The sequence below is a fragment of the Cheilinus undulatus genome, linkage group 10 (genome assembly GCF_018320785.1).
Source record: "Cheilinus undulatus linkage group 10, ASM1832078v1, whole genome shotgun sequence".
NCBI lineage: Eukaryota > Metazoa > Chordata > Actinopteri > Labriformes > Labridae > Cheilinus > Cheilinus undulatus.
In genome coordinates this window covers 39,175,749-39,752,464 of record NC_054874.1, presented here as the reverse complement: position 1 = coordinate 39,752,464, position 576,716 = coordinate 39,175,749, and the positions used below count along the sequence as shown (strand labels likewise).

The 576,716-nt window shown below is 38.7% G+C and overlaps 5 protein-coding genes across 16 annotated transcripts; 2 read left to right on the top strand and 3 right to left on the bottom strand.

The window, feature by feature from the left end:
• Window positions 1-151,849: 151,849 nt before the first annotated feature.
• Window positions 151,850-323,215, bottom strand: rapgef2b (Rap guanine nucleotide exchange factor 2b). 12 transcript variants are annotated; one of them, XM_041796903.1, is made up of 31 exons: window positions 322,564-323,215; window positions 277,165-277,235; window positions 271,909-271,965; window positions 259,128-259,211; window positions 232,253-232,328; window positions 224,122-224,289; window positions 213,611-213,628; window positions 188,915-189,046; window positions 182,062-182,239; window positions 178,222-178,358; window positions 177,160-177,318; window positions 176,440-176,592; window positions 176,178-176,342; window positions 174,892-174,999; window positions 174,601-174,804; window positions 173,453-173,561; window positions 172,385-172,661; window positions 171,233-171,390; window positions 170,063-170,077; window positions 169,373-169,613; window positions 168,808-169,191; window positions 168,400-168,611; window positions 166,513-166,636; window positions 166,034-166,057; window positions 162,960-163,183; window positions 162,269-162,436; window positions 161,459-161,608; window positions 159,486-159,687; window positions 157,787-158,307; window positions 156,412-156,813; window positions 151,850-152,690 (listed from the first exon to the last, which is right to left on the bottom strand). In XM_041796903.1, exons 1-30 carry the CDS (start codon window positions 322,630-322,632, stop codon window positions 156,440-156,442), a joined length of 4,962 nt encoding a protein of 1,653 aa, XP_041652837.1. In that variant the 5' UTR covers window positions 322,633-323,215; the 3' UTR covers window positions 151,850-152,690; window positions 156,412-156,439. The 12 variants fall into 12 exon arrangements, with proteins under 12 accessions (XP_041652837.1, XP_041652838.1, XP_041652845.1 ...); XM_041796904.1 differs by having other exon boundaries at window positions 156,438-156,813; XM_041796911.1 differs by having other exon boundaries at window positions 156,523-156,813.
• A 2,537-nt stretch (window positions 323,216-325,752) lies between these two features.
• On the top strand, window positions 325,753-328,642 carry LOC121516147 (uncharacterized protein C4orf45 homolog). Its single transcript, XM_041797244.1, has 3 exons — window positions 325,753-325,978; window positions 326,789-327,018; window positions 328,586-328,642. Exons 1-3 carry the CDS (start codon window positions 325,753-325,755, stop codon window positions 328,640-328,642), a joined length of 513 nt encoding a protein of 170 aa, XP_041653178.1.
• Window positions 328,643-352,062: 23,420 nt separating this feature from the next.
• On the top strand, window positions 352,063-360,710 carry ppid (peptidylprolyl isomerase D). The gene is made up of 10 exons (XM_041797195.1): window positions 352,063-352,209; window positions 353,950-354,090; window positions 354,744-354,850; window positions 355,096-355,284; window positions 355,635-355,757; window positions 356,145-356,251; window positions 357,037-357,178; window positions 357,982-358,068; window positions 358,507-358,549; window positions 360,219-360,710. Exons 1-10 carry the CDS (start codon window positions 352,125-352,127, stop codon window positions 360,305-360,307), a joined length of 1,113 nt encoding a protein of 370 aa, XP_041653129.1. The 5' UTR covers window positions 352,063-352,124; the 3' UTR covers window positions 360,308-360,710.
• On the bottom strand, window positions 360,706-383,860 carry etfdh (electron transfer flavoprotein dehydrogenase). The gene is made up of 13 exons (XM_041797194.1): window positions 383,643-383,860; window positions 382,733-382,891; window positions 381,567-381,796; window positions 379,383-379,464; window positions 376,067-376,185; window positions 375,531-375,608; window positions 375,125-375,271; window positions 374,444-374,584; window positions 372,099-372,242; window positions 369,935-370,103; window positions 368,162-368,344; window positions 365,493-365,714; window positions 360,706-361,399 (listed from the first exon to the last, which is right to left on the bottom strand). Exons 1-13 carry the CDS (start codon window positions 383,671-383,673, stop codon window positions 361,236-361,238), a joined length of 1,869 nt encoding a protein of 622 aa, XP_041653128.1. The 5' UTR covers window positions 383,674-383,860; the 3' UTR covers window positions 360,706-361,235.
• Window positions 383,861-391,322: 7,462 nt separating this feature from the next.
• Window positions 391,323-545,351, bottom strand: rxfp1 (relaxin family peptide receptor 1). The gene is made up of 18 exons (XM_041797828.1): window positions 545,135-545,351; window positions 526,996-527,133; window positions 473,002-473,085; window positions 461,420-461,525; window positions 451,330-451,401; window positions 444,324-444,395; window positions 440,561-440,632; window positions 440,254-440,325; window positions 435,917-435,985; window positions 435,712-435,783; window positions 435,457-435,528; window positions 431,960-432,031; window positions 426,571-426,642; window positions 426,122-426,193; window positions 424,840-425,069; window positions 398,513-398,923; window positions 398,111-398,329; window positions 391,323-391,871 (listed from the first exon to the last, which is right to left on the bottom strand). The coding sequence occupies exons 1-18, from the start codon at window positions 545,175-545,177 to the stop codon at window positions 391,462-391,464; spliced, it is 2,358 nt and encodes a 785-aa protein (XP_041653762.1). The 5' UTR covers window positions 545,178-545,351; the 3' UTR covers window positions 391,323-391,461.
• Between the last annotated feature and the right edge of the window lie 31,365 nt (window positions 545,352-576,716).

Here is a 576,716-nt window from a genome sequence, read left to right as displayed (position 1 = left end):
CACATCTTAACTGATATTTATAATGTAAATGAAGACATCCTTCTGTTCTCTCAAACACAGAGTGATAGTAACTTAAAAAGAATGTCAGATTAAAGTTAGTTGGTTAAAAGTAAACCTGTTACCTAAACTTTTCTTTACTCTCACAGTCTGTCACAGTCCATGCAGTTTGATGCTGCATTGTGTTTTAATCCTGACTGTAACGGTTCTCTCATCATCTCCCTCCATCCTCACTGTCTGTCCGTCTGCCTCATATCAGGCCGCTACATTACTTCAGACACATGTTGGCTCGTTAAGCAACCAAAGGTACTACAGTAACTACGGGAGGAATTATTAAGCTAATTGATACTCGGATGTAACATGGTTTAGACTACGGGACTTCATAAAATCTCTAGTCTGTGCGACTCACGTTTGAAGCCTCCGAGGGGTGAGAAGGTCCTCAAGTTGTGACTTCAGCTGTGTGCCTCAGGCACAGACACACCTCTCTCTCCATGACTCTCTGGGGAGGTGAAGTAAAATAACTTGAGGCACGGATGAGTTTTCTCGTAGGTGCAACATTATGTCGCCCTCCACTGCCCTGTGTTGAGCTACGTGATGTTTGACGGTGTTTCGTGCAGCTGCTTTGACATGCTTTGTATTGTTTAGGAGGGGGCGAGGATTTGTGAAGTGAGGCACAAGTTGTGCCATGCTTCAGTGATCCCCCGAACATATTCCCCAGATATACTTTCCTCTTTCTAAAAAACACAGCATTTCAGTCAAATTCATTCAATTTCCGCAATTCTTGCGTCATATAGTAGATTCCGTTTTCAATGGCAAATACCGTGATTCCGTTAACGCTGAAATCACAGGGCCCTATATATTAACACGCTGCAAGTTTCTCCATCTCGGTTTAAAATGCAATATGCAAGACGCAAAGTAGAATATAACATTGGTGTGGAAGAAAAAGAGCAAATCAAAATGCTGTCTTACATTTGAATTACTTTTATTGTAGTATGAAGAAGAACAGCCTTCACATGGTCATCATGGTTGTCAACAGGTATATCCTGTTTCAGCTTTGTTCATACAGTCATTTGGTCCTTCTCATCCAAACAGCAGAAGGGAAGTGAAATTTGTACTGAACAAAGGATCTGGTCTCAGGAGATGCTCATGTTTTATTCTGTACTCTGAAAACTCAAACCTCCCAAACATGAGGGACTTTTAAACTCCCTATGACATTCAATGACATTTTCGTCTTCTTAATTATGCAAGACCAAGTTATGAGCAAACATCAAATGTTGAAGGGCATTTCAGTGTGTTTTAACATTTCGTAGTAGGGCTGGGCGATATGGCCTAAAATTGATATCCCAATATATTTTTGCTATATCCTGATACACAATATATATCATGATATTTTGAAATGGCCTCTCAGCAGCTATATTTAATTCAGCCCCAAATGACACTAGTTTGGTGATTAAAATAGACTGTTCTACTGGATTTTTAATAAAATTGTTTGCAGAAAGTAAAAATCAATATAAAGTCAAATTTAGCAGTTTTATTTTGAAAAGGACTTCACTCAATCTTTTGCTAAAAAATCAAAAATACATAAATCATGAAATACTCTGTATTTTATAGTGTATGGACAGTCCTGAAATGTTTTCTATGTTATGTTTACTATTGCTGTTTATAAAATGATCATTTCCCTCATTAAGGGTGAAGCAAACCTACACAAAACTCACCAATCCTGCATGCAGCCAATGGCCAAAACCCTGCAGTCTAGTCCACCATTCAGGCCAAAACCCTGCAGTCTAGTCCACCATTCAGGCCACAACCCTGCAGTCTAGTCCACCATTCAGGCTCACAGCTGTGATTACATTAGTCCGTTTTCTGTGCTTATGAACACTGGAGCAGTTTCTGACAAGTTCATAACATGAGAGCGTCTTTAGACCTTATTCAAGAAACTCTTCTTGTGATCATGGGGGAAAAAGCTTGTCTGGAGGCGAGAACATTTTAACTGCTCGTTGTCGGTGTTTTGAACTGAAAGACTGAGATAAAGTGCCGTAGTTGTGGAGAAGTGGATCACATTTGTCTGCTGCTGGGCCGTCTTCTCTCTGACCTGTACAACTCTGGTAGGGAGTTTTTAGCAAAATGCAAAATGGGTTAAGTGTCTTTTTGAGATTTTTTTAATCCTGGCTTTTCAACAACACTGGGCTCATGTCTTTAGTGGCGTGTTGTGTTACTGCAGCCGTTATCTCGGAGTCATCTTGCGGCATATTTTAACAAATACCATGTGAGTTTGACCTCTTCCTTTTCAAAGTTGAATGACTGCTCAACGCTGCAGATCCAGCGCTGTTTCTCGTTGTCCGACTCAAAAGGCAGCTAACTAGCTGCTAACTCGCCACGCTGCTCTGTTTACCTTCCTCTCCCTTGCTTCTCTCGCTGCTGATACAAACGAGCATGTGCAGGAGTATTCTGAATTGGCGGAGGATGGGCTGTGAGCGATGCGTTCAGGGACAACGGGAGAAGTGAAACTCCAGCGAGAAATTCATGTTGGCGGCTGAAAATTTCCACATAATTTATACTCGGATGTTCAAGATATAGTCATTTTATATATCATGCGTGGCAACAGCTGGGATACATCGAGTATACTCGATACATCACCCAGCCCTATTTCATAGCATCCTAAAATAACTCTAAGGACGGCTACACATACAGTTCTCAGATCTTGACTTATTTTAAAACATGGAAGAACGAATTCATAAAGACTGTTTCAACTGATTTTCAACATTAGAATCCTTCAAATAAATAGTAGACAATTCAAACATGCCACCAAACAGGTGCCATTTATAATAACAGTTTCAGTGGTGACTTCTCTGACCTCACAGAAGCTTGCATGTGACATCAGGAGAAAAACAAATATGGAGGACAGCAGCCATGATACATCTTAAAGACTTTCATGTTGTTCCTGTAACTCCACAAGCTGCTCTTAGTTTACAATATTTCACTCAGCTTGGGACACAGTTGTGTTTATGATCACTGCCATGTATGTGAGCTGTGGAAGCACACAGCATCTGGTCGGTGACACTACCTGATCTGCTTGCTGTCACATCCAAAAGTCTGAATATTTATCATTAAGATTTTCTTTTTAACCAACAACTGTAACCTTCTTTACTCTTCATGCATGAAACACAAGCAGAAATAGGGTATCATATTTTGGATTTTTCCCTTAATTACTCTACCCACCAGTTTTTTACAGACCACACCTCTGTCGATCAGACACTTTCCTGTTCCCCTCAGTGACAGTTACAGTGTGATAATGTACAGTGTCAGCAAGTTGTCAGCCATCTGCTTCACTAAAGAGGAGAGAAAGGAAGCTGTTGCCTGCAGTCTTCGGGGGTCTTTTCTAACCTTTTCCTGGGAAACTAGCAGCTCCTTTGGAGAGTGGGTCTTTGATGCTGACTACTCTCTTTGGAGAATGTCATCTCTAATTACCTCAGAAATCCATCTCTACCCCCCTGCAGCCCACAAACCTGCCACCTGTGTCGACCCCCTGTGTTTGTCAGTTTAAGATGTGTCCCTGAATGCATCTCCAGCAAGTACTGTGGATTTAGCTTCCTGGGACTGTAAAAGACTTTCAACTCCTGGGTCTCAAGCTCAGTCAGTCATAGTGAAGACAGTATTTATGGATGATTGCTTAGGAGTGGGGGAGAAAGACGTTCATCTTTTAAAATGTCATTGTTAAAGACCACCTAGTGGCCTACTGGTTCAGTCTGTGTGCTCCATGTACAGAGCTTGTGGCCCGGGTTCAAATTCAACCAGTGCTTTCTTTTCACATTTCACACCCTCCTTTCCCAGTTCCCCAGAATATCACTACATTTTCACATGGCGTGTTTGTTCACTGCATTGTGTATAAAAATGGACAGTCCTTCTCTGTACATGATGATGTACTGAACTGAAGCCAGAGTACCCTGTAACTGGTTTGGACATTCTGTACTGGTGATGTCATTCAAAGTTAGCACATGCACAGAGGGGAGCTTTGCTGGATGATCACACAGACCTGACACCATGCCCTTTCAGCAAACTGCTGCACACATAAAAGCTATGATCTTTTGTGTTTCTCTGAAGCAGAAGCTCCTCCTCCATTCTGCTAATCTGGTTTAGCATGCGTGGATAGATGAGGATTTCACTCTTAAAAAGCCTGTCCCACACTCACAGGTGTGCTCCAGCTCTCACTTTTGATAACATGTTTCGGATATGGAAAATAGAGACAAAGAACTGCAAATACAGTGTGAACGTGGGCATAGCGGATACGGGGTACGCGGGATACATGTCCTCCGCATTTCCTGTACCTGCCCCTTCTGTCCCCCGCACTTTTCTGGCCTTTAAGTCCGAGTTGGATAACGTTAAATTCATTTTAACAAGTTGGCGCTCACATTTCCGAGTTGCCATGAACACACAATGGCATGTAGGCTACAGTGCTGCATGTCTTTGAGGGAGCAGTGAGCAGAGACAAGTGCTCTGACTCTCGATGCGAGCTAGGTGAACAAGGGCTTAATTTGGGCCGGATCTCACCGAAACAAGACCGGCACCTCTCAGATCGTGACCGGCACTTATTTGATTAGATCCAGCACCTCCAGGGGCGGCAGGTGCATAATACATTTCTGCCGACGAGTGAGTAAACATAAAATTGCATGTTAGTTGTCTAGTGTGTAGAGGAGTACCGACTGTGTGTGACTGTACATTGCAGCCTAAGGGTAGGCAAGCTAAACAAAAAAAAGGCATCATAGCCTATCACATCCTGACTTGTGTGCAAAAGCATCATATCAGGAAACAACCGACCAATCACAGACAATCAAGTGCTATTTTCAAAGTTATCATTAGCAGCGAGAGTTATTTTTAGCTAACAAAATGGACAAACTGACATTTTTGAAGGTAAAAGATAAAAACAGCTGTTACTCAGAAGTCATCAGCAGCAGTCACTGGAACAACAGCTGATGCACCTGCAGACACTGAGTTAGCGCTCACCTGTAAAGGAGGCTGAGAGCTGAGATGAAGAGTTAGCAACACCCACAGCAGGCTGCTATCACTGGGTACCTGAATCACAGCAGGACAAACGGGACAGCCCTGAGAGAAAAAGGCAGCGGTTCATCCATGTCACAGTGTCACATGTTGCTATACTAAGGTAAGACCAAGTTTAATTATAAATTTGGCCGCCGTGCCTTAACATGAGCTCTTTATTTTCGCTGGCTATCATTCTTTTTAGATGCATTTATAGCTTTATTAAGAGATAAAAACAAGCTGTCAGCAGATCATTCAGTGACACCTGAAGTGTGTGAATTCTGACATGTGTGTAGTGCAGGGCTGTAGTTTCAGCCTTTCTGCTGTCTTTTTCGCATAGATATAACGTGGGCATGTGTGCTGTTAACTGTGGAAGCAGTCCACAAATCTTTGAATGAAAAGGCACTAAGATGAGAGCCAGAGGGTCATCCATAATCACCTGATAGAAAAGTTTAGTTTTAGCAGACAAGCTCTGATTGGATAACAGAGTAATATCTACTAAATACTAAATGAAGTGACAGGTACAATTTCATAAATAATTGTTTCAACTGAAAAAGCTGTGTGTTGTGAAAGTTTAGTAATGTTTATGCTGAGTGGCTACATGAGCTGGTGGTGATATTTGCGCTGTCCTTGGTGCTGAAACATGGCAGATTTGACTGACAGCATCCTCTCAGAGAGACAGTGAGGGAGAGAGACGCTCTCCGTCAATGGGCGATTGTACGTGCTTCTCTGCAGCTGATTCTTTTTAAAATCAATTAGGTTAATAGGTTGTTTGCAGTCACATGATCTTCTTGGCCCATTTTCACACAAGGCACTGATTTTTTTCGTTTTTTGATGTATTCCGTGACTTTTTTGTTTCCCCTTTACCGCCAGAACAACACCCAGTCTGCATTCTAGGACCTGAAAATTTACAAAATAAGCACTGACTGTATGGTTTGAATGATGCAACATTAAAGGCCCACTGAATTCAAAGTAGCTGTTTTGGTGCTTTCTTCCTGGACTTCTTGCTTCATATCACACCTACATGTAATTATCAAGCCCTTAAATAGCAAAAAAAAACTGTTTTTTCGATGACCTTTATAGTATTTTGGAGTCTGTTAACTTTCTAGAAACAAAATAAAAATTTCAAGACTCATCCTGCACTCGGGGGTCAGTTAACAAGCGTAATAACTATTGTTACTTTAGATGATTGGCTTGCTAGCTAGCTTCATGTTAGGAATAGAAACACTCTCCTCAAGTTGTGCTCTGAATTTCACTATTGCTTTGCACATAGCCTATTTATTTATTTATTTTTAATCTGTATTATTGCAATAGAAAGAGAAGGGAGATGGCAGTTCACAGTAAATTTGACATGAATTTCCACAACCATTTTCATCACTAATCTTATTAATTTCTACTCTAAATTTAGAAATAAAATATACTTAAACTATTAAAGAAATGCAATGATTAATCATGATTAATCACAGTTACTCGATTAATTTTTTAATCAAGTAACAGAACTACTAATAACTGGAACAGTCAATCCAATCCCATAATGTTCTTAGGGAATGTAAACATAGATCACTACTCCAGTAAATAGGACAGGCCATAGATATGAAAGCGGAATGGAACAATTAAAACTAGTCCGCTTAGTGCAAATCTCTCAGTGTTTTAATCACCCTTTTTGTTGTTTTCTTTATGATGATTTCATCCTTCTCATATTCGAATTGATTCAAATCTTCCAGTGTTAACACTTTGTGCCGCTTCCCTCTCATTTTTTTTAAAGTTGTATATTCACCAAATAAATTCAATGAAATGATGAAACCTCTGGTTGTATTAAATTTGCTACTTTTTGTCCTCAGAGAACATCAGCTTCTCTTTTCAGAAAATTTGTCTGCTTCAGGTTGCTATGGTTACTCCTATTGTCTAACTATCATCTAACAGCTGGGGTGCAGATGGTCGAATGGTTTAAGGCTCTATCCGTGTACGCGGGCAGCCCAGGTTCATATCCGCTCTGTGGCCCTTTACAGCATTTCTCTCTGTACTCTGTTCCCTGTTTCCGAGTCTATCCACTGTTCTTCCTCTACCTAATACAGGCATGAAAAGGCCCAAAAATAAATCTAATTTTGTTTTTTTTTTACATCATCTAACAGCTGCATCTGATTTTGAACAGTGTAAAGATGTTTTGACTAGAGCTACTTGAGAAGTTTCATAGGTGTCCATATATCAGAAGCTAATGGACACCTATGGAACTTCCAGAGCCAATCAAAATCAAGTATTCACCAAGACCATGAAAAAAGTGCATTTAGTTTACCAGTTTTAAGCCAAGTGACATACAGAAAACAGTAAAAAAAAAAAAAAATCAAGCAGTAAACTGAGTACTTGTGATTCGTTTCGTAGCAGCAGTTAGTAAACTGTTCACAAAATGTAGCTAATGTTAGCAGTGCTAACACCCCCAACCTTCCACCCTCTTTGAAGATTAATGTTCACATTCATGGGATTATTGCTGTCACTAAATGATGAGGGCTTTCTGGGCAGAGTTTGGTTCATAATTAATATAGAGTTCAGGAAGATAGAGAGGAAATATGAGTTCAAGTTTAAAAGGACATCAGGGAAGAGAATTTCAAATTGTGTTTTACTCACTAACCATGTCATAGACACTTCTGTGAAATGTAATGCACAACAATAACATTTTTACTTCAATAAACGTATGACTTTGTAAATGTTGACTCTGTCAGAGACGTTCTTCTTTATGTTTATTATGGAGATTATAGTGGGTGTTGCTGTTATTGTAAGAGGTGTTCCTAATATTTTGACCCTCTGCTGCGTGTGAGTTGGGTTGGCAAAATATCACAGGCTCCTCATTATGATACTCCCTACCCCATCACCCACTACCACCTCAATAAGAAGCATACAGAAGGGTTATCATCTTTCTGACAGTCAACAGTATCTTAAAAGTACTAGGTCTAATGCAGGGGTGAACTTGTGACACGTCCCATCACAATCCTATAAGACAAGGCTTTCTATAAAAACGAAAACTGTTAAAATATTTGTAGTAAAGAAAGAACTCAACTAAAATATAGATAAAGTAGTAATTGTTCTTATTAATACAGACATTTCAGTGAAATAGAAATTGTACATATTGTAGCTTTAATTATGAATACAAATAGCCTTTTAAGTTGCTAAAATGCTGGTTTTACCACATAAATCTGCCTTCAGAATCTCCACTTTTAGAGCATTAGCTTTAATAGCTTTGGACTGACATATCTGACAAATTTCACCTCATAAACTCAGGCTTATTGGACTCCTACTGTTACAAGGCACGAGGCAGACTATGATTGAACTAGGACAAAGGAGTCAGCGCTCAGATTTTCATATAAACCGCTCTGAAGCTGCTCTGAGTGTTCAGCAGAACAGCACATGAACATTCACATGTTCAGTATAACACAAAGTGAGGTGACGAGTGAGCCTCATCACTGCTGACTGCCAGGCTGACATTTTAATGAACGCATAATTTGTGCAGTAATTAAGATATATGAAGATCTGAAGATCAGCAGAGGAAAATTAGTTCATCTAATACAAAGACAGCCAGGGCTATATCAAATATTTTTCTTCATGATGACCTTAAACAGATGTATGACAACCAATTAACACTTAATGAAAAGGATCATCTGTGGAGCCTTTGGTTGTAATGAAATGTAATTAAGATGTCCCTGTCCTCCTGCTACTCTAAAATCCAACTGTAGCCTACTTCACGCCTGCATCGTAACTTTATGAGAGTAAAAGAGTTCATTTTGTTTGAGTGACATTGAAAACAGTCCTCACAACCTTAGAAAGAAACTCTTTACTTTGTCCAATTTTCAATCTCCCTTCTCACTTCATTTGCAGATTTTTATCAATGTGTGAAGGGATGTGGGAGTGACAAACTTCCTCTAATACCTCTGTCCGTCAGATGAATTTAATTCCCCATTAAATTGAGTAACTGTGATTCGCCCTGCCATGGACCCCAACGGCTCATTGTTCGCAGCCAGTCTCATTAAATCTGTCAAATGCCCATTTCCGTGCACGCTTTCCTGCCCTCATATTTTAATGAATAGTGGGAAGATTACAATAGCTTACATTTATGGATGGCTGTGGCATGCAGTGAAAGCACAGGTCTGTACTAAGAACTTGATCATTATTGCAAGGTGGTGCCTGTGTGAAAAATGGCATGCATGAGTTGTTTCCTCTCTCTTTTTAACAGTGCTCCAAAACAAGGAAAACATATTGAACCCCGCCTCTGTGCTTCTAAATAATCATGAAATGCGGAAATAACACTTACATGTGGTTTTCTCTCATGACAGTAGATCGTTTTTATTGACAGTCATTGACTGTTCAGAGCATTTAATTGTCTTCAGCTCTGTTAAAACACAACTAAGGCGCAGCTGCATACAGTGGCTGTTAAAGGTAAATATGATCTACTGAATTCACTTGTTTTCTCAATCAATGGCTGAAGAATTTATTTTTTAACAACTTCCACTGAGAATAAGGTTTACAGGAGAATAAACTTAAATTCCTTTATAAATATTAAACATAAAGTCAATCTATGAAGCAATTATCCGAACCAAAGCTACAAAGGGTTTTATTAACACCCCCCCCCCCCAAAAAAAGAAAAAAAAAAATCCTCGCTGCAGCGTGCTGAAAGACAGAGAGCCTGCATAACAGGAAAATATCATCTAAACTGCTGAAAATATTTTAAGTATGAAATAAAGTATGTTTGAAATTATCCCTCTGGGGACATTTTGAATTGATTCAGAATTGTGAAATTAAAATGTATAACTCTGACTTGAATCTTTTTTCCCAGGACCACTTTTAATAGAAAAAACATAATCATAGATTAATGTTTACATTAATTGTTATTCTTTAGATGAATTGGACAGGCATAGCCCAGACTGTTTTTATTAAACGCAACATTCAAAAACATTTCAGTTGACCAAAGGACTTTGAAGGTAAAGAAGGTTAAACATATCAACAAGAACACTAAGAGTAAAATATTAAAACGAAATGTTTGAATTTTTAAAAGAAGGCCAAAGAGAAGAGATGTGTCTTCAACTATTTCAACTTTAAAGAGGAGGGGCAGATCAAATGTGAAGAGGTAAACTTTTTGCACAGACATATTCTGTTTATTTTAATCCTCATGAATATGCTGAAAACCATTTAATATTATTCAGTGAGAAAAAGGCTGATTACATATCCTGTACGTGCATGCCAGGTCAAAGACAGCAGCAAGAGAAAGAAAAAGAAAGTAAAGCATTGAGCCAGAACACTGGCTCAACATCACAGTAAAATACAACCAAATCACAAGTTTTGACCAGAAGTCTTATTTCAGGTGAAAAATCTTGAAAAATGGGGGCCACGCCCAAATATCTATATACTCTGTATGGACAAAAGTATTCGACCGTAATGACATCATATTACGGAGTGTTTCTGTGAGAACTTGTGCCCATTCATTCTGTAGAGCATTTATGAGGTCAGGCACTGGTGTTGGACAAGAAGGCCTGGCTCCTTTTTTTTCCCAATTCATCTCAAAGGTGCTCGTTGGGGTTGAGATCAGGGCGTTGTGCGGGCTAGTCTTCCACACTGAACTCATTAAACCATGTCTTTGTAGTCCTGCTTTATACACTGGGGCACAGTCTTGTTGGAATAGAAGAGGGCCTTCCCCACACTGTTGCCACAAAGTTAGAAGCATAGCATTGTCCAAAATGTTTTGGTATGCTGAAGAATTAAGATTTCCCTTAACTGGAAATAAGGGACCCAGACCCACAGCTCCATACCATTATCCCTACTCCACCAAACTTCACAGCTGGCACAGTGCAGTCAGGGAGGTAGTTTCTCTCAGCATCCACTAAACCCAGACTCACCCTTCTGACTGCCAAACAAAGAAGTGGGATTTGTCACTCTACAGAACACATTTCCACTGCCTCACAGCCTTGTGTCTATGTGCTTTACACCACTCCATCCGACACTTGGCATTGGACTTGATGATATGAGGCATGCACGCAGCTGCTCGGCATGGAAACCCATTCCATGAAGCTCCCACCACAGTTTTTTGTGCTTACATTACTGCCAGTGGAGGTTGAGAACTCTTCAGCTATGGAATTAGCAGAATGTTGGAGATTTTTATAAACCATGCTCCTTCCGTTTTGTGGCCGAGTCGCTGTCATTCTTAAACGCTTCCTCTTTCTAGTTATATCACTTACAGTTGACTGTGGAATATCCAGCAGGGGTGGAATTTCATGAAGTTTAATTGCAAAGGTGGCATCCATCACAGTACCACTCTTAAAGTCACTGAGATCTTCCGAACAACCAATTTTGTATAAACAAGAAACAATTGTGAGAAAGCCCTTCTGCGAGAGCTTTATGTCCCTCTTTGCTTGCCGTAGCTGCCAGGAGTGGATGATGTCATCAGGCAGGGCATGAGGAGGAGCTTAATTCTCCGTGAGTGAGAAGCAACAACAGGAGCATGTGTGTAATACCTTTTCCTTCATCACCTGTGATTACGTGCGTGAATGACTACAGTGAGTAACCAAATGGATATACTTCCTTGTTTCAGACATAAACTCAGGTCAGGTCATAAAATACATCCCTTTGAGTTCACTTGATTCTCAAACAATGGTGAGAACTGATTCATTCTGTCAGATTGGATTTAAAATTTAAGTTCTATATGCAAAATAATTGAATTTTAAACAGGTATATTAAAAATTTGAATATCTTAATTATTTATCACAATTTGTTAACAATAGAGATTCTAAAACGATCCTTTGACAGCCCTATTATGCATTACAACCTTTTATTACACGGTGCTTATTAGGATTTAGTGTCATGATATCACAAAGCATCACTTAAGAGTTTTAACTGATATATTGAAAATGTTCTTGCTATAGTTTCAGCTACAAATAATATGAGTGTGTCTCTGTAAGTATTGTCAAAGCCGGATTTAGTGGATGATATTTCTCTTAATGTATTTTCTCTAGACCTTCTTTGAAATGTGAATTTGTTTAGGTGTAATGTTTTCTTTTCATCTTTGAAATACCTTTGCCTTTCTTTTCATCTTTGGAATCATCCGTCTGCACAAACAAATGTACTATTTAGGCCTTAATAAAGGAATCTTGAACACTGAATTCTGCATATTACTTTCTGGAATGGGTTTTTTGATCTTCGAAAGAGAAAATAGTAAAATAGCCAACCACCAAAAGATTAATATAGCTGTGCATAAGTGGTGTGTTCATGGATAACCGATCAATCAAGGGGTTACTTGAGATCAATCAGGGCGTTCTTGTCGACTTTTGTCACCCAAGCTTTTATACATCTATTGCACTAAAGATCTGTTGCAAAGATAGTGTGACCTCAGTGTTCACACCCTCTCAGATCTGATGAGATGTTACACTTCTGTCAGCCCCCACCACCCATTACAGGTTTAAGGTGAGGTTAGTTGCTGTAGTTGTTCTCTGTGACAGTAAAAAAGGCTCCACTCTCACCTTATTCACAGCTCCTCACTCGGCCTACAGCCCCTCTGGGAACGCTGCTGCAGAGGAAGACTGCTGCTGCCTTTTCTTTCTACTATGTTTAATGCAACTGCAAAACTATAGGGCAGCACTTTTCTTTAAGGGCTATAAAAAAGCAAATACACCTCCTGTTTTCCTCCTCTTCATGCTCCATTTACTTTATATGCAATGCTCCAAGCCCAAAGAAAACTACCTTATGACCTTATACTATTCAGGATTTTTCCTTTATGCTGCAATCTGCAAACATGGAGACTGCTTACACATACATAAGCCCAAGTCTATCCATTTTTGTCTCAAAGGCAGCAATTAACGCAAAATTCTCTGTGCATGCTGTGATGTACAGAACCACATTTTCCTCAAATGTCATCATTTATGTCACCTCTACTCTTTATTTTACAAAATATTAACCTTGTTTGCAATATAATTTATAACATCGATGGTATCATTGCTGTCTTTAATACCTTTGTCATCTAGACTGATAAATGTTTACTTTTCAATGTTCTCACAGCCCCCAATTATTTCTCTTTCACATGTTATCTAATCTAGGGATGCTCCCCTTTTGACTGATGTCAATTCCAATTAACTGCAACTTTAAAGCTAGGAGAGCATTCAGAAAACAGCCAAATATGAGTGCTATTATTTTACACAGGATCACAGCATCAGGGGTTGCACAGTGTGAAATGCGTGGGCCAAGTTGGGCAAATGTTAGTGCTATGGATCCCCAACTTTCAATCATCTTTGCAGGTTAACATCAGCAGGCATGAGCTGAGTGAGGATACACATTGCACCTTTCAAGTGGTGACTAAGGATGAGGTGATTATACAGGGTCTCTGTCACCCTCAGTTAAAGTACTCATGGTTAATTAATCCTAAAGGCTCCACAACACCATGTGTTTTTGTTCTCACCTGCAGTAAAGAGGAAGAACATTATTTCTGACACAAGATGACCGGTTACAAAACAGTGTGACACCAGCTGGGGTGCTTAAGCAACTAAGCTGCCTGTTAGCACTACAGGCTGTATTACATTAGCTGTGCTATGGCAGAGAAACCAAGAAGCAAACATTTGTATCAACCAAAGAAAGAAGTGAAGGCAGCAGCATTATGGACACAGAGACGATGACAATGGAGTAATTAAATATGACTGAGCCCCAGTCTGCAAAATCAGATAGTGGCTAAAGTGTCAAACACCTACCCTTGCAAAGTCAGATCCCAATGTCTTTCATTAAGCAGATCCATCTTGCAAAGCTTCAATCTAAAAACTGAGAATGGACCAGACCAATCAGCATCACTGAGGAAAATGAGTCAGAAGCTATGGGCAGGGTTAGGTTGTTTTAGGGTTGCCACCCATCCCTTAAAATACAGAATTTTCCCATGTTTTACAGTTAAATGCATTGTCCCAATTGAACCAACACAGGACGCATTCTCATCCCTTACGCCCTACTCTGCCACTGATTGGTTAATACTGATTGCATTTTTCAGTTGAATTGGTCAGCTACTACAAAGTGCCAATCAAAAGCAGAGTAAGGTAGGTCTTCTCTTTACAAGGCACATGGAGGGAGGGAGGATGTCAGCTTCAAACTTTCCTAAAGCAAGACTGTTACAGATGCATGCAAGTGAGTGGGAGAATTAAACACTTGGCTGGACAGCAATGGCTAAAGTGAGTAAAAAGACAAATACAGTGGAGCACAGTGGCCTGACGGATGTAAAAAAAAAAAAAAAAAAACCTGCTTCCAGAGAAGGACGTAGAGCCAGGGCCCAAAAAAGCCAAACTGTGTTGTCACAGTTCTTTACTTCCCAAATATCTCCTGAGATTGGTTCAGTAATAATAACGTTTTAAGTCTGTTTTGATGGGAGTTCCATCCATGCAACATCCCGAATCTTCACAAACGTCATGAATCATTAGATTTTTCTGTCAGTCTGTGAGCTCCTCTTGGTTTGAGGGGAGAAGCAGCACAGTGGCGGGGATGTGGCTTTGGTTTGTGTCCCAAAGTGAAGAAAACAACTCTGGCGGAAGTTCAGCCAGACTACAAGAAAAAGAGCTACTCAACTACAGTTGAAACAGTAGTGATAAACATAGCTGTACTGGCATGGAGTTCCTGGTGGTTGTGGCCTGAGGATTGTGGGACATGCTTTATTTTTGTGCACAAAAGGTGGCAACCCTTTGGTAGCGACTAGCTCAGATGCCAAAGTATAGTGGCAGTTTCCATCAGAACTTGACAGCATTGCTTTGTTACAAGAAGAGCAAAGAACCTATTGAAAGCTTTTTCTGGCGGGTAAGGTGATTTTGCTCTCCTGACAACTAATTTTGGCACAGCTTCTGGTAGTTACTGGTGGGGTTTAACTTCACCTTGATCAAAACTGACAATAAAGTTAATCCCTGTCTTATATTAATAAAATACTTGAAGCAAAAAGGCTAGTTAATGCATGATCTGGACTCCAATTCAGAAGGAGATATAACCTTTTTGTCATTGTAATCATTTTATACTGATTTATTTGATCATTGTGTTATTTCTGTTTCAAAAAGGCAGCAAAAAAAACACATGTACACATATGTTTGTTCATGCGATTTTGAACTTCACATTTCAGAAATGCAAAATCATCTAGATATTTGTGAAATTGTGAAATCTCTGATTGCAATCGTTTGTTAATTTTTACATTCCAACCTACATCAACTTTATCTCCATAGATCTAAAGAGTGCCAAACAATGCTTCCCTTTGAGATGCCACTGATTCATTGTGCTTCTTTACATCTGGGTCGTAGAACATAATAGCATTAGGGCAGTAATAATTACCTGGAGCTACAGTGGCTATTTCTGGCAGGCAGATGCATTACAGATTAAAGAGCACTGACTGGGATTATGGCCTGAATTGATGTATAATATTGCTGATGAATAATCTGGTACTGACAAGCAAGTTTGCTGAATCTAATTGTTTAGCTGGCTAATCATGCATATCTCTAATCTAATACAGTCTGTATTTTTGTTTTCTTTAGAAGCTTAATGAATCCTTAGTGTACCTATATTTAGGATGAAAAGAAACTTTGCAATAAAACAAAACTAGATTAAAAAAATTGACAACTTCAAGGAACAGCTATAAATTTTTGTACTTAAAGGTCTATATGGATTTTAAAAAGGCACTTTCAGCTTTGCACTGGAAGTGATTCTAGACCGTATATGCGTCCTGGGAATGAAGATCCTGATGAACTGAAGTAAACTAAAACATCAACCTAAGAAGCTGGAGGAGGAGAGAATCCAGTAGGAAAAGTAAGAATAAGAACATTGTGCATATATGGCATAATAATCTTGATAGAGCTGAAATGAAATAATCATTATAACTAAAACATCATCTCACTGTCATTCTTTAATCAACATTGGAAAACACTGATAGAATCCTAACATGAATCCAGTATCTTGACATCCATCATATTATGAGCTGGGTGAAAAGTTATGTTGGTATACAGTATTCAGTGTTTCTATTTTATGTGTAAGTCACCCACTTTGCAATACCAATGTGCCCGAGTTTATCTGCCAGAGGCTTTGTTACTCGGGTTTCAGAGCTTCTATCAGAAACGACAATGGCAGTGAAATAGTTATACTTGATTCTTATCAATCATTTTGACTCAGTCAAATGAGTTCAACAACATAAATTGAATTAGTGACGTGATATCGTCTTTGCAAACATGGATAGCATTACAAAGTTCACACACAGAGCAAATTCAGCATTTCATGGTTGTAACCTGTAATTTATTACCTGTTCCAACACTCTTTTGATGTGGATGTTCTCCTTTAGATATTTCAAAAGACAAACAGTTTGCTCAGGCAACAGTTAAAGTATTTGTCCAAGTTTTATCCCTCATTGCTGGAAAATCCAAAGAATCACTGGGACCCTTAGATCCTTAGAATTTAGTCTCATACTAAAATGCACATTTTGACGAGGGCTAACTGAAAAAAGTGAGTTTCAGTTAATCACCATGATTATGATAACTAGGCAATAAACGTGTAGTGTTTGTTATGCCCATAGATTTTGTTGTGTGTGGTAAATGGAGCATATCCTATCTGTCTTTCCAGCACAGTGTGTGCACTGCCCATCCCACCAAAACAGCTCTCACTTTAATTTAAGTGAGAAACAGAGGGAGCAATGGCAAAAACCTTAGTTCAATTTTAAAATGAGAGCTACAACAGACAGAAAAGCAGCCAGTGACGGACAAAAGTGCTACTACCTCATATGGAACCACTCTGGTTTTGAAGGATCTGACCTTCAATAATGCAAAATAACTTGCAGATTCTTTGCAGGGTCAGAGCTGCCCTTTTATCAACTGAAATATATAAAATCATGATCTGATCTCAATGTTTATTCTGTCACATTTAAGCAGCTCTAACTGGACACAGTTTTCTGAAGGATTTAAGCCCCTCAGTTCCACCTCTGCTGTTTCTTGACTGATCATAACTTACTGGAGGTAGTAGTTCTTACACGGTGACTGCCGTTGTTGGGTTTTAAAAGGCCTTGTTGGAAACCAGTAAGTGATGTAATTGAGTCTATGAGTCCATGTTTTATACTGTCTAATATCCTGCCTTGCATTACAATCAGACATTTTGGGCCTTGACAATTATGAAAATGTGAGCTAAATCCCAGAGAGAACAATAAATGTATTTGTTCTGACGGAGGCTCTCTCTGTTTGAATGCCATATTTTCTGAAGCAGCTTCAACAAATGACATCGGCCTTGTGGAGAGGACAGACTTACAGTTTATTTGTTGACTTCCCACAACAGATATGAGGTTTCTCTCCTCTCCTTGAGCGAGACATAAATCTCACCAACACAATAAGGTTGGAGCTGGAAATCATTAAAAAACCTCCTGTGGTGTCAAGTTTACTCTGGGAGATCGTCACCTCTGAGGGAGACTTGGCCACACTGAGCCTTTTGTGCCGAGGACCATTTGTACCCTGTTGCTGCTAGCAGGGGACTAATATCTGGTTCCTGGCACTGCTGCTGCTGCCAGATTTTTTATGAGGCTGTCAGCCTGTGAAGGCAGCATCCTGCTGCAGCAACAATTACCTGCTAATGCACATTGGCTAATTTGGATCTGGGGAGAGGGTTATTATGCAGCAATCAGCTTGAATCTAAAACCATGGTGTGTGTGCTAAATGATAGTACAGTATGGGTTGCTAATGACGTTTTACTACAATGGCAACATATACCTGTGATATCACTTTGGGTTATAGCCCCTTATTAGAGCTGTTTTTTCCAGTAGAAACAGATGTAGGGGAAGGTGTGTGTTGGTGTGTTGGTGTGCTTTGTGTCTGTTAAATCAAAAGATGAGCGCTTTACTGAATATTTTTATTTTTATTTATTATTTTTTTTTTTTTAACCTTTATTTAACCAGATAAAAGACCCATTGAGATCGAGATCTCTTTTACAAGGGTGACCTGGCCAAGAGGTCAGCAGCACATGTCTTAATAAATAATTATATTCAACAATTAGTAGGCAATATGTTAGAACACACAATAAAATTAGAGGTAGAGGCCTTTTTCTGTAATATGAGCACATTTGGTACATATGTTCACCAGATGTTAAAAATCCCTTCTGTTTAAGTGCATCTTCTGTTGCACACAGCGATAGAACAGGAGGTGAAGTGTCAGGAAACTTTTTTAAGCATACTAAAGAAAAATATGCATCTGAAATGCAGGAATTTCTTATACTGCTCTACACCACAGAGGATGAAAGGTTGTTTGTGGCGTCAAAAGCTTTCAGATTTGTGTTGTTGTCACCCTCACTGTGGCCCTCAGTGAAGCAATTATGAATGTGAAAAGCATCACAGATTTCTCTAATGCACCATAACAGATTAAGATGTGAAACTGATAATGCAATGTAATTACTCTTAACTTACAACACAGACAGTGTCAGAGCGCATAACAAGAGCTGCAGCTGACAAGAACAAGAGGGTGAACAGTCTTTGGACAAGATTATGTCTGGATATAACTCACTGTAAAATCAGATGAATAACCTGCACTTTTCATGCCTATTTTTCATCTAAAAAGCTGCAGCCTATACACCAGGATGACTTTATACGACCAGTATAAAGTGCCAAGACACACAACATCATAACGCCATCACTGTCACACAGTTATAGCATTGTGTAATGCAAGTGGATGCTTCAGCTTCACTGCTCAGAGTGTGCTGGAATTCATTACAGCACTGACCACACCTGCAGGACATAGCGCCACTTTTTTAACTGCTGTCCCGCCCTCACCATGGCATAACATGCATTTCAAGAAAACAGGAAGTATACCGATGTGTAAATAAGCTGTGCTGAGCACTGGTTTGACAAAATGCTCCTCGGTAAGGACAACAGGAGATGGGCAAAGGAGGGCAGCAGTGTTAATTTTGGCAGCTATTTTTAATTTTAGTTTGAGTCTTAAGAAGACATGTCTTTTTGTTTTAGTCACATTTTAGTCATTTCTACCCGTTTCAGTTTTAGTCTATAAAAACTAAAAACATTTTAGTCTAGTTTTAGTCCATAAAAAGTTGTCACATTTTACCTTTTACTTTTAGTCCAAGCATTTATTTTCTTGCCTTAATCTGGTACCAAATCATGGTAGCGTGTTCTAAGCACTTTACCAGACCAGGGGTCCCTGCTTTCTACAGCTGCATTGTTTTTTGACAGATTAACCAACAGAAGAGAAATATCATGGATTCGAATGTCCGACGAAAACTACATTGAATTTTAGTCTAGTTTTAGTCTTCTTGACTGCAACTAAACTTACTTTTTGTCAGTTTTAGTCATCACAGATCTATTTTTGTCAGACTTAGTCTAGTTTTTGGAAAAAAGGCTGTAGATGAACATTTTAGTCATAGTTTTAGTCTACAAAATTAACACTGGAGGGAAGAATGACTTTGTGAGTCTGTCTCATCACTGTAGGCTGAGAGCTTGACTACCATATCATAGCTAGGGGGTAGAGCCGACTCTATCCTGTGAAAACAGATAGTACTAAAAGAGCAACAAAGCTTAGGGTCGGTTATTTCAGTCTCACAATACAATTAGTATCATGATACAGAGGCCATGATACGATACATTAGGCATGGGCAATATGGCCTAAATATCACAGTATTTTTCTTGCCCTTTAAAGTAACTGTATCATATCACAGTACTACAAAATTAAGAACTTATTTGAATGCAAATTCTGGTACTTTAGACAAGGGCTGGGCAATTAATCGAAAATTAGATTAAATCGCTGCAATTTTCAAGTCCCAGAAGGTGCACTATTTCTTTAAAAATCTCAAACCTCTGCTGAAGAGCCGATTTTAAACTTTTTTTGCAGCAGAGAACTTATGCTTTACATATACTGCAATTGTTCAATAGTCTACAAAAAAATTGTACTTTCTTCAATTTTTTTTTTACATTTTTCTGATTAAAAATGAGGATGACATAAAAATCACAACTCCCTTCAACACAAATATTCATATCTAAATTTCAATACAAGTCAAAATCCCTACAATTCGATGTTTTTTTCAAAAATGTTCAGCCCTAGTTTTATCTAGTATTGTGTTGGTTATAATATGATTGATCTACTGTGAACAAGTTGCTATGTTGCTGTTATTACAGACATCAAACTTAAAGAGGAAAAAAACACAGGTTTTCCCTGTTTACTGTATTGCACATCATGTAGCCTGAAGCAAAACATATTTGTGGCTGGACTCAGACTAGTGTCATGACACCAAAATTTTAACTTTGATACGATCACTAGTTTAGTATCACGATACTTGAAACATAAAACAATACTAGTTTGATACTCAATGCCTGATGGATTAGAAGCAGGATGTTTACATGGGATGGTCACATTTTGAAAAGCTATTTTTTAACAACCTAAAGTATAAAAAATACATCATAATAAAGTTTTAATCATTATTTTATTCAGAAAACTCCTTTATGTATAATCAATTACTTGGTACTCCATTTGTTCTCATACAGTGTGGGCTTATGCAAAACTAGGAGACTCACTGAGTTTACAAAGTTCATTTTTATAGATGTTTCAATCCCTCATTTTATGTACTGTAAGGTTTGCAGCTACTCTGACAGATTTTATTTAAATCAAATGTGATTCTTTATAAACACTTTATCTCATAACATTTAATACATAAAAATGTATGTATTTCAGGCCTGCCCTGCACAATGTGTGTATTATATTATAACTCAATTAGATTGTATAAATCCAAACAGGGCTTTAACACTAAAATGTTGCTCCAGTTTCCAAATCAGGTTATTTTTGTATTTATCAGGGCTTTATGTTCACTCTGGGTACTGCACAGAGGGAGTTTGGCATTTTATTTTTCCAACAAACTGTTCAATCTCACACTATAAAGAGACTATAATGATATATAAAAATAAGTTACAGCACTACTGTAAGCTTTTAAGCTATTCAGTCATTTTAAAAGCACTTAAACAGCCCCTTAACAATTCTGCATCATAAATTCATCATCTTAGAGCTCATGTAAGCCCATCAGGTTTTTCTTCTGCTGGGTGGGGTTGACTTGATTTACCAACGCTATGTTTATCAGATAACATAATTTAGCAGCCTGTAATCTTCCTACTGGCAGGCTAGCCAGCTAACTTCTGTGCTAAACTGTTTAGTACTACTTGGACAGGTCTGGCACTGGGTGCTTGCAGCTGGTGAGCCTAGCCGTTGTCACTAGCTGCTAATAAGCCTGGTGCCATGTGTGGACAAAGACCAGTGTTTCTGAAGTGCTTTAACTTCTTACAGCTTGCCTGATTCGTGTCCAACTCCTGACTTTTTGCTGTTTGAAGAAACCCTAAATAGTCCAGTATCTTTGCTTTTAGCCTGCTGGCTGTAGAGAAACACTATGATCCATGCTACTGGTCTGAGGAGTCGACTTGTTTTGGTCTGAGGAGTTGAGTGAGGCGTGTCCTGCATCATGCAGTTTTATGACTGCTGCCATCTGCTGGCATTTTTGTTAACTGCACCATATTTGGGAATATGGATTGATGAAAAGCTTTCATTTAATGTACATATTTCTAATTTAATTAAGAAACTCAAATGGAAGATCGGCTTTTACTTTAGGAACAAATCATGCTTCACATTCTCTGCAAAGAAAAAACTCGTGGAAGCCACTTTTCGAGATGTGATTGATTATGGTGATATACTGTATATGCATGCAGTCCTCCTCCTCCTTAAAGAGACTGGATTCAGTGTGTCATGCTTCTCTACGTTTTATTTCAAATGCAAAATCTCTCACCACTGCATTCTTTATGATCTGGTTGGTTTGACATCACTAAGCATTCGTAGAAAGCAACACTGGTATATGTTCATCTATAAAGCTCTGCTAGGTAAACTCCCAGAATACCTCAGCAATCTTCTCTCTATCAGCTCTAGTAGTCTCTATCTGCGAGCCTTCAAGTGGTTGCTTCTAAATGTTCCCCAGTTTTTGACAGATCTGGGCAAAATGGCGTTCTCCTATCATGCACCATGGTCATGGGATATCCTTCAAAAATCTCTCAAATTAAAAACACTCATATCCTTTAATGATTTTAAGAGTATCATAAAGAATGCAGTAAAGGAGGAATGTCACTGTTTTTCTTGAGAGGCCACTTTCTCTGAATAGCTGTTACTCTGTTTTATTGTTTTAATGTTTTTACTGTCTTTTACTGTTTTACTGATCATTTATGTATCATGTATCTGTATCTGTTTTATATCACTTTTGACTTTGTATGGCTGCTACCTTGGCCAGGTCTCTCTTGTAAAAGAGATTTCTAATCTCAATGGGACTTCCTGGTTAAATAAGGATTAAATAAAATAAAATTTAAAAAAAAATGGGAGATGTGTATTTTAAAACTGTCATCACAGCATCACAGCTGTACTGATGCTGTAAAATCTGTATCAATTCATGTATTGGCAAGGTGTCCATGATGAAATATTGCCATATAATTGTTCTGAGCACAGGCCAAAGAAAGCTGCAGAGAAACTGCACATTATGGTCTTAACTGGATGAAATTTAAATCACCAGAAGGAAATTTTTAACCTTTTCCCCCCTTTCAAAGAATTCAAAAACAGACTGCAGCTTATACAAAAGGGCGACTTGTATACCGGATTAATGGTATTTATATTTCTGAAATGAGTCTACGTTTCGTTTCTGCATAGAGGAGGGCCAGATGATTGCTTCTGTGCAGGAGAGAGTCATTTGCTAAACACAGGTTTTACTCTGTGTCCTGATACAAACTTACAAAGCATACAAACTTTGGTCATCGTGCCATCTTTCTATTAACACTTCATCCTTTAAATATTTCATTCTCTGCTCTGCCAGAGTGAAAAGGATATGAAAGAAAAGGATTCATGGATGCCCTTGCTATAAAAACCTGAAAGTCTTGATGGTCTGTCAGTTATCAGTCTCACACAATGTCTTTGTGGATGCAAAAGTGCTACTGAAGAGTTAAATTATGTGACTAATAGAGAAGCTAAATAAAAGTGGAATTTAATCTGTATCTCCTGTTTTATTTCCATTTTAAAAGTGTCCTCTAAAGAGGAGGACTGGATTACCTTGAACTAAAAGAGCTACGTATGTTCAGGAAGCTATTATTCTGAAAATTTGTGTTGAATCAGGGATGGATGTCTTCTATTTGGGCCAACGCTGAAAAACATGCAGACATGACAATGAACAACATGGACAGAAATATGGATAAAACAAGAACAGACAGACAGCTTGGTGTATATACATGTGCATATTGAACGTAGAGCTTTAAAGTGCTCTATAAATAAACTTCAAGTACATTCCTAAATGAGCCTTTAAAGACCAGATGGTGTGAGAAATGCACACATGCAGTCTAATAAGCAAACAAACTGTTCAGGCAAGACTCATTAAAATATCTCACCAAAAAAGCTTTTAAAGGTTTTCACGGGTTGACCTTGAAAAATTTCCAATTTTAAAAGTACTAAATAAACATTTAAATTGATTTGAAATTTAGTTTTGAAGGCTGGAAAATTATATTATTATTATAAATCAACTTTACTCAAGTTCTATCCTTAGCAAGTGTTAATTTAATTAAGCTTTAAGTGACTGCCTTGAACTCCTCACCGACACATTTATATGTCAGAAGAAAGAAATTCAGCTGCGGTGAAAACTTTATCTGTATGAATGTTGATTGTGTTTGACCTGCAGTCTCATATGTACTGATTTATTTTCAGAGATGTTTAGCATGTAGAAGCATCTTTTGACAGCTACTAGCGGAGGTGATTTACGTATTTTACCTCATAACTACAGATGACTTCTGGGAGTTCTCGTCATTAAAATGAGTCATGGAGGGAAACGCTGCAGGGGGTGTGCCAAGTGAATGCAGAATGCCACTGTTTTATTTATGATACCTTGTTATCTTGACTTTCCCCTGCATGGAGAAACAACATTAAATACATATATACTAGAATATATCTTTGAACTGAACTGAATCATTCCTATATGTATATATGAAAAAACAGATCAAATACCATGTGTTTACCTACAATATGTGACTGCAGGAGGAGAGAACTTTCACATGTTTCAAATCAAAACAAAAAGCCCTGTCCAGATTAGGGATGTGCCCATTTAGTCGACTAAATGATGAAACACTGTTATCTCACCAGTCACACCAGCATTACTAGTTGGTTGACCAACAAAATAGTATTTCAATCACTGATTCATTGGATGATTATGTTGTGTTTGTGTTGTGTTTAAGAAATCTAAATTCAGTCACCTTTATCAGAAAAAAACAGAACAAAGTTTTTCCAGAGCAGTTACATTTGAGCTAATAACTATCGCGGCAGCAGCCACTGGATACAGCAGCAAACCCCACCTATAATAATCCCAAACCCATGCCGAAGCAGACCAAGAGAAGCATGACAGTAAATTTTTCAGTCATGACTAACTTTCAGTGGCTCTCTGCTTGTATCAATAAAGAAATGTTGTCCAGTTCTGACAGAAATGCTGCTGTGACCACCTCTGAGCTAGTTACTCCACTAGCAGCCATTGTACTCAACTACTCACAGTAAAACTAGGCCTGTCTCCCCATGACTCTCACAAACTCAGGCAGAAGAGAAAATATCTCTTCCATTATGAAAAGCTTCAAGTGTTGTTTTAATTCCTTATTTCATGCAGAAACGTGGTCCAGTTCTGTTGGAACTGCCGCTTTGTTAAAGCTACATCAGTGCTAATCAACACCGCCCTCATTCTCCTCAAATGACGCTGATTGGTCTGAACAGCATGCTATTTGGCACAAACAGTGTGGATTGGAGCTTTTCAAGATGGATTTGCCTAAAGACAGAGATGGAGTCTGGCAAATACATCTGCTTTGCAAGGTTAGATTAGCCATGATAAAGTTTATTAATAATCCTATATGTTGGTGGTTATTCTAGGCACTTAAGTATTCACTTTTTTTTTTTCACTATGTGTACATAAGCAAGAATGTAACAGAAACTTACAAACACACGGGAGTACTCTGTCAAACTCCCACCTAATATCCCACCAACATATTCCAAAACCTCTTTTGAAACAACAAAAATTGTTTAACAACAAATTAAAAGAAATGAATAAAGGAGAAAAAAAACACAAAAGAAGTTCAAGCACAAAATAAGAAACAAGAGAATAAATCTAAATTCATACAACACACTTGTGCATACAACAACCTGCGTACAAACAAATTTGTAGTAAACAAACAGCAGATGCTAAAACAGTGACACATTCATGGAAGAAGAAAGGATAAATAACAACTTCAGTTTTACTTTCCCTACAGGTTTCCAGTTTTTTTTGTTTGTTTGTTTTAACTTCAGTATGTCCATTAGGGACATCTTGGGGAGTTTTCCAGGCATGTAAGACAGAGGTCTTGAAAAATGTAGCCTCGGTTATACTTTTCTAAAGTCAATCTCTCTAAACGTAGAAATTCAGAAATCTGATCAAGAAACATCTTAAAGGTCGTGGGGGGGGGGGTTCCAAAATAAAAGAATACATTTCTTGGCAAAGACGCTGAAGTATTCTGTAACATTTTTTCAAGCTTTCTGTATGATAATAGCGTTATCATTTCTCAGATTAAATCAGGGAGGTGAGGGAAGGGAGGTGTGCCATACATGGAGGAGAAAGAGAAGAACTTTGTTTGCTCCTGTGTTCTGATGTAGCTGAGTTTACTTCTTAGTTGTAAGAGCAACTCTTCAGCTATGAATCACTTCCAGTGCTCCTGTAAACACTGTTCTGAGACCCAAAGCATTTTGATAAAGGACTTAAGAAAATGCCAGTGATGGCGCGCACTCTGCCAACACATGTACACCAACTAGTGCCTGTATAAATGTGATTTTTGAATAACTGATGGTAACACTGATGGTAAAAGGCAGGGAAAGTTTGACGGTATTAAAACAAAAAAAAATCTCCCACTCATATAGTTTTATTTCCGAACCGTTCTGCTGGAATTTTTACAACAAAGACCTACTGTTTTATAGCAGCGTCTCATCGCTGTCATGGGGAATGGTCCTTGATTCATTTTTCTTCTCATAATATCTGTTAAATCAGTGGATAAATTTGTTGGCAAACTTTTTAATTACCTATTTCATTTATTTGTTGATGAAGTGCTAGAGCAAACATCAAATGTATTTAAATGCTGGCCCTTAAACTACTAAATGTTATTAATATGATTTAAACCTTCAGTATACAACAATGGAAAACTCTGCTGACAGCTGTCTCACTGTGGATGTCTTCAAAACATGTTCCAGTTTACTATTTAAGGCTTGGGGCTGGTGGGTTTAATCTGCTTTAATTTGGGGGTGATGCAGCAACATCAACACTACTACTTGGGGCTAACCTTGCAAAGCAGATGGATTCGCCCGTTTCTGCATTTCTCACTGGCAAATCCATCTGGCAAAGCTCCTGTCTGAACCATTTGGGCCCAGTAAGAAAGTGACAGGGCCAATCAGCATCGAGGGGAAGTACTTTCGGGCACAGCAGAGTCGTGATGTAAGCAAGCAGTAACAAGAGGCCGGTGCAATTATGGCAGAAGACATTAGGCTGGATGCTGCCACGGCACCAGTTTTATTAGAACTTTGCGACATTTCTTCTTTAAAAGAAGAACAAAGAACAGCAGTGAGTTGTTTTCTTTTCAAAAACGACAAAAGTCTGATATATCAACAGTCGCCATGGTTCGCGTTATGCAGTTCTTTATGGAATTCACTCCTTTGGTAGGGGTGCAGTTTGGTCACGGCTAGGCTCTGCTCTTTCCCAAACGCTGTCTGTGAGTTATTTACCAGATGGATGTGTGAATCAAGTCCATCTGGCATGCTACGTTAACTTTGGGCATAAGTCAGAGCAAAGTATGTCCACATTCAGTAGAGATAGGAGGACATTTAACTGTAAAGAAGACCAAAAGTGCTAGCACTGATGTTAGCCATATTTAGCAATCCAAAAGACATTCACGTGAAGACAATTGACTTGTGCTTGAGCACTGTCTTACCTTTTAGACTAGTTGTTTAATCTGAATTTACATTTGCTCTTAATGGAGTTAAAATTAATCGCTGAGGAACGGATCAGTTGTGTTAATTAAAGATCAAAGTGATGTCATCATGAACTGGTCTCAGGTTTTTGGGTGCTGCTGAAATGAGCGATGTGATGGATCATTTCATCGCCTTGGTCTCCCGTTGCATCATCTGAGATTCTTTCCAAAGCTCCTTTAAAGTACGGGAGGTTTTTCAGCAGGGGGTAAACTTTGGGGAAAGATGATTATTTTATCTCCATGCGTCTCCAAGAGGATATAATCTTTAGAAAAACATTTGATTCTGGTTGAAATTCAGGTTAAAACAAATCCTCACATTCATCCTCTGCTTTGAAGCACCCCGTATTTATCCAAACACCATGTTTGGTTCAAGCTGAGCTCAAGTGTTCCTGGCATTCAACGTCAAGCCTCCTGGGGACACATGCTCTTGTTTGAATTTTCTGACAGAGAAAAATGATTCAATTTAAATATACGGTCTGTGCTCTATGGAGCTGTTAATGTGGGCTGACCTGAAATCCTCTACTGGGTTAAGTGAGTGTTTGTTGGAGTAGGACACAGTTCAAAGCAGGAGTCAGTGCCTGTGAGGAGTGTAATTATGGTGCTTAACATTAGCACAGTTCACAAACACAGCTTTCCAGTCTGATCCCATGTGGTCACTCTGAAAAATTATTCTGAAAGTACACGTTGCTATGAGTGGATCTAAAACAGTGAATATACTCAGAAACTGAGACAATAGAAAGAAGAGAAAAGGATGTTTTTCTGTCAGCCCTCACCACAGATTTTTGGAAATGATGCCTCTGTTTCACATTCAGTCATGTTTCACAGCCAGACAGATGTTTTCACATCAGACATTTTAACTTGTCATCGGAGAAAAGCCCAGGTGTTAAGTAATAACATTAATGATGGCTCTGAAACATTTAGGAAACACGCCAGTCAGCCAGCACGCATGCCGCCAATGCTGTGCCACAAACACCCCTACAGTAAATGTGGTGCAGTCATAATTAATGTTATCAGTTTCACCAGCGCGAGCTGTGAGAAAAGCGTTTGGCTGCAGGTATCAAACATCTGTGTAATAACTCAGGGCCAACAGCCAATGTAGACCGTCCAACTGAGGCTGAAAATTTAATCAGAGTGAGGCATAATATCACGGCTGAAACTAAATCAGGTGTTAAAGTTATTATGAGTTTAAAAAAAAATTACAGCTAAAGTGTTGTTTATAATGATACCTGTTTGTATCTGCTGTATTAAAAAGCTTGTTTGACTTAGTGTGAAATAATAAATCAAAGCAGGCATTCTTAAATCTGCACTGGAGGTTAGATTCTCTGCTAAAGCCTGAAACAGGCCAAGTGTGGTCTGAAGCACGGTCTGAGCTCCCATCTTCATCTTCACTGCTGTCTTAATAACAAACCATTTTTATAGGCCACATCTTTACTACCATTTTGCTCTCATGAAGATCTCATCCAAATAGTTTTTGTCCCTTGTGTTGGTTGTGTCTGACGCACAGATAAAGCTACGTTTCGTCAACGATGTACATTACCTTGATCATATTTATCATACAAACACCAGCCTGATGTGCAGGGAGAGAGAGAGACGCTTAAAGCGAGCACCCAACCCGAAGTTTGAATTTTCCTCTGTATCACTTCAGTGTAGCCAACCTGATGAGGCGGTGTCACATGACTGCCTCTCACATGACCACACAGCCAGTAGTGTACCTCTCTGGTGCATTAACAGAGAGAATTACAAGGACAGAACTAAATAACAGACATGGCAGGTTTATGTCTGTTAGAGGCTCTTAAATGTCAGTTTTGATTATTTTTCAATTAATCGCCCAGCACCAGGTGAACACCCCTTATATATCTTATTTATGATATAAGTGTGTCGAGGCAACATCACATAGTTGTTAGTAAAGAGCCGATGCAGTCGAGTGCAGAGTCACCACTCATGTACAGACCAGCTCATGGGACGTTGTAATGGAGGCTGATCAGAGCATTTAAATATGCACTTACTGGTGTTTTCTACTTCTGTATATCTGCACATAATCTTTAAAATGCATTCGCACTGATGTCTTTGACCCGCTCTGCTTTTACATTTAAAAGCAGCACAGAGAAGCTGAGGAGAGAAACAACAAGTCAGCAGCCCTCATACCTCCACTGTTCTTGCTACCAAAGCTAACTCTTCTTCTTCATGTGTTTTGTTGTACCTGCTTCTGTTTGTCGTTTGTTGTTTAATGGCATTTGGCAAATGGCTGCAAGCATTATCGCCACCTGGACTGGTGGGTAAATACTGCCACATGATAAATACAAATATTGTTATTCCCCTACTGGTGACACAACAAGCGGCAACCTCCAGTCCTCAAAAATGAAGCCAATGCGAAAATGCAAAAAAAAAATTGTCCACCTTAGCCTGGCCGCAGGAACACTGGAAGTCCCGTACACAACACATATTTAAAAGCTTTTTTTACACAAGAAACAAACTGGTTTACAGCCTGGTTCAAAAAACCAAATACGTCTCATTAGCTAATGTCTTCAAGCAGTCTCACTGCACAGGGGGTTAACTTTTTTTGTACCACAATCGTTTGGATTATATTTAGGAAAAACCTCACTGGGCACTGATTGGCCCATCTCCATTGATTGACAGATAGCTTGACAGGCAGAGACTACCTCCAGAGGGCTAGCTTTAGTGCTGGTTTAGCTGACAGGAATTCAAGTTCAGTGGGCGGGCTCTTCTCTGCCGTTAGGTTGATCCAAAGTTCAGTTGAGACAGTGATTTAAATATAGAGGCCTCCACGGATTGGCTGTTTGAGTCTGTCTATTGTAAGCAGACGAATGACGTCACACAGGCTTTGTCCAATTCTTTCTAGAATCTGTGTGACACAACTGTATAGTGCCAGACGGTAGAGTGCTAAGAAACTACTGTTGCTTTTCTTTAATAAAGAAATGATTTCAACATTTTATCTAAGTTCAATCTATTTTTTCACATTAAATACAACATATCTTAAGTCAAAGTAACTAAGAAGCAACTGTAAATTTGTTAGCCCCTTTATAACAATCGCCACTTGGTGTTACCATCAACCTTATGAATTCAGCCATCTGTTAGAAATTAGATTTTTCTTCAAAAATGAATTTTGAAGAGTAATTTTCCTTTAAAGGTACATGACTTTTCAGGTTGTTACCTATGTAAGCTCAGCATAGTTTCTTACCTCGAACACTCAGTAAGACTTTTTTTTCAGTTGTGACTTGAAAACTACAAACTGGAACAAAGCATCCCGCTCCCTTTGCTCTGATACTGAAGCACAACAGAGACTCTCCTGCTGTGCTGCTGACACTTCAGTCAGCCAAAAGTTTATTAGTGTAGACGGCAGCGGAGCAGGTTTCAACACCGTGGTCTGTTTAGCCAACATAATAGACCGTTATCAACAGAACGAGAACTTCAGAGCAGTTTACAGACTTCAGTCATGCTGTCCTCCATCATCCTGTCCTCTGCTCACATTTCACAAGCCCACATTTATCACAGTATGTTCTAAGACTTGTTTTGTAAAGCATAATGTAAACTGAATGGTAGATATTTTAGCATGAATGACATATGAATGTGTGATTACCAGGTACTAGGTTAGTTCAGTGGGTAGTGGGTCTCTCTGTAGCTATCCTATCAAAATAAAAGGCAAAAAAAAGAGTTTTTGAATAAGAAGTGATTATTATCAAAAAAAATAAAATGTCTGAAAAATCTATTCAAACACAACCAAGCTCAGGACAAAAACAAGGACAAAGACACAAATGCTTCTGAAGGAGATGAAACTGACTCCAATGAAATGAGATAACATCAAAAACAGCTGAACAGCATGATGGATGGACTCTGTGGTTCACTGGAAAGAATCTTAAAAGAAGAGCTTACAGGTCTGATAATATGGACTTAGAAATGCACACGCTTAAATCATGCCTGGATCAGTTGGATTAAAAAAATTCAATTTGGCCATCCAAGCTCTCCAAACAAGTAAAGTCCTGATGTGTCCATTTGTCATTACGGGTTAACCTTACAGGATGAAGATTCAGCACAAACAATGAAAGAAGTGTTTGAGGATGACTGTGCTTGTGAGCAAACTGTGGCTACGGTTGCATTGTAGAGGCTGCAAAAAGAGTCCCAGGAATCAGTTTGCTGAGAGTGGCTATTTCATGGGTAAAGCCTGGTAAACACTGAGCAATTTTGGGCTGTTCCAGACAAAGACGACCAATCGTTGTGATATCTTTGCTCATGGCTCTAAAATGGTGGTCCTAGTGGACATAGCACTGTGAGACAGGTTGACAGATGGTGGTTGTCAGGGTCTTGCAACCAACATCTCACAATGTGACTGCTGCTATGACCTACATCGACTAACCAGCCAATGGGAATGCAGGAAGAAATGACACTGTGACACAATTCTGGCACTAACAAACAAAAAAGTTAGCATTAGGCCTGGGTGGTAAGTTCTTGATGTCATATTTTTCTTGCCCTTCACAGTAACAGTAATATTACAGTATAAGAGAATTAAAATAGCAAACACATTTAAGTGCATATTAAGATGTTATACCCCCCCTTAACAAACCTGTGTAGCAGAGATACATTCTGTGGCAGATATTTTATTGGTGACAGTACTGATATCAGCTTACTGCCCACCACTAGTTAGCATTAGAATGGAGACGATGCCTAAAAGCAGAAGTTTCTGGAATCCCCACAAGAGAGAAAATCTTGATCTCAGATGTTTCTCAGAGCATATGAAAGCAACAATTACACGCTTTAGTTGTTGCTTTACTTCATCATTTACCACAGCATTGGCAGTATAGGTGGATGATGCAGACTGATGACATTTATTTCTTGCATACCAGCGTACATCTGCACATGTTACGCACACTGAATGATGGCAATGTGGTTCCATAAGAAAAGGTGGTCTTTATTTACAGCCTTGGTAACTGCAAACATAACAGAAGGACAGTCTTGTTTGAGAACCAGCGTCTAATGCTTCCTTACAGACTGTCTAATGCAATGCAACTGAGCTTACTTCCTGATAAGCCTAAGTTTACAGTTACATGTAACTCAGATAACAATATACCTTGACTAAATATATCCAAACTGAACAAAGTGCAAATACAGGACATGAAATGTACAGCTATTCTTGACAAAATACATTTCTGATAGCCAGTAATGCACATGACATCTTACAAACATTGTACCTATTAACAACCTTAACAGATATGTCAGTTAACAAATGCTAAACACCGCTAGCAAGCTTCACATGCTAACATTAGCTTTGGATGCTAGCGCTAGTTTACATCCTTGTTTTATGACAAAAACAACGGTTCTAACATGTAAACATACTTCTCAAATATAGATAAACGTAATATAAATGTGCACTTTGTGCACCTCTCTCACCTGCAAACATAACAGAAGGACAGTCTTGTTTGAGAACCGGCGTCTAATGCTTCCTTGCCAGGAGAGCAGCGTCAGTTGACAACAAAACAGTGCAACTACTGACACCTACTGGCCAAAACAGATATCGCCCTGAAGGTACATTAGACTCAAGCAGGTGAGTTTATCCTGTTTAAAGTGACAGAAAGCATCTTACTAAATGAAATTTAACCAGAAAAATTATAGATGGGGGGACCAATATGATAACAGAAACTGATGAGCAACAATTCTGGGCTTTATCCTACTGATACAAATAACCAGGGCGCCACATACACATAAAACTTGATGCCGTATGAGATTCCTGTTCCACAGTGTAGCATACCAGGAACCTAAGAGATTGCTAAAAAAGCAGTCTGTAGGAGACGTAAGAGAAACGGTGGCTGTGCTGCATAGGAAATAGAACCTGAAAGCCAGTCTGAGGTGTAAAAAAGTGTATGTCCAATCAGCAAAGTTGCATGCTGATTAAGTCATGGAATCAAACTTTAAAATGTTTCTGCAGAATCTGCCACTTGGAAAGGATTCGTATATGTCAGGAAACGGGAGACCCGTTTAACAGGGCACATTGGAGGCATTAACACCTGCTGCAACAGGCGAGAGGAGTGTCGGCAGCACCAGGGCCTAGAGACAATGAGGAGCTGCTGCCCAGCTGGTAAGAACTCATTCCTCCAGTCTTTCTCTCGTTCACTGGAATGTAAATGGCTGGACTCCCACAAACTGACCGATCGCTCAGAAGCTGCTACATTCATTCAATCCTGATATTGTTTCTATTAATGCGACTCATTTATCCGGTGATGGTGCTGTTAAACTAACGGGCTACTCCTGGAATGGGAACAACAGAAATAGACACATTTAAGCTTTTAAAGGCTCTCCTGGAGTTGGACTTTTGATGAAAAATGAACATTTTGAACACTTAGAAATTAATGTTGTGGAGGAATCCCTGGATGGCATTAGCGCAGAATAATCTAATTGCAGTTATTTTTTCCAATATTGCTGATGCAATTTAATGTGCGATTATTTTAAAAAATTACTCATCTTATGTATTTTCAACCAACATAAGCAAAAAAATTTCTGCATTTTAACCAGCAAAACATTAAACAGATTAAACCATGGAAGAAGGATTTCGAAAAAAATATTTAATTGCATTTATTTTGACTTATATTGCAAATTCGATTTGAATTGTATTGAACGCAGGTATCTTTTTTTTAATGGCATTCTCATTCTGATCCAGAAAAAAGTAGGACTTTTCCAAACTATTCTAAAGAAACTGACTCTTAGATGTTTGCATGACTGGTGGGACATATCCCTGCTGCACAAAAATTGACTATACTGGTATTTTAAGACATATTTAAGGTCAAAGAAAAATTGCACCACTTGGGATTTGAAAATTGCAGGAGGACATATTGTGATTCAATCTAAATTTCAATTATTTGCCCAGCCCTAGATGGCATTACTGGAGTTTTGCTTCAACATTGAGATTGGCAATATAGTTTATGATTTTTTAAATGTTATTTGTCTCCAGAAGGATCTAAAAAGGGGTAGAGACTGCAATTCAATGAAGAGAGATGTCACTTACCTGGCCATTCCTTGTTGCTGTTAACATTTTAATTTATGGGTCAAATAGCAAATGAAAATTTCTCTTTTTCTAAACCCAAAAGGAGAAATGGGCTCTATCCTCTTATATGGTGAAGAAGGTATTCAATGTGAATGGATGGTACAATGAGTTTTGTGATATACTTACTTTAAGAAATGGATAAATGTCAACCCAAAAATGTACATGACATTAAAGGTAAAGAGGAGCTCAAAGCTTTACTTGAACTCCCAGCTCCCAAAACTGTGGAATGAGCAAAGAAATAGCAGAAAAAAATGTCTTCAATGCACTTATCCTTTAAACAAATATTAACAAAGAGAAAACAACTAAAAAGTTCTCCGTGTGTTTGATTTAAAAAAAAAAAAAAAGATTTTTTTTTTAGAAAAGAAATACTGGAGGAGGCAGTCATTGAGTTTAGGTTATTTAAAAAAAACTAAAACTAACTCCACAACAATTTTGGAGGAAACCTGATAAGCTAGGTCTTAAGAGAAACAGAAAACACCTATGGATGTTGTTTTAAGTAATGATGTCTCAGAATGCAGGAAGAACTTTTTAATTAAAAAGTGGGAGCAGGATTTTGCCACACTGTATTCAGGCAGTTATAGCCCACCTAATTTTGATGATATGTTTCTTAGAGGCACACTTAAATTAAAAGATGATATGGAGTGTTAAATGAACAAAGAAAGTTCAGTCAACCAAAGAAAAACTTAGTCGAACAAAATTACACCCAGGCACCAACCAACCAACGGGTCAATCAGGTTAAAAAAAAAAAAAAAAAAAGTCTAAATGGTTGGGCGGGGTTTGATCTGAGAAAAGCTTTTCACACAATCGACCAACCAAATGGAGGCCGTCAGCCCTAAGAAATCATGACGTGGGAGCGCTGATGGTTGAGTGGTTCAAGGCGCTACCCATGTACGCAGGCGGCACAGGTTCAAATCCGGCCTGTTGCCCTTTACTGCATGTCTCTCCCCGCTCTCTGCCCTGTTTCCGAGACTATCCACTGTCCTTACTCTATCAAATAAAGGCATAAAAAGGCCCAAAAATAAATCTTTAAAAAAAAAAAAAAAAAAAACATGACATTACCCAGGGGCAGTGGTGGCTAGTCAATAGAGGGCGCTAAAGCGCCCCCTCCCCATCCCTCACTATATTAACTATAGTTTGAAAAATAATATTCAAATTCTTAACAAATAAACTCCAATTAACTTTATAAATATGACATATTTAAGGATTCAAACATTCTGTGTTTAATGTTACATCCTGTTTCCTGCCTGGGCGCATCATTCTAGCGCCCACAGCCTTCCACTGAGTGCTCTTATAAAATGCACATGTGCATTAGCTGCTATCTGATACAATAGATAGGAACTCCAGGGGTGCAGAAGTGAATTTCTAACCACTCTCCTGTAGTCTGCAGCAGAGAAATCTGTTCCATTAATTGAGGCATACAGAGTAAGTCATGGAGCGTTGCGGTAAACACAAACTTTCTGTGAGAAATCACGTCATGAGTTTTATACTAAGTGAGATTAATGCTAGGATGACAGCAAAAGGCAGAAAGAAAACGCAGTTAAATTTTTAAGAATAAGGCCTTTGGGGAGGAGAACTTAAGAACAGAAGCTTAAAGCTCCTGACATTAGCCGGACATCAATTACATTCACTCTTTATCAAGGTGTTGGTTCATCAACAAGGCAAATACTTAATGTTTTCCCTGTCTCCTTTTACAAATATCTGTATCAGGCCCAGTCTTATAAGTAAGGACTAATGCCCATCACCATGAGCTCAATACTAGTAGAATTTAGTGTCGCTACAGTGGTGAGGAAAACCTTCACTGTAACAGGCAGTAGACTCATGTTGACAGCCATCCACTGAAGCTGCAATGGGGCTGGAAAGGGTTAGGGGGTGGAAGCAGCAAAAGAGTAGAGGGGAATGCAGAGAAAGGAACAAGAAAATGTGGGTCCATGCCCCAATTATTTGCTAATGTTTGAGGTCTGTCAAAAGACATAATATTGGATGATACAAATGTTAAACCAATCAACCCCAAATTTGTGCGGTCCCCTGCAGTTCACCTTCAGTAGGGCCTTTAAATAAAAATATGCATTTTTTTTAAATTTTCAATGTATAATAAGTCTCCTCCTACAAGGCAAACATGGCTGAATAGAGGGGCAGTGATGACACACTATTTAAAAATCACGACAGCATGCAGTTAAAAGGCAGAGGAATCTTGTGTTTCTAATGACGTTTTTGTCCTCCCGTTATGGGCACAATGCACACTTGCTCACTTCTCTCTCTCTGTTTTAGACGAGGTCTTTTAAAGTTAAAGACACAATGAGCTAAAAGTCAGATTTTTAGGAAAGCTTAGAACAACTATTTAAAAATTTGCTTTTGTTTTTATGCCAACAATAAGTGTCATGACGAGCACACAGGTCTGCAAAGCAAGAAACAATTAAGCCGCAACACAGCATGGCTAAAACAGCAATGGCAGCATGTCAAAAACAAACTGAAACAGGCTTTTGCATCACAAAGATGCTTTGATTTGTCAACAATATGAAGTCTGCACAAGTCAAAATGTTTTATGTATTTTTTGTTTTGTTTTGTATTGTTTTATTTTTTTACAGATGCATGCGCATTGAAGTAACGGTTATGCACAATAACACTGATAATCTCAATCAAACTAATGAACAGCAGGGTCTGGACAACAGCAGCTGTAAACCTCTCCAATCCCAAACATGGACTACTACAGGGTAAAATTCTCATTTTAACAACACAGACACACACACATCAGCTCTTTTGGTCTAATGACTCTGAACCTACTTTTGGAGGCAGGCCTGGCAATTTTAAGGGAGTTTATTTGGCATGAGGCAGACCGTGGTTTTAAAACTTTTCCAAAGTAAAAATGTGAGAGCTGGACTTCATGCAAAGTTCTCTTATCTATATTTACCAAAAATAATTGAAGGGAGGAGTGAATTTAGAGAGAGGAGGAAGAGGTAATGAAAAGCCTCCATTATTTAAGCTCATCAATTGTAACTGCAGCTGAAGGCTGGGTGCTGGCTAACAGGAGACTTACTGTATAGGCTAGACAGCTTTTCAGCATACAAACGGTTCTTCTCTAATAGGTTTGCTGAGTCACATATGGCCCAGAGTAATAAGCCCATGGCAGGTAGTTAACACAGATTGATAAAAGACCTTTTAGAGGGCACAGCAGCCTCTGTGAGTCTCTTATTACCTTTTGTATCCTGAGTAAAGAGTGAAAGAAGAAAAAGAGAAAAGAGATGTGACATTCACAAATGGATAGTCTGGATTTTAATCCATGCAACAAAGCATGCTGTGAGGAGACAACAGAAAAGCTATTAGCCCTTGCAGGGGGCTTTGGAAATTAGACACGACTATTTCAAGTGATGAGTGTTGAGTGTTTGAGCTGTATAGTAGCCTTATGTTGCTGTTAGCAACTGTGAGATGGATTTAAGCTTTTTCATGGTGTTAGAAAAGATTTAAGGCAACTAACTGGTGCGTGCATAATGAGCTTTTTTGTCTCATTTCAACACGAGGAAGTGTAGTCCAAATATTTCAATTGAATCTCATGCTCAATTCGGTTTGGCTTAGCAGCATCAACTGAAATACTATCTGCAATAAGCTCTGTTTAGAGAGCCGTATACTTTAGATCTCCCCACAGTCCTCCTTTAACAAAGTCCATATATTTACAATATTATTTGGAATCACATATAAAGCCAGTGCCAGAGCAGTTTCAGCACTGCCGAAAGAGAGAGAGGATGTTACCGCAAATCAATGGCCAGGGCTTTACTGCTCCAACATATGGGAGTTTGGGAGTTAAATCTTGCTTGGTTGCTGATTGAATTTTACAGCCGGAGCCTTCAGGAGAGTGCTGGATGGTAATTACCCCAATGTAGGAACAACCAGAGTGGAAAGAAGTGCTAAAATAGGGAATGAGAATGAATAGCAGCAGGCCAATCCTTGGGTGTAACCCATCTGCTTTGAAATGTGGCAAGTTTAAAAAAGGACAAGGGAAGCCATAAAAGGACAAAACTGCAACGAAGACACATTGTGGTGCAGGTTCTTAATGAGGTTTAGAGGCTGTGAGGGGCAGGAAGCTTCACTTTTGTGAATGGTTCACAGTGGCTGGGAGATTCCTAATTTACCCACCAGATTTAACTGTCGTACCAGCCAATTATTACAGCAGAACGCAGTCGCACCTTTGAATGAAGACCTTCTGAAATGGCTGCCAAAGCAAGCAAAGACTGTACCGCATGACTACACATAGTCAATGTGCCTTAGAGGATGTGGTGAGCAAACTCATTTTCAGTGGCTTAAGGAATTTCCTTTGAGATAAGGGCCTATTATGAATGGTGGTTTATTGTAAAGCCCAGCACAGAGTACAAATCAGGTGTACTTTGCTGATGTACTGACCATCAAAAGTAGGGATGTTCCTGAGGGACTGAATTCAAAGTCTAACAAAAAATGTAATCCAGATTAGTAGGCCATTCTGAAATTGAGAAAAACAGAAATCTGTCAAAATAATCACATTTTATTTAACATAGCTTTACATGGGATCAAGGCATCTCTGGGGAAACAATGTCACATCGGTTTGCCGTGTGTGGTGAATGTTATTAGTGCAGGAATGGACAGTTTTCAACCATTCCCATATTTAACAAATGCTGAATGCAGTTATGCTTTACTCTTGCCGTTATGTAAGTTGAATGTGACACAGCCTAAATACACCTTCATCTTCATGTAATAGTTCAGACTAGAACCTAACTGTGCCAGCAGTTCACTATGCTGGTTAATAAGGGCAGCTGTGTGATGAGAAGAAGCCAAGGAGGTACTGTCAGTACTGTCAGGATTCTCCCTCTTCTGTAGGGATCATTTTACAGGACTTTCCTAGAATATTTTAGACATATTCTAGCTGCGTTGCCAGAAAGACATTGTGCCCAATCCCTGCAGGTTTCTTTTAGTGGAAGATGTGCAAGTATGGCTAGTAGGTGGTATTTGACACAGTAACAATTTGGTACTCACAGGAGTTACATAGGATCATAGTTCTTCGCTACTACCAGATGGACTAAAAGCAAAAATACTAGATTATATTGGTTTTCTTTAAAGACCATGAAAGTCAGGTGTTGGTTCTGAGTCATGGTAGCTCATATGCAAAAACATATGAAACGCTGCAAACACATCAATCTTCATCAATACAGGACACCAGGCTAATTATGCTGTGTGTATGCTTATGATGTCTGATGTTGTCAAAAGCAATTAAGAGAACATATTACATAATGACATGACAAAAAAAAAAACAGAAGACAACTCTAATCTTGCAAAGCAGATTGATTCACCCGTTTCTGTGTTTCTCACTGGTGAATCCATCTTGCAAATGAACAGCTTTGGCCCAGTTAAAAAGTGACAGGACCAATCAGTGACAGGACCAATCAACAACGAGGGGCAGTACTTTTGGGCATGGCAGAGTCGTGACGTAAGCAAGCAGCAACAAGAGACCGGTGCAATTATGGTGGAAGAGATTAGCATGGATGCTAAAGCGCCAGTTTTATCAGAGCTTGATGATATGTCTTCATTACAAGAAGAACAAAGGACAGGACTGAGTTGTTTTCTTTTCAAAAACCACCAAAGTCATGAACTGACATGTCTACAGTCGCCATGGTTCATGTTATGCAGTTCTCTATGGAGTTTACTCCTCAGTAGGGGCTATGTCACATGTTTTGTTGCTCTAATTAGCCCATAAGGATGTGACAGACAAAACCTTCATCCAATCACCCTCCTAGTTTTTTTTCTTTTTTTCAAAGGCTCTGCCCTTTCCCAAATGCTGTCTATGAGTGGTTTACCAGATGGATGTGTAAAACAAATCCATCTGATGTGTCAGGTCAGGAAAACTCTGGATATGTCATAAACATGATTGGCCTGTTTTTGTCCATTTAGGTGACAACACTTAAACTTTCGCTTATTTAAGCAATAGGAAGTTCATTAAGCATTTCATTATAAATTGTTACCTAAATTTTACCAGCTGAATCTGCAGAACATTTAAAAGCTACAAAACTATACTTTCCATGCCTTGCTAGGTAAGTATTAGAGCAAATGTGCATCACATCAGCTGCTTCAGTGACTTTATCTCAGAAATGACGATCTAGGTTAGATCTGGTCAATTACATCTACAGAACAGTCTCCTGTAAGCACTCAGACAGTGACATATTGCAGCGGCTCTGTATGCTGGGTTTGAAATAAAACAATGAAAGTGCTGACTTTCTCTTCTAGAAGTCTTCAAAGTTTTTCTCTACTCTCCTCACCAAATACGGAGGACTATAATCACACATCAGAGCCAGTCAGGGTTTCATCTATAAAACAACATCCTGGATAAAACAAACCAACTCAGAGACAAGTTATGCTGTCCCAGAATAGGTAATTAGTCCATTAGTCTGAGGATAGCTTTTTATAATCCACCAATGTTTCATTTAGCAATTCATTACAACTGCCAAACATTTGCAGGGTCCAGATTTCAGGATGAAACGTTTCCTCTTTTTTACCTTGTTGTAAATGTAGTTTTAATTTTTGGGGTTTTGCTCAGATATAACAAGCACTATGATTACACTTCCTCCCTGTACTGAACTTTGTGCAAAGTTTTGTATTCTTTCTTAATGATACAGGCAAAACCATCAGCTCACTAAACATGAAGATATCAATTGATTAGACACTTACCAGAATCACTGGATAATGATCAAGACTGAACATTTTTATAGCTTTTTTTTTAGGGCATTTCCGATGACTACATTGTAAACTACCACCATTGCACAATCAAAGATTTGAAGATCTGATGTGGCCATGCTTCTCTTCAGAACCCCACTCCTGGTTTCCAATGGTTCCCAAAGTATAAAGAATCATAAAAAAGACTAACTGGGTTAAAGAATGACATTTTAAGTGCTGTAAAAAGATTTATTGAATTCTGGAGTGTGCCTGCACACTTTGAACCACTACATCCCATCCTGGATGGTTTGGCAGAAGACCAGAATTACACGGGTCAGGTCTTGTTCTGGTTCTCATAAGCTCAAAGGAGAGCTTAGGCACTTCCCTGTTTCTCCTGATACCCCCCCCCCCAACTCACTGCATCCTGCTCAGTTTTCTGTCAGAGAAAGACTCCTCTGTGTCTCTTTTACTTGAAGGGTGGCAGTTCTTTTCTATTCATCTGCTGTCATCGAAACGGGCTGCCAATCGAGTTCTGGCTGATTACATGTTTTGCTGCAGGACTCATCTATTCACGTCACATCCAGACAGGCTATGACTGGTTTTACTCAATTTGATCATAGGGTGACTTCACAGAAGAGACCGGGGTTTCAACAGATAAAACCAACAGATAACCTTACACAGGACATGCTCATCTTTAACTAATCCTTCAGTCAAGAGATTTAAAATATCTGCTCTTTATGTAAAAAGCAGAGTTTGTCAATTCCTCCAGGAGGCTCTCAGTCAAAACAACAATATAAATGAAGCACAGAGGAGTTCTGCCTGGCTTCACCAACCTCCACTGCTAATTTCTTCTGAATCTATTCAATAAAAACAGCACTATGCAATCATTGCAAATCATTGCATGAGAAATGTTAGCTCATTTTGAATTTGATGACAGCAACACATCTCAAAAAAGTAGGGACAGGGCAATGTTTGCCATTGGCATCCCTTCTGCTTCTTCAACAGTCTTTAAATGTCTGGGAGGTAAGGAGACCAGATGCTGGATTTTTGGGAGAGGAATGTTGTTCCATTTCAGCCTGATGTAGAATTCCAGCTGTTCAACAGTCCTGTGTCTTCTTTGCCAGATTTTTTGTTTTATGATGAGCTAAATGTTTTCCATTGTTGAAAGGTCTGGACTGCAGGCAGGCCAGTCTAGCACCTGAACTCTTTTACTGTGGAGCCGTGCTGTTGTGATGATACGGTATGTGGTTTAGCATTATTTTGCTGAAAATATGCAAGGTCTTCCCTGAAAGAGATGGTTTCTTGATGGGAGTATATGTTGATGAGAAAATTTCAGCATTGAAGTGTCTTTCCAGATGTGTAAGCTGTCCATGACATAGGCAATAATGCAACCCTATACCATCAGAGATGCAGACTTTTGAACTGTGTGCTGACAACAAGCAGGATGATCCCTCTCCTCTTTAGTCTGCAGGACATGGCGTATGTGATTTCTAAAAATACAATTTAGAAGGTTCCTGAGTCCATGCAGTGATTTTCAGTGCAGAGTCATGCCTGCTTTTAATGCAGTGCTGTCTGAGATCATGAGCATCCAGTTGTGACCTTCAACCTCACACAGAGATTTCTCCAGATTCTGAATCTTTTGATGTTATCATGTGCTGTAGATGGTGGAAGTTTTAGGTGATTTTTCTGAACCGTCACAGGACCAAAAACATTAATGTGCATGACTTGCACAAAGTTTACAAACTTTTTTGACAATCAGAAGAGACTGAATCCCTAATGGTCCACTCAAACAGGGAGGAGATGTGACATGCAGGTGAGTGTGGCGGAGGCAGATCTGATCCTGTTATAATAGCTACAGTCGATATCCTTTTTCATTTACGTAGGAAGGCGTTAATGTCCACGAGATCCAGACCTCGGCTGTTATCAAAGAATGTTTAGAGGTTGTGAATAAAAGCATTGAATGTTTTTTTTTTTTTTTTTTTTTTTAAATGTGCGATTCTTGAAGAGATCAAAACTGCAGCTCCATCTCCATCTTCCTGTTCTCAGAGTACAGCAGGCAGGTGAGAGGGTAATGTCACTGTAATGTGTTCTTCTGCATTCTCCTGACCCCTTCAAGAATAAACAAAATCAAGATTGAGGCCTTGTCCACACGGAGAGGAAAACCATATTTTGCCATTTCGTTTTGAAAAAGTTTTCCGTAAATACAAGATCGTTTCAGGAAATGTCCGCATAAGCACGGAACCACTGAAAACGCTGTTTCCAGTGTATTGACTTGGCTCTATTATATCCCAATAAAAAGCAATTACCTGCTACACAGAACCAAAGGTGAACATTGTGGTAAAACTTACAGACTTGGACAGCAACTTTAGAAATTCTGTTCAACATTTGTACCAAGTTTACTTTTGCAAGGTCAGTTTCATACCTTTCAGATTCTTAGATGAGAGTCCATATTTAAATCTATGTAGCAGAGTTGTATTGTATAAACGTAGCAAAAAAGGACAGTTGAGTAATAGACTCCGCTATCAAACTCCAGGTTAAGAGTCCTTTCAGCCTTCAAAAGAGCTGGAGCTGAAACTAGAAAGTACAAAGAGTTTAAATGAAGAGATTTTATTCAGCAGTCAGGTTATTAGCAGCCAAGGCCATCACACATCATATTATCAACCTCCAGCTACTTAAATGTGGAAATCACTTTCACTTTTAGACAACTTTCACCAAAAGAACTGACTGTCTATGATTTCTTGAGAAGAGGGCATATAATGTGCATCCAGTCACAGAGAATATGAGTGGTCCCCGATCTGCAATTTTCCCATGATCCTTATCTTTATTAGCTCATTATTTTCATGGAGCCCGCAGTGGCTGCTGATCTGTGGCATTTATCCGGGTGAGCAGAAACGGCCAATTAGTGAGTGCTTATCTCGCCAAAGATATGGAGCTCCAATAAGAATTAAATAGCATGAGGAAATGCTGGGATTAGACTTAAAATAGGTTACCAACAGTATGTGTAATGTTCCTATGCTGTATTGTTGTGTACATTACTGGAACATTGAAAATAACCTAAATTATCTCGAAGATAATGCAATAATTCTGTTAAGTTTGTTTCACAGGAACATATTGGCTACAACTGTTGAGAGTACATGTGGTAATTTCCAGGGCTAAAATAAATCACATATTTATGCAATCTTAAGCAACACAATAAGTATCCTCTCCATTTTACTTACTGAGAGTGATAAGGGTAAATTATAGGCTTCACAAATAAAAGCTATACTGGAAAAAATGTGATCAGATTTCAGGAACTTTATCAATTTGTAAGAGGGTCGCCTATATACTGCCATAAAGCTATAAATATCTAGCTGACCTAAAAGTAGAAGAATGATTTTCATACTATCAAAGGAGTCATCTGGTTAAATCTAATGATCTTATTGTTTAATGAGCATGCATTCAGATGTATTGTTTGGATCTGGAGGAAGACCTGCTTGTTAAAGTTTTCACTGCAAATGAACCTGACACTGCAAACATAGTTCTTCACAGAGCATTGGCATAGTGATGCATAAAAGTCTCATCTCCTGCATTTTTGTCTACAACACATCACAAACACAGGGAGCCAAGTCTGTCAAAATAATTTACAAACAGAAGGCAAAAAAAATGTGTATGCTATTTATTTCAGATTTTAAACCATGGTGATTTCATCGTTGCAGATCTCTCAACCAAAACAAACAATGCCTTACGTCCATGAGATTCCAAAGACTGGCTTAGCTCACCTTCAACTCGGCCAGGCTAAAGGCACAAGGGCCTGTGTCCACAGTTGCCTCTTCTGCTCTGGCAGCACTCATTTTCAGAACAAAGACAATGTTCAGAGTTTTCAGTCTTCTCAATGTAAAATATCCTCAACGTCAGCACTACAGCGCTCCCAGTTGAAAATAGCTAAACATTACAATTTTCAGGTCTAAAGCTGCTAATGTCAGAACAGGATTCTTTCACAATGCCTTCTTTGCTATATTTTCTTAAATGAAAAATACTGAGCATACTGGAGCCATTTAAACACACCTTATGGATACATCAAAGGACTGGGGCATCAACTTTCACTAGCCATTATAAAATGTTGAGAGGCACTCTTAGACTAAGGTCACGGCCACTGCCAAAGCAAACATATGAAAAGAAAGTCCTAAAAAGAATACCAAACATTAGGTACTTCAGATATTTGCTGATGGGAAAAAAATGTGGCAAGAGTTTTAGAATAAAAGCAGAGCCCAGGCATACCGTGCACTGGAAAGGCTTTTAAGAGTTTGCATGATGATTTCAGCCAGAAACATTTATCTTCTGTTGTATTTTGGCTGTGCATTTACACAACAATTGCATTTTAGTTGCTGGGAAACACAAAGTTTGAGAATGTAACTTTTGCAAAGGCCATGTTCAAATGGTAAATAATCTCAAAGGATGAATGTTTTAAATCCTGTGCACATAGACCATGTCTGTAATTTTAATAGTAAAAATTTGGTGTCAAACAGCCTACCATACTATCAGACTGACTTGAGCTGTGTTGGGTCACCTGTACATCCATTTTATTTTGAATGGTGACTCACAGATACATTTGTAAGTCTAACCTCCAATTTCCACATGCCGCGACTGCGCCGCGATCTGACAGCGAATCGTACTGCAGACCACATCGCTCCCTCTCTAGTCTATCAGAGCATGTCCACAGCCAGCCCTCGATTCTGGCAGCAGCACGTCCCTGGAGCGCCACTCCGCTCCGCTTCATTCATGATACACTGCAGGTCTATTTTCAGCACCGGCTGCTGCCAAACCGCATCAGTATCGTCGATCAGAAAGCTCCAAAAAAGAAGTAAAAAGTGTAGAATATCCGGTTCTTTCAAAATGCAACACCATGCACAGACTCACAGTTGTAAATCATCACTATATCAACATTACGTCTCATCCTGCAGGGAGAGCAAAGGGTTGCCGAGAGGTCAGTGGCTCACAGAGCTACAACTGCACTACTGACAAGGAAAAAATAACTTTTGAGGACATTTAATCAAAGAATTTTACTTAAAACCACAGATCCTTTAAGCAGACATTAACCTTTTAACTTCCTAATGTACTCACCCAGTGGCGGAAGCAGCAATATCAAGGACTTCTACTGGAAAGGATGAAAAATGACTCCTAAAGGTAAAATCCACCACTGTTGACATGCTATTCCTGCATGAATTTGCTGTTCTTCCGTGATCTCTGCCCCCGTAGGGCTGCACGCCATGGCGCAGCGCTCTAGAAGGGCTTCCAGTGTGCACTGTCACCTTCAGTTGGAGCAAACCCACAGCGCTTCAGTTTGCGGCGCAATAGTCCTATGTGGTAAGGGGAGCATGATGGCCCAATGCCTCACTTGTTGCAAGTATTTGAGAACTCGTTGTGGCTGTCATCACTCAAGTAAATCACTCACACAGTGCAAATGCTAGTTTAAACAGCAATATTTTAGCTAACATTTTAGCATAATGTGTGCAAAAATCTCTAGATTCACCACATAATATACTTGTTAAGAAAGAATAAAATGTAAAAAATAAATAAACAGTACACAGATGTAAACATTTTCCAGCAATGGCTCTGGCTTCATTTGCACAGCTGGATTACAGTATCAACATCTGCTTTATGACAGCTAACTCTCAAGGGGCATACGAGTCAAAAGGCAAAAAGGTAAAAATAACCCCTTAGCCCCCGTTTACATATGTTTGTAGGAGGCACCAGAGCTGAGATGATGAACCTGCCAATAACAAAACTTGTGACTGGAGATCTGCTCAAATTAAGGTTTGAGGAAGGAGAAGACTCCAGTAAGTTGATGCTATTTGTCAAGCTGGAGAAAAAGCTGCCATCATGTCTAACAACAGTGGAACAGATGTATGAGGAAGGAGCAGCGTGTCGATAAAGTGACAGGTACGTTAGACTGGTGGACAGATCTCTCCATGGAGTCAGATGTTACTGTTAGCTATTTTCTCTCAGAGGATCATCTTTTGGGCTGTGGAAGAGTTGACAGAGATGCTTGAATAACATTTTGACTGTCTCATTCATACTGGAGAGCTCTGTGTTGATGTTTTCTTTATATTTATAGTCAATGGCCCTTGGTTACATTACCATCTCTTGCTACTTCATTCAGAGCAGAGATTTGAAGTGATGGTGGACATTTAAAAAAATAAAAGCAGGTCGCCAAGTACTGAAACTAAAGTAAAACCCATCCCTAGTCAGTAAACACCAAGAGATCCATGGAAGTCTAACTTTCTCAGAGTAGGGTTGTTTTGGCCCTAGCCCATCGAAGGGCACCTACACTTTATTAGGCAGGGGATCAATGTAGCATATCTGTGTGTAGCAAAAGATGCATACTTTGTTGGTAAAAAGGCTCCAGTGTGGATCAACTGATGTGATCTCAGCTAGACAAAAGGATGTGAATGCCACTTCAGTAAGGTTCATCTGTGACTCAACAGTAGTGAGACATTTTTGTATCAAAGTAGACTATGAGGGCATCAAGATGGTGTCAGAGCATCAACTTGATAGGCACATGATCCTTCATCAGCTGCTGGGCTCATTTCAGTGCTCAGGTGTGCTGTAGGTGGTGTTCACCTACAGGACTTTCATGTCCTCCCGTTTTAATTTGCTCCACTTTACTGTTTTTTTTCCCACTGATGAAGCCGTCTTCTTAGCTGATTATTCTAAATGCCTCTTCTTGCCGTGTCATTTCATGATTGTTGCTCTGCCAGTTCTATTTCCAGAGAGCAGTGATTAACTGCATATTATACAGTGTAGACACAAACAAGCAAGGGGTCACTCCTCAGGTGATGATGGAGAATGTGTTTGAATCTTTGAGGCACCACCAGGAAGAAAAATATGATTATTCTTTTATAGTCAGGGTCTCTGTTTTTCATGTTGTTGCTAAAGGTTTAAAAGATCTGATGGTGGACTGAATTTCAATTTTGTTCAAAATGCAGCATTTTTCAAAGAACAAAAACAAAACCGGAAGCTCTTCTGCAAGCAAAAAAAGGTTATTTGTACTCCAGTCACTCAAAGATTACTATTTACAAAACAGAAAATGCCCTCATTATATACAAAAAGAGAAAGCAGGGTTTCAATTTCAACCAACATATCATCCATTACACCACACCTGCCAGCAAAAAGCACATCCACAACAATCAACAAGTTTAAATTGGCTTTAAACAGCCACTAACTCTTTTTTATCTTTGAAGTGGTGCTGCCAGAGTGCCTGGAGTTTCAGGTCTTAACATTGAGAAAGTAGAAAAGGTAGGAAAGCCACTTAAATCCTGAACAATAATGGATTTATTCAGGCTTAACCACAGATAAGACAGTTTAATAGACATATAGCCCCTTGTGGCTTATTACAGGGCAAATCCTCAGAACAAAATGACAACCTGTGCAAATGAATAAGCCAACAGGATAGATTTTTACACACACAGCTTCAATATTTGGTTTTTCAAGCCCAAAGGGATAAACCTACATGTGCCGAGTCAGCTAATACAACACTTAAAGGCTGTTTGTTAAACCACTTGTGACAAATGACTGTGATAGTAAGCTTTATAGACAAGTTGAGGACCAGTGGCTCATTGCTTCTCCTCTGTGTTCATTTGCATTAAAGGATTTATAAGTTCTCTGGTTCCTGATGAGGTTAATTTTATAGGATTAGATTCTTGGCATGGGGTTTGCTTCTTTTGGTGCGAGCAATTTTGATTATTGAAAAGTTTGTAAGGTTGTCAGGAAGGTTTTACATCACTAATCCAGCCTCCACAGAACACTAGTTTTTGTTTTGATGGTACAGATTTTACACAGATTCTAAAGAACTTGTCTATTTATTGACTGGTTAATGTTCTACCTGGCTAATTTTGAGCTAACAGAGCTAACATGAAGCTACTGGTTTCACTGTTATGATCTGTTTCTACTGTCCTGGACATGGGTCTAGTTAAGACAGAAATATGTGTCCTCAGTCCTGCTTCAGCGCTGACATGAAGCTATTTTTGTGTGTGTTTTATTGCTGTTATATGCAGGTTATTGGTTACATATGGCTATCTAAAGCAAATGTCCGAAATTCTTGAGGACTGCCATCATAAGATCTGCTGGTGACTGTATTCAGAATAAAGTTGGCAGAAAATGGCTTAGATTTAGCTGAGAAGTACAGATTTTCCAGTAATTATTTCTTGACAGTGTTCACCAGGCCTCAGTCGATGCTTCCTAAGTTGATGGAGCCCTGTGCCGTAACCAGACACGCCCAGTAGACATCATCCATTGAATGAGATATACACTCACCAGCCACTTTATTAGGAACACCAATTAAGTTGCTTAGCAACACAAATAACAAATAAGCCAATCACATGGCAGTAAATCAATGCATTCAGGCATGTAGCTGAAGTACAAACCGAGCCTCAGAATGGGAAAGAAGGGGTATTTAAGTGACTTTGAACATAACACAGTTGTTGGTGCCAGATGGGCTTGTCTGAGTATTTCACAAACAGCTGATCTACTGGGATTTTCACACACAAGTGTCTCTAGGGCTTACAGAGAATGGTCCCAAAAAGGGAAAATATCCAATGAGTGGTACCTGTGCAGATAAAAAAAATACCTTGATGTCAGCAGTCAGAGGAGAATGAGCAGACTGGTTTGAGATGATGGAGAGGCAACAGTTACTCAAACAGCCACTCATTACAACCAAGGTATGCAGAATACCATCCCTAACGTAAAATTCATACAACTTTGAAGCAGAAGACCACACCAGGTGCCACTCCTGCCAGCGAAGAATAAGAAACTCAGGTTAAAACTTGCACAGGCTCACCAAAATTGGACAACAGGAGATTGGAAAAGTGTTGCCTGGTCTCGATTTAGCTGTGATTTCAGATAGGGTCAGAATTTGGCATAAACAACATGAATGCATAGATCCATCCTGCCTTGTATCAATGGTTCAGGCTGCTGCTGGTGGTGTAATGGTGTGGGGAATATTTTCTTGGCACATTTTGGGTCCCTTACTACTAATTGAGCATCGTCTAAACACTACAGCCTACCCAAGTATTGTTGCTGACCATGTCCATCCCTTTCCCATCTCCTCATGGCTACTTCCAGCAGGATCATGCGCCTTGTCACAAAGCTCAGATAATCTCAAAGTGGTTTCCTGAACATGACAGTGAGTTCGCTGTACTCCAGTGGTTTCCCCAGTCACCAGATCTCAATCCAATAGAGCTCCTTTGGGATGTGGTGATGAACTGGAGATTCACATCATGGATGTGCAGCAGACAAATCTGCAGCAACAGTGTGATGCTATCATGTCAATATAGACCAACTCCTGAGGAAGGTTTCAACACTTTGTTGAAACTATGCCATGAAGACTTAAAGCAGTTCTGAAGGCAAAAGGTGGGGCAACCCGGTACCAGCAAGGTGTACCTCATGAAGTGGCCAGTGAGAGTATTTTAACATCCAGCAGTACACCGGGTTTGAGAAAGTCTGAACCTTTTCAAAAAAGAGGATCACTGGATGAACATTATGTCTCTCCCATTAATATGTGTAACAAAACATATAAGGCTGTAGGGTGGTGCAATTGTTATTTTGTCCACCATCAGTGGAGCCAGTTGGTAAATCAAACTCTTGTAAGTCAGGAAAGGGCAATACCATTATTTCACCACAAAAATCTTTCAGTGTGGTTCTTTGCTGTGTTTTAGATGAACAGATGTCCAGTTCTGATAAAACTGCTGCTATAGCTGCATCCATGCTCATCTCTCCACCGGCTGCCATGTTTACAGACTTGCAGTACAACAAACACCATGCCCACAGCTATGGCCTATTTCTCCTCAGACTATGCTGATTGGTCCAGTCTTTCACTGAAGCCATAAAATGTTTCAGTTTAAAGCTTTGCAAGATGGATATGCCCGATGATGACAGACATGAATTATGATCAGTCCATCAGCTTTGCAAGGTTATTGGTACATCAGTTTGACCCAGAATTTGAACATCATAAATATTAATCATGGCAGATAGTGGTGATAAACCAGCAGTATGGGGTTCATCTTATTGTACCAAAAGTAGGAGTTTTTTGTGTACTAAATGTTTAGTGCTGTTAAGGTCATCTGCTTTTTAACATGTTAAAACATGTTAACTTCTTGCTTATTTGTCAGCATGGTCAACAGACAGTAGCTCCACAGTAACTCACTGAGATGGGACACATCACCATCTACTGTTGTACAGACCACCATGCTCCCATCAATACATCAATTCTTCCATTGTCAAGTGTACTGGGACAAGAACAGCAGTCCAGTTAAGTCTAAGAACTGATCTCGAACTGTAACTTTACTATGCATATGAGCAGACACACTGTCCCCTCTCTGTTTGTCTGTGCTATCTTCAGATTGACATCCCTCATTACTGCCATATCCAGATGCTGACAGAGGTGTACTGACAAAACACCACCAACAGAATATCATGAGTGCATCTGTGAGCCCAAGCCACTCAGACAACATGTACAAGATATATACATGAAAATCCACGTCTTAAGTGTCTCATTTTTTTTCAGACAATAAAAGCAGACTTGATAATGAATCTGTCAAGGCAGTCTTCTTTATAGAGTACGTATTTTCTAAAACTGTATCTTAATTATACCAGGGTCAGTTTTTATTGTTGATCTGTGACTATGTGTGGGAGCTGAAAAGTGCTGCTGCAGGAGAGAGAGGAGCTTAGCATATATAAGTGGCTATTCAAGTTCAGCTTTCTGAAATATGTGTGAATTAAACCTTTGTTCTCCAGAGTAATTTAGGAGAGGATTCAGGAAGCTTCTGTCAAGGTACTTTAGCATGACCTTCTATCAAGTACTGTTTTATTTCTGTATTACATAGTAATTTTCTGTGACCTAATACTAATTACAATTCAAACTCTATTACTTATTAGGGACAGGGCTGTTGTTTACTAGATGTTGTTCAAACTGACATTTGACACTGAAAACTTTTACACCCTCAGCTGGAAGAAAACTTATCAGTTATTTTCTATAAGAACATGACAACCAAACAACCAGAGTATTCAAATAAGTCAGGATAAGAGTCTTCTGTTTGTGATTTTATCTCATTTTGCTACTTTGAAAAGATATCAAGGATAAAAAAAATCATGTTAACATGGAGGGAAGGATAGAACAAGGTGGTTATTGTACCATACAAATAGAGGTAAATATAATAAAATCAAGTCAGGGTCATCAACAGCAACAAAAACACCAAATAGGTTTCAAAAAGCTTTTTTACGATACCAATGCTAAATCAATACTTTTAAAATGGTCCTGGTGCCAGAATGGTGCCTTTAGGAGGAAAAGACTATGACAATGGTCAAAAACATTAAAGAAAAACTTTTACAATTCAAAAGGCATGACCAGGATTTCATTCCTCTCTCTAAATGAAAGTGTTTCCCAAACAAGAAATAAACTTCCCTAAGCATAAGTCAGTAGTTAGTAGGGTTCTGATAACAGTATCAGAAATTCATCAGACTGCTTAAAATACAGGCACTGGTATTGGCGAGGACACAAGTTTATGCACCGATCTGATACCGTTTGGTTTAGCTTTATATTTTGCTTCATTTAGCCATGCTAAATGTTAGTGCTAAAAATTGGAAATCAATTCTTCTTCACTGCCAGAGAGCACCGCATGCATGGGCTACCGTCTTTGGGGCTACCGTTTTCAGAGCAGCAAAGAAGAAGCAAAGGAAAGGACCACCTGCAGCAGCAGAGAATGGTGTCTGCGTGACAGTTTTTCTCTGAATGTGATTGTTAAAATGCCTTCAAGACCCACGCTGTCATACATGTAAATTGTTGCCTCTTACTTGTTTTTCCTCTTGAGGCTAGCCGATGTGCCTTCCCATGGACACTATTGATGCCTGTGAACCCTTTGCGGCAGCATTTTCAGTGAACCTGGAACTCGTGTGACTTTTAGGGACTTAAATGATTAAATCCACACCACTAAACCCGCAACTGAACGTCTTTTTATCCATTTTAATCGAATTAGGATCATTTATTACTGCTAGCTTGAATGCTAACCACCATATTGTTTCTTTTTTGAGGGTCTGTCAGCCAATAGCAGGCTGTTCTGTGATCATATCATGCTGCCCAAATAGAGCATAGTAGAGAGAGAGAAAGAGAGCCTGTGATGCAGCCCCCTGTTTTATTCTTATTTTAATATTTAACAGTAAAACTCAATAATCAGCAGAAAAAAAACTTTAGGGTCACAGAGATGTTGTGCACTATGATTCTATTTGTTGGTCCCAGTTCTGAGTCAAATATAGATCTAAAATAATTTGCTAGTCTGCACAGTCAGTCCAGAAAGTTCACACTGGAATCAGATCAGTCCTCGGTATCAGTTGATACCCAACACCTTGGCATCAGAATCGTATCAGAAAGGGAAAAATGGTACCAGAACATCTCTAGTGTGTGGGTGTCAATCCAGTTGACCAAGATTTTCTTTGGTTGTCAAGAGTCCTGGACATTAAGGATAATTTTGTAAGAACAATTGTAAGTGAGTATGTTGCTGCGATGGTGGTTGGGGGGGGGCATGGCCTCATACCAGAGTCTGCTTAGGACCTCACTTTGGCCAGCAAAATACTTTTGAACTACAGAATTAACAGACCTGACTTAATTAAAATAAATAAATAAACCTCGTTAGATTAACTGGTGATTTTGGTGTCCACTAGCAAAGAGGCCAATTCTAGTCCATTAGCTGACACCTCATGTAAATCATTTGGTTGCACCGACTAATAATCCTCTTGTTCCTTTACAAAAGATAGATGTGCTGATATTATAAATCATTAGCTTCACAATCCTTTACAGAAAAAGGCTTACATTCTCATTCCATTTTCTCTTACTTTGTAACAATACAAACTGATATCAAATTTGATGTCAGGTATTCATTTTGTATTTCTTAAGTCCATCAAATATATATATATAAAAAAAACAGATTCAGATGATATAGAAAAGAGGATTATTTGAATTGTTTCCCTTGCTCAATTGCATGCACTAAATAACTTGTACCTTTATTCTTCAGTATTTCACAGTCAAAACAGTCATACACTCAGTGTAACTGCATTAAGTTCTAGCAGATATATAATAAAGCAAAATCAGAAGTCATATAGGACAAAAGGCACCACGGGGATAGTTTTGGTAAACATTTTTTTTAAAGAGTGAAGCACCCAAAATACTCTAGAAGCTTGAAGAAAAAAAGAAAATCTAAATCTAGATAAGAGAAGGTGACAACAATGCTCGTCACATTTCCATACAAAAACCTGGGGACTGTTCCTCACCTTCCTTATCCAGTTCAGGAGCAGCACAGAGGCAGTGCACAGTAGCCTCATCCTATGAGGATTAGGTTCATGTTAAGTGGGTCTGCAGAAGCTTTGGAAAGTCTCTGGGCAGTGATTGCCTCAGTTAGACACAAGAATGAGCTTCTGCTGACCACAAGCGATGGAAAAAAAAATCACCCTGAGTGCAGCTTCACAGTGTGTGTGTGCCTTTAAAAAAGTGCTACCACACCTACACACGGCTACACACATATCTACTTGCCTGTGGCTATTTAGACAGCGGGGCAGCAGGTCCAGAATCTTATTACCTAAGAGGAGGCCGAGCAGCTGGCAGCCTCTCGAATTCATGAAATCTCAATATCTGTTGTTTTCTTAGTCTGTGACACAGGGCAGCTTGGGCCTCTATAACACCTGGATATATAAAAATAGTCAGTCTAAGGAAAACACACTTTCTTAAAAGGGCAGAATATCAAACATATTTAAACTGCTTTAATTCACAGTAACAGATGGGAGCTGTGGATAAATTAAAGTTTAGGGTTGCATGATTATTTTACCACGAAACACTCACCTTATCACAGAACATGTTTTCTGTTTTCAGCTTTATCAAAAAGTCTTTTTATTGTGGAAAAAACTGGCCTGGAGTAGCATCTTTGCTAGGTTAGCTCATTCATAATGAAAGCTCCAGTGAGGAGTTTTTATCTCGTTATGAAAGTAATTCAAATTAATGCTGAAATCTTTATACGACCTACAAAAGTAAAGCAGCCCATCAGGATCACATTAAACACTTTACATTTCCTTTATTTCTATCACCTCGAGCACCAGCACAGGATTTTACAGTACACAGATCAGAAATGCATCTGTTTACATCTTCCATGAAAAGACCCACTGTGAAGCATAGCTTTGACTGTTGAGATAAAGCAGGAAATTATTTTGAAAACCTACAGGAGCGCCAGCGCTCCCATTTGCATTTTTTTTTAACCACGGGTAGAATTGTAACCAAAAAAGACAGAGCAATAATTCTTTTTGCATATAAAACCAGAGGAGCAACACTTAAACGTCACAATTCAGTGTATTCCAGAGTACTGCCTCCTTCTAGAAAAATCCTTCCTTTTTTAGAGAATTGTAGTATAAAGTGCACACATCAAAAACAATATAATAGAAAATAATATGATATGGGCTAGAATCATGTGGTTTTCTTGCAGGTCATGAGTCGCACTAATTCTTGTTTCAGCATGGTCTTCTGCAAACACATGTATGCTCAAAAGTATCTGGCACACTCAGAGATTTGATTGCCCTACTGTAAATAGTTTATTTTTTATAAAGATGCTGTCTTTTTGCAAATTGAGCACAATTTTATTTTATTTTAGTTTTTACTACAGTTTATAAGGAAAAGTGTATTTCAACATAAAGATATGAACATACTTGAAATAATTTTTTGTGGTTTAATATGACCTTGTGCAATTTTTTACAATCACAATTTTGAGGGATAAAGCTATCACGTCTCTGCATTTAGGAAAATGTGTAAAAACAATTTTTTTTTTCATTTTTCTTGTGTTTTTTCTTTTTCTTTTTTTTTTTTTTTTTTGCACTTTGAGTAATTTAATTGTTACTATGGACTTAATACATACATATCATTAAAATTAGGGTTCTAAAGGTTGTATTGATGTATAGCCAGTTCAAATACTCAAAAAAAAAAATAGCACTACAGCATGTAAATATGTAAAGATATGCTCTGGTGGACATGTTCTGTGGTAGGTCATAAAGGGTTAAAAACAGGACTAAGGAATGGACTGGATGGTATCAGACATATCAGTACTTTGTCCATAAGGGTCGCCAAAACTGTCTTGAATCAAAAGCACCTCAAATGAGCTTAAACTACAGTAATGACTTCAGTTGTCTACCAGGATGTTGGAAAGTTATTAAAGCTTTAATAACAAGATCCTTCACCAAATTCCCATGTGAATTTTATGTAAAGGAACAAATGTCTTTTCTCTAAAACATATAGTAAAACTAACTCAATAAGAAGGAACCCTAAAAGTTGCAAGGTTAAAAAAAACCAAAACATTTAACTATATGATTACAGTTCATGCATTATGGTGCTGCATTGTTCAGCTCTGGTCACTATCTCTTCATCATCTCTCTCTCCATCATACTACAGCTTTACATTTAGCTTGTTTACTCAAATTTTGCTTGAAACATGCACATGTGAATTAATCTGTCAGTGTGTGGTGTGCTGTCTTGGTCATCTGTTGTACTCCACACACTATAAGGACAAAATGTTTAATCTCTCATTATCTCCCACCATGTGTGGAATGCTCAAATTTCCAGAATCAGTAAAGATGTTTGAAATCTTAACCTGTTAGCTTGACTTCAGTGAAAACATCTCAGAATGTTAGAGTTGTGTATTGCCCATCATTGCAGCAAGGTGAAAAGTACCAGGTCAGCAAAAACAACAAGGTAAATGGAAAGCTGCAGACACTGCTAGGACACTAATTTGTTCAGATAACTTTATTTATTACAAAGCTAGTTTTGGTAACAGCAATTAGGGATACTTCTTTGATTTTGAAGACCCATTTAATTCAATTTAATTAGTTTAGTTTGGTCATGTTTTTCCTCTTTTCTGTTAATTAGCCAAATAAAGACAACATGACATTTAAGGACCTTTACAGCACAGCACCAGTGGAGATTAATTGCTTTATACTCTTTCAAACTTCAGAGATGTCTAAAGAAACTTAAAAATCACAGAGCCAAGAGGATTCTCAGAGGCAGCTCAGACATTTCTTCAAGGGTGGCTGCAGTGTCGTGATTACTTTCTGTTTTAGCTGACTAATGATTCATTTTTAAGTCCAACTGTCCTGGCTGCAGCAGTCACAAAAATATTTCCTCCCATGTTGAAAAGCCTGTTTGTCCCAGGAAGGGTGAATCTTTAATAAAACCAAAGAGGTAAGAAACCTTTTCATCATTCACAACAAGGTCTCCTACACACTGGCTTCCATGTTTAAAAGGGACATATGTTACCCTTTTAAGACAAGTTTATATTGGTCTCAGAGGTCCCCAAAACATGCCTGTGAAGTTTGTTGCCGAAAAAACACTCCAGTATTGCGGTATTGCATGTCTGAAACCGCCTCTGTTTCAGCCCTTCTCAGAACAAGCTGTTTCTGTGTCTGTGGCTTTAAATGTTATTGAGCTGTTTGACTCTTCCCCTGACCACACCCCTCTCAGGAATCATGTTATAAACACTTTTATCAAAAGTTAAGGGCCTGACTGGGATTAGAACCATCAATTTCCCAGACCTAAGTCAGCTTAACCCACTGAGCTATCCAGCATCTCAGCAGCTGAGACGAAGATCAGGAGAGGAGGGTGGAACTTTCTTCCAAGCGGGGAGGGCCAACCAAACCTGGGGGCGGGTGCTTACTCCCCACATGAGGTCACGAGGGGAAAATCTGAGGACAGCTTGTTTCAGCACATGTTTTCAGAAAGATGGAGAAAGAGAGGGGGGAAGGGAATGGATTTTTCTGGTATTTGAGAGGATTGTGGACAGGCCAGGAGCACATATTTATGTTAGAAAACCCTGAAAAGGGATTGTTGCAAAATATGTCCTCTTTAAAGAAAAAAACATCCAACTTACATCTAATCAGATCCTGTAAGGAATCTCAGACAAGTGGTATTTCCTGATAGGTAAAAAACATCCATAATGTATCAAAAGTTTATGTAAACAGGGCACTTTAGGTGTAAAATGTTCATGCTGCCAGTAAAACTGCTTGACCCCAATACTCCAGGCGTCATCTGAGAGTGCTTTTAAATTATTTAGTGTTCAGTCCTGGCTCAGGTCCAGTGTCTGCATGCTGAGAAACAACACTCTCAGAGTAGGCAGCTGAAAAATGGGACTCAGCCACTAATAGCTAAAGTGATGAATCTCACAGTCGTCGCTCACTGTGTTGCTTGAAAATGAGACAGCCAGTGCTTTAATTCTGTGAAGTGAAGGGAAAATTATTCTGATAAGACGTGCAGCATGAAATGATGCATGATGTGTTTAAAAAAGCTGGGAGCGCACTTTTGGTTTGTGAAAAACGGTGAGTGAGAGTCTGTGTCAGTGAGTGATGGAGGGACTTTTAGAGATAAACCAAAGTTGAACCAGTCGCTTAGCACATCTAATCCTACAGAGAAAAACTTTGTGCAATATCTCTCTGCTCTTTTCTTCATTTTCACACTTGTGTCTTAACCGTCATCAAATGTGAGGATGTTTTTCAGTAGGAGCTTAACCTTTCCTCTGTTTCTAATCATGAAGTGTTTTCCCACCACGGATAAAAAAGAACACAAGAGCCAGAAGCCATAACTACCAAAAATGAAGCAAGACTAGACATTCACATCCTGATCTTTACTGACCTTTCAATGAAATCATGCTGAAAATGAAGGATGCCCACGACTAAAAATTTACACCGTAGGATTTTACTGGTAAAATGTTGCTTATAGTTGAATAATTGTAAAATGTCTTTTTTCCCCAACACCTATTGCAGTGTTTCCCATTAATAACCTCAACCATGGTGCTCTGCCAAAATCAAATATTTATTGTAAATATGTCTTATTTACGCCTCAAATCTTACATTTTCTTCAAGCTTACATCCTGTTGATCTGCTCAGCAGTGAACCCATAGGTGTTCATGAGCAGTGCTGTGTGCAAAGAGTGTGGTACAGACAAATCTTTAGATGTTAACTGATTTTCTAAAGAAAAGGAAATCTGTATCATCCAAGATCTTTACCATCAGGAAAAAACTGAAAACTGCAATCGGCCCATTAAATTAAAATCAGTAAACCTCTGATTTTATTACCAGAAGAGAAAAATGTTTAAAGAGAACAAAATTTCATAGATTGCTTCTTTATTTTGCTCTAAAAATGCACAAGGTTGGTGATATTCAACTTCAAAATGTTCAAACTTGTCTCCTGGTGGAGCACAACCCTGGTCCCCCTTGAAGGGCTGAGGTCCCTCTAGAACAGGGGTGTCAAACTCAATCAGAGCAGGGTCACCTTTTAACAGTTAACTATCAACTTCACCAGTAATAAAATATTTTTAAAAAACTTAGCTCTGATGATAAATGATTTTGACATTTAAAAAGTTAAAAGATAAGTTTAAAGGCTCATAATCTGAGAAAAGTAAATTTATTAGTTCAAAAAGGTCAAAACATGAAATTGAAATTGAAATATAATGCTTTTTAATAGCAAGTATATTAATTGGTCAATAAGGTCAAAATATCACTTAAAAATTAGAATTATGAATCTTAAAGCTCAAAATATTATATGAGAAATCAAAATAATGAGTTTAAATGCTCAAAGTATGAAATTAAAAGTCAAAATCCTTAGTTTGAGTCCTAATTGTGAGATGCAAAATTGAAAATGTGAAATAAAACACAAATTAATTTACTTTCCCATATTCCTGACTTCTTAAGTAAACATTTTTACTCCTTACTTTTTCAGATTTTATGACTTAAGGATATCACATGTTTATACTTGAGGAAATCTGCAGACCTCATACTGATGAAACAGTTATAACAGAAATATGAGATAATCTTGCAGTCCAGAATTATATGTTCTACAGGCTGGATTTGGCCCCCGGGCCTTGAGTTTGACACCCCTGCCCTAGAAGGTCTGGAGTCCCCAGCCCCCCATGGTGATCAGCTGTGTGGCTCTGTCGGCTTCTACAGGGATAATAACACCACACCAAGCTAAAGAAAATGAAGTGCTTTTTATGTTTTTGACACAGTGTACAGGTGAGCCAACATATTTTCTTGGTCCATATTAATGTAAAATTTGTTAACTACGCAGATAGAGCGTTCCCATTTATAGCCACTATGTCGCAGATCTCTCTGAGCTCATAATAACCACAGGAGCAAATTGCACAGAAATCACTGGAGGCTAATGCCACTACCATAGTCAAGTACCTCATCCGACACAACTTCAAAAATCACGAAATATCCTTTCAAGTTTTTTTTTTTCTAAAAGAAAAATCAGGATTCAAATCGAATCATGGGTTTTGTGTTTCCTTACATCCCGGCTATCCAGCTAACAGCACATCAAATGCTCATCAGTGCTAAGCAATGCACTTCTGTTTTTCTCCACATTCAAATATAAGCTTTAAACTTGAAGGGAAAAACTAAAAATGACTGGGCAGAGTACTAAATATCAAACAGATGCAGTGTGGACAGCAAGCATGTGATGCTGCAAATGAAACATGATAACAGATGCTGGCGTAAGTGTGGATGATGGTGACTTTTTAAAGACATTATGCATGTGCATTTACAAAACAGAAGGCTCATAGCTTAATGACTTTTGTGAGCCTATTGGCTACTTACTCCTTTTAAGTGATAGACGATCTTTATTGTTGTTGAGAGGTCTGACTGTTGCTGTTGACGCAGTTTCATCTTTTGGGACTTATCTTGTTCAAAATGATCAAATACTTTTTTTCCCCCACTTTAATTTTGAGTTATTGGGAAACTAGAAAATGTGATACTCCACCAGAAATTTACCCACACATGTTAATATAAAGCACAAGTTATGTACAGAATTTCACTAATATGTATTGATACGTTTATTTACTAGGATATGACTGGCAAAGCTGTGTAAAATTAGACATGAGCACCTCCATATAGCTGGAATGAAATGGTCCTTGTGTCATGAGCTGATAGTCAACTATGAGACTGGCAGTCAAACAAGGCTCCTTTGAATGAATCACACCCAGTCACATCTGATCACCCCCACTGAAAATATCAGACTTAAGAAAAGTCCTTGCAAAAAGAAATTCTCAATTTTTATCTGATTTATACGTACAAATTAGGACTGCAAACTGAAAAAGTCAAGTTTTATTTCTTGCTTGTTAAACCTGCTGTCTTTAGCAACACGAACATTTTAGACAGTGTGAGTCATAACAGTCTTATTTGAAATTTAGTTGAGGAGAATTTGACGTCTGGAGAAGCCTAACAGCATGTCAAATGACCCCAAACCTACTACAAGATTTTTCTCTGGAGTGTCAAGCTCTAAAAATGTCAAATGAGAGAAGATCTGTTGAGTCATAATCCATGAAGCACCACTTCAACCACTCAAATCAGCCCAATGTGGGGAAAACAGTCCAGTGCATTAAATTCATGACTAAAAAGCAGTTCTGTACATGGATTCTACCTCTCTCCAATAATGCCCTGACCCACACACTCACACACTGAGCTTCACTTCACACACAAGTGAGGAAAATTTTTTAACAAATTATCAAATCAGACTTCACCGTGAAGAGTGCCAAGAATTAATTTAAATGTGTCAACTCTGAAAGACACCCAGTGCTTCCAACTTTGTACTTGAGATACTTTAGTTTTCATTTAATTTTAATTTTACTTTATTCCTGCCAGATAGCTGCCTCAGTTATGACAACGTGTTTATGTATTCAGACATGTATGAAAAATAAATAACAGACAGATGGAAAAGCATGACAGCCTCTAAATCAAATTTAAGGCTTGCCCTGCAGTCTATATTGGTTCTGTCATACTGCTTATTAGGTGATTTTAAATGAAACATATCAAAAAGCTACATTTAAATGCTCTGACATTTAACTATCTGAGCATCATTAATAAGCCAAACTTTTAACTGTAAAGTCTGCCAAAGCCTGGCAAAGTTTAAATCCTGTCACTCCTGCTCTCCAAGTAACCCTTAAATTGCACATACTCTGGTTTGTGATTCACATGTGAATCACATGTTACGGGACATGTGAAAGAATGCACAGATAATCTGGTTGATTTTAGAACACAACACATTGCACAGACTCTTGACAGTTAATCTCATCACTAGAGATGCACAGAAGCATCCGTTTCATATTGGTATCAACCAATTTTTGACAGACATCAGCCATCTGCAAATAATCTGGATGTGAGCTGATTTCAGAAGCAAATGCATACCTGTTGTGTCATCAATTTAAAGCTGTCATTCAGGGCACCTAACAGTAGGGATGAGGATTGTTAATTTTCATTGCTAGTGATGACTTATCAATACTCCTTATTGATCCGAGTCCTTATCAATACCACTATCAATATTTTTCTATAGTTTGGTGGAAAGAGAAAATGAGGACAAATATTTACACTTTAAGTGGTCTAAGCTGAGTAGTGCTTGAGTTAAAAAGACAGTCTGTCACATCTAGTTTATATCCCTCAAATACAAACACATTCCTTATATTTACAACTTTATTTATTGAAGTTTCTCGTCAAAAACTATATTTTCTATGGATACACCCGTTTCAATGTTTCTCAAGATGAGAGAAAATGTTGGCTATTTGAGAGCATTACACCAAAAGAAGTCATGAAAAAAGCATCCTCTTAGTATCAGCCATTGGCTTCGTTGTTATTTTAAACATTGGTGCCAGCATAGCCCAGATTTTTAAAACAAGTGCATCTCTACTCATCACAATATCAACATTGTCTGCCAACTTGTAGCTCAAGCCACAGGTCATCAATCAGTCAGAGGGTCGCTGATGTAACATGACACCACAAGCAAGAAAACTAATTTTGATAGAGAACCACAGGATTTTATGACACCACACATCCTTTCTAGAGAATATTAACCCTTTAATTTCCCAATGAACTCACACATGGTAGAAGCAAAATATAAATCACAGAATAATATTGAAATTAACAACAAATCAATGAAACTAGTTTGGATGCACAGTCAGCCAGTGCAGTGGCCTAAAACAAGAGACATGAGATATTTGGGTTTTAACATGCTGGGCACTGAGCTTGCACTGTGGTGGCAAAAAAAGATTCTTTGACAAAAGAAGAAAATGTTATGACACAACAGACAGAAAAAACATCCTTCATCTCTTGCAGCAAATTAATATGTTCACTGGTGCAAGTGTGAGGCACATTTTGAGTTCTCAAAGTTGCTCCCTGAAAAATGAAGCTCCATGACTCATAAATAAGCTGTATAAGCCTTTGGCTCCACAGGAAATAGTTGTAAGTAGGATTAGATCATCTTTGGTTTGGGGCTTTTCATTTGATTTGTAGATGGTAAGAAGAAAATAAAATATCTCCAACTTTCCCCAGAGATTGAAGATCAGCAACAGAAACTGGAAGGAAGGAAAAGCTGACAGCAAAAGGCTGCTAATCATATCCACTACATTAACGAGCTGAGTTTTTTTTTATTATTATTATAATCACAATTCTGCTGTGAGTTGGTGTTTGACGGAGGAAAAGTTCTTGTATGGGTGCTTCTGTGTAGAAAATATTCCATATTTGAGAGCTTCTTTCAAAACAGCTTTTTTGTTTGTTTTTTTGTGCAAATTATGTTTATATTTCTGGAAACAGAAGTACAAAAGGGAGCTCATTGGATTGAAATATTGTCTATTTTTCCCTCTCCGTGGTGCAGCTCTACACAGATGGACCAGAGAATATTTGGATATCATTTTTAGGGCTTTATATTGGTTTGCACTCCAAACATTGATTACTGGTGTCATTGACAGTAGACATGTGACCAATGAGCTGCTGAGCACACAAGGACAGATTTACAGGGCTGGAAATAAACAAACAGAGCTGTCGAGCAGATGTTAATATTAGCATTTTAACAAAATTAGACATTAAGAGATCCTAAATGTGGTTTGGCCTGGTTTGAACTGTATGATGTGCTGTTATTTATTGCAATAATAAAGTTGCACGTTATTCATTGATTTCTTTTGTTGGATGCAGTCTATCAGTTATGACTTTATAAGGAAGGTACAGAAAGCTTAAACATAAATTGTTCTGAGTTTTCTTACAGATTAATTATTTGGCCAATTTGTGGGTGCTGCCCTCTTGTGGCAGCTGCCATGACTTGTGCTATCCCGGCATGCTGTAGCCTGCTGACTGTAACAGCAGCATGGATAGATAAAGATGTTAGACAGCCATTAAAGGTACCCTAATTAGACAATCTTAACTGTATACACATGAATCATCATATACATTGGAGACAGTCATCACGGCTACTAACTACTGATAACATTACTGAATAAATTATTTACATTACATACATATTTTCCATTTTTTACTCATATGCCTCGCCTGTGATACCAACATGCATTTCTGACCTGATAATGCTCAGTAGTTTCTTCCATCGATTACGATTCACAGAGATGGAAGAGCACACGGCAAAGCTTGCATTGCAAAATAGTGACAAACACAGAGGCTTTCTTTGTTGAAAATAAAACACTTCAAACATTTTCAGTTTTTTGCACTGAAATGTCTATTAATCTAAACATATCTACTCATGTTGTATATACAGTCTTTAGTGCTTACATAACAGCAAATATTTCCAATTAGTGATGCACGTAATCGGATTTTTTCTGATTTGCAGATATTTCCAAAATCATTGTAGCCAAAACTGATACTGATATACACACTCCTTATCTTATGGTAATGAACACCTAGTGTCTCCTGTGTAAATAGAGGCTGACTCGAGCGAAGCTGAGTGAGGAAATGGAAAGTAGACAGTCTGGTAGTTGTTCACGTTTGGGTGTTCCCCTCAAAATGTTCAGGTGTAAGTGGTGCCCTAGGCATCCACCTACTCCTGATGGTACAGTAGTGCATTTTGCAATATTTAAGGCCAGTACATGATTTGTACTGCCAGTGTGTACAGTCAATATATTGGTTGTAAATACCAGCAGGAATTTCCTTTTTCAGCTAATATCTACTGATACCAATATCCCCAAATAATACATGCTTCTGTTTAGTAAATAAACCTTATGGAGGGCAGTTCCTGTTGACATGAGTCCTGAATTCAAAAGGAAGAAAACACAGTAGAGGTGGGTGTGCAGCATGTCTCTACTAATCTTCTTTTGGTATTGTTTTGGCTGACACCCCTAAAGGCAAAATTAACACACTGCGTGTTTAGGCCTTAAAAGCATAACCACAATAATGAGAATCTGTACTCTCTACAGCACTCAACGATATTGTAAGGTTTAACGCTGCCACTGCTACAGTCACCTCAGGGCCATTTATCAATAAAATAATTGACTGTAAAGAGATTTACACAGTATCCATCCAGTTACAGCCTCAAGAACAAATCAATCAACAGAGCACCCACTAAAAACTCAGTTTAAAGTATAAAAAATTTTAGGGAAATGGTGTCGAAGAAAGAGTGCTGCAAGAAAGGAAAAAAGACACAAAAGCTTAAAATTAAATGATAGGCAAACGTGGTCCAATCCACGGAGAGCTTACAGTGAAAAGGCATGATCTGAATAGGAACACTAACAAGCTAACACAATTTGACACAGTTGCATTCAAGCTGACAGTGAGAACAGTCTGTTCTGATACAGAAAGTGTTCAACTGAAAGGAGCTTTTCACAATTACCTTAGAGCCTAAAAAGGCTGATAACTGTGAGGCAGATAAGTTTTCAACAAAGTATTTATTTTACTGGCTTTGAAACCATTTTAACTTTTAAAGCTATCACTTACCATTGGAGACTTTTGTTATAACCCATCCCCTCAGAAGCATTCAGTAAAAAGAAAAAGGTTTTCACAACCTCCTCTTTGCTTTGTGCATCAGCCTTTCATGGAGTTTATTTTTTTTAAAAAGTGATGTTATTGGTTATCCTCTTTCTCCTTTTTTTGTTAGAAATGTAACAAAGTCCTTATAATTGTTTAAAAAGTTGAAAAAGATTTGACAACACTGAATTCAATCTGAAGTCAATTCTCTGCACTCTTTCTATTATTTACTACTCTAAAAATGAGGCAGAGTGTTAGTTCATGAAGGACACAGCAGTTTTTGGCTCAGTAGTAATAAGCTGACAGCCAGCTGATGAAATTATGGTCTCCCACTCTTAACCAATCATGGCTCTTTCTCTCAACAAGGCAGTTGATTAAAATATGGCGTCCTCACTGGTTCCAACTTTCATATATCTGGTCACACCAACCTGCTGCTCGCAAAGCTTCACCTTCACCACCCTAGACTCCTTTCTAGCCAAGTCTTTGTTGTTCCCTCATATTCACTTATGCAGCTAAGAGTGGATGGCTGTTTAAATACATTTCATTGTGTCTGACTTGCATTATTATAAGGGCTGGGCAGTTAATTGCAAATTAGATTAAAACACAATTTGGCATAATGCAATTTTCAAGTCACAGACGGTGCAATATTTCTTTAACTTTAGAGTGTCAAAATAACTGTTTTGATACAATTTTTTTTTTCTTTTTTATGCTTTACACATTATTCAAACATTCAAGTATCTTTTTTTATTTGCCAAAAGTCCTATTTTTCTTGCTCATGTGTTTGTTTGTCTTTATCAAAATGAGAATATGAGAAATGATCATTCCCTTCAATATAGCAATTGATATCAATTTGGCTATATGAGCCAAAATCACAATAAGATATTTTTCTAAATTGTTTATCTCTAGTTTAACTTGTCTTATATCATATTTCTTCCTTATGTTTGTTGAACAACACATAAAATGAGGAACCTAAATAATCGCATATTAAATCGCAATTGCAATATTGCGGGGAAAAATTGCAATTAGATTATCTTCACAAATCATTCAGCCCCAATTATCATTAAGGCATCTATATATGGATTTTTGTTTCTTTTCCTCCTTTATTTAGACAGGACCGCTGAAGAGTGATAGAAAATATGGGGAGAGAGAGAGTGGGAGGACATATGCACCAAACAGCACTATGATGCCTTATGAGTGTCTGTCTGCTTCCAAGATCAGCATCAGTGCCTGTGAAGATGCTAGTAAAGTGATGAAATAGCTGCTGTTAATGATGTAGGGCTAATTTGTTAAATGACTAAACTGTCAAAAAAGGACAGTCTACGACAAACACACACTCTTGATCACATGATGATAATGAAGCCATGGCACTGGGATCTCTCCTGAAGTCAAATGTAACAGGCACTACCTATTTTAATGCACTTTAAGGTAATTAATGTTTTTATTCTGCTTACTGGGGGTAAATCAGCAATGACTAGTTAAATGCTTTAAACCAGTGGTTCTCACCTGGTGGGTCGAGACCCAAAAGTGGGTTGCAGATCAGTTTTCGGTGGGTTGTGACTAAGTGTCTGAAAAAAAAATGGTGGCAAAAGTCCTGAATTTCTTATTACCTCCGCCAAGGAGGTTATGTGATCTGGTGGGTTTGTTCGTTTGTTAGTTTGTTAGTTTGTTCGTTTGTTAGCAACATAACTCAAAAAGTTGTGGATGACGATTTTGGGACTAATACGGATCACCATCTGGATTCAGGAGTTTTTTGAAGGATTCTGTCCTATTGGGAGATAGGGCTAATGGCGGAGGTCTGCGCTGTTACCACTTTACACCAGGAGATGGCGGACATGAGTAACTTCAATCCCAGCAGCATTTTGGGTGTGTTTCTATTCAAAGTTTTGGAGTTTATAGAGTTTAAAAGACACACGCCTGGTCAAGGAGACAAGTCAGAGTGTAACAGAGAAAGGTAGCCAATTGTAGTGAGAATACTCATAGTGCTGGGAGGAAAAGAGGAATATTCACCCTCTGCTATGACTTGTCAGTGACAGTCGTCCAGTGAGACCATGGGTGAGACTGTCAGTGCATCTGTTGGCACCAGCAGGCAATGCTTCAACCATGACAGTCCACCCATAGCGAAGCCAATGCTTTGCCTCACTGTGTTTCCACCGGGGAGGGAGTAATTGGTGAATTCTGTGGTGGGGGCACATGGGGACGGATCCAGGAATTTCTTGAAGGATTCTTCACTACTGGGAGATAGGGCTAATGGCGGAGGTCTGCGCTCTAGTGCTTTTCTAGTTAAGTTTATTTTTCAGTCAGAATTTGAGTTTTACTCTGGGGGGGGCTTTCCGTCACTTCTATTGAAGACAATTTCAACATCTAAGACAAAAAAACTTCTTAAATAAAGCTCCAACAACATAGATTATACAGAGGGGATTCAATAGTGCTGAAAATGTTGGTATAATTTGCTATCATGCTGAAGAAAAAATGGCAGAAACACTGACCTGACTGAGGCCTGCAGAACAAACTGAATGATGGGATTGATGACCAGGGCTGTCAGAGTGGATTGTGAAAGAGTGTCAGAAATGACAGAGAATGAGAATTCTGCTGGCTCACTGTCAGCTCAATGTTAGATTAGTGTTACATCAGTGTAACCTTTCAACATGGAGTCTAAGTTAACCCTTTTCCTACTGAGTCTAAAAATGGCGATTTGGACATATTTTGTTATTATGGCTGTAAAATAGTCAGGAAATGCCCTAAGTCTGAGAGCTTTGGTCCCTTTTCCCAGGAGTACTTGAACTTGAATTGTCAACATTTGGTTAATGATTATTGCACATTATATGGAATTGTCAGCAGTTTAAAAGAAGAAAAACACAAAAACTGATTTGTTTTTCATGGCTTTTATGAGAAGAAATTTTGTGATTGCTCATGAAGTTTTGATTTGACATTTGAAATGTGAACCTATACATGTTTAGAACAATCACCAGTCAGTTTTTGAGTCTAGATTAAAGATAACTATATACATAGGTGAAAATTAGTGCAAATGAAGGTAGAAAAATGCATTCTTAACATTCTCAAGTAACATATGTTATTGCACATGACAGACACGCACAAATGCCACTATTCAGTGCTATTTTTTTAAAACAAAACACCACTCCTGCTTGCTCTCCTTTTATTCTCTTCCTTCACTCTCCTTTCCCACTCGTCTTCTGCCAAAGCTGCCGTTTTCGTGGTGCTGTTTATACACCACACATCATATATTGCCAGAAAGCACAGATTCTCAGCTTTCTGTCAGTGTTGGAATTTTTTAAGATTGAGCAAACTTTCAAGAAGTTAAAGTGTTGAGAATCCGTATAGCGGTCTCGCGATACTTCTGGTGTTTTGCTATGGTGTTTTGCTATGAATGCCCATGTCATATGGTTGTAAGTACTCTCATTAACCATAAATCTGCGCATGCCCACAATTCTCAGCTTTCCATCGTTGTTGGAATTTTTCTGATTGGACAAACTTTGACAGAGTTACGGTAATAATACTCTAGACATATAAAACACAGCGCTGGCACTGGGTCATTAGGTAAAGGGTTAAACTGCACTTGTTATAATGGGTCATCTCATCTGATTGGTTGAAAATTGCTTTAACCTTGTTTTAAGATGTGACCACAGAAATTCAGTATTCAGTGAGAAGAGAACAGGAGACACCAAAGGGAGGCTTCAGAGAAGATGGGATGTGAAGGAATGTACAATGCTTGAGGGAGTTTGCAGATTATTGCAAATATTGACAGCAATCTTGCATCTTTCAAAGCATATGATTTTATATTCTGTAGACATCATTTGAGTTCAGTTGTGTATGGTTTGAGGCTTTTTCATGACAACAGTGTTAGGCATAAATAATAGTAAGCCAGTGATTGCTGGAAATTTTCAATATCAGTTGCGTGCAATTTTATTGTAATAATCAATGTCTTTGTCAATGAACTGTCACAAAATTGTGGCAAGTGACTTTTCTCCAGAGGCTCTCAAGGTGACATCCACAAGTGTGTTTGATTTTTGTTTCAAACAGTACTTCAGGTTTTATATTTTGTAGTCTGTACCAGATCTCCTGCCTTACAATCTGCAGAGGGATCTATACAGCGAGCAAAGTGTGAAGTTTTTAAGCCTCCGCACCAACAATAGCAGAGACCAGAGGCAATGTGTTTTTGAATCCTTAGTCCTTTCAATTGGCAGTGAATGGAGGGATTTTTTTCAACCAGCGCACTAATGTCCACTTTGACTCCAAGGCTGTGCTGGATTTATTTGCTGTCTGTCATTTTTGATGAACAGGGTTGGAAAAATCCCATCTACCATTTTACAATCCAACATTTCAATTTTTTTTTTTCTTCAATTTTTTGAGTATGATGTAATGAAATATGCCTTTATTGGTAGTGATTAATTCATAAAGAATTCTTTTCTTGAATAATATTCTATACAAAGGAAAATCTTTGAGGTTATTCATTTTTTAATGGCATGGAGAGAAAGTATGAACACAGCAGCACAGCGTTCACTTCTCATGTTGTTTTACACAGTGACAGCAGGGTAGAATCCCTGTCCTCTAGCTAATAACATGTGCCATTTAAGATGGAATTTACTATTTTAAGAATATCTTTCAGACAAGCTTCATCATTTTCAGTCATCCTTTTCGATAAAATCCATCAGTGACAGAATTTTCAGTTAAGCTGTGCTCCGACTCAGTGATGAATTAATGAACTTTGGACTGTAAAGGTCAAGGTCATGGGGATCGACCTGAGTATTCAGTCCTTGCTTTTGAAAACAGTATGTCAGTGAGAGATTTTCTTCAAACTTTTCACAAATATTGGCACGAACTCAAATATTAACTGAGACTAGATTTTCAGTAGGGATGGGTGATATGGACTAAAAAATTTATCACGATATTTTGCTGTTTTTATAAAAAAAAAATAGCACCATTCAACGTAACCTAGGTAAAATGTATCAAATAGGCTGCTTAACTACACCAGCTACATATAAATATAGATATATAAATATATCTATATTTATATTTATATATAAATAGATATTGATTCATGTAGAGATATTTTTGTAAAAAAAAAGAGAAATTTATTTGGAAATAGTACAAAGAATGTTCCAATTTGGGACATTATTAAAAATTTTAGGGTTTGTATTAAAGATTTACCCTAAACTAGAAATATTACATCAGTATTTTACCTCCATGTGGCCCATCTTTTTTGTCCAGCCTGCCTCTATCTCTAGTGTTGAAATCTAAAATGCAGTCTGGTTTCCTCTTTTAAGTCTGGAGGTTCCTTCAGTGGAGCAGAGCTGCCAGGCTCCACCATGTTTGTTTTTACAGAGATAAGCCACTTACTGCAAGTCCGAGTTAAAATTCTTGTTGTTAAATTAATGAAAATAAAAGTAAGTAAATTTTATACATTATTTTTAACTAAGTTTGATTAAGTCCATGATGTATAATTACACTGAAGCCTATAAGGTTTAAAATGTGGCAGTAATCAGGGCCAGAGAGGGACTGATTTTCAGCCCTGGAGTTTCAAGGCTGAGACCAGCCCACTTTATTTCATTTTTTTTTTTTTTTTTAATTTATTTATTTTTTTGTAACACGGGAAAATGCACATTAATGGAAATGGACATGTAAATGTGCCAGATTGTAGCCATAGGCTAATTTCCATCTGTAGTCCCCGGCAGGTTGATGGTATGTACAACAAAGACCACGACCTTTCACTTAAGTTGCGAATTGCGGACTAAGTATTTTAATTTTATCAATGTTCAATTAGGCTATTAATAATTTTTGAAAAAAAGCATCAAAGTTTACTTTTAGCATTCAGGTAGAGATATTCTGGAAACTGTTTAACTATGTATTTGTTCACACCACAGAACATCAGCTAGCCTGGGCTTTATGTGTTATTGGCAGCAACAATCACATGGAGCTCTATACTGGGGCCTGCTACTGCTGCTGATGCAAAAATTAAGATTAAAACAGTTTCATTACTATGACCCTCTATGCCACTCAATTTCTAAGCACAGGTTTCATAGTTGTACAAGTCTTCTGTTGTTTTAAAAGTGATCCCTTCATATGAACCTTTTTTCTAATCATTTGTCAAGTTAGTTTTCTTTACACATCATATCAATACTGTACTCTTTTTTTTTAACATTTACTGAATCCGCCCTTTCCATTCTCATAGCTTGTTCTTAATAGTGGTGATGGCTCTTCTTTTCAGCAGCAGACTGGTGGAGGGGCTGCAGCCGCAGATGTGATGCTTAATACTTAGTTCTTGTAACACAGCTGCTATTTGCAAAGTGCTAATTTGTGTAGTGTACTTATAGGTTGTTTTATAGGCTATAAAATCAAACAATTCATTTATTTGTTCATACACTTGGACAGTGGCACATTTTTGTTCTTATTGTTCTTGAATGCATTGTAATATAACAGTAGGTCAGCAAATTAACTTTTATTCCAGTGATTTCAACAAATGATAAACATTTTAACTAACTTCACTGTTCATTTGTTTTACTCTAACCACCAGCTGTAGTTCCTGACCAGTGTTGGTAGCATTAGGACAGTAACAGTTGTTGCTGCCCTTACGCTGCATATTTGTTATCTATCATGGAGGTAATGCATTTGAGAAGTTAATTATCCCCGTTGCTGTGTGATGTCTTCTGAGTAAACAAACTCATTCTTTGTTTTGAATGCAGCCCTCTTCCTTTTTGAGTGGTTGTGATTTATTATCGCTGCTTCTATTGAAAATTTACATTTGACCTTTAAGGAAAGTAAACATTGCACCAAACATGTCGAAGATTAAGAAGTTTTAAAAAAATATAAAATAATAGGAAATGCTCAAGAAGAGAAAGTCTCCTTTACAGATGTATGCAAATTGTTGTTGTTCTTTTGCCTTATGTAAATATATCCCCCTCTATAAGACATGCAAATGTTTCTGCCCTAAGAGCTTTCGATGTCTGAGCTTGTTCTAAATCAATCGGAGTGCTTCTTTCCTGTCCTCCATCTCATACAAGCTCCTGGGGTTCCTTATAGAAATGCATGAAAAATTAGATCTGAACTTGACCTCTTTCTGTTTTAACTGCATAAAAATATTTGAATAAAAACTTCTTTTAGAGCTTCCTATAGAGAAATCAATCTGGACACAACAGAAGAATTCAAACAATCCACAGAGGGAAACTAACAGCAGACAAATCATACAAAAACAAAATATCTGAAAGTATAGGAATTTGTTACCTCAGTCAATTGGTCCTGTGGGAAAAATGCCCATTTTCTGTCCAAATTGCCATGTAGTTAAGGTTGTTTAGAGAAAATGATGGATAATCTGAGATACCTCCAGTAGGTGAGATGTGGGAGTTTGGAGATGGAAACGTTAACCCAGTGCACTGGGACCAGATGGTGGATCTGTGGTTTGATAACCATAGTCCCATCTTTTTTCAGACAGCCCACAAAGACACCTCAGGGTGCAATATGAAGTGCCACTTCACTATCGAGCAGCAGGGAATTAGTCCAGGGTGTTCTTGTCATCCAGGAACTCATGTTAAACAGTGAATGGAGCTTTAAAAACAGTATGAACACCACAGGAAATTTGAAATGCCTTTTAACTCTATTCATGAATGAGCCTGTTCTACTTGAACCATTGTGACTAGCTCCTGTTTGAGTTCCAGTTTCCTTTCCTCCATCTCTTGTGTTTTTTTTTAGTCCACATTCAAAAAGCCAACCTGGTACCAAAAGAGCTGTTTGGGAGCCAAACAGCCAGCTATAGTGAGCTGAGCCAGATTATCTAGATTTCTTAGAGGAGAGGGATTTCCCGTCACAATGAGCAAGACTGGAGGTTGGTGATACACATTAGCATCTTTTTTATCTATAAAGCCGTCATCGAAAAATTACTACTATACCTCACAGATCTCAGACATTTTTCAGATGGGCGGTATCATACACATTCCTCAGACCAGCTGCTGATAGGTGCTCATTGATTATTGTCAAAACTGGAAAATCTGCTGTTTCTTATTCTGCACCTGACTGCTGGTACAAAATACAACAGCTCTTTGAGGGTACTGCACTTTTACGTCAGCCATTTTAGAAACCTGATTTTAAATCTCTGTGTTCTATTTATTGAATTAATTTTACATTGAACTTTTGACTGACTAAATTGTTTCAGTGTATTTTAGGATTTCTTATATTCCTGTTTGTAATTACCTGTGTTTATTTTCTTGGCTTCTTAGAAATCCTCCAGTTTGTTGTTTTTGATGACCTTTCATCCATCTGTTCTCTGGTTCCTGTAATGATTTGTTGTCTGACTTTTAAATTTGACTAAAGATTTGACATTACTGTAAAGGAGGGTTGCTCCTCAATAATTTCCTGCGTATAAAAAAAGGTTGAATGAATGAATGACTCTGTTGAAAATATTTTCTTAATTGCATTATGCTATTTAAATCATGTTTGGTTATATACACTTGTGTGTCTTAAATTAATGTTGATAGCAAAATGCCACCAGTGTTTCTTTATTCAGATCATTTTTTAGAGTGTACACGTTCTCTGGCAGCACTAAACTAGTTGTGTAAGTTGTGGCTTCTGTGGTAGTGAATCTATTTCTTGTTGCATTTAATCCAACAAAGCTTGGATAATGGCTATAGCAATATATGGCTGCAAGCAAACCAAACAAACCTTTTCTAGATATAGAAAGGATCAAATGAAAGTAATGTTTGACAAACTGAGAAGTAGTACAGAGCCTTGGCATGTGCGTTTGGGGGCAATTGCTGTTGTATTGCCTCACACAGCGGTGGTACCAAGTCTCCTCTGTTCATAATATCAATTATTGAGTAGCTCATTCGATCAGCACACAGACTTGATGCAGCGAATGTGCAGAGCTGTAAATGTATACAGCGTCTCAGCACCTTTTTCCATCTCTCCTCTTCATAATAGCTTAATTTTTATATTATGTTAGTATTTAAACATTGTTCTCTGCATGAACACACTAGCATGAACATAATCCCTTACAGAAGGTGAAAGTATGCACACAATTGTTGAACAGATCCAACAAGATGAAAGGAGAAGATGCAACCAAGACAAGCAGTCACATTATCTACAGGTCAACATTAACTTATGTTCTGGACAATGGAGTCCATCCTGCTACTTTGGATGTTTTTATTATTTTTTAGATGCAGACAGCAACCCTCTTCCTATTTCCATCTACTTTGCAGCTCAGAAAATGAAATTTGCCAGTGCTGTATGATGGTTTTTGAAGAGACAGGGGTTGTGACAAAGGATGTTCCAATGAATCATGCCCAAGACCACTACTTCAAGAAAACCTCCCTAAATCTGTTCACACTGATGAAAGGAATCCAACTTTGGGTTAAACGGCCAAAAGGCCAGGGCTCATAATGTGAAACCACCCTAAACACAATTTCCACATACAGCAGCTGTGCCGTGCTCCACAATGCCACAGTTTTGCTCCAACCACAGGCAGCTGACCTCGCACTCTGAATGTTGTCAATAGTGATGCGCCGTGGTGTGTAGACCTGATCATCTTGAGACAAGAGGGCGGAGATCAAAGAGAACTGCGAGTTCGTGTAGGAATAGTATATCAACAGCAGATTATTTTGCTTTTTTGGGGTTAATTTGCTGTTCATTTCGACATCATGCCATGATTTTGTTGCATCCATTATGGATGAGTTCATTATGAAGCTAAAAGATCAATTTTGGCAACAAAATCATTGGTTTCATGTAAAATTCTGTGGCTTTTTACCTCAAGAGTGAACTTTTCCTTGTCAATCGCACTGCAACAGCTCCGTGACCCACTGACCTCCCGATGACCTCTTGCAGAAAGTTTGTCAGAGCTAGCCAGAGGTAAAGCTGTTAATGACAAAATCAGTCTGACAGTCTCCTGATCCACTGCTGCTTGTTAGATGCTCTGTTTGCTCTGTTTGGTGTGGTTTGGTTCAGTCTGATCAACATTAGGAACAGAAGTTTAGCCACAGGGGTAATTGTGCTGTCCCTTATGTCTATGGGTTGAGAATTGAAGGACCCTAAAGTTTAATAAATAAAGCTCTGTTGGTAGGAAACAACTATCCCATGACCCATGGTTGATATAACTCCATGTCTGGCTGACAATCAAGCATCATAATAATAATAAAACAAATAACACTGCTTTGTCAAAATATTTCCCAAATAAATGAAACTCTAAATGAAGCATGGGGACAATAAACCATACAACTGAAAGCATGACTAAATTTAACTAAATCTTTTGTATAAAAACTATGTTACACAACCTACTAACAGGTAATTATTTATAAGGAATTTATTTTTAGTGGTTACTTAAATTCATATAGCCACATTTTCTCCTCTCTCTCTCTCTCTCTGTCTGTCTCTCTTCCTCTCTGTCTCTCTTCCTCTCTGTGAGTGGAGACAGACCCTTGAGCGATGTCATCCCCCTTCCCCTCCTGCTTTTCTTTTCATCATTTCTGATTGGTTAAAGGTCATAGACAAAAACATCTACACACATTGAGTCAAACACAACACAGGAGGAGAAAATATCCTCCCTTTATTCCGTGCTCTTTTGTGTGGAGAGGGGACACATCACTACAGAAGACGCGCAAAAACATCTTTCCTGCCAAGACAAGCTTTCTCTGCTCTGACTTTAAAAAGAAATGTGGTCCAGTTCCAAGTAAACAGCAGCTTTCCTAAAGCAACATCCAAGCTAGCAGCTAATGCGACAGCAGCCTATTGAGATCCTGGACAAGCTGGCTTTCATGGTCGGAAAACCATACTGAAACAGACCTGGAGTAGAGTGAAAACATCTTTTCTGTCATGGAAAGCTGTCAGTGCTGCTCTTGGCCATTGTTTTGTTAAAGAGACCGTTGTCCAGCTCAGACAAAACCGAGGCTAGTCGGAGCTAAGCACTCCACCAGCAGGCCTTGAACACAAGCATTTACACAACAAGTAACCCGTGCCCTCTATCCTATACTCATGCCAAAGCAGGTCAGCAGAAGAGCAGAAACATCCTTCCCAACATGAAAAGCTGTATAGGGTTGTTTTTATTCTTTACTTCATACAGAAACATGATCCAATTCTAGTCAAACAGACACAACGCTAAAGCTACATCTGAGGTATTTCTGACAGTGGAGGCAGCCATTACTGACAGCTTTCAGTAAACCCAACTCTGTGTGGTATGACTCTGAAAGTGAAAGTATTGTCACTGAGTCAGACTCAGATGCATACAGGCACATGTAGGGCTGACCTCAGTGGTCAGCCGACACATGACTTTGACTAAAACAAGGCAAAAATGTGAAGAAATTTGGGGTATTAAAACTATACTTTATAAAACAACCATGATTAGACTAAATATTATAAACTTCTCAGGTGTAAAGTTCTCCATGTGAAGAACTGACATGACTCACGGCTGTCTATCCTAACAGTTTTGACCTGCATTCAAAGTGTCCATTTACAGCACCTGAACAGTTATGCATTTTATGATGATCGAATGACACATGAATTCCTTTAAAGCACACTTTAGCTTTAAAAGTCTTCTGTTACGATCGAATGGCACATTAATTCCTTTAAAGCACGCTTTAGCATTGAAAGTGAAGTCATTCAACATTAAGATGCCAAAAAAGAAGCCTCCTAAGTTGTAAACTGCTTTGCCTGCAGGTGACACAGATGTTTTTAAACACTGCAGCCATTACTTTTACTGCTGGTGGTGGCATTAACATGTCTACACCTGCATGTCTTAACTTTGGATGTTATTTCTCTACGACAGGTGGCATGGCTTGGCTTGTGTCCAAACTGTCTCACAATGAATGAACAGCTCCCTTTTTCTGAGGAATTGCAATCAAATTGGTTGTATACAAAAGCAAAAAAGCCTTAGCTGGTGTTTTTTTTCTTTTTCTTTTATCTCTCATGGTCTAAGTAAATTTCACACTCTGCCATTTCATATTTGTCAGTCTAAGTTGAGAGTTTCCTCACTTTAACAACTCTACATCCACAAATGAGTGCTGTAATTGGATTATTAGCTTACATTTGTTAGGGCACAGGGAGGTAAAGAGAGACATGCAGTACACTGTAGTATTACGGTCCTTTGTGAAAGGTGACAGGTGGTGAACAACAGCTGGCTTCCCATGCTGCTCAACCCCGGTCAGACCTGTCCAGATCCAAACACTCCCAGCTGCCCCGGCAGTCTGCTGGCCACCAGCCCTGCCTGACACTATCCCTTTGCATGTTTCCCTAACAGTAACCAACTCTTCATTTATCCTGACATGTTCTTCAGCTCCTTGAATCCTTCATTCTTGCTTATGTTATCCACACTACTTTTTCTTTCTCATCTCCCTCAATGATGAAAAATTGAGTTTTAATCTTGTTCTCATGTCTATCTGTTGTTTTTAATATGTTTAATGACTTTAATACAATATTGGTAAAAAAAAAAAAAAAAAAAAAAACTTAAGCAGAACTACCTGTTTCAATATTATTATTCATTTTTCTACCTGTTTCAATATTATTATTCAGTAAAACGACTCGATAAAACTTTGGTTATGAACTGGCACTGTACAAATAAAGGTTAGTTGATTGATGAGTGTATTGGTCACTTTTGCACTGTTATTTTATATTTACCTTTTTTGAACAGGATCATGGACCAAAGTTTATCAGCCACCAAAAACACCTTATTGGCCTTATCAGGTCTGAGTGTTACGTTTTATTTTTATTCACTGCAAAAATTAGTAGAATGTGGCATATAATTTCCTATTGCAATTATTATTTGTGGCTCCATCACCCCCTTTAAAATCCCACTGGATTGATCCAGACAGAGATCTTTAAACGGCACCCACTCATCTGTGATGGCGCTGTGCCAAGCTGGAGAGATAGAAAAAGACTTTTTATTCAGTCGCTGTTAAAACCTGTGTGTAGGCCACAAACGTATGCCTTTATCCGTTATATTTCCACATGATACACAAGCAATTTACAGTATCCAAAGTGAGGTTTGGGTGCGAAAGGGGTTGGGCGGGGGTGAGCAAGCAAGAGAGAATAAAGCAGCAGGCGCTGATCTGAATCATATATCACCCATCTATCTGTTATATTTCCATGCTTGATATCCACATAAACGAGCAAATCACAGGGGTTAAAGTGAGATTTCTGTGCGAGAGAGAGAGTGAGAGGGAGTAGAGGGTTTGGGCGGGGGTTAGCAAGCAAGCAGGAAGCAGCAGGCATGGTTTTGAGTCATCCATCAGCCATCTAAATGACTTGGAATGATGTGAAAATTTGCATTTAATTGAACCTGTTCTGAAAAACGGAATGATGAACAAAAGTTTTGGCATCAGTGTGCAAACATGCTTAGAACAACATGAGCTCAACTTCCTTTATTAACGTTCGATAATTGGGGTGAAATAAGCAGACTCAGTGTATAAAGGCCTTAAGGGCCAATCCCATTACCCTTAACCCTTCCCCTTTGTCCACCCCTTGAAACAAAGTGTTAAAGGGTAGGAGTGAAAACCTTCCCTTAAGAAATGAGACACCACTTGGTTGCTGTTCATCACACATTGCCAATAAACAGCACGTCAGAGGTGATAAAGCTTCAACCATCTTGTTCATACTATGGATCTCTGTGTTGATGTTCTCCATTTATTTATACAGTTAATGGCCCTTGTTTACATGTTTACATACTAAAAATACAATAAATTCTCTTCCCTAGTAGCTAAAGATTGAATATATGACAAAAAACAACTGTTTTATTTACTACAGTCATTGATAAATGCAGAAAATATTTACATTTATGTGCCTCCCTGTGGTCCATTATGTCATTTCGCAAGTGAATGCAGTGCATGGTGGGAAATTCATCATACCACCTGGTTTGAAGTGTGGTCATTTCAAGGACAATGCAGCCCTTGGCAAACTTTGTCAAGCTGGTGCTTAAGTGAACACATTAATATTGCCACTTCTTTTATTGAAGGCACTGTCTGTTATGTTGAATATTTAACTTGGATTGTCTGAATCTGTGCAGGATTGGACACGCCTGTTGTGGGTGTGAAATTTAAGTGTTTTAAGATGTAGGATCCTCACATCTTTTCCTTTGCTGTGCTCTACAATGAAGAACAGCTTACTGAAGAACTCATGAATTCAAAGTCAACGTGTATCACAATACACAGTCTGTGTTGTGTCCTGCGTATCATGATAGGTACTGTATCATGAGACTCCTGAGAATACTCAGCCTTGGTTCAAATGTGGTAAACTGCAACTCCTAATATCAAGAATCCTCAAGTGAATTACAGAAATTTAGAGACATGGTCTATTTGCATATTAAAATTACAGGCACACTAAATTAAGGTAAAAAGGGTTACAATTAAGCCATTTCATGAAGAAAAAAATACAAAAGTAATTCTGATTACAAGTTTGTTTTAAGGGCTTAATCCAAGGATGGAAATATCTCTAAGAAAATGCACAAAAACACTTGAGGAAAGGCTTCACAAATAATAAGAAAAGTTATCTGTCTGGGCTTGTTCACTGACCATCAACTCGAGAACTTATTAAGTGTCTTAAGCTGCAGAGTGTCACTGTTGGCTCTTTACCATAGTTTGAGTATCAGTGTCTTGACAGGGTGAGGTCAATAGATTCATCTCTGTCTAGACACTCAAAGAAAACATAACAGCAGATTTCAAAATAATAGGTCATAGGGATTGTTGTAATGTCTCAATTTAGTCTGACTTTTCACACCTCATTAAAGTACTTCCTGTTGACATACTGAGTTAATATTCCACGGACAGAGCTGCCCAATGAAGCCAGTGTAGAGTGAATAGGAGGCACAATGGATTGATCAGACACTTATCAAAAGAACAAGGGATTTTCTGGTGATTTAAAGGTTTGATCAGATGTAGTCAGTGATTTTTCAAGCCCCAGGAAGCATCACAATAACCCTGCAAAGCAGATGGATTCCCCCGTTTCCGTGTTTCTCACTGGCGAATCCATCTCACAAAGCTCCTATCTGATCAGATAAGATCAGATATCTGATAAGAGAGTGGCAGGACCAATCAGCGTTGTTTGAGGAGTAAGAGGCAGTACTTCTGATCGGGCAGAGTCGTGACATAAGTCAGCAGCAACAAGAGGCCGGTGCAATTATTGAGGAGGATGCTGCTATAGCGTTTATCGGAACTTGACAACATTCTTCGTTAAAAGAAGAACAAAGAACAGCATTAAGTTATTTTGTTTTCAAAAATGACAAAGTGTGTACTGACATGTCTACAGTCAACATTGTTCGCGTTCTGCAGTTCTCTATGGAGTTTACTCCTCGGTAGCGGCGCACACCTACAGATGTGTGTAAAGATGTGACATAACATTCATCCTATCATTCTCCAAGTTATTTTTCAAAGGCTCTGCCCTTTCCCAAACACAGTCTATGAGAGGTTTTCCAGATGGATGTGTGAAACACATCTTGAAATGTACCTGAAAAGTTACTGCTTGCTACAAGTTGGACAGAATATAAGGCATACTTGAAAGGTTTTAAAAGGTTTACATGATTTTCTCATGTGATGACTTCCATTGTATTCAGCATAGTCTACAAGATGCAGTTCTCATTAATGCTATGAAGCTCTTCTCTTTTATCAAATGTTTTCACTAATGGGAGTTTGTAATCCTCCTGGCTTCCACTACAGTAGTTAAGTGATGCCACCAGCCTCACTGCATCATTTTCCCCCACACATTCAAGCAGTAAAGCAGAAACCTCCAATGCACAATGAATGTAGGGGAATTTTCAATCCTGTCAGGTTTTGTTCTATGTTCAATAGTGACAGCCACATACAGTATTTCAGAAATGTATACTGGTATTATTGAAAATTTTAGAAGGGGAAAAGTAAGTATTTAAGTGCATCTTATTCACCACATACTGTATGTTTTTAATAAGGACTTTAATTATGATTTATTGCTGCCAGATACAGGATCCCTCAACATCTAATCCCAGGTCATAAAGCCCCTCACTGGTTTGATCAACCTCGTCCCTTGTCTGCTCTTCATGCCTGCTGAAATATTTCCCATCATCACCTCACAGCAGCACAGCCACCAGTAGATGCTGTGATCTGCTCATCTCTTGTGGCAGAGCAGCAAGGCCAGAAGCACTCAAGCATCTTAATTGTCATTCAAATTCACAGTAATTTATTTGTTCGGCTCTTCATCACAGGCTTGTCTCCAGGGCTGTAAAAAGAAAGCACACCTCGACAATGAGTCCTTGTGCAAAACAGAGTAAATCTGTAGGGAAGAGTCATAATTCACAATTATTATCTACTGAACTTCAGCAAGACCCCAATGGAACACTTTGGGTCTGTGTTACAAAACAATTCTTTCCAAGTACATGTTAATGCACACCAAGACACCAAGGAACATTATAGCAATTGTTGGATCTCAATAAGAAATCAATACAAAGTGACTGCAGCATTTGGGGTTTCATGCTGAATATTTCAATGCAGCTTTATTTATATAGCACATTTAAAACAACCAGGGTAAACCAAACAAAATACATTAAAAATATTTTTTTCAAATAAAAAAAAAAAACAATAATAAAGTGACAAAATAAAGCAACAAAAATATATATGTATAAACTCATGCTTGTTCTAGAAGCTTGGGACACAAACGGCCTATGCCATTTCTCTGAGCTAATGTAACAGGGTCTTTATTTGCCCTGACAAGGACAGACATAACATCAATGAAGGACTGCATAAGTGTTAAGGTGGTTAAGGTGGTTAAGGTGGATAAGGTGGTGGGGCACTTAGTGGCTCAGACGGAAATTCTTGGAACGCTCTTGTTTGCTTAATTCTGAGAGCTGAAAGACTGTAGCATGAAAATTGTAGCTGCATTGTGAGATGCTGAAGACTTTGGTACTACCTTTGCCAACTGAGGGACAGCATAATAATCTGGTTAAATGGCCAGCTGGACACACTAGAGACACTTGATAGACAGGTGTTGACAGTGATGTGTCAGGTCTGTCTTTATGTGTTTGTATCACTGAAATGTACCTGTTAACATGGCCTTAGAGCTGATCTGAAGAGGACATGGAGACATGTCCAGGACTGTTAACACATTCAAAGTTTTGGCCTGCTTGAAACAACTTTATGCAAAGTTTTATCTATATTAAAGCAGCAAAGCTACAGTACTTGTTGTGTAAAAAGCCTGCTATTGTAACTGCAGGCTTGGGCTGAGTTCTTCTTCTTTGCTTTAGAAACCAAAAACAGTCTAATAATTACATGGGCCATGTGCCATCTCAGCTCAGTGTATGAAATGGGCTTGCTACCAGCTCTCAAAGTTACAACTTGAAATCAAACTTTGTACCATATTGTTTTGTGAGCAACCTGGGAGTGCAGCCAAAATAATTTGAGATCCCTCTGCAGATTTGCTGAGGTATAGGTAATGAACACCACACGACAAACATCAAATTGGGGGTGCAGATGGCCTAGTGGTGAGGTCGTGCCCCATACAGGCAGTCTAGGTTTAAGTCCTGCCTGTGGCAACTTTCCCGCAGGTCTCTCCCCCACTCTCTCATCCCCGTTTCTGACTCTATCCACTATCCTTCACGGTCAGTAAAGGTATAAAAAGCCCCAAAATATACCTTACAAATAAAAATAAGTGGTTTTTTTTTCAAACCTAGATTTTACGCCAAAAGTTATTGTAATGTTGTATCTTTTATTGTTTTATTTTATTCTATTATTTTATTCTACTGTTTTTATCCTTTTTTATATTTTGTATTTATATTTATTGTTTGTTTGTTTTTTGTTTTGTTTTTTAGCTACTACCTATTGTTTTAATATATTCCCTTGGTTTTATTGGTTTCATCTTGCGCTCTGGTATACCAATTGTTTTGTTTTTAATGATGTTTTGTGCAGCACTTTGGAAACGTTCAGTTTATAAAATGTGCTATATAAATAAAGCGGATTGGATTGGATTGGATTGCTAATTAATGTTAAAGTGTGAATTTTTCTTTAAAGTTTAAAGTCTTTAAAGTTAAATTTGTTGCTAATAAGACCAGATGTACACTATGACTGACAGCTCTATGGACAAATGCAGCTCCTTGCAGTGTTTTCATTCAGAGCAGCAAAGTAGAGGAGGAAAGGTAAGAGAAACTAAGAACACAGTCATGAAACATAAGTCTCTGCTCCAAACTGACAAGGCACCTTCAAGCTGGTTGGTTGGTCGATGAGCTTTCATCCAACTGAGATCTTGGTGGTAAGTGTGTCGTCTGCATGCGTACGAGAATGAAATGAAGGGAAATCCCAGCTGACTGAGTGATGCACAGCAGGAGGCAGAGAGGGGCAATATAGTGCTGGGCAAAACAAGTAGAGAGGTACAAAAAGTGATGCAGAACATGTTATACTCTGATTGTTAAACACTGGTTACACTGTACATAACAGAAAAAAACAATTTCAACTCAACATATGTGGTATTTAGTTCCTTTATCATCAGACTGAAATGTTTGCGTTAGTGTTTGTTTCTGTTACAGACCGAGAGCAGAGGAAGGGACTGTGATGTCTCCTGATGTTTAAAAGTGCCGAGCTGCAGACTTTTTCACCTGACATCTGTAAATAAATGCTGCATGCTGTCTGGTATAGGCTTGTAAGTTTCACAGCACAGGCTAGAACAAGTGATCCTGTCTGAGTTATTGTTATGAATAAATACAAAGAGTTTCATGAGGATATTTTGTTGGCTATAAATGCTAAAAAGTTAGAGAGCCATGATCACAGAAATTCTGTGGTTAAAGGCATGTGCACACTAATCGTCACTGATTCGGTTACTTTAGTTGTGATAAATCTGTTTTCATCAAGCGTGTTATTGGTGGTGCAGAGATAAACTGATCTGAACCGGTCAACCGATCTATACATCAGAGATTCAAGTGCATCCGTCTGTGGTGCCCTAGATCGATAAAAATGTAACATGAATTGATCCATGCACCGGCCTCGATGCTTGAGATCGGTTCACTGAGGCTTTGCTGCTTGTTATCTTTGCCCGTCCCACCATGCTTTGGCTTAATGTCTTTCATCTCATGCAATCCACATTTACCTTTAACCTTTAAATGAGAGTTACATTAGTGGTAGATGTTTGCTAGGTAGAAAATTTATTCTAGATGGAGAATCATCAAAGCATCTTACAGTTATGCCCCTCCCTCAGGTATCAGGTCTCATGAAGGAAGGATAACTTACGAAATGTGTGCCTGTCTTTACATCTGAAAAAGTGATTAAGTACAACAGCAGCTCATAAATCTCCAAACTCTGAGAAGTCTTTGATTATCAGAGAATCAACAGCACCAATAGCCAAGTGTTGTTGGGAATGATTGATTTGGTAACATAATAAATACATTGAGCCTGTTGATATGATATTAAACAAAGAGCATTTCACCAAGCTGGATATCAGTTCAAGCACTAAAAGAAATCAGAACAGTCAGATACAAAGCACGTGGAGATAATGTCAGAGCAACATGTAGACTAAATATTCACATTAAGAGGAAATGTGAAAGAAGAGAATCTGATGATCTGATTGTAAATCACTATTCTCCTGTACTAACAGACACACAGAGCTCTGTCACTGTGTTCATCCAAATCTCCTTTAAATGTTAAATTTGCTTTAATTGGAGCTCCCTGGGTAAATTTAATATTTTGTTTTTACTGTTTTCAGGATTAATAATGCCAGTGAAGTGCCAAGTGCAGAGAGGGCAAAGAAATTATATACCAGTCTAAACCTTTTTATTATTGTTCCCCCAAATTAAACTGATCTTAAGTTAAGAGAGGGTTTCTTTATATGAATGACCAAGGTCGTGTGGGTGGTGTGTGGGTGTAATCGGTTGACAAAGTTTTTCTTTGGCTGACTCCAGGCTTAAAACTAAAAACAATCTGCTATATCAATGGACTGTACCAAGAGGAGGGATCTTTGACAGGTTAAAGGGGACATATTATGCAAAAATCCCTTTTTTCAGGCTTTTCTAACAAAAATATGTGCCCCTGGCCTGTCCACAATCTCAAATACCAGAAAAATCCATTCCTTTCTCTCCTCTCTTTCTCCACCTTTCAGAAAATGTGTGCAGAAACAAGCTGTTCCCTTCATGATCTCACGTGGGGAGTTAGCACCCCCCCCCCAGGTTCGGTTGGCTACATCCATTTCATGAGAGGGATGTGTCCAGGGGCAGAGTCAGACAGCTCAGTAACATTTAAAGCCACAGACACAGAAACAGCTCATTCCAAGCAGGGCTGAGACAGAGGGGTTTTTACACATGCAGAAATCCAATACTGGAGTGTTTTTCAGCAACTAACTTCACTGGCATGTTTTGGGGACCTCTGAGACCAATATAAGCTTGTCTTAAAAGGGTAAAATATGTCCCCTTTAAATGTTTGATTTGATTGGCATAAAAGGGCATGGCCTCAGTTCTGCCATGTCCTTTCTGCATTTGCAACAAGGAATGCCAATTAATAATGGCATGACTTAAATATTTAAACTACTTAAACTATTAAATAGTTTCAGGAAGGACCAACAGACCTACATCAATTAATGTTTTTTTCTTAGTTCATCCTCATTCCTGCCGGAAATCTCAAGTTTGAATGACATCAATATCAGTTTAGGTTAAAATTAGTTTGTAAATATCTGCATATCTGACATCAGCAAAAATCAGGTGTCATGCATACCTACTCCAAATAACATCACCAGTTACACCACCATAGGTCAGCATATGTTGCAGGGTGTTTTGGCTTCTTTTTTGTAGAAAGGATGGTGACAAAGAAGCGATGTCCATACTTACCAACTGTCGCTGCTTGAACTGATCAAACAGTAAGTGTAGATGGGAACATTACAGTAAAAAAATGGAGAAGATCAAGAATTCAACACTACACATTGAAGTAAACCCAGGAGAAACTCTAAACTGAGACTGATTGAAAAATGGCACAAAAATAGATCACTAATGTCAGTCGCTCACTTTTCGAGGTCAGGTGAGGAGGATGGAGAATTACTGCTCGCTAAAGCTGGATAACATCAAAAAAGAAAAAAAAAAGTTTGACTACAGGTTCTCAGTGAAGGTCATTTCAAACACACTTTAAGTGTCTTTTGCTACTCTTCCTTTGAGTCCATTGTGTGTCCATGTAAAACAACATGACTCTCATTTAATTGTTTTTAACAGATGGGCAGGGATGAGCCAGTTTTCATTTGACCACACAAGTCAGTCAGTATTTCTCCATATCAGTGTAATGAATCAAACATGGCTCACTTGCACGACACTTTCTAGATAATAAAATACTCTCAATGCTACACTGTGGTTCTCTCAAACAAATGGATTTCAGTAATTCAATTTTAAAAAATGAAACTCATATTATAAATTCATTACACACAGACTAATATATTCGAAGTGTTCATTTCTTTAAATTTTGATGATTATGGCTTACAACTAATGAAAACCCAAAATTCAGTATCTCAGAAAATTATAACATCTCTTAAAACCAATTAAAAAACAGATTTTTAACAAAAAAATGTTTGACTGCTGAAAAGTGTGGACATGTGCAGCACTCAATACGTGGTCGAGGCTCCTTCTGCATGAATACTGAAGCAATGTGGCGTGGCATGGAGGCCATCAGTCTGTGGCACTGTTGAGGTGCTATGAAGCCCAGGTTGCTCAGAGAGTGACCTTAGCCTCTTCTGCGTTATCAGGTCTGGTGTCTCACTTACTTTTGGCAGTGTGGGTAGGTGCTTAGGCCTGCTGGAAAACTGAAATCAGCATCTCCATAAAGCTTGTCAGCAAAGGGAAGCCTGAAGAGCTCTAAAACTTCCTGGTAGACAGTTGCGCTGACCTTGGACCTAAATCATACAGTAGTGGACCAATATCAGCAGATGATATGGTTCCCCAAACCATCACTAACCGTGGAAACTTCCCACTGGACCTCAAGCTACCTGGATTATGTGCCTCTCCCCTCTTCCTCCAAACTCTAGGACCTTGATTCCCAAATGAAATGCCAAATTGACTTTCATATGAAAACAGGATTTTGAACCATTGAGCAACAGTCCAGATCTTTTTTGTCCACAGCCCAGGTGTGCTTGCTTGTGTCTTACCCTGTTTGTGCAGGGTGTCAGTGGACATCTGTCAAGTCTGCAGTCTTCCCCATGATTGTGTAGGCTACCAGACTGAGACCATTTAAAGGCTAAGGAAACCTTTACAGGTGTTTTGAGTTAATTAGCTGATTAGAGTGTGGCACTACGAGTCTCCAATATTGAACTTTTTCACAATATTCTAAATTTATGAGACACTGAATGTTGGGTTTTCATTATCTGAAAGCCATAATCATTAGAATTAGAATAAATAAACAATTGAAATACACTTTATTGGCAAAAGTATTCACTCACCCATCCAAATAATTGAAGTCAGGTGCTCCAATTACTTCCATGGCCACAGGTGTATAAAATCAAGCACCTAGGCATGCAGACTGTTTCTACAAACATTTGTGAAAGAATGGGTCATTCTCAGGAGCTCAGTGAATTCCAGCGTGGTACTGTGATAGGATGCCACCTGTGCAACAAGTCCAGTCGTGAAATTAAAAAATAAATATTCCACAGTCAACTGTCAGTGGTATTATAACAAAGTGGAAGTGATTGGGAATGACAGCAACACAGCCATGAAGTGGTAGGCCACGTAAGATGACAGAGCGGGGTCAGCAGATGCTGAGGGGCATAGTGTGCAGAAGTCGCCAACTTTCTGCAGAGTCAGTCTCTACAGACCTCCAAACTTCATGTGGCCTTCAGATTAGCTCAAGAACAGTGTGTAGAGAGCTTCATGGAATGGGTTTCCATAGCCGAGCAGCTGCATCCAAGCCATACATCACCAAGTGCAATGCAAAGTGTCGGAGTAAAGCACGCTGCAACTGGACTCTAGAGCAGTGGAGACGCGTTCTCTGGAGTGACGAATCACACTTCTCCATCTGGTAATCTGATGGACGAGTCTGGGTGTGGCGGTTCCCAGGAGAACGGTACTTGTCTGACTGCATTGTGGCAAGTGTAAAGTTTGGTGGAGGGGGGATTATGGTGTGGTGTTGTTTTTCAGGGGCTGGGCTTGGCCCCTTAGTTCCAGTCAAAGGAACTCTGAATGCTTCAGCATACCAAGAGATTTTGGACAATTCAGTGCTCCCAACTTTGTGGGGACAGTTTGGGGATGGCCCCTTCCTGTTCCAACATGACTGTGCACCAGTGCACAAAGCAAGGTCCATAAAGACATGGATGAGAGAGTTTGGTGTGGATGAACTTGACTGGCCTGCACAGAGTCCTGACCTCAACCAAATTGAACACCTTAGGGATGAGACTGAGAGCGGAGACCAAGAGCCAGGCCTTCTTGTCCAACATCAGTGTGTGACCTCACAAATGCACTTCTGGAAGAATGGTCAAAAATTCCCATAAACACACTCCTAAACCTTGTGGAAAGCCTTCCCAGAAGAGTTGAAGCTGTTATAGCTGCAAAGGATGGGATGTCACTTAAGTTCATATGCAAGTCAAAGCAGGTGAGCGAATACTTTTGGCAATATAGTGTATATCAGTCCATGTGCAATGAATCTATATAATGTATGAGTTTAACTTTTTGAATTGGATTACTGAAATGAATCAACTTTTTGATCATATTCTAATTTATTGAGATGCACTTGTATGAGAAAGACAAATGCTTCATCAAGATATCTTCTCTTGGCAGCCGATAAGTGAACCAACTGTTAGAGATTTTCAGTTGAAAGTCATCTCTAGACATTAGGGTTTTTTTTTTTCTCTCTTACGGTATTAGCAACATTTGTTGGTGTGATTTTGCTAAATAGCAACCTCTAAAGCAAAAGTGAAGCATTTAAAAGTGTAAAATACTGCAATTCCACAAGTCGCTACTCGTGGCTGGCTGCAAAGTCCTTGAACAATTCCCATTTAGGTCCCATGTTAAAATGCCAGTTTTTTACATCTGAAATAAAAATGTTTAGCCTTGTTCAAAAAGTTAATTTGTTTTGATGACTTGCCTTATATCAAACAGTGTACAGGTGTGAAAGCTGAATCCTCACCTCAGTCTAAATTGATGGGTGACCACCGTTGCTAGCCTCTCCTCAAAGACTGATGGGTGATGTTATTGCAACTATGTCCATTTTTAAAAAGTCTTCTTTGCACATCACCTGATCAGAAGTCCAAGCAGCAAACCTGGCATGCCAGATAAGACTAAGACAGATAAGATAGGTACAGATGATTTCAGAAGACTGGAAAAAGTACAGTAATTCAGCAGGTCAACGAAGTAAATGCAAGTCTCAATCTAATAATATTACTGTGAACACTGATCATCCTTTTGAATTTGCATGATTGAACACTGACAGTAGATCTGTTCAAATACGGATGATACCTGATGCCAAACCAAGGAAATGCATTTCAGGATGGATAAAAGCCAAAAAGACTACCTGTAGTCATAGGGAAAAGTCGATTATTTTCTATAAACATAATAATGTAAAAGTACATATCTAACTGCCAAGATGACTTTACTTTCTATCAAACTGATAAAACCAACATTATTTCATATCAGACTGATAAACAATCTGACTGTATAAAGGGGTTTCACAGACACTTTGGATATGATGAAGTTTCCTGCAGGAAGTAATTCAACTTCCAGCTGCTTGCCTCTATACACATAAGTAAGTGGAAATGAGGCGTAAGGCTGCAACAGGGAGATAATAAACATTAGCAACACATTATCGGGGGGAATAACACAGTTAGGTTTGCACTTTTTAAATTAGGCTTATATTTTTTAATAACCCTAATCTATAATTCTTAAAACAGGTTTTCTGTGAGTCTGTGCACAACTGGTAAAAAATCAAAACTCTATCGAATTCATGAAGGTGAAGATAAAATGCTCCCAAATGTCTAACAGAGACCCTCCACGTCGTCCTCTTCAATCAGTCTCTTTCAGGGTCCAGACTGTGGTCAGCTGGGTCTCTGTGCCTTCAATTGCACCACTCATCGATTATAGAAGGTCGCTTCACTAATGAGCGAAGGTCGGCCCCCTCTTCATCCGTCAATGTCTTCCTCGCCATCCTTTCTTCCCTGTGAGTTTCTGTTCCTCTCGGCTCCCCTCCCATTGTCTGGTGTGCAGCAGAATGTGGCGCGAGGAGGAGGACATGTCAATGTTATCAGCATGCAACAGACGACAGCTTTGAGGGAGACTGACTTTCAGCAGCTGCCCCAGTGGCTAATTACCCACAGTCCTCTCTGGGAAGACCCTAACTCATCACATTGAAAAACAAAAGGCCAAGCTATGGGCGGCCATTTGCATGTGGGAGCCAACTTTTGTTTAGACCTTTTTTAAGGTTCAAGTTTGACAGGACTAGTCTCGAAGAGCTAAAATAACACTGCGCTGATTTAGACCAAGTGGTAAAAACTCGTTCCCCAGGTCGCCAAAAGAAATTAATACAGATTTGAATTAAAAAATTTTCTGATTTTTATAATTAACAGAGCGTGTATGGTACAGTACTCTAGGGGATAAATGATGCTGCAGTCAATTGATTTTAGATGGTCTTAACAGCTACAGTATTTTCCTTGTCAGTCAAATTGAAATCTAAATTCAGACTAGTCAACTAATTTTCAGGTAAAATAACCCAAATAACACAATAATACTTACAATTTATTTAATGCTGTTAAAGTGGGGTACACACTACAAGATGATGGTTTCAATTTGTGGTCAGATTCCCTCCTTCCAACCAAAGCCAGTAGAGGAACTAAATCAGATGGTTGTAAAGATGATCCTGCTTTCCTGTGGTGTGAAATATGTTAAAGGTATACTTCAACATTTTGGCAAATTCGTCCATTGCCATAATCCCTATAGTCTTAGTAATAGGTTCGTTACCTTCAGTTGTCGGTGCAAGCTGTTTTTAGATCAGCCACTGCCGAGTTTGGACCTGCTGTGCCAACTCAGTGTAAGCAGACAGTATTCTGGCTTTCCCTCATCAAACTCATCAAATACACAATCCAACAACTCCAAAACACTCTCATGGACAAGTTGTGACCTGCACATTCACCACGCTATGAAATAATAATGTATAATTATGTAACATTACGACGCATGAAGCAAATACTCTGAACTATTTCTTGAGTAAACAACTGGGCGTAGTGACACAGTGCAGCAGCCATGCCTTGAGTGTAGTTCCGGCTTTGCATTTAGCTTTAAAACATCTCCTTCTCGTAATGTTACATGATTATTTCACAGCGTGGTGAATGTACAAGTCACAACTTGTCCACGAGAGCGTATTTGATGAGTTTGATGAGGGAAGGCCAGAATACCGTCTGCTTACATTGAGTTGGCACAGCAGGTCGACCTCGGCAGCGGCTGATCTAAAAACAGCTTGCACCGACAACTGAGGTAACGAACCTATTACTAAGACTATAGGGATTATGGCAATGGGTCAATTTGCCAAACTGTTGAAGTATCCCTTTAAGAGTGATTCATAATGTATGACTAGAGATCTTGCTGAGTGGGTGGAACTTCGGGGACAGCCAAGCACTTCTCTTTAAGAACAAAACAGGTTACTCCAGTGTTCCCCACACATACTGTATGTGATATTTTATCTTTACATAGTCCACATCCACAAGGGAGTATAAGAAAGCATTAGAGAGTTGTCTGCTGCTATGTCCCTCTTGTGAATGTACTGATTGAGATGCAACATCTTTTATAAAAACTAAAACTTCTGCAGTTGTTTTATCATAAATCTGGAATATAATTAGCATCAAAGCAGTCTGTTTTTACAGGTCTCACTGATTGAAAATAGGTTTAAACTGTCTTTCTTTACAACAATTTTCTTTTACATTCTGCAAAGTCCACAACATGAAAGTCTGCCAGAAAAACAATAATAAAGGTATATATAAAGGCACTTGAATCTCCTTTCTTTTCCATTTTCATGTGTGGTTTGAACTTCAACTAATTGTCCTGACCATACATGCCTAAATGCACTGGCTACTGACATGTGAATAGCTGATTAGATATTTGTGTTAAATCAGAAGTTGCACAGCTGTACCTATTAAAGTGGCCAGTGAGTGCTTAGCTAAAGCATAAAAACTACTGGCTTTAGTAATAAGAAATAAATGCTCACTTTCTGGTTAACTGGTTAGACAAGTTATTATGAACTGCATGCATATAATCAAAGAAAAGAACAGGCAGTTTTATTGGGGGTCTAATAAAATCTGTTGGAATTAAGTTAATATTTAAGATCAAGCTCACACATTTAATACCTTGGATCAATAAAGTCATAGATTCCATTAAATTTCTTTCAAGAGGCAATAAGTTTGATATTTACTGCACCAGAGCACAAACTGACTGTAATACACCTAAAGGGAAACGCTGATCGATACCAATAATTCTCAGTTCACCTGGTGTTATTTTACTTTCTGGCCCTGGCTTTTTTTTTCCCAAAAAAAAACAACAACTCTCTGCTCTCAGGAATATTAAAAGGATGCTTTATAATTACTGTCACTTACAGGCTACCATGACAGACAATGTACTCGGACGTTTTGTCAATATTGTGATTCCAGGGGAGCAAAAGGAGTTAATTGATATTGTAGATTACTTAGTACCGCTGAAACTCAGTGTGATGTACTCAGTGTTCCTTTTTAAATTAAAATTAAATGGTATCAGAAGACAACACAAGCACATTAAACTTAACAATGCTCATAAAGCTCACTTAGCAGGCATAAATTTGACTGATGTTTGATACCACTGATCAGTTAGCTGTCATCAAGTCAGATCTATTAGCCTGAAAGACCATTAATCAACAACTAGTACGCATAATCCTCAATCAAAAGTCTTATCTGTGAAATGCAAGAAACAAGATAGACTGATTGCATTTTCACGATTAGAGTGAGCTTAAACAAAAAAAGCTTGTGACAGTACATACAAATGTTGGTTTGGAACATACCTGAGTTTTGAATTGAAGGCTCAGAAAATTTTAGGTGCAGTAAGGCAAACAAATAACCTGACATGCCTGATACTTGATGCAAAGGATATATCTCACACCCATAAGGGCAAAAGCCTGCAGTCTGTGTTTGGGTAGGGCATAACCTTTCAAAAAACTCCTATGTGATTGGGCAAGTGTTCTAGGCCTGTGCTCAAAAATCCATATGGCAATATAACATCATGTGCACCTCACAGATATGTGTATCAATACTGATGTCACAGAATTGATGTGGCCGTAAATACTGTGACAGCAGTTTTAAAAAATACATTCCCCCTGATGCAGTTTACATAAAGGTCAGCAGATGGAAGCAGACGCTAAACTACATGATGCAGCATATACCTCTCCACTTCAAAACAAGCTAGAGATGGTACTTAACCTGGTGACAACTATCATAGTGTCCATGTAATTCCAGCAGGCTAAAAACAAACATAATGGATTATTTTTAATTTCTTCAAACAGACAGTCAGAAGCTGGGTGCGAGTCATGCAAATTGTAAAAAGGTTAACCACAGCTGCAACACAAATTTTCATCTACAGATGACACAGCCAGGCTCACTGTGCTAATGTCTATCATCCCAACCAGCACTGAATGATGCTGTTAAGTCTAAATGTTCCTCAACTTCTAAACAGGATGAGGAGATTACAAGCAGCACTTTACGCTTCACTTGTAATGACATGAGTTGAACTACAGGGCTGTTAACCAAGGCTTCAAACAGCTGCTTCAGATAGTGTGGATAACACCGTTTAATCCTAACTCATTGGTTCATTCAAGAAAACATTGTGCCGGTTTATGCATAAATAAAGCAAAAGCAACAAGTATGAAAAAACACAGGAAGAAAGACAACGGAGAGGGCTATTTCAAGTTTAGAGAGTCAAAAATACATTCATTAATAGCTTACTGATTATAGATTTATTTTTTGAGAATCTGAATTTAAGTGTTTTAAAGTGCAAGATCCTTGAAAATTATATCTTTTCTGTCATCTACAATAATGACAAGCTGCTACAGTGAATTCAGTGTAGGACATGTTTATGAGGCCATGTTAACTACATGGACATAGGCATGCAAAGCCCCAAGGAAGCTGATGCATTAGGTGAGCTCAGCAGGCAGCCGATGTCACTAACAACCAACAGTGGAACCACTTGGTGAATCAAACTCATGTCAAAGCCAGTCGGGGGAAGAACATAAACATCTTTCCACCAAGAAAAGCTGTCAGTGTGGTTCTTTGCTCTTCTTTTCATAAAGAAATGTTGTCCAGTTCTGATAAAAACTGCTGCTACAGCTATGTCCAAGCATTCTCCTAACAGGACCCTGATTAGGGCTGGACAATTAATCAAACTTTAGAATAAAAGATTTTATGTCTTACTGTGATTTTCAAATTACAGAAGGTGCAACATTTCTTTAAACTGAAATGTGTGTCAGAATAGAATTTTAATACATTTTTTGCAGCAAAGATGTTATGCACTACACATCATGCAAACATTCAAGGATCACTTTACGTAACGTAGCCGCACCGAGATGCACATGCACAGTTACAGAGTTATAACGCGAACCACAGCAACTGTAGATATGTTAGTGCATGACTTTTGTCGTTTTTGAAAAGAAAACAACTCACTGCTGTTCTTTTTCTTCCTTTAATGAAAGAAATGTTGTCAAGTTCTGATAAAACTGGCGCTTTAGCAGCATCCACACTAATGTCTTCTGCCATAACTGCACTGGCCTCTTGTTGCTGAATGGTCCTGTCACTTTCTTCCAGGGCCCAAACAGTTCAGATGGGAGCTTTGCAAAATGGATTCGCCAGTGAAAAACAAGGAAACGAGCGTATCCATCTGCTTTGCAAGGTTAGGTAGCTCCTTGTTTAGCAACAAACTCATCCTCTGTTTCAACTCCGGCTTCCACCATGTTTGTTATGCTTCTGCACTTGAGTTACGAGTGTGTCGCAGTGATGACGTAAGTGTGCGTGACGGTCGCAGACACATATGTCATCAACCATAGTTTATCGTTATTATCGTTGAATGTCGTTTTCTCATCGTGGAAAGTTTTTTTCACGGTATATCGCAAGCGATAAGATATCGCCCATTCCTAGAGGAGGGAAATATAATGTTGGTATTTTCATGATGGAAACCTCATGCGTGAGTAATCATCAGCCATCTTCACTGAGTGCAATATCTTTTTGTCCTTAGCCCAGGTAAGACGCCTCTGACGTTGTCTGATTGTGTAGCCTACTGTTCCAAACAGAGACCATTTAAAGGCTCAGGAAACCTTTGCAGGCATTTTGAGTTAATTCGCTGATTAGAGTTAGACAACATGGGTCTCCAATATTGAACTTTTTCACAATAGTCTAATTTTCTGAGATACTGAAACCTATAATCATCAAAATTAAAAGAAATAATAATGTATCAGTCTGTGAGTAATGGATCTATATGAGTTTGACTCTTTGAATTGAATTACTGGAATAAACCAACTTTATGATAGTATTCTGATTTATTGAGATGCACTTGCAGTGTTGGAAATATTCCTAAGAGATTTTGGTCCATATTGACATGAAAGCATCACGTAGCTGCTGCAGATCCGTAATCTGAATCTCCCTTTTCGCCACAATCCAAAGATGCTCCATCTGCATTCTGAGACGGCATTATGCATACCTTGGTTAACAAGTGATTATTTGAGTTACTGTTGCTGTTCTATCATCTCAAACCATGCTGCTCATTTTCTGAAATATTCAAACCAGCTCATCTTGCACCAACAACCATGTCACATTTAAAGTCAGATTCAAAACAGTGCTGTGAAAAACTGATGTAATGATCGGCATCATCAAAACTCTTTTTGCACAATAGAGTGACATGCTGTTCTCACTCCTGTGTCGATGAAATATTAAAAATCTGCAGGTCAATAAATGCTGTCTCTGCATCCTCAGTAATTAACAAAAATATCAAAGCTGGCAAATTAAGCAAAGCTAAACGCGAGCAGAGCACAGACAGTGGTCCAGGCAGTAAAACAGAAGACATTCATGCTCTTCTGAAATAAATAGGTATGCAAAAGTTTTATTAATTCCATGAGGTATTTTGGTCCTTTCACTCGGACTGGTAACAGGTTGTGTTGGGCTGGCGAGTACCGAAATAAAGCACCAACATTTTTTAATTCAACAGAATAAGCACTGGACCAACTGGTGTTGGCACCAGTTCCATGATGATGCCAGATTTCTGTACTCATCCCTATAAAGTTCTATAATTTAAACAAGGATAACAAGAAGAAAATCAAGTGACAAATGATATCCCAAAGTCACAGATTATTTCTGTGATTTTTTCATTTTAATGTTTAGGTTCAGAACAGTATTGGAATTCATCAAAAATAAGAAACTGACTTTCAGTTTCTCTTTTTGTAATAACTCTTTTCTGGGTTCGTAAGGTTAAGGCTAAACAAAGAAGAAAAGTTAGATAATAATTTTGTATCTCTCTAGAATAGAGGAGTCTGGTGCAATGTGTTTGCAGTATACTCACAGGAAGCCTCTTAAAGTAAAAGAAGCTGATGGTTTGTAATGTGTGCAATTCCTCGAGCTTCTCCTGACTCCACTGTTAGGTCTTTCATTGTATAACTTAAAAAAGGAACCTGCCAAGGGAGTTTCTCCATTTCCCCTTAATGAAGCATGACTGCTCTCCTTTACCCAGAAAAACAAACTGAGCAAAGAAAACATGCGTGCTATAGCCACAGGGATCTGTCAGCTGGTCAGACTGAGGTAAAGGCACAGAAAAACACTTAACAAGAACTAATGAGCTCATATACACACTCTCTGTTTCTGTGAAATTCACCAGCCTTATAATGGTCACAGCTGACAGCAGCAGTAAGATAAGATTAGCTTTTTTACACATGCTTGCATCCACACTGGCAGTGTGTCGTGTGTTTCTCTGTTGTGTTTTGTACAATTTTAGGCTCAGTGGGGGATCTGCTGGAATCCGAATCGTGCTGGAAAGGTACCATATCAAAATTTTGTGTCGTCTGTCTTTCCAAGGCTGGCAGCAGGACTACAGGTTGGCAAGTACATGGGATTGTCTTTTACAGATAGAACCACCATTCTCTTCTATTACATCTGCAGCCCAAAAGGCCTGAATGAGTCACTCAAATGGATCATGGAAAAACATATAACAGATCTTTATGTCTTCATGACAGTATTATATTTGTTGTAGGAGCCCATGGCAATTTGCTGTGAAGAGGTTTTTTAAACTAGGTCAAAGAGGGAACAAAAGACTCTTGTTTTTGGTGTCTAAACATGTCACAAACGGTTGCATTTCCACCATGTCAGGTGCAATTTTTTAAATCCTAGAATGCTCATTATGTTGAAATTTGAATTAGCTTGAAGCACCAGTAATGCTACAAAGGCAGCAGAAATAATTATGTTCCAGTTGTGACCAAATCCTACCATTTTTAGCATGAGATATGATGTAGAACAGATAATGACCTTTTAAACTTTATAATTCAAAATATATTCTTATACACTTCAGTAAAAAAAAGGGATTGTATTTGTGTTTTAACTAAACAACAGAAAAGATTCATTCATGGTATTGATAAGGATTGATCAAGAGGTTTGGATTGAAAGCATGGCTTGTATGTCTGTTTTTCTTCAGCTACTTTGGTACTTTTTTGTCACATCAAACATAAAAATAATGGATAATGTATTGTTTAAAGCATGTCGTATCAAAAAAGTACCACAAATTTTGATGATCTTATTTACAAGTCCCTTTGTCAGTACACATTTGATAAGGTTTTCATGTTTACTTTTATTGTTTTTACACATAAAAAGTGTGTAGTCCGTGTGCTGTTAGTTTGTTTTATAGGTTTTATATCAAACTTGATAAAATGATTTGAAATTATGAATCTGTTCTTTCTGAAGATTTTCAGAAAATTATAACAATACTATGATATTTGTGATATGAGATTTAATATCATTACATCTTCAGTAACACATTACTAAACAATCCTTAAATTCAGATCGCTATTTTGCTGTAACCAGTGAAGAAACAGTTCAATAATTCTGGTATTCTATCATATGGATACAGTTTCAATGAAAGCAGTCTGTTACTGGAAAAATCTGTTGTATTACCATTTAACCCTTTATCGCCAAAAAATGGAAAATCCCTAAAGCATCTGCTCTACTTCGGTTTTTAATGCATGAGGCCAGACAACAGCAGTTTGTGAAGCTGGTTTGCAGAACATGGCTAATGTTAGCCATGACAGGCCTTCAGTCCTCTTTGCAGGTTAACAATCATATTTGTGTGCAGACTGTTAACACTGCATTGGTTGTATGCGAGTATCCTGACAGCCTATGATTAGCTTTATCCACATTTACTTGAGATGTGAATCTCATGATATAATTCTGATTCTCGGGGTCACAATTTGATTCAAAATTGATTTTTGATTTTATTTTATTTTAGTTTTTGCAGCATTATTAGCTAATAACAATAACAAAAAATAAATCAGAAATTTGTGTTTAAATTGCAAAAAATTTCAATATGGATGAAATGTGTGGGTTTAGTGAACGGCATTTATCAAAAACTCATTAGTGGAAAGAAAACAATCATAAATCACATAATTCACTGTACAGCAGATGTTATGTTTTAAAAAGTGACCATGTTAAATGTTGACTTTTCAACTGAATGTGTCAGTGGTTGTCAACAACACTGTTACAACACTGAACATTTTCTGTTGTGTCTAATTTATGCTTAGAAGTTATGAATTTAACAAACAAATAAATAGATTTTATGAATCTGTGAGCAGGCCTTTAACACTTAAACATCGCCTTAGTGACCAAATCACATTTCATTTATGCAGGGCTTTAAGTTCACTCTGGACACTGATAGGATAATGGATGGAGTGTATCTTATTTTCTTTTTAACTGATCGTTTGATCTCATGCTATAGAACCACTATAATGAAATGTAACGGAAGTTAGTAGCTCTATAGTAAGCTAACCAGCTATTCAGTGATTTTAAAAGCACCTATACAAAACACCTGACTTTAGCATCATAAATTTGTCTTATAAAGCTCATGTTTTCCTGTAAGCCTGCGTGACGTGATTTGTTAGTGCTTTATCATAACATAATTCAACAGTCCATCTTCCTACTAGTGGGCTAACCAGCTAGGTTCTATGCTAATCCTTCGTGTTTTCTACTCCCTAGACAGGTCTGTGCATTCATCACGGAGGTGCTTGGTGATCTTGTGGGTGCTGTTATGACTGTTTAAAGCACCTTTAGCATGTAGGTTCAATATGTTCGTTGCTCTGTGGATAAGGTTCGCCTGTGCATGCGGAGGTATTACAGTGGATGACTCGCTGCTGTTATTCATATATGGAGGTGCTTCTTCCCCAGAACTGAGGGTCGCATGGGCCAGGCTCAAAGATCCATGTAAAGCTTTCTAATTCTCCCAGCCTGTTTAACATCTACCAGTCACTTGAATCATATTTGACCAACGAGTTGTACCGAACCGTTTGAAGTAAAGGTACCAAACAATACTGAAAATTACGGTATACTGTGCAGCACTACTCTAAATTGCCCTTATGTGTGAGTGTGAGCTCAACTGCTTGTTTGTATCTTCAGGTCGGCCCTGTGATTGACTGGCTACCAGTCTCAGGTGTACCCCATCTCTCACCCAATGACTGCTGGGATTGGCTCCATAAATCCAGCAACCCTGTCTATACAAGCACTATAGATAATGAATGCATGAATGGATGCATGAATGGATGGATGGATGGATGGATCATTTAAAGTTTTAGGGCTATTCTCAACCAGTCTGGATAAGGATCAAATCATTTCCGGTGAAATGGTGAAAAAGAGACAAAAGCTGAAGGAAATCTGCTCACATATTGAGCTACTAAGGACCCACGGATACAGGGGCTGTGACTTTACGACTTTAGGTTCATAAGAATTTGATCTAAAACAAAAAATATACTTCACTCCTTTCAAAGGATGAAATAAAGTAGTGGTGGATGTATCGATGCTAAAGTATCGATATATATCGATATTTACAAAGTACTCATTCGGTATCGATTACTTTTTAAAAGTATTGATATTAAATGAGTACTTTAAAAAAAAACGTCTAACCATGCACCCCATCTGTTTGTTTGCAGTCACTCTCATCTGTCTTTTGTGCCAAAGGCCCGCTGCTGCACTGTTTTCCGTGTCACATGACTTTAGCGACCAATCAGATAGAGCAAACACGCACATACACACTCAAGGCATGAGCACACACACGGTTATTCAGAGTCCTCATGTCTGTATCAAACTGGTGAGAATGGCAGAAATAAACTGCTGCAGCTTTGTGGAATAACTTTCCACAAAATTGCAAAGGTGAGTCAGCATTTCAAGTGTCTGACACATTTTTATCTCAAAGTTATAAAAAGTGATGCATGAAGAGGACTTTAGAGTCATGTCTAAGCTGCACTGCTCACTTTCAGACTAAAGACACTGATGGTGTTTTCACTGAGCCAAAGCCACAGCTAGTGCTGTTAGTCAAAAAAAACAGGAAAGAAAGAAGTTCTGTTGTTGACTCTGATGCATGTGTGATTCATTTTCATTGATTTTGACAGTGTACTTATAAATCTGTTCCTCTTCATTACTGTTTACTAGTTTTTCTCCTATAATTGACTGCCTTTTCCAAAATTTTAGAAAGTTGTTTGCAGCATTTTCTCAAACCACACACTGAATAGTCCACGGATTAATTAAGTAATTTCAACAGTCTTACCATTAAGTTCAGTGGGGAAACAAAATAGAAAAAAACAAGTCCCATATTACAAAAAATATTTAAGTTAAAATCTTGCTTTGTAATATGTTTTACCCCGAATACTTCGTTGGTAGTTAAAGATAACCCTGAAAAGAATTAGATCTATTTATTAAGACTGATAAATAAATTATAGATTATGTTTTTTTGAGTTTTTATTGGCCTTATTCATATCAATTTAATAATTATGTATACTGCTGCTTTCATAAGTAAAAAGCATCAGTATCAAGTATCGGTATCGGTGATACTGGTCCTGTATTTACTTAGTATCGTATCGATATTAAATTTTGCAGTATCGCCCACCACTAGATAACGGCACCATCCTTTAAACAGACAGCTATGCATTTCTCTAAATGGAGCAGGAGGTTAGGTACATTCAAAATGTATCACATTTTAGAGCCACACTCCTGCAATGTGCATCATGTCTGAAAATTGTTTTCCTAGTTGGAGGTTATAGAGGTGGCAGACATCAGTAATGGTTCTGTTTTTCAGACACTGATTAGGGGACATGCAAGATCTCACACTGAGCTTTGAGGCTGAATATTTGTATAGAGTCAAGGATCCCTGCTCTTCCTGAGGCCCCCCACTATGAGGAGTTGCTAAATTCTTTCGTTTAATGTTGGCAAACTGACCTTGAGGTGCAGAAATAAACCAATGCCGAATGTTTTGCAAGTAAGACATCATTTACAAAAAAACGGAGCCAAGGACTTCTGGAAATGGTACAGGGAGTTTTCTAGTATGTTTACTGAGCTGCTTTCCTCAGAACCAGGCTAAAACAGTCATTTGAACAACAAAAATATTTCACAGACAACAGAGGGGCTTCCATCAGTGTTAACATGTCATTGTTTTTTTCATCCAGTCAATTATTTGATAAGGAGTTTCAGTCACATCACTTCTGTTGATACAGCCAATTTCAACAGCTGCATTCATCGCCTGTTAATGAGAAGTTGGAGTAAATACAGGGTTCCCCACATCTATGTATTTATTGATGCAGTAAAGAGACACGGGAGAATGTTTGAGGCAGGGTCATCATTTGCTTTATTTTGCTGCAGATGTTTAAACAGGATATAATTCTAAATCAATGTATTTACCACTGTAAGTTAACAGGTTGTTTTGGGAGTCATTTTTCCTAACAAGAGTATTGACTGGTCTTCCAACTTTATAATTAGTCTGGCCTTCAGTGAGGGTTTTATTTTCTTCTTGAACATGCATGCAATCCTTCATTGAAAACTGAAGCTAAAAACCAGCAAAACAAGACTAAGAGGGCTTCTATGGGGCAGCAACAGTCAGCCAAATCTCAGTTAATGAGCTACTACTGACTGGCAGGTCATGCTGGAGCCAAGTTGGAGCTGATTACTCCACATTAGTGTCCAGTTTCCACAAACTGGGACAAAATTACCACAACCAGATTCTACCAACCATTTACCAGACACCACAGTCATATAAGACACTTCCACAAAACCATGGTTACATTCTGGAATCTAAAATGCCATTGCAAAAACATTGCAAAAGCATATTATGAATGATTAATGAGCTCTTAGCACAGCAGTGTAAGGGGCTGTGAACTAGCACAGATTTTCCTCACTATTTTCTTGATTAGAGTTTGCTCTGGTTGAAGTTGGGCTAAGCTTCTGATTTTACCAGGGGTTAATCACCAGCTGTAAGCCCATGAAGTGCATAAAATTTAGAAGGTCAGACAGAAATCAATGAAACACATTCTGTGCATCTCTCAAGGCATTTATAATAAATATATGAATAAATAAATATCTCCAGAAAAAGCAAAAGCCGTAAGACTTTTCCAGGCATGTGATTTTACAGTAGTCTCAGAGCTGAAGTACTTCCACAACCTTATGAATAAGTACAAGGACTTGGTTATCATAATTACTGGAAAGAAAACAAAGAAATACATCACACACGGGGCTGCCTGTAGCCCACTATATTTTATTTGACACTTTGAATTCCAGCTGTAAATAAACTAACAAACGATAGTAATGTAACTGAGGATTATTAACTCTATAAATACAGAGAAAACATCAACATGGAGCTCCATAGTATAAAGGAGACATGGTCATAACTGTCAGCTCGTCCACAGACTGAAACGCACTAAAGCTACCAGCAAAATATGAATCCAAGGAGATATCTGTCCATGTGTCGTCACACCTATCACACACATGCTGCTCCTTCCTTTAACAGCTGTTCCACACTCATAGCTGTTGCTCATTGTGATGGTGGCTTTTATTCCAGCTTGACAAATGCCATCGGCTCACTGAAGCCTTCTTATTCCACATGCAAAAAACAGTAATGTATAAAAATCAATGTTACTGCTAATCATAGACATATCCCAGGCTGTATTATTGACAATAATCCATTTTTCTGAGATTTCTTTTTTCATTGAAAAACATGGTGGCATCACAACAAAAAAGTGGGGTTGAAAGATTTAAAAATTTTTAAATATTAATGACCATTTGCTATCAATAGTTAGGTTGGTTTTGGGTGGAAAAAAATAGCTAAATGAAAGTAGAATAAAATATTAATGTATAATTTTTTTATAGCTACTGTGTTAAAAGCGCTTGTTTTGCGTTTTGCAGTTTGACTGTGACTAATGTTAAAACAATCCCTAAAGGTTAAGTAAGAGTCATGGCTGGAATAGTTTTACCTCTGTGCCATTCATTATTTTCTTCCTTTTTATTATTTTCTCACCAAGTATATACAGCTAGATCAATGGTGGTCGAGACCAAAATGTGGATTGCAAAGCTGTTTCCCGTGAGTCGTGAAGGCGTGCCCAAAAAAAGGGAAAAAGTCTATGATGTATGGAAGCCCAAAGTGGACATCGAGTAAATCCATTATTTTTGTGTGTTTTTTTGTTTGTTTGTCTGTTTTTCTGTGATGCATGCATGTCCTTGAGTACTGATGTGCTTTCTGTAATAAATAATAAACCTTTCTGTAATAAATTTGACTGGTTGAACATTTTCAAATATCTGGCTCATGATTTTCTCATAAGGTGTGTATGGGGGGGGGGTCTGATGCCTAACCAGTTGAGAACACTGAGTTTGATGAATGACATCTCGTATCCAATAGAATTTAAAAAATGGCAACTTAAGTGCAAAAATTTTCATGTTTGATGTTATCATAAGCTGTTCTTTTTTTAAACATTTCCAAGAATTTTTCACACTCAACAATTATTTAACACGTTAATCAACAACTTATTAAATACAGCAATACTATAGTTGCAGCACTACAACCCATCTTAGATATAAATGACACACAGCAGTGAGCAAATATAATGTTACGGTAAAATGGGCTGAGAGTGATTATTTTAGCAACTAGGGACTAATGCAGCATGACTAACATGAGTCATCTGTTGATGTTATTACCTCCCTTTCAAATCGCCCAAAACAATGGGAACTGCAACATCCTAATCTGATTGTCTCCTTGTGTCTTATTTGCACAAGCAATCAAACGAGAACTTGTAAAATGAAGAACTGAGAACTTAATCTAGAGAATATCTAATCATTCTATGTTGCTAGCATGATCACTGATTGTGTGATGTATTAATATGGAGTGCAGCTCCATCAGTTGCAGCCGTGTTTAAGGTTTCCTCATTATGCTAAGAGCTGCAAGGGATCACTGCTACTACAACTAACATAACGCCACACTAACTTCCAAAGATTTTTTTTTTTTTTTTTTTTTTTTTTTGCTGCTTAAAGAAAGTCATGAGTTTAACTTGTTGTTGGTTATGATTGTGGCACAACACTGCATGTATGTATTTTCCGTGAAGGTGCTCTTAAACATAAAAGGAAACCTGCTCCCTTCCTGTTTCATCCCTCTTAGAGATTTTATAAAATAATATCTTAAGCTGGACTACTGACACTTTTCCTTTGCTATAACTGATTTTGTTACACCACAAAAAAACAGTGAGGCTGAAAAATTGCTGCCACACGCTCATTCATTTTACAGATTTGAGTGACAGAGCCATTCATGCAAAATATTTTGAGTTCTGATCCATTTGTCAGGCTCAGAGCTGCCTCAGGCCTTTCTCATGTAAAGATAAATGGGAACATTAGGTATGTAGGTAGTTAATTAATTTTTGCTGGGGGACAAGCACTAAATATTTCATCTTTTTTTCCTTCATCCCTTACTGTCATTCTACTTTATAAAATGCTGTTGAGTCAGTTTCCAGTTAGATTACGAGCAGGACTTAAGACCACGTTACACTATTCTTTGATATTTCAGAACATCAGAGAATCAGAAATAACTATCCTGATGATGATGCTGTAAATGTAATATTTTCTGATTCTTGCCTAATGTTGTGTGAAACGGGACTTCTAGATGCTAATGCCCTCAAGATAACTCAAGTGGACACCATTTAGATGCACGCGTCGACTCAGATATTTGGGGGGCATCTGGTGAAAATAACACGAGGCAGGATTCAGGAATACTAATATCAAGAGGGCTGATTGGCCTCTCCAGGGAGAAAGAAGGGGGAAAGGGATGCACTGTAGTCATGATGTTGATATTAGACTTCCACTTCCCCCTGCTGTATGAGAGGTCACATGACACCTGTGAGCAGAAAGATCCAAAAATCTTTGCCAAGCGTGTGAAACCATGGCTGTTGACTGGGGAGTGTGAGGAGAGTTATTCTGTTTTTTTGGGGCAAATGCAAATGCAAAAAAAAGAATACAAGTATTTGAACATAATCTGATTTTCTATTGATATATTGGCTGTACAACAATAAAATATGCTTTTCATCACAAGTTAGCCTTATACAATTTGATTTTGAGTCATTTCAGAGGCTCTTGGAAATACGTTTGATTTATACACTCACAGTGACATCAACTGTCAAAATTTGGCAAATATCTTACTGAATACAGTCAGACAATGCAAGAAAACATTGCGCAACAAATGCAGTTCTTTAAGGAATTAAAAAATATATTATCCCACCCCAAACCCCACAAAAACAGAAATAGAACTGCCCATGCAATGGGATTTGAATGCATGCATTTTTAATCAGAATACATGCATCCTCTATAAGCACATTGCAAAGGTCTGAATGTATCTCAATAAATGAGAAAAGCTGGACTGCAGATGGCCAGTTAGGTCGCACTCAATGTATGCGGGTGTCCCTGGGTTCAAGTTCTGCCTGTGGCTCTTTTCCTGCACATCATTGCCCTCTATGTCATTCCTGTTTCTGACTATTCACTGTCCTTCTCTGTCAATAAGACAAAAAAAGCTCAAAAATAAAAACCTTGAAGAAAAATTAATGAGGAAAAGTAGGGCTGTCAAGATAAATTACATTAATTGCTATTAATTAAGGTCTACAATTGGTGTTTTAATATTTTTTTACAAGATTAAGTAACAGGGTTTATCGTCCCTTACAGCAGCCGTTAACCACTTGGCCACGGACCAGTACATGGGTCATTTGGTACACACAGAAAGAATAAATAACTTCTCTAAATTCCAATTTACTGGCCATTACAGTCAGGAAGATGTTTTATTTTGAAAAATGACCAGATTCTCTCCCATCATGTCTTCCACCTGGGCCTCTTGACCTTTTGATTGCTCTTGATACGTGTCAAGAAGCTTTTCTTGGTCACGAGACACCCAAATATTAAGCCTACATGCTAGCTAGAATGAGTAAAAAACAAACATTGCTGGAAAGCTTCTTTTCAAAGGGGAAAAAGCCGAATTAGGAGACAGGAGAAGAGCCTACGACTGCCAAGAAAAAGAAAGCTGCATTTAACATACGATACCAGGACATTAGCTAGGTGTGACATTTTCAACCTGTTTAATGAACTCAGTCTGTCACTTCAGGGGAGAATGATAACTGTCTTTGAGCTGGCAGATATAGTAGCTGCTTTTAAAGCTAAACTGGAGCTGTGGGGAAAGCGAGTAAACAGGGACATTTGATATGTTCAAAACATTCGCAGGGATTTTGGAAGAGACTGAGCATGGGCCTTCATTCTCCCAGCTGGTGCAAGATCACCTATCTTTGCTTTTTAACACTAGAACTGCCAAGGGGTAAACTTTACCCAAGGCCGTTCTTTAATTGTATCTTACTTGATGTGTATACAGTTTTGAAGACAGTCTTTGACTTTTCCTAAAAGTTTGTTCAATAGCACCTGGTGTCATAAAAAAATCTTTGCCTAAACCTAAATTTTTTTAATGGACACCTATATCTAGAACCACCATGCAGGTCAAATTTACCCTGTAAGAAAGCCTTGATTTTCTTACTGTTTATTTCACACAAGCAATAAATAGATGGTTCAATGGAAATACCTTCTCTCTATTGCAGCAATGCCTAATCAGAAGTTGATAGATCAACCTCCAACATGGATACCACAGGGAAAAAAGACATTTACCCTTGATATATGCCAAAAGGTAATCTCAGTGTTATAATGAAGAAGAATACGGTGATGAGGAAGTTTCGCAATCAGTCCAAAGGCGATTTTCTAGGTGACGGATCATCTTCCAACAGTGATTTAGTTTTCTATCTGTGGTTAATAAGCTGTTCAATGTCAGTGGTTAACTAAAAGTCCTCGATCAGTGCTATTTATGAAAATCAAGGCACTTTAATTACAGGTAAATTTTACCTGTTGGCTGTTTTAGGTATGTAGAGATCCACGGTGGTTCTTGTGTTAAGTGAGTTTGAGCGTTACTTCCCAACTCCAAAAGACCCACAAACTACAAAGGAATGGATCCGCGACACATTTGTGAACATATCTGGTGAATTGAGCAAGTCCGTGCAGAAAGAAGAGCAACAGCTGGAGATTGCAAGTGACTGTGGCCTTGTTTGAGACAGCATCTCTGCCAGGACTCTGGAGTAAAATTAAGGCAGAATATTCTGAGATCATTACAAAAGCACTGAAAACCCTGATTCCATTTCAAACATACTATTTTTGTGAAGCGTGATTTTCTGCATTGACAGCAACCAAAACAATGTTAAGGAGCAGACTGGACATAAGTCACCCATTACTGCTGGATGGGACCGTCTCTTCACTAAGAAACAAGCTCAGGGCTCCAACTAATTCAGCATTACGGTAAGTTGTACTTTTTCTGCATTTTGTTCTTATGCTGTTTTTCAAAATTATTTTATTTTGTGCTATTCATCCCACAAACACTGATGGCCAGTCTGAGAAAATGTTTTCTGTAATGAAACCAGTCCATTGCACAAAAACAGGTTGGGGGCCGCTGCCCTACAGACACACTTTGGTTAAGCCACTGCAGGGTTTTCCTGCAGTCACAGGCATGTAAAATAAATCCATCACTGCTCCTTAATGCCTCACTTCACTTTAAAAAAACAAATGACAGCTCAGTAGACAAGTCAAAATGTGTCTGCACCTTTTTATCAAACATGTATCTTTTTACTTTCCCCTATCTCCTTTTCTATCCATAACAAGTTCCTTTTTCTGTGAAGACCTAAAACCTAGACCTAAAACGTCAGTCCCTAAAATACAGAATTTAAGGTTTCAGGAAAAACAAATGAACAAATTTCAGTCCTCAAAACACACTTTGAAGCATTAGGAATTAGGGCTGAATGATTTGGGAAAATAATCTGTTTTTTTTTTTTGTTTTGTTTTGTTTTGTTTGTTTTTTTTACCCAAGATTGTGATTGCGTTTTAATGTGTGATTATTTCTTAAATTCCTCATCTCATGCATTTTCCAACAAAAACAAGCATTGATTTATTTTACACTATAACCAACACAGCATTAGATTAAACTAGGGCAGAACATTTTTTTAAATATCTTATTATGATGATTTTTTACTCATTTTTCAAATTGGGTATGAACAGTTGTATTAAAGGGAATGATGAATTTTATATAATTCTCATATTTAAGAAAAACATAAACGAAAAAAAAAGTTTTTGTATGCTATTCTAAAACATGACACTAGAATGATTGCATGATATGTAATGCATAAAATCTCTGCTGCAAAAAAGTTCTAAACTGCTATTTTGACACAAATTTCAGGTTGAAGAAATAATGCAACTTTTGCAATTTGAAAATTGCAGCATGCCATGATGTGACTCAATCTTCTTTGCGATTAATTGCCCAGCCCTATAAGGAATGATGTTATATAAAGAAAAAGACTTAAGCTGACATAAATCTGTTGGTCAAGCCCAAAATTCCACTAACTTATTTGATCTTACATCCAATATTTACAGCTGATATATGGAGATTTTAAAGCCAAAATATTGGTTGTAAATATTGGCAGAAATTGTAATATCTGCTTATACTGAGGTTTTACTTTTTAAGTTGATATTTGCTAATACTGATATGATACCACATCCTGCATCCATCCATCCATACATCCACCTTGTGCATCCCTGGTTATAATCTTTGATCTACCTATAAAAACAGGTCTGTAACCAAACAGGAAGTCAATAACCCTTAGTTTAAGACAGTAGAAATTCAAAATGACAAAAAAAAATGTGAATGGAAAATAGTAAAATGCTATGAAGAGGATGTGACTGATCACAATAAGCTGCAGAAATTCTGAGATCAATCACAATTTTAAAAAATGTAATCTTAAGACAGCCCTAAATAATATCCAACCCACACCAGTCCAAAAACAGGAAGTAGACCTGCTACGAGAATTTTAAAAGGAAGTTGTATCTTTAGTGTGGTATGGATCAGGGCTGCACAATTTGTCACAATTGTATTTTTATCCCCTTTTAAGCATCTTCGATCTGATCAAGCAATGTTCTGAATGTATCTCAACAAATGAGAAAAGATGGTCGCTAGGTTGCACTTTGAGGTATGCAGCCAGGGTTCAAACTCAGCCTGTGACTCTATTCCTGCACCTAAGTCCACTCCATCTCATCTCTGTTTATGACTATCCACTGACCTCCTCAATCACCAAAGGCAGAAATCTTAAAGACACACAAAGGAGAATTTTTTTTTTTTTTGTCAACAAGCAATGCTCACTCATTCGTTTTGTTGACGTTTTACCCTAAAATAGAGGCCTACAAATAATTCATATGCTTTAACACTTGACGCAGTCAGTTAAAAAATTAATCATTTAGTGATTACTAGAAAAAAACAGTGGTTTTTGATTGAGTTGGGATCTAAGAGAAACAAGTTGCAAAAACAGGTGCAAGCCAGAAGGAATAGACTACAGCTGATAAATGGAGCTGTGCATTTCTTTATTCACCACAATTCATATTGTTATGGCAATACTGAATAAAGCTGTTGCACATAGCTTATTTTCTGTTGTTGTTCAGGCCCATAGATCAGTGTTTAATCTATGCATCCATAATAGTAGAATCTTGATTATTTAATCTATAAATCAGCCCAGTTCCTGTATCATTACATATCTAATATGAGCCACAGTGTGATTGACCATGATACTCATTCTGATCCTGCAGTGTGTTCCAAATCTCTTGACTTATGCACCAAAACTCATCGATCACTTCACTGAGTGGTGTGATATCGTCCTGTAATGTCCCACCTGCTCCAATAACGTCTTTCAAAAACGAGGCCAAACTCACACAGAGTACTATTATAGCTACAAAAGTAATTGGTCTCCCCATACCAAACCTTACAGATCTGAACAATAGGACCATGGCATGCATTGCAACCTGAATACAGCAGGACATCACACACCCACTAAACATCCACCTCACCTCACTGCCCTCTGGTCAAAGATAGAGAGCACTTGGTGGCAAGAGGGCTTTCTTTGAGAAGAGTTAGAACCCAGCTGTTGAAGCTACCCTGAGCAGAAGGCCTTGCAGACCAGGTGAAATTTGACATTGTTATGTGGTTTGTGGATGTGCTGTCTCTTCATTTGTTTGTCAGATGGATACAGTGCTGTGAAAAGGAATTTCCCCTTGGGGATAATAAAGGCTTAGTCTTTATGATATCAGATACATTTGGACATAATAATGTTCAGTTAGACTGTTAAGGCCAGAAAAGTTTTTTTCTAAAAGTTCATTCTAAGCTATCTGAAGTAGAATCATGGCAGAGCTGATGTGAATCTAATGAACAGCCAGCAGTGCATTAGTGTATGTTCTTTACTTCTCACAGATGCCAAATCCTGTCTCTTCAACAGCTGAGGTGTGATAATTGTGTGTTCATTATACAGCTGTGAAGCCTCCTTAAATCAGCAAACATGAAAGGAAACGTATACCAAGAATAGAATAAAGGGGCACAGAGCAGATGGGTGTTTGGGTTTAGAATAAACGACACTATCATGAGCAGAAAAATGTGTTCAAAAACGCACAAGAAACTTTTTCTTTTTATCAGCACATCTTTGATCCGAGTAGCTGTCCATCAACAACTTTGTCAGAGCAGCACTATCATAGAAACAATTAGCAATGCCCAATAAGTACTCATAAAAAAATACTATATGTCATGTCATAGGGTCATTGCAATATTGCATTGCATTTTAGCACGTTTTCTTCATCTTGTGCAGACCTAAATGTAAATGGCAGAGATGCAAAACTGTTGTGTACGTGTATTAATGCAAATCAGACTAAGGTGCTGGTTACACATTAGGCTTTTTGATCATGCCAAGACCTCCCTTATCTCAATGAATCATTCCAGATTGGGATACCTCTGACAGAATACCCAGAATAGCCAACGAAAGCAGGCTGACAGGGAAGTGTCCCCAACTGGATGTTGCATACTTTTGCAGCACAAACATAGTCAAAACTCTGCCCTAAGCCAAGTGAAGTCATGAAGATCAGCCTAATAAATTATGACAACAATAGTGCCTTAATTCATAATAGTGTATGCAAAACATACCACAATAGGGCTGATGATGTTGATCATCCTTCATATTTGTTTTTCTTCTGATGTCAGGTCTGATCACGAGTTTTTGTGAGATCTTGTGTCTGTAGAATGGCCAATGTAAAACCCTTGTGCTCAATTCAGACTAGGCGCAGGGCTGTGTCTCAGCAGCATCATGGCTTACTTGTCATTTCAGCTAACAACTTAAGGCCGGCTCAGACTACACGATTTTTTTGGTTGTTCACAATGGCACCATGCCAGACTATGTGACCAAATCTTGTCCTGTCTTGGCCGACAGCCTGGCCACACTGCAAGTGTGATCCTAACCGCTCACCGCATGCTGGCGTCACATCCGTCTCTGTGACTGAGTGCGAGTTCACAGGTTGTCGTGGTCGGGCCAAAGAGTGTCAATCATTCTGCAACAGAAGCACTCGGTGTGATTGTTGCGGTCTTTTCTCGTTAAATAGTAAAATAAGAAGAACTGTGGATTGGGTTATGGATAACAGTTATGGATGTATAAAAAGAAGGACAATATGGACTGGCTCTCCTTTAGATAGAACTTAAGGTATGCATGTGATAACGTAAATAAAATAAAACAAAATGTACACATTAGTTTTGGGAATAAAATGGGATAAAAGTGATAAATCTTCTAAGTGATGAAAAAGATAATGAGCAAATGCTCTGTTGTTAGACGTCAGGATTCACGTCGATGACATCAGGTCAGGGTATCAAACTAGACGACGATGTACGTAATATTCTGACATGCTGGTCTTGTTGAATCGTGGCCATGGGGCGTCTTGGACACGTCCTAAATTAGGTCACACTACAAGACTGTTTGCCATTCCTGACGCTCTAAATCAGGCCCAGATTTTGACAATGAGCTGCAACGCTGCAGTCGGGCTTAAATCTGGCTGAATTCATGTAGACTGAGCTGGCCTTTAGAGCTCTCAGACTGCCTGGGTGAGTGCTACGCTCATACATCTGATTTGTGTATCTCACGTGTGGAGAATCTAGAGAATAGAAGGCTCGTATATTTTTCTGCAAGCAATACACGTTTAAGTCATTAAGAGCAATATTTCCCTTATTTTAGCAGATATGCATTCCCACATTGATGTGTTTTCAGTTTGTTTCTTGATGAGCCTGATAAACGGCACAAGCTGATATGCACTGGTCTGAATCTGGTTTTTGTTTTTACATCAATAGAAAATGCCACAGGAAAGGGTTTTTCAAGTTAAAATCACCTCATTTGCACAGAATGCTCTAGTTCTAATTTTTCCCTGGCTCAATTCTGCCATACAATGAATCAGGTTGTAGGGAGAATAAAGAGAGGACTGTGACACATGCCTGGTATGTGAGCCATGACAACGTCAGCCGGAGAAGACACTCAGCAGTCCTACACAAGAAATATAAGGGATGGAGAGAGTACAAGAGTATTGTACTCATAAAGTACTGAAACAATATTGTTGTCCTAGATGTCAAATTTTGACGATGATTCACAAAGCAGTCTCTGACAAAACCAGGGTGTCCATGGGGTCTTAAAAAGTATTCAAAGTTAATAAATCAATTCTGCCAGAATTAAGGCTTTTAAATTAAATGTAAGCCTTTCAGGTCTTATCTTTTGGAGTTTTTTAAATTTCAGTTTATAGGCTATTTATTTAAAGAGGTTGTAGGCTCGTTTTTCTGCTTCTGTTTTTAACATTATGATAAAATCACACAATCTGTCCTGAATTCTTCAAAGACTTATGGAGATAAATTATAGCAATGATTAAAACAAAACTATTGTGAGCTATGGCTGATCAGCTGCAACAATAAAGTGATCACTGACACATCAGTGCTTTAAATCAGAATTAAAGAGTATACACACCCTAAAATTGGCAATTATACCTGTATTCTTTTTTCTTAATAACTCATTGTAAGCTTTTTATGTTTGTTTGTTTGTTTTAAATGCAGAGTTTGTAAATACTTCCACATCTTAAGATAGCTACAAAAAAATATATATAAGACCTTCTAATTTCCATACTTCAATAACAAATACTACTGGCATTTTCTTGTCTTATTGACACATTTTTGTCTTACTGTCAGCACAAAACATATATGCAACTAAGTTGTTGATGTATCTGTTTAGAAACTGAAGATGTGATAGGTCATTAAATGTATGAAGCGGATCTTTAGAAAGGTCTTAAAAATTACTGTACATAGTTGATGGAGAGCTTGTACCTCAGAAAGTACTCAGCCAACTGTAGTTCTTATTCAGTAAGTGGTGTCATTTCAAATTTGTGAGGTATAATTCTACCCCCAAAGGATTAAGTAAAATAGCTGATTTTAAAAACTACTCAAAAAGTACAAGTACCCAAATAGCTACTTAATTACAGTAACCTGAGTAACTGTAATTAGTTACTTTCCACCCCTGGCAAACAGTCTGAAAAAGGTGTGCATTCAAGGGATTAAAATGTCAAAAATTAGTTGAAAATATAAATGTTTTTGTTCTCTCAGGCTTTTAAAATCAGTTAAGATTTGAAAATTGTCAACAAACTTGGGATATATTTTTCTCATAGTGCAGCCATAGTCATTGTACTGCCAGTTCACTGTGAAATTTTGGAAATCTATTGCCAAAATCATGCCACTCACTTTTTTCTGTCCTACTCATCTCACTCAGCCGCCTAACATGGAACAGATTTACTTAGATGAAGACAGAATATGTAAAGGCTCTAACTTCCTCATCCTCCAACCGCATGACTCAGCAGTGCCAAAAATAAACTTTTCAATTCAGATCATACAGTACCTGATGACAGCGTTATGTGGTATGAACCAGAAACCACCAACTATGTATCTTTTATGTTTCTAAATAAAAAAAATCAGCACAATGATGGGAGTCCATTATCTATGAACCAAGAAGGACCAATCTTAAGGCCAGATGTGCACCAGGATAACAGCATTAGCAGTGCAAATAATATTAAATGAGTCATGCCTTTTTAAATAGTTCTTTTTCCTTTTTTGGCATTTGAAATGCTAGGCAATGTGATACGCAGATGACCATCAGATCATGCCAATCAGTGTGATTAAGTGATACCAGGATGGGATATAAACAGCAGCTCTGTATTTAAGATGCAATTATGATATGCAGAATAGAAAAGCAAGGTTTCACACTGATAGGAGTTGCTATTTCTCTGGAATATTAACAGAAAAGGAGCTGTGTGGTTAAAATGTGAGTGCAATATGTGACAGACAGCTATTCAGGATCTCCAGGAAGCGAAAAATTCATAGAAATAGTGGTAAGATTTACCTCCATAAATACTGAAGCTACATAGTCCTGTAGAAAAAGACCTCTGCTACAGGCTCCTTCAAAACAAGAGAAAAGCCCAAGAGGAAATCTGCAAACCTCATTTTATTTATTAGACTCATGAGTATTCTACAGTGTAAACAAACAACATGAAGGCATCACAAGGCACCTGCCAAAAAAACCACCAATGAACAATGAGCTTAGTCACGACAAAATAAGCTCATTAACAATTAATTCCAATGCAAACAAACATGCACAAATACCAAAAGCAGCAGAATCCAAACAGAAATTAGCAGCTTAAATATATTTTGACATAAAGCATATTTGAGAAGCAGCAGACAGCCGCACTGTCAGCAGCCTGAAATCAGATCCCAAACTACAAATGAACAGAACCAAGACACCAGCAAGGACAATGATACGAGAAAACAGTGGACTAATTAGCTTGTTGAAGTGAAGGTGTCTGTTTTTTTCTCAGGGGAAAAGAGGCAGAGTAGTCCAACATGTGAAGACAGCAGTGCAGGAAACTTTTAGGGGCAGGTGAGGCCTTCCATGGGTCAAATCCCAGATTCAGAGCAGGAGAGCATTGCTGAAACCCGGATTACTTCGTCCATGAGACACCCTGAGGTAATGAAACGAGCCACTGTCAGTTAACGGTAGCATGAATGTTAGCTCATGGAAATATACACAGAGAAGCAGCAGGTGAAGCAGAGTAGTGTTTAGGGGGATTAAAACTCCTGGCTAAACTCATATATCACCATGAAATTTGAAATAAATCTTTTTTACCTGCAAGCAGAGGCCATTGTGATTTGGCTAAACACTGTTGTCTGCTGAATTAAGCTAGCTAGTTTGTCCCATCTAGACACCTGTTAAACAGTTGGTTTTTACACTAGAAATAAACTGGTTTACAGCCTGGTTCAAAAAACCAAACGTGTCTCATTAGCTAGTGTCTCTCACTGTACGGGGGGTGAATTTTTTTGTACCGTGATCGTTTGGATTATTTTTAGGATGAATGCTGATTAGTGCGTCTCATTTGATTGACAGATACCTCGACAGGCAGAGGCTCTATTTCTGTCAACCAGAATGCTAGCTAGCAGGCTGACAGGAAGTCACGCTTAGTGGGTGGGCAGTTAGGTTGATCCAGTTTGGTTGAGACCACGATTTTAATATGAAAGCCTCCACGGACTGGCTTCAAGAGCCGTTTGAGTCCACCTCTTGTAAGCAGACAGCTGACGTCACACAGGGTTTGTCCAATTCTTTCTACCGTCTATGGCTACAACGAACAAAACTGCATGCAGTTTTCACAAAATCAAGTCCCACTATCTGAAAATAACTTTTTAAGTACTTTAAACTAATGTGTTGAGCTTGTCAAAAATAATGAGAAACATCCTCAGAATAAATTACCCCTTCAGAAAAGTAGAGACAAGCTTGAATAATAACTTACAGTCTCCAAATAATGAGAAAGAACTTTCAAATAATAACTCTGTTTCTCAAAATTGTTGGTTCCTTTTGTTAAAAAAAAAATCTGTGATCTTAAAAGATAGTATTTTTCTCTATTGTAATAAATTATTCAGTTATAAACATTACAGGGAATGTTTTGACAGCATTCAAAAAACTGAGCACTTTCTTAAAATATAGAGATGTTGTCTCACATTAGTAAATGTTTAACATTGATTCTTTGAGATATTAACCGTTGTTTTAGCAGAGCTGTGCTAAATGCTGTGTGATTAAAGTTTGATAAGACTTGACTGTACCCCTTTATGGATAATACAGCGCCTTTTTAAAGCATTCAATCCCTTGGATGTTTTACCCTTTAATTGATTTTGTTAATCAGCCATGGTCAATATAATTTGACTTTTTTTAAAACAAAAAATATATTTCAAAACATCTTTAATGTCAAAGTGAAAACAGATTTCTGCAAAGTAATGTCAATTGAATAAAAACCTGCAAGTTAAAATAACTGCAGAAATATTCACCCCCTTCAAGTCAGTATTTAGCAGATGCATCTTCTGCTGCAATCACAGCGCTGAGTCTGTGTGGCTAGGTCTCAGTCAGGCTTGCACATCTGGACATTTCAATTTCAACCCATTCTTCTTTACAAAACTGCTCAAACTCTTTCAGGTTGCATGAGGTTTGAGCTTGAACAGCCCTTTCCTAACCTGGCACACCAGATGGATTTGTTTTACACAGCTATCTGGAACAGTTTCCATACACGGCATTTGGGAAAGGCCTTTGAAAAAAACTCGCAGGGTGATCGGATGAACGTTCTGTCCATGACATCTTTACGGGCCAATCAGAGCAACAAAACATGTGATATAGCCATTACCGTGGATTAAACGCCATAGAGAGCCAGATAGCGTGAACCATGGTGACCGCAGGCATGTCAGTACACGACTTTTGTTGTTTTTGAAAAGAAAACAACTCACTGCTGTTTTTTGTTCTTCTTTCAATGAAGAAATGTTGTCAAGTTCTGATAAAACTTACACTTTAGCAGCATCCACGCTAAAGTCTTCCACCATAATTGCACCGGCCTCTTCTCGCTGCTTGCATACATCATGACTGTGTCGGGCCTGAAAGTACTGCCCCTCAACATTGATTGGTCCTGTCACTTTCTAACTTGGCCCAAACGGTTCAGACGGGAGCTTTGCAAGATGGATTCGCCAATGAGAAACACCGAAACAGGCGAATCCATGTGCTTTGCAAGGTTGGTCCTTTTCAAGTCCAGTCACCAATTCCTTATTGGACTGAGGTCTGGGTTTTGACTCTGCCATTCCAGAACATTCACCTTGTTGTCTTTAAACCATTTCTCAGTAGCTTTTGCTGTATGCTTCCCATCAATGTCTTGCTGGAAAATAAATCTTCTCCCAAGCCATAGCTCTTTTGCAGACTGAATAAGATTGTCTTCTCAGATGTTTCTATATGTTGCAGCATCCATTTTACCCTCTGCCTTTACAAGCCTTCCAGGGCCGGCTGTTGAGAAGCATCCCCCCAGCATGAGGCTGCCACCACCGTGCTTCACAGTGGGGATGGTGTGTTTGTGGTGATGTGCAGTGTTTGGTGTCAACCAAACATTGCATCTGATGGCCAAAAAGCACTGTTTTAGTCACATCAGACCAAAGACCTTTCTTCCACTTGACCATGCAGTCTCCTACATGCCTTTGGCAATCTCCAGTGGAGATTTAACATGACTTTTCTTTAACAGTGGCTTTCTCTTTACCACTCTCTTAAAGCTTTGACTGGTGAAGGACCTGGGCAACAGTTGTGTGCAGAGTCTCTCCCATCTCAGCTGCTGAAGCTTGGGGGTGAATACTTTTATAGTCTCTTTAGAACTTATTATCTGTTGTATGTGCAGAAGGCTACATGTGAAATTTAACTTGCCTGACATGAGATCAATTTTTACTGAGCTCATTAATTTTAGTCATCAGGTTGCCAACCAACCAACTAAGCTAACTAGAGCAAAACTAATTTTCAGATCAAACAGTCTGATCTGTAATAAGAACAACCCAAATGCAAAAATGTAAAACACCAGATGAAGTGTTTGTTTCTACTGAAAAAGTCATTCTTATATAAAATTGTATATGTTGTTGTATTTTTACAGGAACGTAATGTCAGAAAGTAAAGGCTGTGCTCTTCTAAAGAGGATGAATCCCTGCATTAAACAAAATGTTTCGGCTACTAGGACTTTATAAATAAGGTTATAGTAACCTACTTATTGATAAATTATTTGATTTATCTCTATAGGTAACTGTTCTGGCTGCACTTGGCATCTGAGAGAAACGATTGCCCACTAGAAAGTTTACTGCCATTACACAAGAGAACATCAGTATCAGCTTTAAGTCTTGCACCTTGTAGAGCCAAAGCAGAGGCAGGAGATGGTCGGCAGCACTCTGCCCACCACAGAGGAGGTGGGAGATGATGTTACTTAAGAAGGAGAGTTCAGTTTAGTCCTCATCCTCCCCTCTGCTGATGCCTCCAGGCTGTCCAGAGCTTTTTTACACCAGTTTGTTTATCCTGCCTACCTCCCCCGCTGTGATGCTACCTCCCTTACACAACACTAAATACAACACAGCTGATACATACTGCAGAGAGGACTGAATGTGTCAGTTAAATTAAAATCAGAGATTTAGAGTGGTGTTTTTGACCTAATTATAAGTCCACATGTGTCCAAACGTATCTAAATCCAGCTATATTTTGTTTTTGTTTGTAGCAGAAATAATTCTAATTACAGTAGAGGAACAGGTATCTACACGTGCTGATGTACAGCTTATATTGACTGCTTACATTGCCAGGGGGCAGAGTTAGATCTTCAGTGGACTTTGCATGTTCCCCTACAGGTATATTGAAAAAACCCTTCTACATTCAACTCTTTATGCATACCAAACTAACGGCAGCCTTCTAACCTTTTTACACAAACATGTTCCCCTCTGTTGTGCAAATTTTGAGATTACAATTTGCATATTAAATTCAGAAGTGTTCTGTCACCACTGGCTGTTAATAATAAATGCATGATCATCTGTCTGGGACATATTTGAAGTATTATACTTTGGTTAGAGGTAGTGAAAGCTCCACCTCACCTCTTCATGATAACATGTTGACTATTGATTGTAGAAAGCCTCAAATATCATCAGAGATTAAATCCACCTTAAGAAATTCAAGTTGCCCTGTTCTTCAGGTGCAGAGAAAAGTTGCTGGCACAGGATCAACTAGTAATCCGCACAGTTACACTGAAAAATAAATGATAGATATTTCAATTTCAGTCTTTGGATATTGATGCAGGAAATATTATATGTATTAAATATATTATTCTAGTTTCATTCTGTCCTATCAAGGGAGTCATATATCTGTGGTGCTCAAGGTGAAAAAAAAACTCATACAACTTGTAACTATGAGTGAGGGATGTACTGTTTATTTCTAGGAAAATTACTAAGAAGTCATTAACACTGTAATATAAAGAAAATTCAAAGAATGTAAGTGAATGTTAGCTTGATACTAATTCATAATGGAAATTGCCATTACCAGGCAAACAGATATAGCATTGTTTCTCACCAATTTTAACTTAGTAAATACTCTATTTCCCTCGACAATACTGGGTTAAATGCTCGTCTAAATGAAGGGTTGGTGATGTTATTAAGATGCAATTCTTGTTATGTTGTTTGGAATCATTATCTTGTTCCCATGTCAATCAAAACATCCTGTGCTCAGAAAAAGGAGTGGAAAAATTTCCCTCATCCATGAACTCTTTGAATTTTTTTAATAAATAAATGACTTTTTAAATATTCAAAAATCATTCATCCTTCTTTTAGCTTCTATAATTAGCCCCTTTATCAGAGTTTTCCCATTATCATTGGCTCTTTGCCGATGATAATGGAAAAAATGATAGCCATACTGATACTGATAGTTAAAATAACAATTCAGCCAACTGTAGATATTAGGGATGTACATAGTTAGCTGGCTAAAGGGTTTAATCTGTATATCAAATTAGCCAGTGCAAGATTTAAAAGTTGGATAAAATAATTACCTGTCATTCTTTATAAACACAGGCAGAAATCACAGTCAAATGCTTTTTTCAAACTGTAATGAAGCCTCCCACAAACAGTAGAAGCTGTGGCTTCAGTTAATGGATGCTGACTTCCTGTCAGAGCTTTCCCTAGCACTGCATCGGACATAAACATGAATAGCCTAGTAGTTAGCGTGTCTTTAGAACAGCACAGTATGACAGATTTTTAACTAGAAAATGGAACCAAAGTAGTATGTGGGCTGCTGAGGGTTATACTCACACCCGCTGACACAATAACTGCTGACAGATTTCTAAGTATTTTCTCCTCTTTAGACTGGTCGGTATAATGCAATTTAAATTGGCATTTAGCCAAAGAGGGAAATAGATGCCTGGGAACATCCTTAACAGATACAGATGATTCTTTTCATTACTTCTTTTGGTACGCCAACATTTTCTCTCATGTAACCATGAAAACAGATCAAAGTTTGTCGAACAGTTGACTTCTTCTGCTCAGTAGAAAATCTGTCTTTATTTGGCAGTTAGTTATACTGGATGAAAGTATTAAAATGATTGGACCCACCAGATATACATCAGCAATGACATCAGTTTGTCAACAGGGCTGGTATTGGAATATACAGATTTTTAATTTATGCATTGGTGCATCCTTACTTTTGACTTTTTATCTTAGGCTAAAAGGACTTGTCTCCTTTAAGATTATAGCTTTATTTGAACTGGCAGCACCCACAACCCAAATTCAGAATTTTTCCTGGCATTAGCATCAGATCTAGATATTTTGTATTTCCAAAAGGACAAATCAGACAAGTTTTCCATCTGCCATGGTTTTTGAAGAAGTAGAAGTCTGAAGGTTTTCCCTTTCACAAGTTTAATTGGTCAGCCAGGGAGACACTGAAGAGTGTGGCAGGTCCAAAAGTTTAACAGTTTTCAACTGAGTGGGCTGTGAGCTCAGAGTAAAAAAATGGCTGAAGCCCTGAGTGATTTTGTGCTAAGGCTGATAGGAACTGAAAACAATTTGCTGCAATGGTGTTGTGTGAAAAAATAGGCACTGCCAGAAGGAAGAAAAAAAATGTTTTTAACTGTATAATTTGTGCAATTAAAGGTTTCTGGTCAGGTGGTGAGTTAAAGTTAGAAACAGCTCTTCTTCACCAATTGATGATGACCCATCATGAGATGATGCTGAGCCCCTAATGAAAATGAGCTTACACATACAAGTTCCTTGTTGCAATGAATAAAAAAAGTTATCTCACCCCACTGTGTTATCATTAAATAATACTGTTATTCTATCAGTGCTGAGGCAGCTTAATGTTAACTCACGCCAGCTATCAGTGTCAATGCCAGTGTAGGAAATTAGCACCCGCCACCAGCCAAATGTGGTGGCAGGTGAATCTTTTTTCAATCAGCTGTGTGCTGGACTGGTTTGACTCACTGTCATGTAAGTAGTGCTGCAACTGGTCTACCTGCTAAAGGTGTTTTTGAACCATGTTTCACTTATCTTGACTGATTGTCAAAGTGTGACACTCATAATGCAGGAAAATGTTGCATGAATTTACATGTCCCTTGTACACTCACTGGCCACTTTATTAGGTACACCTTGCTATTACCAGATTGGATCTCCTTTGCCTTTGCCTTCAGAACTGCCTTAATTCTTATCCCATAATTTATAGCCTGTCTCCTTCAAGGTTCAACATGTTATACATTTAGAGACAGTATTCTGCACACCTTGGTTGCACTGAGTGAATATTTGAGTTACTGTTGTCTTTCTATTATCTCAAACCAGTCTGCCCATTCTCCTCTGATCTCTGACATCAAAAAGGAATTTTGATCCTCACACTGGATATTTTCCCTTTTTTGGACCATTCTCTGTAAACCCTTGAGATGGTTGTGTGTGAAAATCCTAGTAGATCATTAGTTTCTGAAATATTTAGACAAGCCCATCTGGCACCAACAACCATGCCTTGTTCAAAGTCACTTAAATCTATTTTATTCCCCATTCTGATGCTCGGTTCGAAATTCAGCAAGTCGCCTTGACCACGTCTACATCCCTAAATGCATTGAGTTGCTGCCATGTAATTAACTGATTAGCTGTTTGTGTTAACAAACAACTGAACAAGTGTGCCTAATATAGTGACGAGTGAGTGTATGGGATGCAGGTAACATTGCAAATTCTAGGATAAACTCAAAAACAGAGTTTTGAAATGAGCGACAGTTTGGATCATTGGTGCACCAACTCCCTCTTAAGCTGCTGATCTTGACTGAGAAACAAGATCTTGAATACTATATTATGATATAAAACATTAATAATTAATACTATAATTATTCTTTTCATATTATACCTCATCTCATTAGGCTAATAGTTAAAATAACGTGGCTGGTAGATTTTTTTAATTCACCAGCCAAAGTGGCAGGTAGGTGAAAAAGTTAATTTCCAGTCCTGGTCAACACACAAAGAAGCCCACATGTGGCTGATGATACTGTTTGCTTCCACTTTACTAAAACAATGCAGTTAAAAAAAAAATCAGCCATAGGATTTGGCTATAAGATCTGTCTCTTTAGATTGATAAACCACATCATCCACTTTTAGGGGGCAGAACAAACGTTTAAATGAAATGATTTATATTTTGGCAGACTAGCTGGTACATTTATATGTCCCCAGCCCACTTTTTCCCACCTCAAAGGACCACTCAGATAATAAGCCTGTAATTAAACCTGGCTGTCATGGTTTTTGGTGTCCATGGGGAGAAACAGAAATAGCAGCAGAACTAATGCTGGCTTTATGTTGAGCAGAGAGAGCCTGAGATTAATACAGAGCAGCAGAAACAGACAGACCTCCATAATGTCTGTCTGTGTGGACCAAACTCTCTCTCATTCTCAGAGCACTGATGGACATGAAAGAGCCGTCTGATGTTGTGACCTGTGAGTTTACCTTTTGTTCACTCTGAACTATATGTTCTTGTGCACAGCAGGATTTCTTCTGATCTGGCCTTTCAGTGAGTCCAACCATGAAAAACTATAGTTCTGAGCCTCCATCATGATCCTTCCTGCGTTTGATTCTTTCTTTGTTTGATCTATATTTGTAACCTTTGTGTTGGCGAGTGAAACCCTGTTTGTTTTAAGTGCTTTAACAGTAAATGGAATGTGACAAGAACAACACACCATCTAGAGCTCTGTTATAAACACCTGAAGCTTTATATGTTAAATCAACTGGATTAAAAACCCTCCATACTGAATAAATGATCAGACAAGGTTACCAGGTTATTTGCATTAATGCAAACCGTTACAGTTTGACATCACATTTTAATGTACCAGAGAAAAAAAATCCATACTGCAGGTATTTAGTTTGCTAACTGATATTTATAATGTTTCTCTCATGACTCATCTTAAATACCAGCACCAGAAAATACTTAATACTTTATTTACATTGGACCCCCATTCGTTTACCTGCATGTCATGTATTCTCCCTGACGTAGATGCTTAACAGAAGTTCACAAAAAGAGATATCTGAGCTGAACTTTATCCAAATTTCATGAGTGCTGATATTATATATCACCCCAATAGTCCTGAATGGAAGTAATTTTTTAATATCCATATTTTATTTAAATTTTCAGTTTGAAAGTATGACAAAGAAAGAGTCAGGAACAGAAATAGGCTGCCAGTATATGGAGTTAGATCGAGTATTTAAAAAGTGATGTCACAGCAGTAAAGTCAAATGTTTCAGGTGGGATGAGTCAAATGTTTGGTGCCTGAATATTCCAAATCAAACACTGTTCAAAACCAAGCAGAATAGATGTTTTAATGTGGATTAATGTGTTTCAGTGCCAAGAGAGGACCCAAGATTTTTTTCAAAATTTTCCTTTGTGTTAGGTTTGTGTAGGCGCAGTCTTTCCAGTTGTATGACTGACAGTATTTTCTCAGTCCAGTGTGAGAAGCTGGGTGGTAAACTAGACTCCCAAGAGAGGAGAATAAGCTTAATTGCAGAAACTGATATTCAAACCATGCAGCATGCAGTTGTTACATTTGCATAGTCAAGTTGAGTTACCATTAAAGCTCTACTAATCTAAACTTGTAAAAGAAATCTTAGATCAGTGGAAAGCCTGCTTATTTCCCTTTTAAATGGTGCCACATTTGTAAGGAACATGCATTTGAACTCAAAACTGAATATGAGGGTTGTGGACTTCATCCCTGTTGACCTTGCCAAAAGTTATCAAGCAGCTAACCAGTTGTAAGTCGAATGAGGAAAACAACCAAGTTTATTGCTCTGTACTTTTCTCACATGACCTAAGCTTAACTTTTGGTTCTCATATCCACTTGTCTTATAGTGTCATCTAAAGGAAGACAACAATGCAACCTCTGTCTAACATTTATGCAGAATGATTTCAGGTCAAAGCCACGCATTGAGGTTATGGAGCATGCACAGAGCACCTTGTCCAGTCTGGCTGACATGAATACATGCAAGTGTAAATCAGTCACCAACCGCATGATCTGTGTTTGTCTGACTTGGAGAATTTAATTCCAATACAGGTCTACATGCACTTAAAAGTCAGCACACATAGCATGTTTGCAGCAGTGATGATATCCAGAACAACATCGCTTTCTCTGATGTGAAATTGCTATATTAGCATCTAGATTTTAAAAAATGTGATGACTGACTTTTCACTGAGCCTTACCCCCTTAGCCCACTTGGACCAATCTCTTAACCTCTTTAAAAAATGTCCATATTCATTATATCTATTAAATGTTAAAGAAGTATTATATTTCAAGATGTCCATGTGAAATTATAAGAAATATAGTGTTGTATAGTGTTGTTGTTGTTGCTGTTGTAAGTTTCTTTGAAGTTAATTTTCATTGATTAACCAGAACTGCAAAAACTCATATCTTTTTAAGTGTTTTAGTCTAAATTATCCCATTAAATATTTCGTAAGCAACATTCACCTGTTAATGCCAGATAAACCATTCATTTCAATTATGAAAGGCAACAATTTAACCTGAGTGGCTTGTAATAAGACAGATTATCTGCCAGTGCAGAAAGCAAATGTTATTTTCTAGGTGTGTTGAAATGAGAGTTACAAACTGACAGAGACATCTCATTTGAAGTGAAATAATGAGTGTAATGAGATATTTTTGTCTCGACATTTGACAAATTCATTTATGTTTTAGATAACACAGTTACTGGTTTTGCCTATAAAAAGGGACATATTTGTTGAAATGTTGCAGCCTGATGGCTTTACATGTTTTCATATTGCTTGACTGAAACCTACATAGTTACAGAGTATCTAAGCAGAATGGCTACAGAGCATCACAGAAAGCAGAAACTTGAGCTTTGACATGTTCCCTGCTTGTCCTCAAATCATTCATGCCTTCTCCAATAATGTCCAGCAGAACTGATCCGTCTTTAAGCAGGCCACTTGGCAGAGCAGCGTGACAGTGTGCAGGTGAGTCGACCTGTGAAAGGTGGGACGTGATGTGAGAGAAAAGTGTCTGCAGCCCTTCAAAGCCAGTTAGGCCTAATAGCCAATTAGGGGTTCAGATGGCAGGTGAATGTCAGCTCATTGGTTTGAAGAGTGTCACAGCAGCTGGATGCTACAGCATCATGCCTGAGAGGAGAAACACTGGAAATTGGATTTCATATGATATGGCAGCTACTCAGGATGCTGCAATCAGTTTTACACAGAGTAATCAGCTGATATTCACTGTAACTGATTTATATTTCACCATTAAAAGACACAAAATTTCTTTTTGATATGTGATTTTGTTGATGACAGATTGTGTTTATGTCTTTTTGTATTTGCTGTATTTGTGAACTAATTCAAACTAGAACTACTGTCTGGTTGTTGTACGACTCTGCAGGGCATCTGGTTGTCAGCCAGTGAAACAACAGTGTTGGGTCTAGAAGAGCTGATTCAGAGTGGATATTTGTGCAAAATTTGACAATAATCCCTCAAAATTTTCCTGAGATATTGTGCTCACAAGTAAGGGATTCACATGGGTCAGTAACTTTCACCTTTGAACAATTACCTTAAATAGAATTAGTCAATTCTTGGATCAGAATGCATATTTGTACAAAGTTTGAGAAAAAAATCGATAAAGATAAGAAAAGATAAAAGAGTAAAAAGCTTGAGACTAATATTACAATTTACAAGGAAAACCTAAAAAATGCCTATTTCAATTTACTATATGTTCACTTAGGGTTATTTGCATAGAATTCCTGACACATCTTTTTCCTGTCTCACATTCCCACTGGAAAGAGCCTCGCGACCCACTTTTGGATCCCGACCCGTGAGCTGAGAACCACTAGCCTAGAACAGCCTTTCCCGAACTTTAATGAGCTGTGACCCACTTTTAGAGTTAAAAATCTTTTGGGGACCGCCAGAACTTTCATTCAAGCAAAACATGAGACTCAAAGTGTTTGTCTTATCTTTATTTCATAAACAGAGAATTTCAAAGCAAATTCAGAGTTTTCAGAGACAGTAATGCCACAAGCATGTGTTGGCATAGTTATTAAGTATAACTGAAGAAGTAGTGAATACTTTTAACATTTTTTTCAGCTGAACACTGAGGTATCTGACTGAACTATGATAAAACATGTCACTGCTGGTGGTATTTCTGATATTTGCACCAAACTGATGAAAAACTGCATTTTACGACTTTAAATTAGCTTAAATGGTCAAAAATCTTTTGTGAGAAGGCGGTGCTTGTGTGACGTAGAAACTTACTATCGGTAGTTTTCCACGTCATAAACTCTTTATAAAAGGTAAAGCGTTACCGCGTCTAAGTGACTTTACCATTCAGAGACCACTCCCATTCTCTCCTGTCTGCACCTGTACCGCTTCGGCTCCAAGAGCTCGGCTTTAGTAACACCGGTGCTGGAGCCGATGGCACAGACAGGTAGTGCTCAGGACCACCACGGTCCACCACCACACTACAGCCTGCCTCAAGAGGACTCTGGAGGGGAAAAATCCTCCACTTCAAAAGATCGCTCCAAGGCAGCAGTGCTGCAGGACTCAGTGTCACTTTCTGGCAAGGGGAGTCACTTTCACTTCCGCTTTGTCTGGAAAACCCCATCCTTTAAAAAAAAAAAAAAAAAAAAGAAATGTCCTTATCCCCTCCTTCCTTGCAGTACCAAACTAATCACTTTCCGTGCATTTTTTGAAATCTTGAAGTGGGCAGAGTTAGCTCTCAGCTGAGGGTTCACTTACACTTTAATGAGTCATTAGCATTTATCTTGTTGAAATGAACTTCTCCAAAGTCACAAGTATTTTCTATTTTAGTGTTCTTCTCTTAAAATGTATGTTGTGACACCATAAACCTATTCCTAGTAAAATTAATATAGCGTATTTGAATGCTTAATGTGTCACCAGCTAATTCAGCACCACTTAAACCATAGCACCCATTCTTTACAAAATAAATGATTCATTGGTGACATGTAAGTTAAATATTCTGGCTGTGCTTTACTACTGCATTGACTTTAAAAGAGCATTCTAACATGTAATCAAGTATTTTATGATCATTTAAAATTTGATTTTGATTTTTATAATTATGTTTTTGGATTTTATGAGGTAAAAGCCTACCTGCAGTACCCCCAGGGCCCACCAGTGGGCCTACACTTTGGGAAGCGCTGGCCTAGAAAGCATAGGATGAGCATAATGGCTCGGCACACACTACACAAATTCAGACAGATTTTGGCCTGACTTCAACATCACAGCTCATTGTCAAATGTTGAGCCTGAATATGCATGTAGGGAATGACAAACACTCTTTTAGTGTCAATTCAACCAGACTAGCATGTCAGAATTTTTCTTGCATCTTAGTTTAGTTTGACACTCTGACCTGACGTCAGTGACTCCTACCAATAGGAGAGCATTATCCCTCTGTCATCATTTACCAGAGTGACATTATACAAGTCCCCACTTTTTCTTTTCCCCAGTAAATTCAGTGAAGCTGTATGTTTTGGCGAGATTAGCTGGGCAAATTTTCTTACCATTTTATCACATTCATCCCTCAAGTTCTTTTTGAAGGAGAGACAGTCCATATTGTCTTTCTCTTGATGCATCAGGACAAAAATTGTTTCTTGTTCTTCTTTCATCTTCTTTTCACAGCAAAAGACCGCTGGAATCACACAGGGTGCTTCTATTGTGGCTCTGATTCATACTCTTTGTCCCCGGATGAGCTGTGATTTGCACACAGTCATGGAGACAGTGGTGACGTCAGCATATGATGAATGGAAAAAATTGTGCAGCCTGAGCCAGCCTTCAGGCCCAGTGACTACCTATGGCCTGAAAAATCTAAAGAGTTCATTACTGAGTCAGACTGGACATTTGTGCAGTTTGATAAAGTCCCTAATATAGTTCTGAGGACACTGAGTTTCTAATAATGGCCAGGAATGTAAGGGATGAACATGAGGCCAAATGACCCTGACCCTTCAGAATGTTGTCAGTTCCTCCCAAAGCGTGAGTGGATATTTGTGCAAACTTTGAAGAAAATCCACCGTAGCATTCTTGAGATATCTTGTGCTCAAAAATGACCCGGATATATGGGCATGCAGAAAATATAGTGCCTCTTGGCTCAGCTCTAGCCAGCACAGAGGCATAGAAATGCAATGCACTCTAAGGAAACTGCTGGAATGATAAACTTGTAACTGTTTCAAAAAGACTCAATGAACTTTTTTTCCACCAAAGAATAAAGTTGTGTCAGATTGCCTATTACAGCACTTTATTAAAATAAAATAGAGCAGAGTCCAACATAAAACCTGGCAATTTCTCTTCTCTTTCCCTTTCTTAAAATATCGTGGTGGATGTAAATGTCATCATGGATTATACTGAAGTTATTAATAAATTAAACGCCTTTGCTCACTCTGCAGTGGCAATCTGGGAGGAGAATAATGGAGCTTTAATGATCCCCATGGTAGAATCAGATATTGTGACATTAGCAGTTTTATTCTGACATTTCCAGCAAGAATCCCTGGATACCACTGTGATATTCATATTTTTAAAACAATGCCAAATGATAAAGACATTTCATATGACAGTGAATATCCCCTGAGGTAAATCATTGCTTATCACTTTGTAAAAGGCTCTGTAAAGTTTTTTTTAATGCATTTTAAAACACCACCTCTCTGTTGGTTGAGTGCTTTCAATCACATGTTAAGACACTCAACCACAGCAGGCTGGTTAAATTGAGCAACGTCCTCTTTGTCCTGCATGCCAACGAGCTGATAGTGAGTCAGGTTTGTACGTGAATCCATGGGCGGTGGTTCTCTTAAAAGAACCATTTGAATTCAAAGCATCTCAAGGCATGGCTCACAGCTATATTTACAGCTTGGATAGCGATCAAATGGGATCCTTCAGGCTGTATGAAAAGAAGCAGAGCACAGCATTTTAAACACACAAGGGAATGAGTCACTTATTGAGTTTCATGCTTCCTACACACTTACTTCTGTCCAGCATTGATGTTCTTTTGGCAGGATGTAAAGCTTTTGTGTTTATACTGAAGATGCTAATGACATAAGTGTACAGTGAATCAGTTCAATCATTTTTGTTTTTGGCTTAAGTATACCATGCTACTAGATGCCATTCCTCATTGTAATGTTGTGCATATCGGCCCATAGTGCAGAGCACTTAATCACAGCAGGTTATTATTGTCTCACTTCACACACTGCTGTTTTGCAACAGAAAGTGACGATTGAAAGTCTCTGTCCTCTTCTTCTATCAGACATCTAATGGATGTTTGGCAGTTATAATAGAATTTTGACAGTTATTTTCACTCCATATTGAACTCAGTTCACTTGTATTTTAACAATATTCACTTCAATAAAACAAACTTATTGTGCTTTAAATACTTTATATACCTTTTTCTTGTGCCGCCATTTCTATTAACTCATTAACTTGCAAGCAGATGCTAATGTTAGCTAGCGCACCAGCATGTTAACAGTATAACATTTACTACGCCACTAACATGGTGTTCATTAAGGATAAGAAGTGTCCATTGGTTCTAGTGATGGGAATTCCAGCTCTTTTCAGTGATCCAGTTCATTTGGCTCGGCTCAGCAAAAACAGCCAGCTCTTTTCACTCTCAAACGGTTCTTCATTCTGGTACCAGTTTGGCTTCATTTGACCTGCCAATTTTAACAATGTCATAACATATGGCTGATATATGGGCGGATATTTTACTCCAACTATGCTCAATTTTAAAAACTAATGAAAATATCATGTAATTACTTTTCAAAATCCACTGTCTCCCCAAAACACCTTGCGGTTCTGATGAAATCTGCTCATTGGCTGGGCTGTGTGACACACCTAACATAAAACATTAATTTTATAACATCAAACATGAGTCCTTATTGCACGGTGTACCTGTGGTAGAGAATAAAAGATCGTCTGTACTAACCAATCAGCTAAGACACCGGCACACACAAATCTGTATAAAGACAATAATAGTAATAATTACATAAAACATCTCTCAAACGTGACCTGCCTCTTATCGTTCACTCTTATCGTTGTTGCCTGTCTGTGGCTAAATGATAAACTTATATAGCAGGCTACTATCTATCAAAATATCAACATGTGTAACCATTTTGTAAATAGGCTAATAAGACTTTAAAGAGACTGACTATAAAGCTGATTTCACGGTGAGATATGACAGCCTTCAAGCATATTTGTTCACTGAGTTGGGCTAGCTGTTTTGTTTACATTTCCAATTTATAGCATGCTAACATGCTAACCCATGCTAACTCAAAGGCATCCAAGAGGAAGCTTCATATTTTATTTTCTGAGGCCTACTTCTGAGTTTGTAATAATCTTCTCATTTTACTCTCAGCCAAAAAAAGAAGTTGAAAAAAAAATCCCATCAATTATATTTCTTGCTCTAAAATGTTGTAGCAGCTGGCTAAAATACATCATCATTAACATAATGCCTCTGATCTTTATTCTCCTCCACAGCAGACACTGAGATGATGTTTTCTCGCTCTGTGATTTCGCCTGCGAGCACCATGAATGACAAGAGAGTCATTACTGCAGGAGGCGACAGGTTCCAGTCAGTCACATCTCAGAGGGAGCAGACAGGCACAGATTCATAAATGGGAAAATAGTGTGTGAGACTGTGGGAGCTGTGGGAGGGCTTCTCACATACACATAGATAGATAGCACTGTCCAACACACTGTACATACCTTCAATCTACTGTATATACATCTGCCATATAGAATATTCAAACTTTCAACTAATTAATAGGTAATGTAGCACATATCACACTATTGCCACAGAGCGTTCACTAGACCTATAGTAGCCTTTTATTTTATTCTGTGTATGACCAACTTTTTATACATGTTTCATGTTTGTGCACATACTCTGTTTACCAGTTGCTAGGGGTGTATCAATACATGCAATTCAATCAAAATCTACACAAATGAACATTTCCTATCAGTTTGACAATAATTTTTATTTGGTATATTGATATTATAGTTTTTCATCCAGGGGAGGGCCACATCTGCCATTTGGCTTCTCTTGTTTGGCATCAGGAGCTGGAAAGAGATGTATAGACATGGGAAGTGTCTTTACTCTCTTGAATGATCTATCCTGAGTCCTGTATCCTCAGTCCTACCTCAGGATACATGAGAACAGGCTACACTGACAAACGTGCCCCCTTATTAGATATCACTCACTGATTGGACGCTGCGGTGCGGGTGATTTCCACAAAACTTCACAGCATCACAAGAGTTTTGTAACAAACAGTAGATGGACCCACATTTAAAGCATTTTGAAGGCACCTCTGATGATGCCAGAAGGCACCCCAGGGTGCCATGGCAACCCCGCTTGAGAAAGGCTAGACAAAGAGTGCACCAATGGCAAGTTTGTGTTTTATGAATTTTCTGATTTACCATCTAACAAGCAGTCAATTTAAGGTCTTAAAATCAAAAGAACCATACATAATGCATTCATAAATACAACAGAAATAATACTTATCATTCTAAATCAAATGGTCTCTATGCACGGCAGGGGATGGTGTATTTCCAGTGGAAAATAAGACCGTTTCACAACTTCCGCCCAATGGAATCTAAACCCTCTTATACTGCCTTAATTTGTCCATTTCGTTGGGTTTTTTTTTTTTGTTTCGATTGTTGTTTGTGTTTACTCTATCATCATCGCTTGGCATCCAAACACGCTAATGATGTTTCAAAAACAGGTTAAAAGCACTTCTGAACATCGTTGCTGCGTACTGCAATGTACATATTCAGCTAAATTTAACTCTTCATTGACAGTCAGCTCAGGTAACTCATGCAAACAGCGAGTAATCAGCAACGAATTTGCCATCATACGCCTTTCTCTTCTCCCGACCGGAAGTGTGAGAGCGGTCTAATGCCAAATGCAGAAGCAGTCCATGCATAGAGCCTATTTATTATGATTTGTTAAGTTAATAATTAGCACAATTTCCATCTTCATTCTAATAAAGTTTAACATTAGGCTGGACATTAAAAAGTGTAACAGAGTCTATATTGTGTGTTATTTCACTTTCATATCATGAGCTGCTTTTGTTATTTATTACTCAAAGCACCCTTCTCTCAAGCGCACATACAGTCTATAGGAAGCTCTAATGCTTTGCCAGTTTATGAGAGGCACAGTATGCCTGAGGTGAGTTGTAGAGTGCAGCACTGTGTACAAAATTCATGCATTATTGTTTGTATTCTTTCTTATAGACTCTGTGATTTATGGGAAAGCTAATGAGTAAACACCCCAGGTGGTTTAATATTTCTTCCTGTATGCTAAAATGTCTATTTAACAACACTGTACATACAGGAGCACCTAGAAAAATAGGATACCCTGGTAAAAAATATTTTTTCCTGTAATTTATTCCAGAAAGTTACATTTCCATATATTCTAGATTCATCTCATACAAACATTTCAAGACTTTTTTGTTTGTTTGTTTTAATCTTGATGATTACAGCTTACAGCTCAAATCAAAAATCCACCATCCAAAAATATTAGAATATTGTAGAAAAGTCAAAGTTTTCCTGAGCCTTCATTCTTTCATTCTGGTACAGTACAGTATAGCTGTAATCATGGGGGGGACTGCTCACTTGATAATTCTCCAGAAGACAATCACTGACACTCTTCACAAGGAAGGTAAGCCACAGAAGGTTAATGCTAAAAGGGCAGGCTGTTCTCAGAGTACTGTATCAAAGCATATTCATAGAAGCTGCTTCTTTGTCATGTCCCACAATGTGAGGGGTGTCAGGATGCAGCGTGGTGGTGGTAAGTGAATATTTTAGAAGGTGAGAGTGAGTCTTTTTGTAAAATATAAGTGTCAGGTTTAATTTAAAATGCATTGTTTTTAGAAACTTCACAACTTTAAGGTTAAGAAAATAACATACCTTTAATAATGATTTCGAAGATCTTGCACTTTTTTTAAAAATGTTTTTAAAAATGTCTTATTTATTCAGACTTTGAATTCAATCTCATATCTCTATAAAAATCTGAAAAAACAGATAAAATCCTGTCATGAACCCTGAACGGTTTTATCTATCCTATCATGAGCTGAGTTTACAGTTACATCCCCATCAGTCACCGCTTTACATTTGATTGTTCAGTGCTAAAACCTGTGCACAGAATCCAATCCAGTCCACATAGGTAAGTACTCAAGTGGTGGATTTAAAAAAAAACAACAACACAATTGTATCATATTTTAGAGGCACTAAACTCCTTAGTGTGATGCATCTGCTATAGTAGAGGGTCTGGGTCTTACCTGTTTATAGTGTAGCTCCTTTTCTTATCTCTGCCCATTTGCAGCTGTTCTCTCAGCATCAGACCAGACTATCTGCAGATCTACAACAGTGTGAAACTGGAGAAACAATCTGAACAGAAGAAAACAGTTCCTGTCCAACAAAAACAAAACAGTCCATTCTAGATAACAGATATAACTAGTGTAGCTTATCTATAAACGACTGCATCTGTCACACTGATTGAGTGTATTTTTTTCTATTATAAGAAACATTTCCTCCTATTCTGGGGTCTTGGCCCCCTAGGGATGTGATAAAAATCTCAGTTTAGGCCTTGGTCGGTCAGAGTTTGTCAAAATTATATTTGAACTTTTTAGCTAAAATAATAAAAACACACTTACTGCATTGTTCTTTCAAAGATTTGCAGATAAAAGAGAGTAAAAAAACTGTACACCTTTCCTCTCTCAAAAGTATCAGTGTCTTTTTGACTGTTTCGGTGGTCACTGTCAGTTTCTGCAATCACAGAGTCATAGATTTGTGCCATGAGTTGACTGACAGTGTGGCTGGACGACACCTGGAAAGAAGACTGTAAATCACACACACTGTATTTGTCTGGCTACAGTGCATTCAGAAAGTATTAGTAGTGTATCCCTTCCTTTTTCTTTCAGTTTTGTTATGTTGCAGCCTGATGCTAATAAATTAATTCTCATTAATCAACACTCAGTACCCCATCATGACAAAATGAAAACCGATATTTAGTTGTTGTTTTTGTTTTTTGTTTTTGTTTTTTTTTTTTTTGCAAATTTGTTAGAATTGAAATGTCACATTGACAAAAGTATTCAGACCCTTTGCCAAAACACTTCAGATTTAGTTCAGGTGCCTCCAATTTCTCTAGTTTCTCAGTCTTTGCTGAGATGTTTCTACACCTTGATTGAAGTCCACCTGTGGTAAAATAAGTTGACTGGACATGATTTGGAAAGGCACACACCTCTCTATAGAAGGTCAAAGGAACTGCCTGCAGAGCTCAGAGACAGGATTATTGCAAGGCACAGATCTGGAGAAGGCTACAAAAAAAGTTCTGCTGTTCCCAAGAGCATAGCAGCCACCATAATCCTCAAATGGAGGAATTTTGCGTAACCAGGACTTTTCTGAGAGCTGGTCTCAGCCAAACTGAGCAATTGGTGGAGAAGGACCTTTGACAGAGAGGTGACCAAGAACCTGATTGTCACTCTGACTGAGCTCCAGAGATCCTGTGTGGAGATGGGACAGAGTTCAGGAAGAACAACCATCACTCCACTGATCCGGGCTTATAAAAAAATGGTTAAAGCCCACTTGGCTTTCATTTGGAGTTTTTTGCAATCAAAATTTAAAAAATGAAAAGGGGGTCCGAATACTTTCTTAATACATTGTAAATGTTATGGTGAATGTTTAGCTACTAATACTAATGCTAAAATCAATTACTGGGTAGCTGAAGTGCGTCTGCTATTTCTCTCCAACATTTTATTTTTTTCAGTCCATCATGACAGTCCCTTCACAAAGCATCATAAAGGCTAAAGCTCATCTCACAGAACTTTATCTTTTTCTTTTATTTTGCCTTTTGGTTTTTGTACTTTCATGACTTTTGCAAATGCAGGGTGCTTTGTGCTTTCAGCGGTCGGCTTCACAGATGTGACCAAACAAAGTGTTCGTAGAAGGCAGAAAGAAAAATCAAACGTGAGACTTTCTGGGAGGGGTCCCAAAACTCTACAGCTGTCAGATCAGGCTTCAGTCATGCTTAAAACATCAAGTCATCTGCATATGTGCATGGAATGGTCCCTAATGACTATCCAAATTAAACCTATGTCAAAAAAGTGAAAATTCTTTTCAGCCAATGTTCTCTTTTTTACAAAATGTTGAAACAGACAAATTTTGGAATGTTCAGGCAGGAAGACTACATCCTCTTTCATTTGTTGAGCCATTACTCATTCATCTCTCTCCCTCCTTTTCACTACCTTTTACCCCACTCTAGGGATCAGCTGATTATAGCCGTTTATTCTCATGTCCTAAACCAATCAGATTCTGACATGACCTAGTTAAACTAATCATCCTGCTGTTGCCATATCTTAAATTTGTCCTCCTCTTTTCTGCAAGCAGTCCCTGTCTGTCTCCTCTATCCCAGTCACCTTCTATCCATCTCATCAGCATCAGGACCAGCTCCTCTAAGTCTTTAACTCATTCCATCCTGCATCCTCCCATTGCCACCACCACCAGGGTCTATACTCCATCGGGGTGTGCCATCCAACTGTTGGCTTCACTACAAGCTCCTCCGAGTACATCAAGATGGAGAGTAGTTGCCAAAAACGTTGCACATTTCTCTTTTATCTAGATTTGTGAAAGTTCATTCATATTTAGGTCTCTCCTGATTTAAATAGTTATACAAATCCCGGCCGTCCAATGCTAATGTCATTGTTTCTTATATGGTAAGAACTGTGTGTTCCCATAATCTTTGTCACCCCACTTCCTGTTCACATGCAACCTAAAAAAGACCTGAGTCCTCCACTTGACCATTGATGACTTATTATGATCATCTAGTGTCCATTTCAAGTAAATCAATATTCTACCAACTAAAACCTCTTAAAATGTGGCCGACATAACTCAGCCAAAATCAGGCCAAAAGATCGCATGGGAGCACTTGTTTTGTCTTGTTTTGAGGTTGAAGATATTTATTTGCACCACTTTATAACCTCTTTGAATCACTTTTTCAGACAATTTTTGCCACTTTTTTTAGCCACCTTTCATCAATATTGTGTACTTTTTATCCAATTTGCCCCTTCTCCCATCATTTTTTCACCTGCTTTCTTCTTTTGACCAATTTTGTCACTTCCTACCTGTTGTTTGCCACTTTTTCTGCCTTTTGTTGCCAATAGAACTCAATTATGCCACTTTTAATCCTATTTCATCCATTCTGCTGCTTTTATGCTATTTTGCCATTATTTGCAGGCTTTCCACCATTTTTTCGGCCTATTTAGCTTCTGTTAATCAATTTTTGCCACTATCTACCCATTTTCACCACCTTTTTTGGCCAAATCTTGCACATTTTACCTGCTTTTCACTGTTTTTCATGCTTGTTTTTGCCACTTGTAACCTTTTTTTTTTTTAATTCTGCCTGTTGTTACATTTTTATGCATTTCTTGCAACTTTCAACCTTTTATTTTATTTCTGTTGCCCTTTTAACCCATTTTTATTCTCTTTTAAGAAAATGGGTTTACATGTTGAAGAAGACTATATGCTATAGTAAAAATAAATCAATAAGTTATTTGTTTCTTTGATAAGGGTGGTTGTTATTCAGTTAAAAAAAATAAAAATTCAAATATGATTATCACAGCTTAACTTTACAGTGGATCATGAATTTCCTGACCCCATTGGTCCCCCATTTTGCTGGGCCCCATAAAGCGCTCCCCTTTGTCCCCCCTTATGGGTGGATTTGCCATCAACTAATAGTAAAGTTTGCCTCTGTGCATGAATTATAAACATTAATTTTATCATTTAAACAAGTGAATGAATCAGCTGTGCCACCTAGGGCTAGCAAGAGCAAGAAGTAATGCTACACTTCAGCTACCTTTACCTTTGTTTTGACATGTGAAGTTTATCCGAACTTTACGCCAGCTACAGTAGCCGCCACTACGAGTCAGTCATGGCAGGAACAATAAAGAAGAAGCTTACCTGTGGCTTCAGCAATCTCATGGGCTTGTTGTAGTTCCGGTCTTTTACCGTTTTTTTTTGGGGGGGGGGGGGGGGGTGTGAGGGAACACAGTGTCCTCTTTGGCATGGTGGCAAAGTGAATTGAGAGTAGTAGCAAGCAAATGAGCAAGCCACTACAAGCAGCAGTACTGCAAAACTGTGTGTATAAAGCAGTGTTAATTTTGTCGACTAAAACTATGACGAAAAATGTTCATCGACAGCCTTTTTTTCCATGACAAAAACTAGACTAAGACTAACAAAAATACATCCTTGATGACTAAAACTGACAAAATCTAAGAAATGCACCAAAAATCTTTGATGTGTGTCAGATACAGAAAGTGAGGGGAAAACCACAGGTATGAAGACACAGGCCTATATCTACTACTATAAATGTTCCATGACATTGCATTGTGCTGATGTCCTTCTATATTGCCTGTGTTTTTAAAAAGAGTTTCTCTTAGTACATGTACAATAACTGAGGAGAAGAGCAGTGTAATAACCCAGAGTTAGGAGTTACAGTAATTAAAGTGTATCATGCTGGTTTTCCATTACAGACTCTCTACAGGGTGTTTGGGAGTAAAACAGCATCTCTCTTTTTATGAACCAAGCTGAATGGGGAACATTTTCACAATCGATAGAAAAAACTTGTGAAATCTGCTCTAAACTGCTCTCAAATCCCTACACCTTGCCTGGATTTTACCACAGCAAATTGTGCAGGAAAGCACCTGGGCAGAGGAGTGTACGGCTTTTATTAATCTTTCTTTTCCACAATTCTTCCACTCTTGACAGCTTTTAACTGAATTGTCTGCTCGGGCCTGTGCAGCCCCAGACACAGGCCGCTGAACGCTGTGACATCTCCACTCCCCCCTCAGCTCCAGTGCTTCAGCCTTCATCCAATTTACCATGAAAGGAATCCAGACAGTCCCATAATATGACCCACGGCTGCCTCGATTGAACACGGTCGACGACTCCGGCCCGGGCTTCACACATATAACCAGCTGGCTATCTACAGAGGACCACTGGCTGCCTGTTACCCCTTGATAAGGCCCATTGCCCAGGGATAGAGTGGACACATCCATCTGGCTGTATTTCATATCAAAGAGTGCCCCCTTGTGGCTGTGAAGGGGCAACACAGCCATAGAGCCAAGTGAAGCTGTAAGCACGTCGCCTCCAACTGCAGTCAGGGGGTGGTTTCACCGTCGGACACAGATTACAGCCGTCTTTTCTCTAATTTCATGCAGTAGCACTGCGGGGTTCTTTCTGTTGTTTTGGTTCCACCTCCATCCTTGCGTCAGTCACAGTTATCTGTATAATGCAGGCAACTGCTGGGAGACTATTTAATCACAATGGAAACATGATTTGTCAGCATTAAGGCAGCTCCTCTGCTTGTTTTGAGGAGGAGTGAAAGAAAAATGATAAATGTAGAGCTTTTTTAAGGTCAGTTTTTAATTGCAATGATTGATTTTTTTTTTGTTTCTTAGTCAATCATCATGAGTGAGAGATCAAAACAGTGCAGCCCATTCGTATCCCAAGTTTTGGTCTGAAAAGAGAGAAGTTAAAAAAATAATTTATTCTATAAACTAGTATGTTGAAAAAGACACATTTTTTTGTCTAAACCACGACAGATTTCATTGTAAGGCATTTTTTGGAATTTGACAGTACTGGGATGATCTTTTCTCCATATTCCTCCACCACAAGGGCACCATGCTCTAAAGACTAGATGTGAATCTTTTATACCAGAAGTATAATGGTCAGCCAGTAACCAGATTTCATCCCACAAGGATTTTTGGGGGTACAGAATATATCAGTAGAGAATTACATGGGATTGTACAAAAAGAACTATTTAAGAGCCTAAAGAGTCGTCTCTACTTTCTGACCTGAGCCAAATGATCCAGATCACTAAAAAAACAACTATTATACTGTTATCCTCTTATAATTGGATTGTTCTTTCTAATAAAAAGAAATGGTCTATAGAGTTTTAATACTGTCTTATACATCATTTTTTGACATGTACTTTGATATGGAGTATTCCCTATTTCTGCAGCGATAACAGCCTCAACTCTTCTTGGAAGGCTTTCCACAAGATTTTGGAGGGAATTTCTGCCCATTCATTCTGTAGAGCATTTATGAGGTCAGGCACTGGTGTTGGATGAGAAGGCCTGGCTCACAATCTCTGTTCCAGTTCCTCCCAAAGGTGCTAGATGGGATTAAGGTCAGGGCTCTGTGCAGGCCGGACAAGTTCTTCCACACAAACTCATCAGACCATGGTCTTTATAGTCCTTGCTTTGTGTACCGGGCAACAGTCATGTTGGAATAGAAAAGGGCCCTCCCCAAACTGTTGCCACAAAGTTGGAAGCATAGCATTGTCCAAAATGTCTTAATATGCTGAGGTATTAAGATTGATTTTCACTGGAGATAAGGAGTTAAGCACAAATCCTGAAAAACAGCCCCATACCAATATCTGTCCTCCACCAAACTTCACAGTTGGTAGAGTGCAGTCAGGCAGATAACGTTCTTATGGCAGACTCATCCATCTGACTCCCAGCAGAGTCACTCCACAGAACATGCTTCCACTGCTCCATAGTCCAGTGTTGATGCGCTTTGATGCATCTTCTGCTTTGTGGCTGAGTTGCGGTCATTTCTTAACGCTTCCACTTTCTAATAATATCTCCAGCAGGGATGAAATTTCACGCACCATCTAATTGCAAAGGTGGCATCCTTCACAGTACCACGCTTGAAGTCACTGTGCTCATCAGAATTACCCATTACAAGTGTTTGCAGATGGAGACTGATGATCTGGTGCTTGATGTTACACACCTGTGGCAATAGGTCTGATTGAAACACCTGAATTCAATAACTAACAGTTGTGGCTGAATACTTTTGTCCATATAGTGTATGTGCAGAAGCCACGTGTAGACATACATCTCTAACTGCTATTTTAGTATTTTGGTGAGTGATTTTTTTTTTTATATATCAACTTGCCATAAAATGTGGACTTTAAGTCACACCAGTATGACAGATGTAGCCTGTTTTGGGGATCTTCCAGAGAGGAGAAAGTTTGAACTGACATCCTGCATGATAATTTCTTCTGAATTCAGCTTGATGCACAATTTGCAGTTTCTTTGCAGCTGTGTACTTCCTGTTGGTGATTAACCATACTCCTTCACCCTATAAAACAGTCCTGTGGTCTAAATCAGCTGTTTTAACCATTGGGCAACCTGTATGAGAAGGTTTTCTGCATTGACAATGATCAAAAGTACAGTAGGTACTTGTCAAACCTGCAGGCAGAGGATGATCTGCTGTTATTTCTTTCCTCAGTGCTGTCCTTCATCAGCCACTCATGTGCATCAAAAGTGCAGCACATATTTTGTTCCTTTAAGGAGACTCATTTTCCCACACCTAGAGAAAACCTGTTCTGAATGCATCGTTTGTGCTTTGGTCAAAATATGAAACGGATCAATCACCAGAGGAGGTTTATGACCCCGTATAAACCAGCTTCAAACAGCCTTTCCCAGTACATTTGGGGTTGATGTGTCGCTTTAAATGTAAATGAGCGTCCCCTCAAACATTGTTTCCATCTTGATCAGAAATCCTTTGCAGACAAAACAGGAGAAACAGAAAAAGCTGTTTCTCCTCACAGGTGCTTTAAAAACCACACACACCAGTCAGTCTGCTGATCACACACACCTTTAAACTCTGTTACCTGTCCTCTTGGACCAATCACAGAGGAGCTCTGTGATCAGTGCCACCTCGACTCCAAGTGTAATCAATCTCAGCTCCCATGGAAGAAACAAGACCAAAGCATGATTCAACAAAGGCAAGTAAACAAACTGCTAGACTTGAGAAGTTGAAGCAAAAACACCTGAAAACACATATTTTTACATCAAGAAGATTTATGAGTGAGGGAAATGCACACCTTCCTCTCAGCCTAAACATCAACATTTATTTATTTTTCAAATGTTGACTAGCTTTGGTTATGGTGAAGATTGTATTTTTAGTGTTGAGGTTTGTGATATCAAACATTTTTAAATGAGACAGCTTAAGAGAGACAAGAATATGGGAAGCCAGAGTGGAGGATGACATGCACCAAACAGCTGTGACCACTAACCGAGCTAAACCTGCGCCCAAACAGCTCAGTTTTTAATCATTCCTTTAAGCTTTTTTTGATTACCTTTCTATGTGTAGCAAATTACTTCTTCAGTGGTTAAAGGGATATTTCTGTATTTTTGAAGTCGGGTTGTATAAGGTACTTTTGAGTACTCTGTATGAGGTACTTTCCTCTAATGGAGCCTGCAGACTCATACAGTTGTTCAGAGTTGAAGCTTGCATTTCAAAATAGTGCCAAACACAGAGGCTTTCCTGGGTGAAAAATAAGGCGCTTCAATGATTTTTGATATTGCTTATAACTGAGCCAGCATTGGTTTTGGGCAGTTTTTTCTTAAACCCGTTAAATTGCACAGAGAACCTGTACCCTTCTGCTATGCTGTATAGCCTACCTCCTCCAAGTGCATCATTCTTAAAGGGACAGCGTACTCTGAAATCACTGGAGGATGATGCCTCTACTATTGCCAAGTACCTCATACAATCCAACTTCAAAAATATCCCTTTAAATCAGTCTTATTACCAACCAGAAATTCCTTAGTTTCTTTCAAAATAAAAGCACCTTTCAGTGAATTTAGTCTTCCAAAGACAGTACAGATTACTAAGAACTGACAATAAAGAACAGTTTATTGAGAAAATCTCTTGGTTCAAACACAACCTGTAACTGGTTTAGTTGCATAGACAAAGCATCTGAATGTTAACTGCTATAAACATCAGATGCTGTTACATTAACTGGTGATCACTGGATGTCAGTGAGTCATTTTATACATGCACTCCTATGTATTCATTAATGAATGACAATGTTTTTTTTACTGTGTTTGATAGAATAAGCAGTTTCTCCTAGCTCTATGTCATGGTTTCAGACCACACTGGTGTAGCAGTGCAGCACTCATTTAAATAAGTCTAAAAGTCAACAACATGAAATTAGGGATGCACAATATTGGATTTTTGCCGTTACCCCATATGCTGATATTTACAGATTCATTTTAGCCGGTACTGAAATCAAAACTGATATTTAAATATGTTTTACATAACTAAAAATTCAGTCCTTTAAACACAATTTAGGGTTTGAGGATGAAAAAAAGAACCTTTTTTTTTTCTTAAAACACATTTTAAAGTTTAAAGGATGAGGATGAATAAAGAAAAAAGATCTCAACTCACATAGGTCTCTTGGTCCAGCCTAAAACTCCACTAATTTATTAGTATATGGACAAATTTTACAGTGAATATATGCTGATATTCACAGCCAAATTATCAGATGTAAATATTGGCAGATATTTTGATGTCTGCTGATACCGATAATATCACACATCCCTACATCAAATATATTCCTTTGACTTTGTTTGATCCTTAAATCATGTCATTGAAATGATTGCTTCACAATGTCAGTATGAACTTTAAAAGATGTTTAAATGTAAAGTTAAAGAATTTTAAATGTGGTTAAAACTAAGACTAATCACATTGAAAGATTTTAATCATTTAAAAGCCTTAGTGTACAAATGACAACGAAATTATTAGACAGCCTATGATTTTTTTCCAAGTATTTCCCAAGTGCAGTTAAAGAGAGCAAGGACTTTTTATCAAGGCTTTGCCAAACATCCTAGTTTTTTTTTGGATGCTTACATTTTCATACTTTGCACTCAGAAACAAAATTATTTCACAAAAGCCCAAAACTACCAGGGTCTAAATGATCAGCTCCCTTTAGAGCTGATCTTATTGTTAGTCATAGCACAAATCACTATTGTGCAATAATGTGTTTCAACTTTGTAATGTTCAGAGCTTGTAAAAAGTTAAAACTGAGGGTTATCTTCACATTTACACACAGAATAAAAACTTCAGTAAGGTTCTGAGCTGTCACTGGTGAAAGCATCATGACAAAAACAAAATAAATCAGTTTAGACTTGAGAAAAAGAAATGTTGATGCAGCAGAAGGATATACAAAGTCATCACAGCGTTTCCAAGTGTCAAGAACTAGAGTGAGAAGGATCATCAAGAAATTCAATGAGAGCTAGTACAGAACAAGCCTGGCAGAGGTAGGAAGAGAAAGATTTCAAAGACTCTGGAAAGAAAACTAGTGAGAGATGTGTCTAAAGACCCCAGAACAACTGTCAAGACACTAGAGAAGGACTTTGCCAAGTCAGGAAATGTAGACTCAAAAGAGACAGTCACTTCAGCCCTGCACAGATATGGACCAAGAAAAAGTCCACTTCTGCAGAAGAGACACCTCCAAGTCAGACTGAAGTGTGCTATATGCTTACATTATGCTATAATATGCATCCAAAATAAAACTACGATGTTTGGAAAAAAATTGTTCCACACCAATTTGATTTGGTTTTTTTTTATGGCAATTCAATCATGAAATCTGATTCCTGTCTGTTTACAAGCATTAAAGGCGGAATTAGAGTCACTCCAGTATTAGTATTATTTTAACACCTCTTCTCAAGGAGTTATTTTCTTATCAAACATTGAAATACACACCAAATATTTAAACTTCTGTCAAAATGCTGATAAAGCTGGACAGTTTGGACAAACCTTTGGAGGTTAAACACTGATAAAGTTTTTCCCTTTTATTTTTTGATTAAATGCTGGAGGGAATATCAACATCCATGTAGCTGTTCTGACAAAAACCCTGAATTCTGTATTAAATTTCCCACATGTACAACCAAAAAGCACTCTTATCTGTTCCCTGTTTCTCTCTCTCTGTATGTGGGAGACTGAGTGAGGATAGAGAGAGCCAAAACAGATTTTTTACCTTATTTACCTCATTGAAAGTCCATGTAGGAGTGTGCATGTGAGTGTATCAGTGTATGAGGGCACAGCAGAAATGTGCATCACATTTGGAGAGTGTGACAAATTGGGGCCCTCGGCTTCCTGATAGAGGAAACCAGGGCCATCCAGCCTGCATAATTCATGAGGCGCGGGTATGTCGTGGTGTGATATGGTGTCTACACGCTTAACAAAGCTGCAGACAGAAAGTCAAACTGTGTGAGCGCAGGCATCTCCCCGTCTGAACCCACAACGTCTGAAAAACGGAGAATACCGCATTGTGGCACCAACTAATTAGGATGTTGTTTCTCTCAAGGACAGAGTGGGTTATGCTTTGCTTACTGCTTTCTTTAGTTAAAACCAGAGAAGAGGGATGTTTTTACACCACTAACAGCCACTATAACACGATACACAATCATTTTTACAAACATATGCTCAAGAACTTATCCACTGGATGAAAAGGACTTCACGTTGAGGTAATCCTTGATCAGATTTTGCAACATTCGCAGTAAAACAGTGCTCTCTTGTGGTAAGAAGGCACAAGAATTTTGACATTTTTATCAAAGAAACCAACCTCTGCATCCTCTTTCTAGAATAATCCTTTATGGATGATTATATCTTTACATTTACATCCAAAACATGTAGCAGCTTTCCTATTTTACTACCCTAGTCTGCTCATTTTGAAGCAAACGGTGATTTTTGGTAGTTGTATATAACAGCATTAACCTAATGGTTTAAATGGGAAAGCTACTCACATGTTTTATTCATTGTATATTTAAGCCTAAGCAGCCTCCCTCTGATAGCATTTATTCCAGTACTACAAGGTTATTTGGTTCCTTTCTTCTTCCTTCAAAGCAGAATGTAAAAACCCTGGAGTCAGTTTGGATCAGGCTGTGGTTTATGATCAGTGTTTATGATCGGTACATGTTCCTGTTTCTTCAAATCTATTATGACCCTTGTTTTTGTTGATAAAGGCCAGCATGGGCAGGCATCTGAATCTATCTCTGACCTGCTCCATCCTTGCACCCTCTGTAGACTCCTCAGGCCTGACCAGAGTCTGCTTGTGTTCCTTTATGTCTGTCTGAACACTTGAGGTAATCATGCCTTTAAATTAATGGCTCTAACACGCTCCAACACTCCAACATTGAAATTACAGTGCCTATAAAAGTATTCATGGATGTTTTACCCTTTTATTGATTTTACTAATCAATCATGCTCAATATAATTTGGCTCTTCTGACATTTTTTTTTTTTTTACAACAAACACTCTTTAATGTCAAAGTGAAAATAGATCTCTACAAATTTAGGCCAATTAGATAAAAATATGTAATGTAAAATAAGTGACAGCATAAATATTCACCCCCTCCAAATCAGTATTTAGTAGATCCATCTTTGGCTGCAATCACAGCACTGAGTCTGTGTGGTTAGGTCTCAGCAAGGCTTGCACATCTGGATTCTGTAATTTTACTCCATTCTTCTTTGTAAAACTGCTCAAGCTCTGTCAGGTTGCATAGGGATTGGGCATGAACAGTCCTTTTCAAGTCCAGCCACAAATTCTCTATTGGACTGAGGTTGGGCTTTGACTCAGCCCCTCCAGAACATTCACTTTGTTGTCTTTAAACCATTTCTCCGTAGCTTTTGCTGTATGCTTTGGGTCATTGTCTTGCTGAAAAATAATCTCCAAAGCTGTAGCTCTCTTGCAGATAAGATTATTAAGACTGTCCTACAGGATTTTTCTATTTTTGCCGGATTTATTTTACCCTTTACCTTTACAGGCCTTCCAGGGCCAGCAGCTGAGAAGCATCCCCACAGCATGATGCTGCCACCACTGTGCTTCACAGTGGGGATGGTGTGTTTGTGGGGATGTGCAGAGTTTGGCATCTTGCCTGATGGCCAGAAAGCTCCATTTTTGTCTCATCCGACCAAAGACCTTCAAGAAATTCAAGATATTAAAGACCTTTCTTCCACTTGATCATGAAGTCTCCCAAATGCCTTTAGGCAAACACTAGTCGAGATTTAATCTAAGTTTTCTTCAATCGTGGCTTTCTCTTTACCACTCTTCCATAAAGCTCAAACTGGTGAAGAACCGGGGTAACAGTTGTGAGCACATGTACTATGTGCTCTTGTTGTGTGGTAAAAGCCAGGTGCTCTTGAAGAGTGAAGCATTAATTGCTGAAAAAAGGAGAAGCCACCTGGGATATCTTCAGGCACACTCGCTTGAGTCAAGGATTGAGTTAAAAAGCCTTAATATCTCAGGGCATATCGAATTAAAGACTACTAAATAACAGAGAATGCCCAAGCTTAAGTATTCATATCCATTCACTCCACATTCACACTGATGGTGAAGGCTGCTGTTTTTACTCTGTAATCAGAGTCTACCTCCTTGTGTAAAAAGGTGTTTCAAGGCTCTTAACCAAGAGGATCAAGTCAGTAGTATCTGCATCAGAAACCAGCATACTAGTATTTATCACATATCTAGGAATAACAATACAGTCTAACCTTGCAAAACCAGATTCAAAGTGTGTCATCTTGCAAAGCTTCAAGCTGAAACATTTGTGCCCTTGAATGGACAGACCAATCATTGTTTGAGGAGAACGAGGTGGAAGCTACAGGAGTGGCTTAGTGGTACTGCAAGCAGCTGCTGCAGATGAAGTGATAAGCTCAGATATTGATATAGTAGCAGTTTTATCAGAACTGGATATTTCATCACTAAAAGATCAAAGAACCACTCAGAAAAAATTTCTATTCCCAGTCGGCAGGGTAAATTTGACTCGGTAAGAGTCAAATTTACTGACCAGCTCCACTGACAGGGAACCACAATAATGATTACGTGTATATAATTCACTCTCCAGGGCATGCCCACTACGTCATGTCCTGTTGCTCTGATTGGGACATAATGAATTTGAAAGACAGCATGATCGCCCAATCACCCTCTGAGTATTTTTCCCAGGTTTTGTCCTTCCCAAGCACTGACCATAGACCATTGCCCAGATGGATGACAAATGAATCCAGTGTGATGGATATGCACAACAGTCTATCTGGTGTGTCAGGTTACAGAAACACCATAATCCAAATACAAAGACATAAAATATTTTTCATGTTCTTTTTTCAGGTTATACATTTTAGTTAATAAGTTCATGATATTTCTCTGCTATTTTGAAAGTGTCTAAGCGACCTTTGGTAATTTATTGATTTTTCTATGGTTTTCAATGGTTTGGCATTTTTTTTCAGTCCGTGGTACCCAGCGAGTGCAGAAATATCACAAAATGAAAGAGCTAATATAAGAAACAAATAAAATAGGCTGGAGAGGTGGAAGAATTAGAGCTGGGACTCAAACTAATCTCACAGCTTGGGATATCAAGACAATAGAAAACAAGTAAATGAAAGCCGGGGCAGACTTCAATATCTGTTTTTTTTATTAACTCTGACAGCGCGGTCAGATAGAAAAGTATGAGGGTTACACTTTTCAAGTTGCTTCCATGACTTGTGCAAACACTAGACGGTATCTGGGGAGAAAATTTTCTTTAAAAACACAGAAAAAGAAAGACGTAGAAATGAATACGTGCTTTTAAACCTAGGTGTTGATTCTTTATGCAGTATTTATTGATTCCCAGCTTCATATAAACTGGATGTTGAGGCATAAACATAGTACATTTGAACAAAAATATAACCAATATTTACAATTATTGTATTAAAAATACAAAAACAACTGATACATACTCCACCAATTGTCTTTTTAAAAGACATACAGGTCAAAGTAGTACAAGAAAGAATGAAGAAAAGAAGTTTATCACCAGCTAAATGTACAATTCTCACTGACATCACACATCAAACGGAGTAGCAGTTCTACCTACTACACTTATCTTTACGCTTGTACATTTTTGTGCAACTTTTTGTTTTTCGAAATAGGACTCGGCCTGCTAATATGCACATTATCTTCAGAGTTTGAATGAAAGTGAATGATGCATGTCACCACTGTATTACAAACAAATTATTATTAACAATCTATCTGCAGCCATTACAAAAACGTACAATAACAAAAAGAAAAGAAACCCATGAAATCATTAGTGTGTAGTCACAGAACACAGTGGAAAAAACACTGCACTCATTCATCTTTTTCTCAGTCTGTAGGTTCAGAGACTGATCAATGTGATCAGTGCGACTCAGTGATACAAGAAAACAACAAAAAGTGTCTTTTCACTATCAGCTTTCTAATTGTTCTGATTGGCAGCCTTGAAAAAAAAAAAAAGGTTTCTTCATTCGTTGACTTCCCACCGGAGTCAGAGAAATAAAAAATCTTCAGTCACTTCCATCGATGGAGAGATATGATGGAAAACAGGATGCAGACGTGATGGATCTACACGCTGCATCTGTGCAGCTGTAACAAATGAATCTATGAGCACAACAGCAAGGAGGAGAGAGAGGTGTATGTGTGTACTGTAACATGACGCAGTCTGAAGCCAAAACAAAATGTTTCGCTTCATCTTGTACGGAGTCTTAAAAAACACGTTGGGGGAGAGTTTCTTGAATAAGGCATTTCACTCCGCTATCTTCTGATTCAAAACTGCTTAACAAAGCTGATTCATGACCATGCAAAGAAATGGATGCACTCATGGCATCATAAGGCGCTTTGGACATTCACAAAAAATGTGGCATATGGTCAGGCTGGATGAAAGCCAAATTTGAATTTGGGAGGTGTTTTGATTTAGAGGGGAAATGTGACATAAGACTCTGTACAAGATCATTTGTAAAGGTAGATAAAGTTCAGGGTACACTTAAGATTTACACACAAGTAGCTGCTGAAATATGCTGATGTTTGCCACCTTTCTTACTCAAATAAAAGCACAAGAGGCAACTCCTATTTTCATTCATTAATTCTTATTGGGTGATTAAATTTTCAGCTGACATTCATACCTGAAATTAGCTTTAGGTAACTTTATTTAAGATACACAAATTCACCATTAAAGCACCTGAAAGGAACTTTCAATTGTGTTGATTTTGGCACCCCCTGTAGCCAAAGCATGTCATATCTCTTTACTGAACTTGGACATATGTGAAGAGTACTGTCTTTTTAAGATTTATCTATTTTAGTAAGATTTAGTAAGGGGCTTTTATTCCTTCAATGTGATGGACAGGACTGTGGATAAAGCTGGAAACTGGAGAGAGTGGAGAAAGACATGCAAGAAAGGAGCCACAGACACCCCCTTTAGAGAAAACAGCCTCTCTGCATGTGGTGCTTTGACTGAACCACATCGCTACTGGCACTCTTTAAGATATACGTTCTGTACTTTTAGCCTTTATAATTCAATAATTAAAATGTGCAGTGTAATGTGAAGAAAAGGGATCCTCACACCTACCTTCCCAGTGGCAGAAGTCATTACTATAAAACACAGTAAAGAAAAGTGACCCTTGCTTCACTAGTCTTGTTTGCTTTTGTATGTCATAAAGGGGCATCACGTCTAATTTCAGTGTTTCATATCCAGTGAACTCCTCACAGGATCTTTCAGTAGGTGCTTGTTAGCATGCACATTAGCGCCTTATTTGCTCTTTATAAAGCCTTTAGTAGTGCTTTATTCTGCATGACTATATATGTTCTACATTATCAACTTAGACGTTTCCCTCTCTAACCACCTCTAGCATCAATTAGTATATGAAGTAGTTTACAGATCTTAACATGCTTGCTGTTTTGATAGATATCTGCCGTATTAATATTGTATCATTATACCTGCATGTATACATGAACACCAAGAAAAATCTAGGGTTAAAAATGAAGCCAAAGAGAAGTGCAAAAAGCTGCAGTTCCTAAGGTGACCACTTGAGGCTGGATCCAACAGTAAAGGAATCCCCATTAGATCCCATATTAAAATCTCCATAAAAAGGCAGTAATAAATGTTTACAGCATTATTTACAAAACAAATGTGGTATCAGTAGCTTATTTCTTTATTTGTACACACTGAAAAAGGGTAAATTTTTAAAAACGCATCCATGTTAATTTTATAAAGCCTAACATTTATGTGTACATTTATGTGTATATATGCAGGGCCATGGCTGAGATAGATGACAGAAGTATTGTGGCTGCTCTTCAGGAGGCTTGAGGCCCGCTTCACGCTAATTCCTTGCTAGTTTCTAGATTGACAAAGTTAGTTTTAGACAGCATTTCCAACCTGACACAGCCAGTAGTTCAGCTTCAGAATGCCTGTTCACAAACCAGTGGATGATGTCACAGAGACTACGTCCATGTTTTATACAATAGAGTTGTAAGCTGGCTATTGAGGGAAACTCTTAGTTAATTACCTAGTGGCTATAATTCAAAGTCTTGCATAAATGCGGCATTAATGAGTGCTTTATAAAGGCCTTTTGTGATACTAATAAGCATGCTTAATTAATGGTGAATGTGTACCTTAGTATAAATTGTTACCAACTTCCAGTTTGGGCAAAAAAAAGTTAAACTCCTGTGGTCAAATCTTCTCTCCTGCAGCTGCTCTGTGATTTTTTTTTTAATCTTTAGTAACCTTATGTACCTCTTGCCACCAACATAATAGAGTTAGCCATGATTTGCTCAGTTTTCAGTGGGTGGTCCATCACCTCTGTGCTTTTGATATCACCTTTAAACCAGTTACAAAACAGTGAGCAACAGTTTGATGGAGACTCTGATCAGAACCAGATGAGCTCTGAGGTGGACCGACAGTCAGATATGGTTCAATCATGCCCTGGTATCCAGGACAAATGTCTGGTAACAACTAGGATTGTGCTGAAAGTGCTTTTCTTAGAGATAAATTGTGTTTTTTTTTTTTTTTCTGAATGTTCTTGTACATAAAATGCACTGTGTCAGTACACTGTGCGTGTCGGCTCTCCTCATACATGTAGCTTTGACTTGAACCAACACTTGATAATCTTTTTCATGTGACACATGAGATAATACTGGATTCAGAGTTCAAGCACTCCAACAACAGGCGGCTTGTTTCAGTCCAGGCAGAAATGGGCTGACTTGGGCGTCTTTCTCTCGGCCCCCAGAGTGCAATCAATCAAAGAAAATAAAAATAAAAAAACTAGTGGGAATTTAGAGTCAAGTCAACCGTTTGTTTCTCTCCATCTTTAAACAATCGTCTTTTTTATTTGTTCTTTTTTTAGAAAGTAGAAAATGAGAAAGTGCAGATGGAGGTCAACACGTCATGATGCTGTTGTGTTAACATGTGTTGTCACTGGATTGGGGGGTCCATTCCAGTTTCCAACAGCAACGTCTATGTGGTTTGATGTATAAGAGGTTGGTCGACCCCCTCCCGGCACCAGTTAGGTTTCTGTAGTCTTTTATCCAAAGTGCCAGGTGTTTTTTCCATCGTGTTTGACCTTCTCGCCATCTCTTCTTCACAGTATTTTTTGCATGCAGGGTCTTTCAACCCCTTATGATGCTTTAAGGCAGGGGAGGGAGACGAGCAGAGGAGTCCCCCGATCAGGAGGGAGAGCCGCGTGGAGGAGGCAGGCACGTACGTAACTGATGATGAGTCCATTGGTCTGTCTGTCTCTTTAATCCTGCCCCAAACCGAAGGGACTTCAAGTTACTGCAAAAAGGACATCTTCCACTGTGGAACCTCAGACTGCTGACACCTGTTCATCCTCTGTGGGGAGAAAGAGGACACAAAGGTTAGCAGGGATGTAAACATGCCATATCTAAACATAAGTTTAAGATGTGAACAGTGTTATCTTTAATGACGGCACAAACAGCAGCAGTCACAATGAAAATCTGCTTTCTTACTGACCTCTAACCATAAATCACACTCATTTTACAGCCAAACATTTTCTCAGAGCTCCCCATCGTTTGTCAGATTGATTTCCTGCCTTCAGTTCATGTCAGTATGTGATGAAAATCAACCCGCAGCGACTTGAGAGTGACAGTGACAAACGCACGCGTTGTCAGTTTTATGATTTTTTTCAGTTTGTTATTGACAAGCTGTGAGCAGAGACCGTTTGGATTAAAAGATGCACTGACATTAAACTTTAAACCCTTCATGTCCAGTCTAACACTGCACATGAAGCTCCATTAGCCTCTGGGAGTGACTCTTCTTTGCAAAAAATGCCAAACAGTCTTAAAGTGATGTGGCAAAATTTAGTATGTGGACAAATAAATTGTTTGACATATTAGAAGAAAGGGGATTTGTAATCTTTACTTGATAATGCAAGTCAAGAGGAGATGGGAAAAAAAGGGAATGTGTGATGATCAGCAATGAGCATGAGCTGCAACTGAACCTGTGTCACTGCTGTAAAGACTCTTCTTAAGTAAATAACAGCCCTTCTAAATTTCCTTCTAAATCTTCTGTTTCCCACATCACTTTCTCTCTTTTTTGAATTTAACTCAGTCCAAACTGACCTACCTTCAATGTTTTTATTTTTAAGACAAACACTTGACTTCAGGCTTTTATATGCAAATGTTTCAGCTAATCATATTTTGGTACATAATGAGTTTGTTTTTGCTGTTGAAAATATCTCAATGGGACAAATCTGGCTAAATTAAGTCCCAGTGTAAGAGTTTGTTCTAACATTGCCAAGTGGTAAAAAAAGACAGTATAACCTGGACTCATGTGCTTTAGCTCACATGACTAGTGAATGGTAATGAAGCAGCAGATGTTTGTTTTTTTCCGTCCATGCCACTGTTGTGATCACGATATCTCAAGAATTTTCTTCAAACTTTCCACAAATGTCCAGAATAGGCTTAAAATTGCACAGTGAATGCCTGGCTATAGATTACATGCCACTTGCAAGATGTCTGGTAGTTTTCCCTTTTTTTTTTTCCTTTTTTTTTTTTTTTTTAAGAAAGTTCCCTCCCCCTCTGGTTTTTCAATAATTTGCACCCTGCTGATATAAGATCAGGCACTTACAAAGAGAAACTGTAGGAGACAGAGCAGAAGCGCCATGTGTAGAAGAGAGCACCGGTGTGCACGTACATTTGGACAATAGAGTTTAAATAATTAAGTAAAATAAAATTAAGCCACTTTTAACAAGCTGAAATTAACTGAAAGAAATACTCAGTTAATAATCTTTTTAAAAACTGTATTAACAATGTCCTTTTTTTCTAAAAGGAAAAGGCACACAGAGTTTAAAAAACACATTTACTACCCTTTGCTACCTTTTGCCACTACTTAGCTGATTCGCATGAGATTAGTATTACCTGTGGACCGCTGTGTGCACTGAAATATGTTTGGTTATTTGCCCTGGAATTGTTACTCTAAAAATTACAAACATGGTTCAATTCACACAGGATGGAAAAAACAGACATCCTGCGCAATTATTACAAATCATCAGAGGTCCCCTAGTAATACTAATCCTATGCAAATAGGGCTTTATGTGGACTTTCTTAAAAATGTGCATGAATAGTCACTCTGACTCAAGGATAGACTGAATACATTTTGGAGATACAAGGTCAAGAATCACAACAGCCCTTCTCCTGGACTCATGACTGTGCTTCCACTGGCCAGATATTGTCTTCCCGTACATATAACACAAAGCTGTAATTCTTGTTAAGGATGGTTTAATTTCCAGTTGTACCTTTAAGGATTCTTGTATTTATTGTGTTTTGTAACAGGATCTATGTGCCTATGTTTTCTATATTCTTAGGGTTTACATTGCTGCAAAACATTTTGAAGCAGAAGCTGAAACCAGTGGACTTTGGGGGTCAGAATCAACCATGTGACAGCCAAATGCCAACTACCATGAAGTATTCTTTGTTACCTGAGTTTTAGTCTGAAACTTTTTTTTTGTAAATTGAGGCAACACATCATCATTCGTGGTTTTTTCCTTGCAAATCAAGTCTGTTCCGACTCTCATTTGATATTGACATGAACAACGAAACTGCTAGAAAAACTGCCATGGCGAAAGATATTCTAAAATCAATTCATTCAGCTAACTTTCATTCCAACAGTTTTCTATCAAAGTTCTTCTAATGGATCATGTTTACCTTTACCTTTTCATATGCATATCAGACTAATTAGAGTTTAGAAACTTCTAGAAACACTGGACATAAACATGTATGAAAAGTGCATCTACAAAAACACAGAATTCATCCAGTGAGACTGCAGGCGAGTGAGGTGCGTGCTGGTGCAGGGGGATGGAGGTGCATGTTGTTCAGGCATTGAGTCTGCATGGGTGAGAAGGCCCTAACAGCACTGTGGCTGCTGATGGATGCATTCAGCACACACACAGTAAGAAAAGAGAAGAGTGTAAGAAGTGAGTTTCTGGTGCAACCAGTATGACTCATGCATGATGACATATTGTGGGTTAAAGGTGAGGGTCCCACTCCAAATGAACAATTCCCACATCATGAATTCTGAATGAGTGAGTCTCAGTTTCTGATTAGGAACAATGATGGAGAATTGTGGTTTAGAGTGGGACCAGTCCTCCTGGTGCTGGTGAGGCTGTGTGAAGAGATGGTCTGTCTCAGTTGGGGCTGGGCAATACATTGAGTCTTTTAGATATACTGATATTTCAAATGAGATAAAGGGTAAGAAAATATTGTATCAATACAGTTTATATTGAGTTTGATTAAAAAGATCATAGGCCTAAAATGCTCAGTAAAAAGAACAATAATATGACTACTGACTGCAATGTAAACTATTTTAAATGTTTAACCTACAAGGGGAGGTATCATCTTATTTTTCTGATTTTGTTTAGGAGCATTTTTATTATTAGAAAATAATCTAATGCTAATGACACTATTTTGATACTACAGCAACAAATATAGGATTCCAAAAACGCCCAATGGTGGGTTAATTATTGCTTTTATTATCAAGAGTTGCTGGAAAACCCAGCACACTGTCTAAATTGTGCAAAAACATTGGCACTGTTTGGAAAATTGGAATGAACTGTGAGGAGGGAAAGTTTAGGACAGAGCTGTCTGTCTTTTGGTCAAAAATATGACTGATGATCATCAAGTTTTTGTACTTGATATCACTGATCATAATAATAATGGAGATTTGATCATCTTAAAACAGATGGCATTAAAGAGTACAACCTAAATACATGAAAATGTTGTCACTACTTTATACAATCTAGTGAGTGGAAATTTGGATTGAACTTTTGGTAATTAAAATCAACAATTCAGCCAGTACTGGGTGTCTAGGACTTCTAAGTTTCCATTTATCAATATGGTTTCAATATAATTTAAATTATCCTAGATCCATACCAAAGTTTATTATTCTGGTGTATACTGTCTATTCCCATTCAGCTAAATAATACTGAGTTCTGATTTCTGGTGATATCGCCCAGCCCTAGTCTCAGTCCAGGTGTGAGTGTTCCCGTTGACATGCAGGTTCATTGGAAGGGGGGACCTGATAAATCAGTTTTTACCTGCCTGTTAACCCCCGTACACTCACTCTCATGGTCTGGAAGTCTCAGATGTAAGCTGTGCGCCTGGCTTTGGCTTCCTCAGAGCGATTAGTTTTGGGGACAAGGACTCACCCTCCTCTTCCTCCTCAGCATCTTCGTCCTCAGCTGGCGACCGTGTGCGATGGAGGCCACCCGCTCGCTGTTTCGCCCCCTGGTGGGCCGAGTGGGAGTCGGGTGACTGGGTAACCATACGTGAGCGCTGCAGGGCTGTTGTGTAGTCTGGTGGCCGACGGCCTGTGTGCGTTGTCGTCGATGTGGGAACGGGCGTGGTCGGGTGCTGCCCTTCTGCGAGGTCAGAGATGGTCAGGGCGGTGTAGCCGGGGGGAGTTGGGGGAGGCTCACGGTAACGACTTTCTTTCCGTGCTGAAGGATACAGAAAAGATAAATATAATGAAGGGTCTAGGAAACAATTTTTATAAAAAACCCTTCCCTTTTCTAAACTAAAAAATTTAAGATAAGAGAAGGAAAGTTTGAAAGTGGAAATCTACTGAATCCTGAGTGTTTCAAACCCACAGGATGCACCAGAGGAATAATTTCTTCCATTCTAGTGCATGACTGTTAAAAGTTAGATGAAAGATCAGTGTCTATAGTGTAAACCAGAGACCTGTCACATAATACCTTAAAAACAGGAGTAAATAGTTAGTCTTGCTGTACCAAAAGGTAAACAAGTCCACCTACCGACACCTCCAAGGAATGACTCAGAGTACAGGAGTTTTCAAATGTATGCAAAATATCAGAAAGCATCACTTATGGTAAGAAACACTTTGATATTTTCTTCAATTTAAACAAAAACATGCACTTCAGATTTAAAAATAGTTGGTCATGGGTAATATCAGGATATTTCTGAGTTTATTATGTGTACAAGAGGAAGCATCTCAACAGACGAGCGATACCAACAAAATGGAGATGGCCAGAACATGTTATAATGGTGCTAAAACAAAAGCTGAAAGACTGGATGAGAATTGTTTGTAAAGGTGCAATCAACCCAGGAGAGTATTCTAGAGATTATGCTCAATTTACAAGTCTTTTGTGTGTTTTGAGTGTTTTCTTGATGTTGATGATTACCATTTCTTATCAGGATGTGATCAAAGACTGTGATCAGTTCAGATGATATAAGATTGGATCATTAAATAAAACTCCTGTAGACTGAGTCTGACTTAAAAACTACAATTTACAGGTTACATCTCAAATTAAATCTATACAACACCTGGAGTGTAAGAGTGAATGGTTGTCGTTTTTGCCTGTGATAAAAAATCAAAAGGGTTGAATATTTTTCTTGTAAAATAAAAAACGATTCAGTAATCAAAACAACAGGATTGTGAGCCGAGAAACTCACAAAGAAGTCCTTTACCCCCAGCGGTGATGGGTGATGGAGATGGTCGCCCGAGCTGCTTGGCCTCCTCTGACCCGGTGGAGGTAATGCTACTGGTTTCTGGGTCTGCGTTCACGTCCTTTCCTCCCCTCCTCTTAATGGTTCCCGTGTCTCCTTCAGAGTCCTCCCCCCAGTATGCCGCTGAGGATGACGAGGAGCTGGCAGATGCCCAGCTCCCCCTGGCCTGAGCTGCCCACAGAGCAGCAGGTCCTCCTAATAAGGCCTCTGGGCCACCGGGAGGGATGCCACCGCTGCCTCCTCCTCCGCCGAAGGCCAGAGTCTCCCAGCTTCGCCCCTGCTGCATTGTCTGGATGTTGTCATGGGAACCAGAGGAGCAGGACGTCCAGGAGCCACGGCCGCTGTCTGCAGCATCAAGGGAAACGCGATCGCCCTGATCCTGAGTCAGCTCCTCTGAGCTGGGTGAGGACAGCACTGTTGGGCAGCCAGTGTAGATCCCTCGACAGTCCTGCATCGATGAATACGATCTGTGATAAGACATAAAGTTTGAGGTCAGGTAAACGAAACAGTCAAAGCAAACAACTGCGTTTCTTGGTATAGAGATGAAGCCTTTCATACATAACCTGCTAAATGAACTAGGCCTTTATATGAATCAGGCTTATACAGGCTACAATTTTTCTTTCTAGGTCACTCAGTTTGATCAGTACAGCTTTTTATGGTCTAGTATGCCTCATTTTAATCTGCTTCTATTGTACCTAAAGTTTTTGCTTTGGGCTCTTGGTGCAAACTAAAAACATACTATTACCTTCATTTAAAGCCCTGCAGCGTTTCAGTAGACAGACTCCCTTCATGTCATATCAAGGCTTTCATAGGGGTACATCTTTAGAGGGCTGTGGAAACTTGAGTAAGTTTCAAAGCTTCTTAAAGCACTTTACATTTTCTACTGCCATTTGGTTGCATTTGCTTATATACCAGCTCATCCTGACACAGCCTAAATACAAATGTATTACTTTAATGACTCGAAATTCTGATGCAGATTAGTAAAGGTGACAACATTTAATCGTTTAGTTGGCTAATTGCATACTTAAAATTAGGGCTGGGCAGTTAATGGAAAATTAGATTAAATCACAATATGGCCTGCTGCCATTTTCAAATCGCAAAAGGTACAGTATTTCTTTGACCTGAAATTTGTGTTAAAACACCAGTTTTAAACTTTTTTTGCAGCAGAGATGTTATTCATGACATATCATTCAATCATAAGAGTGCCTTTTTTTTTAGAATAATCAACAAAAAAGATCCTACCTTCTTAATTTTTCTACTTTTTGTCCTATTAAATATGAGAATGACAAAACCCCTTCAATGCAACATTTCATATCCAGTTGGCGATACGAGTCAAAATCATCAGAATATGATACTTTTAAAGAAGTGTTTAGCCCTAGTTTAGGAATAAAAGAAAGTTAAGGAATAATCACATTTCAAATTGCAATCACAATATTGGGGGAAAAATCACAACTACATTATCTTCCAAAAATTTTCAGCCCTACCTCCAATTAGCATTAAAAGGAATTGTGGAATAACAGTATTGTTGAGTTTATAAAGCAATCCTTTTTACTCTTGACCTGTATTTAGGACCAGCCCCCCAACCATCATTGAACTCCAGCTCAAACTTTAGGATTTATGACAAAAGAATCCTGAATGTTCTTACCCAAGGCTGTACTGGTCGGGATCGGTGGTGGCTCTTCGCTCTAGCCGTGCTCCCCCGATGTGCGAGTCCCCGACCCCTCCAGAGTGACGTAGTCTCCTCTCCTCCTGGGCCATGTCAAAAGAGGAGTTACTGACGAGGCTTGAGCGAGAGGAGATCTCACTGTGACCAGAGTCTGAGTAGGCATCTCCCATCCTGTTGTAACCTGGAAGACAATGATAACCAATTAAAGCTGGATCCTTCCACTACAGTGAAGAGAAATTACAAAAAAATGGCAAAAGTACCTGTGACAAGTGGATTAAAAATAGAATTTAAATGCTTTAAGTATGGTAAAGGGCTTCCACAAGGGCTGTAAGAGCAAATCTACAGAAGGATGCGCAAAAACATCAGAATTGCTTATGGTGGGTGAACTTTTTTATGCCTAAACATAAATCATCTCTATTTCCATATCTTGTCTGAGTCTGTCTTTTCAAACGAGGCATCACAAAGACTGCAGGGTAATTGTAGACTGTGTTTCCAAGTTAGCCACCCGGCTCTTTAGGGATGAATGCATGAAATTCTTACTGAAACAGCAGTTTAACACGCTGTTCAGGGTTTAAACACAGTGCTGAACAGTGTGGAAAAGTAACATAATAAGCGCAAAGGGACTGGGAGTTGCACAACAAAGTCCTGCAAAGAATAGAAAATCACTGAAGCTGACTGCTGACACATGTAAGTACATATTTTCTAGTTATAGACGACTGTCAGTGGGGCATTTACAGTAGCTCAGCTGGAGAGTTTAATCGCCGGCAGGTCATATATTCCCGCTGCTTTCAGCAAAAATGTCTCCAATAAGCTCTTTAAAACCTTTATCTAAAGAATTTAGCTTGAAAGAAAGGAGAGAAAGTTAAAGAGAATATTTCAAGAAGCTTTGACGGTAAAGGTGTGGAGCAAACATGAGTGACAGAAGTGCAGACCGATGAGGATATGCCAATACTTAATGACATAACAATTAAGCTCAGGATCCAAGCAATCTCTTAACACCTTTGATGATCCAGCAGTGAAAAAATGTTTCTAAGTCAAGACTATCTATCTGACACCGCTGTATAAAGCAAAGGTGCAAAGAACCAGCATGCAGTTCAGTTAAACCATCAGGCCCAGCAGCTTCGAATGTCAGAGGAGACTGCTTGGAGAAAAGTAAAAGGCTGTTAGATCTTTTTCTTTTGCTGGTAAGAGTTATATTTCTGGATTGAGGAAGCAAACTTGCTAGTTTTTTTGTACCATGGAAAACTAAAAACAGTGGATTTTAGTTGCTGAAGTTATTTTGTATATGGTGGAACATTTGGGCCTTTAACTTTATGGCCTTTCACCCTTGCAAATTCAGCTTTTGTTTCCTCTTTTTTTCCCTTTATACGTCATCTATTCATATGTTGGTTTTATTGTTATTGTTTTAATGTCCCTTCCTGTGAGCTCACCCAGACCAGCGTCTAACATTCTCAAACTTCTGAGGCAGCAGTGTGAGAATGTCAGCCCATCCCAAGCATGGACCAACTATCAGAGCGTCTACTTCCCCGCTCCTCTCTCAGCTCCGCTCGACTCTGCCTCTCTTTGCACTGGAGACATTTGATGTTTTTTTAAACAATAAATAAGTGCATTCATAGGTATTGGCCCTGTAAGTGATTGAAAGCGATTTAACATCAGCTCCATAGATTGAAATTAGTATGAGTATTTTTCAACCTGAAGTTTTGGTCTATTATTATCCTTACTTGTGGCAAGGACCATGTGATGGAAACTCTATTTTCACTTTGTCCTGAAAAAGCTAAAACTATTCCAAAAGTTTAACTTAAGAGGAAAATCCCAATAATTTGACATCGAATCTGAGTCATAATGCAATGCCTACTTTCAGCCACCAGGAGGCATTTGAGGAACATATTCTGACAGCGGGAAGGAGCCTGGAGACTGGTGTGAGAGGGAGGGAGGGGGGATTATTGGCTTACCCTTCTTGGGTGAGCTCTGGGGGGAGGTGGGAGGAGAGGAGAGCTGGGAGGAGGCGTTGGACACGGTGTCCTCTGGCTGCCTGCGGTGCCTTTCGTTCCCCTCTTCTGACAGAGACAGGATCTTCTTCAGAGACTGAGGGGAACTGGTGCCTGTGGACATTTGAGGGAAGATGAGCAGAATTAACATGAGGAACACAGCCATTCCCTGAGGGGGGCTGGGATGCTAAACTGCATTGTCTGGGATTTTTTTTATTGTCATTTGCTTGTTTGTCAGACAGCCTCTGGGTGGCAGCACTGTCATAAAAAAGCTGAGAAAGGCTCCCTGTGCTTTGTCTGCAAATAACAAGAGGAGGGAGGCGATGGTGGCTTGCAGACAGACAAGTAAACAGTCCAGAGGCTTATTTTCACTCGGTCCATAACAATACTGGCATGCAAATTTATCAAAACAACAACAACCACATATGTGTTCCTGCAGGGATGACTGTAACCACTATTACTGAATAATGACTGCTTAGAAAAACCGAGGTTTTAGCTAAACCTAACAGACATTGCATTTTAGCTGCTGATGCTGATTGTTGGATGAATTTCATTAGAAAATAACAGTAGCATTCATATTTATTATTGATGTATTCAACAAATAATATCTACATGCACTTTTCTATCCTTATTTGTATCATAAGCTTTTTATAGTACCCCTCAAAGTCCAGAAATACCTCTAAAATAAAAGTGATGATACAGCGTAAAAACAATGATGAACAAACAGCACTAGAACTAAAATGAATGATTCCAAGTTTGCAATGTTTATCTCACCGAAAGGCGGCAGATCCTTGACTGGCACTTTCTTTCGAGAGGGGTAAAGGGCAACTGCAGGGACCTGGAGCGCCTGGCTTCCTTTGGCTAACTGGCCCCTTTGCTGGCTGGCAGCTCTGGATACAACTGGCGACGTGTCTGGCCGTTTCCCACCGGCATTCTTGGGCACTGTGACAGGTGAAAATATTGAGCAAATTTCAATTCCCCCAAAGCCTTTTAGATTACAGGCTTAAACTTGAATATATGTGCTGACATGTATAAGAATGTAAGAATTTCTCATTTAGTTAAAAAAAGACTAATAATGGATCGAAAGCCTTTTCAGAGTCAAAATGGTGCTTTTGCAAGCATGAGATAGACTATTTGACCACTTGTGCTTTTCTTCTGTTTATCAATGCATTAGCAGCGAGCAGAGTTGGCATTAACAATGGGAAACTGGCCTAGTTGTTCAGTTATTTGCATTCTGTGCCAAATGTTCCTCAAGCAAGACTGAGTCTCTTGAAAGTTCTGTGTTCCCACCCTTTTAGTCTCTGCTATAAATCCTGGAATCATTTGTGAAAAATATGAAGAAAGGATGGCAGTAAAAGGAGTAAAGATAGTTTGTGTATTTCTCTTTAAAAATTATTTTCTTTAACTTGTTAAATTTCGACAAATTCCTGCTTTGTGAAATAACTGGGCAAAATGGAAAACTCACATGTGCTAATGGAGGGTTCACACTGCATGGAGAGTGTCTGCAGACTCTCCTCATTCGTCTCCAGGCTGAGGTTGGACAGATACTGTTTGACCTTCCTGGCCATCTGCGCGTCCTCGTAAAGCTTTTTGGCGTTCAGGAAGGAGCTGCGTCGCACCCGCTTCTTGTGCCCGCCTGTCTGGGTGACGTCGAGCACTGCCGCATTGGCACTACCCTGGCTCAAAGACCTGGTTGCACGTAGAGTCACCCACACAGATAAAGGTTTACAGGGAAGGACGCAGACAAAGACACAAAACAAAAACAGAGATTATAAAAAGAAAAATTACTGCATTGCTTTACTGTGCATCTAACACTATTATGCTAGCAGGGAGTTTAAACTTAAGACATGCAGAGAGCAGTTTGAGGTATTCTCTCAACTCCAAAACATTCCAGTCATTCCAGGCAGCAGAAGGGGGGTGAGGAATGATGGCTGTAGTAAAAACGACAGGGGAGTAGAAAAAGGGGGAGTTCTACTAGTGAAGCACGCTCATAGTTTACATTTCAGTGGCCTGAGTCAGAGCTGACAGAAGTAGTAGTAAAAGCTTGGCTTGCTCATGAACTGAGTCAGAAAGTACAGAAAACAAAAAGCTAAAGCGTGAGTCAATGAAAAGTCATGCTTTCTCTTATCAATGGGAGGCATACGTTCCCAGAAAGTCTTAGAGAATAAACATACTTCTGTTAAGATACTATTAAAATAGAGAATTCCTGTGGAGGCACATTTGAGGTAATGAATCATGTCGTGATCACTGCGTTCATACGTTGTAATTATAACTTAGCACCTTATACTTTTAAGACGCAGATTATAATTACAACAGCGGTAGAGTTATAGATCTTGTACTTCTGATGTTCTCTAAATGATGTGCTATACATGCCTTAATTACCGCTACACCTTTTTCTGTTGTTAGGCATGGCAGCTGCAGAACCACCCTAGGTGAATGGGCACAGGTAGTTTTGTGTAATAAGGAAACCTCAGGCTTACTGTGGGCGTCATTCATGGTGGCCTGAGGCAATTTTACACTCTGAATTTAGGCTCAATGAAGAGGCAGGAATTCAATGTTAAGTACACACATTTTGGATGAATGACAGCTGAAAATTTCTGTAATTGCATTTTTAAGTATTAAGGCTGTGCCAGTGTGGGGAAACCTGAGAAAAGTTAAGGTAAAAAAAGTTTCTTAAAGTTGCGACTAGATTGATTTCAATTCAAGTTTTGACAACGATTAGTGGTTATTGTAATTATCTCTGTTTTGTGGGAGAGTAAATTTATGGGCTAACAGATTCATCACTGATCTACACAGAATTGTAGAATATTTGCACTGAAATGTCTATACCAATAAACATGACTACTCCTATGTTATATATTATTAATTTTAAAACTGCAATGAGACATACTTTGTTATGGTGGCTATCATGTTGGAGCCACTGTGACAGAAATGACCTGTTCCACAGCCATGGAAGCGTTGGATGTATTCATAATCCAAATACTGATGAAGAGGGAACAGCTATTGAAAGCTGTCCTTCTATTGCTGGGCTTCATTCATGTTTAGCCCTGCTAACTCTTGATGGGCCAAGACAAGTATCTGCACCTAACTCAGCGTCCCAACATCCATGACTCTACCCTCCAAAGATGGTCATTAAAATTATACCATAAGGTGTATTTACTTAACAGTAAACTTAGGGATGCATAATATTGGATTTTTGCTGACATCAGATACACTGATATTTATGCATTCATTTGAGCTGATACAGATACAGAAAGCGATACTAGAAACTTCAGTACTTAAAACACAATTAAAGTTTAAGAAAGAATAAAATAACAAATTTCAGTCCTTAAAACAGACTTTTAAGTTTAAGGAATGATGATGAGTTGACATAGGCCTGTTGGTCCAGCCTAAAAGTCCACTAACTATCTTTTTGTACAGCCAATGTTTATAGCTGATTTAAGCATATTTTCACAGCCAAAGTATTGGTTGTAAATATTTGCAGAAATGTACATATCTGTCAATACCGATGATTCACTTTTTAAGATAATATCTGCAGATACTGATATCATGTAGATAACATTGTGCATCCCAAAAAAATGTTACCCCACTATTAACAGCTTTTCTTCCTCATTATATGAAATTCATCAGTGAAACCAAAACATTGGTTTAGGGTTTGAAAATACACTTTATAGAGTGCTATTTATTGTCGAACAATGATGGTGTACGGTCAAGTTAATCTCAAGCATGTGCTGGTCTCTTCCTCTCTCTTTCTGCAACACCATGTCAAAGCATTGGCTGCTCAACATGAACATCTGCTGGAAGCCACTGCCTGTCACAGGAAGTTTTTCTTGCCATTGTAACTCCTGTAAATGTTGCTAATTGCTGTGCTTGTGGTGGATTAATGCTGGGTCTTTGTAAATCACATAACAAGGTCTAGACTTGCCTGCTTTGTAAAGTAGTTATGAATTGGGGCAAAACAAAGATTGAATGATTGATTTCTTTAGTGAATGCAGGGTGCTTCTCAGCAGTAGTGTACATATAGCATCTTCCCAGTAACTACTGTGTGCACAAAGATGTCCACTTTGACCACAAGAATGTAAAGTATGACAGAAACAATTAGTATCCAGAATCTGTCTGTTTGAAGGTTTGATATCCAGATAAAACCTCAAAGACAGGTACAGTTCTGAAACTGAAGCTGCATGCAGACTGTTGGTTAAAACAACATGCCAAATAAAGGTCACATTTGCTAAAGAAAAGGTTGGAAAACAAAAGCAAATGTATTTATTTGATGTGTTTCGTGTCTTTAATCTAGCTTTTTCGGCACAACAGCCGTTTTGATGTTGTGTAAATAGAAAGTAAAATATTCCTACATAATCTGATGTTAGCATAAGTGACCTCTGTTTCACCCATTGCTCTTTTGTTAGGTTCAGGCAGTGTTAGTAGTAGGATTCAAATCAAACATGTTAGTAGGAATGACAGGTTTCAGAAAAGAAGCACACACATTGGCAGAAAAAAGGGCCCAGAGGATGCAGGGAGTGCACAGGTCACCAAACTTACCCTAAACTCCTCCATTTCTTCTTCCTAGTGGTGGAGTGCCATGAACAGAGAAGCATGGAGGGGCAAAGGGTGGACGATTAAAGAGAAAAAGAGAGAAGAGACAAAGCTTAGGACAGGAAAGACCACCAAGATCACCAAAGAGAATTTCACCAGAGACCCACGTGAAGAGGAAATCAAATGGTAACACCGCTTAGAAGTGACATCATTAGACAAAGACACACTTTCACAGAAGCACTGTGCAACAATCTTATGCCAACAATGTGTACAGGGAAACAGTTGCCAGAGGAAACATTTGCCAGAGGGAACAGCTGCTTGAAAGAAAAGAAAGCGCGATGCAGAAATCTTTACTGAATCTATGTGAACTGTCTAACCCCACAGGACAGAGCTCGGTTAGTCACTGCAGAGCTGGGTGACCTACAGAGGAGGTGAAGGCAAATTAATCATCTAAAATCTGGCCTTGTCTTTGAACGGGTTCTTACCTGGTCCTGAACATGAGAGCTGGGTCCATGTTGACGGAGGCCATGCGACCAACGTGGCGAATTTCTTTGGCAATCATCCTCAGCTTCTCAAAGTTCACCAGGCCATCCACTTTAGAGTCGTTACCTTAAAAACAAGAGGAGAGGGAAAGTGAATATAATTCACTGATAAATTACATGGGGGATTAAATTAATAATGACAACAGGGCTGCAGGAATAGATATTACAGTGCTCAACAGCGCCACAGCTACAGATTTAATTTAAATTAATGACTGTAATCTTTTCTGTTTTGTCAAATCTTTAAGTGACTGTAGCAAAGAAATTATGAATTTATTATAAATCTCATGTTAACTCCAAGGTGTCTTCAAAAGCCACCACATACAAAGCTGAAAAGGTGAAATCAAGAAAACTCTGTTAATTTGAAAACTTGCTGGTAAGATAGCGACATCTAGCATTCCTTAATCTGCATTTACTAACTTATGACTACCTATTCCTTTCTTTTTAGGATTCTTTTTGGGGACTGTGCCTTTATTTGAGACAGGAAATTACGGAAGAAAGTGGAGGAGAAGACATGCACCAAACAGCGCCAGGATCAACCAGCAACCAGTGCAGATTCTAGCCTCTAGATATGGGCACCTGCTCTACAAACTGAGCTAAACCAGCACTCATGACTACCTGTTTCAACTGTATATTAGTATTCTGAAATACTAGAACATCCTTTTGTAGTAAAACAGCCAAAATAAACCTATCAGAGACATTTTCAGAGGATTGCAAATGGATGCCTGGCCAAAAAAGTATATCAAACAAAAAGCTGAGGTGCTTTTTAAAATTCTTTCTCTTTTAGTCCTGCCTTGTCTGAGGTCTAAACTGAATTGGCTGCTGTTTCTCATTAAGCTTCTGTTGATCCAAAGGCTAGACCAACTGAAACCACTGAGCTAAAACTATTCATTTTAGTTTCAAAAACCAGTGTGCATTTTCTCCATTCTTTTGGCTATAAATACATAGGATGGTGGGACCACTTTCTTATACCTCACACTGAGAAGATTTAAGTAGGTAAAACCAGTCTAATGTAGGTTAAGGTATACTTACTCACTGGGTAAGCTAAAATGATAAGTTAATGGCTGACAAGGCAAATAGCGAGTCATTTTAAGGATTTTGGTGTGGGCAATTAGATTTTAGGAGGCTATAGTTAGCTTTAGCAACCACTGGTTCTGTCCCTGGAATGTCACTGGTGCTGCTATTTGCTGCCATAATCCATTAGAGTGTAATAAATCAAGATATTGTTATTATTTGTGTTGCAAATATGTTTACCATTTACAGTGTTGTCTCAATTTAGTAACATAAACAAAACCAATATATTCTTCTTGCCGAAATATTTGTTTACAGAATTAGCATGGTAGCACTGCCTTGCGCTAAAGCTAATGAATTTTTCATAATACAGTCCAGCACAAGTTTCATGAACTAACGTGGGCCATATCTAATATAATACATAAAATTTGGTTGCCGGACAATCAAAAATGGACTGTGGGCTGCATTTGTCCCCCCTGCCATAGTTTGGACACCCCTGCTTAAGGTATTACCTAGGACCTCTGCAAATGATTTTTGATCCAAATAATCAGACACAAAATGACAAAGAGGGGCAGGATAACTATTTTTGTGTTAATCTGGATAGCCTGACTCAAAACTAAATCAGAAAAAGGAAATGTGCCACTTTCATTCCTACAGTTTCAATTCCAAATGAACAATTCATAAAAATTCAGAATGGCAATGACAACTATAACACATAAAAAGAAGTTCAAAATATACAAATCTTCCTCTGAGAAGGTTATATCTGCTGTTTATTTTTCTATAGATAATTTTTTACTTTCTTGTGAACTGAACTGTCTGTACCTTCGTGTAGGAAGGTGAGGTCCTTCTTGATGACGGGGAACAAGGGAATGATTGGAGGCTGGAGGTTCTGATTGTTGAGGACATTTCTGTACTTGGCCATATTTCTTGAGGGGTCAAAGAGGTCCTGCAGGTCTGAGAACAACTTCTCATATTTACTAGGAAGTTTCTCCCATGTTCCCCTCAGTCTGGAGACTGGAGCCAGGTTCAGACCGCTGTGGAAGGAGACAATATTAACCAATTGGAACAATTTCTGTGTATTCTTGGTCAGTTTCTTTCAGCAGTTGACTAAAAAACAGCAAAAAAGCATCCTAGAACTCATTCTTGAACAAGTAAGATTACCAAAGGGACTTGAATCTAAAATACAATAAAATGCCACAATTAACACCTTAGATATTAAACAGTCCTGACCTGATGATAGCAAACATAGAGCTGAAGTTCTTGCATTCTCTGCAGTGCAGTGCAATCTTGATGAAGTGTTTGACCGTCTTCATTCGTTTGAGCTGGTTGGGCTCCCGCGTCACTTCTGAGGCCACCCAGAAGGTTTCGTGGTTGATGGCCTCCTCGAAGCGTTTTAGGCTAGCTGAGCCTGTCTTGGACCGTAGCTTGAACAAGTCATCGATGTATTCAGTGGGCTCGATGGCACAGAAAAGTTCAAAGGCCCGCATGGAGAGTTGTGTGGCGACCTCCACTGTGCTGAGCTGTAACAAAGAGATCTGTCCTTCTCGCAGGAGGTCCTGAGCGTCCTCGTCTGAACATAACGTCTCTGTCTCCATGTTGCTCTTCAGGTAGTATCTGATTATAAAGTAAAATGTGTTTAGTTAGTAGGGTGAAAATACGCTTTTTTAGCAGACAAATACTCAGCATCAAGAAAGATCAAAATGAGTAATTGAGAAAAACAGAAACAAGACAGAAAGGAGATTAACATCCTTTGCAGCATCCTTGGATTTGCCAATCCAAATAAATAAGTCATTACCTGCCACTCAGTTGAATCCGGTCTGCGAGCTTTGACAGCTGATCTGGTAACCGCCTCTGTTTGATGACGCCCTCGGGTGTGACGGACACTTCACACAGTGAATATGCATCTGCTGCTGCAGTAAGAGCAAACTCCCTGATAGCCTGAGCCACCACCTCCTTCGCCGTTGTGTCTTTCCCGATCATGATGTATCGAGACTGCTGGTCGGCCTTAAAGACTCGTAACACCTGATCCGACATATCTGTGAATGACCAGAACAAATGGTGAGCATATTTGTTTATCTTCAGCCAGGTTTCAACTGAGAGAAATTAACAATTAATTAGATTACAAGTCAAGATTGTTTTCCAAGTTCTATCAAAACCCATTCCATTTCCCCAGATTTACTGTTCATAAAATCCCAAACCATCTCTCCCTTCTTCACGAGTTTGATCAGAAATAACCCTGCAGCCCATATGACCTCAAATCTCCATTACAAAACCATCACCCATGTGCCCACAGAAAATGTAAAGATCAGCAGTCAGAGTAATGCTGTTAACTTTATTGGATTAGCGATCCCAAGCATGAATGACGATCAACTGAGTTTATGTAACATGTACAAACTGCAGCTGATTAACATCTGCAAGTCTGACAGCATCGACAAAGACATGACTGTGCTCAGAGGAGAAGGATCATGAGAGAGAACATACTTACTCGGTATGACTGGGACTGAAAGAACATAAACAACATGTGATGGACTGTTAATAAGGATTGAGACCATATTTTTACCACAGCTGACAGAGTAATACAACTTAATGTAGGGCTGAATGATGTGGCTATATATGCTGCGATTTCCCTCACCACTAAGAAAGGTACCTTGTCTATTTATTGATTGTGTTAGCCAATTTCAGCCTTTGTTAAGGACTTTGAGATACAGATTCACAGAATAACTACTATTAATGTGAGAAAATGCCTTGGTCTTAAGGTGTTAAATTATCACAAATAAGGTCATTATCAGTTTATACTAATGTTTTAAAGCCTTAGTTCTTTTTGTCTTTATTTTCTTATAGGAAACCAATAAAAAGACCTATGAAGAGGGAGAGAGAGTGGCGATAGCTGCAGGATCAGGCGTTTAACCTGTGACCAGTGAAACAAGGACTATAATGGACTGTACAGGGATGCATGCGCTACCAAATGAGCTCAACCTGTGCCCCTAGTTAAACTGACTTTAAATTATGTCCCGATTAAGTCACTTTTCCTTTTACTGTAAAGACTTGACAAACAATTTGACTTCAAAGTTTGAATTTATACTCATGATCTAAAGGTGGCTCAGGTTTCTAATGCCTTGATCCAACACAGACTAGAAGAAATCAAGAGAAAAAAAGACATTTTGGTGACTACTTTGTGCAAACATCCACTGGTAAGCTTTTCTGATATGATCACAAGCTAATAAAACTAAACTAAACAGGGGCGTTGATGGCTCTGGGGTTAGATTGCCTCCCCTGTACAGAGGTTATATTCCTCCAAGTAGATGATCTGTGTTGAAATATCATTTTCCCTGTTCTTGATTTCTACTCTTTCTAATATCCTATACATAAACAAAGGAAAAATGCTAGTATGGTATCATAATGCTGGATCCAAGCTCAGGGGATCCATAATTTATAAATCGAAATTTTTGAAGACAAGCGAAAAGCATTTTCATGGTGTGATAAGGTTTAACTGCCTATTAATAACCATCCAAAAAAGATATTTTTCATTAAAGACATAATTACTGTTTTTTTTAGTTCCTATTTCCCCCTTATAATATCAATGTTTGTAACAGATAATACTAAAGCGATTTAATAGTTCTATCTCATTACATCCACACAGCTGTTCATTACCCACCAGGCTGGTTGTTGAAGTCGAGGATTCGATGATGTGACTGCAGGAGGTCTGGGTTTGACGAAGACAGGTTCCCGCTGACTGGCAGAGGTGGAGGGATCTGTTTGGACTGCTTCATCCCCACTATGCTGTCATCCTGTGATTGGCCCACGCAAACGTCGCTATGGAAACAAGAGGGAGAGCATGGGAGGGGTGATGTGGTAGTTCTGTCAACAACAGGCAGGGGGCGATATTTGTTGGCAGGAGAAAGAAGCTGTAGACACCTCTGATTGTGCAATGTATTGTCTGCATTAAAGATGCATTCATGCACATTTCACACCTAACAGTCTGTGATTGTGTCTGTGACGGGATCATATTTGGATCAGTGGGCGGAAATGCGGATTTCAGATCCCCACCTGGAGCTGGATCATAACATCAAAGAGAATAGGATTCTCACTGTCTTCATGAGCTAAAAACCCAAGCCAGTGCAAAAAATAACCTTAACTTACCTCACAGTTTATTCTTAACGTCATTATAACCATGTTTTTTTTTTTTTAACCTTTTTTAAATATCTGCTGCTGTTTTAACATGCATTAATGCACCAGTATTGTAGACATCAAGGCCTGACTTTATGCCTTAATTCCCATTGTAATTCCACAAATATCAGCATATGGGAAAGAGCAGTGTCACTGGTACGCAGAAAAAGACAAAGTTACCAGAGGGGATCAAACTTTTTATCTAATGACAACAAAATATGAGCTGCAATCCATTCAGATATGTCTGATTTAGCTCAGCAAGTCATTGATCAGTGGTGTTTGTTTTGCACTATCAATGTACCACATCATAATTCCTAAAAAATTACATTTCTGATTTTTTTTTAAGTGAGAAAAGTGGAGTCTTTCCAATCACTCAAAATCACTGCATCTTCTCTGCACAGTAAACAAAAAAAAGTTTTGACTCTCTGAATTCACAGTCTTTGATATAATTTAAAATAAACCATAATCACAGCAAAATCACAAAAATGGCCTTATGCAGTAGACTGACAACATCTGATTTTACCTACTATCACCATATTTATCTGTAAACATGGAAAGCTACATAATGGCTTTAACAATCAGTGATGCTTTCTTTTTCTATGTTTTGAGACAGCATCTATATAACATCAGATCTTCTTACTTGTATGGTTTTGGAGGCAGGATGCTGGTGAGCGTCTTGTCAAAGATCTTCTTCAGCTTGTTTCGCCCTCCAACCGTGTTGGTCTTTGCCTTTTTGCTGACCTTCTCCAGGCCCATCACCTGCTCCACATCCACCGCCAGGTCGGGGATGGAGTATCGGCTCGCTTTCTTGATGTCTCCGATCTTTGGAAGGTGGGGTGCTCCGTTCTTTCTGTCATGTTCCTCCTCACCATCCAAGTCGTGGTCTTGGTCTGGCCTGGTTAGCAGCTCTTTAAACACTAGAAATGAGAGAAAAATGATGAGTGGCGGGCCATACTTTTAGTGTTAATTAAAGTATTTTTAAGTGTATTCAAAGAGCTGGCCTTCTTAAAGAATTTACTTTTTTTCACTTGCTCCTCCTTTGGTTTTTAAGCATCCTTCTCTCCATTATTAGATAATACAAAGGCCTCTTGGTATAAATAATTAAGCCTGGCAGTAACTAAACAAGTATACCAATTCCCCGGTATTTTGGTTACTGAACAATTTGAAAAGGCAACAACTACCTAAAATCTAATCCACGGTATGCAATTACATCTTTGCAATCATTATTCACATGTGCTTTGCTTACTGGGCAGTATATATACCTTTTTAAATTAATATACTAAACACTGTGTGTGTTTTCAAACCTGGGTTTGTTTCCACGAGTAAAGATGTATATAATTTATATCATATATATTCTATTTTCACTACAAATATCTTTTATACTGCATTCTCTTATTATCAATAAGGTCTCCTTTTGCACTTGGTTATCGACTCCTGGATGACCTTTGTCTGTTTTTGTTGTATTTGAATCATCAGTTCTTAAGAAGAAATATCCTTGAAAACACAAAAAATTTTGAAAATAAGCATGATTCTGTTAAAAAGGAATAGATACTTTTTCTTTCATTTCTTGTAATGTCAAAACCTTTCATCACCCTCTGTTACCTTCAAAATTTGGCCCAGCAATTTAATAAACATACTCTTTATAAATACAAGTACTCAAATCACTATATTTGGTGAAATTTTTTACAAAAACTTGAAGAATCCTTACCTAAAAGGTTTGTTTTCACAGTTATGGACAGGTGGGTGTTGTTCTTCAGGATCTCATTGGCTTTGCTGAGCTGGACATTTTCAAAGTTCTGCCCATTCACCTCCAAGATCTGCAGGAAGAAAAAATAAAAACAGAAGAATTTTATCAAAATATAAAAGTACCTAATAATGTAATGATTTGCATGTTTGTATACTTCTTCCAATTCAGTCCAGCACATTGTTCAGACATCAGTGTGGGTCCTCACAGTTTAACTTCTGTTTATGAGCTTGATATATATGTTTAAACATAATCTATAAACCAGCATTTCCTCTTTATTGGAAGGGTACGTCATCCCCTGCTGATGTGAGGCCCTGAACACTCAAAAACAAGACCAACCGTCTGTTTTGAGATCAGCAGTAATGAGTGAAATTTGCTTAGACTTTACAGCTAAAGAACTAAAAGTAGTGGTCAAATGATAAAACAAACAGAGCTGATAGTAAAGGTCTGAAATGACAGGTCCATGTTGAAGCTGATAAACTAGAAGGTGTGAGCGTTTTGAGAGTGAATGCTTCCAAGGATGTCAACTTCTTCACTTCCTTTTGGGGAAACAGCTGCAGGGGATGTTTGGAGTCAAAAGGGCTTAACTCGCATCCAGACACTCTCGAGATGGTTTTGAGGATTAAAGGACTTTGCTTAAAGCTCAGAGGACTGCAGAGTGTGAAAATTGTTGAGAAGTCGAGTTGCAGGGAGAAAGCCAACACAGGATGCCCGCAGCTTCTTGGGAGTTCAATTTAAGACCTTCTTAAAAACCCTTTTAATGCTAGTTAGAGGGAAATTCAAGCCAATTTCACAACGAAAATGAACTTTAACATGAGTAAAAAGGATCAATTCATGAGTTGGTCTGTGTGACAGGAAGGATTTCTCCATGCAATTGTAGCCTCCAGACAAAACTAACACTTGTGCGGCTTTTGGTAAAGATCTTTCACCACATCTCAATAGAAAATCCCAAAACTTGGACAAATGTAACCCCTGTCTTTGAAGTACAAGCAATGTTAACTTGTTGAAAGTCTGTATGTAAGAATTACAAGGTGGAAAAGAGAAGGTGACCGAATTGACTGTGAGTAAGACATCAAGGATGTCATGCTGCAACTGTGAAGTGGTTATCTTACCTGATCTCCACGCTTAAGGCCGACCTCTGCTGCCTTGCTCCCGGGCTCCACTGCATCGATAAAGATGCGAGAACCTTTCTCCTGACCTCCAAGAAGGCTGAAGGCTAGTGGAGAGTCCCTGCTCGGCTTGGTAAGTGTCACTAGCCGAGGCTTGGCTTTAGCAGCACATGCTATATTTAACAGTCTGAGGTGCCCACACATTTTCTGAGGGAAATAAAAAATAGATATAAGATACATGCAATAAACAACACAGGCAATATATACTTGTGGCATGTTAATTTTTTCACTTACTTCTTTCTCTAGATTGTTTTCAAACTCCTCCAAAAAGTGAGTCATGGCAGGGTCACCCTCAAAGTCATTGAAGTGATTGTTTACCCACAGCAAGACTACCCGTGTAACCTGGAGCAAGCACAGAATCGGAGCAGGTCAACATACATGTTACAGGTTAACTAGAGTACACATTACGTAGTTTATAATCTGACCTAGAAACATTTGTTTGAGTTTCTGCTGTTCCCAGAGTGTTTTAGGTCATGCAAGAATACTTTTGTATTATTACATTATTATTATCGATTGCAGGCACATGGACTTCATTTCCTTTAGATATACACTAGATTTGTCCAAACTTAAGATACTTTCTTTGCACCACGCATTTTAAATAAGGACTTTTAATGAAGCCACTCAGTTTCCTTAATGATTGTTACCATCAAACATACCAAGATCTTTAAAAACTATAGTTCTGCAATCATGTTTTAATCCAGTGGTGCTGCCATTGAAATACTGACATTCATTAAGCCTGCAGGTGTAAAAACTACATTTATATCTCTCAGACAGAGACCAGAGGAAACGATAATGACTAAGTTTCACAATAGCACTGGGAAGATTTTGGTTTTTCCATTATGCTTCTAAAATTTTCATCTGAAGAATAAAATTAAAACAGACCAGGTGCAGCGCCAGGATTACAATTTTGTCTGGGCCTATTAACATCAAAAGTTCAACCCTTTCCCCCTCTTATAGACAAATAAGTTGTAGACTTCTGTTAGTTACTGATTGTTTCTTTATTGATCGCGCAAAGAGAGGGAGCGAGAGAGAGATACAAGGGGAAAAGAACGCTCTGCAATGCTATAAGTCTGAGCTTAGAAACCGTTGTAAGACAATCAGATCAGACAGGAATATTCAGCTCTGACTCCTGCCATTCCTTCTTTCTTTGGTCACTTTTTACCCTGTCATAAAGAAACATAAATCCAGTAATGAAATCGCATGTAACTCTCAGCAGGTGCAGTGTAAATAACTATGGAAAAGATCATTGAGGGCTCAAATTGCCACACCATCAGCTCTAGACCCGCCCTCAAACGGTTAGCTCGGCTGTGGTGGAAAAGCAAATCCCCTGCCTAGCTTTGCTGCCATGTAGGGTCAAACCAAGCAGAGCCAAGCCGCTCAATGTAACGGAATAGCTCAAAATATAGTTTGATTTTGACTAGTATTTTATCGAAGTTTAAAATTCTAGAACACACATCTAGATTATACATCCAGTTTCATTTATCTGTACATGTTGATGTAAAGTGATTCTACTCCCGTACTTTGTCCCTGAGACTTGGGTCATGGAACCACTCCAGGAGCTTTTTGCCCACGACCATGGGGCTGGAGAGGAAGGTCCTGTAGGTCAGCAGGAAGTCCTCAATGTAGGTGGGGTCCACCACTGAGTGTTCCTCCACAAGGTGCATGGTGAGACGCTCCGCTGTGCCCTGAGATTTGGAACCATAGTGTCATAGTTTTTAAAAGAACTTTTATGCAATTTTATTGTCTTTAAAGATTTTAAATGTGCACAAACTGAACTGTCACCTTGATGACGATGTGTCCTTTCCTTGTGCCAGTGCGGTCCAGTTCACGGTGTTCCTTCACCATAACGATCTCTCCTTCCTCCTCCACCTTCTGCATGTTCTTTTCCACCTGGTTGAGGATGCAGCAGTAGTCCTGCTGGGCTATACAAACAAACTGGACCAGACAAGAGGAAACAACAGTTAGACTTATTTACCCTAAAAATCTAAAATTAAAGCAGTTATGTTTCTGTTTAACAAACTTGGATTTGAATTGAAAGTAACACAATAGTTAACAACAGACTTAAAAGAAACTCTGCAAAACAACACACTACCTCCATTAATAAATTATGAAAAAGGGGCTTTTACTAATTGGGAGTAAAGATTTTATCATCTAGACGCTCAGTTTTCCATGATTAAAGGTCTAAAAATCTGGGTCTTTACTTTGACTGTTTAGTATTTTGCTCCTATTAAGAGACATGATGCAAAATAATGTGATCTTTCATGGGCTGGCCTATTCTCTTTAAAGCGGTTGCATCTCACATTAAAACGAATGCTGTTGCCCAAAGCTATTGTCAATGTCATGAGTACAAATGCTGTTTTCATGGAGTGGGTCACAGTGGAATTTAATATCCTCACATGTCAGCGTTACTTGCTTGCTTTTCACCCTGAAGAGCAGATGAAATGGGCTGTTTAATGGTCACAGAAAGTTGCTACGCAAGCACATTTAAACAGAGCATCCTACCTGGCAGTCGTCCACCTTGGTCTTCATGACGCCCTTCATGTACTCCTTCTCCATGGTTGGCGACACCCCAAAACTGTTCCCCATGCACAGGATCTCTGTCCGGCTGTCGGGGTACGTAACCTCCACTGAACCATTCAGGATCACAGACCACGAGTCCAGCTACAGCCGAAACACACCATTTATATTCATTAGATGTTAGAAGAAGTAGCAGAGCGTACAAGAAACCAGTCAAAACATTGGACAAGATGAGAAAAAAAAAGACACTACTGAGATAAAATTAACTTTGTAGATCATACTAGGTTCAGTCTAGTAATATTCCCAACAGCTGGTGTCCCCTAATGAGTCAAAATTATGTATCAAAAAGGAAGCGTATGCAGAAACTACAAGGGGACTGCTGCACTAACAGATGGGTTTTACTTTCCTCTGAGGGATCCAGCAACAGCAGAGAATCTGAAGTGCCAACTACGATAAAAAGTTGCAAACACTTAAAAGTATTGATACAATTAATGTATAATTGAAGTTATGATAAATATTTCAGCTTTTGGGGGAAGATTTAGTGTATTTTTTTTTTCAAGAATCCCTCAAAAGCAGACATTCTTTAGATTTACCCAATGTTCCCTGGCAGCAACAATATGCTCAATGAAGCCTGGATTCTCAGTGACCGGACATTTGCTTAAGTGACCTGGCCTCACAGGCAAGCTCTGCTCTTTATTGTTTGGGTGCATCACAGTAAAAGTCAGCCAAATTGACTTCATTGAAACTCATGTCATGTCTTCAGCAGAGAGAGAGAGAGAAAGAGAGAGACAGGGAGGGAGGGAGGATAAGTGATGCTTGCTTTAGCTGCCTAAGGGCTCCTGGAAAGGCCCGGTGATAAGGGCGGTCCACCATTCAGACTTAATAGAGCAGAAAAAAACATCAAATGGAAGAAGAAAGACTCATTGGTGTGAAGGGGTGAAACTAAGGTTCAGTTCCCCAAGAGGGGGACACACAGGAATAAAAATACAATTAAAGACAAAGTCACAAGATGGAGCTTATGTCTGCTTGTTTATGCCACCAACATACCTCCTCTCCATCATTGAGAACTATGGTGCCGGCGCGTTCGACCACAGCAAAGACCATGACAGCACAGAGTTCCCTCCTCACTGACATGGTCATGTTGGCGAACGCTGGCAGCTGATGCATGAACTCCAGTAATTGCTCTGTGAGTGGGACAGACGAGAGACAGCAGAGGAAGAAGAAAAGGATCAGTAAAAGAGCAAAAACACAGGGCCCTGAAACCCAGACGAGAGAAAGAGAAAAGGAAGGCAGGCAGCCTTGCTGGCAACCCTGTGCTGCCCTCACTTCCAGCCAAAAAGGCACGAGCTGCAGACTGAGCATCAGAGCGGGTCATCAGCACAGTGAATAGCCAACAGAGGAATCATTATGTGGAGAGCATAAAGCCAAATATCAATTTCATTGATATAAACGTTCAAGGCGAGCCAAGAATAACTGCTGACACTTTCCTCGATGACCTCTGAGGCTAATTTCCAATTTAAAACTCTGTCAACCAAGATCAAGTTTTAAAGTTAGTTCACTAAAAGAGCCCAAAACCATACAAATGTCTTGTCAAGCTTGACTTGTGCTTTCTATTCATTTTAAACCTCTTCATATTCACATGTGGTTATAAATTGACAGCAGAGGCTCACCTGCACATCAAAATCTAATGTATTATTATTATTTACAAACATTCCCAAACTGATGGCCTCTCAGGGGAAATTCGAATTGCTGGGCCCAATTTATTCTACCGTGCTACATCAATGCCATAATGGCCTATACCGTCCTGAGCTCTAAATGTGCATTGGTGTGTCTGCATAGTTCTATATACAGGAAACCATGGCAACTGAGACCAAGAGTAAAATGTTGGAGTTAGAGCTAATAAATATTTAGCAGCAGCTGATTATACAGCAATTATTGCAAAGAAGAAAACAGAGGAGACATTGGAGGAGACTGGAATATATGGCTGCTGAATTAGAAGTTTGATACTCGGTCACTGAGATACATGGATAAAGAAATGCCTTTTTGATGTTTTCTGATGAGAACAAGTGGATTTGATGGGCTAGTTTGTCATCTGAAGCCATCTTTCTCACACCACAGCACACAGATGAGGTTTGCTGACATAATTTAGAGACTGGCAGTCATCTGGTGCTACCCAGCTGACCTATGGAGATTGGCAACGTGACGTCACACCCTAGTCTGCCACAGTGACTTGTGGGGTGAGCTTCCATATAAGCAGTGCTACCTTCCTACTGGTTTCAATGTACTTTTATATGTATATGTTTTTTAAGTTTCCACACTATCTAGTTTTTGTAAACAGTGGCTGTGTTTACTTGACATCCCAGCTTCTGTCACAAGATTCAATATCTTTATAAACATATTAACAGAGATTTACAAGTCGCATTTCAAACCTTTAAACAGTATTCTTTATTCAGATAGTCACCTCTTGATAGTATTTTATTTCCCAGTCGTCTAGAATCAGAGAGGACTGTGAGTGTGTGATAAAAAAAGCTATTTTTCGAAGTAAGACCTAACATGTTCAGGTATTTTTTACAAACAAAGGGTCAGGTAACTAACTGTTTTAAGAACCGTAAACCAGAATGTTACTTGAGTGTTGATGTCTGTGGGAAGTAACATGACAGGGCTCACCTGCAAATACATCTACAACTTTTATAAACTTCCAGGTAATGTACACAGCAATTGGTAAACTGTACATGGACTTCCAGGGATTTAAAAATTTGTAAACTGGGCAGCACTTAGACCACATATGCAGAAGATAAAAATATCTGGAAACTAAGAAGAGGCAAGGCGACCTTTCCTTTGGCACTTCAAATGGATACATTTCCAATAATACTGACCTTTTCCTACAGTGTCTCTTTGCATCAAGAAGGAGTTTGTCTGTATAAACCGTTCTTTAAAATTTTTTTTAGAATTGTTATAAATGTCAGAATAGTGCTTGCAGTGCCTGCTATTCAGATAGTCCAGTACAACTGATGGCCCTTCAATACGGCAGTTCCGTCTGGTTCCAACTCAAATAAATCTTACAATGCACTGCGTAGTGACATCAGTTGCCAAGCTCTATAACAGGACTTTAGGTCTGTGCTGTTTCTAGGCATCAGTACATTTCTGAGGAGGTGCACATCAGGTTATACACACAGGCTTCTTTGACAGAAAAAGGCTACATCAACCTGTGGCTTATGCTATGGTGTAGATTAGTTGGAGAAGTACAATCAGACAGACTGTGGTTAAAAAAAGAAGATTATTTTGGGGGCTTTTGCTTTTATTGGATAGGACATCTGAAGAGAGACAGGACATATGGGGGGAGAAAGATGTGCACCAAACATGTACCAGGACCAGATATCAATCCTATGATCAGTGCATTGAGGACTATAGCCTCAGTATGGGGGCCCCTGCTTTACCAACTGAGCCAAACCAGCGGCCATAATCAGGCTTTTGGTGGTTACCTACTCTTAAATTTTTATGTTTTTATGTTTCAAAGAATATTTCATAGTGAGAAGACATCCAATGCACAGGATGTCAGGATTGGATTTACTTTTAGTCAGGAAATCTAATACGAAAGCAAAACTATCTTTTTTTGCTATATTACACAAGATATTAGCAAAATGCCAGTAGATCCAAGTCATTTAGTTAATTCAGTAATAACTAATTAATTCATCACTGTAGCTGTGCCTCAAAACATACCTATTCAAAGAGTTTATCCTCTTTCTTATTTTTTTTGAAAGACCTCAATATGAAGGTACATTTTTCTTAGTATGAAGTTTTCATGTAAAGACTGCTGCAGTGAGGTCTGTGGATCATGCTGTTAAACCAAGGCACTGTTCCTTGTAAAAAGAGTTGTTTTTTCAAATGTCTTTTTATCCCATTGTTTTACACAGCCTAAACACAAAAATTCTCCAGGGACAGGGGCAAATATTCAAAGAAAGATATCTAAAGCTTTATGTGTAGAAGCAGAACTACTGCACATGGACAGAGTTAAGTAAGGACATATATTTCGTTATCTGGGTGAATGGCTTCAATGCTGGATGCATCTGACTATCCGCCAATGGAAATGCTGTGTATAATAAAGGAAATCATTTTGCAGCATCCTGACACTGTGCACCAAAGTAACCACCCCCCTCTTCCCCATCTCCCACCAGCTTTCCCCTCCTGGTAATAGTCTGGCGCACTGAATGACCTGTGCTTGGCATGGCAACAGCGTCGTGTGTGAAGCTGCAGAAGCACTGAAAGTTTAATGTGCAGGGAGAGGTGAGGCGAGAGGATGTGCCGGAGTGACCTAGAAAAGCCTGCTGGCGGAGGGAGGGGTGTGCCACGGGGGGAATCAGCGGACTGGGGGAGGGGGTAGAACGATTGGCAATCGCTCTCTACATCCAGAGCATCATCCTCCCTTAGTCCACATCTGTAGCTATGCTCCAACAGTGTGTACTTTTAATTTGAACATCCTTATCATTATCACTGGAGTTGAGTCACAGCTTTGAATGATATGATACTGCACGTCTGATGTGGCTTTTAGAGTTACTCGAAAGTCTACATCATAAATGAGAGCAAGGGAGAAAAAAATGTAAATGATTGTAGATTTGAATAAGAAAGGAGGGTGTGGTTTTATAGAGTGTTGTATTATTCTCTAAAGAGACAAGAATACTGCCTCTACCAGGAATAACAAGGCCTGTGCTTCTCACAATAATCTGAGAAAATGCATGCTTTTCTGAAGAAGTCTTGTAGCAATAGCACAGTAAAGCATGCACCAAAATAAATCACACATTTTTAAGGTCAATACTGCATGTCATAAACTACTTTGTCCCTATAGATATCATGGATATCATAAGCTGTACTGAATCACAAGGTACTCACCTATGTCATCGTCAGTTCTGTCCATAGGGTCCTTCTCTAGGCAGTCCCTCACGATGTCCCGGCTCATAAGGGGGTCTGATGCTCGCTCGATGTCCTCCTCATCGTCGTCCTCCTCGGAGTCGACGGCTGTCTCTGGCAGGCCACTCAGGTCCATGTCACCTGGTTCGTTTTCTGTGGCCTAAGAGTAAACAGATGAGAAATAAATTAATAATCTGTGCCAAAATCCAAACAAAATGAGGGATTCTAGGTTTCCTTCCAACACGAGCAGTTGGTTAACTGCAGCCTGTTGTCCATCAGTAAGACTCAAAGCACAGATTGACCCAGTTGTCAAGACTGAACAACTTGCCTATATGCTCATTAAAAACTTTAGATTCTTCGCTACATGCTTGAAAAGCCAAGAAAATGTCAGCAGGTGCTTAACAAGCCAGTGACCAAACTCATGTCCAACTGTCAAAACTTAGACTGAGTGAACTCATTTGTAAACAGCTTGTGTAAAAATCTAGCATAATGAGGATAGCGAGGAGGAGGCGGCTCAGCACAAATGCACTTCTGAAATCATTTTACACTACAAGCATCAACTGCAGAACAATGCAATTCCACCCAAAAGCAAAATAACAAAGAGCCTCTGTAAAATCTGTTGTGCAGATTTGACCCATTTCATAAAATAGATTAGAGGTATTCAGTACAGTATAAGAGAGACAGGCGTCAATGCTGCATACCAAACAGTCTGCTATGCATAGTAACAAGCTAATTAACTCCCAACTTTCCTCTCCTCTCCCCCTCAGCAAACTCCTGCGCCTGCCTCGCAGCAAGATCCGCTTCTTTGAAAGCACAAGATGAAATGTATGTGGAGCTGAGAAAATGAACGGAGATGAGGAGCCAAAGTAATGCAATTACTGGTGAAGGAGTGATACTTCTGTGGTCCCTCTGCTATCATCAAAGAAAATGTTTCCACAAATGACAGAGGGGCCATATTGCCTGATTTCACGCACGCAACATGAAACCCTCTCACAGATGAAACCAAAGCATTCAGAGAAAAACAGGACTACAAAGCATCATCTCAGCTAGGGCTCCAGCTAGAAAAACACAATCCTTCTTACCTCAATATGGTGCCCAACCTCAAGCTTCTTATTAGAGAGAGAAGAAAGGGTTGCCTTTGCAAACTGTCCGCAAAATCCCAGAGCCAGACGCATCTTCACCTTCCAGTCTGTCAGCCTGCTTTTAATTTTTCAGGGCTCATAGTCCCTGTGCCAGGTCTTTTACAGAAACCCTATGTCATTTCTCCTCAAACACCATGTGCAGAAGGCTCATTAATGATTCACGCCACTGTCTGAGTGGCCATTTGGGCATCATCGGAGCACACACCCTGGTAGGCGGGGCTCATGATCTTGGGATGTGTGTGAGGACTTTTGACAGAGAAGAGCCACAGACTGAAGGAGTAGTATACTAGAAGTGGCACAGCATATCTTACCCTAAAATAAAAACAATGCATTGAGAAAAAGTGGATGTGAAAAATAGTGCCAATCAATAACTGAAAACAGGAAATAAGGAGGACTTTCTCCATCAATCTAGACAGCTTTCTCTCAGAACTCTTTGTCCTAAAAGCACAGATACTTGCATATTCATTGCCTGTTATCCACAGATGGACAGAGGACACACCAGACAAGTTCACCCTTGTTTACTGCAGGAGATAAATTATGTAATAACCATAAATCAGCAAAAAAAGAGAAATGCATGTTTCTTCTTATAGTGACTTCATTTGTTTCACAGCATATAAACAACCTGAGTGCACCACATGCAGAAAACTTTTGAAAATCTCTAAACTCGCATGCAGTATTTAGATAAAACTCTTTTGTATTCCTGCACAGTGTCTTTTTTTCATGTCAACTGTGCATCAACAATCTATAAATGTGCAGTAAGCATTAAGTGTGGACAAGTCAGGTGCTATTAATATTTCATTAGGGCTATTCTTGGATCAATGCTTTCAAAGTCCTTCTGAAGGACCAATTTCATGATTAATTCAGGTACAAAACAGAGCACCATGTTGCTGGTGACGTGACAGTGATGTGGTACTCTCAGCGGGGTACATCAATTGCAGAGACCAAAGGGGGCAGTGGAGATTTAAACAGCAGGGGGGACCAGTAGTTAAACTGCTAGAACTAGCCCAATCGACTAAGCGGCTCTTCATGAAAGCATCTGCTTAATGTGAATGTGCACGCTAACTTTAATTTATGCTGTCATGCTTCTTTATACAATAAACTTCCTGTGTTCTCTTAGCAAAAGAAGCAGACCTCCCCTGGTTATTTTACTCAAAAGCCCTCTAAGTGAAGACAACTAGGATTATTGGTGTTGTAACATCCCACGGTAATAGTTCTAAAACCTGCAGGGAGCAACTTTAGCAAACCATTAAAAAGTAATGTTGCATAAAACAAACATTTTGGGGAGTCCTACGGGGTCCACTTAGATACTAAGAAATTAATTTTAATCCTTTTCTCCATTGTGAAGTATTTTTATTAGTGTTTTAATTGTTGTGTGAGAGTGGACAAAAAGTTCAGGAGAGGAGCTTGCAATCAAGAAAAGCTGGAAAACTGAAAATGTACTCGTTGCATACATGTCTCCTTTGTTGAACAACTGCCACTTCATCCTCCTTGTGCAGAGATCTAAGGACAAACTTAAAGCAGACTTTAGATACATCTGAGATGAAGCTGACTGGAGAAAAATGAGGGAGCCAAATGGGGACATTTTTTGCAAAATTCTGCTGTTTTTAAAGTGTTTAAAGTTTAAAGTTTAAAATAACCAATCATTTCTTTGTTACTGTCTTTGACAAACTATGAGAAAACACCTTTTATTAAGTTAATCTTAACCTATAGACGTATGGTATATATGCAAGGATAAAATACATACCAAACAAGGTTTTATTGATTTGGATTTCGAAAAACTGATGGAGGAGTTTCAATGTTCAGTGGACTTGAGCTTGTATAGCAATTTTCTAGTCATTTGACTACTCAAAGCGCCTTTACACTGCAGGTCACAGCTACCCATTCAATCCACAATTACACACTGATGGCAAAAAAATGATGCTATGGAGAATTGGCTCACAGTATTAGCAAAACCCATTCAAATGCATCCATACACATTTACCGACAAAGCAGTGGGTGCAAATTGGGGTTAAGTGCTTGCCCAAGGACCCATTGACATGGGATTGTAGGAGTTGGGGATCAAACCCGCGACCTTCCAACTCTACCCACCCCAAAAGTTAAATATGGCTGAATTATAACAGGGCATAAAGTACAGAGCTATCATTTTTTATTTTAGCAAATAACTGGACAAATATTTTCTCAATGAATAACCCTAATATTTGGTTTCTGCAATATGAAAAAGGTTTAACCTTTCTTGCTTTCCCATAACCACAAGTGACACCAACCAAATGTTATTTCATTTAATTGACAGACCAAAACTGGACAAGTAGGCATTCAGTCAACTAAATGGTTAAATGTCATTACCCTCACTAGTTGGCACCAAAGTAATGAATCAGTTAAACAATAGTTTTGTTTGTTGACACTCAATGCCGGGCCAAATGCTCAAAATGCAACCTAGCCACACGTGTTAGGTTAAACTGTAATATCTATTGGAGTATTGTGTTTCCTCATCCAGCACGGGTGGGTGGATGTTGACATTCAAGGAGGACCAAAGGCTGGCAGTGCATTAGCCATGCTAATGTTAAACCAGTAAGACTTCTTTCATATAGACTCGTTGGTTAGTCTGAATTTTCACTTTCATTTAACAGTCTAAGAAATCTTAAATTTGGGAACATCTGTAGCGACTACAAATGAGAGATGCAGACACTAAATGGGCCTGTAACTGTGACAAGTACAAACTAAATTAAAATCAAAGTCAGGATAAAAAAACATAAAAGAAGTCCAGAAGATACTGATTTGAAAATGGTCAACAGAAAACATTTAGATCCACTCATCCTCTTAGTCTGCATCCCACAGCACAACTCAACATGTAAAATAAGTATAAAAAAAGAAAAAAAAAAGTGCAAACTACCAGAAATCATGTCTAGCCCACAGGAGGAGCAAAATATAGTGAACAATTAACAGAGGCATCATGACTCCTACAACATCCCCACCCAAAACTCATACATACAAACTTAACCTGCACATAAAAGGGGAAAAAAGCTTATGTTAATATTTGGGGACTTAAAAGAGCAAGTCAAAGGCCAGAAGGAATTAAACTGAAAATCAATAGTGAGGCTTAATTTGGATTGTAAACACATGGGATTTTGGACTGGAGTGTACTGAAAACCAGCTTGCACACTTGACAAGATCACAATTGTAATCACTTGTATAAAGAGAGAGCAGTATTACATTGAGACAGAGCAAGAAAAGGCAAAGGAGAAGACATGGCACCCAGAGACAGAGAAGCTATGGCTTCAGGTAGATTTAGAAGGAATCAAAGGAAAAAGAAGGAGAAAACAGGCCAGCGTGTGTCAGAAAAAGAGAAAGAGGGGCAATCAGGAGACACATAGAGCTAATAGCAGATGGCTGTAAGACCAGGATCACTGACTGGGGACAGCAGAGCCTGTTCAACCTGCCCCAGCCAGCCACAGCATGACCAAACAAGTACAAACACAGACACACACTTCTCTATGACAGTACGCTCTTACAGAGGCCTAACACGTATTAAAAAGCCACATTCAAATAGTTTGATTTAATGCTCCATCACACACAAACACAAGCCATAAAGAAGAAGTCTGCACTGAACACAGCAACTCGGTGACTGATGCCCTCTGAGCACAGTCACACTTACAAACAAGCACACAAATAGACACACAGCAGGTGGCCGTATTAAGAGCCAATAGGGTGGGTGCTCTGAGTTAAGAGGATTAGTTTCAGGGTTTGGGGCACGTCCACAGTCACGGGGTTGTAGTGTGTGTGGGGGTGTGTGGGTGTGTGTGTTCTTTCAAACTGGATGATGTTTTATTTACCTCTGGGGAGTAAAGTTGCAGGAAAATATTTTCTTATTCTTTAGTCCCTATTTCTTTAGTCATGCTTACTTATTTATTACCTTAGTCACACTCAAAACACAGAAAAGGATTCTGTAACGTCTGCAGCTGCTCTATGTAATATTCCTGCATAAAAAAAATGCATAAGGTGTTTTATCACACCAGACTGTACGTCACAGCTCCCTGGGAGTTTTTAACTTCTGCTTTGAGGTGATGAGACACCAAGCCAGAGTCAGGAAGTAGGCTGGACCACCTGCTTGCTGCAACCAGCCTGTCTGCTCGTCCCCTGCTGAGCAGTGACAGTGTTCTATTAGTGGGTCTTTTAGCCTCTTTGTGTGCCAGGATTTTTCTTCGCCAAATTTGCAGATCTAATGAGACTAACCTGCTTTCCCAGAGGTGTGTTTGTCATTCCATCAGGTAGAGAGTTGCAGACTTTGAATAATATGAGCTGGGCGCCAGTTCAAGTCTCTCTTCATATTAATACACATGGAATAATGATTGAGCTGGACTGAAAAATTATATTTCAGTTAATTTCATACTTATGTTAGTAAGTCATGCCAGGGCAAACCAAGAAAGTAAGCTGTATTTAATGCAATCCATTTTCAGGAAGGCTAACACCAAATCACTCAGTTTGGTTATGACCCATCTTCTTTGCATCTTCTTCTTTCCCTCGTTTACTCAAAGAGGGAACCATGTTATTTGAAACAATAATGAAAAAAGGTCTAGGAGATTAAGGAATTCTTTACTTTCCTGAAGGAGTAGTTCCACATCTGAGGAAATACACTTTTTGATTTTACTTAACTCCCATGAGTTCAAGTATAAGATTCAAGCCTCTAATTGGCAAATATGAAGTCAGACCTTACTACAGTCAACAGCTAGTTAGCTCAGCTTGCAGGGCTGCAAGGTGGGCATAAAGATTTGAAAGAGCTCTATCTAATGGTTGTCAAAATCTCTCACAGGCACCTGTTCACTCTGCTTATAAATATGTTTGATAGGGATGAACTGATGCATCAGTTTAACAACAGTATCAACCAATATCTGCCCTTTTGACAGACATCAGCAATCGGCAAATAATGGGGCATGAACCTATGTCAGTAGTAGATGTTTATCGATTGATTTGTATAAATTCAATGCTAGCATTTAGCACATCTCTAATACTAGTATTTGGCATATCTCTTGTGTTTTATCTTGTTTATATCATCTGAATAAGGCCAAAAGACTGAGAATGACTAAAATTAGTTTTGATATAAAAAAAAACAAAACCAAAACAAAAAACTTTTCAGTATCACATGTTTGTTAACATAATACACTTTATTATTGTAATGGTTGATATAACGTTAAACTTTAAATAAATTATGTGCTTCTATTAAGACAGGTGCTCTGAAGAGCAGTAAATCCATCATAAACGGCAAGCAAACTTCTACACAAGGTCTTAATTGCACAAATGCAATGACAGTGTCTTGTCAAATGCTGCCAATGTTATAGTGCAATTAAAATTGTGCACAATTATTGGACTTCTACTGGTCTGTTCTATTGTGCTGTGGGTATTGAAACAGGTATCAGTACTGTTTGATTTTTGTCTTGTATTCCATTATAGGCAGTCTTGTCCAGTCCTTGGCAGAATGTAAAAAGCATATCTCCCAAATTCTTAAACTTATCTGTTTTTTTAATGCTTAAATGTTTAAAACGTAATAAATAAAAACTAAAGTTAGTGGTCGCTAGGGATGTTGACTCTACAATGAGCAGCTCTATGACTGTTAATTTACTAACAAACTACCACACCTACTGAACTATCCAGGGGAGTCCAGGCTGGGGATCCACTACCAATTTGGGGGGCGTCCTTACCTGATAAATGTCTGACAGGCTGCTGCTTCCAGAGTCGCTGGTGATACTACATCCTGAGTGGCTGGAGGAGACGTGGGTCACCTGTGGGTGCAAGCCGTCGGCCAGGTGAAGTCTGCTGAAGTCTGCGGGGAGCTGCACATACACACACACAACATACACACAGATGGTCAGTATCAGCCAGCTCAGCCGCCACCATTGGTCGCACACGCTGACACTCATGCTGACCGTGAGTCGTACTGAAACAATCAAAGAACATGTTCTCCCTAAGTTGGTCTGAAAATCATCTCTCCAGTGACTTCCTTGTATTTCTTTCTCTTTGTATGATATATTTTTAAAAATATTTTATAGTGTTTACAGAAGCTGTTGTACTTGATGAACTTATCCAAAATGCCCCCCCCCCCCCAAAATAAAACCCCACACATATTATTTTTTCTTCATGAAAACTAGGGAGTATCTTTTCTTTTCTCCTAAGCAGTGATAAAACTGTGCTAACATAAGAAAAAATATTAATTGGTCTCACTGCAAGAGCTCAACTTTACACATAATTTCTTATCAAAGCAAGAAAAAGGTGTAATAAAGATGCTAATTAAACCATCTGACTTTCATAGAATCTGTCGCGTACATTTCAGCACAACATGAGACAAAATAAAAATGAGTGCTTGCCTCCTGCCTTCCATTCTGTGTCAGTTAGAAGGCTCATAATTGAAAGTGTAATCTTTATTGACATATTTTTTTTACACTAATACATCTACTGATATTAGCTGTTGGCTGTTATCTGCGCTTGCTTTTATGAAGTAAGAAAACCAACAAGGAGCCGTGCATACATTAAGGAAACTCCCTAATTAAAGCAGGCATAACCTAAATGAACACCAGGCAGTAATGGGGGGAAACCCCTCTGAGTAATTCATGCTGTATAAAGTAGCAGGAAGCCCCGCTGTAATTAAACATATCATGAATGAGCCAACCCACTTCTCTATGGAGATGACCCCGAAATGTAAAATACATTAGAAACCTCCTGCTGACGATTATTGGGGTGGATAAATAAAACACTTTGCAGGGAAACACTAACTCTAGGTTATCTTAAGTAAATGAAGCAGTGTGTATATATAGATATGTACATATTTTTTTAGTATATACAATTTTTTTTGATAGAGAACACTAACTGTGTCATAAGTAAGACAGCAGAAGCTCTTCTGGTGTCCCTAAAGCCACAGGCGTCCATGGAAGGAAAAAACTTGTCCAAGTCCATAAGGGTATAGTCACCATGAAGAAGGCATAAACCAATGAGTCTTGGTGTATTTTTTATGTTTCTAGTAGAGGTGGGAATCACCAGTGGCCCCACAATATGATATTATCACGATACTTGGGTCATGATTCGATATTATTGCACTTTTAAACATTTTGCAATACAATGAGTATTGCGATATCATATATTGCAAAATATTGTGATCGATACCATTTTTTCAACTGTTTGGCTAATTTAGCAGTATTCTTGCCCTCATGTTTGTCGTATTGCTGAAGGATTTTATTTTCATGTAGCACTTCTTGCAAACCTCATGTGTCATGTCCATCTAATCCGTGCCCTGCTTGCATTTCTAATGTCCTTCCTCTGGTGCTGCCATGTTTGTTGTACCAACTTTCTCCTGCTCTATGACCGTCACATCTGCTGACCTCACTGGTCAAACAATTGTCCAAACAATTGATTTTATTTTTCCATTATCATAGACTTCCGATCATATTAGCAATTAATTTTTTAAAAATCAATACTTGGTGGATGAGACAACACGATATATCACCAGACAAAATATCGCATTACTATGCTATATTAATTTTTCTCCCACCCCTAATTTCTAGCCCCATAAATTAAAGGCCTTTATATTTTTCTAACCATCCTGACAGCCTAGTCCTGGATCGTTGATACTGATGCTTCTTCATCTTAAGTTCTTCTTACATTTTGACAGAGTATTCTAATTTTCAGTACATAGAATTGCTATTTAACTGAATCAACTATAGTTTAGGGTTGTTGGAAGAACAGAATTTATAACTTAGGCAAGTCAAAGTCAAACAATATCTATGAGTATACCTGTTCTGATACCACAGCAACAAAGAATAAATTACTGCATAAGTTCTAAATTGAACAAGTACGCTGCCAATGTTTAAATTACCAAACTGTGCCAATGTATTTTTTTAATCTTCCAACAGTGTCTCCTTTACTGTTACCTCTACTCTCTGCTTGCCTGTAACAGACATAAACACAACTCTTGTGTCTTTATGAAAAGACAAAGGTGCTTGAGAAAACTCAGTATCTGTTTCGTCTCTTTCTCTTTTGCCAGCTCTGAGCCAAAACATGGCTGAATTTGACTCAAGATTTTTTTTCTTCTTTTAGATATATTTTTTGGCTTTGTATGCCTTTATTGCTAGAAGAGGACAATGAATAGAGAGTGGGGGAGAGACATGCGGGAAAGGAACCGCAGGCCAGGATGGAACCCAAGCTGCCCACGTACATGGGGTGTAACAAAACCACTAGGCCACTTGCACCCAAGAATATGACTTAAACTTTGACATCATCTATCATAATAATGGATAGGTTACGGTGTAAAAAACACTGAAACCTATTCAAAATCTGGACAGCATTTCTATCATTTAAGAATAGCCATTGCTTGAATAGTAAAAAAAAACAGTCTTTTTCGGGACTGTAATATGTATATGCACTGATTCAAACTGTTAAAAATAAATGATACTCAGATTAAATTACTGTATGCCTACAACAACTGCAAATTTGAACCAATCTTGAGCTCTTTACCATTGTTTAATGTCAAGAAGATAAACTATTTAAAAGTTCTTTCCCCTGACATTTGAATATTGTTAAATGTTTAAAATTGAACCAATCATACTAGACAAGAAGAGGTGAATTATGAATGTAATCAAACAGCGTATACTGGTTCACAAGGTCTATAGACGTAAATATTTCACAGCTTAATGTTTTATTTACCAACATATATTTGATACTCAGCAGGGAGATTGCTCCGAGCCTTCTCTAACCCCCATTTCTGGCTGTGGCAGAACATCATAAATAATATAATTTACACCAAAATGTAAAATATGGCTGATTTAAGTAGGTTACCTTATTCGTCTTATGGCATCAGAGCTGAATCCAAACATCTACAGAGAGCGTTTACAGTCTCTTGAAATGCCGTATGATTTTAGATGTGGAGAGTTACGGAAGAGTATTAGGGCCACTGAAAAAAAAAATTTTGAGACAAATTTTTTTTTTTTTCAATTGTGAGAAAAAAGTCAGAATTCTGAGATTAAAGTCAGAATTCTGAGATTAAAGTCAGAATTCTGAGAAAAAAGTCAGAATTCTGAGATTAAAGTCAGAATTCTGACTTTAATCTCAGAATTCTGAAAAAAAAAAACATTTGAGACTTTTTTTTCATTTGAAGAATAAAGTCAGAATTCTGACTTTTTTTCTCAGAATTCTGACTTTAAACTCAGAATTCTGACTTTAATCTCACAATTGAAAAAAAAAAAAAATTTGTCTCAAAAATTTTTTTCAGTGGCCCTAATACTCTTCCGTAGAGAGTAAACAAGATTTTGAATTTCAAACGTACAGTAGTGTTATGCGCCTCTTTTGGAAGTTAAAAATGTTTAAAACAGCTTTACAATGTATCAGTAGAAGGTCAGACAGACTGTGAATTCCAAACAGAAAAGATTCATGTTTGTCCTGATGTAAATCCTCATGAAAGTGTGACTTGTTGAGTGCCGCCAGGCTTTTAGCTCTTCACATCTGAGATGTAAAAGGTAAAATGGTCTCTGAAGTGGTAGGTGTCAGTTTGGGCCGTAAATAACAACACTTCCTTGGATAGTTTTTGGAAATCAGCCTCAACAGCAGCAAGGCTGTGAAGTCCCACTTGGATGACAAATGGAATAGATTGGATAGAAACACATTTTGGGAAGTTCATTTGCAATTAAATGGATTTGAGCTGTCATCTGCTCTTGAACGTGCTCTAGGAAAAATGCTTGTCGTCACAGCATTTGAAGCGCTCATCTGCTTTAGCACTTAATTAAAGAGTTTTGGAAATGGTATCTAAAGTGTTTTGGTTGCCAGAGTTATTATTGTGGAATACTGGAAACCAATTTTGACTGAAATTCATCTTAAAACTTATAATCCGCCCTTTCAGATGGACCACAATATACTTGAAGAGCTTGATAGTGATATGTAGATGAAGTGATTTAGCCAAAGGTGTGGTGAGACATTTAAAGACCTTTCTTTGGGGTTTGTTGGGGGAAATTGGAAAAAGAAGACGTATCTATTCAAAAAGTGCCATTATGTGTCAATGAAAGAGAATAAGAGCGAGACATTAGAGCTCCTGTGGCACTGAGGTGTGATGTGACTGCACTGTGTCAAAGATTGCCATCACGTTTAATTATCTGGATGACTGCACTAACTAAAATGGTCGACCAGAGGGCCCAGTCAGTCACTAACCCCCCTAAGGCTGCTATTTCCCATCCCCTCATCCCACTTTGAACGCCTCCAGCTGACTTCCACGATATCATTATCACCAGCCGGACATTATTGTGTTAGTGTGACGAATCTCTTTGTCTGTTTGTAGCTGCAGAGATAAAGCCTCATCACATTTCCTTCTGATGACTTCTGGGACCGAAAGGGATTATAGTGCAGTAAATCACTCTGATGTAATCCAAACCTCAGAAGCGAAGTTATGTTGGAGCTTCCACTACTGCCATTTATATCTATTACTGGACATCTGTGTAAGAGCATTCAGCTTCATTGTTGTCCTGAAGGAAATTGGGTTCCCACTCAGAAAACCACCAAGACAGCAAAGAATAAATGGCAACAACTTCAATAATAAATCCTCAAAACATAAATGTAATTGTCAATTTTAAACCCACCAACACTACAGGACAATAACGGCTTTTAATTTATTCTTAGGGCCAACAATTGCAGGACCAAAACCAATTAGATGATCAAACAAGCAAGCACTATCTCTACTAGCTTCATACAGCCTGACTGAGCTTCTCTGTTGCCCTGGGTTACATGTTCCTCCAGTATGATAAACATAGATGCTGTGGTTTATTTTCAGTCCATTATAACACACAGTCTGCTGCCATAATTTCTCACACACAGAGTCAAATACATATTAATTAAAGGCTAAAGTCTGCTTAGAATTTGCATCATTCGCTGTTTAAGTACTAATACCTAAACACTAGAGTGTGCAGTTGATGTACTGAACTGTTTTCTCCTTTTAAAGTTTGAGTGTAATACCTTAAAAGAAGCTTATTACTAAGGTACACATAATCAGCATCAGCTAGCTGCTTTTATTATGCCTGCAAGTGCAGTTTTGCTTCTTCATGCATTTTCTATTGCATTTCACAGCATGAGCTGGTGCACAACTATACAAAGCTATGAAATGAGACTTTTCCCTCCATTATGTCCTAATTAGGTGGATATTGTAGCTAATTTTGATTCCACTTTGTACACAGAGCCCTTTGCCATAAATCTTGCAAATAGAACCAAATTATGAAAACAACAAAATGGAGCTCATATTTGTGCAGAAGCTTGAAAAAAAATGGGGCAATATGTATTATACTTTCTAAAGCACTTAGCACAGCTTTGAGTATCATTTTCCCTCTTATACCATTTGCTGCATGGACATATTGCATAGTTATAAGGCTATGAAATGAGACCATTCCCTTCTGGACACTGCAGCTAATTTTGATTGCATTTTAAACACAGAGTAGGCTGCCATATATCTTGCAAATACAACCTAATTAGCATTTTGCCTGGTATTTGCACCATTTAGGTTTTAAGTACAGGCTGCCAAAACTATAGGTTGAAGAGATTTAGGGAATTGTTCTTCCTATTCTATATGGAAGTTTATATTTTTGTGGCACCTAAAAAGACATGCTGTCTAGTAAGGTATAAATATTAAATGTCAAGTATTTGCTTTAAGCCTAGTTTTGAGTTTCATTTTGCCTCTTTATCAGCCATTGTGAGCACTTTCATATGCCCTTCTCTGCATGAAAATATTTCACAACTACAAGGCTATGAATTATGTCATAGTTACTCATACAAGCAAGTCAAGAGGTTGTTGAAATGAATTAAAATGTTGATAGCATTGTTCAGTTGGTGCCTGTAAAGCAGTGATAACTTAATACAATGAAATACATCTTACAACTGTAATTTTTTAACAAAAACTTGTTGAACTGCAACAAGTAAACAAAAACAAAGTACTTAATAGGGGAAACATGTTTTTCTACAGCATGTAGACTATGGTCATCCAAGTTTAGCCATGCACTATGTTTTAAGTAAAGCAACAGATGCAGTTAGTTAAAGTAAAACATGTCTTCCTTGATACAAAGTGTTTCAGAAAAACTGGATTGAATTGGAGCCCAGGAAATTGAAAGCTGTGAGTTGTAATAAATCTATGTAACTCACTCATCCTTTAGCTTTAAGAACAAATCAAAATACTGTTAGAATAACAAAATACTTGAGATTAAAAGAATCTGCCCATATAATGATCAAAGCCCATCTCTGCATTGGGTAAATTTAATGAATGGAAGTTCTCAGAGGCTAAATTAATTGAATATTCTCATTACAGAGAGTACAAGTCAGGTCATGCTGTGTTTGTCGATACAGCCTGGTGCTCTGTATGTCAATAATAATAATATCCCAACTGGTTTCCACAACCAGAGGGAAGCTCCCACCTCCTCCAAGCACACCCCCATGAAGTACAAGCCCCACCCCTCAGAAAGAGGGAGAGATAAAGGGAGGGCGGGAAAGAGGGATAAAGGGAAAGGATAATAAACACTTAATCCTTTCTCTCTACTCATTTGGGTCATCCGTCTGTTGGTCAATAAGCCAGGGTCCATTCAGTGTATAAGCATGTGGTCCATTGACCTCTCGGCCCCATGGCATGTAAGATACTGGGCCAAGATAGATGCCGGGGCAATAATACCGACACACACTCATTAAGCTTTTTCAATCAGTTGCATAAAGACATGCCAATGTATGTGCAACGCATAGTTAACCCACATTGATCTGCAATGCTGTGCTAACATCCTAATGTCTGTTATGCTATAACATGAAATTGTGATTATTCTCCTACCTTCACAGCGCCTCTGCTCTGAAGTCTCTATTGCAAGCAAATGAGGTGAGCTCTGCAGAACCACAAGCCCAAAATACTGACAATCAGCTGTCACAGGAGGATTATGCATCGCTCTAATGCTCGAGCCACAACACCCAGTTCTGCCTACATGCGAGCAGATGTGGTACTCCTTGAATTACATTGTAGACCTAATGACCTAGATTGCTGGGTGGAAGCCCTCTGTGCTAGTGCTGGCTGCCTCTCAATCTACTTACTGCCTGTATATGCAGGGTAAATCTAAACCGGATGTCCCAGTGCTAGGGGAGGACACGCTAAAAAAGACTACCCTTTTAAAAACACTCTCCAACTTCTACGTCATAGAATTTTAGTTTGATCGGTTTAAATTGCTGAGCAAAGCAAAACATCAAAATCATTTGTCTACTTAAATTCAAGCAGCTAAAAGTGCTTCAATTTAATCTCTCCTTGAAACATTTCTAATGTTGTTTTATCCTTGTCTACTCATTAAAAATGGAGAGCCGCCAGTGTTGGAAGGCTACAAGACAGCAAGAACATCCAAGAGTTTCCCTGTCCATGGTGGCTGCTTCTCACTTTCCTGAGCATGATGGATCAGGAGATTAAAACACTCTCCGAAGGGTGTCCGATTAAATGGGCCTTATATACTCTCTGGGGTTTCCCTTCCCTAGTCACAGCTTCCTCCAGTTGGTAATACACAAATCAGTAGTTAAAAATGAGGACATGACTGGGTGATATGTGGAAAACTGTCCACTGTACTGCCATCACAATCACTGCTGTTCCTGTTGTTTTAAAAGTTAGCTGGTCTCCTAACTAAAGTATATTGTTCACAGTGCAATACAGAAAAATCTCCAAGTACTGCATTTTCTGCAAGTTTTAAAAAGATAAATGGCGGGGAAGTGGCAAGATTTTAAAGGGAGAAAAGAAAATCTTTTAATATTTGTGTTACAGAGAGTGCACGAGTGTCTAGTCCCTGGTTACAACTCCTATCTGATTTATTATCCAAGCCCAGTAAAGGTAAATCATTTCTCCCCATAAAATGTTCTAAGATAAGGAGACTTCATTCATGGCCAAGCTATGGCTAAAAGATAAAGCCATAAAGGTCCATAACAACCTAATAAATCCTGATGGATTGCACTGTGAGGCTGCAAGTCAACATGAGCCTTGTTGCTGTAAAGATAAAACACAGCTATAAGAATGGAAATTCCAGCAATCCAGAGGAAATGTAACTAATTAGGTAATTTCACATACAACAGTGGATGGCCATGAGCTTACCATGGTGATGTCACTACTGTAATAAGATCTGCTGACTCTTATTGACTCTACCTGTGGTGCTTGTCCTGCTGGGCTTAATGAATATTTACACAAGGCTCAATTTATATGCTAAAAACTGAGAAAACAAAAACCAAATGGAGCAGCAAAGAGGGGGGTAAGAGGAGGAAACATAGAGACACTGTATAGATATATTTGTCTAAAGATTTTCCCCATGAAAAGACAGTAAGATATTTTTCTCTTTCTTCTCTGCGGGCTCAATATGTAAATATCCTCCCCATGCTGAAAGATAGCCAATTATAAAATGAGCCAAACATTGATTATTGCACTCATGTTTGTCTATTCTACATAATTGCCAGTTGTGTTAACTTTCTGGCTCATTTGTATGTTCTGCCTGAGTCGAGGTACATATGCTTCAATCATGTTTTGGCTGTGGAAATGAAACAATCTGCCAGTAACAAATAACAAGTTTTAGGATGTGTTGCATGATGGGGTCCACCAATTGCCTTTATAGGACAAGACTGTTTTGTTTCTCTGATGTCCTGGAAAAAAGCTGACTCAATTTTGTGATATTTGCATCATTAGGGCAATACCCAAATGACAGTATAAACCAACACAAGCAGGAAATGCTTAAAGATCCAGGTTGTATGGCTGAAGGATCCAATATCTATCTTATCTATACACTGAATTTTGGAGAAGTACAGAAAGTTATTCCAAATAACTTCAGTGGGTTTCTCAAGCCTTAAACAGAGACAATGAACATTAGAGTACTTTAGTACAATCATGATTTATTTTTTGGACTTTAAGACTACTTTTTATGTTAGTCCCATACTAAATAAGCAAAAATGTGATATGCAAAAGCATTTTCAGTATTGTGACAATGATATGAAGTGTGACAAATGATTACTGAAGAGACTGTGTCAATAGCTAATTAGCATTTCATCTGACTGCATGAAAATTTGTGTGCAAGCATGTAAAATGTGGACATGGTGAGTGTGAAAGAATTGCTTGTTTAAAGAAAATATTGCTTCTTCATTGTACTGTATTTATAGCAAAAGCTCATACTGCAGTAACAACAAAATTGTGCAGCCTTCCTGGGAAGATCCAGCTTTTACATTGCATGAGCAACAGGCTGTTTGTGTGCTTTTTATTAGTATGTAATTCTATTCAACTACAGCGTTGTAAAAGAAATCCATGCTGGTGAGTTGCTTTTGGTTGCATATTGCAAATAAGATATGAAGATTTTGTCAAAAATACAGAAATTATGAGAATCAAGATAGGAAAATGTATGTTTCATGTTCAAGTGTTCAGTCGTGTAGTTTAATTATTTAGACATTCCAATCTAAAACTGAAAGTACATTTAGTGATGTCAGGGTCCTGGTTATGCTAACAGGGCCCTCTTGACAGAAGATCCACTACTTGCGAAGAGGGTGGGTGTGATATTACATCAACAACTACACGTCTAAGACCATTATAGGAATATTAAGGGGACTTTTCGTTCGGCGTATGTGCTCTGTGATCCAGGAAACGTCCATCAGAGTGATTTACAGCCCTGCCTCTCCGTGTCTATGTGTGTGGTCCCGGTGTGTGAGTGATACCAGCGGCGCTGACAGACGATCAATCCGTTTACCGTTCAAGTGCAGATCAGCTAGGGCCTCGAGAGTGTCTGCACGAGCTGCATGCCGGCTGCCTCTAGCACCACGGACAGCGCCACCACCACCACCACCAGCAAAATATACACCAGAGGGTCTGACTAGTACTACAGCTGGTGTTTCATCTTGAGGCAAAAATGCAGAAAATGTCATCTTTAATCATTCACTGCTACGTTTGCAGCCGATTGAACAATGCTTTAAGGACTCTTGTATCTCCTACTGGAGGTTAAAAGGTGGGGTAACTGAATTTAGGGCACAAGCTTCATCTCTGCACATGACATCACCCCATGTCTAACCACTCTGATTTACTGCTTACACAGATTATTTCCCTCTAATGCAAATGACACCTGTTGCAGTTAATTTCATGGGCATATCTTATGGACCCACAATCAAATATTGTCACTAAAGTGTGTCGTAAAACATAATGAGGGCAGAGCCGTCGGTCGTAAAACACACAAACATCTGCGCTGCTGGATGTCCGCGTGTGCCTTTGGAAGAGAATCACCATAATATCTCTACAGTCATTTTAAGTACACTTATTGAGCTAGAAGTGTCGTTTTTATAAGTTCCAATAACATTTTTGCCGCGATATTTCATCGATATTTGAGGCGAAGATCAAAGGAGTCCTTAAAATTCACGCGAGTGTGCGTTCGTCTGCGCGCGCGTCTGACAGCAAGCACATGGCGGCCGTTTCTAGTACAACACACTGACACACATCGGAGGCTTCGCCGGGCGATAACCAGCCTCTGGTGAGCTCGTTTGGGTTTCTGTCTCGTCCTTGGCCCGCCCTGCGTTCATTCATCTTGTGCAGGCTCGATAGAAATCCGATGCACATCCATTATAGGGACGGTAATCATATCTATGGGTCATAAAGGAGGCAGCGAGGAGAAAAAAAAAAGAAAGATGGAGAGAAAACGTTGCACGTCGATAGGGCTACTTACCGGGGTTTTATCTTGCTGGCTCGGGACTCCATTGCTGTCTGATGCTGCTAATGGTTTCATAATGAAAATATGTTCACCGGGCTAAAATCTAACATCCCAAAGCAAAGACCCCCATCTTCATCCAAGCCGCCTGCCCTCCTCTCCCCTCCCTCAGCTCCGTCTCCCTGGCAGGAGGCGGCGGCTTGACAGTTTTGGGAGTATCCGCTGTTTCTTGGCCTGATTAGACACTCCAAACCAACACCAGCTTCTGCCTCTATTCCTGCCTCCCCGCAGAAATATTTTAAACCCACAGAGGAGGAAGAGAGATGGAAAAATATCCTTTTATCCAAGCTAAGACGAGCCAGCTTGTCTTCTCTGCGCGTTGACAATCACATCTCCATCCGGAGAACAGCGGCGCACCGATAATAAAGCAAAAAACAGTGAGGAAAAAAAGATGAGAAAAAAATGGCTGACAACACTTTCACTCACGTTTTCTCCCTCCGCCTCTCCTCCCTAGCTCTCTCCCTCTCTTTCTCTCCTCCCTCTACAGAAAGTAAAGCTACGCACACGAAAACACACGAGTGCACAAACGCCTTTATGCACCATTACGTTATTTGAAGACCGAGACGCCTGCAGCCTCTATCGAGATACTACTGTGTGTTAAACCCAGCGGTTTGTTTGGAGCCGGAGCAGGAGGGGGGGAAGTGTGTATGTGTGTCAGGAGGTGGAGGAGGGGAGGGGGATGGTGGCGGCGCTGGAGGACGTGGGGGTGGGGGGTTAGGACCTCCTCCCTGCCAGACAGTGATGTTGTAAGAGCAGAGATAATATTCATGGCAGTGCAAGTGATTTAAGCCCCTCAAAAATTACTTCCTGTTTCATGGTAACAGCTTATTTCACAGACTGGCAAGCTTTGAAAGATAGCACGGGTACAAATTTGGGATCTTACAAACCGATTTGAGGAAGATCTGGTCAACCTTGTAGAACATGACCCTCTGATTGCTGGGCTACTTCCAGTACCACAAACTTTTGCTTGGACCAAGTCTTTCCAGTTCCTTGTGGTGACACTGTGACCTTAATAATGTACTTCAACATGGTTACCATGTGTACATGGGATTTCTGTAGAGGCAACTCAAACTAGGGCTGGGCGATATGGCCTAAAACTGATATCCCAATATATTTTTACTATATCCCGATACATGATATATATAGAGATATTTTGAAATGGCCTCTCAGCAGCCGTATTTACTTCGGCCCCAAATGACACTAGTTTGATGATAAAAATAGACTGTTCTATTGGATTTTTAATAAAATTGTTTGCACAAAGTAAAAGTCAATATAAATTAAAATGTAGCAGTTTTATTTTGAAAAGGACTTCATTCAATCTTTTACTAATAAATCAAAAATACATAAATCATGAAGTACTTGGTCTTTTACAGTGTATGGAAAGTCCTGAAATGTTTTCTGGGTTATGTTTACAATTGCTGACTATAAAATGATTATTTTCCTCATTAAGGGTGAAGCAAACCTACACAGAACTCACCAACCATGCATGCAGTAAAAGGCCAAAACCCTGCAGTCTAGCCCTCCATTCAGGCTCACAGCTGTGATTATATTAGTCCATTACCTGTGCTGATGAACGCTGGACCAGTTTCTGACAAGTTCATAACATGAGAGTGTCTTTAGACCTTATTCAATAAACTCTCCTGTGTGGTCATGGTGGAAAAAGCTTGTCTGGAGATGGGAACATTTGAACTTCTCGTTGTCATTGTTTTGAACTGTTAGGCTGAGATAAGTCTCTGTAGTTGAGGAGAAGTGGATCACATTTGTCCGTTGCTGGGCCATCTTCTCTCTAAAATGCACGACTCTGGCAGGGAGTTTTCAGCAAAATGCTCGCGCCCAGGCAAATCTTGTATTCTGGGTTAAGTGTGTTTTCAACAACACTGGGCTTATGTCTTTAGCGATGTGTTGTGTTACTGCTGCCGTTATCTCGGAGACATCTTGCAGTGTATTTTAACTAATACCGCAGGAGTTCGACCTCTTCCTTTTCAAAGTTGAACAACTGCTCAACGCTGCAGATCCAGCATTGTTTCTTGCTGTCTCAAAAGTCAGCTAACTCCCCGATAACTAGCCATGCTGCTCTGTTTACCTTCCTCTTTCCTTGCTTCTCACTGCTGATGCGCATGTGCAGAGGAGTTTTCTGGATGGACGCAGGAGAGAGAGTGAGCTCTCTGCTGTGAGAGATGCGTTCAGGGATGATGGGAGAAGCGAAACTCCAGTGAGAAATTCACACTGACGGCTCAAAGCTTCCACATAATTTATACCTGGATATTCACAATAAAGCCATTTTATACATCATGGGTGGCAAAGGCCGGGATACATAGAGTACACTCGATATATCGCCCAGCCCTAACTCAAACTATCCACATAATGTTACTTGAGTGCTTTTCATCCTATTTCTCTATCTGAAGGTTGATTATGAACAATGGCTCCTTTGGATTTGACTCTGCAGATGACCATGCAGTTATTTTAATGCATTGACAGTTAAAAGTACTACATGCTAGAAAAAAGAGAAGGCATCTTTGACACTGTAAATATGTGATGCGTGAGTAATGTTCAGTAGCCATTATGTTATTCAAGAGCAAACTTACTAGTGTTGTATTACCAGTAATGTTAGCATGAAGTAATGTGGATGTTGCAGTTTTCTAAGGTTAGCTAATTAGTGTTAACATAAAGTTACAATTGGATGTAAATTCAGATTTTGTTGCAAGTGCCACTGAGTGGCTAAACTGTGCTCACCATCAACATCTATCACAATCATCTGTTTGCCACTGGGCTTGCTTCTGCCAAGTTTCATGGCTGTAAATGTGTTTTAAGCTCCTCAAGTAAACTACTTCCTGTTTAATGGTGAACAATAAAACCACCATGGCTAAAGCATTAGACGTAGACTCATGGCTTTCATAGAGTTGTACTATGAAGGTCTTAGGGCCAACATGTCCATGTGGACTGCGGCTGTTCTCCTCTGGATGAGGTTTACAACACCCCCAGCAGTAAAGAGGAGGAGGGTGGAGGAGAAAATGAAAGTGGGGATGAGAGATGAAGAGGTGACAGAGTAGTAGGAGGAAGATAAACCACCAAAAGGTTGACAGACAGGTAGATGGATGAGAGATAGAAGGATGGAGGGAAGCAGGGAGGAGAGGTGCACTGTGGGAGTAATGCCATTATCACGCTCACTTCAGCACAAGACCAAGGCTGGAGCCGGTTGGCATAGTAACGGAGTGGAGGAAAGCGATTTCCTGGGCGGGGAGACAGAAATGGAGACAGCAGCACTTCCTCTTGAGAGAGCGAGAGTAAAAGATGCACAAACGGAGGGAAAGAGGAGCATTAGTCCTAAGGAAAGGAGCAAAATAGGAATTAAAAAATAAGGAGCATCATTTTGGAGGGGAAGGATTAAAAGATGGAGACGGTGTTGAGAGATGGAGGAGAAGGAAAAAAATGGCAGCAGTGATGTCACTGTGTCACTGTCACTCAGCTGGAATGGCAACTGGGTGAACACGAGCACCCCACACCCACCCAGCCATACAGCCCCCTACACACCCTCTAGGGTTTCCAGTTGCTGTGGCGACGGAAGCAGCGAGACACGGCGAGATGAAGGGGGGGGTTGAGCGTTGAGTGTGTGTGTGTGTCGATAGACTGCCACTTCACCTTCACTCAGCTGTATTACAATAAGCAGCAGCGTCACCAGCAAATACACAACATGCATACATCTTCTGAGAGTGAGGGCAGAAGGGGAAATGTGTGTATGTGTTGAGATAGCACGCCTTTTTCTCCTGAGACTCAGGATATTGGATACATATATGAAGGTCTCCTGACAGACAGAGATATGAAGACAGCACTTTATATGACAAAAACATGTCAGATGAAACAACAAAGGCTTAAAGGCCAACAGAGACAATAAACAACACAGCTGCTCCAGTTCATGAGGATAATCAGCAATTCAGATCACAACCATAACACAAAGGGCTTCATATCATAGAGCTGCTGTTATCAACACTTTAACTAAAGCAGAAGAAAGAGCACATCACCAAGAAAGTGTCACACCTCAAAAAGAAGAAATCAACATTCTTTGTCACTTCTCATTACCTTTAACATGCTTCATGACATTTTGACGTGTCAATCATTTGCTGCTATCTTGTTCCATTTCCTTCCATTCCATTTCCAATTTGAAAATAACAGTCATAACAAGATATGTCAACTCTTTAAAGTGCAATGCTACAATAGACGTTAAAACCTATTTTGATGAAGGATCAATTGATAATGATTCTATGCTGAGCAATCAAGATCACATATCTTGTTGTTATTCATCAGGTTTCTCAGGGTTAAATAACAGGGATGCACCAACTTTGGACACTTGTCGTGGACACATGGTACCAAGCCAACCAGCTAGCTAAAATGAATAAGTGGAGAAAGTTTGGGAAAGCCTCAATGAGGAGAGGGAAGTAGAGCTCACAACTGCCAAGAGATAGAAAGTTGAATCTCAAAGACAATACCCAGAGTACAACTTAAAATACGAGTTTATTGCAACAGGCGATTCTCACATGCCCACTGATTCAGCATTAGCCTATAGTGAGTCCTATTTTTGCTTCACTTTGTTTTTATTTTATGTTGTTTGTGTCCTTTTATTTTGGCATAGTTATCCCCCACACATTGATGGCTGGTCCATGAAAACGTTGTCTTTCATGAAACCAGTCCATGCCGCAAAAAAGGTTGGGGACTGCTGATAGAGCCAAATGCCAGTATGATGAGTTTTTTTATCACTTCTTTTGGTGTAACCATCCCACAATGCCAACATTGTCTCTCACGTTTGACCCTGAAAACAGACTAGTGTTTGTCTAACCCATTGGTTCTCAATTTAATGGATTGGGAACCAAAAGTGGGTCACAAAGCAGTTTTCTGTGGGTGCCCGGAAAATATGTAGGAAAGCCTATGATGTGCTTTTATATTGAAGGACATGTCTCCATCTATTTATTTCACCTTATATTTTGTGCCAGCTCAAGTGCAAACAGGCCAATTTTACATTAAAACATGATTGAAAATTTAAGAAATGGTAAGAAAAGTGGTAATGGGTCCTGATGCTAAACTAGTTGAGAACCACTGGTCTAACTGGTAACTAATCTTTGGCCCAGTAAAATTCTCTTATTTGATTCAGCAGCTGTGTATACCAGATGTCAGCACTGAATTGATTGGACATGACAGATAAGCATTGGCAGATAAACGGATGCATCTGTACATCCTTAAAAGTAAGTGAAATAGCTTTGTGTTGCAGCACTAGATGCCAAAATCTGAGTCTTCTCCATTTGATCAGGTATAAATTATTTTCAAAAAATGCAAAAATGCCCATTTATACTCTTAGATATAAAGCTAGTTGCTAACAAAAACAGTAAAGCACGTAAGAAAAGGTGTTTTTCTTGTGTGGACAGTTGAAGCTGCACCTTTTGTTATGAGAGCCTGCCTGCTCTGCCTCAGCCTCAGACAATGCCTGGAAAGCTGTGTAGTACTACTCACTGGTTTTGGAGCAGATCCAGTCAAAGTAATGGGGGAGGCTGAGTGGGAGTAGGAGGCGAAGGAGGAGGGAGGATGGAGACCCAGAATGACATCACCTCTCCTGCCCTCGGCCATGATGTAATGTATCACAACAACAAAAAAGCTCAGGTGCTTTGCTGTACGGCGCGATCATTAACGTCTCCAACAGTCGCCTGGGGGGTAGAGGACTGGGGCTTCATTACATCACCGCGGTAACCAGGGTCGCGTACTGGGAATATCAGCCCCTCCTGCCCACCCCCTTTGAATGAAGCTTTCTAGGAACAAACAAGCCAATTAATCATTTTTTTACTGACTAATCACGAGCTAAATGTGAAGGCGGAGGGGCAGAGGAGCATCGATCTTACAGGAGTGTGACAGTGACGTGGAAAACACCACTTGAGAATAACATAATGCACTCGAGCTCAATTGCAGAGTGTGCTAAATGCATTTGAGGATGGAGGGGGAGGGGCTTCATGTGCCATTTGTAAACAGTCTGTGAACCTGGCGTGGCTGCAAATGCTCTGCATTTACAGGGCAGGCCATGTGATGTGTTTTGCTTGCTGGTGCATAGCATTAGAGCAATAAAAACCTCATTACACTGCTGGATGACACAGGCAAGTACAAACACACATGACACAGACTCAACACAGGCATGGGCTTTGTGTATGATGGAAGAAAAAACTACCATTGCATGGCAGCATCTGTCATCAGCTTCTTTAGCTCTGTGCAGTACAGGACAATATATACAATATTATGAACCAGAGCCTGTTGAAAGCATTTTGTCAGAGATTCACACAGCATAAAACCAGCAAAGGATAACAACATTTTCTGTGATTAGATCAGAAACTAGCAGTCTTTCAGGAAGGTAATAACACAGTAGAATGAAAGCTTTAACAAAGTAAGACACACTGAAAAGCACCCTGAAACAGTAATGAAACAAACAAACCATGTCACATCAGGACATCATATCTGAGGCTCAGTTCATCATCCAGAACATTTGTTTCTCTCCAGACATTCAGTACCTCACAGCCATATCGGCTAACAATGCAGTCAAAGAACATTAACAGGCTGGAGAAATGTTTTTGATTTCTCCTTAAAACACCAAAGCATTCAGAAGAATATTAAGTTATTGATTTAAGTAGGAGTTTAAAAAGTAAACACTTTTTAAAGTAATGGATGAAGAAAAATAGAAATGATCAACTTTTTCAGACTTTAATGGTCAGTATATATAATGGGAATACACAAAAATCATTGAAATTGATCTGTCTCAGTTAATATCTTTTGGTATCAACAATTCCTGTGAAAAGTCCAAAACTAACAATAAAGTAGCCTTTCTTTCAATAACTTCTGAGATCATATATTTTTGCACTATTGCCAATAAACCCTGGGGCTGATAATGTGAAAAATAAATAAGAATGAAAAAAGAATAAATAAAGAGATGAGCATTGTCAAAAATATGGAGCTTTATCTTTGTGCAACAGAAAAATATTTTCCCGAAACAGCTCAGCAAAGCACTGCAGGTTTCAGGGGGTGTTGTGGGTATTTACAACAATATAACAATATACAGCTATGATATGTAGCTCCCATATTATCCAATACTACTGCATGGCTTGGTGAAACTTTGAAGTTTTTAGACAATAGAAGAGAAGAATACATTTAAAACTGTGGTAAAACAGGCAACATCTGTTCAGCATTTTCAGACATGGACACTGTGCTTGGGCAGTATGGCCATAAAACCTGCCTCACTATAAATGTTTAATTTCCTGTGTTTCTGCTCTTTTGACAGTATTCATCGTCAGTACGTTAAATGAAGACGCTCAACATGACCTGCCTTTTTAAATTTTTGTCTAAGTATCGTAGCAGGGAGCTGCCGGTTTCTTGGTGATGAGGTAGTGTGTTGCAATAATCATCCTAAAGCGCAGGAGGAACGTGACGATAATATCAGCAGCAGAAGCTGCAGAAAAATGTTGAAACAATGGCACGTGAAGCTAAATTTTTGTTATGATATGTCTAACCTGAAACGGTGCATTTACAGGAGAGATGTACAAGTTGATGTCTCTTGTGTGTTCCAGCGGTGATTGTAAATTAATTTAAAAAAATGTTCTACAAATATACTTGGGTGGCTGTAAAGATGCTTGGGCAGCCAACCCAAGAATGAACCATGTGGAAAACACATGTGGAGTTAAACTTACATGAGGCTGTTTTTCAGCTGCTTCTAACTTTGTGTTCATAAAAAACCAAAGTCCTTTAGTCTTTGACTTTTCTCTAAAAATGTGTTGTGTAGATTAGGATGTTGTACAAAATTGTTCACATAAATCCAGATTTTAAAAATAGCCTTTACACTTTTGACCACCTTGTGGGTTAAATTTAGAGAGAAAGTAAGCATCAATTTTCCTCCTGAGCGATACATTTTCACAACAGTAGATAAACACCAGGCATTGCTATGGAAAAACCTGCTGTCTATTACTGTGTTGTTTAATCATAAGTCAAAGAATGACTCTCAGAGATACTAATTGACATAAAGTGGGATTCATTCTGCTAAAAGCATTGACTGAGGAAGAATCTGGTGTGGGGAAGTTTTAGGACTGAATGATCAGTCCAGGGAGGGTTTTAGATGTGATGAATCATCATCCGACAGGGATTCAGCTCTATGATTATAATCAGCTGTTCATTGTCTGTGGTTGAATGATTGCACTTGATCAGCTCTCTTTATAAGAATCAATGAAATTTTACCCACTGATGGTTTCAGGTACACACAGATCTAGTGTAGTTCTAATGGTTAAGAAAAAAACAACCTCGTCAATCAAATTTTCACTGTCAATTTTCAAAGCATATAGAATCTATCCGACCAAGAGGACAATGATACTTAAGCTCAGAGAAATAAAAGGCAGAAATAGGCAGTACTTTGAACATCTCAGAAGCCCTCACATTCATTATCTGTGTTCTTAACACATCATAGACAACCATTTTGAGAAAATCAGCCCTATTCTTTCTGCAAGCAACGACTGAGCTGGTGGTGTTTCAGCATCTTGCTCAAGAAAACAGGACACACGACTGCTTCCACACACACTGCCTATTATAGGATCAAACAGAACATACTCTGATTCATTGATCTGTGTCTATCTTTGTGCACTGGATGTGTTTGTAAGCCAACAGAAGGGCTCATGTCGAGAGAGCTCTTCCACTGCCAGCTCGGTGCATAAATCCCCGACGTCTGTCCCATTACGACGGCTCTAAATAGCATTGTTAGAATGGGAGAGATGATCTAATAAAGAGACTACATTTTCATAGTCGCTGCAGCCCAAGGGATTATTTCATTTATCAAGCTGTTTTTGACACCTGCACGCTGGTCTGAAAATAATTTGGCAGAAACACAGGCAGCCAGGCACGTTGAAAAGATTACACCTGTAGGTTCACAAGGGCGAAACATCTGTCGTGCCCCTGCACCTGCTGCAAGGTGCATGAATCACCCGGGAGAATGGAAAGAGGAGCTCCTGGAGAATAAGTGGCAAAGTTAGATAGTTCCCAACTGAGTTAGAAGTTTATAAGTAACTTGAGGTTTCCGGATCAAATTATAGAATAACTGTGGTGGGTTATGAACTGGATGTCTTCAACTTAAAAATGATGGGAATCAGCATCTGCATCCTCTCCGTTTCTTGCCTAATATTGCTGTTTCTTTCCATTTCACAGCAGAAATAACAGTACATGTTAGCATACTACCATTTTCAACAGAAAACTTGCTTAAAACTGAGCAGAATTAACTCAATTATCAGAAAATAACATGCCTAACCTCATAACGGATTTTTAAGAGCAGTGAGAAAATCTCTGGCATCAAAGAATTGTTGAGTAACTGCCTTGTGATTGGCTGATTAGCTATTTATGTGAGCAAGGTGTACCTAATAAAGTGGCCAGAGAGTAAATCTGTCGGTGTGTCACTTGGTTTTGTGGAAACAGACACTAACAAGGATTTATGTTGGCTTATAAGCTGTATATGTCTTGATGTCTATCTGCTATTCTTGTGATATCCTAACCTCAGGTCCTCAAAAATGATGCAGAAGTGGAAAAAACTGCAATACAGTGAGTGTCCACTTGAGGCTGGGTGCAGAAACACCGCAAGTCACATACACAACACAAGTTAAAAGCTGTTTTTTTTAACTAGATATAAACTGGTTTACAGCCTGGTTATAAACAAAAAAAAAACCCCAAGTGTATCTAATTAGCTAATGTCTTCATGTCCTCTCACTGTACAGGGGGTGATTTTTTTTTGTACCACAATCGTTTCGATTATATATCATATCATTATATCATTTGACAGATAGCTTGACAGGCAGAAGCTACCTTTCTGTCAACCACAGTTTTAGCTAGCTAGCTGACAGGAAGTCAAGTTAGTGGGTGAGCTGTTAGGTTGATCCAAAGTTAGGTTTAGAGAGTGATTTCAATTTGGAAGCTGCCGCAGGTTGGCTCCAAAAGCTGTTTGAGTCCACCTATTGTAATCAGATGGCTGACGTCACACAGGCTTTTGTCTACTTCTTTTTACAGTCTATGGCGAAACCATATGATTTAGCTCCTGAACTGAAACAAACAAATAAAAAGCTTTGGCACTAATTGATCTGAACAGCTGATAGATAATTGGGCTTTATCTGACTGCATCAAAAAAGTATAAAAGCATATCTATTGTTCTTTCATCTTGGGTTAAATGTACCCAGGTTGAGGTAGAGAACACTGTTTCACACTTGTTTAAATGAGACAATAATTCTCATTTACACTAATAAACTCGACTTTTGGGATGGGTTGATGGCAAAAGCTAGTATTATAATTACAATGAAAGCATGATTTATTTTAGCCTTGGAGGGTGATAGATGGTCCAACATCTTCGATAAAGCCATTCCACTGTCATGACTCAAACAGCTCTAAGCACACTTTAAGGGGCCGTGAAAGGGAAATAAATCCTTTTTATTGTTAAGAAAAATAGTCAGAATGATACAACACTGTGTTACTATTTGATCTGCACAACCTCTGAGGAAAGGATTCATTGGGGAAATCCATCAACTGCATGGCAGAGACCAGCAACCTGATGATACAGACTATAATACACCCAGTAGAGCATGAAGTTAAAAGTGCAGGTCTATCACACCTAAATATGCAGGACATTTTCAGCAGTTTCCTGTATGAGTGAGAGCACTAAAAACACACTCTTTCAGAGTTGGAGCTAACATGTATCCCTTTTGTTATAAACTACTAGCTTGCATGCTATGAATAAAAGTGAATGACAGTTGTTATATAAAACAAACCCAATGACGATGACACATGGTGTGGAGAGGGAAGAGACTAAAGCAGTGAGAGAATATTTCCTGATGACACATGAGGTCATTATGCCTGGATTTAAACTGCTTTTATTATGTAATTTATTGGAAGGTGTCTGAAGACATAAAGTGATCACTGCGTGAAGGATAATCGCTCTTACGGGATCAGAGGTGTAAATCTATATTACTTTTTAATGCCTGAATTGTGCAGCTTTCTGTTATTACATCTAATAGGCACTCTGTATTTTATTCATGTCTTTTGATGGCCAATATCCATTATGACCCAGTTTAACAGTCACTTAAATACAATAATATTTTGTAAAGGTTGAATAAGAGCCTCTTTTCTGTCTGTATTTCAGACTGCTCTGATCACAGTCTTTCATCATCTTGTTATCCTCGGCCCTTTCAACATTAAGATTCATCTCGGGGACTGCTTACACAACATGATGTTAGACAGCTCTGCAAATTATATTTTTAGACTCATTCAAAACACATTTTAACCCTTTACTAAGCAGACAAGCACAATAAGCACTGTTATGACTTTCTCAAGTATCCCCTGCAGCCTCCAGCATAAACACTAGCTCCATTAAAGATCAAACAGGCCTGCTGTGAATTTTTAAGATAGATTTTGATCAGATTTAAGTGACACACAAACAGCAATAACAGTCTACTTTGTTATCCTCCTAATACAGGCTCATTACCATGAAATAAATGTCATCTGTCGAGCCTTTTGAAAAATACTCAACTTTCAAAAAGGTCTTTGAATGTCAAAACTGACATGAGAAGCACATCAAATGTCAGGAAGCTTGCTCTGTAAGTCTGGTTGAGAAATTAACCACAGACAGTTGTAAATGAGTAGCTCATTTTCTTCACTAGCACAGGGCAAGATTTCAGCTGGATTATCGTCTGTGCACACTCCCAAAAATATCTGCTCTATTTCTATCAAAGAGTAACGTCTGACATTTGGCTATTAATAACTAGAAACACAGATTTCTTTGCTTTGGTATTTGGTGCTGGAAAAAATGTTTCATTGGTGCCAATTTTAATTATTAATGATGCACTGCAACTGAAAATACTAGTGCATGATTAAAACATTTTATACCACTGAAAATAAATTGATGATTGCTTTTTCTTAAATAATCTCAGTTATTAACGTCTGTTTGAAAATAATAAAAAAGCTTTGAAACAATAAGTCAAGAAATCCTAGATGGATAGAAAGTGAATAATCAAGTGAGGTCATGGTTGATTTGTGTTTAAAGTAAGATTGCCAGAGTTAATGCATTAATTATGATGGCTTATGTAATTAGTGCATTCATGTTTTGAATCACATAAATTGCATGCTTTATTGTGCCTTTCAGTACACTTTGGTTAAGCCACTGAAGTGCTTAAAGTCTAAGACAATAACATTCCAAAAGCTAATTAAATGAGTCAACATAACATTACATTATGGTGTGTTTCAGGTCTGATCTGTAAAATGTAAACATTTGTTATCAAAATTAAATAGATAAACTAGTTCTATGTATTCTTTCTATGAGTCTGTGTATCTCTGACCAACTCATACTAAAACATAAGTATGAATGCTGGTATCAATAAGGACTTGGATTATGAAGGGAGTCAGCGTCAATCAATATTAATAAATCAACCCATATTTACAACACATTAATATATACCGAAAATATTGTGAGTTGCATCCTCAAAAAATTCCTCTGTATAATTTTAAACAAACACCCATAGATGAAAGAATGCAGGAGGAGAGAAGAATGCGTAGTGAAAAAAAAAAAACTGTACAATGAAGCGTTTCTTCCCTCACCGCAGCAGTTCCTACACAATGTCTATTCAAAACCAAGGCTTTTGTATCTGCACAGCTGAAGCAGAGCAGGTTGTCACAAAGGACAGCTCTAAAAATAGGAGCTCGCCTTCTCTTTTTTTTTTTTCTCGGCTGAAGAGTGGCAGGTTTGTTCTCCCCGCTCTCTCGTTTCTCAGCTGCAGGTCTGACTGCTCAACACACCTTGAGCTCTGATCTTTTTAACCTTTTTCTCCCTATACATTTCGGCTCTCTTAGACACCACGGGGCTCCGTAATGAAAAATACTGAGCCTTATAACACTCACACTGATTGTATACCTGTTGAGGAATGGTAACAGTGAATTTTAATGCTTATATCTATGTTGAACATACGAAAGATTTACTTAATCTGGCATAAACGTCTTTCAAAGCCATTTTAATCAAACACTTCACACATTAACAATCAGTAGATTGTCTCCACAGTGAGGTAAGACCCACCAGAACCACACCCAAGCACCCACAGCAGGGATAATAATAATCCATAGAGCCGAAAGACAGTCAATACCATTATCAAGCGCATCAGCAGTGAGGCAAAGAGTTTGAGACACCGTGCACCTCAATCAGCTAAATTGTCACCATTATCTCAGTTTACAAGCCTGCAAGCTTTAACAGAGTGATGCTTATCGTTGCTCTGTCATCACCTGGCGTCGTGACGAGGTCCATTCACATCCAAGCATGCTTACTCTCAAGATCAAAAGCAGGATAATATGCACAGAAGCAGAACACACAGAGAGTTGTTTAGAAGATTCAATTCACATTGCTGGTGATGTTGTTGTAATACAATAAGAGCGTAATGCAGGCTTCCCTCTTTATCAGCAAATAGAGGGTATTTATTAAGGAAGCCTAGCAGCAGCCACAGATACTACAAATGGGGAACAGACGCAGATAAAACCTGCAGCAGAGACACAGACAGCTAAAAAAAAAAACAGCACACATACACATACTATAGTAAACACAATAGACAACACTGTTGATAGATACGGTACCTGAGGTTTATTGCATTCCTGGGAGCCAGGTTAAAGGAGAGAGCAATGGAAAAAAGAAGAGGAGATGAAAGTTATCAAACATGCCACTCCAGAGTTGAGGATGTGAGAACAGTGAGTGAAAGCTGCACTGACAGGTTAAAACGGGAAGTTTTGCACCAAACTGAGAGAAAAGTCAATGTTAGAGAGAAACTGAATGTGATGACATCCTGCCACTTGTTTAAACATCTTATAAACTTCGTAAATTTAACTTTCCCTTGTTAAAATTAGCTACTCTTGTTATTAAGCATATTGCTTCCACCATTTTTGTCTATGTGAATAATGGACTTCTAGTGTTAAGGCACCGGTCGTACTCTTCAAGGTGATTTAACATTTACTTGTGTCAAAGAGAGCGATTGTTTCATCTTCCTTGCAGCATCTTTTTCACTGCTCTAACACTCAGAACATTAATGAATTTTCCAAGGTGAAATTCAACATTCTCAGAGCTTCTATTCAAGGACACGTAGAAGAACACACACACACTTATTATTATTCTGCCTTGCATACACAGCTTTCCATTCAGTGTGCCTGCAGATTACTGAGCAAATCACGTTAACTTGTGAACCTCGTCATTACCACTGAGGGACATTTTTGACCTCTAAATACACTGTAAGACTCCAATTATAAGGTGCTATGTGTAGTGGTTTTAAAATCACTTTATCTTTTCTAAATTAACTTTAAAACCGTAGTACTATGACCTCATACACAGGAGAGTATAGAGATGGAAACTTAGCCTTTATCTCACTCCAACAGGTAAAGTATGAACTTTTATTAAATTAAAAACGTCTCAAACTCCTGCCTTCTGTCCCTGGCTTTGAAAAAAGACTGATTTTACATGCATCAAAAAGCACTGAAAGTAAACAATTCTTAGCAAATGCAAAGTACTGAATTTTAACTTCAGGGACCTAATTCATGTAGACTGGGTTTGAAGCAAGGATGCACCAGCTTAACATCTGGAATGTTTGACATCAGCCTAGCATTGTGGAAGTTTGACACCTAAAGAAGTCATGAAAACATATCAGCATCAGCAGTTGGCTAAATTGTGATTTTAAACATTGGAATCAGCCCTCTTTTTCATGCTAAGTAAACAATGCTTTTAAGTTCATGTGAAGTGAAGTTATGCTGTCAAGCTGCCCAGTACTAAAAGGACTGGGTACTGAACTTGGTACTTATGAGTTCCCCCACTTCATCATGTTGGTACCATTTTGGTACACATGACCATGTTGTTTTCCTGAAATAGAGGACTATGCCTCCTCTGCAGCTTGTTCAAATAACAGTGAGTCAGAGCAATTGTTGGCTGAAGTCAATTACATGTGTGAGTATTCCTCTTAAAACTCAATACAGAATACACACTACTAACTGAAATTGTGGTGTTTTAAATGTCAAAGCTGGCCAAGGCAACAGACATCCTACCAGAAGAAAAAGGCAGCCTACATAAGACAGAGTCTGCATGTTTATCAGCCAGAAAGTAAGTAATCAGCAGCACTGACACTCCAGTAGCCACTGCCAAAAACACAGCTGCAAAAGAAATTTTATGTAAGACATCAGCAACTTTGTTGACTCATTCAGGAAATTATCCAACTGGTCAGACAAGATGTTTTAGAAAAATGGGCTTTGTTGGGCTGGATTAGTACTATTTATATTAGTGTGCACTCAACCACCTCATCTACCACAGCATAAAAAGTGTTCTTTTATTGTTGTCTATATGCCCCTATATTCAAACTAGAGATGCAGAGGTAGTGAACACGAGGGCAGACACTGACATCAATGTTCAAAACATTTCAGCCATGCCATTGTGGTTGTTATGGTCATTACTTAATATGGGGTAAGACTTCCAGAAAGAAGATATTTGTCTTCTGTGTGACATAAAAACATATACTGAATTAAACCGATACTACACAACAGATCAAAATCTGCTATTGACATCAGGTAAAAATAAATAAATAAATAAAAATACATTATTAATACATTCTTTTTACCAAGAAAAATGACAGATCTTAGTTGTAGTGCATACAACAAATATTTCTTATTTACAACCAGTGTCAATTTTGGCAACTAATTTAAATCTAGTATTTGTCTTTAGAGTAGACTTAATTCTTAGTTCCAGTCAACAAAAACTCAAAAAAGTTAAAGCAAAAGCTTGAGTCAATTAAAAGTCCTTCCTCCTCATGCTTTACTTTCTGTGAACCAAAATAAGCCATATTGGGAAATTAACATATATGTTAAAGACTGATATTAACTGATATACATACTCACATATCTTACATGCACTGAGAAATATATTGGTCTCAAATTTCCAGATTTCTCTGGGAAAAAGGCAAAGGAATCTTTCCTTATCAGCAATAACTCCTCTACCATATGTACCTTAAAGCAATCAAGAAGTAGTCAGGTATTAGAGAGCAATGTCACTATCAAGGACAAGTACAGCAAGAACACGATGGCTGATGGACACTTTGGCTGTTGCAGGGATTAAACCTGCGACCTCCTGATTACAGGGCGGCCTCGCTAACCGTCAGGCCGCCTGGGTAGAAGGAGAGAGTAAAAGGGGGTATTGATTGTCTGCCTCCCGCCGCTTGTATAATTATAGAACAGCTGTTTGGGGCCTTTGATGCCCCGCTGGTCACTGGGTAAACCCAGAGGGGGAATATTACTCATCTGCTCAGAGAGTTTGGGTGTCTGAGGAGGTGTGCATGATGAGAGAGAGAGTAAAAAAAAAATCAAGGAAAAAAAGGGCTAAAGGTAAATAAAAGAGATGTTGGAAATTATCAGGAGAAGTTGATAAAATCTGTGTAGCTTCTGGCAGCCCCAGAAACATTTCATATCAGCGTGCAGACAGAATCTCCACAAAGACAATAAATGAGCGTCTGAGAGAAAGATTGGAAAAAAATCTGTGTGTCTGGGTGTGTGTGTGGTGTTGATGTTACAGGAAGAGATAGAGTGTGAGATAAAGTGCAAAAAGGAGAGAAACTGAGAGACGGGGATTATGAGCCTTAGCGAGGGAGAATATAGAAAGATCAAGAGTGTGTAAATGTGTGAGAGGGAGGAGAGATGCTAGAAATAAGCAGTGTCCATTCTGAACAAGGCATCCAAGTGTTAACTTGCTGCTCTGAGCAAACAGGAGACATGTGTTGAATCCTAAACACTGTCCTCTTTCACAGCCTGGCTTCATCCACAGCATATCTAAAGAAAACTACATGCATTTTTTATTTATCTGAATCTTATGCTGTTTAAACTCCTGGATCTTTTCTTTAAATAATAACAGCTATGTTTTCTTTTTTTACGCGTATGATAAAAGCTTTAACAACAATCTTCAAGTAAATGTGACGTCATTCCCCATGATAAGCTCCACACCCTTCAGATACAGAGAAATACAACTTGGCTTGTGTTTCTCAGAGATGGGAGACTATCTTACATCATACCTTAAATCAAAGCAGCTTTTAATCTTCAGTATTACGTGTGGTCTCTGACTTTGATAATAAATCCAAGCAGCGCCTCAGAATTGAAGCCAAAGCTGCCATCTTTCACCTTAGCACTACTGCAAAGGTCAGTCTGTTCTCTCTCTCTCTCTCTCTCTGGAGGGAGCTGAAACACAAACCCATACACAAGAAGAATACATTACTGTAATGAACTCTACAACACAAAAAGACAGAAAATCAGGTGTAACTCTGCCTTGAATTATGCAGAAAGTCAGCTATAACTCCTGCAGCTATACTCAGGTTTTCCTTTTGTAAACTACCTCAGCCATGTTACTGGTGCTTTTCCACTATATGATGCTGGTTTGACTTGCGGTTTGGCATGTCCATGATAGGAAATTAACTTTTCGTGTCATCAGCTTTGTATGCATATAAAAAAAAATCTTCTTTCAACTGTGCAGTTTGGTAAGGCATGGTACACATTTTTTCAATTTTCATTGTCAAAAGTTGGAAAGGGTCCCAAAAAAACCAACATCCCACTTTTTTGGCACACTTCTGTAGGGGTGCGAACCTCACTGATGCGTCCCAAAAAGTTTGAGCTACACACACATTTGAACCAATGTCACTTTCAGTGCACAACATGACTGTCTGCTCTAAGAGGAGTGGGTGAAAACGGGAGAAAAACAGACTAATATCCACTTAAATTAGAGATATCTGGACTCAACAGAGATCCATGCTGTTTCCTGGACAGTAGACACTATGTGGACTTAATTTCAAGTGCACAAAAAACTGGATGAGATTTACACTGCTGTGCAGGTTGTTTTGACCGAGAAACGAGACATATATATTTATGTATTTAATGTTTTTAAATAGGTTCTCTGGGTGCAGGTCCTTAACTGCTTCTGTGGCCTCTGTAAATATTGACAATGGTATTGACATATCTGTAAATATTGATTGGTTAGGGCACATTCAAATGCATTTTTAAGTGTCTAACATGAACAGCATAACACACTGAATGCCATTAGGTTACTCCACATCTTCTGCTGATGTTTTGTTTCCAGCCCAACGACTAAAATAAAAGTGTAGGATTGGAGCCCCGATAGGCTGAATCAACCCAGGGACCAATGAGCTAAATGTACATGAGATCATATGAAGATCTGGATAGATTACTAATATGCAATTTTTTGTCTTAATCTCAACTTAATCTCAAGTTGTCTGAGTCTTTTTACTATGAACAACCAAGGAGTTCATGTTTTCTCAGTGATGTATGTGTCTGTTTTATAAGCAGGATTAAGGAAAAAGTACCAGCTTCATTTTCAAGATACTAGCTTCAGAGGGTGAAGGGAAAGCCTGACCTGACTATTTTTCCCGAGTCTTTATATTTAAAATAAGCTTTAGTGAAGGTTTGACATTGTCTAAGTGCCCTTCAAATTATTTTTTCGTGTAATTGTTTAGCAATTTATCCAGGGTTATATAGGGAGGTGAAGACAGATTGGCCTATTATCTGTTAATGTATTCAGCATAAAAAAGTCCACTTGTCTAACCAGTGCTATTTATTCTGTGATCATTTCAAGTTCTCCAAGTGAAAGAAATTGTCCAAACATCCAGAGGAAGCCATTAATTTGCATGAATAATGCTCTGAGGGCAGACTCTGTATTTACAAGTTCAAGAAATAACTTGAACTGTGTTTAAACCCTGATCGCTAGATAATCCTCACTTCATACAGATAATAGCTCTGCTTCAGTCTGCTCTCTGCTGGAGAGTGGGGGGCCGGGGGGAGCTCTATGTGTGTATGTGTCAGCAGTCCCAGTGGGAGTCCCACTCCTGGGTTAGCATTACATCTTTATTTTAGGTATTAAATTGGCACTCTCCAGAGGAATGTACAATGACTGAGCCTGTTTGGAGATCTGCTCAGGGACAACAGCTGTTCACAGACTCTGCACACCAATGGGATCGAACAGGAGACCTTGGACTTACAGAACAATTTCCCACCAACAATGGCTGCCACTGGCAAAGATAAGCTATTCAAGGACCTAATGTAGGCACAGCACTGAGCTGATGTCAGGGAGTAATACTTCATTTCATCATGCTCACATGAGTTGATCTAAGCATTTAAGTATGAAAGTTTCACCCCTATTTAACAATAACAGGCTGATCTGAAATACCCTTCAGGCGTTTACTTTGTAAATGTATTTTGTAAATAGATTGTCTTTTTTCTTTAATTATATGCGTTTTTGTCATTTGAAGTCTTAGTAGAAGTTGTAGAAATACCTCTGAAAGTCTTTAAATAAATAAATTCATACTGAAGAAATATAAATCCTATATATTACATTAAAGGAACAAAAAGTGAAAACCTTGAAAAGAAGAACATTTTATATTTTTGTATTCTCCTACTTTTTTCCTTCATAAAGTTCTCTTAGATCATGGAATTATGCAACATCACTGCAAACTATAGATTACTCACAGAAGATTATGATTCTTTTTAAATGCTTATGAAGGTAGCATGCTTTTGTGTATGGTTATTTAAGGTTAAACGAAGTGTGGCTGATAGGAGCTAAACATCTGGCAAATGAATCAGCTAAGAGACATTAGACAAAATTATTTTTGTCAGTATTAATTCCAGTGACTATTGAAGCAAAATATTACTGGAACAAACAGCCAAAAACCTAACAGAAAGAGTTGTCAACAATAAAGATAAACATCTCCTGCCTTAATAAAACTCCTTTTCTACGCAATACCTCACACTAGAGGGCCTTTAAACCTCCAGTTTGTTTGCTCCCCTGATGTTTACGTACCTAGCATCACATCTGCCTTCACCGGAGTGACTAAGCTGAATAAAAACCTTGCCTGCTGCAGAGATTTCCTTTCTTCAATGCCAAGTTTCTCTTCCGTGCATTTCTTGCCTCCTAAATATGCCTTAGGGTAGAATGGAGGAAAGACTGAGCGCTGCCTGGCATGCTAAATGCTGGAGATTAGCTTACTATGTCAGCTTAGCATCCGCCCAGATTCAGCTCCTGTGTCGTTCTGCTCTCCTCCACCCCTCTGTCAGCAGCAGCAGCAGCAGCAGCAGCAGTAGCATACTGCGCTCGTGCTAACTTAGCTCCCTTCCCTACTGTACTTCTAAGTGCACTCGAGCACAGCCCATTTGGGACTGCTGGTTGCCATGGCACCGGCTCCATCCCTTCCCACAGGAACGGCGCTAGAGCGAGGAGAGTCGTGGAGTGTGTGACGGGAGATGTTGGGCCATGAGAAAGTTCAGTGCGGTCTTTTGAAAGTAAAACACTGAGAGTCTATATTTAGGAAACAGGGTGGGGCTGGATGAAGGGAGGCTGGATGAAGATGACGTTTGCTGCATTTTTTCCTTTTTTTAATCACAATTGTTCCAAGACGAACCAGATACACTGACATAACCCCCATGGGAGTGTGTCAGGAATGAAGGGAATGTGGTGAGGTTGTGCAGAAAAGGAAAAGCTTGTGTGTAACGACTGCATGCTGCGTATATACATCATTAGTGTGAAAACGTTTTGCTTCCTATTCCCAGGGAAAGAAAGCACAGAGGGGAAACTCTTCCTCTGCTGGAAGTCCAATCCCTTCACATGAATAAAGTCAATACTCTTCCACAAATATGATGCTGTTATTGCATGAGACTTTTCACTGTCAGAGCAGTATAACACACTTCTGCTTTCATTTCCGATCAAAACATCCTCCAACAAATCAAGTTTACTGATTGGTCCAGCCTCCAGCACTGAAACTGTAAAAGCATTGTTCAGAAAATGCATCAAATATGAATAATAAGTGACTGAAAAAAGTCTCTAAATACCATCCTGACTACTGAGCGTGAATCTGAGTAAATAGAAAAGCTGTTAGAACAACAGTAGGGATGTTCCTTGACAATTAATGTCAATTCAGATTAAATACAATTTTAAATTGCATTTATTCAACGAGTTTAAATTTAAAAAACATCCATAAAATAGTCAAAATCAAGCAAAATTTATTTAACTTACAATAACAGCATCTGCAGATGTCTCCAATTCTCTTTGCCAGAGCTGAATGTGGATACACATTGAGTGGTAATACATGAGCTTAACCTGAAACAGCCTACAAACAACTTAAGCTCCCTTTTCGAAATCAATATACTGCCAAACCATGCTGCTCCTATGAGATGCTACCAGTGTTCTCTTTGTCAGCTAAAACTATGACTAAAATTGTCAACTACTCTATTTCCATGAGAAAGACTACACTAATACCCTGTTGGCACAGGATTGGTATTGCCCAGGGTCCTCTGGTAATTTATAAAAACTGCACAGGATGAGTAAAAATTCCAGGGCAAATGATCTACCATAATTAAGCTTTTGGCACATGTTATCTATTTGAAATTCTGCTTAACAGTATGTATAGGGCAAATGATGACAACGTCACCTGAAGAATACAGTGTGCATGACATTGCATTTTTTTCCATGGAATTTAAAAAACAATAACCCACTGTGTGTTTTCATTGTTGCAGCCATGCTGCAGGTGCATCCTCATGTTTTCCTTCAGAAATGTCAGTAAATTAGGGTAATTACAGACCGTTCACCACCAAACACTGACTCCAGGAGGTATTCACAAATTATCAAAGGTCTACAGGTAATAATAATCCCATGTGAATAGTACTTTAGACTAGCAAAAATAGATCTTTTAAAACTAAAAGTAGGCAAAGAGAGTAAATGATTTGAAAAAGAGTAAAGACTTAAGTGTAAGGACGTTTTATGGACGAAAACTAGACTAAAATTTTTTTGAGTTTTCAATGACTAAAACTAGAAAAAAATCTAAAAAGAGTAGGAATGGCTTAGATATGACTAAAACTAATTAAAATTTTAACTTTCAGACTAAGATTTAAACTAAAATTAAAAATAGCTGTCAACATTAACACTGGATGCTACTGATGCCATACATTTCCATTAGGGATTCACGATAATTATCGGCACCGATAAATTATTGGACAATAACGCATATATTTTACATATTTTACTTTTGCCGATAATAAAATATTAACTGATAAAATCCACTGATAATAAAGGCGTTTGTTTTCTTTCTCACAAGACTACACATTCCGAAACAGTAGGTGGCGCTGCAATACACAAGAACCAGTACCACCAGAGAAGAGAAGCGGCCTCTGTGCTAAGAGCTAACAACACGGCAAAGTTGTTCAGTATTTACTGGGAGGATAACATGACAATGTGTGTAGAATTTGCCCCGCAAAGCTCCTGAAGAGTGGAAAGAAGTCTTTGACTGATCTTTAAAGTCATTTAAAATCATCATCCTAACAACGTTAAAACGAAGCGGCAGTAGCCGCTAGCGTGAGCTGCGAGCATTAGGACCTAGACAAAGGTTAAGACAAGGTAGAGTGCTGATTGAGCAGACACTGGAAACTGCAGAAAGTTCGTCAGATCCAAAAGGCAATGCTAATAATGACAAATCATTCTGTCAGTCTCCTGATCCACCGCTGCTTTCATAGACGTATACCTGCCTGCTCTATTTGATGTGCATTCATTCAGTCTGATCAACGTTAGGAACAGAAGTTACAGACCACGGTGGACTTTACATTCTTAACCTATCTCTGATATGACCTATGTCGGTGCATATTTTTAATCCTTATGTAAAACATCAGCTCTATTTCTGACTTATGCAGCAAAAACAAAAAAAGAGACACCCAAAAATCTCCATTTGTTAAGCACGACAGCCTGTTATCATTTGTTTTTATGTTTGATTTGACATAAGTCAGCTGAATCCTTGTTTAGTTAATTGAAATGTCAGATTTGACCACTTGTCAAGAATTTATTCCAAGGGAAAAGGGGATAATGTCAGTTAGAATTAGTTTTAAACATCTTCGCTCACTACATATTAGCCCCTTCTTATCCCCAGATGTGCATAAATACATGGAATAAACTTATTTTTTAAAATCACACAATTGAAAAAAAAAAAAAAGGTTATTATCGGTTATTGGCCATCAGGAGTAGGAAATTATCGGTTATGGGTATCAGTTCAAAAAAATACTTATCGTGCATCACTAATTTCCATCTGCTGCTGACATCCAGATAGTAGAGCATTATGGCAACATGGCAATAGCCATTAACCAATGGTAAAAGGACTGCTAGTGGTAGGCAACTGTGTTACCAGTTTAAACCCAGCGTGGGGCCGGAGCTGAAGGCCTGAATGGATTTAAAAAACATAATTTTTGGGTTAACTGACTAGTAAACTGGTGTCGACTAACGACGGTGCCAAATCTAATTACTAGCCTGCTAATAACACCCATCACTAAGCACCAGTGCTCCTCATTATTGAGTCCAGATCCTCCAGCTGTAAGCAACACATTAAAAGCAAAACTAGGTTTCTTTCTTGTTCATTGATCTCCAAACAGCAAAGTGCATTTTTGAACAGTTTAATTTCAGAGAAAATAAATCTGACTGTACTGCGTCTTGACTTTGCTTTGAAATATACTGAGGAGGCAACTGAAGACACTGAAGTTGTGCATTTATACAGAGTGTTTCAAAAGCAAATACAGCATCAAAAGGACTAATGGCAAGAAAACTGAAAAATCAGAATCAGAAAATTAATTGTACAACGAAAACAAAACAGACAGGGTTTTTCAGGGAGCAGGTAAAGCACAGAAACACTGCAGATTTAAGGATGCTCAATCACACTACATCACTGATTGCAGAGAGGGTAGATCAACACACCAAAGCTAACAGCTGAGCTACAAACAAAACACACACGAACAAACTTTTATCTAGTAAGGCAGGGAAACAACACTAAATCACCACAGAGAGGAAAGCCCAGTTATGATTAGGTAAACTAACTAGAAGGATGCTCTTCCCCAGGACACAAGACACCCAAGCACAAAAACTTACAACAAAGGATCAGATGAGGCCACACAAATGTCACAGCTGTAACACTATGATCTGCACAACAGATTTGTAAGGAAGGAGCAGGACACAAACAGAGCTGCTTCTTGAGCACACAGCGATGCACAGCAGCGATGGTAAGCACAGAGCTGGAGCACAAAACTCTAGTGAAACTCACCGTGTGGTATCCCCGGGCTATAGGTGGCTTTCCAGTGGGGTACGGATCCACTGTGTCAATGATTGTCTGCCGCTCCCCTTTCTGGTTGATCTTCCGAAAGCGCCGGCGAGACTGTCTGTGTGAGGCTTGCCGCTGAAAGTACTCCTCATTTTCATCCATATAGTCCACCTGCAGATGACAGGGAGGCAGGGAGGGAGGGTGAGAAAGGGGGGAGTGACTGTTTTCGTCTTCATTCACACCCTTTCCCTACTCCTCCCCCTCAAAAGACTCACACTTATTCCAGAAAACCCCACCCTCTTATCTCTATCTCTGATTCCTCCTCCTCCACCATCACGGCCTCCTCCTGCCTCCTGCTCCTCTCATTGCATAAAAATAGAAGTGTGTGTGGGCTGTACCGTGCACACCTACGTCAAAGAGTGCTCAAAACACAAAAAGAGAGGCTGAAGCACACAGCTGAGTGATGGAGTCAGAGAAAAACAGAGAGCATGTGAATAAGGCTGGGAAATATGAACCAAAACTCATACATCAGTATTTTTTAGCTGTGTGGACTCTCAATATTTTTTTTCTGTAGAAAAATAAATGGTAGCTACATCACCAGTATTTTGAACTTTGATACCATTGTAGTAAAGAATCAAACAGTACCTATTTGATACCATAAAAAACAGAGGTCCTAGACACCCAAGATTATTTTTATTAATGATCCAAAAACTGCAAACTTCTTACCGCTGTCTAAACTGTACAAAAAACAGTGTTTCAAATGGATATCTTCATTACTTTAAAAATAGGCAGCATCAAAAAGTACAGAGATGTACTGCTATAAAATGTAGGATTCTTGCACTGAAATGCCTGTGTTTTAAAGAATTGAATACATCTTTGATACGTTCAGTCTTAGTCATGTGTATTAAGTTTTAAGCATGTAGGGCGCTAAGGATTCATCATGGGGCTTGATGTGCCACAACTTGGGGCATGAGTCAACAGATGTGTCTCTAGGCAGCAAAGGTCAAGCTGGACAGCATCTCTTTTGTCTGGGCCTTTTCCCCCCGGTGATGGCCCAGAGACTGCCGGCAGCTCTCTGGCCCTTGTGACATCCACAGAACAACCAGGGGCTTGTGGCAATCCAACGACCCACCTGGACGGTACACTAGGCCATGTGCACTCACCACATCCATACCTTACTCTGAGGTGACTTTGTTTTTTCTTTTTTAACAGATTATTTTCCAGTGCCTGCCTGGTAACATGCAAGGACATCTAGAGCATGACAGGGTTTGTGTCAATCCACCTTGCCACCTGATGTCCTCAGGTGGCTTACTCGCCACATCTGCACCTTACTTCAGCCTTTAACCCTTTACCTACTGAGTCTAAAAATGGCGATTTGGACATATATTGTTCTTATGGCTGTAAAATAGTCAGGAAATGCCCTAAGTCTGAGAGCTTTGGTCCCTTTTCCCAGGAATACTTGACCTTGACTTTTCAACATCTGGTTAATGATTATTGCACATTATATGGAATTGTCAGCAGTTTAAAAAGAGAAAAACACAAAAACGGATTTGTTTTTCATGGCTTTTATGAGAAGAACCTTTGTTATTGCTCATGAAGTTTTGATTTGACATTTGAAATGTGAACCTATACATGTTTAGAGCAATCACCAGTTATTTTTTGAGTCTAGGACTCTGGGTGTGCAAAACACAGTGCAAAAGATAACTATATACATAGGCGAAAATGAGTGCAAATAAAGGTGGAAAAATGCATTCTCAACATTCTCAAGTAACATATTGTTATTGCACATGACAGACACACACAAATGCCACTAACGCTATTTTTTGAAAACAAAACACCACTCTCACTCGCTCTCCTTTTACTGTCTTCCTTCACTCTCCTTTCTCACTTGTCTTCTGCCAAAGCTGCCGCTTTTGTGGTGCTGTTCGACATTACCGTAATATATATATACCACACATCATATATTGCCAGAAAGCACAGATTCTCAGCTCTCTGTCAGCATTAGAATTTTTTTAGAATGAGCAAACCTTCGAGGAGTTACAGTGTTGAGAATCCGTGTAGTGGTCTCGCAATACTTCTGGTGTTTTGCTATGGTGTTTAGCTATGAATGCCTACATCATATGGTTGTGAGTACCATAATGAACCATATAGTGTGCATGCCCACAATTCTTAGCTTTCAAACGCCGTTGGAATTTTTCTGATCGGACAAACTTTGATAGAGTTACAGTAATAATACTCTGGACATATAAAACACAGCGCCACTGGGTCAGTAGGTAAAGGGTTAATGTTGGCCTATACAATATCCAGAAATAAAATTAAAAAACGACAATTCCCCATTTAGACTGAGCTGACATCAGTTTTAAAGTTAAGTATTTTGATGTGAATGATATTGTCTTGTCCTACATATATCTCATTTGGTAATAGATATTAAAATCTCAATATATTGCCCAGTACCGATAGGGAAGCTGATGGATTAAAAGAAGCAGTTTGATGGAGGGAAAAAAGCAGGAGAAATAGCCTCTCAAATCTCCATCTCTGTTAAACACATCAAATACAATTAAATTACATGTTCAAACAAGATAAAACCCATGTTTCCATTTTAAATTAGCATGGAGGAGGGAAAAGGCACGTTTGTCCAGTTGGAAACTGGCACAGAAATCTTCTCCAGCATACCAAATAATGAAGTCATATTATCAATTTTGGTCACTTTAATGGGACTAATTTGTGGGTCATGATGGAATGACGTTCTTCGCCTTTTCTTCTTCTGTTTTCTTCTTTGATTTTTTTGGACACACTCCTCATGCTTTGCTACTTTCACTGTGGCTTCACATTTCACAGTGCTCAGCCTTTGGGATTACAACGCTAAAATCTCCCTCTGCTGTACCAAGTGCTGCCATGACAACGGCAGGGGAGCTGTATGTGCGTTACTGAGAGCAAAAGTGCGATTGTGTGTCTAATTGCAGATCTCAGAGCAGTGTGTACATGCACTCTCTGTGTATGTACAGTTTTTGAACATGTGAGAGGATTATTTTCAACGCTCACGTTTGTTGCTGCATGTGTGCATGTCTGTGTGGCTGAAACTTGTAGCACGGTTAATCTATAGTATCTATATCCAAGCTTCGCACAACCCTCTTCACTGATTATAGGGTGGCTTGGCACCGATCAAAGCAGAAGGCCAGAGTGTCTGCAGCGAGCAAAGTGGAGGGTGTTATTACCGAGGAGTTTGTGTGTAGATGATACAGGCTCAGTTACAAGAGACCCCCCTCACCCCACCCCATCTATCCAAGATGCACATTCATGGAGACACAGCAATTACAGCATGTGAGAAAGAAGATAGCTGAGATGTGTGACTGCAGCAGCACAGACTAGCTGTTCTTTCCTTTAAAAAGATAGCAAAGTGAGGATGTTCGCATGCTAGAAATGGTGTATGGTAAGTGCATGTATATGTGGATTTCTGATAACAGGATGCAGCAGAAATGGTCATTTAAGATTAAAGTGGTGGTATGTGTTTGCTTTACTTACCTCAGTGTGTGCAGTTCTGCAGGCTAAAGGGCTAAAGTGATCAATATTTGCACAGCTTTGTTCAATGTGCCACAACGCACTCTGTCCCAAAACTGTTAGTGAAATTCTATGTGTCAATGTTTTAGCCTGTTTTTTCTTATCACATTGCTTTGTGTTCATGGAAATATGCTGCTCATATGAATTTCAAAAAAAGAGGAATCTGAGGGTGGATGTGTGAAAGCTTGTTTGAAAAGACGTGTGGACATTTACTGTAAATATAAGACAGACCACGAAAAATACCCCATTTTCCCATCTGTCTACAATATACATTCATCTACAGTGATAAAATGCCACTGAAGCAGCCCATGTAACTTTAGCTTTAGTTTTTGCATTTCTGTCCAGCACACCATTGTCATTGATTTGGACTTGTGCTACTCCTTTGTGTATAAGTTTTAGGCATGTAGGGCGTTAAGGATGCATCATGGAGCCCAATGTGTCACAGTCGGATGCTTGGGGCTGGGGCGCAAGTGTAGCTTGACACATGTCAGCAGCCAAGGTCAAGCTCGACAGCATCTCTTTTGTCCAGGCCATGCTTAGAGACAGCTGGTGGTTTTCGGGCCATTGGGACATCAACAGGCACAAACCAGTTGCCTGTGGCCACCCTACAACCTCACACGCCACATCCACACCTTGCTAAAGATGTGAACTATTTAGCCCCTGGTGATAAGCAAAGACATCCAGAGCAAGACAGAGGTTGTGTCAATTCTCCTTCCAACCCAATTGTTCCTCTCAGGTGGCTTACTCTCCATATCTACACCTTACTTCAGCCAAATTTTTTGCCCAGATCTGTCTAAAAGTTGTGCACAGTACAGTATGCTGTAAATCTGGAATTCAGGTTGCCCCTCAGTCTGTTTTTAAAATCTCCCCGGGAGATAAAGGTGCAAACCATCCTTCTGCTTGGCACTTTCCATTTCTTTTTTTTAATGCAATTCTTTATTTAGGGGAAATTCAGGGTAATTTTACATATCTACAGTCATGCTTTTACATGGCAAAAGGTAAGAAAAATCCACAATGACATATTTGTATCTGACATGACTTCTCTTGAAAATTCTTCTTTTCTCAGAATTCCCATTTTTCCCTGTTTTTAGTTACAATCTTTTCATTTAGTAACTATGCACAGTCTTGAGGAATGTGTAATCACATCAACATACACTTGAATACTGAGACTGATCAACAAGATTTCTTTTTCCAACTAAGATTGAAAAGCATAAACAATTAGTGTGCAATGAAAATACAATATACAGAATGCTATGTGTATACATTCAGTGGGTACTCATGTAAAGATTTGGTTATGAGATTAACATCAAATTGCATTTATAAAGTATCCATCTTGTTAGTTTATAGAAATCAAAAAGTTACTGGGGCTGACGCTTGTGGGTAGTCCATCTTGACCAAAGCTGTGTGAATCTGTCCATTTGTAATCGAAGGGAGAAAGTAATTTTTTCCATAACATAAATTTCGTTAACTATATCCTCCCATTCTTCGATTGTGGGGGAGTCAGGATGCAGCCAATGTCTGGTTATGGTCTTTTTTCCAGCAGATATTAGAATGTTTAATAAATACATGTTAAAATGTCCTGAAATAAAGTCAACCTTTCCAAAGAATAAAGTGTGAAAATTGAAAGGTATTTTCATATAAATATGCTCTCAATTTTTTTATGCAGCTTTGACCAAAAAGTTTTCATTGATGGACATTCCCAAAAAATGCACTTTCCATTTCATTTAGGTAAGTCCACAACTTGCAGTTTCTCTGCAGCTATGTTAATCTTTTAGTACCATTTGTTTTCACCGTGTCGAGTTTGCGCATCTACTAGTTACAGTCCAGTAGTTGAGCTCTTGGCCTACTGTGATTGTTGTGAGACAGACCCACAGCTCGGGAGCTGCTCTGCCCTCCTCTGCCTGTAATTTGAGTGTCCACAGGAAAACCACTGCTCCATATGTTGTTGTTGTTGTTTCTTTTTTTTTTTTAACTTAACGGTATACTTCCTCACTTTCTTTCTGCATTTATGACCTAACGAGGGGGAAAAGTGGTTAAAAAGAGGTGCCAAACCCTGTTGTGGTTCGTGTGGTTATTTATTCCAGCACATTCTGAGCAGTGAAGAGGCCATTTGCAACACACAAATGAATTGGGGTGAATTTTAGTCGCGTTAGGTCTCCTGCAGCTGCACACACTTGTGGTAATGATGTTGTGTGTCTTAGCATTTTCATACAAGTCCCCCAGGTATTTGAGCCGGAACCACCTTTTAAGAAAAAAAAATAAATAAATAAATAAAAAGTTTGTGTCATGGTTCTCTTACTCAACTGTTTGAATTGTTCAAAGGTAAAAAGTAGGTCTGTCAAAGGATAACATTTTTAATCATTATTAATGTCCTCATCTAGAAATTCCACTGTTTTTGTTTTATTTTGGATTTTTACACTGTTTTAAACTAAGGGTATTTGATTTCCTTAGGATACAGACCTGGGTTTATTTTGACAGAAAATAAGAAAGAAAAATTAACTTGTTAGGGATTGAAAAGGAAATACGGCAACAGTAAAAAGGTAACTGTTTGATAACACAGGGTGCAGATGACTTTTGACTTTAAAGAGCAATGGTGTCCTTATTTTACATCACTGTGGCTACAGGGAGACATTATAGTGGCTTAACCAAAGTGTGCTGAAAGGGACAATAAAGCACGCAATTTAAAAATGAATCCACTAATCATGGAACGTAATTAATTGAGATTAATGCAATTATGCTAACAGCCCTAAAAGGCAAAATATTCTTAACTTACATCCTCTTAATTGTAAGGATCTCATGCATTTCCCTAACAATGTTATATCAAACCATATGTCTAAGTTTTGACTGTTGGTCAGCCAACTAAGACTGTGGGGAATCTTAATTATACACTTTACTATTTCACAGCAATAGTGGGCAGTTAATCACAGAAGGACTGGTCAATTAAAAAAAAATAGTGCCATTTTTAAATCCAGACTATCCTTTAATGTGTCCATACCTGATAAATTGCCTTCCAATCAGTGTATGTGTGGCCCTCAAAGATTAAAGACAAGTAGAAGAGAACTGAAAATGTCCTCGTCTGCTTTCCCACACAAAAGCAGATATTTGTCTTTGACTTGTGTGTGCAAATACATGCCACAGAATAAAAGTGACATTACAGCAGTGCACCATGACCTTAAAATAGTGAATGGGTGATCAATAATAATATAAAGTGTTCTGTGAAGGAACAAGCTCACTTCAAAGTGTCCTTACTGAATGAGATATTTAAAAGTAAATGGGACAAAGTTTTTTTTAATTTTTTTTTTAATGCCTTTGAACAGGGGACTCCCTCTTTGTCCTGAATGCAAAAGCAGAACGTGTTGATTTAATGGATGGCTGCTGTCCTGTAAAATGCAACTACTCAGACTTTAAAATGCCTTACCAAGATGAGGGGCCGGCTGAGTTTATTTACAGGCAGTTATTGTGTTGTTCAGTTTGATCACTGTGTAAAGCTTTGTTTTCCACATTGAGGTGTTACACCACAACACTATGTTTAAAGTATACTTTAGGGCACTGGTGGCCTGGTGGTTAGTTCACATGCCCCATGTATTAAGGCTGCTGTGCTTGAAGCAGGCAGCTTGGGCTCAAATAAACATGTCAATGCTTAGCTCTAACTTTATCCACTGTCCTGTATCTCCAAAATCCCCCAAATTATTATTTTTCTCACAGCTCTTAAAGTAACCACTGTTTGTGAATTTCCACATTGTTTTTCATTCCAGCATATTTCCACCCTTTAGTGTAAACCATCAGCTGAACTGCATCTGCTCTGACCTGCAGCCTTGGAGGACTTCTGTTCAACACATGACAGTATTGTGCTGCTACCTCTTGCACCCCTCTGGGACAGGAACAATTTGTTCTCAGCAACTTCTTCTATGAGCCAACAATTTGATTTACCATAAAACTGGGTCAGAGTTTCTATCAGCCTTGCACTTAGGCAACCTCATACATGCTGGAAGGACTCCAGCAAAGACACAGTTAAATACAGCTGTGGTTTTAAGCTCTGATGAAATGTCAATAGGTGGCACTTACACAGATTAGCACAAAACTTCAAAGGACCGACTCTCAAGGATGTTAGTCCAAACTGCAGCTGCTGGGAGGGTGATCCATATGGGTACAGCTGCTCTTATTACACTGAGGAATTTCTAAACCAGTAATTATTATATTTTCCAAATATGCTAACACTGTAGACAACTGGAATGTCTGCAGGAACCAGAGAACTGTTGGCCTGCATCAAATACAAAAGCTAATTTTAGATAAGGATCATAGGTGAAAGAAATTCTGTTGAAAGCAGAGTTCAACTGGATTTCCATTGATGGGGAGACAGATTTTTAGTCTAAAATACAAGAGAAATATTATTTTGGAGTGAGTAAACGCAAGGATGTTGCAGCTTATCACTTTCTTCAACATCTCTTTGGTTTTACAGAAAAAAAAATAATATTTACTTTTTATTTTGTATATTCTATGTGGCAAATTAGGAATTGGGTGCATGTTTTTTTCTTTTTGATGCTTGTGTGCTAAAAGGTTAAAAAATTGGACTTACCACAATCATTTCTGATGGTTCCAGGACGATGCACTCACATCCGCGTCGAAGGCTGCCCGCTGATCTCTTCCCAAAACTAAAAGGAAAAAGAAAAGAAAGAAAATTATGAAAAGAAAGCACTTAGGAGTCTAAATTTACCTTAAAAAGCTCTTAATTTTTCCTGCCTACAGTTTGTTGTTGTCTCTACAAACATGCCTCTTACAGTGATTGGCAAAAGGCAAAGACAGAAGTAACTCTCTGCTCAACATTTTAAATATACAGTGTGGAATATCTGTATAAAAATGTCCCACAGTACAGTATTGAGGGGACAGTTCCTTCTTTCAACAGTCACAGCTCCCACGTGAAGGGAAACACCCGCCTCTGGAAAAGTCCACTCTCGTGACGTCACAGTTTTGTACAGTATGGCACACTGTTAATTAGAGGGGGGGACCGGTGGGATATTAAAAGCAACAGAGACGAAAATGGCTCAAAGAAGAGCTGCAGCCGTGGAAATTCTGAGCATGAGGAGATTAAACTTGTGGGTTTGATGAAGAATGAAGTCTTTGTCCATGAAAGAGACCTCAATGCAGAGACACAAGGACTTCCCTGTTTGTTATTTTTAACATCTTTAGATCCAGAATGTGACCGACATCGTGTTGGGTTGCTGATTGTAAGGTTAGATAAACTCAAGTTACTCCAAGGGCACAGATTGTTGTCTGGTTTATATCCTCAGTTTATGTTGTATATTTTTGTATGGCATTAAGGCTTACTTACTTTGAGACATGAATGCGAAGCATTCATCTTTAGATCTACATCCAATAAGGGTGATGTGTCATCATTTTGAAGGCTGAAAAAAAATATAACCAACTACCACAAAGATATCGATCAATGCATGACTGCAGAAAAAAATCCTTTGCAACAATGTTACTTGATTTTTTGAGTAGTTTTTTTCTTTAAAAGTAAAATGCCTTAGATTTACTGTATTGAACTTCAAGGGAAACATCATTTATATGAGAATTCTGTGACACAGAACTAAACAACTTAGATTTTTTACCAGTTTGTAGATGTACCTGTAGGTATGGTTTGCTTCTTTTAGATTCAGACAATAGTATTTATCAAGAATACTAAAACTAAAACAAAACTAGTACTGCAAGCAGTACTGAATGGCCCTTGCACCTTCATGCAAGTCAGGGTTTGGTGAACACTGGTAGAGTCGGTCATCCTGCAGTTGGAAGACTGTGGGTTCCATCCCCAGCTCCTGCAGTCACATGTCAATGTGTCCTCAGGCAAGATACTTAATCCCAATTAGCTCCCACTGGTGGCCTGTAAATGGGCACACGTTTGAATGGGATTTGCCAATACTGATGGCCAAATCTCTGACATCAGTGTGTGAACGTGGCCTGAATGGAGTGAAACGGTGTGAATGGGTAGGTGTGACCTGAGGAGTAAAAGCGCTTTGAGTTGCCAGATGCAGCTCAAGTCAAGTTTTATTGTCATTTCAACCACATATGAGGACACAGTGAGCTGAAACTTTCCTTTAATAGGACTGTGATGCTAAATAAAACTTTGTGAATTGTAGACACACAAAGGCAAATTGAGTGCAAGTTGGGGCGCTGAAGGACCAGGTTATGTTGGACCCCACGTGCATGAGCTGCCCAGATTTAAGTCTGGCCTGTGGCTCTTTCACCGCATGTCATCTCCCACCCTCTAGGTCCTGTTTCTGGATCTATCCACTGTCCTCTCTCAAATAAATGCAAGAAAAGCCCAAAAATAAGTAAAAAAAAAAAAATTCTGCAAGATAAAATCTTAAAGTAGCACAGGACAGCATCTGCTGATCTACCCAAGAAATCTATCTAATCTAGACATTCACATTTTGTTTCTGCATTGCTAGACAATGAGAGAATTGCACAGTGGGAATGCCAAATACTTACTGTCAGACATGCACGTATGTGTAGCACTGCACTCCCATACTGGATCCGCTGATTTCATTTTCATCCCTGCAATAAGTCTGTTACATCTCCAAAGATAGACCTTGCTCATGTCCACCCCCACCCCCACCCCCTTTAATGCCTCCACGACATTCACAGTGAACATGACAAGTCACAGAGGTGTCAATGCCTCGGTTTACCCAGCACAGCAAACTGGGCTTGTTTGTCCACCTAAGAAGGATAAGACAGAGCTATCCTCAAGGCATTAAAGAACAATCAGGAGACAACATGTGATCTGACTAACTTATAACTTCCTTGGACAACTTGTTCCTTCCACAGGGAGATCAGGACTTTGAGATCTTATGAAGAAAATGTGAAGACAGAGAATCAAGGAAGTGCATAAGGAAAAACAATAAGAAATGTGATTTGTTGTTTAGTTGAAGCCCCAAAAGTTTGATTGATCTCTTCAAAACAGACTTTAAATTGATAATAGCATTGCTTGGGCTGCTCAATTATGGCGAAAATAGAAACGACTATTATTTTGATTGATTGAAGTCTGGAATGTGAATCATTCCCAACACTCTCTCCTTGAATTTCTATTTTAATATTCTACTTTGCTTTTTTGCCAGGAACAAATATCTTTACATGAAGCCTGATTGTTCTCAATATATACCAGTCCCAAGTATGAGTGCAATCTCTGGGTTTTAACAGACTACCAGTTAAAAAAAAGGAAAGAAATCTAAGGACTTTGTGTGCTTCTTCAGGAGTTGAGATGGATTATTAAATAGTTTTTGTCATTTCCAAGACAAATATAAGCTGGAGACTAATCATATTATGAAAAAATCTCAAATAAGGCCCATTGTTGTTTCTAACTTCTCAAACTGGGCCAGTTGGGCCAGTAGAGGCATTAAACCAATTCTTATCAAACTTCACTGTGTCTCTGATCCAAAGTGAGTAACTCTAGGAGTTCAGGGCTCTCCTTGTTTTTCACAGCTGAAGTGAGCAGTGAGCAGTGGTGATATGTGGCTACCTGACCGGGGCTGTGGAGGTGACAGCTTTCATCAATCTCACAGACAGGTGCAGACCTCAGGCACAGCATGGCCTAAATGCTTTGGAGCTCTGGGCTTGTGGCTGCATGTTGTGGTCAGACAGCTTGGTCGGACTGGAATTTAAACACCGTCCAGGTGCAGAAAGCTGAACGTACATGGCTAAGAGTATATAATGATTTTGTGTTGCCTTTTATTTTCTGAAAGCCAATTTAGCTTGCTTTGCTCTTCTCTTTCTAGCTCCTTTTACAGACGAGCCTTTGTCGGGTTTTGTGTTTTTTCCTCCTTTGTCAGCCATTCTTTTGTTTCTCTGCCGGTGTTGCAGTTTCACTTGACTAATTTGTCAACTTTGTGATGCCTCCTGAACAACTGTTTGTGAAGTAACTCCATATGATGAACAGTTGACTTCTGCGAAGAGGCGTGAGCTAGGGCTGGGAAATATACCCAAGTTTTAAGATACATAAATGCATTTTTTAATGAGATAAAGGCTAGTAAAAATAATTTAAAGTAATACACTTTATGATGATTAAAAGGCCTAATGCACAAAAAATGTTTACAGTGAGATCCATAAACAGTAATATGCCTATGGACAACATGCATTTTATTTGTTTCATTTAGGAGCATTTATATTAGGGGAGGCAGCTTTAGTTACTAAAAAGGTCATTTATTTTATTCTGGCTGTCAGAGGGCCACATTGTTAAAATTGTAGGATGAGCTATATGAGACAAATATAATCACAAAACATTTAACAAAGGGAACTTATTTATAGCTTTCAGTAGAAATTATCATACATATATTTTTAACCTCAGATGTAAATAGTACTGCTCAATTTAATAAGTTAAATACAAAATTAAAGTTATATAAGACATTTTTTCAATGCAATGAACATCGTGTTTACTGATTATCAAAGTAAATTTTGCTTACATTTTTTTCATCTTGAATAATTGTTTCCCACCCTGGGTCCAGGCACCCCAAGGGATGTCAAATGTTTCATTTTTTAGATTATTAAGTTGTATCTTTACAAGATAAAGCAAACTCAGAACCGCTGAGTTTAAAAAGTCAAAAATCTATGAGGAAAAAAATAAAAATGTCTGAGTTTAAAAAGTCGTAAATCTATGAGGAAAAAAAAACATCAGGGTTTAAAAAGTTGCATATTTTGTTGTTATAAACCCAAAAATTTCAAGTTTTTAAAGTCATGGATTTACAACATCATTAAGTAAAAAACTTATATGAATCACGTATATTTATAACTATTAAACTAAGAAAAATTTCATAAATTTATCAAGTTTTTTTAAAATCAACATATCCTTTAGTTTTGGAGAGAAAATAAATGCCTTTGTTATAATGTAGTTTATACATAGGTCATTTGTCAAGTACTAGTGTAAGAAGACCTATAGCATTAGGATTGTGTCAATGAAAACAATTCAAATCTATGTTAAATATTTCCAAGTGGGTGTTGGGGGCTTAGTTTTTCTTAGATATGAGTAGGGAGTCCTAAGTAAAAATGTTTGGGAATCACTGCATTGAATAATGCTTTATAAAAACAGTTTTAAATCAATTATAGTTGTAATTTCTTGACACAATTATCCAATAACCACAGACTGTAAAAGAAACATTTATTTTCCATGTTTTCAGGGGAATTGTTTGTCCTGTTTCACATTACTTGCAATGTTTTTCTAGTAACTGAAATTAACTTAACGTATCTTATAAACTGAAGAGACGGCCATATGTGGCTCCCTTTCTGCCCACTGTGTAATAGGGTCGGGTATTGCAGCGTTTTTTTTGTTTTGTTTTTTTTATACTGGTGCATAATCAATACTTTTAAAACTGATACTCATCCCTGTTGTCAAATTGCACAAACATCCAGAAAAGTGGATGGGACTGGCAAGGAGTGAGGGTTGCCAACATGTTTGTGCCATTTCTCTCTTCTTCTCAATGGTTAAAACCATGACTGAAGATCATCAAGTTTCTGACCTTTATGATACCACCAATCATCAAGTAAAGTGATGTCTATGACATCAATGTATGGAAATGTTGCTGATGTTTTTATTCAATTCTGAATGAGAGTTTTTCTGCAATTTTGGATAACTAAAAATAAGAAAATAACCCAGTACTGGGTGTCTGTCACTTACATTTCTGTTGCCATGGCATCATACAGGTTTCGTTAATGTTGGTTTTCACTGGAACAATATCAAAGTTCATAATTTTTGCACTGTGACATCAATTTGTTGTGTCTTTACAGATATAAACTGTATTTTGCCATTCAGAGTAAAAATATAAAGATATGATCCTTGGTCCACATCACTCAACCCTTCTGTGAGCTTAAAATCAAAGCAAGCACTTCATGACTGGACAGACCACAGAGGACTGAGTGACTACAGGCAGTGAGAGGGTTAATGCTGATGGTAGCTGTTTGCTTTGCCTGAGCCTCAGTTTAATGCGTTTTAACTCTGCTTGTATCCCCAACGTGCACAAGTCTGAATTCCACCACAGGGCCAAAGTACGGAGAGCTTACTCTGTATTTTCACATTCTCACCAGCGCTGTGAGTTTTTTTGCAACTTCTTTCCAGCAAAGATGATTTGTCAGCTGGGCAGCAGCTTCAGAGAAACGAACGAGTGCTTTTGATCTGCTTTTACAGGCGTTTGGAGCCGGCACCGGCTCTGATCCTGTTGGAAGGCTCCTCTGTGGAAAAGGGAGCAGTGCTTCCCGCCCATCATGCATCACAAAACACGTTAGGCCACCAAATGCAAACACCAAAGTGACATGTTCTGTCATGTTCTTCCATTACATTCCTAACATGAGTAATCCAATCCTCCATTTTGCAGGAGGCCAATGCCACTGGCAATGTGAGATATTAAAGAAGGGATTATAGAAGTGCAGAGTGAGTGGGTGGGAGGGTTTTTCTAACACAAAAGTGTCTTGTTTGGAGATTAAAGCTACCGCTGCTGTATGACTAGTCCTTAGCAAATATCGAGTAAAAGACCTGCTGTGTGGGTGAAAGTATATTAGACAACAAATATCACAAGTCTTAAACAAACATTTGATCTTCCATGATCTGATGTATGGGTGGATTGGGAGTCGGCATCTGTGCAGATATCAACTCTGCAAACTTTGACCCCTGCAACTATTGAAATGTATTAGCTCTTCTAATGATGCAGATGTGTGTGCTCAGACTACTTGTCATGAATAATTCAGCAGTGAGGAAGTTAGGTCTATAAGTTGATGTATGGGCTCTTCCCTGAGAACTGGAGTGCATGTTGGGTGACAAACTTACAAAACCAGATAAGAGGATAAGAAAAGATAAGAAGGTGCCAGATGCTCGAACAGGTATGCAACTCGATTCAAACAGAGCACAGCAGCGTGCAAAGATTATCTTTGGCATACTTTTCAGACAAAAAAAAATGCTGCTATATGTGGGGCGCGTTTTTATAAACCAATGTCAAAAACATCCTTATCTTCTATTCACTTCAGTTCAGTTTCCCTCCAGGGGGAATTCTCCCTGCAGCTGCCTTTAAAAATAAAACAGACAACATGCAGAGCATAAATAGCTCATAAATACGTCAAGATGTGTAGTACATATAGACAGACATAACCCTGTAAGACAAATATAAACAATGCAAGAATTTAAATCAATAGCAACAACACAAAAGCAGAGCAGCGGCTTAATGCCTTATTCATATCAGACTGGAGTTAGCCTAATTAGCAGCTTCTGGATTGTAAATGACATTCATGTGAACATTCTTTTTATAATTATGACTGGGGCATTCTGACTACTCTGAAAACTCAATCCACTGTAATTAAATCCATTATATATGCAATACAAACAACTGTGAAAGAAATTAAGACTATACCACTTTTATCTAAACTTTATGATACCAGGAAACAGTCCTGCTGATGTACAAAAATCCCTTTTAGAAGGAAGTCCTAGTTGTGACAGCAGCTTAAAAGTTTCACAAAAAAGGGGCGCGCTGGTAGTCGAGTGGTTTTGGCGCGCACCATATACGCAGGCAACCCGGGTTCGAATCCTGCCCGTGGCACTATTTCCTTCATGTCTCTCCCCACTCTCTTCCCTGTATCCAACTCTATCTACTGTCCTCCCTCTAATAAAGGCACGAAAAAGCCCAAAAATAAATAAAGTTTCACAAAAAATACAACAAACAGCAGACCAGAATGCGCAGAAAGAACATCAGATGACATATTAGCAGCGTTAAGCATTAAGACATGTGCCATTGACATTGACATTGATCAAAATGATGTTTTATCTTGGTTTTAAAGTCATCCCAGCTAGTAAAATGTTAAGGTGACCCTGTAGTTCAGGCAATGATGAGATAGTGAAAAGATGAAGAGCAAGTTTTCTAAAAACAGTTCAAGCGATGACAAATATATGAGAGAAAAGTTAACAGCTACTATCTCTCTTTGGAGTCAGTAGAGAGCACATAAGATAAACATAGCACAAAAAGTAAGAACATTTGTGTTTGGTAGATTATTCTTTTGTTGTAACAATGCTTTTCAGCAGTAAATCGTATACCATTACAAAGTTTGTTTATTTGCCTTTTATATGGTGCCATATTTGAAAGGAGCATGCAATTGTGAGATGAGCAGCAGAGCTGAGTATGTGGGTTGCACCCAAAAAAAATCTGCCAAATCTCTGCTGATGCAAAACAGTTTATTCTGCCATTGACTCTTGTTTGGTGTCGTTTCGTGGATTGGACAATTGAAATCTGAAGAAACAAGAAATATTGGCAATTTAACAAACAGGAGCTTCAGTAGTGTGTGTGGAAGAACCATACACTACCACAACAGCCTGGCTGGTCACCAGCCTGGTCACACATTGCTGTGGGACGGCATCCCATTCTTTAACCTGGATTTTTCAGAAGTCAGCCAATGTGGTTGTGTTGGTCACTCTGGCACGAACAGCATCCAAGCTGATCCCACAAGTGTTCAGTGGGGTTGAGGTCAGGACTGCTGGCAGGCCATTCAATCCTCTCCACTTCCAAATATTGTAGCTATACAGTCTGATTAACCCAGCTCTGTTCTGGCAGAGAAGATTTGGCAAATTTTTCATGGGCACAACCCACATACTTAGCTCTGCTGCTCATCCCATAAATGCATGTTCCTTACAAATGATGCCCCATTTAAAAGGGAAATAAACAGGCTTTCTAGCTGTACAAGATTTAATGCCAAGAACCATTGTTACAACCAAGAAATAATCTACCCAACAGGAATGTACTTACTTTTTGTGCTAAGTTAAGATCATCTATAAACCTTATGAATAAAGATGCAACAGTGTTCTATTCTTTTGTATAAAGCAAAAAGCTTATTTTCCCACAATACTGTGTGAAAAGACACAAACCACAAATTGCAGTATGGTACACCAAGTCTAATTTTTTACGTTTTTAACATTTTACTGTAGCAGTAAATTGTCAGTAAACAGCATTATGTAATTCTAAATTGACCAACTACACTATGATACAACCAGCTGAGGCTGCTGAAACCTTTCCTTTAAAGGTTGCTATTGATCAAAATGCAGCTGGCACGGTGCAGCACCTGTTGCGTAAAGATGACATCCAGATGAGATGTTTGGTTCGCTAACCTACTTTCCTGTTTTATAACCTGTGCCCATCCTTTAGATGTTAAATTCATAACCAGGAAATGAAAGAAAAATGAGAGCACCAGTTCAGTAAGGGTTAAGATGACATGGCATATCTTTTTTTGCGGCTGCACTACAAGTGTTTTAAAAGAAAGGTTGCTTTTTTTAAACTTGACTGTGTTGATTAAGTTGTATCATGCATTTCCGTTATTACAACACCAGACTGTAGTTTTTAAGCTTGGGCACATTTCAAATCTATAGTGAGTTAATGTAACTAAGACTGTATCATTCTTTTGGATTTGAAAAGTATAAAAAAAATCTGGAATTTTGACAACCTGCCACAAAGTGTTAAAGAAAAAATACAAAAAATGAACACTTTGGAGATCCTCTACTACAAGCCTTTAAATTTTTCCCACATTTTTGCCCTTGTCCCCCTTTGTATGCACAGGTTTCATCAGGCAGTCGGTGAAGCTCTCTCTCTGCTGACTGACTGACAGCTCCCCTGCCTCAGTGGCCTTGCACCCCCTCCTGTGTTATACAACAAGCTTGGGCGACGGGAATGTCATTCCACATGCATCACCAGCCTTTCAGTCTGCGAGCCCGTCAGCCCATCACCAAAGCCTCAGATCCATTCTGCTGTCTGAGTGAACCAGTGCATTGCCTAATCTGCACCCCTGGTCTGAGCTGGAGGAGGAGGAGGAGGAGGGTGGGGGCCTCACACTGTTAAGCCGTTTAACTGAGTAAGTGGTGAGAGGGCACACCGGCTTTTTTAACGCACCAGACCCTTAAAGAAGGACAAAGATTAAACTCACTGGTTATGCAAGAGCTAAGACAGAGTGTAGAGAAGGAGGGAGAGGAAGGTCAGAGCTTGAGGAGTGATAGTCCATGAATGTTAAGGAAAGCAAACAGCAGACAGGCTTAAAGGGTTCACCAACAACATCCCCTGAGTGCCAGGGCCCAGACAAATATGTTTTATAAGTTTAAAACAGGACATAGAGTAAGAAAGTATCATTTATTTTTTTTAGGTTGGTGTTGATAAAAAAAAAAAAAAAAAAAAATTAGTTCCAGGTGTAATGCTCAGTAAATAGACCGTTTACAGTTAGAACCACTAACAGTATTGTCGATATCAACCACAAGATGAATTTTTGAAATATTCAGTCTCAATAGGCACTTACCATAATACTGAGTAATGTGTTTTCACTGACCATCAAAAACTGCAGGCTAACTCCCACTCACTGTCTAAATTACAAAACATTGAATAAGTCACTTCTAACTAGCTCAACCTACTTCGCTAAAGGTTGCCAACACAGTTGTTGGATCTACAGTGTGGGGTTGCATTACTTTAAAATGAAACTTGTTAGATCACTGAGTTAAATAATGAGAAAAGTAACTTGTTACGTTAATGCTTAACATTCTAATAAATGTACATTTTTACGCAACTTTGTTACCATCCAATAAAATTCACTTGTTAAACTACTGTTACCAACTAATAAATGTAACTTGTTACGTAACTGCATTACCAATTAATCAAAGTAACTTGTGTTACTGCGTTACCAATCAATAAAAGTAACTTGTCATGTTACTGCATTACATACTCAAAAAAGTAACTTATGCTACAGTGTTACCAATTAATAAAAATAACTTATGTTACTGTGTTACATACTAATAAAAAGTAACTTATGTTACTGTGTTACCTACTAATAATTGTAACTTATGCTACTGTGTTACTGTCTAATAATAGTAACCTATGCTACCTTGTTACCTACTAATAACAGTAACTTATATTACTGTGTTACACACTAATAATAGTAACTTATGCTACTGTGATACCAACTTAAAAAAGTCACTTGTTATGTTACTGTGTTACATAATAATAATAATAATATCTTATGTTACTGTGTTACATGCTAATAAAAGTAACTTGTGTTATAGTGTTACCTACTTAAAAAAGTAACTTATGTTACTGTGTTAGCTACTGATAAAACAAATCCCTAAAAGTTCTTTTGCGTTACCAAATACTAAAATCCTTAGTGAAACTGGTGTACAGCAATGGCACATTAGTTTTTGAATGTGTAGACTCTATTGTCATCGTACAGCCTTACTTGATGGCCCATAATCTTTAACTGTACAGCTGATAGCATCAATAAGAGATGTAAAAATATTTGCAGCTCTTTAATATGCTCACTATTTGACAACAAACTGGGCAGATGCACATCACACGAATCCTGTGGGTAATAAACGTGCAGAATTTGAACAGCTTCAGTGCTGATTCAACAAAAACAAAACAACATGAGCTTTTAACTAACATTTCACATTGATGCTATTCTTGTCCTTTTCATAAAAAATCCAACATAAAGATAGTAATGCCATCCTGTCCGTCCTCACTGGTTCAAAAAGCTACTAAAACGGGCGCACATTTTACGTTCTGCTTGCACACCACTATGTGCCAACAGGAAAGAAAGAACATTGTAGATGATTCACGGAACTTCTGGTTATTTTCTTTCTCTCATTTTTTGTGGCCACAGAGGAGAAAGGAAACAGGGGATTTTCTTTCAATAACAGATTACTTAAATGAATGTGTTACATTTGTTGTGACAACAAAAAAGCAATCTGAGTACTCTTACAGACTAATATGTTACCACCAACACTGTCAATTTAGATAGCACTCGTTCTCTCTGGATTAAAAATATGTCTTAACCTAGAACACTAAATTAATGGAAATTTAATCAATTCAAAACACCTGTTTGTGCCAATACAGATGCCAATGCTTAACATAACAATTCAACCAATTGCTGATACTGATAGTAATGTTTTTTTCATTACTCAAAAACAATGAAAACAAATCAGAGTTTGTCCAACAGATCAACTGTTCTACCAAATAAAAAATCTCTTCTTTGATAGAGCAGTTAGCTCTACTAGACGTCAACTTTAAAACTGATTGGATTTAAAAGATGAACTTCTAATTCCGACACTGATTCATGCCATAAAATTGGCCTATGGCCAATGTTTGTCAACAAGGCTGATACTGGCCAATACCAGTGAACTGATGCATCTGTGCAGCCGTACAGGTTATCATTCTGGAATTGTATTAGCCATATGTCACAAAAAATACTGAGGTGTAAATCCTATCAGCATCAGCTGAGTCAGATGGCCAATTCAGCCGTCAAACCAACTCTTCACCCAGCAAACATAAACAGAATACCTCAGAAGAACACCATGGTCGCACCACACACATAGCCTGACACCTTTGCCCTGCTGACTCTGAAATAGAAGCTGACACCAAAGACATGAATGTTCAATTGACTCCCAAAATATAACAACATAAGAGCAGAGAGAAAAGGGCACTGAAGAGAGATTTAAGAGAGAGAAAGAGCAGCAGGGAAGCTGCTGAAAACTTTTCCTAGACATAAATCAATCCATCATCGCTGCACCTTTCATCTGTTTTACACACATTCTCCCCTCTGTCTGGGCTCCATCTTTGTTTTGGTTTCAAAGTTGCCAAAAGTCTTGTCTAACCCTCCGAACATGAAGAACACACACCCCCTTTTAACTGGCAGCACACACCGCACACTGTCAAATCCAAAATAACATCAAAGACGTGCTTCACATTCCAGACTTGAAGGTTTTACTGCAACCAGCTCCCGGCTTGGAGACGAGACGGATTTTTAAATTACAAGCTTAAGAAATAAAAAATACACAAGAGTTTCTAGGCAGAGCTTTGGTGAGTCATTCACATGAGTGGAGAGCTGCTGTAGTTTGGACACTCACCCTTGTCGCTCCAAACTGCCCTCAGAGTGACACCAACACCTGATAAGATAAGAGGATGTTTCCAGCTAAGAGATCCCCTCTCTGTTAGTCCACAGTAAGTCCAACCAGCATGTTCCAAGTCCTGATACTCTGGTGTGACCGCGGCATATCGTCCCACACACACCCCAGTGCTGCTGTCGGAGATTTGTATGTGAGAAACAGGAGTGTGCGGCTCTGGAAGCGTACGTGTGAGCGGATCAGCCTCTGTCCAATGGCTCTGCCCCCTTTCTCTCTCTCTCTCTCTTTCACTCTCGCACTCACTCAGTGTAATGTGGTGAGTTGACTGCAGCCTGCATTCCAGCGTACATCTCACTTCCCGTTACAGAGTTACACTGACTAGGAGGGAGGGGTGTGTATGCTCATGAGTAGTATGGAGGGAGTGGGAGGGAGGTGTGGACAGCATTTTTCCTCCCCTGTCGGTCAAAGTTTCTCATGAACTTTCACAGTCTGTTTTATAACAATCTGTTTTTGAGAAGATTATAAAGGGGTGATCAAATTTCAATCAAGTGAAGGATCAGTTTTAGTAGAGATGGACTTATTACGAAAATCAGGGCCAATACAGATGTGTAAAAAATAATTGAGCTGATTGCTGATGTTATTTCATTTGTTTTTGATGCATGTCTCTTACAATACCAACAAAAAAGATCGGAATTTGTCCAACAAGTCACTTCCTCAGCCCGCTAAAAACTTCTCTGAATGAGGAGCTAGGTGTGCCAGACAGCAGCATCAAATTTATGTGCAGATAAACACTGCCTGCATGCTTCATTATTTGGCTATGGGCCGATGTCTGTGAAGAAGGCTGCTATCATCAGATACCTGTGTTAAACTGATGCAACAGTGCATCCATCATTTTTAATCACAATTTTTGCGTTGTTCTTTATCTAACTTTGTTTTTGAATTTGTTTTGTAATGTATTTTATTTACAAATCTTGATTCCAAAAAAAGTGAGGAGGTTTTGTTAAATGTGAATAAGAAGAGAATAAAGGGATTTGTAAATCCCTTTAACCTATAGCTTGTTTCCAATCAAGTGATCCTGAATGTCCGCTGAGAGTCAAGACGTGCAATTAGGAATAAATAGGAACAGAGGAAAGCTGGTCCAGCTCTTACTAGACCATCATCAGAAAATTTCTAAGTACAATCCCTACACTTTACAAAAAGGTGATTTTTACCACAGTTACTCAGTCCTGCTGACATCCTAGTGTCTAGCATCATCTAGCCAGATGAAGGCAGAGAAGAGTCTAGAGGAGTCTTGTACTGGGCTAAGAGGCTAGTTGAGCCCCTTTAACATATAGACAAAAAATGAATTTTGTCACAAACGTGTTTATAATTGAAACAGAAATATACTACCAACTGAAAAAAAACATTGTGAGGTAAGCAACTGAGTGATGATGTGCCGTTCACCAATGAGCCTGTGCTAAAAAAAAAAGCTCCTTAATATGAGCCACGGTATAGCTAGCTCCCATTTGAGTAGCAATTTCCTTTCCTCCATCCTTTTTTTGCTTTTTGATCCACATTCAAAAAAGTAAAACTGTTACAAAATGAAGAGCGATTTGAGAGCCTTCTTTTAATGAAGAAATGCTGTCAAGTTCTGATAAAACTGGCACTTTAGCAGCATCCTCGCTAATCTCTTCCACCATAATTACACCGGCCTTTTGTTGATGCTTGCTTACACCACAACTCCGCCACACCTGAAAGTACTGCCCCTCGTCGCTGATTGCTCCTGTCACAGGCCCAAACTGTTTAAATGGAAGCTTTGCAAGATGGATTTGCCAGTGAGAAACAAGGAAACAAGCATATTCATCTGCTTTGAAAGGTTATGGCAAAACTGTACTGAACCAAACTGGACCACTTTGTGGACATGGACCTGAGTGCTGTGTTCTTTAAACTTTTTTTCCCCATTTCTTTGCCTGAATATTTCACTACTTTCAGGGCACAAAAGCAGCTCAAGAATTAAGAATGTCTATACTTCCACACTTTGAATGCCTGGCATAGTCGAATACTGCTAAAAAAAAAAAAAAAAGCTTTTTTGGTTGCATTGCTCTCTGCAGAAATCACTACTTGCCCCCCATGGGGTGTTCTCTACTGTTGTGTGATGTCATCTGCAAATAAACTATTGTCAATTCAATACAGCACAAGGACAAACATATAATGATCAAAATGAAAACTTTTTTTTTTGTTTTTTAATGAGCACACAATATGAATTTGATGCTTGCAACACATCCCAAACAAGTTGGGGGCTGAAGCTGGAAAAGCCTGGTAAAGTTGTGAAATGCTAAAAAACATCTGTAATGCTTCATACCAGGTTAATTGCAGAAAGGTGATACACAAATTTAAGAATTTAAGTTTCTCATAGAAGTGTTTTGTTGAGCCAGTATGCGCACAACACATGCATGTTCTGATTAAGGCAGTTAAAACTTTGTTAGTTTGATACTTTACCAACACCATGTACTTTAGACAAAAAAATAGACCTTATTTTCTTGGATGGTACTGAAAGTTCTGAAGTTTAGAAGATAAAAACATATATTTATATTTGTATTTCAGTCCAAAGATGCTGTGATTGGAGGGATAGATAACACGCTGTTGATCATTAAAGTAACCAAGATTGAATCATTTTAAAGCATGTGGTTTCAAATACCTGTATTGCATCCATTTACATGCTCATTACTTGTCCTACTCAGATTAATAAATAAAAAATAATTAGCTCTTGTACCAGCTTGGTAAAACAACCCCGCTGATTGTTCATTCAGCTCATTAGATTAGGGAATTTTTGGAGGCATTTTAGACTATTAACATACTTACACGAATTCATAATATTTGAGCTACAATGCCTCATTAGCCTTCTTTTTCACTTTTACGATCAAAGTTCAGATATAAAAACTTGTGATCCACTATTTTACCCACCTGAAATTAAGAATAGTATTGTGTTCTGGGGGAGGGGGAAGGCTTTATGCCTTTATTGAATAGGACAGCTGAAGAGAGATTGAAATGTTGTGAGGAGAGACTAGAAGATGACTACAGCCGCTGTGAAAAGACTACAACATCTGTACATAGGAAATGCCAAGTAACTGCACGGCCACCCAGCACCCCAATTCCTTTTGATTTTATTTGCTAACATTGCTCTCGCTTAGAGTAAGATGACATAAGAGCAGGCAAAAGCACAGCTAATTTAAATTAAACCAGCCTTTTTAGCTACTACATCACGTATTGGTATGTAGATTAATGTATATTTGCCCTTTCTCACTCAATAAAGAAATGTTCTTTTTGCAGGTCTATTGAGCGAATAGATGTAATGTTATATTAAAGTACCCACTTCAGCCACTTTCCCCATACTTTCCAACTTCAGCCGCAGATTTCACACTCGTGGATCAGCGCTGATCCTCGTCTGAATGTGCAAGCTCACAACACAGCTCAAGACTTAATGAGTAGGCAGCACAGGGAGTGGATGAAGGATTAGACTTAAAACTGCCTCACTGGTGAAAAAAACAAATCTAATTGGCTACTGGCAGCTCTTGTCAATATTTAAACCAAACTAAAGATTATATTTTTAAACTTTCTGCAAAATTAAAGGTCTTGATAAGGAGGAAAATGCACTTTTTTAAGTATGTAATAGTGAGAATAGCAACAGAAAGTGAGACATCCTCTCTTAAATTTCTTCCACTTTCTGATATTGTGAATGCTCCAAGAACACTGCATCCTACAATTCCAATAATTCAGTCTGAGAGTATCTTCAGTGAAACTTCCTCTCATGTACAGAAGGCTTTCTATTAAATCAAAATTTTTAAATGATTTCCAAGAAAGCTACAGCGAAATATTCAGACTTAAATACTCACCAGCCACTTTATTAGGTACAGCTTGGTTGGACCCTGTTTTGCTTTCAGATAGGGTTGCCCCGATCAGCATTTTTGACCTCCAATCCTGATACAATTTTTTAATATTAAGTATCTGTCATACCGAGTCCCGATCCGACACTCATAATTACCTAGATTAGAGTTTCAATTGTTTTTGTTTGCAAAAATAACTGAAGTAAACTGACTACTAGATATCTGAAACTTATTCCATTTAACTCAGTACAGCAAACGTCGTAAAAAAAAAAAAAAAAAGAAAAAAAAAACATAAAATCACATTTCTGCTCAGAATGGTGTAATAGCTCTGTTTCATTTAAATCATTTGTCAAAAAAAATCAAATTAGTAGTGTTAACTGCTGCTACCACCTCGTGAAACGGATACGTTACAGATGCTGCATGTGGCCACTGGACTGTTTTCACTCTAACGTTTGAAGGTTTTCCACACCACTAACATTTTAAACACAGAAATGCTAATGTTGCTACCACTACTGGTGGGTTTATGGCCTGTCGTAAATTGTGCTCTGTCTTCAACAGCTGAAGTAAATGATCGGCTGGGTTGATCGGATCAAACTGCAGATCTCCGATCAATTAAAAATGCTTATATCACCGCACTTTCCTGTTCTGTTCTTAGTTTACTGGAGTGGCACCCAGTGTTGTCTTCAAAATACTCAGACCAGCCCGTCTGGCATCAACAACCATGCCACATTCAAAGTCACTAAGATCTCCTCTCTTCCCTACTCTGATGCTTGGTTTGATCTTCAGCAAATCGTCTTGGTCATGTCTACATGCCTAAACTCACTGAGTTGCTGCCATGTGATTGGATGATTAGCCATTTGGATTAATAAACTATTAAACAGGTGTAACTAATTTAGTGGCCAGTGAGAGTATGGATATGTAGGTCGCCCCTTTATATTTAGTGAGATATGCTTTTCCTCAGTTCAGCTCATAAACCATATTTATTTCTATTTATGTGTTTATGTGTTGATTTGTCTGTGAAACAAGCAATGAACGATAGCTTGAAACCTTCTCAGTGGTCTGTGGATGGATTTTGTTATTTTGGTACTAGCACTCATGTGAAAGGCTTTTGGCAACAGCTGGTAAATCGTTTTTTTAGTGAAGAGGAAACCAATTTATTTCAAGCTCAATTAGTTAAGATATGAGGCATGATTGTAGAAACATTTCAGCATCCCTGAAGTCATCCAATCTAAAAACAAAACCATGTAATCTGAAGTTGTAGTGAGTCTTTCCTAGTCAGTTTGAGGAATAAATTAACCTTTCAAACGTCTGTCAGACTGCACAGAACATACAGTATATGAGCAATTCTAAAAAGGAGATGAGTAAGATCTGTATTTGTGTAATTAGAGAATAAATTATCACTGAATCACTTTGTCAGCTTCAGTCACAGATGAGTCTGCCTGAGCTGCTGCCGGCTGTCAAGAAATGATTTGAGTTCTACTGACCTTTTCTCCCCGTGGTTTTCACAAAGAAAAGCGATGAAGCTGACATTCCTCTGCTAACCGGGTGCTGATATGAGCTAATTCAGTTAAGAGCTGTAGTTCTGGTTATACAGCTGATGATCGTGAAACTGTTCAGTGATTGACCGCAGGCAAAGTCCTGACAGCTGATAGTGATGATACATGAAGACAGCGAAATGGAGGAGGGGAAGTACAGCCAGTACAGGGTTATTAAAGAGTATATCAGTGAGGAAGTTTCATTGGGGAAATGTAACAATATAAATGTATTTCAATAGTCTTGTGACATAACAAAAACAAAGATTTATACACACTGTTATGAAAAATTAAAGCCATAAAATCTGGTATATATTTAACAGGAAATACTATTTCTTAGAGTGGCCAGCCCTTTGCTTTAAAAGAAAAAAATGATGAGTTGCAGGAACAAGAATTGCAGTGTCATCATTAAAACACATCCATCTATAAATAACCAGCCAAGAGTTGTGACTGTGTCAAAAGTTAGTGGATTCTAAGCCATCTTCTTTCCCTATCTGAAAAAATAATGAACATCAAGTGTGATAACTGCTTGTTTTTATTTAATATAAAGTCATATGCAGGGTTTTCCTACATTCATGAAGAATATCACCTTCACAGGGCAACAATGGAAGAATCTGACATCTCTAACTGCAACATGCCATATGGGGTGCTGGTGCATTTATTTGCCTTGTAAAACAAAATTGTCTTTGCTTTCTGATGTTTTGTTGAACTAACGCCTACAACACGTGTACTCATCGAGGCTGTCAAAACTTTTGATGGCTTTAAACCTTTCTGATATATTTGCTTTAAGAGAGGGAGATGTCAGTGATACTGAGAGAGAAGATATTTCCTGATTGTTTCACAGTGGCTAAGCCTCAGAAATATTTGCTTTTAGGCTGTATAACCTCTTTTATGTAAAGATAATTTTATTTATTTTGCATTTTAATACTACAAACAAAATATCAAACCTTTCTTACGTGCAGGTGAGACATTAAAATAAATAAATAAATTCACCAGTTGGGTGCCCAGGAGATCTCTTTTGTGGCGGTGATATCAAAACAGGTATTGATGTTTGACTTTAACAAGTATCCTTTTCAACTTTAAAATTCGGCTATCCTGACAACGGATGGTAAGAAAGGTGCCAACGCCTCGTGTTGGGCCGGGTCAAACTTCATTATGGTGGACATCTTGGAACGTCATTTAACAGGTCTATCAGATTATGCTGATAGATACTCATTACACTTCACTTGATACTGGTAAAAAAAAAAAAAAAAAAAAACTGACATTCTGGTGTCTTTTCCATCTGATATATACATAAAATACACAAAAACAAACCTGAAAAACATGGTTTTTGTATGTACAATTAACCTGTATGATATAAAAAGTGCAGTGCTGAGAAAGAGTATTTGCCTATTTCCTGATTTCTTATTTTTTTTGGCGTGTTTGTCACAATCAAATATTTCAGCTCATCAAACAAGTTTTGATATTAAACAGACCACCTCTGAATAACTTAAAACCAAAAAAATGAAGGTGAACTTAAATCAGATTGAGATGCTGTAGCATAACCTTAAACAGGCTGTTCTTGCTTAAAACCCCTCCAATATGCAGAATCAAAACAATTCTACAAAGAAGAGTGGGGCACAATTCCTCCTTAGTAATATGAAAGACCCACAGCCAGTTACCTGAAACTCTTGGTTTCAGCTATTGCGCCAAGGGAGACAAATATTTCCACAGCACTGTATGTTTGTATTGTTCAACATTTCAATAGTGAAATGAAGAGCAGTAAATAAAGATATATTCTTAGATATATTCTAAGACAAACACTACAACAAAGATAACATTTACACATATTGCAGACCTACTAAATACATTTGCCTTTCTCTTGTTTTGATTATTACTATATAGCAGAGTAATGTAAGGCAAATTATAAATTACTAAGTTCTTTTCTATTTCATTTCTACAAGTGTCATTTTAGCTGAAAACCTATTCTCTGGCACTGACCAACAGGGCCACAGGAGGCAAGGCCAAGGAAAAACAATGTTGAATTACCACAAAAGCTTCATCTGGATATCTTATTTACTGTTAACTCTGGACCAGGAGCATAAATAAACCATACTTGGCTACGTCTCCCTCCATGCAAATATGAATTGCAAGCTCAAAACTTGCACACTTATCTGGTTTCATTTTCAATGAAACACAAAGACAAACGTCAGAGCCAGTTTTTCCCAGAAATAAAGGGCTCTAGTTTCACACTGAGCGTGAATTATGACTGAGTAAGTAATAAGTTGTTGGTGTTGACAGGTAATGCAGCCTAATGAAAGATGGCGGGTTATGATTGGTCTGAGTCCAACATAAAGTCTTCTGTCTCCCTGCCAGATTAAAGCAAAGACTAATCACTCTATGATCTCCTCTTCTGACAAAATTCATCATCCAGCAGCCGTTACGAGGCCTGCTTTCCCGGGTTCCTTTAATTACTTGTATTATACAGCACGTGTTTCCAAATCTGTGTCACCTGTTTAGTAAGATTTATATATTTGGGTTGGATTTGATTTCACACCGGCTGCTGGGTTAAATACGGCACAGAGCTGCAGCGTCTGTCTCTTAATGACTGAGTCATTCCTCTTCCCCTGGATCACATCTCACTACAGCGAGCAGCGAGAGGATGGAGGAGCAGATAGAGAGAGAAGCACCAAGTGAATGATGGAGGCATATCAGGTTTTCAACCTTGCTGCCAGGGTAGATATGAACGACCATTTCTGGGCAGGGCTTGTCTGAAACCCAATTCCACCACATCTTTAAAAGCTTCAGGAAGTCCCACCAGACTCCATTCAGTTACTCCTGTCACAACCAATTTCCTCTTCTCGACACTGGACCCTCCCCATTCTCTTTTCTTTGTCAACACGATTATTAGAAAATACTTCTTTGACAGAAATCATTCAAAGTATGGAGGAAAAGATGATGAAAACTACTGTTAAGTGGAAGTGATTTGTCATCTGCCTTTGAAATAACAAACCTGTGGTCTTAGGCTTAAACAGTACACTAATATCAAGGTGACTTAATTCATTAACCTCAAATATTCATGTTAAATACTCATTTAAAAAATAATCTCTTGCATAATTTCTTTGAATACAAAGTGAAAACGGTTTATCAGTCTGTTATGTCTTCTAAAATGAAGGTCAAACTGTCATTCAACAGCCTGACATCAGGTGTCCTCGAAAACTTGAGTCAGAATGCTCTTTGAAAGCATCATTTCAAAAATTGATTTTTCTTGTCGCCTGGCAAATGTGTATCGCCCATTCCCACCCAAAATGTTTTCAGTACATCAGCCATGGCAACCAGGAGCTCTCATAGAGGCTTATACTGTAGTGTATCCAAGAAAAAACCTATATCAAATATAGTTGAAATCTCTGAATCTAAGACTTACTCTTTTAATATGGAACATGTTTAACCAAACAATCAGCATACAGTCTAGAATGCAGACTATGATATCAAACTTAATGAAAATAAACAGATAGTTAAATATAAAATACACTGTACGTAGAAACTAGAGCTGTTACTGGAAACATTTATTGGTACTATCGGTTCAGTGGTGTAACATCAGATTAAAGAGCGTTACAGCAGCAGGTCAGTGGCTATTAAGCACAGGGACATCTAGAGTTAGGTGGCTGTGTTATAGTCTAGATGGAGAATCTGACCCAAGCTTGGCCTTGAACTGATAATAATATTAATCATTGGTTTAATAGACCAGTAATGTTGGATCTGACTTCAGAGGGATCCAACTTTAAGTATTTAGCCATCTTATGAAGCATTAAATACAGGATTTTGAGTTGTCATTTATGCGATGCAGCAACCTTTGTTAAAAAGAACCCAGTGTCAGAAAAGTAGACAATTATTAGGGATGCCACTCTAATCACAGAGTCTGGAAGAAAGGCATAATTCTTGTTATTGTTATCATATCAATCCAAAGAAAAATACTGATTAATGCGATGCTTGTTTGTTTACTGTAGGAAAAAGAGAAGGGAGAGGAAAACTGTGGTGTACAGCAAATAAAAGATAATACAACTGTGTGATCTGATGGAGAAATCTACAAATCTGACACTAGCACGTTAAGTAAACACATAATAGAGCATGATTTTGGATCTGGTGGTGTTTAGAGATTGCAAATGGAAGTGAAAATATCAAAATACATAAATGTGAAAAAACCTGGCACTCCAAGAATGAAAAATGGGAAGGAAGTACTTACAAAACTTTCATTATAATGGCTAAATCATTTTAGAAAATGTCAGCAGACTCCAAAATGAAGTTATAGTTAGGAACTGTTCTGATTCATGTAGAGCTGTTCACTGTGTCTCACTTCAACATTACTAAAGGTTTTTTGGTTCATGTGCACGGTAATAACTTGGATGGTTAAATGTTCAAATGCATTATGGGTAATTAAAGCTAGGTGGCTCCTTTTTTGAAGGCTATGGAGTTAAACATTGCAATGGACACAGTTCTAACTATGGATTCTAATGGAGTATTTCTTTTAGCAGAAAGATGAATTATTTTAAAGTCAATAAGTTCCAAATTGAAAAATTAGTTTCAAATTGTTGCTTGCCCAAGCAAATAACCATGTGATAGGTGGGATAATGTCTAGTGTGCAGGTTTTCATTGCAGGGGAATTCCTTCAGGGCGAAAAAGACCCTGAAATTAAATGTTCACCCACTTCAATTCAATGATAACCTGCTGACTACACATCATTCCTTACACAACATCCCATTATCCACCTTTGCTTTTGAGAGAGACAGCTGAATAAGAGTTCCTCTAAAGAAAATGTTCCACTTTCAAGCAACTGATTGTGTCATTTTTCTGGAACATAAATTTGAGGGAATTCATACAATCAGATGTTAAACACATGCAGATTTCCAGGTGTTCCTGTGCCATTTTTGGACATATTTTACAGTATATTCTCCTGCTTTGTGTTGTAAGTAGAGTGATTCTGACTGAAATTGCTCAGTTTGCAGTTCATGCATCATATGTATAATTTAGTGCAGCTGACAGAAACAAGACAGTCATGTGCGGGACCATTAGCGTCACTCTAACCTGAGTAGAGTCTTTAGTAGAGTGGATTCTTACTCCAGCTTCCTTACAACAAATGCTTCGTAAACATTTTCAAAACCCTCTCGTCCCCAGTGACTGCAGTCCAGCATTAACTTTAATCTGCCAATACCTGCAAATCCCCCTCCTGCATCCCACTCACACACTCTCACCTTGTCAAAACTGAGAAGGTTATATTTAAAAAGGGAACAGCTTTGTGGCACATTTCCAATTGAGTCCTTCATTTTAAATGCCTCCCACGTTCATTTGAATCCAGAGAATGACCGTGGCCGACCCCCACAGGGCTGCCGGGACGGCCCGGAGCTCTGAGTGGCCGTAGGTGTGTGTTATGCAAGCCTAATGGATGAAAAAGATCATTGTTTTCTCGACGCCCACAGAGACGGTTCATGTAACAGATCCGCTTGTGAAATCACAGCTTTTTAACATTTTGGGTCTTGGCTTCTGAGGTGCCAATCACTGCTGTGAGCTGATGGCTGAGAGCTGGGGGGAGGGGGAGGGGGCCATGACTCCTGAGTCCTCAGAGGGTGTCAGAGTTAATTATTTTTCACTACTGGGTTGGCCTCTGGAGGCTTTGTCAATCTCCATCTTTAATCTTTCTTTGAATACCTCAAATTCTTTTTCTTGGTTGGCAAAAACTACTTCAGAAAAACAGGACAGAATTATTTGTAAGTCAGGAGATTTTTTAAAGTGTCTTAAACTTTTTAATGCCAGAGGGGAGACAACAAAATAAGTCTGATGTGTTTTCCCGGCAGTGTTGCTGACACTTCACTCAAAGAAGCTGGCGGCTGCTCAGAACGTTTCTAGAAAGCACAACTTGTTTTGATTTTTAAATATAGTGCCGTGATGCTGCCTTTTAATATTAGCAGAGCATTATGACCCTCTCTTGGTGGAAAGTCTTTAAGTCCACCTACAGAGCATATGTATGCATAAGCATTTAATTCATGGTAAATTCACACTATTATGCAGTATCACAACGTGTTTTATCTGCATATGGTCAGCAATTATAATTAATTTTGCTATAAAGATGAAGTTTATAATCGGGACGGTTGTGACAATGTAGTACTGTCATATTTTAACCACAAAGTAGGGGGCTCAATCCCCAGCTCCTTCAGTTGTTTGTCAGCAATTCATAGCTTTATTGTGATGTAATGTACCCACTTAAGGTACCACACACCTAGTGGGCGAGAAAGGCTTTCTACTGATGCATGCTACAGATGAGTTCCTTGTGTCTGCTGCCATCTATGTATCTAAACCATTTTTATTTGTGTTACTCAAAATAAAGACAGATGTTCAATGTGATGCACTGTCTTTTGAAAACAAAACTGCTCTTAACCAAGTTGTGACATAGTTGAGCAGGCTTGTAGGTGAGCCACAACTCAACTTATAAGAGTCTGTGTCCATAGCTGGCTTTTTTTAGTGCTGACAGCACAGTTAATCTCCTTTCAGAGTACTTCTCACCAGTGTTCCTTGTTGCTACATTGAAAAAATGAATCATGCTTTCCTCAGTTAAATCTGTAATGTTGTTTTAAAATTGCTCTCGGTGCTTTATATTTCTGTATTTCAAGGTAGTGTGGCACAGAAGACATGCAGACAATGTAAAGAAATATTGTTCTGACACAGGCAGCACCTGAAAACTACCCTCAAAAAAGACAAAGAAAACAACTTAGATCAATCACACTTCCGCTGTAGTCAGAAGTCCCGCCCCTTCTTGATTTTGATTGGCAAGTGAAGGAGAAGTGAAACTTAAGTGAGCAGCGCTGTCCCAAAAATTAACGGTTGGAGCTAAGAGTGCTTTAAGCACAGCAGCAAAAACAGCTGACGCTGAGGGCGCTTTTTCTGCCCAGGGCGCTGTTCGCTCAGATCGCTTGCCACCATTGGTTTAGAATTAAAAATAAGTGCTGAAAGTGCTACAAAAAAAAAAAAAAAAAACAACTATAGACACAAACCATTTTCCCAGCACTGTTCTCCATGATGATTCTCATCCCTTATATTCTGAGTTTCAGCTTCTTTGCTCTTGCCATCGGTTTGTTGCTCTGAAGGGGAAAACAAAATGCTACAGGACCACCTTTGCACCTGCAGCTGTAGCACTTCTCAACAAAACTAGCACAAGAAAGTGCACTTTAGCTTTGGTATGATATTTATTATTTTAGAGTGTGATGTTAATGTCTTCTTCAGGGTTGGAAAATTAAAAAGCCTGAGCTGCAGCTCCACATTGCGTTGAACAGTAGGAGCCTCTTTCCTCAGCCCAGTCATGTGGCTGTAAATTATGAGTGAACTGAACCCCAGCTTGCTCCTTAGTCAGAAGGCCACCTGAGAGTGAATTAATCTGAATGGGATTAGTTTACACTAGGGGACTAGGGGACATCCACTGGCATCAGTGTGTAAATGTGGGTTGAATGAGTGAATGCAATCCAACAGAGTTAGAGCACATTTGAGTGGCCAGGAGACTAAAAGAGTCTCACGAGAGTAACACATTTAAACTGCAAAAACAGCTTCCTGATTTTATCATTGATTCTGTCCACAGTTCTACACTTGTTACAATAGCATTTCCCTAAAAGTTACATGTTACAAAAAATATTGCTGTCAATTTTTTCCTAGAATCTAAAAGGCACTCATTGGCGATGAGAGACTACTTGAAAGATTAGAGTACCAAAAATTGGGGTGATATGATTTCAAATAATCTTTCCTGAAACTGAAACCATATTTTTTAAGATGTTGCATGTTTTTATGATAGTCTGACATGTTCTGTAAAGTTTCATTACAAGAGTTGCAGTTCCACTTCCTTTGTGCATGATGAACTAGATGAACTACAGTAAAGGTCATCCTCTGCGCTCTAACTGTAATGTGAAGCTAATTTACTTTACACGCACAGTCACAAAAATTTAATGGTCTGTTCTTATATAGTGCTTTACTAGTTTTTTGACCATTCAAAGCACAGTTACACTTCATACCACCTTATCTATTTGCACATATCCATAAACTGAGGGAAGAGTATGTGTAGATATGTGCAGTGTCCATCTGTATTAACTTATCCTATCCCATACATTAGGGTTCAGTGTCTTGTTTAAGGATACCTTGAGTTGGACTTCAGAAGCCAGGATCGAAGTGCTGACCTTCCAACTGAGAGTCAATTAACTCTAACACTAGGTAAAACAGCTTGCTTCAGTAAGATATTTACACCTTTTCAAGCATTTTATTTTCTCTTTCTGGCTTTTTGCAGAGTGATAGAGATGTTTTGATTGTGTAAAGAGTCCTGATGAAAAGGTTGTGATAGTGTGCAGAATTCTGAGTGTCTAGGGTCCTCCACTCTCACAGAATATTTATGCATATAGACTTTCTTTAAGTCCTGAGATTTTTTATGCATCTTTTTTCCAATATTGCTGTGCCATCTCCCTTTATCTCATCTCATTCAGATTTTTCCGTGGAAAGCCACAGAGAGCATTTATTCATGGGAAACACTGTGGACGACTTCTGTTCTCTTGGACTGTGGGAAAATTACGCTGATGCCATCTTTGGTTCCTTGCAGTAAAATGCATCGCACAATTGGAGCATTCTTCTTTTAGCTAAGAGAAGGAAATATGCAGTGTACTCGACAAACTGGGACATCCCTTTTTTTAAGGGTTATACCAGACAGCATATCAAGCTGGAATTATGTGTACCATTTTGCTGCAAATATTTAAGTTATGAAAACATTTGCATTTTGTTCTGTGGTTTGTTACTTTTAGAAAGAAAAGTTGCAAAATGCTTGAACTTGCAGGAGTCGTAATTATCGCCAGAGTCACACTCTTGTGTAGATCTTACATCAACATGAACTAAAGTAAAGTCGTTCTTGGAGAAGAGGACTGTGGAGACTATTTAAGGTCGCTAGTTTTGTTAAAAGGCATCCACCATACTCTAGATGACGCCATGAGTAGTAGCAAATTCTACAAAAGCAAAAACAAACTGATGTAAAAGCATACAAATTGAAAATTTCTATCTCTTGCCAGTCTTGGATTGGCACTTTTATCCTGCTTTGTGACTCTGCTTTGAAGGGGAAGAAGCTGCACAAGATTAAGCTTTAAAACAGCACTCAAAACTGAAACTAGCCAATCTTACCTGCTTCTGGGCAGGAACATGGACTCCTTAATGAAGACTGAGCCTGACAGAAGGATATACCAGCAGCTCCCAATGTCATCAGGACTAGAAGACAAAAAGAGAAAGCCAATTAATCCATAAAACTAGAGAATACAGTGGAAGCTGTTGAAATATGACAACTGTAAATCATAAAGTCAAAGAAGTGAGTTGAATTGGCTGGACACAGATTCTTTAGATTTTAGTGCACACAATCATCTGTGAATTGAACTATAATGAACATCATCATTTGTTGGAACCCCGCTTTCTTCAGTCTTGATATTTGCTTTGTCATTTTCTTGATCTACACTAGCACTGTGAGTTCCTGCATCAGCAAACTGAGACTGCTCCTTGTGCCAAATAAAGATCACTGGTTAAAAAAAAACAAAGTGAAAAGGAGAAAAAACAGGAGAAAGAGTGGAGAGAGAGACGGAGAGAACTATGAATGAACTGAGGAATCATCTCTCATCCACCCACACCCATGGCCCTGCTGGAACTCACAGACGAGGAAATTGGGCATCGCAGACGATGTAAACTCTGGCTGACCTCTGGATGATGCTGCTGGCTGTCAAGCTCTTACAACACGACTGCTTAGCAAACACAGCTACACACGCACACAGACTTCAACCAGACTCACACGGCACTTTGAGATGTTTCATTTTTAAGTTTGATGTAATTTGAAGCATTAGCAGTGGGCCAAAGGCCTTGAAAAGGACACACTGAGAAGAGTTTGCCCTCAGTTCAACAAACCATTACATGTGAACTACAGAGTATCAGTGATTTCAACATAGTGGATATTTTTGACATGAATCCAGTGTTTTTTAAATGCATTAGTTTGGTTTCTTGACTCATCTAGCTTATCTCAGGACTTTTCGAGGGCTTGCAGCTGGATAATCTCAGCGCTGAGATGCACTGAATCTTTCATGCATAGTATGCAGGATTATCAAAGAGGGCATGTATGTTAACGCACTGAAAATGTAAACAAATGCTTTGAAGATGGATAAAAAATTTAATACATGCTTTCATTTATATGCATCTGGTGCAAGGAATTAAAGGACAAGTATAACATATGCAATCTGTGTAGGTCAGGGAAAATATCACAGAGTAATATTGCCGGGATTGTGGTAAAAATAAGGCTGTGTGATTCTTAATCCATCACACAGCAAATGTAGCAGCTGTGAATGCTCTTCCCCTCAATGCTTCCATGAGTTTTATTTGTAAAACATTACTGTTTGGCAGTTCCTCACCAAACAAGTAACCTGTAAGCCTTCTGACGGTAAAGGGGAACAAAAAGTGCACAAGGAAGTATTCTCATGTCACATAATACTGACACTGTCGTTCAGTGTTCAGTTCACGTAACAAAATAACTGCAGTGATGAATGAGCCTGAGACTGAAAGAAAATAAAAATTGCTTTGATTTTGTAAGAACACAGACTGATGACAGAAAAAACTAAAACTGTGACATGAGTGTCAAATCATATTTTACAAATTTGGTTCAATTTAGATTGGAGTAGCTGTCAATCTGGCATTTTTTTTTTTTTTTAACATCTTAATTCTCTCTCGACACAACAGACGCTAACCTTAAGCGTTATTATTTCATGTCTTATCCAACTAGTTAAAACAACATACAACCAATTAATTAAGATAAATAAGATCAATCTTAAGATAAATAAGAGAATGGGAAACATTTTTAATTATTAAAATATGTGTGTGATAATGAAATGCAGGCTAATCTGGAGAGCCAGGAGAATTCCCGGTGGGCCTGGCTTGCTCTAGGGCTGGGAGGGCCGGTGTACAGTGACATTAAACAGACTGCATTCAGTAGGGATGGGTGGGCAGGAGCGCTCATTGTTAAAGTTTATTTTGATAGTACAAGCTCACAGCTTGATGTAAACGCGCCAGATGGAGATAACACAGGTAAGCTAGCAGAACCAGGCATGCAACACGTAACACAACATAAACTGTGCAAACCACCGTCAAAGTTTATGAATCAAATTAATAAATTGTATGGTGTTTTATGCTATAGCAACTTATAGGCTAAGTATACAATACAATTAGCTGTGTTACACCAAGAATTAAGTGAAACATCAACTCTGATCATTAATCCAATCTTGAAATGTGTGTTTAACAGGAAAGCAGGATAAAGCTAGTTAGCTGACTGAAGGGGCATAATGTTGCATTATGATGTGTTTAAGTTTGGGTTGGTAACTGACTAAAACGTGGAGGGAAATAAAACATCATCTTGTGTTTAAATTAAACTTCATTAAAAGATAATATCTTTTAATGAAAGGAAGGAAATAGGAAAAAAAAATAATAAGGAAATAATTTCATTTTTTTATTTAACCAGGTTTGTCCCATTGAGATAAGCAGATTTCCTTTTCAAGGGAGCCCTGACCAAGAATGGCATCAATACACAGTTTCATCAAACAATACACTCTGACTCATACAGCACAAATGAAGTGAACATACATAAATATAAGTATACAATTGTGTAGAGGATAACATTGATGTTTTCTTCACAATATAAAAGCATCAGTTGCAAAATACAACTGAGTCACCTTCTCATACCTGTTGCCTTTAATCTACTAAACTATTTATACTGTCTGTCGGTAACTGTTGGATAATTCACATAGCTGAACACATGTAATGACTGAATCATCATATTGTGTAATGCAGCTGCCCTTAGTGTAGGACACGTGTTTCATTACTTCTTCGGAGGTTCTGTTCTACTCTTTTAAACAAAGCAAGCAAAACCGCGTTGACTAAATAAGGATGCTCAGGTTATGCTGCCACCTATAGGAGATCTCCATGTACTACAAATCTATGTAGACTAAACCAGCAACTATAACAAAACACAAAATGTGATCTGTTATGCACTAATCACCCTCGAACAGTACCTTAATCAGCCAAAAAAAGAAGATCAGGGCATCCTTACCAAGCACCTAATATTGGACAGATTGGACAACAACTCCTGCACACTGTCTAAATGGCACAGATTTGTCGGTAGCATGCTGATACCAAAACATGCCCACATACTTGCACAATTTAGAGAGCGTCTCTTTCTTTCACCTGCAACAGCCCTGCATTGGAAATATATTTTTAGGCATTCATGCCTCAGTGAAAAAAAGAACAGTGGATAGGCTAGGAAACTGAGAAGGACAGAGAGTGGGGAATGGCATGTGTCAGTGGGGCCAAGGGCTGGGTTCAAAACTGGGCCATCCACGTTGAGGACGACAGTTTCTGTAGATGGGGTGCTTGGACATAACCACTAGGCTACCAGCAGGCCACAGCTTTCTTTTTGATACTACGGACCACAGAAGCAAAATAGATTTATAGATTCAAATAAATGGTCTACACAATTTTGGCAGTCTAGTTCCAGCTGTATATTTCCAATTTCACATTCAGTGACAAGGAAAACAGATGATGTGCCAAATCAGTAGAAAAAGGCTAATTGCATGATTCTGACAAGTCCCAAGTAAACGAAATGTTAGGTGCTTCTATAAGGCTAGTCAGCTCAGGTATCACTGAAAAGTCCAGTCTTATGGCAGGTGAAAAGCTTATTTTATCTTCACAATGAACACAAAGTAAATGTTTACATTAAATTAAAGTAGATGACTCCTTGTGTGTTTCCTTCTTTATAACTGAATTTCTTTTCTGAATCTCAGAAATAGTCGAGGTAAAATCAAGCGCTACGCTTTAAGGTGTGTAGGTGTTAATGAGGCAGCAGCACTTGCTGTTATCACTGAATGATTTTGCCTGATCTGAGTGAGACTTTTTAATTAAAACCAGAGGGAAAAAAGAACTAAATCGATGACCAATCACACACCAGCATGATGAGACTAGTTTCTGCTTACATAAAGGTAAAGAATGGATGCTCTTATTACACACCCACCCTCACACAGGCACATATTCACACTGAGCATAACTGTGCTGACCAGGTTTTTTTTCCCCTAATCACTGAGAACAAAGTCTCACCATCCTTCCTCCTCCCTCTTCCTCCTCCACACAATTCCTTGTAGATTTAATGAGGCTGTGGACAGCAGCACACCCTACTGACACACTGCAAAATCTCCATCAGCATCCACTCTCTTTTTCCTCCAAATGATCTCCACATGCCTCCCTCCAGGCTCCTTCTATCCTCTTATGGCTCTTCCTCGCATTCAGAGATGACACGAATGAAATGCTAAATAATTAATTGCTGGCACGCAGATACACGATGCAAGGGGAGCACCTCATATGGCGGATGAAGAGGAGGAGGAGAAGATACAACATCCAAAAAGTAGGAGATAGTAGACTCTTATGCACCGAGACAGCTTGACTGAACTGGGTCATGCGTATTGGAAGCAGTCGTCAAACGCTAAACATCATCCACCAAAACCCCCTGAGGAGTCTTTAGCAGTGTGGTACGGGTTATCAGAGAGCCTCGGAGGTGGTGAAAGAGGGTAAAATGAGGTTGAATTTCACATCCTGGAAAAGGCTCTAATTTTACAAAATCAAGGGTTTATTCAGGAAGGAAAAGTCATTTTAAAAAGAGAAACTGAGACACACTGCAGCCGATATAAATGCTTGGTAGGCTCAGAAACAGTCTTAGATTTTCAATAGGATTAAATATATGTGTGCTTGTACAGGATCATTAAATAACATGGGTTTCAAAACAAAAGATGTGTGTCTGCCAAGCACATTCTGTGGTCGAATACAAACCAACAACACAGTATGACCACTAAAAGCTATTGTTGGGATGTTTTTAACATGAAATCGTAAAGAGACAGTGAACTCTACAATGTTGACATTACATAATAAGGCATTTGTTCCATTGCAACCATTTAAATTGCGTTAAATACCAAACATAGTTTGGGAGAGAGGGTTGGAGGGGTCTCAAGAGTCTATGCTTTGGTATTACACTGCTTAAAAACATAGGAATATTTCAGATTCAGCAAACTAGACACATCAAAATCTTAGATAGTGGAGACTGTTGTCTTAAACTAACCCAGTCTTCCAAATTGTGTTGATATGGTGTACATTCACATTCAAAACACTTGATTATTGTCTCTTATTATTGGGATATATTTCACATCCATCTGGTTAACACCTCATAGACGGTGTTTGGGATGGGAAAAACCTTTCAAATAAAATCTCAAGGTGACCGGACAGACTTCCTGTTTGTCACATTCATTATGCGCCAGACAGAGCAACAAAACACAAGACACACGAGGTGTGAACTACAAAATATGAGCTTGACAGCTGGTCCTGACATGTCTATATACAATCGTACACTATCAGTAGAGCCATCGGTACATTTAATTCTTGTCAAGCCAGTCAAAAATTGAGGAAACAAATCTCTTCCACTTAGTAAACCTTTCAGTGCAATTCTTTGCTCTTCTTTTAATAAAGAAATGTTGTCTTGTTCTGTTGAAACTGCCTGCATCCATGCTGTTCCCTTCAGAAGCTGTTTAAAGCCTTGCAGTCACTTCAAATAAACCAAACCTGTAGCTACCAGGGGTAGAAAGTAACTAATTGCATTTACTCAAACTGCTATTATATAATAACAGACCATTACTCAGGGTGACTGAGTGGCTTTTTGTGTACTTGTACTTTTTTGAGTAGTTTTTAAAATCACTACTTTTACTTTTACCTAAGTTTTTTTTTAATTATTGTATTTAATTACATTCTAAAAAGCATCGAGTACTGAAAACATAAACACTGAAAGCCACAGGTCCAAGCTTTCTGCCAATGACATGAAATGACCAGTCGTTTGGCTTTGACAACACATGACGGTCAGTACATGCACATAACAAGAGAATGATCCCATATTTCTTCCCAAAACAGCTGTTGCATTGTACTTTAGGTAAGGGCACACCTTAAAATAAATAACCTGGTTGGAGGTCCCTATTTTCTTGTTGTTAAAACATATTAAGGACAGGTGAAAGCCTCCTGGGTATCAAACTTAGCTACTCAGTACTCAGTACTTTGAGTTAATTTTAAATAACTAACTTTTTACGTTCATTTGAGTAGATTTATAGACCAGTACTTTCACTTCTACTCAAGTACATTTTAACCAGAGTAACTATGCTTTTACTTGAGTACAATAGTCTGGTACTTTTTCCACCTCTGGTAGCTTCCACCCCTTTTTCCTCAGATGATGCTAAGTCTGGTCATTCTTTGACCAGGAAGAACATCTTCAAGCTGATGACAGACAAAGAACCTGGCCAATCCATAAGCTTTGCAAGGTTTATCTATAGGTTTGGGCAAGTTTGCATGTGTACAACTGCCTCCACTACAGATTTAAGCTAGTTTAATCTGAACCATTTGGATAGTTCAAACTTTATGCTTTTGATTGCATTTTATAAAAAATGCTTCTGTGTTCTTCCGTCATTCCGAAGACAACGATTTCCATTTATGTGGGTTTATTTTAGAGATTAAACAAGCCGCCATTTCAGATTCTTGTCAAATGACTAATGTCTGCACTATATGTACTGGAGTGTACAATTATATAAGGTCTTTAAGATGTGACGAGGTTTTCAGTTTCCACTGGTTCTCCTATTTCACACTCCTGTGATGCTGTAAGGACAACTTTCCAACAGCTGCAACCGAGCGTCACTCACTCTGATCCTCAATGAGGGATTAAGATATCAAGACCATGAAATGTTCTTCTTCAGTACTGTCATGAGATGTTCTCACTTATGCTTTTTAATACATTAAAACAGGCTTTAAAAAAAGATAGGTTGCCATGCCTAATTGTTGCAGGGATGGCTACAAGATCAGGGTTTTTATTTTTCTCTCATGGAAACTCACTATAACACTGTTTCACATTGTAACCATGGTTATCAGTTGTTCCCTTGGACAGATTTAGTCCCTGTCAAGAAGCCAAACCCTCTTCCTCTTTCAATAACTTCAACCAAAATACACGGCTCTCTGACTGGGAGGTTAAACAGGGATTGGAGTCACCAAAGGGTGTGAGTGTGGTAGGAGTTTACATGGCAACTAAACTGCAAACAAACTAAGAAAGAAAGGACATGGATGAAAGGGGAATGTATGGATGATAGGATGATTCAAAACTAACTCAAATAAAATAGAATTGCAGGCAAAATGCCCTTAGTTTTAGTCTTTCGTAGCAGCATACTGACTGACATGTTCTTTTTGATTTCTCTAAGATAATTTACATTCTAAATGAACTTGGTGTGAGATAGCAGAAGTTACAAATGGGTTCTTTTCTTAAACAATACTCCAAGTTTCAAGCTGAGGATCCTGGGATACTGACTTACACACCTGTACAGGAATGGCATTGTGTTTGTTTACACACAAGTGATTGGCATGTATTTACTAGGGTTAGACCAATTATCAGCCTGGCCAATTATTCCGGTTGATATTTGGCATTGGCCAATTATCGGTATCTGCACTTTATTCTACTCTTCACAATAAAAAAAATGTCCTGTATAAAACACAATCTGTGTTGTCTCTATGTAATACTTAATAGTTAATACTTAAACCTGGGGTTCAGTTAGACAGTGAGTGTATGGCATCACCACTTGATTTCCTGTTGCTCTGTGTCTTTTTCATGCTGATAGAGTTAAGAATAAATTGTTCATGTTCCCTCTTTTTATGATCATGCAGTTTTATTTCTGCCACATTAAGTACATTTTGTAAGTCATAAAAAATGCATATCGGTTCCAAATATTGGTTCTCAGTCTTACGAGATATTAATTATCAGCATCAGTATCGGCCCTAAAAATCCCGTTTCAGCCAACCCCTCGTATTTGAACTATCTACAACATATCTCCTATTATAATATGTACTTTAAACTCAGAGAATATGTTAGAACACCTAACCCTTTCCCCAGCTATCAATGCCTGCAGTGTAAAATGCCCTGAATTGATGGACAAGACTTCACACAATGGTAATATTTCCTGTTTCTCTTCAGCTGTCCTGTCCAATATAGGGAAGTGAAAAGTAGCCTATATGTATGTATTTTTAAAATCATGTGAATTTTACTTCTTCTGTCTCTTTTGGATCTTCCCCTGACAAGAATCCCTTACTACTGGAAAAAGTAACAAAAACTAAACCAAGATGAAGCATTTTCAACAAAATAAAAGCTAAAGTGAAAAAAACAGCTTTAAAAACTAAATAAAACTAAATTCAAATAGAAAAAAATGGGAAACCATTTTTTTTGTAATCGATAAAAAATCCCAAACTCTTTTGATCTTGGTCCATAGGATTCTGTTTGTGCATGTTCATGTACTTCAGCCTATGTGTACGTAGCATGTTTAGTAACAAGTGTAAGAAATAATTTTCCCTTTAAAGGATTGATAAAATAAATGTGAAATTTTATGGCAAGATAGTAATGCTGAACTTCTTAATTTTTTCTCCAAAAATATAGTTTTGAATTCTTTGGTTATTGAAATGATCAACCACAAATGTACACGTTAAATGATCAATTGATTGTCCAATTTATCGCTCATGGGAACTGAGTGCTCAAAGCTTTGGACTCCATTGTATTTCCATGTTCACATATGAGAATCCCAAACAAGCTAATGCTACAACTTCAACAAAAAGCAGCCTTTGCATTTTGATTTCATTAATAAGCGCACTGTTCTTCGTTGGACCACACCACTCCAATGAGGGTCAACAGCATAACCAGAAGCCCTGAACCCTCTCCACCCAACACTGTTAGTTGTGCTGGGTCAGCCTGCATCTCAGGAGGGCTTTAGCTTTATAATCTCTGGGTGGTAAATCCTGAGAGGTTCAGTCTCTCACAGTATGGGATGTTTTCATGAGATATCAAGTGTGAGTGTGTGTGCTAGTGTGTGAGTGTGTGTGCATGTGTATGTGAGCATGCATGAAGTGTTCGCACTCTAGCAATCTAGAGCTCCAGGCAGGAAGATGAGTACTTTTCTAACCATTACCCTTATCCTCCTATCATTACTCCACGACTGCCAACTGTTAAAGATAGAACAAGTGAGATTCTGAGTGTAGGGGTCATTAACTGGGTCATTTGTGTGAATCTGAGTGGTTTTATGCAACATTACATGTGTTTGAAGGGAAAGGAAAACACAAATGTACTGTCAGGATTTAAATCCATGTAAAACATACTATGGCATGCTATCTGCCCTTAAATCAAGAAATATTCAGAGGAAATACGGCTGGTTAGCTAGCTGGTTGTGGTTCAGCACAGAGGTACAGAGGTATATTTCTTAGAAATGTTCAGTCATGCTCAGTTTTACAGTCAGATCCTAAACAACTCAATTGTTTCATCTGTTGAAGGTGCAATATGAATCCTGATCCCCGTCTTGGTGAGCTATCTTTACAGCTGTTTAAAATATGCCTCAATGTGCAGCACATACTACTTTTACAACTCAATAAAGATACTATCCAAGTTAGATTCTACCATTGGCTTTAAGAGCCTTGGTTTCACAGCAGATTATTGCTGTTGTTACAAACCGAGCAGGAAATGAAAAGAGACTCTTAAAAGCTTGTATTTTCACAAGAGAGGGTTGATAAAGATCTCACAGAAAGGGAAAGTCAATCTGATCTGCTGCTGTTTAACACCAGACTCTTATCAGAAAGAGTGCCAACAGGCTTCACACATGCATGCACACAAACACTGGTACACTTGTAAATAGATAGAGCAATGCATGCAAAGACACAGAACTAAACACTTGTGCAAATTAAATGAACTAATAACCCACTAAGGCAATAACCTGCTGTGTTTTGATGCTTTAGCCCAAAGGTAAACTCAAGAGAGCAGACTCTTTTCTTCTTTAACCTTTTTATATGTATGGGATACATGAGGTACACTGAAAGCATGGTCATCCTGCATCTCAGCAGAGACAGCTGTGACAGGCTCATTTATTATTGACCAAGTAATAAATGCATGCTTCCTGGCTTGCTCATTTGCATACTGTCTTTTTTTTTCTTTGAAAATGGATGGCCTTTTTGATTTGTTGCTATCATCTTGATATCAATAGTATTCTACTCTGGTGCTCCTAGGGGAAGAATTAATATTAAGGAACACATTTGGGCTGTAGTTTTGCAACTTCTAACCAAAGTCTGGAGGAAGGGTTATTTAGAGCTTCATAAAGGTTTAAGATCACTTTCGATATTGAAAAGTTAGTAACAAGTTATGACTATTATGATCATTTTTGTAATAAACCCCTGTCCATAATAAAAATGTAATAATAAAAGGTAAAGCTTTAATGTCTTTGCATGGGAAAGTCACTGTTTCACTTTTACTTAGTACCTCTATGACATGAATATAGTTAGTTAAATAAAGAGTCTTTTATTTAGTTAAATAGTATGACTTTTTCTCGGCAACCTTTTGGGCTGATGGCAAAATAAACTTGGGATATTTCAATGTGACAAATTCAAACCATGTTAAATTCAAATGTAGTTTTGTGGAGTTGAGTAGTCTCAATCAAACAGATCACTACGACTACTTCTTTAACACAGGATTACTGCCTAAGCAGGTAAACCATGTGAAACAGTGTCGCTAACATAAGCAGTGCTTACAACGCTGGCTTTTCTCCTTCTTGCAGGTAAATGTCCACATGCCTGTGCTGAATGTGGCTACTCATCGCTTCAATAAAGCTGCTAACAAAGAAAACCTGACATAACCTACCTATAACTTTACCTCCATTTTCTAGATCCAAAACTGCCAAACCTGCTGCCTTTATGGGAGGCTAAATCTGTTCACTGCTCTTTTTTACATCCAGGTAGTAGAGCATTAAGGTGTTATGGCAGTAATAATTAACTGGAGCTGACATGGCTACAAGTGGTGGTGGCTGTGTTACAGTTCAGAAAGCATTTGATTGGGATTGCAGGCCTGAATCGATAAAAAATATCAATAATTGTTTAACCAGCTGGTGCTGACTACAAGGAATCTGACTGTAATCCTTTTCCTTCAAATAAACAATTTCAGAGAGCCAGTCTATGTTCAGGTGCTAATAGAGAGGGTTAAAGGCAACAAGCATCCAGCTTCTTAATGTCTATTAACCCCTCTATGGACCTGTTTGCACATAAAAAACTCCTAAACATTTTCTGAAATGATCATGCTGTGCAGCATATGTATAAAAAACCCTACATTTTTCATTTTAAATTTATCTGGTGTTTTTCCCTTCCAGCTCAGGTAAAATTTCTGCAAGTTGGGCAGGGCTGATGCTGGAAGGCAGACGGGGTTTTTGATGTTTATATTCTGTGACCATTGCACACACACCATTGCACACACTAGTGTTTTTGTATTCACTCTCCCATTTGTGGATAAGTTCAAGGTAACATTATCACATTGTTTTAAGGCAAAAGACCTTTCATCAAAGCAATGAACTTTGTTTGCTGTTAACTATCTTAGAGTTACCTTTTCTATACTTGGCTTTCGAGTGAGAACTCCATCCTGTCAGACAGAGATATCTGCCCACTGTAGGGCTATACTGTATGTGAACCAGCATCTCAGAGTGATCTCTGGGGTGGTCTGCTCAGAAGTTTTCAATTACGACTATGATGTGCCTGTACGAGTTTACATCATAGTCGTGGTTACTTTATTTTCTATTCATTTCTACACTCAAATTTTCTACCATCTATGCATGATGGTGAGTGTTGTTGAAAAGGTCAGTTATTTTTAAAGAAAAGCACGTTCTTATTGTGGAGACAGGCTAAATCTGACAGTGAAAGGTATCTTTTTAGGATTAAACTAGCTTAGTGGTGACAAATTATTCCTCCTTCACCACATTTGCATTTTGGCAAAAATGTGACTTAAACATCCCACTCTATAAACAAACCTGCTTAAAATTCAAACTGAGATCAAGAGCTATACACTCTGCTTTATGTGTATTTGTAGCATATGTGAGTTAACAGTTACTCGTGTTTCAGAGCTGAGGGAGTCAATACTGTGACCGCCACTTAATCTGCATTCCTTTTGTTTAATTAGCACCCACACCTCTGAGTGGGCTTCTAATGAGGTGTTGACTATTCCCCCAGCACACAGACCCAGACACACATACACAGAGACACACACTGACACACACAGCTGATCAGGAGGCAGAGAAGGGACAATGCCCCCTCTCTAACCCCTTTACTGCCTAACAGAGTTAATTAACAGTCTTAATTCTCACCATGGGTGTTCTTGAGACGTCAACATGTGACAGCAGTCAAAAACTGTGTGTGATCTCTGCTTACTACGGTTGTGGCAGCCTTTCAGAATGGGTCCAAACACAGTCTGGAGCTGTCGTGAAGCTGTCAATACAGCTTTCCAATCATATTAGCACTCAACAGCACCCAATTTAAGAGGAAAGCATCAAAGAAATAACCACTGGTAACTGGCTAGCTTTCTCCCTCTTGAAGGAAACTCTTTTAAGAGCCATTACAGCTGCAGTTTCTCTGTGTGGATATGATGCAACCCGACTTATTGAATCAAGCTGAAATGAAACTGGAAATTCCTTTTTGATTCTCTGCCTTGAGATGAAACACAGACACCCCCTGAAAGACATTGTCTGACTGCTGCTGTGCTCTGTGGACATTTATTTTCATTTCAAGGCACTGAGGTCGCTCCGCTGTGTGGCACCAGCATGCCTCTGCTCATCAATAACTCTGAGTAACGGTCCCAGACCAAGGTGTGCTTTGAGCACTCGCAGCTGAAATATTGTTACACCAACTGTCCCCTGATTGTTTTATGTGTGTTCATACGCAGGTTTAGATGTAAGTATTTGAACAAATATCATCAATATCCATTTACACACAGGCCACATCACTCCCATGCACCTCCAGACATTGTAGTACTTACTAGTAGAGCACTTCGTTGGCCTCGTGTCTCTCGTAGCGCACCGTCTCACACATTATCCTGCATGGACAGAGAAGAGGCAAAGTCAGAAAACAACAACAGGAAATGTCAACTTAATTTGACATGTTACAAAGCAGAAACAAAAGCAACAGAACAACATCAAGCATAATTGGCAATCAGGTTGGATATTAAGATACTTAGTAATTATATGAGGGAAAATTTTTTATCCCTAATACCATGGCATAATACTTATAGACGTGAATTACAAATGATTTGTTAGATATTCCCCAGATTTCCTTTCACCAGTGCTAGTCAGTGAAAGAGTTCTGGAAAGAAATCTTAAGAGGAATACTGTGAGGATAATTGAATGGTTTTAAGAGTGTTTTCATCTTAATGCAGGTTAAAGCCGCTGCTTAATGGGAGGGGGCATCTTTACATTAACAGCGGATCCTAAGACCACCCAGGTCTGCATGGCTAAACAAGCATTTCTAAACTGGGTGCTGCTGCACCCTGGTGTGTCATCTGGCAAAGTCAAGAGTTCCTTCAAAATTCATTAAATTTAACTAAAAATGATCATGAATAAGCAGATCATTCACTATCCTTGTGTTAAAGCTCTTTTCTTGAACTACCAACATCAACAACCGGTTCAGTGAATGAAGAGGCTTGCATCAGTATGAAATATGAGAAAATCATGCAGTGCTCTTTTTCCAGTTTGGCAGGTGAGGACCAGGAGCACCAAATCTGCCACTCATCCATCCCGACAAAAATAGGCCAGATATGTGCATCATCCCAGACTCCCATTAACTCCCATTAACAGTACTCAATAGTACTGTGCTGTTGATAAGCCTAACTCTGTCCTCTTGTGTGCGTAATATGGCAGTCATAGGAATTTCAAATGTTCTTTTTTTATTTATATGTTTCAACTTGGGATTTCTAACACAAAGGGTGACCTGACATAAAAACGTTAAGGAACTCTGTGCTAGATTACATTTTTCGAGGCCATGTAAAAATAGACCGAAAGATTGTCAAGAACATTTAGGCTATGCATTCAAATTTCTAAAACATTTAGGATGGCCCCTGCAATCCTCCTGAGTTGGTTGTCCACATATGCACCTCACAGTGGGGCACTATCCCTGTCAGACAGGATGGGGTCGGGTGGTCTGAGGAGGCACCACATAATATAAAAAGAACAGCAGGGTAGTGGCAGACAAAATAACAGAGTCTGCTGACCGACACTATAATGGGACTTTTGGCCTTTCAATGCCATTTATATTTTGACACAATCACAAAATCATCCAAGGACTAGGAAGGAATCTACTGGTAAATATCATAGTGAAAATCACTCTGTGTGCACCAGTAACAGAAATTCAATCACCATCACACCCTGCAACTCACAGGTGATAAGTTTGTTTCTGAATATTTCCTGCTGCATTCACACTTGAAAGTCACCCACAAAAATTCTAGAAATTTTAAGGAGTTTTATGAATATGTGAATGGGGTTAGAAGCCTCTGAACTCTGACTAAAATGGCCAATTTCAACATCTGACTGGTACTACTGGCATCTCAGTAACATGTTTCTACAGTCATCCTTGTTTGTAGTTATGTTGACTACATCATGATATGCTATGTCTTGGTATATAACTTCTGCTACTTTTTGGGGTGTTCATGTGGTAAAAATCAGACAAAATTATATTTCAAGTCTAAGATCTTCTGGATCATTTCTTCTGTGCTTTTATGCCAAACTTTGGCAAACACAACCTTTGTGTTGATATTAGGATTGCAAAGGTCATTTGCATCTTTTAACAGAGGAAATCACAGCCTAGGCATGTACGAGGAATAATCTTTCCAGCTTTCCCTTTTGTTCTGTTGTATTTGTCGGCAGTCCTGCCCACAGCTATGGGGAGCAGTCCCAGATGTGATTTATTAATATCAGTTCATTTGTATTAGATCAGTGTTATTGGTGCTAGCCTTCTGGGTAAAATTCACTTCCTTTAAGCACTAAAAAGTGTATTTAACAAGTAATTTTGGGGTTCAAACACTCCATAAAAAGTTGCGTCAGTTTTGAAGTGATGGTCATAACACAGTTTTGAAGTCTGACATTATTGGTCAAAATGGTTTAGTTCAATTTGCATACCATTTTAAGAAAAGTGGGTTTACATTTTAAAAAAAGGCTCAATTTTACTGAAGCAACAATTAATATAATGTGTGTTTTGGTTGCACTGATGTGAGTGGTTAGTATTTAGGTAAAAAAAAAAAAAACTAAATATGATTATCCCAGCTTAACTTTACAATGGACCGTGTTTTTGTTGACCTCCATGGGCCCTTCACGCAGCTGGGCCCTAAGAGTTATGCCCCCCCCATCAGTGGCTTTATTTGTTGTTAATGTGTTTGTGTCAATGATGGCAAACATTTTCTTTTGTTTTTCATTTATCATAAGTTGTTTACTTTGTTGGTATGATCATACAAAAAGCACTGGGCGATTTCAAGTGAAATTTTGTGGGAGGGTTATGCTTTTGCAAGGGCAAACCCATTAAAATCAGGAACATATCCAAAAAAAGTAACTAATCATACTCTTAGTTATGTAATATAATAGTGCCTCTGTGTCATTAATTCAGGTTAGATGCATTTTTACAGCACAAGTCTTCAGACAACTGATTGAGCTTATTATGTGCAGCAGTTTCACTGCCTAAATGAAGCACAGTTTCTTTTTGTTGTCCTGCAGTGGAAAAATGCTGTTTGTTTTCCTTACTCTATTACATTTCCTTGCTTATTCTATTACATTTAAAGAGGACATAATTTAAATAAGGATTAACCCTGTTATTTCACTCAGGTCTTTATTAAGGGTAAATATTGGGTCATGCTTTTCAAATCACAGATCTCTGATTTTGGGACCAATCCCTTTTTAAAGTATGAAAAAGTCATCCACATCAAGCGTTCTCAAGGCGCCTCCAGAGAAGACAACAGCGCCTCAACATTACAGACAGGCAGCCATAGTAAACAGAAGCTGATCAAAACACAACAGGCTTCAAAAATAGCTGGGGGCGTCCGTCGTGCTGCAGCCCCAAATTGCACAACGACCAAAAAACAATCCTTGCTTTAAAAAACAAGTGGCTGTGAAACAGAAGTACTGAAGAAAAACAACACATTCCTACCGGATGAAATGTGCAGAAACAAAGAACTATAACATAATCCCATAGTTAGAGGGATGTCTGGCTGGCTGGGAGGTTTTTTTTTTTGTAGTTAGGAAAACCAAAGTTGGCTGCAGAGTTAGGTTGGTCTGTGGGACCACGGGGACATTCCTCAGGATCCGCACTGGGAGGAGGGAGAGGGGTTACTGTAGGGTGGGAGGCCTCAGAGGGGTCACACGGTGGAATGTTCCAGCTCGCGGGTCGTGTACGGCTACATTGTTCAGTCGCCAGTATAATCCACATGTATGCACACAAGGCATGCTGGGAAAGGGCTTCTGACACGTGGTGTTTGGAAAGCCTGCGCCTGTGAGAAGAGACTGGAAAGCTGAAGTGGTGACAGGAGAGCAAAAGGCAGAGTCATGTATGGAGCGCAGCACCACATGCTCCTGTCAGGATGGTTTAGTTCAATATAGGGTGGTCACAATACCAGAATTGTAAACTTCAACCAGTAATAGTCAGTCAGTATCTTTATACCACAGCAAGAAAGACAGAGGTTCAAGGCTCTTGGTACGAGGTAATTCCTTGCTTTTGGTTAAGGAAAATTGCAGGCAAAGTCCAATATTCTCTCTCTTTTAATACCATAAATTATCTAAAATTAGGGATGCACAGTATTAGATTTCTGCCAATATCCAACATGCGAATATTTGCAAATAAATTTTAGACGATACTGATACAGATGTTTAAATGCAGTTTACACCTACAACTTCAGGCCTTAACACATACAATTTTAATTTTGATGAACAAATTTAGAAATTTCAGTCCTTAAACCACATTTTAAAGTGTAAGGGACATTGACAATTAAAGTAAATAGAATTCAGCTTACATAGCTCTGATGGTCCAGCCTAAAACTCCATTAACCTACTGCCAATATTTACAGTTGATATAGTTTTTGGCCTAGATATCTATTGTAAATATTGGCAGAAAATTTCATATCTGAAAATTCTGAAACCAAAAATACACTTTGTAGGATAATATCTGCCTTGCTGATCATGACAATAATATTCTCAAATTTTTGACCAAAAAAAAAAAAGAAAAGAAAAAACAATACAAGAAGATTTTTCTAAAGACATACTTGTCTCTATAGTCTCATCAAGAGTAGAGCACCAATTTACAACTTCTAGATTAGGCATGAAATTAAAAGAAGAAAAGGGTTACTCAACTGACTTCACTTGAGGCAGTTTATGAAATTCATGCAGTTATTTTTGAACCAAATAAGCAGTTTAGCATTAAAAATACATTACTTATCTCCATACTTGTAAACAAGCTGTAACATGTTAAATTGATTTCCCCCTCTAAACAGGACAAGTGAGGGCATGTGTCAGTTTCTTCACACGTAATATTCCCCATTAGAACGACAGGATCTTCTCATCAAAACATCTGTTTATGCCCATTCTTTACTTAAAAATGCTCACATTTTAAACTTGTTTTTCAGATTTTTGGTCAGCTTTTTTTTTTTATTAATTCTAGCCCTGATCTGAGAGGCAACTAGACTTCATCCATATCCCTATTGTCTCTATATATTACCTCTGAAAGGCTTCTTTAGTACTGAAATAGCAGTAGTACAGTAGTTAAGCAGTTTGAAGCAAACATATTAAAAAGAAGAGTTGAACAGAGTTATAGTTAATATCATGTTTATCTGTACACAACAAAAACAAATATTTTACTTTGCCATGTAAAAAAAAGTGCTAAGCCCAACCAACTCTTAATCATGGTTTTACTCATGACTTTTTTAGGACCTGAAAGAAAATGTATTTTTACAAGTGCCAGTCACATGAAAAAGCAGGATTTGAGTCACTTTGACTTTTTAGCAGTCAGATTTACTTTAGAGAGGGAGAGCAATAATTAAATACAGACAGAGCTGTTGTAGGGCAGAGTGGCTACTGGATTATAAAACCAGACGATTTCAGCATCGTTTGGCTGGCGGCTTGGTGTTAATTTTCTAGCCGTTATGGATCACACACTGGGGAGTTGTCACTGTGTTTCAATTTGCATTTGAAATTCACATGATGGGAAGATCAAGCTCGAGGTTGAGTTAATTAAGGACCAGGAATGTGTGCAGACTGATACTCACCTCAGCTGGTGCTCTCTCAGGTTGGATAAGGCCTCCATCCCATGGAGATATGAGTAGACGATCTCCAAGTCCTGAGGAACAGAGGAGACATGTTGTTAGACATCATGAGAGGCAGCTTTAGATATTCTACACACAGTTTTTCCTGCAAGAACATGAAAACAAATAGGCCATGGACACAAAAGAGTTTCAGTGGAATTCCAAATGCGTCTTTCCTGGGCTTCTAGTTACCCTGATCAGATGCTCTGAATTTTGTGCACATCACATTAACCATATTTTTTAACATTCTGTAACCACTCTCTTTCCAGTTGGAATAGTTGCCTTTTTAAAACTCACTAATGAATCCACAGGACTCTATCTGCTCAGGATCAAACGGTAGACAGGGAAATTTGTAAACTAGCCTGTGCACCTAGTGCAACATAAAGCAATTAAAAACCCAGGTATTTAGGGTACTTCACAGTCATAGACCCTCATATTTTTAAACACTGGCCCAGGAGGCCACCAAAGGATCTGAATATTTATGTCAATGTGATATTGCATATTATTTTACTTAAAACATATCAAAACTGTAGACATGGCTTCACACTTGGCCTACCTGCTCAAATGAAAGGATAACATCATGCAGCAAAATTACATTGCGTAAAGCATTAGAAATGATGCCAGTACAAATTCGTATGCTTGGCATTGGGATATCCTCAGTAACTTTCATTAGAGCATTTTTTTTACTTGGGGAAATACAGAGAAGAATCACAATGCAAACTCAGGTAATTTTTTGATTTTTCTTTGATTTATGATCCAAAGAGCAAGAAACTGTCTGAACTGTTGATTCAGTCACCAATCTGCTCAGTCAACTACATTTGAGCCATCTATTCAATGATCAAAATGTTGCATAAAACAGGTGTAAAGGCAGCAGAGTTTTTATTATGTAGCTCAAAATACTGATCATTCATTCTGTAGAGGACAAGCTTGCTACTCAGCCCACAGAAAACCTTTTACAAGGACAGTGGTGTTGATTTGTGCAACTGATTATCGTAGGAGAAAGCAATAAAGCACCTCGCACAGAAGAAATAAAGGAAGTACACTGCACAACCATAAACTCCCCATTCAATTAGTTCATCAAGTGACCCAGTGAGCGACTCTCAGATTGTTTGGCCTCAGTCCAAGTCAGAGGTGAAACAAAGTGGCCCTCTCTGCGAGCTGGCAGCCAGCACAGCTCCTCCACTGTCTGCTGGGGCACACTGACTCGGTCTGTGTATACGTCGGTTTGTGTATACGTGTGTTTGTGTGTGTTGCCAGTTGCAACTGGGATGCCTTTGTCGGCGGCAACTGGAGGTAGATTTGGCGACAGCAGATCCGAGGGACAACAGAGACTCTGTGTTAAGGCCCAGCCAGACACACAAACTCACACAAGAAAGCTCTCAGACTGGCCACCCTGTCTTTGGGTTATGTTTCCATGACTAGCAATCATAAGCTTACTGAAAATTTGATGAAATGTTGACCGCATGAAGAAAAATAACACTTTGTTTGTGCTAGTTTGGTTTCTCAAAGTCTGCATTAGAAGAAAAAAAAGCCACAGCTTTACTAGTGCAAGTCTTTTCATGCAAAGATAAAGCTGAAAAGAAAGAAGTTGAAAAAATACTATTTAAGTCTTTAACACAAAAACTTTTCTTTTTAACCCACAAAAGTTCAAAACACTCCTGTTTCAGACATCAAAATCCTTCAAAAGATGTTTGAAACTGTGATGCACATGATCTTGGTTTTATAAAATACTTGCTGACAGAAAGAAAGAAGAGACTGAAAGCACAACCAAAATGCTGTGCCTATTTCCTCACTATTAAAAGTGAATTTCAAGCCTCAGTTCAGAGCTGCACACTTGATAATTAGAAAAATCTGCTGTCCCCACCTGTTACAAACAATCTGAAACACAATACAGCTGAGTTTGGCGTTAATTCTGTGTTATGTAACTGGGTGTTGGTCCCTTGAATTAAATGCTTTCTTTTGTTATTTGGGATTGGCCTTTATGAGGCCGACTGAGAGAGAGAGAGAGAGTATCCTGGGGGCAGGCGGGCCCTGTTACATCACACTGTGATATCCTCACTAACCAGATCCTTATGCTCAAACTGTCTGTGGTCAGTGAGACAGTAGGCCCACAGCAACTCAGAGGCAATGTTCAGACACACACTGTCACCTACTGGGGAACTGAAGAACTACAGCCTTGACTCACCATGTTCATAAGAGAAGGAATACATTTTACAGCACAGTTACAGTGAATTCTGTTACCGTAGGGAGCAGTCAGTTCAATGTTAAAAATTAAGGTGTATTTTTAAAGAATATGATGTCCATGTGTAGCGCACTTGTGATTAAGGAAATGAGGCTGATTGATAATTATAGATATTTATGAACAACACTTCATCTCAGCTGGCTTAGTGCACTTTGGTACATATTTCTTACAGTTGGAATATACTTTATTTACCAAATGATTCATCAGATAGTTAGAAAAGTAGGTATAAGATTACTAAAGATACACCGAATGGAAAAATCAGGGCTGATACTCATGTTAAGCTAGCAAACTACCAGATTTATCCAATCCTGTGTTTTCTTACATCTTGAGGTGCCAGACTCTTTCAGTGCCAACAATTTCTCTAATGATTGACCATTTCTAAGTTTTCCCCCTAGCACTTGTTTTTGAGTGCACCCTTGCACCATGAAACTAAGTTAGAGGGGTAGTGGAGACACTTTTCCCTACAAAATAGCACAATTGTTCAAGCACCTGACAGCATTACAAAAGCAGATGCAATGACAATACTAAGGGGCGACCGATATTGGTTTTTCAGGGCCGATATCAATACTGATTAGGAGTGCATAAGCTGGATAACTAATATTTGGAATTGATATGCATTTGTTATGACAAACAAAATGTACTTGATATGATTAAAGAAAAACAGTGTTTTAAAAAAATAGGAAAATAAACAGTTTAGCACTAGCTCTGTCAATGTAAAAAACAGCACAGAGCAACACAGTAGCAGCAGGAAACAGGAAGAGACACAATACACTCCCTTGTCGTTTCTCAAAGCCAAGGAAGGTTCTTGGAACAGCAGTCTATGAAGGATATTACATCATCAACTGCAATCCGAGGACTTTTCCAGTATCTAGGATCCTCAAAATTTTTCTAAGGACAGAGTCCTTCTGGAGAATTTTCAAGGATGCACACATGGATCCTCCGTCTACAGGATTTACCAACAATCCCATATGCACTGTTCTCATTCTCTTTAAAAAAAAAAAAAAAAAAAAAAGGGCAGCACCATAGAACATGACTGTATTATTAGATGAATATATTATGTTAGTATATATTATAGGATTACATGATAGCATGTCGGACACTGCTGGGTTAAAGTTGTACATCATGGTTGTCAGTTCTGTCCCCACTTTGATTTCTGCTGCTGCTGGGTAACCAGCAGTTACCAGTAACCTAATCACACACTGTCACTAGCCTGTTCTAAATGCGTGTTTAACAGTTCCGAGGGAGGACTCTTGCCTCGCCTCCGTAGGTGTTCATTGGTTGATAGCTGTGTGACATCAAGCCAGTCAGATAGTGTCGTGGGCCAGACATTAGGTGAGACTGTGCAGAGTGAAAACAAAGCCAGAGAGGAAGACACACCTTGCAGGGAAGCCAAAGTAGCACACCTTTGAACTGACTTACTAAGAAAAGAAATTATCAACTTTCAGAAAAACAGAATGCTCATACTGATAATAATCTAAATGCCAAATATCAGCATCAGTAATAAGCCTGGCTGATAATCAGTCAACCCCTAAAAAATGCTGGGCTTTTTTACGATCAGAAATGGATTAAAATGCTAGTTTGAATCAAAAGGATTGTAATGCACTGAAACAACATTAAATTATAAATAAATGATACTAGATTGTTGTGATTTTCAAATTTAACTGCTGGTTCTTGGATATTTCCCATAAAACTGTCTGAAGCATGCCTCTGGAAAATCTGTGAAGGGCCACATCGCCTTCCGTACCCCTTCATCCCAACAAGAATCTGGACAACTAACCCAAACACACAGGCACGTAAAATGTAAGCATAGGAGTAAGCAGTAGAGGCAAAGGGTGTACTGGGATCAAGCACATAAGAACAGATCAGACTCAGAGTTTGTCTAACTTCCTCTGCCCCAGTGAAAAAACAGTAAGGTGGCAGTAAGGTGCAATGAGCATCTACTTCTGAAACTGGTCTACACCACATTATCAGCCAATGAGTTGATGTTTATCAAGAGGGCTGATGACAGCTGATACTGATGTTGAACTGATGCAGCCTTATTCAGGTGCAAGATCATTCTTTGTTAAGTAAACTTAACGATAGGGAAGAAAATAAAGGAGATAGAAAGAAACAACCTCACTCAACAAACTAGACTTGAGCATGTAGAGCATGTTTCTAGTCATTCGACTACCACAGGTTACACCAATCCTTTCATATCTTTGATGGTAGAGATTCCTGTGTAAAGTGTCCATCAGTACAACCATTCATACACATTTACATGCCACTGATACAGCAGTGGGAACAAGTTTGGGTTAAGTGTTTTTCACATCAACATGTGAATGCTGGAGCTGTGGGCTGAACCCCTGAGAGAGAGACAACCGACTCTGCCACTTATCCACAGCCACCTTAAAGAAATGTATCAAAACATATAAAACATCAACACGTGCACATCCCCCTTCAATTAGTCTTTCCCTTCTCTGTTTCATAAAGTCACCTGAGCTAAAAAGAAAAGAATAAAGAAAAGCTGGCCAAATAGTAATATCCCCAAAATAATATGTTTTGGGGGGATTTTACAATAGAACATAAACAACAACATTAATGTAAACAGAAAATTTAAGATTAAAAAAATAATCTTACAGTGTTGACCACAGAGAGAAGAAATGTCTACCTTTTGGCACAACCAACAAATAACCCAGACAAATGGCTGCCACTAGGTGGCAGTGGTGCCAGTTTATTGACTCCCCAGTGACATCACGGTGAATAAAGCAGCACCACTCAAACAGCAGCCTCACAGGGAGAAATATGCAAAACCATCAATTATGGCTTGAGTCTCAAATATTTCAGATAGACTGTATGGAAAGAATGTAAAGGACCCCATCTTTTCCACTCCTGGGGCCCTACATTTTACAGTTCTTACTTTTTCTCTGTCTGTTTTCCTTTAAGACAGATCCAAACAAAATCAACAAAGACTGCACAAGAAGGGGAGGAATAATCATGAAATCACAACAAAATCTTCAGTTTCAAACATGGTTTCTTTGTTGTGTTGTTCTAACAACTCATTTGTTGTTGTTTTTTTCCAACAATTGAACACTCAAAAATAAAAGTTCTCAATTATTCTTACAGCCGATTTGTGCCAAGATCAAAAGTAGAGGGTGTTTGATCTGTGCTTCCAAAATCACTCAGAAGATGCCTTCATTTTCATTCACATCTTAGCCTGAGAGAAGGAACAGGCTCTCATGAAGCAGAAACAGGAAGGAGATCAGGACATGAGTGGCTGAAAGTAGGACATGCTGATGAAGGCTGCATCCAGCCAAAATTCGCCTCATTGTTTATGCTGAATAAAGACAAAGCTTGCTCATTTTTTATTTATTTTTTTACTGCTGACTTTTGGAGGGGTTGCTCAAACTCCCACGTAGCTTGCACCAGTAACACCCTCTAATCCGTCCTCCTTCCTTTTCTGGACTAATCCTTCCAGGAACACAGGTGGCCCCCGCTGAAGGAAAAACATACCAAGATGCTGTTCTTGATAAAACCGTATGGATACTTCAAAGCTTTGTGTGGAAATCTTCCAATGACATTCCTCACATTCCAGTTAAATAAAGGCAATACAACCTCTTTGGTAACTTCTGCAGTTATTTCCTCAAAGCAGAATAATATGTCATCGTCTACACCTCACTTTGTCAGACAGACTGCAGCAGAGCAATGTAGCCCAACGAGTGGAGGCATTTCCTCTCTTAAATGAAAACAATAGTACGCCTTGTCTTCCATGCTGTGGACCAAAAACACAACCCAAGACGTCCTCTATTTTCCACCTATTATGTTAGACCCCAGAGGGAGAGGGTGCAGTGTAGGCACAGTGCCAGCCTGTTGAGTGGCAAAGCATTCAGAGGCCAAGGGGGGGTCAAGGAAGTTGTGATGTGCTTCCTACTTGGATTGTGTTCATTGAGACTGAGGAGGAAAAGCCGCAGCTTAAGGACGAAAGAAAACAAATACAGATTACCCTGAAAAGATTTCAGGGTAAAAAGCCTGAAGACTTGTTTGTTTTGTGGAATTCCAAGTTTTTTTCATCCCCATGTGAGGCAACACAAAGAAACTGAATTTCTTAACAAAGGGATTGCAAATTATTATCATCATAATTTTCTGTTTTCATTGTCAATTTCCCTGAGTGCAAAATGTACCTTAAATTACTAGTTTTATCCAAATTGCATTTAAAAACAAAGAAATCCAGTTTACAACTTAATATCACAAAAAAAGTATCATCTACCTACCTATCATAGAGGTAGTCTTAAAATACTGCAATGGGAGTGGGCTGCCAAGATAAATATTTTTACTGTCTCATGGACTTTTGTCAAATGTTATCTTTAAAACCCTAAAACAATAAACTAAAATGTTAAGTTAGCCAAGAAACTGCCAGTTTGCTCTGACGTAATCTGATTGGGTAAGAGGCATATGACGAGTGATGACATGGGAGGACAACATCATAGTGACTTGTTTCATTATGTATCACTCTGCCTTAGCAGGAGATCTGTATGTTAGTTTTTATCTATATTTAAAGCTGACAGTGTTCATCTTTATTAATTAATATAATACCTCTGAATCACAAACAGACTCTCATTCACTGGTTTGATGATAAAATCACTTTTTTAATTAAATAGAAGTAAATGTCCAAACTAGGAAGCTAGTGATGCACAACACTACCAGTATGATATCGGCAGACATTTGCTTAAAAAAGTTAAATAGTGGCAGATATTTACCACTGTTATATCGGCTGTGCATTATCATGTATCAGCTTTTAATACTGGCAATATACACAAATATACCATCAGGTATAGGTGGGTGCCACATACTTTAAGGAGTCCACAATATGACCTGGACACGAATGAACCCTCAGATGTAGAACAACCACTTCTTTCCTGCTCCTCTCTCAGCTCCCCTTGATTCAGCCTCTCTTTGCACAGGAGACACTTTGTGTTCTTTAAAATAAAACGTGAGTTTATATTGGTATTGCCTGATATAGGAAGTATCAGCACAATGGATATCAGGAAAAATCTCTATAAAGTAGCTGGTCAGTGGTGACTGTGGCCATGAAGAGAGTGTAGAAGAATGTTTTGGTTGTTTGGCAGTCTAATTTCATATAAATCAGGGAACAAGTGGAGCATCTGTTGTTGATTTTTAGTACTTTTTTGTGCATGTATAAAGTTTTTTATAAATGCAATATCACATTCTAAGTTTGTCAGTGTCTCTCAACTAGTCTAGTCGCAGGACACAAATCTTCCTTTGTAATGAGAAATCATCGCCAACATGTAATTCTCACCATTCTAATTTATCTAATGAAAAAGACCCTTCTCCTTGTTCTTGGCCCATCTCAGCATGAGTGACAGAGAGTAAAACTGGAACTGGAGGATGGGGGACAAATGTTGCACAGCATCATACTGTGTTTCTCACATGCTGTCCGGACACTACAACAGGAATCAGTGTTATAAAGCTGATTTTGTCACTGACTGACAGAAGCACTGGGCGGGACATGCATGCATTTATTAAATTCAACTCTGTTTACCATGATAACATATTAAATTAAGCTGTTTTCTAATGATCGTGAGAGATTAACACTGGCATTGGTGAACCAGCTTTGTTAACTCAAGATAATAGGAGATCTGTAAATCAGCCAAAATGTTCAAAATGGTGTAAAATAAAGTAAATGGATGTATGTCCACTTTGGGCTTCCATACATCATAGACTTTTTGCAAGATTTTTTTTTAGGCACACATTTGTGCCCAACTACAAACAGCTTCATGACCCACTTTTGTGCCCCTACCTTCCAACTGAAAACCACGGCTCTATATCATCACTGCTGTTATGATCTTGGGCACCTGGTAAGCCTATAACCAAATCACTGCAGTGCTGGTATTTAGAACCTCGTCACTTGATCTTGTAATATTGCTTGAAGAACTAGCTATAACGATGATAACTCAAAGTGTGCATGTGTCCAAAAAGTAATAAAATAAGGAAATTTCTTTTACTAATTTTGCTAAATCACCCAAAAACATATTGATACAGTATTCTGAATGCAGAACCACTTCCTAAGAGAACAGTGCAAATATTCCAACATATTGTTTTCCTAATCAAAATGCATTACTTCATATGTTTTGTAGCCCTTAAATCTCCACAATACTGAGACATGGCAGCTACATAAATTAGACTGAAGCCAGTATGATATGGAATTTGATTTAATGTATGAGGAATTATGCCATCAACAACCTCCCATGGCCACATGTTGTTCTCATCAGCATTTCCACCATGTTCAACACAGCATGTTAACTGAAATGACATGGATAAACACAATGCAATGAAGTGAATGACCAAATACTACATGATGAATGCAGAATCAACCTATTATCAGTCAGAGATGTTGTATTTCAGTATTGTTTAAGTCCTCGGTCACCCTGCATTGTGGTTACTAAACATCTCTGCTTTTCTTATCTTTTAACACCACTGTGTCTGTTTGCCTGATAGGGAGCTTTCCTCTGCTCAGGCCCTTTCACTGTGGCACAAATGGTCAATCCATTTATTCATTTGGTTCTGGCTGAGTGCAGATAGCAGACCACTGCATGCATCTATCACCCACTGCAGACAAACATCAAAGAGAGGGGCTGTAACCTTTCAAAAACAATGGGACACTGTGAGGTAGATAAACAAAAGAGTCTCAGGTAGGGAGGTGAAGGACATTTCTGATTACCTACGATGCCTTTGAATCTGACAGAGGAGTGGATGTTTGAATATTTTAATACCTCTATGTGTCTAAAGTCATGAATCCCTTACTCTTTATCTTCAATGATGCTTTTATTTCATATCTATATTGTATGTTGGTGTCTACTCTCCTTCAAAAACAGTCTATAGAAATGTAGCACCATGTGTTTGAGCAATAACTCACAGCAGAAAAAACAGAGCTTTTAATGTGTGTAAAGGGAGCGTTTCAGCAAACAGCAGATGATGAGGTCATGTTTGTATATGGTGCCGAAATGACCAATTAAGTGTTATAAACCCATAAAAGCAGACTGGATGGCTGTTTCACCGATGCTCTGGCCTCACTCTGAGTCATCCAGCAGAGTAAATCAATGAATGTGTCTCCCTCGTAGACAACATTAGCTTCTCCAGACATCTGCATGTGTGCATGCAAGGCTGGCGCTTGTCTGACTGCTGTCGAGGAAATTCCTCTTCAATGTTTTCCTTATTGCTGAATGTCTGTTAATCTTTGCGAGAGCTGCAGAGCATGTTTGCTTTGCCATGAAATAAACAATCACTGGAGCTCTTAAATCTGTAAGGAAGGTTTTTTTTCCTAAACACAACAGCTGACATTGCACAATGCAAGAAAAAAGAAGAGCACTGTTGCCACTGACATATGCAGTTCAATTTTTTTCCTGACATTTTTTGCACTCAAAGAAAAGCATAGTGAAAAGGTGACATGCAGCATGTTTTGAGGGTTTTTTTTGCAATGCAGAACATTGTTTACAAAGTACAGTTCATTTCAAGAGATACCAAACAAATGTTGCCTTTGTTGTAAAATAATGCCACTGGTTAAATGAATAACCTCTTTCTTAGTTCTGACCTGTCTGCTTATGTGCAGCTCAAAGGATGTTTTAATACAGCTGCCCGCTGCTGGATAGATGAGGAAATTAGGAAGAGTATTTTTTATTCAGTAGGTCTATTGAGGGCTTTTGTGAACAGCTTCACTTAATCTAAAATATCCAAAAGAAGAAGAAAATGTTCATCATGTCTAAGTCTGCCTCATTATACATTCTACCGCAGCATGTCTTGCAGTTTTTCATTCTCCTGAAGGCGACGGGAAAATGAATAGAAAGGCAAAGATAGTGAGAGAGAAACCAGGGAGGCCACCTACTGTGAGGCATATGCACTTTTGTCAGCACTGCCAGGCAACTTGTCTGAATGAGTATTCACACTGAGTCACATCTCACTGGCAAATTGGGAAATTTGGCATAATGTGATCCTTCCTTCTGTCCACTGTGGCAGCCTTTTGCTGAATTGTTGTCTGTGACACACTTTTTCATCATCAGCAACATATGAAAAAAAAAAACTTTTCTTGATAAAGGAGTGCATAAAAATCTTGCAACATGCTTGAACCTGATGCAGTTAAACATCAGAATGAGTCTACGGTGTGACCTCTCCAACCTTTTGTTTGTAAGAAGCTGCTTTCAGGGTAGAAGCTGCATCTTTCAACCAGTCGGCTCATTATAGCCTCTCTGTCTAAGATGCTTAGGACCTTGATCCCTGGCAGCCAAAGAAGGAATGGCCGTTCTAATCACGGCACTTTGCGCGGGGAGGATTTGTTGTCGTTCTGTTTCAGAAAATAGCTGTGAAAAGCACAAATTAATCCCCCGCGATTCTGAAGCAAGGACGACCTACTTCTACAACAATTGCTCACTTGTCACTGCAGGGTGAGCTTTAAACTGCACATACCTTCACCCCCTGAACCTCACTGTGGCCGCTTGAAGGTCTGGATTCATGCATGATGCAAAACCAGCTCATTAGGGTGACATAACCACAGTTAAAAAGCAGGATTATAGTTTGTTTGAACTAAAAAAACATGTGGGCGTTGGATTTTCTATATTAGCTTCTTATTCAGCAGAAAGCAAAAAAAAAAGAAGCAACGTATCTCCATGTAAACAAATTCAGCCTCATGAAATGGAGGTTATTATTAATGTAGAAATAATGCATTTTCATGCAGCTCTGCTTCACATCATGATCCAGAACATTCCTCTTTTGAAGTTTTGACCTTTTTCAGCTTTGCTTTTCCACACCAACGACCCCTCGTTCAGTGACACGTCGGTATTCCTGGATCCTCTTACCGTGACAGCGGAGGGGCCGTCTTGTGTGTCAGGTCGGGGTGAGGCTTGCATTCCTCGGATGACACTGGCGAGATAATGTCTCAGTCTGCACACCAACAGACACATGCAAGAGGCCATCTCACTCAAACCCCCTGCTGCTCGCTAACCTATGGGCGGTACTATATGGCAGCATACCAAGTGGAGAAGCCATCTGGGTCAAATGTTGAGACTGTGCTTTTGTGGGGACCTGCTGGGATACTATGAGGTTTCTATATAAAAGAGCTGCAACTATTTTGCTATTATAGATAATACAAACTGATAGCGCTTTTGTCCAAGGAAGCCAAAAAAGGGAAAGCATGCAAAGAGCATAAACTACTTCAACTATCTTTTATCACAGTCTTTTACAAGAAACATCCCTTGTGACTGCTGGAGAATAATGGATGGTTTATTGCCTCACTTTTGTCTGTTTCTACATGACATGGAGCTAAAACTAGTCTTGCAGTGTGATAATTGAATGCATTTGTTTGTCAATAGTTAGACACATTTGAGTATATTTTTGGAAGTAAGGGTGTTTGTGTTCACACAAGGAACCCCTTGTTTCCACTTATGTAGGGTTACAGAGGTGAGTCAACTGGAAGTCCATTCATCCCGATGTGAATTAAAAGATTTAACTTGGATTTCAGTGAGAATGTATGATGGGGTGATAGCTTAGCAAACATGCTAGCTAACAGGCTACGAAGAGTCATGTATTCACCAACTTGATATGAGTCACATTAAGTCAGTTTGAGGTGAAATACAGCAAGATTAATCAGAAGATTTGATGTGTTGTCAGATTGTCTTGGCTGTACTTAACTGCATAATAGGCTGTAATTAATATTTTGTATCAAGTAGTACTTGAAAAGTTTGCAAAAAAATCCTACAGAAAGGCCTTTAAGTTTACAATAGCGCAACTATTTCACTTTGCAGAAGTAACTTTATTTATTTATTTACTTTTTTAATATTAAGATAGTTTCAAAACATTACTGTAAAAAGTCCCGGTTTTGTATTTTTTTATGCTACCTACATACCTGGCATGTTTTGAGTTGAGAAACACACTATCATTAGTCTCAGCATTGTCCTTGACAACACAGCAATCAGACTTGTAATACCAATTATGAATTGTAAAGCTATCACTAGGGGTGTAACGGTACGGAAAAATTATGGTTCGGTATGTACCTCGGTTTTGAAGTCACAGTTCGGTACATTTTTGATACGGTAATTAAAGCGAATAAATAACAGAATTCAATGCAATCACTCAATACAAATGAACATCAGTCAACTGATTATTTTAAGACAATATTCATTAAAAACACTTGACTGGTAGAACTGATTTAATGCTTCTATTCATGTTTACCAAAACTGATCACCTGTAGTTAACACAATGGTGCATGCAACAGAGAGAAACCCTGTGTGCGTGATGTAGAGTAATTATTCAGGCTAATTGAATTGCCATCAATAAGTGTTAAGCACATCAGCAATGTGCTTCAAGTTAGACTGAAATGCAGAACCTTTAACAGTTGGCTCGGAAACAACCCCATCAATCTGTTGCTGCTGCTCATTCTTCTTCCTCCTCCACTCAGAGTAGCTGTGGTAGGATCCCCCTAACTTTAAGTCCTGTTAGTATTAATCTTATCTTGAAATCCTTTCTGAAACCAGTAAGATAAAAGCCAGTTAGCTAACTAAAACACGGCAACAGAGCATACAGACAAAATAAAACCAGTAAGGCAAAGCTGAATTAAACATCAACATGATGTTTTCAAATTTAAGTTCAAAATAGGAGATTTAGGCTCCTGTAACAGTTTGAATAAATACAGATTAAGCTTTATTTTTCTGTCTTTAATAGCTGTGTTAATTATTTCCCATAAATGAAAACACTGAATTGATTTATTTGACCTTACAGTATAGGGGACTTGTTGCATTGCTTCTTGGGAGATTTTTTTGCTGCTTCATGAACAAATAAAGTAAAAGCCTGTTGTTGACTAATTAATGACAATAAGTCACTGGGATCTTTTCTGTGGTTCCCATTACATAGACTAATTTTCTGCTGAACAACAAAATAAATATGATTGGAAATGGTATCAGTCAATCTCACTCATAGATTATTGGTATCAGCAGAATAAACAACCTGAAGGGGAATCCCTTGACATTATTCTGCCTTTCTGACATTTTCAAGGTAAATCACAAGATGAAAGAGTAAGGAATAAAATTGCTGGTTGCAGCTATAATTTACCTGAAAGCATGTCAAAGCACAGAGTGCCTCAGGTCATACACAGGTTCATTAGTTAAACTGCTAAATGTCACTTCCATGAAAAAGACCCAGAAAGGCTACAGAACCCTCTACACTGCTGTATTGGATTAGAATAAGTGTCAGTCTCACTGATGTCTGGCGATCTAATAAAAGCATACGGCTGCATTAGAGACAGAATAACAATCTCACAGTGTCTGCTGGAGTATAATGAATAGGACAGAGCTGTTTTGCGAGGAGATAAACAGCCTATAGCAGTGTAACGAGGTAAACAGACCACTGGGAGTCAGACAGCCTGCATTGAAGGTTGGAAGGTCATGTTGCCCACGGTGCAGTATCTGCTAATGGCAATATATTGCATTATATTGTCATCTCAGCACAAACGCCGCAGCATGTCTGTGTCAGTGTGCCAAGTGGGACTAAGAAGACCCCCCACCCCCTCCCACCCCTCCTGGAGCAGACAAAACAGCAGCGACGGCAGTTTATTCCAAATGTGCAGGGCGTTCGTCATACACCTCAGGGGGCTGTGGTATGATGTACCACTGGGTGCCACAGTGTATTTTGTGAGTCTGTGGGCATGTTTCTCTGTTTTGCTGAAGTGTGTGTCTTTGTTTATACATTCCCAGTGTTAACAGGGTGACTAGGCAGCTGTCCTTGAGTCTCTATTGACAGAGAGTGTGGGATCTGCTGGGTATTTTTATCCATTAGCCTGCGTGAGAGAGCAGGTGGAGGCTTTGTGGACTACAACAAGGTCACACAGCAACATTCACCGCAACACTGTGCTATCTGTCACCGTTCTGGACAAACGTCAAAGTCTGAGTGCAAGTTTTCACAAAGACGCAGCATGTGATGATAGAACAGAACCTCAATGGTGGGATGAAAGAACTCATTTCCAAAAAAGCACAGTCATTCCTTGGGAAAAACCGAAGTTGCTCCTGCAAAAGACTGCAAAATGAAAGAAACCGCACGGTGTACAATCAGTTAGGGCTGGGAAATGATCATATCTCAACATGTTCTAGCTGAACTGCAATACCCACACTATATTTTTATGTTAAGAAATAACAAGTCACAAGACAAGAATCATAAACTTTTATATTATACTATCAAAAGTCAAACACTATTGAAACCCATCTGATAACGGCAAAAAAATAGAAGTCCTCCACTCCCAAGACTGAAAAATTTCATTACCAATCATCCAAAATTGCAGATAAACTGCAATACACAGTCTAAAACACAAGAAAAGTTGGCATTTCTTAAAATTGAGGCTGTCAACATTTTCATTCTCTTAATAGGTTTCAAAACTTAGCATATTTCAACATTTAATGTAACATTTTAGCATTTTGACATATCAAAAAAAACAGAACCTGAATGTTCTTAGTCATATTTTTAACCAAAAGAAACGCATTGCCTAAATTGCAGAAATACAGGGAAAACATTTGTAAAGTGTGTGATACTAATAGGTGCCCAAGTTTCTAGCCCCACGTGATAATAGTAGAGCTCATTTCCAAAACAAACCTTTCAAACCACAGGAAAAACTGAAGTACTAAAAAAAAAAAGATACCACACAGTTTACAGCCAATACATAAACACAGATTTATACAGCTAACTGCACTTCAACAATTCATTTCAATCTTTCATTCTTCCACAGATGAGTAAGATCATCAGGTATTAGTCTAAAATAGTTGATCAAAAGTAGAACAAAGCAGCTCATCAGCACTAAACCATGTGCCGACTGAATGAAGCTGGCATGCCCTACACAAAGCTAATTAGCAGCCTTATTACCATTAAGTACTTGGTGTTAACTCAACAGGTTAAGCTAGCAGAGCACATGGCTATCCTCACTCTTCCTCACCATCTTACATGCTGAATTAAGAGCTGCAAAAAACAATTGCACTACCACCAGCTCTGGTGTTTTGAACAACACAGGCCTCCTCTTTGTCTACAGGAAGCCATCGGAAAATATCCAGCCATCCACAACTTTCCCTTTCAGACAAGCTTGATGGAGTTCATTGAGTAGAATTACACTTTGAATGATGTTGTGTGGATGAAGTGGCCAGCCAGGCAGTCAAAGACCAAATTTAAAGGCACTCGGGAGCTGCAGTTTATTTCCCACCATGGTCAGGCAGCTGGTGGACATGGGGACTGGCTGAACGGGAATCAGGGCAGGCATGTGAATGAGCTTAGCAGTACCTACTTGAGCTGCCTGCAAGAATAAAACCCTCAAGAACTAAAATGCACTCGGTCTCTTGAGGCATGCAAATTAGGTTCATGCAAGGCTGCACAAGTAGTAGAAAAAGATTGAGGTTTGGCACAAGTTTCTTGAAAAAATCCTGCAGAAATTTAAGAGAAAGTCTTCAAAACAGACAGGGAAAGTGCATGTTTCACGCAGACTAAATGAAAGTGAAGGGTTAAACTAACCTCCCTGACCTGTCTGCTTTGATCAAGTCTGCAGTTGGCTTACACAGATGTTGGTTTGGTGTGTTTCTTGTATTTAACAGTGCAAAGCAAACCTGCAGCAACTTCTTCTTAAATAAAGATCATGTTATATTGGGAGTCAGCTTGAGTATCATGTCACATGGAAGTATGTCAAAATATGCCATACAGCGTTAGGAATGCACTGAGACTAGCTTATCTCTGCAGCTCACTTTCTGTTTGCTGCATGATAGCAGACAACAAGAAGCAATAAAAAAAACTCTTTTAGGTGAGAAAGGGAAAAGAGTTGAACTATCCTGCACAGACTACATGTAGCATAATGCAGCAGGGGGTGGACTTAATCCCTATTCTATATGCAAAGGTTTATATATTTGAGGTCAACTGTTGGATTTATCTACCACCAATGACAAACTTAACCAGTATGGGGTCATTAAAATTTCTCCTTACAATGCTAAGAAGCACTATGACATGTGTAAGCATGACAAAGATCTTCTCTCTCAAGAAACAACAAATACACTGGAGTTATCACTTTGTATCTGGGCTGGAGAGGGTTTTTTCAAAGATGCAAGAGAGGAAATAATTTATGAGGAGACAGAGGAAGAAGTTTGTGGTCAGCATTAAATAAGAGTTGCAGTGTTCACAGAGGGTACAGAAAATTCTCTAAATTATATAAGTAAGAACTGTACAAAGAACTGCAGTAAGTGGAAAAAAAAGCTAATTTCTTGCTTCGTCCTTATTACTATTCAGACTCGTGAGAGCACAAAAATGCTCTACAGTCCTTCATGGTGAAAACAAGCAAAGCTGTCTCCTAAGGAAAACTTTTCCTCCTAAGTTTAGTCATATTGATATCACACACATGGCGTTAGTCATGCCACACTTACACAGGATCTAACAGCGATCTAATTAGCACTGAATGATATTTGCTGACACAGTCACGCCCCATAATGCCATAGTGCTGTCACACAGGGCAAGAAGTCAAAGCTATTAACAGCTTCACAGGAATAAATTAAAGATCTGGGATGAGACTTTATACCGACTAGACTCTGAGAGTGCGTGATGATGAAAGTAAGTTACCAGTTTAGATATGAACAGTCCTGACTGCGTCATTGCTCCTTTAACTGTTTGGACTTAAAAAAAAAACAAAAAAAAAACAGGGCTAATGACCATAGTGCTTAACATTAATCCAAATAATCCTATTTCACAAAGGAAAATAGGACATGTCAAGATTTTACACAAACACATAAAGTACACACTAGTGTAGTGTGTGTCTTGACACAGTTTGTGACCACCATAATGCACTATGACAACCGCTGCTTTGACCGCCGTGTCATTCAGAGTCAACCACTGTAGCCTAACGTAAACACAGCTGCAACACACTTACTGCATCTATGAAACAGCTGCACAATTAATAACAATAATATATCATGTGTTGAAACCTTAGTTTAGAAAGTGAAACAGACACAAGGTTATAAAAGACTGTACGTACATGAGAAGCATAAATAATGTGCTTCTACAGGATGCAAATCTGCAACAGTTGTTGATTAGGCTAATCATCATATTATTAATAAAACTAATCTATAACTACTGTCAGCAATCTATCATTAGTTAAACGCTAAATTATATATTTGTAAGGGCTCTAAAGTGAATGATTAGTGATTAATAAAGCCCCAACTATGTACCGCATCTCATTTGACTCTGTTATAGCTCTGGATATAATAGGAAGACATTTTCTATCACAGTAGATATCTTATGGTGAGTTATCTTCTTTCTTTTATTCCCACTAGCGTTAGCTGCAGTTATCTTGCATGCTATGTTAATTAGTTTATCTTTCTGCAGAGCCCTTTTTACGGTGGCCATGTACTCTCACACTGAAAGATGGTTACAAATAGCTACAACACAAACACAAAATGGCACAGCATAAATGCATATTCAAAATGCTTTGCATAAATATGAAACTCAACACAAATAGCTTCAGAAATAGTCTGATGGACACTTTTCACTTATTTACTGTGAAATGTGTCCAACAGATGATTGTTTTAGTTCACTCCAAAAAATACTGAGAGAGAAAGTGAAACATAATCTTGAGTTTACTTTAAGTATCATAAATATCACTTACTGGCTTTCACACATCAGAATGTTGTTCAAGGGCATGTCCATTTGGGAAGAGTGTCTGTTCAAACTGTGCATTCAAACCATTTTGATTGCATTCGTGTTGCACCTGTTTGTTAATTCAAAGTATTTTCAATATGCATCCATGTTGGGCCTGTTGGTGTTTGTGTTGGGGATGCACCAAAAATTCAGCCACGGAAAATTTTAGGCCGAAAATGGCCCAAAAGTGCATTTTCGGTTTTCGGCCGAAAGACCTCTGTCACTAAAACAACAAGGCCAAAACACGATGTTGTGATGGCGCAAGCATAACCGCAGCCAGCACGCGCTTGGATCAGTGGTTCTCAAACAGGGGTACGCGTACGTGAAGGCACTCCATGGGGTACGCGAGATTTTAAAATATATGCCGGCTATTTAAGAAAAATAGCGCCTTTCTTTGCATGTCAGGAGCGACACGTTTTTGCGAGTATATTACGTAAATTCTAAAATCATATTCGTGCTGCGAACGTCTGCGGTGTGTTTTCTCTGTCCTCTGATAAACAGTGATATTTTTTGAAGCAGAAGATAAAAGGAGGTTTGTCCCTCTCTGTCCTTCGCTCCGTGCATAACGCGGCACTTTTACGCACAGCCAGGCTGTCAGTGCCATTTTTTATCATGGTTTCATTCACTGTGCCAGCCAAGTTTGTACGAGGAGGGACTGACTTTTCATTCATTCTATGTCAAATATGAACAATAAGAGTTATAATATTGCACAGCTGAGGCTCGCGGTGACAGGAGTTAACTCTCTCTACAGCACACAGACTGGCTCACCTGTTTGTGTTCAAGACTGTCCAGAGGAGTCATTTAGCTGGTTGATCTGGAGCTTTTATAAGTCTTATGTCTGAGGTCAGAGGAGACTGTGTTGGTAAATATTTCACAAAAGTCCCGTTAGTTTAGAAACAGCTCCAGCTGTGTGAGTTTCGCTCCAACAAGCACACATAGTGGTGGTGGTGCCGATTTTTAAGGTCGACAGAGGAACAAAAACGTCCTCCTCTCCAATACCACCTGATGTTTGATATCTCCTCATATCTGTCTGTAGTCAGTGCTTGTGTTTTTGCCTATTTTTTTTTTTAGCCTGGTAGAGAGGGAGACAGGCAACAGGCAGCCCCGACATGTCCACATGAGCGCAAATGCGCTACTTAAATATCCGCAGCAATGTCGCGCTGCGAAATGATGTTGCAGGTGAGGAAGCTTGCTTTGACTCGCTACAGGTTCTAATTATAAACATTTTGTGTAAATAATTTGCAAGAAAAAATTGCCTATAGAGTGTAAGGACCTTAAGTTTATACACTGGAGTTAATATTTTGTAGGCTCTTAAATTTAATCACCCTAAAACCACCTGAGTCTCCCCCATGGCAGGATGGTTTGACCCACATTGGCACATGCCTGTCATTCACTGTATTCACAACCTCTCCTCTATTATTTAGTTTTTTGTGAAGAAATGCTGATCTATAACTAAGTTCATGATTTCAGTTTGAGAAAAGAGAAGTCTTTTTTATCACTTGTTTATTATTTACAGGTTTTTAGTTCTTTCTAACTCTATGTTTTTATTTCCAAATTGTTCCAGAGAGAGACCACTGCAGCCGAGCAGAGTTTTGCACACTTCTGGGTTTAAAGCCTTTCCAGTCACTGTTTTCAATAACTACATTAATTTGAATTCCCACATTTAGAGATGAGAAGATGTGCCATGACTTTAGTCATGCATTTTTAATATTTAAAATGTATGAAAAAAATCTAATATTTGTAATTTGAAAGTGTTTATCAGTTACAAAGTTTGATAAATCAGATGGCTGTCACAGCACTCTTTAATGTCTTTCTTTTTGGCCAAAAAGCTTTGCGCTGTTTAGGGGGCACTTGGCTGAAGAAATACTTCACAAGGGTACATGACTGATATAAGGTTGAGAACCACTGATTTAATGTATACATGATTGCGGTCAAGTTAAACATTTTATTTTGTATTTTATTTTATTTTATATTGTGTATTGTTGGAGTGAAGTGCTTAATAAATATTTACATGATTTTGTAATTGATTTATTCTTTGAAGCATTAATATTAATTTTGCAATTGCAATTTTCAGGTTTCGGCCTTGGTTTCCTCATTTTCGGTTTTCAGTTTCACCCAAGAATTTTCATTTCGGTGCATCCCTAGTTTGTCTTGTAGCTATTTTCAACCCCCTTTACTGTTAATGCAAAGTGCTTTTCCATTGATGAAAAGTGTTTTGAATAAGTACAAGTGTGAAACTTCCCAGCCACTGTATGCTCACAATGAAGACAGCATCATCAGCAAGGTGAGGGAACTTGGAAGGCAGCTGCTGCATGTAGCAGGTAAGTGTTCGATAGATTATAGACGAATAGATGATTAAAAAAAAAAAAGGAAGTACTGACTGGCTGACATGTGATGTGCAATATTTTGATAATATTACCTATGACTGCATATTTTATCTTTCATTTGGGTTTTAAAAAAAGATTAGACATTTTTAATAATCAACACTATCAAATTAGGATATACTGTAGAACAAAAATACTTTAGAAATGCAGTATAAAGGAATCAACACAGAATAACTGTGATAAAATCGAATCACAGCAGGACATACTGTGTCAGCCCTTCTAAACTGAATATTTGGGGATTTTGTAAGATAACTTTGACAAACCACACATTCAATAATCACCTTAGGTTCAGTGTTTTTGTGTTAACACCATCTGTGTAATGAAGAAAAATTATCAGTAGCTAAACAGCCTGTGTAAAGTGCCAAACAAATCGTAGTATTTATCTTTTTTTTAAGCCATTACCATTACATCTTAGGCATAAAATAATACTTTTTTGGAATCTTAAAACATGCAGACTTATAAACAATAATGGCTCCGTGTGGACTCAACAGTGGACTCTGACCAATACTACACAAAGAGATCTCTCAGCTCTGTCATTGAACCTCATCGTAGCAGGTTTGTTCCCGGGAACAAAGCCAACTGTCCGGCCAAATGAAACCCGCTCCATCTCGCTCAAACAAAGGCCTCAAAGAGGTGCAGTGCAATCATCACAAAGTTACACAACATCATATAAAGATCAATTCATGGGAGCTCAAAGTGAAAAAACAAGAAGAGAAGAGTAGGGTGGATAAAGTGGGCTGGGGATGTGCTTTAATCTTCCTGGGAGAAATGGCTTGCTTGGTGGCCTAAATGATTAAAAAATGCACAGTTCCTGCTCCCCCCCTTTCTTCTGTCCAATTAACTTGACACAAATAGAAGCCAAAGGCAGGAGGAGAGCTGCTAACGAAATACCCCAGAGTTTAACAATGGGAGAAAAATAATACTGATTCCCAACGCTGCCTGGGTTCAATATTTTACTGTGACTGCATCTGTTTCAACTGCATCCTAGACAGAGCCATTAATCCTATTCAAACATTTATGGAATTCAATAATCAATTTTTAAATCTCTGCTGCTCTCTCCTACGATCCTGTGCATAGGATAACTTCCAACATTACAGTGCGACTCTTGTGACCAGTTGCTAGGGAACAACCACAGAAACTCTTTCACTACCAGAACTGCTTTCACACAAGCCAAATTTCTCTTTAAGGACCCCAAAGCCACAAAAACTCCCTGCATGGTCTCCAGAGAAAAGTTTGTTTTGTATGCCAGAGATAATCTTGGGAAATTCTATGCACAGGGAGCATTGTTGTTGATGTTGTTGTGGTAGCAGAAAAGGACAAGTTTCAGAAAGCATCACTGCCATCATACCCAATCAGAAAGGACATTCAGATAATGCAAATTGAGTGGCTGCTGTTCTACTCTGTGAAATTGGCTTTATCAGTACTTTCTTTAAATATCTGGCACTTCATACTGATATGCTTGTTCCCAGTCAGAGAATGACTGGACCAGTCAGCATCATTTGAGTATGAAGAGGCCATAGCTGGAGGCTGTAGTAACATTTCTTCAATAAAGAAGACCAAAGAAGCACACTCGCATTGAGCACAAAATCTTATCATTGCATTATATAGACAAATTAATTACTTCATCAACCACTCCTGCTTCATGTGCTGCTTCCTGAGACAAACCACCAGCCCAGCCATCGGACAGGGGAAGTCTTTCGCTGTTGTGGGGTGCATATGTGAAGAACAAACCCAGGAGGATTTCAGGGGCAGTACTCCTAAAACTTTCAAGAAATTTTCAGGAGTGCACACATGAAAACAGCCTACGTGTGGAACAGTAACTGTGCCATTGGGAATACTCAGTGTGGGAATGCAGCTAAGTAGTGCCAGCCAGCCACTTGCTTGTAGTATTTGCTGGAAACAGAGTAACTTTAGAAGATTGGGGAAATGCTAAAAGAGCAACTCTAATAGATATATTTTAATTTGGCTTAATATTTGATACACAGCATATAAAAGCCTCGCTAACATCACCAGTATATTTCTGAAAATCTTAAGAAAACACAGCCCCACTGTAGTGAACATGCTTGCAACAACACGTTACAAAGAGCATGATTTTAAGAGAAAAGGGGCTGTGACTCATGATAAGTCACCCAATATGCAATGGAGACTAAATTTGCCTCATAACAGAACATGTGCATGCATAACACGTGCATATATATTAGTTTTAATTTAGCACTGAGGTGCACTAGCTTTCTAAATCAGTTGTAATGCAGCCTGGCAGTGCCACCAGTCTCATGTTTGGAGTCGTTCCAGCAGGTCTCTAACTTCACATGGACACCATGTCCCCCCTGAGCTGGGAGAAAGCCAGAACAACACCTTTGTTAGTAACTAGACGACATTGTCATCTATGCTCTTTCATCGCTTCTCATCACAATGGAGCTGTGGTCTAACGCCTGCCTGCTTTAGGTGTGACTCCTCACCTTTCATCTCAAAGGCTTTCATTGTCACACTGGATATGTTCCACTTAAAAGGGCGAGAATGGAGGTGTTGTTTTCTGAAGTCACAGGGAGAATTATCTTTGTTGGCTGATGCTGTATCTGGTGAGCTGCCCGATAAGGTCAGAACTGAGACAAAGAGCCACTTAAGCTTATAAGGCAAACGACAATGCCTCCTGCCTGAAGGTCATGTGTAATGACTTTTAATACAATCTTGGAACAAGCATGGGTGGCTGTTGTGGGGGATTTGTGGTGTTAAAAGCATGAAGGCATTTTAAGGACATGAAAGATGCATCAGCGAGCTACTCGTTTTCTTGTGTTTAGCACATGCACCACATTCGAGCTGGCCTCGTCTTGAATGGAAGTTTCCTGTTTATAGAATTGCCTTATGATCCCACCCAGGACCTTTCACTTCCCTCACACTAAAATAGGTCTCAGCTCCAGCAGGAGGGGGGTCCAGGCTATATCCTGAGGATGTTTTACAAAAGAAACATGGCGAACCATTGTGACCTTTTAGGACTTTAGTCACATGTTAAGGTTTTCCTTTTCCTCTGTATTGCTTAAACTATACTTAAAACAAAGAGAAGTTTTTTGTATGTAATAAAGACAAATAGCCGTTTTAAAAGATTCAACCGTTTTATATTTTCAAAAGTATAGTTTAATTTCTGTGTCATTTTTGTCATCACCAAACAATTTAGAACATTTTATTTTCCTAACAGTACAGTAAAACAATGCTGACACAGGACTGCTATGGCTTACCATCTAAAATGATAGCTATGATTTTACAGGAAAAGCCTAAGCATGTGCATTATATGGCACTGTACATATATTTTCTGATAAAAATCCAACAGGAGAAAACTCCCTTCTATATCTTCAAATAGCTTCCCTTTAATTCCAGTCATATATGGAATAAATCTTTAATAAAAATTCTATAAATGTCCTAATAAAATGTTGCCCCTTTTTAAACAGAGCTAAATTTTTTTAATGTACTGCTCAATAAAATTAAGCAAAATGCTAGCCTGTAATTCATGTGGTACTGGGCTATGACACAAGTCTTTGTTCATGTAAGCTTGGCATGTGGACAACCTCAGTTGGTACAATTTAGTTAAAACAACTACTCCCTGTGCAGCAACACAATAATTGGTGTGATTTTAACTGTTTTTGACAAGCAGAAGCAGGCTGTAACAGGGAGTCATTGTGTTGGGTCTGCACTACTCTTACTGGTGGATTCAAAGCAAGGATCCTATAGGAAAGCACGCATGAATAGCCTGCATGTTCCCCTCCAATTATAATCAAATACAGTCTTCATTTAGCCCAACACTAACACAGCCGCAGGCAGTCAGACACAAAGTTCTGAGCAGTGAAACAAACATTACATTAAAACACTGTCCCAGAGTGAGGCACGTGTTTCAGTACACTAACAATGCCAACATAATAGCAAGTACTCACAGTAAAGTTCTTAAAGTACTCTGAAACATGCAACACGATGGACAGAGTCTCACTGATAGAGATCTTTCAGATTAAATCCATCAAAGCAATTAGTCAGAGTTCTCAAGAACAGTTGAAACAATCACATCAATTATTCTGTTTTCGTCAGTTCTGTCAAGCTCACTTGTGATTTTCCATTAATTATTTAGCAACAAACCTATTAGCTCTCCCAACTAACGCAGAGCAGAAACAAGAGTGAAGAAGAAGTTCAGTGTTTTTTCACAAGGTTTAGCTAATAAGTATATTATTGCTTTCAACTGCAGAATGATTTTCATTCTAGTGTTTAAGGTGGAACAAATTTTAACTTGCATGCATATTGTGCTATCATTACAAAATGTATACATATGAATATATCTTTATCTTTAGCATCTTATGTCAGATGTAACAGAATGAACAAGAAGGACAGAGATTCTTGTTCCTGGAATTTTGAGGAGTAAAGTTTTGTAGAGTTACAATCTTCAAGATTGGTTGATTAATATTTGGCAAATAAAATATTAGGCATTGTTAAAAAAATGTCGAAAGTGGCTTCCAAAGCAAAATATAATCCTAAAAGTCCTTTTTGTTTGCAACTCATAAGGTTTCTAAGAAATTTAAAAAGTAGAGGAACCAGAAAATAATCACATATAAATGTCTTTTGTCAGGAATTTTGATTATGCTTAAACAAATAATGCACAATAACTTAACAAACATAATGTGAACTATTACATAAACTCTTGCAGTTCTTAACTCTTAAAAAAGCTCAGCTGATTATCCATCACTTAGAAGAGTGTTTCCCAACCATTTTTCCTTGGAGCCCCCCCTACATGTACCTAAAAAAAGCAGACACAATACTCAGTAAGTAAAAGATGTAACGATACATCGATGTATATCGATATATTGATTGGTTGATTGATAACCTAATCAGATCGATGGAAAGTCAAAACATTGATCTAAATCAAACTACGCTTCAAGCTATGCTTTTATTTTGAAATTCTTCCCTGCACGCCTGTAAACAGTTTCCACCTCAGGCAGCGTCCTCAACAAGCTAGCTGCAAGCTAGCTAAGTAGCAGCAGTGGCTTAAAGTTTTGCGGCTGAGGGAAAGAGGAAATCCTCTCCTCTCTCAGCTGTGTGGATCTATTTCAGACAGAAGCTACTGCAGGACAGATTTCTCCCCTTAGTTTGCCGGCTACATCTACTTCTTTATCTGTATATAACCACCTTATGAGATTGTTCACAGATAAAAACACTCAACTCATGGCTGAGGTAGCGCGAATGCTGTCTGCAGCAGACCGCAGATACACAGAGAGGGAAAGCTGCTTCATGTCTCCTTTGATACACTTATTTTACATCGCCGTCTCACGTCAGATTTATAATGAAAATATAAGCTGTCCAAACTTAACGTGGATCAAACAGGACAGCTGCTCTCATCATAACCCAAACCCCTCACTATTGTTATGAGGCTGGTCATCACAATTAGTCTTTTATAGTAACATTTTGCTGCAGTCTAAACTCTCCATTTATTAAAATCAAGGTAGCAATAAATAAAAAACAGTAAAAAAAATTATCACAGTAACATCACATGCCCCATACTTAACCATATTTAAATCTCATACGATGAATAAACTACAAAAAATGAACTATCTGCCAAACTAATAGGCCCCTGTGTAAAGTATGAAGGGCTGATATAGAGCAGAAATGTATGTTGAAGTCCACATGTGTGTAGTTAAGTTTAAGAAAAAAAATCTAAAATGGGAACACAGGCCAAATATTTTGATCATTATTATAAAGGGTTGCAGAAAAAGCCCATACTGGTGCTTTAGAGTGATCAGAGGATTTGAGGAAATACGAACGTTTGGCACTGAAAATGTTTGCTGTTTTAAATCAACATGTTTTATCACAAGTGTTCATGGTTGTGTTCCTAATTTAAAGGTAATCAGGTCTTTGTTGATGTTGTTAAAGAGATATTTTGTATTAAATACAGAGACCTGTCTATAATTTAGTTGCAGAAACCATTTTTTCTGTAACTATGAAAGTTTTGCTTAAAATCGCCTGACATTGATCCTGGGCACCATATCTAATAGAATTGCTATCGTATCGTGGCAGATTTTGTGATATCGGAAAATAACGTATCATTGTCCAAAATATCGATTTCGTATTGGGATGAAACTGGTGATTTACACCCCCATCAATAAGATGTATTAATAAATGGTAAACAAACTTTTTCATTTCATGGATGAAATGTACCCAGGGGTAAAGGCTGTTAAAAATTGCATTACTGCTGCAAGGTATCCCAATGCTTTTCAAGTAGCTTGCAGTGCGAAGTCTTCTCCCTCATTATGTGAAATTCATCCATGACACAGAAACTGTGTTTGACCCCTACATTTTATAGAGTGTAGGCTTTATTGAAAAGACTCCTCCGTTCAAGTAAGCAACAGAGGTGGGCAGAGCAGTCTATCACAATGTGCCGTGGATGGATTCAGTGGTGCTGCATCATTACAGAGGGAGCTTGGGACAGCACATGCATCCAAGGGCAGAAAATAAAGGTGGTGAGAGATGTGTGAGATACAGCAACAGAACAGCAGCCTCTGATAGTAGTAAACTGCTCTTTGTGAGGCAGTATTTGATTTATCATCCAGCATTTCCACAGCGGTTATAAACACATGTCAGTCATGGTTGCATGGCATGACATGTCCTGTTAGAAAAATAAAATGTAAGAATTTTTCTAGCTTTAAAAACTTTTGGGATTAATGGAAGGCAGTAAGTACTGAGCAAAAAATATGTATAAGGGTGGTAATTAACTTAGAAACTTAGAAATTACAGTTTGAAAATTCTAAATATTGTACCTTTAATTCAGAATCTATTGCCAAGCAGGAGGTTTTATAGACTCTGTTGCTGGGTTGAATTACTGCTCAAATGGTGGAGTTTTTGCACAAATGTAGTAATGTGTGGAAAAACTGAGAATGATAAGCGACAAGCAACACTGTTTAACTTCTCCCTCCTTACACAGAATCACATTAACAACATGCACTGAAGTTACACAGAAAACAACTCAACCAGATCATTAGAATTCTTTCATTTTGGCTCATGTTGCATGGCTGCTTTTTACAGGGCCGGACTCTTGCCCATTGTGTGGTGCTGTACAGTTCAAACTGAGGTCCTTATACTTCCAACTGTGCAGCCTTTTCTTTTGAATGTTTGCCCACAAACACACAGAGGAGCTAACCACACCACTCAATCACAAATAAGCGAATACAGCTATAAGAAGATTTAGCACGCTTTAGTCCCTCAGAAGAGCAGCTAATGTGGCGTTATGTAAGCCCATTTCTGTGATACTTGGTCTTTTCACCAAAAGGAGGCTGCCTAACACATAAGAAGATCTGCATACTAATCTTGGCTAGAATGATTAATGAAGAGGGTTTGCTCTCAGCAGGAACGTTTTAAGCACAGAGGAAATATAGCACCATATGGGAAAACGTCTGGCAGAGGATGGCTGTTTGAGGTCAACCAAGGCAAGTGTCAATTAGCTGGGTCAAGGTCTGAGGCGCCGATGAACGCATGCAGTTTAATAAATAATGCAAGTGTAAGTGACATCACTGCATTTAGTGAGAAATTATTGCTTGCATGGTGTGAGAAAAGCATACCACAATGTCAGCAGAGTGAAATAAAAGTCGTCTGGGCAGAATAAGGAACGTTGCATCACGGTAATAAATAATGTTTCCACAAATGTGTCCCAGAGGAAGAAGCCTTAAAATCTGGGCACAAACATCCCCCTAGTTTAAGAGTAAGACACAGCATCCTGACCATCTCCAACTGGCACCAAGGCGATCTGGACTCTAGAGAAAGAAAATGTAATCGGTGGCTCGGTTGAGGGAAGCTGAGATAATTATGCCCTTTTTCCCAAAAGCAGGAAGCATGGAGAAACTGTCAAACATTCCAGTGAGAATCAGATTACGTTGAGGCCTCGGGTAATGAATGGACATTTTCCCCTGATGGGCAGCAGAGGGACGGAGGGCTGCAGAGTTGGGAACGTGACCAACCACAGGTTAGAAAAACCCTTAGGGACCAATTACAAAGATAAGGTTTCCACAAGACAGATATTGTACAGCAATGCGCTCTACTGCAGACGGAAAGTGGAACAATGCTATTCCTAATCACTGATTTATAAACGGGAAAAACAACACCGTTTACAGAGCTTTTTCCCCCTCCTCTTCTGTTGAGTTATTTTCCTCCTTTTTGCCTTTTTGAGCTGTCCACTATGCATCACTTTCCCACTGGCAGAACTAAAGGACTGCTGCTGCAGCAGTTTTCACTTCTGACAACAGCATCCATTAGCACAGACAGCTGTTTTTGCTCATAGTAGCGTTGTAATGAATCACCTCTTTTAGCTTACATGGCCAAGTAATTACCTGCCGACCACCAGCACCGCTGCTAATAAACCACAGTTTGCATGAGGTGTGATGGGCAGCATAAGGATCAAAAGCACACCCAGCAAACAATCATTTAACAGTACGGTATGACACTGACTAAAAGGTCTTTAAATTGGCCTTCAAGTTTAAGATATGTGGTCTGAAAGCTGTCATTGAAATGCCACACTTTCACTTAACACACTAGCCCTCCTCTCCTCTGCGGTGTGTGTTTGTTTAGACTGGAGGAGGGTGGAGTTCCTTTTCATAGGGGCACACAATTGGCTGTTGGAAGGCGGTTAATTCGTTGCTTTAATCTGATTGGTTAAAGGGTGACACAAAACATGAAAATCAGGAACTGGTTCTAAAATGTCTCGTTCATTTGATATCTTATTTCTGTGACTTGTTTTCTTAAAATTGTTGCATATATTTCAGGCAGCTGCATTAAGAGCCCCAATCCTAAAATGAGATTTGGAAATTCCTGCTTTACTAGACAATGATGTAAAATTTACAGTTACCAGAGACTTTTGTCAGGAAGGAGTTATGAAAGATGACAGCCCTGCTGATCTTCAAATGACAAATAAGGATAGAAAGGCCAGTAGTATATTCAACGCCTTTGTACACTACTTTGCTGTGATCAGGAGAATGACATGGCTTTGGCACTCTTATCACCCAGGCTTCTTTGCAAAACTTGGTGTCTCTGAATGTTTTTCAAATCTGCAGTGAAAATTTTTTGTAATTGTTTTCTATCACGTCATGTGTATTGTAAGTGTACTGTTTGATGAAACTTTGGATTGCTGCCATTCTTGGTCAGGTCTCCCTTGAAAAAGAGATTGTTGATTTCAATGGGACTAACCTGGTTAAATAAAGGTTAAATAAAATAAAATTTGACTGTGCTTCCCGATTAAGCAGTACAATTGTTGCTGATGGCAAGGCACTGAATACGAATATGGACAACACCTTTCAGTTCTTCAAATTATTTTGAATTTTTTCATCATCAGATGTTTGTCAGTCAAATGTAGGGGTAAAAGTACAGTAAATGGGTACCAACTTGTGAACCGGTACCAATTTGCAGGTACCTGGCATCGGTACCGTACCGCTTCAAAATGTGAAGGGTACCCATCCCCTTGTCAATAAACATCAGTTACACTAAAGCAAGCTTGACTAAAACCTGATATGAGAACAAATGTCATAAAAAATTGGTACTATCTTTTGTGAAGTCTTAGAACAGTTCTGATCTCTTGTTGACATTTCATCTCGTGCTTGAGGAAGACACTGGGGAAAATGTGTAAATGTCCATTATCACCAGTGTTGGGGGTAACGCCTTAGTTTTACAATTCAAGTAATCCCGTCATTAGTTACATTTTCATAAAAGTAATCTGTTACTGGCAGAAAAATCCCAAATTTCCTCGCTCTTCCGTGGCCTCAAAAAGAGTGAAAGGAAAAAAGGAAGCTCCTTGAAGCACTTGTTTGTCCTTCTCTCTTCCTGTAGTCAGGTTGGCATGTAACGCCATACCAGCAGAAGGTAAACACTCTGTGCCATTGTCTGCACGCACTGTTAGCTTGTTGAGCCAACGAGATAACAGAGAGGACAGCATGACACTGTGGAATTATCCCCATTATGATGGATTTTTGGATAAAAGGGACAAGAACAGCATCCTGGTGAAACGTAAGTTTAAAAGCTCTGTTTGCTTTCATTGAATCAGCTGTGCAGCTGTTCCAGTTATGCGCTGTCATTACGCACAGCGTTTGAGTGTTTCTGTCTGCCTCTGCTCATCTTGTTGTCTGATTGTGAGCATGTTAAAGAGCTGTAAAAGTTTTCCTGTCTGTAAGTGGTGCTCTCAGGCAGCAGAGACGCGGATTATGGGCTGTAGATTATGCTGCATATTCAAATGCAGACGTGCGGTTGTTTTTACGACCTGAGTGGAACAAGTGGCTAAAGGGTTTTAATATTTAGTAACGTAAAAGTACTCTAGCGCGTTAGTTTTGGAAGTTGGTAACGCAGTAACGTAACTTGTTACTTTTCTCAGTATGTAACGCAGTAATCTAACGAGTTAGTTTCAAAAGTAACGCTATCCAACACTGATTATCACAGCATAAGGAGCTATGTAAATTTAATTCCAAGTATTTGAATACGCAGACAAGGAAGGTTTGAAGTAATGAACATAGTACAGACTCAAACATGCAGCAGAAGATATCAGAGTACTTTCAGTGCTGAGAGGAAGTTTACCTGTGCCTCCCTGATGAATATTTGAACGCTTTAAGTAAAGCAGGTGAGCATTTCACTCCAGGCGTAGTGTTAATGAAACTGACTCTTGTTGTTACACACGGGCAGATATACAGAGCCATAACGCCAATGAGCTCAGCTGTGGTTTCATATCAGAGTAGGGAGACTAAAGGTTATACTTATGATAATGCAGGAGAAAGCTTTAGACTGCACAGGGATTCAGCTTGAGCTCTGATAAATACAGAGGGTGGCAGAGAAGATCTTGTTTCAACCTATTCAAACATAAGCATTAAAGCATTAATTTAAACCACTTTCTTCTAAATTATTAAAGACTGAAAAACTGATATAGCATGGAGGAATCTGCAAGCATGCCCTCAAATGAAAATCTCCAAAAACAACAGCATTGGTATTGAGTTTATTCCCTGCCCCTGGCACACAAAAAGTCTCCTGTCCTGATCTCAACCCCGCTCCTGCAGTAGAAACCATCTTTATGTGCCATTGTTACGAATACTGTAAACAAGTATTAGCTGCATTGTAACCCGTATTCTGGGATTTAGAGATCTCTAATCACACAAATTAATCTCATCCACTCCATGTCTGAGCAGTTCACCAAGAGGGAGGATTATACAGCAGATTATACACCAGAGTGAGCCTGTACAGTGTGGGAGGATGACGAGGCTAAAGGGCAAATTCACTCAAAGAAGTCTGGTGGCTGTTTACATCAACAACATTACAAGATTTACAGATATAAAAATGACCTCACACATTTATTTTTAGAAACATGGCTGACTGAAAATTGCCTTGTGTCTACCATAGGCATCACTTTTTCCAAATGCAGGAATTTCCAAAATCCCGTTTAGGATTGAGGCTCTTAATGACAGCCACAGCTAGTAGCGTAACTCAATAGCAGTCATGAACATAATGCACGTCAGGGAACAGTTTATTCTCCAAGCTTCCACTGCAGCCAAGTGGGTCTCGGTCTAAGTTATGTAAAGACTGTGGTCGCTCAGTGGCATGAGGTCTATTGCCTTCTGCTGTGAAGGCCAATGGAATTTCTGAAGCCTTGACTCGAGAGCTGTTTTTCTTTGCTTCAGAAATATCTTGAGGAATGTGAACATAAGGAACTCAAACATGCCTTTGACATTATGGTGAGCATGATTCAGCTGCAGTAAATGTACAGTGTGACCCTTGGAGTGACATCCTGATTGAAGAATGGAGACAATGCAACCCCAGGAATGCACACTGTCAATGAAACCTATGCAGCATACAGCAATGAAAGTTTCACTGGGAATAAAAGTGTTCACTGTGCATAACAACTCGACATCAAAATGTGAAATCTGTCAAAACTAAAAGCATCATTTCCCTGCATTTTTGCCTGCAGAGTTATGGAAATAAAAAGTTTCAAACGAACAGATCAAAGCAGCTGGTATATGAATGACATAACCTGGAGTGAGGCCTCAATATGCCAACACTCCAGATAAGTAGGGAGAAAGCAACAGACAAAAGACTTCAGAGTGAGCAAATTCAAAGTGGAGTCAAAGTGGTTTACCTCCTGATATGTGTAGTAGAAATTGTGTTCCTTTGACTTCCTCTCACCCTCCTTTGTTTAAAAAGGAACCCTGATAAGAATCGGTTAAATGATATAAAGGATACTCTCACAAACTTGGCAACACAAATGACTTGTTCACATGAACTTCTCGAGGAAGTATCCACCTTAAACACTGTCTAAAACCTATTGTATCTGTGTTTTTCATATGCTCAGAGTTACACAGTACATTACCTTGAAGAACTATGACTTTAAGTACGGTTTAACTGAAAGAAATATTTTATTCTTTAGCTGTGAATGACAGATTTGCTGTCAGTCTAATGCTTCTAATGCTTCACAGATACTGATGTTCATTATGAAAGTCTAACTGCCAACATTTTTTATTTATGAATGATCAACATTGCGAGTGCAAGAGGGAGAGAAAAACAGCAGAAGAGAGCAGTCTGTTGGTACATCCCTCCAGTAAATGCACTGACTGAGTTTTGATGTCTTACATTAAAACTTAAGCTTCAAGTGTGTTGTTATGATTTTCTTCATCTGTTTGGTGCCATTACGGAGCTGCACTCGTACTTCATAGCCATTTCAGATTGGACTGGTGGTGGCTGCATCTTGGCACCTCATGGTTTGATTTTCATTTCAGCTTGCATCCAGACTGCATACAGGAGAAACACATCTCACACCAGAGAATATAGAGAACCGAAATATTTTTTTCTGCAGACAAGAAAATCATCATTAAAGAACCATATTAATCTCATTTTAGCAGGTATGTTTATCTACTCCTGAGTAATACGTCTGCAGTGTGTTCCTTGATGACCCATATGAAGGCAACATGTCGTTCTAACGAAGTTGTTCAATACAATTCAAATCTTATTGAAGCTTTCTTTGTCTCACATCGGTAGGATATTTCACAGGATATTTCACAGGGAAGATAAGCACCATAACATTGTCCTTCTAGTTTGTACTTTTCAAAATAAAAGCCGGGTTTGGTAACCTTGCAAAGCAGATGGATACGCCCGTTTCCTTGTTTTTCACTGGCGAATCCATCTTGCTAAGCTTCCACCTGAACCGTTTGGGCCTGGTTAAAAAGTGACAGGGCCAATCAGCGATGAGGGGCAGTACTTTCAGGCGCACACAGTCGTGACATAAACAAGCAGCAGCAAGAGCTGGTGCAGTTATGGAGGAAGAGATTAGCGTGGATGCAGCCAAAGCGCCAGTTTTATCAGAACTTGACAACATTTCTTAGTTAAAAGAAGAACAAAGAACAGCAGTGAGTTGTTTTCTTTTCAAAAACGACAAATGTCGAGTACTTGCATGTCGATAGTCGCCATGTTTTGCGTTAATCCTCAGTAGCCGCACATGCGCATCTCGATAGCCCCTACGTCACGTGTTTTGTTGCTTTTATTGGCCCGTAGAGATGTGACAGACAACGTTAATTCAATCACACACCGAGGTTTTTTCAAATCTGCCCTTTCTCAAACGTTTTCTATTGAAGCTTTCCCAGATGGATGTGTGAAATAAATCCATCTGGCATGTCAGGTTACTGGTTTGGTATTGTTGTGAAAAAAATCATTTCATTTGAATAGAAAGCTTTTATTCTGATTTTTTTCCATCTCTATTAGGCTCTACATTTGTAGGGAGATTTATCGAGGTAAAACCTATTGAGAAAAACAGGGCTGTGACAGCGCTGATATGCAGCCAGCACACAGTCCAAACATACAAAGCCTTGAACCAACCTGACATGCAGCAGCCACAAGCAGCAAACATCCACACAGTCTGAAATGGGCCATAGGGTGATTGGTGTGACACAAAGATCTCCTGATGTGATAGAATATTGAATTTAACATGTCAAAACATTAAAAAGTTATCTGAATAGGGGAAGGGGTTAATGATTATCAGCCTGGCTGATTATAGAGGCTGATATTTGGCACTTGTCCCATTATCTATATTGGCGTTTTAGTCTATCGATAAAATCAATTAATCAAAAAGTGAGTTACTTTGGTTCAACTGCGAGGTGCATTTTCCCCTTTGCTCTGTTTTCACTCGCCAAGGCAAGGTCTTCCTTCAGTTTTAATCATGGCATATTACTTTTGCCACATTAAATACATTTTTTCATCATAAATGCATATAGAATAAAATAATATGGAATGAGGCAGGGTGTAACAGGAGTAAACAGGCAGTTTAATTATGCTAGAGACATTGCAGCCCTTCATTTTCAATCTGTGTTTAGCAGTAGTTTTACTGGTTGATCAATGAGCTTATTGAAAAAAAAAAGAAGAAATGTCTCTAATTGGAGCACCTAAACTCTGTTCCTTTACTAGTTTCTTCCTACAATGTTTTTCTAATGTTGTTTGAGTTTAGAATGCTGCATGGATAAAACAAGCCGACTGAGTGCCAACTTTTTGTAATTTTAAGGAGTTTTATTCAGTTAACCTTTTATAAAATAAAATGTTGAAGAATACATCTGAAGGTCTGATCAATGAAGAGTCAATGATCAAAAGAATAATTACCTGCAACCCTGGAGGCATGAAACACCATTCAAATAACAGGAAGAAATCTTCAGTAGAGCAGACAAAACTCTCAAACCTACGTCTCACTTGCCTAATAGACAAGTATGCAATGCAGCAGGAGATTGTACCTTTGCAGATCTCAGTGCCACAAAGATCTAAACAATAAACAAGCGGGCAATGTGATGATACTGCCTTATCTCAGTTTCAATTTTTAGACTGAAGAGATTCAAAACATGAGCACTGGAAGTTACATCTGACACTGAGAAGAAGGCAAAGTTACTGAAACAATATCTAAGGGAGAAGATCTGAGGATGAAATACAGGCTGATGTTAAATCAACACGTATCCTTCAAGCTTGAACAGAAATATCCACTTACCTTCAGTGAAAATGTACAAAAGCCACTAAGAACACAAATGCTAGCTGACATTTTTGAGCCTAACCTTATTTTTGTGCTCCAGCAGTGTTCAATCAGGCCAGTGTGTGTTTAACTTACTTCAATCTCAGTGGAGCATTCAAACACAAACTACACTGGATTGGTCTTTTCATTATTAGATTTTAGGGAGAAGCAGGCATACAGAGCTACAAAAACAATCCTGATGTAGTCCAGTAGGGAAAGGTTTCTGGAATGCCTATGATTTCTGGCTCACATTCAACCATTAATCTGTGCAATTAAACTGTAAAATAACCATAAATGTCATCATCCAGCAGTAAAAACTGTATGATTTAAGGTTCAACCTTATCATCTGTTGCATCTCTAGACAGTCATAACACTGAAGAATCAATAATTTTAATACATGAATCAATACTTTCTATGGGTCCACTGACAAACAAGCAGCGCTATGCTTTATTGCAATCACAGTATCATAAAAAGGAGTTGATGTGGAATTAAAGCATATCTTAAATGAACCAATCATCTGTTTTTTCTCCTCTTCCTGAAACTTCCTCTGTAGTTAAACTGGGCAGAATACGTCACTGTGACTGACCGCAGTGCGTGAAACCACTCCAGCCCCTGCTTACAACACAAGAATAACATATGACATCAATTTACTAAGAAAACATCGATGCAAGCAGTGCCTAAATTTACGCAATAGTTTTTTGAAGAAGCAGCAGAAGAATTAGAAAACACTGTTCCCTGGGAGAAAAAAGACCCTTACTACTCCAGAAGACAAACCCTCTACTGGATTCAGTTCCACTATTAGAGGCAGCTGACTGGTAGGTTTAAAATAGGTGTTCACATGCTTCTGACAGGCTGGCAAAAATAGAAAGGCAGTCATAGAACAACACCTAGATTCATTAAATGAAAACAGCTTTGCAGGGGAAGGGAGGATGCTATTCTTCCGACTTGCATTCAAAAAGCTTCCTGATGCTTTTCCTCTTCCTGCTGCTTTTACCAGGCAGGATGCAGAGAGACAGGACAGCTTTGTGCTCATCAATCACGAATTGTAGAAACCATTTCCTCTAGCCGTTATACCTGTTTATACATTAATAGCTTAGGACTGAAAAGGACTCCTATTGAATGTCAAAAGTTTGACTTTAAGTGAATATTTTTATAGCCACAGCCAACATTTTACACAAAACCTGATTCAACTGTTTGCATACTGAATGTGCATTTGTAAAATCATCTTAGGGTCGTCATGAAAGCCGATTTCTAAAACTTCAACATAAATACTGAATATTATTCAATATTGCTGCCACTCTACAAATATATAATCATAATGTAAGCACTAGAAATTTAAACAGTTCAAGCCTGGATCCAATGAAGAAATTTAATTTAATTTTCAGGGACCAAGCTTGGCTTTTTGACTCAGAATATGTGTTTTGTACCTCATGGCCTTGCTTTACAACTTCTGATGTGGTCAGATAAAATCCAAACTAGCTATAAGCCACCCCAGAACAATTGATATGAAAATGGGGGGAGAAAAAAATGCTTGGTTTATTTTGGATTTAACAGAAGCATGCTACAGATAGCTTAAGCTATAGCTAACACAGATTCATTTTATTTTAGGGATTTTTTGGGGGGATTTTTGCTTATATACAATATGCTGATATTTCCATCCTCATTTTAGCTGATGCCAATAAATACACACATTATTTTTTTTATTTTAAAGAACTTCAAGTGTCTTCTGTGCAAAGAGAATCAAGCTGAGCTGAGAGAGAAGCGGGAAGGTAGACAGTCTGGATGTTGTTTTAATTTTGGAGCTTCATTCAAAATATCCAGGGCTTGTGGTGGGTCTCTTGATTGTGCTGTGCTCTTTGCAACCAGCTATACTTGATGGTACACCTGCACACTTTTATACTGCCGATATTTACCGTTCCACTGGTTGCCACAGTTATAACCAGAGAAATAACCATTACATTCTAGAATTGACTATTAGATGTGTATATTCCCAATTTAACACACTGCACCTTTAAGAGATAACGGTATAATAATTACCCATTTTAAAGCCTACATACACTCACTGTTTATTTGGCATAAATTCTTGTATTGTTTCATATCACATACCGTATACTGCAGAAACAAAAGATATCTATCCTTCTCCGCTCTGCTCTGAGCTGCTACACTGTACTGTGCTCCTAGAACAGATCCAGATCAGCGTTGGTTGGAGCAGAGTGGCTTCTTTGAGCCAAGCCTGACCTTTGTTTCATGCTTTTTTGGCGTTGGTATCATTCAACCCTTTATCAACTTTCATACTACAGTAACAAATATAGGTTCCTAGCTACCTGATATTGGATGTCTTCAATCAAATCAAGAAAAATTCTAAGCACGGTCCTAAACATCGTTCCTGCCCTGAAAGAGTACTTCTCTGTCTCCCTCTCTGGGCAGCTGTAGGTCAGGATATGGTGAAAAGCTTCTGTGCTTTTTTTAGTCATTGAAATAACAGACATTACCTTTTCAAAACATGGTGTCAAAATGTATCGATAATTTTAACAATCTTCTACATCTGTATGTACACCCGCATAATTTATGTCCTGTCAGTGTCACACGTCTGTTACTTTGATTAGCCGTAATCTAAACAGTAGATCTGTACGACTCAGCGATGAAGTTTCACCTTCATTAAAAAATAAATATGGTTTCCTTTAAGCTATTTCAAAAACAAATAGGTCTGGTATTCTGACCTGTTCATTTATGTACTTTTCTATCATGTAGTGATTGTTCTAAAAACATGGGATTATTCCTTATCCTGAATATTTGTTATTTTAGCTAAACCATTTAGCTCTTTGCTGTTTTTATTTGATTTTGAGTAATGACCAGCAAAAACCAAGGAATTATGATTCATTTTGCTCACGCTATAAGTCACGAGGGTCAAGAGTGTCCCTAGTCTCTTCATCCTGTGCTCATTCAGAATTATGTGGAAACAATGTAAAGTAGGCAGCCTGTCCCTCCAGCTATGTGGCTGTGAAAACAGGGTCACTGCAGCCAAGGACTGTTTGTTTGTGGCCTTAGTTTTGCCACCTGCAGCCAAACAGCAGCAGCGATGTCAGTGGTGAGTCAGGCTACCTGCTGCTGATAAACAAACCAGCTGAAGCAGAAATATTCATCTATGCAGCAGCTGGGAGAGCCAAGAGTTTGCAGGTTTGTGTTCCTCCTGCAAGACTTCAGGGTTAGGGGGATTTTTCTTGCTAACTGATGAATAAGTGGGGCGGTCTTGGGTATATACTCAAGGTCCTTCATGACTGAGAGTTGAGTGATGAGAGAAGACATGGATGCTACTTCAAAGCATTCTGTTCAATGCCTCCGTGCATCAAATTAATGGCATTAAATCTGGAGTAAACAAGCAATCCTCAATACACACACACAGCCACCATTCCAAGTTCAAAAACTTTCTGCAGACTGAAGAGCTTGGCATGCAAATGGTCTGTTGGGCTTCCATGTCCCCAAAACCTTTTTATATCTTTATCTAGACAGAGAGAAAAAGATACCAAGAGTTAAAAGCATGGTTTGGGAAGACAGACCATCCCCCACAGTGGGACCTGACAATTAGAGTCCGCTGTCATTAGAGGCCACTGTCATACAAAGACGAGCTTCAAAAGAGATAATGGACATACATTCTAGGCTACAAGATACAATTCATTTTAAAGGCACACTAAAATAAGGGTAGTGGTCGGGATGGCACAACAAATCTCAAATTCATAATTACTGCAAGATGAGCATTCACAATAAACTAGGGATGCACAACAGGAATGGCATGATATCAGTATCAGCTTAGAAAGTTACAGGCAAATTTGAACATATCTGCCAATATTTACAAAAGAATATGTCAACAATATAAATTAGCCTACATTGTTGGTACACATCATCCGTGCACACTTTTAGGTTTTTGGAGATTAATTAGGCTGGACCAACAGATCCACGACAGCTTTAGTCTCATGTTTTTGTACATCCTCACTCCTTAAATTTTAAAGTATGTTTTAACAATTGACGATTTAGGTCTGAACTATATTTTTGTACCAGTATTGTTGGTATATCAATATCATCTAAAATAAACTTGTAAATATTAGCAACAGCTGGGCCTGAATAAAGCCAGTCATATCATCTGCTACAGTGGACTAAGCTACAACTGAGTTTGGCTCAGATCTACATCAAGTTCACCAAGTGTGACACAGAGTGGTCTTAGTTGGTCTCGTCATGCTCATTTGTTTGCTGAGAGCACACTTTTCTCTCGTTCTAACTTCTGTCACACAATCAATAGAAGACATTGATAATACAAACCAAAAGAAAAGAAGTTATTATTTCCTTATTGAACCTTTCTTTTAGTGATGCATGATGCTGCCTGTCTGATGAATATTAACACGTTTCTCAGTGTTTAAAATGCCCATCACATCTGCTCAAGAATCAATCATCAAGAATGGAGTCTTTACAGTCAAAGTAGCACCTCACACTGGTTTCTTTAAACAAATTATTTTGGCATACTGAGAAAGATTTTTAAAATGCTGGCACACACTCTCAGTAATCAGCACATCCAGGGCAGCTCCTTTTCTACCTGACACATCTCATTTTCAGGGATATTATTGTATTTATTCAAATAGAGCTTGTCTATTAAATTGAAACGTTTTATCAGCTACTGCCAGAGTAAACTCCCAAATTTATTGCTCAATCACAGATGACTCGCCGTCTCTGATGCCTTCATGCCTTTTCACTAATAAATCTGTTTTAAAAAACTGCATCGCCACTGTGTGTTATGACCACTGTTTTGCATTTTCTGTTCACATTACATTGGATAGGTCTCACCTTTAAACTTAGGAGACTTCACTGTCTCTCTCCTCTGCTCTTGGAGAGAGGAGCAGTGACACTTGCAGTGCCACTTCAATCGAACTGAAATCCTGCATCTTTGTGTGAAGTTGAGGATGTATTATTTTTAAGTTCTTTGGGGCATAAGTGCTGTGAAAAAAATTAGAAAATCATATTTTTTGCTGGGTTTGTGTCCTTCTCTCTACCTAGATTGTACACATTGTACTGCACCCCACCCACGATTGTCAGACCAGCAAGATTTGGGTCAGATGACAGCTAATTGACCAACCAAACGACCAACTAGCTGGAAGGTGTCAGCCCTATTGTTTCATGGTCAAACAGAATATAAAATGTTAGCATTGTGGGAGTGTCACACCAAAAGAGGTAATAATCTAAACATCAGTAAAGACATCAGCCCTGATTTTTTTACAACTGGTGCACCTCTAAATATTTGTTTATTTATTAGACTTAATATCCTTAACACAACATAGAAAAATATCATAAATCATCACATTTCTGACAGAGTGCAGGCCTATGGTAAAGACACTTGGTATACATGGGTTAAATTCTATGATTCAAAAGTGAATCAACCATATTTAGGCCCCATTAAACTCACATTTATTTGGGGAAATCCTGCATTTTTGCATCATACTGCTATAAATGTAGCAGAAAGATAATACATCATATTGCCATTTGTTCCACAGTATTGTTCAACTTTAAGTTTATGGATTAGTAATAGTCTGTTTTTAACCACTTTAAATTTCCTACAGATGAGAGAGATGGCTAACAATGGTGTTATTTTCATTGCATTTTATTATAATCTATAAGAAACCAACCATTCAAAAATGATGAATTGTTCTGACACAAATGCAAATAGCTAATCCAGTAGCACTACTAGTGTTTAACAGATGGGCTCTCCTGCTTATTCAGCTGCTGTATCCTTGACACTTGTCATGCTAAGTATTTAACAAGGGATCTGCTCAATATGACTGTATGACATGTTAAATCTAAGCCCATCCTAGCATCCTACTGCAGAGGCGGGCTGCTGTCACTGTCTATAAATCTGATAACGTGTCCGTCCTGGTATGGTCTCCTCTGTGCAGAGAGCAAAAAGACAACCCTGAGGCAAGGCAGAGGAGGAGCAGCTATTTTAAGATAACACCCTACAAACCCTTTCTTACTTAATTGAGTCTCTATATGATGAAATACATCATCCCTACAACCCTTTTGGATTACATTCAAACACAGGCTAAATGTGTGGTTGAACTGGGGAGAAATGCAAAAGAATATGTGGCCTTGTAGATGGAATAGCAATCATTTAACTATCAATTAGAACAGCAAAGACCATGAACTAACCAAAACAATGCAGCATGGTGACATTGGTATCTAGGTTAAAAAAATGAGAAATTCTGAACTCTGTTCTCCCTCAAATGCAAACTGACTTTGAACATGAAATTGGAAATCAAACAGGCATGTCATGTTATCTTAATTTATATCATCGCTGAAAAATGTGCTGCGGTCTTCACAGAAAAATGTGTCCTCCTCCCTCTGCTTTCTTCACTATCACACGGTCTCCTTTCCACTTCCAGTTACAGTCCCAAACGATGCAAACAAAGCAGCTGTGAACACTAGCCGTCAAGTGGTCAGTTATTTAACCTGCCATGTGACAATGGGGTGAGGCTCAGGGTCAAATCCCACTGTGGTCAGTCTTGAGGGATAGAGACAGATCCCTGTAACCGTTAGCTAATCCTGACAGAGAGACCCTGCCAACACCATTAGGATAAACTGTGTCAGCCAGCTCGGTTGCTGCTAGACACTTGAAAAGAACGCTGGCAAAGGTGCTGCCATTGAAGAACAAAGACGGGGAGAAGCAATAGAGCCACGCGTGATATTCAATGAAACCATGCACTGCTATGTCAAAAATAATCGTATGTTGCAGAAAAACCTCAGGCTTTTACTCTTGTGAAAGAAAAGGTGTGAATTCCTCAGTGATGCAACTGCGAAATAACCTGGAAGTAGTGTTTCTAAACACTTCCACAACCTGTTAGGACATCACACTCATACCTCTGACTAAATCATTCTGAAACAGTGATTTAGTCATTGTTTTCACTGCCCCACTTCTCCTCTGTTCATTTTCCCCTCATTTCAGAGACCCCCTGAATGAAATGTTTACATACTAACACAGCATGAGTTCACAACAAGGCTCCACAATGCTGAAGGACCACAGACATACCAGACATTTTTCAAATAAATCTCCTGTTGGGATATATTTTATGCAAGGCGGTATCTCTTTAATCGGACTATTTTGCAACTCAGTAATGCCTGGAGCATAATTCCCCCTCACATATTCTCGTCGGGGCTGTAAAGCATTCTGATGTTAATATGACACCACTGATGCAAATTCTTTCTGGTGGGTTCGAGCAGGATGAGACAGGTTATCTCACAGGTACTACGAGACTGCAAGTTTGAAATGAGGCCCAACAACAACAACAGGGAGCACTAATATTCACTCAGTTTGTCCTACGGTAGTTTCAAGATTGCCAGCAATTATTTCCTTATTAGGATCATCTCCATGTAGGTCACAGGTGTCAAACTCAAGGCCAGGGGGCCAAATCCGGCCCGTGGAACAGTTAAATCCGGCCCACAAGATGATCTCATATTTCTGTTATAACTGGCCCATCAGTATGAGGTCTGCAGATTTCCTCAAGTATAAAAATGTGAACTTATCCTTGATGACTTAAAATATCATTGTTAAGTCATAAAATTTGAAAAAGTAAGGAGTAAAAACATTAAGATAAGAAGTAAGGAATGTGGGAAAAGAAATTAATTTGTGGTTTAATTTCACATTTTCAATTTAGCATCTCACAATTAGGACTCAGACTGAGGATTCTGACTTTTAATTTTTCATACTTGAGTATTTCAACTCATTATTTTGACTTCTCATATAATATTTTGAGCTTTAAGATTCATAATTCCAATTTTAAAGTGATATTTTGACCTTTTATTTTTTTCATATTTTGATATTCTGACAATTATTTTGTATTTTATGTCATATTTTCAACTCCAGACTTTGTTATCATAATTCCATAGTTTGACCTTTTAGACTCACAATTTAAAATTCTGAATCATATTTTGACTTTTAATTTCATGATTACAAATTTTATTTCATATTTTGACCTTCTAAACTCATGATTTTGACTTTCTTTCTAATATATTTGCCCTTAAAAAACATTATTTTTCAATTTAATGTTTTGACCTTTTTGAACTAATACATTTAGTTTTCTCAGATTGTGAGCCTATAAACTGTTCTTTTTAACTTTGTAAATGTCACATTTCATATTTTATTACCAGTGAAACAAGGTTGACAGTTTATGGTTAAAAAGGTGACCCTGTTAGGCCCTCAGGTTAGTCCTGAATCCAGAATCTGGCCCCTGCTGTGGTTGAGTGTGACACCCCTGATGTAGCTAATAAAACAAAGAGTAGACTACCATGTCTGGATAATACACAAGCAGTTTGAGTTATTTATGAGCAATTAATCCATGGAAAAGTGATCAGAAAAAAATGAAGACTACTCAATCACTGCAGAAAATCAATCAGAAAAGCTTTGAAATCTATTATGTTCCCAAAAGGGCTCTTCACATGTGTCATTTTTGTTATTTCATGAGCAAAATTGTGAAAAAGCAACTGCCAGATCAATGAGTGATGAATAAATACTAGTTGTAACCCTTGTATCAACTTGTTTGTTAAATGAAGTCTCAAAGATCATTGCTAAATCCTGCATCCAACTCTTTGTTTCCATAACCATGATGGCATCTGTCACTTGCATAAATTATAGCCTGCATAAAGCTGTAAAGACTATGAGCCTACTACAGCTAACAAGCGGTCAATGACACCATAATTGTTTCCTCAATGTCAGATAGACAAGCAGAAGGCTGTGCCACTAACTGTAGCTCACTGGTTTTAAGTGGTGGCCTATTGATCGCCCATTGTGTGTGAAGCCTCTGCAGAAGCAGCATCCATCTGCAGTAGAGGCTAATGAAATGACCATGAAATATAATCTTTTCAGCCCCAGTTGGATTTAGTGTGTGTATCTGCTCAAGTCTGAAGACATGCATTTTGAGGAGCATGTGTGTGGCTTTAATAGTGGCAACATTTCAGAGCATTTGCATATCCAGGAGAGAAACCAGTAGCTCTCTAACCCTTGTTATCAATGATATAAAGGGTTGAAAATGTGCAGTTACTGCGTTGCGCTTTAAAGTAATTAAGAGACAGACTTTTCATGAACCATCAGAAAAAAACACATTCCATGTGCATCATTTCACACATTTTATAAGCACAGCCCAGGCTAGATATATCTCTTCAATCATGCATCAGAAAATCAATATGGGGTGACTGTTGTTAAGAATAACAGCATCTGCCACCATCAAATCTTAAAGAGATGCAGACTGAGCTTGGCTGTTTGAAGAGTTCAATAGGAATTACATTAAACCATCATCGTGTATCAATCGCATTGAACTAAATCAACATAAATCTGATCTCAGCAAACAAAATGCAGTAATATATTTCGAAAAGAATGTAAATGGTGTCATTCTGTGATTTCCACCTTTTTAAAACATGCATTTAAAAACATCTAAGAAACATTTTTAAAAGTGGGGAAACACTGGAGACATCATACTAGCTGAGAGGTATTGGCATATGTTTAAAAAGGGGGGTTGCACAGATAATAAGACAACCAAGACGTTAGGTGTGGTAACGGCTAGTATTAGCTAACGGCTAGGTTAGGACTAGCAACAGCCGGTGCCCTTTTCATACTTTTCTTTTTTCCACCTCTTTCGTTTATTTTTCTAGATGCACGAGTACTTTTACCCAGCATAGTGTTAGCAGCATGCACAAATGTCAAGTACAGGAAAAGAGTACATATTGAGGCTATCTTAAGTTCGGCTCCCACCAAGGCTGCAGCTCCTGTTATGTTAAGTAGCCTTGATTATCTCTGCTGATAGAGGGCTTAGCGGGATGTGACCACACGAAAACATTGGGACAAGCTGAATGGCAACAGTTGCATGCATAGAAAACACTGTTGCAGTTTCAGCGTGATGCACTGTTTCTATGTAATGATTAATTAGCATACATAGAGACCATCATTTTCAAACAAAGAGAGAAGTTGTAGTTGGTTATAATTGGATATTTTTCCTGACCTGTTGCGTCCTTTCAGCCGGATTCATCATCACAGCCTGCCGAAAGCTGTTATCCACATAAGACGCCATTGTTTTGGAAGAAGACGTCTGGATATTAAATGTCTTATCCTAGAATATGTTTAAATATATCCAAAGCCTGGGATATAAACAAGAAAGCCCCCTGCTGTCTTCACTTTATTCTCGTCGCCTGAGCTCCAATACTAGCGGATAAGCTGGGAGTGCCCGGAGCCAGGCCACGACGGGAGCCAGACAGCCGAGCAGTCTCCTCGGGGTGTCTGTCTCTCCCTCTCTCTCTCTGTTAACCAAAGCCGAGACCGTCAGCGGAAACTTTTCTTTACAAAGCGTGGCTCAAACTGTCTTCTAGAGTTGTTCCATCTGAGAAAAATATGTCCTTTTGTTCAAGGCAACGTTCACCACAGCCATTCCTTGTGTCTTCAGCATTCTGCTAGCGACGAAAAAAGAAATTCCATGTAGGGTCCACGCGCACAGACACGCAAAAAGTGAGCCAACGGCTAGCGGTTACCCCGACAGCAACAACATGGCGTCCATGTTAAGAGGAAGACCCGAGTACACTCACTGAGAAAAACACCTATTTTAACATTTTTACTGGGTCTAAAAGTAGAGACAGGTCCGACGCCGCTGCGCTCTGTTGTGTGCCACCATGGTGACTGACACAGCAGAGTAAAGCCAGCAGGAGCTAACGGCCGGACTTCCGTAAAAGGTTTTCAAAATAAAACTATCAAACGCTTTACGTTTGAACCTTTGAACACAAAGAAACAATGGATGAGGTGGTTTATTTTGGGAGGGGTCTGCGTCAAATGAAATAAAAAGAGGGCTTTTTCTCTCTAGTGTTTAAATTTACCCCTACATAGGCAACATTTAAAAGAAATCAGGATGTTTTTTTTTTTTTTAGATTGCTGGCTTGTTAAATACGCATTTAACGCATCTTTATCTTCAAATAGACTGATAGACCTATGGAATAATAAACATTAAAACAACATTAAGCATACATTATTATTATTATTATTATTATTTTTATTGACATGAGACATGGAGAGAGATATTATGGGTGAGGGATATTTTCATACTTTGATGAAAAAAATAAATTTAAACAAAGAGGTAAGTAGATAAGACACAAACATCAATGAAACACATTTACAAGATGAAAACTTAGTAGCCCATAAGAGTGGCACACATAAGCGTTAAAAAATAGATTAAAACAAAATAAAAACTGGACAATAAAATGAGCCTTAAAGGGAGGTGTAAAAGGATACACTGTGGATCAATATACGCGAAACCTCCTTTTCATTTCTTTGCACGTTTAATAGTTGGTATCGTATTTTCAATTGAATTTCTGTTATACGTCATTGTTTTATTGCCATACATCATTTTAATAAAGCCAATTTTGTTGTCTAATTTAAATAATTGTATTTCCTATCTAGCTGTTACTGTCCATGTCTAGCTTGACAGAGTTTCAGTCACAAGGGGCGGCTCATGGGCGAGTCCATTTAACAAAAAAAAAGTGGGAATAGGGAGGGGAGAGTGCCATGTGACAAAGTAAGGCTTTAGGGCCATCTAGTGACAAGATTAAGTACTGCATATTTTGACTGACAAGGTACAAACCCATGTTATCTTACGTGATGGTCTACAAATCAAAAGTTGGCTACTTAAATATTTTAAAGCATAATAAAGTAAATGAACTCTCAAAGCACAATGATCCATATGGAAAATATATGGAAAATCAATAACATGCAAGTATTCCTAATGCACTTGGTAAGGTAGAACTCACCTTCCCTATACATTATATGGACTCTAACCAAAATGAATCAATAACAATATATCCAAATTTATTTTATGTACCATTCTTATCAATAATCTGAATGATCAAAGTGATGAAAATAAAATATATTGTTGCCTTTCCAAATGAGTTGCACAGCTGATTTAAGTTAGAAAATGTGAACCGCTTATGTACATTCTGAATCTCCTCTTATGATCCTTTAATTACTAATCTAGAAAGAAGGAAATAAAACACGCAGGATGAAACAACACATGTTCAGATTATGGATAATACATCTAAAACAGATAAAATGTTAAGTAAATTATTTTATTATTTAATTATTTTATGCTGTGGATGTGTAATGTCTTCTACAAAAGCACCAAATTGTAATCAGCTTTTTGAAAATCCCCAAGTTCATTCATTAAGGGTGCTGATATTTTCACGGTTTAAGTCAACAATCTGTAGTGGAACAACTCATGTACACAGTTATCCCATAGAGTGTTAAATGTGAGATAGGATCAGCAAAGATAAGGCTTTATTGATTCTCAATATAGGGCTGCATGGTGGTGCAGTGGTCAGCACCGTCACCTAACTACAAGAGGATTCATGTGTGAAGGGCCTTTCTGAGGGAAATTTGCATGTTCTTTCTGTGCTTGTGTAGGTTTTTCCTCCCACAGTCCCAAAATATGCCTGTTAGATTAATTTGTGACTTAAAATTGCCAAAACGTGTGAGCCTTGGTAGTGGTGTTCTGCCTGGAGATGTGTTCTCTTCATTAATTCCCCACTTTTTTGTAAGCGGACAATCCAGCAAAGATAACCATCCTGCATTACAAAAAGGCCATCTTGCATATCTATATGCAAGGCTGTCTTGCATATTTTTCACTTAAAATGAGCCTTTTGTTCTGCAAAATCTTTATTCTGCTCCAGAGAGTAAGGTCTGACTTGTAAAAATTAACAAAATTAATTATTTGGATATTATCAATTATTGGAGTGAATACTTTTGGCAATATAGTGAGATGGATGACCCTGGTGAAAAATGAAATCATGTCACAGCAGCAACAACAGAGATTAAATAGATGAGGAGCTTTTGGACTGAAACTGAATAAAAGAAATTAAAAAAATTTAAAACCCTCTACACTACACAGGAAAAAATATACAAAATTATCGCTAAATCAGTCACAGTAGTGCAGCTCCAACATCCATTATGACTTCATACCATGTAACAAATATGTAAAGTAAAATATACAAAATAATGTAACAACAAAAATATTTTTTTCTGGATTTGAAAATGTATTCGTTTACAAATTACTGACACAAGATTGTGTACATTGTATACATGATATGTGATGGACATGCTTCACTAGCAGCATCCCTTGTTATTACAACAGAACTAGGACACAACCACTGACGCCATGACAACCAGTGGTTGTGTGACAACCATCATGACCCCACAGAGAGAGCAGACTGCTGGGCTCAAGTTTTCACCCAGAGGCACCCGTTACAGAGATGCAGACAGTCTGCAAAGCCAGGCTGGATACACTTGTGTTCACACGGCCAAGCCACAGGGAGAAAAGATGATGAGAAATGAAAAAGCAGCTGCAGGAGAGCCACAGTGTGGACAGAGGATGATTTTCACAGGTAGGAGAGGAATGCAGAGAGTGTACTTTAATGTAACTGTGTGAACAAGGGTGCAAATTTAGATGAATTTAGATAGTTCCGTAGTTCACATTCCTATGTGATTTTGTTAAAGACCTCAATGCATTGTTCTTCAGTTACATGTTATGAAAGCATATGACCAGTGTCCATGCAAACATGACTGTAACTGAACACATGACAGCACTGTATTCAGGCATAAATGTGAATTTAAAAACCTGCCTAAGTGCATGTGGAGTTAATGTGCAGTATGTTAATTTATATGCATAATTACGTGTCAGTGTACAGGCAGATGTGGCATTGCACTGAAATAATTTATGCATAACATAAACTCACCATATAACATTATACTCATATATTACACCTGAATATTGTCCAAGGGATTATAATGCCCATGTTCTGTTAATATACTGAATAAACACTAAAACATAAAAGAGCATTAAAGAGAAAGCTCTTTTATCTGATCAACTCTTGAAACATGATTATCATCTTTAAATCACTCCAGTCCACCGTCAGTATGACAGGATGTTCTGCTTTCTTTGTTCATTCTTCAAACTCAACTTACATGACCTTCTAATTTCCTCATTTAGTCTCTTAATTCGATAATATTTCTATTGAATTCACACAATAGCTGCCAGTGACATTGTAAAAGAATAATACTGGCAATTTCCTGAATGTATGTATTCCTGAATGAATGTCCTCTTCTCCTTTTCACATTCGTCACTGTAAGTCTTGAATGAAGGACCCATTTTAATTTTCCCTGTTTCTGACAACACCACCTCTTATTATAATAAGGTCCAGATGGAATCGGAGACTACAGGCCAAGATCGAATTATTTTCCCCAGTACATCGGTGTGGGCAACTCATCACCTGAGGCTACGGGTGACCTCAGTTACCTGTGTCGGGCTGCACCAAACGCCGCCCCTCCTGTGCCAAGGCAGGGATATGTGGGGGAAGTGGGCTGGGGCTGGCAGTACAACCAGCTGTTGAACAGTGGGACACTGCACAGCAATATGCAAATTAAGGTAACAATGTGTACATGTTATGCAAATGAGCATAAAGACACACAGACGTTATCGTTGAGGAAGGAATTTAAAAAAGAGCTAGACCTGAATCCCCAAGAAATCCCCCTGGAATTTATTTATTTGAATAGAAGTATTACTATGAATATTCCACAGAAGCCTTATTTTTTAATTTTGGTTTCCATCTATCTGTTGGTTCATCTGTCTGTCTGTAAAACATATATGTCCTCACTTTCTGTGCTAAGTTTAGATTTCCCGGTAAATCAAAAGCTTTGCCCTCAGGCCCAGCTCCCTCTTCACCATGACAGTCCTGTACAAAGACCACATCACTGCTGATGCTGCACCAATCCACCCGTCTGTCTCATGCATCATTTTACTCTCACTTATGAACAAACCCCAGAGATACTTGAATTCCTTCACCTCCCTAATGTGAGGGAGAAATCCAGCAGCAAACCATACCCTTGGACTTCCTGCAAACTGCCCCATTGCTTAGTGGAAGTCTTAGCCTGAAGAGGCCAACAGAACAGCATCATCTGCAAGAAGCAGAGATGAAACTCTGAAGCTTTCCCCCGAATCCTGATTAGCAGTCCAACATGCACAGAGAATGTGTCTGACTTTGTGCTGAGAATACAAACAGCTTTCTCAGCAAAACATACTTGTTATCACATCACCCATTATCTCATGAAAACAGAGTTAAATTGAATATATGAATGCATGCTCCCATTATGTACAAGTTAAGTAGCACAAAATGAAATGCAAGAAAAATTGAATTTATAAAGACTAGTGTTTTACAAAAAACAAGGCACACTCACAAACTAGTTTATGTATCAATAAGTTTACTGAAATATGTGAATTACTGAAGGGATAATGGATGTCGTTTTTCCCTCATTTGCATTAGGTTATATTGTATTGTAAAGATATGATACTGATACGTACAGGAGTCCTGAATAGACCTCAATTCATCAGCATATTTTGCTTTTATTAAAGGAAAGAAATAATCTGTTTTGTTGGGATCTGGACTTATTTATCTTGTTATCTGAAGGTAATGACAATTGTTTAACCCTGGTAACAATTTAATTTCTCAACATCTGGAGAAAATAACTGAATTAAACTTATTATCATAGGAAAACACAGTCACAGAAAAAGTTACAGATGCATGTCCTTTAAAGGCTTCTGTAACTTTGTATATGTTTTGTATCTACTGTAAATATTTCTATAAAAATGAACAGAAATCATATGTGTAGTTAAAAAGGTACCAATCATGAGATGCTTCATAGGCTCTACATCAAATATATGTATTTTTTGTTTAATTTAAATCTTCTGTATTAAAGTTCAATGATGTTTTATTTTTTAAAGTGAGCAAATTTGTGGTGTTAGGTCTTTTTAAAAAATATTGTTGACCTTCGTAGTCATAAATGTTGTTTTCACTGCTGAATATTTAAAACCTTCACACTATTTTTATCTGGAATTTATAACTTCATATCAGGAACAGAGATAAAACTGACTTCAAGGCAGTATCTTTAAAAGAGTTGGTATTTAATTTCCTTTTTTTTTTTTTTTTTTTAAATAGAAAACTGAATTCCGGGAAGCGCTGGAGGACAAAGTGACTCAAAGGTTTCAGAGCTAACAGTAAGAAGACATTTTAAACCCTCACATAGGACTCATTTGTTGGATGTATTCAGTTTCCCTCACTTAGAATCGTATTACACCATGAGGCTGTGTGCTGTGTCAAACGGATAAGTGAGAACATCTCAGGTGTTCAGAGTGTTGAGTGACTCATTGCAGTGTCTCTGCTGCCCTTATCCATAATGCAACACTTCCACTTTAGCAGGAACGCACAGCGCCTCAAGCCGCTGCTGAGAAAAACTCAGGTGTTGTCACACCGTCTGATTTAAACAGTTACCTCAGCAAACACTCAGTGATACACACCCTATAATTTAGCCTCTTGTTTAACATGAACTACATTGTTTGCATTGTTGCATAAAAAGTGTATCCCTCCAGTTGTGCAATGGGCTTATGTTTAATTTCATAAACTGAATGAATGGGAGTTGATGACCCTTTCTCAAGGTTTTTTCTTTGACCTGTTCTTTACTTTACAGATCCTAAAAAAGGGCATCCAAATATCCTTAAATGGTCACTGTGAAAGCATTTAACTTTGCAGTCCCTCAGACATCATAGGCCTGTCTTTGGCACCACCCTCAGGACAAAGTCACAAAATGTGCCCTGCAGGCTGTTAAGGTTTTAAATAAGAACCAATGCATTCAGCCCTGAGAAAATAAAAGAGGCGGATGAAACTTTAAAAGATTTTAAAACGTAGCTCTGACCCTTCAAGATATTTGTCAGCAATAAGTAAATAAAAATCTGTAAAAGCTTAAGTAAAAAAAAATAATACCAAAGAAAAGGCTAGTGTAAAAACAGTGATAAAAATATTAACTCAAGTCTTACATTATGTTAATCAGTAGTTAAAAAAAATCCACACTGAATAGGCCCTTAAAGCACCAGCAATTCTAAGAAAAAACAAGGGGTTAAAGGACCAGAAAGCCCGTAGCTGATTTCCTATGATAAAATAAAATCAAAATATCACACAGAACATTTTCTTTCAAATCTTCGCATAGTTCCTAAAATCAGATAGGAGGCTGCAGTGCCTGACAAATACAACACAGTGCCAATACAATACAAAAGATATAATGCATTTCAATGCCATGCAACATGATGTGATATGAAATTATATGAAATGATACAGTACCAAGCAAAAAAAGACAAAAAATATACAATAGGATGCAATACAATATGATGTGATCCCACGTGATGTGATAATATGATGCAATGGGATATGATACTATATGATATGATACAATGTGAGGTGATGTAATATAATACATTACAAAATGGTACAACACAATAAGCAAAAAGAGACAAAAGATACTATACAATGCTCTACAATATTGAGACAAAATATGGTACAATATGATACAATGAAATACGATGCAATACAGTATGATAGGATAGTATAGGATAGGATGCGATATGATACAAAGCATAAAGAGACAAAAAGATACAGTTCGATGAAATTCAATACGATGCGATACATGGAATAAGAAAAGACATGATGCAATCTGATGCAATGATATGCAACAAGTTAAGAAGTATGTCACAGTACAATACTAAGTGAAAAGATACAATAGATGTGATGTGACCCGATGTGACGCATACAATGTGAGTCCATGCAAAGTGATACAATACAAAATTATACAATATGAGTCTAAGCAAAAATACACAAAACGGTACGATGAAATCCGATACAATTTGATACGATACAATACGATGTGATTCAAAATGTGATGATGTAATACAATACAATGCAATGAGATGCAATGCAACACCATGCAATGCCATGTGATACAAAATGAAATACTATACAAAATGATACCAAATGATAATAACCAAAAGGCCAAAAAAAATGGTACGATATCATGTGATAAGATATGATGCAATACGTTATGATGAGATATTATGTGGTGTGAAAAAATACGTTGCAGTGCAATGTGATGTGATACAATACACTACCATGCAATGTGATGCGATGCAATGCAATGCCATCTGATCCTATGTGATATGATACGGTACTAAGCAAAAAGACCCAAAAAGGTACGATATGATGTGTTACAATGTGATGCGATATGTTACAGTGTGAATTCTTCTAATGGTATCATATCATATATCTTAATAAGAAGAAATAAGTTGAGTGCCAGAACACTAATGAAATGTTTTAGTATGATGCCACAGGATACCATACAATACAATTCCATCCAATATATGATAGAAATGATACAATACGTTATGATACCTTTCCATACCATACCATACCATATTAGTCGTATGGTAGCAACAGTTCTTTTTTTTCTTGTACATTTCTTTTCTTCTACTCAAGTCGACATAAAGACTAAGCCTCAAAAAGCCAGGGAAACAGAACCCTAACTAAAGGCCCTGACCAGCTGAGACCCAAAACAAACAAAAGTAACACTAACAGCTTAAGAGAGATATGAAACCTCCTGACCGGTCTTTATCAGTGCTCCTTCAGTCAAAATTGATCAGCTCCTCCTCAGGGAAGAACTTGTGCACATTTTAAACCAGCAGGGGGAGCCTGTAACAAAAAAAAAACAGATTCTGCAGTGAGAACTGCTCATCATTGACAAAATTCATTCATAAAGAGAGGCAAAAGCATTTTGCAGGCTCCTCTTTAAGAATACAGACAGATCTTGATGTCATTATAGTTTACTCTGAAGGGTTGCTTTTCCTTATCAGTGTCTTAGCTGCAGTCTTTCTGTGCCACTGAGCCCTTCTGACCTTTTCTTTAGTGCTTTATCATTTGTGTAGAATGAGGGAAAACATAATATAGACATTAGCATGTTAAAAATAAAGTGTCACAATCTATAAGCAGATGTAGGTGTTTTTAGACTGCCTAAAAGAGAAGAAAAATAAACATAATGACTAAATGAGACATTTAATGCATGTTTATAACATAATTGATCACTCTGTTTGTTTCCCTGTTTTTCATTCAGTATTTAATTTGTTTTGCTGGTCTCTAATATGAAATATTACTTTTTAAGGGGCCACTGAAGCAGTGAGTTTATTGATTTTTCTTTGTGTTGCAGAGACAGAGAACACCCAGAAGGAAAATTAGCCAAGTATGGGACATAAGTGTACAAGACAATGGTTTAGTTAATAGACATAAACAGATTTGGATTAGGCAAATGTAACTATACCAAGTAATGCGTTTTCCAACATGTTACTAAGTAACATTTTAGTCCCAACAACAGTGGTAACAAGCGATTTCTGCTAGTTTACTCAAGATCTCAACTTGTTTTTGACAGTATCTATGTTGGTATCCTGTGATAACAACTGGATTTTGAAATATTTGCCTTGACTTTATATGTGTACCTACTTCATAGATAAAGTATTGTATTTTGGTGTAGAAATCTGGAAATAATGAGGCTTTTCTTATTTGTTTGAAGACTGGATTTTTCCTTTTTAATTTTGTGTACATATATATAAATCAAGAATATATATGGATAAACTGGGAGACAGACTACTCAGCAGAAAATCAGCTATATCTAAAGCATTTAAAGTGATTAAAACTTTCATGCATCAATATGCCAACTTATAATGCATCTGGAAGCTATCATATATGACAATATACCACAAGTGTGATATAGTAATGATTATTAAAACTGTTTTATGAAAAAATAATAGCTTGGAAAAAAGAATATGTGCAACAATTTTGTCAGTTACAAAAATCTGATAGTGAAATGCCCTTGTCATTTTTTTTAGGTGTGCTGGGATGAAATTCAGGGGTGATGGATCAACTGCGAAAAAGAGTCTAAAATGGCCTATGGAATAGGATATCAAAAGATTTGCAGGGATAAACCCTAGATGGAGGAGGCAGAATTTGGATATCTATACATTTTTGCATATGCAACCATATATGTATGTAATGTATATTTCTACATATATTTGTTGATAGTATAATTGTTCCAGTGTATTAGCTGTGAAGGACTATCTGGTGAATCATTTGTCCTTTGTTCATGTGCATTTGTTTACGCTTGAACCTACAATAAACTATTTAGAATTTTTAAGACTTGGTTAAAAAAAGTGCATTTCTTGACTACATGAGAGTTCACAGGCTCATTTTGGGGGGACACTATCAATCCTATCAATCTGGGGATATGTTGGGCTATGAAGGATGCCCCAGATGGATTCTTTAGTTGTTGGGCAAAAGCAGACATGCTGTACTTATCTGATGAATTTTAGTCTTTAGAGTGGAGCTTTTTTAACACGCCACAGTGACATAATTTGTCCTTACATGTATTCCCTAAAATAACGCAACCCTGGAACTGGAGCACAGATATCCATTGACACAAACATTGGCATATGAAGGCAACTTAGAGTCACCAGTTAAATGAAAGAGCAGGGCTGGGTCCAAAGCCAAATACTTTCAGACTGTTTATACTAAATATGATGCCAAATACATATCTTACAACTATAATTGGCAGGCATGTCTGTGTTTCTGTCTGTGTCAATTTGCACGCCACACCATTGCAACAATTGGCCTTGTTACATCTCAGAAGATTTCTTAGGTGTTCTGGTTCAAAACTGGTGCCATAAAAACACCAAAAATATGCACAGATTTTCTATCGATCCATCCATTTTCTATACTGCTTATGCCACTGGGTTCAAGGGGGGCTTGAGCCTATCCCAGCTGTCATTGGGTGAGAGGTGGGGAGCACCCTGGACTGGTCACCAGTCAATCACAGGGCTGACTAATATATAGGTTTATAGGTTTCCGACCTAGGGGCTGCACTGACGTCACGTCAGCGCGCGACTCAGCTGCTCGCCTCCGGGCTTCAAACACGGAAGTCTGCATTGTGAGAAGCAGGCGAAAACGGGAGAAAAATGGACCAATATCTGCCTAAATTGGAAGTATTTGGACTTGATGGAGATCCAAACTGTTTCCTAGTCCATGGATGTTGGTATCTGGCCACAAATCAAGTTTCCTGACGTTTATCTGGATGATTTTAAGTACACAAAGCAGAACCTGAAGGCTCACATCAGCCTGATACATCCACGATAGATGAGAAATTAAATTAATGCAGACGTTTAGTGAATATGAAGCCTTTGAACAGTCCACTCTCCTCTGTAACTAGTTATTAATCTACGTCTTACGTTAGGTAACCTGTGAAAACATCGCTCTGTGGTTGTTTAACTTCAGGCTGCAGACTATTTTTAAAGAGATCAGCGCACCCCGGATTTCTGACTTAATCTAGCTTGATTTTAACACCAGCTGAACTTTCACTTTCTTTTCAATGCGGCGAATTCTCACAGTACAGCTCTAAACTTTCATATTTTGTCGTTTACACTGTTCTAGACTAGATATAGTCACATATTAACGTTACGACTTAAACCGTCTCTGTACACGTATTCCATCAGCTGAGGATCTGTACTGACAGCGGTTAACATCATTAAGACGTAGTTATTTTTTAAAAAAGCACTTTCAGCTGAAATAAAGCTGTTTACTGCTTATTCCCTACTGATTTCTGTCACTCATCCTTTCTATAACTCTGCAGCTGGAACAGCTGACTCGTGCTGTCTGTGACTTCACATGCATGCTTTTACAGCCCCGCCCACCCAAGTGAGAGCACGGGTGTCTTTTGGGGTTTAGCTTACCAAACCATACCGAATCGAACTGAATCAAACTGGACCCCCTGATGGAAACACAGCTATATAGAGACAGACAACCAGGCACGCTCACATTCACACCTACGGCCAATTTAGAGTCACCAATTAACCTACCGAGCATGTTTTTGGTGGTGGGAGGAAGCCGGAGTACCAACCCATGCATGCACGGAGAGAATGCAAACTCAGCACAGAAAGGCCCTGACCCTAGCCTTCTTGCTGTGAGGCAACAGTGCTAACCCCTGCGCCGTTGTGCAGCCCCAGATTTTTCTTTAAAATCCAAAATTGTTGCACCTCTCCCCATCCTTCATTATGTCACTTTCCCTTTCTGCTCTGCCAGAATGCTGAAGAGGGGACAAGTGTTTTATTAAAAGACGGAAACTACAACGGGCTCAGGACTCAGTTTTTTCTTTATAAATGAGAGCGAAGGGGACAGAGCTGGAAAACAACTAGACTTTGTTGAAACACGCCCACAATGAAACGTATTTGACATGCCTGGATTAAAAAGTTAAAAAGTTATGGCTAAAAGTAATGGCTTAAGATGTAAGGACTTTTGTTGGCTAAAAATGGATACAAACAAGTCTACTATAAAAGTAAAAAATGACTAAAATGCAACTAAAACAAAAAGTATTTTTGCCAATGGGCCAGACCAATCAGCGTCATTTGAGGAGAAAGAGGCAGTAGCTATTGGCGGTGTTATGTTGTACTGTCAGCCAAAAACAGTGGCTGCCGCTGGTGTTGCAGTGAGCTCGGGTGTATCTTTAGTATAGTAGCAGTTTTATCAGAACTGGACCACATTCTTAAAACAAGAGCAAAGAGCCACACCAAAAGCTTTTCATGACCGAAAAGATTTTTTCACTCATCTTTCGCTCACTTTCACTGACCTGTTTTGGCTTGAGTTGGCCATTATTAAGGGTGGTGTTGTGTGGGGTGTAATGCAAGCCTCAATGTAGTTGTAGAAAAGCTGCAATTTTCCCAAAACCTTCACTGAATTTCTTTTTTGTAAAAGAGCAAAGGGCCCCACCAACAGCTTCTCTTAGAGATGTTTATGAGCATCTCCTAAAAGGTTTGGCATTATTTTTAGCCACTGACAAGCACCGCCGTTCAACTACAACAGCAGGGCTAGCCTGTATAGCTGAAGTTAGTACTAGAGCGCATTACCTCATTTTGTCTTAATGCTCTGATTGGCCAGTCATGAATGTGACACAGAATGTTCATCCAATCACCTTCTGAGAACTCTTTGAAAAGTACTGTCCTTCCCAAATACTTTGTATGAGAGGTTTCCCAGATGAATGTGAAATTTATAGTACACATGTAATGTATAAAACAGTCTATTTGGTATGTCAGGTTAATCTTTTGGGTGTTGGGAGGAAGTTGGAGTACTGAGAGACGGGGGTCTAAACCAAGAGCATTTAAGTCTCTTCATCAACAAGACAAGATCTGAACACTTAAACTGGTGTTTTGCATAATGTAAGAGAAGGTGCCTGAAAGCTTTAATCAGATTCAGGCACCCCTAAAGATTATGAGGTGAATAATGACTTGCTGATGTGTGACACACTCCTCAGTCCTCAGTTTTTTTTCTCCCATAAGTCTGTGGATGACTCACTCCACCAAGGACTGTCTCTCAGAGAACCTGCATGTTAATGGGATGTTTTTCTATTTATCAAAACTCTTAATTGGTTCTGTTTTCACTCCCTCTAGCTGAGGTTTATGCAGGAGCTCACACATGTTTTCTTAACCTGTTCAGCTACATGCACATGTGTAATCACAGCCAATGTATGAGTCAACCTGATCAGCTAATTAATGTACTTCTGAAGAGAGAAAGCTTAAAGTTTTCACAACTGTCCAAAGGCTGTAAAACATGTCAAATATGATTGAGCCATAAATCTGGAGATTCTCTCCACAATAATAAAAAAACAAGCTGGTGTTGTTTTTGTAAGCTCTCTCTCACCTCTCTTAGGGTCAGTGATGGATGTTTGAGTCCTGTAATAGAAGCATCGGGTGGTAATCCATCCCCCCTGCTACAGCAATCACATCCACTTATGTCTGCTGCAGATATCATTATGATTTTTAACCATGAGAGAACCACCAATCTTCACTTAATGAGTCATACAGACAGCCATCTCTTGAGGTCTGCTGCAATTTGGTGGTAAAACCCTCACTTTAATAGGCTGCACAGTAATAGTCTGACACTTCCTGCAGGCATTTCTTAGTTTGCCTCTGCAGGGAGAGAACATTACATGTTTACTTGTTCTATTCCTCCAGCTTAAATTTGTGGTTAAAAAAGGACAAATACTGTAGCTTAAGAAAGAAATACACCACTCCTGTATGCTCTTCTTTCCTGGTAATCACCTCACCACATCTATAGGTTGCCTTTTGGCACCTTGGGAGGGATCAAGTCATAATTTTTTCTACCCACACAGATAAAGAATCATATCTCATATACAGCATGACTTAGGTAAGAAAACAATCCAAAATAGGTTCAGTTAAGGCAGGGGTGTCCAAACTGTGGCCCGTGGCCCAGTTTTGATGCAGCAATTTCTAGAAATAAAATGAAATATGGCCCACATTTGAACATAAAGCCTTTGTTTGGCTGTATTGTACTTTTTGCTTTCAGTACAAGACAGTGCTTCCATGCTAATTCTGTAAACAAACATTTTGACTTAAAAAATGAATTTTTTTGTGTTTTTTGTGACTAAAAGAAGACAACACTGTAAAAGAAAAACATATTGACACCAAAATAATAATAATAATAGTTTGATTTATATTGCCCTGATGGATTGCAAAGGCTAATGGTAGCACCAATGGGGTTTTAGAGGCAGAGCATGTATTAGCCAGGGCCAACCAGGGCCCCCTGAAATCTGATTGGCCTCCCTAAAATCCCTAAAATGATTGGCTAACTGCCTTTTCAGCCATTAACTATCCATTTAAGCATACCTAATCACTGAGCATATCTTTTGCTGGACTTCCTTAAAAGTCAGTTGGAAAACTCCAGCTCATCCAAAATGCTGCTGCCAGAGTGCTTACAAGGACGAGAAAAACAGAACATATTACACCTGTACTAAAACACCTTCACTGGCTTCCAGTTCAGTACAGAATTGATTTCAAAATACTACTTCTAGTCTATAAATCTCTGAATGCTATGGCACCCCGATATCTTTCTGACCTTCTCACTGACTACCATCCCATCAGACCTCTTCGATCATCAGGCATGTGTCTCCTCAGTGTACCTAAAATTAAAACTAAATCTGACAACGGTGCATTCAGTCACTATGGTGCTGACCTCTGGAGCAGACTGCCTGCTGACCTGAGATCTGCTGAAACACTTAGTTCCTTCAAAAGCGGCCTTAAAACGCTGCTTTTCTTGCAAGCCTTTGGTTGTTAGATTATCTTTGTGTGTAAAAAAAACATTACTATATGCAAAATGTACAGATTGTTGAAAAAACTCAGTTTTTCTTGAATCAGTAGTGTATCTCTGTTGCTGTTTGTCTGTTTTGCGTCTGTTTTTATCCTCTGTAAAGCACATTGAGTTTACATTTGTACGAAATGTGCTATATAAATAAAATTGGATTGAATTGAATAACCATCATAACATTGTTTTTAACTTTACTATCCTCAAGGTGAGGCATATAAAAGTGGCCCCACCATCCTTATACATTCTCATATGTGGCTCTCAGTGGAAAAAGTTTGGACACCCCTGAGTGTTTGGATGCTCATTTTAAAGGCAGAGATACTCATTTGTTTTTTGTAACTGGGATTACATGTACAGGATACAGTTTCATGAAAAGAATGGAGGCAGGCATTGTTAAAATAATCGGTTTATTGTCATACAATTGATTTAATGTATGTAGTTTATTTTTTGTCAATGATATTATTTGAAAAAGCAAACATTAAGGCTTTAACTGTTTCTTCATTTAATACACAACCACCTTTTACATTCATTTCCCTGAAAATGTACTGTCATGTTTTGTTGATATCGATAGTAGAATAATTTTGAAAAAGACAATGGATTACATCGGTGATGTTTCTTTGTAAGTGAATGTGCATAGTGAAAATAAATATAGTGTATTTCTAGTGTAGTTATTATGGAAGCCCTACATTTCGTTGTCTTCCTTTTCCTGGTAAATTTCAGTTGTTTTTCAGACCTTGACTTAAAAATCTGATTATCATGGGACAGCAGTGCTGGTTTTCATAATAACGAGTTAATTTCCAGAGATCTTCAGAAAATACCTCAAATTGTCTGGTCATCTTATGACAGCCATCTTTGTTATCCTGAGATTAGATGAATAACTTGAGATCTCAGCTGAGCTGCCCTAATGTTTAATTTACTGATGATATCATTGCATGTATGTTGGATCGGTAACATTGGTGCCAGCATCCTGGCTCACAGTTACTTCACATTGGAGCTGAAAAATGAGTCAAGCTATTATTGGGTTCTGATGTTGGTATAATTCATTTGTTGTACTTTTTAACCACTTTCCCCACTTTTTCTATCCATTATTGTCACATTTGTTTAGTCACTTTTAGCCTATTTTTGGAGCTTTCTGACTATTTTTTAATCACTTTTCCCCAATTTATACAATTTTTCACCCATTTCTGGCACTTCTAACCACTTTTTCATGTTCATCTTCATATCAGCTACATTTGTGTGAAGGATTACCTTATACATACAAGCTTTAGAAGCTTTTTTGTTGGCATTTTGGATATTTTACCTAATTATTATTCAAATATTTTTATTTTCATCCTAAATGTTAACAATTTTTAGCCTTTGTGAGATCAGTCCAGGTCACTTTTACTGCAGCTGCCACTACTGAAATTTTTAGCTCCATATTTCTGGGGCTGTCTTGCTGGTAATAACAGAGTTTGATGCTCTTCTGCTGTGTCATGATAGGAAAAATATTATGCTGTTCACTGGTTTTGATTCTAAGGCATGGCAAATTTACCTGCCATATTTGGGAGGTTTACAGAGCACCCCTGAAGTCTGGAATCAGAAATCCCCCATGTAAAGCAGGCTGTAGAGCAGGGGTCATCAAGTACATTTGCACAAGGGCCAGATTTAGTCTGGACAGAAGCTCTGGGGGCCGTATTTTCACATAAAAAATATAAGATAAATATTTTGGTCTGATTGAAATATTATTGTTATAATATTTGTATTTTCTTTCAAAACGTAGGACATTTTAGGCATTACCAGTGAGATCTATCCCTATTATCTATAATGCTGCAGACCACAAGAAGACAGGCCTGACAACAGAACTGACTGGGCCCTTGAAAGTCCCAGAGAAGGGGCACTCCACTATTGTGATTTAGCACCAGTATTAACCCAATTTTGATACTTGTAAACCCTTATTGCCCCTTGAACCCAATTTTTGCAAGATTTTAATCACTTTTGAAACCACTTTCCCTGCGTGTTTTATCCCCTTTGTGCTACTCTTATCCATTTTTGCCACTTTTCTTCCATTTTTGTTACTTTGTAACCCCTTTTCATTACATTTTTTCAAAATATTTGCAACTCTAAACCAATTTTTGCCACTTTTATCTCTTTAACCATTTTAAACTACTTTTCCTGCATGTTTTATCCCTTTTGTGCTCGTCTTTTTTTGCCACTTTTTAATTCTATTTTTGCCATTTTAAACCCCTTTTCATTGCTTTTTTGCACTATTTTTGTTATTTGTAATCAATATTGGATATTTTTTGCCCCATTTTTTTCCTCCTTTTCTATTTTTTGTCACATTTTTACCTCTTTTCACCACGTTTCCTGCCAACATTTGTCTATTTTTGCCACTCCACAGCCCTTCTTTCCACTTTTGCTGCTCTTACCCCTTTTCACCACTTTATCTGGCCATTTTTGCAGCCAGCCAACCTCTGCCAACCTTAACCCTTTTTTAAATCTCTGCTAGTTATGACAGTAAATTTCAGTAAAAACAGATCAGATGTTACTTTCAGTATTAGTTGTTTGTGGGATGGATTTAACAGCTGCAGACATTTAAAGCCAAAGGATACTTGTAAAACCACAGAATCTTCTTTTCCTCCTTTTCTGAATTTATTGATCTTTCGGGGGCCTGACAGGAACCTTTTAGAGGCCTGATATAGTCCCTGGGCCGCCAGTTGATCATCAGTGCTGTAGAGGCTTTGACTGATGATTTTCTGCTCCATGACTCAGGATGGGATGATCTGTGTTTGTAGTTTTTTGTGCCTGTTTTGTGTTGTTTGTCTTGCAATCATTTTGTTGCACACTTTGGCCATACAGATCTTGTTAACAAGATTCTTCATATTAATGAGGCTTCACTGGTCAATTAGACAAAATTGTTCTTGTTGTGAACCTGTTCCCCACAGGTTATTTTTAGAAACCATAGAGATCTAGTTGATTTGTATGAAGCATGTTTGACTTTCTCTGCTCACACTTTCCAAACATATCAGATTGTGGAGCATTTTTGTCATTCAGAGAATACTGTACAACACTGATTCATGACCCAACAAGAGCAGACAGAAATACCTTTAAAAGATCTGATGCATGGTCTGAGGTGTTTCACACTTTTTCATGGTCGTAATGAACCCAAAGACTTTTCAACTGATTTCCCGTGTTAGTCAGCTTTAGCTGTAGATCACCACTTACTCAGTATTGATATGCTCAGAACCATGAATCAAAGTGACATCACACTGATTAGAAAAGAAACTGGTAGATGCAAATAAGATGCAATGGAAACATGAATTTATTCATTTGAGTTGAACATTTATTTACAAAATTGGCAGTAGAATACAGAAGCATTCTCAGTCTTCTTTTGGAGTCTTAAAGCAGCAGAGGACTGACTTTTCAAACCACCTGTAGAATTGGTAGTTTACAGCCTCAGAGTCCTCATGCCTTGGAGCAGGGGGGAACTGAAGTAGGATTGCCAACTTTCTCACGAGCAAATAAGGGACAGAAATTTTTAACCAGGGGGTGGTGCCACGACCAGGGGTGCAACTACCTACTTTCTGAGGGGTATGCAGATACATCACAGCCCCCCCTCTCAGAATCCTGAGATTAAAGTCAGAATTCTGAAAAAAAATTTGAGACATTTTTTTTTTTCACTTGAAGAAAAAAGTCAGAATTCTGACTTTAATTTCAGAATTCTGATGTTTTTCTCAGAATTCTGACTTTTATCTCAGAATTTTGACTTTTATCTCAGAATTCTGACTTTAATCTCAGAATTCTGATGTTTTTCTCAGAATTCTGACTTTTTTCTCAGTCTTCTGACTTCTTTCTCAGAATTCTGACTTTAATCTCAGAATTCTGACTTTAATCTCCGAAGTCTGACTTTTTTCTCAGTCTTCTGATTTTAATCTTAGAATTCTGACTTCTTTCTATGAATTCTGACTTTCATCTCAGAATTCTGACTTTTTTCTCAGAATTCTGACTTTTTTCTCAGAATTCTGACTTTAATCTCCGAATTCTGACTTTTTTCTCAGTCTTCTGATTTTAATCTTAGAATTCTGACTTCTTTCTATGAATTCTGACTTTAATCTCAGAATTCTGACTTTTTTCTCAGAATTATGGCTTTAATCTCAGAATTCTGACTTCTTTCTCACAAGTGAAAAAAAAAAAAAAATTCATCTCAAATTTTTTTTTTCAGTGTCCCTAATACTCTTCCGTAGGTTTTCCTCCAACTGCATCACAGGAACAGAGTTGAGATCATCTTTAGGCTCTTCTGGGATAGCCTGAACGATGCCAGAGGGGGTTTCCATATAATCCCCCGGAAGAGATGCAGAACTGTCCTTTGCTTGGTCGGGTTCTTGGATGGACTGCTGGAACACAACATCACCCCCAGGACTGAACCAGAGAGAAGAGGTTCAGCTGGGAGGGGATCATCAGACTGTGGGGATGACGGGGATCACGGACTCCACATCAGCAATGAAGACTGGAGGGTGAGCAGTGGCTGTGTTTGAAGGAGTTTTTTTATGGCAAGCGGTTTTAACATTTAAAGGCTAAATTTGACTATCTGGAAATAACATTGTAGATATCAACAACATCTTTCTGACAAGTCATAATTACATTTTGAATAGTCGGAATTTTCATTCATGATATCTGTAATTCAATTTTGACTAGGCGAAATGAGAATTAAAGTTATTTCAAACATCATTAATGACTTTGCTGTATTTTAGATATCCATCAATAGGTTAGATTTCATTTCGCCTAGTCAAAACTTAATTTAAGATATCTGAAAAGGGACATGTAGATATCTTGAACTGAGGTGAATTAAAGATATCTGTAGTTCTAATTCTGCCTAGTCAAAATGTAATTAGAGATATCTTGAATTATTCAATTCAATTGTGGATAGGCAGAATGTATTTGCTGATATCTGAAATGTTCTTTTTGACTAGGCAAAATTGAATTACAGATATCTGCAGCACATATCCAGTCTAGCTTTAACCCCTTAATGCCTGTTGTATCATATTTGATATGCGAATGAGAATTTTCTGGCTATTATTTGTGTTTTCTGGCAATAAGGGGTAATGCGAAAACGGCTAGCCGTAGTTCTTCGTCAGATGAAGTAGAGGATGATGATGATGAAGAGGACGACAGCTCAACTTTGGAGCTGTCATCGTTGTCATCATCCTTCATCAGCATTTCATCATAGTCGTCAAACACCTCCTCTTCCACACTTTGTGAACCATCCAGTTCTTCTTCTGGGTAGAATGATCCTCTGTAGTAACTGTCATCATCGTCGTCAAACACCTCCTCGCCTTCCACACTCTGTGAACCATCCAGGTCTTTTTCCGGATGGAATGGCCCACAGTAGTTACTGCTAATTGTTCTAATGTAAGGCGTCAGGTCAAAGGTAACCCTCTTCTTTTTTCTGTTGGTGGGGTCCCGATACAGGACCAACGCTGATTTGAGGCTGCGATGACACTTTTTCAGCGGTGGTTCCTCATCAGGGAAGGCCTTCTTCTTTTCCATCCCCATATTATTCACAGAGGAAGGGCCATCTTCACTAACGGCCTTCCTTTTGCCGTTATTTTGTGCTATAAAAATGATTACAAAGAAAACATTTGTGGGGTGAGATTTCCAGGCTCATCGTTGGGTTCAGATAATGGTCTTAAACTAAACTACAACTGTCAACACATTAAAAGCCACGAGTGTTTGTCCTTTAGTTTTCTATCATTTGTTTGTCAGCATGATAACCAGGGCTGCCCACAGAGTACACTGATCCCCTAATAAACCCAGAAAATAGCCCCCCCCCCCCAGTTCTGATTTACTTGCGATATCAATGCATGTGTATTAGATCAGTAGCTTGGTGCTAACATTCATCCTGGCTAACAGTGACTTTAATTTGGACCCGAAAAGTCTCAAACTATTATGGGGTTCTGCAATTGGAATTCTTATTTGTGCTACTTTTTAACGCCTTTTCACCACTTGTAATGCAGATTTTTCCCAATTTAAACCTCATTTGACTATTATAATGCCCATTTTTGCCACTTCCCATCAGTATTTCTCCTCTGTTGACCCATGAAAGACACTTTTAACCCTTTTTGCTCGATGCTGCAGTGACATAGTGATGAAGCTTTGGAAAACATTCAACGTTATACATTCTTTAGTTTTTTCATAAGAAAAATAACAAGCAAACAGTCTTTGAAATGCTTTTTTGCATGAAAATAAGATTAGCTGGACATGCTGTAACATCAAAACATCAAGCGATACGCGTGATATGCTTTTTACAAAAAGTTTGAGTAGAGTCAATTATTTGATTTGTCTTGCAGATGAAAAAGTAACATCTCTGCAGCGACTTTGCTATTTGTTTTTTTGTTTTACAGAAAACATGCTCCATATTTGGTCTTGGTTAACCTTTATATTATAATCTGTGATCAGTCTCTCAGCTTACCTCCCCAGGTGTTAACAAACAGGCTCCCTGTTTGTTTCTCATCAGATGAAGCAGAGGATGATGATGATGGTCCACTGTAGTTAGTACTAAATGTTCTAATGTGAGGCGTCAGGTCAAAGGTAACCCTCTTATTTTTTCTGTTGCTGGAGTCCCACCAAATGACCAACGCTGATTTGAGGCTGCCGCGACACTTTTTCTGCGGTGGTTCCTCGTCAGGGACAGCCTTCTCCGTTTCCATCCTTTCTTCACTAACTGCCTTCCTCTTGCCGTTATTTTGTGCTATAAAAATGATTACAAAGAAAACATTTGAGGGGTGAGATTTCCAGGCTCATCATTGGGTTCAGATAATGGTCTTAAACTAAACTACAACTGTCAACACATTAAAAGCCACGAGTGTTTGGCCTTTAGTTTTCTGTCATTTGTTTGTCAGCATGATAACCAGAGCTGACCACAGAGTACGCTGGGCCCCTAATAAACCCAGAAAATGGGCTCCCCCCCAGTTCTGATTTATTGGGGATATCAGTGCATGTGTATTAGATCAGTAGCTTGGTGCTACATTCATCCTGGCTAACAGTTACTTTATTTTGGACCTGAAAAGTCTCAAACTATTATGGGGTTCTGCAATTGGAACTCTTATTTGTGCTTCTTTTTAACACCTTTCCACCACAACGTCCTCCTATTTTGGCCTCCTTTCTACCACTTTTAATCCATTTTTTTGCCTTTTTTTAATCCTACTTTCACTAGTTTTGCCACTTACAACCGATGTCTGCTGCTTCTATTATGCACTTTTATCCCACCTCTGCAGTGTTATGCATGCTACTTTTTAACCTCTTTTCACCACAGCCTACTCCCATTTTTGCCAAGTCTTTTTGCCCCATTTTGATACATTTCTACTACTTTTATCCCACTTTTGCCACTGTTGCCACTTGTATTAGCACTTTTTATCCATGTTTTGCCATATTTTGTCAATTTTTTCCAGTTTCATCCTTTTTATGCCACTTTTTTTGCCACTTTAACTAATTTTTGCTACTAACGGCCCATTTTTGCCAGTTTCATACTACTTCTTAGATTTTTTTGCATTAAACACACATATTTGCCACTGTGTTGCTACTTCTTTTTACCATTTTTACCCCATTTAAGCAGCATATTGCCTGTAATTGCCATTTTATTGCTACTTTTTGCAATTTCCATGCCTTTTTATGCCACTATCAACCAATTTTCTGCCACTTTTATCCTGCTTTTACCACTGTTTTACCATTTACAACTTATGTTTGCCACTAATGTTGCCACTTATTACCAGTTTTGCCACTTTCTACCTTTGGCTTTTCTGAAGGCTGCATTTTTTTATCTGACACCTACCCTGTGGCAGGTGTGACAGGCAGATATTTTTTCTTTTTTATGTATTTTTATGAACAAAAATAGTCAGACATCTCAATAATTATCTTGCTTGTTTTTGTGCATCATATATGGGCATCTGTCTTAATTACAGCCAGTATTATTTTGAGGCAAAATTTGCTCACAGGAGCTTTAAAACTTGAAAAGTCAAAAACTGAGAGTGAAAAACATAGAGGAAAGACTTGCAGTGGTTTGATTTATGGAAATGTTGACAGTACAATGCAGTCTGCAGGAATTTTCTTGCGTTTTTGCATATAACCTCAAGTTTCCAGTAGATTTTATGAAATAAAATCCCACAGTAATAACATATGAGAAAATTAACACGGTTAACACCAGTTGGAAAAAAAAAAAAAAAAGAAATTTGAGGGAAAAATGCTCAAATGTGGGATATCAAGTAGACTTGGATTAAATCCTCACCTTGTCCTTCTGCAAGCAGCTCACAGGTCTGCGGAGATTGAGAAGACATCGCCGTTTCCAAAAAGTTCTCAAAGAGGACGATAGGTAAACTAAGTGACTGAGTTGATACAGGGTTTGTGTGTGACTGAAATGTCTCAGACTTTAAGGTCTTAGATTAGAATGTCTTAGACTTTAAGGTTTGGAATAAAGTAGAATGTGTCCTTTGTTCTATGACATCATAAATGCAGAATGTATGCGGAAAGTCCCACTAACCTCATAGAACGTTCACACATAGAATGTTCACACATAGAACGTTCACACATAGAATGTTCACACATAGAATGTTCTCACATAGAATGTCTTCCCCTTTATAAGATATCAGTAAGTGGAAATCATTCAATTATCTTTACATTTTGATTTGAATTAATATTTGTAAATAAACCACTGCATTAAAAACGTCTCATATTGTATTGGTGGTGTATCTAACAGCATAAACACACACATAAGTGGTCAAAGAAGAGTCATGGTTGTGATACTTTGGTTTATTGGGTTTCAAACCAAAGATGGAAGCACTGTGTAGGACTTCTAAAGCTGTGAAGTGAGCTGTTGCAGCTTAGATCAGCTGACAGTGATACCTGTGGCTGTTAATTTTGTCAACTAAAGCAGTGGTTCAAATGGTGTGCTGAGGCACACTAGTGTGCCTTAAGGCAAGTTTAGGTGTGCCGTGGGAATTTGTACCATACATTATTACTACAACTTTATGGCAAGAACTGCAACCAGGCCTGCCCACAGATCTGGCTGGACCCCTGAAAAACCCCAGAGAATGTGCCCTCCCCAGTTGGGCTTTATTGATGATATCAGTGTATGTGTGTTGGATCAGTAGCATTGGTGCTAGCATCCTGGCTAACAGTTACCTCACTAAGAGCTGAGAAGCATGGCAAGCTATTATTGGGTTGAATTAGTGCAAAAAAGTTATTAATTTGTGCTATTTTTAACCAAGTTAAACAATTTTTCTACCCATTTTTGCCACTTCCTTTGTCTACTTTTTTGCCACTTCTTCTTACTACTTTTGACCCATTTTTGCAACTTTTTTTGGAACTTTTTGCCACATTTGACCCATTTTTACTACCTTTTTGCCATTTTCGCACAATTTTGCTATTGTTTGGCCATTTTTTTTTTGCCATTTTCTCCCATCACTTTTAACCCCTTTTTACCACCTTGTTGTAACTTTAATCCTTTTTGCCACTTTTTGCCCACTTTTGCCTTTGATCACTTTTTTGCCCACTTTTGCCCCTTTTTTAAAATCACTTTTATCCCATTTTTACCACCTTTTTGCACGGTTAATCCTATTAGGCCAATTATAACCCATTTTTGCCACTATTTTGACACTTTCAACAAGTTTTGGCCAATTTCAACCCATTAGTTGGCCACCTTTCACCAATTTTCGCCCATTTCTGATTTTGTTTAGCCACTTTTTGCCATATGTTGTCTTCACCTTTAACCCATTTTTGCCACCTTTTGCCATCTCCATGATCCTTCAGTTGGCTGGGCCCCAGAAAGCTCTCCCCTTTATCTCCCCTTATAGGCCACCTTGACTGTAACAATATTTAAAAAGTCTGTTTTGTATCGATTTAAATATGGTGTGCCTTGAGATTTTGACTTAACCTTCAGTGTGCCTTGGGCAAAAAAAGTTTGAAAACCACTGAACTAAAGCAATCACCAAGGCTACTCATGCTTAATTCTGATCTTTTCTCAGATCAAAGTTTTTTGTTTGCCTGTTCCCACTGCTCCAAAAGATCAGATACGAATCTGATTCAGAACCACATACAAGGCTACGTTCACACTGCAGGCCTTAATGCTCAATTCTGATCTTTTCTCAGATCTGATCTTTTTGTTTGCCTGTTCACACTGCAGTCAACTTCCAAAAGATCAGATATGTATCTGATTCAGCACCACATACAAGGCTACGTTCACACTAAAGCTGTCATGATATCAGATTTTCACTTCATGATTATCGTAGGCAAAAAATGTCACGATAACAATTTTATCACGATATCGATAAAAATATAAATAATAATGGGACAATTAATCAAATTTGTCTTTAACTTTATTTATATTGTGTTCCCTCTTTTGGCAGATGAATTACACTCAAAATACCTGTCTAAGGAGGTACTGCAGCTGTTGTGTCATTGCGGAGGGTCATATTTCTTAAAAAATGCAGAAATATTAATGTAAGGTTTTTATTTATTCTGTAGCATGTGCTTTTAAGCTTTTCAGAGTAAAAAAAAACGTCTGATTTGAGTTTTTTCAGTTTGGCAACAAGAGTGAAATTTCCATGTTGTGATCAGCAGGGTCAATCTGTTATCAAAATCCAAGATATTTCTTTTTACATTTATCAGTTATCAGAGATAACGCAATTTCACCAGAGGTAAAGATTCAGGGCTTTTGAGTTAACATTAGGGGCATAGACCCCACAAGCCCCCCCATGGCTCCACCTCTGACTGATAAACTTAACCACCACACAGGATTTACATTCTCATAATGCCAAAACAGTGTCAGAAACGTAGGGTTATAAACACTTTAGGAAATAATTAATGACAGACATATTTCAAGAGCACCTGCAGCAGTTTTTAACCAGACTTATCCTGTTAGCTCTACTAAAAGAATTGAGTGATGGCTGCGTTGGGATCAGGTCTGAATTTAATTTTTGCACTAAAACTGTTTAAGTTAGTAAACAAAGCACAGTCTAATTTCTTTAAATGCGCACAGAAGCTTTAACGCTCCTCGTAGCGCTGCAGACAGTATCAGCGTCTCCACTGCTCTGATGCGCGTCATGACGCACAGGAGCACCCTGGCACAGAGATTCTGAGCCAACATTCTGTTATTTGAGGGGAAATTCCTTCTATCCATAAAAATTGGCCTCTTTTCACAAAGCGTTTAATTTACGGACAAGGACAGGGACAGAAAGGGGCAAACAGAGTAAAAACGAACTCTCAGAGAGAGCTGACGGAGTGCTGCGCTCTCTGGCACTCATGAACAATGATCAGGAAAATAATTCTACCTACGGCTTAAAAAACAAAGGATGTAGTCTGTAAATATCACCCTGATGTTACTCTTATCAATATTGTCCAGTTAAATTAGTCCAGGCTGTCAGCTGCTGATGTTTTTGGAGCGTTATAGCTGACGAGGATGTGAGAATTTTCTTTCATGCTTCATTCAGTGAGAAAACTTGGTTTAGAACAGTGAAAAACCTTATTTGTCAAGGGCAGTGCTTAAGTGAACGCAGTATTATAATTTCTTAACCTGAACAAAGCTTCTGTCATTCTGTGCATTACATGGAGGGTCAGACTTTAGGAGGAATTGGACACGCGTGTTGTGTTAAGGTGAGAGAGAGGGATGACACACACCGCACCAGCAGGTGTTAATGATCAGGAGATCAGGGGGAATGGGCAGATAGGTGTTAGCTGTCCGACGCAGGTCTCTATCTCTACATCCTGTCCGTTAAGAGCTGTATGAACGAGGAAAAAGAAAACGTGTGTTCTCTAAACGTCTTGCTGGGCTCACAGTGTGCGTATGCCGGGGGTGCGCATGGAGAGAGAGAGAGAGAGAGAGAGAGAGAGAGCGCCGAAGTGAGGCTGGACGGTTTCAGAACAAGGGGCGCAGAGGTTAGAGGAGAGCAGGAGTTGAAGATCTGTTACATTGATGGGCTTATTAAAAATGTTCAGGGCTCGTGATGGCGCTAGAGTGGCACTGGATCATTTACACGATATCATCATATGCACATTTTTAACACAATATTGAAATTTTATTTTTTAATACCACGGTTAGTCAATACCGGTATACTGCGACAGCCCTAGTTCACACTGCACTGACTGAATCTGATTTTTTTGCTCACATGTGACCTGTATCTGATTTTTTTTCTGACAGTGTGAACAGCGCAAGTCACATTGAATCTGACCATTTCAAATCAGATTCAGGCCACTTTTGTGTGTGGTTCTAAACATATAAATCTATAGATCTGGACTCATTGCTGGCCACTTCAGAACTCTCCAGTGCTTTGTCTCCAACCATTTCTTGGTGCTTTTTGAGGTTTGTTTCAGGTCATTGTCCTGCTGGAACACCCATGGCCTCTGACACAAACCTAGCTTTCTGACACTAGGCCCTAAACTGTGGCCTAAATTTTTTTTGATGGTCTCCAGATTTCATGATTCCTTGCACACAGTCAAGGCACCCAGTGCCAGAGGCAGCAAAACAACCCCAAAACATCTTTGAACCTCCACCATGTTTGACTGTAGGTACTGTGTTCTTTTCTTTGTAGGCCCAATTCTGTTTTCTGTAAACAATAGAATGACATGCTTTTCCAAAAAGCTCTACCTTAGTCTCATCAGTCCACAAAATGTTCTCCCAGAACAGTGGCGTGCACAGACTTTTTCAATAAGTTTTGCGTGTTTTTGAGGGCACTTTAGACATGTTTATATGTTATACAAATGGCACATTATATAGCCTTAAAACAGACTAACTAGACAAACTACTCAAGTTAGTTTGTAGATAGGATCAGCATCCACAAGAACTGTGTAGATTCAACATTGGACTTTGAAGAACACACAGAAATGAATAAATAAATCCCCAGGGGGTTTTGGGGGTCTTCCCCCAGAACATTTTCAATTAAGTAGATGTAATTTCCTGTATTCTAGTGCATTTTAACACCATATTAGCACCAGATAATCCAAACTGGTTCTGTGAGATATAGTTCTGGCTCAATATAGATCAAAAAAGGGCCCAACATAAAAGTCATTGCAACATTCGTTTTTTGCCAACTGTGGGGGCACTTCAGCGCGTGTTGTTGCAACAATTGCCCCCCCCCAAATGCACACCACTGTCCCAGAAGGATTGAGGCTTACTCAGGTACATTTTTGCAAACTCCAGTCTGGCTTTTTTGTCTCTTTGTCAGCAGTGGGGTTCTCCTCGGTCTCCTGCCATGGCGCTTTATCTCATTCAGATTACGACGTATGTTGCGAGCTGACACTTTTGCACCCTGAGTCTGCAGCACAGCCTGAATGTCCACGTCCAGGGAGATTAGCCACAGTTCCATGGTTATAAACTTTTTGATCATATAACCCACAGTGGACAAAGGAATTTCTGGATCTCTGGAGATGCTCTTGTAACCTTGAGTTTGTTCATATTTTGACATAATTTTGCTTCCTAGGTCCTCAGACAATTCTTGGCTCTTCTTTCTCTTCTCTTGGTGCTAGGTGTGACACACACAGGCACACAACACAAAGGTTGAGTCAACTTTTAGACATTCTAACTGGCTTCAGGTGTGATTTCTAGATTGCCAACACCTGTTACTGCCACAGGTCAGCTTAAATGAGCATCACATGCTTGAAATAAAATGATTTGCCCACAATTTTAAAAGGGTGCCAAGAATTTGTCCTGCCCATTTTTTGAGTTTTGTGTAAAATTGTGTCAGTTTTGTCTTTTTTCTTCAGATTTTTTGTTGTTGTTTCAATGCACATAAAGGCAATAAACACATGTATACCAAAAACATTTGTAATTGCAACAATTTCTAGGAGAAATGGTGTATTTTCTGGAAAAATTCCAGGGGTGCCGATACTTTTGTTCATGACTGTATGCTTAGTGACTGAAAGATGATCCATTTAAAATCTAAATTGAAAAATATAATTTCATAAATATTATTTCAAGAACATTTTTATCTTGTGGTTTATGTCATTTTTTTTCATGTAGGCTACATGTGGACATTTAGAAGCTGACTGTTAGTGCCTATGTGACATTTGGCATTTGGCCCAAGTGTATTGGACTCAGAACTAAAACTTGCTCTTTGCTCTTTTTTTTTTTTCTTAAGATAAAAAATATGTTTATATACTGTGCATTGCCATTCAACAAAACCATACTGACATATTTGGTCCGTATCGCCTAGTCCTGCATATTAGTTATTAGAGGCCATGGAAGACCAAGTCATCATATTTTGAACATAACTTAATAACTTCTGGGCTCAAGTTTAAAAAAAAAATCAACATTTTCGTGACTCCAGGGGCTCCTTAGTAATCAACTGCACGATTTACCAGGTATTTATCTTATCGGCATACTTATGACAATTTTATTTTGAAATATCTAACCGGAAGTCAGTAAGTTCGCCATCCTTTGAGAAACCGGCCGGGTTCAGCTAGGTTAGCAGGAGCAAGTGTCTTAATCCACATAACGCCCAAAATGTCTCACCCAACACCGTCTGCCAAGCCTTCAAACCCTGAAAACCCCCGCGTGTTCTTCGACGTAGACATTGGAGGAGAAAGAGGTCAGCACATGTAGATTTTTCTATCAGATAACAGGTTTTTATGGTCACTTTAACCGTTAGCTTAGCTCAACCGTCGCTCGTACCAGTGGGTTCTATGAACGCTTTCATTCAACGTTTGTAACTGAGGGTAACGTTACACCGTACAACTACGCTAGCTTCTAAAACATCGATAATATACTGTTCATTTCTGTTTAATTTTGGCTGGCTGTGGGTTATTTCAATATTAATTTAGTGAGCTCGTTTCTTGTCTAGCAAGTGTCTGAACCACGTGTAGTTGTGTTGTGTAGTAAAGCCTTTATTTAGTTGTCATCAGCCGTAGTTTTGCCTTCAAACCTTGGAAATATAATGAAGGAGTTTGTAGCAATAGTATTTCTGAGTGCTATCACATGTCTGGCTTCCTTATTATAAACTTATGCAATTTAATGATGAGTTAGTTGTCTTTGATATTTAAATATCAAAGATTACATGACAACTTGCTGTTGCCTTATAAGGCCTTTGTGTGGTGTAGCTGTAGGTATATCAGGTTGCACTTAAGGCTTAAATATTCTGCTTAACCGTACCTTGAAAGTTGAAGACTGCAATACAGTAATGATTCAGCCTGTGCTGAAAATGTTTTTTATAATTAATTAAATTCCATGTAGATTTTTTTCCTGGGCAATTTTAGCGCTGCATATAGGAGTGAAATAGTTAAACGCATTATATAAATTACCACAATATATTACTTTAACTGACACCTTTTCCTAGTGTTTTAGCATGAGTAGACTGATGCCACCTTTTTAGATCAAGTACAAGTCCTTATATTTCAGTACTTCACAATGTTGAGTAGAAATATGAGGGGAATACTTAATACTATCCTTACATTTCTTAAAATCATTTTGAAATATTTTATTTTCAGAGTGATTTTCAAATGTTTCTCACCCCTCCTCTTGACAATTTAGCAGTGTATGGTTTTCAGTCTGCTTTACTTTTGTCATTGTCCGTTATCTTATACGTCACCAAACTGTAGATGTGACTCCAGCTTTGCCTGCCTTTTCATATTTTCAAGAATAAGCTTCTAGAACCATTACGCATGCAGCTAAAATCACCACCCCAGTTCATTCATCAGAACATTACAGCCATGCAGCAGAACAGGAGGCAGTCAGCATCACTGAGGACCCTTTACACCCCCTTCACTACTTGTTCCAGCTGCTCCCCTCAGGCAGCTGCTTAGAGTGCCTTTGGTTAAAAAAAAGTCCTTACAAGAGCTTATTCCCACTGCAGTATGCATGTACAACAAGGCTAGATAGACATTCTTTTTAACATCCTTTGCAAACATACTTTTATTAAATGATGGGACTTGTGGAATGATTTAATTTAAGCCTTAAGGGTGTGAATGTTAATATTTTTGTAGTTTAAGCTTTTAACCAAGAGTAGTATTCTGTCAATATGTGATAGACAATTAAGTTTTCTTGAATGTTGAAATGATATCCAGTACCGTATCAGGGGATGTTTTTTGAGTACTCAGGCTTGGTATCAAAGTGACCTTAACAACCTAATATATTTGAGCACGTAGCCTTTAAGGCTTAGGAATCCCTTGCAATCATTCTCCACATTTAACTGACATTTTGATATAAAAATTAATCATTGATCTGTCCAGTAAGCCTTAAGGAATTTTGACAGCAGGAGGCTGTGACTAAACCTGTGTATTTATTCTGATATGTTTTTTTTTTTTTTTTTTTTTTTTTTTTAATATGTCCACAGCGGGCCGAATAGTGTTGGAGCTTTTTGCTGACATCACCCCCAAGACTGCGGAAAACTTCCGGGCACTCTGCACAGGAGAGAAAGGAACAGGCAAATCAACCGGGAAACCGTTGCACTTTAAAGGATGCCCATTCCACCGAAGTAAATGTCCCTCACTGCTGCATGTAATATTTGAAGATCGCACTCATTCACCTGTGAAGAAGTAGCATGGATGAAAGGATCATAGCATAGCGAGAGAAAGAAAGCATAGCCTTGAGGAATACAGAGAGGCTACATTTTTTTTTGAGTCTGAACTGCTTGTGTAGCCATTCAGTGAATTTGTCGGGTCATTTGAATGAAATGAAAGAAATTGTGTGGCAAAATTGATAAGCTGTCTGAGAGGGTGTTTAGTTGATGTACTCTATCTTTAGGAAGCAGATTCTACATAGATGAATTTATGTCTGGAACCAAAATGGCAGAAAAACATGTGAGAGGGTGTCCTAACACACATATAATGATTGTAAAATCCATTTAGCTTGAGGATACACTGTTTAATCAGCATGATACAATCACATCCAAAACTGCCATAATAAGGGATAATAAAATGGACAACAAACCAACAAATAATGCTTGTGAAAAACTTAAAAGTACCTTCTTAATACTCATAACTGTTTCATACTTAAAATGCAATTAATCTACTATATTTTCATTGGTAATTTGAGACTTTACATCTTTAATGAATCAGTCCAAATAGCTATTGAAGTTAGGTTGGTGACTTTGAGAAGTAACCTCTTTGTTAACTTTTTTTTTAACAGTTATCAAAAAGTTCATGATTCAAGGAGGTGACTTCTCCAACCAAAATGGCACTGGTGGTGAGAGTATCTATGGGGAGAAGTTTGAAGATGAAAACTTCCATTACAAGGTAAACTTCTGAACGCTAAATACCACTGTGTAAAGCCTGGATATTTTTAAGAGCTTTCTTTACCTAAATATTTATCCTTCACAGTTTAAAATAATTGTTTCAACTGTTGTATAAAGAAAATGCATGGAAGCCTTGTAAATTGAAGATTAACCTTGACAAATCTACCTGTGTATTTATCCCCGTTTTTCTGGCTTATCAGTGTCATTATTTTGTGATTGTACTGTTGTCTTTCCCCCTCAATCCAGCATGACAAAGTAGGCCTTCTCAGCATGGCTAACGCTGGACCCAACACCAATGGCTCCCAGTTCTTCATCACCACTGTCCCCACACCACACTTGGATGGAAAGCACGTCGTCTTTGGGCATGTGCTAAAAGGAATGGGAGTCGTAAAAATGCTGGAGGCCATTGAAACCAAGGATGATAATCCAGTGAAGGTAAATAGTGTCACTTAACTTGTGGAGTTTTATTCTTCTAGGGGGTTATTTTTCTTGTGTGTTTTGAATTTTCTCAGCTTGCAATCAAGTGGGTGAAGGTCAGATCATAATATTGCTTAAACAAAGCGGAAAAAGACAATAATACATACAAAGAAGGATTTTTTTCTGCTCAGTCATCCTTTCATACTTTCAGAAATGGTTGCTTTTGTGTGATAGGTTTTTTACCTCATAAAGAAGATTTCTTAAGTGCTATATAACAGCATACTTGTTGCATGTGGGTAAAAACTCAATAAAACACAGACTCTGATCTTATGGTGTCTATGGGTTCTCTTTTATGTCTACCTTGGCAGCCTTGTATCATCGCAGACTGTGGTGAGCATAAAGACGGGGACAGCTGGGGTGTCACCCAGAACGACAGCTCAGGGGACATCCACCCAGACTTCCCCGAGGACTCTGACATTGACTTCAAAGATGTATGTTTTCCTGAGGGTTTTTCAAAGGCATCAGACTTTCTCTTAGATCATGCCATGTGAACTTTTGTACCTAAAATCAGAGGAGAATATCGATATCAACAGAGTATGAAGTTTCATGACAAGCATCACAAAACAAACACGGCTAACTACTTCTTTACCTTTTATTTCCATCTAAAACAAAGCAGTTTCAAAAGGCTGGATTCCTGCCAATTGGAGTATGTTTTACCAATATCTCGGTGTTCCTGGCTGTTATACTGAACCCTGTCTCATCATCACAAAACATAATGCCAAAGAGTGCAAAAATAAGATGCTATATGAAAATAATCATGTTTTTGAAATAATGGAGTTTATGTAAGTGGTGTAATTTGACTCTTTATTTTCTTTTAGGTTGATAAAGTCCTGTCTGTGGCTGAGGATGTGAAGAATATTGGAAACAGCCTTTTTAAAAATCAAGACTGGAACGGTGCCATCAACAAGTATAGCAAAGCCCTCAGGTAATATAAATATTTAAGTATGCTTTGTGTTTTGACATAGCTGCCTTTATTAATACAAGGAAGAAACTGAGAAGAAACTGAATAGTTAGTATAAATTATCCCTTATAATCCACATAAACTCACTAAGTATTACAGCAGTATCTAAAGTCATGTTTAAAGGTAAATGCTACACTCCCTCCAAAAGTATTGGAACGGTGAGGACAATTCCTTTCTTTTCGCTGTAGACTGAAAGCATTTGGGTTTGACATCAAAAAATTAACATGAGACAAGAGATCAATACACTCCCCTCCAATACTTTTGGAGGGGAGTGTTTTCTTCTCTTCTCAGGAAAGACCTGACAATAATGGACTTTTTACTAATCTGCACCCTGATGTCCTTTTGACAGACTTAATTCCTCTTCATCATGAGTCAATCCCATTAAAATTGGTTTCTTTTCCAAGTTTATACCGCTAAATTGAGTGAGAGTAAAGGTGTTATTTTGGGTAGTCTTCAGTGGAACTTTGGAAAAGAAAATCTTGCCTGGAAGTCGTTCAACACTAACTGCTAGCAGCACTGGAACTTATGAAAAATTCACCTCTGTTCCCAGAGGTATAAAGTGTCTTATCAGACGATGATGGATGATGATTGCCAAAGGGTTCTGAGACTGATACAACCTAAGCCTTAAAAGACTCATCATTGAGCTCCCACCTCAGCTCCACTTGGGATTCATTTCAGATTTTCTGCCTTGTGGCAGATGTTTTTCATTTTTCATCAGTGTCCAGAAATCAGCTTTTGTTCTTCTTAAGGTACTTGGAGGTGAGTGGAGAGGTGCTGGAAGAGGAGGCTCAGCTGAAGTTGGAGCCCATAGCTCTCAGCTGCTTCCTTAACTCAGCGGCGTGTAAGCTGAAGATGCAGCTGTGGCAGGATGCTGTGGACAGCTGCAATGAGGTACATTTTACAATGCTTTCTTTGTCTTGGTCTTCTTAGGAATCAAGCCATCAGGGTTATTGGCTCTTTAGCAAATTCTGACAGTTTTGTTCAGTAAATTCATTGTGGTTTTTAAAACTAAAACTGTTTTATTTCTTGTGGGACAACAGTTACTACAGAGACTTGAGTTAAATGTAAAAGGTCTTATAGCCCAGTCTTACCACAGTCAGTTGTGGGGGGCCTCATACATTAAAACAAACTATTGTCTGCTCATGAGATCTCATGAGACTTAAACATCGCTAGATTTGTGGTTGGGATGAAAAATGTCTCTCGAGATTTTGAACAAAGACAAGATATTTCTGCCCTACAAAAAGGATCAGCACCCCGTGAAGAAATCCCTTAACTCACTGATATTACTGAAATCTTGTCTCATCTCTTCTTCTGAGCTTAGTGTCTTGTCACACCCTTACTATTAAAACAGAAGAGGACGTCATTACTGACGCCGATGAAATCGGCAGTGGGTTATGTAAAGGGTTCCGTATCGTTGTTTGTTTGTGTGTTTGTTTATATGTGTACAAGATAACTCGAGAATGGAAGGTCGGATCTTCACCAAACTTTCAGGGAATATTGGGATAGTGACAGGGAAGAATCGATTAGATTTTGGTGATGATCCGCGCACCCTTTTAGTTTTTCTCGCACTTCGAATTTTGAACACCATAGTAATCAATGGGAGCATGAGTTCCTCGGTGGCGCTGCTTAGGCTTGGGTCTGCCACCTCAGATGGCCATTCTAGTTTTTAATGTGTTTTTTGTTGTCTTTTACAGGCTTTAGAGCTGGACCAAGGAAACACCAAGGCACTTTTCCGCAGAGCTCAGGCCTGGCAGGGGTTAAAGGAATACAGCAAAGCCATGGTAACATCTTCACGTGCATCTCTCTTTAAAGTGGCTGCTCGGAAATCACCATATCAAAGACTTTGAATCTTTCCTATGGTATACTGTGCAAAGCAATTCAAAATGTGCATCCATCCCATCCATTGTTGTCTGTAGCTATGGATTATATCATGATTTATGGTAGCATTGGCTGCACGGAAGTTGGTATTTAAATTTTTATGTATTTTTTTTTTTTTTCTGTTAGGCTGGATAAGTTGGGGGCTACGCAGGGGTTAGTACTGTAGGTCCCTGGTCCGCTTCCCAGTCAGGGCCTTTCTGTGTGGAATTTGTATAGGAAATGGATGGTTGGATAATTTAGATATGGGATGAAAAATTTGACTAATTAATCTTTGAAAGTATTCGTTATTTAAAGCAGTCATTCAGTTGGACTTAAAATGTTTTCTTTCCCTTTTCCACTAGACTGATCTGAAAAAAGCTCAGGGAATAGCTCCAGAAGACAAAGGTGCGTTATCAGCATTTTCCTTCTGTTTAGCTCTCATCTATTCCAAAATATGCAGCACTTTTTCTTTCTTTTTCAGTATTTGCATTTGTTTGTATTTATTAAGATTTCATGCATATGGAACACATTATGGAATGCACACTCCTGAAGAAAACTAGTCTTCAGGAAAAACTGTTTTTTAATGTCTGTGTTTCCTCCGTGTTGATAAATAGGGATAAACTGAAAACTGATAAAAAGTAATTTAAGAAAGTCAGTAATTTATGAGAAAGGGTGGTAATTTTCTTTGGCTTGGATTCTAAATGTCACAGCACACAAAGGAAAGTCAGTTTGTATTCTTTCCAATCTGTTATGAAAATAAAAAATTTCATGATGCCAAAAGTTTTGACCACTTGTACATTTGCCTGTAAAATCAAATCGGCATATGATTTAAAATGTACTTTTTTAATACAAGGTCTAAATAGGTTGGTAGATGGACTACAGTGTCCAGTTTGGATCCTCTCCAACCAAAATATCACAGTCCACATGCTTAAAGAGTAAAATAAAATCAACATTGTATGGGTGTGTAAGGTCAAGTATAGAGCCTAAAATGTTTAAAAATACATGTCCACTTGCACAGTAGCATCTTTTCAGGTATGTAAGCATGTGAGGAGCTTTTCATTAATTATTAAATACACCTGTTGGGTGGACCATTTTTGGCTGGCCTCCATACCCCATGTATGAGACTTGGGGTATTAGGACTGAGAAAGCTTTCTGCCTCTGGTAAATTGAAAACTGTGACACTCATGTAATGTTACCAGTCACTGAGATACCAGAGATTTGATTGCTGTAAAATGTGTGGGAAGTAGAGAAGCATTACAAACTTCAACAAGTTTAACAGAAACACTGTAAAATATGATGAACTTGAAGCCACTAGCTCCTGGTAAAACTCATCTACTTCCTGATGGTTGTAATGCTGCTCAGTTTAAGTGTGGCTCATGAGTGCATTTTTCCCAGCCACACTTTACCATGTTCTCGGTGGATTCAAGTTGCTTAGCACACGACTTCATTAACTACTACTGTTATTTATGAAAAGTTAAGGTCAATCTCCCAATGTTCCCATATGTTCTGTTTATTGGATAAACTTTTATTAATGTGATTCCTTGTAAAGAAAATAAGTTGAGAAGGTGCAGATGGTTTGCCTTCATAATCAGTGCAATTAGTTGCACCACATTGTATCAGCTGTTTCAACGCCATCTCTACTCACTTGTCTGGAGTGTTCCTTTTAGTTTGACTGTTGGTTAAGCTGTTTGTTTTTTTGTCATGTCACCTGTTATGAAGCTCAAGGGGATAATTAGGAAGAAACAAGTCTTCCCTAAATACATGATGGCCTTTATGCACTGGATGTGAATTGGATGACTGAAACACTGAGGCTCCTCGCTGCTTTTGAGTTTCACTTCTGTTTTAATTCTTTGAGCAGCAGCTCACTGGCTCTTGGCACAGAGATAAGAGCTGTCAGTAGCTTCACAGCCCTGATGAGTCTTTTAAGTAAAATTACACGTCATTCCTGAAAGGAGAATAAAAAAAGTGGACACCAAAACCTTGACATCTCTGCACTGTGTGAAGGCATCCAGTACAAAAGGCACATATGTGTTTGACTCACTGATTGAGCTCATACAGTGTTTTTTCTCCACAGCTATCATCAATGAAATGAAGAGGGTGCAGCTCAAAGTCCAGGAGGAGAAGGAGAGAGAAAAGAAAATCTATGCCAAAATGTTTGCTTGAATAATTCATCTCACAATGCCATGATTTCTCGTGGAACAGTTCTGAATTTCTGGAGTCATCTCAACATGGGAAGCTGCTCTAAGACAAGAGTGTGGAACCAGGTGACATGATTCTCACCATCTGTATTGCAAGGGAATAAGTGTTGTAAAGCTTGGACCTGTCTAAATTCTGACAAGTATATTCACTGTAATGAAAGCCTGAGATATAGTGTGATGCATCGCTCTTAAGAAAGGGGGCTAACAATCGTCTCTAGATGTTGGTCGCTGGTTTTGAAGTAGTTCAGAAAAGAAAAGTTGTGTATGTCTTATTGTTTCATTTAAAAGAATTTTGATACAGCACCCTGGAAAAATCTTGTCCTTATTTATGTTTTTCACTGAAGTGAATAAAACAAGACACAATAACAGTCATGTGTTCTTTATTAATTACTGTGATTATTATCTAATGATATATACAATACTGTGCAGATCAAATGCTGTCAATTTACCTGCAATAAACTTAAACTGAGAGAAGCTTGTATTCTGGTTTAGTTACAGCTTGAAGAAATATATTAACCATTACCAGTCCAGGCAATGCCTCTAAAAACAAAATCTAGTTCTTCTGAACTGGTTTTAATGCATTCTCATTGTGTTTATAGAAGAATATCAGCACTAAGAATTGAGTTGTTTAAACACCAGTGTCATATGGTCCTGTATGCTCTTTATACCTTTCTGTTCCACTGTATGAATTAAGGATCAATCTTCATCACAAAATGCAGTTCTTTTATCTTTGCTTTTGGCAGATTTTGTTCCTTAAATGCTCATAAACAACCCTACAGTTATTTTCTCATCCATATTTAGGCACATTTGCCACTCTGGCCAGTACTGCAGCCCTGAACTCATACTTTACATTAATATTTCAAGACAAAAAGTTACAAACAAAAACAAGAATTTCACATTCCGTTGTAGGCAGGTCCACCGCCACCTTCAGGCACAACCCAGTTGATGTTTTGGCTTGGGTCCTTAATATCGCAGGTCTTACAGTGGACACAGTTTTGAGCGTTTATCTGCAACCTCATCCCGTCTCCGGTTTCCAAGGGAACGTACTCATACACACCTGGGAGGGTTGGTGGAGAGAGAAAGAAAACATGTCAGAAAGGAGAAGATGACTTTAAAAAAACAGACAATTGGCAACAGCTTCTGATCTGATAAGGGATTTTTTTGTGAAAAGATTAAGCATGTACAATTAGGAATCAATCAATGCAGCAACACATCATCATATGCCACAATCAGACTGCTAAATAAAAGCTTGATATTTACACCTCTGACACTTTGCCTTCAACACAAATGGCACAGAGGCTCTGAGGGAGAAGTGATTTCCCCTTGTGCTGGCATTAGAGGTAGTCTTAGAGGCATGACAGGGCTAAAGCTGGATTGGTGGAGCCAGAGAGGAATCTTGCTTCTTCAGTGCTTTACCACAGTGTGACTTGACTAATGAGTTGAAAATGCTTTAACTGTTTTTAATAAGTACCACTTACTTTTCCAGCCTTTTGTTGCCCTGTCCTTACTTTTGGAGATGTGACGCTCCCGTCAAATTCAAAATAAGCTAATATTTTTCATGAAACAGTAAAATGTCTCTTTTTTTTCTTTTTCAGAAAAAATGTTGTAATTATTTGCACGTCAACAATGTTACTATTAGTTAAATACTGCTGAAAAGAAGCACTTAGTTAATAAAACCACGTTGTAAAAAGACAATCCTGACCCTGAAGAAGTATGGTTGAAACTTTGAGGGCAAACAGCTTTGTATCACAACAGTGTGGGCAGTGTGTGCAAATGAACCAAGTCTAACTTTCCTCCTTGTTGTCTGCACTTTGAGCCTCCGCACTCAAATCTGCTCAGACACCATCAAAAGCATATAAAAATTGGACATACCAAATCTCAATGACTTTTTAAAAAGAAAACTAACTTTTTGTTTGAGGTTTTGAAGAAAATGAAAACCAGCAGCTGTTCTGTTTCAAGTGATTTTGAACTGAGCCAAGAATCAAAAGCAGTTTCAACCATTCTTATCTCTAGTGCTGAAATAGCTGATCAATCCTAACAGTGATTGAAAAGCTACTCTGAAATTTTACATTACATTTAAGTATTTCATCATGCAACACTATGAAAACAGTCTGGAGTTTCTCAGAATGAGAGATTTTGTTCTTCATTTTTTTACTGAACTTATTCCTGGAGGCTCTACTGTAGATATGATTATAGGTGGGACTTTCAGTGATACAACGGACTTAGAAAAAATGTTTTTCAAGGTGGCTAACCCTCAAAGGTGGTTGTTTAGAAAGGAATATATACTTGATTAAGTAAACACTACATGTTTTAAATAGGGCTGTCAATATTAACGCTTTAATGTGGATTTATCCATCATCATGATTAATCTGATTTAAAATTTTAACGCAATTAACCCATCTACAGCGCAGATTGACTCAAAATCCCTGAAACATCTCTGTCAACGCATTCCGGGCAGTTTGTCCAAGTAGGGTTACCGTCGAGCATGCCGCCACGCATGTGCAAATGGGCTGTTGATCCGGTAGTGACCAACCAACTCTATATGGAAGACGCTAAACAGCACGTTGGCCCTCTTGATGGGAAATTTGAGTACAAAAAAAAAACAAAAAACAAGATGGAACAGTCGACTGAGAAAGTATTATGCACATTCTGCAGGAAGGAGTTTTCTTTTCACCAAAGCACTCCCAGCTTAAAATACCCCATTAACGCGAAGCATATTTTCGTTGGGAATTTTGCTAGCACTTTGGCTAACATGCCGCCAAGCTTGCAAAATGAAATGGGATTAATATAGATTAAAAATGAATGATATTTAATCATGATTAATCGAAATTAATCCACAGCAACCCTGTGATTAATCTGATTAACAAATTTATTAGTTTGACAGCACTAGTTTTAAATAAAACATCCAGTTAAATATTATAAACTGTATGTTTTATGTATGTTATATTCCCTAAAATGTTTGAGTTCTGGTTCCTGGTTCTCTGCAGTTGTACTGATAACCTGACAAAGCTGTCTTTAACAGCTGTGGTTTCTAAACGTACTGTTCATGGTCTAAATACATAAGGGATGTGATTCTTCATTAATTTATACATAATTTTGATTTTATGAGAGGAGACCACATATTGGAGTCATTATTGTTGCAAAACTTGCGTGCGCAACTTCAGGGTTGCTTGTCACACATTAAAACATCAAATTGAAGACTTTTTAAGCCCATTTTAAAACCTGAACGAACTGACCTCAGCGGTCAGCCAAACAGGAGAACAATGCTTTGGTCAGGGGAGACCTGTCAAATGAGGGTGGGTGGTTCAACTTTGTAACACTGAGGTTTAAAGACCTGGACAAGAGTTTCACAATCATACATCAAAGTGATAAATATATATCTTCTTTTCTTAAATTATGTCACTACTATCACTAACACTGAATGTTTCTCTCTCTCTGCTCACACTAAGGGGGCGGGGCTGACACACAGACAGGTTATGTACAGGTAGCACTGCTATAAATGCCATTTAATTCAAACACTGGCAAACATGAATGCAAAGAGAATAACTTGAATACAAAGAATTTAGCTAATAAAGATTTGAAAAAGCCAAGTCTTGGGCAATGTACCCTTTAAAAACTTGAGACCTCTCACAGGTAATTTTTTTTGTTTGTTTTTTTTTTTATATTTATTTTTGGGCCTTTTCATGCCTTTATTTGATAGAGTTAGGACAGGGGATAGACTCGGAAACAGGGAAGAGAGTGGGGAGAGACATGCGGTAAAGGGCCACAGGCTGGACTTGAACCCGGGCTGCCCGCGTACATGGGTAGCGCCTTATACCACTCGACCATCTGCACTCCCTTTTCGTTTTTTTTTTTTTTTCTTAATTTAAAAATTAAAAGATGTTTTATGGCCTTGAATTTTATAAGTCCAAACTAATACTTTCAGGACTTTCTAAGGATCCACATCAAACATGATCCTAATGTTTCCAGAAAACAATTTACTGATTTTGGACTAAGATTTTGCGTCAAACTTTCCACTAAATCTGTGTTTGTGCTCCAATCTGCCTCCTGTGCTTGGATTTTCTGTTTGTGCTCTAAATGTCTGCTTGATCTCAGGTCTTTAGTTGCTTGCTCAGATTTCCTGATCTCATGCTCCAATCACTCTCCTCTCATTCAGATTGCTTCTGCTAGCTTATGAAACTGCCACTGTCTAACTTTTATTTGTGCCTACCAAACTTTCTCTGGACGCTCAAAACTATACAAATATAGTTAGCTATGTTAGCTACTAATGTACCTTACCTTAGGCCATTTCTTCATACTGTTTAAATATTCCTCCTTAACAAATTTATAAGACCACCTGTCATATTTGTCTCAAAGACCATCCAGCATCATGGAATGCTTTAATGTGGACTCTTTCATTTTCAGTGAGCTCTCCACATTTTACCATTTTGAACAGAAATGGGGAACTTCAAACTGAATTAACCCAATTTGAGCCGGCTCACTGGACTTCTCTGAGAAGTCAGAAATGAATCAAGCATAACATTCTACCACTAAAACTAATTTTTCTGTTCAGGAATGCAAGTAAATAACTATAATTTGACATATTAATCAAGAAATGTTAATGTGCTTTACTATTTTTTCAGTTTTTTTGTAAATTAGTAAATTTGAAAATTCATGGATAACAATAATGATGATATTTTAGCATTAAAAATATCATTTGGGTTAAAGAGCTTCTACATATTGGTGTATTAACCATTGCAGAAACATAAAAAATGATTTTGGTAATTACTAGTGCTGTTAATTTAGGGCAGCTGTGGCATAAACCTTACTTTGGTTAGGGTTAGGGTGGTCTAATAAATTTGTTAAGCACTGTAGCTTTTCAGTTGAAAAGACATGGATAAATTATAATAGATCCTGCAGATTAATTACCGGACTACCAGTGAATCATTTCATCCTTACATAGATTAGATAGCAGCCTGCTGAAAACTTGAATATTGCAGTAAAGAAACTTCCCTTTCTACCTCCTACATACAGAACTTCAGAACGCACATGTTCTGGTCCTCTTGACTTATACGGCATGCAGTGAAACTTTCAGCCTAAAGCACGTGGAAAGATGATCTTTGTGCACACTGATAGAAAATGATTCTGTTCAGAGGTCATTATGACGTTACCTGCAGGGCAAAAGCGCTGCTCAGGCCCGTCGAATACGGCCAGGTTCCTGTTGACTGGCACGCTGTCGTCTCTCAGGGTCAGATGGGGGGGCTGGTCCCCTTCATGGTTGGTGCCGCTAAGCGCCACAGAGGAGAGCAGGTCGAAGCTTATCTTGCCGTCGGGCTTGGGGTATTCAATCGGTGTACATTCTTTTGCCGGTTTCAGCTGGTGTGCATCAAGGCCTGAGGGAGATTGAGCATGGCTGGTTAGGAAATGTTGATTTTCAGTACTCAGATAAGATGACCTCAAACCTGACCTCAGTAGAAAACACTTCTGTTTAACTGAAGTGCTTCACTCTATGTGTTAAATTTATTTCTGGACATTGAGCTACTGGTCAAACAGTTTTCCTGATTTTTTAATTTTTTAATTTTTCCAAACTACCTTTACAGTTATGTAGTTTTATGGCATAGTTGGCATTAACTTCCTTGGGATTAAGTTGGAATAAAAGGAGTTTATGAAATGTTTCAGGGGAATTAAATAATTGTCCAATTTTGGCCCTATTTTCATGGGTTTAGTCTTACCTGAGGATTATAATTTGTAATGAGAGGATATCTGTTTTTTTGGTCTCTTTTTTTTTTTAAGGTTTATTCATGGGATTTTTCATGCCTTCATTCATACAGCACTGTTGATAGAGCCAGTAAGGGCGAGAGTGGAGAATGACATGTAAAAGAAGTAACGAGTTGGATTTAAACCGGCACTGCTTCTTTTCATGACAAGCTCCTCTGAACATGGAGCACCTGGTCATAACCACTAGGGTACCAATTCCCTAACATCTGCGTTTATAATCCTGTGCCAATCAACCACATTTGACAGTTTGGAAGTGGAAAAAAAGGAAAACACAGATGTCTTCTTACAAAAAAAAAAAAAAAAAACATCCAGACCCAAATGGCATCTCAGCAGTTTGGGATTTCATTTTCTGTGCTGCTAATTCTGCAACTTTTCCCAGTCGGATTATTGGGATTTTTCCCTAGCTTCTTTCAGTGCTTGTTCCTGAAAAACTTCACTGTTTCACTCATTTCCTTTTGGTTCTCCTATCTGCACACATACCTACATACTGTACAAACAAAAACCTTTCCTCTTCTGATACACATGGTCCTTCTCCTGCTCTTCTTCCTTCCATTCCAACTGTTTCAATAAGCTTTAGCTGTACGTTTTAAAAAATAGAATAATGAAACTCTTGTTTAGAATTGTTTCACTCAGTTTCTATTTATCACAGCAAGTGATCTGGTGCTTTTATCTGTTTTTACTTCTCTATTTTTGGTACAACACAGTTTGTACCAAACTGCTAAAAATCAGCATTTTACGTCTTTTAATTAGCTCAAACGGACATCTTCTTTGAAAAATCTTTTCTGAAAAGGTGGGGCTTATGTGACGTAGAAACCTACCATCGGTAGATGTCTGTCACAAACTCTGTAAATGGTAGAATGTTACTGCCTCCAACCATCTTTACCATTCAGAGACCACTCCCATCCTCTCCTGCTCCTGCACTGCCATGGCTCCGAGAGCTCTGGCTTTAGTAACAATGCTGCTGGACCCAACGGCACAAACAGGTGGTGCTCAGGACCACCACGGTCCACCACCACTCCACAGCCTGCTTCAGGGGACTCTGGAGGGAAAAAAATCCTCCACCTCAGAAGATTGCTCTGAGGCAGCAGTGCTTCTGCTCTGCCTCCTATAGCTTCTCTTTGCATGGCAGTGTTATTGAGCAGTACATTTCATCCATAATAACATGGTTTGCTTCAAATTATAAAAATGTTAAAATTCTGCAAAGAGGCTAGACTTTGGCACATATCATCTACTGTAAACTCTGGGTAATGGTATGTGCAGGACGCATAAAGGAAATGTCCCCTGCAGAATAAACTGCTATTCCGTATGGAGTTTAAAATGAGAATGCTGTTGTTGTTTGTTGTGCATTTAGGTTGTCCTTTAGAAATACTAGTACATTTGCCTATAGTACCAACTTTTCTTTTCTTGTATGAATGCACAGGACCAAACACTGACACTGAGGTTAATTCACAAATTATCACAGGTCCCACTGTTACACTTATGCCATACAAATAGTATTTAATAAGAATTACCTATCTCTGTTATTGACCTTTTACTCTCCTGTCATTGATGGATGTAGTGGGTGGCCAAAGACGGCCTGTGCCCCACTTAAAATCACATCAGCCATGAAAGGTGCCTACTCAGTGCCCCTAAAGTTTGATTTACTATATACCTTAGGTCAGAGCTAAAAGAGCTCTGACCTAAACTTTCTTTACATTTATATACAGCACTTTTCTCCTGTTAGCAGGTTTTTTGAATTGTGACTTTGGGCTTTAATCTTTTTTTCCTTTAGGAATAAGGCTGAGATGTTTGTATGTTACCTATTGCAGTAAAAATAAATAAACACAACATCTTTCAAATACCCAAATTTTAGAACTTAAAACAGATTATTCATGGAGATGGAATGTGTTAATAAATGCTATTCATTCATTTTTGTGCACACACCAATTTCAGTTCACCCCAAGCTGAGTTAACCAGCTTGTCAAGGGTTTACTTTTTGCCATAAATAAATCAATTTTAAGTATATGGATCAAAACAAATGTCAAAAGAAAGCTGTTTAATGTTTCTGCTCTGTGATACTCACCACAGTGTTTGAGGGTCCATGGCTCTTTCCCTCTAAGGATCCAGTAGAAGATCCCGGTGTAGACCATGCCTCCATACAGGCCAAAGTAATTATGGAAGGACGGTCTGATGTTTCTCACTGCATGCAGCTCTTTCCACACCCATGAATTCTTCAAGCTATCAGAGTATTCATGTACATGGAGCCCTGTGAGGATTAAATCAATAACTAATATAGTTATAGTGTTTTTTATTTACGTGCTGTGGCCATGTGTACTCTCCTGCATAACATTTGTAAGCCCGCTAAGGTTTCCACTGGAAGGAAAAGTCCATTTCATGGTCAGGTCAGTGAACTTTCCTTATCTATTCAGACACACAGGCTACAGGAAATATCACTGTAGAAAACTGTGACAGCACAGCACAAATCAAATTTCATTCACCTCAGGCAAATTAGGTGTAGAAAGAAATTTCAGATGTGGGTCTTTTCAAACTATGACAAGTAAAACCAGAACTGCCAGCAGCACACCACCGGAGAGAAAATGGGTGAACTAACCCTTTAAGATATTGCTCTGTTTTTCTCTCCCAGATTTAGAACGACTATCCTATAGACTCCTGGACAGGGTGGAGGACTACAATTCGAAGTGGGGGCATTACCACTTATTTTTGAGGTCCTCTGATGTTACCAGCTCTTGATAAACAATGGAGAACTACATAACTGTCTGAATAACTGAGAAACATTGTAATGTAGCCTTTTAGTGAGAAGAAGCATATGTAAGCTGTCTGTGCATCATGGTCAAGTTGTAGTTGAGACATCCCCTTTTATATAAATTGTATTTATGTTATATATGTTTTTATGGGTACTTGATATCTCGTTTTGTGTGTTGGTATGTTACAGTGTGTTGTCACTGTCCAAGCCTAATGATTTGCTTAATTCAAAATTAATAAACTATGAATCATAAAAAAGCAGCAGAACCATACATAATTTTGAAAACTAATATTTTTTAATCTTTACAATAATGGGTAAAATCTACTATTTGAATGTTGTTTTCTTTGTTTTTTTTTTTTGAATCCATCTTATGACTCCCTTTGGTGTCCTGACCACAACATTGAAAACCACTGCACTTAACAACAAGATCTTGTGTACTTTGATGGTGGCCAATTCTTTCTATGTAGGGCTGTGTTCCACTTCTGCCTTCTTTCCATGTCTTTCAGCATACAACAGATGAGTTTTAATTTAGCACTGGTGTCCAGCAAGTAACATGTCCCTAGCTGCCTGAACAGACACTGTGGTGTCAGACTCAGAAGGTCAAAAAAACAACTTGATACTAGAGACAACAGACCATATTATGATGCCAGCTACTTACATAACTCATATCCCTGTTGGTTAGTTTCACTCTGTGGCTGCTCCTTCTTGAAGCAGCCTGTCAATTCTGAAAGAATATCATTATTTTGAAATGCTCCCACTGACACTTCCATTGCATTTCTGACGCCTTAGATCTCATCTCCATAGGTACCCTTTTATTATAAGTTTTCAAAGCATCCTGAGAATAATGTCTGTATAATGGATAATCTGCTTTAGTTGAAGAATAATACTACCTGACATTTAATGGTGTGATCTACCTGCAGTGTTCTGTGATTATATACAGTAGCCTATATCTTTGAAACCAAGCCCCGGTGTTAATGTCAAAAGCCTGTATTTCTGTGTAGTACACCAACCATGATCCATTAGGGAGTATCTAATGACCAACAAACTGCTAAAGGTGCTACCCTCACGATCATCAGGTGTTAAATTCTATACCTATGGTCTCTGACTCCGGGTCCTCAGCTGTGACTTTTGGGAAAATGGCCTCAGCAGCCAGCATGCCGCTCTTCATAGCTGTGTGGGTGCCTTTGATCTTTGGGACATTCATGAAGCCGGGGCTGCAGCCTATCAGCAGCCCTCCAGGGAAGGTCAGCTTTGGGATGGACTGCAGAGCAAGACGACAGAGTTAATGGACATTTTTACTCAGACCTTAAACTTCTAATTGGATTGCTGTCAGATATAAAGCATCCTCAGAAAATATCCAGCTCATCCTAAAGGACTTTAAGATTTTCTCAGGCCACACTGTATAAATGATCCCCGCTTGTTTTGGCTCTTCTCCATTTGGGACACAAGAGGAAACCAGCTGATTTCCTGAAAACCTCGACTGACCTTGTTGTGAAAAACTTCCTGTGACATTACTCTGATAACACGTACTTTTTATGTCTTAATATTTCAACATTATCTGGCAGTATACCAAAAAGACAAAGTGGGATTTTTACTCAAATGTGTATAAAATAACTTATTCAAGAAAGAAATTACTTTATCCCACATTTTTCCTGTTTTATCAGTGATATAGCATATGCACCAAGGCTCCCACCTCTTTTTTATGTCTCTAGCATGTATCACTGTTGTGATAATTTGGAGGGAGACCAAAAGGATCTGTTTGAAATTGTATAAAAAATGAGTTGCGATTGTGCTTTGTGTGAATGGAAAAACTATGACGCAAATACTTTTTTCTAGTCATCATCTGAGATCTCCTGATCCAGGTTCCTCTCCCAGCACCTCTTCAAGCCATCCAGTTTGGCACTTGAGTGCTTCTTATACATTCATAATATTGTTTTTAGAATATAGTTTTTATTTGCAAGGGTACAATGACTAATTTGTAAAAATTTTGTACAATTCAGAGTAACTGAGCTTATATCTGTTCTTTAATCTGACCATTTCTAAGAGAAAGATGCTGCAGGAGTGTGCAAATCCATACGAATATGCAACGTGAATCTAAGGTGGAGAGGAACAAATGTTTCTCCTTAAATACTTCAAGGTTTTGTTTCCTATAGCTTGGGTGCCTGAAGCTCTGTCACACAGTGCAGAGCGGTATCCACGCCACATGGCTCAACGTGCACATCTGGGCAAATTAGACTACGGCAATAAAAATTAGACCACGGTGGAGACCCAGGGCCTAGGTAACTGATGGTTAAATACTGGTTTTGTCCTAGTGTCAAAGCATGGTATTTTAACCATGGACATTGCTATTATTCATGCACAATATCTCCACTTTGTAAAACAAGAATATGAGCTCTGCTGAGTGAGAAAAGTGAAAGAAAATCACAAAAATCAAAATGAGGGACACCCCTGGCACCTTTTTGACCTTTCTTGTTCCTCTTTCCTTGTTCATGTCAAAGTGAGGGACAGAAAGAAAAATGAGAACTGACTTTCAGAGTAAGAAAAACATGCTGTGTCCCACTGCTTCGGGATTCATCGGCCTTGTTAGGAGACTGTACTTTAAGAGGAAAACAACAGAATTAAGCTGATTCGGTCACAAATGCTCACTCGTGTCACATGGTATTAGGACACACCATTTATAAAATAATAACACACTGTTGATATTAGACTTGAAAATATAAGTAATGGTAAAATTGTATCATATTCTATTCTAATATTTGCAAATCAACGGAACACATCATAGCTGTCAGATCAGAGAATCCAACCAACACAGCTCAGAGTAATTCAGATCAATTTTAAAAGGTTCAAAGACTCATTTGATTAATAACCCGGACACACCACACTACAGTGTTTTAGCAGTTGCAATATTTAAATAAACCGACTGAATTAGTAACCTTTAATCAGGGGTCTGTCTGTTCCACACATACTGATAACTTTTCCAGAGTTGCTTAGATTCTACATTTTGAGCTCCACTAAAGCATTAATTAAATATAAAAGAACATATTCCCTGTATCACTCAGACCGCAAATAAAAACACATCTTGAGATTTTCACTCAGACTTAGCAACACTTCTAACAGTGATTAATCTGTTCATCATGACCTCGCAAATGCCTGGCTTTTTTTCACCGTTCAAAGATTCAATATAAAAAAGTTGATGTATTTGCAAGTTTCACACCAAAACTATTTATAATGAAAAATGTTAAATGTAGAGATGTACCTGTAATCCACCCTCGTTCAGCGCTCTGGCTCCATATGCTATCCTGCTACCTCCCTCCAGTGTGGGAGCCACAAAGGGATGGTGTTTCCAGCGCTGAAACTCCCTGAAGGGGCTCAGGTAAGGATTTGTGTAGTCCAGGCCCACCTGGAGTGGGTGGAAAGCACAATTTTAGACAAATGAGTTCGATAATCATGCAGTAAGAAAGATGGTTTTCTGTGCATTTTCTACTTTTCTGGGGTCAAAAAACATAAATTTTATTCAGACTGTTGGCCTTAAATCTACAAATCAAGCGTTGACACTCATTGCTGTCCCTGGAGGTGGTCTTGAAGAAGGTCTATAAGAAAAATTCAAATATATAGACCTAAATATTAATCTGTAAAATGGAGGGTAGAACAAAAAAGCTAAGGCCTTCTGATATGCACTTGTGATATTTGATAGGAGAGCATAAAACCTCAGCTTGGTAGCTGGCCAGTACTTTTGACTCAACTATAAAGGTACTTGAGTAGGAGGTGAATGCTACCAGAAATTAATGGTGCTTTATTACCCTTAATGGATTAGTCTAGTAAAATGGAAAAATGTGTTTGTGTGCCAATGAGCTGCCTACAGTTTATCTCAATTCAAATTCAGAAGCAGGAATAGGAAAATTCTATTATGGCTCATCACCTTGCTTTATGTAGTGACATAAATGGGGCCTTGTTCAGGCTGAAGATAAATTCACATTGTTTCATAACTGAGAACTTTTAAGGAAAATCTATATCTTGATACGTGCAGTGATCAATTCTGGTAAGCCCGTCCATACATCACCAACCCCAGGACAAAGGTGGGAGTCATATCAACTAACAATGCATTTACACGCAACAAGAAATAAGTTTTCTTATTGAGTTAGTCCAACTAAAACTAGACTTTATGATGCATGCCAACATGTTGCACTGACCTAAATCTGTACATTCTGAGCAGGCTCTTCAGTTCCTTTGCTCGGCTTTGACCCAAAAATCGAACAGCATAAACATGTATAAAAACATGCTGGGGAAACAAGATGAGGGTTTTAACATGGCCAGTGCTAATGTATTCTTTAAAATTCTTAAGTTTCTGCCCCGTGTCATGTCTTCTGATGCTCTTGATATTAGAAATACCTTACTTTTAACTCTTTAAAGCACTTTGAGTTGCTTTATGCATGAGTAGTGCTCTATAAATAAACCTGCTTTGCCTTATCTAGAGCAGTGGTCCTCTACTGGTCACAAAACCAACCGGCTTAAACCAAATAGTTCAACAACAAAAAGAAAGCTATTTAACTCTTTGCTAACTCAGCACCAGTGAGTGTTTTGAAAGCTTGCATTGACTTGCTACAGGTTCAAAAAGAAATATTTAATGCAAATTATTTGCATGAAAAAAAATGCATCTGGTGTGCAAGGACCTTAAGTTTATAAACTAAAAGTTATATTTTGAAGGCTATTAAATTTAATTACAATAAAACCCCATGGGAGGATGGTTTGACCCACACTGGCACATGCCAGTCAATCACTGTTTTCAAAATCACTCCATTCAAAAATAGCTTAATGACTTAGTTTTTTGTGAAGAAATGTTCATCTATAACCAAGTTCATGATTTCAGTTTGAGAGCGCTTTATTTTGATCCAAATTGGCATTTCTTATAATTAAGTTCATACATTTTTTACAGATTTTGAGTTCTTTCTAGTTCTGTTTTATTTCTAAATAGTTTCAGAGAGACTGCTGCAGCTGAGTAGTGTTTTGCACACTGATGGTTTTAAATGGTTTTATGCCTGTCCAGGCACTATATTCACTACATTCGTTTGAATACCACATTTAGTGATGAGAAGATTTGCCATGAATTTAGTCATGCATATTTAATATCTAAAATGTAAAATAAATAAAAAAATAAAAAATAAAAAACTAATATTTGAAATTTGAAAGCATTTATGAGTTACAAAGTTTGAGTGCTTTCACAACCCTGTTTAATGTCTTTCTTCTGGGCCAAAAAAACTTTGCGCTGTTTAGGGAGCACTTGGCTGAAAAAATATTTCACAGGGGGTACATCACTGAAAAAATGATGAGAACCACTGCCCCACATATTTCTTACAATACTGATAAATTTATGATCATCTGCTTCTTATCCCCAGTAAAGCTGTCACTATAGTCAATATAATTTTTTTGTTTGTTTTCTTCTAAAGGATGAATAATAACGTGATAATAATAATGAAGGACCGCCTGAGGCTTGACAGTTTACTCAAGGATACAAAAATTCTCCAGCTGTTATCTACTGTCTGCATGACATCCATCCGTCACATCTGTTTAAGTGATTGTTAGCTTGTATACAGAGACACTCACCACAAAGCCCAAGGCCACAAGAGGCTCTCCTTCATTCAGATGATAGAGGAAGGAGCCTCCGTATGTGTTTCTGTTCAGGGGCCAGCCCACAGAATGCTCCACTCTGCCCGGCCTCCACTTCTTCTCATCAATCGTCCACACCTCAAGAAAAAAACATGGAAGGGATAAAAAGATATGAGCATGGGTTTCTGTGAATCTTTCACTCCTTTCAAACAGCCCTAGCTATCTTTGTTTTGCTGTGAAAGGATGACATGGCTTTCTCTGAATTTTCTAATGTTTAAACATTAATTACTGTGTTTACTACATCTGCAGACTCTGAGCAGTGTTAGCCAGGGCAAACAGGATCAACTAACAAGGTTATTGTGGCTGCCAGAAGAGGTTGCTGGCAGCCCTTAGCTCTTGAACCATTTTTTCTGATTATCAAATATATAGACTGTTTTAGAGGAAATGTTGCTGCTTTTATGTTTCCACCATGACCCAAGTTTAATATGCCTGACTGTGTCCAAAAAGGGGAAAAATTCTCTGTGTAGAGCAACCACTTTAATCCCCACAGGTTGGACTTTGTGCCTTTGGCGCCATCAGTAAAACCAGATCAAGCGCAAAACCAAATTACAGGCCACAAACAGAGCAAGCAGACTTCTAACCAGAATTAGATTTATGTGGGTGTGATGTGCTATTTACCTCCTTCAGGCCGATGGCATAGGTCTGAGGCTCACAGTTCTCGCGAAGGTTAAACTGCTTGTAAAGTTGCTTGGCCAAATGACCATGACAGCCTTCACCAAACACTGTGACTTTAGCATGAAGCTCCATGCCTCTTTCAAAAACATCCTGAAGAAAGAGCAGATGAGGGCACATGAATATAGCTGAATGAAAAGTAACTGAATCAGTTTGAAGTCAACATTTATAACCTAGCCATTATAAAAATCAGCGAGCACAAAAAAGTTGACTGTAGACAAAGGCTCTTGTGTGACTGAGGTTGCACATAAAGGTCTCTATTTATAATTTTCCATTAACTCCAACATGGGCTGAAGCACTCGACCTGACTACAGCTGCACTGATCAGAGTGAGATGTCTTTGTTGTCAGTACCTTAGGTGATCCATCCTTAGCGATGCCAACGTCATTGGTTGCTATTCCTTTTACACTTCCATCTTCATGAAATAAAACCTAAACAACAGAATAAAGCAAGAAAAAAAATGAGAGTGGAGAAAAAACACATCCACTACAAGATTGACAAAGCACAAACACGGTTTGTGTGGAAATAATGCAGACAGCAGGAAATAAGGCACACTGCATGCAAACAATAAGAGCAGTTTTATTCTGGATGTTCAAACTGTTTTGTCTGTAGAAGTTGTGTGGATATAAACAGATGCTTTATCCATTCACTAATCATTTAACTCATACTAGAGTAGTGTCAATTGATTTAGGTTCTCAAAGTTTAAATGTTTTCTTACAGTGTTAAGAAAAAGGTAAAAAGCCAAAGCCTTTTTCTCTCAAGGCTTCAAAGAATTAGACCAAGAGTGTTCGAAAAACAGATACAGAGTGTAAGATACACGCTGACTGGGAAAAAAAACATGCAAATTAAATGCATCCAGATTATAAAAAAATCTATGAGGATGACTCACCTCAGCTGCTGCGTAACCAGGGTAGATCTCCACCCCAAGCTCCTCTGCCTGCTCCCCCAGCCAACGCACAAAGTTCCCCAGCCGCACAATATAGTTACCATGGTTATTCATAGGCAGCCCTACAGACAATGAGGGAAAATGTTCACTCAACCAAAGTCAGTACTTCAGAGGTTTCAGTGTTTAATCAAGCTGTGACAAGCTGATCTATAAATGTAAGAGACCATCGTCAAGCTGAGTGCCCAATAACATCATTTTTAAAATCTTAGTATGAAAGTTGTACATTTTCCACTTTTATGTCAAGATTTCCAACTAAAGCAACTAACACCTGCAAGTGTGAGTATTTGTTCAATTATATTTCTAACACAATATGTCGTCTTTTTAATGCAGTAGTTCTCATGTGTGAAACGTGTGATCCCTCTGCTACAAAATGTAAGAAGGCATTTGAATGTGATCAGGCATACTTATACGGAGAACACACTCATTATGGCCAGAGTAAAAAAGTATGTTAACAATAGGAGTGGGAATCACTAGTGGCCCCACGATACGATATTATCACGATACTTGGGTCACGATGCCCTCATGTTTGTTGTATTTCTGCAGTATTTTATTTTCATGTCGCACTTCTTGCAAACCTCATGTGTCATGCCCATCTCATTCATGCCCTGCTTACAATCCTAATGTCCTTCCTCTGGTTATTTTTCCATGATCATAGACTTCTGCTCATATTTGCAATTAATTTGAAAAAATTGATACATGGTAGACGAGAATATACAATGTACCACCAGACAAAATATCACGATACTATGCTGTATCGATTTTTTCTCCCACCCCTAGTTAACAAGCCACCACTACTGCAGGGGTGTCTACAACATCTGCTGGTTTAAATGCAAGCTTTCTTCAGACAGCTACTTTTAACATTCCCTTTTATGTAGTTTTATTTTTGACAAAGATGTAAAAGATATCAGGAAAACCCATGAACTTACTATGGAGGAAAAAAAAGTCCACAATGCACAAAGTGCTACTTCATGAAAAGTCCCCCTTTATGAGACCAGGCACCTGAGTTTCCGTTAGCCGGCATTTGCCGGTCTTTGGCCGGTAAAAAGGGTGGAAGTCCGGCATATAAAAATATAACCAGTCAAAATGTCCGGCAGAAAACATGCAAATGGCCAGATAAGTAAATACAGAATATTTGAACATTATATTTTGTGTAACCTAGAAGATATGTTGCGAGAATGCGTTAATATAAACTAAAAGTTGCCTCATCTTACTACATCTACTGTCCTGCGGTGCTGGGGTTGTTTATCTCCTCAGATGGCAAGCACATGGCTAATTATGCATGCACGATGATGTCAAAGCAAATCTCTTTGCGCGCTCAGTACTGCTGGGGACTATGCAGGGAAAGTTTGACCAGAGCTTTCTCGTAAAGCAGAATTTTAATCTAAGTGAGGTTTTCCTGGTTAACCAAAGGCTTAATATCATCAGTGGTATGGAGGGATTTTATGTCATTGCTGTGAGTAATGAAGAGGCTGAAACAAAGGGAACTGTATCTGAGCATCGTAAACACCTATGCAGCAGCAGAGAGAGGAGGCCTACAGGCCTACAGCAGAGCAGTAGTGGACTTCGATAAACTACCTATGACCAATCCTCAGATAAAGTTGAATTGTAGTCAACACAGAATCACATCGTGCAGAACGGCATGGACCGCTTGGAGCTGATAACGAAGGCTCTGTCTCTCTTCAGAGAGGTTACTGTTATATCATCATGAGGACTGATATTAGCAGCTGACGGTAAGACTCATTTTTCATTTGAAATGTAGAGTTCTAATGCAGTGTTCAGTTAAGACAGCACTTTTGTTACGTGTTTAGATGCTTTGTTGTTGGTGGTGGAGGATGGTATTTGGCTGTTGTAAGCTGCAAAGTTATGATAGCGGCCAATGTGCTAACAGGCTAACGGTGCTGATGTGAAGCTAACTTGTTGTTTATGTGTTTAAGGTGGGCATATATTGTGTGACTGACTGCGTGTGTAAGGAAAGCACACAGCTTTCATTTTGATACTTTAAACCACTCACACAAAAAATAATAGGGAGATTTATGCATTTTTCTGCTGTTAATGCAGCAAAAAAATGTTAAAGCAAATGTCCGGTAGTTGTTCTAAATGGCTGGAATTCTTGAGGACTGCTAGTCATTTTGACGGGGGACAAAAAAGTCTAGCAGAAACGCTGCCAGACACTTCACAGAGATTCCCTGGCAGATGTGATAAAGGCTTTAGAGGTGAATCAAGGCAAGATTGTACCAAAATGCATGTAGATAGTCTTGAACTGTAAATCACCAGGTGATTTATTTATTTAAGCAAGAGCTGCATATAATTTTTCCAAAACAGCGGTCTTTGACCAAAAAAACATGTATATACCATTAATAAAGCTTACTAGCTAGAAAAAGTGTTATACAGTTCCTTAATACAAATATGAAGAAGATGATCAAGCTTTATCTCCAATTCTCCATTGTATAAAAACAGCAAGCTAGTTACTTAAGTAAGTCGTTTTAATTAAAAAACAAGAGAATCTTTTGGCCTGAATTAAATCTATTTTTTATCCCAATGGTGATTTAGAGAAATAGTCTGACAAACAAGATGTAACATTTTACCTGTCATTTTTTTATTTACTCTGAAATTGGCGAGAGGCGGGGTACACCCTGGACTGGTGGCCAGTCAATCACAGGGCTGACATATAGAGACAGACAACCAGGCACACTCACACACACCTACGGGCAATTTAGAGTCACCAATTAACCTAATGAGCATGTCTTTGATGGAGGGAGGAAGCCGGAGTACCCGGAGAGAACCTACGCACGCACGGGGAGAACATGCAAACTCCGCACTTGAAAGGCCCTGACCGGGAAGTGAACCAAGGACCTTCTTGCTGTGAGGCAACAGCGCTAACCCCTGTGCCCTGTGCAGCCCTCCTCTAAGCTCACACTACTTGATGTAGAGTAGGGTATTCGGGAAAGGAAACTTCCGCACTAGCAATGATTAGAATTCATTGGTTAAGTTTCCTCTTTTTGAAACTTGAGTGGTGTGACACATCATGGATTAATTTCAGACTGTTTCCTTGTAGATTATCACATCCTCCTCCCACTTTTCCCTGCTTGGAAACTTTTCCAATCAAGCAGCAACTTACACAAAGACATAGGCCTAGTTCAACATTTAATTCTGAGCACAGACTGAAACCACAGAAATATCAATAAAACTCAATTTCTATACGGCAGAGCCTGTTAATGCCCTCTCACATCAATAGAATAGAATAAAAAAGGCATTTTACCAGGTAACATTGGGACAGGGATTCTGTGTTTCGCTGTTAGAATGCTGAACACATCTTCAGTCACTGGAGTGTTCAAGGGTGCCTGAAATAAGGGCAGATTCAAGTGTTTAAATAAATTATTTTACATTTCAATAACACTGTATCAATGTTCTGATCTACTTCATGCAATTTCAACACAAATATGTATGTGTCAATACAGGGATAAACTGTGATATGTTACTATTAATAGTCAAATGCTATTAGTATCTCTTTTTACATCAAGGCAACAATGAAAGAACTCCTGGGCAGCAGACAAGGGGTAATTTCTTATGTTTACCTATATAAAATTCCAGCAAACCCTCGGACATTGTTTAAAAAATAGATTCTAGAGTGCATTAAGAAAGTATTTAGACCCCCTTCCCTTTATTCAGTTGTGTTATGTAGCAGCCTGATGCTACAATCGTCTATATTCATTTTTTTCTCTCAGTAACCTACACTCCAAAGTGAAAACAGAATTTCAGATTTTTTTGCAAAGTTATTAAAAAGAAAAAGGCTGGAATCTCACACTGACATAAGTATTCAGTACCTAGTTGAAGAACTTTTAGCAGGAATTACAACCTTGAGTCTTCTTTCATATGACACAACAAGCTTTTCTGCCATTCTTCCAAGCAAATCCTCCCAAGCACAGTCAGGTTGTATTGGTACCATCGGTGGACAGCCTTTTTTAGGTCTCCAGAGATGTTGAATAGGGCTCTGGCTGGGCCACTCAAGGACATTCACAGAGTTACCTCTAAGCCACTCCTGTGTTGTCTAGGCTGTGTGCTTAGGGTCATATCCATATTGGAAGGTCAACCTTCAACCAAGTCTGAGGCCCTGTGTGCTGCAGAGCAGGTTTTTACTGAGGTTATCTCTGTACTTTGCTCCATTCAGCTGTCCCTGAACCCTGACCAGTCTCCCAGTTCCTGCTGATGAAAAACACCCTACAGCATGATGCTGCCACCATCATGCTTTTCACCACCAGTTTCCTCCAATACATTTAGAATTGAGGCAACACAGTTCAGTTGTTGTTTCATCAGACCAGAGAATCTTGTTTCTTTCAGTCTGAGAGTCCTTCAGGTGCTTTGGTGCAAACTCCAAGTGGACTTTCATGTGCTTTGCACTGAGGAGAGGCTTCTGTCTAGCCGCTCTGCCATAAGGCCCAGATCAGTGAAGGACTGCGGTGATGGCTGTTCTTCTGGAATTTTGTTCCATCTCCACACGGGATCTCTGAGGCTCGGTCAGAGTCAGAGCTCTTGATCACCTCTCTAACTAAGACCTCCTGTCTTGCAACAATCCTGTTTCTGAACACTGCGGGCAGTTCCTTCAACCATGTACCTTGGATTTTGCTCTGGTATGCCTTGTCAGCTGTGAGGCCTTATAGAGAGGTGTGTGCCTTTCCAAGTCATGTCCAATCAATTTAATAATAACATCTCCGCTATGATTTTAAAAAATGGGAGGAAACTGAGATATATTTTAAGTGTTGCTGCAAAGAGTCTGAATATTTATGTCAGTGTGATAATTCAGGATTGTTTTATATAAATTTGAAAACATTTCTAAAATTCTGTTTTCATTTTGCCATTATGGGGTACTGAGTGTAGATTAATAAGGAAAAAATGAATTTAAATGATTGTAGCATCAGACTGCAACATAACAGACGAACATCACGAAAAGAAGGGGGGTCTGAATACTTTCTGAATGCACCAACATTGTTCATGTTTTCTTAACAAAATGATGCCAATGCGTATGTACAGTTTTAATATTTTGAAGGAGTCTGCCTGAAGTTCCCATGCCTCTTGCACACTGTTATCATGAATTGAATCTATCATTTAAAAGCCCCAGTACTTTTCAAAACTATCAATCATTAAAATAACAGATTATATTATTTTAAAAAATGTGGTGTCAGAAAGTACTTAGGTATTCAATATTTTGATAATCCTGAATCATGCAAGTGTAGATATATGCCCGTGTTAATGAATGAACTCTCGACTACATAGACTAGTATGAACAATACATCTACATAAGCTATATATAACTCTGCTGACAGCCACATAAAATAATACACAATGTACATGAACAAGGTGCACTTTATTCAACCCCCCAAAGGCACAAAGAAGGGCATATTTGCAGAAATAGTAGACCAACAAAGAAGAATTGTTGTAGACTTACCCCTCGTTCCTTCCAGTCTGGAAAGAGCTCGTTGAGGGCAGAAGGCTCCAGACAGGCACCCGACAGTGTGTGTGCTCCAATCTGAGAGGCCTTCTCCACGAGGCAAACTCGCAGCTCCTTCTCATGTTCGTTGGCTAGCTGCTTCAGGCGAATGGCTGCTGAAAGACCCGCAGGGCCCCCACCTACTATCACCACATCTGCCTCGTCGGCAAACCTTTCCATTTCGACACCTGTGAAAGGGCCAACATAAAGAGATTTAGGAAGGAGAAAAGCAAAGCTTTCTCATTTAGCTTATCATATCTTCTGAGGATAACAGAACATAAGACTTTTATGTACATGTTTACACAGAGCAGCTGGCTGCTAATAAAGAGTGACATGTGTGGCTCCTTTCCTGCACTCTCTGATCCCAGTATCCAACAGTCCACTGTCCTTTTCTATAGGCCCAAAGGTGTTGAAAAAATTACCTGTGTTACATTTGGCTTATATGAATTTGACTTAGAGATGACTTTTTATAATTTGTTGACAGAAAAAAATACCTACTCATACTGTCTATCGCAATTAAGGAAAAGAAAAAATTAGGTATATTTTTGGTCCAAATTGCCCAGCTCTACTCTAAATGTGTGAAAAAAAGCATTAAACTCTTGATCAGGACATATGACTCAGAGATGGCCACTGATGTTGACACTGCAGATTAAAATGAATAATCCTTTTAAAGGTCGTCACAGATGTCTCTCTTACATTCAAAATACGGTCAGCAAATTGTTAGCCTCACAGCAAAATTTGCCTAGTCATACTTTACAGCCCTTAGGAGAAAACTGTAACAATAAGTTCAATCAGATGTGTGAACACGTTTCTTTAAATAGAAAAACCACAACAAGGACTGCATAAAAAATAAAAGTGATATACCAGATAATAATTAATAGATGACTTAGGACTCATACTGATTATGGACTGTGACAAGCACTTAGATTGGCAGAAGATATAGGCAATAAGGCACAATAAATCAGCAGAGTTAAGAGAGTAGACTTAGGCAGATATCACAATTTGGCCAAAAATGAATTAGGCAATAATGCTGTGAGGCTAATGAAATGCCTTTAAAATGCAAGTAATAAAAACAATAAACAAAATTCAAACATATAATGATGAATGAAAAAACAGTATCTTACCTTCCCATCGTGGATCTTTCTCTCGAGGATGGATGGTGTAGTGTGTTGTGATTTTTGGTGTTGGCACAGAAGAGCACGTCCGTCTGTGTACTGTCGTGTAAAGTTGAGGGGCAGCATACTCTGTTTGAACGGTCTTCAATGCCCTGATACACCTGTGGGCTGCAAGATAGTTCAGTTACCAGTCAAGACCAGCTGAAACCAGTGGTCATGGACCTCTATCAGCTAGTGACAGTGCGCACAGTAATTCAATAGAGCCTACTCCTGGGCAAATTTACACAACTTTGAGTTAGTACAATGAAAGTATGATATGGAGTATCAGGCTATGGCGGGTGAAACGGTATGAAATGGGGGGGGGGCTTATAAAACCAAAATAACTCAACAGATTCATCCCAGTCTGAACAAAGTTTTCTCAAAGCCAGTGAAGCAAAAACGACCAGCAGCTGTCAAAGTTGCAGCGGTGGCAGCATGCTAGCGGCGTTGTTTGAATAAGGACAGCTAAGCTAACGGTCACTTTGCAGCCCGAAGACTTTCTCTAACAATCACTAAACACCTGGTGATAACGTTAAAGGCAAGACAAGTAAAAGACAGCATCACTCTCTATCTGAAAAAGTGTAATTCTGGCATGTTGCCCACGACAAGGACACCGTTCACATGACCTACATATTGGTTCAACTTTTACCTACATTTAGCTTGATGCTAACATTAACGGGCATGCAAGGCTGTTTGCTCATGCTACGCTTGCATTTACAAAATGTAACACAAAGTTATGCGCTTTGATGGGGAAATAGCATGGTCTGTGACCAAAATTTCACGTAATTCGTGCTGAGAGAAAAATTATCATTGTTAAAAATAAGTTGTTAGCACAGCATGCACTCAACACTGTCGCTAACTAGCCATTAGCTTTACGTACCTTTACTTGAGTATCTGCTTGCTGGAAACATTATGTGTCAGCCAGTGTAAACTCACTAGCAGACTGTGGGTTTTCTTTTTCTGACAGAGGTGCAGTCGCAGTATCCTCTCTTCAGTACCTGAGCAAAGCTTGTGTAACCTAGCCGCTCAAAAACAAATACTGAGCCTCGCTACCTTACAAAACGCGTCTCATAACACAGAAACCGGCGAGCGTCAAAAGCTGCGCTGCTGCGGCGGCGTCAATGGGAGTGAGGGGCAGTAACTGCGCATGGGTAGATCTGTATAGCATGCGCCATATCCGACGTAAGGGAAATCCGAGACAGTAGCGTTTAGAAGTTAGGCGTTGTAAAGAAGTCGTTTCAGGTAACTGTCCACGTTGTCTAATCCAATGAACAGTCACTTGGAGGTGAGACTACCCATATCACCTTTTAAGAAACAGCTGTTTCACAATTTAAAACCGTGTACCTTTATTTAGATTTTAAAAAGTTTGAAATGTAAGTGTCTGTTTAAAGCGGCAAATTTATTTTAAAGTAACGATGAAAAATTCAATAGAAGGACAAACCTTGAATTACTGTTTAATAGGGATGTAGCTACAGCTTCTTACCATAATCCAGATCCGGATGTAGCTCAGAAATAACAGCTGACTCTTTCAGCTCCCCAACGTCTCTTCCTTTGCTAGGCTATCAGGCTGGCTTTTCATTTTATCAGCAAAATTCTAAAGCTCTGACTTTTGATTCTCATGTGTTCTTGATTTTACACAGATACTCCCACCAGTATAAAGGTCCCTGTAAGTATTTACCCCCTTGGATGTTTTACCCTTTAATTGATATATTGGAAATAAGTGATTGCATAAATATTTAGCCTCTTCAAGTCAGTATTTAGGAGATGCACCTTTGGCTGCAATCACAGCACTGAGTCTGTGTGGATAGGAAACTATAATTTTTCTCCATTATTCTTTGCAAAACTGCTCAAGCTCTGTTTGGTTGCATGGAGATCAGGTGTGAACAGCCCTTTTCAAGTCCAGCCACGGATTCTCTTCCGGACTGAGGTCTGGGCTTTGACTTGGCCACTCTGGAACATTCACCTTGTGAACCATTTCTGTGTAGCTTTTGCTGTATTGTTCAGGTCACTGTCTTGCTGGGAAAAAAAAAAATCTTCTCCCAGGCTGTAGTTCTCTTGCAGACTGAATAAGATTGTCCTCCAGGATTTTTCAATATTTTGTCACATTCACTTAAACATCTACCTTTACAAGTTCTTCGGGGCTGGCTGCCCAGAAGCATCCCCACAGCATGATGCTGCCTCCACCATTTTTTAGAGTGGTGATGTGAAGTATTTGTGGTGATGTGAAGTGTTTGATGTCCACCAAAAATAGCATTTTGTCTGATGGCCAAAAAGCACCATTTTGGTCTCATCAGACCAAAGACCTTTCTTCCACTTGATCAGGCATGGACAGGCCATCTGGCGTACCAGGCAATGCCTGGTGGGCTGACGCACATTTCTGTGCCAGCCCGGGGCTGTCATGATTTAACCAAAAAGTATATTATAAATCCTTTTTATCAACTGTGATGGCCCATTGGTTGATTTTCTTGAAGGACATTGGGCTAATCCAATGAAATCTCTCAGCCCTCCTCGGCCTGCCCCTCCCCCTTGACCAAGGTTAACAAATTTTGCCATTTAAGCTGACTGGAGTTGGAGAGAAGTGAGTGGAGATGGATAAACCACAAGAGCGGAAGGGGGGGTGCAGAAAAGCTGCAAGAAAGAAAGGCTAAAAAGCCTACAAGTGGACGCAGCAAAATGTGCCAAACTTACTGATATGTTTGCCATTGCCACCATAAGTTCGATTGCGGCAGCAGGTGCAGGGCTGGAGAAAGAAGGAGAATTAGCTAATTCAGGGGGATTCGGAGGAGGAGGAGGAGGAGGAGGAGAGAGACGTGTCACCCAGGGACAGATTGAGGTTTTATGGTTGACGGTGAAGGCATCAATGAGTTTTGCTTGGTCCAGGTCTGAGTTTATTGCCGGTGTCGTACCAGGTTGCTGGTCTGAGAGTCTCTGCTGCTGTTCCTCAACTCATTCTTTAAACGACGCAGACATCACAGATCACTGATGTGACAGGGAGGGTCAGAGATATGGATAGGAATTTAAATAAGTCTATAAAGGCATTTAGAGGTTTTTGCCTTGTAAAACCAAACTTCTCCTGAGTGTGATTAAAACTGCTGAACTCAGGATGACAAATGTTTTCCCTGCGCAATTGTCCGTCAGCCACAAATGCAGACATCGTATCTCGCTTTGGTGAGTGACTCAGTTCAATCTCCCAACTGATTTAATCCCTGATTATTACAATCTGTAATGCCAAACTAATTTCAACTAATTTTATTTACATACGATTTAATTTTAGGTCAACAAGAAGTGAAATTGTGGTCTTTAAGCGGGATATGGTTTATAAATCCTGTGGAGTATTTAACAACAGATCTTGTCTTATGAAAAACAATTCTTTATACTTGAATCCTTATCTGGACACAGGCTGTCCTTTGACATGAGAGGTTGGCATGTTTAGTCTTGCAGCGCTAAAATGCATCCAAAATACGCACAGAGATGCCCCAGTTCATGACGCGTGCAGGGATGTCAGGATGATTCAGGTAGAGTGGACATGCAGAAGAATGAATGTACGGCTCAGACATGTTTAAAGTCGTTTTCACTCAGCAGGTGAGAGTTTGCAGCTCTGTCAACAGCGCAGTGTGATGAATATCTGTCTTTCTCTCTCTCTCTCTCTCCCCACTCTCTCTCTCTCCCTCATTTCTCTCTCTCATTCTCCTCTCTGGACTCTATCTCTGGCTGTTTTGAATTCAAAAACAGTCATGTTGAATGTATAGAATATATAATATTCCAGTCTTATAAATTCATCATCAGTGGATTTTTAAAACATTAAAATCTTATGTTACAAGGTCAGCATATTTTTGCCTGGCCTGTTTAGATTACTCTGCATCTAATATTGGATCATTTCTCTTTATAAACATTACAGCAGCCTGTAGCCTGGAGCGTATCAGTTTTTTTTTTAACATGGATACTCTCTTCCATGTAGGCTGATGTGCTTTATTTTAATTTTTGAAACAAAACAATGTACACATATATCCTCTGGTGTGTTGTGTGCCTTCTCATATCGTATAAATAACCATGGTGGGCTGCCATGGCCAAAAATGCCAGGGCCATTTTTTGGTCCCAGTCCAGCCCTGCACTTGACCATGGAGTCTCCCACATACCTTTTGGTGAACTCTAGTGGAGATTCAATATGAGTCCTCTTCAACAGTTTGCCACTCTCCCATAAAGCTTTGACTGGTGAAGAACCCCGTTAACAGTTGTTGTATGCAGAGTCTCTCATGGCCTCTCTCACTAGTCTCCTTCTTGCACGCTCACTCACTTGTGCCATATTCCTTCCATTTCTTGATGATGGATTTAACTGAACTCCAGGGGATGTTCAGTGCCTGGGAATTGTTTTTGTACCATCCCCTGACTTAAACTTTCATTTACTTCTTCTCTGAGTTGCTTGGAGTGTTCTTTTGTCTTCATGGTGTAATGGTAACCACGAATACTGATTAACCAGTGACTGGACCTTCCCGACACAGGCGTCCTTATAGTACAACTTGAGAAACACTGAATGCAGTGATCCCCATTTTGCTTGTTGTGAGACTACTAGCACCAATTGGCTTGACCTCTGTTGAATTTGGTCAGTCACTTTAAAAGGGTGAATATTTATGCTGTCACTTATTTTAAATTAAATATTTTTTTGTAATTTAGACATTACCTTATAGAAATCTGTTTTCCCTTTGCCATTAAAGAGTTTTTTTTTCCATACTTTTTTTTTTTTGTCAAAAAGCCAAGTAATATTGGTCATGATTGATTTATAATTTCAGTAAAAGGGTAAAACTTCCAAGGGAGGACAATCCTTAAACTAACATTTAATAGGGATGTTACTATGGCTCCGTATCATAATCTGGATCATATGACTCAACTCAGCAAAAACAGCTGGCTCTTTCAGCTCCCAAACGTCTCTTCATTTGATAAGCTACCATTCTGGCTTCTATTAAATCAGCAAAATTCTAATGCTATGACCTATAATTGCTATATGTTCTTGTATTTTACACAAGTTCTCCTTTTCTTTACAATTAGTGACTATCTCCCATCAGTGTAAAGTTCCCATCTCTCCCACAGGGCTTGCAGCTGAATTAAACCTGCTTCCTGACAGGGCGCTTTGACACCCCTGGAAAAAAGCACCATTATACCATCAAGCATGAGTCCTCAGTACCTGGTGTGTCTCATCCAGTTATTCTGTCAAATATTTGCTACAGTCTAGGGGTAAACTACATTAATTGTATATGAAATATTACACAAGCACAGTTTTAGGCACACAAATATTTATTGTCCACATTTAAATCAAGTAAAATCCAACCCCTATAAATAAATGTACCGCGGGACACAAGTCAACACAACAAATTAGATGATGAAAATATTAAAACATTTTTCTATTGACTTATAAAATGCAAAGGTGGAGATATTTTTATATATCTTGAGCAAATTGCTGCCTTCTTTGCCTTTTCTTTGTAAACAAACACACATAAACATGTATGTAAATGGAATACAATATGTTCACAAATCTTGGTTTTAATACATTAATTCTCTGAGTTGAAGCAGTTTGCCATACATTCATGCATTTCAATGTCTGAAAATGTCCATTTCCACAGGAATCAATAGTTTAACAACCTATGAACAAAACAATTTATAATCGTTATACAAATCAAGACATAGTACATATCACAGTGTTGAAATGTGTTGTGTCGTGGTTAGGTAGCCAATGCTGCGACTGATTTCAAACTTCCAGGCCAGCTGGGAAATACAGAAAGTATAAAAGGTACTTGAAAATATCTTTACTATTACATTCAATAATTCTCAACAGCATATTTACAGAACTTTAAATTGGGCAGTTCACTCCTCCCTAGGGATGCAAAAATACAAATCACAAGACTACCACAGAGATGTTTTTAGATGCAAGTTTTATCATCAATATGAGATGAAACTGGCAAAACAACACAAACAGATAGTTATTTTCACTCTTAAAAAGAGAAATGCATAAAACAGTCACCAATGTTTCTCAATAAAACTGACCACCAGCATCAATGAACACTGTACATACAATCATAAAGAGGCTCAGGACACAATTTTAATGCAGTTCAGCTTGTCTGACACATTAAGCTGCAAATTTACCCCCATACTTTTTCCAATCTTTCTGACTAAGTATGTACACATAAGACCCCCCAAACATTAGAAAATACTGTAAAACTTTAAAGTTCACCCAAATGTAAGGCCCAGTCTCAGGTCTCAGTTAGAGGCCCCTATGCATTTAGTTCTGAGTCTTCAAATAAGAAATAAGGAACTTCAACATCGTTTGAAGCAAGACATAGCATATAAATTTTAAAAAGAAGGGTAGATTGAAGGCATTAGAGGACGATGAATCAGGTTGTAGATGTTTTGACTGATGACTTTCTGATCTGTGATGCTGATTTGGGATCTGTGATTGTAATTGCTTTGTTTTTTGTGTCTGTGTTTTTGTTAAATGTGCTGCTGCCTGTCTTGACCATGACACTCTTGTGATTTTGAATGAGATTTTTAATCTTAATGAGTTTTTTTTCCTGGTTAAATAAAGTCCAAAAATAATAATAAAATAATAATAAAACCAGCTTGATATTTAAATGTGAGTGTGCACAGTTTGATATCCTTTCCATTTACATTTATCATTTGTGATTCTTTGTGCACAAGTTTTGTTTGAAATTAAATAATAGCCCATCTCATATATGAGCCTGTCCCAGGTAAAGGCAAGGTAATTTCATAGACCAAACAGTCTAGGTGAATAATTAAAGTTTTATGGTACAGTAAATTTCCTCCAAATGTATTTTACAATTTCAAATGGACATGTCGAAGAGTTTTCTTATTATGTTAAATGCAGTTTAGATGAACTGTAAGCAGTGTAATGAGCTTCAAATTAAAAAAAAAATCTAAATTCTCTCTGATATAATGAAAATCCAATGTAGCATCATCAAAAATACCTGTATGGGCTTATTTACAGGATACCAGGATAATTTCTTTGTCCTGTTCAGTATAAAAAATTACCTAATGTATAGCCTGTAAAATCTGAGCATCTCATCTTGCTCGCGTGTCTGTCTATGTTGATTTGCAAGCCACATCGTTGCTTCAATTGTCCTTGATGCCTCTCAGAATAATTCTTCAGTGTACTGGTTCGAAAAAAAATTATAAATATTTTCAGATTTCCAATAAATTTCAAAATTGTTGCGCCTTTAGCTTCAGTTTGCACCCTCCTGGTCCCTGTCCCTCATTATGTCACTACCCCTGTATAACATTTACGCTTACTCAGCCACAACGCCGAAGAGGAAACAGCGTTTGCTCTCAAACACACATGGTAAAAGACGGAAACTACACTGATTCTGTTTTTTCTTTGTAACTGAGAGAGAAAGTGACAGAGTTGGAAAACAACTGGACCACAAGGAAATGCATTTGGCACAACTGGTTGTGAAGATACTCCTGCTCCACGATTTCTGAATAAAGTCAGCTCTCTTTAAATCACTGCTTATATTCAACAAGATAACACAGGAGATGTGTCACACATTGGTGTTAAAAATCATGGTTTATTTGCTGTTATTTGTTGGTTATTTGGTGGCGCTGCGTAAACATGATTAAATATGTGTGCCTCCATGCAGCCATGCTTTTTTAAAGCTCCAAACTCTTACACTTTGTAAATAAGTCAAAGGCACAACTTTAATGCTTCCCTTTTTATGCTGTAGGCCAATCATGGCAAAACCCACCACTGAACCATTATGCAGTTATTTGAAAAAAAAAAAAAAACACCCCTTTTCAGGAAATGTTACCCATGTGATCTTATTCTAGACACATTCCTCTGTGAACTACTCTTTTGCCACTTTTGTGTTAAAGAGCAGAATGAAGAGATCTTGAGTAAATCCTCCATATTAGGAGAAAGATTTGTGCCAATAGAAATATCAGGAAGCAGCAACTACAGTATTTTTTTTTTTTTTTTTTGGACTTCTCACGGAGCACAGATACACTAAGTCTTGTCTTGTAACATAACTTCCTGTAACATAACTTCCTGTAACATCACTTATGTACCCTTATGCCTTTTACTGAATGAAATAGTGTAAATAATACTGCACTAATGTGGGAATATGTACGGTTTAGCATTGTATTTTTCATTGGCAATTAACTTGCAGAAGATCTCAGGTAACAAGAGTAATGCAAAAGCAATGTAACTTTTATCTAATTAACCAATCACATGGCAGCAGCCAATGCATTTAGGCATATAGACATGGCTAAGACCATGTGCTGAAATTCAAACGGAGCATCTGAATGGGGAGGAAAGGTGATTTAAGAGACTTTAACGGTGCCATGGTTGTTGTTGGTCTTGCAGGCCGCTCTAAATATTTCACAGACTACTGATCTACTGGGGTTTTAACACACAATCATTTCCACAGTTTGCAGAGAATGGATGTAAAAAGGGAAAATTTCCAGTGAGTGGCAGCTCATGAGCTGAAATTCTTTGCTGATGAAAACCTGAAATCTTACAGATGATGCTGGATTTGACCTTTAACAGATCATCTTGACCACTATGTGCATAACTTTATCTGGTACTTGATAATAGAAAAAATTCACATGGTGTTTGTATGAGTCAAACACTCAACGTTTGATATGATTGAACCTGATTCTGGTTATGAAACCACCTGTTTCTCTGCTGTTAACAGAGTTCACGTGTTGGTTGTGTTTTTGTCGGAAATTGTGTGTGTGGGTGTTTGTTTCTTTGAACACACTGACAGCACTATATGCTGCTTCTGTTGTTGTTGCGTGCTCTTGGTAATGCCACTGTATCCATCGTTTGTTATTTCCACAGGGGTGAGCTTGGCTATCGTGCCCGTTGGTTCGATGTTGGGCCCTGCGGTGAGGCCATGGCCGTTCTCCTGCAGTGGCCACATTTCCTGCCAGGTGAGGGATGGATGCTGAGCTGGGTGTCCGCTGAGCAGAGGCCGTCTCTGCTTGTAATTGGCCCACACCTGCAGGATGGTCTCTTTGAAAGGCCGTGTGGTCAGAGTGTAAAGGATGGGGTTGAGGGCGCTGTTGATGGGGAGAATAAAAATGACCACCCAGGAACTGATGGTACCTGCGAAGAGAGGAAAGCTAGAATTACTGCTTTGCAGTTTTTTGCGACTGCCAAGTAGTGAAGTCTGTTTCACATCTACCCTGGAGTTCACCTAAGAATCACACTACTGGGGTTTCTATTCACCAGTTTTTATGAGCATTTTATGGTGAATGGAAATGCTGCATTTGAAAAAACCCTCAAGTATCATCAAAAAGTTTTTATGTTTGGAGAAGGGGAAAAGTTGGTGACTCAATTAAAGGAAAATGTGACTTTATGTCAGTTATTCAGGGAATAACTGACATCTCTGGATTGAAACACTGGTGAAGGCACCCAGGGCTGTTATTAGAACTCTCTCAAGAGTGGGAAGGTTTAGAAAAAGTGTTTCAAAACTCTCCATTTCCCATAAAAAAAATCATTTTCTATTCTATCTTTTCAGTACCCCCCAAGATTGGACCATAATGCAATATTGCATTAAATCCTCTTCTGCAGTACTCTTTCATTTTTTTCATTAGCTGCACCACCTTCTGTTTGACTCTTTGGCTCCTAGTACTTTCATAGCAGTAGTGGATAGATCAGGAATACAATTTGAGTTTCTTTTCTTACTCAACTTATTTACATAGACACACAATTTCTAGCAAAATAGAAATACAGAATTATTGTGCCATATTTCATTTGTTTGTGCATGCAGTTGATGTTTTTATGTCTGTTATAATCATAAAGGAAACAATTACTCCTTTCTTAATCCTAATACTTTATTTAAAAAGTTTATTGATGAAAATGGCTTAAAATATAATATAAATATAAATATAAATAAGAATATCATGGAAATGTTCATTTGTTTCATTAGTTCAATTCAAAAAGTGATGATTATGGCTTACAGTAAATGAAAACCCCAATTCAGTGTCTCAAAAATGTAGAATATTACATAAGATCAATAAAAAATATTTTTGATGCAGAAATGTTGACCTTCTGAAAAGTATCTTCATTTATATGCACTCAATACTTGGTCAGGGCTTCATTTGTATGAATTACTGCAGCAATACGGTGTAGCATGGAGGCAATCAGTCTGTGGCACTGCTGAGGCGTCATGGAAGCCCAGGTTGCTTTGAAAGTGGCTTTCAGCTTGTCTGTGTTTTCAGTCTGTTTTCACTCATCCACCTCTTGATAATGTCTCAGAGGTTCTCTATGACCTTGGTTCCCAACCTTGGGTCTGGGGCCCCCTTGGACAAGTGGCTTTAAAGTTTGGCTTTAAAAAAATTCAAATTTATGTGTATTTTTGACAGCAATGTGTCACTTTTTCAGTGTGGGTCCTGGGGGGACAGCTCTTCTTAGATATGTGAAGGGGGGCTCAGTTGGGAACCTGCTCAGGGCTCAGTTCAGGTCTGTGAATTTGCTGGTCACAGGAATATCATGTTCATTTAAACAGATTTAGGTATTTTTTGGCTATGTGGGCAGGTGCTGCAGGAAATTAAAATCTCCATAAAGCTTGTCAGCAGAAGTAAGCATTAAGTGCTCTAAAAGTGGACCAACACCAGCAGTTGAAATGGCACTCCAAACCATCACTGACTGTCGAACCTTTATACTGGACTTCAAGCATCTTGGCTTCTGTGCCTCTCTGATCTGAGAACTTGGATTTGCAAATTTACTTCCATCTAAAAACAGGACTTTGGACCATTGATCAACAGTCCTTTCTTCCTAGGCCAGGTAAAACGCTTCTGCGATTGTCTCTGGTTCATGACTGGCCTGACAGGATGAATGTGACAGTTGTAACCAAATTCCTTGATCGTATGTGCGTGGTAGCTCTTGATTAACTGACTCCAACCTTTTCACAATATTCAAATATAAATATGTCATTCTAGTTTAATAAATCTATATAATGAGTTTCACTTTTTAAATTAAACCACTGACATAAAATACCTTCTCCACAATATTCTTATTTACTAAGATGCACCTGTCGTCTTGTATTATGTGTTCTATATTGAGTGTTCTATATTCATGCTTGCCATCCTCCTCTCATCCATCTGTAAGTATGAGAGAGGTTTAATGTTGCTTTCTGCCCGTACAGGCTTTCAACTGCCATGTATGGTGGTAAACGTTACTGCAATAGTGTCCACCAGGTGTTCACTACTTTTCAGAATGCATTGCAGAATGCAATGACTTCATTTTTTTGGATATAACAATGCTAATGCAGGACCTGGGCAAGAGTGCATTCTCTAAATAGTGAAAAGGGCGTGATTTCAGACACAGCCTCAGTGTGCATTCCTTCAGCACATGTTGTCCCTGGTGTTTGTAGCTATTTACACTTTCATATCATGTCTATGCCAAATTCAGCCTCTCACATGTTGCATGCAATTTTATTAATCCCACAACACAGCAAGTCTCCTGTTCTTGACACAAGTCTTTTTTTGTTGATTTTTATTTACATTCATGTTTATGGATATGTCCTGTTTTCTTTGGTATTTTCTCATCCTTTTCTTGTGAGTCAGCCCCGGATCAGTGCCTGGCTATCCACTGACTGTGTATTTAATTCCAGTGTTCTTCCTCATGTGACCAGTTCACAAGTTACCTCATCCTAGTGTTCTTTAGAATTGCCTTCTTGTCTACAATTCTGACTATTTTTTGACCCAGCATCTTTTCCGCTTCTCTGGTTATATTGTTTGCCTATTGATCTCCTCACTGTGCGCTTAACATTGGACTATCAAAAAATGACCTGCCTTTTTGAACTCTGCTCTGAGTCTGTGCTTGGATCTATTATGTGTTTGTGTCATTTCTCTGTTTTTGTTTCTTGTCCTTTTTTTGCGTTACAGAAATCATCATAACAGTTCCTTACAGAAGCTTTAGGGGTGTCCAAACATTTTCTACTGAGGGCCGCATACGAAAATATATTAGGATGGTAGGGCCACTTTCATATGTTTAATAATAATAATAATAAGTTTATTTTTATAGCACCTTTAAAGAACAGCGAGGTCACAAAGTGCTTTACAAAAAGGTAAAAGGTAAGCACTGCCTTGTGCTGAAACAAAGAACAATACACTCAAGCATAGCTTCATGTTGAAATGTGGGCCATATTTTATGTCTCATCCTGAGGATTGAAAAGTTAGTAAAACCATGTGTGGGTGTGCTTAACTGGCTAACAAGGCATATAGCCAGTCATTTTAAGGATTTTAGGGGGCCAGTTAGATTTCAGGGAGGCCTTGTCAGCCCCCTGAAACCCGGCTACTACTGGTTCTGCCTCTGAAACACCATTGGTACCACTATAATCCCTCGTAATCCATCAGGGCATTATAAATCAAAATATTGTTATTATGTTGGTCTCCAATATATTTTCCATTTACCCTGTTGTCTACACTCAGTCACAAAAAAATCTAATCAATAAATTCATTTTTTCAAAATGTTTGTTTACAGAAATAGCATGGTAGCACTGCCTTGTGCTGAAACAAAGAACAATACACTCAAGCATAGCTTCATGTTGAAATGTGGGCCATATTTTATATAATGTTTAGAATTTGTTGCAGGCCAATCAAAAATAGACTGTGCACTGCATTTGGCTCCTGGGCCATAGTTTGGACACCCCTGCTTTAAAGCATTCTGAGACATTGCTAAATCAAGAATGGGATACATGTATATGGGGATTTTCCATCACATAGAGCAGCTTTGCTCTACTTGGACTGACTCTGCATGGCAGCCCAGCGTGGCAGGGGATTTGTTTTTCCACCAAGCTAACTTTTTGAGGGCGCCAACAGACCTCATTTTAAACACAGCTGTGTTCTATGTGGATGGTGTTCGATAGCTGGGCTTAAATAGGAAGAAACTTCGACTTCACGCTTCAGCAGAAACTCCTACATCAAAACCAGTTTTATATTTAATAGAGGTCCTTTCATCCCTACAGGGGGTCTAATTAGGAAGCCAGAACTCACCGGGTTATGTTTATAATGGATTCTGCACAACACTAATGGGTCACTTGGGTATACAGAGCAAAGGAAAAGCACGAAGGTGGCCATGCTTAAACGATCTTTACACAGTAATAAACACCCTCTGAGTTTCCACTAATGATGTTAGAAGAAAGGACATTGAGTAACATAGAAAACAAATCGAACCTCTCATCTGAGCACTAATTTTTCTGTGGGCTTGAAAAATCCAACCTGAAGTTTAGCACTTCAGCTGCGGTGGATGTAGTCATGATTAATTGACTCTACTGGCCTCCAAAGTCGGGGCAAAAAAACAAGATGTCTGAACGAATTAAAACAACCCTTAACCTAGTAACACCAGAATCCATGTCTCAGGACTGTTTTCTATTCAGTATGTTACTTAAAGTTAAAGTTTCTACACAAAATGGTGTTTCATTCCTTATAAACTACTTTGCTGAGTTTAAAATGAAGTTTTTGTGCTCAAGTAAAAAAGGTTGTGTTCATTTTTTTTCTCTGAATCTAATTCAACAGTCGAATCTTATTATTTGTCCTTCTGGCAGAAAACAGGTTTTTATATGATGAACATATTACCTTGGAAAACTTAATCGAATCTTGGCTTCTATTTTAGAAGTAAGTTAACCTTCAATGCTACGATAAAAAAACAAGAACTCGCCATCTCTGTCCTACCGCATCAAACATGATTGATCTCTAAATATGGGAGGCTCCCAAAACAGAGGATATTATCTATGTGTCTTGTTATTATGTAAATAGGTTTGGGATTTTGAGTGGCTGCCACCATGGCCAGGTCTGTCTTGTTAAAGAAATGTGTAATTTCAGCGGGACTTCCAGGTCAGTTAAAATAAACAACCTTTAAAAATTACTTCTTTGTTATGCTGTGTTCAAATAACTCCAAAATTCAGCCACAGTTTATCAAACAATTGTCTCGAAGTGAATAGACAGCAGCTATTTTTGTACAAAAAAACCTTCCTGTTAAGAAAGAAAAACCCACGGTGGTTTCTGAAATAACTTGCAACTGACAAAAGTAATAACAAATATAATTGTACTGAAAATTAACTAATGAAAATAAGACGTTGCTTTTGAATTGAGGTTCAAAAGAATAATTCAAAAAATAACCTTATTTAACTGGCCTGGACAAAATGACAGTACCCTTAAAGGTCACATGCTTTACCCTTCTAAGACAAGTTTATATTGGTCTCAGAGGTCCCCAAAACATGCCTGTGAAGTCTGCTGCTGAAAAAAATACTCAGGATTTTTGTATGTCTAAAAAAAACTATGTTTCAGCTCTGCTCAAAACAAGCTGTTTTTGTGTCTGTGGCTTTAAATGTTACTAAGCATGGAGATGTGGGGGTCACTGGGTTGTTACAGAGCTGTTTACAGTGAAATGTCCATTAAACTTGGTTGCTTAGTTTGTGTGGTTTAAAGCAGAATCAGGAGAACTTCATCAGTTGAAGTTTATTTCTTTGGTTCATCTTGAGTCTCAAAAATTTAAATCATATTTAAGCTCTGAACTATAGCTAGATTTTTTTGCATTTAAAAATCTTTTTGTTGTTGTTGTTAATTAAAGCACTTTGTCAGAAGTATCTCAGGGATCCATCCTGTAAACTAGCTGAGTAATAAGAAGAATCAATCTAAATTCAGAAGCTATTTCTTTTTTGCACTGTGGAGCTCAGTGTCAGCAGGTTATTTTGCGGCTGTTTGTTACCCTCAAAGATGCAGATGACTTTGGCTGTACTGTTAAAAACACATGTAGCATGTAATGCACGTGTAACCCAAAGGCATTGCTGTAAATTTTTCATTAGTGTGGCTGTATTTGAAAAAAAAAAAAAACCAATACGTCCTTCATTTCAGATAAAAATCAAATGTTTTGTCAGTTTCTAAAAAAATAGACTACCAATATTTAAAAAAATATTTGTTATACACGATGGAATTGGTATTTTTTACAGTGGAAAAAATGTAATTAAATATCGGTATCGGCCAAAATGAGTTTTAAAATATCGGCATATCGTATATGGGCAAAAATCCAATATTGTGCATCCCTAATTTCTATGCATTATTAATTTTGCCAGTTTAAAGGTATTTCAGTGACCATTGCAGGTTTCACTGTCTTTAACAGAAGGGTACCAACAATCTTGTCCACATGTGTATGTTTAATGATTATTTGTTTGATAGAAACTGATATTTGCCTCTGAGGTTAACAGCTATCATTCTAACATACAAAACAGCATAAGTACAGTATTTATGCGCTGTAAACTTAAATTATTATTGTTAAAAGGGATAGATGTTGACTTTGAAGTGAGCTTTGTTTTATAGGTTAGAGCACTTCTACCTTACCGGGAATCTCCACCTGCAGCAGTGACAGGATCTTGAGGATGAAAATGGGGATCCAGCAGAGGGAGTCGGTGATGACGATGGAGAAGAACCTTTTGGCGATGGTCACCTCTTTCTTGATGTGGTTACTGTATTTGGTGGTCTGCGTTCCTGTTCTCTGGATGTTATAAAACATGCTTGCATAGGACAGGACAATGATGAGGAATGCCACCAAGTTCAGACCTGCAGGGAGATGTTGGGTCATTTTTGGCATTTTTTGTTAAAGTATACATTTGCACTTTGTATGTTGGAATATGAAAAAGGCAGTATCAGCTTGAGGAACATGCCTGCAATTTTTCAGACTTAAAACTAAAGAAGATATCATCGTAACACAACAAAAATCTAAATGTAAGAATAAAACCTCACCAAGGAAAATGACAATGGAATAAACATGAGCCCAAAGTGTCTCCGGCTGCTCAGAATGCAGTGGGAAGCACACCCCATTGGTCCCGTAGAAGTTGCGAAAAAGACCCTTGCAGACCAGTGGCAAGAAGGCAACAATAAAGCCAAACACCCATATCCCGAGAAGGATGGTGACTGTTCTTCTCCAGCCTGGTGTCAAGTACTTGAAAGGGTAAACAATGCAGATGTATTTTTCCAGGGTGAGGTAGGTGAGAAGAAGGACCGACACCTCGGTGGACAGCATGGCCAGAGAGCCGATGACTTGACACTGACTGCTGTCCATCCAGGCCTGAGCGTGCCGGTTGTATTCGCCACGGAACTTCAAATCATAAGCTCCAATCATGAAGAGGTAGACACCCATCAGCCCGTCTGCACCTGCAAGAGTCAGAATCACAGTGGGGGTTATCAATCAATAGGGTTTATACATAGAATGTTGTACACAGAGTTTTTAACCTAGTTTTTAAAGTGTAAAATATGAAGATAAATAAACTAGGAAACAAGTAAAAAACATTTCTCCTATGAATAGGTAACACTCTCTGCCCAAACCCTTTGTTTACCCCTTGATTGGATGTGACCCACCAATCAGAGCACCCTCTCTAATAGCAACCATTGCTGAGCTTCTTCTGACTGGATGATTTTCCCCTGGGCCAATGAGCTGCAGTGAAATTGTGACTTTGATTTAGCAACTTCGACACACAGGTATGGATCAAATTATTAGCCCTCTATGTTTTTTGTCTAACATCTCCTGATTTGAAATGACAGAAAGAATCCAACATAAATGTAATTTTAAACATGCACATTTTAGAGCAGCGAGAGTGCAGTGACAACGTCACATTTCTTCTATAAAATCACCACTCAAGACAATCAGTGAAAGATCCTAGACTTGTAAATAGAGTGGGAAATTGGAGTCTGGCACTTAAATACACAGTTGTAGTCTGTGTTCTCTACTTCTATATATCTGTGCATAGCCTTAAAAACATTGAAGCACTGGTAATGTCTCCAACCCCCTCTGCTTTTACACCCACAGGCTATTTAAAAACAATGTGGAGATGCTGAGGTGAGAGAGGAGACACCAGCGGGTCTCCCTTCCTAGAGCTAACTATATTTCTTTGTGTGTTTTCTTCATTGGTTGATTAATAGGGGTTGGCAAACACTTATGAGTGTTACTGCCACCTAGTTTGGTGGGTAAATCCTTTTTTGCTTTTTTTAATGGTTTGGATGTATTTGGACTAATTGCACCGAGATGTGACCGCTGGGGACTAATACAAACACTGTTACACTTGTAGCATTGTAAAAATACATTTAACATGGGACTTCTAGTGCTTGTGCAGCCAGTCTCAAGTAGACACTCAAGGAACTGCAGTTTTTTAACACTTGCACCTAATTTTCAACCACGCAGGTTGCCGCTTGGTAAAACAGGGTTAAAACGGTATATATATTACATACTTTTACCGTCTACAGAAGAATATACCATTGTTTTCCACTCAGGTAGCTTGTGGTATGTCTAACTCGGATTCTTCTGACAAGTATTTCTAAAATGTGATTTTTTTGTTTAGTCGTTACATCTTCAATGCGGCCTTTATCAGACTCCCATGGGAACTTGTCATGGTCCTTAACTGACCCACATTTGCAAAAGAACAAGAAAGACACAGCACAGTATCCATGAAAGTCAACAGAGGCCGGTAAATCTATGAGCAGAAGAAAGAGGACGATGAAAGCTGAAATCCTAACAATGCCTTTCTATGGAGCGTTAGCTGCTCAGCCAGTACAGAGATCTGTTAACAGATAAGCAAATGGAGCCAGGAATGGTAGAATCAGGATGTCACTGAGTTCTGAGTATACAGTGGCTGTCTTCTTTCAAAGGTATTGTGTTCTGAATGATGTCAAAGTTGTGTGTATTCTGACCTGGCTGTATCTGATTTAGGACAATAAACAAATATGGCCTTAATCTGACTGGAAAAGATCTGATTGCATTAGAAAATGTCTGTTCAAAGTATTATTTGAAAAATGTAACCTGAATAACATGTGCAAAAACATTGTGTAAAAATGGTCAGAGTGAAGAATTAAAATGATAACGCTGCTGCTGTCTTGGCCAGGACACTCTTGAAAAAGAGATTTTTAATCTCAACGAGGTTTTCTCCTGGTTAAATAAAATAAATAATAATGCTCCAAAAACAGCACATAAAGGGGATATAGGATTCTTATTCATGGTATAATAAGACAAGTAACTGAATGTGTACATACAAAAGCACAGCTTGAAAGATTCACTTAGATCCTGTGTGACATGACAAAACCAGGATCTTCAAACGTTAATCTTGTTTGTTTAGAGCAGTTAGCAAATGTGAACTGTTTGAATTTTTGTTCTGTTAAATAGCAATGACAGTAACACTACCTGGTAAACAAATCGATTCTAAGAATGAAGAATCAAATCCTGGCCTAAAAAGCCCCCTGCACTTTAAATGGAGATTATTGATGACATGCAGCCATCAGCCTTTGAAATTCATACATAAAAAAAAAAAAAAAAAAAAACAGACAAACACCACTTCATACTGCATGAACCAGTAGAGAAGATTAATTACAGCAAAGAGAGCAGAGAAAGTTCTTGGCATAATAGGAGGACAGAGCCAAACGAACCGTTGCATAAGATCTTTAATTAAGTCTGCATTGTGCCGCCTCCTTTACAAGCTGTGCATATACACAGAGCTGTATAGAATACAATTATGGATTTAAATCAAATTTAAATCAGCATTTCTTTGTCATGCTGTGCTGTGTTTAAGCAGAGCACAGCTGGAGTGTGATTTTAGGCCTCCAGCAGAACAGCTTAGACATAATGCTATTAAACCCCCTGGCGATAAAATGCACACAGAAAACATAATCATTGGATGTCACCTTCCAGTCTTTTCTTTACTGAACAAGGAAAACGCATGCATAAAGGAACACCCAATAAGGGACGTGCACAGACACTTTGGCGGGACAGGGGCTCAGGTGAGAAAAAGGGCACTTCTCTTAATCTATTCATAAAAAATGTTAAAAAAAAGTGAAATAGAACAAAAGAAGCTATGAGACCTTGTGCGTGTTTTCGAAGCTATTAGTCTCTGACTGTACTAGTGAGGGGGTCACAGTGAAGTAAGAGTTTTCCAGAAAAGAAAAAAATGCACTAATAATTTGTTTATTTTTGCACAAAACAACAAATTCCCTGAATTCTTTAGGTGTAATTTTAATAAATAGTACTTGAAAATAAACATAATCTTCACACTAAACTGAAAAAGACTGTTCTATACATAAATAAGCAAACTAACCTCCAAACTGCAATGAGGCCAACTGGAGTGTGAATCTCTCCCTCTCAAGATGATTCGAATCTCGATTCACAGATTACAATTCGATTCACCGACGATTCATTAAAATACAGAACGATTCGGTCCGATCTGATACAATCTGATTAAAGAATCAAAATAACTGTTTGCTTTAACAAAAATTAGAAAAGAGGGGGAAACAAGATAATTTCATAATAATCTAAGTTTATTTTATCTTATTTATAAAGAAACTAATTGCCGGGCCTCCTGTGAAGTCCTCAGTGAAGTCCTCTCTGTTTAATATCATATCAGTGGGCTCAGATGTATTGATTATGTCACCAAATCAATCACTCCCAACAACATGTTATGGTTGTAAACCCCGTGAATTAACGGGCTGTTGTTACGGTGATAACTGAAGAGTTTTAACTCAGGAAAGTGTTTATGTTCGGGTCTGCTTGTGCTGCGTTTAGCGTTAGCATCTTAGCTAAACTTTAGCTCCGCCATCTCAAAAGGTGAGATTTATTTGCTGCCGTAGTTCTTAATTGCTTTTCTCCAAAGCGTGCAGCCGGGAAAAGTTATCCTTCCTTCATATTAAGTCCACATGACTTGATTCCTGAGCCTGAGCCTCAGTGAACTGATCTCTAACATTAGAACCGGTTCATGCCTCATTTTTACCAATTCAGGACTCTGCAGACCAATGCACTTGGAACTTTGACATTAAGATCGGTTAACCAATCCATATTGGATTATATTTACACCACTAGAGGCCAATGATTAGTTGGCCTCTAGTGGTGTAACAAGGCTTAGTGCATCTGCTCTCCTCTATTGCATACTTTGTTAATTTTACTGGAAAAAACTGCAGAAATACTGAAAATCAGAGCAAAGAAAATTATTGACAAAATGGAAATGGCATTGTGCTGCAGACATGGTTAAAATGAATTTCGTAATACCTTTGGGCTTCAATAGTCAAGTAACAGAATAAAGAATTAACTTACATTAATCATCCATTATTATTAATGTATAATGAATATTAAAGCAAAATATAAAGTTAAACCTTGCAAAGCAGATGGATCTGTGTTTCTCACTGGCAAATCTTGCAAAGCTCCCGTCGAAACAGTTTGGTCCCAGTTAGAAAGTGACAGGATTGAGGGACAGGATTGTCACATGTGTAAATTTCCCTAGATCAGGCCTTCCTCACAAACTGAGTGACTGCGCAAGAAGGAGACTAGTGAGAGAGTGGCTATCAAGACATCTATGACTACTCTGAAGAAGTTAGAAGCTTTAGCAGCTGAGATGGGAGAGACTCTGCATACAACAACTGTTGCCCGGGTTCTTCACCAGTCAAAGCTTTTGTGGGAGAGTGGCACTGCTGAAGAAAACTCAGGTTAAATCTGGACCAGGGTTTGTTGAAAGCTCAATGGTCAAGTGGAAGAATAAAGACTCAGAAAACCTTAGCAAATTGGACATTTCCACATTTTTTCTAATATTTTTAGATGGTGGATTTTTGTCTGCTGTAATCATCAACATTAACCTTGAAAAATGTCACTTCCTTAGTTAATTTACAGGAAGAAATGAACTTTTTCATGATTTGCTCTGTTTCTGTCTGTCCATCTCCATTTGCACAGTACGTCTTTGCTCCGGTTGTCCTTGATATTTCTCAGAAGACTTCCTGAGTGTACTGGTTTGAAAATAGTGTGGTAAAAAAATCAATAAAATCCCAAACTGTTGTGCCTTTTGCTTCAGTTCCCATCTCCCATCAAGTGCCCTGATGCCTTGTGCCATAATCTGTCACTTCCCCTGTGATACACATATGCTCAAAGATGGTCTTCACTCTCATACACTCACACTAAAAGATACAAACTACAATGGGTTCAAAAGTCTGCTGAAGCCACAGGTAAGCTTCAAAGTTCAACAGTGACAGTATTGTAAACTGAAAGGCCTTCATGCTGGCATTTTTGAAAACCTTTCAAATACTACAAAATACGAAAATCATTGCAGCCTGTGTCTTGACCAAGCGGCAGCTTCAGTCCTGAAAAATGAAGCCAAAAAATTGCAATACAGTAATGTCCACTTGAAGCTGGCTGCAGGAAAAGGAAGTCACATCTGGACACCTGTTAAAAAGCCGCTTTTTACACTAAATAAACTGGTTTACAGCCTGGTTCAAAAAACCAAACGTGTCTCATTAGCTACTGTCTTCATGTGCTCTCACTGTACAAGGGATGATTTTTTTTGTACCACGATCGTTTCAATTATATTGATGGAAAACCTCTCTGTGGACTGATTGGCACGTCCCATTTGACTTACAGATAGCTCGACAGGCAGATGCTAGGTTTCTGTCAACCAGAATGCTAGCTAGCTAGCTGACAGGAAGTGGAGCTTAGTGGGCGGGCTGTTAGGTTGATCCAAAGTTCTGTTGAGACCGCCATTTCAATATGGAAGCGGCCGGAGATTGGCTTCAAGAGCTGTTTGAGTCCGCCTATTGTAAGCAGATAGCTATCGTCACACAGGGTTTGTCCAAATCTTTCGACAGTCTATGGTCTTGAAACATTTCCTTTCCACAGCTGAAGCTCTTTTCAATACCATTTGTGCCTACTCAGATAAGGAGATTATTAGCAAAGCGTTTTTGGCAAAGCGGCCAAATGCGTAAGAAGCATCTTTTTACTGCCAGAAACAGTAAAAATATTGAAGAAAGATCGAGGATTGACCCAGTAAGCAACCATTGCAAATGGCAAGTAAGCACGCAACCATTGAAAACGACTGAAAACACTGTAGTATCTGTGTCCAGCATGTAAGTGGCGCTGAAAAGCTGCCACAGAGATACACCATAACCAGAGAAGATTATGGAGCAATCGCACCCAAAGCGTTATCCTGGCTGCCCTTTTGGTTGGCTTCTGCGGTGGATCTTAGAACATGTGGTGTATGCTGTTCTCTCACACAATCATGTAATCCGCCATTATCGTTGATGGCTGAGCTCATGCATGCTGGTCAAGTGGACTATGATGTAATCATGTCTGGAAAGATGCGCTTGATTGTACACACAGAGACGAAATTGTTGTTAACTCTTTGACCTGGTCTCAAAAAGTGGCATTTTTGGGCTCCAAAAACGTGTGAATGAAACGCTGATACGTTAAAATTAGAGTTTTTTATTACAACAAAAAAGATTCTTCCAGGATCGGATCAACATCACATAAGAAAAAAAATTCTGAGTATAATGGCTGTTATAATACATTTGCATTTGGATAGATCTCCCTCTGTCATTCATTATCAGGAGCGACTTACCCTGTTGCATATGGCGCCAGTAAAGCCAGTGGCCCAGGTGTCAGCTATGTATTTATTGCTTTCTGGATGAATAACCAGCAGGGTTATTAGCCCAAAGAGCATCAAATACCACCGATGGATCGGGGAAGCCATCATGTAGGAATGGGTGGAAACATCGCTTACTGCCATATAAAAAATAGCCACGGATTTGCTTCAGTGTCATGAAGGCGGTGTTGTGTAATGAGCGAATATTAAAATAAATGCCTTGAGAGTATGTGTGACATTTCCAACCACTGTTATGCATGATATGCTCCATGCTACACGTTCTTTGACAAGACCCTTGACTTAACATTGCTTCTGACTGCCACTATCAGTGTGTTTGTGTGAGAGAAAAGGAGGTTTAATAAATGTCAGAGGAGTCAAAAGACACTACAAAAGAGCTCTGTAGTTTCCTGTAAAAGCTTTGACATTCTGTGCTCATGGATGTGTGGTCTCTATATACACTTCTGAGAAGGCTTTCAGAAAAGATAATCTTTGGCTATTATTTGAGGATCAAAAGGTTTCACTGCAGTTTAAAAGGCTATCATTGTGTGAACAAAACTGAATGAACAACAAGAGCAAAGCATGTATAGAGTATTTCACATTACATCTGAAGGACAGACTTTATATTTCAGCTTTCACATGAACATGGCTTTGAATCATCACAGACTGGCTTTGGCTCTTAGTGAAAACAAATGCCCCCTTGAACTGCTTGCTTATCAATGCTGCATGATAAAATGGTTATGAGTAAAGCTCAATCCCACATTTCTTATACCAGCCAACAGTCCTCTGCAAATCCACTGCAATGTCTTTTTAGCCTTACACACATGCACAAACTCCTGAAAACCAAGGTTTTCAGTGTGAGCTGAACAGGCTGTCAAAGTCCTTCAAAAGCTTTAAGAAATGTGCATTATTGTGTTTATTTTAATAGCAGTGGCTCTCAACCCTGAGGTCGCGAGACACTGAGAGTGGGTGTCCAGTTGCCCTTAAGAACCTAAGAATTTTTTTTTAAATTATACTGTTGCCATTTTACACCAATTTTGTCAAAATTTTTACTCCTTTTCATCATTTTTTTCCCACCAATTTTAACACATATTTACCATTTAACACCTGTTTTTGTCAGTTTTGAGCTTTTTCTGCCATTGTTTTCTGCCTAATTTTGCCACTTCTAAACAATTCTTGCCACTCAAGCCTGTTGTTGCCTCTGTTGACCCATTATTGCTACTAATAACCATTTTTTACATCCAATTTTTCACATTTTAACCCCATTTAACCATTCGATATACCCATTTTTGCTAGTTTAACCAATTTCTGCCAGTATGTGCCTATTTTTTCTTTCTCAGTGAACCCCTTTTTGCCAATTTAAAGCAATTTTAGCCACATTTCAACTAATTTTATCACAATTTATGCCAATTTTTGACACTTTAACCCATTTTTGCAACTTTTATCAAATTTTTGCCACTTATAAACCATTTCTTCTACTTTTAAAATCCAATTTCACCACCTTTTCCACCATTTTTTTTTTGCCATTTTTAACCCATTGTAGCAATTTTTCAACCATTTTAATTCTATTATTGACAAACAGAAAATTTTTAAGACGGCTATTTACTATCCAGATGATTAAAAAAAGATTGTTTCTTTGATAAGAGTGGTTAGTTTTTCAGGTTGAATATGAAATATGGATATCACAGCTTAACTTTACAATGGACCATGATTTTGCTGACCTCTGTGGGCCCCCAGTTTGGTTGGGCACCAGAAAGTTCTTCCATTTATCCCCCTTTATGGATGGCCTTTTCTGCACAGGACTATTCCAAATTGTTCATGGCTGTGTTCAACCACCTGCTGGTACAGTGGGGGTCCCCGGTCTCTGGCACCTTTATTTTGGGGTCGTGGACTGAAAAGGTTGAGAACCACTGTTTTAGAGGACCGTCAATGCATCAAACTGCCTCAGGTGACACAAGGCAGTCATCATGCACCTGAGTATAGAGTGTAATTCTGGCCATGGTCTCATATTGTAAGATGTAATTATGAATAACCAACACAATACAATTTTAGGGGCAGTTTTTAAAATATTTTCTTGAAATATCAGGAAAATTTCAAAAGCTTTTCACACTTTTCCAGGGTAGAAATTAAATTCAAATCATGCACTGTCCTCAAGGCCAACACAGCCTAACCCCACTACTTAAAGCTTTGATGAAAGCATTAAAGTTCTTGAACAGGCATTTCAAAACTCCCCAACCTGACATATTCCTCAAAACACCAGCTTATTTTCTGCCTGTTAAGCTGTAATTTTTTCCTTTATGTGTAAATATCCCAGATATGTATCAAAGTGTAGAAGATCTGAGCTGACCGCTGGCTGACTCAGCTGGGTTCAAAAGTCTCAGACAGAAAGGACAGACAAGAAACAGGTGACTTATGCCAAGCTCATTTTAAAGAACAGCAAAGGGATTTGAGAAAAAGTTGCTGAAAAGGAAATGATAGATAGGCAGAGAATAATGGGTGATGTGTGCTGATGTTCATATATCAGTAAGTTTCTTCTTTGTAAATGGCTTCTTTCTGTCAATACTCGACTCAGTTAACCTTTTAGTAACTGGACTGCACAAAAGATTTAAACATGTATGCTTCAACTGATCAATGGACTTAAATGGGCATGTGCTTGAACTTGTACAGCTCTGGTTGTTTGACTACAGCATTCATTTACCCATTTACTCCAAAGCATAGACTGTAGAAAAAAATGGATGAACCCCATGTGACGTCAGCCGTCTGCTTACAATAGGCGGACTCAAACAGCTCTTGAAGCCAATCCGCGGAGGCTCTCATATTGAAATCGCAGTCTCAACTGAACTTTGGATCAACCTAACGGCCCGCCCATTAAGCTTGACTTCCTGTCAGCTAGCTAGCTAGCATTCTGGTTGAGAGAAATGTAGCTTCTGCCTGTCAAGCTATCTGTCAATCAAATGAGACTTGCCAATCGGCGCAAAGTGAGGTTTATCCTAAATATAATCCAAACGATCATGGTACAAAAAATAACACCCCCTGTACAGTGAGAGCACATGAAGACAGTAGCTAATGAGACACGTTCGGTTTTTTGAACCAGGCTGTAAACCAGTTTATTTCTAGTGTAAAAACCAGCTGTTTAACAGGTGTCCAGACGGGACTTCCGGTGTTCCTGCAGCCAGCCTCAAGTGGACACTCGCGCCATTGCAGTTTTCAGCATGGCTAAGGGCGCGGCTCTCTGCATTGGCGGTGTGCTAGGCTAGTGAGTGGTACAGGCAATTTAAGACCGTACAAACTCCTGGTAACTCAGTTCATGTCAACAGTAGGAACAAATAACTTCAGTCTTATCTGGAATGATCTGAAAGCTGAACCTGCCATTCAAAAGTCTCTGTCCTGTGTCCATTTCTGCTCCCTTGCACTGCATCACGAGTCACGACGGCGCCGCCTCCTGATCTGGCAAACTACTAACCTTACACACCAGATGGTTTTGTTCATACATCCATCTGGGAAAGCTTCAATAGGAAACGTTTGAGAAAAGGCAGAGGATTTGAAAGAAACTCGAATTATGATTGGGTGAGCGCTCTGTCTGTCACATCTCTACGGGCCAATCAGAGCAACAAAACACGTGACGTAGCAGCTATCGAGCTGCACGTGCGCAGCTACTGAGGAATAACGTGAAACATGGCGACTATAGACATGTAAGTAGGCTACTTGACTTTTGTCGTTTTTGAGAAGAAAACAACTCACTGCTGTTCTTTGTTCTTCTTTTAATGAAGAAATGTCGTCAAGTTCTGATAAAACTGGCGCTTTAGCAGCATCCACTCTAATCTCTTCCTCCATAACTGCACCAGCTCTTGCTGCTGCTTGTTTTCGTCTCGACTCTGCTGCGCCTGAAAGTACTGCCCCTCGTCGCTGATTGGTCCTGTCACTTTCTAACCGGGCCTAAATGGTTCAGGTGGGAACTTTGCAAGATGGATTCGCCAGTGAAAAACAAGGAAACTGGCGTATCCATGCATTGCAAGGTTAGCAAACTATAGAATGGGTCGAGGGTCACACAGATCGCGAATGCATTAATCGTGCAACAAAAAAACAGTGGTGTTAAAAGAAATTTGAGTTAACCTGATATTAACGCATTAACTTTGACAGCCCCAGTTACAACATTGCTAAAATTGGCAGGTAAAATGAAGTCAAACTGGTACTCGAATAAAGAGTCCTTAGGGAGCCGAAAGAGCCAAATTTGAGTAATAAAAACTTCTCCAAGTTTATAAAATTGAGCTTTAAAGTCATGAAAAATGAGAGTAAAATCTGCTCCAGGATGGTGTGGAAGTCAAAGCCACACCCACTCACAAGAATTACGATCGTCTCAAATTTAAAAAATGCTTCTGATCAAAGCGCAGCTGCCTGGCTCAAAGAGGCAGATGTTGGGGATTCAATTTACTGTTTCTGGTACAAATCCCTCTGTTACGATACTTTGAAATGACCTGTAGTCTACTGTAGCTGATAGAATTGGGAAATTTACCTCACAATGAACAAAAACACAGCATGTAGCTGGCTGTTAACTTCCAATGAAGGCAGTGACATCAGCTAACAACATACTAATGAGACTTGCTTGGTGATTTTAAATCGTTATAGCGGGTTAATTCCCCATGAAGACTGGTGATGCCATGGACTCCTAAAGTTGCCTTGCTCAAATAAAACCTTGCCAGGAAAAGAGTTAAACAGCTTTCTAATGGTCTTAATCAAAAATTCAGTCCCACACAGATCTCAGTGTTTTCACATGTTTACAGCAACCTTTTTTCCAACATATCTACTGTGTTAAGAGACAGCGTTTGCATTTCACTTTACAGGGACTTTAAAGCATTCAAAGGTCTTGATGGCCACAAGGCTCTCCACATGATTACCTCTTTTTCTACTCCTGTGTTCAATGACATTTTAAAATCTGACCCGGTCGAAGGCCACCTAGTATGAACGCCGTCACATTCAGTGCTTCTGTTAAAAGAAACATTGCTATGGTAAATGCTTTTATAAGGTTTGCAAAATGATTTCCAGACATTCACTGATGTTTCATACTTTCTAATCTTTCTGTAGACAAAATGTACACAACCCAGTCTGCACCAGCATTCAGTGCCGTCTGATCCAGACACAACAGACTGTGTGATGTTTGATGCAAAAGGTCTGTAGGTGTACATACATATAGCTCATATAAAGCCTCAGGTTCGACTCTCTCTCGATAGGTGTGTTTGTCTGTCTGTCTGTGTTGATTAACAAGCCACATCGTTGCTCTAGTTGCAGTGTTACCAACTCCCCAGTAAGGAAAGTAGCTATTGGCTGTCCTAAAAGTCGCCAGAAGTCGCTAAATGACGTCATCACCTAATTTGCATAATCATTGGTAAGCATCTAATTGTAATGGATGCTGTAGGAGAGAGGAAAAAATGTCATGAGAGAGACAAAAAGTGAGTAAAAAGACCCATAATATGTGTAGAACTACAAATGTACTTGCTTCTGTCGATTCTTGTTTTTATAATGTCACAACTCTAACCCTCCTCCTTTATCTGGGCTTGGGACTGGCAAAAATGACACAAGAGATACTCTGGCAGGGTTACTTTAATTTTTATTTTTAGTTGATTATTCTTTGTATTATTCTATTTTTCTTAGAAGTTTAGTTTTCTGTTGTTTGGTCTAGTTTTAAACCTTATGGTCCACTTAAAAGCCAACAACAAATCCCAGTGAAACTTTAACATTTTTAACCATAACATTTGTAATATATTTTTTTTGTATACAGTCTTCATTAAAAATCTAAATGGACCAAAAAGAGACAATAGAAAAAACTGTCAAGGCGCCTTCACAGCATGGTTAATTTGCAGTCTGGACATCTCCCAATCCGACTGCAGCTGAAATGGACTGCTGCATAAGGACTGGGTGGCCTGTGCTTTGGGACAGGGAGGGGCCCACGGCAGCACCCACTGCTCACTGAGAGGAGCAGCAACGATATGTGCTTTCACGTCTCCAAAACTCTCCAGTAACACCAGAAAAAGTCGCTAGATTTGTCGCTAGTTGCTTTTTTGAAAAAGAGTTGCTATAGGGGTCTGAAAACTCGCTAAATATAGCGACAAAGTCGCTAAGTCGGCAACACTGCTTAATTGTCCTTGATGCCTCTCAAAACGCTTCTTTGGTGTACTCTTCAATGTACTCTGAAACCTAATACCGTACATGCGTATGCGTACATTTTTTCAATAAAGTGCAAAATTGTTGCAGCCAGCTGAGAGGAGTGGGGGGGGGGGGGGGATTCTTGGGGGGATTGTGGACAGGCCAGGGGTACATATTTTTGCTAGAAAAGCCTAAAAAAGTCTAACCATGCAAAGCAGATGGATTTACTTGTTTCTCACTGGCGAATCCATCTTGCAAAGCTCCCGTCTGAAGAAAGGCAGAGTCATGACGTAAGCGAGCAGCTACAAGAGGCCAGTGCGATTACAGTGGAAGACATTAGCGCTGATGCTGCTAAAGCACAAGTTTTATCAGAACTTGATGACATTTCTTCGTTAAAAGAAGAACAAAGAACAGCACTGAGTTGTTTTCTTTTCAAAAATGCCAAAAGTCATGTACTGAGATGTCTACAGTCGCCATGGTTTGCGTTATGCAATTCTGTATGGAGTTTACTTGTTCGGTAGGGGTGCAGCTCGGTAACAGGTACATCACATGTTTTGTTGCCCTCATTGGCCCGTAAAGATGTGACAGACAGAATGTTCATCCAATCACCCTCTGTGTCTTTTTTTTAAGGCTCTAACCTCTCCAAACACTGTCTATGAGTGAGTGGATGTGTTTTCACACATCCATCTGGCGTGCCAGGTTAGGAAAAGTATATTTTGCATAGTATGTGATTTTCAAACAAGACGATATAGGAAATGTTAGAAATCCTGGTTTATTTGTAGAGCTGTAAAAAAATATTGATACGGCAATATATCGCGATACTTTGACATCTGATACAATATTGATACTTCAACTCTTAATATCGATTTCTTTGTTAAAAGTAAAACCTCATATTTTAGCCGAGTTGTTAGTAAAATATGACTTCCGCACCTCCACATGGCTTACAAAATAACAACACCTGCACAATTCAAAGCAGACGTTTGGAAGCATTTAGGCTTCAAAGTGAAAACGGGGAGCACAGACAGTGAATTAAACCGCGTTCCACATTATTATGCAAACAACGTTTTTCTCTGATTTTCTAAATATCAATGCAAATGACATAATATTTTTCAAGTCATCAACAGAGTATAATTCAAATGTTTTTGAACAAACTTCATAATGATAACTATTATTTTTTTAAAAATTAAAACCTCAAAATGCACTTTTCCACATGTTCCACATTATTAAGCAGGCCACAGGTTTCAGCAATATGGGAAAGAAAAAGGATCTCTCTGCTGCTGAAAAGTGTCAAATAGTGTAATGCCTTGGACAAGGAATGAAAACATTCGATATTTCAGGAAAAATTAAGCATGATCATCGTACTGTGACGAAATTTGTGGCTGATTCAGAGCACAGACGGGTTTGTGCAGATAAAGACATAATGAGGAAGGTTTCTGATGGACAAATACATCAGATTAAGAAAGCAGATGCTAAAATGCCATTACAAAGCAGCAAACAAGTATTTGAAGCTGCTGGTGCCTCTGGAGTCCCACCAACCTCAAGGTGTAGGATCCTCCAGAGGCTTGCAGTCGTGTATAAACCTACTATTCAGCCACCCCTAACCAATGCTCACAAGCAGAAATGGTTGCAGTGGGCCCAGAAATACATGAAGACTCATTTTCAAACAGTCTTGTTGACTGATGAGTGCCGTGCAACCCTGGATGGTCCAGATGGAGGAGTAGTGGATGGTTGGTGGATGGCCACCATGTCCCAGTGAGGCCGGGACGTCAACAAGGAGGGGGCAGAGTCATGTTTGGGCCGGAATCATGAGGAGAGAGCTGATAGGCCCCTTTAGGGTCCCTGAAGGTGTGAAAATGACCTCGGCAAAGTATATAGAGTTTCTGACTGACCACTTTCTTCTATGGTAGAAAAAGAGAATCGTGCCTTCTGTAGCAAATTTTTCTTCAAGCATGACAATGCTCCATCTCATGCTGCAAAGAATACCTCTATGTCATTGGCTGCTATGGGCATAAAAGGAAAGAAAGTCATGGTGTGGCCCCCATCCTCCCCTGACCTCAACCCTACTGAGAACCTTTGGAGCATCCTCAACCTAAAGATGTATGAGGACGGGAGGCAGTTCACATCAAAACAGCAGCTCTGGGAGGATATTCTGACATCCTGCAAAAAAAATTCAGAAACTCTCCAAAAACTCACAAGTTCAATGGATGCAAGAATAGTGAAGGTGATATCAAAGAAGGGCTCCTATGTTAACATGGAACTTGTCCTGTTAAGATGTTTTTGATTGAAATAGCTTTGATTTCAGTAAATATGACCCCCTGATGCTGCAATTTCTACAAATGACCATTTTCAATTCTTTACAACCTATAAAATGTTTTAAAAAGCTGTTGTGCTTAATAATGTGGAACAGTGCATTTTGAGGTTTTTATTTTTTAAAAAGTAATTTTTGTCATTATGAAGTTTGTTCAAAAACATTTGAATTATGCTCTAATGCCTGATGACTTGAAAAATATTCTGACTGTCATTTCCATTAATATTTAGGAAAATCAGAGAAAAATATCATTTGCATAATAATGAAGAACGCGGTGTAGAGAAAGGAAATGCTGTTTGCAAGCTCTGTCTTGCTGCCGTGAAATATAGCAGGAACACCACCAACGTATTGTGTGATTTACATATACATCATCTCTATATTTTTCTTAGTTAATTGTGTAGAATATAGCAATATATCATAATATCATGATATCCTGATATATCGTGATACTATCGTATCGTAACCCAAGTATCGTGATGCGTATCGTACGTGAGGTTCTTGCCAATACTCACCCCTATTTATTTGCTGTTTGTCAATTGTATTTGCAGTGCTGCATTAACATGTTTGAAAATGTGTTTGTCTCCATGCAGCCAAATGATGTAATGCTTTTTTAAAGCGCCATAATGAAGTGCATACTCTAAAACCTTGAAATATGTCGAAAGACAAAGCTTTCATGCTCCTCTCAGTATGTTGTAGGCCAATCACCCCAAATACCTCTGATGTGTGGAGAAGCAGAACCATTGTGCAGTTATTTGGGCTAAAAACACCCATTTCTGTGCAAATTGGTCTTATTGCTTTAAGCATCTAATATTGAGGTAGGTTAAAAGCATAGTGCTAACAGAATAAAGATTAACTTTCTGTCTGCAAGAGCTGATAGAAGTGTGCTGCAGTTATAATGACGCACAAACTTTCCACAAGTTTAGGGAACAATTCCACCTCTGTATGACTTAAAAATAAATGTGTAAATAATGTGTCATTAAGGCTGGTAAATGTTACTTTTACATTACTATTGCTAAGCCATAACCAAGAGTTAAATCGGTCGGAGAATCCTGGCTGTTTTTTTTTTCATGTGTGGCACTGATATGCGTGACAAGGATGTGAGTGTTGCAGGAGTTCAGGGAGGAAACGTTGACAAGCTGATGCTTTAGTGAACACTGAAATATTCCCATTCCTTTGATTAAACACACTGTCTGTTATTTTAAATATTTAACATGAATTGTCAGAATCTGTGTGGCATATGGGCGAGACTGGACAGACATGTTGCTGGTGCAGGCAGGAATGGACGGCACACGTTGTGGTATTGGGCGGTAATGGTCAGAAATCCAGCTGGAGTAGGCAAAGTGGGATTAAGAAAAGAGACCCACACAGGGCTCTGGTAATAATAATAATAATAATACTAGTAATTATAGACTACCATGCTTTGTTAAACGTCTTAATGTTTATATTTTTGTTGCCAGACAGAAGGAATTCATGTGCCACTAAAAACATCTTCCAGACATTTTAACTAAACTTCTTACGGTGAACTTATTAAGCAGGTTAGCCCCAAAATGATAATAATGGGTAATCACTGTCACTCTTTACATGGCTGTTAGAGATTGTCGCAGGTGCATAAGTTTCATATACTCTGTAAAACTGTTTTCCATTTTACAATCCCTCTGATCTCTCAGTTGTGCAGAGATTTATGGAAAGTGGATTCTATTTATATGCTAGAATATAGATATGATTGTACCAGACATCTATTCTATATGTATGTTGTTGTATGTTGTAATTCTCTCTGTTCATTTTATGTGCCATTGAAATATTCTTTTGGGAATATAAATCTACATAATGTATGCTGTATGCTTTTATACCTTCATGCATCAGTTCGGTGAGTTTCTATGCCTACAGATTTCCTTTTAAGATACATTTGTTTGCTCTCATTTATTCTATAGCACACTGTCATGAATTTATAACCCTCATCTGGTTTCAGAGATCAGTAGAGGATGATGTTGAATAACAACTAGAAGCTGACATGCAACATGTGCAGGAAAAGACAGATTGATTTTCCGCATGAGTATCTGCAGTTTATCAAAATACACCTTTATTTATGTTGTCTCAGAGTTTTCTACATATCTCTCATGAGGGAGCAGCAGGTTAGTGATGGATGTGGAGGCAAACAATAAGAGAGCCTTGCTAAATAACAAACAGCTGATTACATACATAGTTTCACATATCTACGACATAGGACATATTTCACATCCATTACAGTAACAGCCCTTAGAGGGTGTTTGCGAGGGGCAGAATCTATCAGGTAAAAATAAACTCAGAGGTTGACTGGAACATTCTCTCTGTCTGAACCATTTGGGCCTGGTTAGAAAGTGACAGGACCAATCAGCTACGAGGGGCAGTACTTTCGAGTGCAGCGGAGTCGTGACTTAAGCAAGCAGCTACAAGAGGCTGGTGCAATTATGGCTGAAGACATTAGTGTGGATGCTGCTAAAGCTCCGATTTCATCAGAACTTGATGACATTTCTTTGTTAAAAGAAGAACAAACGCCAAAAATTGTGTACTGACATGTCTACAGTCGCCATGATTTGCGTTATGCAGCTCTAATGGAGTTTACTCCTTGGGTAGGGGTGCACCCCGGTGGCTACAACAGAACGCTCATCCAATCACCCTCCAAGTTTTTTTCAAGGGTTCTGCCCTTTCCTAAACGCTGTGTATGAGTGGTTTTCTAGATAGATGTGTGAAACAAATCCATCTGGTGTGCCAGGTTATTTTTCTCTACAATAAAACCAATTCCTACTTTACTGCTTTCAGTAATCCAAGGATTAAAGTCACTGATCAGTAGCTCACTACAACATGCTTGGATGTGGAGATATGACAGGGATTTTTCAGGGAAGAAATTTTGGATAAACATGCTCTATTTATTTAATGCTGTTTCATCCTCTATAGGACCATTTTTCTCATCAAGTCCAGTGTTAATTTTGGCAGCTATTTTTAATTTCAGTCTTAGTCTTTAGATGAAATGTCTTTTAGTTTGATCCCCATTTTAGTCATTCTACCCTTTTAAGTTTTAGTCTATAAAAAGTTCTCACGTTTTAGTCTTTACTTTTAGTCCAAGCATTTATTTTCTTGCCTAAATCTGGTAGCAGGTCATAGTGTGTTCTATGCATCCTGCCAAACCTGGGGTCCCTGCTTTCTACAGCTGAGAGACAGAATAGATACAGCTGTGTTGTTTTTTAATGGATTCACCACCAGTAGAGAAATATCAAGGATTTTGAATGTCTGATGAAAACTTCATTATATTTTAGTCTAGTTTTAGTCATCTTGATAAAAACTAAACTTAGTTTTTGTCGTTTGTGGTCATCACAGATCTATTTTGTTAGTCTTCGTTTTGTTTTTGTCATGGAAAAAAAGGCTGTTGATGAAGTTTTAGTCTAAGTTTTAGTCGACAAAATTAACACTAATCCAGCCTCCATTTGAGCACTGTTAATGCACTTCAGCTATCAAACACAGACTAATGATCAGAGTTGTAGAAAGAGTTCTGGGTATTTTTTATCACCATTGTGTTATTAGGCCTACCGATTACAAAGTATTTTCTGACACAAGTTGCATGAAGGCATACAGTTTGATCAGTGTTTGCACCCTTTGCCTCATATCACCAGCACATCTCTGTGTCTTTTTTGAGCATAGAAGTCATGCTTCATCTATAAGTAGGTCTACTGGCGTCAGTGAAGGAAATCATGACGAAAACACAAACATGTCGTCAGTAAGGAATGTTCTCCAATTTACCCACTGCTGCTTTGGAGCAATCAAAAGCTAACTAACTGCTTTTCTATCTGGATATTTGATCACTCTGTTCTGCTCTTTATGTTGCAGGGTGGGCATGTGGAGAGAAAGAGTGGTGAAGTGAGGCTGAGGGTCACAGTAGGAGAGAAACAAAGGAGGTGACAACCTGTTACTGGTGCTTCATTCAAAATGTTAAGGGCTCACATCGGTGCCTCCTTCAGCGTTGTACCCTAGGCTCCTGCCTATATTGCGTATGCTCAGAACTGGCCCCGATTGTCATCCAGCTTACACCCCTGCCTCCTGTAAGGGTGAAGTTGGTTGTGGAAACCTAAGCAAGATCAGGGTTTTACAAACCAAACCAGACCACTTGGTGCAAATGCAGCATCAGTGACAAAGAGGGAGTGTTTATCTCTCTCTCTTCATGTCCTGCACTCATGTGAGGAGTGTTTTCTGATGAGCATCTCATCCTGCTTAATTTTCCATGTGTACTATGTGACTCACAATGTTTGTCATGCTGTTAATTGCTTCATCTGACACCCAACCTGCAGCATGGCTGCCAGACATGATAAATAGAGGGGCACCTGCTAGCTAGTTCAGTCTGACAGCTTGAGCTAAACTGATTCACTCTTAACACATGCCATGCTCATAATCACCCGTCACATGGATCCTTCGATTAAGCAGCCTATTAAAGCTGAAAATTTAAATCTCTTCCTCTGCTCTATCCTTGCTTTTCTTTCTTACACCAAAGCTGCACTTTAACTTTCAATCCTGACACCAAACCAGTATCCACCAGCATGTTTTGACTGGGGGTTTAAGATATTGCATCCTTGTTCCTCATTTCTGCATGGAGTGATAAGGTCAAAGCCAAACTTAAACTGTGATCTGCTGCTATATTTAAATTCAACTAATTAAAAATGTGGGTTGCCTGACTGTAGAGCTTGAAGATCAGCTTGTTTAAATCAGTTTTGTGGGAATTTCACATCTGGAGCGAGGGGAAAGAATATACATGCCAACAACTATTCCTTGCTGTTTTTATAAAGCCTTGGGATATGACAGCAGAGAGTATGAAAGGCATAACTGCAGCTTAAAAAGGTTAAATGAGCACATGTCGTAGATAACCCCAGCTCTAAGCGTCAGCAGCCATGTTCATTATGTGAATGAAACTGTGACAACAGCAGATCCAACAGATCCCTACTGTGTAAAAAATGTAATAGGGAGGTGAGAACTTCTTTTAATGTGGCAATCTCCTTTAATTGTCATTGTTGTTAAACGATAAAACAAATGTTACATATAAAAATTAAACTTGAACAGGCACACCCACTACAAGGTTTTCATATCAGCCCCTCACAACACACTCGTCTTATGAAACAGTTGTTGCTGGCTAGTAAAGCAGGGCATTCAATGGCAAATTAGATTATATCGCAATATGGCCTGATACATTTTTCAAATTGCAGACTTGTTGTTTTATTATATTTTACAAAAATCCTTCTTTTCCTCTTCATTTATTTTGTTCAATTTCAGGTTCAGTTTTAGGCCCTGCTCTTTTCAATCTTTACACGCTACCTGTAGGGAATGTCATCAGGAGGCACGACGTCAATTTCCACAGCTATGCTGATGACACTCAACTTTATGTTGCCGTGTCTCCTGATGACACAGGGCCACTTGATACCCTTTTAAATTGTATTTTAGATACAGTTTAAAAATTTACAATCCATTGTTGTTTAGTCTTTGTTTTCTTCTTTTCAGAGCAAAAGATCGCTAGCATCACAAAGAGCGTTTCTGTTGTAGCTATGATTCACACTCTTTGACCTGCCTTTCTGACATTCTGTGAATACAGAATACAGATGCAATAGTGACATCAGCATTTTAATTGTAAACGTTAACTTCAAGATTTTCTTCTGTGCGTTTACATTACTTTAATCAGCTGATAAAAATACTACAAATATAGGCTTAAAGTTGTATTATCTTTGAACTAAGATTCGATGAATGTCTAATGATAATATTATTATAAATACAATAAATATTACTATAATAATAACAGTGCACAACAGATGGGTGCAGATCCTGGAATAAGCCCCTCTTTTTAACAATGAGTGAATTAGAATTAGAATCAGATCAAATCCTGAGATAGTTTGATTTACTCCCCTGATTAAAACCTCTTTAATCACATGGCATCTGCTGTTTTTTTCACACTGTGTGTCTGTTGCCCAGTCGTTTTCCACAGCAGCCATTATCACTACACCCATGACGATCTTCATTCCAATGAATGCTTTGATTTCAGCAACATTGGTGCTTGTACTTCATCCAATGATCTGGCATGAATGCAAATTTGTCTGGCATTAAAAACTATTTCACAGAAAACTCACGCTAAAAATGCAATCCTACTTCAGAGTCTGCTTGGCAGAATTTGTGCTACAAAAGACAGCACCAGCCAGTCAGTTCATGATGAAGTCAGGAGGTAATATAAGAGTACAACAACAGACAATGTCTGAGTGGACTGGCACTGATGAACATTCATGAGGGTATTTGAATAGAAAGAGAGGCCATTCCAGAAAAGTCTGATGAGATGTGGAGATGCTGAATTAATTTCTTCTGGGTGAAAATGCACTTTAATTTCATTTTCTTGTTTGGCTTTTTGATTGTTTATAAGTGGCAGGTAAGTTTTGTCTTCTAGTTGAAAGTTTTTCTTTCTTTCTTTCTACAATGTAAATGAACACACATGGCTAAAACCAAAAACAGCCCCTTTGAGAAAACATTCAAAATACAAACCCCAATTCCAGAAAATGTTGGGACACCGTGTAACATTGGGCTTTTACTATGATTTGCAAACCTTTTCAACCTACATTTAACTGACTACAGCACAGGGGCAAGACAACTAGGGGCAGATTTTTTCGTGTGGTGCTAAAAGCACTAAAAGCCAGATATGCACCCTGTAATAGTTCCCCTTTTGTAAGCAATCCAATTAAACTCACTTAGCTTGTTTTTTTTCCCAAAGGTCAAGTGGTACATCAGTGGCTGTGGGCTTAGTTTGCTAATGCCATAATGACAGAGTACGGCAGAGAAAAAAAACAAACAAAAAAAAAGTTTTTTTTATACAGAGAACATGTGTCAGCACATTAGAGGATTATGTGTGGCTCAGAGACTAGGAATAAAGGACCTGGTACCACTAATGTTAAAATATCACATAAAACAAATTATTATTCTACTCAGACTAATATGTTTGAAAATCAGATATCTGTCAGTTTATAGCTGTGAGAAGTAATTCTGTAAGGCGTTACACTTCCAGCTGTGTAAATCAACATTTTACAAATCAATTACTTGGGATGTTCAGGAACATTCAGGGTTTTGTCCCCATCAGAATAACAACACACTATTTCGCACACCATCGCGGTTTATTTGTCAGTTATTAGACATGACAGTGTTCTTTACACTTTTTTATAGTTTAATTGAATCATATCAGGACTGACACTGTTTATTTTTTCTCCCACTTTCCATGCATAAAGGCAATCCCTCCATCATCCATGTATGCTCCTTCTCTCCCTTTCAAAATGATAATTAAATAAAAAAATAAGAATATTAGAAAAACATCTGCCTGTGCTGATCCTGCTCTGTCTGACAGAGGTCCAGGAAGCATTAACAGTTTACTGAAAATTGGCAATAGCAAATCGTCAAAAAGCACATGCTCCTGTCCCAGCTTTTTTGGAATTGCAGGCATCAATTCAGAAAGAGTGTGTATTTCAGAAACATCTATCAAGTTGATCAGTTTGAACATTAAACATTTTGTCTTTGTGCTGAATATAGGTTGAACAGGATTTGAAAATTACTGTATGATCCTTTTATTCATAGTTTACACAATGTCCCAGCTTTTTTAGAATTAGAATTGCACATACAGAAGAGAAACATTATGGCCATCCGTTTTGAAATTCATAAAAAAAAGACGCAGAAAATCATAATCACACATTAAATTCATGTCATAATTGGTTTTCTTTTCACCTGCAGATAGCCGACATTCTTACAATTATATGCACATTTATGCATTCTAATAAACATAAAACATGGTCTGAATGGCCTTTTCTTATTATATCTCTGAGTGCCCTGCGTTTCTGCACATTAATTGCTATTTTCACAGCTGCAATTTCTCTCTCTCGCTCTCTCTCTATGATTTTGTAAGAGTGCTAAAGAACGCTGTAATCTCCATGCCCTGGAGTGGTTGTCATGCTCACGTTGAAATATAAACCTCCTGGCATCAGTGTCAAATGTTAATTGAAAATGCTCTACTATCTTTATAATGTCTCATGGGGCATGCAGGAGCAGTGATTAAGCAACCATTATGCACTAATGGCAGACGGACGGACCTTTCCTGACACCTAAAGCTAGGAGATAACAGGCCATAAATTATAAAAATGATACAGAGCTCTGATAGGCATTGTGTTGACTTTAAATCAGGAGATGTTTATTTCTTTGCTGCTTTTTCCTATTTACTCACTTTTTTGATCAATGTTATATAAACTCAAGGCCATTCCAGCTCCAGAACAAACTGTGACTTCACCAGTATGAATATAAATGTTCTAAGGAACACCTTTCCTCACCCCATAGATAGGTAGGGTAAAAGTGTTATTCAACATTCATTCACTTCATTAAAAAGTCATCCTTGAATAGTAAATGTAATTTATGTCAGTTTTGTGTGATGAGTATCTCTCAGTGGGTGCAAATCTTTTTAATAAGAAAGCAAGTATCAAATTTGTGGATCAAAACAACTTTAATTTGATACATGAGGGACCCTAGGAGTTTGTTCATATGAAACATGCTGATAAGATGATCTGAAGCTAATTTATTAAGTCCAACTGAGTTTGGAGGTCTGTTTACTTCACACACAGTAAGCTTAGATTTTCTGCAGTAGTTTTTACTTCAGCTTCAGTAGTCTTATCTGACATTTCTCCAAAGACTGTTATCAGATCTTAAAACATGGTGAAGTGGTTAATAGTAATATATTTTGGGCCATAAATCCAAGCTCTCCATCCCTGAAAGATTTATTATTGCTGGGAAAGTTCTTGTGATACATGTTGTAATGTTGGTACCAGAGCTGGGAACATGTCTGTTAATCCATTAATTAAACACACACACAAGTCTGGGGTCAAGACCCAATGTAAGATTGCAGAAGATTTTCTTTGGGTCACCAAATGATTTTCCATAATGTCCTTGCTACAGTATTCAATGTGACATTTATTATGCAGTACACATTATAGCCACATGGGGGTGCTCTACCATGTAACACTAACTCTCAAAACACACTGACCGATGTTAATTTTGACAGCGATTTTTAATGTTAGTCTCAGTCTTAATGTTTAGATCATTGGTTCTCAGATGGTGGATCAGGACCTAAAAGTGGGTCGCGGAGATCTTTTTAGAGGGTCGTGAACAAGTGCCTTGAAAGAAAATAGTGGCAAAAAGTCTATAATGTATGCAAGCCCTAAGTGAATACATTTTTAAATTAATTTCCTTTTCCTCAGTTAACAAGTACATTTCAGTCTCCAATCTTAATTTTTTTAGATTTTCACGTATGTACCCAACTTTCTTGGAATTAGAGAGCTTGTTTTCCCAAGATAACAAGGTAATTCCTCACAAATTTACTAAAATTGTATGCAGTCCAGGGAAAGGGAGTATATGCATGCATGCTTTTTGTATTTATGCACTTTTTAAACATGTTTGAGTTGTCCTGTGTCTTTGTTCAGTCATGGTTTGTTCTGTTTAAGGTCCAAGCTGCAGCACTTTTCATAAATAAATTGAAGCAATTAAAAATTTTAAAACATTTGGGTTATGATTACGATTACGGTTTCTGATAAAAGGGTAGTGGGGGGGTCCTGATTCCCAACCAGTTGAGAACCACTGCTTTAGATTATATATTTTTTTAGTTTTAGTCACATTTTAGTATTTTTTTTGTAAGTTTCCAAAAGTTAAAAAACATTTTAGTCTAGTTTTAGTCCATAAAAAAGTCCTCACATTTTAGTCTTTACTTTTAGTGCAAGCATTTATTCTCTTGCCTTAATCTGGTACCAAATAATGGTAGTGTGTTCTATGCACTCTGCCAAACCTGGGGTCCCTGCTTTCGACAGCTGAGTGGCAGAAAAGCTACAGATGCACTGTATTTTGACAGATTTACCCACAGTAGAGAAATATCATGGATTCTGAATGTCTGACAAAAACTGAAGAACATTTTAGTGTAGTTTTAGTCATCTTGACAAAAACTAAATGTACTTTTTGTCTATTTTAAGTCGATGAAATGAACACTATGTCCGACGCCTGTCAAAACAATGGCCCTCATTATTTTCAATGAACAAACCCACACCAGTGGTGACAAGAAGCCGTGGACATGCTGTAGCACTTTAGGTGTTCTGTCCACCTTCGTTGACGACTATTTTTTGTATTGAAGCATCTTTCATTAAAAAAAATTCAACTTCATAAGGCGTTACTTAACAGTAAATTTCACGTACTGAGGGAGAAAAGTACCCTGATACTGAAATACGTCGAGGTGGTTTGAGGGAACAGAAAAAGGAGTTTAGCGCCACCTTTTGTTCGAGGTTCAGAATAGACAGGAGGTATCGACTGCTTGTTTTTTTACTAACCCAGTAATAGGGAGAGGAGACGGGGTTTCTGCTCTGATATCAAACATCTGTTCATGTAGTGGTTGGTGGGGAGTTTGACTGGTGACGTGCTGCTGTCGGCGTAAGGACAGCAATTAAAACGTGTCAAATAACACGAAATAGCGGTCCAGCACCGCTGTGTTTTCTGCTTAACCCTCTCCACCATAATTAAACACAAAACAAGACTGAACCAGCCACTGGACGGCAAAAGAGCTGAAGTCAGTTATTGATGCTTGGCTAATAAAAGAGAAAGGCATTGTTCCAGAACAGACCACTACTGAGGGCACAAGGGGTCAAGCATTTGAGGAAAGCCTATGTAACGGAGGTGAAGTGGTTTCTCTCTGGTTTGTAAAACAGAAAGCACCAGGTCAGGACCAGATTGAGTCTGGAATTAACTAAATTAAAGCTGGCACCAGAACAACCATGCATAATTTCTGCAACTAAACATCAAGTAAAGATGACATGTAAAGAGGTGATTATGTGTGGATCTAAGCATGATGTGCCTTGAAATTTTGGCCTGGTTTTAAGTGTGCCTTGAGCAAAAAACGTTTGAAAACCCCCGTTGTATGGTATGATGTTTATGCATAGCAGTTATGTTAAATAATGGAATAATGTATAGTAATGGAAACACACTGATGGCCGAGTGGCAGACCATCAGACCTTCACATTGTTCATGTCAATATTCACTTCTGTTAAATTTCAGATTTAACAGAAGTGATTAACTGTTATCACTGTTAAAGTCTTGGTTAGCGGGCTTTGTTAACAGATCAACAGTTAACAAAGTAAAACTTTCTATCAACTCTGCCCACCTCTGATTGCTACCTCAGTGTGACTTACAGCAGAGAGAGATGATGCACATGGCGTGGAGTTTGTTCTCTGAGCGGATGTACGAGCGCATGCAGATGACGAAGATATTTCCGAAGCAAGTGGTCGCAGAGACCACCCACACAAAGACCCTCAGCACGATGTTGGCCAGCAGATCCTCAAAGGACGAGATGCCATCCGTGTTTGGTTTGCAGCTACGCACATGAGGAGCATAGCCACAGTACTGGAACTTCTTAAAGTAGCTGTGGTAAGACAAAAGAAAGTTTCACATAACACAACAGATACAGAAGCTGAATAAATTACACAGTATTGGTATTAGAATCTTAGAATCCCACAATCTGGATCATTGTACTGTATACCTTCTTTGGACTTATTTTAAACTCTACAAAAGAAAGATTTAACTGACCCTATGTTGGCTCTACTTGGTCCACTGACTCACCAATCAGGGACTCCTTTAATACCTGTTAGTTCGTAGCTGTTTTTACACAGAGATTCCGCAATAAAGGCGGAAAGGAACGCCTGTCTCTGTTCCCCAAAAAGAAGTTCACACAAATGTATAACAGACCTGTGCATGCCAGAGCTTACACACACACGCCGGCGTCCCGTAATCAGATGGCAGCCACTGCCCGAGTTGCTGCTTTCAATCACACTCGAAACTCTGGATTTCTCAGTTCAAAACTGTGTATTTTCTAAATGAAATACGGGGAAAATAACATGAACATTCGTTTTGATTGATTAGATCCAATAGACGTTTTTCCTCCATGTTTCTGAGTTGGAGGTCCGACTTTAAGCAATGTCACAGTGCATATATTTACATCGGAGGTCAGAAACTTCAGAGTACCGAGCTCACTTGAACACATCATGGAACTTTTCAGATGCTGCTGTGAGCAGAGATGTGTCTGCTCGCTCCTCTCCTGTAAAGAGTGTGATCAGCTCTCTAACCTCGCAGTCTCTCCAGTTAATTCACATTATTCTTTGTTTTATCCTCCTGTTGTTTTCTCAGATGAAATGCCGTTCAATTAAACTGCGCTGGTTTTTAAAACTCCCGTTTATGGAGTGACGTCCTTTCACACTTGTTGTGGAAAAGTCCGTTACGGCTCTGATACTACCTCTCGATCCGGATCAGAGGTGGGGGGAGATTGACCCCCCATTGCGGAACGGTCGCTTTCATACAGAATGTTGCGGAACGAAGAAGTAACAGACACGGAAAAGAGAGGCAGTGTGAAAGTAGCTCATGGGTCAGTCTCATGAATTGATGATGATAAACAGTATACAACAGTGACTGAGTACTTACATGTGAGTCAAGTATTTAAGAGGTTCAAACATCCTCCGCTGTATATTTTCAATTTCTATCCCCTCTATGCTCCTGGAGGAAAAAAAAACATTAATTCTCTCTTAGATGCCACATATACAGACACAAACATTAAAAATATACTAATTGTGTAAAATACACCAATACAAAGTCTTTAACAGGACAAAACTTAAATCACTTAAACTTCATCTCATTCAACAGCCTTTCAAAAAGTATATAAAAAACTTTAATATCAGCTGTAGCCTTGTGCTACAATAGTCAATGACATAACTTTCCAGAGTTCTTTGCTTTCAAGGGTCTTTTCACTGCTGTTATGCAGGGCTGAGCGGGTTTTGGTCTTTGTAGGTTTAGCAAAAATCTAAAAGTCAGTTTTTGACAAAGAAATTGTAATTAGCTGCATGAGTCAGTTTCACATTGCATTCCTTACTTACAAGGACTTCAGTTTATGCAGCTTGTCAAAGTGGTCAATTTGGAGCTCCATGATGGGATTATATGAGATATTCCTGGAAATAGCAACAACAGAATCAGCTGCAAAAACACAAAAACATACAAAAACTTTTATCTTCTACTTAAAATCATGTCACAAATCAGGCATAGACTGTATAAAAACTTGTAAAGATGACAAAAATCATCCAAAAGTATTCAGCTGCCTGACCATTACATTAGCAGGGACTGTAATGACATTGAATTCAAATACATGTACTTTAAAGGGGACATAATATGCAAAATACAGTTTTTCAAGCATTTCTAACAAAAATATGTGTCCCTGGCCTGTCCACAATCCCCTCAAGTACCAGAAAAATTCCATTCCTTCCTCCCCTCTCTTTCTCCAAGTTTCAGAAAATGTGTGCTGAAACAAGCCGTTCTTAGATTTTTTTCCTCATGATGTCATGTGGGTAGTTAGCACCACCCCCAGGTTTGGTTGGTTCCTCCCTACTTGAAAAAAAGTTCCACCCTCATCTGCTGATCTTCCTGTCAGCTGCCAGCTGAGATGCTGGAGAGCTCAGTGGCTGACTTATGTCTGGGAGATTGATGGTTCAAATCCTTAGGTCCTTAACTTTGAATAAAAGTGTCTGTAACATTTTAACATCCATAGATATCAAGACGTAGATGACGCGTTCGCTATCTGACGGTACGTCTATGGGGCCGCCATCTTGGCGCGGGCAAAACAATGAGAGTTCAACAGAGTTATATGGGCAGACAGCATTGAAAAAGCCAACTTCGTGTGCTGACGCCCACAGATACGATGGGTTCCTTGCTCTGATGTAGTGCTCTGGCCTTAAATATGTACAGAACTTCCGACCGGGTTGTTTATTATAAGTTGCTACCTTACTTAAAGTACAATGCACCTGCTGTTTTGAAAGGAAATGTGGAATCTTTCCCTATGTGCAATACCGACCGTCATCTGATTGTTACAAGCCAGACTGGTCATTTTAATGTTGCTGGCAGAAAGCACCTCCTGGCTTTAAGTATTTATTTCTTTACTCAGTGTTATTTTAATAATGTCATTAAGGACACTACTTAAAATATACAACTAAGTCATATAATTTTTTTTGCATTGGTAAAGCACTTAGTTCTTATCGCCCACTCCAAAAATATGATTGCCTAAATTTTCTGCTATCCCACAGACCAATAAATCTGTCATCAGAAGACTGGTATTTGACTTAAATGCAGGAAAATTATCTCATTTTGATGATAAGCATTATTATTTGCACCGCAGAGAGAGAGAGAGTCAGTGTGCAGCGCGCTGTACTGTCAGTGTGAGTATCAGTTTGATTTAGGTTTTTTAGACGACATAAAGATGATCAAAGAAGCCAGGAACATTGAGCTTGAACTTTGGTCTTTCCTTCTTTGTTTTACCACTTTTTGTTGTACCATAAAGAAAAAAAATCACGAGAAATTAGAAATCACGTGACTCGTCGGGACTTTTACCTGTTGAGACTTTAGTTTTCCTCATGTAGCTCTCTCTCTCTGCCTCCCGTCTGATGATCTGCTCAGAAAATTTTACTGAAATCTGCTGGCTCTGTGGGTGTTTAAGTCAGCAATTCATCCCCTGCATGAGTAATTAAGGCGAGATCGGCCGTTGTGTTCTCACATGGCTAATATGCACTGCAAACTCAAAAATCATCAGGTGAGAAAAGGCGTGACGACTCACAGTGTATGCCTGCATATAGCCTAGATTAAAGGCCAGTTGCAAGATGAGAGGGAGAGAAATTATCTATATAAATCTATTTGGAGAAACAAAAACTATCTAATTATAGATTCTAAATATTCAATTACACCTGATGTTCCCTGTACATATCATAGACATAATAGGCTTTTTTAATTTAAAGTTGATTAGACCCACAATCAGTACTTTGATTTAACTCCAGTAAATAATCAGTATCATGTTCAAGCTTTCAGCTTTGTAACAAAACAAATTTCATGTAGATTGGTTCAGGATTAAGCAAGGCAGGGTGGATTTTACAGGCGAAGTGGGCTTATTTATACTGAGCGGTTGCTAATCCCGCCTGTTCCAAGATGGCGGATCGGCAGACGCACAGCGGCTATGTTTAATAGCTGTGGACGCGTTATCTACGTATCCATATGATGTGCGGATAGATACTGAAATATCGATCCCTCTAGTACCAGAGATTTATGTTCTAGAATCGATTCTCATATAAAAATATCAACATTTTAATGAATGTGGACAAATGCATAGTTTACGCTTAACAGGAGTACAGTAGAAAGTAAATATACTATCGCGAACTTGTTGTAATGATTCCCAGTTGGTAGGAACTACTTCTTCTTCCGCCTGTCAGTCACATGCGTAATACGGCTGTAAGAGCGTCACAGGTTCACGGCGAATCTGCTGCTCGCTAGAACGCAAGCACGTACATATACATATCCACATATATGTGGACATATTTCAGCTCCACAAACAGCAACGACTCGGCACTTGATGTGTGTGAGAAGACAGTTAAGTATTGTGGCAATGCCACAAACCCTGTTGAACATTTGAGAATCAACCACAGAGGAGAGAGACAGATGCTGCTAGGGCGAGCCAGACGTCACTCTCGTCCTTTAGTACTGCAGACAGACACTATCCAGATACAGATGGAGAGAATAAGAAGCTGTTGGTGATATAGCACTGCCCCTGAATTTTTGGGAAAGTGATATACATCTGTCTACTACACTTAAGTTTTTGTTTTAATGATCAAACAATGGGAGTTCCCTGCATTCTTAAAGGTACAGAATCATATTCTATTCAAATTTTCGTTAATAAATATGGTTATTAAATTAGTAATGAAATAAATTAATAAATGCAACAACAAACAGCTACATGGGTTCAGCTTTGAGTAAAAATCTGTCCCTGAGATCACCTCACATCCATTTAGTAGGCTTAGATTTAGTCAGGTAAGGTTACCTGTGGAGGAAAACATTTAAAGTGGATTAGATAGGCTAGGTGTTATCAAAATATACATAATACTTGCAATAAAACAGCTCTTGTGGGCTTTAAAAAACAAAGATACACCTGAAAAACATTTTATAAATAAGATAGATAATAACATTGTATCAATAAAATATTTCTGTTGTATTATTTTCGGTCTTATTTGTTTTGACTGATGGTTAATGGAATATTTCAAAATGTAGGTAGAGACAAACTTATGCTATTATTGTGACATTTATTTTATTTTCATTAAATTGTGTATCTTACTGGCAATTTTAATGAGTCACATAGCTTTTCATATGAAATGGAGAGTGTAAGAAAACTATTAATTCTTTAGTTTTAGTGTAGGCTGTTTTGAGAGTCTGCATACATAGTTGAATCTAAATAGGATTAAGAATTCACGGCAAGTATCAGTATCGGATTAGTACTGGCGATACCAGCCTGAATTTTACTCGGAATCGGATCGGACAGGAAATCAGTGGTATCGCACATCACTACAATGCAATATGCCAGCGTTTCTGAAGGGGGGATTCTGGCTTCATTTCAGGGCATTGTAAAGAGATGGAGGAATGCTGTCCATATTAATACACAGTTAATGGCCACTACATACCTTAGTGCTTAAATCAAGCTTTAACATAGAACCAAGAGGGTTGTATTACTTATTTTCAGACAGCTTCAAAATTAGACAGCTGACTTTACTGCCATCCTGAAGTCTATAATAAGTTTACATACACACGTGGACAAAATTGTTGGTACCCCTCTGTTAATGAAAGTAAAACCCACAATAATCATAGAAATAACTTGAATCTGACAAAAGTGACAATAAATCAAAATTCAATGAAAATTAACCAATGAAAATCAGACATTGCTTTTGAATTGTGGTTCAACAGAATTATTTTGAAAGACAAACTCATGAAACAGGCCTGGACAAAAACAATGGTACCCCTAGGAAAGATTGAAAATAATGTGACCATAGGGACATGTTCAACCAAGGTGTGTCCTCTAATTAGCATCACAGGTGTCTACAAACTTGTAATCAGTCAGTCGGCCTTTAAGGGTGACAAGTAGTCACTGTGCTGTTTGGTGACATGGTGTGTACCACACTAAACATGGACCAGAGGAAGCCAAGGAGAGAGTTCAGGAGATTAGAAAGAAAATTATAGACAAGCATGCTAAAGGTAAAGGCTATAAGACCACCTCCAAGCAGCTTGATGTTCCTGTGACTACAGTTGCACATATTATTCAGAAATGTAAGGTCCACGGGACTGTAGCCAACCTCCCTGGACACGGCCGCAGGAGGAAAACTGATGACAAATCGAAGAGACGGATAATACAAATGATAACAAAAGAGCCCAGAACAACCTCCAAAGACATTAAAGGTGAACTCCAAGGTCAAGGTACATCAGTGTCAGATCGTACCATCCGTCGTTGTTTGAGCCAAAGTGGACTTCATGGGAGACGACCAAGGAGGACACCACTGTTGAAAACAAATCATAAAAAAGCGAGACTGGAATTTGCCAAACTGCATGTTGACAAGCCACAAAGCTTCTGGGAGAATGTCCTATGGACAGACGAGACAAAACTGGAACTTTTTGGCAAGGCACATCAGCTCTATGTTCACAGACGCAAAAATGAAGCATACCAAGAAAAGAACACTGTCCCTACTGTGAAACATGGAGGAGGCTCTGTTATGTTCTCGGGCTGCTTTGCTGCATCTGGCACAGGGTGTCTTGAATCTGTGCAGGGTACAATGAAATCTCAAGACTATCAAGGTATTCTAGAGAAAAATGTGCAGCCCAGTGTCACAAAGCTTGGTCTCAGTCGCAGGTCATGGGTCTTGCAACAGGATAATGACCCAAAACACACAGCTAAAAACACCCAAGAATGGCTAAGAGCAAAACATTGGACTATTCTGAAGTGGCCTTCTATGAGCCCTGATCTAAATCCTATTGAACATCTGTGGAAGGAGCTAAAACATGCCGTCTGGAGAAGGCACCCTTCAAACCTGAGACAACTGGAGTTTGCTCATGAGGAGTGGGCCAAAATACCTGCTGAGAGGTCTCATTGAAAGTTACAGAAATCGTTTGATTGCAGTGATTGCCCCAAAAGATTGTGCAACAAAATATTAAGTTAAGGGTACCATAATTTTTGTTCAGGCCTGTTTCATGAGTTTGTTTTTTTAAAATATTCTGTTGAACCACAGTTCAAAAGCAATGTCTGATTTTCACTAGTTAATTTTCATTGAATTTTTATTTATGATCACTTTTGTCAGATTCAAGTTATTTCTGTGACCACTGTGGGTTTTTCTTTCATTAACAGAGGGGTACCAACAATTTTGTCCACGTGTGCACAAAGATTTATTCTCAAATATTTGTGTAAACAGAACTTACAGTTGGAGCAAATCCTCTAGTAGGACAAAGAGATTGGGAGGAATCGCCATCAGTCTGTTGCTGGATAGATCTCTGCACGCCGAGATAAATCCACATCGGTTCCCAAAAAACAAAGAATGAAAAGAAAGCATTGTTAGCGACGCTTTGTATCCAACAGATGTGTACAAATCTTCAAAAGCAGCCACCATCTGTAGCTCTGAAACAGGCAGGCTGAAACCATAAGTTGTGAAATAAATACTTTCAAAACTTTCTCTGTCATAGGTTTATAAAACATTGTATTTTTTCAGTGCACCCTGGGTCTTGGTTTCCCAACAGTGTAGGCAAAAACTGTATGTATATGGCTGTTTTATGTGTAAATAAAAACTGCTGCTGTGCTGCTGTGCCGACTGTCTCAACAGCATTTTTTGGACTGCAGGTGTTTAAAGGTGATAACAAGCATGAGTCTTAGCTCTCACAAAACCTGCTGTGACTGTGCAACACCTTGGTTGGCTGGGGATGCACAAAGAAAAAATCATCATTTCTGATGTAAAGGCAGAAGGTAGCTCCAACACCTGCAAAAGTAAAGATTCAATAACTTCAAATCAGGGGTCTCCAATCTTTGTCATGACAGCCACTTTAAATAATGAAGGTGGCTGAATATGAAGCTAGGTTAGTGTCAAAACGAATAAATGCACACAGAAAAAAATCATAAATATAATCACATTTATTGGATTTATTGAGGTCCCTGACTAGTGCTTTAATTATTTTTAAAATAGACTCATCACATCATTTATTGTCCATTTTCAACACTTTATTTCAGCCCCGTCATCGGCTCCCTGAAGCCACAGTGATATAAAATAAGTCAACCATTGCTCCTTAATGTCTCATTTCACTTTAAAAATTTCAAACAGCTCAGTGGACAAGTCAATAGTCTTCTCCACCCTGTGCATACTTTTTTTACTGTTCCCATTTTTTCTTTTAAATCCATAACACGTTTCTTTTTCTGCAGTTAAGTTCCTGTTAAATCTTTGATTTTTCCATTAAAGCAAGTTTCTATGCAAACAGGAATTTAACTAGATCAGGAGGTTTCAAAGTGCGGGAGAGTGAACCTCCTTTCAGAGAAAATATTGTATTCCATGGATCCCCACCCCCATAAACATAAGATTTAAAAAACTTAACTATATTTTCAAACATTTGTGTCTCAAATGTTTTGGCGAAACTAACTTTTATCTTAAAAAAGTAAAAAAAAAAAAAAAAGATAATTCCTTTTGATGTCTGTATTCCGTTGTACTAATAATGCTAAAAGATAATTTTTATTTGTGTCTTTTATTTAAAAAATGGTCATCACTGTGGGTTCATAATTTTAATTATTACATGAATCCCAGTTAAATAGATATATGCTTTATTGATGTCTTTTCCTTAAAATAGAACCGAAATAAGCTCATCTGTTTTAGTGCAGAAGTGCACTCTTCATCTTCCTCTTTAATTTAATCCTCCTCTTCACCTCATGCACTGTCCTCCTACTCCCTACTCCTGTTTGAAAGGTGCTAAATAAAGCTTCTCTAACATAATTATAATCATTTGTCCACCATTCTTTAGTTTTTACCTCCCCCAGATTAACTCTGGCCCTAACAATTGGCTCTCTGTTGTTTCTGCTGATGAGGTTAACCTTTAAAGATGACTGTGGGGTTTCACTTTAAAAAGGGCTGGACAGCCGGCCGCTGTGGTTCTTATCTTATGGGATTCAAGCAGTCCAGAGCCGTGCCTTTTTTGGCACTATTTTCAGCCCAAGATGTAAATGTGCATTTCTTGTTCTTGCAAGTCAAAGCAGGCATGAAAGTGTTGATTTAACATTACAGCGTTGCCTGTGTCAGTGATTGTCAGGATTTTGTTAGCCTGTGAAGCAGGATGATGTGTGCTTTCTGACTTTAACTTCTTAGAGGAGATCGATGGCAGAGATGAGAATGCTTTAGCCTTGAATAAAGAAGTAAATAAGACCAATCTTTCTTGTTTGTTTTCTTTGTATGGGATTCATTGGCGATAACAACACCACTTCCATCATTCTTCTATGACAAAATTAGATTTTTCCAGATATTTTATCATAGATGAATCCAATTATGTGCAGCCTTGACACCATACCCACTGAATATCTCAAAGAAGTTTTCAACTCGGTTGGGCCCAGTATTTTATCAGTAATCAATAGTGCACTTTTAACTGGTCATTTCCATCTGCTTTTAAGTGTGCTGGGGTCCAACTGCTGTCTGGTCAGGGGTGTCCAAACAATGGCCTTGGGGCCATATGTGGCCCTTGGTACATTTTTTATCAGCTCGTAGCAAATCCTAAAAATACAATGAAAAATGTTCAACATTTGAACATGAAGCTCGTGCTTGACATCAGTATATATTTTATCTGTAAATTTTTTTTTTAATTTCCTTTAATGCATAAAATAATAAAAAGACATTGGACAAGACCTTAACACAATAGATACATAAATAAAGATACACATTGACACAGACAAATAAAACCAAACAAAACAACGTAGACAATAATGAGGAGGGGATGGGGGTAGATTGCGTTCACGGACTAGAAGCCCAGGATGCCACACTAGGGCTACACAATAACTTGTAATTGAGTCAAGTTTTGTTTTAAACAGTGAGTACGCCGTACTGTCCCTATTGTAGAGACAGAATAATTGTGCAGTAACTTAAGCAATAAATCCTTTAAAACTGAGTGACTGTAAGAGTAAGTAGACAGCTTTTAGAACGTTGCAGGCAGTTGCGAGTTATTGCTTCATTGCAAATCTTTGGTCTGAGCTTTAGAAAGTGTTTGGAGTCTGGGCTTTAACATATCAAGACAAGTGTCCATAGAAAGACTAAATGCATAAAAAGGATATTTCTGATTTAATTAGTTTAATGTGGCCAACAGCCTAACTTCATACTGAGGCAACTTTGATCATTATAAATAAGTTCAGAAGAATATGGCCGATAGACTATAAAAACTATGTATTAAAAATGTTAGTCGAAAGGATAATTTTGGCATAAAGAAGTTCGAACAAATAATCAAGACTCATTCTTATGGAGTACAAAACACAGTGATGTAGACTCTTTTACAACAGAGTGAAAACATGTTAATTTTAGTTTAATCTTAGTTTACTTCCAACAGAAGCAATTGAAAAGTCCTTTGAAGTGAGTGAAAAGAATGAATTAAAGAAAGTCTTTTTTGTATTGTGAAGTGATGATGCTGGACTCATGTCAGTGAGTTCTATAAATATAATAAATTTGTTCTTTAGAGGCTTGTGGATCATTTTTCTTAACAGTTTAAATCTGAAATATTGCATATTTCCACTCCAGTTTTTCTGATGTCTTTCTGCTCCACTGGTGTTTATGATCTCATCAAAATTAACACATGCTTTCAACAATACACATTTGAATTGCATCATATAGCTTCTCTTGATCTACACCATTGACAGCGGCATTATTTTTCCCCTACTGCGTGTTTGTACGATCAAATAAACTCACAATTCCCCGAGCTTCTGGAGGACTGAGAAAGCTTGTTCATGGATGTGACTGATCCTGTTTCTCTGTAAGACTCTGAAACAGGAAATAGATAAAAAGAATGATCATATTTCTACTTTCTTAATTTCGTATCAAATCTAATGAACCTTTAGCATTTATTCTAAAGATGGGAGTGTAACTGAAATGTACATTTGATAAATTTGTGCTTATTTCAGGTAAAAAGCAGAAACTTTGCCTTTTTTTCTTGAGTGTACTTACAGTACTGTCATCATGCTGCATGAGCGAAACGAGACATTTCCAACTGTTTCAATGACATTCCCCTCCAAATCCCTGTAAGAACATGTTGGAACATGCACACAAAGAGAGGAAAAAATATATAAATAGAAACCCACTCACTGGCACATATATGGGTCATATAATTGGAAACATTTCACTTTTTAAAACAATCTTTCTTGCTACTTACAGCCAATTCAGTCTTGGCATTTCCTGGCAGATGTCATCCAGCTTTGACAGAGAGTTGTTCAACAAAACCCTGCCAATCAGTGAGAAACAATGTCAAAAAGCATGATGCATGCATTCATTTCCAATATCTACAAGAGGAACACTCATAGACCAGGATTACATCACAGCAGCACAGCATTGTAGTGTAAGAAAACGCAGCAGGGACAAGTGGAGATAAACAGAACCAATCATCAACACTGAAAAAGACAAATACAGGCGTATGGTTTTGCATATAGCAGCATACTCTGTACTTTACATGATTTGCAAAGTACATTAAACAATCAAATATAATAATGAGTGAGAAATCAACACTAACAAAGCCATAAAAGAGCAGTTTACCATCAGTATGTGCTTGTGTTTGATAGCCTGTGTCTTGCACAGCTACATTTTATGTAGGGCTGCAAAAACAACTCAATTAAATAAATCATAATCAATCATTACTTTCACTTAGCCTATTCCCATGATGGGAGTTATCTTGTGATCAATGTAAATTACAAGGAAAGTTGTTCATCAAACCCTATTTTCCCACGATGGGTAAAAGATGTTGGCAACCTAAACATACAGTGCATTCAGAAAGTATTCTGACACCCTTCACTTTTCGTCAATTTTGTTATGATGCAACATGATGCTACAGTTAAAAAAAAATCTCATTAACTTACACTCAGTTCCTAATCATTGCAAAGTGAATACAGAATTTTTTTAATTATTAAAGACAAAAAAAGATATTTCACAATGACATCAGTATTCAGACCCTTTGCAATAAGGCTTAGGAAGAGGGCCTTAGTACGATAGGTGACCAAGAACCTGATGGTCACTCTGACTGAGCTCCAGAGATGCTGTGTGGAGATGGGACAAAGCTCCAGGAGGATGGCCATCACTGCAGCCCTCCATATGAAAGCCCACTTGGAGTTCTTTGTAAACTTCAAGGTGGCAGAGAGGCTTCCATCTATCCAATCTGCTATAAAGCCCAGATCAGTCAAGGGCTTTGTCTCATCTCTCTATCATGCTACCAATACACAATCCACATCTAACATGAAAGTATGACCCATCTATCCCAGTGACCTTGCAACCCATGGAGTGGAACTCTGCATGGGCACATGGGGAGAAGAGAGCAGCATGAAGGAGTGGGGTAGCTGAAAATGACAGTGCAGGACAGAACTCTGTTCTTATTTCTGTCCACACTTCTGTCTGTGTCACTTCTCTGCATTATCTTAATATTGTATGATATTTTATTTGCAGGCCACATATTTGTCACCCTAACGTCTTGGTTATAGCATGATAGTGTGTTATTAAAAACACAATACCAAAAAAAGTGATGGATACAGTTCACTAAGTCCATTTTTTGTGTCATGGATGCGTCACAGATGAAAAATAAGTGAGTTATGTAAACCAATGCTTTCTGCTCATATATGATCAGATATACAGAAAAGGGGGTAAACAGTGTATACTTCTGTGCCAGATATTTACAGCTATGTTAGAAATATAACATGTTTATACTTTTATGTTGAAGTTCAGGATGAAAACACAGATTTAGTAAAGTTTTCCCCATCATGTTTGTCTGATAATCAAAAGTGAAGAAGAAAACCTATGTCATTTTTGCATTGGCATTATTAGACTGTGAATCATGACATACATGAAAAATTGTGTTTGTAATTAACAAGAGTGCTTACATAATCTTCAAGCCTAAATGTAAAACTCTGTCTGAAAATATCCAGCCTATTGCCATAGCTAATACTGTGCTTGAACATGTTCCATATGTTAAGTTTTTAGGTGTTCTTATCAATGACAAGCTCAACTGGAAAAAGCATATATCATTTGTATCCAATAAATTAGCCAAAAATATTGTGATTTTATGGCATGTAAGACACATCTTGTCAAGAAAAAATCTCATGGATCTGTATTACAGTATGGTTTATTTTTTCATTTCTTATAGTAATAAAGTATGGGCCGATACATACAAAACCAATCTTCATTCCATTTTTCTATTGCAAAAAAAATTTGTTAGAATCGTCACCTACTCAGAGTGGAATGCTCATACTGCTCAATTATTTCAAAGCCTACTAACATTAAATATATTTGGTATAAATATTATGCAAATAGGCACTATTGTTTTTCAGTACCTTAATAATTTACTTCCTGAATCTTTCAATGGCTTTTTTGTGACTAGGTCTGATATCCACCAGTATGATACCAGATCTGTTGATCTTCTCCATACTCCATTCTATAGAACCAGCCTTGGACAGTTTTCAACCAGGTCCAGAGGCCCAGTAATTTGGAACAGATTCTCTGCCTCACTCCACAGTCACACTTCCTTTCTTGCCTTTAAAAGAGATCTTAAACAAACGCTTTTAACTGCATATTGCAATTTTTAAGTGCATTGTACTACGGCACAAAAATTGTTTTCCTGTAAGCTGTATTATGTTCCTGCTTTTAACTTTGAGAATATGAGTTTGTTGATATTTTTTCCCTGACAGGATCTAGCAGATGTTTGTGTTTAATATTGTGTGGGACCCTCTTATAAGCCCTTAGGGGTTTCTTTTGTCCCACCTGTGCATTTAATATGTTTCATGTATTCTTTTGTACTATTTTAATCTTCTCTCTTTTGCACAAATAAATAAATAAAAAAATAAAAAATAAAAAAACAACTTCATGATGAAAAAGTGACTGAAAATGTACCAAAACTTACTGGGGGAGGACCCCCAGACTCCCCCAGAAGAAATGTATGTGACCCCCCAAAACTGAAGATGATGAGTATAGCACAGAGGGGATAAAAGGGGACTGGTTTCCAAGGCCCACTGTAGGGGGGAGGTTGTTTTTGTTTCGTTGGTGAGAAGAAAGGAGACTTTAAATTGCAGGAGTGATACCACTTAAACACTTTAGATCAGGTGCCCGAAAGTAAAAAGACAGAGAAAAGAGGCAGAATGAGAAAACAACTCTTTACAAAGTTCTTTTCAAAGAAGAATGAGGGCAAGTGGAGGAGAAGAAAGCAGGGACAAAGAGAGAGCAAGATGAGGATGGTGGAGGAGAAAAAAGCAGGGACAGAGATCAAGATGAGGATGATGGAGGAGAAAAAGCAGGGACAGAGATCAAGATGAGGATGATGGAGGAGAAAAAAGCAGGGACAGAGATCAAGATTAGGATGATGGAGGAGAAAATGCAGGGACAGAGATCAAGATGAGAATGACGGAGGAGAAGAAACCAGGGAGAGGGATCAAGATGAGAATGACGGAGAAAAAAAACAGGGACAGAGAGAAACATGAGAATCGTGGAGGAGAAAAAAGCAGGGACAGAGAGCAAGATGAGGATGATGGAGGAGGAAAAGCAGGGACGAAGAGCAAGAAAATGAAGATGTAAGAGAAGAAAGAAGAGAAAATTTAGGGTTTTCTTAGGGTTGTGAAGAGGACAGTCAGTTAAGGGGGGGGGCTGTGTAATTTTTGTTTCTGGGGGCCCAGAAACCCTAGCTATGCTCCTGCTGAAGACGGGAGCTAAATATACACCCATGTGACTCATACAACACAGTAAAATCAGAAAGTATTCTGAAGGTCAGAGTTCATGATGGGCCTCCATGAGTGTGCCCACTGCAACCTCCTATACCTGATGGTACAGTTGTGCACTTTGCCAATATATAAGGCTAATATATGATTTTTACAGCAGATATGTAGAATTGATCTAACCGCTGTAAATATTGGCAGAAATTCCCATATCTGATGATACTGATATAATGCTGGTAATATTGTGCATCCTTATTTCATATTATTTTAACAGCTCTGGGACATCTGTTTTCTGTTTGTTCATAAAGAGAAGGGGAAAAAAAGACGAATTATGAATGAATCAATTAATCATAGAGATTAATTGGCCAACTAATCAACTAAATAAATGTTAGCTGTTGGTCCCTAATACACAAAAACATTTGAAAAATCTTGGTATTCATTATGCTGGACATGACCACAACGTACAAAACAGCTTTCAGTAAAATATTTGAATTCCCTAAGTTATTCTCTAGATAGAAATTCAGTTGACTTGTTGACCTGCTGACCCAACAGTGAGTACATGAAACCTCAGCGCATCTCTAAGGGTTAGCTTGTCACTGCAAGACAACTCGTCATCTGCCACCAAACAATTAAGATAATTGGACAAATTCACCCCGACAGTGACTTTCTGATGTGAACTGACCTCGAGCTAAAGCTAGTGAACTTTCCGCCACCAGAAAGCCAAGAAAACCCAACATCACTGTGTACAAGCACAAACACGGTCCAGTCAGTCTACAAAAAAACAGAAAAACTAAAATAAAAAACTCACAGTAAAACGAGGGAGTTCAGCCCTGAAAAGGTCATGGAGGATATTTGATGGATGTTGTTATTTTCCAGGATCCTAAAATAACAAAAACAGGAAGGTTTTATTCTCTTTTACAGAACATGGATCACTTGTGATGTTTACCCTTTTGCAGGAAAAGAAAATAGCAAAAATAAAAATCTTATTCAAGAGTTGTAATTATTTTTCCATTGCCAAAACAATATTTACAAAAAAGCATTATGTACTCATTTTTTATTCATGCTGAAGTTCATATTATTAGGCAAAAATATCTATTGGAGGAGAATAAACATACAACCACTCAAGCTTGTGCAGATCCTTGAACACACCCGGCATCAGGACTAATATCTTGTTGTAGCTCAGATATCTAGGAGAGGATAGAACATGTTGAATTAGAAAAGAGGAGAAGCAGCAGAGTATTTTAGATTAGTTTCAGCAATTTCAGGCTTATACTTCATGTTTCCTTGTTCTTTTAAAAAACTGTATATGCAGTCCTCACTCTTTTAAAGTTTAATACTCTGATAAAGTGATTGTGTGATTTAAGGAAGTTATTTTGAATCCACAGGCACTAATCAGCTGCTGTGACAATCTCTTTCTACCGGGAGGATTCTCATTAGATATTTGGAGGCTGACTGCTACAGCAGCGTTAGTATTCAGTTATAGATGTGGGGTGATAAAGTCTGGCTCGCAGTAGGAGTAGAAGCCGTGCTGAGGGATTAATCACTTTTTTTCAAATATACATGAAGTGTTTGAAAGAATATAAACTGCTCAGAGGAAATGCAACAAGTTTAATCATAACTTCCTTGGAGCAGCTAAACAGCAAACTGTGATGAGAATGTTTATGTAAAGGAAGTGAGTCAGAGGTTCAGACTTGGATGACTTCCATAAAACTTGATATTAAAGCTAACCAATTAAAGCTACAATATTTAGATTTTCTGAAAAGGCTGTATTAATTGCAAAAAAAAAAAAGACTACTCCTTTGTTATGAATATTTTAGTTGAGGTCTTCCATCACCTCAACTTATTCCAAAAATTCTTTACTGCCATATTTGTATAAGGACGCATCTTGTTATGGTGGCTGTGGGCTTTGCTTGTTCATCACCCACAGGGAAATAATGGATGTAACCAGGGCTGGACTGGCAAAAAAATTTTGCTCTGGTCCCTCACAATGGGTCACAATGATGTTATTGTACACACTGTTCCTTGTCCCCCTTAATACAGAGAGCTGCTAGAATTTTTCACCAAACTTTTGCACAGCTCAGAGGTAAGTGGAATAGACACATCTAATGGTGTATAATCTCTGCCAGAATGCATTACATTTAAAAAAATAAATGTCTAAATGTAATATAACCACTTACAATAATGATAATACTGATTAATTAAGTAAATATACTGGAGTAGTGTGGATAAACCCACGTTTGATTTTAAATACTTAAAAAGAGCTTCTTGGCTTAATGAGCATTTGACTGTGCTGAATATTTCCACTCCAGTAAATTTTATAATTTAGAGCTGTATTTTTTAACAATTAAAGCAGCACTTTTTTAAAACTCATAAAAACATTCAAAATACAAAAATTCAAAAATGACAGTGCTAAATAGGCCAACATATTAATGCAAATGTGACGTCTAGCTAACTAATCAATCCTTGTTTCAGATGCATTCTTAGATAAACCGACTCCAATTCACCAACTCAACCAAACATTCATACGAAGGGTCAGGGTTTGATTAGAGGTGCGCACATTTTACCAGCATGTCTGCCTTTTACCTCAGCCAAGGAGGTTATGTTATTGGCAGGGTTTGTTAGTTTGTTTGTTAGCAACATAACAAAAAGTTATGGACGGATTTTGATGAAATTTTCAGGAAATGTCAGAAATGGCATAAGGAAGAACTGATTCGATTTTGGTAATGATCCGGATCACCATCTGGATCCAGGAATTTTTTTTAAAGGATTCTTTACTATTGGGAGATAGGCCTAATGGTGGAGGTCTGCGCTCTCCGAGTGCTTTTCTAGTTTTAGTCTGCAGTCTTAGTCTTTAGTTTAAATGCCTTTAAGTTTAAGTCACATTGTAGTCATTTCTATCCTTTTTAGTTTAAGTCCAGTTATAGTCAATGAAAACTCAAAAACGTTTTAGTCTAGCTATAGTCCATAAAAAGTCCTCACATTTTAGCCTTTACTTTTAGTCCAAGCATTTATTCCAGTATTACCAACTCCTCAGTAAGAAAAGTAGCTGTTGGCTGTCCTAAAAGTCGCTAGAAGTCACCAATGACATCCTCACCTAATTTACAGAATTTTAAATTTTTAAATGGCTTTGAGGGTTTTGGGGTGGGAGAGGGGCCCACGGCAGCACCCACTGCTCATTGAGAATAAAGAACAATATGTGCTTTCATATCAGAGTCTACAAAATTCTCCAATAACACCAGAAAAGTTGCTAGATTTGTTGCTGGTTGCTTATTTGAAAAACAGTTGCTAGAGGGGTCTGAAAACTCACTAAACATAGCAAGAAAGTCAGTAAGTTGGCAATACTGATTTAGTCTCTTGCCTGAATCTGTTACCAAACCATGTTAGTGTGGTCTATGCACTCTACCAGACCTGGGGTCCCTGCTTTCTAGAGCTGAGAGGCAAAATAGCTACAGATGCATTGTATTTTGACAGATTTAGCCACACTGTGGAGAAATATCATGGATCCTGAATGTCATTTTTAGTCATAATTTTAGACGATGAAATTAACACTTGTGTGAAGTGGCGCTGGCAAACTTGCCCTGTCAAGTTTTGTACGCATGCAACATTTATAAATGCGACCCCAGGCCTACTGCTCGGCGCCCCACCTCCAGGACTTTCTTCTTGTTTGGAAATGTTCCCCCTGTTCATTAATAACAGTGCTCCACACAATGTATTCACTTAACAGTAAAACAATGTTTAGTTTAATGGTCAAAGTTCTCATAATGAGGGAGAAAAGCGGTTAAAAGTGCCCTGCCTTATTTGTGATGGGAGAATACTTTCCACTAGTTGGCAGCTTTGTCCAGGAAGGCCACTTTTAACAGTTACGTTCCCTCATCATGTGAAATTCATCACTGGAATCAAAATGTGCTTATGTTTTTTGTAAAAAGACAATGGGTTGTCGTTTTTGTTGAATCCACAAACAGAACAAGAATTATACAGCGGAGGTAAGTGGAGCTGAGCGTGTTCTCTACTTGAGCCAATCGAAATGTCTGAAAAACCTCCTCATAAGAGCGTAAAAACTTTTTAGCAATATTTTTAGAGGTTTTTCGAAATTCAGGTGTCCAGTGGATGAAATGGAAATGTCTAGTTTGGCCACAATGTTCCTGGGGTCAGGGGGGTGAACATCAGAATGTGCAGTTGATGGCATAGAATAATCGTGGTCCAGTGAAATGTCTGTCAATGATCCATGTCTGCCATGGATAGTACTCAACAAATATATAACACAGGAGGGGTCATTTCTTGTGAAATTTAGACATTTCACTGTGAAAATTCTACAAGTTTTATTGTGCCTTAAGGACTGGCTTCAGCTCCAACTCTTTGTCTGTTCCTAGAGATCAGAAGATACTGCAAACAACATTTCTAATTTGGCAAATGCCATCGTCACTCTTCTCACAAAGCCAGTGGGTGATGCAACTCCAACTAATGCACCTGGTTTATATAGTCCGTGTTTCCTTTTTACCAAACACTTAAACATTTGTTAAATCAACAAAATCAAAATATTTAAAATGATGAAAAAAGGAGGAAAAAAAGAGCAAACATCACTTTTTCTGTTTTGTATTCCGTGCATTCTTGCATAAACTACCTGACGACAAAACTATTAAAGTAAGAAGTAAGACTTATGAAGGCCCTGTTTCGTAAAGAGCCTTTTCTTATCAGCTGGGTCACAGACAGAAAAGAGATTTTCATGCAGGACTGAATCAGTAGCTGTAGCTCAGCTTCAGCGGTCTGCCTCAACAAAACACTCCATTTAATTTTCTATGTATATGCTGAAATAAACAGCCTTCATATCTGTTCTTTGTCTGATGAATGACAAGTGTATCAGAAATAATTAGAACTTACAGTCTTGTTAGATTGAAGAGCCCTCTGAATGCATCCGGACTTACATCTACTATTTTGTTGTGCTGGAGATATCTAAAAAAAAACAGAAACACAGGTAAAAAAGTAGATATTAGAAAACAAAACCGATAGAAAAACTAACAAAAGCACACACAAACTTAACATCATTTTTATTTAATTTTTACTCAGGGCCATGTTGGACCTGCTTTACACATGACAGGCTTTATGGATACACCTCCTGACCATATATTTTTCTTAATTTTTTGCCTTTATTTCCCTTCAACTTCTGTCATTGCACTTGAGGAAACTTCATTCGTACTGTAACTGTATTTAAAGGTGGATTTGGAATTTTAGCAACATCTAGCATTCAGATTTTAGAATGAGCCGATCTGTTACCAAAACATCACATCACTAAGCGACAAGAGCCTGTGAAGACCAAAAAGGATTGTGAGCTGGACATCAACAGTGATGAGGTGAGGGTTTATTCCTTCATTTTTGTAACCATTATTTTTATAGATTATAAGTCAGTCTTCTTCTCCACCTGCCTTCCAGGTAGCTTTCAGGACCGCCGGGCAGGTTCGTATTTAAAAATCACGTTTTGCTCTTTCTGTCCCCAAAACGTTGCCGTAGTCAACATGGCGGTTCGTTATGTCAGCCTCCGTGAGGGCGACCCGCAGTAATGTAAATTTAAAAAGCTTTTTTCTAATTTTGCAAAGAGAAAATGAAAGTTTAAAGGAGATGATTGTGCACTTATTTTAACTTACTTCACATAAATATATAAACATTATATCCCATTTACACCGTTTCTGTTCGGCGAAATGCAGCCAAATTCTACACACTGTACCTTTAAGTATTTCTATAACCTCTTCTTACTCTCATTTTAATTTTGTTCAGTTTAATTCACTTTCTTGTTTTCACTGCTCTTGGTTTTAAATTGTCATTGCAAATCCATTGTTTTTCTTCACATCTACCACACCTTTCTTTACCCTCAGTTTTCACATACTCCATCTGTGCAGTGATCCACATGTGACGTGCACTGCAGAGCCATCGCCCTTTTTTATTCAATTCCCACTTCCATTGCACTTGGTCCAGTTGTGCCATGTGCTAAAAGTGGTACTCCAATCCATGTCCCCTAGCTACAGAGGATTAGTCCATGGGACTTCACATTATGGCACCACTCATGGTGGCAAAGTTTGTAATAATTTTCGTAAAGGTCCGTGTCTGTAGTTAATATTTTGGCATGATTGACTTTCCCGAGTGGTAGCTGGGTCATAGTTATCAGCTGATGAAGTGAACCACCCCCTATTGAAAACTGCCATTCTGAAGCTGGTGTATATCTTACTTTAGGCTCATGGCAAAGACAATTTTAGTGTTTTTTTGATATCATGTTTGATAGTACAAGGAGTTTTTATTGCTGCTCTTTATAGAGTTTCCTGTGCGTCTCTGCAGCTGATCAGATGACATGGAAGAGGAAAAGAGATGAGCGCTGTTATGGTAACGTACTCAGTTTTATGAAGCTGATGCTCTTTATGAATGTAACAGCACTCTTTTCCTCTTCCTTTCCATCTGATCAGCTGCAGATATGCACAGGTGATGAACTCAAACTCGAGGCAGGATTGGAAAGAAAAGGGAGATATTTAACTCGTTCAGTGACCATGGATTATTGTTCATTGCTGCAAATTCTACAATTTAAAAAAGCAAAAAAAGAACCCATTGGCACATGTTGTCTATTGGAAACTCAAGTTAACAGTTTGTGTTGGATGCATGGAGACAAAGTCACCTGCAAAACATGATGGGCACTACATTACATTTTTGTATGGAACTTAGAAATGAAGCACACCATGTGTTTTAATTGCTGCTGCCCTGCAGCACCTTCATGCTTCCCTTGAGAAAAGTCAGTTAATGTTTTACATTGAGTTTGTTTATCCCGTGCAAATGCACTGCAACAAACACTGACATCAGGGTTATTCTTGGATTATCAGAGGTCAACTGGTAATTCTTATCCTGTGCTAATAAAGCTAGAAGAAACAGCAAATCATGACTGTGTGTACATATCACATTGTACCGATGAACATGTGAAACTATACTTTGGATTTAACACCATAGAGATGGTGTCTCTTTTACCTCACAAACACAGATCTGCTGTTTGGTATAATTAGCTTTGACTTTTTTCTCAAAACTGTTTTTCCACTTTATTCTCGACATTCTGACACGCCCAGCATTATTTTTCCCTTCACCTCTGGCCCTTGTCCTCTTCCATACCCAGCTCTGATTCCCCAGTGCCAAAAGCATCAATCCACGTGGAAAAGATTGACCAAACAGGAGGAAGTACATGCAAAGCATCACAGAGCTACTATGCTGCTGTAGAAACGTTTACTTTTGAAACCACGGAAATTCACATGAAACCAGGCAGTGGATAAGGGCGTGCCATCGGTCGGAGCGAAACCACTGTGCAGGTAGAGTGTGTGGAAATTCAGGGCAAGATCTGTATTTTCTTTTGAGAGGACTGGCCTTTGTTTCATGATTTAACTTGCTTTCTCCAGCTTTGATGATAAAATGGTAATGACGTTGACTAATGCACTTTTCCTTTGGGTCTTTTTGTGTTCACACCACATCATTGTAAAGGGGTCAAAGCACACACCAATGTGGGGCTGTCTTGGCACCATGATGTCACACACCCCTCTTTCTGTGATGGTAAACAAATGTCATGTATGCATGTGATTACTTTAGCTAATTAACCTTCTAACAAAATGATTCAAAGGTTTACCTGTGGTGGTTAGGAGAATGTGTTCCATTGACATTTGGGAAGATTAATATATTTGGACAGCAATCATGAAAATAAAGAAAAAAAAAACTGAGCAGCGCATCAAGAAGAGGGACTTTGACAATATTTTTGATGTGTGGTGGAGGGACACCTGGTCACTCTGCCCTGAGATTGAGGGACAATCAGGCTTCTGAGTCTGCAGCAGCGCCGCCTGTCAAAGCCAATGGCATTGTGCATTAGCACATTTACATTTAGATGAATGGTGTTGCTGACATTTTGATTTTTTGAACCATGAATGAAATGTGAACATAGTTTTCTTTGAATTTCAAATTTTGTGTGCCAAAGTTGGATTGTGAGCACTCAGTCAGCATCCTGCTACATTTGTCAATACGTTCCGGGCCTGAAGGTACAATCTTTCTCCCTGTTGATGGAATGAGGTGGATGGATCATATCTGCAACGTGATGTTGGCATTTAATACTAATAGGCCACAGCACACTCATTTTTCTCTATTTTCAATCTGCAAGAAGCACACATCTCAGATGTCTGCAGTGATCAATAACTGGGATACTAATATATACACTATATGTACGAAAGTATCTGGCCACACCTGTTAATTATTGTATTCAGGTGTTTTAATCAGACCTTTTGCCACAGGTGTATGAAATTAAGCATCTATGCAGTCTCCATTTGCAAACATTTATGATGTGGGTCATTTTGAAGAACTCAGTTACCGACCTGACTGCACTGTGCCAACTGTGAAGTTTGGTAGAGGAGGGTAAATGATATGGGGCTGTTTTTCAGGGTTTGGGGTAGGATCCTTGTCTTCAGTGAAGACTAACCTGAATTCTTCAGCATTCCAAGGCATTTTGGACAATGCTACGCTACGGGGAAGGCCCTTTTCTATTCCAACATGACTGTACCCCTGTGCACAAATTAAGACATGATTTGATGAGTTTGGTATGGAAGAACTTGGCTGGCCCTCACAGAGCCCTGAAGACCAGTCAACCCAATTGAGCACCTTTGGGATAAACTGGAGCTGGAGATTGCAAGCCAGGTCGTTTTGTCCAACATCAGTGCCTGACCTCTTAAATGCTCTACAGAATGAATGGGCATAAACTCCTACAGAAACACTCCAAACTCTTTTTGCAAAACCCTCCAGGGAGAGTGGGGGCTGTTAGAGCAGCATAAGGGGGTCTAACTCAATATTAAAGTATTTAAATTAGGGCTGTCAAAATTAACGCTTTAATGCAGATTAATCCATCATCATGAAAAATCTGATTAAAAATTTTAATGCAATTACCCCATCTACAGCGCAGATTAACTCAAAATCCCTGAAATGTCTCTGGCAACGCATTTCGGGCAGTTTGTCCAAGTAGAGCTACCGTCGAGCATGCTGCCGCGCATGCGCAAATGGGCCGTTGATCCGGTAGTGACCAACCAACTCGATATGGAAGACGCTAAACAGCACGTTGGCCCTCTCTATGGGAAATTTGAGTACAAAAACACCCCCAAAAAACAAGACAGAACAGTCGACCAACAAAAAAGTACTATGCACATTCTGCAGGAAGGAGTTTTCTTTTCACCGAAGCACTTCCAGCTTAAAATAACACATTAACGCGAAGCATACTTTTGTGAGGATTCTGCTAGCACTTTGGCAAACACATCGCCAAGCTTGCAAAATGAAGTGCGATTAATATAGATTAAAAATGAAAGATATTTAATCATGATTAACTGAAATTAATCCACAGTAACCCTATGATTAATCTGATTAATTTTTTTATTGCTTGACAGCACTAATTTAAATACAATGTCATTACTGTCCCTGTTCATGTAATGGTCAAGTGGCCAATACTTTTGTCCATATAGTGTATTGTGCATACAGGAATTTGAATGACCAGGGCTCTCTGTGTGCATGCAAACATCATATTCAAAATATGATTTAAAGCAGGATAAGACTCCAAAACAGGATATTGAAGTCGATGTAAACACACTCGTATGTAAAAGGTATGACACCTTGCCAAAAGTAAAGGTTTTATTCAGGGCTGAGCACACACCCAGTGTTAGTTTTACTGTGAATTACTGGCTCTTATTTTGTGTTTTATTAATTTACCGGACGCTGGCTGGAGGTGGACCGCTGCAGTGGATGCTAATTAAAAAGACAATTATAGAGCCCTTAAATTCCAGTAGCCTTGCAAAGCTCATGGTTTGGCTAGACTCCATGTCTGCTGGATTCATCTTGCAAAGCTTCAAGCTAAAATGCTTGCTCTCTGGCAGGGACTGACTGGACCAATCACAGTCATTTACAGACACTTCCTGAAATCTTTCTCCCTTTAAAATGTGAACACAAAACCCAGTGCACTATATTCACAGAACCTGAAATTATTCTGTCAAAATCAAACAACCATGACTTAGCAGTCTTATCTCTGCTCAGATTCAAACGGTTTTCACATGGTAACTACAGCGGTCAAAAATAAAACTCTGCCAAGCAGCAGTTCAACACAAAATACAGAATTTAATCCCAGTTGTCATCATTCAAACAGCCAGTCAGAACTGAAAACACTTGTGTCTAATATGTTTAACCATTTCAGGCCAATCAAAGAGCAAAAAAGAGTTAAAGTTGATATCAAAAAATGGATAGAGATAATCTGAGGAGCAGGGGTAAGACAGAGGTGGTAGACTATGAGGAGGAGAAATGCATGGCAGACAAAGAGGAACACCAATACTAAGAACAGACATTTCTTGGGTTTCACAACATTATTGGCATAGTATTGATGTCAGTAAATATGAAATTGTCTGCCAGTATTTACAAACAATATTTTGGTTATAAAAATTGGCCTTTTCTTTTCTTTACTCATCATCATTCCTTACATTTTAAAGTCTGTTTTTATACATTTGTCCATCTTCAAACTTTAAACTATGTTTAATACACACTGAACTTTTAGGTCAAACTACATTTGAGTATCAGTATTAAATAGAATTAATTGTAAATATCTGCAACAATCCAATATTGTGCATCCCTTGAAATTTCCAAAGAAATTTAAGAAACAGTGACAGACAAAGTTCTTTTTCATAGAATGACAATGAGGGATAACAAAAATCACCCACTGCAATGCAGCAGACTGTTGCCTGCTTTTGCACTCCAACAGCGTCCCAACATTTTGGTTGTTTGCTATATTGACTTAACCTAATGAAGGTCTGAGCAACGCAAAGTTTTGAAGCAAATCATCAGATCTTGGAATCTTGTTGTAAAAGTGCACTGGAGGGTTTTGACTGTCAACTTCTCATGCCCTTTAAATATTTATTTATTTCAAAAATACAGGCTACATGTGGACTATGCCTTAGGCAAGAGCTTAATTTCCCAACCTGCTCCTCTGATAGTGACCAACAATACCAGCTTGTCCAGCTCGCCCTATGTAGCTTACTCCCCAGGATGGTGAATGCCTACTAGCCTCATTAGTCTGTATTTTCTCACTGATCTGTAATGACAATGACAGAAAGAACTTTAATCCAATCTGAGATTTATGTTGAAAGATCCTGCACTTCCTAAACACTATCTATGGGGTGTTGCCCAGATAGATATAAAGTATATCTCCTGTCATGGATGTATGAAACAGTGTGCATGTCAGGTTAAACTTTCAGTCTGTGGAAAAGAAAGAAAAAAGTCAGTGAAAGATGCTAGAACCTTTCACCTCTATAAAGCAGCAGTGCAAAACTGACAACAACAATACAACAATCACTCACAGCTCCTTGGTAGTGCCCCTTTCCACTGCGTCTGTGTAATTTACAACCTCAGTACATCATTCTGACTTTCATTCATGTATGTTGCCGTTGTTGTCACTCCATTTGAACCTCCAGAGCTCAAACTGAAGGCGAACACAACAAAGGCTTACTGTTCTTTGTGTTAGAAGTTAACCAGGTAGGCAATGAATAAATCCACACACAGAAAAGAACATTGCTTCTTTCAGCAGTTCCTACAAGTCTTCTTATCCTTGAATATATCTGCTTTGTAGTTCAGAAACTCTTTGTTGTATCTGGCATTCAAAAGATACTTATCATCTCTGCTCCGGGGGTATCATGACTACTATTCTTTACTGAATGAATCATATACCGCTCATGTATGTTAAAACATCACTCCATTTTATACAGTGCTTTCACAAATAATAAAGGAGGGTAAGAACATAGAGAAATAGTATAAGACAATTTGTACTTAAATGACATGCATGCATAATTCATGGCTTACTCACAGCTTTTGAAGGCTCTGGTATCTATAGAAGATGTTTGCTTTCAGCGTCTGGAGACGGTTCCTTTGAAGAGACCTGAAAATGAACAGGAGGATTAATATGTGTCTAAACAGATCAGGGCATACACCATGATTGATGCTTGTCGTGATTCTTTATTGAAAATCAGAAGAACTTTGTGCTTCAGAGACAAAAGGCTATAATCTCAGCATGGTGCTTTACATTATAAAATGTAGAGATTATTTTTGACGGATTGTTTGAGCCTGATGATCCCATAATATGAAACAGTAAAGATATTGTATATAAAACAGCACCAACACTTTGTCCGCTCCATCATTGGGAAATATTTAAGTCGAGATATGCAGCTCTGAAGGATGAAGAGACCACTGTAAAAATGTGCTTTCTCTGGTTTCACCATTTAGAGATTTATGTTTGATTTAAATCAACATTCTTTGTTCTATTTCTCCTGCCATTCATATAAAACATCTTTGTTCAAATCTTGATTTGCAGAAACCATCAACTGATTCAAGAACCTTCAAGATTAAGTCATTTAAAGATGCAGTGAATGAAATAAAACAAGTTCATATTTGTTTAAAAACAAGAGCATAGAAATGTTTTAACCAATGAAGAGTTCAGAAATCAATGGGCCTTAGTCACCGACAATCCTTAAGATGAAATTTGTACTCTCTTGTGCCTCTTTCTAAATAATTCTAATTTTTACTGATATAAATAATAACCTTGCAAAGGTGACGCACAGGCCAGGTGAGACAAACATTCATGCATTCGTCTGATATAAGGCAGATCAGTTTTACAAGCTTCAAGCTTATGCGCCAGTTCCTGGTCAGAGAATGAGCAGAGCAATCAGAGTCGTTTAAGGAGAACAAGGTGGTAGCTAGGGGTTAAGCTGAAGTGACTGCAGGTCTATAAACTAGGCTTTTTCAGTCAGTGTTTATTATTATAAACAGTTAGCATGAATGCAGCTATAGCACAGTTTTGATCAGAACTGGAAAACATTTTTAGTTAAAAGAAGAGTAAAGAATCTGAGTGAAAGCTTTTCTTAGGTGGAGAAGACTTTTTTTGCTGGTCTCTTGACTGGCTTCAGCAAGAGTTTGATTTCTCAACTTGTTCCAGAGATAGGGAACAATCAAACCTCCTTGGACTGCCTACTACATCATACAGTGCTTTTGAAATGTTTTCACCCCACTGGATGTTTTCCCATTTATTGATTTTATCAATCAATCATGGTCAATATAATGTTGTTTTTTAGAGAAAAATTTAAAATCAAACTTTTTCAGATTTCGACAAAATAATTTAAATTAAAGAAAAATATGTAATGTAAAATAAGTGACTCATAAATATTCACCCCCTTCAAGTCAGTAATTAGTACACGCACCTTTGTCTGCAATCACAGCACTGAGTCTGTGTGGATAGGTCTCAATCAGGCATGAATATCTGGACACATATTCACCTTGGTGTCTTTAAAACATCTCTGTGTAGCTTTTGCTGTATGCTTCGGGTCACTGTCTTGCTGGAAAATAAACCTCCCAAGCCGAGTTTCTCTTGCAGACTAAGTAAAATTTTCCTCCAGAATTTTCCAATTTTGCTGCATTCATTTTTCCCTCTACCTTTACAAGCCTTCCAGGGCTGGCTGCTGAGAACCATCCCCACAGCATGATGATGCCACCACCTTGCTTTACAGTGGGGATGGTGTGTTTATGGTGGTGTGAAGAGTTTGGTGTCCAACATAGCGTATTGTCTGATGGTCGAAACCCCCCATTTTGGTCTCATCAGACCAAAGAACTTTCTTCCACTTGGCCATGGAGTCTTCCTCATTCCTTCTGGTGAACTCTAGTTGAGATTTAATCTGAGTTTTACTCAACAGTGGCTTTCTCTTTGCCACTCTACCAAAAAGCTTTGACTTTTGAAGAACCGGGCCAGCAGTTGTTGTATGCAGAGTCTCTCTCATCTCAGCTGCTGAAGCTTGAAACTCCTTCGGAGTAGTCATAGGTGTCTTGATGGCCTCTCTCACTAGTCTCCTTCCTGCATGGTCACTCAGTTTGTGAGGATGGCTTGATCGAAGCAGATTATACATGTGCCATATTCCTTGCATTTCTAGCTGATGGATTTCACTGAACTCTATTCACTGCAGTGGAAACTTTTTGGTATCCATACCCTGACTTACACTTTTCAGCTGCATGGAGTGTTCTTTTGTCTTCACGGTGCAATGGTAACCAGGAATACTGATAAACTGGGGTCTGGACCTTCCAGACAACAGTGTCTTGTCACCACAATCACTTGACACACATTTACTGCACTCAGGTGATCCCTATTCCACTAACTGTGAAACTATTAGCTTCACTTGACCGGACCCCTGTTGAATGAGGTCAGTCACTTAAAAAGGGGACGAATATTTATGCAGCCACTTCCTTTACCTTGCACATTTTTGTTTATGTTTGTAGAAATCTGTTTTCACTTTGACAATAAGGGACTTTTTTCATCAAAAAAGCCAAATTATGTTAGCCATGACTGATTTATACAGTCAATGAAAGGGTAAAAAAAATCCAAAGAGGTGAATACTTTTTATAGTTATGTTTTTTGTGAGGGCACTCACTCTCACTGCTCACAGAGGCAGGTGAGGGAATCAACTCAGTGCAGAGTCAGGTGTGTGTGGCTGACTGGTCTTGATTAGGACCAGGTGTGGGAAGCTCACTTACCCGCAATTTCCACATAGGATGACTGCACCACGCACTGAAGTGCTGCAGGTTTGGTCTGACCAAAGGTGAGCAACCTTGCCCACTGGAAACGAGTTTAGAGCGCTGCTGTACACACTATTAGAATATGATATAGTATTTTGATGACAGATCTGCTGTAGATCATCACTTTAAAGCAGCAGCTTTGAGAAACATGGACTGTCAACTTGTATATTACTGAGTAAGAATGAGATATGGTGAATATCAGTGTGTCCAGTGTTTATCCCCCTTATTTTAAAGATGAAAGTATTCCAATTCCTCCGGGGCTCGGTAATGTTGGGAGCTGGCAAAGCAAGATCCCTCTGATGCCAGCAATGGTCCTCGTCCTGGGACATCCCAAAGCGTATCCAGCCTAGATGGGATATACAATCTGTCCAGTGAGTTCTAGGTCTACCTTGGACTCTCCTCCTAGTTGGAAGTACTATTTGCGCATTGATTTGTATATTCACCAAGAAAAAAGAGGAAGGGGCAGGGATCGCAAACACTATTGTCGACATTTATTTAAGCTCCACATAGACAACAGAGCCCATCCTTCTGGTTACTATTGCTAGGTTTTACATTTTTAAGATGCTAACACAGACCCTGTTCCTACTCATTTGTGTACAGTGCAGCTCAGGGGTTGAAATAAGCACAGATATGATGGTTTTCAAGAGGACAGGAGACATTTAGAATTAGCTCCACTAGTTCACCACTACACTGTTTTCAGGGCATGGTTATTTTCGTGACTGCACATGAATCATGCCAGAGACCGCCGTTTTGAGTGGACATGGTGCCTGAGTCCAGTAGAGTTCCAATGGACAGGGCTTTGAGGTCAAGTGTACTCAGATCCAGGCCCAGGTCCCTACGGTGAAACCACCCCAAGGTCTGGCCCAGAAGCCCCTTGGAAGATTACTCCTCGCTCGGAGGGAACTCATTTCAGCTGCATGTATCCATGATTGCATTCCTCAGAACACCAGAGGTTCAGAGCCATAGGTGAGGGTTATTTACAGGTTATTCAAAGCTCCCTCTTCACCATGACAACCGAGGACAAATACCTACAACACTGCAGATGCTGCACCAGTCCCTCTGGCAATCTTGCGCTTCATTCTACCTTCCCTTTTTAGCAGGACCATAAGATACTTGAAATCTTTTACTTGAGGCAGGCACTCCATACCCAGAGAGAACAATATGCCATATTCTACCTTTTTTTTAATTTCTCTTTGCCTGCTGTGCATTATTTCCTGATGATGACAGCCTTCTCTTACAGAGTAATTTCATCTAAAGTACATGTTAGAAGTCTGTACTTAAATTCTCTTCTTCTCTGTGGTGAATCAGCTTATTTATTTTTCACTTCCAGCAGCAAGTCCTTCATCTCAGACCTGAAAGTTCTTTCTAAAGTTTGAAGAAAAAGCTATACACAGCTGTAATTACTGGGAACAATAAGCACAAGCTTTAGCTTGTAAAGACATGGCATTCAACAATTTAATAACACAGGCTAAACAAATCAGTAGTTCAAGAACAGTTCGATGAATCTGCCAGACTTTTCTTAGATTCATTAACATTTCAGAATAAAACTAAGGAGTATACAGATTTTGGGAATGTCTGCCAACTACATTTTTTTCAAAGCTTCATAAAATATTGGAGGCCATATTCAACTTAACTTTGACTTTTTCTAGGACAATTTGTTTATTAACTCAGTATTCTGATATCACCTGGTAAAAAGACCATAACTATACACTGGCTGCATCCTTACTCCCATTTAATGTGGGAGGATATCGTTAATGAAATCTGTGTTATGGAAAAAAATATTCTCACTTTGTTTACAAATGGACAGATTTACACAACTATAGTCAAGATGGGTTACATACAAACATCTGACACAGTGACTTTTCTTGGGATCAACAAACTAATAAGCACAGGTAGGAAAAGAACACAACTGTTGTACTGAAGTAAAAGTACAGTTGAAATTAGGGCTGAAATGATTCCTCGTATTATCCGAGTGATTCGATTAAAAAAAATTCCTCGAGGCAAATTATCTGCTTCGAGGCTTTGCTTAAATCAGTCATGTATCCATATATGCCCATGCTTTAAGCTTGGACATCGTGCCGTGAGTTGCACGGCATACTGTGTTTCACACGGACGGCTGTTTGTGTGGCACAATGCACTTGTTTTCACTGTTATTATAACGTAACATGGATGATGTGAGGTGTGAAAATCACGAGGAAAGAAATCTTGATGCAGTGATGTTTACAGGCACGCGCCCTGCGTTACGCATCCACTGGCTGTGGCTCCATGGCAGATATGGCACTGTGCCTGCAATGGTGAACCTACGCAGATCCCTGAGTTTACGCGCTGCATGCATGACTCAGTGGTGTGAGACATCGCTCAGTTTGCATCTGCAGACTTCAGGGAACACAGTCAGGCTTCATGACTCATATCCTGCTTTGGTGCCTCTTCCGCGTGCGCATGCGATACATTTAATTAAAAATCATCTAAAATTCAGCGCCTGACATCTTGATTCCAGCGTATTTTTCAAAATGTTTTAGCATCCCGAATAATTTGATAAGACTTATATTGATAATAAATTGACACCAATTAAATAGAAGCACTAAATAGGTTAAAGTTCGTCATCATACAGTCAGGATTGGAAGTAAGTGATGTTAATGAAAAACAGCTAGAGAAGCATTTTGCAACTAATTAGCAACAGATCAGTAACATGACTGGGTATAACAGGAGCATTTTAGAGAAGCAGTCTTTCAGAAATGGGCAGAGGTTCACCAATCTGGGAAAACTTCATCTAAAATTTATGTACCTCAACATAAAAACTGCAAAGATTCTGAATATCTCACCATCAACAGCACATAATATCACCACAAGATTCAGAGAATCTGGGGAAATCTCTGTGTGCAGGGGGTAAGACCAGAAGCCAATGTTGGATGCTTGTGATCTTTGGGCCCTCAGGTGGCACTGCATGATTCTGTGCTGGAAATCACTGCATGGACTCCAGAACACTTCCAGAAATCATGTCTACACAGTTCCCAGTGCCATTCACAAATGCAAGTTAAAGCTGTATTGTGCGGGGAAGAAGCCATATGTGAACACATTCCAGAAATGCCGCTGTCTTCTCTGGGCCAAAGCTCATTTAAAGGTCACTTTTCACTTTTTAGGCTTTTCTGACAAAAATATGTGGCCCTGGCCCAAATTTTATTTTAGTTTTTAATTTATTTTTTTTTTTACTGCAGACACTGTGTCCTGTGTCCTGTGGACTGAAGGGGCCATCCAGCTTGTTATCAGTGAACAGTTCAAAAGCTTGCATCTCTGATTGTATGGGGTTACATTAGTGCAGATGGCACGTGACATCTAAGAAATGCTGAAAATGTTGAAAAGGTTAGAGAGGTTTTTGAGCAGAATATGCTCTAACCAGACGTCTTTTTCAAGAAAGGCCTCTAATATTTCAACAAGACAATGCTACACCACACCACATCCATTACAACATCATGGCTTCATGAAGATCATCATGAAGAGTCCAGGTACTGAACGGACCTGTCTGCACTCCAGATCCTTCACTATTTGAAATATTAGATGAAAAATGCTGAAAAAAAACAACTGTTAAGCAGCTAGAATCCTTCATCAGACAAGAAATGGGTAAAACACATTCCTCTCCAAACACCGAGATGGTCTACTCATGTCCCGGATGTTGACTGTTGTTAAAAGAAGAGGGGATACTACACAATGGTAAACATGGTCATATCCCTACTTTTTTTTCAGATGCCAGCATGTTCAAAATGAGCTAATATTTTTTATTACACGGTGAAATGTCTCAGTTTCAACATCTGATATGTTGTTAATATTCAAATGTGAATAAGATGTGGGTTTATGAAATCTGCAAATGACTGCATTTTGTTTTTATTTACATTTTAACACTGCCCCAACCTTTTGGAGTTGGGATTGAAAATATTGTGTGTTCAGCACAAGCTTCATGTCTAATACAGGACATTTTTTGTCTTATTTGTAGAATTTGCCTCAGGCCAGTTTCAAATGAACCACAGGGTGCACTTGGCCCCGAGCCACAGTTCAGACACCCCATGGCTTAGTGTAGTAAGAGCAGAGCAGAAAGCCATAAAAATCAAGAACGAATGGTCTTTCACTAGGATTTCATCAGGATGTTTTAGAACTTCACAACAACTCACAATGTCATAGTTCACAATTTGCAATTTAACTATTCAGAAGTCTGATTTCATCACATTAACAATTTAGATCTAATATAGAAGAATGAACCAGACTTCAAAGTTATTAAGTTTAGATAAAAAGGCCTTTCATTTAATCTTTCTGGTGAAATAAGTCTGTCATGGAGAGAAAAATAAAGAAAAAAGGCTATGTACTCTATTCAAACATTGGTTTTCTTTGTAATAAGGACAAGGTTAATATTTAGACAGAATTAAAGATGTCAAAATGTTCACTCATCCATTCATAACTTGTATTAAAGGTACAATATGTACATATTTTTTGCACTGAAATGTCTATACTATTTTAAAAAAAATGACCAAAGCTATGTTATCTATTTTTAAAATAAGTTTTTAAAGCCATAATTTTAATGATTGTAACAAGCTGAGTCTTATTTCAGTAGATGCACATGACAGACTTGTTTGTTGCTGCCATTGAAACACATGACATAAAAGGTTGCTACATAAACATAATGCAGTGTGAAGTTGAACCTGCCCTTCTTCATCTCATTTGTGTTTTGTGCTGCTTACTTGTGATAGACCATGAATATTCTCTACCATCATTGCAAGCTCAATTTCAATCATCCAAGCGGAACTACATCCCCCACTCCCTGAAACATCGGGGCCTCACCAGGCATTTTCAGGTCAATTAGAAAACGGATGCACTACTCAACACTCCCACCTCCGTGGCTCCGTGTGACAGTAGAATGCTTTGTGAGTAGCTTTGTGGGTTGTGAGCAGCCATGGAAGGCCGCTATGACTAGCTTTTCTCCACCTTATGTAAAATTCATAAAGCTGGTTTATTGTTTAGTAAATATATTGTAATGAGTGCAGTTCTTTAAGTGAAATTAATGTTCAATTCAATAAGAAAAATGAACTGTGGCAGTGGGCAAAGATGAGCACGTCTCTTCTGATCCACTTTTGTTACAATTTGATGGAGAGCCCACTGGTAATAAAACAATCTAAATTAGGGGTCACTGTTCTCCAAGTTCATTTCAAATACCAATAAGTTATAAACATAAAGAAACATGACAAAATCTAAAATGAAAACATGAAAATGGAAACATTTCTGTTATCATATCTTATTAATAATGTGTATTTAGTTCTTCGAAAAAACTTAGACAACATAAGCTACGTTTCCATTACCCTTAGAAATGTGCAAAATCTAAATAGCGCATATAAAAACTGGTAATGGAAACACCTGAATTTTGAAAAACCTCTTAAATATCACAAAAATTTTTCATGTTCTTATGAGGAGGTTTTTCGGACGTTTTTGATATAGAAATATATCACAAAAGTGCAATGGAAACACTTTATCTGTATTTACATGTCACAGGACGTAACGTACGGTGCCACATGACCAGTTCACTCCAAGAAAACATGGCACGGTACGTGTGGACAGAAGAGGAGGCCAAGACCTTTCTTAACATCATACTTAACCTTATATGTGGCTTTAGCCATACATTTAGACTTTGCCTCTGAACTATCATCCATTGCCATCGTCTTTTGTTCAAAATTGTCAAGGCAACTACTGTAGATGTAATCATAATCGTAACAACACGCAACAGGTTTTGAAACTCCAGCTTCCTTGCAGCGGAGTCTAGTGAGATGAGCTTTTAAGAGAACTGTGAGGCTCATGCCCAAAACTCCCTTCAACGGAAACAAATTCAAAGAGCAATAGCACTTGGTTGAAATTTAAGAAATATCCCTCTTTTATGTAAAAAACTGTAATGGAAAAATTACAATTAACTATCACGTTCACTGCAATGGTAAAGCAGCCTGAATTTGATTTAATCCCATTAGACCAACAATTTCTAAACCTGGTACAAAAGGTAAGGACATTTGCGTTTGGTAGATTTTTTTTGTAACAATGCTTCTTGGCAGGAGGTCTTGTATTGATGGAAAGCTTGTTTATTTCCCTTTTAAAGAGCATGCATTCAGCAGAGCTGAGTATGTGGGTTGTGCCTATGAAAAATTTGCCAGGTTTTCTCTGCCAATGCCGAACAGCTTGCACTGGCTGAGAAGACCTGGCAAATTTTTTCATGGGTGCAACCATAAACCAACATATTCTGCTCTGCTGCTTATACCACAAATGCATGTTTCTTACAAATGTGGCACCATTTAAAAAAGAGAAATAAACAGGCTTTCCAATGGTAGAAGATTTATTGACTAGAAGTATTGTTACAACAAAGAATTAATCTACCAAGCACAAATTTCCTTACTTTTTGTCTAATTTTTTTTTCACTTAAGCTAAAAAAACATTAGTGTTGGTATTATAAATGATAATTTAGTAAGCAACATTTCCTTCCTACCACTGACTAGTTAGTAATGATTAAAATGAGAAAACCAATAAAAGCAATTTTACCCTTTGACATTTAAACCAAATTATTGCAGCCCAAAGTTGCCCCCTGGATCTAAATGAATAAATCAACACCTAGTAAGCTTTTAACAACAAACAAAAAACAAAAAATGACCCAATTCTGGGTGCCTTACATGTCCACTTTTGTAGCTGGTGTATAAAAACAAGTAAGGATATACTGATATTATATTAAAGTTTGAGATTCTGGTGTCATCAATCAAACAAGCTCTAATCACCTTGAGCACAGCACTAGCAGTATTTAGCCCTGCAACAGTGAAAACCCTTCCCTTAAGGGGCAGGAATGTCAAGCAGAGCCAGAGTCATGTTGACAGCTCTCTGTCAAAGCCGCACTGGGGTTTGAAAAGGATAAGAGAGAGAAAAGCAGAAAGAGGAGCCAGAACGGGAAGGAGGTTTCATGCCAACCTTGATCTGATTACCATTAAAAGACAAACTTCTTGTATTTCTGTTTGGCTGGATAGAATTGAATTTGGCATAAGGTGCAATAATCTGAAATAATTTTGCAAGTAAACGAAGGACACATTCACCACAAAGGAGCTGAGCATTAGTGTGAGTTGCATTAGTCACCTCCGCTCCAACAGAAATGACTAAACTAAACTAAAGGTCCAGAGGTGAATTGCCTACCGCTTTTGCTGTAAAGCAATATGATATAGAGGTTATCTGTGGCAGCATTTCTCTCACAAGACTCAGCCAGGGTGAAGGCTCCCAGTAGGCTGCTTGAACCTTCAGATATTAAAAAAAAAAAAAAAGTTAGATTTTTCACTCACATCATGGTAACATTTACAGAAACCACAGGGATGTCTTCAAGCTGCGTGCTGTCACAGTCCAGCTCCAGGTCTCGACACTGGCAGAGCTCAGGAAAGACTCCCAGCACTGGAGAGATGAAGAGGAGAGGAGGGGACATCAGAAGTCATGTACATCATCATGTCACTCTGCAGGGGGGCTTAAGTTTTTATCCCTCAGGTATTCAGATGGATAGAAAAAGGAAAAAGATAAGTCCTGAGAATAAAGTTACAGATGACATGTGTTAACAGTGAAAAAGATGACATTTCTAATATTCTTCTGTAAAGCCATAGTTATAAGTACAGGCTTTGATAAAGCTAAGCCTTGGATGTTCTAGATGTAATTATAAACTTTAGCCAGTATAATTAAACCTGGCTACTCTCCAGTGAGCTCCAGTAAGAGGTAATTATGCTTGAAGATGGATTTGAATTAACCACAAAGGGCTTTTAATAAAAGCCTTACCTTTGATGAGGAAATGCATGGTGATGTGCACAAAATGGCAGATTTGAGTGGTACTCATCTGTTTTGATTTGATTACATTTAGGAAAGAGTAATAAATCACCAGAGGCCAAACTGCACAACTAATGTGCAGTGTGTATAGAGGTGGTTTTCACCCTGTTTTTGCCAAAGGCACACCTGAGATCCAGCCAAAGTCTCATGGCAAGCCATATTCATAACCATGTAAAATAGCCTCTAATATCTTTTACAGTACTTTCTGTCATTGTATAGTTATAGCTATAACGCATAGTCCTACGAATTCCCACAGCACACCTGTACTTGCCTCTGCCTTGCCACACCATTTGAGAACAACTGCCATATAGGAAAACTAGGCAAGGGCAGCTGAATATGCATTAGAAAAAATACGGAGTAACCTGTTGAAACTCTGCCCGCTTAGTACAGTATGCATCCTGTAAGCACGATAAAAAAAAGATGTAAGTCAATCTGAACTTGCAGCCTCATCCAACCCCCACCTCCCACCTCAACTCTCATGAGCCAATGACAGCCCAGTTTACTGACACAAACTTAGTTTGTGTACAATATGAGGCTATGTGGGCAAAACAGTATGTCCCAACCACCAAGATGCAAAAACACAAGAGGGGAACCTAAAACCCAAATCCAACCAAAGATTTGTGAGTCAACACGGCTGTCTTAGAGCGTTGCTGCTGACAGTTAAAGCGGCTCTAATCAGGTGAGTGATGGTGGTGCCTGTGAACAATGCCTGTGTGATGTCAGCTGTTTGATTACAATAGGCAGACTTGAACGTCTTTTGAAGCCGATCCCTAGCGGCTTCCATATGAAATCAGTGTCTCAACTGAACTTTAGATCAACCTAACTGCAGAAGAGAGCCTGCCCACTGAGCTCAACTAAGCTAGCACTACAGCTAGCCTTCTGGTTGACAGATAGGTAGCGTCTGCCTGTCAAGCTATCTGTCAGTCAAATAAGACGCACCAATCAGTGCCCGGTGAGGTTTTTCCTAAACATGAATAAAATGATTGTGGTACAAAAAAGTTCACCCCCCGTTCAGGGTGTGCTCATGATGTCATTAGCTAATGAGACACATTTTTGTTTTTTGAACCAGGTTGTAAACCAGTTTATTTCTAGAGTAAAAGAACAGCTTTTTAACATGTGTGACTTCTGCAGCCAGCCTCAATTGGACACTCGTCATATTGCAATTTTTTGCACTTCTGCATTGGCTTCATTATTCAGGAGGGCTGTATTCAGATAGTCAGATCACAAACAGCTGAGCTTTGGATGCTGCAACCAGATAAAAAGGGAATTAGGAATGAAACTTTCATTTTTGTTGGATATCACCACCACAAATATTTGTTCAGAGTAGAGTGTTTCTAATTCTGGGGACACATCTACATGTTTTTCAATTCAACTTTTCCCCCAGAAACATTAGTCCGATAAAGACTCCTGTCCCCACCATCAGCTTTACAAGCAGGATAAGCAGCACTATACTAGCTAATACATGAGAAATTCATGGCTGCAGTAGTTTAATCAGTCCATGGAAAAATATTACTCTTCTCAGATAGCTTAGTTACAACAAGACTCAGCTAACAAGGCTTTTTTGTGTTTACATGTGCTGTGAGAATTCCCTGCCCACTATGATGGTGATGACAAAGGGGAATAAGTCATAAGGTCAGACATGTTGATAGTGAAAGAGATTGCATTTCTAATTTTCTTCTGTTAAGCCATGATTATTAGTAGTCAAGCCTTGGATGTTCTCAATGTGATTATATTAAAGCATGAGCAGGAATCACACAACCTGGTCTGAACAGGGCTCAGTGCAGAGATGCCTTATTAAAGACAGAGCTACTTTCCAAAAATATATTCTTCCTGGGGATGTAAATATGAATCCTTATGGCTCAAAACCTGCTGCTGCAGAAGCAGCTGCAGTCTTAGCACAAACATCATAAGAGCTAGTACTGCTGTCAAACCCTTAGAAAGGTTGGAATAGTTTTGACTTTTCATTAGTTTTTACTTTGTTTTCAATTTCCCTTTAGTTTTAAATAGTTTTACTGCTGCTTTGTTAATTTTGTTGGTTGTTTTAGTTGAGTTTTTCTTAGTTGTAGTGTTTTAAAAATGGACTGGAATAGGCTGTTCTTCATTTTATGTGTTCAGTGATGATATTTGAATACAGCTGAAGACATGGATGAAATTTTGATTTCAGAGGTGGGGGGGACACAACTGGTTTGAGTACGGGGGGTATGGTCAATAGACCTCATTTACATAAAATTATACCTAATTTTTGAGTAAAAATAAGCTATAATAAGCTATAATAAGATACAAAAATAAGATTATCATCACTCTAACATTTGTCACAATGATCAATCTCATGACTAACATATCTTTATTCTTTCAACCTCACCTGTGAGCCTCCAGCCTCTCCTCCTCTACCTCCTCCAGTCTCTCCTCCTCTACCTCCTCCATCTCCTCCAGCCTCTCTTGCTCTACCCCCTCCTGTATCTTCTTCTGGATTTCTATTATCTGTCACCTGACAAAAAAATTTTGATGGATGACATATGAACAGTGGGACAATTTGGGATGCAACAATCATTGATTTTGATGGTATAGTCTGAAGAAAAAACTCAGTTTCTCAATTATTATGTCTAATTTATTCACAAACAATATGGATGTATAAAATCGCATTTATAATCCAAGGTTTTATTTTATTTTTCCCACAAACTTTCATTGTTAGTGTTTTTAAACAGTGGCTGCCTTTCGAAACACAAATAATGCATGAAAAAAAAATCAAAACGTGTATCTCTTTGGCTTTAAATATATGCTTTTTTAAAATCTCTGTGTTGTTGAGGCTCTACAGTAATAATAATAATAATAATAATAATAATAATAATATTTTATTTGTCAGCTCTTTCAATAAAACTCAAAGACACTTTACAAGAATAAAACAATTACATAATATGAACATATAAATTGCAATACATTAGTTTATCATAAAGTTAAATAATAGAATATTAAAAAAGAAATCAAGTAATACTATTACTACTACTACTACTAATAATAATAATAATAATAGTAATAGGAGGGGAGAGAGCCTGAGTTTCTGATGGATGAGGGGAAGGAGTTTGTGATGTAATGTGTTCCTCTGAATAACTTACACTTTCACTTCTAAAGAAGCCTCTTATGTCCAGTTTTCTTTTTTTCGACATCTTGCCACCTGGCTGCGCCTAATTAGCAAACACACATTCACATGCACTCACACACACAGACACACATTCAATGTTAATGTAAACGAAACCTCTGATATCAAAATCCGTCTAGCTGACGTGACCCAGGCAGAACAAATGCCCAACATGTTAACAACTTACAGTAGCAGATGAACGTGGACTCATTGCCAACTAGCTAAACACCGGTGCGCTCATGTGCTATAGTCCAGGCGCTGTTTACAACCAGATGGAGTGACAGCAGGGACGGCCAATCACACGTTAGCAAGAAACGGCAAAGCCAATCGATGAGCTTGTGGGCCAGTGGGCGGTCTAAAGAGAAACCTGCTTCAGCTTGAGCAGCCGTTTTCCGCTTGGTCCTAGTGCTCAACCTGTCTCCATTTAATATAGCGTAATATTGTTTTTGGATGGTAAAAACTGCAGGGGACCAAAACTGCCTTTTTAAAAAGTGCAGGGGACATGTCCCCCCTGTCCCCCCCCAAATTACGTCCCTGGCTGAAGACCTTACATTATCATTGTATCTTTTATCAAGTCTTGACCAATCAAATCAGACCATTTTTCACTCCCCAGGTTTGTGTGTGCATGTCAGTCAATATGCTGCTGTCAAAGACTAAAGCAAGGCCATTTTCTCTCTAATATGTGTCCTTTTCCACCAGCAGCACCATTGCCTGTGTGCGAAGATGTTTTAAAGTGTTGACAGAAGAACTTCTGTCAATGATGTTGAAAGATTTGGTAAACAACAAACTAATGCATTTATACCACCATATACACAGTATACTCATGGGCCATGGCATAGCACCGTACTGTCACGTGGTGCTCTCTAAACTCTCAAACTGCTGCATACTGCAACGGAAACATCAGGAACTATTTAAACCATTAATAGCTCTTTTAAAACATTTAAGCTTGTCTTTACTCGTCAATCCATATTGGTTTTTCAGGGCTATTATCAATACCGATTATTAGTGGTGCATGGCACAGATAACCAACATTTGTAATCAATATGCATTGTTCTGACAAACAAAATATATAAGTAAAAGTTATACAACTTGCTAAAAAAGTCAGGAAAATGAACGATTAAGCTCTAGCTCTGTCAATGTGAGAAACAGCCAACAGCAGCACAGTAGCAGCTGGAAACCATTAAGCCACCTGCGCCCCAGCATCCTGGTGATTTAATTGATTCTGGATTATTACCAGCAAAATAAAATGCATAAATATCAACATCAATTATCGGTCTATACCTAATTCTTACCCCTTTTAACTGAAATGTAAATAAGAGGGAATATATTGTGCAAACATCACTTTTTCAGGCTTTTCTAACAAAAATATGTACACCTGGCCCATCCACAATCCCCTGAAGATTCAGAAAAATCCCTCCTGGCAGCTGAGAGGAGGATCAGGAGAGATCAGGGGTGGAATCAGACAGCTCAGTAACATTTAGAGCCACAGGCACAGAAACAGCTTGTTCTGAGCAGGACTAACACAGAGGTCTTTTTAGACATGCAAAAATCCAATACTGGAGTGTTTTTCAGCGACAAACTTCACAGGCATGTTTTAGGGACCTCTGAGACCAATATAAATGTGTCTTAAAGGGGTAAAATATGTGACCTTAAAATTAATCAGAGCTTTTGGGTTATTTTTGTCAATCAAATAGTCTGTAACTTTTGATAAGCTTCCTCCATGGCTGAACAGAGCTTGCCATTGATGTGCAACATGGAAATAAACACTATTTCAGGCATATCTTTATCTGTTTTGAACACGTAACATGACTTCAGCACCACTAGAGGCATACACTCAGAAGCTTGTATAGTGTAGTTTTAAACCCCTGGTTATAAAACTGTATACCCAGGTAAAAACTGAGCAGGGTATATTAGAGTGGAGCAACTCCACTCTAAATATACTGCTTCCCAACGTTGCTGCTTGCATCTTCTTCAGTGTTGCATACTTGACTGATGTGCAGAAAAGAGAAAGCAAGATTAAACCGTCTAAATGCACCGAATAATCAGATTATTGGGCAAAAACCTTTATGTGTTTATCTGTTCTTTAATAATCTGATAATGGTCTAGCTCTGATTGAAGATATATTAAGCTGTTTTCATGACAACTTGAGCAACCAGGTCTAGAAATCAGATACTAATTGGATTATTAGCATGCATGTAAACACACTCATTGTTTGCATTTTTAGTTCTATTTCTAAACTTATCAGAATGTTTCATATGCCAAGTCATATTCTTTGTCTGTGTGCAAACCTTTATGACATTGAACCTGATTCTTTTTTATCAAGGTCCAAAATTAAAAAAAAAAAAAAAATGGCAAGACTTTTAAAAAGCGCCCCTTCTCCAGTGGGACTTTCTCAATGGGAAGTTTGTTTTCAAACCATGGTGGACTTTTTCATCTCCTTTTGTGCTGAATTTCAAATAATCTCACTGATTTTACTCCGTGACTCACCAGCTTTGAGAGGATTGATAAGAGCCAAGTTCTGAACCTCCTCTTTTGCTCTGTCATTTCCTAACTCTGTGATATAACTCTCTGTCGAACTTTCTCTCAAACAGCATGAAAACATTCTTTGTCCCTGTGATGGCCAACCTTATCACTCTGCTTTTGACTGCAGCCTCCAGAACAACAATAAACACTTTTGATTTCCAATTTGGTCAGACAACACAGTGCACAGTTTCTTTTGAGTATAGCCCATCTCTTTCTGGTTCAGAGTGAGGGGGTTGTGAATGGCTGTGGAGTGCTCTCAATGACCAGCAGTTTCTTTAACTTTAAAGTTTTAATCCGGATCCGCTGAGAGGAAAGAAGGAAATTGATTAAGGTAAAGTGGGAGGCTGAAATTCGGCACTTGCTTTCTTCCGAAGAGGAAAATAGAGGCACAAACCCCCCACTCGTTTTGTCAAAAGTTTGTAACCTGTGAATTCTGTACAGAGGTTTTCAGCAAAACACCTGAACTGAGCCATGATTTGTGCAAGTTAGTGCCCTTTATCATCTCTTTGTTAAATGTAGTTTTATTTTGAAGGGGCAGGTATTAATGCCTGTTTATTGCCCCTATCAATAAAAACAGCAACAACAACGAAAGTAATGCTGTAGATAAAAATAACGGGGCCAATCAATGCTGTCAACTGACAACCTTTAACCTGAGGTCATCTGTGTTTGGTCCTTGGTCCTCCTGGTCTTACTATACTCTTGTTAGGCCAGGATGTTGACTGATGGTCAGGGGTTTCTTTTTGATGACTTCCCTTCAGCACGTATCATAGGCAAGACCATGTGTATAATGCTAAGTTCTCAAGAGAGCAGGGATGGGAAGGGTCACCTGCTGAGCTAACCCTCCACCAGCTCCCACTGAATATGCAGACCAACACTACACCCCCTGCCCCTCTCCTCCTGTAACTCTTGCAAACTCATGCTGAAGCAGTCTGGCAGGAGGGTGGAAACATCTTCTCCGCCATGAAAAGCTTTCAGTCTTGTTTCTTGCCCTTTATTGTGTAAAGAAATGTGGTCCAGCCATGATCAAGCTGCTGCCATACTACACTGAGGGTAACATGGAAGTTACTGTCGGCTCGCAGTACAACTAAACCCACCTGTAGCTACCACCTTGTTCTCCTCAAATGACGCTGAATGGTCATAACAGTGTCTGGTTCGCCACATGGGGGTTGGAGCTTTGGAAGATGGATTTCCCTGATGACAGACATGGAGTCTGGCCAATCCACTAACTTTGCAAGGTTCATTGTCATTGGTCCCTCAGCAAAAAGAAATCAGATCACCTAGGTAACTTGCATTCTTTTGTGAAGTCCTCCACCAGAAACCTCTGTGTAATCTTGATCAGGACCTATGCTTTGAATTTCTAGTTAAAAATATTGTCCAGTCCTTTTGAAACAGCTCAGAAATATAGCCAAGGTCAAATCCCACATGTCAACCAAAGATTTAGAGAAACTGATTTATGTTTTTAGTTCCTCCCGCCTCACTTACTGTGACTTACTCGATACCTGTGTGAGCCAAAAATCAATTCACTGCCTGCATACAGTGTGAAAGGCAGCTGCTTGGCTTTTAACAGGAATTAAAAGACTTTGCTCATATAACCCTAATTTTGACTTCTCTCCACTGGCTGCCAGTTGATTTTAGAGAAGCTTTTATCTCTGTATGAACCAGGCAGTCTGAGATCCTCTGGTAAAACTCTGCTGGTTGTCTCAAAGTGAAGCTGAAAACTAAAGGTGGTAGAGCTTTTGCTGTACGAGCCTCCAGACTCTGGAACAACCTAACAGAGGAGATCAGACTGGCAGAGTCAGTCCCTCATTTTATTTCTATACTCAAGACATTCTTTTTTTTTTTTTAAAAAAAGCTTTTATTCTCTGATTTCACTGTATTACTATTGATGTTTTATCTCTCCCTCTGTTGTTTTTAATATTTATTGTTTGTTTCTTTGTATGACTCTATGAGACTATGTTCTGTGAAACACTTTGTGACTTGTATTAAAGTAATTATAAAAATGTTATTCTTATTCTTATTTCACATGCAGCATGTCCAAGCAAGAACCAGACTCTAAAAGTCTCATGCCCTTCTGCCTCTTCATACCTGAAATAGGAAATGATTTAGCTCTTACCAAAAGGGCTGAAATGAAACTTTGTTTCCTCATTTGATCTTCCAAATCAAAATAAGGTTGAGATGCAGATGCCAGATCAATTTGACAAACATGTTTGAAGAGCAACCTCTGGCCAAACACACACCTGCAGCATTTTGTAGCACATTATAATATCCTGATACAAGCACTCTGACCTTGTCATCATTTTGGAGCTTCAACTGACGACCCACACACCATAGAAACTAGGGATGTAACTGCATTTGTATTCATCTGGAGCCATAGGTTTTGGAGGTGCCAGTTCAGCGCACCTTAAGGGCGTCATTTTAGTGGAGATGGTGGGGACGTGTCCCAAAGTTGGCTGTAGGCCCCCCACAGGGAGACGTGGCATAATGAGGGGGCAAGGCTAAGCAACACCTCCTCAGAACAGTGTTAATGTTGGCAGCTATTCTTAATTTTGGTCTTAGTTTTAGTCTTTAAATGAAAGGCATTTTAGTTTTATTCCCGTTTTAGTCATTTCTATCCTTTATAGTTTTAGTCGACGAAAACCTGTTGGATCTACTCAATAAAACTGGGGTAATGATTTGCACTCAGTTTCATTGAGTAAATTTTAATCAATATTTGGTGTACATGGCACCTAAAATTAAAAACTGTAATAGACTCAAATGATTTGTGTAAATACCTCCTTAAAACTTCTAAACGGATTTTGCAACATATCACTAAATAAAAAAGAGGGAAAGTAACTGTTTTTTGTTACATAAAAGATCTTTCTTCTGATGCATTTGTTGCTCATGAGCTTTACACAATAGTATTTGTATGTCTTTTCCACTCAAATGATGTGCAGCCATGGTACTGTGGTAAGCCTGAGCAGCTCACTGTGGGAATAAGACAGATATGGGAACTCTGGAACTAGGAAGAGCTCCTAAATTCAGTTTAGCACACCTGTCATGTGAAAGTCACACACATTCCCACAGGAAGAAGGCCACCAACTGATTAGGTAACTTTACTTATGGTGCAAAAGTGTCTACCACAAACTCTGGAACACATGCTGTGATTACAGCAAAACAGACATCAGAACACATTTAGACAGTTGCTTTAAAGCTGTAGACCAAAAGTACGATACCCAAGGACATGCTGGGAAAAATCAAGCCCAGTTTTTTTTATCCAATGCAGTTGTTTTCTTACTGTAGCAGCATCTTCTGTATATCTGGAATAACTGAATGATAGAAAATTAATTTCTATTTATTCTGATAAATAAACCACTTGTTATTTTAAAAGAGAGTCTTCAAGCGTCCAGTGAAAGGAAGAGCTTTCAGTTTTTAAGTTATACCCATTAAGAGTGTCCATTATCTCAGTACAGGACCAACATCACCCTGGTTAAACTGCATCGTTTCAATCACTCTAGTCCTGATCTCTGCATTAAGTGCAGAAAAGCGATAGGCACCCTTTTACATTGTATGCGGGGATTTCAACAGCTTCAGAAATTCTGGACAGGGTTCCTGAACTGATTTCTAAAATGTCAGGAATGCATGTTCCTTTGGAAGCAAAATTCTGTTTTAGTCAGGAACACTCTTGTCATACATTTAACCATTTTATTCCAAAATAAATATACAGTTTTACTTGGGAGTGAAGAATCTGCACTAAAGATGAATTTCCAGGGATAGCGCATAGCTAGAAATGAATCATAAGAGGTAAGAGGTAAGGTTGAGGATTTAGGATTGAGGATGCTGATGCAATGTCTCCAACATCACACAGAACTTCAGTCCCTATATCTGCAGTCCATAACAAGAGATGAGGTGGTATTACTTTGCTCAACACAGACACTGTAGATAGCAAGGAATAGTTGGAAATCTTCCGGTTATACTGCAGCATGACTGTTAAAAGTCATGCTGTTAAAAAATAGTTACTTAGTTTCTTATAGCAGAATTTAATTTGTTTGGCTGGATATTATTTACTACCCACAAAAATCACTTTTTTATAACGTATTCATCATACTGTTGTTGTTTTGATCGAGCTCCTCCTGGTGGTAGAATCAGGGCCCTACCATAACAGATGGATGCTGTCGGTAATGGCTGCCTCCACTTTGTTAACTAGAGCTATACACACAGGGTTGTGCTACGGGTGGGGTTTAGTGGGACTGGATAGAGTCGGAAACGGTAGAGAGAGTGGAGAGACAAATGCAGTTAAGAGCCACAGGCCAGATTTGAACCCCAGGTGCCCGCATACATGAGTAGTGCCTTAGACCACTAAGCCATCTGTGTGCCCCGAGTGTGTGATGTCCAGTATTTCTTCATTACAGTTAGCGCTGAGAACAACACAGAAATCTTTCTGTGACAGAAAATGATCTGCCGACCTGCTTCAGCATGAGTGTGTGATAGTTACGGGAAAAGGTTAGTTGTTGTGAGATACAAGGCCTGCTGGTGCAGTCATTAGCTGGGACTGAGCAGGAGCGGCGGTTTTGTCTAAACAACACTACGTGTTCTGAGATCTGCAGATTCTCTGGTATAAAAATGTGAACTTATCCTTGATGATTTATGATATCCTTGTTAAGTCATAAAATCTGAAATGGTAAGGAGGAAAAAAGTTTAGATAAAAAGTCAGGATTGAAAGAAAAGAAATTAATTTGTGTTTTAATTTCACATTTTTAATTTAGCATCCCACAATTAGGACTCAAAGTTATGATTTTGACTTTTATTTTGTACTTTGAGCAGTTCAACTCATAATTTTAACTTCTTTTATAATATTTTGAGCTTTAAAATTCATGATTTTAATTTTTAAGTCATATCTTGACCTTTTAAACTAATCTCATATTTTCAACTTCTAACTTTATACTCATAATTCCATAGTTTGACCTTTTAGACACTCAATTCAAAAGTTTAAATCATATTTGACTTTTAATTTCATGATTTTAACTGGTTTTGCCTTTTAAAAAACATGATTTTCAATTACAACTTAATGTTTTGGACAAACCAAAATACACAAAGGCAACCCTGCAGAGCAGCTTGAGTCATAAGAACACAATCCCTCGCTGACTTTCTACCACAAACTAAAAGCATTTGTGCAGCGGGCTGGACTCTCTTCATCAAACGTTGGGTTGCTTCACACAGTGTTGAACAGGCTCCCAAGAGGATTGGTAAATATACTCTGTGGTAACGGATTAATGAATCAACCAGATCCTGCTCATTAAGCACAGTTTCAATTTGCAGCCCTACAAAATGAGGAGAAAGTCCAGGAAACTTTAATTAGAACACATAAAACAAAAGCTCTGACATGTTTTTAGGAAAAATAAAAATAATGAGGACACTTACAGCACATGTTGGACCTGGTGCCTGCGTTTGAACTTGGCATTCCAAAATACTTGTCAAAAAGATGAGGCCATCCATTATTATCTCCTGAAAGGGAAGAAAAGAGAGAAAAAACAGGCATTACAACTCTTCTATTTATTTCATAAATATAAAGAATTCTCTGAAGATTAATCCAATGTTCTTTTCTGTCTGTTAGACGTACAAGCAGACATTCTTTTGTGATGGACAGGACCAATAAAACTAACTGAAATAGAAAAACAAATAAAAAAAATTAAATAGAATTAGAAATTAGATGTGAAAATGACACCACACTGCAGTAAAGAGATGCATTAAAGGGACATTGCATATCATTCAGTCAATCAAATATGATTACCCTGCAATACTGCATGAAATCTCTGCTTCATATTCCATTGAACTATGTTGGATTGCCATCCCATTAGATAGCATAATATATGTTAGAGTCAATCAAAAAATAATGTACCATTAAATGAAAATCTTGTATTCTTTATGTTGTTACAAAATCCCTGTATTGACTTTTAAAATATCTATCACTGTACCATGTCATATAATTGAATATCATACTGTACATGCTGTATCATAATGCATCATATGGCATTGCATTATTCTGTTTTATATTGTACCATCTTTGAATCCTATCCTATTGCTTCATTCTGCATCACATTACTCAACTTTGAGTTAGCTTTGGATAAACTTGTGCAAAACTATATCAAATATACTCATATCACATCCCTTGTGCCACTGTCTCCCCTGGTGGAAAAACATATTTTTAGGCCACATCAAATCAAAGTATGACCTCTTTTTAAGAATTCTGTTGGTGTATCATCCAACATTTCAACTAGAACATTCAGGTTATATGCTTCCTGTATGCTGCTCTAGTGGCTGTAAAATGGAAAACATCAGGTTATTACTGGCTATCTCTCTCTCCAGGGAATTATTAGTGCAGGTCAACAAACACATAAATGGTCAGAATAGTCATGATCAAGGGATGATGTCAGATCTTAAAATACGAGCAAAATGACCTGCTTCTTCTGACGGGCAAAAACCCCAGACCAAACAGGGCAGAAGGAGGAAAACAAAGAAGACACAAAATTATTTTCTCTTTCTCTAAAATTCCAGTGGCAGAGTTGATCTTATTCATACAGGGCAACTACAGTGACAGCTGTGCCAATGTAAAGACGAAGTATCTTCATTTAAGTGAACGATTGGTTATTATACAGTTTTAGAAAATAAGAAATGGCAATGCCTTTGGGGATTAGACTCCTTTGTGATGTCTTTGTGAATCCAGAGGATAAGTGAGGTCGACAGCCTCAGTGTCCTGTCGAGGCCAGGACACTCTCCAGAAAGAGACTTTTAATCTCAATGAGGGTTTCTACTGGTTGAATAAAGGAAAGGCAATCCCTCCTGAAGTCTAGACAACGGTGATGGTGGAGAAGAAGGGTGTCAGATACAGGGTGGACTAGCACTAGACCTGGACACTGCTGAGTAGAATATAAGGTGATTTGTGTACAGGATGGTCCCACAGAACTTGATGCTTTGCTTCATTTGTGGTTGCAGAAAGGGTCAGGCTTTTTCTTTCCTCCATTTCACTTCTGTTTGAATGAACACAACTGCTCTTACTTCATTACAGTTGATTACACATCTGCAAAACAGCATGCAGTTAGCACATACAGTAGCAAACATCTCCTAATTCTCTTGGTTATCTCAGTCCTTTTTCTTTAGCTTTAACAGAATAACAAACAGTGACTGTGTACTTTGCCTAAACTTATTCAGTGTCGCCACAGATGGAGCCCTGAAGATTTTACTGCTTTTCCCTATCAACTCCAACCACTGTCCAGAGGTTATAAGCCCCTGCGAGTGATTAAATGGCTAGAACTTTAGAGGGTCGAACTCAAGGCCCAGGGGTACAGTTACACCAGGCCTGCAAGACCATATCCTATTTTCATCACCGGCATGAGGTCTGCAGATTTCCTCCAGCATAAAAGTGTAAACTTAACCTTGATGACGGAATATAGCCTTGGTTATTCATAAAAAACTGAAATAATTAGATAAAAAGTCAAGGATGTGAAAAAGCAATTAATTTGTGTATTCATTCCATATTTTCAATTTTGCATCTCACAATTTTGACTTGAACTTATGACTTTGACTGTTTATCTCCTATTTTGACCTTAAAGATTCACCATTTTAAATTTTAAGTCACATTTTCACCTTTAAAGAAGACATATTTTACCCTTTTAAGACAAGTTTATATTGGTCTCGGACATCTCCAAAACATGCCTGTGAAGTCTGTTGCTGAAAAAACCCTCCAGATTTTTGTCTAAAAAGCCATCTGTTTTAGCCCTGCTCAGAATGAACTGTTTCTGTTAGTAAGCTGTCAGACTTCACCCCTTTTAGGAAATGGATGTGCCTTAAAGGGGACATATTATGCAAAAATTGATTTCAGGCTTTTCTAACAAAAAATATATGCCCCTGGCCTGTCAAAAATCCCCTCAAGTACCAGAAAAATCCATTCACCTTTAACCTCCAATTCTGATCAGTTAATCCTTGACTAAGGTATTGATATTGCCTTCACAAGGATGGTCCAAATTGCCATATGGATGTACAGACATGAAACAAAATTCCTCAAGTGTTGCCTGTTGTTTGCATGGAGGCATTAAAACATCTGTTGGAAAATGTATGTACATACATCTCAAACTTTTCAAGGAGGATGATGAAGGTGGTACAAACAGCCTGTATATCTTATTTATGGGATTTTATTCAACACCCACCTGAGTGGGTCGGCTTATGAAAAAGACAGGAACTCAACTTTAACTCTCAAGACATCAAGGTAATGTGTGAGTTAAAGTGTATTTTTGGCCAATGCTTTATATACCCTGATCATATTTATCATGCAAACACTGGCCTGATGTGCAGAGTGAGAGACAGAGTGAGAGAGAGAGAGAGAGAGAGAGAGAAAGAAAGAAACGCTCAGAGCGAGGCCCCTCATATATGACGAGGTCAGATATGAGGTGTTTGTCAGTGTTACTGTGTTAAAGATGAAAACTATCACAGTGGGCCAGGTGACTGGAGCAGAGACACTGAGACAGTAAAATGTGTCACAGACACCCACGCTTCTTTGAAATAAAAATCTTTGACTATGTGCATACATCGAATAAAGAATGCACACAATGCCTTCATTTGAGGCACACAGGGGTGGGAGGGGTGGCTGGTCTAATGTTCCTGATGAATGCTGGGGCAACAGAGACTATCATAAAATCTAGCTGTGTTTGCACTCTACAGGGTACCGATGATGCATGAACATGCATGTAATTTTAGGTTGGAAGCATGAATTTCTACTGAAAACACAATGTACCCCCCATATCTAGAAGCACAACATGCTTCCTAATTTATTCCATTACTCAGTGGATGTTTTCATGTTAATCCATTTTAACCATCTAAGTGAAGGGACGGTGTTATTATTCTGTTTGTTCACCCTGTCAGTGACATCTCAACAACTGAGAGAATTGCCATGACATCCACAGAATCCATCACATGAAATTCTCGTTCTCTGGTGACCTTAACATTTCCCTGTGTAGAGATTGACATGCACAGTTCTGAAGTGACGCATCTTTTACAAGAGGGATCACCTTAAAGGTTGCTACAAAAATTCAAAGCCCTAGAACATCAGTCTCAGCGACTTTAGTCATGAGCTGACCTTTTCTGAAGTGTTCTGTGGTGCGGGTGACATTTCTAGTTTTTTATTGAAATATCTTCACCATTGAATGGATTGCTGCAATATTTGGGACCGGCAAGGTATAAATTTTGAAGCACTTTCGGAAAAGAAACAAAAATTGAAAGCATGCCAGCAGGCAAAAAAACATAAAACCCTGTTTGATAACACAAGATCTCTGATAATCTGATGTTTTCATCTAGTCTATAATCAGCAATTCTGTAATTTCTGACATCAGTCTGGTCTAAAAATTGATATCTGAGGCCATTTTCATTCAAGTTTTTATGTCTCTTTGTTCCTTTTGTTTGCTTCCCTCTTGGTCAGCAGTAAAAAATCTGCACTGACAATTATTACTGCCACTTCTATCTTTTCTAATAATGGCGAGAAATCATTTACCAAAATTGGCCGCATGCGAAGAGCAACTTTTGCTCAAGTCTGCCAGTGGATCCTGACAGTGTGGGGCAGTGTGAAAAAATCCACGATCACCAACGGGTTTCGAAAGGCTGGACTGCTGTGTGATGAAGAGGACGGCACAAGCACGAGGGCAAATTTGCCTCGAGACAAAAGTGACATTGAGAGCGACAACAAAAGAGAGACTGAGAAAGTGTGTGACGAAGTCATTCTGAGGCTGTTCAACTCCGACACTGAAGAACATGACTTCAGTGGTTTCAGTGTGCAGGAGGAAGATGAGGATAGCGATGAATGACTTTTCTGTTTTTTTTAACCAGCCATGTTACTGCCATTTTACTGCCGTGTTGCTGCTGTGTTACTGCCATGTTACAGGCACTGTTTGGAAAAAAGCAGTTAAGGTATGTAATTAAAAAATTTTAAAAATCTTTCTGTGTACCGTCTTTCTGTGTAAATATCTCATGTTACAATGTGGAAACCTGCGGCTTATAGACAAGTGCGGCTTATATATGTACAAAAAAAAATTCTTTTTATATTTAATAGGTGCAGCTTATATTCAGGTGCGCTCTATAGTCCGGAAATTATGATAAATTCATATTTAAGAATTGGTCACAAATCAACTGAACTGTCAACAAATGTTTGATCGAATGTTTGATCACAAAACACATCTTTTATAAGTCTTCAGACCTGTGGACTAAGCCCCTTTGGCAGAGCTTTGGCTCCTCATTTATTTGTACTTCTCCACTCTGATCTGAAGATAATGATGTCCTATTGACCATCAGGGACCCCATTTCACTGTTCTGGTTTTATAAAAAATTATTCAGTGCCTAATTTCATAAGGCAATATTCATATGCATGATTGTCTATAGGAGTGGACTTATTACTTGAATACTATGTGGCTTTATGCATGTTTGCTACAAAAAACATGCAGTTAAGTCATCATATGTTGGAACGATATTCATCTTAACTATGGAAATATGCATATGCATGTAACTTTTTTAATAAACCAGCAAGGCAAAAATTATAAAAGCACAAACAGTAGCTCAACAAATACTATATTTAATGCACTGAAACACTGATTCAACAAGTGTGAGGTTTTCATCAGCAGAGGTCTTCCTTGTCCACCACTTCTCTCTGTTCGAGCCCTGATCTGAATTATGATTTCGACCGGTAGACGACCCCTCTCCTTGTGGTCGTACGTGGGCCATAAATTGGGCTCATAAATGCTACCTGTCTCTTTGTGGTTGTCTCCCCTGCTTTGCATGTGCCTTATAAGGGTTTTCCTCAAGCTTGCTTGAGCCAACCCCTCCTGTCTCAGCCCGTTAACAACAGCAGAAACATCTGCTCCCTCTGCTTCTTGAAAGACACCTTGCTCAGTATCCGCCCAGAAGAATCTGCAGTTCTTTTTTGTCTCCCATATTAGGCTCACTTTGTGCTTTGGGCCAACATGCTGCACTTGTTGCTGAGTTGAAAGCGAATCCATCTGCTTTGTGAGGTTAAAAACGGGCCTTGAGGGGCTTAATTTTAGGCTGGTTTAGGGGGCACCAGTGAGTCAGTTCCAATCACTCACATCAGAAACCAACAAAATATCAGATTTTTCACCAGGCCTCATGCATGTGTCAAATTTCAAGATTTTTCAGATATGTTAAGGCTGCCAAATTTGAAAACTTGCATGGAATAAAACAGTGAACAATCTGAACAATCTCTACAGTCCTCAATGCTTGGCTCCTAATAAGGTTTTTCGTACCCCCTACAAACCCAGCTAATGTAATGGTCATATAGCCTTATGTTGTACATGAGGAGGCTACTCGTATAAAGTTTCAACTGTATGAACTCTGCTTATAGTCCATGTTTCAAAATAAATATGATTTAAAAAAGGGCTTGATGGACACAAATAGATTTAAAAACACAGAAGATGACACAATGAAATCAAACTTTTACTGTGATGAATGCAGGGAGATGGAAAGTGTTAGGCGCTTGAAGTAAGTGGAAGAGGACCTCCCCCTCTTACCTGGTGGTGCAAACTATAAAATGGTAAATATTTAAAAATTTTCTGCATTGACAGGTTGTTGCTGAAGAAAAAAGAAAAAAAAATTTACTTTTAAACACGGTACGTGTGTGTTTAAAAAAAATTGGGGAACAATTTTGTTTTTTTGGTCAGTAACTTAAAAATTAATTAATCTAATTAATCCACCATTTCTTCTCTATGTGTACATGCAAAAGCAAACTTGTCTTTGATGAGTCATGCACAGTATTACCATATTCATGATATGACGATAATATAGGTGCTTTGACCATTTTTCTGACATTTGTGCTCAATGTTGACACACAATGAATGCTCAAGCAGTGACATTGTTCTTCTTTAAAGTCTATTTTACTGTAGATTTAACTAAGCAGTGGATAGGGATCATCGGGAAGTCCGTCACACATTCACTGCTGTTAGTTTTTGAAATGCAAATCTCAGAAAGCTCATCAGCTTTGACGTCACTTTCCGTGACGAGAGCACTTATGATAAAGAGGACGCATTCCTGGCATGCACTGATAAGCTTCTGGCTGTGCTGAGAAACTAACAGTGGATTATAATAAGGCAAATTGAAAATGATTTGCACACACTTCCATGACCCTTTATCAGTGCCTGCCAATGCCACTGTCAAACATATTCAAGAAAAGCCAATTAAAACAAAGCAAATGTTTCACTCTCAAAAGGAGAAATAAGTGTTAGTACTTCAGATGGAAAACATCTCATTTGTTCTGGGCCCAGTGAGGGAAGTCTAATTACTCGTTAAGTACCAAAAATGAGGGAATCCACCAACAGAAACAAGTCTAATACTGATGTCTGGGGAAATGTTAAACACACACTGATTCAGGGCTATTTAACAGACTGAATGGTCTGAAGGATAAGGAAAGGAGCAGTGATTTTGATAGTGTGGTGGTGGTGGTGGTGGGGGGGGGGGGGGTTCCAAGGGAAGAAGATGACAAGGAACCCTAGGATGTGGTGTGTTTCATGCACACTTCACTAACTCACATTCAAATACGTTGCATTTTATGCACACTTGACACACACTTTTTTTCAATTAGTATTAACTGATGAGAGCTGGAGAAATATGTATGCAGGCCTCCGTTTATATTATGATGGTGCTGATACCAAGGTCTATTACAAAAAGGTTCCCATTATCACACAAGCCTTCAGACACAGTTTGATCAGAAGTGTGTCCACTCTTTACCTCTCATCCTTTGCTGGTGTCTCTCTTTATCTCTTTATCTTCTTCAGCTCTTTATCTGTCCGTATGCCTAGATTAAAGTTATCTATTAAATCACGTCTGTGCACATTTAAGCTCATTAAAAGCAGTCATGAGAAAGACACATTGCCTACTTAATGCCACCAATAAACTTTCTCCAATGTCCTATGCTCTGAGGCAGAGATTGAGCATGTGCTATAGAGAGATGAAGGGAAAGGTGACAATCTGGTTATCTGTCCACACTTTGGGGCTTCATTAAAAATATTCAGTGCTCATTCCCAATTGCCAAACTGCCTTTGCCTATAACCATCTCTGGTTAAACTGTTGATGCCCTATGGGTGTGATGCGCCTGTCAAGGATTTAAAATGTAAAAAGTAGAGAAGTAAAGATATTGTTAACCTTTTATGGGGCAACCATATATGGTCACTTCAATCACCACCCTTGTGGCCTCCCACCAACTCTCTGTGATACAGTGGAACCACAGAGAGCTTATGTAACTCTGGCATATTGGACAGTGGTCATAAAATTGTAAGCAGTCATACAAATGTTACAAATGTTTCAAACCGCTCCTCGATCTTATGCTACCATCAAATGGCTCACACAGTGTTGTATTTGTGATTTCTGTTTGAAAAATAGCACATAATAAAACGATGTCCAGTATAGATGACAATTCAACCACTGCTGTGACACGATTTTGCTGAAGAGAAGTCATTATTTTCTTCACTCCATAAATGAAAATATGAACATTAATAGTATAATACCCTATCCTGCTTCATTTATATTGTTAAATGGAGCTTTTATGAGGTCCAAAATGCTGCCTGACTCAACATTGAATACTGGTCCGTGTGATGCACATACTATGAGGCAGCCTTGCCTTTGAGCCTACGCAGAGGGCAACAAAACACAGTGCATTTACTCTTTTAGATCTGAGTATGCATTTGCAGATCGTGCATGGCAGAAATGTTGCAAAAGTCACTTGTGTATAGACAGCTGATTGAGAGGAAGATTTCAGTTGTAACTGATGGCTTGTGACTGTGAGTGTTCTGACACAAACTAAGTCCACTGTTACAAATTGGTCAACAAATTTTCAGATCAGTGCACACATTTGTGGATCTTTGGTGACAGTAGCTTTGGAGTTGTCATTAGTTTTTTATTTCGTTTTTTACTTTGTGTTTTAATTTCTTTTTCTTTTTTTCTGCATCTGCAGTTCTGTACACCTATTTGCAGATCTGTACATGTATTTGGCAAATGCATGTACCCATCTGCATTCTGTACATAGATTTGCAGATCTTTACACCTATTTGCAAATCTGCACATGTATTTGCAAATAGTTTTGCGACAATAATTGCTCCATAGAAACCATCACCCTGAAAATATTTGTGACGATGCGAATAGAAGATCCTGGCTAACCAAAAGACTCAAAATCCCACATGCTGGAGCCGAAGTACAAGTATAAATCTTCAAGTCTTATGCACAGCTACTGCACAATTTTTTTTGCACATATTTTAATATTCAAAGATCAATTATTGTTGAATAAATGCCAAATGTACTTTTTTCAAGTCTTCACTTGTTTTTTTTTTTTTTTTTTTTTTTTTGATACTGCATTAAATACTGGATGGTGGACTTGTAACTGAGGTATTATCGTGAGATAACAGTTACATCCCTCCTCATAAGTGATTATGTCACGTTAACTTGACTTCATTTTCCCCTTACGCATTGGACCAATTTCCAATCATGTAAAAGTTTCTCATGAGGCTAACTAGCTCTCTTCCACTTCTTCCTTCATTGATTAGTCTGTGTTTGATCATGTTTTGATAGCACTGGGTTAGTATGGATTTTCACAGAGAATCATGTTACCATTTATGACTTATTCTAAGTTGAAAACCACAACAATGAATGGCTCCTACTGCTATATGAAAAACAGATCAACTTTATTAACATGGCAAGAGCTGAGTTCATTCAGGAAGCTTGTGTCTAGTTTCAATGAAAGGTAACACCTTGTTCTTCTTTACAGATTCTTTACATTTTTAACCTAGAGATTTTATGTTTATTTAATCCAAACTATTCAAAAGAATCTGATGCAAGCAGACGCAGTGCAACATTGAAGTTCTGCCAACGGTTATTAGACATCAAACAGCATCCAAGCACATAAACATCTTCTGAGAACTGTCATGTGAATAAATTATCTGAAATATGCATGAAAAGTGAAATTCTAGTTTGACTTCCTAAATATTTCAAATCATTTTGCAACATGAAAAGGAGATTCCAGTGCCTCATTTGATGAAAGCGAAACTATTTTGTGCCTAAACTTGAATGGTGATGAAAGCTGTTTGTTTACTTTGTCAATGTTGGTCAAAAGTATGTCATCACGAAAAAAAAAAAAAAAAAAAAGACAAAAGCCTGCAACTCAATAGACCCAGATCTTTCACCGTGAGTAGAACCAGGCCCTTGGTCCTCTACCTCTCCATTGTAGCGAGTGTGATCTGTGCTGTAGTCTGCCGGAGTAGCAGGCCGAAGGCAAGTGATGCTTCCAGGATTGATATTGTCATAAGGAAAGCTGGCTCTGACCTGGAAGCTAAGCTGGAGTCTTTAGTTGAAGTACCCAAGATGTAACCTGACACGCCAGATGGATTGTTTTACACATCCATCTGGCAAAGCTTTAATAGGAAATGTTTGAGAAAAGGTAGAGGCTTTGAAAAAACTCTGAGTGTGATTGGATGAATCTTCTGTCTGCCAATCAGAGCAACAAAACATTGGACGTAGCAGCTATTGAGCTGTGCGTGCGCAGCCACCAGGGAATAACGCAATACATGGTGACTATAGACATGTAAGTACCCGACTTTTGTCGTTTGTGAAAATAAACAACTCACTGCTGTTCTTTGTTCTTCTTCTAACAAAGAGTTGTTGTCAAGTTCTGATAAAACGGGCACTTTAGCAGCATCCACGCTAAGCTCTTCCGCCATAATTGCACCGGCCTCTTGCTGCTGCTTGTTTACGTCACGGCTCTGTGTGCCTAAGAGCACTGCCCCTCGTCACTGATTGGTCCTGTCACTTTCTAACCGGGCCCAAACGGTTCAGATGGGAGCTTAACAAGATGAATTCGCCAGTGAAACACAAAGAAATGGGCACATCCATCTGCTTTGCAAGGTTACCCGAGATGAGGATGCTGAGGAAACTGCTCAGTATTATAGACAACCGCTCTGCTCTGCACCCCTGCACACCTCTCTGGATTCCTTCAAGAATGCCATCTGCTGCAGACTGACACCACCAAGGAGCATCAGAGGAGGTCTTTTCTACTTGTAGACACAACTTAGGAGAGGCCATTCTTCACTAATTGTGCTGGTTTACATCTAGGCATCAGAGCCAAAGGAGTGAGTCCATCAATCCGCAACAACCAGGCTATTGATGCAGCCATATTGGCAGGTAGCTGTATTACACCCTGAGTATAGAATTTGACCTGCATTGTGCGCCAACATAGAAAGATATATTTTAACTGACTGGTAAATGTGGTGTGGACTTGTGTGGGTGATGTGACCATTTAATCAGCTAGTCATCCTTATGGCTAATTTGAACAACACAAAATACATTCTTTCTGGGAAAAAATGTACAAGTGGCCATTTCCTTTATTGGTTCACGCTGTGGTTTCAAAAACCTCCTGAGGAACTAACGGGTGACATCACCAAGACTACCTCCTTCTTTAGAGTCCATATCATTGGTTTAGTTGTCACATAAAGAAAAAACATTTCCTGGTTTGAATTTGTCAGTAATGTTTATAATTCTCTTTGAATGAGCTGATCTGATGGCAGGAGCCAAGATCCTCAGAACAATCCCACTAAAAATACATCAGTCATCCTCTGATGTTTTGACTTTTTTATGCCCTTTCTAGGAAGTTCTTGAAAATATGCTTGAGGTACAAGGATTCTCTTTCTTCCAGTTCATGTTCAGATGCTCTTTATCAGTTCAGAGAAACTGCCAGAGGGTTTTTTTTAATACTGACAGGACAGTTTGCATCTTAAATCACATAGGAGTGCTTAACTGTAAGCTCAAGGGAAACTGCATCATCACTTCTGTAATAGGATATATTACCTGTTGAAACAGGATGGTGAAGAATGAATTTTAATGTCAAACACAGAGAATGAAAAGAACAAGGCAGGCTTTTATGGATGGAGACAAGAGATTTGACATATTTTTCAAGTGCACAGAAAGATCTGTTTGCTTTCTGTCTAGCACAGAATTAACTTAATCCTTTGTTTGTGAACACAATATCTCAAAAACGCTTCAAAGGATTTTTTTCAGACTTTGCATTAATGTCCACCCTGACTGAAGGATGAACTGACTTTATTTTGAAGGTTAAAGATTGAAGGTCAGACCACTGGGCTTTATGTTTATCCCAAGCTTCATCTCATGAATGCTTTGAGGTATTTTCTTCAAACACTAGACAAAAACTCATTCTGACTGAGGGATAAACTGAGCAAATAGTTCACAGATTTTGGAGCAGATTCCAAAAACAGCTTAGCCTGTCATGTCTTAACAGTGTCAAAGTTGTGAAAACCTGATGCTTTCTTACACATAAATGAGCGGTCTCATCCTACTAATGAGGAAGGAATGAGGAATATAGGCAATTCGTTTTACAAAGGGAATGTTTTTATTTTCATTACGAGCAGATAATGAAACCTAGATGAGTATCTGAGCGCCACAAGTTCAGCTGGTGCATCAGTAATCAAGTCACTAGTCTTATCAAGGTTTTTCAAACAACTGCATTTTTCCTCATAGTTCCAGGGACCATAAAAGGGCATTTAGCCTGTTTCCTTTCCTGTCAGAGCTCTACGCCTTTATCATGGATACATGACTGTCACTTCCATAGGCATCCTCATACATTAAGAATTTGCACAATAATATCCTTCAAGCACAAAATGAAACTAAATACAAGAGTAGCTCACTTGCAAAGAGCTTCAATGGGAATATAAAAGCTTATAGAAAGATGACTCACACCAAACACAAGATGGGGGACACTGGAACCCTTTAATCTCATCAAGAATGTGCCAGAAAACAATGACGTAAGAGACATTTGAAGCTCAGAGCAGCTCAGAGAAACTAGACCAAATCTGGGAAATAAAGGTCAAAGGAAGTACTTTCAATACTACATCTGAAAAACAGATGCCCCTGAACATAGAAAATGGGCAGTAGAGCTCAAAAGAATTATCAGACTGACTTCTTCGTCTCTGCTGTTGCTTACCAGAAAAGGCTTTATTTACAGCTCTGACTGTGTAACACATGTGACAAACAACAGACCATAACAAACAAAGGTTAACGCAATCATAGCAGCAGCCTTTAGCAATAACAAACTCAGCACACACTGGTCATCGCTTCCTTTTTACAGTCTCAAAGTAATATAATGTACAAGGTTAAGATGACCCTGGACCTCAGACCAAGATAATAGAGCACAGAATAACATACAGTGCTATGAAAAACTAAACTCAGCGCAAAGGAAGGAAATTTGTGTTTGGCAGATTATTTCTGTGTTGTAACAATGCTTCTCAGAAAAAAAAGACTCATACCGCTAGAAAGCCTTTTTATTAGGGCCTTAGCACCGACCCTGGTCAGCTAGGACCCTATTGAAACTGTAGCCGTTATTTTATTTCTGTCCAAACAATCGCTAATTTGGGGCCTTTAACATGCTCAAAAAATCACCAAACTTCACCCAAAATTGTCCCTGGAGTGAAATTTTTGTATTCTGGTGGAACCGTGCAAATCAAGCAGTCACCACTGGGCGGGGCCAAAAGTGACATAGGGCTGTGAGTAACACCTACATGCACCAAAACTGGTACACATATGTATCATGGTGAGATGAACAAAAAATTACATTATGACATCCTCTAATATGTACAGAAACTGAACTACAAACCATTTTTATGGCATATTTCAGAAAAGCACACATTTCGCATTTGAATGAGCCCCACCAAGGGATTTCAACTGATGGACTCCAGAATTTTTTGCATTAACTAGACCACCTGGAGATCTTAAGTTGTTCTATCTGTGAGTTTTCAGGTAGCGAGGCCGCAATAGGGGCTCGATTTTATGGTATTTTTACTATGTTTTTTACAGTAAAATTTACACAATAAGGCCTTTTAACTTTTTAGTGATTAGGTCAATCATCACCAAACTTCACACGAATAATCACACAATGTTCCTCAATACAACCATGCATTGATATCATCACTTTGCCACAGTGCCCCCTTCTGCCAGGTGAACATTTACACCCTTAATGTTTCATGTCCGTTTTATGGGTTGCCACAAAAAATTCAGCAAAAATATGTTCATCCTAGGCCTATGATTTCCACTGTGCATATGGATCATCATCAGAGCTACAAAAAAAATATTTGGACCAATGCCAAAATCCCAACAGGAAGTCCACCTGCTCCGCCCCAAATTCCAATATACCTCAATTTTTTGGACAATTATACACTGAAAACTGATGTAATTTTGTTGGAGATCATTCTATGGTCTTCAGAATGTTATGGCAACACATCACTATCACACTGAACCCGCCCACATGAAAACGGCTCATCATGGCGCCCCCTACTGCCAACAGGAAGTGATGCAAATGGGTCATTTCTGCATTTTTCTTAGTGTGTTAAACCTATAATGCTATGATTTTTACCTGAAGTCCTCAATATATGTCCCAACATTGACATGTGTCAGAACCAGACACCCCAGTGGTCATGTCAGCCATTTTGATCCTTCGCCACTGGACAGGAAGAGGGTCAATTCTGTGTTATTCTTACTGTGTTCAACATGTAATGCTCTGATTTTCACCTGAACTCATCAATATCAGTCCTAATATTGACATGACTTATTAACAGATGCCCAAGTGGCCATGTCGGCCATGTTGATCCTTCACCATCTGACAGGAAGTGGGTGTAACTCTCATGTAAAACACCTGATTGCCTTCAAATTTCACATGGATGATTAGGGTCTGCCTCTCTACCAATTCCATTGCTAATTTCATGGATTTAGTATAGCGCACCCTACTGTAAGATGCCATTACCACCTCTAATATTCCTCTCAGGGGACTTATCTCCTGGACTCCAGACTGGTATTTACTGAAACTAGACAAGATGGAGATCTGAGCTTGTGCTCTGCAGGAGACACCTCAGTGGCTATGGCAGCCATTTTGATCCTTCGCCATGACACAGGAAGTGGGTGTAACTCTTAGACATCTTATTAGACATCAGATTGTCTTCAAATCTCACAAGTATTATCAGCGTCTGCCACTCTACAAATGTGAGAGTTAATTTCACAGTTTTGCTCTAGTGCCACCTACTGTAAGATACCATTAGCACCTCCAAAATAAAAATTCCAATATTTTTATAATTTTACATGAAAAATAGTCCTTTCCTCATCACCTTTACGTATCAACATCCACCTCTGACATACTGCCACCTACTGTTGAGGGGCAGTACTACCTCATAAACAAAGTGCACGGTGCTGATTTTTTTAAACGTACTGACGCTCAAAGGAGGATCGCCCCGGTCTCCCTGCCGTGCAGCAGCACACTGCAGGGGTTTGCATACATCTCACTATTGCAACACAGTGGCGGTTGCGTCACGCCCCGAAATGCGCCGGGGTGCAAGGGCCCTTCAGTGCTGCTTGCAGCCCTAGTTTTCCTTTAAAATTGTGCCACATTTGTAAGTAACGTGCATTTGTGGGATGAGCAGCTGGGCTGAGTATGTGGGTTGAAAAATGAAAAATTTGCCAAATCTTCTCTGCCAATGCCAAACAGCTCATCTGGTGTTGTTTGGTGGACTGCATGATTGGAGTCTGAAAGCAAGACATATTGGCAAATTAACAATTGATTAATTTATCAAACAGGAACCATAGTAGCATAAGGAAGAACCATATACATTCACAACAGCCTGGCTCCTCCTCCTCATTCTGGTCCCCAGCCTGGTCCTGTGGGACAGCATCCCATTCTTCAACCAGCATTTGGTGCAAGTCAGCCAATATGGTTGTGCTGGTCACTCTGGCACCAACAGCACACCCAAGCTGATTCCACAGGTGTTCAATGGGGTTGAGGTCAGGACTGCTGGCAGGCCATTCCATCCTCTCCACTCCCAAATTCTGGAGCTAGTCTGTGATAAACCCCGCTCTGTGGGGGCAAGCGTTGTCATCTTGGAGGATAGAGTTCAATGCCAGACTGTGGAGATATGGGATTGTCATCGGGTGCAGAATCTCATCTTTGTATCTCTTTGCATTGAGATTGCCTCCAATTATAACAAACCATGTTTTCTATTCAGGCACCTGATTGTTAGCACCAGGAGGAACCAGAAGCTCAAAACAAGGGTCAATAACAACAGCAAAACATGCTCTTTGGCATTGGCAGAGCGGATTTATGGGCCCAATCCACATACTCTGCTCTGCTGCTCATCTCACAAATACATGTTCGTTACAAATGTGCCACCATTTAAAAGGGAAATAAACAGGCTTTCCCCCAGTATAAGTTTGATGACAGAGAAGCATTGTTAGAACACAGAAATAATCTACCAAACAAAAATATCCTTACTTTTCATACTTTTTTCCACCTTCCTGGTTTCTTTATCTTGTATATCTGTCAACCTTAAATATCAAAGATTATCAAACAAATTTTAAAATAAGTCAAAGTTAGCCCATGCTACTACAAAATAAAATTTTAAATTATGATTTAATTTATTAAGGGAAAAAGAAATTCAAACCTACATGGCCCTTCATGCAGAAGTAGTTGTCCATAATCCTAATAACTGGTTGTGCCACTCTTGGTGACAACAACTGCAACCAAGCATTTGTGATAACTATTAAGGAATCTCTACATCGCTGTGGAAGAATGATGGCCCACTCTTTGTTGCAGAATTGATTTAATTCAGCCATATTGGAGGGTTTTCAGGCATGAACGGCCTGTTCAAGGTCATGCCACAGCGTCTCAATCAGATTTAAGTTGGTAGTTTGACAAAGCAACTCAAAAAACCTTACTTTTGTTGTTTTAAACCAGTGTTTCCTAACTGGTGGGTCAGGACCCAAAAGTGGATCAAGGCAGTGCTAGGAAAAAAATATGAGGCAAAAAGTTTATGTGTAAAAGCCATAAGTGGACATGTAGACCATTTATACTTTTTTAGGTTTCCTTGTGATGGCAAGTAAATTTCAGTCCTTTTCCTCAAGATTTTAACTTCTTTATCTCATTTTCCTAGATAGCGCAGATGGTTTTCCGATGTTAATTAGGAAATTCCTCAAGAAATTGTAAAATTTCCATGCTGCCTTGGGAAAAAAATATAGTGAAATAAAATGTATGCATACTTGCCCTTCTGTAATGACGTGCTTTTCAAGACTTGGTGGGTCCTTATGCCTGGCCAGTTGAAAACCACTGCTTTGCAGTCAGAGGTGGACTTGCTGGTGTATTTAGGATCTTTGTCATGCTGCATAACCAAAGTGCACTACAGCCTGAGGTCACGAACTGATGGCTGGACATTCTCCTTCAGGATTTTCTAGTAGAGAGCAGAATTCATTGTTCCATCAATCTTGGCAGGACAACCATGTCTGCTCTACCCACTGAGCTAAACCAGCTCCCAGAAACTGTACAGCTCATATCTTTTAAAGAAAGACAGCTGTTACATTGGTTACACTGAACAACATGGAGACAAGCCTGGGTTTTACAGCAGCAAAGCAGCCCCTGACCATCACACTGCCACCATCATGTTTGATTCATGGTATGATGTCCTTTTTATGAAACGCTGTGTTATTTTTACGCCAGATGTAACAGGGTGCACTCCTTCCAAAAAGATCAAGTTTTGACTCATCAGTCTACAGAATACTTTTCCAAGAGTCTTTGGGATCATCATCGTTTGGAAAATGTGAGATGTGCCATTGTGTTCATTTTGGTCAGCAGTGGTTTTGGCCTTGGAACTCTCCCATGGATGCCATGTGTGCCCAGTCTCTTTCTTATTGATGAATCATGAACACTGACCTTAGTTGAGTCAAGTGAGGCCTGCAGGTCTTTGGATGTTGTTCTGGGTTCCTTTGTGTACTCTTGGATGCACTCTTGGAGTAATTTTGGTAGGCCGGCCACTCCTGGGAAGATTGACCACTGTTGCAAGTTTTCTCCATTTGTGGATAATGGCTCTTACAATGGTTTGCCTTACAACCAGCTTTGTAACACTTTACAGACTAATTTATCCCAGTGACTTTGTTTCTCATCTGTTCTTGAATTTCTCTACATCACAGTATGATGTGTGATTTCTTGATTCAACAGTTCTGGCAGTATAAAGGCAATTATTTACACAAAGGCCCAGGTAGGTTTGGGTAGCTTTTTTCCCCTGAATAAATTAGATTATCCTTTAGAAATTGCATTTTGTCTCACTATGAATCTTCAAACTTTTGGCTATGTAGATCTTTATTTATGACTCTGAAACATTACACCCCACATCATTATTTTCAGTTAACAGTCTAACTGGAGTGGAGGAAAATGATTGATCTTTGCATTGAAAGTCGATGCAACTAAATCACTGTGAAGTTCTTTATTCAGCTTCAAAGGCAGACAAATTTTTGACTTTCATTTTAGATGATAGAAAAGTTAATTCGAACAGACATGTGCTCAAACAAACCAGTAATTGAAAAACTAATGACGTCAACAAGGCTCAGAACAGTCAGGCTGATATAAATGGGTGAGGAGGATGTAGACCCACATGTCATTTGACACTGAACTTTTAAAGACAAACACAAGAAACAACTGCAGACATAGACAGGAGAAAATGTAATTACATTTCCTTTAGATGATCCCCACCATTCATCTGTCTAGGCTGCACACAAAGTAAAAATCTGCTTTGTATTCCTGTGTGGACTGCAACACTGTGCTGTGGATGTGTATCAAAGGAACAAACTGTAATCTTTCCAAAGACATATGAATTATCACAACAGATCTGAAGTCATTCTGAACAGTCACCAGCCCCACAATTACACAACGAAGAAGCAGCTGTCGATATATTTTCTTTATAACAAGAAATTCTGCTGATTTTCACCCCATCCCCATGGTCTTACAAGGTACTACCTGGGATACTAAACACATGTAATTATGTGCTTGGTTGTACAAAATGATAGCCTTATTATGCACCCTGCAGTGTTTGGACTGAAAAATACTTCTGCAGAGGTAGTTCTTGTCATTACTGCATGGTTTTAGCATCATTAAGCTCTACATAAGAGTGCTGAGTAACACTTAAGGGTCATTGCCAAGCTACAAGCAGATAATTCATACTTTTCATGTGCACAAACACTTATGGAACCACCCACCCCGCAAGCAAATTAAAAAAAAAAAAAAAGTCTTCCAATTAATTGCCGGTCTCATTTGCAAACAATGTGGCTTTTTCTAGCCTTGATTTAGATAGGACAGCTGCACAGGATAAGGGAAGAGAGAGAGGGGAAGATATGCACCAAATAGCATAGAAACCAGGAACTGATCCAGTGCATTGAGGACTGTAGCCTCTGGATGTCTGCTCTACCCACTGAGCTAAACCAGCTCCCAGAAACTGTACAGCTCATATCTTTTAAAGAAAGACAGCTGTTACATTGGTTGCACTGAATAACATGGAGACAAGCCTGGGTTTTACTTCAAAAGATTTAGTCTAAGGCTGGGTGTAAGCTGATTGTGATCCGATTGGAGAGACTTACGACTGGTTTTGAAGTCATGTCCAATTTTTGCCTGATTGTACATTACTGTTGTGTTCTGGGAGGCACAACAGTCAATAAAAGCATGATCAGCTGTACCCATAACCTGACACCCCAGATGGAGTTGTTTCACACATCCATCTGGAAAACCTCTCATACTCAGCATTTGGGAAAGGGCAGAGGCTTTGAAAAAATACTTGGAGGGTGACTGGGTGAACATTCTGTCTGTCACATTTTATGGGCAACAAAACACGTGGCGTAGCTGCTACCCAGGAGTAAAACCATAGGGCTGACAGCTTCCATTTGATTGGTAAAGTGTTTGGTCGAAAAGCTTTTGTCTGGCCAAGATTACCCTGGTCAGCGAGTCTCTCCCCCGTCCCTATAGGCGCTGACCAGGAGGCAGAAGCGGTAGTGCGCAGCTGACTGATAGAGAGAGATGTGCTGCTGGAGACGGAGGAGCAGTGCAGCTCTGGGAAATACAGGTAGAGAAGCACACAAAGCGCCACAGAGTGGGATATTTTCTGATATATTCACAGCAGTAACGCTCAGAAACAACGCATCTTCAATTCGTCACAAACCTCACAAACAGCTCTCCCGAGGGTCATCAACACAGCACAGAAAATCACAGGCTGTGCTCTCCTCTTCTTAGAGAAGCTGTTCAGGTCCCACTGCCACAGGAAGGCCCTGGACATCCTGAAGGACTCATCCCCCCCAGCACATCACCTGTTCCAACTGCTACCCTCAGGAAGACGGTTCAGGACAATAAGAACCAAAACTAACAGACTGAAAAACAGCACCTATCCCAGAGAAGTTTCAATATTAAATGAGAAACTGCTTGAGCACTAAATGGTACTGCAAGAAAAAATTGCGTTGTACGTTGTACAATGACAATAAAAAAAGATGATGATGAAAGTTTCGGGCTGTTTGTATTGAAGAGTCTCTACTCTGCCCTCCCACTCAGAATCAACTCCCGTGGTCAATTTAATTCACCTGTGGGCAAAAAAAGGCTGGATCGTATCATCTCCTTTAAAAATCTTAATCTTAAAGTGTTCACGTTAGCGTTAGCTTCTCTTGCAGACAGACACAAAGCAGAGGTGATAAGAGATAATGTCTGCGGGTCACTGAGTCCCAATGAGCTAACTTTTTCCCTTTCACCTCCATAAATAAACGCTTGCTGTCTGCCTTGTGCTCGGAAATGACACGGCGCGGGCTGGATCAAGTGATCCTGTTATTATTATTATATTATAATTATATTATATATTATTATCATTTAATTATTAATTATTTATTCATTTATTAATAATTAATTATTATTAATTATTTAATTATATTATTATTATTATTATTATTATTATTATTATATATTATAATATATCATTATAAATGAATAAAAACAATGATCTGAGGTTATTTTGTAGGCTGTATTAGTTTAAAGAGTTACTGCACTGGGATCACAGAGATCTTATGATCAAAGGCAGGTGCACGCTGATTGTCTCTCAATTAATTATTTTTTTTAGTATGACGTGATGAGCCTAACAAATGTATTAATGCTTCTAAAGGCCTGTTCATTTAAGGATCATTTAGAGTACCAAACAAGTGCAGTAAGGAACCTGTATGGATTAAATTGGTGCCCTGTGAGGTGATTTTTATTTATTTATTTATTTTTTTACCTGCATGACCAACCGATTGGTTGGTGCCTGGGTGCAATTTTGGTCGACCAAGGTTTTTCTTTGGTTGACCACAGGCCTCTAAAATGGCTCTGGTAAACTCCATAGTTAACTGCACAAAGCAAACCATAGAAACTGTAGACATGTCAGTACACGACTTTTGGCGTTTTTAAAAAGGAAACTACTCAATGCGGTTCTTTGCTCTTCTTTTAACGAAGAAATTTCGTCAAGGTCTGATAAAACTGGCGCTTTAGCAGCATCCTGCAAGCAAGCATGCTGCTTACTTATGTCACAACTCCGCTGCACCTCAAAGTACTGCCCCTCGTTGCTGATTGGTCCAGTCACTTTCTAACCAGGCCCAGTCTGTTCAGACAGGAGCTTTGCAAGATGGATTTGCCAGTGCATTCCATTTGCTACAGGCTTGTAAGAGTAAGGGACAGAGCCGGGAAACCACTGGAATTTGTTGAAACCCGCCCACAAGGAAACATATTTGAATGAGATGATACACCTGCTCCACTAACCCCTATCAAAGGATGCTCTCTCTAAAGCACTTCTCCATGCTCATATTAAACAAGATAATAAAGGATATGTGTCATACAATGCTGTTAGGATTATTCACTTACAAATCACAGTTTAATTGCTGTGTTGTCAGCTGTAGTTGCCAGTGCTGCATAGATATGTTTGAATCTGGGTCTGTCTCTGCGTAGCAACCATTGCAGCAGGAGGGCCATGTTGTTGAAGCCCCCCAAAAAGTTTGTGCACTAAAACTTTGTAAATAAGTCAAAAGGCACAGCTTTATGGTGCTCCCCATAGTGTGTTGTTGGCCTATTACTACACATACACACCGACATGCAGAGACACTGAGCTCATATGCAGTTATTTGGAAAAAAAACCCACCCCTTTCCATGCAAACTGGCCTTATTGCATTAAACATCTGCTATGGGTTGCACCAGCTATGCGTAAGTAAAAAACGTAGCCTAGTTTGAACACAAGTTCTTACGACAGAGTTTACGCTCTCCTAACATTTATGGTGTTGCAGGGTCAATGATGTGACATGTCCATTTGGTGTCCAGAGCATATTTTTTTTATATTGAAATACATACTTTTAAACTAAAACATTATATGATTTAACTCCCACCCTTTTTTTGAATACTAGTAGAATATACTGAGTAATAGAAATTTGAGGATTTATGGAGCTCAAAACTGTCAAAATGTCATTTGGGATAACTGTCTGCAGCTAAAATCAAGGTGCAAAAATGCTCCAGAAACATTTAAAATCTCAATGAAATTTAAAATTTATCCACTGGGCATAATTGTGTGGTTGTTAAGAAGTATGTATAAACATATGTATAAACATATATACTCCTTTTCATTTCATTTTGATGTGCGAAATACTCTTGTCCCAACTTTGGGTTTTAGCCAATGTCATTTGGGATAACAGACATTCAGGATTAATTTTTTACATTATACGGAATTTTCGTAGTCATGTGACAGGAAATTACACCAAAAAGGAGTTTCTTAAGTCCCTTATGACTGTGAAAAAAGGTCAGTAAAGCTCTCTTAAAATATTGATAATTTGACCTTTTCGGTGACCGTACAATGTGTCACAAAAGTTTGTGTCATACTGGACAACACTAAAAACACTTAAATACTGTTGTTTTATTTCAAATTGGCATATTTAATGTGAAAGATGACACTAAAATGTTGAAGATCAGGGTAGTAGTTTTTTATAGGTGGCTAAGTAACTGCCTGTTAAATAAGCAGAGGTTGTTTTCCCGTCATTCGGGATAACAGTTTCTTACTGTTATCCCACAATGTCATTCGTTAGCTCGAGTGACACATGCATAATTTTATTGTTTTAATATCTTTTTTAAAGCTTCTTTGCAAAAAGAATGCATTATTTCTTATTGATAACACACATAACATATTACAATACAATATTAATACATATTTTTATGTTTTAAAGCATATTTTGTCTTTGTATGTCCACCAAAGAAGATTGTAACATCGTCATTATTATTTTTGTATTTTTAGTGATTAGCAGCAGTTATAATGCTCTATCAATCTTTTAAAAGTGCAACTTTGACATTTTAAGGGAAATTGTGTTCTAGATGGCAAGGAGAGAGCTGCAAGGTTTAAGGCCAAGAAGAACCAAGATTCATTAGTTAGGGAGGAGTTTCTAGCAAAAAAAGAGAGCAAGGTATCAGAGTGATGGAGCAGTTACCAGTGCAGTTAGACTTACATTGAGCTGTGGAGATATGTGGATAATGTTAGGCTAATATGTTTTCAATTAAATTTAATCCAAATGTTTTACTTTTTGGTGTTTATAAATGTGATTTGATACCAATTTAAACATGATAAATTACACTACAGTTGCCACATGCTGATATATATTTTTGGCTAGCCGCTGTGGTCAGCCCTACACATGGGTCTGTATGTGTCTGACTGACTCTACTTTCAGAGCCGTATATCCAGAGTTGCGCTAATGGTGGTGTTTAGTCGTACTCAGCCGTTTCGAGTGGCTGCCTCCACTGCAGTGATTAGTTTGAATGTAGCTTTAGCATACCGTCAGTCTTACTAGAACAGGATCCATTTCTGTATGAAATAAAAAATAAAAACAGCACTAAAAGCTATTCATGATGTGAAAGAGGTTTTGCTTTTCTGCCGACCTGCTTCTGCATGAGCATGGGCAGTTACAGGGGAAAAGTTAGTTGTTGTGTGAATGCTTGTATACAATGGCTGCTTGTAGACTGACCAGCTCACATGAGCCATAGCAGCAGTTTTGTCAAAATGGAGACCATGTCTTTATTTCGACAAGTGCAGAGAATTTCAAGATTTTTGGAAAAGTCCTGCCCTTTCCAAATGGGAGCTTTTCCAGATAAATGGGAAATTCTGGCATCGCAGGTTAGCTGTTTACTGCCAACAGGGCTTTATGTTTTATACTTTTGGGATTCTTCAACTCTGAAAACATAAGGTAAAGCACAATTACACACTCCAAACACTAATCACTCTGCCAGAATACACAATTCAGTCAGGAATTCCAGATAGTTACAGTCAGCCATATACTGGGTTTTAACCTCGTCTTGTTACAATGGCAGCTGTTTACCATATGAAATGTTAATGTTAATGTTAATGTCTTCAAAATGGTATGCTTGGTAAAAGTTTTACTAAGGCAAAAGAGAGTAAAATGTGTAATGAATATTTGCCCACTACTGATTATTGGGGGTGACTGTTGCTCAGTAGGTAAAGTTGGTTGTCTTTAAGTGGTCAAACCATGCAGAAACTCACAGTATGTCATTCGAGATAATGATGACAGTCAGGTTGGATAACGCTGATTTTTTTTTAAATTTGCATATTTCAATTCTCTTTAGTCAGAAATACAAAAAGAATCTTAACCCCTTTACTGGATGGAATTTTTAGACATTTTCAAGCTTTTTTTCATTTTTTAGCGGTATGTTTCGGGTGATAAACCTCGGCAAATGGGCCTGTGTCAGCAGAAAAGCCTTAAATTTTCATATTTATTGTGATACAATTTTTGATTTCCTGACAAGAACATGTTTATTGATTCCATACTACAGATATGTATGAGGTATTGTATATTTGTAAAAAGAACCAAATTATTCGAATATCCATGAACATTATCCCGAATGACATTTTTCATGGGAAAAATCATTTTGTTGACAATAAAAATGCATAAATGTCATTTTAAGGGAACAAAAGTTTTTTAACTATATATACATAACATTCTAATAAAGGTAAAATGAACGTTAATTAGCATTTTCTAACTCATTTTAATTTTTCCACTTTTTGAAACCTTATTCGTCACTGACCCTGCACCAGCTGTGATAGTTTCAACCTAGGCGTAAGTTATAACTTAAATCTTACACCTACCCCCTTGTTTTCCATGAGCGGAGATCATTTCCACCATCCACTGTTATATTATCTCGTGTTATTAGCAATTTCACCACTCAATATCAGTGTTATTTACACTGGCTCTCGGTCCAAGCTGTAGGCTTCACAATACTCACATAGGCAAAATGCCTTGTTATATTTTTCATCTACACTGGGTGATGTTTGATGATTAAAGCCAGTTAGCAAACGTTATTTTTAGCCATTAGCATCTGTAGCAAACATGGGGTTAAAAAATGGTTTTCAGTGATTGGTTAAAGTAAGAGAATATGTCATATGTGCGTCGATATTTTGGTTAGTTTGGACATAAATGTCTACTAGTTAAGATCAACCTTACATCTCTGTGGTGCAACTGAACAATGACAAAACTTAAGTTAGAACTTAACTAGATTCAACGTAGGGTTTAGTGTGGACTTTACACCATAACTCAAGGCAGAACTTACGCATAGCAGCACGGCAGACAGCAGAGTAAAGATTAGTTTACTGTTTGTTAGAGGTGACAGAAGTGTGTGCAGTTATTATGACACAAAATTCCAGAGCTAAGCTCAGAACATTAGATTAGATTAGATCAGAAAACTTTATTGATCCCCAGTAGGGTAACTCGCCATATAATAAATAAATACATAAATAAATAAATCTCCATTTGTTAAGCATGGCAGCCTGTTGTCATTTGGTTTTATGTCTGATTTGACATAAGTCAGCTGAATTCTTGTTTAATTGATTGAAATGTCAGATTTGACCACTTGACAAGATACTTAAATTAATTTCAAGGGAAAAGGGGGAAGAACATACGGCAGTTGTTTGTGTATGTTGTATTTTGGTACACAAATGTTTAACTAAAAAATAACAGCTGTAAAGTCAGAATTGTTCTTTGTTTTTGATGTCAAAACGAGTGATGTCAGTTAGAATTAGTTATAAATGTCTTTGCTCACTACATATTAACCCCTTCTTACCCCCAGATGTGCATAAATACATCAAATAAACTTCTTCTTTAAAATGGACAATTGAAAAGAATTATCTGTTCTTACTGGTTATCGGCCAGCAGGAGTAGGAAATTATCAGTTATCGTATGGGTTCAGAAAAATACTTACCGTGCATCACTGCTGATTACAATTTTATTCCAATTCCAAATTTAAGAATTTACACTATTGGCCAAGTTGGAGAACAGATGTAAAGCCATGTAGAAAAAGAAAAACAAAATGTGGTTTCTGTAGTTGTACAACTCTAACACTGTAACACATTTCTCTGTATGAATGTGATATCAGAGCTGACTGGTATAGTAGGAAAGCAGGCTATTTATGTGTTTGACGGCTGGCAATTAGACCCCTGACTCGAAGTCATCACGTTAAACTCCCATCTCATTTGCCTTAGTGTGTGAATGCGACTGTGGTGCATATGAATATAGGCCTTTCATGCATCAATGTGTGTTCTTTTATAAATATAATATAGGACTTGGTACAATGCTGTCATTAGTGTATGACTGAAAGGCTGATTGGGGAAATGTAATGTGCACAATTGCCTGAAAAGGTCAGAATACTGGAAAAGTGCTTTAAGTGCCATCCATACAGAATTCACCTGATGATGTTAATCATAATGGCTTTGGTTACATGATTAGGAGAGCACAGGTTTGAAGAGGCAGACTAGGCAGACTTTATGATTAACCAAAAGCATATGATTAACCAAAAGTTCAAAAGCATTCAGTCTCTGTCCAAGTGAAACTGGCTCCAGAATCCCTTGTTGACACCCAGCATTGATGCCAAGTCCCTCAAGGTAATTGCAATGTGGTGAATACACATGGAAGTGTAAAATCAAAGACACCCTGTGAATTAAGCCTTGCAATTTTGTGCAATTACTAGGGATAGGTACCTTTCGCATTTGAACCAGTATGGTACCAATTCCCGGTACCTGTAAAACCAATACCGGTACACAACAGTGCCCATTTTCGGTACTTTTGAGTGTGAATAATATGCAATAATAAATGTTATATAACCTCAAAACTTCTGAATTTTTAATATCAAAACACTATCAAATATCAGTGTTTAAAAAAAGCATTTTTAAAAAATTACCCCAACATGGAAAATCTAAACTACTATAACTACCCAGTGTTTTTTCTTTATATTGCACAAATTAAAACCCAGCCCACTACCTCCTATTCCTCTAATTTCCCCTCTCAGAAAAATGTGCGTTGGGGTCCATGGAGAGAGAATAAGTTTAAATAAATGAACAATAGAGTATGGAGTTAAAAAAAAACTAAAAAACTAAATAAAAGGTATAAACTTTTACCAATTAAAGTATTACAAATGAAAGTACACAAACTACTTCCTCTACCATGAACTACATGTACTGCACATCTTCTTTCCTCATGCAGTTCCTTTTCCAACAAAACTAAGATGTCATCTTTCCCTGGTAAGAGCAGAGTCTGCCCCTCACTCATCAATCAATCATGTGACCGTCCACGCAGAAGCATAAATGTCACACACAGGGTCCGTTATGTTATACTTGTATACTGCAAAAAGCATTTAGGTACCAAAACATGGTACTGTTTGATTTTACGTGAATTGGTACTTGGTGGTACCGAGGGAATTTGGTTGGTGCCTATAAAAGTACCAAATTCGGTACCCATCCCTAGCAATTCCAGCAACTTGACTTTAGCCTCACCATAGATAGCATTGTTGGTAGCACCAGAAACACATGTTCTGGTGGCTTTGTTAAAGCTTAGTTATTTTCTGGACCAAATAGCTTTCAGTAGCTTAACTGTTTTTTTGTTTGTTTGTTTGTTTTGTTTTTATCAAGTAGTCCTGTAGTGCCCAACAGACTGTATTTTCCTCACGACAAAGTGGGGGAGCAACAAAGTTGAGCTCAGTTCTCTGTCACTGGTCAGAGTCAGTCTTGTAAGGATGAGTAAAAGACACCAGCTGATGCTCAGACATGTCTATGGACTGCACTGTTCACTTCTGTTTGACAAGGACATCACTGTCTGAACCTTAATGCAAGGATGTGCAGTCCTTGTATATAGTAAGTGTGAGTTGTCTTCAGAGGAACACAGGTAAATCTTGAGTATGATAACATGAAAGCCCCCCTAAAGGTACAGTCTGCAGTTTTCATTTGACAACCGAATCTCTAATTTCAATCCAGCTGTTGCTGAGCATCAGTTGCGTTATGTCCATTCATACTTCTGGGGGTGGAGCCCAAAAGTCTCTATAAAGGATTGGTTTTCTGGATGGGCGGGGAAGTGAGTGCTCTGCTGTGAGAGATGCATTTAGGGACAATGGGAGAAGCGAAACTACAGTGAGAAATGCGCTGACGGCTCAAAACGCCCACATAATTTATACTCCATGTCCACGATATAGTCATTTTATACATCTTGTGTGGAAAAAAACCCAATACATTGAGTATACTTGATATATCACCCAGCCCTAAAACAAAGTGATTAGACATAGGGCTGAAGGATTTGCAAAAATAATCTAATTGCAATTTTTTCCCTGATATTGCCACTAAATATGTGATTGTTATTAGATAACTCAACTTATGCATTTTTCAACAAACTCAAGCAATAAATCCGTTCATATTATAACCTACATTTAGGCAGAGAATGCTCTGTCTTAGTCAAGCAGCATGCTTTGACTTTCCAGGGAGCACCTGGCTAGAAACCCTATATGGATAGACACAATTATGGCAACGTGTATTCAAAATATATTACTTCAGAAGCAATCAATCCATAGAAGCATGAATCTGAATATGAGGATGCAACAAGCTTTAAGGTATAAAGGAGGTAGCTGGGTTGGGGGAGGTAAAGCTTGTAAAGCTGCTGCAAAAAATAAATGTATTAAACTGCAGTTTTCACATATTTCAAGATTTGACGTGATTTGTAAATTGCAGGGCCATATTGTGATTTAATCTAATTTAGGATTATTTTCCCAGCCCTAATCGGACATGATTTGGAAAGGCAAAGACCTCTCTTTAGAAAGCCTCCTGGCTAACAATGCATATCAGAGCAAAAAAATTAAAAAAAGACATGAAGCTTTGAACCGGTGGTTTCAAAGCTGTTTATGCTGTGTTGCAGAAACAACTTTCTGTGGGGAGTGTTTCCTGGAAGCATTTTGTAGCTCTAGTTAATTCGTGACCCAGACATGAGTCATGTCTTGAAGTAGCTTGACTTGTGATGCACAAAACCTTAATTCATTAGTTCAAGCTTTACAGGCATCAGGTGTTCTTATGGAACAAAATTGATTTACTGTGTCTATTTCTGGGGCTCAGTGCGCTGATGTGACACTGGGCTTAACAAATTAATCGTCTTGTAGAAGATGGAGGTCAGTAAAGGAAGAAGAAGAAAGCCAAGCAGACAAATGTTCTATTTCAGTCTTTATGGTTGAAAGCAGTGGCTTCATATATTGCTAGTTGTGAAGTGGAAAAGAAGGGCTTATGTCTACACCATATTTTCTAAAGATTGGATCCTTAAATGTGCTGCAGAAGAAGAATCCCTTGCAGTGAATGATATAGATTCATTTTAAAATAAAGGAAAAGAAAACAGACATCTAGATTCACAGAGAGAAGGAGAATTGAATCTGTGAGAAGACAGTTGGAGGAGACATGCTGTGGTATTGATACTTTTTTCTTTACAGCACAGGAGGGGGATGACTCTAACGGCTTACCATGAACTGGATCAAAAATGATACTTGAGAAATAATCAGGTAGCAGGTGATCAGTTCTGATAAAACTGGATCTCAATCTGAAGAAAAGCTTTAATAACACAAGCCCATTAACAGAAACATTTGACAGAATTGATTAATGCCAGAGCATATCACTGGCTGCTGCTACAGTCCACTTGGTTGATAAATTTAACTGAATAAAGATCAATTTCTTAAGAGCTAGGAGCTCATTTTTATGTCAACAGGAACAGTTTCTTCTTCTGCTGACAGACTAGTCCAGGGGGACAGCTCTGTGCATGTCTAAATGATTTTATTCTTATTAAATGCTAGATGCATGTATGTGGTAGATGGTAAATGGGCTTCAGCTTGTATAGCTCTTTTCTAGTCGTCTGACGACTCACAACACTAGCACACTGCAGGTAGTGCCTACCAATTCACACTCATTCATTCCACATTCACACACTGATAGCAGAGGTTGCAATGGAGAATTAGCCATCAGTATTTGCTTATCCCATGGAAACGCATCCATAGCCCTTTACATGCCACAGAGGCAGCAGTGGGAGCAAATTAGGGGGAAGTGTCATGCCCAAGGACACATTGACAAGTGACTGCAGGAACTGGGGATCAAATAGACGACCTTCTGTTTGCAAGACGACTGACGCATGTCATTAGAGGATCATTTTATCTAGTGACCACATAAAACAGTGCATTTGGAATCCCAAATCAGAATGATTTTAAGCAGACTTAAGAAATACTGCCCTTGTTAATGCTGCAAGGAAGCAGGAGTGGGAGAGGCATGTTTATTACCTGATCACACATTGCATCATTTCTCTGGGGAAAAAAAAAAAAATCTAAAGTCATGTGCATTTGTTCTGGGCATGTTGGGTGCTAAGGATTTATCACGGGGCTCGAGGCGCCACAATCCATGGCTAGAGAGGGCTGCAGAGAGGAGGCAGGGGGGCCAGAGTTAAGCTCAATACACGCTGACACGTGTCACTCAGCAGCCAAGGTCAAGCTTGTCGGCCCATCTCTTTAGTCCCAGGCCTTTGTATCCCTGGTAATACGCCCAGAAACCACAGGCGGTTTTTGGGCACTTGGGACATCCACAGCTGGACCAGGGGCTTGTGGAAACCCTACCATTCACCTGGACGGTACCCTAGGCCATGCTTACTCACCACATCTACCTCTTACTTTGCCCTAAAGGTGTGGACATGCTACTTTTTCAATAGATTATTTTACCTCGTCCCTGATAAATGCAGAGACATCCAGAGCGTGACTGGGGTCGTGATAATTCTCCCTTAGGTGGCTTACCTGGCACATCTACACCGTATTTCAGCCACAATTTTTGGCCAAAACATGCCTAAAATTTCTGCACAGTACTATATATGGACAGTTTATATGCCTGGATGTGATCTCCAGGTAAAGTCTATGATTGAGAACCCCTCTATGTTCAAACTGTAATATTATCAATTAATTATAGACATCAGTCTGATGAGTGGAGGTAATCAAACCACTTGGGCAAATGTGCAGCCCCTAACACATGATGAGGCCCTACTCAAAGCATGCGGTCTGTGTATAGGAAGAGACAGGCCTTGTCAACCTTTTCAGTCTTGGAACAACCACTTAATCCAGCAACACAAGAATGTTGGTAAAGTATTCTTTGCTCTAACTGAGTGTCCTTCAGTAATCAGTGTGGTAATAACTGCTACCAGGTGTTGTGTTGCCCTTTGTTAGAGCATGTTCTTTTTACTTAAAGACTGTATTATTGACAATTCATGGATCCTTCTTTACCTCTTTACATGCTTTCTTTATGTAACATAAAGGAAGTCTCTATGGTTGAAACTGTAAGTATCTATTACGTGGGGCCTTGTCTCTATTGTGGTGGGTGTCTTTAGAGAAGCAAGGAGAGGAACATATGGCCGGCACACACTTCAGACTGCAAAGACAGAGGATTGTTTGTGGTCTCCCCTTGTTTCCTTTATTTCATTATATCCTAGCAGTTTTCTTGATTACCTTAATTTCCTTCCCTCATTCATGTCTAGATTCCTGGTTGTTGCTGTTTTAGTTTAGGCAGTAGTTTCTTAGTATTCCTATTTCAGTGTTTGCAGGGCAAATACTGAAAATAATTGCATGCAGATTTACGCAGCACCTGTGCATAATACACAGAGCTTATGGAAATACTGTGCGCCTCTGTCCTGTTTGTTGTTGCATTATGGAAAATCAAAGTAAGACACACACATGGCTGCTGGATCAAAAAAAATCAAACAAACATAAACAAAGAAGAAAAAAGATCCACACACCAACAGGCTCCAATTGAAGCAATCATCAACAAGAAGTGACGTTGGGGGCCAACAGGCTCTCTCTCAGACTTTCAGATGTATCTCACATTTTTTAAATCTACTGTTATTTTGAAAGATGTGAGATGAAACAAATAACATGGCTGTGTTTCTCGTGCCTCCTGATATGCTGCCATTCCAGAGTGTGCTCAGCTGTCCTTGGTGTTCCCCAACACAGCAGGATTTTGGCTTGTAAACACTGAACATGCTTTATACTTACAATTTCAAACTGGCCCTGATCGTCTCTCTCTAGCAGACTGTGCAGGATAAAGTCACTGAACTCTCCCCACATCAAAGGAAATATGGCAAAATAATTTTTTGAACCATAAGGTAATTAGGCCTGTGGTGATTTTGGTCAGAAGAGGGGACTGGGGCCCAAAATTTATCTTGTGTGTAACCCACGTTCATCATCAGACAAAAACATGCACCAGCTTGAGTTACATCTTGATCATTTTTAACCTATAAGATTTAGTCCAAGGAACTGCATTTTGGTTTAATTTGATGCCTGCTGGAAACTTAGTCACTAGCCTGTTAATGCTTAGCAGCACATCCCTAATACTTCATCGCAGATTTTATCATCACTTATCTATTTTTAGTTCATTATCGTCTGGACTCATCTTCCTCACAGAAAAACAGGTAGATAATAAATGACAAAACATTTTTTGTTTTTGGGAACACTGATGTTAGTTTGGAGATGCCCTCATGTTTAAGAGTAAGCTTAAAACTTCCCTTTTTGATATAACTGAATGGGCTGGCTCAGGCACGGGACAAGCACATAGTTTTACTACTGTAAGCTTAAACTACCAGTAACCTACATTTACAGTGACTATTAAAACTATTCACCCCCTTGGATGTTGACCTTTTTATTGATTTTATAGATAAATGACTGATCAATGCAGTGAATGTGTCTCAAGGGATTGCAGCATAAAGACACCTGTGTCTGGGAGGTCCAGTCACTGGTTAACCAGTATTCCTGGCTACCATTACACCATGATGACAAAAGAACACTCCAAGCAACTCAGAGAAAAGGTTATTGAAAGGTATAAGTCAGCTGATGGATACAAAAACAATTCAAAGGCACTGAACATCCCCTTAAGTTCAGCAAAATCCATTATCAAGAAATAGAAGGAATATGGCACATGTGTAAATCTACCTAGATCAAGCCTTCCTCAAAAACTGAGTGACCGTGCAAGAAGGAGACTAGTGAGAGAGACCACCAAGACCCCTATGCCTACTCTGAAGGAGTTACAAGCTTCAGCAGCTGAGATGGCAGAGGGTCTACAAACAACAACTGTTGCTTAGGTTTTTCACCAAACAAGGCTTTATGAGAGAGTGGCAAAGAGTGTTATGCTGTTAAAAAAATCATTATCTTGTCTAGAGTGAACCAAAAGACATGTAAGATACTCCATGGTCAAGCTGAAGTTCTCTGGTCTGATGAGGGCAAAATGGTGCTTACTAGCCACCAGACAAGACGCTATGTTTGGTAGACGCCAAACCCTGCACATCACCACAAACACACCATCCCCACTGTGAAGCACGGTGGTGGCAGCATTATGTTGTGGGGATGCTTCTCAGCAGCCAGTCCTGAAGGGCTTGTAAAGGTAGAGGGTAATCCTGGAGGGCAATTTTATTCAGTCTGCAAGAGAACTACTGCTTGGAAGAAGATCTATTTTCCAGCAAGACAATGACCCAAAGCACACAGAGAAAGCACAAAAATGGTTTAAAGACAACAAGGTGAATGTTCTGGAGGGGCCGAGTCAAAGCCCAGACGTCAATCTAATAAAGAATTTGTGGCTGAAATTGAAAAGGGCTGTTTATGCCAAAACCCGTACAACCTGACAGAGTTTAAACAGTTGTGCAAAGAAGAATGGAGTAAAATGACAGAGTCCAGATGTGCAAGCCTGACTGAGACCTATCCACACAAACTCAGTGGTGTGATTGCAGCCAAAGGTGCATCTACTAAATACTGACTTGAAGGGTTGAATATTTAGATAGGCACTTATTTTACTTTACATATTTTTATTTGACATTACATTGTAGAAATCTGCTTTCACTTTGACATTAAACTGTGTTTGTTGAAATTTTTTTTTTATAAGAAAAAAAAAAAAGCCAAATTATATTGACTATGATTTCTTTATGAAATCAATAAGGGTCCTTTAATAGGCACTGTATCTCCTCTCTCATTCTCTCTCTCTGTATGCACTCATACAATATTACAGCATGTCACCGACTTTAAATATGTATGCATCATTTGAGTCATTAACCATTCATCTTCCCGGGAATACCTGAGCTCTCTCATCAAGTAGGTTCCTCTGGATCATTGGTGCAAAGAACCTGCTGCTATGGGCCAGCTTCTCTCCAACAGCTATAATCAACTATTAATATCAGTCAATTATCATCGTCATAAATGTTAAAGTGATTCTCAGAGCTGCTGAACTTTAAATGCCATATTTATCACTATCACCCTTTGCTATGTTGCCACAGTTGTTCATGTTGATAGTTGAATGACCAGCCTAGTTAAATAATGTGTTTATCCTGCTGGCAGTACACATGCACCATATAGACAAAAGAATTTGGCCAGTTGGCCATTACACCAGCAGGGACTGTAATGACTCTGTATCCAAATACATGTACTTTAATATGGAGTTGGTGCCCTTTTGTAGCCATAACAGCCTCAACTCTCCATGGAAGGCTTTCCACAAGATTTTGGATTGTTTTGTGGGGATTTGTGCCTATTCATTCTTGAAGCATTTATGAGGTCAGACACTGATCTTAGATGAGAAGGCCTGGCCCACAATCTCCGTTCCAGTTCATCACAAAGAAGTTGAGGTCAGGGCTCTGTGCGGCCCATTCAAGTTCTTTCACACTGAACTCATCAAACCACATCTTTATAGTCCTTGCTTTTGCATGGGGGAACACTCTTGTTGAAATCAAAAAGGGCCTTCCCCAAACTGTTGCCACAGAGTTGGAAGCATAGCATTGACCAAAATGTCTTGGTATGCTGAAGCATTAAGGTTGGACTTCACTGGACATAAGGGGCCTAGCCAAAACCCTGAAAAACAGCCCCATATTGTTATTCCTCCTCCACCAAACTTGACTGCTGGCACATTGGCAGGTTACATTTTCCCACCATCTACCAAACCCAGACTTATCCATCTGACTGCCAAACAGAGAAGCACGATTCTTCACTCCACAGAACACGTTTCCGCTGCTCCACTTTCCAATGTTGGGTGTGCTGTACACCACTCTTTCTGATGCTTAGCACTGGACGGTGATGTGAAGCTTGCATGCAGCTGCTCTGCCATGGAAACCCATTCGATTAAAGCCCCTGCTGCACAGTTCTTGTGCTTACATTAATGCCAGAGGAAGTTCAGGACTCTTCAGCTATAGAATCAGCTATGGAGTGTTGGAGACTTTCATGCACCATGCTCCTTAGCAGTTGCTGACTCCACTGTAATTTTATGTAGTCTTCTGCTTTATGGCTGAGTTGCAGTTGTCCCTAAATGCTTCCACTTTCTAATATCACTTATAGTTGACAATAAATACCCAGTAGGGATGAAATTTCATAATCTGTCTTATTGCAAAGGTGGCATCCATCACAGTATCACACTTGTAGTCACTGAGCTCTTCAGAATGACTTGTTTTGTATCACAAATGTTGCAAATAGAGACTGCATGGCTAGGTGCTTGATTTTATACACCTGTGGTCTGACTGAAACACCTGAATTCAATAATTACCAGGTGTGGCCAAATACTCTATCCTACTTTCCAACCCAGACACAGTTTTGACAAATGACTGGTCAACATGAGTCTGGTTTGACTTGAGGTTTCTGCCTGTTAAAAGGAGGTTTTTCCTTACCTCTTTAGCTTTACATTTTTTTTTAAGTGCTCTTAGTGATGGATTTATGAATGGCCATTCCAGCTCATTTTGAATTTGATGGCTGCAACAAATCTCAAAAAGTAGGGACTGAAGCAACAAAAGGCAGGAAAAGTAAGTGGTAGGAATGAAAAACAGCTGGAAGAACATGATGAGGTATGAAAAGATCATTTAAGAGAAGCAGAGCCCCTAAGAAATACAGGTGGGCACCAATCTGTGAAAAACTGCATCTAAAGATTGTGGAACAATTTCAGAAAAATGTTCCTCAATGTGAAATTGCGAAGAACTTGAATATCCCACATTTACAGTTAATAATATCATCAAGAGATTCAAGGGAGATGGTCAGTATTGGATGTTTGTGATCTTCCAGCCCTCAGGGGGCACTTCAATAAAAACAGGCATGATTTTGTTCTGGAAATAACTGCACGGGGTGAGGAACACTTCCAGAAGTCTCTGTCTGTCAGTACAATTGGCTGTGCCATCCACAAATGCAATTTAAAACTGTGTCATATCTGAATGTCATCCAGAAAAACAGACAAAACTTATTTAAAATGGACAGAGGCAAAATGGAAAACTGTTCTGTGGTCAGATGGGTTGCATTAGTGCCTATGACATGGACAGTTTACACATCTGGAAAGGAACTATCTATGCTGAAAAGTAGATGGAGGTTTTAGAACAACATAGCATCACATCCGGACGGCGTCTCTTTCAGGGAGGGCTTTGACTATTTCAGCGAGACAGTGTTAATCGCATACCACATCCATCACAACAGCATGGCTTCACAGTAGAAAAGTCCAGGTGCTGAACTGGCCTCCCTGCAGTCCAGATCTTTCACCAACAGAAAACATTTGGTAAACCATAGAATGATGAATCCGGCAAAGAAGCAGCTGGAATCCTACATGATGTGATATGATGTGTTAAAATTTGGTTACCTTAAATGACTACAATGCAAATGTTTAAAAATGTTATAATGACGTGTTGAAATATAGCTTTAGGAAAAATCATGTTCTCAGAAGAAAAATTAATAAAAGTGACATTTTTTCAAAAGAGATGTGCCTGTTTTCACAGCAATATAAAACAGATTTCAACAAATAAGAGGAAGCTTGAAATTGTTAAGAAGTATCAATATGGGCACCAAAATTCAACTGTAGAAACTAACAAACTGCAGAAATTAACAATGCCATCCCTGCCATGAAACAGCATAAAAGTCCTACATTTAAGGTGTCTGCATTTTCATTGTTTTAAAATTGATTCAAGGGTTGATATTTCATTAATGACTGTTTTAGACTTTTCATAATTTAACAGTTAAGATGATTAATTTAAAAGAGCAAACATTTTGACTGAAGTCAAACACTGAAAGGTACTTTTTACTACACTAAGACCTTTTATTGACTAAAACTGGAATAAATTCTTTATTAGGTTTTGTCAGCTTAATCAAAACTTAAAACATAAATGGCAAAAAGGACTAAAATGTGACTTTAAAGCGATATTTCAACATTTTGGCAAATTCGCCCATTGCCATAATTCCTATAGTCTTAGTAATAGGTTTGTTTCCTTTAGTTGTAACAACATATAATTATGTAACATTATGACACATGAAGCAAATACTCGGAACTATTTCTTGAGTAAACCACTGAGCAGAGTGACACAGTGCAGCAGCCATGTCTAGAGTGTAGTTCCGGCTTTGCATTTAACTTTAAAACATCTCTGTCTCGTAATGTTCCATGATTATTTCATAGCGTGGTGAATGTGCAGGTCACAACTTGTCCAAGAGAGCGTTTCGGAGTTGTTGGATTGTGTATTTGATGAGTTTGATGAGGGAAAGCAAAAATTCTGTCTACTAACATAGCATCAGCTGTGCAGCTGGTTTAACGGTCCCCCCAGATCTAGAAACAGCTTGCACTGACAACTAACTTAAAGGAAACTAACCTATTAAGACTAAAGGAATTATGGCAATGGGCGAATTTGCCAAAATGTTGAAGTATCCCTTTAATGCATTTTGGCACAAGACTGAAACTAAAATAGCTGCCAAAATTAACACTTCTTGATACAACAGATAACAAGGCTTTAAAAGGATTAATAAAATTAATGACTCAAAAAGCTAATCTATTTCTGTTTCAGAATCATCATCCAGAGAGTTTGAGTAATTTCAGAGAGCCAGAGCGTCCTGCAGTGAACATTTCAAGGCCTTTCTAAAACACATTAAGTCTAAATGTCATGTTATTCCACTGAGATGGAGATGGCAGACTCAGAGTTTGTCGACACTATGACTCATTTCTTCATTAAAACTTTTCCCACAGTAACACATTTAAGACCTCCATTTTTGCTTTGTTTTTGTTTCAGACTTCTGTAATATCCTGCAAATAACATTAATCATACACAGGAGAATGTTTTCACAAAAGATTTCATTATAAAAACATGAGCGTAAAAGGGAATTAATCAAAGCTAGAAACCTATGGAAAGTAGCAGAACAAAAGAAGCCAGTGGACGGTATTTTTTCTTTAGCTAGTGGCTGTTTAGAGTGGCAGTGTAAAGAAGCGTACTACTTTTACTATTGGTAGGTGTGGTAATATTGATCCCTCTAAAATAACTCCACAGTGAAAGGATGGATCAGAAACAGCTTTGATATCATCAGTGTGAAATCTCATTACACCAGGAGGAAATGTAAATTATGTAGGCACCCTTGGCTGCTCCTTTACTGCTCTGGCACTGTGTCTTTTTTATCAGCTCACAACAGGGAAAATCTTTCCCAATAAAATATAAAGAACGACAGCTGGCCCCAGGTAATATGCTACTGGAGAGTGGAATTAAATACAGCAATACCACTTCAGCTTTGAGTGAACCTCATAATTCAGTACCTGTACCAATTTGATTATTTCTGAATATCTGACACTATTTAAAGTTTATCACTTATTTTTAGAAATTTCTGCCCCTCTGAGCTGGATTGTTATGCTCGTTTCAGACTGCATGCTTGATTCGTACAGCTGCCAGAAGTGCACTCCTGTTCCCGCTGTCGCAGCTGTCTTACCAGGCGCATGTGTGCTCCACGTCGGCTGTATCTCTGTGGTGTCACAGCCATGTCTTTCTTCATAAGCTTTAGCTCATAAATCTCCCTACAGTCTCCCTCACTGTCAAAAAGGAACTTGAGCTATTGTAGAAGTAAACCGGGAAAAATCAGAAGTAAAGTCTTCCACACAAACAAGGTGAGTTTCAACATAGGAATTCTAAACTTGGCTTTTACTTTGAAAAGCACAAATTGGAAGTTTACTCCTCCTGTGTTTGTCTTGCCTGTGTCATCTTCTACTGCTGTGGGAACCGAAAGTTCACCAAAACTTCTATTCTTGAGAACAACTTTATTAGAGTAACTCATTAAGGCCAATGTCATTCATCAGGGTCATTAAAAACCACATTCATACATACTGGAAATCCTAAAAAAAACAAAACCGGGGCCTTCATTTACAAAATTGCTGATGATAACAGGCCTTTATAAGAAGACGGTTCTTTATTTGGAGTCAGGCCTTTATTTCATATTCTCACTAAGAAGAATTACTGTTCATATTTTGGTACAAAGAAAATATCAGGATGTAACTTCAATAGTAACAGCCCAAAATAAAATATTTCATTTTAAGTCATGGGTAATATTATAACTGAATAATCTAAATAATAAGATGATAAAATATAAATACAAATATTCAAGTGGGCTAAACAAAGGTTTCAAAACAAAGCAGTGTTTAATAAATTTATGTTAATCAAGCTAACAGCTGTGTCACTCTCTCTTTTCACTTTTTCTCATTCTCATATTTTCGCATTTAGCGAGAGTAATGATGTTTACTTCATCTTCATCTATTTTCTATCTAAAATCAATGAAACTTTGTGGATCAGAGAAAGCAAGAGAAATCTTATCAATCAGGCTGTTAGATCATTTATTTTGGTGTTTTCAGATCAGTGATGTTTGACACACCGTATTGATCACTCTGATAGTACTAAAACATGCGAGACAAACTGGTTCAAACCGTACGTAGTGTGAGGAAGAATGAACAAAGTCATCATAGTCGACCCATTTTTGATGAAACGGTCTGTTTATCGCCTTCTTCTTCTCATGATCGAACATCTCTACTGTCACAGACCCGTTCTATCTATCCAGTGGTAGACTCTCCTGTCTGCACTGCTCCTCCATGTGGCTCTGTATTTTTCCAGATTTGCTCACAAACCCGGAGCAAAGGATTTGATTGGCTGATTGCATCACATGGGACAATACCTTCAAGTCGAGAAAAACTGCAGTTTCAAACGGACTCACATCTGAAAGCAGTGAAAGCTGCGCTGTTTCAAATGAAAACACAATTAGCCAATAAAGGGGGTCTGGCCTTTATTTGCTGGTGTGGACCATGACCCCTGCCATAATATGGGGCCCGGCTACAGATTCACTCTTGGTTTTTATTAGAGGAAATACAGTATTCAGATGAATGAATGGACATATATCTGATCAATATGACTCTCAGGGCTGTATGTTAACATTTTTTTGCCAATAGCTCTGATAATATATGATATGATATGATATGATTGTTTAGCCAAGAAACACATCTTTAAGTTTATCAAATTAAGCTTTAAAATCATGAAAAATGAGGCAGTAAAATCTGTACTAGGTTGCTGTGGGCATGTCGGTTGAATAAGCTGAAGCCATGCCCACTCAAGAGAAATTACAATCCTATCAGAGTTTAAAAAAAGCTTCTGATCAAAGCGTATCTGCTTGACAGTTCCAGAGTAGAGAGACAGAAGTTGGGGGATTAATTTTACTGTTTTCTGGTACAAATATCTGTTATGATGCTTTTAATGACCTGTAGGTCACTGTGGCTGATAGATTTGGAAAATTTACCTCACAATGAACAAAAACACACCATGTAGCTGGATGTTGACTTCCAATGAAGGCAGTGACATCAGCTAACAACAGCCTGCGGTGGGGTAATTCTCCATCAAGACTGAGGATGTCATGGGTCATATTTTCTCTCTGCCAAAATTAAACCAAACTTTTTATCGTAAAAATGTTTAAATCAGAGATTCAGTCACACATAGATCTCAGTGTTCACATGTTTACAGCAACCTCATTCCAACGTGTTTAGTGTGTTAAGACACAAAGTTTGGATTTCACTTTACTGGGATTTAATAAGAAATCTCAGTGGGTGATAGGACAAATTGATCACATTTATTAAGGGACAATCAGAGCAACAAAATGGAGTAGACTACCCAACACAACTCACTAAGTTTGACAGGAGGGAGATAACATTGTTCATTATCATTGGAGCAGCTAGCTGGGGAATCAAACTAATCTTTTCTAGACTAACTTTCAGAAGCCCTCATTTATCAAATGTGAGTATGGCAGAAAAATGGGTGTACAGTCATTTCCACATACAAATCGGCATTTATCAATCTTGTGAGCATACGATGCGCTCAAATCCCAAATTTTGTAAACTCTGAAGTCCAGGTGTGTTATTTAAATGCCAATTGTTTTCTGCACTCTTTAGTCATATGCTGTTATTGGCCAGATACACACATTTAATAAATTACACATGGATCTTGTCGTAAGACAATTTCTACACCCAAATCTTTACTGCTTGCTATGCAAATTTGACTAATAAGGGTCAGAGCCAAGCACTTCACCAGTCGCCACTGTTTACCTGCTTGCAGTACAACTTCATCGTGTCAACAACCACCGTCTTGTTCTCCTCAAATGATGCTGATTGGTCCGTTCATCCTAAGTAATGTTTCAAATTGGACTTGTGCAAAATGGATCTGCCTAATGACAGACATGGAATCTTGCCAATCCATCTGCTTAGCAAGATTACATTTTGCTAGTACTTTCAGGTCTTGTTTGTGTTTTTATACATTGAAAAATGTTTTTAATCTTCTCACACTACTCAGGTAAATGTGTCTTATAATAGAGTAAAGAGATATTTATGCATAGAATCACAAAGAATACAGAGTATACTCCTGCAGCTTTGATCTGTTACAGCCTTACTGTGTGCCAATGACTCAAACTGAAACACTGCTGGCGGGCAAAGATTAAGTCAGTCTTCTTCTAAGCTTTTCATATTTCAAATCACATTTTCCACTCTTTGTCTTGATCTGCTATTTTGGGGCATCGTTCACACAGACAGGCTTACACTAAGGTAATGCAAAAAGCTCAATAGGGGACTTAAGTAGTAACAATGGCAAATGTTATCTCCTGGGTTTAACAGGAACATTCTGAAGTGAGTCAGAGTACATGGAGAGAAAAAATAAAGTGTCTTAGAAAATGAGATGCTACATTTATGTTGATTCTGGTTATGAAGGGTGGGGGCAGTTTTAGAAGATTGGAGGCCCCAGACAAAGACCAATATGACACCCTTCTACATTTAGCTAAAAGCAATCAGCATGTGAACTACATATGAGGTATCTCTTTTCCAATAACAAAGCCAGAGAACTACAGGACATACAGATAAGGTCAAAATAATCAGCCCCCTTTGGAAATTTCAGTTTTTCCCAAGTGCTTTTATATAGAGCAAGGAATTTCTTACACTGCTTTCCCATCCTTTTATTTCATTTGCTTATATCATTTTACTTTGCTCAAAGAAACAAAAGTATTTCACAAAAACCAAAAACTACCAGGGTTAAAATTATTAGCCCCATCATGTCTTTAGTTTTTTTCTGGCTAACAGCATGTAGTCATTTGTTATCTCAGACACATCTCCTGAGGACTTCCAGCCCATTCTTCTATGGCCAGTCTTTCAAGATTTGATGGTCTTCTGGCCTAGACCTTGGTCTTCAGTTCTGCATGCAGATTTTCGATAGGATTTAACTCAGGGATTTGTACAGGCCAGTCAATAACATTCACTTTGGTCTTCTGGAGGCAGTTCTTCATCAGGAGACATGGATGTTTGGGTCTCTACCATGTTGGAAGACAAAGTGACAACCCAGACCTGTTTAGCTGCTGACTGCTTCAGGTTTTCTTTCAAATCTTCACAAATCCTTCAGGAGACTGAGGCATCCCCACAGCATAATACTCCCACCACTGTGTTTCACTGTGGGCACAGTGTTCTTTGTTCTATATGCTTCTCCCCTCTTTCTCCAAGGCTAAGCAATGTCTCTGAGGCCAAAGAGCTCTACTTTGGTCTCATCTGACTAAAGGACATGCTTCCAGTAAGCATAATATTTCTCCAGGTTGTCCCTTCTGCAGAACAGAAGTTTCTTGGTCACTACAATCCTGACTGGCAGTTGTTCTGGGTAGGACTGGGTTCAAAAAATTGATTCTCCGATTCAGACCGATCCTTTCTGAAAAAATATGATATTCATTCATATAATCCAGAGACTGATCTTTGTATATAGAACTTCTCCTTCTCCTGGCGGCTCCTCACACTACCAGTCTCAGGCTGTTGCTCATGCAGCTTGAAACTTGACCTGTACTGGCCTCAATAAGCCTTTAGACCACTGATCATCAACTGGTGGCCCCAAAAGCTTCCTGCCTGGCCCCCAAAAGATCATTAAATTCAGAAAAGGAGAAAAAGAAGATGTTGTGGTTTGAAGAGTATGCCATTCTTTAACCCATGTTAATCACTTTTTCTGTATGTTATATCCCCTTTGTGCCACTCTTTTATCCATTTTGCCACTTTTCTCCTATTTCTTGCCACTTTTTAACCTCTTTTCATTACTTTTTTGCATTATTTTTTGTCATTTGTGACCAATTTTTGATACTCTTTGCCCCTTTTTTCTTTTTTACCAATTCTGACACATTTTAACCTCTTTTCATCACTTTTTCTGAAAATTTTTGTCCTTTTTTTCCCACTCCAAAACCCATTTCGCCACTTATCAGCCATTTTTGCTACTCTCTAAGCCCTTTTCACCGTTTTATCTGGTCATTTTTGCAGCACTTCTGCCAACCATAACCCTTTTTTAAATACCTACTTATTATGACAGTAAATTTCAGGAATAACAGATCAAATGTTTAGTCATTCTAAAGTTATTTCAATATTGATTGTTTGTTGGATTGATTAAACAGCTGCAGACATTTAAAGCCAAGGATACTCTTAAAACCACAACATCTTCTTTTCCTCCTTTTCTGAATCTAATGATCTTCTGGGGGCCAGACTGGAAGCTTTTGGGGGCCTGATAAGGCCCCCGGGCCGCCAGTTGATGATCAGTGCTCTAGGGTTATCCGTAAAAGCCTTTAATCATTAGTACACAGAGCGACTTTCTGAAGCTGACCAGAAGATAATCAACAAAGCCAAAGCATGAAAGAACTGAGGCCGACTGCTTTCATCTTCATTCACATCTACAGCAGAAACATGCTGGAAAAATGGTGTTTTTTAGACAAGGTTTGAAAATCTGTTTTTCTGTAGGGTAGAAATAAAAGAAGTTCAGTCTGATTTATGAATCTGTTCCTTGTGTAAATTAAAGCCTCAGTCCACACTTTTGAAATGCTTTCTCTTTCACCTGAGGAAGGAGGCTCCACAACAAAACTGTGAACTGCCTCTCTCTGGACTGTTTATCAGTCAGCTGTATAAGAGGGCAGGATAGGAATAATCATTGCTGTGTTGTCTGATGAGCTGCGGAGGTTGACACTTTCCTGTATTCAGAATTATTCAGTAAATAGCAACAATACCTGTTCAGAGTGATTTCCTTACTCTTTCATACATACAGTACAAGTCATACTACGTTACATGTTTATCCTGTCGTGTCTACAGTCTGGGATGGACGTAAATTGAATGATTGTATATCTGTTTTATAATTGTCTTTAATTCATCATTTCTGCTCAGGAAATGGTCTTGTTTCTGCCTCAGAGAACTTCTTGGGATGCTTGTGCTGCAGGTAGGGCTGGGCGATTATGGCAAAAAAACGCGGTTAATTAAAATCTTTTCCTTGATTAAGATCTATAAACGATTATTTAACCCCCAACTCAGTTATTGCTGTAAACATGTATATAATCTAAAAACAAATAATTGGAATTTTTTTAGTTTTTCAAAGTTTAATGCATCAATCTTGTGTATTTCAAGAAAAAAATATGTGGTATAAACTATAAAATATTGTTCTCTTTAAACAGTTTTGTGCCCTTGTAGTAATTAAACCAGAGGGGTCCTTAATGTTCCTGGTCTGACCTCCTCATAAAGATTTAAAATTTAAAGATTTCTTTCCATAAAAACTGTCATTTCAAACTTTTCTTTAGACTAAAGGATGATTAATTTTATGTCCATGATAAAACACTGACCATAAACTTCTTTCTTAAAAAAGGCCCCCATCCCCCCACACTGCAGGAAGCCCTCTAAACCGACCCAAATGTATTTTAAAATATGCAAGTTTACTTCATACTTGCACTTTGAATGATTGTGTTAACCCTTTAAAGTTCCAAGCGGCCAGGATATTGCAGGAGAAAGGATAAAATTAGTTATGTGTTTATGTGCCTGGGCTGCAGGAAATTACAATTGACACTCACTGGCCACTTTATTAGGTACACCTATTCAATTGCCTGTTAACACAGATTGCTAATCAGCCAATCACATGGCAGCAACTCGATGTATTTAGGTGTGTGGTCAAGACGACTTGCTGAAGTTCAAACCGAGCATCAGAATGGAGAAGACGTCAAGTAGCGTTGAACGTGGCATGGTTGCTGGTGCCAGACGGGCTGGTCTGAGTATTTCAGAAACTGCTGATCTACTGGGATTTTCATGCACAACCATCTCTAGGGTTAACAGAGAATAGTCCAAAAAACAGGAAAATATCCAGTGACAGGCAGTTGTGTGGGAGAAAATGCCTTGTTGATGTCAGAGGTCTGAGGCAGACTGGTTTGAGATGATAGAAAGGCAACAGGAACTCAAATAACCTGTGGTTACAACCAAGGTATGCAGAATACCATCTCTGAGTACACAACACATCAATCTTTGGAGCAGATGGGCTACAGCAGCAGAAGACCACAACGGGTGCCACTCTTGTCAGCTAAGAACAGGAAACTGAGGCTACAATTCACAGGGGCTCACCAAAATTAGACAACAGAAGATTAAAGAAACATTACCTGGTCTGAAGAGACTTGATTTCAGCAGCGACATTCAGATGGTAGGGTCAGAATTTGGTGTAAACATAAAAGCATGGATCGATCCTGCCTTGTATCAACAGATCAGGATGGTGGTGGTGTAATGGTGTGGGGGATATTTTCTTGGCACACTTTGAGCCCCTTAGTAACAACTGAGCATGGTTCAAATGCCACAGCCTACCTGAGTATTGTTGCTGACCATGTCCATCCCTTTATGACCACAGTGTACCCATCTTCTGATGGTTACTTCCAGCAGGATAATGCACCATGTCACAAAGCTCAAATCATAAAAAACTGGTTTCTTGAACATGACAATGAGCTCACTGGATTCCAATGGCCTTCACAGCCTCTAGATCCAAATCCAGTAGAGCACTTTTGGGATGAGGTAGAACTGGAGCTATGCATCATGGATGTGCAGTGACAAATCTGAAGCAACTGCGTGATACCATTTAAATTGAATAGCACCAGGTAGATTATTAGGATCCTAAAAATCATTTTGAAAACCGCTGTGTCTTTATAAACCCTCCCAGTAAATATATAACCTTGCAAAGCAGATGGATACACCCGTTTCCAATCACACTCCAAGCTTTTTTCAAAGTCTCTGCCTTTTCCCAAACATTTCCTGTTGAAGCTTTCCCTGATGGATGTGTGAAACAAATCCATCTGGCATGTCAGGTTAGTAAATATAGTTACACATTTACAAAAACATGATCACAAAGCTTTTTCTAGAATAGACAGGGATCAGATCCTAAACATAAATCAATTTTAGCATTTAAACATTTGCACAAAGCTACTAAAGATGACTGAATCTGTATTGGAAATAATGAATAACTATCTTTCATTAAGCATCTCCTATAATGACAACAACTTGATGCACATCCTCACTTGAGGGGTTAACAGCTCATTCCCACTCCACACCCACAGGATTCTGAAAGCCCACACTCACCCAGAGCGAGGAGGCAAACATAGGAAGGAGAAGGTTTGAGCAAAACTAAAGAAAAAAAGATCAGTCAAACTATTCCTTAGCATTTCTGGAATAGGATAACACTCTTGTGGGCGTTTCCTTAAATCAGCATTGTGGTGTGAAGAGCTGCTGCCAATGAAATCAGTGTGGTGTATTTTTATCCATCAAACCCTACAGAGCCTGACACTGAATGGATATTTCAGAATGGCAGAAGAGAAAGACAGCCAGGTTAATCCTGTGATGGATCACACCAATCTGCCAACAACACAGAGGAGAGCGCTGCCATGTCTGACATCCTTAGCAGGAGGAAGAGAAAAAAACGCTTTTCACATCACCTTACCTGCTAACAAGCATCTTCACAGAAACAACATGAAGTACGAGCTGTGAACTAAAGCAAAAAGATGAGGAAAAGTTCTCAAATCTGTGAAAAACAACCAGCACCGGGATATCTTCCTCTCTCCTGTGTCAGAGCAGGTAGGAGATTTGTCTGAAGGTCGTAGGGTGGCGATGGGGAAGCACAGGCTAAATAGAAACATATTACAGTTCACATGTGTTGTGGAGGAGGTGCAGGTCATGATAAAATCTATTTCTTGTGTCGGTCTGTGACAGATGGTTGCAATAGTTTGCTGTGCACAGATGCCTCCTGTATGTTTTATGCATGGAATTTTGACTTGTGTTTCTTGCTTTATAATAATTTTTCCTTCATAAAGGCTTTACTAGGCCTGTACTGATACAGCAATGGATCATCACAGGTTCTTTGCAGATATGTGTATTGATACACATGTTACAGAATCATTATGGCTACAAATTCTGTGGCAGCAGTTTTAAAGATACAATATGAAAAAATTTACTTATCAATATCTTATTAATTTGAAAAGGTGCCATTCCTATCTTATATTTATTTGAGGTCATACATTATCTCAAATATTTCCAAAAGTTTTCAAAGACGGAGAAATTCTTATAATTGTTAAGGGTGTGCCTTATCATGGTGGCTTTAATCAGTTGAGATCATCCAAACTTGCCTCCAAAACTTGGAGTGATGGGTCTTTTGTGAACAAGCTGGAAACGTAAATGATAAGATCTGGATCTCATTAGGAGCCTTTTTATTTTATAATTATTATTGTTATTATCGTTATTATCATAATTATTTTCTTTTTTGTATATTTTGTTTGAGTCGATGTGTAATGTGATTGATAAGCAGGGATGATCCTTTCTCCACACTACTCTACCACAGGTCTATCATATGTTAAAGACTCATGTTTGATGGTGTAAAATTAGCACTAAGGTGTGTCATACAGCCCAGACTGAGCAGATTTCATCTGACCTGAAAGGTGTTCAGGGGAGACAGTGTATTTACAAAAATAATTACACTGTATTTTCATTTTTCAAAAAATTAAGTATAATCAGAGTAAAATACCAGTACAAATATCAGTCATATGTTATGACATTGCTAATTTGGAAGTTTAAATGAAACCACGGTGGTTCTGAATGATGAGCCAAAAGAGTCAGCTCTTCTTGCTGAGCAGAGCCAAAAAAAAAAAAGAGCCAGAATTCCCATCACTAGTAACGTGTAAGTACCTCCACTAGGCTTTTTACAGGAGTAAAAGCCCAGGGGTGTCATTTATAAATGGTCCGCATGCACAAAACAGGGCCACAGACTCGAATAAAATTTACAAGTCTCACCACGGTTTTAGCAACATGCTCAAGCTGCAGCACAGATTTACACAGGGATTCCTGGTGAATAATGCAATATAGGAAAATTAAATCTAACCCGTTCCTGTATCTGCCTCAGTAGCCTGACATTTTTTCTGGTTAAGTTTGGAGAGCCATCTGTGGTCACGTTCAGTAACAGGCCATGGCAGGTTCAGCCTCTCTAAACAACCCGACACTCTGTCATACAGGTCCGATCCCCATGTTGTGCCTGTCATCGACTCCATTGCAAGAAGCTCCTCTGTTATTTCAAAGCTGTCATTTATCCCTCGGATGAAAATGAGCAGCTGAGCGGTATCCTTAATATCCGTGCTCTCATCCAGCGCAATGGAAAAATATGCAAAGTCTGATGCCCTTTTTAACAGTTCAGCAGACAGTTCTTTGTCAATTACCTCCACACGCCGAGTAACTGTGCGACGAGACAGGCTGATGTTTTCAAACTGACTTTTGCTGTCAGGGCACAGTATGTTTGCTGCCTCCACCATAACGAAATATTTCGTCGTCCACTCTTGATTAAAAATACAGAATTCAGAGCCAACTTTTCTCTTTTTTGAAGAATACATTGCTGATCTCTCATGTGTCTGTTAAGTTATCACAGGAGTTAAAGAGAGTGACCTCTTGGCCTATAGTCCTATTTATACACAGCGCCCTCTGCTGGAGTCAGGCTAAACGCACACCCAGGGCATCTTTCCCTTGAGATTCAATGTTATTATTTTTAATTGATTTATATATTTTTTGTGGACATTGCGGGCTGGATTGAGATGGTCTGCGGGCCGGTTGTGGCCTGTGGGCTGTAATTTGCCCATGTGTGATCTACATTCATAGCAGCCACTGACGCACACAATCTCCCACTACCTTCCAGTAAAATATGTCACTCTAGCCTCCTGCTGTTAAACAATCTGTGATGTTTAGAGGGGTTTCAGCCTTATTAAATGTTTTGAAGATCTCTTTTTAGATAAAGGCCAGATCAGCAGGGGTTTAGCTGACTCAAATCTGGTGAACTGATAAACCTGCTAGACTAAATGAACACACTTTAAGGGCCTTACTGTACAGCTCACAGGGGATTTTTTGCAACTTCAATTGAAAGCCTGAGTTTTCTGTGTTCCATTCAGATTTTAATAAACATCAAGACTGTCCTGTCTGGGAACTGCTGGGGTTTCCCTATTTAGAGGAGCTAGAAACTGTTGAAGAGAGGAAGGTCTGGGTTGCTTGCTTGACCTGCTGCCACCATGACCCAGCCTAAATAAGCAGGAGAAGATGGATGAATGGATTTATAAGGCAAGTGGGCCTTCATGCTTGCAGCAGCGTATGAAACACAAGCCAACAGATTGAAACAAATAATGAATGTGCTTTGGGCTCTGTTTATGGTGCTGAAGAAGCTGGGACAGCCCCAACTTCAAAACACATTACAAGTCATTCTCATTGCTCTCTGACAGAATGCATTACACAGGCACTTCCTCCTACACTCTCAAACACATCTACATGATTCACACGTTCTTCAGCACCCTTCTCTAATGATTGGTGTGTCTGGATATTGCCTTTTGGTTTTGGGGGATAATGCACTGTTTGTTTTGTTAAAGGAGAAAAATGAGTTTTGGGTCCGCAGGGAAAATTCCCATTTAATTGACGTACCATCAGTCTGAATAGTGAGGAGTGTCAGACACACTGGTTTAATGACAAATCCTTGTATGCCACCCCCCTCTCCTTTCAGGCTGAATACTAGGACGGAGAACTGGAGAATTATTATGATTGCTAAATCCATCAAGGATGAGAAGGAGTTGATTTAAGCTAATGGGTTTGTGTTCAATAAACAGTTACTGATAAATAGTTCCTGTATTTTGGAGTCTATATTCCCTTTACTTTTTCACCCAAATGTATCATTAGTGACAGCTTTTCCTCTCTTCATAGCAGTCTGTATAAAAACTGTACTGTGCATGTTAACCCTTTCCAAGGCACCCCTCATTTTGTGAGGAGGGGATTCTAAATGACAAACCCAAATTAAATCTGATACTGTTCATGGAGCCCTGTGACTAACAATAAAACCTTGACCATTCCTGAGAGCAAAGACTTTGACATTTCTCCTACAAGTGTCAGAATGGCTGTGGGTCTATCTGACACAGAATTGCACCAGCTCAAACACAGAAAAAATACACATTTTATTTGCTTTTACTTTGCTACACTGGTAAAACAAAAACGTACTTTCTTGTTTATGCCCTGAGCAGTATCCTTTCATTGAAGCCTGGCATGCTATACCTTTTTAGAAGGATGATCTCATTGGTGGTACGACTTGTCAGTCAAAAGGGTAATCGCCTGCCTCTGAACTGCCTCTCGGTTGCTTTACTGTCACATTACTCTCCCAAAACAAGCTGCAGGATCATTTTGGTGTGCTCCTTTAATTTCCTTTAATTTAATTTCTCATTAAATCAACCTTGTCTAGCATTTGAGTTTAAAAACATAAATGTTAGTATCATAAATTTTAATGAACGCAGTATATTCTTCCTTTTATTTGCTTATTAGCAATCAGACAGTTTAAATAGAGAATATCGAACAATCTGTTACAATTTGGCCCTTTGGCATTGGCAACAAAAATTAATGTAGCCAAAGTAACCAAAGTTGCTCATCCCTGAACCGGACCAAACAGAAGTCCCAGTATTGTTAGAAGCACCACCTCTGTGATTCTCCTTCCATTCATAATTGTATCAAGAGCTTGCATGTGTGACACAACATGCAGCCCCACTAAAATGTTGCCAAATTAGGGGAGAGACTGGAAGAAGTCCAGTTCTTGTAAAGAAAAAAAACTCCTTCTGCCACTATGGTGGCTATGAGCCAGTGTGATACAGCTTAGATCACTGGTTGTTTTATAAGCAGCACCAGTTTGAGCAGAAGTCATGGTTGATTAATGTCTTTTTATGATAAATACTGGAAATCAGTCATGATCTTTTCACTGAGTGGAGCCCCAGATCAGCACATCTGAGGCTGATTCAGCATTAAAGCTATCCCTTTGTGTCAAGTGTTATCTATCAGAAATGCTTTCTTTGGATTGATTATATTGAAAAATAGCTGTTATTTTTTTAGACAAGAACTTTGGGTCAGGAAGCTGCTTTGTCATCTGAGGCTAAATAATTCTAAGGATGTTTTCACAAGTTTGACAGCATTTTGCAGCCAGAGTCCTCACCAAGAAAGTAGAGCATGTTCCACCAGCAAGGGAGCCTTCTGGTCCTCTGGGATAGGTGAAATAACTGACCAATTTTCAGGATTTACCAGGGTGAGGCAGCTCTTAGTTTTAGAGCCATTCACCTGTGGAACAAACTAACAGTAAACTAAGGCTTTCTTGCTTTCTTTGCTTATAAAAAGTAAACTATCAAATCTCTAAGTGTGCCAGATACTTTTGAGCATATAGGCTATATGTTTGCAGAAGCCATGTAGAAACAATGACAAGCGCGACTCGTGACCTGCAAGAAAACAACCAGATATGTGTCGTGCAGACAAAACGTCATCATGAACATGTAAAGTAAGAAGTGCGATGAAAGGCAGCAGTTCATTTTCTTATAGTATATTTTTTTATGTGCTTTTTGATGTGTTTTTGATGTTTGATGTGCTTTTTAACTACATTTCTGCAAAAAAGGAAGGATATTTCTCAGGGATGCATGATATTGAATTTTTGCCGATATCCGATATGCCAATATTTTGAAACAAATTTTGGCCAAACATTTAATTTTTTATCAGAACTGAAGGATATATTGTTAGTTAGTTAGTTAGTTAGTTTGTTTTTTTAAATACTGGCATACACGAATGACAAACTTACAGTCATGTCTTCGAGTTACATGTGCATTACATGCTTACATGTATTTTTAACAGTACATCCTAAGTCATCTGCATTTTTGAGGGCAATAAGCAGCAGCAAAAAAACCTGCTGACACTGAGCTCCACAGTGCAAAAAAGAAATAGCTTTTAAATTTAGACTGATTCTTCTTTTTAACTCGGCCAGTTTGCAGGATGGCTCCCTGAGATACCCCTGACAGGGCTTTAAATAACAACAACAACAACAAAAGATCCTTAAATGCAAAAAAAATCTAGCTATAGTTCAGAGCTTAATTCTAAATTTCTGAGACTCAAGATGAACAGAAATAAAACTTCAACTAAAGTAGTTCTCCTGATTCTGCCCAAACAGCACAAACTAACTAAGCAACCAAGTTTAATGGGCATTTCACTGTAAACAGCTCTGTAACAATACAGTGACACAAACATCTCCAATGCTGGAGACACCTTCGAGTGTGCAAGGGAGACGGCACACAGAAGTCCGTCATTGCTTTTGCCATGTTTCGCGCATGTCACGTAGGACGACGTGCACGTTCTTTTTATCTCTATTTTCAATGTCCCAAACATGTTATCAAAAGCGGCTGCAACTGCGGTTGCTGAGTGAGCACTCCTGTGAGTGTTTGAGTGACAGGCTTTTAAAGAGTAAAATCGTCATCTATCCACGGAGGCAGTGAGGCTAAACGTGCTCACAGGACGGACACTTAATGTCCATATATCTGTGGTGAAGCTAATATGTTTAGCTTTAATGAGGAGCTTCTCTACGTGACTGGAAACTTAGTTTTGCAGTTCAGGTAAAGCTATAAGCGCCTGCTAGGTATAACGTAGCGGGGCTTTAAATGCACCATAAGCTGGTATATTCCACCACGCTGAAAGGCTGATTATCAAGAACTATAAATTCAATGGTTTTCCTGTTCAGCTCCTTACCTTTGGGTAGTCACTGCTGTATTTTTTAGCTTTGTTGAATGACTGAAATAGAGGATGCTGCAGAGTTTTCCCTGGCATGAAGTTTTGCCATTCTTTATAGTCCTTGTAGTCATCAGGATGGCAGTTTTTTAGATGCAAAATTAAACTGGTGGTGTTAAAGGCATGTTGCCAAGCTCCTCCATGCATCTGATGTACTTTACAAGCAATGCAAACAGCTACTTTGCTGTCTTGTTCCCACTCCTCAGACTTCTCCCACACAGCTGTCATGTTGTTTATTGTTGTTTGCGCACGTCCGGCGTCATCGCGTGCGCTTAATTATGACGTCACATTATCGGCCTTACACATCGGCGTAAATTTTACTATCGGCCGATACTAATAATTAACTTTTTAAGCTATTATCAGCTGATAACAATATACTACTGATAATATCGTGCATCCCTAATATTTCTGGAAAGAAACAGTACTCCGAGACACACTAAATGTGTGATATGTCAGTGTTACTCGTCCGGTTTTATATGCAAAAAGAAATTTGCATATAAAAGATCCATAGAAATGCATTAGGAGAGTCGGCACTCTCACAGGTCTTAAAGGGCTACAACAGGTCTTTACAAAATTTTATTAACTGTCTCCTTTTGCCTTGATAACATCTTCCATTCTTGCAACCACTGTTATTATGCACTTTCCAATGAAATAGATGAAACTTTTGTGCAATCAATCCTTGAATCAAATCCCAAGTTTGTTCAGTTGGATTCAAATATGAAAAGTCTGGCTGGCAACACAAGTTTGGTGTATGTTGTCAAACAGAGCAAAGACTGATAAACAGTGTGATGTTATGAGCTAAAAACTCCCCATCTACACAGAAAATACTGTTTCTAAAACTCTCCACCCTGGATGGAGTCTACCAGAAGATGCATTTTCAGTGACCTGAAAGTGCTTTTTTTTCTGTTCAAGAGTTCAGATCAGAACAGATCGTATATCAGATAAAAGGCAGCGAGTCATCTTAACATAAGCTGGAGTGGAAACTCACCACAATTCTCCTCGTCTGCCTGGTTTCCACAGTCATCGATGCCGTTGCAGTGCAGGAGCTGAGGGAGGCATATGGTCAGGTTGCCACAAGGAAAATATCCAAGAGGGCAGGAACCTCTCTCCTCTGTGGTATTGAGGGCTGTAAACAAAGCAGAGAACCCAAAAACATGAATATGAATGTAAAAAATACCTTACACTTTTCTTTGAGGGCCTGAAGGCCCATGTCAAAAAGGTCAGTAAACATTTCATTTAGACAGTTTATGTATGCATTGATTGAAAAATGTGCACAGTGGCCTTAATGTGAGCTTTAGAGAGCTGATGTCTTCTGCAGCCCATGTTCAGGTCATGCATTTCCTTCATAAACAGTCCTGTATGGCCAGGATATTTGTTTACTTTGGAATCATAATTATGCTCAGACTAGAACACAAAGTACAGCCTGGGAAAAAACAGGCTTTGCATGCCATGTGAGCTAGAAGATAAAATTATTCTCTCTCCCTTCTCATCCTGCCTTGATTTCTAAATTGCTTGTTAATGTGCCACAGGGACTCTGCCTTATCACGCTTCAAGTTCAAAACAGAGCAGACAAGCCAATCATGAGCAAGCTGCAGATAGCAGAGTGGACCACATCTGGTATTCCTGCACTGAAAAACAATTAGAAGAAGAGCCAAATTTCTTCTCACTTTACCAAATACACCAGACTGGTCAGAGTGAATTCATGTTAAATTATTAAAGAGACAAACACACATTCTGAATTTGATGCCAGCGCAGGTTACAAAAACCTTAGAAAAGAAAAAACTGGGAAAGTCGTATAGAGCTCAGAAAACACGTGGAATGCTCCACAGTTAAGTAGGACTTAACAGGTGATAGTACCATGATTGGGTTTAAAAGGAGAACTTTTTTATAAAAGATTGCATGGGCAAATGGCCCAACAGCTTCTGAACAATATTCCCGGATATACAGTTACAAGGAATTTAAAGAATTCTACAGTCCATGATGTCATGATCCAGATTTGGATTTATTTAGTTTCTCAGTTTTTTGGTGTTTCCTGTTGCCCTTGTGTTTCTATGTTCTGTGTGCTATATGTTATATTATGTTTCTAGTGTTTTAGTTGATGACCTTTTGTGTTTCTTCATTTCTTGCGTTATTCTTGTGTTTTAAGCCTTGGTCCTCCCTATGTTTGAGTTTCCCTCCTTGTATTGGGTTCTTTGTATTCCCTTTGGTTGTAGTTTGTTGTATTTGTTTCCTCCTGTGTTAGCAGTGTTTCCTTAGTTTAGTTTCTAGTGTACTGTTTTGTTGTCTTTCAGTCCTTGTGTATTTCTTGCTACTGTCTTGTGAAGTGTTCCATGTTTCCTGTTTTATTTTGTAGTTGTCTTCCCTTGTGTGTGATTCTAGTTTTTCATCCCGCCCCAGTTTTCTTCCACGTTGATTACCCTCATTAGTTTCACCTGAGTCTTGTTAACCACACCTGTCTCTGCTTGTGAAATCACTCCCTGTGTATTTAGGTTCTGTGTTTCTCCCTGTCCTTTGTCAAATGTTCGCATGTCTTCCTATGTGTTTCTCCTCATGTTGATCCTCGTGCCTCCTGTGTTTTTTTTTTTTTTTTGCTTTTGATGGACTTTGTTTTAAAGTAAATTTTGTTTTGTGCCTTTGCCCTTGTGGACTTCTAAGTTGTTTTTCTAACGTGTTGGACTTTAGTTTGTTCTATTAAATCCTTTTTGAGTTCTGCATTTGGATCCTCCTTTTGAGTTTTTTGCAAACCTTGACACATGATATCATCAAAAGATTCTGAGGACCAACATTAATGTCTATGGCCTTCCACACCTCAGGTGGTACTGCATCAAAAACCAGTATGTCTGTGACTGATATGACAATGTGGGCTTCAGAACACTTCTGGAAACCACTGACAGTTAATACAGTAAGTCAGTAGACTACAGATGTAAGTTAAGACTCTATGGTGCAAAGTAAAAGTCAAATATCAACAACTTCAATCCTTAATTGATCAATCTGTATTTGTACAGCTCCGTCCCATAACCAAAGTTATCTTAAAGACACTGTACAAAGAGGGCAGGTGTAGACCGTACTCTTTGATGTATTATAATAAAGACCCAACACTAACAACCCTGAGCTCAGCATTAAGCAGCTTTTAGCAACGTTACAGCAGTGAGGAAGACCTTTCCTTTAAAGGGCAGGGCCCTCAAGCAGCACCATGCTTGAGATTATGGTTCATGTTGAACTGTAATCTGCCAAAGCTCTGCTGGGATTGAGAAGGGGTAGGGGGTAGAGGATAAGAAGGAAGAGAAAAGAGGGGGACCCAGAAAACTGCAGCAGACTTCTCTTCTTCTAGAGGGAAAATGATTATACTGTCATTCTTTGTCTGAAATTCCACTTCATTTAGCAAAGACCGCAACATGGAGTTTCTATGGGGCTGTGTAGCTATTTTAGTACCATTGATTTTAACTGTGCAGAGTCTGTGCTCCTAATAGAGAGCAGCATTAAAGTTGAGCTTTCAACCAGCCCTTTAATGCAAATCCATGGGACCCACCGGCAGCTCGCCTTAATTGGGCCCTTGTATACAGTGCTGTGAAAAAGTATTTGCCCCCTTTCTCATTCCTGATGTTTTCACATATTTATCATACTCAAATGTTTCTGATCATCAAACCAACTTTAATATCTCACAAAGACAACCAAAGTAAATACAAAATGCGGTTTCTAAATGATGACTGTATTTATTAAGAGAAAAAAAAAATCCAAACCTAGCAGTCTTTCTGCTTGTTAAAGCTTTTAACTGAGATGCATGATGGTAAATATTGCTGGGCTAGTGTCCATCAGTTGTTCACTACTTTTCACAATGCATTGTGGGATAGAATAAATGCACTTTATAATGTATAACAATGCTCACTCAGAATTCAGAAACCACTACAGAGTGGTGTATTCACTATATAGTTCAGGATACAGTGAATAGGGAATGATTTAGGACACTGTCTCTGTATTTTGTAAGGTTATATTAAATGCCATAAGAATAAATGTATTTCCACTTGCAGCACCACTGCCTGTTTGTGTATTGCAGCACCACTGCCTGTTTGTGTAGATGCTTTAATGGAGATGCTTAATTCTTCTTTCTGGGTGTAGTTCAGTGATGAGAAGTGATGAAGTTTAGGCCTTAAATAACCACAGGTGCTGCAGCAGCAGAGTCAGGCACAATTCAACCATCAACAGTTTCTTAAGTCATTAAAACTCTTCTTTATCTTCTGCTGTTAAAAGCAGATGAAGTTAATCAGTGCTTCTTGGTCATTTTGGGTATTAAAGCAGTCTGTAACAATTAAGCAGACGGAGAGGGAATAAGGAAGCAGAGGATCATTTGACCCTCTGTCCTGATTTAACTCTTCTTACCTGAGCGTGAAAGTCTGAAGTGTGAAAATGAGTCACCTGTACATCATCTCTAGCAGCCCTGTCATAGGTGTTGTTTTTAAGATTCAAAGCATTTTGCTAAAGGATTAAATAAAACGCCTGCAGAGGCGTGCACTCTGCTCACTGTGCTAGCTTGTGCACGCTGGCAAGTGTTTGTATAATGTGGTTTTTAAACACCTGGGGGTAATACTGTGTACCCTGATCAAATTTAGGGGAAGGTTTGACTGTAATCCTACAGCCCAAACCTCACACCTCCACTCATCACTTCCTGCTTTCAATTGAGTCATTCTTAATCCGACAAGCTCTCCATAAGTTTACTCACTTAAACTTATAAATTAATTAGGGAGGAAAAGTGTCCCCTCCTGTCTAGTCCGTGCTGCTATGTATCCCAGCACATTTAAGCAGTGAAGTGTAGGTACAGGATGACTAGGGGCTGATTTTTAAAGGTGTCGGGTCACGGGTCAGAGGGTGATGGTGGCGGTGGTACTCGTGCTACTGCCAGCACTTGTCTCAGCAGTTTAGATGGATGCATTTGTTACTCCAGGTGTTGACATAGTCAAGATTCTAAATTAGATAAAAACAGGTATTTCAAGTGTGCATTATATACCAGATGCAGTGATTTGATTATATACTCTTTACACACCTGTTTGCCTTTTGGGCTTTAAAATAGTTAAATATCAAGGAGTTCTCACAAAGCCCAGTGGTTTCTGCAAAGCCGGATAGCTTAAATAAATTACTTAGTCCAAAATAACTGTTGCAAAATGTCTTATTTCACCAGCATTTTGCAAATTACCTATGTAATCATTTAGATGCAGCGTACTTCATGCTCAAAGTTAGAAAAATCAGTTGTCCCGCAGAGTTCTGAAACCCTGAAAGAGCTCAAACATCGCCAGAGTTAATCCAATCTAAAACAGTGGTCTGGCCTGTGTGATTGTGTGTGCAGTTATGTAAAATGAGAGAATTATCTGATCAACAGATCTCAGTTTTATTCATCTTTAGATTGATCACAGCACTCAACGGTCCTTTGGGAGAATGCACAAAGATGAAATCCAATCCGTGTGAAACCTGCACACCACCCTCATCTCTTTTCATCAAATCTTCAGATTCTTGTTGTTCACAGCAAATACCCAAACAAAAATCAGGTTTTCAGGGTCATGCCTCATGGTTCTGAGTTGTGTCTGATTATAAAAAATTTGAGTTTTCTGTGATGTAACATGATATATACAGCATCAATTTGGGATTTTCTTTTTTTTAATAACTACACAACAGCAGAGAGAGAAAAGGATATGAAAGAGATCAGGAATGACTTGCAAACAAAACAAAACAAAACAAAAAAAAAAACAATAACATTTAGAAAAGGATTAAAATGCATTCTAGTATTAAAGACACTAAAGTGAAAATTTAGCCCATTATCAATCAAGATCTAAAATGCATAATTAAAAACCCTAAAACAGTAGATATTAATTATATCCTTACTAAATACCTCATTCAGGAAACACTGTCTACAAGATGGATGTCAAACTCCTTTTAGGTTTGTTGTTCTCAGCTTTGTGTTCACACTGATGTTACAGCTCCTCCTTAAGCTTGAAATGTTCTGCTCTCAAGCAAAAACAGCATACAGGATGTTCTTTGGGCTGTCAAACATTTACAATATTTAACAGCAATTAATCTCTGTATTTCTAGAACTAATCATCAATAATTAATCACATTATTAATGTATTCTTTAAATGACTGTCTGCTACATTGTCTTAAGGACATTAAAGCCTGGGTGGCCCTGAGCTTTTTAAATCTTTAATGACAGTCAAACTGAAGTTGTTGTGCTTGGCTCCAGTGGGATTTGTGATGTCACTATTATGGACCTTGACCCCCTGCTACCCTATGTCGAGCCCACTGTGTCAAATCTTGGTATCCAAATCAACAGATTTGATATTAGATCAACACATAAATTCTGTCCTTAAATCCAGATTTTATCATCTGAGGCTTTTATCTAAGATAATTCGTTTTTATTTTTCTACAACTTTGAGCGACTCATGCTTTTCTTTCAACACTTTTGGACTACTGCTACTTAGGTATGCACGATAACTATCGGGCCGATAGTTATAGGGTCGATAACAGGAAATTATTACGTCATTCTTATCGGTCCGATATCATTACGATGAGCCCCGATAACATATATATTTTCGTCAACACGGCAGTGCTGGCGTTTGTTTTCTTTCACAGGAGACTACACATTCCGAAACAGCAGGTGGCGCCGCAGTACACGACCTGCTATTAAAGCACCAAAGAAGAAGAGAAAGTAGCAGCCCCTGTGCTAAAATGCTAACAGCACGGTGGCATTATTCAGTATTTACGGGGAGGATAACACGACCATGTGTGTAGAATTTGCCCTGCAAAGGTTGCAAAGAGTAGAAAGAAGTTCTCGACGGATCTTATAAGTCACTTAAGAGTCATCATCCTAACAACGTTAAAATGAAGCGGCAGCAGCCACTAGCCTCAGCCGCGGGCATTAGCAGGCATTGAAAACTGCAGAAAGCTTGCCAGAGCCAAAAGGCGCAATGTTATAACAAAATCAGTCTGACAGTCTCCTGATCCATCGCTACTTTCATAGACGTATACCTGCCTGCTCTGTTTGATGTGGTTTCATTCAGTTTGATTGACGTTAAGAACAGAAGTTAGCCACAGACCACGATGGACTTCACATTCTTAACCTATCTCTGATATGACTTATGTCAGTGCATATTTTTAATCTTTATGTCAAACATCAGCTTGCTTTAATTCTGGCTTAAGCAAAAAAAAAAAAGAAAAAAGAAAAAACCCAGACCCCAAAATCTCCATTTGTAAAGCATAACATACACAAATGTACAGCAAATGTACAACATATGTACAACAACGTACAACATACACAAATGCACGTGTATGTTGTACTTGGCACACAAATGTTTAACTAAAAAAGTGAACTATAATAACAGTTATAAAGTCAGAATGGTTCTTTGTTTTTTGAAAAACATGAGTGATATTAGTTAAAATGAGTTACAAATATCTTTGCTCACTACATATTAACCCCTTCTTACCCCCAGATGTGCATAAACACATCAAATAAACTTCTTTTGTTAAATCAACAATTGAAAAAAATATATTGGTTATTATCAGTTATCGGCCATCAGGAGTAGGAAATTATCGGGTATCGGTATCGGTTCAGAAAAATAGTTATCGTGCATCACTAGTGCTACTGCTAAGCACTTTATACCAGATTAAACCGGGTTTTCTTTCACATTTACATGAAGTCCAAAATGCAGCTGCTACTTTTCTAACAGGTTTTCAAAAACATAATCAAATAACCCCCACCCTCACCTTCAATACTAGTTCCCTGTTCATTTCAAAATTCATTTTCAAATTATGTATTTTTTTAAAAATTGTTAAAATGGAGAATGGATGCCCCCCCACCTTACCTACTTTTAAACTCCATCATACAACCTGTGTTTATCCCTCGGCTTTTAACACAGCATAAGAGTTCAGTGACCTTATGTGTCTTTTATTTTCTTAATACTAGCTTTTATTTACACATTAAATTTTTTTTATTTTATTATTTTATGTGTCTTTTACATGTTTTTAGATTCTTTTTTATTTTACTGTATTTAGTGTTATTTCATGTTCATTTTGGTTTTGAGTTTTTATTTCAGCTTTAGTCTCTGTGCAGCAATCTAGTAAATGTATTTATTTATTTATTTACTTATTTATTTATTTGTATGTGCTTTATAGCTAAATTGAACAAGGTTGTATGCTCACTACAAATCTTCTCATTTTTGTCACATTTTAAAATTACAATACTTTCGTTTAAAACTGTAAGTTGAAGTTTGATTTCTGTACTGTCTAAAACTAAGGGTGATTGACTTCCTGTGTGGATACAGAACTCCTTTTTAAAAAAAACAAAAATAAAAAAGCACTTCCAGTAGATAGAGGATTATGACATGAATATAACCAAAGAGGGAAAAACTAGTGAACTGAAAAGAAAATAAGGGAATCATAAAAAAGGTATCAGAGGTGCAGATAACTTTTGACTTGTCCACTGAGCTGTCTGTGAGGAAGTGAAATGAGACATTAAGGAGCAGTGGTGGACTTATTCTACATAACTATGACTGCAGGGAGACACTGCAATAGCTTAACCAAAATGTGCTGGAAGGGACAATAAAGCATGTTATTAATATGATTTAATACAATCAATGCCTCCTTCTCCAACTTTGATTTCTAACACCATGTGGAGGAAGGGTGACGGCCCTGCTCACAGAAGGAAGCCGTACTGTATGTGAAGGCACAATGGTGGCTTAAGTATGAAATATTATAAAAGAAATAAGAACTAAATCAAGTTTGTCCCTCATCTGATGGAGATCAATCCTGCAAAAAGCTGCACTCTGAACACTGAGGCTTTGTTTTTGTCTCAGTGAATGCAGGTAAAGTGAAACATTTACTGAACATTGTCTCCTATAAAATAAGTTGACCCATACCACTATTGTGTATGAGGAGCAACCCACTACAGGAGAGAAAGATTCGCCTCCAGCAGCTCTAAGGCTCCATAATGAAGTACAGCAGCAGGATGGTGATGACTAATGTCACCAGCACACAGTAATAACCTCAGTTTACTCTGACCCTTGTTCAAGGGAGGTCCTTGATGAAATCGTTAGTGTTGCTCTGGCACCAGGATCAATACTCAACACGATGAGCCAAGTTTGAACAACAGAAGATAAACATTGAACAAAGAAGGAAAGAAGGAATCTCTGACAATATTTCTACAGTGCTGTGAAAAAATAGTTTCCCCTTCCTGATTTCTTATTTAAGTCACACTTAAATGTGTCAGATCATCAAATAAATGTTAGACAATATTAGACAATGATAACCTGATTAAATTCAAAATACAGTTTTTTAATGATGATTTTGTTTATTTAGAGAAAAAAGCCTTGTCCCACACCATCGGCGTTAACCTCCTATCCCGACCACTCAGGCATTACTGGAACAGCTCTCTCCTGGTTTCAGTCCTACCTCTCAAACAGAAAACGATAAGTCCCACTATCCCCCAGTAGTCCAAGGTGTGCCACCAGGCTGTGTCCTTAAACCACTTCTTTAATCAACTACATGCTTCCTCTTGATCACATCATCCACAAACACGGCCTTGGCTTTCATCCCTATGCTGATGACACACAGCTTTAACTACCCCCCCACCCCACACACACACACTCACTCGTCAACTGTTTGCAAGAAATCAAAACCTGGATGTCAACCAACAAACTCAAACTAAACAGCAACATAACAGAGTTCTTGTTGTAGTCCCCAAAGCACTGCTCAGACCACATGAAAGTAAAATACTGCGATAATAAAATAAAAATGCAGGCAAAGGCTAATGCTAAATCAGCTAAACAGTTGAAAAATGGTATAGGTAGCAATATATGGCATCACAATACTCTGTGTATTGCAAAATGTTTATAATCGCAATATTGAATTGTGGCATAAAGTATTGTGATAATATCGTATCATGGGCCACTAGTGATTCCCACCCCTACCCTCCTCTGCTTCAACTCTCCCTCTCTCTTTGTCTCACTCGCCCACTCGCTTATTGGACCATCACAGGTTATGGCAGGTAATGCAGCCTCTGCACTAGCCTCTGCTTAAAGGCTTATTTATAAAATAATGAATATTTCCCTTCATTGATATTGAAGGTCCTGTTGTTTGGTACAAGAGCCAGTACCTTTGAGAATTAAACATACAGGTCTGATATTAGACAGAGAGGCAGACAGACAGCAGTGTATGTAAAGGGAGAGATGAGATACATTACAGTTAGGAGATTAACAAGAAATTCAGTATATTTAAGGTTATTTGTACTTAAGTTTTATTCATTAGAATAAAAGACACATTTTGTCTGGTGGTAAAATTAGTGTAAAGATTAAAAAAGCAGAATTCCCTCACAGGAAAATCTGGGGAGCAATTTTTCCAGAGTAAAAAGTCTTTTACTCAAAAATAGTGAATTTTAGTCTTTATTGAGTATCTTTATTACCAGCCACTACAAGAGTTGGAGTAAAAACACAAAGTAAAACTTTTAACCGAACCCACTAAAGTTTCAAATCAGCTGCCATCACTTACGGTCACGGCTGCAGCTCGTTAGGTGTCCTAGCTGAAGATAATCCTTGGCATGAAGATCTCTTCACCTGGTGATGAACCTTCAGACACCTTTGTACTACAGCTTCTGGTAAGGTAACTCCTCTTTAGTGGTGTGCACAGGGGGGTGCAGTCGCCCCATGGCCCAAGTGTTGAAAAAAGCATGCTAAAGTGGCCTCTTAGGAGTCAAAATGCATGTTAAAGTGCCCTCTTTGGAGCCAAGACATGTGCTAAAGTGCCCTCCAGAGCCAAAACGTGTGCTTAAGTGCCCTCCCGGTCGGCAAAACACAACTGCTCTCTTGGGTGGAAAAATACATTAAACTCCAGAAGACCATTAGGACTAGGGCTGGGTATTGCTAAGAAACTCATGATTCAATTCGATATTGATTCAATATTGATTTAAATGCTTTAATGTTGATTCAGTAAGAAGTAGAAATATACAAATGACCTGTTGACAATTTTTAATGATTATTTTTGTGAACATACGTGGTAGGTCACCTCAAATTTTTTAGCAAAAAAACATCTGAAAATAAAAAATTTGCACAATAATAACTTGTTTGTGCATAAGGAGTACAACAGTTAAAAACATGCCAGTTCTGTATAAACACTGAAAAAGTAAAGTGACGTAAACTTTAATAATATTTCTTTCTTCTTGGAAATTGTGAAAAACCTCATGTAACATGGTTATGGTTGGTTGTTTTTTGGTCGAGTGCGGCCTCTGTCCATACAACGCGAATCACATGCACAGTGACCCCCACTGGCCAAGAGGTGAATTGATTCAGAGGATTTGCTGAATAGATATTGAATTGAGGGGGGGAATATTGCGATGCATCGATTCATCGATATTTTTACCCACCACTAATTAGGACCAAGAAATACTATGAAACATTACTGTTGCAATGACTTTTATGTTGGGCCCTTTTCTGATCTATATTGAGCCAGAACTATATCTCAAAGAACCAGTTTGGGTTATCTGTGCTAATATGGTGTTAAAATGCACTAGAATACAGGAAATGGCATCTACTTAACCCTTTGCCTACTGAGCCGGCGCCAACGCTGTGTTTTATACGTCTGGAGTATTATTACCGTAATTCTGTCAAAGTTTGTCTGATCGGAAAAATTCTAATGGCGTTGGAAAGCTGAAAATTGTGGGCATGCGCACATATATGGTTCATAATGGTACTCGCAACCATATGATGTGGGCATTCATAGAAAAAAAACACCATAGCAAAACACCAGAAGTATTGCAAGACCGTTACACGGATTCTCAACACTGTAACTCCTCAATCTAAAAAGATTCCAATGCTGACAGAGAGCTGAGAATCTGTTCTTTCTGGCAGTATATGATTTGTGGTGTGTGTGTGTGTGTGTGTATATATATATATATATATATATATATATATATTACGGTAATGTCGAACAGCACTGCATAAACGGCAGCTTTGGCAGAAGACGAGTGAGAAAAGAGAGTGGAGGAAGAGAGTAAAAGGAGAGCGAGCAAGAGTGGTGTTTTGTTTTCAAAAAATAGCGTTAGAGAGTGGCATTTGTGCGTGTCTGTCATGTGCAATAACAATATGTTACTTGAGAATGTTGAGAATGCATTTTTCCACCTTTATTTGCACTTATTTTCGCCTATGTATATAGTTATCTTTTGCACTGTGTTTTGCACACCCAGAGTCCTAGACTCAAAAAATGACTGGTGATTGTTCTAAACATTTGAAGGTTTACATTTCAAATTTCAAATCAAAACTTCATAAGCAATAACAAAATTTCTTCTTATAAAAGCCATGAAAAACAAATCTGTTTTTTGTATTTTTCTTCTTTTAAACTGCTGACAATTCCATATAATGTGCAATAATCATTAACCAGATGTTGAAAGGTCAAGTTCAAGTACTCCTGGGAAAAGGGACTAAAGCTCTCAGACATAGGGCATTTCCTGACTATTTTACAGCCATAATAACAAAATATGTCCAAATCGTCATTTTTAGACTCAGTAGGTAAAGGGTTAATTGAAAACCGTAACTGATGCAAATCATCATTTACAGTTAAATAGAATCACTTTTTAGAGTAAAAACAACTCTGAAAAGATTACTCTGCAAGCAATGTGAATTTTACTCCAAACAGACTGGGACCAAATGTTATATTTTTCAGAGTAAAATGTTACTCAATTTGAGTAAAATTTACTTAAGGAAACTTAGTGTGAAGAAATTAAAGGCACACATTAATTGAAGGCACTGATTTGCTGTTCTGGACCCTCAGATAGTTAATCTATCTCACTCTCTCACTTACTGACTACTGCAAGCTAAACATGAGCTGATAAGGACAAACTAACAAGCAACACTGCAGGGAATCAAAATTTATGCGTTTAAAAAATGTATACTTCTATTTGGAAAGAGCTGAAATACAAACGCTTTTGATTTGGCACGAAAATGTGGCCACTACAGAAGAAGTTTATACTTTCTGTTAAAGCATCCTGCAACTAAACAAACTAGCAACTCAACGAACTGCACCATTAATTCTGCACCTGCTAGCTAATTTAATAAACGTACCAGATGTCTCACATGTAATTTGTTGTGATGTATAATTTTTTTTTTTTTAATGTTTTGTGCAAACTCTATTCATAGAAAATGTGCTTTCCATTCGTCTGCCTGCCAGTTTGTGCAGAAACAAAAAATAGGCTACACTCCAGGGTGGCCATTGGTTGAAAAACAAACAAGATCTGAATAAACTTCTATCAAATATAAACAAAAGGCCCCTGATGTACAATGGGGAAGTGGAATGTGCAGGCAAAGATGCCCATTGTCCATGCAAAACTCTACTTTTCTGATGATGTTTTTTCAATATAGAAAGCAAACTGATTAACAAAGATGCTGTTAGTTACTGCTCCCTCTTTTGCACTGGTAAAAACACCCACCCAGGAACATGCCTTAACTCTACCTGCCTAACTACTCATAATAATCACAGGAGCAACTTTCACAGAAATCACTGGAGGCTAATGCCACTATAATAGCCAAGTACCTCATACAGACCAGCTTCAAAAATCCTGAAATATCCCTTTAACCACTTTTTAGCAAATTGCACTTACCAAGGCTGGCCACACACTACAGGATTTTAAGTCCAATTTTAGCCAAGATTTGCCTCCCCCGACAATCGTGGGGGCGTATACCAACTGGAGCCTCCTTGCAAACGATTATTTGTCTGAGTAGTCTGCATGTGTGTGGTGTCAACACGATTAATTTACTGCTCCAAATTGTATCGTAGCCTCCCAGACCCTGAATCGTAAATATCAATGTTTGATATTTACGATTGTAGGCCATAGTGTCGCTGACGTAGTACCCACAACAACCAATGAGATCGAGCACACCGGGTAGTGTCACCAGACAAATCATACGTACTTTCATCACTCACAACCAGAAACACAACTGTACCTTAACTCCAGCCAGCATTTTGTCCTGAGTCTTTACCCTGTTTTATGATTGTTGCTGCACCTGTAACACATGCCAGGACAGCCTGTTGTGGAGAGACAGCAAGATGGTATTGACAGACATCCATGTTTTGTTTTTCTTCTGAAGTCACGTGATCACACAAGGTCATAGGCAGGTAGGCAGGTGTGTGGTCTACAGTGATCTGACAGTCTGGCTGAGCCGTGTAGTGTGTGCATTCAGAGGATTAAAGATGAAAAATCTTTGGAAATTGTCCTGAAGTCTGTGGTCTCTCAAAGTTTTAAAATCGTTTCAGATTTTAAAAATTGTCTAGTGTGTGGCTGACCTATGGTGAATTGTCACAACTAACCTCTTAGACTAACATCAATTGGCCTGGTTCTAACACTTGCCAGAAAATTTAGTTTGAAAAAATTTAATCAGTACAGTTTTCATCATATATTTAGTTTAGGTAGATCATGTTTGCTAGATGCATATTATTATGTCTAGCCATACCACTCATCTAATATGTAAAGATTAAATCATATATGGATATGACGCATATATTTTTTATACTCTTAACCTTGTGCAACTTGGCGGTCAGAATGAAAGTCAGTTTGAAAGTGTTACTACTTTCGACTCAAAAGCAGTTCAAGACTGAGTCCTTTATTTATTTATTTATTTTTGGGCACAGCCATATACAGGGGGAGAAGTTGGCATTTTGATAGCACTCCTCTATGTAGAATTCACTTCTGGAGTTATTCACTGAGACTGTGTCGTTATCTCAAAAAACAACCTCTTGGGATTTATTGTGAGATGTAACTAAGATCTGACATCTTAAAATACAAATGCAGAAACACAGAGAGAGTCAGAAGCCACAACATACAAAGAACTGAGCACACAGAAACTTAGAGACACAGAGGGAGGGGGTTGTAGAATGCAGCATTGAGCATAAATAAACAATACACCAGCTGCTAAACAAACAACAGATGGCTGGACCACCAGACACTCTTTGAGTTATGTGACCATTTATCATAGAAACTACTTTATATTTCCAATCAGGAGATTTAATCTATGAGTTGACACAAGAAGAAACAAAAGGTAACTTGTACCTCTGTTTGTTTGTTTGTTTGTTTTTTTTTTCCAAAATAAATCAGACAAAACTATGCATCTGAGATCTCTTGTTGACTTTCTCCTATTGAACCAAACTCACATCCAGTCGTGACTCTGGACAGAAGAATGAATCAAACCATGGCTACCTTCTGCTGTAAATGCCAGCAACAGTTAAATAGCTCTGACACAAACACTTGATAATTGCTGGCTATTAAAAGCAATGATTTGACATCACAAATTATACAGCACAGGTAGTATTAATCTGTGCAATTTTATTCATTAGAAAACTAGCAGTTTAAATCCAGCATTTTTTTCTCCAGGCTTTTCTTGGACTGGACATTATATTATTGCCTTGGATACAGTATGCCACACAGAGTTGCTCGAGCTGAGTGATAACAGCTCCAACATGAAGTGATGGGTGCAGCTTTGAGTTGCTCACACATCGCAATCGTTTAAAAAAAGATTCAAAGGGGTATAAATCTCAGGTTCAGCTAGGGACAATCAACATGCATCTGAAGGTAGATTTATTTACAGCCAATGAGAAAGACATTCAAGTATAAAACTGAGGCTGATGAATTATGGCAAAAGTCATGATTACTGGGGAGCAGGTGGCCTAGTGGTTAAAGGCACTCCCCATGTACACGGGCAGCCAGGGTTCAAATCCGGCCTGAGGCCCTTTACTGCATGTCTCTCCCCCACTCTTGACCCTGTTTCTGACTCTATTAACTGTCCTCCTCTATCTAATAAAGGCACAAAAACGTCCAAAAATAAATCTTAAAAAAAAAAGTCATGATTACTATTTCTTTGTCAGGTTGCACAGGGACCAGAAGTGAACAAACCTTTTCAATTCTAGCTACAAATTCTCTTTTGGATTGAGGTCTGGGCTTTGACTCCACTGGGCCACTTCAGAACTTTCACCTTGTTGTCTTTAAACCATTACTGCATGCTTTGGGTCATTGTCTTGCTGGAAAACAAATCTTCCCCCAAGCCGTTGTTCTCTTGCAGGCTGAATAAGATTGTGCTCCAGGATTTTGTTATATTTTATAAGGATGTTCCGATTAGGGCTGTAGTCAACCAAAAAAAAACTTGGTCGACCAAAATCTGAGGTGAGAGGAGAAAAGTTAGCTCGTCAGGATTCAATAACCAGCAGACATCGCCTTTATCTCCTCTGCTTTCTGCCTGTCTGTTAGAGAAGCTAACGCTAATGTAAACATATTAAGGGGATTATAAAAGGAGATGATAACACGCAGCCTATTTGCTGACAGGTGAATTATACTGACCGCAGGAGTTGATGCTGTGAGGGAGGGCAGAGCAGAGACACTCAGCAGTGCCACTTCAATAGATAACCTGCAACTTTGTGATGAGTTGATGTGTTGTTTCTGAGCGTTAGCGCTTTAAAATATCAGAAAATATCCCACTCTGTATCACTTTGTGTGCTTCTCTATCTGTAATTCCTAGTGCTGCATTGCTCCTCATCCCCAGCAGCACGTCTCTCTCTATCAGTCAGAGAGGGCACCTCGCTTCTGCCCCCTGACCAGCGCCTTGGGGGAGGGGGGGCAACTCACTGACCAGGGTTACCTTGGTCGAACAAAAGGTTTTCGAACAAACGGTCAGCCCTAATTCCGATACCATTTTTTCCTTCCGGATACTATTCAGATACCAAGGTTTTGGGTATCAGCTGAAACAGAGTACTGATCCAATACCAGCATGAACTTTCTGGACTGACTGTGCAGACTAGCAAATTATACCTATATTTGACCCATATTTGACTCAGAACATGGATCAACAGATGGAATAACAATGTACAGCATCTTTGGGACCCTAAAGTTGTTTTACCTGCTGATTATTGAGTTTTACTGCTACATGTTGAAATAACAATAATACAAGGGGCTGCATCACAGGCTCTCTCTCTCTCTCTCTCTCTCTCGCCATTATGCTCTTTTGAGGCAGCATCACATGATTACGAAACAGCCTGCAACTGGCTGACAGACCCTCACAAAGGGTAAACAATGTGGCAGTTAGTATTTTAGTTAGCATTTGAGCTAGTGGTAATAAATGATTGTAATTTGATTAAAATGGATTAAAAACACATTCGATATCGGGTTTACTGGTGTGGATTTAAGCAATAAAGTCCCCAAAAGTCACATGAGTTCCAGGCTCCCAGAAAATGCTGCTGCAAGGATTCAAAGGCATCAATAGTGACAATGGAAAGCACAACGGCTAGCTTCAAGAAGAAAAACAAGGGGGAGGTAGCGATTTATGGTTCAAAAGTTACCTAACTTTAGATAAACTGTGTGATTTCTTGTCCTGTACGACAGCGCCATCTGGAAGGCATTTAAATGATCACATTCAGAGAAAAAATTTCACGCAACCACCATTCTTTGAATGTTCTACCACAGGGTAAAACATTCAAGGGGTGGATTTTTTTCACAGGCACTGTACTTTGCAATGTAAATGTCAAATTTGTGTCCATTTGACTAAGGGGTTTTGTTAACCAATACCAGCCTTTCTATCAGCTTCTATAGCTTTTCTTGCTTTTCAAAATAAGCAGAGTATGTATAGTGGCTCCCTCTGCTCCTCACTTAAATTAGAGTGGCATATGCTGTTCTTTAGTGGGATGGTTTACCACACATGACAACAGAAGTGAGTAATCGTTTAATCCCGATTATCTTGTTTTCATGATTGTGGGAATCTAAAATCCGAAATGAAAGTGAAACTTGATCAATTCTCAGAGCTACAACACACCAGAGAGGAGGACAACTATTCAAAACAAAAATTATGAAAAAAGAATAATAAAACTGTCAAAGATTCTCAATGTTCCACCGATCAGGGCATAAAAAAAATGTAAATAAGGCTACAGCTTGTTGACAGCAGCAGGAACAAAGCTGTTTTTATGCCAATTTGCTTTGCACCTTGGGACAAAAAATCTCCGTCCTGAGGGAAGAAGCTGGAAATCACCATGCAAAGAGTGGGAATTATTGTTTAAGACAGAGGTTGCTATCCTCTATGAATGTCTAGCAGCTTATACAGTGATGCGGGGTATACATGTGACTCACCAACAGCTGACTACACCGTTTAACTATGTGGTTCAAGTAAATCCTTTCTTTATTTATAACTGTGTGTGACCAAACTATGACAAACACATAAAAAACACAGCAGATTCAATTAAAGTCCAATGAAACATGGTTCAATCAATGCTTCCTTAAACAGTCTTGCACTGACAATAACTCCTCTGAGAAACCTCACACGTGCACAGCACTGATATTTAAGCCTACAGCTGCATAGTAATATGAAACACACAACTAAATCCCACAGATTTTAACATTTTTTCAATGGATTAGAAAATAGAAACTCTGTGAGGTGCCTCCCACTCCAAACAACTTCCACCTCCACACTAATGATGTTGAGGGTTACAACGTGGGAGGAATATACAGTGTCTTTAGAGCTTTACTACACTCCAGCGTCACAGAAAAACACAGATCAGATAAATCATTTAGTCAGAGGATATCCTGTCAAATCATGATCATCCTCACAATAAAAACATTATATCAAGCTTCAGTCATCACAGGAGCGCAGTTGTTACGGTTACGGTGTTAATAGGTGACTAACAGCCAAATGTGTGTGGTTGACAAGAGATGTTGAAGATCATACACACATCATACATGTCTGGTGTGTATTTTTGACACTGTAATAACAATAATAATAAAAATAATAATAACAATAATAATAATAATAACAACATTAATAATAATAGAAATCATTTTTATTGTACTTATTATTTAGCAAAACGCCTTCATTTGCAGTTTCCGTCTTAAATCTCTCCTGAACACTTCACCACAGACGCAGCCTGCTGAAAGTCGCCAGTTGGCACGGTCACTCTTTAAACCATAACACCATCCTCTCATTCTTTCATCGCTGCTAAACAGTTGAAAACCCTCGTGGCTGCTTTTAATATTCTATGCAACCAGAGCAGATTTGGTTAAAATACATCATCCATGGCAGCTTTTAAATGCAAAAATGAATCTTTCACAAATCCGGAGAATTCGCTGAACTCACCCGTTACTCCGTAGACGAAAATAGCTGCCATGTAAAGTTGCATGGTACCTCTTCAAAGTTGTAGTTGACGTGTAGTGAAAAACGCGAAAGGAGAAGGAAAGCCGTGTGCGTAAAAGAGCACCAGAAGTTTGTCTGCGTATTTATAGCCCGTTATCCCACCTCTGAAGAGGAGCGTCTGCACGAGGAAAACTAGCAGCCCCTACAGAAAGTCGACTCGGTGAGCAGCCAGTGAGACTGTGAGAGAGAGAAAGAAGGACCAAGGATTCATTTGTCATCACCAACTGACGCACGAGCTGCAGCGGCAGTAGGACAGGTGCAGCGTGCTGAGTTGGGATGTAGTGGGCGGGAGAGTCGCTGTATGGGAGGGGCTAATGTCTGCGTGGGGCTTTGCAGCAGCAGCAGCATCAGAAGGATATCAACGCTCTGGAGGAAGCATACAGAGGCTGATGGGCTGATTCAGGTTCATGTTGTTGCCGTTGAAACTCCAAGTTAACCCTACAGATGCCACAGCAGCTCTTCTCTTTATCCATGGATTTTTATTGTCGGTACTGGGGCTGGGTAGTTTATCGAGTTTTTAAGCTGGATCAGTATATTTGACATGAGATAAAGGGGAGGACACGTTGTTTACATCGACAAAGTTTATTTGATTCTAAAACAAAAAGACCAGACCTAATGCTCAGTTGAAAGATTGTTTATGTAAAGCTTATGGACCACAAGATAATCAGCTATTTGAAATGTTTACTCCAAACGGGGAATAAAAATTTATGCCCAAATATGGGCATAAAAGAGATGTTTCTCTGTGTTAATTAGGAGAAACGTGCACATGCTTCCTGGGAGCACCTGGTATTCATCAGCTAATGAACACAAGTGCGAACAATTCAGTTTAAGAACATGCTGTGAATTCATCACAGGTTTTTCTTAAATATTGTCTTAAGAACAATTTTTAAAAAAATCTTAGAAGGATATTGGTGAATTTGTCCCTATAATTTAAAAAGATTATGGGCTTTATGCCTTCCTTTAGGAAAAAGCTGGAAATGGGAAAGAGTTTGGACTTCACCTGTGCCTGCCTGTCTTAAGGAAAACTGCCTCAGTACAAGGGATGCTTGGACAAAGGCTACCTGCACCTGGAGAGAAGCACATTTTGAAAACTTCAATAAATGGAAATATTGCCATTTTTTGGTTTAGTTTAGGCAGTCAATCAAATCAAATCAAAGCTTTTAACTAGATTCATATAAGCATAACATTTCTGGTATAATTACCACTCAGCTGAAAAAATACAGAGCTAGGATGTTGTTCAGCCCTAGTTGGCCATTGTGGGCTGATGCATTCGGAGCATTTTGACCTGGCTAAGTGGCTTAAGCCTGCAGCAGCTTTCATTTTTTTACTTTCCGTGAAAATACAGTAATCCTGGATTGATGCCCTGAGAGATTTCCTGTGGTATAATGATAAAGGGCATGCTGTCTTTTCCCCTGTGTCCCTGTTTATGCAGCCTGTGTAGTCACGTAGATTATCATAAGTAGGTGGGGGGAGGGAGGGGGTGTGCCTAGGCCCTGATTTCCTGTGTATAATGACTCATTTTCTTCCCAGTTTCACAGCATTGTCTGCGTACATTCTTCCATAGCTTTTTGACACTTGCACATGTACAGACTCCATTTTCTAGTATCAGTTGTATACCTTATTTTTCTTCATATCATTCTCCACCATATTCAGAACAAGCTGTAAAATCTTAGGAGCAGCTTTAGCATCAGAGCAATTATCCCCACCGTACCAAAGACAGATGCACAAGATCATAGGCGTCAGTTTAGGGCGGGGACGGGGGGATGTGCCCCACCCACACTTTTTTGCCAAGGGTCATTTTGTCCCCACCACACACCTTCATGTGTAAGCCATTGTAACCCTGGTTATTTTCAGTAGTATAGAAAATTCCAGCGCTCCTGCACCATCTGCACACGAGAGTTGTAAAGAGACCCAGCAGACCTTTTCGGGGCAACGGGCCATGCTGCTGCTGTAGATTTGCGTCTGTGCCAACCAGAGGTCGCATTAACCAAATATTCTCCGTCAATAATGGGTTTTTTGTTTTTGTTTTTTGAAGGATGAGAATTTTGAAGGCTGTCCGTCATTTTGACGGACTGGAATGATGAGGATGAGCCTGAATTTCAGCGCACACACACAGACAGATGCACCTTTTCCATTTAGCACAAATGGACTATCCAGGAGGTTATTTAATCTAAAAATCTTGTAGCCAGTGGGCTCTCTCTCTCACTTCGACACCATATTTGTAAAAGCACATTGGTCTCCATGCTGACAGCGCTCTGAGAGGCTGTTGCAGGTGTCTCAGTACACAGGTCAGCATGCAGAGTGTTAAGGACTTTGCACAATGAGCCCGTTTCATGTTGTTCTAATCATGTCTGATGCCTTTTCAAAACAAACTGACACCCTTGCACAAGTTCTTTCTTTGGTGCCTCTGCAAGTGGGTTATAACCCAGAACTGGACTAATTATCCTCTACACTTACCACTCCAGTAGTTGAACAACCTCTTGTATGCGACTGTATCCTTATATATTAACGTATATTTAGTTGTGTAATGTAGTAATGAATGATCATTATTATAATATATATCATACCATATGTTTCAAGCTTTCATCCCTGAACAAGAACTGTATTTTCATGATGACCAAGTAACAAACACATTAGTATCTGTTTTTCACATTCCTACTTCCCTGTTGCAGAAAGGATGTCTGCATCACTGAGGACCCTTCACGTCTCCACCACTTGTTCCAGCTGCTTCTCTCAACCAGCCGCATCAGAGAGAGAAAAGCGTAAAAGAACTTATTTATTCCCTTGGCAATATGCATTTTAAACAGCTGACTTTGAAGCAAAGAGGGTGAGTAATGAAACATAACATAGAGATGTAGTGGAGTGGGATTTATGTCTTTCAAATGTGGTGGAGTATTACCCACCCATCCAAGGGGTAAGTGTATAACATAAAACATTAAGAAAAAAATTATTTCCTTCCCACTCCCCACACTTACTCACTGGATCAGGAATTAACAGTAATTATTTACAAACACTCACCAAACAGCTTTCTTTCAAAAATTTAAGAAAATACTATGGATATGAACTAAGGAAGCAAATGTTGCTCTGAAAAATAAGAATTACCCCCCCCCCAAAAAAAAAAAAAAAAAAAAACAATTACCAGAATACCAACTAAAAGGAGTATATACAAAGATGAACAAAGTTTAACCACAGAACACTTTCAAAAACACAAGCTATTGTTTGTAGGTCAGGAATAAAAATTGCTGCTGTCAGGACACCACCTGGAGTGTCCTAACCCTAACCCACATTTGGTGATTCATCCCAGGAACCAATCTGGACCTTGTGTGCCTCTGCTGCCAGTGCTCAGCTTCACCAACCAACCACAAACCTCCACCTGCTTAAACGTGCCAAGATTGCATACATGTCAGCACAAATCAACATAAATCAGTGGGCCAAAAAAGAGGGAAAGAGGGAGATCTTTCAGGGGCCGAGCCAAACTGAGGGTCCTTGGAGGTCAGGAAAATCATCGTCCATTGCAAAATTAAGCTGTGATAACTATATTTTATATTTAACCTGAATAATATCCACTCTTATCAAAGCAACGCATATATTTTTATTTGTCATAGTATATAGCCTTCTTAAAAATGTAAGTCCCTTTCCTTACGACAGAATTAAAATAGGCCAAAAGTGGAATAAAGGGGTGGAAAAGGGGGTGAAATTGGTAGAGAGTGCCAAAAAATGTGTTAGCAGAGGACAGAATTAGACAAAAAAGTGAAAAAAAGGGTTTCAAGTGGCAAAAACTGGCAGAAAATAGTGAAAAGAGATTAAAAGTAGCAAAAAGGAATTGAAATGGCAAAAATGCATGTTACAAATAGTAAAAAGGGGTTAAAATTGACCAAAAATGGGCACAAAAAGTGGTGTATTAGTCAACTTAGGCAAAAGTGGCAGATATGGGTTAAAAGTGGAAAAAAACTTGCAGAAAAAATGGTGAAAAGGCATTACAAGTGGCAAAGTATGTTTTAAAATGAAAAAAACAGATGTAACAAATAGTGAAATGGGGTTTAAATGGACTAAAATAGGCAAAGCAAGGGGTGAATGGGTTAATAGTGCCAGAAATGGGTCAACAAGAGCAACTAAAGGCAGAAAGTGGCAAAAGGAGCTAAAAGTGGTAAAAATGGCTTGTAAGTGGCAGGAATAGGTGAAAAATGTGGTTAAATGAGAGCAGAAATGGTTTAAATTGACAAAAAATGGTGGGAATAGTGATTAAAAGGGGTTACGTGTGTCAAAAATGGTATTAAAGTGACAAAAATGGGGAAAAAGAGTGGGCAAATCTTTTAAAAAATTGATCAACCATGGCAAAATGGGTGGGAAAATGGTTTGAATGGATTAGAGAGTGGCACAAATAAATAGCCTAATTAAGTAATCTTTAGCCAGGATAGCTATCACTATTGCTACTGATTCAAATCACAAACATCAATGCCATCAATAAATCACAACTGGGGACGGCCCATTCTCTGGGTTTGTCAAGGGCCCAGCCTGGGCCATGCAGGGTTAGAGGGGAATGAAAAAGCAGATTTGATAGCAAAAGTAACCCTCAAGAAAAGAAAAACAGATGTGAAGATCCCCCTGGGAAGAGTAGTGCTAAGAGGAAAATTAAAGAGTGTAGAGAGAGAATTGGACAAGGAGATTGAGACTTGGACATTAAGGGCTAAATCATTTCTTGTATATTTTTGGGAAACACAGTACTGCGCTCTGTGGGTGTGGCCACAACCACCAGCAGACCATAAAAGCACTCTTACAGTTCCTGCATGATACAGGACTGTGTGTGAAATGTGATTGCGGCTTTTAGTCTGGCCAGCGGAGGGCAGTAATACACCTAGTAGTGTCGAAACTGCCTAAAACACAAGAAGAAGAAGTGGGTTAGATGGGAAATATCATTGATAATGTATTTTCACAGTGTTACAGAAGTTATGTGGAATTGGCCTGTTTTCCAACCCAGCCCATAAATTGACAATTTGAACCTTGGACTATTCTTCCAGAAATCAATTCAGCACAGCCCTCAGAGATGTAGATCAATAAACAGACCAATCAAACAGGCTTTGGCTGTATTGGTAATCTTTCTTGTACGACAAGAACATCGATATTATGTCACAGACTGTTGTAAATGACTAAATAATGATTCCTGGAGAGATGATGGAGTATGTTATTGAGGTGGTCATTGTGGTATGGCAGTATTGGAGGATTGCATGTTTGAACACAAAGAATTGAAGCTATTGTGTTAGAGCTGTCAGGAAGACTATAAATGTTCCTTCTCATTCATAGTTTGCTTTCATTCACTTATCTCTCACTGAACTAATCTCAGCTGATTCAGTTCAGTTCTTTCAGCACTGATTAAACACAATCCTCCCATTCTTATTAAAAGTAAGTGCCATAAGAAGACATTCAAAAATGGATGTATAAAACTTTGAATTGATCACAGCCCTTTCTAAAATGTCATTCTGAATTCACACTAAAATCATTAACCCCACAGGAAAGTTCACACAAAGGTTGTACAAGTTAAGTGCATTAATTGGACATGGGACAGAAGAGATTTGTATGTTTGCTCTTGCTCTAAAGAGCCTGTATCTCCATCCAGAGAGAAAAGGAGAGGGTGGCCAGAGCAGGACAACACTGACTGAGCTTTCTGCAAAAATTGTGTGTCAAAGATCTTTGTGAGAGAGAGCTGCTGAATGCCAATTATCTCGCTGTCCTCTGAGACAATTCTGGACAGACGATTTTTGTTTTGAGCAGAGCCTGTGGGTGACATGTTCTTTAAAGATAAGACACCGTTTGCTCTTATCAACTGGGGCCGACATGTTAAAAAGTCCATTTTGTCATACCAACCTCAAGATTACAATCGTTAATTAGGAGATAACATGTATGGCTGTTTTGCATTAAAAGCTGAGGAGAAATCACCAAATAAAAGTCTATGGGTTCTCGTACCCTCCAGATGCTTAGAAAGAAAGTTTAGGAGAGTAGTGCTGACATGCTCCACTCCTCTGTTTGGACAATGAGCAAATTGCTTTGGGTCAGATAGGTCCTGTACTTTATTTGCAAGGAATTGCTTATCCAATTGCACAAAATATTTCATTACTATTGAAGTAAGAGCTGGTCTAAATTCATTTAGCTCTGTAGGGGATTGATCAGTGGAACACTAATGGACTCCTACCATTGAAATTGGACCTGCTTAAAGATAGGACCAAAAACAGCACACAGTTGATCAGCACAGACTTTTAGATGATTGGCAGTGATCATGTACGGCTCAGGGCTCTCCCTCATGTTACATTTGAGGAACTTGGATTTAATTATCAGTGCACTTGATGTTTGATCCATGTTTCTCAAATGTAACATCAGGAAGAACCCTGGGCTGGACATGATCACCAGCAAGCTCCTTAACCCTCTGAGCCCTAAGCTATTCTTTTATTATAATTTTGTCTCATCTGGACTTTTTGTCTTAAAAAGATGTAAAAGATCAAAGCTGTGGTGACAGTCAAGCTCTAAACATCCTTTTCTTCAAGACAACCTGGACTTTAAGAATAGGTGTGCTGTAGTGGTGTCACATGAATTAAAAAAGTTATGGGACTTTAAAGACAAAAGAAAAATAAATGGAAATTAAAACTCAAAGATTTTTATGTATTACACACAGCAATAGTAATGACTAAGATTTTTTGCACCAACTTGTCCTCCTATTTCTTTGGGACTAAAAAGGGAAAGAAATAGTCATTCTGTGACAAAAAGTCTTCTACATATTCACATATTTACAAAAAAGTCCTTGTACTTTTAAGCATTTGCTTTTTTTGAGCCATTATTCAAAGCAGTTTCTGTCTGCAGTGACACAGAGGGACACATCACAGCATCTCTGTCTAGTTCTCTCCATTAGGACTCATTCAGGCTGTCTTCAGAGGTTTATAATAGTTTACACGGATACATGTCAGGGCTGAGGGAATGTCATGCATTTTTAAAAACATATTCAAAAAAATGTATGACGTTCCCTCAGCCCTGACATGTATCCGAAAAAACTTAAACTAACAATAAAATTAATAAAAACAAAACTGAAACGAAGCATTTTTGCAAAATAAAACTGGACTAAACTAACAAACCAGGAGTAAAAAACAATTACAACTGAACTGAAAATGAAAAAAGAAAGTGAAAACAAACCCTAACCCTTTAAAATAGAAGTCAGTTTTGTTTTTTGTCTTTTGTTGAACATATAATTTTTGGTTTCTTGTTTGTGGGCCATCTCTTTGTTTATCTACCTGTGTTTGAACCTTTGAAATGTGACCTTTCAGTTAGCCTTTTACAGCCAAATCTGGCAAGGGGTTTGATTGTGTGACGTAATCCTTCAACTCTTTGTCTTCTGTTTCTTTGTCAGTGCAGAGTGTCCGACAAGTGTCAGAATGTCAGATATGAGATACAAAAAAGCCCAGAGGGACCTCAGCAACCCTGTAATGTTTTGGCAGTCAGTAAATGACTAGAATTGCTGCACTCAAGGCAACCACTAACACATTTTAAAGTCTTTTCTCTCCTCTTGCAGAAGAGGATTAGGTATTTATTTTTGGCTTTTGCAGCTTTAGAAAATAAATTTCCGCTGCTGTCTTTTAAAGATGAGTGTCAAAGCTCTGATTCAAATACAGAGGACTGAAAAAGGGAAAAGAAACCTGCTGATGTAGGGTATGATATAATATATATATTTGTACAGATGTCTTTGGGAGGTAAGTTTGACTCTTTGATGGTTATAGAAAGTGTAACATTTTCACAGCAGAGACTTGGATCAGGTTTTAACATGCTGACCATCCAGTATGGATACTAAGACCACAGTCTCTCACAGAACATCTTATTGAAGAATAATTTCTCATTTCAAAGTAGGGAAATTCTCTGGGGCTTACAGTCAGAACAGAAACAAAAGAGGGCATTAAGGGAGTTGCGTCATACTACTCAGTGAGTATGCCGAACATTACATATATGGACATCTTATAATTTTAATGGGATACATTTATGCTACATGAAAGTGTCAGTAGAAGTAAGGGGAGTTCATCAAAGCCTTCTGTTATAGTTACTGAGGGCCTTGGCCACACGTTTTTTTTTTGTTTGTTTGTTTGTTTTTGTGACTGTTGACCTTCCGTGCTCACACAAACAACATTTGTGATGACTTTTCGTTGGCTTTTGCACTGGGGACCCAGTCCCAGATCTGAGTGCACTTGAGCCCAAAGTCTGGTTCGTTTTTGGTCATTGTGAATGCAAACAAAGTGCGCCCAGGGAACTGGGACCCAGGCCCTCTTGAGGATGTGGTCTAGAGCGCGATTCAAGTGAACTCTAGCATGGGTCAGATGAGATATGAATGCAACCATGCCTGGATACTAGGGTTGTCCCAATCAGCAGTTTTAGCCTCTGATCCCGATCCAATATTTTAATATTGAATATTGAATATTGGCAGATATTCAATATTAAAATATTGAAACTCTAATCTAGGTAATTATGAGTATCAGATTGGGACTCGGTATCGGCAGATATTCAACTGTTTTTGTTTGTGAAAGTAACTGAAGTAAACTGAATAATAACTAGATAGCTCAAACCTTTTCCATTTAACTCAGTGCAGCCAACATTGTTGTAAAACCCTTAAAATCACATTTCTGGAATGGTCTAATAGCTCTGTTTCACTTTAATCATTTGTCAAAAAAATAAAGTTACATTTTCACTTGAAATAAATCAGACAATCAAAAATCCACTTTAAAGTGGTCGAAATACAGTCATGGACGAAAGTATTGGCACCCCTGGAATTTTTCCAGAAAATACAGCATTTCTCCCAGAAGTTGTTGCAATTACAAATGTTTTTGGTATACACGTTTATTTCCTTTATGTACATTGGAACAACACAAAAAATCAGAAGAAAAAGGACAAAATTGACATAATTTTACACGAAATTTAACAAATGGGCTGGACAAAACTGTTGGCACCCTTTTAAAACTGTGGGTAAATCTTTTTTTTTTTTTTTTTTCAAGCATATGATGCTCATTTAAACTCACCTGGGACAGTAACAGGTGTTGGCAATCTAGAAATCACACCTGAAGCCAGTCAGAATGTCTAACAGTTGACTCAACCTTTGTGTTGTGTGCCTGTGTGTGTCACACCAAGCATGGAGGAGAGAAAGAAGGCCCAGAATTGTCTGAGGACTTAGAAAGCAAAATTGTGGAAAAATATGAACAATCTAAAGGTTAATAATAAAGGACCATCTCCAGAGATCCTGAAATCTCTTTTTCCACTGTGTGTAATATAATCAAGAAGTTTATAACCCATGGAACTGTGGTTAATCTCCCTGGATGTGGACAGAAGAAAAAATCTGACAAAAGAATGCAACGCAGGATAGTTGGAATGGTGGATAAACATCCTCATTCAACTTCCACACAAATTCAGGCTGTCCTGCAGACTCAGGGTGCAAAAGTGTCAGCTGGGACCATACGTAGTCATCTGAATGAGATGAAGCGCTATGGCAGGAGACCGAGGAGAACCCCACTGCTGACAAAGAGACATAAAAAAGCCAGACTGGAGTTTGCAAAAATGTACCTGAGTAAGCCTCAGTCCTTCTGGGAGAACATTTTGTGGACAGATGAGACTAAGGTAGAGCTTTTTGGAAAAGCACCTCATTCTACTGTTTACAGAAAACAGAATGAGGCCTACAAAGAAAAGAACACAGTACCTACAGTCAAACATGGTGGAGGTTCAAAGATGTTTTGGTTTTTTTTTTGCTGCCTCTGGCAGCATGAAATCTGAAGACTATCAAAGGATTTTGGGCCACAATGTAGGGCCTAGTGTCAGAAAGCTGGGTCTGCATCAGATATCATGGGTGTTCCAGCGGGACAATGACCTAAAATATACCTCAAAAAGCACCAAGAAATGGTTGGAGACAAAGCGCTGGAGAGTTCTGAAGTGGCCAGCAGTGAGTCCAGATCTAAATCCCATTGAACATCTATGGAGAGATCTCAGAACTGCTGTTGCAAGAAGCACCCTTCAAATCTGAGAGACCTGGAGCAGTTTGCAAAAGAAGAGTGGTCCAAAATTCCAATTGAGAGGTGTAAGAAACTTGTTGATGGTTATAGGAATAGATTGGCTTCAGTTATTTTTTCCCCAAGGGTTTGCAACCAAATATTAAGTTGAGGGTGCCAATAATTTTGTCCAGCCCATTTTTTGAGTTTTGTGTAAAATTATGTCAATTTTGTCTTTTTTCTTCAGATTTTTTGTATTGCTCCAATGAACATAAAGGAAATCGACATGTGTAAACCAAACATATTTGTAATTGCAACAATTTTGGGGAAAAATGGTGTATTTTCTGGAAAAATTCCAGGAGTGCCAATACTTTCATCCATGACTGTAGCTGACATAGCAGTCAACAAAAAAATAATAAATAAATAACCTCAGTTCCACGTAGAGGTGGTGAAGCAGAGTCAATAGTCACAATAAGAAATTAATTCAATAAATGAATTTGAAATAAAATAGTAATAATATAATTCCAATTAGAAGTGGTACTAAGTCCGATTTGAGGCAAGATTTGCCTCCCCGATGATTGTGGGGGCGTATACTGACTGGAGCCTCGTCGCAAACAATTATTTGTCTGAGTAGTCTGCATGTGTGTGGTGTCAACACGATTAATTTACTGCTCTAAATCGCGTAGTAGCCTCCCAAACCCTGAATTGTAAATATCAAACATGTCTGATATTTATGATTCTAGGTCGTAGTGACGCTGACGGAGTACCCACAACATCCAATGAGAGCGAGCGCACTGGGTAGCGTCACTAGATGAATCATACGTACTTTCACTGCTCACAACCAGAAACACAACTGTACCTTAATTCCAGCTAGGATTTTATCCTGATTCTTTCCTTTGTTTTATGATTTTTGCTGCACCTGTAACATGCCAGGACCCTCTGCTGTGGAGAGACAGCAAGCCGGTACCGACAGACATGCGTGTTTGTTTTTTCTGAAGTCACCTGATCACGCGAGGTTGTAGGCAGGTCGGCAGGTGTGTGGTCTTCAGTTATCCGACAGTCTGGCTGAGTTGTCTAGTGTGTGCGTTCAGAAGATTAAAGATCAAAAATCTTTGGAAATTGTCCTTTAGTCTGTGGTCTCCCACGGTTTGAAAACCGTTTCAGATTTAAAAAATCGCCTAGTGTGTGGCCGGCCTAACTTGACTACATTAGTCACAACAAAAACTTAACTCAAAAAATAAAATAAAAACATCCCAACTCCACATTAAAGTGGTATAAACAGTTTAACCTGAATACAATCAAAAACAGGGCTGCATGACGGCGCAGAGTTAGCGCTGTTGCCTCACAGCAAGAAGGTCCTTGGTTCGCTTCTCAGTCAGGGCCTTTCTGTGCAGAGTTTGCATGTTCTCCCCGTGCACACGTGGGTTCTCTTTGGGTACTATGGCTTCCTAACCTTGCAAAACAGACTGATATGCCCGTTTCCTTGTTTTTCACTGGTGAATCCATCTTGTAAAGCTCCCATCTGAGCTGTTGGGGCCCAGTTAGAAAGTGACAGGACCAATCAGCAACAAGGGGCAGTACTTTCAGGCGCAGCAGAGTCGTGACGAGAGAAACTGGCCAGCAAACTCAAATCACTATCTTTAAATCCGTGTCGGCAAAGCTAGAAATTTAGGTGTTTTATTTGAGTCAGATCTTAGTTTTGAACCACATATACGATCATATTCGATATCAAAGAAAGCATTTTATCATTTAAAGAATATAGCCAGAGTGCAACCGTCTTTCTCTCAAGCCAATACGGAGACATTAATCCATGCTTTTATTACCTGTAGAAATGATTACTGTAATGCTCTCCTTTCTGGTCTCCCCAAAAAGAATATCTCATATCTTCAGCTCCTCCAGAACTCAGCTGCAAGAATGCTGCCAAGATTCCAGACCAGAAAGAGAGATCATATTACACCAATTTTAAGGTCTCTGCATTGGCTACCCGTCTCTTTTAGAATATATTTTAACATTCTTTTATTGGTTTTTAAAGGTCTTAATGGTCTGGCCCCTTCTTATTTATCAGATTTGCTTATACCCTACGAGCCCAGTAGAGCCCTCAGGTCTTCAGGAAGTTCTTCATTAACAGTACCCAAAACCAGAACTAAAACTTATGGTGAGGCATCTTTTTATTACCATGGCCCCCGTCTGTGGAACAGCCTACCTGAAGACTTGAGGGCTGCACCGAATGTTACTGTTTTTAAAAGCAAACTCAAGACCTAGTTTATCATTTTAATGTTGTCTCTTTTAGGTTTTATCTCATATCTTAACTTTTAGGACTGCCTTTTAGTAGTTTATCCTTTATACAGTTTTATTGATCTATATTTTGTTGTTCTTATTCTTATTTTAGTGTCCTTTTTTCTGTTTTTATTTCATTTACCATCACTTTGTTTTAAGATTTTAACCTAACCTCCAGTGTTTCCTCATTCGGAACTTTAGGATAGCGTTTCCTCGGTGTGCACATTCCTGTGTGTAAGGAGGTAAGTAGGGGGAAGAGGGTGGGGGTACTGGGTGGGATGGTGGTGGGGTTGGGGTTGTTTGTGTGTGTGGGGGGGTGTATTTTCTTTGATTTTTATGTTGTGTGTACATTGTATGAAAAGTGCTATTTAAATAAAGATTGAGTGATTGATTGATTGATAGTGTGAAAGCAAGCCAGCGGGGGGAACGGGGAGGAGGAAGATTGACACCTCGGTAGGGTTCGAATCAATCCAGATATAATATAAATATATAAGCATAAATTAAACTCCTTTTGTCTGCTTGTACCTACTGACTTTATGAGAAATGCTGAGTAGACCAACACAATCTTACCAAAAAACCTGTCTCCTTCTCCCTGTGACAGAGCTGTTGTCAACAGGCAGGTATGTGCTGGGATGATTTGACTTAGTATCATATGAGAGTAGTTCTCCACTGCAGCTGGTGTATCTGCAAATGGTGTTTGAATCATTGAATCAATCAATGTCTAAAGTAATTAAAAAAAAAAAAAATGACATGCTAAATATCAAATTCTAGCGATTCTGACACTCATAATGTCCTGTGAATTTACAGTGCCCCTGTAGGAAGCACAGCAAATGTTAGCATGACAGAAAACAGGACAAATTGGCAGAAAAATAAGGTTTGAAAATGAGTAACAATTTGGATCATTTATGCACCAACTCTCTCTTATGAAATAGCCTATTACTTGAATATTATAAGCCTTGATTAGTAATATTATACTGATTAGATAATGTTGCTTGATAAAATAGGATGTCTAGTAAAAATGTTTGTTTGTAGATCTTTTAAGCCACCGGCTACAGTAAAAGGTAGATGAAAAAGTTAAATTCTAACCCTGCTAGCATTACAAACAGCTTCACTGTATGTAAACAGAACATCTCTGTGCCACTGTGGTAAAGATGAGGAAGATGAGGGGAAAACACATAATCCTAATTTACTCCATTTTTTCCAAGACAGCATTTCAGTTTGGTAATTTCTTGAAAAATTTCCTTGGTGAAAATCTTGCGTGTGAGAAGTGCAGAAGGTTGTAGCACCACCTCAGCAGGCACCTCTCCTCATCTTCCTCTATTTTCTAACTTTGTATTTTGTTCCTTTTCTTTTTGTACTTTGTTTCCTTTGTCTCCAAACAAGAAAAATCAGGAAAACAGAAAAGCTGCGACGGTAAGTGGGTCCTCATTTAACGCTCCAAAATCAAAACAAGGTCGGGTTAATGTGTCAAAGCAGTTTCATGCACTCCATAATGCTTCAGGTGTGTTTGACCATGAAAAACAACAGGTGTACTTCAAACAAGCACATCAAATTGACTTGATGCCTGCACGCTGAAATCTTTTGGACTTTGGAACATCAAATGGGGAAACAAAAGGCTTTTCTGCAGCCAATTTAGGAAGTGCCTAAATATTTCTCTGTTGCAGGAGTGAAGAGGCTTTCAAGGTATGCACAGTATTGGATTTTTGGCAATATACAAAATGCAGACATTTAAAAATCAATTTATATCAATATTGATATGATATTTAAATGTAGTTCAGAGCTAAAACTTTATTTTTTAAAACACACAATCCAAAGTTTAAAGACAAATTTCAGTCCTTAAAAACCAGACATTAAAAATGCAATTTCCACATGCAACAGCAGTGCTGAGCTCCACATTGCCACAGCTTTGATCTGACTGAAAGCCAGTGACCTCACACACTGGACGCATGTCTAGAGCGCTGCACGAGGCAGGACAACCCTGATCAACTTCAGACAAGAGGGCAGAGATCACAGGGGAACTGCAAATTCATGCAGGAATATTTTGACAGCAGATTATTTTGCCGTTTTTGGTTTGATTTGCCATTTATTCCAACATGATTCCACAATTTTACTGCTTCTGCCATGGGTGAGTATATTATGAAGTCTGTGGCTTTTTGCCTCAAAAGTTCACTTTTCCTCATCAATGGCACCGTAGTAGCTCTGTGACCCACTGACCTCCTGAGACTTTTTGCTTCTTGCTGTTTGGATAGATCTGTTCCACAGTGACATGGTTTGGCAGAGGGCAGCACTTCTTTGGGCCAACCTCTAAAATGTACAGGAGGTGCACTACAAACAGTGTCCTGGATATGACAGGTCCCTATTGATAGATAGGGCCCATTTGTGAAAACAGCTCAGATAGATGTCACTGGGGGATGGGGAAGGGGATCCAACAATCCTCTGAGCTATTTTGATGATCCTCTGAAGGTCTTTCTTTTCTGTGTCTGTGCAGCTTTAGTACCAGACAGTGCAGCCATATGTCAGGATGCTGTCAATTTAGCAGCAGAAGAAGTTATTCAGAAGAGCGGTCCTTCTCAGGATCATTCAACACTCAAGAAGGCCGCCGATTTCAGTGTGATTGAATCTAACATGACAAATATTCACTTATCGGCCACTTTATGAGGTACACCTTGCTAGTAAAGGGTTGAACCCCCTTTTGCCTTCAGAGCTGCCTTAATTCTTCGTGGCATAGTTTCAACAAGGTGTTGGAACCATTCCTCCGAGATTTTGGTCCATACTGACATAATAGATCCATGCAGTTGCTGCAGATTTGTTGGTTGCACATCCATAATGTGAATCTCCTGTCTCCACCACATCCCAAAGCTGCTCTATTGGATTGAGATCTGATGACTGTGGAGGCCAAGTGTGCCAAGAAAATTTACCCATATACACCATTACACAACCAGTAGCAGCCTGAACTGCTGATACAAGGCAGGATGGATCCATGCTTTCACGTTGTTTATGCCAAATTCTGACCCTACCATGTGAATGTTGCAGCTGAAATGGAGACTCATCAGACCATGCATTATTTTTCCAATAACCTACTGACAGCTTTTGGTGAGCCCATGCAAACTGTAGCCTCAGTTTCTTGTTCTTATCAGATAGGAGTGGCACCTGGTGTGGTCTTCAGATGCTGTATTCCATCTGCTTCAAGGTACAACGTGTGTTTAGAGGCGGTATTCTGCATACCTTGGTTGTAACCACTGGTTATTTGAGTTCCTGTTGCCTTCTATCATCTCAAACCAGTCTGCCCATTCTCCTCTTATATCAACAAGGCGTTTCCGTCCACACTACTGCCGCTTACTGGATAATTGCCCTTTTTTGGACCATTCTCTGTAAATCCTAGAGAGGGTAGTATTCAAAAATTCCGGTAGATCAGCAGTTTCTGAAATACTCTGACCAGCCCCTCTGGCACTTAAAACCACAGCACGTTCAAAGTCACTTAAATCTCCTTTCTTTCCCATTCTGATGCTCGGTTTGAAATTAAGCAAGTCGTCTTGACCACGTCTGCATGCCTAAATATATAAAGTTGCTGCCATGTGATTGGATGATTAGCTGTTTGTGTTAACAAGCTATTGAACAGGCTTTGCTTTTCTAATAGCCTACATATGCAACCATATAAATAATTCAATGGATCATCATGCATTAGCTAGACCGAGAAGCCCTCTTAAACCTGCTCTCACAATCTGCGCAAACTGTGTGCATGCAGGTTTGTAACTAGGTCAGCATCATATTGTACCATGCTTTTGTAAATTGTTTTCCTGCCTCAGTCATTGTCAGCTGGTGTAACTCAGTGAGTATTTCATGATAGCTGATGTTAAGTAACAGATGAGAGAGGGAAGGAACATGCCCCCTGAGATGCTGCTGTTGCTGTGTTGTTTGATGCTTGGTGCTGTCCATGGTGCTGATGTAATAGACGAAGGCCTCTGCCTGTTTGTGGATGAGCTGTAAAGTTACACAGTTTTGTGAAACTTGATTTTTCCCCTGGATACGTAACTTACCATGTAAATAATAGGCTTTATTACACTAGGCATTTCATAATGCCATCACAGTGAATTTGAACTGACATGATAGTATTGGTATTGAACAGTTCAAATTGAAAACCTGTTGGTTTTGAGAGGCCAAAAATCACTTTGGCAGCAGACTCTGCCCCTCCAAAAAGAAAAGATTGATCAAATCTGCACATTTATCTAACCTGACACACCGGATGGTTTTGTTTCATACATCCATCTGGTAAACCGCTCATAGACAGCATTTGGGAAAGGGCAGAGCCTTTGAAACAAAAACTCTGAGCTACTGAGGAGTAAACTCCATAGAGAACTGCATAACGCAAACCATGGTGGCTGTAGACATGTCAGCACATGACTTTTGTCATTTTTGAAAAGAAAACAACTCACTGCTGTGCTTTGTTCTTTTAACGAAGAAATGCCATCAAGTTCTGATAAAACTGGCGCTATAGTAGCAACCATGCTAACCTCTTCTGCCATAATTACACCGGCTTCTTGTTGCTGCTTGCTTATGTCATGACCCCGCCGCTTCCAAAAGTACTGCTCCTTGTGGCTGATTGGTCCTGTCACTTTCTAACTGGGCTCCAACTGTTCAAAAGGGAGCTTTGCAAGATGGATTTGCCAGGGAAAAACACAGAAACAGGCGTATCCATCTGCTTTGCAAGGTTAACATTTGTCTGCATCTTTTGCCAACATTTTATTCCTTCAGCTGTTAGGTTACTAAACTCAGACAGTAGTTATTTTAACCAACTGAGACCTACTGAGTCTAAAAATGGCGATTTGGACATATTTTGTTATTATAGCTGTAAAATAGTCAGGAAATGCCCTATGTCTGAGAGGTTTGGTCCCTTTTCCAGGAGTACTTGAACTTGACTTTTCAACATCTGATTAATGATTATTGCACCAAATATGGAATTGTCAGCAGTTTAAAAGTAGAAAAACACAAAAACAGATTTGTTTTTCATGGCTTTTATGAGAAGAAATTTTGTTATTTTGTTATTGATTTGACATTTGAAATGTGAACCTATATATGTTTAGAACAATCACCAGTCATTTTTTGAGTCTAGGACTCTGGGTGTGCAAAACACAGTGCAAAAGACAACTATATACATAGACGACAGTGCAAATAAAGGTGGAAGAATGCATTTTCAACATTCTCAAGTAACATATTGTTATTGCACATGACAGACACGCACAAATGCCACTATCTTATGCTATTTTTTGAAAACAAAACACCACTCTCGCTCGCTCTCCTTTTACTCTCTTCCTTCACTCTCCTTTCTCACTCGTCTTCTGCCAAAGCTGCTGTTTTTGTGTTGCTGTTTGACATTACTGTAATATATATACCACACATCATATATTGCCGGAAGCACAGATTCTCAGCTCTCTGTCAGCATTGAAATTTTTTAGACTGAGCAAACTTTTGAGGAGTTACAGTGTTGAGAATCCGTGTAGTGGTCTTGCAATACTTCTGGTGTTTTGCTGTAGTGTTTTGCTATGAATGCCCATGTCATATGGTTGCGAGTACTGTAATGAACCATGCATGTGTGCACATGCCCACAGTTCTCAGCTTTCCAACGCCGTTGGAATTTTCTGATTGGACAAACTTTGACAGAGTTACAGTAATAATACCCCGGACATTTAAAACACAGTGCCAGCTCAGTAGGTAAAGGGTTAACTGTCTTTTTTTTACCACTGTAACTTCATCTTTTCATCTATGTACTTGATCTTATGTCACTTATCTTGCCGTCCATCACCTGCCTCTGCTCGGTGAATGTTGGTTATTGTGGTTGTGAGTGAGCTGCAAATGAACAGCCCTCTCTGGATCAATAAAGTTGTCTGAACCTGATTTACCACCATGTTTATTCAGCTTTTCAGAACCTCATGTTTATTTTATTTTCTCAGTTTTTACAAGTTTAACTTCCATGTCATGATGAGCTAACATAAGCCATCAGATTTCAACAAAAAATGAGAACCAGTCCAAATTCGGTATCATGTATTTACATGATAAGAAAAGTGCTCAATGGGAAAATCATGAAGTTTCACAACACTATTTAATTTGTGCCCATTAATTCTGAAGAACATTTATGAGGTCAGGCACTAATGATGGACAAGAAGGCCTGGCTCACAGTCTCCATCCTGAAGGTGCTCAAAAGTCAATGGGGGTTCTGTGTGGGCTGGTCAAGTTCTTCCACCCTGAACTCATCGAACCATGTCTTTATAGTGCACTGAGGCACAGTCATGTTGGAATAGAAAAGGACCTTCCCCAAATTGTTGCCACGAAGTTGAAGCATTGTCTGAAATGTGGAAATAACCAACATTCAACAAGCAGAGGCAGGTGAGAGACAGCAAGATAAGTTACATAACATAGAGTACATAGATGAAAAGATAAAGTCTGTGGTAAAAATTAGTTAACATGACTGCTGTCTGAATTAAGTAACCTGACAGCTGAAGGAATAAAGTTTTGGCAAAAGATGCAGATAAATGTGCAGATTTGATCAATATTTTCCATGTTGGATGGGCAGTCTGCTGCTAAAATCATTTTGGCCTTTTCAGTACAATACTGGTTCAATTTGAATAGTTTAATTTGTATACGAAAAATTATGAAATAAATATGCTTATTTATGATGCACTATTATGTTAGTTCAAATAATTTTATTATGATTGCATTATAAAACAACTATCACTTGCAGCTAGTGTAATGTTTAAATGTATTATTCCACTGGCATTAATGTAGGCTCTAAAACTGGGCAGCAGAAGCTTCATTTTTCAGGGTTCGGGCTAGGCCCCTTATATCCAATGAAGGAATATTTTAAAAGGAACCCTGCATGATCAGACAAGTTCATCTTGTTGGATAGATATTTGTGTCTCTCATATGTATACTGAACAACAACAACAAAAAAAACTCACTAGATATCCTAGATATCTGCATTTTGAGTACATTTGAGCTGATAAACTCACCAGGATGCCGCTATGTTTTGGTCTGCAATAGTAGTGTGACATCACTTAGCTGTGGCACTCCTCACCGTTGCTGTGCAGAACTGTTTTTACAGACTGGCAGTATGTCTTGCTGCTTCCAGCTGTTGCTGCCATAACAGCTTTCATACAAGGCAGTTTGCTGCAAGTTGGTTTTGTCTCCCTGTGTCAAAGCTCTGTCATTCCTCTTACGGTTTTCCTCAGTAAATCTCCCTGTGAGTGACTGGATTCAGTGTATAGTGGAAGCGTGCCCAAAGCTTTTCAAAATAAAAGCATTATGCACAAACGAAGGGAGTTTCCCATGTGTGAGATGTGCCAGCATGTGAGATGCAGCCCTGTGACTGGCTGCCAGTCTGAAACAGTGGTTACTGCATAGGAACAGCGAGGAGCGCTGCAGCACTGTGATGTCACAGTGCCAGTGCAGACCAAACCATGACGGCCTCCTGGTGAGTTTATCAACTAAAATAACTCAAAATGCAGATATCTAGTGAGTTTTTTTAGTTCAATAAACATATGAGTGATAAAAATGTCTATCCAACAAGATGAACTTGTGATCATGCAGGGTCCCTTTTAATGTTTCATCAAACCATGACATTTTGGACAATGCTATGCTTCCAACTCTGTGGCAACAGTTTGGGGCATGCCCTCTTCTATTCCAACATGATTTGATGAGCTCAATCTGGAAGAACGTGACTGGTCATTACAGAGCCCTCCGTGACCTAAACCTCATCGAGCACCTTTAGGATGAACTGGAATGAAGATTGTGGGCCAGGCCCTCCCGTGGAACACAAGTGTCTGATACATATAATATCTAGAAGCCCAAAAAATGACAGTACTGAAAAAATTCCCACCAGTCCCTGACATTCACTGAAAGGCTTCATCTTAAAGGTTTCTTCTGAATGGGCTGAATACCAAGTATAAATGCTGTCATTTTATCGAGTGCCTCATGCTTTCCTATATCAGCAGTCATTGACAGAGAAATTCACATGAGACCCTGGCATTCACTTCAAGGATGTCTTCTTTGCTCCAATAAAAACAACACTATTAAAGCCACTGAACAATGTCAAATCTGAATATAGTGGGGATTTTTTAACCGCCTTCAGATCCATAGGTAACTGCAGAATGCTCATCTGTCAGTGTTTATCTCACACTAGCGTAAGGATCCATTTAATTCCAAATGTTTCTTTTGAAGTTTTTGCCTACGCAGGGTACATTTTACAGAATTAAAAGCAACCTCATGCTATAAAAGCATGTTTGGTCTTTTTGGGATCCTTTTTGTGGCATATTACCACAAGCTGGAAATAGCTCTTATGACCCTGAGCAAGACTGTCCGCTACAATAAGTATCACCTGAGCAGGTGTCTGACCCTGAGAGAGTCATCCAGAATAAGGAAAATTTCCATGAATAAGGAAAGGAGAAAAAGTAAGGCAAGACAGAATAATCTGACTTCTTGCAAATTTAAAATCATGTCAAAATAGAGCAGAGAGAGTTCAGGTCACTTAAAATCTAGTCAGGATTAATGAAGTGTTTATTCTGTGGTGACTGATAGAGACTGTGCTTTTCTGAACCTTTCTGTCCATACTGAGTGTTCATATCTGGCCTATAAATAAATGGGACTGCAGATGTTACTGAGGAAATTTCACACACTTCCTCTTATAATTTGTCTCAAAACAAACAAAGTTTTACTTCTGTGAGCATGAAACAGGTTTTTACATCATAGGTGTCAGAGAAGTCCCATTGCTACTAAGTTCCATGAGAAACATCTGCATTCAGTACGTAATCTGGATTACACTGTAGCAGCAGGCACTTTTACTCTGTACTGAGAGTGAGCTTCAATGTCTTTTTATCTGCAGGAATAAAAAAGGTTCAGAACATGAGTGTTATGTGGCCTGCAGCGGAAAGTATTCATAACGCTTCACTTTTCCACATTTTGTTATGTTACAGCCTCATTCCAAAATGGAATAAATTCATTTTTTTCCTCAAAATTCTACACACAACACCCCATAATGACAATGTGAAAGAAGTTTTTTTTTTTTTTAATTTTTGCAAATTTATCAAAAATAAAAAAACTAAAACATCACATGTACATAAGAATTCACAGCCTTTGCCACGAAGCTCAAAATTGAGCTCAGGTGTATCCTGTTTCCACTGATCATCCTCGAGATGTTCCTACCGCTTAATTGGAGTCCACATGTGGTAAATTCAGTTGATTGGACATGATTTGGAAAGGCACACACCTGTCTATATAATGTCCCACAGGTAACAGTGCATGTCAGAGCACAAACCAAGCATAAAGTCAAAGGAACTGTCTGTAGACCTCCGAGACAGGATTGTCTCGAGGCACAAATCTGGGGAAGGGTACAGAAAAATTTCTGCTGCTTTGAAGGTCCCAATGAGCACAGTGGCCTCCATCATCTGTAAATGGAAGAAGTTCTGAACCACTAGGACTCTTCCTAGAGCTGTCCCCCCATCTAAACTCAGCGATTAGGGGAGAAGGGCCTTAGTCAGGGAGGTGACCAAGAACCTGATGGTCACTCTGTCAGAGCTCTAGCGGTCCTCTGTGGAGAGAGGAGAATGTTCCAGGAGGTCAACCATCTTTGCAGGATATCCCAGCACAAGTACCTGTCGTTGCTGCATCTGCTCCTGAGCCAGGTCTTGATCAGCTTTAGTATGGAGAGTGACCTTTCAACAGAAGCAGTCATCAGTGGCAATGTGGTATATGCAGTATTTTAAAAGCTTAGGAAGGTCAGGAAAGGGCCTTTTATTACGTTGTATCCAATGAAAGAGCACCTTATTACGTTTTGTCCTCTGAAAAACACCCTAGAGAGTACTTAATCACCTCAGTCCACTGGAAGAGCACCCCAGAGTGCACTTTATTACACTCTGTCCCCTTGTAAGGCACCTTAGGGGCACTGATGTTTGGTCTACTGGCAGAGAACCCTAGAAGGCACTTTCTCTTATTTTACCCAACTGAAGGGCACCCATGGAAGGGACTTTATCATGCGCTATGTACCCTGGGGGCATCCAAGAGGGCACTTTAAGTGTGTTGTGAATCTATGCTGAGAGAGAAGTGAAAGCCAGGAAGGCCTATGATTAAATAACCAATTTGGTTGGTTGGAGAGAGAGCACGAGAAATGATTGAACTTCGTAAGTGTGAAGTGAGAGCAGATGGGTCAAGGCTGTGTTGCTCTGTGTGGGAGGTTATCATGAGCATCTCATACATAGCAGAGCTTCTTAGTGTTGAGGGTATCTGTGCCATTTAAAACTGTAGTCATGATTCCCACTGTTGTTCAGCTGCATTACAAACTCCTGATGTCACCAGAGTTTATTTAGTCTGCCTCATGAGGAAAATCTGAGGCATGCACACAATCATTGATCTATGTGTATGCCTCAATCTGAAAGCATTTTTTCCTTTTTTTTGCATTTTCATGTATGTTATGTGTATTTTTCTATTTCTCAGCTTGTTGTTGTTGAAGAATCTGCTGCCATTGTCTTTTATGTGGTGAATGTATGACATAAATGCTAAAAGAAATAGCTGTAAATATTTGTAAGGCTCTTACTTTGCTTGTATAGAAAAGTGATTGGCAGTATAGAAGGCAAAGTGAAGTGAAAGGCACAACACTTTTGTATTTTATTGAAAAGCTGTACATATCTATGACTTTTGTATGGCACCAGTTTTGAGCCAGTACACCCAAGAAGTTTTCTGAGAGGTATTAGGGAAGAATGGAGCAATTGTTTGGCCTGCAAATCGACACAGACAGACACACAAATAATTACAGCAGTAAGATGATGAATTGATAGACCCTTTACATTAAAAATATATTATATGATATTATTTTTTTATTTTTTTCATTTATATTAGGCCTTCTTGTCCAGCATCAGTACCTGACCTCATAAATTCTCTACAGGATGAATAGGCACAAATTTCTATCAAAAACAATCCAAAATCTTGTGGAGAGCTCTCCAAGAGGAGTGGAAGCTATTATAGCTGCAAAAGGGGGTCAGCACCATTGAAGTAAATGCATTCAAATGCAATGTCATTACAGTCCCTGTTGCTGTAATAGTCAGGAGGCCCAATGGTTTTGTCACTGTAGTGTATGCAGTATTAGCAGCAACATCCATGCTCACTTCAATTCTTCAGGGGCGGTTTTAAGAAGACTAATTAGGTTGCTATTTTAAAGGAACTATACCTGCAAGGTAACTAACCTGATGTAGTATTTTATGCTTTAGATTTATCAAAATAAATAAAGAGAACAACTTACCAGATACAGCTGAGAAAAGGTTAGCACTGGCTACCAGGGTACGGCTTTGTGGCCTTTCTCTTGAGAGGCATTCAAGTCAAACAAAAGCTTCAGCAACCAGAAAAAAAACTGCTTAAATTAAAATCTGTGTTGTAAAAACACTTTTGTGTGTGACATGGTCCTTAATGGTTTTCTAACTGCTCTTATTTAGGGGTTTGACTTTCATGGACTCCAGGCATGCTCAGATACAGGCACTCTAAAAGCTCACCTAAATACAGATGATTAATTTTTTTCCTAAAAAGAGGAGCTTGAGGGGTATATTTCTAACTCCTTTGAGAGTAATTATGTGTAAAGCCCCTGATGTCTTAAGTCTGTTCATGCTGTGCGATAGTACAATGCTCCATGCATGGAAAAGAATTCTAAGCAGGAAATCTTAAGCTACGTTAAATAAATTGCTAAATGTGGATATTAGCATGCAAATGTAGATTCAGATTACTATAATATCTTTATCTCATGAATTATGTAACTAAACTGTGGCCAATTCATTTAAAACTGCAGATTGTGGCAGAAGGCATTAACTGGCATCACAGCATGGAAGAGTTCAAAGAGAGGATACTTGATGAACATAGCAGTTTAAACTATTCTCATGCAGAGCCAGTGAGCAAAAACCTCTCAACCAGGTTATTAATTATAGAAAAATGACAGCACAAACTGCAGCGTTGGAGAAAATGTTGTATTTATTTATCATCTGTGAAAGCGAAATCACTCTATAAATGCAAATCAGCTGAATGCATTTAGGAACATGGCATTGAGGATGCTCTCTTCTGCTATGGTGATATGACCTTCTTGTAGACACAATAATATAGCAACAGCAATGAACACCGTATGACTCTTTGTAATGCTTTTAGATAGGAAGGCAGTTTAAACAATGTCAGTCGAGAAAAACACATGATTTATGGTTAGAAATATTTGTCTTTATCAGCAGTTATTCATTTGCAGTTATTGCATCCATTTATATTTGGTGGAGTGGCTGTTCTAGGATTTCCCTGCCCTTCCACAATCCTACATGTAAAGCATCAAGAAGGAGCATCAAATGCTCCTCCCTTTCCTGTGCCTACAAGGAAAGCTTGAAGCAGGAAGACAAGCGGCAAAAACCCAAAGCAGAGCATGCATCAATGAAAGCAGAATGCCACTGATTAAGTCAGAAGCAGAATAAATGAGGAGCTGGGTTGGAGGGTTGCAAAAGGGCCTGCAGAGGGAACAGCAAAGTGTAGCCAGGCTAGAGCAGGTTAACGGCAGCATGAGTGTGATAAGCCTGTTGTGTGCTGACAAAGAAAAAAACAAAAGCCCATCTTATTTAACAAGGCTATAAATGTGGCTAGCTCAGTGTAAGGCATTAGTTCTGCAGTTCAAGTAATCTGTTAATTAGTTACTTTTTCATGACAGCAGTTTGTTATTGGAAAAAAAGGATATATTTCCTTTGACTTTTTCTGGCCAGAAAAAGAAACCACCAAAGCCTCTGTTTCTGCTGTGGGGCTGAACCTATAGCTGTGTAAGAGATCCTCTAGGACTTGATTAAATAAGGTGCATGAAAGAGAGGACAGCACTCTATGGAAACACTCTCATGTTCAAGATTTCTGAGAAACAGACAAAACAACATAAAGCCTGTGTTTTCAGAATGTCGGCATCTAATATTGTATCCAGGTTGTTCTTTGATTGACAACATAATGACGAGCATGAAGGGTTTCATCCTGTAGGCAGCAGAGATACAGATAATGGTGATAAACTAGGCTGCCGTCAGTATGTTCAAAGATAGACAGACCGTTGTCTACATGGTGGCTGAACAACATCCCTGACATACAGTAAGTCACAAAAGAGCTTACATTTCTGATGATCTGCTAGTGATCAAATGCATTGGGGTTTTTGTAAATAATAAGGAATTTATAAAAACACAATTGCAAAATAGTTGGGATATTTCAAAAATGTGGATAAAAACAGAATACAGTTGTTTTAACTTATATCAATATCAGTCAAAGACATTTGTTTAAACTCACTCATTAGATTTTGATAAAAATGCACAAATTCTGAATTTAATGCCAGCAACATGTTCCAAAAAAGTTGGTACAGGGGAAAGAAAAGACAGGAGAAGTAATGGAATGCTTATAAGACACCTGGAGCAGGTAACTTTATGGTAAGAAGGTTAATTAGTACCATGACTGGGTATAAAAGGAGTACTCATGAAAGTTCACAGTCAACAGGGCTGCCAGATTCTCTGCTTTGTGAAAGACTGCATGGGCAATAAAGTCAACATTTTTAGAGGAAAAAAAAATACAATTTTACAAGAAATCAAATTGAGAATTTCAGAGTTTAAAAAATCAAGAAAAAAGTTGAAATTTCCAAGTCTACAAAGTCCTAAATTTTGACAACAGAAACTCAAAAATTTCAAATTGCTAATTTACAACAGTGTAAAGCAGTGGTGTGCGATAAGATTATCTTAATTTGTTTTCACACCTGATAGTCCTGTAGACTCAGTCCGTTTTCGAACGTTAATTGGAACATTTTTGCACTTTCCCATGGTTCGGTTTGCATTCACATTGCCCTTACTCAAATGAACGAAACCATAGGACTGTGGCGCTGTCGTTCCAAACAAAGAGTGACAAAAAAAAAGGAGATGTGAAAGAAAACGAAACCTGAAATCCATCTACTTCCGCTGGTCTTTTTTCACATTAAACAATGAAAAACCACCAAATTTATGCTGTCTTGGGATTTGGCTTTGCTTTGAGGCTTTATGAGCAGTCAGAGAAGCAGCGAGCTGTCCAGCATGTTGTTCTTAAAATGAGACAAATGAAGACAAATGAAAATCGGTACCAAAGAAAAAGGCGAGCCAACATGTGAGTGAGAGACTACGATGTGTTGCTATGGCTACACAAATGCCGAGCAAGGTACTGACATGTATTTGAGTGTATTAAATCACATATATAAATGCATAAATTATTATGTTTTGTGCCACTTAATGTCTTTGGTTCACAAGTTGATCCACTTTACTTTCAAACAAATCGCACCAGGGTTTGTTTAGAAGCAAACCAACACCCCTTGTTTTCAAGAGTCCACTTGTTTGGTCTGCACCAGAGTTTGTATGAGCTTTCACACCACTCTATACAAACCAGGCTATCTGGGAAAATGGACCAGTTAGGTGGAGGTGGAGGTGTATTATTGCCCCTGGCATGGTTAGCTTGCACATCTGTGAAGGCACCATCAATACTGAGAGGCAGGTAAAGAGTGTAGGTACTATACGTGTTCACATGCAGTCCAGACCTGTCTTCTATAACAAATTTATAGCACATTGTAAAGCATAGGATTTGACAACTCTACACGGCGCACAACTTGAGATGTCAATCAAGCAGAAGTGTGCAAGAATTCCTCTTTCACTGCTTCAACAATTAGTGTCAGTCTCCATATGCTTACTGTGCTGTCAGGAGAAAAGGTGAGATAACAAAGTGGTAAATATGCTCCTGTCCCAACTTTTTGTATCATGTTGCAGGCATTAAATTCAGAATGTATAGGTGGATTTAAAAAAAAAAAAAATCTCATTAGATTCAGATCATACAAAGTGAATATTTCAAGGGTTTTTCTGTGTTAATCTTGATGATTACAGCTTACAGCTCACAAAAATCAAACTGCTTAGATGGTTTTTGTGAATCAAATGTCTTTTTCAGCTGGTTTGTGTGTGATGGTTTCATCAAATCAAGGCATCTGCTCCAGCCTTAATGAACTGAAGAACATAAAAAACATGTAAAATGTGAAATGAGTTCCAGTCAGAGTAGATTCTCTGCTGGGTCAATCACTTCACTTTCAGTTATTTGAGGATAAAACATCATTTATTCAGAGAGTGAAGAGCATGACTGAATGTGGGAATGTTTGTGTCTATTAGACACAGTAAAATCAAGGACATCCCAGTTGGTTATTTCTGACATACTGAGCTTGTGCAGTTCTCATAGCAATTAAGTTATAGATCAAATGTTGTTAACTGTAAAAAAAAAAAAAAAAAAAAAAAAAGAAAAATATTTCATTTGGATTTCTTAAATATTTTTTTTCAATGATTTAAGTTACACTACATGCAAGACAAGCTAAAAAAATACCAATTCATATCACTTTATAACAACCTCTCACAAGGTATCAAATACTGATGCTCTGCTGACAGTTTCTCAGAGACAGAAGAGCAGGGGCGTAGCTAGGGATTTTAGGCCTCCAGAGAGAATATTACACAGGGCCCCCTTAACCGGCTTGCCAAGCAACAAATGTTGCATCATTTTTACAACTATCTATGCATTAAAATGTATTTCTGAACCATAATTTCACAATGTATGAGCAACATTTTTACTGTGGTTAAATTAAATTTACTTGCATTAATTTGCAGCACTATACCATTTGGACATTTTCAAGGGAGTAGCAGAGGCCCCCCAGTAATTTATTCCACTCTGATACAAATTTTAGTCTGTTGACCAATTCATTTAGCTGCTTTTGATTCAATAATGACACTAATTACTAAGAAAAAGTAAATAAAAACACAGTTTTCATTGCAGGCTTCCCAAGGGCCACACTCTACTGTGGGCGGGTAATCAGTACCCTTTTCCCCCCTGTGCTACACCCATGCAGAAGAGGTGCCCAAAAGTCCCTAAAGCCTTGATCAGTTTAGTTTAAAAAAAAACAGACTAAAGCAAGACAAAAATGTTAGTGTAGGACTATTGGGTGTTCTGTTGGGTGTATTTTCTTCATTATATTTCAAGTAAAGTACTATTAGTGCATTGACAGTAGTACATAACTGCTGGGTCAGTAGGTAAAAGGTTAATAGGTGAAGTTACAGCAGGCTATTTTGGACCCTTTTTGCATCAGAGACAGAGAGTGTGCTTAAAAACTGGAATTTTACATTGCCATTAATGGGTCTTCTTATTTTGCAGGTTTTGCACTTAGGAGTGGGCTCAATTTTTCATTACCATAGCTTGCTGCTTGGATTATTACCCATGCAAAATGTCTTATGTTTAAAATAAAATAATAATAATAATAATAATAATAATAATAATAATAATAATAATAGAATAAAATGTATTTTTAAAGCACCTTTAAAAACAGAGGTTTACAAAGTGCTTTGACAATAAGCAGAATAACAATTGCAGCAAAGTATCAAACACAACAGCCAAACATCACAACAAAGACAAAACCCCAACAACAGAGGAACCCATAGAAAACTCAGCCAGCATTGGAACTCCAACATCATAAACCCAGTTAAACATTAAAAACACAAAAACAATGTCAAGATAGAAAGACATCATAAAAACCCAGATATGAAAGATTCCATAATAAAAGTGAAGGCCAAGAATAAAAACCCAGAATAACCTTGACCAATCCAGGCAACACAGGTACCAACTACATAAAAGAATCATCTGTAAATCAAACTCAGTGTGGACTAGCCAACCGGGGAGAATACAAGCAGAGAAAAAGGCTCACGGTCTTCATGTGATTAGTACATAAGCTCATTTGGATGGTTCGCAGAATAAAACGGCTGCTTCAAGCCCAGATAGACATATTACATCCGGCACTCTCACACAAGAGTACACTACATGAATGAGGGCATTAGAGGAGCCAATAGTTTGTGACCGAGCATCAATATATGAGCTCTGGGATGACGGTAAGTTGCACATATCTCTGAGTAGCATGCCTGTTCTTGAGGGTGATGGAGAATATGAAAAGATCAATCATGTGTTTTTCAACACCCTGTAAATCAGAACTGTGCACTTCTATACCAAGAGAGCCTCTGATGTGCCCTTATGATCTCTCTCCTTTTTCTTTCTGTACATGTACGCTGGTCCTGGATTCTAGGAGTATAACAATCATGCTCGTGTGGTTTGACTTTAGACCAAGTGTATGTGTGGGTGGTTGTAATGGGCCCTGTGGGGCAGCAGGGTTAATAGAAAGAAGGTTGGCCTATTCTCCAATGAATGAGTTCTTCAGCTGCACATGTAACTTTCTGATGGAAACAGCAACTTGTGAAATTGTGGGAAATATGCAAAAGAAAAGAACAGCCTTAGAAAGACGAATCATGTCTAAAAAATGTTAACAGTAATGTGTCAAGTCAAGCATAACTATCATGCAGATAACATGATGAGTTTAACCTTTAATACTAGCTGAGCTCAACTCTAGAGAGATGAGTGGTGTGAAAATGGATGGATGGACTGGCTGAGTTAGAGTGCACTAATACTAGGCAGTCTGTACTCATACCATGGTGAAGCCATTTGACCCCCTCACCACCCACTCTTTTGGCCTGCACTCACACTGCTAAACGCATCTAGGCTTGAGCACAGATATGTCTTGATGACTCACCATAAGTATACAGTAAGTATTGTTGTTTAAGGCTGTAAAATAGCAAACCATTTATATGATATCTAATGTGACACACAGTTTGTTTAACCTGACCTCAGATCAGTATGGTAACTGTACAAAGTCCAGTGAGGAGAGGGAGAGAGAGGTTTATTGCAGAGATTTATTCCATACTACAGCACCTAATCCGGAGCCTGATCAGCTCATAGAGTTCCACCCCTTCTTCTGCTGAAAGAAACCCCAACTTTTGAAATCCTATGAATCCTACAGTTCTTCTGTGTCTGTATCGGAATCCCCCTGACATCCCTGCATGTGCCATGAACTGTGCCCTCTCTGTGTTTGTAATTTAGCACTGACCAAACAAGCAGACCTCTCATGTCATAGGACAGCCTGTGTCCAGATCAGGATTAAATATTCGGTTTAAAGACATACAAAGTAAGTGTAAGTAAGTAATGTAAGTGATCTTTACATTAACAATGTCTTTGCCAGTTTTAGTGAATTGTGTGAAAAATTTAATGTGGGCATGTGATTCTCAGGATGCTTTTCTAAGCACAACAACTGCACCAGGTTACACAAATCAATACTGCAATCAAACTGACTACGTTTTTTCATATTACATTCCCTGATCCCAACATAAATAGCAAAAGTCAAAAAGAAGCATCATTTCCTGTTTATTTGATTTCATTTCAGAAATGAAAACTAGAAAATGAACAGTATTGTCATTATTTGACTTGGTTTTTAAAACAGAAAAGTGAACAATGAGCCATTTTTCATGTAATTGTTATTCAATTATCAATCAAATATTAAATGAACGAATGATACACAGATTCCTTTTGTCAGTTGCATCGCGTTTTGCCTTTTGGAGTTTGTTTGGACTTTTGATTGTGTCTCTAAAGTTGAAGCATTTCTCTTTTAAGTGTGAGTGCCCCCTTAGTAACAGTAGCTAAGTCTAAGCTTAGTTGCAGCTTAGCTTGAAAATGTAGCATTTAAGAGGAGTCCAGTGCTGCTATAGGTGCAACTGGGGATAATCCAAGCAGTGGCGAGCTCTCCCTGCACTAACCCAGCAACACCTGCCACTACCCTTGGCACCACCGCACAAGGACTGATGTGGGACACTGGGGGGGGGGTAGATGAGGATGCACTGAATCACATGGGTTCGAAAAGGACAGATCGAGTTCTAGAATCAGGACAAGACAGACTTAGCAATTTAACACTAATTTCACTGGGAAGTGACACAGTTAGAAAGCTGGACCTCAGTGCTTTAATTAAGGACTCTGCCAACATTAAAGCCAGGAGCATTTTAAAGGTAAGACTCAACACAAGCAGCAGCAGGGAATCGATAATGCTTGCAGAGCTGGTGTGTTGCTGTCCAACATAGCATATGTTTTTCTATGGGCTTAGTGATCATGGGTGGTTGCTGATGGATTATTAGATGCAAATTAAGTCTGTCTGATGTTTGGCATGGTAGATGGAGTGGTGTGTTCAAGTGGTGGGGGTCCTTTCAAAAGGTGTAAGCCCAGGGGCCCAACGCTGCCTTAATGCAGCCATGAATGTATGTCATGTCTACTTTAACGTATCTTGGAAGGCTACTTTTCCATCGAACTGACATGCTGCA

What these genes read in the sequence shown, in the direction of transcription:
- rapgef2b (XM_041796903.1), bottom strand. Translation starts at nt 322,632, where the DNA reads ATGGCGTCTTATGTGGATAACAGCTTTCGGCAGGCTGTGATGATGAAT. An exon ending in AACCATCAGAAATGATTGTG is followed by an intron (nt 224,290 to 232,252) that starts GTAAGTCCAATT and finishes TGTCATCTGCAG; the next exon opens with GTGGACTATATGGATGAAAA. An exon ending in AAGGACACATCGTCATCAAG is followed by an intron (nt 176,343 to 176,439) that starts GTGACAGTTCAG and finishes TCCAAATCTCAG; the next exon opens with GGCACAGCGGAGCGTCTCAC.
- LOC121516147 (XM_041797244.1), top strand. Translation starts at nt 325,753, where the DNA reads ATGACAACCAGTGGTTGTGTGACAACCATCATGACCCCACAGAGAGAG. An exon ending in ACAGAGGATGATTTTCACAG is followed by an intron (nt 325,979 to 326,788) that starts GTAGGAGAGGAA and finishes TATTATAATAAG; the next exon opens with GTCCAGATGGAATCGGAGAC. An exon ending in ACAGCAATATGCAAATTAAG is followed by an intron (nt 327,019 to 328,585) that starts GTAACAATGTGT and finishes TTTTTTAAATAG; the next exon opens with AAAACTGAATTCCGGGAAGC.
- ppid (XM_041797195.1), top strand. Translation starts at nt 352,125, where the DNA reads ATGTCTCACCCAACACCGTCTGCCAAGCCTTCAAACCCTGAAAACCCC. An exon ending in AGGATGCCCATTCCACCGAA is followed by an intron (nt 354,091 to 354,743) that starts GTAAATGTCCCT and finishes TTTTTTTAACAG; the next exon opens with TTATCAAAAAGTTCATGATT. An exon ending in ATGAAAACTTCCATTACAAG is followed by an intron (nt 354,851 to 355,095) that starts GTAAACTTCTGA and finishes CCCTCAATCCAG; the next exon opens with CATGACAAAGTAGGCCTTCT.
- etfdh (XM_041797194.1), bottom strand. Translation starts at nt 383,673, where the DNA reads ATGTTTCCAGCAAGCAGATACTCAAGTAAAG. An exon ending in CTGGTTACGCAGCAGCTGAG is followed by an intron (nt 375,609 to 376,066) that starts GTGAGTCATCCT and finishes TCTGTTGTTTAG; the next exon opens with GTTTTATTTCATGAAGATGG. An exon ending in TTGTGGCCTTGGGCTTTGTG is followed by an intron (nt 372,243 to 374,443) that starts GTGAGTGTCTCT and finishes CACCCACTCCAG; the next exon opens with GTGGGCCTGGACTACACAAA.
- rxfp1 (XM_041797828.1), bottom strand. Translation starts at nt 545,177, where the DNA reads ATGCAACTTTACATGGCAGCTATTTTCGTCTACGGAGTAACGG. An exon ending in GGCAGACGAGGAGAATTGTG is followed by an intron (nt 473,086 to 526,995) that starts GTGAGTTTCCAC and finishes CTTCCCTTTCAG; the next exon opens with GAGATAATAATGGATGGCCT. An exon ending in TCTGTAAATGTTACCATGAT is followed by an intron (nt 451,402 to 461,419) that starts GTGAGTGAAAAA and finishes GTTCATTTTCAG; the next exon opens with GTCTCTTCAAAGGAACCGTC.